General features: G+C 42.4%; 2 protein-coding genes across 3 annotated transcripts; one reads left to right on the forward strand and one right to left on the reverse strand.

Moving 5' to 3' along the window:
• The first annotated feature begins 1,896 nt into the window (after positions 1 to 1,896).
• On the forward strand, positions 1,897 to 180,927 carry LOC126298262 (voltage-dependent calcium channel gamma-7 subunit-like). The gene is made up of 7 exons (XM_049989564.1): positions 1,897 to 2,073; positions 27,962 to 28,176; positions 103,957 to 104,074; positions 164,350 to 164,474; positions 175,259 to 175,566; positions 175,912 to 175,995; positions 180,856 to 180,927. Exons 2-7 carry the CDS (start codon positions 27,966 to 27,968, stop codon positions 180,925 to 180,927), a joined length of 918 nt encoding a protein of 305 aa, XP_049845521.1. The 5' UTR covers positions 1,897 to 2,073; positions 27,962 to 27,965.
• A 29,594-nt stretch (positions 180,928 to 210,521) lies between these two features.
• LOC126298070 (mucin-5AC-like) lies at positions 210,522 to 487,168 on the reverse strand. 2 transcript variants are annotated; one of them, XM_049989390.1, is made up of 15 exons: positions 487,036 to 487,168; positions 357,607 to 358,220; positions 314,954 to 315,164; positions 304,231 to 304,368; positions 290,465 to 291,223; positions 285,338 to 285,514; positions 272,834 to 272,978; positions 269,147 to 269,239; positions 266,883 to 267,019; positions 258,958 to 259,085; positions 256,201 to 256,679; positions 253,113 to 253,238; positions 238,101 to 238,287; positions 216,697 to 216,918; positions 210,522 to 211,777 (listed from the first exon to the last, which is right to left on the reverse strand). In XM_049989390.1, exons 1-15 carry the CDS (start codon positions 487,097 to 487,099, stop codon positions 211,652 to 211,654), a joined length of 3,606 nt encoding a protein of 1,201 aa, XP_049845347.1. In that variant the 5' UTR covers positions 487,100 to 487,168; the 3' UTR covers positions 210,522 to 211,651. The 2 variants fall into 2 exon arrangements, with proteins under 2 accessions (XP_049845347.1, XP_049845346.1); XM_049989389.1 differs by having other exon boundaries at positions 216,697 to 216,921; positions 487,036 to 487,167.
• Positions 487,169 to 487,587: the final 419 nt, after the last annotated feature.

Genomic DNA, 487,587 nt, shown 5'->3' on the forward strand with positions numbered 1-487,587 from the left:
CTACTGTGTTGTTTACTTGGTGCAGCAAAAGGAAGGGAGCGTCCTTGTGGGATTCGGGACGGATGTTAGACAGTCAAACGGGAGCATTGATGAAAATGTCTGGGAGCTGCCATCTAGTCCACTCATCAAGGTGTTGGGCCATTTCTTTTCCACATCTCGATAAAGGGTGTGCGTAGAAGCAATAGAGAGAAGGTTGGGGTCTTTACTTCGGTTCTGTGCCGTAAAGATTCACATTCACCTTAACCCTCCGAGTACCAGTGATTTCTGCCTGGAACCACTACTTTATTAATTTTTTTTTGAAGAAGCAGTGCTTTTAGCATGAAAGCACCGATGCTATTGGAAGACAGGCATCTAGTGGTACACTGAGGTACTTCTACGAATGTAAGACATTGTAGCAATCACATAAAGAGTTAAAATCAACAGCCGACACGTAGACTGTGGCTCTGAGCACTATGGGATTTAACATCTCAGGTTAACAGTCCCCTAGAACTTAGAACTACTTAAACCTAACCAACCTAAGGATATTACCCATACCCGAGGCAGGATTCGAACCTGCGATGTGGCAATCGCGCCTAGAACTGCTCGGTCACAGCGGCCGGCCATAGACTGTGAGATGCGGTTTTTTTTTTTTTTTTTAGTATAGTGGCCATATTGAGATCATTGACAGCGAAAGTATATCAAATATTATTGTAACGTATATTTTAGTTTGTAGTACTGCTTTTGTTGGTAGTTTCGAAATGAAACCACTGCGGCCCTATGTAGTTCTGATACAACATTTATTAGCTTTTAGGGTTATGTTTGCTTTTTCTTGAGTCCTGTAACTTAATTTAGGCGCTGTAAGTTCATCGAAGTTACGAGCTGAGGGATTTTGTGTAGGAAAATGTTAATTTGCTTGCAAATATCACATTAAAGGATCGGTGGTTGAAAACTGTATGACCCAGTAGCAAGAAAGTGAAACCACCTCCTTAAAGTCACTGATGGTTCCCTTTTTGTCAATTTCTTCTTGTATTCGTTGCTTACTACGATAAGTGAGGTTAATTTTGTGAAAAATTTTAAAATTATATATTTTTTCATATTTTTGGGAGCCAAAGGGCTAACTACAGGACGGTGCCGAAATGGATGCTGTGCCAAAGGCGTAATATCGTGTGAACAAGGTCTCAACTAAACAAATACAAATTATACAGTAACTGCTAAAGCCAAATTATTGCCCACTACTCTTTGCAGTTCAGAATCTGTAGTTTCGTGATCTCACAAACAATTATTGCTTGAAATGTGTGAGAATTCGCTAATGAATAAGAAATCAACCTGCAGGTTCTATGAGGGGAGAACTGACCCATCTTGATCCCCCTTGCGGAGACTGTGCTTGTGAATAATCTGTAGTTCGTCCCCAATGCAGGATAAATGTGGAGCATAATATGTCAAACAGTACGCGTGACGTAGCCTCAGTTATTGGGACAACTGTGTTTGAAGACGTCGGAGATATGTAGAAAAGTAATTCGGATGTGAGAAGCCCAAAAGGAGCTGACGCCCTCCGCCAGTTCCATTTCCGTTTAGTATGCGCTCAGCTCGGGCGCTTGACTCTGCGACCTGTGCTACTCAGGCGGATCTGCCCTATTGGGACGTCATGTCACGGGCCAATGGCTGGCCTTTCGTGTCAGAGCCACGCCGAGCACAATGGGGTGGGTTTTTACGGTGTTAACAGGGTGCACTCCCCCACAGAGGGCGCTGCGGCCGCGTCGGTCAATGCCGGCGGCGTGCGCAGGCGCAGCATCCCGCATCGCGGCCACCAGCCTGGGCGGGGCAGTTTCCCGGGCGCAGCCATGTAGCAGCCACGCAGCCTCTTGCGGGTCCGCGCTCTCACGTTTTTTGTTATTGACGCGTTATTATTTTCCTTTCCCGAGAGGTCCGCTAGCGGAAGGGGGTACGAGAGCGGCGAGCGGTGTCTGGTGCACAGCTGTATGCGAGTCCGCCAGCCGGCGAGCTGCTACTGCGTACAATCGCAGACGCGGTGCTGACTCCTCGCGTCCAGTTGCAGAACCAAGCGCCGCTCTGAAGCAATGAGTCACGCGCAAAGTAAGTGTGCGCTAGCAACGCGTACCGCCTGGCATCGCATCCGTTACGACGCTTAGATGCTTCACTAACTTTTTTAAATCAAATGTGGCCACTAAAATTGTTCATAACAGTTGCAAACTGTGCACGAATACTTAATCTTCAAAGCTACGATATGACAACAATTGGAAAACAGCTAAGGGAATGTCGTATAGTTTTACGAATTGCTTACAGCGCGGCAGTGTCTTTCTTTTCTGAGCCAGTCTGAGATGCTTTCTTGACAATATATGAACAAACTGCTCATGTTATTTTTAGTTTTGTGGATTCAATGCTTGTTCTCTGCGAGCTGGTTTTTATACTACTGCGGTGATAAAATATATTAGACACCACAGTAAAGTAAATACTGGCATCGAATGACTACAGGGCGCGGTTCCAAGCTCACAACTTCAGTACTCTGTGCGCTGGGATTACATTAGGACAGATTCGTTAGAATTCATCCTTAAGGTGCATTTAGAAGCATGATTTATATTTATCGAAATTATTCCAATCCATCTGTGGCTTGACTCAACAAACCAGTGTTTAATAGTATTAGCTGGAAACATTCCTGGTTGCAATTTTAGTTCTTTTATTTATCAACAACACGTTTATCTTATTCAGGCATCTTCAGGCTGAAATATAAATCAGCCTGAAGATGCCTAATTAAGGTGAAACGCGGAGTTGATAAATAAAAAATTAAAATTGCAACCAAGACTGTTTTCAACTAATACTATTCATATCTATGAAGTAATTCTGAAACTGAATTTTAATCACTAATTTCTACTGAGTGGGCTTAATTCAATATGTATTTTTGTAATTACTCAATTGTTTCGTATCCACTCACGTATACCAAAGAGATTACAGGTTTTTTGTAAAGTCATAAAATGAAATATCGATAAGCGTCTCAGATCTGAATATTGCATACCCTAATTTAAACAAGCGATGGCTACTGAAAGAATTAAAGAATCAATTTCCTTTTGATGTCTCTGTGTCGGTCATTACTCACCTCGAAGGATAGCAGTGACTTACAGTAAATCTGGAACATAATTCTAGTTTTTCACATCAATCATCTGATAACAATTAACCATATGCAACAATGACATTATTATCAAGGTTACAAAAACGTGTTGTATGGTGGGAAGTATTTCTGTTTAGGACAAGGTAGTTAGCAAACAGCGAAATTGTGCATTCGAAGACGTCAATCGTTCGTTAAATTTGTTTATTTGCGTCCAAGATAGACACGGAGCACACGCCTACTACAGTAGTACAAGTTTATATGCCAACTAGCTCTGCAGATGACGAAGAAATTGATGGAATATATGAGATAAAAGAAATTATTCAGGTAGTGAAGGGAGACCAAAATTTAATAGTCATGAGTGACTGGAATTCGATAGTAGGAAAAGGGAGAGAAGGAAAAATAGTAGGTGAATATGGAATGGGGTTAAGAAATGAAAGAGGAAGCCGCCTGGTAGAATTTTGCACAGAGCACAACTTAATCATAGCTAACACTTGGTTCAAGAATCATGAAAGAAGATTGTATATTTGGAAGAACCCTGGAGATGCTAGAAGGTATCAGACAGATTATATAACGGTAACACAGAGATTTAGGAACCAGGTTTTAAATTGTAAGACATTTCCGGGGTCAGATGTGGACTCTGACCACAATCTATTGGTTATGAACTGTAGATCAAAACTGAAGAAACTGCAAAAAGGTGGGAATTTAAGGAGATGGGACCTGGATAAACTGACTAAACCAGAGGTTATACAGAGTTTCAGGTAGAGCATAAGAGAACAATTGACAGGAATGGGGGAAAGAAACACAGTAGGAGAAGAATGGGTAGCTTTGAGGGATAAAGTAGTGAAGGCAGCAGAGGATCAAGTAGGTAAAAAGACAAGGGGTAGTAGAAATCCTTAAGTAACAGAAGAAATATTAAATTTAATTGATGAAATGAGAAAATATAAAAATGTAGTAAATGAAGCAGCCAAAAAGGAATACAAACGTCTCAAAAATGAGATCGACAGGAAGTGCAAAATGGCTAAGCAGGGATGGCTAGAGGGCAAATGTAAGGATGTAGAGGCTTATCTCACTAGGGGTAAGATAGATACTGCCTGCAGGAAAATTAAAGAGACCTCTGGAGAAAAAAGGACCACTTGCATGAATATCAAGAGCTCAGATGGTAACCCAGTTCTAAGCAAAGAACGGAAAGCAGGAAGGTGGAAGGACTATATAGAGGATCTATACCAGGGCGATGTACTTGAGGACAATATAATGGAAATTGAAGAGAATGTAGATGAAGATGAAATCGGAGATATGATACTGCGTAAAGAGTTTGACACAGCACTGAAAGACCTGAGTCGAAACAAAGCCCCTGGAGTAGACAACATTCCATTAGAACTACCGACAGCCTTGGAAGAGCCAGTCCTGACAAAACTCTACCATCTGGTGAGCAAGATGTATGAGATAGGCGAAATACCCTCAGACTTCAAGAAGAATATAATAATTCCAATCCCAAAGAAAGCAGGTGTTGACAGATCTGACAATTACCGAACTATCAGTTTAATAAGTCACAGCTGCAAAATACTAACGCGAATTCTTTACAGACGAATGGAAAAACTGGTAGAAGCGGACCTCGGGGAAGATCAGTTTGGATTCGGTAGAAATATTTGCACACGTGAGGCAAAGCTGACCCTAAGACTTAACTTAGAAGAAAGATTAAGGAAAGGCAAACATATGTACCTAGCATTTGTAGACTTAGAGAAAGCCTATGACAATGATGACTGGAATACTCTCTTTCAAATTCTAAATGTGGCAGGGGTAAAACACAGGGAGTGAAAGGCTATTTACAATTTGTACAGAAACCAGATGGCTGTTATAAGAGTCGATGGGCATGAAAGGGAAGCCGTGGTTGGGAAGGGAGTGAGACAGTGTTGTAGCCTATCCAAGATGTGATTCTATCTCTATATTGAGCAAGCTGTAAAGGACACAAAAGAAAAATTCGTAGTAGGTATTAAAATTCACGGAGAAGAAATAAAAACTTTGAGGTTCGCCGATGACATTGTAATTCTATCAGAGACAGCAAAGGACTTGGAAGAGCAGTTGAACGGAATGGACAGTGTCTTGAAAGGAGGATATAAGATGAACATCAACAAAAGCAAAACGAGGATAATGGAATGTAGTCGAATTAAGTCGGATGATGCTGAGGGAACTAGATTAGGAATTGAGACACTTAAAGTAGTAAAGGAGTTTTGCTATTTGGGGAGCAAAGTAACTGATGATGGTCGATGTAGAGAGGATATAAAATGTAGACTGGCAATGGCAAGGTAAGCGTTTCTGAAGAAGAGAAATTTGTTAACATCGAGTATAGATTTAAGAGCCAGGAAGTCGTTTCTGAAAGTATTTGTATGGAGTGTAGCCATGTATGGAAGTGAAACATGGGCGATAAATAGTTTGGACAGGAAGAGAATAGAAGCTTTCGAAATGTGGTGCTACAGAAGAATGCTGAAGATTAATGGGTAGATCACATCGCTAATGAAGTATTGAATATAATTGGGGCTAAGAGAAGTTTGTGGCACAACTTCACTAGAAGAAGGGATCGGTTGGTAGGACATGTTCTGAGGCATCAAGGGATCACCAATTTAGTATTGGAGGGCAACGTGGAGGGTAAGAATCGTAGAGGGAGACCAAGAGATGAATACACTAAGCAGATCAGAAGGATGTAGGTTGCAGTAGGTACTGGGTGATGAAGAAGCTTGCACACGATAGAGTAGGATGGAGAGCTGCATCAAACCAGTCTCAGGATTGAAGACCACAACAACAACAACAACAAAACCTTACCGTTTTTCGTTACCATTTGTGTATAATAGCATTTAGTATACTTCTCTTTTACTTACCTTCCTATCGTTGCTATCCATCAGTCACCTTTCTCCTCTCTTCCTTTCAACATAGACATACAATTAACATTAAGGATATTTTCTTTACTCCATAACGAAGTTTTCATGCACAGAAGTCAAATTTTGTACATGATTACGAGACTGGATTACATTTATCCCCGTCAGATATTGTTTTGAAATGTCGAAGAAGTTTATGTATTTATCGTTTATTTTGTTACGTCAGCCCAAAAGAGGACGATTAGAGTTACGTCGCGTCGGCTACGATATCATTACAGACGGAGTAAAAGCATGGATTAGGGAGGGATGGGTAAGTAAATCGGCTGTGCCCTTTTGAAACGAATCGGCCCGACATTTTCCTTAAGCGATTTAGGGAAATAACAGCAAACCTAAATCTGGATGGCCAGACGGGAATACGAACCGTTGTCCTTCCGAATGCGAGTCCAGTTATGTCGATCCATTATTCTGTATACTATCTCGCCTACGACCACTTTTCGCCCACATTTATCCTTCACTGTTTTACTTGGACAGAGCTTCGGACCTCTTTCCATACGAAAGGACGTACGGTATGCTTGACAATGCTTCGTACATTGTATGAGGATCTGAAAAACTGATGGACAGACTGTTGCCTAAATAGTGTGGGTTACATCCCAAAAACATGGTTCATTATCCCCATTACTTTCAGTTCTTCAGAAATACAAACATCACACTACAATTAGGTGTACTTATCGCAATATTTCTCACAGTAATGTGTGTGTGTGTGTGTGTGTGTGTGTGAAATCTTATGGGACTTAACTGCTAAGGTCATCAGTCCCTAAGCTTATACACTACTTAACCAAAATTATCCTAAGGACAAACACACACACCCATGCCCGAGGGAGGACTCGAACCTCCGCCAGGACCAGCCGCACATCCATGACTGCAGCGCCTTAGACCGCTCGGCTAATCCCACGTGGCTTGGACAGTAATGAACGAAACACAACAGCTGAGGGAAATAAACGGTTCACTCACATTGTTGTGACCGCCGCCTATGTTCGACGTCAATGTGCAATAACTACTCACAGGTGGCAGTAGGCACCACTAGCAGTGGACGGTATACAGGGTGTTGCTAAAAGGTACGGCCAAACTTTCAGGAAACATTCCTCTCACACAAATAAAGAGAAGATGTTATGTGGGCATGTATCCGGAAACGCTTAATTTCCATGTTAGAGCTCATTTTAGTTTCGTTCTTCCACCTACGCTCAATGGAGCACGTTATCATGATTTCATACAGGATACTCTACCTGTGCTGCTAGAACATGTGCCTTTACAAGTACGACACAACATGTGGTTCATGCACGATGGAGCTCCTGCACATTTCAGTCGAAGTGTTCGTACGCTTCTCAACAACAGATTCGGTGACCGATGGATTGGTAGAGGCGGACCAATTAAATGGCCTCCACGCTCTCCTGACCTCAATACTCTTGACTTTCATTTATGGGGGCATTTGTAAGCTCTTGTCTACGCAACCCCGGTACCAAATGTAGAGACTCTTCGAGCTCGTATTGTGGACGGCTGTGCTACAATACCCATTTTCCAGGGCTGCATCAGCGCATTAGGGATTCCATGCGACGGAGGGTGGATGCATGTATCCATTTTGAACATTTCCTGTAACCAAGTGTTTGAAGTCACGGTGGTATGTTCTGTTGCTGTGTGTATCCATTCCACGATTAGTATGATTTGAAGAGAAGTAATAAAATGAGCTCTAACATGGAAAGTAAGCGTTTCCGGACACATATGCACATAACATATTTTCTTTCTTTATGTGTGAGGAATGTTTCCTGAAAGTTTGGCCGTACCTTTTTGTAACACCCTGTATAAAGCGTGGAGGAGGGTGAGGGACGTGGAAAACACTGCAATGGTTATCGTAATGCGGAAACGGAGCGATTTATCTGACGTACAAAAGGGCATGATGATTGACTTTCGAGCCAAGACAAATTTTTAAACTGTTTGTGTGCCGCCGTGGTAGGAGTATACTGTGAATGACAAAATGGCCCTATCCAAAACCGGTGCCTAGGCAACTATGTGCACTACGGGCCATAGATGACAAAATGGTTCAAATGGCTCTGAGCACTATAGGACTTAACTTCTGAGGTCATCAGTCCCCTAGAACTTAGAACTACTTGAAACTAACTAAGAACATCACACACATCCATGCCCGAGGCAGGATTCGAACCTGCGACCGTAGCGGTCTCGCAGTTCCAGACTGTAGCACCTAGAACCGCTCGACCACCTCGACCGGCCATATATGACAGGGGTGAACGACGGCTTCGGATAGTGTAAGGGCGAATCGACATACAACTATTGAGCGACTGACTGCCCAGATGAACCATGAGGTTATCAACAATGTCCCCTCCACGACCGTTCAGCGAACGTTGCTGCATATGTGCCTCTGCAGCAGGTGCTTGCTTCATGGACCCGTGCTAACTGCTGTTCATTGGCTACAAAGTCTGGCATTTGAACTGCACGTCAACTGATTTGGGACAGGTGGCTGCTTCAGATGAATCACGTTTCATGCCCCATTGCGCTGGTGGCCGTTGGCTCGTGCGGTCCTGTAACAATCTTCGTAAGTGTCGAGGCTCGAGAAAACAGAGTTATGCTCTGGGAAATGTTTTCTTGTCATTCCCTGGGTGATCTCGTCATGCTGGTAGGCACAATGGATCGATGCAACTATTTATCTATCTTTGGGGACCATGTCCTCCACTATATGGAGTTCGATTTTCCTCGGCACGATGGCATTTACCACGAGGACGATGCAAAGTGTCATGCAGCTCGCTGTGTATGTGCGTTGTTCGACGAGCACCCGGATGAGTTTACTATACTCTCCTGGCCACCAAGCTCGCCAGATTTAGACCCAGCTAAGAATCTGTGGAACCTCCTCGGTCAGGCAGTTCGCGCTATGGATCCTCAACCTAGAAACGTAGCGCAGCTGGCCATGACATTGGAGCCAGTGTTGCTCCATAACCCTGATAGTACTTTCCAGAACTCCACTGACTCTCTTCAAGCACGTCTGCGCTACAAAAGATGGTTCAAATGGCTCAAATGGCTCTACGAACTATGGGATTTAACATCTGAGGTCATCAATTCCATAGACTTAGAACTACGTAAACCTAACTAACCTAAGGACATCACACACATCCATGCCCGAGGCACGATTAGAACCTGCTGCCGAAGGAGTTGCGTGGTTCCGGACTGAAGCGCCTAGAACCTCTCGGTCACATCGGCCGGCTTACAAAAGATGGTTATTCATGCTTTTGACAGGATCGTGTATCACCATGCAGTCTTCCCCCTGAACGCAATATAGGATGGAATTTTTTAAATTAACCTGAAAGTGTGACACTTAACGTGCTTCGTAAAGGTAGATTTCAAAAATACCCTGACACACGACAGTCTAGAAATTATTCAGCACACTGTCAATCAGAAAACTTAATATGTTTAGTCATTATTAGCTTTATGTCTTACATACCTAGACATAGTTTGACAACGAACTTCGAAACACTATTTTATGGATGTTCACAGGAAATAAAGGAGGAAAAAAGACGTGATGTGCTGTTGCTTTCTTGTGCGAATTGTGCCAAGTTTAAAACTACTCGGTACGTGACTGTGATAAAAGTTCGTACAATGTGAAGCTGATGCTGTGTTCTACATCTACATGGATACTCTGCAAATCACATTTAAGTGCCTGACAGACGGTTCATCGAACCACCTCCACAATAATTCTGTATTATTCCAATCTGGTACAGCGGGCGGAAAAAATGAATACCTATATCTTTCGGTGCGAGCTCTGATTTGCCTTATTTCATTATGGTGATCGTTTCTCCATACAGAGATCGGCGTCAAAAAAATATTTTCGCATTCGCAGGAGAAAGATGGCGATTGAAATTTCGTGAGAAGACTCCACCGCAACGAAAAAGTCTTTGTTTTAATAATGTCCACCCCAAATCCTGTATAATTTCAGTGACACTCTCTCCCCTACGCCGGCAATGTAGCTCAGAGGGTTTATCTACATTCTCTAATTAAAAAAAAAAAACTGAGTGAAGGGGCCTACGAACTACCTGAACGAGTGTCATTGGACGTCCGACACGAACAAATTCAACGAACAGTATAGAAGAAATTAAGATCAACAAAAGAAGTGGTCATCGAGACAGTATGTCAATCCTAAGGGCGGCTTCGATTCCCAGCTGGGTCGGAGATTTTCTCCGCTCAGGGAGTGGGTGTTGTGTTGTCCTAACCATCATCATTTCATCCCCACCGACGCGCACGTCGCCAAAGTGGCGTCAAATCGAAAGAATTGCACCCGGCGTACGGTCTACCCGACGGGAGGCCCTAGTCACACGACATTTACATTTTTAGTTGTTCGTAATTGTAATCCCTAGGTTTTTAGCTGAATTTATGGCCTTTAGATTTGACTGATTTATCGTGTAACCGAAGTTTAACGAATTCCTATCAGCACTCATGAGCTCACCTTTTCATCATCTACGGTCAAATGCCAATTTTCGTGCCATTGAGATCTCTCTCTAAAACGTTTTACAATTTTTTTTATCTTCTGATGACTTTACTAGTCGAAAAACGACAGCGTCGTCTGCAAACAACCAGAGACGGCTGCTCAGATTGTCTCGTAAATTGTTTAGGTAGCTGAGGAACAGCAAAGGACCTATAACACTACTTTGGGGAACACCAGAAATCACTTCTGTTTTACTCGATGACTTTCCGTGAATTACTACGAACTGTGACCTCTCTGACAGGAAAAAACGAATTCAGTCACATAACTGAAACGATATTCCATAAGCACACAATTTCACTAGTAGCCGTTTGTGTGGTACAGTATCAAAAGCCACCTGGAAATCAAGAAATACGGAATCAATTTGAAATCCCTTATCAATAGCAATCAACACTTCGTGCGAGAAATGAACCAATTGTGTTTCACAAGAACGATGCTTTCTAAATCCGTATTGACTGTTTGTTAATAGACCGTTCTCTTCGAGGTAATCCACCACAATGTTTGAACACAATATATGTTCCAAAATCCTGCTGCATATCGACGTTAATGATATGGTCCTGTAATTTAGTAAATTACTCCTAGCTTTCTTGAATATTGGTGTGACCTGTGCAATTTCCCAGTCTCTGGGTAGGGATCTTTCGTCGAACGAACGGTTGTATATGATTCTTAAGTATGGAGCTATTGTATCGGCACACTCTGAAAAGAACGTAACTGGTATACAGTCTGGACTTGCTTTTGTAAAGTGATTTAAGTTGCTTCACTACTCGGAGGATATCTACTTCTACGTTACTCATGTTGGCAGCTGTTCTTGATTCGAATCCTGGAATATTTACTTCGTTTTCTTTGGTGAAGGAACTTCGGAAGGCTGTGTTTAGTAATTCGGCTTTGGCAGCACTGTCGTCGAGAGTATTTCCATTGTTATCACGCAGAGAAGGAATTGACTGTGTCTTGCCGCTGGCATACTGCACATATGACCAAAATCTCTTTGGATTTTCTGCCAGGTTTCAAGACAAAGATCCGTTGTGGAAACTATTATAAGCATCTCGCACTGAAGTCTGCGCTGAGTTTAGAGCTTCTGTAAAAGATCGCCAATCTTAGAGATTTTTCGTGATTTCAAATTTGTCATGTTTTTCTCTTTGTTTCTGCAACAGTGTTCTGACCCGTTTTGAGAAGCATGTAGGATCATCTCCGTGATTTGTTAATTTATTTGGTATAAAGCTCTCAACTGCTGCCGATATTATTTTTTTGAATTCAAGCCACATTTGGTCTACACTTATATTGTTAATTTGGAAGGAGTGAGGATTGTCTCTCAGAAAGGCGTCAAGTGAATTCTTATCTGCGTTTTTTGAATGGGTATATTTTTCGTTTATTTTTGGATGTTACAATATTTAACGTTGTCAACATACACCATCATGGAAATCAAAGCGAACGGGGTGGGATAATCAAGCCCAGCGGCTGAAGATACCCTACTCCTCTTAAATGGCACTAAGATTGTCGCTGAGATTAACACCCCCACAGGAGACGAAGCAACACGAAGTTTCACAGGCCATAGCATCGTTCAAATACTGTCGAGAGATTTCTAAAAGTACACAGAACATTCCCCAACATTCTGATTATCTGAAAACATGTGTCCTTATTTGTGTGCCAAAATACTCGAGATGAAAATTCCTTTCACCATCAGGATTCAAAAAACATACCTCTGCCAGGTTATATGACCTCATTTATGGGGACAGATTGCATATATACACGTTGCTTGATTCCTTAAATTAATTTGCAGTATATTACACATTTCGTGCGGTTTTGTTATTTGTTGAGTCCCAAGGTGTTGTTTAACTATTGTAATTTCTGCACACGAGAGCGAGGTTAAAACTTTCTTGGCCTGGCATTGAAAAAATGAGATTTGGTTTTAAGTTGTACTTATTTTTCGTCATCGCTCACATTTATGGCAGGACATTTCATCCAACTCCTTCATTAAGTAAATTTCATCACTGAGGCGCTGTTTTAGGTCTGAAAATAACCTTTAACGTGTGTCATAAGCTCTTTATTGGCCTCGTAACGCTACCACAGTTTTATTTTCATGCAAGACCAAGTGGACGTCAAATGTTATAGGAATCAAGTGAAGAAGATCGAAGTATCTAATTAAAAGCATCCAGACCCATTTTAGTGTACATTTATACGGATTACATCCACCTTTAGCCTTTATGACAGCTGAAACTGTGCTACGTACACTTTCAGTAAGGTGTGTGAATATCTGTGAAGGAACGACAGCCTATTCTCCTTCAAGATCCAAAACTAGAGAACATAGTGATGTCAGATACTGGAGTCTGGAGCAAAGCCAGTACTAACTCACCCCGAAGGTGTTCCAGTGGGTTTACGCCAAGTATGTGAGCAGTCCATTTCCTTTAAGCAATGTTACTGTCCACAAACCCCTACCCCTGCTTTGACAGGGCGTACTGTCATGCTGATACAGTTATCGTCTCCGAACTGCTCCTCTGATGTACGTAGTACACAGGGCTGAAAAAGATGTTCGCATCATTCCACATTTAGCGTTTCCGTAAGGGAATCACGCCGTAGCCACGAGAAACACACCCGTATCATAACACCAGCTGCTTCTTACTTCGCCGTTGGGATCCGTACCAGGTCGGGTTGGCGGAGGAGATAGAGGAGATCCAAAGAAGAGCGGCGCGTTTCGTCACAGGGTTATTTGGTAAGCGTGATAGTGTTACGGAGATGTTTAGCAAACTCAAGTGGCAGACTCTGCAAGAGAGGCGCTCTGCATCGCGGTGTAGCTTGCTGTCCAGGTTTCGAGAGGGTGCGTTTCTGGATGAGATATCGAATATATTGCTTCCCCCTACTTATACCTCCCGAGGAGATCAGGAACTTTAAATTAGAGAGATTCGAGCGCGCACGGAGGCTTTCAGACAGTCGTTCTTCCCGCGAATCATACGCGACTGGAACAGAAAAGGGAGGTAATGACAGTGGCACGTAAAATGCCCTCCGCCACACACCGTTGTGTGGCTTGCGGAGTATAAATGTAGATGTAGATGTAGAAGGTAGGTCACGTTCTCCTGGCATTCACAAAACTCAGACCCTTCCAACAAATAGACACCATAGAGGCGTCCGGACACTTTTGATCAGATAGTGTATGTTCCGTGATTGATTCTTGAGTTCTCTCTTTTCCCATTACCGAATAAGGCTTTACCTTTAATTTCTTCTTTTGCAATCCAGCCCACTTCATAGTTATTCTTTCACTGAGGTGCAGAAAACATCGTCAGTATATCCCAGTTTTTTTACCCTCTTCATAGTAGTGATTAACGAGATCCAAGAAGAAACATCCTTTAACCTTTCGTGCAGATGAAAGCGAGTTCGTAGTCTTTGCAGCGAGCCTACCGGATTCCACCTCCTGCTTTTATTGCTGTTTCAGTCAGTATGTCATTGAAATTGTCGAAAAATTTTTGCGCACTAGCCTGTGATTATAATTCAACAAATGCAGATCTGCCTTGTATAAAATGTTCTCGTAGTTAATTCATGATATAAAATGTGAGTGGTATTTCTCCTAATGTGATTGTGAATTCCTTAATTTGGGTCGAAACAAAGCGAGTTCATCAACGCCCATTTGTTAAAGTATTGGGACGAGAGTAATCAAAATTCTTACAATTAGTAAAATAGACTATTTAGCTGTGGAAACAATAATTAAATAGCTGCAAATAATTTCGTCAGTATCTCTAAAAGTGTTAAATTGGGGAGGGGGGGGGGGGGGGGGAGCTCCGAGAACGCATGGTCAATATTCAGGAATATGACAGGAACGCCTTTTAAGCTCAAAACTTCAGATGGTCATATTCCCTATTTCGAATGGTTTCGGGAATAGGACACATTTAATGTACATTTGTTTTTGGTCGTTAGTGGCCCGCACGCGAGTTTGATTTACAGAATTATTTGCATTTTTTAAATTTCGTTTGTTGAATATCTTGAGGACGTTCCTTCGGTCACGCAGACTGCATTAGCTTCCAGTACGACGGAGCCTCTCCATGTTTTACCAGACGCGTGAGGGAAGATCACAATGCCACATACCCTACTCGCTTTATTGGTGGTGGTGGTACAATTAACTGGCCACAAGATCGCCAGATCTCACGCCACAAGATATTTATGGGGCTGTTGGAAGCCTTAGGTGTAGAAACGAAAGATGAATACACGAGATGAACTGTTTGGTCGCATCATGGACGCCGCTGCCCTCATTAGGGAGAACACCAGCCAGTTGTGATCGCGGGTATTTGCAGTCGGCAGGGTTTGCCGGACACTGGCGGCTACGCCATTCACCAGGTAGTTTGAACAGCGATCCCTCAGCCAAGGGAAGCCTCGTAATCGTATGGAAGTAAATAGGAATATAAAAAAGGAAAGAAGGTTTAAATGTTTGGTAAGAAGGCAGATTTCAGACTACCTAACAGATCAAAACGAAAATTTCTGTTCCGACACTGACAATGTTGAGTGTTTATTGAAAAAGTTCAAGGCAGTCGTAAAATGCGTTCTAGACAGGTACTTGCCGAGTAAAACTGTGAGGGACGGGAAAAACCCACCGTGGTTCAACAACTAAGTTAGGAAACTACTGCGAAAGCAAAGAGAGCTTCACTGCAAGTTTAAACGCAGCCAAAAACTCTCAGACAAACAGAAGCTAAACGATGTCAAAGTTAGCGTAAGGAGGGCTATGCGTGAAGCGTTCAGTGAATTCGAAAGTAAAATTCTATGTACCGACTTGACAGAAAATCCTAGGAAGTCCTGGTCTTACGTTAAATCAGTAAGTGGATCGAAACAGCATATTCAGACACTCCGGGATGATGATGGCATTGAAACAGAGGAGACAAGCGTAAGGCTGAAATACTAAACACCTTTTTCATAAGCTGTTTCACAGAGGAAGACCGCACTGCAGTTCCTTCTCTAATTTCTCGCACAAACGAAAAAATGGAAAATGGCTGACATCGAAATAAGTGTCCAAGGAATAGAAAAGCAACTGAAATCACTCAACAGAGTAAAGTCCACTGGACCTGACGGGATACCAATTCGATCCTACACAGAGTACATTAAAGAACATACCCCCCTTCTAACAGCCGTGCACCGCAAGTCTCTAGAGGAACGGAAGGTTCCAAATGATTGGAAAAGAGCACAGGTATTCCCAGTCTTCAAGAACGGTCGTCGAGCAGATGCGCAAAACTATAGACCTATATCTCTGACATCGATCCGTTGCAGAATTTTAGAACACGTTTTTTGCTCGAGTATCATGTCATTTCTGGAAACCCAGAATCTACTCTGTAGGAATCAACATGGATTCCGGAAACAGCGATCTTGTGAGACCCAACTCGCTTTATTTGTTCATGAGACCCAGAAAATATTAGATACAATCTCCCAGGTAGATGCCATTTTCCTTGACTTCCGGAAAGCGTTCGATACAGTTTCGCACTGTCGTCTGATAAACAAAGTAAGAGCCTACGGAATATCAGACCAGCTGTGTGGCTGAATTAAGAGTTTTTAGCGAACAGAACACAGCATGTTGTTCTCAATGGAGAGACGTTTACAGACCTTAAAGTAACCTGTGGCGTGCCACAGGGGAGTGTTATGGGACCATTGCTTTTCACAATATATATGAATGACCTAGTAGATAGTGTCGGAATTTCCTTGCAGATTTTCGCAGATGATGTTGTAGTATACAGAGAAGTTGCAGAATAAGAAAATTGTAGCGAAATGCAGGAAGATCTGCAGCGGATAGGCACTTGGTTTAGGGAGCGGCAACTGACCCTTAACATAGACAAATGTTATGTATTGCGAATACATAGAAAGACGGATCCTTTGTTGTATGATTATATGATAGCGGAACAAACACTGGTAGCAGCTACTTCTGTAAAATATCTGGGAGTATGCGTGCGGAACGATTTGAAGTGGAATGATCATATAAAATTAATTGTTGGTAAGGCGGGTGCCAGGTTGAGATTCATTGGGAGAGTCCTTAGAAAATGTAGTCCATCAACAAAGGAGGTGGCTTGCAAAACACTTGAGTATTGCTCATCAGGGTGGGATCCGTACCAGGTCGGGTGGACAGAGGAAATGGAGAAGATCCAAAGAAGAGCGGTACGTTTCGTCATAAGGTTATTTGGTAAGCTTGATAGCGTTACGGAGATGTTTAGCAAACTCAAGTGGCAGACTCTGCAAGAGAGGCACTGTGCATCGCGGTGTAGCTTGCTGTTCAGGTTTCGAGAGAGTGCGTTTCTGGATGAGGTATCGAATGTATTGCTTCCCCCTACTTATACCTCCCGAGGAGATCAGAAACTTTAAATTAGAGAGATTCCAGCGCGCACGGAGGCTTTCAGACAGTCGTTCTTCCCGCGAATCATACGCGACTGGAACAGAAAAGGGAGGTAATGACAGTGGCACGTAAAATGCCCTCCGCCACACACCGTTGTGTGGCTTGCGGAGTATAAATGTAGATGTCGATGTAATGTTCGCTTCCAGGCCGCCGTCTCCGCATCTTTCCCGAGACACAGTGCGTAAGGGACCTTCTTCTTAGACACCTTGGTTTCTGGAAATCACGTTGCTAATCAAAATAGTGTTATAATTATTCATAGTGTCCCACTGCATATATGACTTTGTTACAGCTATCCGAGAGATATGTGGGTGGAATGGGAAATCTTCATAATAAATGTCATGACTTTGTTACAGTGATGCTTAACTCAGAATCTGGGAATAGGACCTAGGGTCGTCAGCGGGGTAAAGGGCGGGGAAACCAACAAGAGCTTAAGAACTCATACGAAATTTATTTTCATGAAGATCTCTTAAAAACAGGATATAGTAGTAGTTTTCTTCTAGAAGACGATAGACTAGAGGAGGGATACTCATTTTGGTGGAAACAAAGAAAAATTAAGCATAAAAACTTCTTCCCATTTATTATGGATGGAAAATTTAAGAGCTGCAGCAAGGAGTTTGCACAAATGAGTACCGTACACGCTCACTTAGGAGGCCCGAGTGGCGAAGCAAACTTTCTTCCTGCTGTATTTGCATAGCTCTCTAATAAGAAGAAAGACACATATGTTAGCCTGTTTAATCTAAGTGAACAAGCAGTTTCAGGATTTTAGATATAGTTTTTCATCTAACACTAACATATTTCCAGTCAACGATCCATTGTACCGAAATGTAGCGCTTTTTTTCAATACTGGAATATCGAAATATTTAAAACTTTCGGAAAACGAAAGCAATACCATGTCAATATATAATTATTTCTTCCAAGCATAATATAACCCCATCCTCCTTCCGTCTGCATAATAGCTTCTTTCCAGACTTACTGATAGAAATAGCCCATCGCTATAGGAGGAGCAGGAAAGAAACGATGTAAAAGGAAAGAGAATGTTCGCTAATCAATTTGATCACAATGTTTTTGTTTATTTTAATTGCTATGGCTGATAGTCCAAAAACAACAACGAACGAAGAAATGGGTATGTGAATGGTTTAAAAGGACGTACTCCATGTTAATTTACTAGGTAAAATTCGATATCCCTTGCGGCCGAAAATTCTTTAATGTTCGGTGAGACAACGTACAAAGAAAGAGCGAAAATAAGTTAGATGCAACTGTAATTTATGGTGAGAGGAATCATTTGAGTGATATTTAATGTTTGTTTAGCTAAGCCAAATCCCACTGGTTACTGATTAAACTCTAGTGAACCAAGCTGCGACCAGCTACTTTCATCAATAAGCTGTTTAGGGATACTGTTTCGAGGCAAGCAATAAAGGCTGATTCTCATCACTCTAGACACAGCCTTTTGACTGACTATGTGATAAATGATCATTTACCATTCTGGCGGGTTTAACATAAGTGTAAATAGGCTTAATCTTTTTTATGCCAGAACTACATTATACACTGTATTAATAACTATAACTAAATATTTGTGTCGATAATGTTACTTTAGTATACTTAGTAACTTTAACTAAATAATCTGCGAGAACGCAGTGGTCTTCATAGCTTTCTAATGCATTACTTCTAATATATCCAGAATGAAATTTTCACTCTGCAGCGGAGTGTGCGCTGATATGAAACTTCCTGGTAGACTAAAAGTGTGTGCCGGACCAAGACTCGAACTCGAGACCTCGTCTCCTACCTTTCAAACTTCTAAGATTCGCAGGAGAGCTTCTGTAAAGTTTGGAAGGTAGGAGACGAGATACTGGCAGAAGTGAAGCTGTGAGGACGGGGCGTGAGTCGTGCTTGGGTAGCTCAGATAGTAGAGCACTTGCCCGCGAAAGGCAAAGGTCTCCAGTCTCGGTCCGGCACAGAGTTTTAATCTGCCAGGGAGTTTCACTTCTAATATAGTTTACTCCAGTTCCTGAATATTGGGAATAGCTTCCAAGCAGGACCTAATGTTGCCAGTCTCTTCATAATTTTTTATGGTTCTCTTTATCCAGTCACCCAGTTAAAAGTATTCCTTCGTCTATTTCTTTCGTTTAAGATTCATCTCTAACCTCATGCCCATGAAGTTAGTGAGTCACGCTTCCTCCTTGAGGCACTCGACCAAATAAGTGATTCTAGGTTGAAGGTTACCATCATCATCATCATCATCATTTAAGACTGATTATGCCTTTCAGCGTTTAGTCTGGAGCATAACCCCCTTATAAAATTCCTCCATGATCCCCTATTCAGTGCTAACATTGGTGCCTCTTCTGATGTTAAACCTATTACTTCAAAATCATTCTTAACCGAATCCAGGTACCTTCTCCTTGGTCTGCCACGACTCCTCCTACCCTCTACTGCTGAACCCATGCGTCTCTTGGGTAACCTTGCTTCTCCCATGCATGTAACATGACCCACCATCTAAGCCTGTTCGCCCTGACTGTTACATCTATAGAGTTCATTCCCAGTTTTTCTTTGATTTCCTCATTGTGGACACCCTCCTGCCATTGTTCCCATCTACTAGTACCTGCAATCATCCTAGCTACTTTCATATCCGTAACCTCAACCTTGTTGATAAGGTAACCTGAATCCACCCAGCTTTCGCTCTCATACGACAAAGTTGGTCGAAAGATTGAACGGTGCATAGATAACTTAGTCTTGGTACTGACTGCCTTCTTGCAGAAGAGAGTAGATCGCAGATGAGCGCTCACTGCATTAGCTTTGCTTGTAATATGCCTTTTCTAGATCTATAAAGCATAGATACAATTCCGTGTTCCATTCAAAACACTTCTCCATTATTTGCCGTAAGCTAAAGATCTGGTCCTGACAACCTCTAAGAGGCCTAAACCCACATTGATTTTCATCCAATTGGTCCTCAACTAATACTCGCACTTTCCTTTCAACAATACCTGAGAAGATTAAAGAGATACCTCTGTAGTTGTTACAATCTTTTCTGTTTCCATGTTTAAAGATTGGTGTGATTACTGCTTTTGTCCAGTCTGATGGAACCTGTCCCGACTCCCAGGCCATTTCAGTTGCCTGTGTAGCCATTTAAGACCTGACATTCCACTGTATTTGATGAGTTGCCATGGGGATATCCTCACGCTGTAGCTAGATACCCTTAAAGTATTCAAAAAATTGAGAGACCCATTCGTTATCAAGGGGTTTTACATTAATCTCACCACATCATTTACTTAGGTCCTCCGGCTTTACAAATGCCAGCGCTGTGCATATGCTGATGAGAAGCCTTAAATCTTCGTTCTGGCGAAATCCTCAGTTAGAAAGAGATATTAACGTCTTTTTCCATAAACCCTTCTTCATATGAAAAAACATCCATTTATTCAGTTGTTTTACTTGAGTAGGAAACTTAACGAAGGGCCGATATCGCAGTTGCCTCAAAATCGACGTTCACTTCTCTAGGACACCCCTAAGAAACTGCTTGTTCACTTAGACTAAACAGGCGAACAAATTTGTCTTTCTTTTTATTAGGGAGCTGCGCAAATACAGCAGGGAGATAGTTTGTTTCGCCACCCGGGCCTCCTAAGTTGTGTGTACGGTACTCATTTGTGCAAACTGCTTGCTGCAGCTCTTAAATTTTCCATCCATAAAAAATGGGAAGACGTGTTTAAGCTTTATTTTTCTTTGTTTCCACCAAAATGAGTGTCCTCTCCTCTAATCTATCGTCTTCTAGAAGAAAACTACTACTATATCCTATTTTAAGAGATCTTCATGGAGATAAAGTTCGTAAGAGCTCTTAAGCTCTTCATGGTTTCTCCGCCCTTGACTCCGTTGACGACCCAAGGTCCGATTCATAAATTCTGAGTTAGGCATCACTGTAACAAAGTCATGACATTTATTATGAAGATTTCCCATTCCATCCACGTATCTCTCGGATAGCTGCGCACTTTCATCTCGAGCCCTCCTCTTCGCATTCTCCACCTGCTTCTTAACTTCCAGAACTGCATCAGGTGTCAACAGATGTTCTGATGACGTCAAACACTTCTCCGTTCTGCTATTGTCCTTCCATGGCGTGGTCATATTTTTGGTGTAAGCACACCTCCGTAACACCATCTTGTTTTGATTCCTTCACTTTGCGATAGGCGTAACCATTAATGAGCAAAAGGCCTGTTGTTGGTCGCTGTAATAATTTCAATACTGAAGGTCATACTAGGAACTTCGGAAGCAAAGTGAGAAGAAAGACTTAAGTTTCGACCAGTGTGGCGTTATCCCTCTGGAGCACGTAAAACCGCAAGTATCTGGACACCGTCCAGGGGAATTCCAGGGCAGGGTGGTGGTGGAGGAGGAGGAGGAGGACTAGGAGAAGACAAGGGCATCCAACCCTTCGGTTGGGAACAGGTAAAACCGCAGATTTTAGGGGGTCACAAATATCCACGTTCGCAAGTGTCCGAACTCCAACAGGGAACGTGCAGATACACCCAAACAACCATCGCGCTCAATTTAAAATTAACTAAAAAGGTTGAAAAACTCACCAACAAAGTAAGGTAATTACAAAAAATTTTGGAAGTAGCACCAACACGATAACTGTAAAGTCTGGATCCTGGATTTTACTATCCCTTTTTATAAATTATCGTCGCATGCCATAGTTTAGAACTTCTAATAGTTAGTAGGCATTAAAGTGCTATTTTTCTGTGGACAACATTGGCACTAATAAGTTTTTGGAATTAATATTGGTTTTAACACGTTATGAGGGAATATCCAGTCTTCACATCAGTTCAGCTGTCATTCTCTTTGCTACTTATATCCGAGTATGCCCATGCGCGTTCTGCATGACCCATCACTCCATGTCGCTATATGACGCTTTTGTAATTGCCCATTGACACGCCCCCTGTTAATACACAATCCAGTGCGCGCGCTTGTTTTTGGTAAGATGAGCCTTTTGTCATCTGGCTTCCAAATGTGTTGTTTTCTGCCAGTTGAGTTGTCCAGGTACAATACGGCATTCAGTCCCCTTTAACTTACGCAATTTCTTGCTAAACTTGAAAATAGTTTTATACTGGAATTTTTTGGAGGATTAACTACAATTTAAGATAACTGAGTCCTCACCAGTATGTTTTTCATTCCATTTTAGGCAAATTAGGGCCCGTTAGCTGCTCAAATTTCACATTATCCCATAGGTCATATACGGTCCGTGCTTTGAGCACTATTTTGGTATATGGGGATCAGGCTAGCTCACCAGATACTGCAATTCGTGGTCATTGGAATTTATTGGTATTTTACTTAACTGAAAGTAACTTATTAGGGTTTTATTTTTATCAGTTTCCATCCTTTCTAGGTATCACGGGTGCGTCCTATGTTATTTTGTGTTTAACGTCTGCTACTTAGCGAAAAATTGCTGACGATGAGCGCTGGGTCATCCAATTCTCTTTTCTCAATTGGAAAATGAATTGATTTTGTATGCTCATTCCGTAAAGACATATCATTTTTATTAGGTTTTGTTGCCTTAATGAGCCTTTGTCCATCAGTTTGTACAGATAACACCTAGCTGGAATACTGCGAAATCGGTGGTTCATATAAATAAAACACTTACAGCTAAAGCGGTCTTACCTGTTCAAATTGATATATTCATGGTTAGGCTGCCCTGATTTTAAAGTATGCTTATTACTTTTAAAATAATAAACAGTTACTTTTTTCCAGCTGTCTCGTTTTCATTTTCCTCACGTGAAACAAAGCGGCTCGTAAAGGAACGAGAACGGCTTCGGCACATTAAGGGCCCCAGAATCAGTCATCTTCCTCAACATGTAATCGTCGAAAGTGTGAACGCAGGCTTTTTATTTTGTCCAGGTTTGTCTTTCTTCTTATTTGTTGAGTCATTTCGCTTCTCTCTGTCCGTACAATTTGCAGAATTAACTAGCCATAAACAAGGAAAAGCACGATAATTCCCTCAAATTCTGTGTGCTGCTCGTCAGATCACCCGGTCAAAGTTCTAATAAAAAGGCAAATTTGATTGTGTTCGAAAATCTGAATCTTTCAACAGTGAGACGTAGTAAAACAAAGAACCAAACGAAAAGAACCGCGCACAACTATTGCATGCGTCTTCTCGACTGGGATGGGAACACTTCGGCTGTTGTGCACAGTTGTCCTTGCGCACAGGTTAGAGGCGTGTGTGACCTTGCACCGTTGCAATGGTCCCTTTGTGTCTTCGTGCAACCACTGCATGCACTTAGTGCGACCAGAAAGTTGCATAGATGTAAACACACCATAAGCATGTCCAGAGTATACGGTAATAGGAGACTGACAGCACTCATTTGTCCTTAGCTCAGGACCCGGAGCTCTCAAAACCGGTGTACAATTAAGATGTTCCCTGAGGTGATCGCCATCTCATATGTGTGGCTTATTGAATGCCAAGAATGCGACGATTGCTAACTCCTCTTATGATATACCTATCGGATCAGCTGTCTCGAATGATCTGACACCATATTCTGCACTTTTCTATATTTTCAGCTGTAGTGGCAATTTCGAGATGCCGCTACGCGAACCATCTGGGAAGCACGAGGGGACTTCAAAAAGTAAGATACACATTATTGTGGCAAGCCAAGTTACTTTTGCTGAATGCTACACCACACTTCAAAGTGACACAGATACGACACAACTTTTTTCAACACAGTCGGCAGGTCTCTATACATAAAGTCCGGAACGTTTTACCAATCGTTGAGTTCCTCGATAATATAAATCCTCTCCTTGGTCACGGAGTCATTCGAGAAAAGCTGGATGAATGTCCTCAGCGTTGGAGAATGTGAGACTGTAGCGAATCAGTTCCCTGGCTGTCTGGACTTTATTGTCAGTAGTAGATGTCGATTGCCTTCTTTTTCGATAAACATCACTCACGTCCGTGCGGCCTTCGTAAAATTTTCCACATTATTTCTCTACGGCTGCATGTGACAGTGCATTTGGACCATATCCCAACTGAATTCCACAGTGAGTCTGTGTGCAATTCAGACTGTCTGCACACAAGAAACGCATAGTCCAGCGTAATTCAACTTTGGTGTACGTTTATAACTACTGTGCCATTCCACTCCCACACTGTGATGCACCTGTTAGCTCTACCGCAGCAGAACTGTCTACAGGAAACCCAAAACCTCTATACGCATGTACGGCATTTGTAACTTACTGTCTGTACATCTACATATCAGCTCAGCTGATCATTTCTTAATCACTGAAAACGATGATATACTCGTTGTACAAACAACACTATTCCATCATCTTTCAGGTGTGCGTCCAGTGAAGCATTAAGAGTGCTATTTTTTTCAACCTCCGATCGGTCTCTATATTAAAACCACAGTGAGAATCTAGTGAATCTTTGCGCAGATGTGTTGCGCATTGCATCTAGTATGCCCATCCATCGTGTCACATAGCTTATTTCAGTTCTAAGAGCACAGTGAGGACGTAAAGAAGCCTAGAAAATAGTGTCTCCTGCCAAGTATTAAGTCCACCTCAGGGTTTTCGCCTGATTTCATGCAGCCCACATAACACACCTGTCATGCGTGACAGAAAAGTGCAACTATGTGAAACTACTGTCTCTTTAACGTAGATCTACGGAATTTTCCCTGACAAAGACAACTCAAACTTAACCTATTCATTTGTTACCCACAATATACAAGCCCAACGCAATCTGACTGCTATACAATGACAACATGACTTCAATTAATTAACACAAAACAATGACCCTGAATTGCAAGCAATCGTAACAATAACCCACACTATTTCATAAGTCACTCACCTCACAGAAAATCTTCATAACACAAACTACAGTAATTACCGTAAGCAGCAACTACAACCAGCTTATTCATGTGACATCCAGTTCCAAAAATTATATAGTTGTCAATAATTCCACTACCCAAATATTACCAACTGCAGCCATCCTCATTTTACAATGCGTGTCCTACCAACACTGAGTTTCCACTAAGAAAACATGTCTGAAACCTTCTCTGTCTGCTCGCTAACTGCTAGTCCAGCAAACCTCAGAATCTCTTGCCGAGGGTGCAGAGCGCTGTCAGCGATATTAATATAGCCTATAGCGCTGCCAAGATACAAACATACAAACAGTCTACTTACAAATGGTGCAGGAATTTGAGGCAGGACATACAGATGTTCATAATGCAGATAGTCAGGGAAGGAAGCGAGTGTCAACCGATGATATTATTCAGTGAGTGGATCAGGCGATTTGATAAAATCGTCTACGAAGGGCCATCCAGAAGAAATGAAGAGGAATGTTGTCATCAGGAATTGTTCCTTTCCATTAAAACGGTCGACCACACATTGCAGCTTTAACAAAGACGTTCCTACAGAATTTTCGACGGGAATTGTATGATCACCCACCATACAGCCTGGCCTTGTCTCCCACTGAATTTCATCTCTTCACTCACATGAAACGCTCACTTGACGACAGCATTTTAGCACAAAGAGCTACAGATTAGCATAGGAAATTGTCGGAAATAACAAGCAGCTGCCTTCTATGAGGAGGGTATTGGAAGGTTGGTACCACGCAACGACAAATAAGTCGGAGCGGCTACTATGTAGAGAAGTAGCTGGAATGTGTAGGTAAATCTTGCAAATAATAAAACAATTTTGATTTTTACTGAGCTTTCCATTTCGCGATCGATCAGATGTTTAAAAAAAAGAAACGAAAAGAAAAGGAAAACAGCTCTCGTGTTTCTGCTTTGGATATTTAGCCTGATAACTCACCTCCAACGTGAATCAGTAGCAGAATAAAAACCGCTTTATACAATGCTGTCAAGTAAACGCTCGTGTGTCAAAGATAAGACAGTTGTTGACATGAGCGACAGTCACAGTTAAAAATCATGCTTTTAAGAATAAAACAACGCAGACGCAAAGTCAGTGAATTCGCAGTGGCTACGAATTATGTAGTTAATTATTAAAGTGGATAGTACGTGTTGGGATGTTAAGACTCGGAGCAACAGTTTCTTTGAGAGCGTAGAATTGAAAGGGTGCTTTCCACGATTCGTCAAGCTGGAAACCCAGGTCTTGTTTGAGCGGGTTGGCTGATAATTATATTTCCACTTCTTCCTTGACCACAGGGTCCCAATAAAATGAGGCTGTAACGAAAAACTTGACTTGCTCGTAACCCATGGATTCTCAAATGGATGTACAATGTTGAGCCACTGCAGTTTAGTTGTGCTGTAGAAAGGGAGTTTGTCGTTGGTGTTCGGTGCACCTTTCTTGTACAGTGCGTATTGTATGTGCTGAGAGACTTTTACCACACTGAAAAGGAATTTCACAAATACGCACTTTCGTAAAATCAGATCATCTTTCACAAATCCTAGGAGAGCTGCCGTCTTGGCCAGTGGGCTATGGTGTTACCTCTGGCACGCACAAGTCTACACCACAGTTTTGTGTAAAAGTGCTTTTACTTCTGTCACAGATTGACTATATAGTTGTTAAAAGAAACGTCGGAAGAGGAACGAATGCTGTTCGGATGCACGTCCTAAAGAGGATGAAATATGCTATCGGTTGAGAAAAGATTAAACAGCACTATTTTTTCAAAAAATTGAGCTTTTCTATACGGTGCTATTATGGTTTCTGGAGAAAAATTGACACTTGATGTTCAGCAACTCAACTTTATTGACGCATTTCGAGTAAACTTATCTTCAGGAGGCAGGGAGCTGCATTCACACGGTATGGCGTCATCTTCAAGTACTAACATCAGGTTTCAACTGATTGTACTATGCTGTTGGATTTGTGTGTGACGCTATACCTGTGTATGAAACTCCCTATCCCCGTTGATATTTTGAAAGTGACTTAACTCAAAACGCTTCAATAAATTTGAATTGCTGAATATAAAGGGACTACATTTTCCTCCAGAGATCATAACAGTGTATAATAAAGGCCCATATATATAATATTGTCGCATGCCTCTAAAATGACTACATGCCAAATCTCAACTTTTGTTTTAAAAAATCCGTATAAACAAAACTATTCCTCAGATCAAGAATATATTCCACTTACGTTATTGTCAAAGGCGTTCCGACGCAACGAAAATAAAGAATTTTTCAAAAAGAACGACCTGATAGCAAATCTCCATATTTATTGATAAAAACATATCACAGACATCGGATACATTACAAAATACTCAAGAAATATTGGTTTTAGTTATGCTATTACAAATGCTGTGTGCCTAGCAGCAGCACTAACAACATCTAGACGAAAGCTAAATTCACCAAAATTTACACAGTGCATCTACTTTTACAGAAGTTATGGCGGCTGTTATTCTGTTCTTCGCTTCAGTGTCACGGGCTAGAGGGGAGATGAACAACTTTCCTTCGCATATCACCACAAGAAAAAATCGCGGTGTGTTACGCCCGGTGATCCTGGAGGCGAAGAACACAGGGCAGTGCCTCAGTGTCCCGTGCGCCCTACCAGCGGTAGGGCAGAGTTTCACTGAAAAACTGATGTACTTTGTTGTGCCAGTGTGGTGGAGTTCAGCCATGTTAGAAAATGAAGTCATCGGAGTTCTCCTAAAGTTGTCGAAAAAGACAATTCTGCAGCATTTGATGATAGCTCAACGCTGGACAGGACACAAGGAACCCCGTGACACATCCCTACATTCTTGTCCTCCAATACCGCCAGACATGACCCTGTGCCATTTTTTCCTTGTGGGTATATGTGAAGGAAAGGGTTCATCTCCCCTTTACTTCGTTTCGTGAAGTAGTGAAGAACAGAATAACAGCCGCCGTAACTTCTGTAAACGCAGATACAGTGTGTAAAGTTTGACGTATTTAGCTGTCATCTAGACGTTGTTCGCGCTGCTGCTGTTGGACAATAGAGCATTTGTAACAGCACAGGTAAAACTTTAAGAGTGTTTCAGTGTTTTGCAATTCATTCCATGTTTACAGTATGACAATAAATATGGAGTTTTTAGATCGGAACATTCTTTTTGAAATACGCTGTAAATCTCCATTAAGATGTACGTGTACGCCGTTGCCTTTCCCTTTGCCCCCACAACGATGTCGCCAGTAGTAGCAGAACGGTGTGTGTGTACGTGTGCGCAGGACAATGACGTGCTCGAGCGGCAGCACGGCGGCGGTGTCGCGGCTGGCGGTGGCCTGGGGCCTGCTGGCGCTGGCCACGGTGCTCACCGCCTTCGTCACCAGCGGCTGGCTCTGGACCTGGGAGCCGCTCAACTCGGCCGCCACGGCCACCGTCACCTTCCGCATCGGCCTCTGGCACGTCTGCCCCACTGTCTGGCGCGACAACTCCTCGCAGCGTGAGTGCCTGCCATGCCTTATTCTTATCCTTACGATTAAAGTAGTTGGATACTCGTCTGCGAGTCTGAAAGATACGCTGATAGAGAATGACCCTCACCTTGAATGTTGAACCTTTTTGTCAACAATGAAGTGGTACAAAGACAATAGAGACTAATCACGCTGTATCAGGAAACATGTTTATAATCCAAGGGACCCGCCAAGGTCGTCGTTTAGCACTCACACTTTCTAACGTATACATTGACGACATGTCCGCCCCCAGTAGTTGAGTGGTAGTCCCAGAAATGAGAAGACTCCTGCAGTAGAACGACTAGATACAATACTGCGCGGTTCAATTATATTGGCATATAGCACCAAAAAAAATGGTTCAAATGGCTCTGAGCACTATGGGACTTAACATCTATGGTCACCAGTCCCCTGGAACTTAGAACTACTTAAACCTAACTAACCTAAGGACATCACACAACACCCAGTCATCACGAGGCAGAGAAAATCCCGGACCCCGCCAGGAATCGAACCCAGGAACATATAGCACACTGAGAAGAAAGCTCGCCCTTTACCTGTTGGCGCCAGTTATGACTGGATTATGTTAACGTGAAAAAAAAACTCATAACGATGGTAAACACCGAAACCGCCTCAGATAATGGTGCTTCGAATGGTCGAGCAGGAGAAATACATGCCGTCCATAATGGCAGAAATGATCAAGATTATATGGCTTTCTGTAAGATTTATGATGCGATACCACGTGCTGCAGGGATTGGGATACAGATGATGACTTCATTTTCACTCCCGCCCGTGACTGGATTGTCATTTACTTTATTCATGTTACAAAAAAAAAGAGGGCGGCCTTTCCGTTGATTTTATGGTTTCCAAATTGATTTTACTGTCTCGATACTTTTCTTATCCCTAGGACAGCACAATTGTACGAAAAAAGATTTTAAAAAAATGTGGTCGCGTTGTTTGACCATAAAGCGGAGAAACCGAGTTTTTATTTTTATTTTATTTTTTAATAAAAAAAGTGGTCAGCGCGACAGACTGACAATCCTAAGGGTCCGGGTTCGATTCCCAGCTGGGCCAGAGATTTTCTCCGCTCAGGGCTGGGTGTTGTGTTGTCCTAATCATCATCATTTCATCCCCATCGACGCGCAAGTCGCCGAAGTGGCGTCAAATCGAAAGACTTGCACCAGGCGAACGGTCTACACGACGGGACGCCATAGGCACACGTCATTTCATTTTCGTTGACGATATGACTGAGACATGGAAACAACAAATTGATCCAGGAAGGACAGGAACACAGGAATCAATTTTCTTGTATTTTAGCACTGAAGATGGCTATAGCTGAAATCTATATATGCAACAATAATAAAACACCAGTGGGATTACGACTGATTGCTGTTCCTATTCTTCCTTAATCTACAGTCGCTGTGCACAACGGTTCGTTACGGAATCGAAGTTCGTTAAATAGATCCTGAAGTAAGATTATCGCATGAGAAATTGCAAATACAGTGCTTTTTACAGACGACCTTGCAATCGTACAGGATAGCGAAACTTCGCTGCAAATACATCCATCTACATACTTCCCCAATTTCTAAAGAACGTAATACGAAAATATCAGAAATGGTTAAAATGGGTCTGAGCACTATGGGACTTAACTTCTGAGGTCATCAGTCTCCTAGAACTTAGAACTACTTAAACCTAACTAACCTAAGAACATCACACACATCCATGCCCGAGGCAAGAGTCGAACCTGCGACCGTAACGGTCGCGCGGTTCCAGACTGTAGCACCTAGAACCGCTCGGCCACACCGGCCGGCTAATATGAAAATATCCATTACAAAAACAAAAGTGATGTTTTTCAAGGGGACGAAATTGCTGAGAACTAATATCATAATAGGAAACAAAACAATGGCACTTGTTGGTCTCTTTAGTTGCCTGGTGTATTATAAACTATCTGAATTAACTCTAGGTTGACAACAGACGGCGGAGGTATTAAACGATATGCGGAACAGTCAGTAGAACATGGAGGAATAAAGTTAGGAAACGCATAAAGATAAAGTTTTATGTGGTAATTTCCAAATGAGTCTTGGGCAACTACTAAAAAGCAAGAAAGGAGAATCCAAACGGCTGAAATGACATTTCTAAGAGAAGTGAAGGGCTATGCAAGATTATATAGACAAGGAAATGAAAACACTGGATACATTCTATAAATAAGATAAAGTTTAATCGAAAAATCTGACTATAACATCTACGAAGAATGTGGTTCGATACTACCAAAACGTACCTTAAATTTCAGGCCTTCAAGTAAAGGATCCTTAGGCAGACTAAAAAAAAAAGGAGATGGAACGTATGTAAGGGCTATACCGTGATGAAAGAAGAAGAAACGGTTGCTTAGCGTCTGTGACTGGAGGCAATGTTTTTGTTTCTTATACAGTAACTTTTAGTGCTGCTGCACGATGCGTTTCGGTAAATATTTCCCATTATCGAAGGCGTATGCTGCGTATGCTATGACACTTTTAAGCACAATATTTCGATGTGTGAGCTGCTACTTTATTCTGGTGACTTTACTGTAAGGTAAACAGGCGGGATTTCATAATTGCTGATGCAGCCTTTCGAAAAGCTACCGGATAATTCGAAATCAGCTTCTGCTTACGGATTTCTTGATGGTCTGTTACTAACAAGTCCAGATTTTTTTATATAGTACTTACACAGGTCAGCTCATCCATAGTACAGATTAAAAACACGCCTACACTGGGCGGTCAGAAACAGCCCGAAAAGCTTCTGATGGTGCCGCGGCGCCATTTACGAGTTAATTAGCGTTGAAGTTAGCCAATCAGGCCGCTGCATGCGAAAACTCAAGCGGTCAGCCAGAGACGGTATAGCCAAAAGCGTTTTTCTTCCGGCTTCTAAAACCGAACGATAAAATAGTACAAAAACTGGAAATAAACCGAACCCGACCCAGAGGATGAGCTGTCTCCTGCTGTATCATCGACAACATGAGAACAACGGACAGTTATTGTATCTGGCAGGCCTCTTGAATTGGCTCGCACGTCTGCCTGATTGCCCATCTTCAATGCTAATGAACTCTGAAACGGCGCAACGTGTCGAATTTTTTCCCAACAATTATTTCTCGGCACAGCCTACCCTAGAACACGTTCTGACCACCCAGTAAAAACAAAAAGCAATAAAGAGACGTTGCATATTGTCAAGAGATACGATGTTAAAGATGCTTTGCAGATAATTTATGCTATTCCTTAGTGCAGGCAGCATTTTCTTAAGTATTTGTACATCAACTACAAGGCCATTTATTCCTACCTATACAATAAGCAAAATAAAACAGTAATACTTAAAACTAAGCATCCTTGTGGCTGATATGTAAGGATATTGTGGTTTTAGATTTTATACCCAAAATGTCTTGTACACTAAAGGATATCATGCATTCTCTGTGGACGATCTGTAACATACTACACTCCTGGAAATTGAAATAAGAACACCGTGAATTCATTGTCCCGGGAAGGGGAAACTTTATTGACAACTTTCCTGGGGTCAGTTACATCACATGATCACAATGACAGAACCACAGGCACATAGACACAGGCAACAGAGCATGCACAATGTCGGCACTCGTACAGTGTATATCCACCTTTCGCAGGAATGCAGGCTGCTATTCTCCCATGGAGACGATCGTAGAGATGCTGGATGTAGTCCTGTGGAACGGCTTGCCATGCCATTTCCACCTGGCGCCTCAGTTGTACCAGCGTTCGTGCTGGACGTGCAGACCGCGTGAGACGACGCTTCATCCAGTCCCAAACATGCTCAATGGGGGACAGATCCGGAGATCTTGCTGGCCAGGGTAGTTGACTTACAACTTCTAGAGCACGTTGGGTGGCACGAGATACATGCGGACGTGCATTGTCCTGTTGGAACAGCAAGTTCCCTTGCCGGTCTAGGAATGGTAGAACGATGGGTTCGATGATGGTCTGGATGTACCGTGCACTATTCAGTGTCCCCTCGACGATCACCAGAGGTGTACGGCCAGTGTAGGAGATCGCTCCCCACACCATGATGCCGGGTGTTGGCCCTGTGTGCCTCAGTCGTATGCAGTCCTGATTGTGGCGCTCACCTGCACGGCACCAAACACGCATACGACCATCATTGGCACCAAGGCAGAAGCGACTCTCATCGCTGAAGACGACACGTCTCCATTCGTCCCTCCATTCACGCCTGTCGCGACACCACTGGAGGCGGGCTGCACGATGTTGGGGCGTGAGCGGAAGACGGCCTAACGGTGTGCGGGACCGTAGCCCAGCTTCATGGAGACGGTTGCGAATGGTCCTCGCCGATACCCCAGGAGCAACAGTGTCCCTAATTTGCTGGGAAGTGGCGGTGCGATCCCCTACGGCACTGCGTAGGATCCTGCGGTCTTGGCGTGCATCCGTGCGTCGCTGCGGTCCGGTCCCAGGTCGACGGGCACGTGCACGTTCCGCCGACCACTGGCGACAACATCGATGTACTGTGGAGACCTCACGCCCCACGTGTTGAGCAATTCGGCGGTACGTCCACCCGGCCTCCCGCATGCCCACTATACGCCCTCGCTCAAAGTCCGTCAACTGCACATACGGTTCACGTCCACGCTGTCGCGGCATGCTACCAGTGTTAAAGACTGCGATGGAGCTCCGTATGCCACGGCAAACTGGCTGACACTGACGGCGGCGGTGCACAAATGCTGCGCAGCTAGCGCTATTCGACGGCCAACACCGCAGTTCCTGGTGTGTCCGCTGTGCCGTGCGTGTGATCATTGCTTGTACAGCCCTCTCGCAGTGTCCGGAGCAACAATATGTAACATATCTTTGCAATCGTTTATGTATGTGTCCTTTTTTGTGCCTGTAGGCTCTGAATTATGTAAATGATTTATAATGTGACTTTCTACATAACACATCAACAAGAAATTCGTAAGTAAGAGCTGTTTCCAAATTCGTCATTATCTACATCACTAATTATAAATTACACATTTTCACATTACAGTTATCAGAATAATGTGGCAGTTCGCGCCACCCGGAGTGGCAGTGCAATTCTAGGCGCTACAGTCTGGAGCCGAGCGACCGCTACGGTCGCAGGTTCGAATTCTGCCTCGGACATGGATGTGTGTGATGTCCATAGGTTAGTTAGGTTTAAGTAGTTCTAAGTTCTAGGGGACTGTTGACCTCAGAAGTTAAGTCCCATACTACTCAGAGCCATTTGAACCATTTTTTGGGAGCTCGTACATCACAAACGTAACTCCTAAAAATTTCATAGCTCACTAAAAACGCATTCGATAATGGAAACTAAGGTGGCGTGCTGAACAGTAATGCTTCTGAAGTTTTTACTTGAAAACTGTTAATCCTTTTTAAATAAAACGAATGTTATTGATGTGAAGATGGTATCTGTTTCCGAAAGAACAGATACCATTGATGACCGTGCAGCTTCTCTAAAATGAAATGATAATTAAATCGAAACCCTTAGCTGCCGACAGGTGTTGTTGGTATACATCAATGGGGGCAGCTGAAAATGTGCGTCCCGACCGGGACTCGAACCCGGGATCTCCTGCTTACATGGCAGACGCTCTTATCCATCTGGGCCACCAAGGGCACAGAGGAAAGTGCGGCTGCAGGGACTTAAGGACTTATCCCTTGCACGCTTCCCGTGAGACCCACATTCCCAACTGTCCACAAATCACATTCGTAGTGTTCCTGATAGATATTTGCCCATTCACTCATTACTCGCGTCAGACTAAGGCGACGAGTCCCGTAAGAGTTCGGGCAAAGCGCGCGTATTCGCACAGAATAAGGTCAATGTCCGGATAGCCTTTAACTATATATAGTATTGACATTCTACATTTTATTCTTTTTACTATATTTTTACTTCTCAACATATGCACCTTGGCCACGAACAAATTTCTCTGAACGAGAGCCCCGTTTGTTTATACTGTCAGTGTAGAATATTTTAGTTTGTTCACGAAGCCACAACCTCACCTCTGCTTGTACTCTTCATCACTATCAAAGCGAATTCCTCGAAAGTATTCTTCAAGTTTTGGAAACAGATGAAAATCGGATGGAAGATGATGTATGACAGTGTACTCAAGGCGTCGTATTGTTGCAGCTCTCTTAGCGCTACTGTGTGGTCTGGCACTGTCAAGCTTAACTGATGAACTTGTAAATGTTCCAAAGTTGCTTTACAAGTGTGAAGCTCGATATGTCACCACATCAAAAATACTCTCACAAAATATTGAAAACATCAACAAACATGAAACGGTTTAAATCTCTCGCTGACAGGCAGATGATGACGTTGTGACAGGAACAAAGGAAGAGTAGGGTGTAACGCTCTGTAGATGTCGAGCTGTAAAGAAAACAGCGGCTTTCTCGGAGAATAATGGAGAGAAAACCGTGTGAAACATGTGGAAAAGAACATTTCTAGCATTACCTTGAAGTAATCTATAGAAATAACAAAAAATAAACATCCAACGGACTTCATAGGGATTTGAACGCCGTTATTCTATAAGAGGCGTTCCAAAAGAAACGAGCCGGAAGCATAATTACAGAAACCAGTACCTGTATATTAGAAGTATTGACCCTGGCTGTTGAGACACTTGTCCCATTGTGACACAAGGCGGTGAATGGCTGTCTCGTAGAATTCCCGGGGCTGCGATGTTGAACAGTTCCGCTCGTACAGCTGGACGTCAACGTCCGAGGCGAATCGTTTGCCCCTCAGAGCCTTTTTAAGGGGACCAAAAATGGCGTAATTACAGGGAGAGAGGTCCAGACTGTATGGAGGGTGTCCGAGAACCTCCCATTTGAATTTCTGCATGGGTTTTTCGACTGTGTTGGCCGTCATGGCTTTGCATTGTCGTGGAGCAGAATGACCCTACGGATGAGATTGCCTGGTCGCTTTGGTTTGATGGCTTGGCGAAGGGTGGTCAAGGTTTGCCTGTAACGCCGGACGTTCACTGTTGTCCCGTGCTGCAGGGAGTGAATCAGAAGAGTGCCATCTTGGTCAAAGAAGAATGTCAGCATAACCCTTCCTGCACTCGTGTGGACGGCGATGTCCAGTTGTACGTGCAGAACTGGTTAACATCGCAGCCCCAGGCATTTTATGATACAGCAATTCACCAGCTTGTGTCACAGTGGGACAAGGGTCTTAACAGCCAGGGCAAATACTTTTAACGTAGAGGTATTGGTTTCTGTAATTACGCCTCCGGTTCGTTTCTTTTCGAACGTCCCTTATAGAATGCTAATCTACTATCTTCAGTATTACGCCATCTCACTCAGTTAATATCGTCAGGAAAGAAAGAAGGATAAATTGACGGAATGTTTCAACTTTTACTTACATTATTTGCCGCAAATAACTAAATAAGATAATTTTTGACACATGCAAGAAAGTGTGGTAGGACATCCGAAAGAGTCCAGTTAAGCAAATTTGCCTAAGCACAACAGGAAAAAATAAAAAATGAAATAAAAGATAAAACACTGGCACGTCCAGGAGACATCGCAGTGTAAAGTCTAGCCTTGAGAATGGTTTCAATTTGGCGAGGATCACACGAGAAATTTCTGTAAGTATGTTACATTTACCAGAAGTCGCTGTAGAGACAGCAAATTTGGGAATATGATGATAGCTATGCTTTGTCCGCTGTTCCAAATAACGCTGGACATTTTCTATGAGATTAAGACAGGGCGATTTAGTAGGTCAGGCTAGGTGCGACAGGGTATCGTCAAGTGTCTAGTTGTGAAAACACGGATGTTTTCACCTAGGAAGACTGGAGTGTCCACAGCATACTCGTCAAGAAGTGTAAAACAAAGTGCAGCACTTGGTCACAAAGAGTGATGAAATAATCATCCAGATTCACGTTCGTGGTAATATGAGTGTATTCCAGGTCATGGGAAGGAAAACGTCCTCAAAACATCACGGAATTACTTCCAGTCCGGTCTACAGCCTACGTACATCGCAGCCTAAAAGTCTCACTGGGCCGTCCCTCCGTGTATAGAGACAAAATGGTTTGGTCGGACCATATTACACGCCTCCTGTTAGCAATTGTTTAACTTTTCTTGGTCCATTGATGACGTGCACCTTCATGTCACTCTGTGAGAAATGGCCTTCTGTGAAGTATCCATTACGTACAGGTCTATTCGTAATATTCGCTCGGAAACTGGTTGAGGAACACCTGCATTCACGGCAATTGCTGTTGTGTTTGAAACGAACAGTGACACTAGTTTCCAGTCTCTGGCGTTTAGGATCTAATCACAATTGTTTTCACGCCACTTTACACGACTGCGATTGGTACACCATTCCTTGTACACACCTTGCTTGTTGGATAGTCCTCGTTGGTGCAGCAGTAAATTGGGCAACTTGATTCATGGTGTGGTCATAGGCACGTCCAAATGACATAGTTCATATCGGTCACTGTCAAGTCTCCACATCAGCCTTTCTTACTGCGCTGAGTCCATACAAGCCACTGGCCTAAACGCACCACTTCATTGATAATGACTTACATCAGCGGCCGGCTGCGGTGGCCGAGCGGTTCTAGGCGCTTTAGTACGGAAGCGTGCGACTGCTACGGTCGCAGGTTCGAATACTGCCTCGGGTGCGGATGTGTGTTGTCCTTAGGTTAGTTAGGTGCAAGTAGTTATAAGTTCTAGGGGACTGATGACCACAGATGTTAAGTCCCATAGTGCTCAGAGCCATTTACGTCAGCGGTGGAGCGTCACATTACCACCCACTACCCGTCTTACGCCGTTTACAGTGCCCCAAAGTGACCAGCCCTCTCTTTTAAAAGGATGACTTATTTTTTTGTTCGGTGATCTCACTTAACGGTGCTTCCATCATAAGCTACCACTAAGCAAATTTCTTGACGTGTGCAAAAAAAAAAAAAAAAAAAAAGTTCAAATGTGTGTGAAATCTTATGGGACTTAACTGGTAAGTTAAGAGTGTCGACATGTCTTGGTCTGTTAGATCATCAGATGTGCCTCCAATCGAGAACATACGGGACTGTATCGGGAGACAACTCCAGCGTCATCCACAAACAGCATTAACCGTCCCTGTATTGACCGACCAAATGCAACAGTCATGGAACTCCATCCCTTAAACTGACCACCGGCAGCTGTACAACACAATGCATGTACGTCTGCATGCTTGCATTAAAAATTCCGGCGATTACATCGTTTATTGACGTACCATCACTCCACATTTGCAATGGCTCTCTCGTTTGCATTAACCTGCGATCTTGCAATGTTAGTAACTTAAATATGTTTCCTAGACTAATCTATTCATGAAATTTCATTACTGGACATTACTTTTTACTGTTGATATATTTTGCCATCAGTGTAATTCATGGAACTCCCTGAAAGATAAAAATTGTGTACTGGACCTAACTCGAATCCAGATATTTACTTTTTAAACGCTCTATGTTTGAGTTACTACGTGACGCAAAGTCATTAACCTGTTTTAAGTTAGTTACAGCGTATACTCGGGGAGTATAGTGATATTTTAATCCTGGCGAATAATTCCTGTCGCAACGTCCCTGGCGATGTAAGGTGAGTAAATTACATGTATACTCGTATTTCCCTTCTATGTGACAACTTTTATAACCAACCAGCGAATTTTATAGTAGGCAACGAAGCACGTGCCATGTCGCTTATACACAGAAGGCAGGCTTCTGTCGGCTATACACTCATCGGAGATGCTCTCCTACTCTTTGTTCGGCAATACTAATACTGATGATGATGATGATGATGATGATGATGATGATTATGATTATAATTCCTTCGACAGCCGAGCAGTCAGCTTGTCTGACTACCGCAGAGTGCATCCGTCTAAGATTTTTGGCACTGCCTTGTACGTGTTTTACTTTGTGGGAGTACTGGAGGGACATATCTCAACCCCATGAGTACAGCTAAGGTGCTACTTGAAGCAGATGTACAATGTTATGACTACGTGCAACTCCATACTAACGTCTACTGACACCATAGGCACAGCACGACACGTCGGTTAACCGGAATTGAGTGGCGTTCTCGGCCTGTTCACGGAATTTTAGTACAAATATCAACTTGGATTGCATGAGGCATTCCGAACGGACTAGTTGTAGGAAGGGTCCTCGGGCGAGACGTCCAATGTTGTGAATTTCATATAATATTTCATCGATGTAACTGATCGATAGCTCAAGTGCGACGAACACACTTCTGAGCTGTCACGGAAGCTTCCTGCATATGCCACGCAAACGAGACTTCAGTCACAGCTCAGGAGTGTGTTTGCGGCACCTGCAGATAACCATCAGCTGCGCCGATGAATATTGAGGTAATTGCACAACATACGACGTCTCGCCCGAGAACCATTTCTACAAATATCATTTTCTCTCTTGCACGTGCCGATATTTCGGTAAGATTAAGCAGGATATTAAAGAAGACGAAAGTGAATGTTCTAGACTACTGAATGTTTATAGGGCATAGCAGAAGCCAGCTGCAATTCGGTTCTCTCTCTCTCTCTCTCTCTCTCTCTCTCTCTCTCTCTCTCTCTATACAAAAAGTTTAATCGTTTCAAAATCACACATTCGTCAGATGGCTTGGATGTTTTTATCAAAATACATAGTATGTTGATTTACAGGTGAGTTGCCTGGGAATGACCACGCGGAGCATTTGTTTTCATCTTTCTCCAATGAATAACATTAATTTTGTTCTTGATGCTTTCACATTCAAACACAGTGGTCTTCATTATTCATGTTTGACGGGCAACAACGCAAATTCTCGTGACGCAACATGTGTTTTGAGTGACTTATTTTCAAACTGAATATGTCAGTTGAAATACGTGTATGTGTCTCGAATTTTCTCTTACTACGAGCCAGCTCCGACTGCGGAAATTACGTGACGAGCAGCAAGAATGGACTTCGCTCTGGCAGTGTTCAGTGAGAACAAAGCTTTACGATTATTCTTCATTGTCAGTCACTTTCACAACAGAAAGTGTCTAGATTCTCCTCATATCTTTCACTGTTCTCAAAAACACGTTTGCAGCGCATTTTTGGATTGGTTTCTTGATTTGAGGAAGAGGACCAAACAGTGAGGTCATCGGTCCCATCGTATTAGGGAAGGGTTGGGAAGGAAGTAGGCCGTGCCCTTTCAAAGGTACCATGCCGGCATTTACCTGAAACGATTTAGTGACATCAGGGAAAACCTAAATCAGGATGGGCGGACGCGGGTTTGAACCGTCGTTCTCCCGAATGAGAGTCGAGTGTGCTAACAACAGGTCCACCGAATGTTTCTAGAGAACTTTTTTTCAATGCGGAGTATGAGGAAACAGTGTTTGCCGATCTAAAAAGGCAAAGGCACCGGAAGATTAGCATTTAAATGAGATAATAACTCTGTGGAATAGTTACACGCTCTCCACAGCAGCTGTTAATAGTTTCTAGCAGGTTAGTACAGGGTTACTTGCCAAGTGGACACAGGTGCGTGAGCTTCCTTGCTTAACTGGAATATCTATCTGATGTTAGGATCACCTCCCTAAGCGACAAAAATAGAACATTTACTCGGTGGTGATGATCGAATCCCAGCAGAAAAACCAATAGACAGTCTCTTTGACTCATTCGCTGATTTTTTTCTCGTAAGGGATAGGTTACCCGAAAGACACACATGTATATAAAGAAGATCCCGATCCCACTTGTGTTGAGAGAGTCCGTTAAAGAAGAACTCAGTAGTATTGCAGCAGCAAAACATAATGGTGCCTTTCATAGACGTTCTTGGACTTCTCCATAGGTTGTGGTAAGGAAATCCATTGTGTCTCTCTGCGTATGTGGTGACTTTAAAGCTGTGAATTCCAAGGTATGGTAGTAAATGTGTCTCTAGGTCAGAACTACCGCACGCCTATCTCCAGTTACTCTTAGACGAAGTAGCTCAAAAATTCCTTTTGTTGAACAATCCTTCTGGCCTCTACAAATATCCACATCGACATTTTGATATTTTCATAGATTTTCAAAATGTTACAGCAGCGTTCCATGACATTATCTCAACGCCTTTTTGATATGGGCATAAATATGTGACAGCATACTGAGAATACAAACGGCTGAATTGACGTGAAACCTTAAAAAGTGATGAATTTTAAAGAATCAGAAGAAAGACGTGGCGTCGATATGGCCCGTAAATTGGGGCAAAACTTTCAGAAGCCTAAACAAGTTCGTTAAGCCCCTTGTCTCGTCACATTTTCCCCAGGGAAAATCCTAGCTCTCGTAACGTGTGCCTCAAGTTACGGTAGTTCTGTCACACCAAGACCAATCTGGAATCCAGCGCCCATTGCGTTTGAAAGCGTTAAAATCGACCCAGGTTACCCATTCACAAACCGAAAAGGGTGTATTAGCGATTAGTGTGAGGCAATTAAAACAACCCACCCCAAATATATCTTGGAAAAGTAAATGCCAGGTGAACAGAAGTTAAAGACGAAAATAACGTTCTCATGATGTCACAGCCAAGTAACATAACTCGGTACAACTTGGACCATACAAGAAAAAACTGCTGCAGTATAATACAGAAGGTAACTATAAAATGCGTAATGAGATGAAAAGAAATTACACTTTCATCCAAAGACAATTACTTCATTAAACTCAACGCGATTAATATTGGTCCCCTGGAAATTACAAAAGGCGTGACATGGTTCTTAATAGAGGTTGTGATCACCACGGACGGCAATGTATGCTCTACAAAGCACTGTCTTGCTGACTACAAGGTTAGTAAGAACCTCTTGTGGTAGGGCGTTCAATTCCAGCACATTTGGAATGCCTTATGGAGACTATTGCAACAAGTCAACTTACAGCATCGATCATCCAGCAGTTGTCAACCTCGCTGATGGAAGGATGGAACGATCTACCACAAGGACTTCTTAGCAACCTTGTGGCCAGCATGGGAGCACGGTGGCTTCAGCGTAATTATTGTCTTTGGATGACAGTGTCATTTCTGTTCGTCTCATTGTGTGGTTCTTTGATACCTTCTGTGCTACAATCAGCAGTTTTTTGTATGTCTGCTCCAAGTTTCGACGATCTTTGTTGGCAGTGACACATCATAAGAAAATTACTTTCCTCCTTACGTTTTGCACTCCACTCTTGGGATGGTTTTAAAATAACCAGTGTCGGTATATCAATGGGGTAGTTGCAGACGTCACAAAACTCAACACACGTCCCATATAACTTACCAACGCTACGTTGATATATTATTTGTTCTGGATGTACACTCCTGGAAATGGAAAAAAGAACACATTGACACCGGCGTGACAGACCCACCATACTTGCTCCGGACACTGCGAGAGAGCTGTACAAGCAATGATCACACGCACGGCACAGCGGACACACCAGTAACCGCGGTGTTGGCCGTCGAATGGCGCTAGCTGCGCAGCATTTGTGCACCGCCGCCGTCAGTGTCAGCCAGTTTGCCGTGGCATACGGAGCTCCATCGCAGTCTTTAACAATGGTAGCATGCCGCGACAGCGTGGACGTGAACCGTATGTGCAGTTGACGGACTTTGAGCGAGGACGTATAGTGGGCATGCGGGAGGCCGGGTGGACGTACCGCCGAATTGCTCAACACGTGGGGCGTGAGGTCTCCACAGTACATCGATGTTGTCGCCAGTGGTCGGCGGAAGGTGCACGTGCCCGTCGACCTGGGACCGGACCGCAGCGACGCACGGATGCACGCCAAGACCGTAGGGTCCTACGCAGTGCCGTAGGGGACCACACCGCCACTTCCCAGCAAATTGGGGACACTGTTGCTCCTGGGGTATCGGCGATGACCATTCGCAACCGTCTCCATGAAGCTGGGCTACGGTCCCGCACACCGTTAGGCCGTCTTCCGCTCACGCCCCAACGTCGTGCAGCCCGCCTCCAGTGGTGTCGCGACAGGCGTGAATGGAGGGACGAATGGAGACGTGTCTTCTTCAGCGATGAGAGTCGCTTCTGCCTTGCTGCCAGCGATAGTCGTAAGCGTGTTTGGCGCCGTGCAGGTGAGCGCCACAGCCAGGACTGCATACGACAGAGGCACACAGGGCCAACACCCGGCATCATGGTGTGGGGAGCGATCTCCTACACTGGCCGTACACCTCTGGTGATCGTCGAGGGGACACTGAATAGTGCACAGTACATCCAAACCGTCATCGAACCCATCGTTCTACCATTCCTAGACCGGCAAGGGAACTTGCTGTTCCAACAGGACAATGCACGTTCGCAAGTATCCCGTGCCACCCAACGTGCTCTAGAAGGTGTAAGTCAACTACCCTGGCCAGCAAGATCTCCGGATCTGTCCCCCATTGAGCATGTTTGGGACTGGATGAAGCGTCGTCTCACGCGGTCTGCACGTGCAGCACGAACGCTGGTCCAACTGAGGCGCCAGGTGGAAATGGCATGGCAAGCCGTTCCACAGGACTACATCCAGCATCTCTGCGATCGTCTCCATGGGAGAATAGCAGCCTGCATTGCTGCGAAAGGTGGATATACACTGTACTAGTGCCGACATTGTGCATGCTCTGTTGCCTGTGTCTATGTGCGTGTGGTTCTGTCAGTGTGATCATGTGATGTATCTGACCCCAGGAATGTGTCAATAAAGTTTCCCCTTCCTGGGACAATGAATGCACGGTGTTCTTATTTCAATTTCCAGGAGTGTATTTGGAGTGGTCTTAGTGCCTCTACAGTATTTCCTTAGGGTGTCTAGGAGAATAAGTTAAGGATACGAATCCATAACCAGAAACCACATCGAACTATAAGACAGAATATCGAAAATATCAAGATCAGCATTTTCTGGTGCATCTTCCGATCAGCACTTACAGCTACCCTCACCACTGGGAGCTTCGGCAATCAATCTAGATGCATACATAACATTACAGGTTTGAAAATGTTCTCCGGATTTACTGGATGATATTTGAGTAAGTACCATCCGCACACCCGGTTAGCCGTGCGCTCTAACACACTGCTTTCCGGGCGGGAAGGCGTGCCGGTCACCGGGACGTATCCGCCCGGCGGGTTAGTGTTGAGGTCCGGTGTGCCTGCCAGTTTGTGGATGGTTTCTAAGGCGATTTTCCATCTGCCTCGGCGAATGTGGCCTGGTTCCCCTTATTCCGCCTCAGTTACACTATGTCGACAATTACAGCGCAAACACTGTCTCCATGTACGCGTACCTCATAATTACTCTACCACGTATGAGACGTTCCCGGGGGGGAGGGGGCTGGGGGGAGGGGTTCCACTGGGGGCCGAACCGCACAGTAACCCTGGGTTCGGTGTGGGGCGGCAGTGGGGTGAGTGGACTGCTGTATCCTGTTGTGGGTTGTGAACTACTGAGGGCTACGACGGGTCGGAGCCTCCCTGTCGTTTCTAGGTCCCCAGTTCCATACAATACAGTACAATACTCCCACTATCCACAACTATGCGTTTTGAAACACGGTAATCAACAAATGGCGAGATAGATTGTGTAAGCTGCCTTTCAATGGAATTCTCTTTTAAAAGTTAGTAACGACATGTGTGTCCAATAAATCATAGTAAATACTACCTCAGAAGCATTACACATACTGGAAAATTGATTGTCTCTCAGCACACCTCTAACACTAACCACACCGGACCAAAAATTAGTCATCTCCAGGATATATCACGCAAACACTATTTACCACCGCCTCTATCCTCGATAATGGCCTCTATTTGACGAGGAAGAAAGTCCTTCAGGAATGCTATACCCAGCTGAAGCCATTCTTTGACGTTTAGATCTCGTGGAAGTACCAGACTGCTGTGATGTTGCTGCAAATACTCGCATTCATTTTATGTGGGATCAAATAGGATGATTTAGCGGGTCTGGCTACAGGAGTTGCACAAAAATATGGAAACACGAAAAACACATTACCATAACTAATACTGCGTAGGAAACCAGTTGGCATTCAAAAGAGCTTCATCTCGCAGTGGATATACAGGTTCTATATACACATATCAAAAAAAAGTTTTGCATCATCCCGGTTCCCAGAACTCCTGAAGATAGACGTTGACTGTGGATATTGTATCACAGGCACACTCCCATTAAGTGTTCAGAGATATCACTAAACCCGCCCAAAGATGTAAAGAACCATGCATGAGCAACCCCTATTAGATGGAGAGGGTCCGACAGCCGATCAGTTCCAACCATACCACCAGGAAGGAGGTAAACAGCATGTGTTGTCTGTAGTTCAACCATGCCTAGACGGTCAGTAACGCGGTTCGATCGCGTCCGCATTGTTACTTTGTGCCAGGAAGGGCTCTCAACAAGGGAAGGCTCCAGGCGTCTCAGATTGAACCAAATCGATGTTATTCGGACACGGAGGAGACACGGAGAGACAGGAACAGTCGATGACAAGCCTCGCTCAGGCCGCTAAAGGACTACTACTGCAGTGGATGACCGCTACCTACGGATTATGGCTCGGAGGAACCCTGACAGCAACGCCACCATGTTGAATAATGCTTTTCGTGCAGCCACAGGACGTCGTGTTACGACTCAAACTGTGCGCAATAGGCTACATGATGCGCAACTTCACTCCCGACGTCCATGACTACATACGAGGCATACTTGGAGAGGAAGCAACGATCGGTCGGAAAATAAAAGCTGCACTACTGGTCATTAAAGCTGCTACACCAAGAAGAAATGCAGATGATAAACCGGTATTCACTGGACAAATATATTATACTAGAACTGACATGTGATTACATTTTCACGCAATTTGGGTGCATATATCGTGAGAAATCAGTACCCAGGACAACCACCTCTGACCGTAATAATGGCCTTCATACGCCTGGGCATTGAGTCAAAGAAAGTTTGGATGGCGTGTACAGGTACAGCTTCCCATGCAGCTTCAACACGATACCACAGTTCGTCAAGATTAGTGATTGGCGTATTATGTTGAGCCAGTTGCTCGGCCACCATTGACCAGTCGTTTTCAATTGGTGAGAGATCTGGAGAATGTGCAGACCAGGGCAGCAGTCGAACACTTTCTGTATCCAAAAAGGCCCGTACTGGACCTGCAACATGCGGTCGTGCATTATCCTGCTGAAATGTAGGGTTTCGCAGCGATCGAATGAAGGGTAGAGCCACGGGTCGTAACACATCTGAAATGAAGCTTCCACTGTTCAAAGCGTCGTCAATGCGAACGAGAGGTGACCGAGACGTGTAACCAATGGCACCCCATACCATCACGCCGGGTGATACGCCAGTATGGCGATGACGAATACACGCTTCCGATGTGCGTGCAGCGCGATGTCGCCAAACACGGATGCGACCATCATGATGCTGTAAACAGAAGCTGGATTCATCCAAAAACATGAAGTTTTGCCATTCGTGCACCCAAGTTCGCCGTTGCGCTCCTGTCTGTGATGCAGCGTCAAGGGTAACCGCAGCCATGGTCTCCGAGCTGATAGTCCATGCTACTGCAAACGTCGTCGAACTGTTCACGCAGATGTTTGTTATCTTGCGAACATCCCCATCCGTTGACTCAGGGATCGAGACGTGGCTGCACGATCCGTTACAGCCATGCGGATAAGATGCCTGTCATCTCAACTGCTAGTGATACGAATCCGTTGGGGTCCCGCACGGCGTTCCGTATTTCCATCCTGAACCCACCGATTCTATATTCTGCTAACAGTCATTGGATCTCGACCAACGCGAGCAGCAGTGTCGCGATACGATAAACCGCAATCGCGATAGGCTACAATCCGACCTTTATCAAAGTCGGAAACGTGATGGTACGCATTTCGCCTCCTTACACGAGGCATCACAACAACGTTTCACCAGGCAACGCCGGTCAACCGCTGATTGTGTATGAGAAATCGGTTGGAAACGTTCCTCATGTCAGCGCGTTGTAAGTGTTGCCAACAGCGCCAACCTTGTGTGAATGCTCTGAAAAGCTAATCATTTGCATATCACAGCATCTTCTTCCTGTCGGTTAAATTTCGCGTCTGTAGCGCGTCATCTTCGTAGTGTAGCAATTTTAATGGCCAGTAGTGTATATGGAAAATCAAATGTTTTATTTGCAACAGTTAGTTACACGCTCTCTACGTAGTCACCGCACCGACTTAGACTTCTGTCGTAGCTTTGTACCATCTTTCCAATGCCCTCGTCGTAGAAGGCAGTTTCCTCTGCTTTCCGACAATATTTTATGCTGAACTGCAGCTCGTTGTCTGTGCCAAGATTTTGTCTTCATAGCCATTGGTTCATTTGAGCAGAGAAAAAAAATCAGAGGTAGCTCAAACACTTCCCATGTAAAACGGAGTAGGACAGTCTTCGTTGCACCTGCATTATACGGCCGAGAATGGTCATGAAAAACAAAACTCATGACAATTAGGTTATGTGGGTTGCATGAAATCAGGCGAAAATCTTCGTCCGGACTGCACACTCGGCGACGCTATCTACGGACATACTAGAGACAATGCCCAAGATATGCGTGCAGAGATTCCTCGTATTTTCACTGTGGTTTCCATTTCGCGACCTATCGTTCCTTACTTCCCCAGCAGCCGTCGTAGGTTTGTTCTGAGCCCAGAGCTGGTCAGACAAGTCCCGGACTCTGGCGGATCAGGATTTGCTTAAAGCCTCCGCAACGGACCTCTCCTGTCGTGACCGCTGCCGTCCCCGCTGCCCACCGAGTTGTGCTGTCTTCAGAGCTTATACAACCGTGCTATCGTCTCCCCCTTGTTCCTCGAGATATTGTCCAGGATAGACAGTTCCATTTATCAAGTTAAGATTTTTGTTTAGTTACTATAATAAACAGTTGTAGTAAACTTGTGTTTCATCACTCCTCAGCAGAGGACAGAACACCAAAACGGTCACAAATCCTTGGCGGTAATGCTACCTTGCGGGGTAACTGTGTGTCCAATGGAATACCATGATATGGCTGCCCAAATCATCACCGAACACCCGCTATGTTTCACTCCTGGAACGTAACCTCGTCCAGAATTTGATAAGTGCGAAACAAGACTTCCATGTCCAAATGACAATCTTCCATTGCTCCACAGTCTAGGTTTTATAGCTTCGGCACCAAATTTTTCCGTTACGGACATTTGCATCATTGGTGGGTGGCTCTGGAATTCCACCTCGCCGCATTCCTAGCTTACCGAGCGAGCTCCCTTCGTCTTTTGATACTGACAGGGTTTTCGAGCGGGACGCTCAGTTCTGCAGTGACTTTTAAAGGTGTTATTTTATCACTTCTCGTCACAATCCCCTTAAATGACCGTCTGTCACGATCACTCAGCACGCAGGTTCGTCCGGCTTGGTGACTTTTCGGATAGGGGTTTTCCGCTTTCTCTGTGTGCGGTATAGATCTTCGATAAGGTGCCTGTTAACCACCGAATACTTCGGCTGCCTTGTTACGTATGCACACACTGCGTTCGAATTCAATTAGCTCCAACATAATGTCCTCGCAACTACGCAAAGTACTCTGAACTGGAGTGACTCCTGTAACACATTGAGGACATAGATCAGGTGCCGTTCGCTGTCGAATACAACGGCGTAACCTGCAGGCTTCGTTATCGTCTGCATTTCTGTTCGTGTATGCATTTCTCACGGTGTTCCCGGATTTCTCGCCATGGGGAGGTCTGACGTTTCGTCACCAGGAACGTACCGGTGCAGCCCTCCACACCCAGCTATCATCTTGGAAGACGGGAGTGTCCACAGCATACTCATAAAGATGTAGCAGAAAGTCCAACACTTGGTTAAAGGTGATGTCGAAATAAAAATTGTGGTTCACGCTCATTGTAACTTGAATGAATGGGTTCTTGTCATTGTACAAAAACGCCCTCAAAACATTACAGGACCGCCTCTGACGTGAACCACACGGTCCTCACACTGCGGGTAAACACCTCATTGGCAGCAGCGGAAATTGTCGGATCGCACTGGACCCCCTCCAGTTAGCTACTGTCAAGTGTCTGTGTTTAGCCTACTGAAGAGCTTCTTTATACTGAGGTGACAAATGTCATAGAATACCTCCTCATATCATGTCGACCCTTCTTTTGCCCAGTGTAGTGAAGCAACTCAACGTGGTACGGACTCAACAAGTCGTTGCAAGACCTGTAAGCATATTGTCATATCGCTGGTTTAGTTGCGGAGTATCTTTGCGGGCAACGCGTTTGCAGAGTTGAGCACGGTACACGGAATTGTTATGCTGTGTTGTGGGTAGTTCTGCATGTGAGAGGCACTGTTATTATGGAAGTTCGAGTGTTGCTACAAATGCTAAAAGAGTAAAGTGATGAAATATGGAAGTGATTCAGAGGAACCTGCGTAATGATGTAATTAAAAATGAGCAGTGCCGTCGATAACGTATTTGTGTATCCTCTCGTTGCGTGTCGCACCGTACATCAATCATCCGCGCCGTGTTCGGCCTCTCAGAATGAACTAACGTCGATCAGCAAAATAGTTTACCACGAAAGAAAGCCTTCAAGTGCCAGTGTCTTGTAGTGAGCGTGAGAATGTGCCTTCGGTCATTGCGTACCCCATCATCAACAATCATCCGCGTCGCGACGGTTACGCGCACGCTCGTACAAGTGAGAACTGAGAAAAATTCACTTTATGAACAGTGTTAGATCATTACTGTTGTCCATGAGGAATGGTACTAAATATCTGTGTAAGCGTGACGAGCGTAAGAACTTGCGTTCGATCATTCGGTCACCGCATCTTCAACAATCACCGGTTACGCGTAAGCTCATCCAAGTGATATTGTAGACAGATAACCACCAAGAATGCTAATTGGGATAAACACTTATGAATTATAATGTAAACAGTGCAACCTACGACTTTCTTATCGCCTCTTATTGCCTCAGAATATAGTTGTTCATACCAGACGTAGGACAGTGTTGTGTTTAATATTGAGTGGCTCCCATAAATCCGCTTGCATATTTAGATACATAATTTCAGGCAAGCCCGAAGCAGTGCGGAGCAGAACAGTAGGAGCGCCGCAGGATTATCAGGTATGTGGTGTGGACAGGGCGAACGGTCAAAAAACGAGAAGCGAGAACCAGTTAAAGGCACCCCAGCCATTTGTACCCCCGGGCGTGTTACAGACCCATGCAGAAATATTGTGCCATATTGCCTGTACAGCTGTCCATAATTACCAAGGTGTTACCAGCGCAGATTTTTTTTCACGAACTGACTTCTCGATTATGTTTTGCAAATGCTCGACGGGTTTTATTTCGGGCGATCTGGATGGACAAATCATTCGCTCGAATTCTCCAGAGTGTTCTTCAAACAAATCGCGAAAAGCTGTGGCCCTGTGACAGCCTGCCGCGGTGGCCGAGCAGTTCTAGGCGCTTTAGTCTTGGCCGGTCATAGGCGCTACAGTCTTGAACCGCTACGGTCGCAGGTTCGAATCCTGCCTCGGGCATGGATGAATGTGATGTCCTTAGGTTAGTTAGGTGTAAGTAGTTCTAAGTTCTAGGGGACTGATGACCTCAGCAGTTAAGTCCCATAGTGCTCGGAGCCATTTTTTCAGTCCGGAACCGCGCGACCGCTACGGTCGCAGGTTCGAATCCTGCCTTGGGCATGGATGTGTGTGATGTCCTTAAGTTAGTTAGGTTTAAGTAGTTCTAAGTTCTAGGGGACTGATGACCTCAGATGTTAAGTCCCATACTGCTCAGAGCCATTTGAGCCATTTGAACCCTGTGATACGGAGCATTGCAAGCCATAAAAATTCCATCATTGTTCGGGAACATGAAGTCAATGAGTGGCGGCTGGAAATGGTCTCAAAGTAGCTGAACATAATCAGAACCCAGTCATATCCACGCAAACACGGCCCACACCATTATAGGGCCACCACCAACTTGGTCAGTGCCTCGATGACAACTTCCGTACATGACTTCATTCGGTCTGCGTCACACTCGAACCCTACCATCAGCCCTTACCAACTTAAATCGAGACTCATCTAACCAGGCCAAGGTTTTCCAGTCGGCTAGAGTCGAAACGGTACGGTCACGAGCTCAGGAGACGCGCTGCAGGCAGTGTTGTGCTGTTAGCGAAGGCACTCACTCGGACGTCTGCTGCCAAATCCCATCAATGCCAAATTTAGCCACACTGTCCTAATGGATACATTCGTCGTACGTCCTATATTGATTTCTGCGGTTATTTCACGGAGTGTTGTTTATTCGTTAGGATTAACAACTCTACACAAACGCCGCTGCTCTCTGTCTTTAAGTGAGGGCCGTGGTGAGAGCTAATGCCTGAAATGTGTATTGTGGGCACACTCTTGACACAGTATATCTTGGAATACTGGATTCCCTAACGATTTTCGCAATGGAATGTCCCAAAGGTGTAGCTCCCAATATCATTCCGCGTTCAAGGTCCGTTAATTCCTGTCGTGCGGCCATAATCTCATCGGAAACCTCTTCATATGAATCACTTGAGTGCAAATGACAGCTCCGCCAATACACTGCCCTTCTGCACTTTGTATACGCGATACTACAGCCATCTGTGTATGTGCATATCGCTAGCCTAAGACTTTTGTCACTTCAGTGTAAGTGGTGCCTTGGGCAGTGACTATCTGTGCAGGGCTGGTTTAAGACCCTAGCCACACTAGCAGCCTCCCGGGGCCCAATCTGAAGGGGTATAAAATGTGTACACAGGGTCAGTCATAATTAATAGCGATAACAACCCATTTATTCGTTAGAATTACAATTTGAAGGTGTCACCAAAGTCCAAGGGACGGCAAGTAAAGTGTGATGGAGGTAGGGAAAAGGGGATGTAACTTGTCAATTGTTGTTGTTGTTGTTGTTTTGTTGTTGTTGCTGATGCTGCTGTGAGTAGACTGTGGTGGGGGGCTTTAATTGAATATTTAACCGAATATTTTAATCTGACCCTGTATATATAACGTAAGCAAATCACCACCCACCTAAACACTGATAAAGGAAATCACCTGACTGCGAAATTAAACATGGATCTCAATTAACTTACCTTATTACATGTAAAATGAAAAGGAATAATGCAACAGTCATAGAAAATAATAACTGTAATAACGTAATACCTTTGCAAATCTGGACAAGGGTTTGTAATGTGAAGCGAAAGATTCCGTATTTGAATAAAACATTTATATTCGCGTAAGTCATGCCGTGGTTCCCGAATGTTAGTGCACAGAGATATAAAATGCTACAGAAGGATACGCTTCTACATCTATTGCCGGAGTTAAAAGCATGTTAAACCTCTAACTGTAATTACGTCTTCAGAATGAAGATTGAAATTACTGCACATCGTTAAAATTGATTAGGTTTTTCCTACAGTTCGCCTCTCTGTTGCGTCTGGGTCTGAACATACTCATATTCTGCACATGGCGGGTAAAGTAGCTCCAAAGTCAGTCATCGGCTGTGTGCAAAAAACTTGCGTTGAAGTCCAACACGGCCGGATGCGAGCCTCTCGTCGCAGAAGACCCTGGAGAAGTCGTCTAGAAGTTAAGTCTGCCCATCAAGAGACTGAAGTACGAAGCAACTTTCTGCAGTGCGCTTCCAACAAAGAAAACTGTTCTCTGCGTTGTTTTTTTTCTGGTGTCGCGTAATTTTGACTGACTGAATGATAAATTCTGGGAGTGCCGACCAATAAGAAGTTGACTAAAGACATGCTGGTGTCCCTCATTTCTGGTAGTTGACCAGTTACAAAATTCTTTATACTTGGCGCTAAAATCTGTGCCCTGCTCATCCCTTCCTTCTATGTTTGAATGCTGGCCAGTAAGATCGGATCTCTGTAAGCACAGCCGTACTCCTCCTCCTCCCCCCCACCCCCTTCTACATTATTCGTGTGAATCAATTGTAGCTCTTTTTACAATTTCCTAAAACATTCGCCGTTGGCAGAATCTCAGCACGGTGTCGGGTCCCCCATCCTCAAAGTAGCCTTAAAATTTTCTGTGCCAGTTCTGCTTTCAACTATATTATCTTAACAGCCCAAGGTTTCCGGCGAATTCTGTCTTTGGTGCACCCCACAATAGCAGATATTTCAGGTCTCTGCCAAACACTGCATGCATCCCTCGACCACACAGAGATCGCAAAAAATAGTCTGTTGACCCCCCCCCCCCCCCCACCACCACCACCACCACCACCATCTCACCCCCCCCCCCCCCACACACACACACACACACATCCTGGAGATATGATCTGCATTATGGCTGGTCGGTTGGCACCAAGGCGACTTTTCTTCAAAGTACAGTCTGACCCGTCTGTATAGTGTGGTCCTTCGCACATGTGCAAGTAGGAGTTTGGCGAATTCTGCTAGGGGTTGGTTCTCTGACGGTTTAATGACCACTACGGCGCGTCCCCTTTTCCACAGCGAAGTGCGGCCTACTTTCATAGTGGCTTTTCAATTAGGTGTACACCCAGTTCAACCACAGGAAATTGTAATCTAACAGGGAACCCCTTGAGTGTGAGGTCGCAAGTTCAGTCTTTAGTAAGGCTCATTTGAAAGTGTTGTGTTAATAATTACTACAGGAAAAATAGCTGGTAAAGACTCACCATGTGTACCATGGCAGAAAATGAGTGCCCGGGAGGTGCAGATATCAATCTTCTGTGGGATGTATGTATTACAGCTCACAAAATGGACATTGTCGATATTCAAGAGATGTTTAAAACAATCCATTAACTTTAACCTTGAACAACAAATGAGAAATGGCGCGCCATAGTGATCACAAAGGTTCGCACCATCAATATAGGAGGCGAAATCCTCGAGAATTGCAAACCGAGCTGGACGTTCAGCTAGGTATCCACTCTTAAGAATTACATGTAGAATCATATTGGTGTAACAGGGTGATGAGAACTGATGGAATGTGATGGCATGCAACCGAATGCGAAGCCAGTCTGTCGTGAAGTTTATCATGAGACTGGCTATCCTTTAAGTGTACAACAACATCTACATCATACTCCGCAAGCCACATAATGGCGTGTGTCGTTGGGTACTTTCGGTACCACTATCTGATGGAATGTGATGGCATGCAACCGAATGCGAAGCCAGTCTGTCGTGAAGTTTATCATGAGACTGGCTATCCTTTAAGTGTACAACAACATCTACATCATACTCCGCAAGCCACATAATGGCGTGTCTCGGTGGGTACTTTCGGTGCCACTATCTGATCCCTCCAGCCCTGTTCCACTCACGAATAGTGCGTGGGAAGAACGATTGTCGGTAAGCCTCCTTATGGTTGTAATTTTTCGATTTTTCTCCTCGTGGTGAACACGTGAGATGTATGTGGGGGGAAGTAATATGTTGACCGACTCCTCCTGAAAAGTGCTGCCCTAAATTTCAATAGTAAATCTCTCCGTGATGCACAACGTCTCTCTTGTAACGTCTGCCAGTGGAGTTCGTTTAGCATCTCTGTAACGCTCTCTCGCCAGCTAGACGATGCCGGAACGAAACGCGCCGCTCTTCGTTGGACCTTCTCTATCTAACGTAATAACGTTTTGACTACAAATTAATGTGCGAACAATTAATTAAATTTGTATTTAGGTAATAGTGCTTTGTGGGTCAAAGTTTCAACTCGAGCTACCTTTTGAGTGATTCCACTGCTGTGAGCTGAAGAATTTCGTTTTCCTTGCAAGTATTAGCTTAAATAACTGCACATCTGACTCCACTGAATGGAAATTCCTTATTATTTGATGTTAGGATTTCTAGTTAGGGAGAATCTATCTCTCATCAGTAAAAAGGTTGTCTTGTGGACTGATTTTGAGTATTCTTTTCACACCATTGATGCATCAAATAAAAAACATTGTTTTTGCCTGCAGCTTTCACCTCGAATATTCAGAAACATCTGCTTGAACGTCGTCTGCGTATGAGATGACATTGTCTGCGACATCCTCTCTATATAACCTGGCTAGCAAGGGCTCGTCGACTAAGTTCCAATAAAGCGCCCAGCAGATGGAACACCGTAGGCAGTGTTTAGTAATGAATTTAATAACCTTCACCTATCCAGCTTGCCGTTCAAAAGTCCTTCCATCAGTCCCTTGTACAATATAAAGGCGTTTCTGGGATTGGAAATATGTTAGCCGAACAAAAACTGCAGATTATCAAAGGTGCCTGCCATGTCCACAATAGTAGCCACTCTATTATTTCCAAGTGATGCCACACACCAAGCGTACAGTCCTTTTAGCGCCTCATATGTCAGCAATAGAGTTTCATTTTCTAGATTCAAACTAACTCTGTGTGTATCCCGTGAATCTCTGTGTGCCTGAAAACGGTCACAGTGGAGCCTTTCCTGGACTTCAATTGTAGTATTCTATAGCTCTTCCGATTTAATGACTCTTCATCGCTTCAGTTTTTTTAATAATTATTGGTGTTGTTGTTTCCTAGATTTATGGAATGCAACATAGTAAGAGTAAGTCAGTAAGAATATATGTTAAAGAAGGCATTATCTGTGCAGCTGATTGCTGCAAGATGTCTGGAGAAATGTTGTCAAGACGTGAAGCTTTTCCTTTCCTCATCTTGTAGGTGACAGAGGATCTTTCCTCGTCTGTAAAAGGAAGTACAACCACATTGTTAATTTAGGCACTGTGCATTTCTTTTCGAAAGCGAGTATCGTTTACATTGCCTCTAACAGCGTCGCCATCGGGAAGAAGTGTCCGGAGAAAGTGTTCCGCAGGAGTCCCTCACTTTCTTCTTTGTCGTATGGCCACACGATATAATTCCACTCCCTAAACTGCCTGACTACTTTAGGGATTGGGGATTTTGTAAAGACACGGTGAACAGCGTTATATCAGCTCTACAGGTACGGTATAGCTTCGAGGGACACCACATTTGGTATTCATGTGTTCTTGTTTCCTAACAGATGGGGAATTTCTGGAGTGTTTCATGGAAACTGCGTTTCACCTGAGATCTATAATAATTAGGAGAAAGGCTTCAACACCTGCCCAGCGTTCGCTGGTGACTTGTGAGACTGAATTTGGAACAACCATTCAAAATTTTCTGAGCAACGGCATTGAGAAAGGTGAAGTGCTTTATCCTCCCTTCAAATTATAGTATCGTTTTCTTTAATTTAAATCAAATATGTAGCTGTTAGTTTTTAGTTTACTACTATCCTCGGCTACATATTGGGATGAATGTGCAGTGCAAGACTTCTGCGAAGAATGATGCATATAACTGTCCCTTAACCTGCATGTTCACCTAACTTGTAGTCTGCATCTGGTATTTGATTCATTGGCAACTTACTTCTGTTAGCGATCCTACAGCAACAAAGGTTGATGATTTATAATTTCCTCCCCCTCCCCCGCCCTCTTCCCCCCCCCCCACCTCCCCTAGATCTTGCCAGCCCCTTTACGTAATCAACAGGGCTGAAGATATGTGATCCCGAGGGCGAGACAAATTCCCGTACGTTCGCGAAGTGGTAATCTAATTACACTGACTGTGTTTCGGAAGCCAGGGTGTGATTATTTGTTTAGCGTACAAGTCAACAACAGTCAGATTCTCTTGATCTTTCAGTAGACCATTATAGAAAAAAAGCGCGACGGATGATAGCAAAAGCTGTAGGTTGCGTACCATCTCATAATAGAAGCCTCATTTTACACCTAGTAAACATATCTTGTTTCGCAACGAAATCATACTTCTGAATCGCCGTGGGTCGATATGTAGAACGAATGATTAATTCACATGACCTAAATCGGTGACGGTACTCTTGTGCTCATTGTAATCGCTGGACCACGTAACGTAAGAATTTTTAAAGATACTTAACTTTTAACAGTGGCTCCTTTAACACAAAGCGCATTAACGAATCGTGGTAGTCTCTGGATGTTGTTTCAGTCTAGCACAGAATTACGGAGGGACCTGCTCCAGCAAACCGAGCTTGTAAGTAGCGACATTTCTCTTCCGCACATCTTTGACGACGACAGTTAATGCTAGAACAGCAGTTTAACCCAAACTAAGGTACTTGGTATTGATTTTTTACACGGACTTCAAAAAGGAGAAATCTCATGGATATAACATTATATGACTGGGATGTTGCCGGCCGGGGTAGCCGAGCGGTTCTAGGCGCTATAGTCTGGAACCGCGCGCCCGCTACGGTTGCAGGTTCGAATCCTGCCTCGGGAATGGATGTGTGTGATGTCCTTAAGTTAGTTAGGTATAATTAGTTCTAAGCTCTAGGGGACTGATGACCTCAGAAGTTAAGTCCCATAGTGCTCAGAGCCATTTGAAACATTTTTTTAACTGGGATGTTGCGTTCCTGATTAATGGATTTATGGATTTAAAGAGACTAAACCTCTACGGTCACCAGTCTTTTATTCACCTCCGGTACCGAATCTGTGTACCCCATCTGCCTGCACCTGCAGTAAATCCACTTTGAAAGTGTGAGAACGTTTCCTAAATGTTTGTATGACGTGTCTTAGGGGCTGGATGTGGGTACCAGCCCGGCATTTACCTATTGGAATGCGGGAAATCGCATGGAAAACAAATCCAGTTTGGAGAGCTCACCAGCCCTCGTCCTTAATCAGAGACGCGGATTCGATTCGGGTCAGGCTCTTCTCCCCGTGTCCCGGTAGCGGCGACTTAACGCGGTCTGCTGTCCGGCCGGGTGCCTTACTCATTAATTGCTCGATTATCACTCATCCAGAAAACACTGTCGTGACATTCTTGGGACGAGGTGGTGGAAAAGATCATTCTGAAATATGGCAGCTATCTCTAATTTCACAATATATATAAATGACCTAGTAGATAATGTCGGAAGTTCCATGCGGCTTTTCGCGGATGATGCTGTAGTATACAGAGAAGTTGCAGCATTAGAAAATTGCAGCGAAATGCAGGAAGATCTGCAGCTGATAGGCACTTGGTGCAGAGAGTGGCAACAGACCCTTAACATAGACAAATGTAATGTATTGTAAATACATAGAGAGAAAGATCCTTTATTGTATGATTATATGATAGCTGAACAAACACTGGTAGCAGTTACTTCTGTAAAATATCTGGGAGTATGCGTGCGGAACGATTTGAAGAGGAATGATCATATAAAATTAATTATTGGTAAGGCGGGTGCCAGATTGAGATTCACTGGGAGAGTCCTTAGAAAATGTAGTCCATCAACAAGGGGGATGGCATACAAAACACTCGTTCGGCCTATACTTGAGTATTGTTCATCAGTGTGGGATCCGTACCAGGTCGGGTTGACGAGGAGATACAGAGGATCCAAAGAAGAGCGGCGCGTTTCGTCACAGAGTTATTTGGTAAGCGCGATAGCGTTACATCTACATCTACATCCATACTCCGCAAGCCACCTGACGGTGTGTGGCGGAGTACCTCTATCGGTTCTCCCTTCTATTCCAGTCTCGTATTGTTCGTGGAAAAGGAAGTTGTCGGTATGCCTATGTGTGGGCTCTAATCTCTCTGATTTTATCCTCATGGTCTCTTCGCGAGATATACGTAGGAGGGAGCAGTATACTGCTTGACTCCTCGGTGAAGGTATGTTCTCGAAACTTCAACAAAACCCCGTACCGAGCTACTGAGCGTCTCTCTTGCAAAGTCTTCCACTGGAGTTTATCTATCATCTCCGTAACGCTTTCGCGATTACTAAATGATCCTGTAACGAAGCGCGCTGCTCTCCGTTGGATCTTCTCTATCTCTTCTATCAACCCTATCTGGTACGGATCCCACAATGGTGAGCAATATTCAAGCAGTGGGCGAACAAGTGTACTATAACCTACTTCCTTACGGAGATGTATAGCAAACTCAAGTGGCAGACTCTTCAAGAGAGGCGCTCTGCATCGCTGTGTACCTTGCTGTCCAGGTTCCTAGAGGGTGCGTTTCTGGATGAAATATCAAATATATTGCTTCCCCCAACTTATACCTCCCGAGGAGATCACAAATGTAAAATTAGAGATATTCGAGCGCGCACGGGGGCTTTCCGGCAGTCGTTCCTTCCCGCGAACCATACGCGATTGGAACAGGAAAGGGAGGTAATGACAGTGGCACGTAAATTGCCCTCCTCCACACACCGTTGGGTGGCTTGCGGAGTATAAATGTAGAATGTAGATGTAGATGTAATTGAGTTGTTCACCGCTGCAGTCCACTAACACTACTGAATTAGAATCCCATACGTTCAACGAGTTCGACAGTTTCCATTTAACCATTTGTGAATGAACTGTTCATTATATATGTGCCAGAGATTTGTCACACGCCTAACGCAGACACTCAAATGCATTCTCCTAGAAAGAAGTCCCATCGGAGCGGTGTGTCAGCGACCTCTGTCCAACTTGAAGTCTTGTTTGGCACTTGACCTTACTAACCCCACTTCCAGTGGCCGGTGTATAACCTACGCCTTAAATATTCTCGTGTCCCCCCGTCTCCGTGCCTGCTTTATTCAACTTCGGCTCTACCATTAGAAGAAATAATACACTTCCCACTATATGAACTGTTTTTGTATTTTAATGTATGTGTACCTTTTCTTGTGTGTGATCACACAGTAAAGTAATTTCTACACAGCGAGCATTTTTGCGCTTTCCACCGCAAGTCAGAGTGTTAATTTGTAATGACAGTGCCTTTACTATGAAAGGCTTGACGTTTTACCATTACTGCGTATCGTCAGTTGCTTTTTTCGTAGTTTGGTAACGTTTTACCCTGATCCGATCCTCTTACTTTTTTGATTTGGCGTTAACATAAGTCTTTCTCTTAATTTCTTCTAGCGAGGTAGCTTCCTTTCTTTACGTTACACATGGTAGCTGTGACATCGCCTATCGTAGAGACGAGAAACGCCAAGTTTGTCGTTTGCATGTGTTAATTTTGTGTTACAGGCTATCTGCAGCAGGGAGTGGCAACTGACCCTTAACATAGACAAATGTAATATATTGCGAAAACATAGAAAGAAGGTTCCTTTATTGTATGATTATATGATAGCGGAACAAACACTGGTAGCAGTTACTTCTGTAAAATATCTGGGAGTAAGCGTACGGAACGATTTGAAGTGGAATGATCATATAAAATTAATTGTTGGTAAGGCGGGTACCAGGTTGAGATTCATTGGGAAAGTTGTGTGAATGCTCTGAAATGCTAATCATTTGCATATCACAGCATCTTCTTCCTGTCGGTTAAATTTCGCGTCTGTAGCTCGTCATCTTAGTGGTGTAGCAATTTTAATGGCCAGTAGTGTATATAAATGGGAAAATTACACAAAAAACCGTAGGCGAAGCACAAGGAGTTAAGCCTTTATCCAAAGCTGAGCGGGACGATCGTCTAGTATCGTTCGACGATGCGTGCGCTCCGCCGAGGCATTGTTAAGAAAGTATTTGCGAGTTATTTAGTATGCGTTCATGTCGAGAAAGCACTTACCTCAATGATAATCCAGCGTAAAGTAAAGGATGCTGAGTGACATTCGTGCAACTGCGCAGCCTCAATCGCACCTGCACGTGCCGTTGGATGAGCCAGTCGCACAAAGTCGTGGTTATCAGCTACCACTATCTGCATCACCCGTGAGAATATCGCTGACATCCTGCCGAGGTGATGCTGGTTCAACAGCTCTACGTTGCTAACAAAAGATCCGACTCAATGCATCATCCCATTTACCCATGTGCCTTCCATCACGTAAGTAGCAACCCACCCCGGCTTCGCTCGGGTAGAACCAAGTACAGAGTGGTTATAATTAAACTTTCGCTATTTGAACCAATGTAGGCGGAAAACTGTTTACAGTGTGAGTACCCAGCTCAATAGACATTATGTTCAGCCTATATGCTACAGGATATTGTCATGTTTTGGTGTTAAGCATCGGTACTGGTACGGCAACATAGGGTTGAAACAAGCACGAATGTGAATTACGGTTGCAGACAGTCGTCATGGATCTCGAAAAGGTGAGCAGGTCTTTACTCGTAAAGCTGATCTGATAAAACAGCAATAGTGCTGCTGTTCTTCGCTAATATCGACGCATTAAAAGAATACGGTAAGTTCATCTTTCCCTACCGTTGTTTAACATGATTCGGAAGTTCAAACAAACTGGTCGTTTGCGAATTGCTCCTGTGTGAAGCCGACGGCCAATTGTTCGAGTTGTTGGAGAGTTTTACTGTTGCCATGGCTGAAGTGCTGGAAACAATGTACGATCTTAAAGTTGTGCGCGAGCTCAGTCACAACAACTGAACATTCCTTGGTCCACTACTGCTTCGGGCAGTATTAGAGAAATCTCTAATACTGTTCTAGGCTGTCATGGATGTAGATGGTCGACACATTGAGCAACTTTTGTATCCTGGAACGTAAAAATGATACTCAATTAACAATTATTGTTTCCCTCTTATGTAGAAAGTAAAATGTCGGTCAGTGTTTTATTCCTTATCTGTCTTCCTCGTGTCCTTACAAATGTTTCAACAGAGTTTCATTCTGCTACAACAACAAGTTTGTCATGGGAGCCCTCTCAAGTAGCGAAAGTTTATTTTTAAGTATCCTGTATGTTCGGCCGGATGACTTTATGGCGCAGTGGTAATACATTAGAAAGATGTCTCAACAGAAATGGTCAGTATTCAGGGATGTGTCAAACAGGGGCTCTAAAATGCTTGCCTTAAGAGCTATGGGCACCTCTTAAGTAGAAGAGCTGTTTCACAGTAACGAAGATGAAGGGCTCGTAGCTCTTAACATATCCACATTACAGCCAATGTTCATTCGACATTTTTTCTTGTTTTGATCCATATTACCACGTCTCGAAACATGGGAAGCAAAAAGCTTGCAGTAAAAGGTATTTGTTCCACTCTATTGAAGATGAAGTGCTCATAGCCCATAAAGTTATGCATTTTAGAGGCCATGTTTAATAGATTTTTTTGATTCGAATGATCGTTCCTGTCATCTCCCTGAATTCTCATCATTCCTCTTGAGACACCCTACATACGCAAAACTTCTTCGTGAGTCAGTGTATTAATAAAAACCGTCTGAAAAGCCCTACAGTAATTCAGATACTGTTTTCACTAGTAAAAGGGGCATTAATACGAAAACGAGACAGATGGAAGAACAGTAAGCCGGCCGGAGTGGCCGAGCGGTTCTAGGCGCTACAGTCTGGAACCCCGTGACCATTACGGTCGCAGGTTCGAATCCAGCCTCGGGCATGGGTGTGTGTGGTGTCCTTAGGTTAGTTTAGGTTTAAGTAGTTCTTAGTTCTAGGGGACTGATCACCTCAGAAGTTAAGTCTCATAGTCCTTAGAGCCATTTGATTTGAAGAAAAGTAAGAGAAGTATTCATTATTTCAAAAGCAATCGCCGTAATCGTTAACGCATTTATCCCACTATAGTCTTCACATACAGACAGGAAAAGCGATGGGAATATTATTTTATCACAGTTCAGTTAATTTGCACGAAATATTTACAGATTATGTACACACACTTTCATCATGATTTAGGCTGTCTACGAAGGGCAGTAAAATGAAAAAGGCACACAGAAAGAAATTTAATAAACCGTTCATTATTTCAAATGTAATCACCATAACTGTTAATACATTTGTCCCACTGTGAGTCAAGACGGTCAGAGCCTTCATGGAAAAATGTTTGCGGTTACCTTCGAAGCCATCATTGCATCCACGTGTGCACTTCTTAATCCGAAGCAATTCAACGGCCACGAATGTCTTTCTTCAAGGCAACAAAAACATGGAAATCGCGTGGGGAGAGACTGGGGTTGTATGAATGATGTGTATGGGCTTCCCAGCGGCAATTCTGCAGCGTAGTCGAAACAGGCACGCCAGCTCCGCGAAAGTCCTTACGACCATTTTCTTTGACTGCAAGTGAACGCTGCTCATTGGCTCTCTGGAACACGGTGCCACAATTATTCCACAGCGGTGGGTAGACACTTTGCAAAAACTCAAGGGCGCCATTAAAGTCAAACGCCTAGGAACGTTGATGGACGGCATCATTCTGTTGCAGGATAATGCCGTCCCACATGTTGCCAAGGTTAGCTCAACTGTGATGCAGAAGGATCTCTGAGACGTCCTGGCATATCCTCCATATAGCCCCGATGTCTCCCCATGCGATTTCCATATTTTTGGAGCCCTGCAGAAAGACATCCATGGCCGTCGATTTGCTTCGGACGGAAAGCTGCAGCCTGTGTACAAGCATGGTTCTTTGGAAACCCCGAACATCTTTCCATGAAGGCACTGGCCGACTTGCCTCACCCCGGAATAAATGTATTAACAGTTACAGGAATTACTTTTGAAAAAATAAAGAGTTTCCTTACCTTTCTTCCATCTGTCTCTTTTTAATATCATTGCTCCTTATACGAGAGAGAACCGTATCAAAATTCCTTCATTAATTCCTGAGATTAGCTTTCACATGCAGACAAAAGAAGAGGAACGTGGAACCATAATTTAGTAAAATCTTAAGATAATGCATTTCCACCAGAAACGTTATAACCTGACATCGTTCCATTCTCACAGTTCATGAATGAAACACTTAGCGTAGATAGGGGCAAGATGCCCAACTTAAGGTTTGGAGGATCAAAACCTTACTAAGAATTGCGAGTTTAGATTGGACAATAAATTGATGTTCACAGAAGGGCCTTTTCTGCGCAGAGCTCAACGGATATTATGCTACCATTACAAATTAAATGCATTTTGATTTTTTTTAATGAATAGTGTATTTTAGACATCTCACCTTGAGCACCGGGATGAGATGGCAATTATATCAGAAGCAGACTCCAGCTCTGGTTTTGTGTATTTAAGACACAATGTAGCAAAACTACGTAATTCAGAAACCAAGGTTTATAGATTAAAAAGAAGAAAATGTAAAATAAACATATAAATGGATTTAAGAAACCAGCAAATAACATAACTGTTTCCACATTAAATCAGTTTCCTTGCACAGTTATTGCACATTTTTTCTTCTTCTGTATAGATTTAATGCAACCCTTTTTGCACATGAGATGCTGAATAGGTCTACATGTGGTCCACTCTTATCGTAGTAATTCATGGCACGATGAGCGCAATAATCATTGTAATTTTGTGGCCTACCTGTTTCGCTGATCCTAGATTGCTGTTATACTCATTTTGCTGTGACCTAGCTCTCACCTCTTCAGTTAGACTAGTTCTGTGAGAATTTCATTTTCTTTTCATCGTTCTTCATCAAACATTGTTTCAGAATTCGGTATGGGATGCCATATTCTTAGGAATCTCTAAAACAATTCATTCCACTAGTCCTTACATGCTCCATAGCTATTTGTAATAGTTCTTCAGAGCCGGCCGGAGTGACCGTACGGTTCTAGGCGCTACAGTCTGGATCTGCGGGACCGCTACCGTCGCAGGTTCGAATCCTGCGTCGGGCATGGATATGAGTGATGTCCTTATGTTAGTTAGGTTTCAGTAGTTCTAAGTTCTAGGGGACTGATGACCTCAGAAGTTAGGTCCCATAGTGCTCAGAGCCATTTGAACCATTTTAGCCAGAGTTCTTCAGACCACTGACCCTTATTTGATATTCTTACGTACATTTGAGGAATTTCATACGAAAATAATGTCTATATAAAGGAATAAAATTCGTCATCTTACACCAACAAAACAGTGGCATCTCTCCCGCGAAACGGGTTGCGATGCCACTTTCCGTAACTAGCACAATACGTCCACCACATGGAAACCGCGGATGGGAACATACACTGCAAAGTAGCCACTATGCTCAACACGCCTAGCATTTGCCTCTTGTGCTTTATTCATATGCTCGTAAGAACTTGTAAATATCTGTGCATCATTAAGAACTCATCAGCTTAGCTGTTACCTAGTATTTGTTGGTTTAAACGCGGAGAAACAATAAACAGTGATACGCAGCTGCATTCCCGTCACACTACAGTTAGCCTGTGCCCTACACGCACGATGTTGTTGGCATCCATAACCATCTGTCGGAAACGGCAGCTTTAGGTATGTCGCCCTGATACCCCCCCCCCCCCCCCGATCCACTACACAGGAAAAATAATTGTTTCACAGTGTAAGTTTAAACATGAAAAGACTGCTTTACAGCCGGCCACTGTCGCCGAGCGGTTCTAGGCGCTTCAGTCCGGAACTGCGCTACTGCTGCGGTCACAGGTTCGAATCCTGCCTCGGGCGTGGATGTGTGTAATGTCCTTAGGTTAGTTAGGTTTAAGTAGTTCTAAGTCTTGGGGACTGATAACCCCATAGCGCTTAGAGCCATTTAAACCTCTTTGAACTGCTTTACAATGAGAATAAATATTATGCTGATCAGTGCTTTAGGATTTTTATGTTCACGAGCCATTAATAATGTGAGTGATAAACACATCTATAAAATAGTCTCTAGCAGCGAGAACTACACAATCTGGGTTGGCTAAGAACAAACTATTGCACAGTCAATAACTGCTTACAACAGCCTGAATATGTCTACGAAGTCCCTGTATCCCCTCACTCGATGGATTTTGCCTCTTGTGCAGGCGCTGCTTAAGGTTTCGGCTTGGGTGCCACGCCCATGCCCGAGTGCCTAAGCGCTCAGCCTTGTTGCACATTTCCCCACCACCACACCACGCTGGAAGGGGGGAGAGGGGAAACTACGATAGCGCCCCATTCAAATGGCAGTGCAGTCGCATTGCGTACAACTTGGTTTCATAGTTCACGTTACTCAACAACATAGATCACAAAACAAATTTTCATTACTTAATTATTTTCGGGGTGCTAAAGGCATAATATAATTTTTATCTGGTACAAACTGTTCATAGACGGACAGACGCAGACAGTTTCAGAGTTTCGCACTCACGTTGCCACATAATGTGACATAATTATTCGGTCGAAATATTATAGCACTTCCTTAGCCTCATTACGGACACTTGGAAACTCTGCCCGAGGAAAGCAATGTACATGTCCTAGACAATTTTAAATTAAAAATTTGTCATTAAAACCGGAGTTACCTTGAATGTCAATCAGTTACATCTGCATATGCACAGGGGCGTTTTCAACTGAAATGGCAAACGGTTTCGAAAACATGTAAGACTGGCAGTGTTCTCAGAACATTTAGAGAAGTAGTCTAGTAATTATTTATAGGCCAAAATGAATTCTTCGGACCTCGTGTTTTTTTAACGCCAGTGGGCTCTGGGAATTGGAATGTGTCCCTTATAAACGCGGGTTCCTTTTTAAGTAGATCCCCATCAAATCAGAAAGATGTTGCTTTGAAAAGTCTTACTGTGAGCAAAGTGCCGTCAAGGCCACTTACAATGTGAAATCTACAATCCATTCCGGATTTTCTACTTTTCGTTCCTGCATTCCTTTTCCCTTCATAATTTGAACAATAGCGTGCTCTAAATCTAAAAATCGTTCCAAACATGTCCCTTGACTTAACCATTGAACTTCGTAGTAAAGTATGCAGTCTCCAACTCTTTGTTCAGTTCCATTGAAAACTGTTGCAACTGACGATGGAATAATGCGTACGACTTCAAAAATTTTACCGTTCGTACCACCAGTTTCTTTACGTGCTCCATGCTTGCAATTTAGCACGAAGTGCTTCTTGTTCTACAGAACAATGAATCCCATCTGTCGTCGTTGAAATTTTTTGCTCTTTCATTATCCACTACATCTTTAAATTCTTTCTGCATTGGACTTTAATGTCGTTTCATAGCAAATGTGCAGTACCCATCGCTAATACGAACTGAGAATCTTATCCCTCCCTTCCGTCATTCCCATTCATTTCAAAAGATTGAGACGATAGATCGCTGTATTGCTTGTTTTTGAGCAAACAGCTACTAGACCCGTGAACGTCCTTCGTATCATAAATAAATAGCGAAGGGTAAACAGCGCTGTTCTGCAGAATTCAAAGAGTTGCGGCGACAGAAAAATGCCGTACTGCAACGCTAAATTAAATTTGACGCTATTCCGGATACTTCCGAGGAGGATCGAACAAAGCCGTGTAACAGGCCAGGCTTTGCCCCACACGCGGCCCGCGCACGCTGCACGTATGAAATTTAGCATGCGATGGCCGGCCCTGCTTTAGTGTATTCGATACTATAAATATTACTAGCAACAGACTCTACTGGTCTTCTTTATTATCTACCAATGTAATTTATACAAAGGAAGGAAGATCAGGGTTTAAGGTCCTGACGAAGATGCGGTCGTATCTGCTGTCTTATCAAAAGTATATGGACGCCAATTACTGGCCTTTAATATTGGGTACATCCACCTTTAGCCTTTGTGAAGGCCTGAGCCATTCTGGGGACACTTTCGATTATGTGTCTAAATCGAAAAATCGTTCCAAACATGTCCCTTGGCTTAACCAATGTACTTCACAGTAATATATGCAGTCTCCAACGCTTTGTTCATTTCCGTTGAAAACTGACGATGGAATAATGCGTACGACTTCAAAAATGTTACTATTCGTACCACCAATGTCTGCACGTGCTCCATGCCTGCAGTTTAGCACGAAGTGCTTCTTGTTGTACAGAGCAGTGAATCCCATCTGTCGTCGTTGCAATTTTTCGCTCTTTCATTGTCCACCACATCTTTAAATTCTTTCATGTCTCTGGAGAAATGGAAGCAGCCCTCTTTCTTCGAAAACCCAAACCAGAGAAGACAGTGATATTGGATGCTGACGTTTTGAGCGAAGTCGATGTTGTAACACGTTCTGAAAGTCCTCCAATAGGCTCAGGTCAGGCAGCAGAACAGCCCAGTCCATGCCAGGAATGTCGCAGTATACGAACCATCGCCTCACTATATATATAAAAAAAAATAGTTCGAATGGCTCTAAGCACTATGGAACTTAACATCTGAGGTCATCAGTCCCCTAGACTTAGAACTACTTAAACCTAACTAATCTAAGGACACACACACTTCCATGCCCGAGGCAGGATTCTAACCTGCGACCGTAGCAGCAGCACGGTTCCAGACTGAAGATACTAGAACCGCTCGCCGACAGAAGCCGGCTCATCGCCTCACAGATGCTGCTTTGTGAAAGAGCGAAATGCTGAAAGGATTATAGTCCTCTGCTGCATGCATTACACAATGCTCTGAAATGTGTTTATACCCTTCCGCATTTAGTGGTTTTTGAGCGCATTAGGGGCATCACAGCCTAAGCACGGAAAACACCTTCTAACCATAGCACCATGTCCTCCATACTCCACTGCTGGCACAACACATGATGGCAGGAAACGTTCTCCTGAGATTCGCAAACCCAAACGCTTTCATTGGATTGTCACAAAATATGGCGACATGCGTCACTCCAGATCGCTTGGTTCCGTTAATCGGCTGTCCAGTGACAGTTTAGACCATCAGAAACATCGCTTGGCATTGACCATAGAAATTTGTGGATTATTGAGAAGTATTGAACCAAGGTACCTCAAGCGATATACACTACTGGCCATTAAAATTGCTACACCACAAAGATGGCGTGGCGAAATTTAACCGACAGAAAGAAGATGCTGTGATATGCAAATCATTAGCTTTTCAGACCATTCACACAAGGTTGACATCGGTGGCGACACCTACAACGTGCTGACATGAGGAAAGTTTCCAACCGATTTCTCATACACAATCAGCGGTTGACCGGCGTTGCCTGGTGAAACGTTGTTGTGATGCCCCGTGTAAGGAGGAGAAATGCGTACCATCACGTTTCCGATTTTGATAAAGGTCGGATTGTAGCCTATCGCGATTGCGGTTTATCGTATCGCGACATTGCTGGTCGAGATCCAATGACTGTTAGCAGAATATAGAATCGGTGGGTTCAGGATGGAAATACGGAACGCCGTGCGGGACCCCAACGGATTCGTATCACTAGCAGTTGAGATGACAGGCATCTTATCCGCATGGCTGTAACGGATCGTGCAGCCACGTCTCGACCCCTGAGTCAACGGATGGGGATGTTCGCAAAATAACATCTGCGCGAACAGTTCGACGACGTTTGCAGTAGCATGGACTATCAGCTCGGAGACCATGGCTGCGGTTACCCTTGACGCTGCATCACAGACAGGAGCGCAACGGCGAACCTGGGTGCACGAATGGCAAAACTTCATGTTTTTGGATGAATCCAGCTTCTGTTTACAGCATCATGATGGTCGCATCCGTGTTTGGCGACATCGCGCTGCACGCACATCGGAAGCGTGTATTCGTCATCGCCATACTGGCGTATCACCCGGCGTGATGGTATGGGGTGTCATTGGTTACACGTCTCGGTCACCTCTCGTTCGCATTGACGACGCTTTGAACAGTGAAAGCTTCATTTCAGATGCGTTACGACCCGTGGCTCTACCCTTCATTCGATCCCTGCGAAACCCTACATTTCAGCAGGATATTGCACGACCGCATGTTGCAGGTCCTGTATGGGCCTTTCTGGATACAGAAAATGTTCGACTTTTGCCTTGGCCAGACTGAAGCTACTCAATCTTCAAATCTCTTACTGACTGAAAACGTCTGGTCAATGGTGGCCGAGCAACTGTCTCATTACAATAGGCCAATCACTACTCTTGATGAACTGTGGTATCGTGTTGAAGCTATATGGGTAGCTGTACCTGTACGTGCCATCCACGCTCTGTTTGACTCAATGCCCAGGCGTCTCAAGGCCGTTATTACGGCCTGAGGTGGTTGTTACGGGTACGGATTTCTCAGGATGTACGCATCCAAATTGCTTGAGAATGTAATCACATGTCAGTTCTAGTATAATATATTTGTCCAATGAATATCCGTTTATCATCTGCATTTCTTCTTGGTGTAGCAATTTTAATGGCCAGTAGTGTAACTCACTGCGCACATCATTGTACTAACTGGACTGCTGGTAGGAATCTGGAACTCTAGAGCGTTTCCTTTCCCTAATTTCGCACGATTTCTTACAAAGACCCTCAGTAATGCCCGTCGGTCCCTGTCCATGAGTACATGAGGTCTGCCTCGTCCTGATTTAGCTCTGACCGTTACTTCGCGATTCCACTTGCCAGTTACTTCCCCAAGAGTCTACTTGGGCAGCTGTGGAAGGTTTGAAATGTTCTGATGGATTTGTTACTCAGTTGACATCGAGTGACCAGACTGATAAGCCAATACATTATGACCACTGCCCACCGCGACGTTGGGTACAGTCTTGTGGCGTTCGGGCACGCTACGCGGTAACAACAGTATGTAAGCGGAGCAGACGTGGACAGGGGATCACCTTAGCTAAGGTATGGGCTGCAAATGGGGAAATCCATTGCGATAAGCGACTTTGTAAAAGAGCGGATTATTATTTCGCAGAGCCTGTGAACGAGTATCTCGAAAAGGATGAAGCTGCTCGAATGTTCACGCGCTACTGGCGTGATCATCTGCAGAAAGTGGTAGAAGGCAGTGAAACTACCACTAGGCGTTACATGTTTGGACGTCCACGAGTCTTCACAGGACGCGGGGTTCGAAGGCTTGTCTGCCCTGTAAAGTAGGATAGATGATGATGCCGCGCGGGATTACCCGAGCGGACTAAGACGCTGCAGTCATGGACTTTGCAGCTGGTCCCGGCGGGGGTTCGAGTCCTCCCTCGAGCATGGGTGTGCGTGTGTTTGCCCTTAGGATAATTTAGGTTAAGTAGTGTGTACGCTTAGGGACTGATGACCGTAGCAGTTAAGTCCCATAAGATTTAACACGCATTTGAACATGTAATGTATTGCGAATACATAGAAAGAAAGATCCTTTATTGTATGATTATATGATAGCGGAACAAACACTGGTAGCAGTTACTTCTGTAAAATATCTGGGAGTATGCGTGCGGAACGATTTGAAGTGGAATGATCATATAAAATTAATTGTTGGTAATGCGGGTGCCAGGTTGACATTCATTCGGAGAGTCCTTAGAAAATGAAGTCCATCAACAAAGGACGTGGCTTACATAACACTCGTTCGACCCATACTTGAGTATTGCTCATCAGTGTGGGATCCGTACCAGGTCGAGTTGACAAAGGAGATAGAGAAGATCCAAAGGAGAGCGGCGCGTTTCGTCACAGGGCTATTTGGTAAGCATGATAGCGTTACGGAGATGTTTAGCAAACTCAAGTGGCAGATTCTGCAAGAGAGGCGCTCTACATCGCGGTGTAGCTTGCTGTCCAGGTATCGAGAGGGTGCGTTTCTGGATGAGGTATCGAATATATTGCTTCCCCCTAGTTATACCTCCCGAGGAGATCACGAATGTAAAATCAGATAGATTCGAGCGCGCACGGAGGCTTTCCGGCAGTCGTTCTTCCCGCGAACCAAACGCGACTGGAACAGAAAAGGGAGGTAATGACAGTGGGACGTAAAGTGCTCTCCGCCATACACCGTTGGGTGGCTTGCGGTGTATAAATGTAGATGTAGATGTTTTTTTAGATTATGATCTGTAGCTCTTTGCCGAAAGAGCACACTAGTGGTGCACGCAGAAGTGTTCCAGAGCACACCGCACCATTTATCGTACGTTGTTGAACATGGAGCTCCGCAGCAGACCACCCCTAAGCGTTCAGTTATTGATCCAACGACATCGTCAAATAAGATTGCAGTGAGCACGAGAACATCGAGATTCGACTGTTGATCAATGGAAACGTGTCGGCTCTTCAGGTGAAACACATTTTTGCTACATTATGTTGATGGTCCTCCCCACAAACACCATTATCGAGGTGAATGTCGGCTCGAAACGTGCAGCGCGCCACGGATACTGGCTGGTGAAAGCAGTATTATGCTGTGGGAGACATTCTCCTGCGTTACATGGGACCTGTGGAAGTATTCGAAGATACGCTGACAACTGTGAACCATCCGCGAAGCTTGACCTTTTTAACGAAACCAGCTGTGTACTGTAATTTTCCAGCATTTGACTGTACAGTTTGAACACTCAGCGTAAGCTGTTTAACCTGTAATTGCGCTCTTTAGCGTAGCAGGAATTACCTGGGACAAGCTAGCTTAAACTCATTCACTTTGGTTCACTTGTCGCTGATTTGCTGCCGCTTTATAGATGTAGCTACATAATGTCGCATTTCCGTCTGATGGACTGTGATCGATTGGACGTCCACTACACGGCCCTAGCCTGTGTGTATATTACATCACTTATACATTCAGGCTGTAACGGCCACTACTCCTAATAAACCAACACTTTAAGCGTCATTTCGTTGTCTGCGTTCAGTAGTCAGTAATCCTGTAGGTAACAGCGACAGTTACATTAGTCGAAAGTCGTAAATTTAGTGGAACCAACAGTTCTTTGTTGCGAAAGTATTGAAAATGAATTAATGGTGGTAAAAACAACTTGCATGATTTATTTTGTTTAGAATTTTTATGTAGACAGCAAGGTTGCAGACTTTTAACAGTGAAGTTGCACGAAAGGTTTTATCTAGCAAAACAGATGTCGCATCGTAGCCGACTGTGCACCACACTGTGTTATAATAGCTGCAAATGCTGTTTTAGGCCCTAGGAATGTTCTTGATATCATATCTACATTAGCAACAACAGTTTAAAGAACTTGACATGCATCCAACAAATCATTTAAAAATTAAAAATTATGTGTGTCGGTAGTAAAAGTTTCTATATTTTCCACTATATAAGAATAACAGCCAGTTCAATATGTTCTTCATCCTGACCGGCTGCTGTGGCCGAGAGGTTCTAGGCGCTTGTCCGGAACCGCGCTGCTGCTCCGGTCGCAGGTTCGAATCTTGCCTCGTGCATGGATGTGTGTGATGCCCTTAGGTTAGTTAGGTTTAAGTAGTTCTAAGTCTAGGGGACTGATGACCACAGCTGTTAAGTCCCATAGTGCTTAGAGCCATTTGAACTATTCTTCATCCTAAATGATACAACTTTGGATATCAAATTATTTCCGGCACCCAGCAAATGAGAATAACTTCCAGTCGCCGACGAATCAGTGCATAAACCATAGCTATTGTAAGCCACTGTTCGTAGCAACATTAGCAGAACAGGTGAGAAACGGTAGCTTCAGGCAGAATATTTGTGCACAGATCTACGTCATTTGAATTTTATAGTGAGAAAAAAAACACCTGAAGGGGTAGACAGAACGATGGTAGAAATATAATGATGGCTGAAGTCCAGACATGCTAACTGCTGTTCAAGCCAGCAACTAAAAACGTAACAAAAGCTTTTGCGCTTTAAAATTCAGTTCTTGTCGGATATTTTCTCATATCAGACCTCACAACGTAGACTTCTTCTGGACAGCTACAACTTGGGAACACCAGATTCTGGGGAGATGCCAAGGATATTTTACTTCATGAACTTTGCTAAGAGTGTTTCGTTGCCACTATACTGTCTTGATTCACCAGCAGATGTGAAACGATTTCGATCTTCGAAATTAGTCTCTATCTACGATTCCTGGTACTAAGTCAAAGGTCGCAGTTCACTTTTCCACGGATGAAGTAGCAGAAATATATGGAAATTAGCTTCATGTGTCATCTGTGATAAACACTAATAGCTTAATAAACATGAACTACTCAGTTAGCTGAAACATCATTCCAGTATAACGGGTTACCTAACTTTAGTTTCTTAACATAGAAGTTTACTGGGTGTAGAGACATGCCATGTTGTAGACTAACTGCCACCTAATGGAGTTTTAAAGGGCGTCATTGGGGGTCTCTATTCTGCCAACTAGTCCAATCGTGCAACATCCACGTTTTTGGACAATTACGATGTGACAGAGTTCCGATGTTGGACTCCGTGGGAACGTGGGGGCTAGTAGGATCGTCGTCAAGGTTCAGATCAACGCATCTGACACCCACATTGGAGGATCGCCGTACTATTTACCAAGCACACCTTAACCCCTTCACATCTGTGCCTCCCGTCCAAGAACAAGTAACGGACTTGCTCAACGTTCTGTGCTATCCCGTGCCATCGATTTCCCGTGGCCCCGTCACAGACCTTTCAAACGACGATGAACCTCAATAATAGTCACTTTTACAGCAGCTAAAATTCGGTAACATCATTCTGCTTAACTCGTGTTGACATAGTGTTACACCACGTATCCATACTTTCGCTACTCAAAGTGCACTGGACTAACGCAACGCGTACAAACTGCGCATGCTTGTAGAGGGGGAAATAATCGTCCACATGCCACCTGGCGTGTGTGTGTGTGTGTGTGTGTGTGTGTGTGTGTGTGTGTGTGTGTGTGTGTGTAATTTAGGTCGCCTTGTGCATGTATGCATTACTTTTCAGCCTACCCTCGCATTTTTAGTGTTCTTATGGATTTATGTTCCAAAACGAAGAAGAATGAATTTATGTTATTAATAATAAACTTGTTGTTGAGTGTCTACTTGGATGTTAATTTTTCCGCACAGAACTCGGCGTGGATCACTTCAGCTATTCCTACATAACAATGGCTACAAAAAGATGTTAGAAACCACCTCAGCAGATGAATGCAGTCGCTCCTTCTGGCGAGAATAACGCGAACAATCTATGACACAGATTCAAAAATATTAAAGGTTATATTCTATATACGATTGTGCCCTGGAAAGTACTGAGAGATATTAAAAACCTGACATGATTCAACAACAATAGCATAAAGTTATTTTGAAAACTGAGGCAGCACATTCAAACATACCGAATCCTTCCTGACATACAGAAATTGAACGAAATTGAAAAGGGTATTGGCAACTATGTGGTTTAGTACTTCTCAATACATTGCTTTGCTCTCTCTCTTGTAGTGGTATTTGTTGTTGTTACTATCCTATCATGTAGTAAACCCTTTCCTCCTCGTTCTTCGTCCTGCTGTAGCTGAGAGAATGAACTTAGAAATTCTGCATTGCTTTATAAAATACAATTTGCAGATCTTCAGTGGTTGGGAATTCCACAACCATGACCGTATAAATAAATGATGGAATTTGAAACTAAAACTATCGTTTTATACAACACCGCTTCCAATCTAGGTATCAAATACCCGATTGGTCAATTTATTGTTTCCAGCAGTGGTGCTGAGAGCACACACATCAATCTGACCGCTCCACAGATTGTTTAGGGACATAGCATGCAATTGAGCTGAAATTTGAAATTCTCAGTAACCTCCAACGTGATGAACCTCCTTCCAGATGAACTATTTATGCCATTATCCGCGAGCATGAGGACAGGGGGAAAAAAAGAAAAAATCTGTGAGGGTGTTGAAACCAGGCAGTTGCAGGATCAAATCTATCTACATATATCAGTCATAGTATCCATCAACAGGATGCGAGGAAAAACCGCCCACACACAACGGATATCGATTTAATTAATTAATCAGTCAGTTTGACAGAGATAGGGAATAGTTCCAAGACAGCCATGACCGGGAATTTGCCAGATATCCCGTACTTTATTCAGGGAAAAGCCGGGCTGAGTGGCCGAGCGGTTCTAAGCACTACAGTCTGGAACAGCGCGACCTCTACGGCCGCAGGTTCGAATCCTGCCTCGGGCATGGATGTGTTTGATGTCCTTAGGTTAGTTAGGTTTAAGTAGTTCTAAGTTCTAGGGGACTGATGACCTCAGAAGTTAAGTCCCATAGTGCTCAGAGCCATTTGAACCATTTTTTTTTTTTTTTCAGGAAAAAGGAGTGGTTCATGTGGCACATGACAGACGCCCGCTGGGAGTTAAGTAGCCACCTGAGAGAGGAAGAGGGAGTGTTTTGACTTGAATTTCTCAGGTATCAGTATTAAAGGGTTGCCAGAACCTAACGCTCTGTGTGAGGATTAGCGTGACTTCTGGTCTGTGTGCTGCATGAGCTGGCTGGCGGTACGACAGCCGACAATTGTCGCTGGGCCCGAGCGGACATTGTGCGGTCTCTTGGACACCAGTATGACGTGTAGCCTGGCGAAGTCGTCAGGGCATGGGCGCGCCGTACCCTGCGGTCAGCGTGAAAGCTTTATTTCGTGCAGTGAGTTATGTTGATGTTGATTTCGTTACGGTATTCTTTGCGCGATCGGACAAAAAGCCATCTATTTAATTAGTTGTTTTTGATGTATTTCACGAAACCTGCATCTTCCCAAACAGCAGAGAATAATTAGCAAGAGAGTTCCAACCCCTGCAAATTGCATTTTATAAATAAACAGTGTATCCTCCGCTGCGTAATTGAATTTCCTGTCGTGAGATCATTCCTCTCTTGTACAGAGTCCTTTTCCCACCAATTTCCAGTTGGGGAGAGGAAGAGAGGGGAGGGGGTTGGGAGGGGAACGCTGGGGGGACTTACCAGAGGGGTAGGGGTAAGTTAATTTATCAATTTAATTAATTAGTCAATTAATCTGATATCAAAGGTGTGCTTGTATCGGGAAGGGGAGCTCCCAGGGGGGGGGGGGGGGGTAGGTTGAGGGGAGGGGCTGTGTGCGGGGGGGGGGGGGGGGGGGAGAGAGGAGTGTTCTCAGAAGGACAGATTATCCCCTGAAGGAAATAAACCACATAGCAGAACAATAGGTCAAGGGTAGAGTAGCTGGTTATAAATCAATCAAGTTTTCCCCTGAATCTATGGAACCTGCGCTATCGAAACGCCCCAGAACGAAGGTTATCTCAGTACTAATGTCAGGACCCAAAGTAGCTGTGGGAGATTGCGCGTAGCACCGTGGGTAACGAGTCGACTCCTCCTGCACCCACTTCATTGTTATTACATATGATGTGGAGCTATCCCAAAACCTAAGCAAAAAGAATAGTGAGCAATTCCGGAACCTAAGCGAAAGAAGTGAAGAACAATTCGTGAGTATAGGCATGAAAATAGATGTTTAAAGCAAACAGATGCACGATAATTTGACAAAGAGAACTAACCACCAGGCGCGAGAATTTAATCAAAAATTAGTAACGTTTGTCAAAGAGATCAGAGGAACCACTAACGAAATAAGAAAAAAAAAAATCACTGGGTATGATCATACAGTTCTGACTGATATAAAAGAATATGAAGAAATTAAAGAATTACTCCAATTCGATGAAGCTCAGGTAAACATTAGTAGAAGGAATTAGGAGACGTCCCTCCACCTACAACAAGACATGAAGCGCAGTGATAATTTTGATAACAATGCGAAAATGTGGGATCTAGTACTAGTGAAGCGGAGAAAAGAAGAGAGAGAATTATGCGACCTGAGTGACAGGCTATGCCGCATTTTTAGGGGCCGTTGTAGCCGTCCGCTTACGTGTGTGTATATTATAATGATTACGATGAGGGCCACATGCATTTTGTTTCATTTCAAAAGTTCTTACTCTTTCCAGACCCATCAAACTATTTGCGTCCAAAGATATGGATCTGTTAATTACATAACTCATTGCAGACACCATGGTTGGATGCTCCAAAAATTAATTTTGTATGGTGTCATCTGTGTGAAGAAGCCGTAGCAGACATGGGTATAATTATGGGAGAATTTAAGACCTGTGACGAATTCAGTTGAGCTTTTCTGGCCAAATATTGGTCAAAAGCAACCCAAGATCAACTGAAATTACACATACGATAGAAACGTATGGTAATGCCAGGTATTAGAATCTTATACAATATTTTAAGACGATGGTCCATCGCAATCGTTTGTTGGATGTGCAATACGATTGACTGCAGCTTGTACGAATTTGCCTTATGATATTACCGTATTGGCTGTATCGTGAGATTACAATAGCAGGAAGGAGCATGCAAGATGTGAAAACCTTTCAGGGTTTGTTGCAGGAATTGGGCTACGGTCGGTATGCAGAGCCATTGCAACTAGTGCATTCTGTGCACAATAATTGTCTGCCGGAAAGGCAAGAAGCTGATAATTACAACTTAGGAGCCACGAATTCTCTGAGGCAAAACGCTGCCAGGTGGAATAAACAGTCGCAGCAAAGTAGTTCGCCACTGACTTACAAGAACTATGAAAGAAGAAACGAAAGTGATTATCGAGAAAGACCGGACGTGGTAGAGATTAGTTATCTTAATTCACAATGTAGTGACAAGGCGATCAGAATGAGACGCCACAAAATTGACCCGCAATGTTGGCTCTGAACGAGCCCAGTGAGGACATAAGCCTATCCAAAACCTTGCTCATTCAGTTCGCTCCGAGTCGCGTAAGAGAGAACATCAGTGCGCTACGACGGTGTAAACACTTCCTGCCTGGCTAGTACTCAATCAGTGTAAACTGTGATAACTCGTACCGGTATTTGATATACTTCCATAGTCTCTGCCAAATCGCTAAAATGTTTGCTACGCTGCGATCTCCACCATGGAAAGTGGCAATTGCAGCTTTCCTGCTACACGAACTTTGCAAAACCAGCCGCACTGTGTCCCAGTGGATACAGATTCTCTTCATTCACCCATCAGTGAAGTGATAGAAATGATTCATCGCATCACCTAATGCAGACACACACCAACATGTTCCACCTATCGATGCACCTACAACAAAAGTACTGCAGCTCTCGCAAAAACGTCAATTGGACCGCACGGAAGAGGGAGGCCACGACGACCAACGGGGCAAAATGGAGAAAGTGCTACGTGTCGACGCCACCTCAGACGGGACCATCAGCACCCCGCCCCCTCCCACCTACATGTAAGTTGCACTGCTCACAAGATAAAGCAATGTGTGGAAATAGTGTCTCAGTTTAGCGAGGGCTACAGCATGATCATAGCGTCAGATTTTCTGCTTCAACATTATGCCATAATTGACTTCTGACGATGTATAATGGAGCTTAGTGGCAAGGCATTGCGGCTAGAGGAAGTTGTTGTCAATGTTGATCTGTTACGAAGAGCGTTTACTGTGCATAACAATACAGTTAGACCGTGAACAATGGCTTTAAGGCTTAATTCGCATATCTATGTGTTAAATGGCACCAGAAAGTCTCTAGGTGTGAATGTGGATCCTATCTTACCAAGTGAAATGTTTCGTGTCGTGAGACCGGTGGAGGGTAGTGAGGTATTGGTTGCAGCATGTTGTTCGGTGAAATGTAGTATAGTACGCGTAAAAGAGAGGGATGGAGGAAAATTAGTACCGTGGAGATTAAATTGTTGAAGAGAACATTGTTGGCTACATTCGAGAATCCAGATGAGGAGGATTGCCACACAGGCTACCAGAGGATACATTTGCATTTTGTGTTAAACTGGAAAATTTGAAGGGAACAGAAAAGACACAGGTGGAGGACCTGTTGCTAGAATTTCAGGATCTGTTTTTTTTTCCATAAGGCCCATTACTTGTTACACCAGTAACACAGCACAGGATTCTGACAGGGAGCTGCAATAGATGCCTTCCCAGTTCCGAACTTCATAGAAACGACAGGTAATCTAGGGCAACGCCAGTATTTCTCGACAATGAACCATCAGTTAGGATTTCGCTCCGAATGATAGACCGGAAACGGCATTTGGAGCACCTTGAGAACACTATCTCTAGATAAGGATGCCTTTTGGGATAAAAATGCAGCGTTTACTGGATTGAATGCTGAAAGGAGTAAAACTGCGTCAGTGACTGATGTATCTCGATGACATAATAGTCTTTTCAAAGAATATGCACGAGCATAAACAGCGACTGAGGGAAGTATTTAGGAGATTACGAGCAGCTCGTTTAACACTAACTATGGAGAAATGCCATTTTGTTCTAGAAGAAGTCAACTATTTAGGGCACGTGATTAGTAAGGATGGTGTAAGAACTGATCCTATACTGTGTTAGTGCAAGTGGTGTAAGATTTTCCAATACCAGGAACGACCAAATAAGTTACAATCTTTTCTGGGTCTTGCAAGTTATTATAGGAACTTCATGAAGAGGTTTTCAGATACTGCAAGACCGCTTACGCAGTTGCTGAAGAAAGGGGTTAAGCTTGTGTCATTGGAGGAATGTCGGGGAGCATTTGTGGAACTGAAAAAGGTTTTAACGTTGAGTCTGGTGATGGGGTTTTCAGACTTTCAGAAAGAGTTCATACTGTTATCTGATGCATCGAGCAACGCTCTTGGGTTCGAGTTGAGCTACGAGGTCGATGGTCAGGAACACACTGTTACATTTCCATCAAGACAGTTGAATGCAATAGAGAGGAATTATTCTGTGACGGAGAGGTAAATGCTTAACTTGGGGTACGGGATAACATTCTTCCGGTGTTATCTGTATGGAAGTAAGTTCAAGGAAGTGACAGACTATGTTGCTTTGACGGGATTACTAGGTTTGAAGGACCCATCCAGTAGATTGACGAGATTCGCATTAAAACTTAGTGGATTTTGGTACGAAGTAATCTACAAACCAGGGTAGAAGCACGGAAATGCAGACGGGTTAAGCAGAAAAATAGCAGCAATACAAGCACTAGGTCAGGACCTTGGGGAGGGGCAAGCAGCTCAGAGCGCCAACGAAGAGTGTAGAGATTATAGCAACCAACAGTGTTGTAGTATGCATGACTGATTCTTGTGTAGAAAAAAGAAATTAGGACCATGAGTTGTGCTACCAGCCGATTTGAAGTGAGAAGTACTACGTGAAATGCATGATCATGTTTTACCGTGGCCGAGCGATTCTAGGCGCTACAGTCTGGAACTGCGTGACCGCTGCGGTCGCAGGTTCGAATCCCGTCTCGGGCATGGATGTGTGAAGTCCTTAGGTTAGTTAGGTTTAAGTGGTTCTACGTTCTAGGGGACTGATGACCTCAGAAGTTAAGTCCCATAGTGCTCAGAACCATTTGAACCATTTTGTTTTACGGACCATGAAGGACGCAGGCCGACGAATCGGAGAGAGGTAGAAAAGGACTGGTGGAAGGGGAGGAAGAATGATGTCGATCAGTATGTCACAAATTGCTTGGATTCTGCACAGCAAGTGGATTCAAATTAGAGGCAGGTACTGTTACAGTGACTGCCAGAAGCAACGGAACAATTAAGTTTCATTACGGTAGACGTGTCATAGGACAACTCAACTGAACACCAACAGGAAATAGTTTTGTGCTGACCATAATAGATCATTTTTGTCATTACACAGAAATGGTGCCGATGCCAGTCCAACAAGCAGTTCGCACAGGCGTTAGTTACTAGGTGGATACTGAAGTTCGAGATGCTGGAGACAATACTTACGGACCAAGGGACGAACTTAATCAGACCCGATGAAAGATTTGTGTCGGCTGTTGACAGTAACAGCTAACGAACTAGCCCACTTCACCCACAAGCTTAACGGAAGGACGGAAAGAGTTCATCAAACAACTGTAAATATGCTTAGTTATTACATTAATGCACACCATTAAGGCTGGGACACGTATCTATCGTTCATAGTGAGAGTTTACAACTCCAAAGTACATACTAGCACAGGGTTGTCGCCATTCGAGGATGTGTATTGGAAGAAGATGCTGTCGTCATTCAACATGAGTAGACAAAAGAGAGACAGGAAGGGGGAGTTTGTCTTGTCTAGCCCTCATCCAGGGGTAATCCAGTTTCCCATAGACTTGACCCGCCAAGCGAGGAATGAAAGATATATTTATGAAATTGCAGATTAATATAGTAATTGGTAAGTAGTTATGAGTAGCCGATTTAGTATTATGTAGTCACGAAATGTAAAATACAGTGAAAATCTGATGAAGCTTTGCGCAGATGCGTTAAAACTGTGTACACCCGTCGTTCGCTTCATGTCGCTCTTTTCAGTTCTGAGCTCACAGTGAGAACGTAAAATGGCTAGAAATTAGTGTTTCCCGCCAAGTATGATGGCATGGCAAAAGAATTTGCCTGAAGCTATGAAATCGAGATAACTGCCATGCGGTTCGTTATACATGACAATTCTCGGCCGCACTTCGATGGGAAGTGTGTTATCACCCACAATAAAGCCCGTAATTGTCTACCCCTGAGGTTCATCTCTGCTCAGATGAGCCACTGGTTATGAAGACGATATTTTGACACAGATAACGAGCTGCAGTCCAGAGTAGAAAATTGTCGAAGAGCATTGGCGGCTCTCTTCTATATAGAGGGAATTGAAAAGCTGGTACAACGCTACGACAGGTGTCTACGTCTGAGCGGCGACTGTGTAGAGAAGTAGCTGGAAGGTGTAGCTAACCGTTGCAAATAAAACAGTTTTGATTTTCACTGTGGTTTCCATTTTGCGACCTATCGCTCCTTACTTTCCGAATAGCCCTCGTACTTATTTTACAGATTATGGGTAAAGGTGATTACAGTAGAGTACTGGACCACAGCAAGAGCCGAGGGACTGGGTCTTCTCTATTGAGGGAGGCAGTTGAGTGTTGCTACACAGTCTTTGAACAAAAGCTACAAGTCTTCAACAAAGGTAATAAGATCTAGGGAGAAAGCCAGCATTACAGTAGCAGCTGCTGACCAGTAGGTGCCAGTGTGGCATCATGTGGGTCACAATGGCACACAAAGTGAATTTTGAGGCAAGGATAGCAGAGTGCAGCAGTAAACTGCACAGTGCGGCGGTAGCTGCATAGCAAACAGGGTGATGTCACTACACCAGGCTAAGTATCTTGTTATAGGTGACTTCACTAAGTGCTGGGTTTTACAGAAACAAATACGTGCCAGAGGCATATAAATAAGTCAGAATTTTGAGACAGGGATCACTTATCGTCGTCGTAGACCAGCAGCACCACCACAATGCCAGAGCTACATCGAAAAGCGAGACAACTGGGCACCACCAGCAGCAGCCATGAGTTCGAGACAGGACTGCACCTGCCACCAGCACTAAGTTCGTCATGGGACTTGGTGCCACAGCCTACCGACCTGCCGTTCTTGCCTGCTTCTGCAGATACTGAATTCCTAGCCGGACTTGGTTCCTCAGCAGCAACCTCCATCTGACTCCTGTCAGAGGGCAGTGATTCATGCCCCACACTGCCATGGTGACGCCATGACTCCATGCTGGTGAGAGAAATAATACAGCACTGACATCAAAGGCCATGGCCTCTGAAGGATGCTGGACTACCACAGGTATGCCGTCAGTCCCATCTCAGCAACCAGGGCAGGAGCCAGTACCCACATATCAGCTCTGGCCAGAGTCATCACATGGAGGCGCATTCTCTCTCTTAACTGCGACACTTCATGTGCCGGAGTTAAAGAAAATCATTCTTTATTGTCATTACTGTTTCCACTGAGCTCACCACCACTATCGCTCATGCCTCTGACTCTTCTGACGTTATATCCAGTGAGGTCGTGTGGAGATGGCGCCACAGAGCAGGAACTGTGGATACCACCCGCTGATATTGACCACTTTGTGGCGGTCTCATGGAGCTCAACAGAAGATGCTCTAGCCTTTGCCTGTCACCCTACATCTTCAGCCAGAAGAATATAACATATGCTATACTTGTCAGACAGTATGAATATAAACCTTAGGAAATGTTTGGTACTATCGTAAGTTATCTCTAAATAACTATATACATGTCATACTGTTTAAAAGTGTAATAGACCAGCCAATGGAATCAGTTAACACCTTAATCGACTGCTCTCTGGAGGATTTTGTGTACACCAAAATAGGCTGCAGGACGCCGCTGGTTACCGAGTGACATGAGCGGCTTATCGGCAGTGATCATAGATTCTATGCCGCTACTGTACAGCTTTCGGTTTGGCGTCGAATGGTCGTCATATTCGCATTAGCTACAAGTCGTCCTTCAGCGCTGAGTGTTAACATTGCTAGTTGCTTGACGTGTTAGAACCTGTAGAAAACATATGTAACTATTGTCCAGCATTACCTGTAATGTATACACCTTTATAATACATACAAAGCGCTGTGTAGTCGCTATCTTGAACTTAATTACAAATAGCTGTTTGAAAAGTTTTTTGGATTGAAGTTAAAATACACTCCTGGAAATGGAAAAAAGAACACATTGACACCGGTGTGTCAGACCCACCATACTTGCTCCGAACACTGTGAGAGGGCTGTACAAGCAATGATCACACGCACGGCACAGCGGACACACCAGGAACCGCGGTGTTGGCCGTCGAATGGCGCTAGCTGTGCAGCATTTGTGCACCGCCGCCGTCAGTGTCAGCCAGTTTGCCGTGGCATACGGAGCTCCATCGCAGTCTTTAACACTGGTAGCATGCCGCGACAGCGTGGACGTGAACCGTATGTGCAGTTGACGGACTTTGAGCGAGGGCGTATAGTGGGCATGCGGGAGGCCGGGTGGACGTACCGCCGAATTGCTCAACACGTGGGGCGTGAGGTCTCCACAGTACATCGATGTTGTCGCCAGTGGTCGGCGGCACGTGCACGTGCCCGTCGACCTGGGACCGGACCGCAGCGACGCACGGATGCACGCCAAGACCGTAGGATCCTACGCAGTGCCGTTGGGGACCGCACCGCCACTTCCCAGCAAATTAGGGACACTGTTGCTCCTGGGGTATCGGCGAGGACCATTCGCAACCGTCTCCATGAAGCTGGGCTACGGTCCCGCACACCGTTAGGCCGTCTTCCGCTCACGCCCCAACATCGTGCAGCCCGCCTCCAGTGGTGTCGCGACAGGCGTGAATGGAGGGACGAATGGAGACGTGTCGTCTTCAGCGATCAGAGTCGCTTCTGCCTTGGTGCCAATGATGGTCGTATGCGTGTTTGGCGCCGTGCAGGTGAGCGCCACTATCAGGACTGCATACGACCGAGGCACACAGGGCCGACACCCGGCATCATGGTGTGGGGAGCGATCTCCTACACTGGCCGTACACCTCTGGTGATCGTCGAGGGGACACTGAATAGTGCACGGTACATCCAAACCGTCATCGAACCCATCGTTGTACCATTCCTAGACCGACAAGGGAACTTGCTGATCCAACAGGACAATGCACGTCCGCATGTATCCCGTGCCACCCAACGTGCTCTAGAAGGTGTAAGTCAACTACCCTGGCCAGCAAGATATCCGGATCTGTCCCCCATTGAGCATGTTTGGGACTGGATGAAGCGTCGTCTCATGCTGTCTGCACGTCCAGCACGAACGCTGGTCCAACTGAGGCGCCAGGTGGAAATGGCATGGCAAGGCGTTCCACAGGACTACATCCAGCATCTCTACGATCGTCTCCATGGGAGAATAGCAGCCTGCATTGCTGCGAAAGATGGATACACACTGTACTAGTGCCGACATTGTGCATGCTCTGTTGCCTGTGTCTATGTGCCTGTGGTTCTGTCAGTGTGATCATGTGATGTATCTGACCCCAGGAATGTGTCAATAAAGTTTCCCCTTCCTGGGACAATGAATTCACGGTGTTCTTATTTCAATTTCCAGGAGTGTATATAGGAGATTGCTTAATGTATATGCCAAAATTCATCTTATTCCACGTAATACGTGATCTTCAGTATATAGCAAAATATAAAAGGCGCAAGCATTTTTTCCTACAAGAGGTCATCAAACAGATCAAAAAATATCTTTCTTTGAGATCTGTTTGTTTATTGAGCAATAGCTACCGACATTTTTGTTCTGCATGAAAATTTAAATTTCTTCGTTATAGAACTTCAGGGGCAATGTGCAAAATTTGGAGATTAACTTCAGTAGATCCGTGAAAGCGTTTGTTCTGCATTACAAGCTGTCCAAATTACGATTTGCTGCTAGCTGTACCTACTTTGTGTTCACGAAATCTCATGCTGGAGTTGTCTTGTTTACTCGACGTATTGTTTGTCTCAAGTATTGTATATTACTTCATGAACTTCAGATTTCAAATATATGTTATGACATTGCTTTATTGTGTGTTTTAGTTCATTCTGTAAAATACTGTCAACAGTAAAGGCCAGTGAAATCTGTGTTTTTGCATAATCTACTTAGCGGTACTTTTTATGATACCTACAGCCTGTACATTATACTTCTGTATTTCACTCATTATGTTTGGTATTAAGATATGTTTCCTGTAAGTCCATCAATAATGAATCTACGGTTTCAGTTTTAAAATTGTTGATTTTTGCTATTGGTTTTGGTGTATTAATAGCGCTTTCAATTTCGGTTTATTTTCAACGGTAGTTTGAGAATTCTGTGGCCGGCTGCTGTGACCGAGCGGTCCTACGCGCTTCAGCCCGCAGCCGCGCTGCTGCTACGGTCGCAGGTTAGAATCCTGCCTCGGCATGGATGTGTGTGATGTCCTTAGGTTAGTTAGGTTTAAGTAGTTATAAGTCTAGGGGCTGATGACCTCAGATGTTAAATCCTATACTGCTTAGAGCCATTTGAACTATTTTAAGAATTCTGTGGATCATCACTTGAAAGTACGGCTTATCATACGTATTTCGGTGACAACCATCGGCACTAATTATGTCAGATAAATCACATTAACTGTAAGTATTGGGATATTTATATGAGAACTAAATCCAATTCTCGAATTGGAAAGCCTTAGACAAGTGCAGCTAATGCTGAACACTAATTCGTGATATGCTGCATCACAACCTATATAAACCACAAATGCGAAATGTGTGCAGGATTAGCTAGCGTTTCAGTCTGACAGCTCTTCAGTTATATGTACATGTAATCACTGGGACTGGTTTACCATCTCCACGGTAAAATAGGCGTCCATCACTTTTTTCCTATGATAATTATACCCCACATCTATTAATCCAAGCTCTTAATAGGTAATGTGCTAAGTCAGGGTCTGTAGAGGTGTATGGCTATTCTTCGCATTCCAGTAATGACTGTGATGGAGACAATGACTCTTAGTAGATTTTGTCGTCACTGTTAAGCCTAAAAAGGAAAACCCGTGGGAGGGTCGTGGTTTTTTCAGCCATAATAACAAAAAATAGTTATATGTTGGAGTACTGGTCGTAAATGTCAAAAGAGTAACTGTTTACTGCATTAAGTGACACACGAAAAATCTGTTTACAATGCGTCATTCGGATACTGATCTGCTTAAAACGATATGGTTACATTGCATCTAACTGTGGCTTTCTAAATGACTCACACCTAGTCCTAGGCATGGAAGTAGCGAATTAGCAAATAAATGGATGCCTCCCACTTTACGCTGAAGTTCTACAGGATGCTACACGAAAAACCGGTCTAGAGTACAAACTGCTCGCCAGTTACGCACTAATTGTTGCCCCCATGAGCAGATACAACAACAAATAGACAAACATGTAATAATTAGATGATTGTACTGACAATACAAAACATAGTCGCAACAGCTTCGAAACATTCCGTGACCATTGGCGGGAAAGAATGAGCAGTCCAGTACTCGGGGCTGGTTTTTGAGTGCCACCCTATAGTTGGGAAAAGAGTAGATAATGTGTTTGACCATGAGCAAAGGCCAACAAACAGTATTTTCCACATTCTTCATCGTAACCTGTGCCAGTCATTTCCATGTAGTATCAATTAAGAAATAAGTTATGGAACAGCTGGTGTGTGGTTAACAGTGTTGTGCAGTTGGTCTACTTTGGTAATATGCTCCTAAGCACGGTTTATGTGCTAGGCGTATGATAAAGAAAACTGGAAAGGAGGACATAAAAGCCAAGAAACGAAAAATTGGTGTATATGGCTTGGACAAATATCACAAAGGAAGAATATAAGCTGCAACTGCAAAAAGAAGCTGTTTCAAACGCGCAAACAAAGTTTACATATCGCTTTAAATATGGAGAAATGTGACTACAGCCGCGCGGGGTAGCCGAGCGGTCTGAGGCGTCTTGTCACGGCCCGTGCGGCTTCCCCCGTCAGAGGTTCGAGTCCTCCCTCGAGCGTGGGTGTGCGTTTCGTCCTTAGCGTAAGTTAATTTAAGTTAGATTAAGTGGTGTGTAAGCTTAGGGACCGACTACCTCAGCAGTTTGGTCCCATAAGACCTTACCACAAATTTCCAAATTTTTGTGTTTACAGCTGGGAAATATATGATTTACTGTAAACAGCAGTAGTAAGAAGCCATACGTTGGGGTCCTGGTTGAAAACGTTAGAACCCACACCATTTATTGCATTAAGGGATGCGCGAAAGAGCTGTTTATAAATCTCCATTCAAATCTGTATCTGCTTAAAACAGATGATTACATTACATCTAAATGCGAACTGAATGTTACACACCTAGCAACACAAAAATCGTTTGCAGAGTTTAAAACCGACGGAATAATAGATTTTAACGGTAATTTGTTTGTAAAAATTGTTATCATCAAGTTCTACATGGTCATACGATACTGGAAGCGGAACCGGTTCATGGCAGCCTGCTGCTATATTCCAGTGAACAAAATGACACTAATTTAACATGGAACTAATGTACCCAACCCATCTGGAACGTCTACTCTTTACGCTAGACTCCATGTTCTGCGCCGCCTGGTCAGAGTGCATGTGACCTGTTTAGCATGTATATCAATGGCGGACTATCCCCAGGCTCACTTCCAGGAAGCTGTCAATACTGCATACGCTGCACTTTAAATAACGCGAACACCGCTGCGTGATTCCAGTTACTGAAATTATGCATATCCGCGCCGTTGAAAGGTTGGATCCGACAAACAGTATGATTGCTTGATGGCGTTTCGAGGTGCGGAAGCAAAGTTCTCCATATCCTATTTAACAGTAGAGTGAAAAAAGTTTCTGACATTGACTCCACATAAAATATTTTCATATTTGACTCAAACATATACTTTAGTTTAGTTTTTGTTAATCCCTACCTTTTTTCGAGTTATAAGAATAATTATTTAACTTGGTAATTAATGTATTATTTATTTCTGAAACAAAATCTTAAAATTTATTATTGGTAATACTAACAAGTTTCCCAAATATTAACTATTTGTAGAACGTTCTAGACACACTTGTTGTATGGTACATATTACACTCAAATGTTCTTCCCGTGGCTTTGTTCCACTTTTTAATCAAGTCATTAGACACAGCTAGGCGTACTTACCATAGGTGATTTCCGTTTTACGCGCGCATTTTCCGCACATGGCTTCATGACGCTTCACAGTTGTCGCTGGCCTCGTTGCCTTTGCAGCGGCTGATCAGGCACTTCTTCCGCTTTGCAGATGATTCTGGACCAGTATCCTCGTACTTTTTCCTTCCTTCTTCTTGCTCTTTCGTTCCCTTGAGCTCATTCGCCACCTGTAGTATGAAAATTTTCCTTTCTAACTTTCAGGTTGTTATTATTTTGTAGATGTCTAGTGCATTTATTGACACCATGTCCAAGATGTTTTTGAAGACATGCAACATCTGTAACATATTTTCGGGCTGTTTGATCAGTCACGTCCACCCCATATACTACTGCACTGTAAAATGTTATGGTTTCAGGTTTCTTCTTTCCTTCTTATTGATACTTCAGCATGCCGCGTACTTAGAAAACTGACATTTCTATTCTTCTTTCTTTGCTATAATGACATAGAGCAGTCTGTGTTGCAAGTCTGGCATGGGATGGTTGTGGACTGTAATTCACCATTTGGCTTCTTTGCCTCATTAGGGTTTTCACGACAGATCTTGTACATCGTACCAGCTAACGATTTTTTGTAAATTTTCTTTCAGCTTCTTAGCAAGTTGAAGAGACATGAAGAAGTTTCCTTCGTCACGTTTCTTCCTTGATTCAGACACCATCCCATGAGACACAGAACGACATAGTCTGAGTGATTTCTTCTCTCTGTGTGTGTCCCTTTTCCGACGTGTGGAAAAGCATTACATTTATACTTTGTCGATACTTCGACAGCAATCGAGAATTTGAGAGCCCATTTGTCTGCTTCGTCTAGTATGAACTGAGTCAACCTGCAACTTGCTTTGCTTGGTAATAATTTCTCGTCTATGGTTGCATTTTCTCGAGGGCGGTAAGAACGAATATTGTTTTGAATTAACTTCCCCAAATTTCGGATACAAGAGTGAATGTCTTGGCTGGCATGCGCTCAACTCGAGTTGATTTTTCATCGAGACTGAGAAATCTGAGAAGCTGCTGAAATTTGTCCTTTGTCATAATGTCGTTCATGAAAGTAAATCCCCAAGAATGCGACCAGAGATCATCCGCAGACATACCTTCTGTACACATGACACTCCAAGTGTACATGATAGCTATCAAGCAGCGCGTTCCAATCATTGTTTTTTAATACTTTCCCAGCATTTGATTGTGTGTGTTTCTTGATGAGACGTGGAACTGGTTCGTGAAAAACAAGATGGAAAGAACTGATGGCAGAGTCGTCTATCGTTGACAAGCGTTAAGTAGTAGGACCACCTCTCTCCTTTAGAACGTTCACAGCCGATATTCTTCGAGAACATGAAAAACTGGCAATATCCACTTCGATTCCATCCCTTGGGACCATCTTTGTAAAGGCACTCACCTAGGTCTGTAGTGATGGATGAGGTAAAGATTGGCATAGGTCAGCATCCTTCACTAACCCCTTATCATTTATGTCTTCATCTAGATATTCATTTGGCTCTGGAAAAAATCCAAGTCAGTTTCCGATTCAACGTCAGAATTCTCCAAGAGACGTAACAGTTCTTCATCAGACTCTGACGATACATGTTCAGAAATGTCTTCCATGGACCAAGGATATTATCTGAATGACACAATAAAAACTGTGGCAGACTGGACTGTGCACGCGCCAAGATGTAACAATTAGCAGCAACAACTCTGCATGATAGCTGACTGTTGTCACTTCATTGTTGGATTATCTACTTATTTTCAGAAGACTAATTACAGCGATGTAAAACTGGTTTCTTCCGCCGTTCTAGGAATACTGAGTGAAATGTGGAAGAAAACATAATGTTTTGGTTCAAACGGCTCTGAGCATTATGGGACTGAAGTTCTGAGGTCATCAGTCCCCTAGAACTTAGAACTACTTAAACCTAACTTGTTGTGGTTGGCAGGAGAGCCAACATCGTATTGCTAAAGGAGGCCGAAATGCACGCGTTTCAGCTCACGCAGGCTGGCGTGAGGTCTGGAACATGACAAGGGAATTAGAATTGAGAAAAACGGACGTAGCTGGTGGAATACTTAACTTTAATCCATTAATGATTAAAGTCGGTCTGGACGGTACATATTTCACAATATCAATAGTACGGACAGTGGCGCCTTGCTAGGTCGTAGCAAATAACGTAGCTGAAGGCTATGCTAACTATCGTCTCGGCAAATGAGAGCGTAGAAGTCAGTGAACCATCGCTAGCAAAGTCGGCTGTACAACTGGGGCGAGTGCTAGGAAGTCTCTCTAGACCTACCGTGTGGCGCCGCTCGGTCTGCAATCACTGATAGTGGCGACACGCGGGTCCGACGGATACTACCGGACCGCGGCCGATTTAAAGGCTACCACCTAGTAAGTGTGGTGTCTGGCGGTGACACCTCATTCCTCCCCCGCAAATCGGCGTAGGGTTGTGGCATAAGGCTTCCACCCGCCGTGTGGAGGACCCCATGTTGACGTACGCGACGAGGTGTGGAGCCTAACAACAGGCGAGGCTGTGCCACCCGCACCCTGCCATTCGGACCGCGGGGAGCTAGGAAACGCCTGAAAACCTGCTCCAGGGTGCACGCCAACATGCGGTGTATGCGCCCGTAGAGAGACAGGAGGGGCCGAAGGGTCGACCTCCATCGGACCGGGGCACCCGACGGGCGAAGGTGACATATGGTCCGGAGCGGGCAAGAGCTCCATGTCGGAGGACAACTGGTCACGGGAAGCGATCGGCGGCGCGTGACCCAGGGAGGCGCCCGGCGGTTGCAGCGAGGCGTCGACTGCGGGCGTCGCCGGCGGGAGAACAGGCGGCGGCGGCGGCGGTGGCGGCGGCGGCGCGTCACCATGGGGCAAAATGGAAGGCAGCGTCGGTCACACCTGGGGCTGAGGCGAGCCAGTGGATGGGTCCCCGGGGCGCTGACCGGACGGCAACGTCGCTGAAAACAGACGGGTAGCTGCAGATCCCGTGCGACGACAGAGGCGCAGGTGATTGAGATGCCGGCGCACCTCACCAGAGGCCCCCAAAACCAGATACATAGCGCGTCCGAGGCAGCCAAGAATGCGCCGTTCGAGCCAACGCCGTGAACCTCGATAGTGGCGATAGTAGACAGCGTCGCCTGGAGCAAAAGCAGGTGTCTGCCGCTGCCCAGGAACCTGACGCGGCGGATGTAGCGAAACATTAAGGTTCGATGATGACGACCGTGGAGCAACTCAGCCGGCGAGCGACCATCTTGGGGCTGAGAGCGATACGAGGACAAAAAGAGCAATAATGCGTCCTCCCGAGAATGCGACTCTTTCAGTTTCAACATCTGTGACTTGAAAGTCCTGACCAATCGTTCAGCGGCACCGATTGACTGTGGCGAAAACAGCGCGGACGTCAGATGTTGAATACCATTGGCCTTACAGAATGACTGAAATTCCGCGGACATGAATTGTGGGCCATTGTCGGAAACAATAGTCTGTGGAAGACCTTCAATGCAAAAAATAGCGGATAACACTTGGATGGTGGCAGAGGACGTTGTGGAAGACATCCGGACAACAAAAGGAAAATTACTGAACGAATCTACCACAACCAACCATAGAGCATACCAGAATGGACCAGCAAAATCTATGTGTAAGCGTTGCCAAGGGGAAGTGGCTTTTGGCCATGAAAAGAATTTCCGCGGTGGTGCTGATTGTTGTTCGGCACACACCATGCAAGAAGAGCACATATTCGTAATCGCGGCATTGATACCGAACCAAGTACACTGCTGACGAGCAAGTTGTTTCGTTCTCGCTATACCCCAATGTCCTTGGTGGAGAAGCTGTAAGACAGTGGACTGTAACGAACGTGGTACCACGACCCTGGACTGTTCATTATCAGAACGCAACAGCAAAACACCACCTCGTACAAAAAGTCTGTCCTTGTGAGCAAAAAATCGGCGAACCAACGGGTCCCCGATCCGTGACTTTGACAAGGGCCATTGCGTAGCAACAAAACGCAGAACGGGAGCAAGGACAGGGTCGGCAGCTGTGGCTGTAGCTACACGACGAAAGTCAATCGGAAACGATTCGACCACGTCATCGGTTTCCGCATCAATGAACATGCAAGCAAGTGAGGAGGAATCGAGTGCCCTATCCTCAGCAACAGACAAGCGGGACAACGCATAGGCGTTTCCGTGCTTAGCAGTGGACCGATACAAGATATCGTAGCGGTACTGCGAGAGGAAAATAGACCAGCGAATGAATTTCTGCGCAGTACGTGGAGGTACAGGCTTGGTCGGATGAAAAAGCGATGTCAAAGGTTTGTGGTCTGTGATTATGGTAAAGAGACGACCATACAAGAAACCATGAAACTTTGTAACACCAAATACGAGAGCCAATGCTTCTTTCTCGATCTGCGAATAATTTCTTTGAGCAGACGAGAGCAATTTGGACGCAAAGGCAATAGGGCGATCGTGCGATCCATCTTTGTGCGCAAGCACAGCACCGATTCCGAAATCCGATGCATCCACCATCAACAAGAGGGGCTTCTGGGGATCGAATGGCGTAAGGCAAGTATTGGAAAGCAACGCCGATTTCAACTGGCGAAAGGCGCAGTCGCATTCCGTCGTCCAGACGGACGGAACACCCTTACGGCGTAAGCGATGAAGCGGAGCTGAAATGGAAGAGGCATGCGGAATATACCTGTTATAATACGTAATTTTTCCCAGCACACTCTGTAGCTACTTCAAATTCTGCGGCGACGGCAAGTCTTGTATGGCACGGAGGTGCGTCGGACTGGGATGTATGCCTTGGGCATTGAGTACATGTCCCAAGTATGGCAAGTCCCGAGCAAAAAACACACATTTGTCCTTCCGCAAGCGAAGACCATTTTGTCGCAAGACCTGAAATAATGTTCTGAGATTGGCCAAATGTTCTTCTTCCGTCTTTCCAGAGATCACAATATCGTCCAGATAATTTGCTGCAGTAGGGACCGACGCACAAACAGTTTGTAGATATTGCTGAAACAATGCAGGGGCGGATGCACACCCAAATGGCAGTCGTTTGAATTGATACAACCCAAGGTGCGTGTTAACCACCAAAACGCCCTGGGATTCTTCGTCCACCGGTATTTGCAAGTACGCATCTGCGAGGTCCAACTTGGAAAAATATTTAGCCGGGCACAGTTTCTCAAAAAGATCTTCCGGGCGAGGTAAAGGAAAAGTTGCAATCACTAGTTGTGGATTCACTGTAGCCTTGAAGTCCACACAAAGTCTCAATTTTCCGGAAGGTTTTGGCAAAATTACCAAGGGTGTTGCCCAGAGAGAAGCCTGCCCACGCTCAATTACACCTTGTGATTCCAAATCGTGTAAAGTTTTTGCGACCTCATCACGCAATGCGTGGGGAACATTGCGCGCTCTGAAAAATTTCGGTTGAGCGTTTACTTTCAGTTCCAAATGTGCTTTATAGTTCTTAGCTCAACCGAGGCCCGGTGCAAAAATGTCTGCAAATCCTTCAAATAGACGAGAAACACTGTCTGAAGGCACAGCCTGGTTCACTGATAGGACCTTATTTACTATAGACAAGTTAAACAACTGAAATAAATCGAAACCAAACAAGTTCACTGCAGAAGAACGAAGGACGTAAAATGACACAAGTTTTGTTTGTCCTTTCTATGTTGCAAGAAGGCTGCACTGTCCTAACACAGGGATACCTTGACCTGAATAACAACGTAACTTAACATTTGCGGCACGCAACGGAGGTGTGCCCAGCAGTTAGTAAGTGTCTTGATTGATCAGTGAAACTGCAGCTCCGGTATCGAGCTGGAATGGTATCACTTTGCCGTTAATGTCCACGTCAAGAAAACGTTTATTGTCCTGCTGACGACAAGAGCGACTGTCTCGTGCAACGTGAAATGACACTGGTACAGAATCACTTGCGACTTGACGGGAGTTCCGGCCATGTCGACGCACACTATTTTTGGGACGAACACAGTCATTGTTAGAGAGAGTGGCACTGCGCGGAGTGGAATGAACTACATGAATTTCCATGGGCGAAGTATCGCGAGCCTGAGTATCCTTGGTTCGATTCCGATTCCGGCTCGAAGCAAAGGGCCTGGAACGGGTTTGAGCTTCCGATCGAAGCTTTTTCTGGCAAACACTCTGAACATGTCCTTATTTATTACAATAAAAGCAAATAGCTTGGCGTGACGGGCAATTCTCACGCGAATGTTTAGTAGCACACCGCGGGCATGATTTGATCACTGCACTGGCTTGCCTGCGCGGCACACGTGGCTGAGAGCCTGGCGGCAGCGGCGCGGCCGGGCGCGAGGGCTGTTTACTGCTCCGTGCAGCTCGTCCGGCGGGCCGGTTAACCTGACACACTGCTGGCGAAGTTTCAAATGATTCCTGAGCAAAGTGTGTCCTGCCTATCCAATATGTCCATCACTTGTTGAAGGGAGGGATTTACCAGTTTCAAAATCTGTTCCCATATACGAACATCAGAAACGTTCTGTGCAATTGCATCACGTACCATAGTATCTGAATAAGGGAGTCCACATTGACACTCAAAAGTACAATCCCTAGTAAGGCCTTGCAAGGTTGCAACCCACTCCCGATTAGTCTGACCTGCCGTACGTTTTGTACGAAAGAAGTTATACCTTTTCGCAACTGCATTGACTGATTCTTTGAAGTATGCATCTAATGCAGACAAAATTTCCTCGTAGGACAGAGTTGCTACATCGGGAAAATAATTTGACTATCACACGGTACGTATTCACGCCGACGGATGAAAGGAGAAAAGGCTGCCGCTCGTTACCTTGAATTCTGGAGGCGGCGAGATGGAATCCAAATTGGCGTGGCCACTCCGTCCAGCTTTCCAGTGCAGCATCAAAAGGTCGAAAAGTAGGTGCAACAGCGTGTTGGTGCTGCGTTTGCGGTGAAGCGGCTGCTGCCGCATCGTTTTGCATTGGACGTTGACCCTGGACGAGCTGTCCAAGGACATCCAGTAAGCCCTGCGTCTGCTGATTCCGTAAGCGATAAAATTCGGACAGTGCATCTGGAGATTGTGGCGAAGCCATTACACAAGAAAATCAGGGCAATTTAGATAAGAGTACTTTTACTTTCGTCGCCAATGTTGTGGTTGGCAGGAGAGCCAACACCGTATTTCTAAAGGAGGCCGAAATGCACGCGTTTCAGCTCACGCAGGCTGGCGTGAGGTCTGGAACATGACAAGGGAATTAGAATGGAGAAAAACGGACGTAGATGGTGGAATACTTAACTTTAATTCATTAATGATTAACGTCGGTCTGGACGGTACATATTTCACAATATCAATAGTACAGATAATGGCGCCTTGCTAGGTCGTACCAAATAACGTAGCTGAAAGCTATGCTAACTATCGTCTCGGCAAATGAGAGCGTAGAAGTCAGTGAACCATCGCTAGCAAAGTCGGCTGTACAACTGGGGCGAGTGATAGGAAGTGTCTCTAGACCTACCGTGTGGCGCTGCTCGGTCTGCAATCACTGATAGTGGCGACACGCGGGTCCGACGTATAGTAACGGATCGCGGCCGATTTAAAGGCTACCACCTAGCAAGCGTGGTGTCTGGCGGTGACACCACATAACTAACCTAAGGACCTCACACACATCAGTGCCCGAGGCAGGATTCGAACCTGCGACCGTAGCGGTCGCGCGGTTCCAGACTGTGGCGCCTAGAACCGTTCGACCACCTCGGCCGGCCTAATGTTTTGTAAATCATAATACATAATATTAAATAAGAGAAGGAAATAGAAAGTCACATGTTTTAAAATGTATCTGACATTTAAGAAATTATTATGATAGGGGTCATTTTGACACTTTCCGCTGTTCTAGTGTTACTCCAATACGCAAATCTTGCTTGTGTATTTGCAGTAGTAACTTCTTTTTACAGTTGCAGTTTATATGTTTCCTTTATAGGACGTGTGTAAGAAACAGAGTCCGCAGCTCGTGGTCATGCGGTAGCATTCTCGCTTCCCGCGCCCGGGTACCCGGGTTCGATTCCCGGCGGGGTCAGGGATTTTGTCTGCCTCGTGATGACTGGGTGTTGTGTGATGTCCTTAGGTTAGTTAGGTTTAAGTAGTTCTAAGTTCTAGGGGTCTGGTGACCATAGATGTTAAGTCCCATAGTGTTCAGAGCCATTTGAACCATTTTTAAGAAACGGAAAAAAAATGGAGTTCATTGTGGTTATGATTATACTTCCGTTACATTAGCCACTGTAGACGGAAAACTGTTTACCGTATGTGTGCTCATCTTCATAGAAATGATGTTCAGACTGTGCGCTGCAGGATTTGCGTTGTTAGTAGTGTTAGCGTCACGACTTGCTGTTAGGCACCGGTACTGGTACGGCGACGTAGGTCGGAAACATCGGCGTCTGTGTGCACTATAGTTGCAGGTAGTCAACATGCGTCTGGACCGGTGATCAGGGGTTTACTCGTAAAGTTGCCTTACTAAAACTACAGCAGCAGCGCTGCTGCTCTTCGCTAGTATCGACGCGTCAAAGGAATACGGTGAGGCCCTCTTCCGTCACCGAAGTTGAAGAACATGACTGGGAAGTTCGAATTAACTGGAGATTTGGGAATTGCACCTGTGAGAGGCCGACGGTTGATACGCTACAAATTGTTGAAGAAGCAACTGTTGCCGTGTCTGGGAATGCTGAACGCAATGTGCGATCTCTAAGCAGTGCACGAGCTCTGTCACGACAACTAAAACCCCATGGCCCACCATTGTTTCGGGCAGCACTACAGCAACCTCTGGTGGAGTTCCAGAGTGTTATGGAAGCAGATGATCGTCACATTGACAACAGTTGGTACCTGGAACGTAAACATGGCACCCAGTTAGCAAAGGTTTCACTCTTAATTGGAAGTTAAAATGTGTTGCTGTCAGTGCTTTATTTGTTATCTCGCTTCCTCGTGTACTTACAAACGTTTCCAAAAAGTTTCATTGTGCTATAATCACTCGTATGTCATTGGAGCCCTCTGAAGTAGCGGTAGTATTGCGTGTTCTGCTCATAATGCCATATCAGCATTTAAAATAAATATTATCGAGATCCGAGAAGAAACTGACATCACCGGTGCTAATGAACCTGCTGACTGCTCATTGAAGAAAAGGAGGTTGGACAAGGCTGAGTGGAAAAGAGAAGGAAAGGAGTTTCTCAGGTCGTCTTGTATTGTGATCATATTTTCTTCCAAAAAAGTTGCACTTGTACTGTTCTAATTTTACTGAAGATACCTCAAAGGAAGTGTGTTCAGTGTATAAGTTTTTGGATAAGGTGAAACTATGTCGTGAACTATCTTCTATCCACCTAGCGCAAGAACTTGAATCAATGTCTGGTGCTGTTAGTCTAGCAAAGTTTATGATAATCAAGAACCTACAGAAGACGTTCACTAAATGCTCTAAACTGCTGAAGGTAAGAATAAAATCATTCTTACCCTGAGCCAAGATAGATTGTCGGTCTTGGCTATACTTTCCATTGAAAGAGATCTCGTGAGGAGATGGCAGACTTCAATCAGCGGGCGACTGGCAAGTTACCATCAATAAGCCATCACAACAGCGTACTACGAACTACTATTCTGTACTACACGTGCGTGTAAAAAACTTTCCGATTGGAGTAATGGACTTAATTCTCATGTGAATGTCCCAATACTTAAAGTTCATGTGATTTGATTATCGCGAAACGGGAACAAGAGTGCAGTGCGTCGAGATGGTATCTGACAAGCATCGTCAAGGCTAGTGAGATCTCTGCGCACGTGTTGTCTGGCGATTTGAGACAGGCGTGAGGAGGACAACGTCTTGCGAAATGCGCTCAGTGTAGAGCTGCCGGCAGCGTGACATCCTAGTTCTGTACAGTCTATGTTAATTTACAGGAACGTGTCGAGCTGCGGTGCTGACATAAACATGGGTGCAGGACGCGCGTTATTCCGGGATTCCGAGGGGGGGGGGGGGGTGATGATAATTTTTCTTACCCATCTGAAGGGTCGTCTACAATGGGTAGCCCAGCTACACAGCTAGCAGTTTTGGCGAGCGAGAAGTGGTCATTACACCGACAACGCGTTTCCTATGGATTTGGAGGGAGCGCCACGCGACTTTGCGAATCGTGATGTAGATACATGGCACTCTCCTCTGCTACAGGTATCACTTTTCTAAGCGAGTACACAAAAGAAGGACTGTTTTGATGCTTTGTCGTGATTACAGGCAACACATTGACTCTTTGGTGGGTAGTAAAATTTTTTATTTCTTTCCAGAGCACGTTATAGTGGTTGCACGTCCCAAATGGCGTTAAAGGCAGGCATACAATCACTCAAAAAGAGATGTGTTACCTTATATCAGGTAGCCAGTTCAACCAATTCTCTTTACTATTGCTTTTTTGTCTTTTCCACCAATTTTTACCCTTGGTCACACTTGGCGACGGCGACATATGGACCAGCTAACAGACATTTTCAGTGCATCCTCGGTGTAGTAGTATAAAATGTTCTTCCTCGTATGTGTAGGGTAAATGCTGTAGTTTCAAATCGAAGCATAACATCACAAAAACTCTAGTATATACTGCAAGTCGTGATACAAGAGTGTCTTGGTTTCCTCATTACATCTACAACTACATTTACATCATCATAATACTCCGCAAGCCACCTAACGGTGTGGGGCAGAGGGTACTTCTTATATCACTAACTAATCCCTGCTTTCCTGTTCCACATGCACATGGCGCGTGGGAAGAATTTGCGCCGGTAAATTTCTGTATTAATTCTAATTTTTTGAATTTTCTCATCGTGGTCATTTTCCGACATGTAAGCTTGAAGAAGTAATATATTGTCCGAATTTTCCATAAAAGTTCTCACTCGTAATTTAAATAATAAACCTCTTCTTCTATCATAACGCCTCTCTTGTAACGTCTGCTACTGGAGTTTGTTGAGCATCTTTGTAGCGCTGTCACCCGACTAAATGATCCCGTGACGGAACGCGCCGCTCTTCGTTGGATCTTCTCTATCTCTTCTATCAGTCCTATCTGGTAAGGATTCCATACTAATGAACAATACCCATGAATCAGTAGAGCGAGCGCCTTATAAGCCATTTCTATGGTGTCCGGCGGTTGGCAGGAAAGAAATAACGATCAAATTTGAACACATGCTATGTATCTAAAACGCCTTCTTGGCGTGCACTGATTTCCAAACTCAAGAATAACAAGATACATAATACTTCTTGTGGTGACAAAATCCAGATAAAAGTTAAGACACAATGAAGAGAAATTATAACAACCAAAATACTACACTACACTATTCCAAAGTGGCGTTACACCCAACAAAATTCAAATTTCTACAGAAGATTAATGCAAGTGTCTGCTGGTTTAGAGCCAGTGTAGGTATTGGCCGGCGCTGTCCTAGCTGTAGGTACACTTTGCCGGTCTTACTCTCATGACATGCTTATAATATCGATTCTGCGGTGTACTAAACTTGGTAACATTAGTTCCAGTTGATGGATCTCTGTCACATGGCCTTCCACGAAGTAGTGCTATGTTTATGTGGAAGGTCTGTTAATGTTTACATTCACTGGGGATGTTTTGATATGAGCTCTTGAAGGGAGGTCGGCAGCAAACCTTGCTTGTCTGTTGTGCGGGCCCCCTAACAGATAAGGGGCCACTACGACATTTCTCCCCCTGCAAGAAGAATGCACACCACCACAAACGTCCATAGGACTAGGGAAATCCTGGTCGACATCCATAGGTTTGTGGCCATCGGGGGCTGGAAGCGACAATGCAGCAGGGGCAGCTGGTGGCAGAGGCAGCGGCTGAGGCAGAGGTGGAAATGGATGTTCCATCACAGGACCACCGTCAACAGGCTCTGGCAGCTCCCATGGGATGTGTTGGTCAACCAGATGGGGTGGAGCTGGCTGAGGTGCCGGCAGGTAGCATAAGCATCAGCCCCCAAGAGAGATTCCATTGCCTGGCCACAGAGCTTTGTGGTGATTGCAGGCACCCAGCACACCCGTGGATGAGAGAATATCCATGCCCAGACCTCCTGTCCAATGCGGAATGTGTGCACTGGAGTGCTCGTTGGAGGATGAGAAGTCTTGGGAATAAGGAAGATAAGGGATAGTGGAATGGTCGACCATAAAGGATCTCTGCTGGACTTTTACCAGCATGCAGGCCAGTGCAATATGTAGCCAAAAAAAGAAGCAGGACCTCCTGCGGCGGGAAATGACTCAGCAGCTTACCAAGTTGGGTCTTGATCATCTGCACAAAACATTCTGCCTGGCCATTTGACGCAGGGTGAAATGGGGTGGAGTGGACAAGGGAAATACCATTGGCAGCGCAGAATTGCCTAAACTCAATCAAAGTAAACTGTACCATTATCTGTAACGATTGTTTTGGGGAATCCCTCGACAGCAAAGAAGCACTGGAGAATTTTGATAGTCTCAGCAGTGTCAGTCTCATCATGCGGGATACGTAAGGGAGTCCTGATGGGGAGTCAATCAGGATGAGCCAATGGGATCCATAAAATGTCCCTGCAAAATCCAGGTGGGGGCATTACCATGGAGCAGCTGCATCTGGCCGCAAAAATTACTGGCATGGGAGTTGTTGCCTGACATGTTTGGCATGTGGTGCAGGCTGACATGAGGGAGGCAATGTCTTTATCCAATCTGTACCAATGAAGGTGTTGGCTGACCAGCTGTTTGGTGAGGACGATTCCCCAATGGCCAGTGTGGAGAAAGTCAAGGAGACGGCGATTCAGTGCATGTGGTATGACCACCTGGAGAATGTCTGGATCATTAATTAAAAGGATGACGCCACTGCTAAAAAGAGACTGTGATGATGATCCCAAAAACGCTGGACTTTTGCATCATGGACTCCGTGAAGGCTGTTCAGCCAACCCACAGTGATATATGATGGCAGGGAGCTTGCAGTGTCTGATCCTGAGTGGTGGCCCACCAGACTGCATCAGCATTCAATGGAAGCCTGTCCAGAGTTGCGTCCATGTTCGGTTCCACATTGGAACAAACGAAGGGGGAGATGTCAAGCTCATGGTCCGCTCTGACAGGCAGCCAGGAAAGGAAATCGGCGTTTTCATGCCTTTCAGAGGTGTGATAGACAATATGAAAGTCGAATGTCGCCAGGAAGAGTGTCCAACACCGGAGGGGGCACATTGTCCAGGTGAGCGCTGCAGCACCCGAGTGAAACAAAGAAACTAAAGGTTGTGGTCAGTCTACAGAGTGAAATGGCGACCACACACGAAATCGCAGAAATTTGTTAGTGTGGAGAACAGCGCCAAAGCTTCCTTTTCAGTTTAACTATATTTGGTTTGAGCATCGATCATTTTTTTGGATTCGAAGGACACCGGCCTCCCAATGCCATTGACCACATGCGAGGAGACCACACCCAGGGTCGTAAGCAGCCCAGACAAGGAGATGAGGAGAGAGCTGACTTGAGACTTGTCAAAGCTTGCTCACGCATCACATCCAAACCCAATCCACATCCTTGTGCAACAACCCAGTCAGGGGAGCCAAATTCTCGGCGGTGTGGGGTATTAAACACCGATTATAGTTAATTTGACCGAGGATGGATTGCAGTTGCTCAATGTTGGTGGGAGGAGGCAGGTTTTGAATCACCTCGATATACTCCTTAGAGGTGTGGACACCGCGAGCATCAATTGTGAACCCAAGTAAACTGAGCTCACTCGCAAAAAAAGTCACTCTTTTCTTTCCAGCAATGCAGGTTGCCCTTGGAAAAAACCTGAAACAGCCTAACCAACTTGTCCGTGAGGTCCACCGCGGACAAGACACCAATGATGACATCGTCCAGATAATTTGCCGCACTGGGCACCTGACTTGTGAGGTGCTCTAAATAACATTGGAAAGTGGTGGGGACGCTGGCAATGCCAAATGGGAAGCGGTTGTACCGGAAAAGAACGCATGGGGTATTGATCACTTCGATCTGCTGCAATTCCTCATCCAACGGCAGCTACAAATAAGCAACGAGCAAATAAATTTTGGCAAAAAATGTTGAACCTACAAGACGTGTGAGTATGTCATCCGACAGGCTAAAGCCAGATAAAAGTTACAACACAGTAGTGCCATGTTTATGCGGATGGTCTGTTGATGTTTACATTCACTGGTGATGTTATGATATGAGCTCCTGTAGGTAGGTCAGCAGCCCACCTTGCTTGTCTGTTGTGCAGGCTTTATAACTGATAAGGGGCCGCTACGACAATGGTTGTTACTCTCAGTCGTCATGTACGTGCCTCTTCAAGGAGTTAGGTATTTTATCTGTACCACCACAATTCATATATTCGCCAATGAAATTCGTAATATACAGGGTGAGTCACTAAATATTGCCACCAAGAATAGCTCTGAAATGCTGAAAAGTTTGTGGGACAATGGGGGCGGTAATATACATTGGTATTTTGTTGCTAGGTGGGGTCGCTTCAGAAATATGAAGGTCAGCTTTGTTGTTTTTTTAAAATGGGATGCTATAGTTTGGTACCTATTTTCTGATAGCGGCTATCGAGACGAATTCAATGATGTGTAACAGTAAGGTCTTTGAAGATCAACGAAGGTCACAAAGGTGGTATGAACGTCCATTTACTTGGACATTGACAGTTGGCACAACGCTAGGACAAATGCCTCAGTCGGAGAGGCCACTATCTAGAGAAGTAGCTGGAATGTATAGCTCACTGATGCAAATGAAAAATTTTTGGTTTTCGTTGTGGTTTCCACTTCGTGACCGATGGGACCTTACTTTCTGTATAGCCTTCGTATAAGCACTGGAAAGCATTCACAGTGCGATGCGTTTCCGTTAGTCACCACTGTGCTTGTTTGCTGTAATATCACAGCCTGTTTCCGATAACGCCCAAGTGCAATAGCAACGTGGATGAATAGTACCGTGAGTGGCTGAATCAAGTTTGTTTATAAATAAGACAGCCTGTATTGTGTCGACATCTACTCTCGCGCAGTTCAAACAAATGGCTCTAAGCACTATGGGATCATCTGAGGTCATCAGTCCCCTAGACTCAGAACTACTTAAATCTGACTAACCTAAGGACATCACACACATCCTTGCCCGAAGCAGGATTCGAACCTGGGACCGTAGCAGCAGTGCGGTTGCGGACTGAAGCACCTGGAACAACTCGGTCACAGCGGCCGGCTCGTGCAGTTATTTTCAGTGCTATACACATATAAAGATAAATGGAAATAGGAATTAAAAGAAAGGCAATAACTCTGTAACGAGATTTTCGACATCCCAGGTTCCTCATACCAAAACACTTCGAAAACGTCCTCGAACAACCTCTGAAAAGTTGGTGAAGTTCTAATTCGCCATATATATGTGTTTCACATATTAAAATACCCTTTACATTAGTGCATCTCAATATCGTCACCCAGGAAGAAGCAAATCCAACATATTATCTGTAATAAATTAGTACTGAAATTTTATCAACAATTAGAATGCTGTCGAAATTATATCCTCAAAACAGGTTAGCTCATATTATTTTTTTTTTAATTTCGAGAATCACAGCTAAAATTTGTCAAACGCCAAAACACTCGACTGTGTGCACTTACCGTGTATTTAGTCACATAAAACTTAATAAATCTTTAAACCTAGCAATTAACAGCATTGGTGAAGATAGGTTTCTTCAAATTAATTTAAAACACTGCTCTACAGCGGTGGTGGTGGTGGTGGTTAGTGTTTAACGCCCCGTCGACAACAAGGTCATTAGAGACGGAGCGCAAGCTCGGGTTAGGGAAGGATTGGGAAGGAAATCGGCGGTGCCCTTTCAAAGGAACCATCCCGACATTTGCCTGAAACGATTTAGGGAAATCACGGAAAACCTAAATCAGGATGGCTGGAGACGTGATTGAACCGTCGTCCTCCCGAATGCGAATCCAGTGTGCTAGCCACTGCGCCACCTCGCTCGGTACGGCTCTTTAGATCTCGTTGTCTACACATCTGTATTTCCCAAACTGGTGTAAAGCATTGGGAATGAGAAGTAAACATTGGCAGGCTATTTTGTCATCGTGTAGAAAACGTTGTATAGGCTCTGTACTGCAAAATGTATTTTATTATTTGCAATGGTACACTCTCAGTTATACATCTGGATGCAAAAGGGATTGAATAATACTTCTGTGTTAAAATATTTTTATAGGGACATAGATCCAGTTTCACGTTTCCACTGTCTCTAATTATTCGAACATGTAAAAACAATACCAAACTGCGTTTATATTATCCAAGAACGCGATTTAAATTCTTGAATCTGGTCAGATATGGTCTTTAAATAGCTATGTGTATAATTAAGATATGGCTGCTGTTAATGTATGGGTGTGTTTTGATTGCAGCGGTGGCGTCGCCGGCGTGCTCGCTCGTTAAGTATTCGTCTTGGGACGAGGTGAAGCACTCCGACCTGGGCTTGTGGGCGCCGCTACACTTCACGCCCATCTTCGTCACGCGCATGAGGTGAGCCGAAATACTTAAAATTACTTCTTTCCTCCTTTCTTTAGCTTTTGTGCTAGCAACTCTGTGTTATTACCACATAACAAACATTTCAATAAGCAGTCGTGATGTCATTCTTATTACACAGAGTTTTTATCCTGATTGACAAACAGGAAGGAGGAGGATGTAGTAACACTACGTTTTAGAAAGCACGTCTGGTTGAATGCAAGCACAAATGCAAGGCTGGAATACTCTTCGAGAGAAGGAAAGCAACTGTCCACTTCAAAACCCTCATGCAGTAAATGAAATAAACTTTTTTTCCAAGTAGGGGAAAGTTTAACTTCCAACGTTTAACGAATACACTCCTGGAAATTGAAATAAGAACACCGTGAATTCATTGTCCCAGGAAGGGGAAACTTTATTGACACATTCCTGGGGTCAGATACATCACATGATCACACTGACAGAACCACAGGCACATAGACACAGGCAACAGAGCATGCACAATGTCGGCACTAGTACAGTGTATATTCACCTTTCGCAGCAATGCAGGCTGCTATTCTCCCACGGAGACGATCGTAGAGATGCTGGATGTAGTCCTGTGGAACGCCTTGCCATGCCATTTCCACCTGGCGCCTCAGTTGGACCAGCGTTCGTGCTGGACGTGCAGACAGCGTGAGACGACGCTTCATCCAGTCCCAAACATGCTCAATGGGGGACAGATCCGGAGATCTTGCTGGCCAGGGTAGTTGACTTACACCTTCTAGAGCACGTTGGGTGGCACGGGATACATGCGGATGTGCATTGTCCTGTTGGAACAGCAAGTTCCCTTGCCGGTCTAGGAATGGTAGAACGATGGGTTCGATGACGGTTTGGATGTACCGTGCACTATTCAGTGTCCCCTCGACGATCACCAGAGGTGTACGGCCAGTGTAGGAGATCGCTCCCCACACCATGATGCCGGGTGTTGGGCCTGTGTGCCTCGGTCGTATGCAGTCCTGATTGTGGCGCTCACCTGCACGGCGCCAAACACGCATACGACCATCATTGGCACCAAGGCAGAAGCGACTCTCATCGCTGAAGACGACACGTCTCCATTCTTCCCTCCATTCACGCCTGTCGCGACACCACTGGAGGCGGGCTGCACGATGTTGGGCCGTGAGCGGAAGACGGCCTAACGGTGTGCGGGACCGTAGCCCAGCTTCATGGAGACGGTTGCGAATGGTCCTCGCCGATACCCCAGGAGCAACAGTGTCCCTAATTTGCTGGGAAGTGGCGGTGCGGTCCCCTATGGCACTGCGTAGGATCCTACGGTCTTGGCGTGCATCCGTGCGTCGCTGCGGTCCGACGGGCACGTGCACCTTCCGCCGACCACTGGTGACAACATCGATGTACTGTGGAGACCTCACGCCCCACGTGTTGAGCAATTCGGCGGTACGTCCACCCGGCCTCCCGCATGCCCACTATACGCCCTCGCTCAAAGTCCGTCAACTCCACATACGGTTCACGTCCACGCTGTCGCGGCATGCTATCAGTGTTAAAGACTGCGATGGAGCTCCGTATGCCACGGCAAACTTGCTGACACTGACGGCGGCGGTGCACAAATGCTGCGCAGCTAGCGCCATTCGACGGCCAACACCGCGGTTCCTGGTGTGTCCGCTGTGCCGTGCGTGTGATCATTGCTTGTACAGCCCTCTCGCAGTGTCCGGAGCAAGTATGGTGGGTCTGACACACCGGTGTCAATGTGTTCTTTTTCCCATTTCCAGGAGTGTACATTTGTGGTAAGGTTCCTTTACAGCTTTTGGATACATTAATAATACTTAAATTTACACACATCACAGTTATAGTCAACTCGGCGATTATGTGTCTGGAGATCACATACATAATTTGAATCCAGTTCTCAAAATTTTCAACATACACAGACCTGTTCTGCATTTGAACTAGTATGTTTATTGTTTCCCACCAGAAAGAGGGCTTGCTTTCTTTTCGGTTTCGAACCGACAGGTTCATAATCAGCCGACTGTTTACGTTTAAATTTATATATAGCTTATTTAATACAAGCGATGTTAACTAACTGTCGTTGTGAAGAATGCTCCTTAGCGTGTTGATGCCCTACAACAAAAAGTTATCTAACGGAAAGTACTGCTTAAGCAAAATTGGACCTAGCACCTAATTAAAACAGCTAAAACAAGTTCCTAAGATAAGAACTGAGTCACTTTTGTGTTAGTTACATCAAGAAGCCTGCGTTGTTTATAACACAGCTGACTGCTTTTGCAGAAGTTCATACTTCGCCGAATAATGACCTTACTGTTCAGTGAAATGTGATCTCCTAGTTTACTATCCAGAATAATCTTCAGTTGACACGTTTCTGAAACGATGTCAGAATCCAAAGAATTTCTCTAAAAGATGGATGTTTAATGAACCACATTGTCTTCCCGATCGTCCCACGACAATAACAAATGGACACATAAAATAATAGGAACGTTAAAAATCTTTGTTCTTCGTATCACACGTCAAGAGCGTAAACATTATAGGTAAGTTCGGTGAAGAATTTACAGTGATAGACAAAAACGTCTGGAAATCTGTAATGACTGTAACGTAGTGTATGTCAGTGTGCGCAACCAGTGTCTGACAAAAATGTAACGTAAAGCATTATCTAGTGTTAAACGACGATGTTTCTCCTCAATAAAAACGCATTGTGAATCTGTAATGCCGTTTTAATAAAGATTCCCCAAATCTATGTACAGGATGTCCCTACTATCTCTTCGTCGTTTAGATCAACTGTAGAACACATATTTATCACAAGGCAAGTTGTTGTTTCTTCTTACTTTTTGTTATTTGTCGATTTCTTAGGTTTCATCTGCTTGATTTAACGACTAGTTTTCAAGATAACTTTATATCATTTATTTGATTGTAGAGTAAGAAAGTTTACTTAAAACTTGCTATTTTCACATTTCTTCCAAAAATAAAACATCAGACTACTGGTGCCTCTTTATTTTCAAGTTTACTTGTTTTCCCATGCTGCTCCAGTTTGGTATCTTTCCACAAAAAATGAATTGTTCGTTATTTCGGATTCGCAGGAAAAGAGGAAGAGATGCCTTCTAATTTGAAAAGTCGCAGAATGATATAAAATGGTTTTACTTTTTATTTTAAAAAAATATTGTTCGGACGTAACTTTATTATCTTTCACTTAATAATTAGTGCAATACTGCTGCACTGACTTTAATAATATTACCAATAAACTTGCATTTTCCTAAGAGTGTGAGGCGGATATGATGAGAAAACCACATATTTTTTTAAAAAAAACTTATTCTTCAATGAAGTGTCTCTTTTTACCCTTAAGCGGATAAGCAGACACAACCAGAAGTATATCTAGCTTTTATTCCTCGTTTTTCTTTTTTTTAATTTATTTATTACTGTGTTCCATAGAACTTATGCCTGTCTCCGTCGGATAACTAGATGTAGAGCGTTGACATCTTCGTTTACACGTCACTGTCTGTGAAGAATCTGTCTTAAGGAAATTGTCGCTCAGATCAAATTGTTTAAATACACCATTATTTTATTAGAAACGAGCAGTTCAGTCCCCAGAGTCATTATTTTTTAATTTGGCACCGATTCGTACTTCAATCTTTATGTATCTTTGTCTGTTGGTTCTGCTTCACGATTCAGTGTAAGGACTTTTAATGTTTGATTCAGAAGATTAAGATGACAGAATAATGTACAGGTTTATAAAATGATAGAGCGCAGCAATCAGTCGTCTTTTTTTTTTTTTTTTTTGCATGTTTTGTTACGCAGATTCAGATTTCGGCTTGTGCCTAGCCATTATCAATGCTAAAAATACAAGAAGTACATGGTCAGGTGATATAATAAAAAGTTACACCTCATGGCATAACCTACGTAGCTTATATATTAGATTACATACCACTATTTTTTGAAGTCGACGCATGTTAATTCCGTGTTGTTCGGGCGTCAGTCACTGTTCTTTGAATACTTCTGTATAAAGAAGGTAAGCTGTGTGGAGAACACATCGATTGGATGTATGGCGCCCCTTATATTAACTACGTATATAATCATTAAAGGAAAGTAAACAGCTTCAAATTTGCATAGGAATTACATAAAATAAAACATAAGTAAAATCCTTTACATTGCTGTCCGACTTATTTCACATTTGTCAGTAAACATAGAAAATTTAAGAAAATTTTCAGGTTCACTCCTTGTGAATCAGTTGTTTTATTCTTTAAACACAAATAACGCCAGATGGCTAAAACCATTTTTTAATTTTATTTATAAGACACAAGGACGCACATGCCATATGCAACTATTAGAATTGATCTGATTTAAATGTTTTTATTTTTGTATTATTTTTTCTTTATTTAAACATCATGACGGATATTTTGTTCCTTTTATTTCACTAAATAGTTCATTGATGGCGCCAAATGTCAGCAAGATGAGCCGGCCGCGGTGGTCTCGCGGTTCTAGGCGCTCAGTCCGGAACTGCGTGACTGCTACGGTCGCAGGTTCGAATCCTGCCTCGGGCATGGATGTGTGTGATGTCCTTAGGTTAGTCAGGTTTAAGTAGTTCTAAGTACTAGGGGACTGATGACCTCAGAAGTTAAGTCCCATAGTGCTCAGAGCCATTTACAGCAAGATGGATGGTTGGTGTGACTTGGCATTCCGTTACAGATGAAGAGAGCACTAGTCTCTGTGTCATTTCAAACAGATTTTACTTATAAATACAATAAAACCAATACACTGAATTGCTTTTATTAACAATGTACATGCTTATAAAAATGAGTACAAGGATAGCAACAATCTTTAGAAAGTACAATGTAACAGTGTCTTTTGGAACCAAAAATAACTTAGGATGTATTTTGCAATACTCTGTAGATGTAAAGCACATATTTCATGCATGTGGAGTTTATAAAATTGATTGCCCACACTGTAGGGTCTGTTATGATGGCCAAGCAGGAAAGAGGGTGGAAATTACGTATGGGGAACACGTCGTGTTAGTCAGAAGAGATAACAAGGAAAATTCGCGTATGGCTGCTCTCTTACTTACGACGAAACATAAAGTGCCGACTTTGACACCTAATGTGAGGTTGCTGCATAATGCGAGAAGGGCAAATTCCTCGACCTCCTAGAAGAGCTGGAGATTTTCTACTATCACAAGAATGCCGACAACAACCTGATTAATGATCAAGCCGTTACGAAAAATACGCTATTCTGGGAATTGTATGAAAACGTGTTGCTAGGAAACAATGTAAGGTTTCACTCACGGAAAATGGAGCAGGTCCTTCTTTTTCCTTTATTGGATTTCGATTCCCCCCGAAGGGGGCGGGCTAGCAGCAGCTTAGTACGCTGCTCTTCAGCCTACAGAATTTTTAAAACATAAGAAGATAAGAAACAATAAAAGCACGCGATAAAACGGAGATGTAAATTGTAAAATGGCGGAAAATTGTGGAAAGTTAAAAGATAAAACAAATGGTGGGTGATTATGATAACATACACAGGAAGCAGACAGGGAAAATAGTAGACAGACAATTAGAAAATAATGTGACAGTCTGGTTTCTGTTCGCAAGAGATATAAAAATCACACCCAGCTACAATATGACGTCTGTTTGCAACACTTCGGAAAAGATGCACAACACTTAACAATCACTGGAAACACTGCACTAAAAAGTCGGCACGAAGATGACATACCACAGGCAAGGGCAGATTGGGGGGGGGGGAGGGGTGGGGGACCTGGACAGATGAGGAGGAAAAGGGGGAGGAGAGAAAAACGAAAGGGTGGGTGGAACCGACGGAGGGAGAGGACTCAGAAGGGGGTGCAGAGTAAACGTGAGAGGGAATGGGGAAAGGAGAGGAATTAAACGCAAAAGGACTCGGGGGGGGGGGGGGGAGATAAGGGAAGCAGAGAGAGGGTAGATGGGGAAAAAACAGGATGGTAGGGGGGAAGGAAGAGGGAGCCTGGGGAAAGGACAGAGGAAAGGAGGGGGAGGTGAGGATCTGAGTTGATAGGAGGGATAAATGGAGGGAGAGAGGGCATCATCCAGGAGGAGGAGGTAACAGAAGCCACCTTGAGAAAGAAGATGAAGGGTGTAGAGATGGAGAGTAGGGGGGACACAACAGTGAAGGCATGGCAGAGGGCAGGGATTGGAGAGGAGCCACCAGATGATGAGGGGGATCAAGGTGGCGGGAGGTGTAGAGTATGGAGATATGTTCAAGGAATAGGAACAGATGGGGGAAAGGAATCAGGTCTTAGAGGATCCGCGTGGGGGACGGGAGGCCCATATGGAAGGCGAGGCAGAGGGCATGGCGCTTGAGGATCTGGAGGGACTTATAGAATTTGAGGGAGGGGGGGGGGGAGGAGGCGGTTCGGAGAGAAAGTCCAGCCATCTTGCCAATATGTAGCAGCCATTAGCACAATACTGTACAAGTACGATGGTTATAATATAGAACCTACAGAAGTTTCTCCATGGTACCTTAGCTTATTGTTAATAACAGCAATTCAGTGTATTGGTTTTACTGTATTTATAAGTAAAATCTCTTTGAAGTGACACAGAGACTAGTACTCTCTACATCTGTAATGAAATGCCAAGTCACACCAACCATCCATCTGGCTGACATTTGGCGCCATCAATGAACTATTCAGTAAAATATGAGGAACAACATATCCGTCATGATGTTTAAATAAAGAAAAAATAATACAAAGATACAAACATTTAAATCAGATCAATTCTAATAGTTTCACATGGCATGTGCCTCCTTGTGTCTTATAAATAAAATTTAAAAAAAGGTTTTAGGCATCTGACGTTACATATGTGTTTAAAGAATAAAACAACTGACTCACAAGGAGTGAACCTGAAAACTTTCTTATATTTTCTATGTTTACTGGCATACGCGAAATAAGTCGGACAGCAATGTAAAAAATATTACTTATGTTTTATTTATGTCATTCCCATGCAAATTTGAAGCTGTTTACATTCCTTTAAATGTTATATACGTAGTTCATATAGAGGGCGCCATACAACCAATAGATGTGTTCTGCACACAGCCTACCTTCTTTATACAGAAGTATTCAAAGAACTGTGACTGACGTCCGAACAACAGGGAATTAACATGCATCGACTTCAAAAAATAGTGGTATGTAATCTAATATATAAGCTACGTAGGTTATGCCATGAGGTGTAACTTTTTATTGTATCACCTGACCATGTACTTCTTGTATTTTTAGCCTTGATAATGGCTAGGCACTAAGCGAAATCTGGATCTGCGTAGTAAAACCTGCAAAGAAAAAAAAAGGAACGATTGATTGCTGCGCTCTATCATTTACAAAACACATAACAATAGCTGAGTGCACCCACTTTCCTAACTTAAGGTAACCCGATAATGTACAGGTATCATAAATGATTTTTCTGTTTGAGTAAAACCACATACAGGCTCTACATCTACATCCATACTTCGCAAGCGACCTAACGGTGTGTGGCGGAGGGTACCTTTAGTACCTCTATCGGTTCTCCCTTCTATTCCGGTGCCATATTGTTCGTGAACAGAAAGATTGTCGGTATGCCTCTGTGTGGGTTCTAATCTTTCCGATTTTGTCCTCGTGGTCTCATCGCGAGAAATACGTAAGAGAGAGCAATATACTACTTGACTCCTCGGTGAACAACTTCAACAAAAGCCCGTACCGAGCTACTGAGCGTCTCTCTTGCAGAGTCTTCCACTGGAGTTGCTCTGTCATCTCCGTAATGCTTTCGCGATTACTAAATGATCCTGTAACGAAGCGCTCTGCTCTCCGTTGGATCTTCTCTATCTCTTCTATCAACCCTATCTGGTACGGATCTCACACCAGTGAGCAGTATTCAAGCCGTGAGCTAACAAGTGTACTGTAACCTACTTCATTTGTTTTCGGATTGAATTTCCTTAGGATTCCTCTAATGAATCTCAGTCTGGCATCTGCTTTACCGACGATATATTTTACATGGTCATTCCATTTTAAACCACTCCAAGATAATTTATGGAATTAACTGCTTCCAGTTGCTGACCTGCTATATTCTAGCTAAATGATAAGGGATCTACCTTTCTGTGTATTCGCAGCACATTACGCTTGTCTACATTGAGATTCAATTCCATTCCCTGCACCATGCGTCAATTCGTTGCAGATCCTCCTGCATTTCGGTACAATTTTCCATTGTTACAACCTCTCGACATACTACAGCATCATCCACAAAGGCCTCAGTGAACTTCTGATGTTATCCGCAAGCTCATTTACATATATTGTGAATAGCGACAGTCCTACGACACTCCCCTACGGCACACCTGAAATCACTCTTACTTCGGAAGACTTCTCTCCATTGAGAATGACATGCTGCGCTCTGTTATCTAGGAACTCTTCAATCCAATCACAGAATTGGTCTGATAGTCCATATGCCCAACTTTCTTCATTAAACGACTGTGGGGAACTGTGTCTAACGCCTTGCGGAAGTCAAGAAACACGGCATCTACCTTTTTTAATATTTCTATTTACGGCTGAAATCACCGATTCTGTAACCACTTTATGATCGCTGATTCCCTGTTCTGCGTCAACTGTTTCAAATAGTTCGGGTCTGTTTGTCAGCAGAAAGTCTTTTTTATCGCCACGAGTCGGTTCTGTGTTTCACTGCTCGAGGTAGTTTTCTGATAATGCACTAAAAACAATTTCACTGGATTCTTTGTCCCTGCCACCCGTTATAAACGTTTGAGTCCCCCCCCCCCCCCTCTATATATGGTAAATTAAAATCTCCACCCAAAACTATAACATGGTCGAGAAATCTACTCGAAATATTTTTCAAATTTTCAAAAATGGTTCAAATGGCTCTGAGCACTATGGGACTTAACTTCTGATATCATCAGTCCCCTAGAACGTAGAACTACTTAAACCTAACTAACCTAAAGACATCACACACAACCATGCCCGAGGCAGGATTCGAACTTGCGACCGTAGCGGTCGCGCGGTTCTGGACTGTAGTGCCGATAACCTCTCGACCACTCCAGCCGGCTCCACATTTTCCTTCAGGTGTACTGCCACAACAGCTGCTGAGCCAGGGGGCTATAGAGTCATCTAATTACCATGTTTGAGCCTGCTTTAACTGAGACCTTCACCCAAATTATTTCACATTTCGGATCTCCGTCAATTTCCTTCGATAATATTGCACTTTGTATCGCTATAAACACGCCTTCTCCTTCACTGTCCAGCGGTCTCTGCGGTATACATTCCAATCTGAGCTTAGAATTTCATTGCTGTTTACATTTGGTTTCAGCCAACTTTCCGTCCCTAGTACTATGTGGGCATTCTGACCGTTTATTAATGAAAGCAGTTATGAGACCTTTCTATAGACGCCCCTGCAGTTTACTATTACCACATTAATATTGTCATTCCCTGTTGCGTTTTGCCTACTGCTACTTTGCTCCGTCTCAGGAGGCGTCTTGTCGGGCCTAGGGAGGGAATTCTCTAATCTAAAACACCCACATGTGCACTCTACACGTACTTCGCTACCCTTGTAGCTGCTTCCTGCGTCTAGTGCACGCCTGACCTATTCAAGGGGACCCTACATTTCTCCACCCGATAGCGAAGGTCGAGAAATTTGTAACCCAGATCTCCGCAGAATCGTCTGAGCCTCTGGTGTAAGCCTTCTACTCGGCTCCAAACCAGAGGACCGCGATCGGTTCTGGGAACGACACTACAAATAGTTACCTCAGATTCCACCCCACGAACGGGGTTTCCGCCTTCACCAACTCCGCCAACCGCCTGTATGAACTGAGGATGACCTCTGGACCCAGACGGCAGGAGTCATTGGTGCCGACATGAGCAACAATTTGCAGTCGGGTGCACCCAGTGCTCTCTATCGCCGCCGACGAGGCCTCCTCAACATTTCGGATGAGACCCCCAGCAAGCAGACAGATTGAACACTGGCCTTCTTCCCCGAACTTTCCGCTATTTCCCTAACGGTCTCCATCACCCACTTAACATTGGAGCTCCCAATCACTAATAAACCCCTCCCCCCGTGTGCATGCTCGGTTCTTGCTGAAGGAGCGGCCACATGTCCACTCACAGGCAGAGCGGGCGATGCCACACGTCCAGCCTCCACATTGACCCTCCACCTCGTGCGACGCGAACACCGTTGAACCCCCCACTCCCCTTGGGGAGAGGGTGGCCCAACAGCGCCCAGTACCCGCGAAGATGTCTCGACAACATGGACCTGGGGTGTACAATGCGACGCACCAGACTCCTTCCTCACTGCCGCTACACTCCGAGGCAGCATCCTGAAGACGGCTGACTGCCGCCCTCAACACGTTCAGCTGTTCGCGAACTGTTGCCAGCTCCTCCTGCGTCCGTACATAGCAGTCTTACATCCTATCCATCCTAAGAAATCAACAATTTACTGTAGAGAATTAAGTAATGAACTTTTAACTAGACTGCTAATTCACTAAAGGCGGCTGATAGCTGACAGAACTGTGGTTACTAGACACTTCTTGTTGGAAACAATCAAAATAACTACTAACTGTCTCTAGACTGTATTTAAAACAAACGCGAAATCTATGGAACACTATTACAAGTACTCGAAAATTAAAGCTTCCTAAAAGTGAAAACACACGGAAAAAGAAGTGACAAGTAAGAAAAACACAGTTAATACTTAAATTTACATAGCTTGCTGCACAGAAGATGTGAAGCGGACGGCAGTTACGACGACACTCAGGATATCCCTATCGACAACTTGAAATATACATGAGAATTTTTGAAAGAAAAAAATGGTTCAAATGACTCTGAGCACTATGGGACTTAACTGCTGAGGTCATCAGTTCCCTAGAACGTAGAACTACTTAAACCTAACTAACCTAAGGACGTCACACACATCCATGCCCGGGGCAGGATTCGAACCTGCGACCGTAACTGTCGCGCGGTTCCAGACTGTAGCGTCTAGAACCGCTCGGCCACCCGGGCCGGCTTTTTGAATCAATTCTGAAATCCAAATATGGGGCTTTGGATTCTGAAGCGGCACCGGATCACGCTTCAACATACACAGTGATAACGAAAATACCAACAGAAGCAGCAGCATTCTATTCTTGTGGTCGCAATTCAGCTTCAGCATGTAACAAGACTTTTCAATACTTGAATGGTTTTCGCCATCCATAGTGCACGATGTATCCCTTTGGAGCACGGAAAGATACTCTCTGAGATGGCTCTTCGAGCAGAGAATTCGTGCTTAATTCGGAACTATCAATATAATCGCCTCATATATCTTATGACTACAAGTGCAATACAAGAGATTCTTTTGCATAACGTTTTCAGCCGAAACACACGCATCTCTAAAAGGGGTCGTATTTTATGCCGTTGTGACAAGGATTAATGGCACAACAGAAAAACCATTCAGTGCAGCAGATGCGGGTTTCACGGGCACCTTTCTCCTGTCCTTTTCCGTAGTAAGTTAAACGACCGAATTATGCGTAAAATTAGCAACATTCAAATTGTAGTGGATTTTTCTTTTGTTTTCAGATACGTTTGTGTGTATAATTTTTCTTAATCACATTAATATGTAATTCAATGATTTGTGGATTTTCATACTAGTTTCATCCTCGCCTGTTAACAGCTGCCTGCGCTAGCTAAGAAGCTCTTTTTCTCAAATAACTGTTGACTGATTCCATATTTGTTCCTTAGGTCACTCATCAACTGCTGACCGAAAAAAACTGGCTGTCTTATCCAATTGTAAAGATCTTTGAAGCAATTACGTGTGCTAATTCTTCAAGGTTTTGAAAAAAAAAACGTCTTTTCACATGTTAAATTTCGACGATCCACCAGTATATTTATGTAGTTGCTGCCGTTACTGATACAACCCTTCTAATTTTAGCATGCAGTGTCTCAGTTTCAGTGTAGGAAGTCGTTAATTTTTCCGCATAAGTTTTCACTACTCACACAGTATGACACTTTGACGAATAGTTAATTTACACATCCGCAAATTGTAAAAGAAAACTATTAATGATGATGTGACTGCTGATGGTTTACATCCAGTTATTTCATGCTAGTAATGCTCACACAACTATCTACAGTTTCCTTTAGACGAACTGAAAACCAAGACATTGTACTTGCTAGGGCAACATGCTTCCCTCGAAAGTGGATGACGATTAAGTTTGTCCGCGTTGGGTCGTAAACAAGTTCCGTTCAGCTTGCTCTGGGTAAACTTTGCGTGGCTTGTGGCCACTGGCCCGTTACATCACCCGACTTCTGTGATGCGTTCTGAGAACACATTCAGCCAAGGAAATCGAAATAAAAACCTATCTGCATTAGATAATCAATGAAATTTTGTAGAAGTAATACTTGGTATTTTTCGTGAAGTTTATCTAAAATCAATATAACACATAATTAGACAAAAAGGAAACAGTGAACGAGTAACAATGAACGTTTCCGAAAAAGGAACTATTACCTGTGAACTAGTTCCCAGAGATGAACAGGTCTGTCCATTTCTACCAGGCACACACAGCGTCTTCAAACGTATTCGTCCTACCATAGCGCATAGAATATAAAAAGCGTGATCATAATAATATAGTTAAGAAACGAACAATAACTATTTCCTTACATCGGTTAAAATCCACATTAAGAAATAAAGCGCTACTTGAGATCATATTTTGCTTAAATTGACGGCCGGGGTGGCCGAGCGGTTCTAGGCGCTACAGTCTGGAACCGCGCGACCGCTACGGTCGCAGGTTCGAATCCTGCCTCGGGAACGGATGTGTGTGATGTCTTTAGGTTTAGTTAGGTTTAAGTAGTTCTAAGTTCTCGGGGACTGATGACCTCAGAAGTTAAGTCCCGTAGTGCTCAGAGCCATTTTGCTTAAATTGTGAACAAATTCAAGTTATTTAAAATGATGCTCCTGTTGATGTCAAACAAGTATTCTTCTAGTAAACAAGAACGCAGATATGACGTTGCAACCACTGCAGCAGCCACCATGCAGTACTTTACGAAATCGGCTTAAAACCTGTATCTGTGTTGTAAGATAGGAATCTCAGCCACAGTCCTGCAGATGTGAGCCTCGTAATATAGCCGCTGCGTAGCCTTGCTCGGCCATAGAGATCGAGACACTGTGATCGATTTTTGGGAGGCATGAGCTCGGAAATCTCCCCACTTATCTTGAATTGTGATAATGCCACAATGATATGTTCAGCAATGGAATTACTTGTATGCTTATCCTATCCTCTTTATTTGCATTCAGTCTGTAACGCTGGAAACAAAAATGAGGAATCTTAAGTAAAACGATATTTGTTATAATGCTTTCATGACAGTTTTTGTTCTTTGCTACTGCAATAATAATTAGATGACAATTTTGGAATTTATATACAGACTACCTTTCGTCTCCTGAGTACGATGATCAGCTTGTGGTAGCCATCGCACGAACGAGAATGTGTGGATTGTAAAAATAAACAAACAATGGAAACTAGCTGCATGCTTGCTATAGTGCGATATGCAAGTTGCGGGCAGAATGACAATATTATGCAAATCGCACCCAAGTGGGTTTACACTGAATCTGCACAACGTGTGTAACTCAATATTATAATGGCCCTGATATAAACGTTGCTTCGGGTGGCTAGCCTCTCATGAAATTTTTTCATTACATTATCTGATCAAAGCTCTCCTCCAAAAATGATGATGGTCGAGGATTCTGGTGAGTGTAAGTGTTTGATAGATAAACGCAGTCCTACAAATTTATTTTCCTTTAAAAAAACCACTCCGTCTACAGGCCACAAATGGTCCACCGGAACCATCCGACCACCGTGTCATCCTCCGAGGAGGATGCGGATAGGAGGGGCATGGGGTCAGCACACCGCTCTCCCGGTCGTCATGATGGTATTCTTGACCGAAGCCGCTACTATTCGGTCGAGTAGCTCCTCAATTGGCATCACGAGGCTGAGTGCATCCCCAAAAATGGCAACAGCGCATGGCGGCCTGGATGGCCACCCATCCAAGTGCCGACTACGCCCGACAGCGCTTAACGTCGGTGATCTCACGGGAACCGGTGTTGCCCCTGCAGCAAGGCCGTTGCCATTTTCTTTAAATCTTACACAAAACTGATCATGAATTTGTAGAAGGAACAGTCATTTATTTTAACGTAAATCAAACACGTATGTAGTCTTCACTTGACAGAGGTGTTGGGAATAACCAAGTACAAACGACACTGCATTGAATATGCTGTGCTTCTCTACTACGAGAAGGATGAGCGAAGAGAATAGGTGAAAAGGTTAATAACGATAAACAAGTGGGTAATCGGATCCAGCACCACGATATGACGTAAGGAGGCAAAGTGATTCTACAGATACCATCGCTGAAAAACCACACTTCGAATTTTGGGCAGCTGAAAAATCAACTGAAATCCGCAATATGGCGCAAGGAGGCGTGCTGATGACAGTTGCTCCTCGTGGTCGGTGCCGCTGCTTGAAGATGGGCACCACCTTGGAGACCGATCAAAGCGCGAGAAGACTAAGTGTTTGTCCGGGTGGGCGGACAAGTGAAATTGCGAATGAAATTACTATGCAGCAAGGACGGAAAAGTACGCGACCAGCACCTGCGGCAAGCAGGAACCAACTCTTCTCAAAATTATTTATCTCACCGAGCCCACAGAGCGACCTATCCTCCGTGCCAGAACTCGGCCAATCGTAACCGATAAACGAAGCATTCACCAATTATTGCCTTAGAACAAATTCGTCTAGACTCCCTCTGCCCTTATCCATCAAGCTAGGGGCCAATACCATTCCTTGGCTCAAATGGCTCTGAGCACTATGCGACTTAACTTCTGAGGTCATCAGTTGCCTAGAACTTAGAATTAATTAAACCTAACTAACCTAAGGACATCACACACATCCATGCCCGAGGCAGGATTCGAACCTGCGACCGTAGCGGTCGCTCGGTTCCAGACTGTAGCGCCTAGAACAGCACGGCCACTCAGGCCGGCAATACCATTCCTTCCCAGCAAATCACGATGGTGACTGCAAACGTGTGCTGACGTAACATTCTAGCAGCCTATGATATCCTCCGCCAGCATTTTGCACGGAAAGCTTACCGGCAATCGGTGACGACGGATTATAATTTGGGTGTTACGTGTGGCGCCGTTCTGTCAGCTATCCCGTGGAGCTCGGCGACCATTTCTCCGAAATGTCCAAAATAATGGCACAGCTGTGGTGCCGAGCTGCACAAATCAAAAGTCTTCACAAGAAAACTGCCCCCAGCAATTGTAAAAATAGCGAGCATCAGTCGCTCTGGCTCCTGTGACCTGACATCAACAGAGGAAGCCGCCAGCCAGGGTCGGATGTCCCCCCACGTCCTGCTTTTGTGAACGGTTGGCCTCCTCAGGGCCCGAAAGTTCCCGCTGATCTCCTACGTGAAATGAACAGAATTGCGATACGCATGCATTCTACCCCCGATTATGTACATGCCGATACATAGCAACCGATACCTGCGTTGCGTGACAGTGGAATACGGTAGCGACATGCGCGTTCGGAAATTCAGATTTCACAAATTCAAGATAGGTTGGTTTAATGGCCCACAATAAGTGTACGAAGAGGCCAGAAAGCCTGCCATACTGCATTACTCCGCCACTCACATTAGATTTTTTTGCTTTGTGTGTGTGTGTGTGTGTGTGTGTGTGTGTGTGTGTGTGTGTGTGTTTGTTTGTCACTTCAAAATCGGGGATAGTGTGGCACAACACCAAGAAAAAATCACACCTAACTCGAATGTTTCACAGCATTTCAAAAGGAACCAAAGGTTTCGATGGAGAAACAGAGGTTAAGAATTGCCAACCCTGTATCCATTCATCACAATAAAGACAGAGAACACAGAGGCGTCCTCTGGAGCACCACACTTACTCTCTGTTTACCACACACAAAATGGTTCAAATGGTTCTGAGCACTATGGGACTTAAGATCTGAGATCATCAGTCCCCCAGAACTTAAAAAATACTTAAACCTAACTAACCTAAGGACATCACACAAATCCATGCCCCAGGCAGGATTCGAACCTGCGACCGTAGCGGTCGCGCGGTTCGAGACTGTTACCACACACAATCAGAGAACCAAACACCAGGCTGCTACCCAATATATTTGAAGAGAATGTGCCAGATTGGACCAAGGTCATTACAATTAATGTGTACAAATAACAAACTACAATAATCAAAATGTCTACATGTATCATTAAGAAATCACCAAAGACATCCGCAAAGAAAAAGTATGGAGACCAACTAATGAAAGTACCACACACAAACATGTGTCCCAGGACAACAAATGTTTAGTACATAATCCATTAAAGTTGACCTAATGTCCAATCATGTTCATGCATTTAAAAAACACGTGTAGAGCAAGAGTCAAATCCCATATATCCACATCACAAAAGTAGGGCTATGTAAGATAATGAAATGCAAAATTGTCGAAAGCAACGTAGCTCTTAGTGAACAGAGGATAACATACTTAGAGTTTTGCTATTTGGGGAGCAAAATAACTGATGATAGTCGAAGTAGGTAGGATATAAAATGCAGACTGGCAATGGCAAGCAGAGCGTTTCTGAAGAAGAAAAATTTGTTAACATCGAGTATAGATTTAAATGTCAGGAAGTCGTTTCTGAAAGTATTTGTATGGAGTGTAGCCATGTATGGAAGTGAAACTGGACGATAAATAGTTTGGAAAATAAAAGAATAGAAGCTTTCGAGATGTGGTGCTACAGAAGAATGCTGAAGATTAGATGGGCAGATCACATAACTAATGAGGAGGTATTGAATAGAATTGGGGAGAAGATTAGTTTGTGGCACAACTTGACTAGAAGAAGGGATCGGTTAGTAGGACATGTTCTGCGGCTTCAAGGGATAACCAATTCAGTACTGGAGGGCAGCATGGAGGGTAAAAATCTTAGAGGGAGACCAAGAGATGAATACACTAAGCAGATTCAGAAGGATGTAGGCTGCAGTAGGTACTGGGAGCTGAAGAAGCTTGCACAGAATGGAGAGCTGCATCAAACCAGTCTCAGGACTGAAGACCACAACAACAACAACAACAACAACCAATCAAACAGCGATAACGACTGTAATGTAAAGAAAGTTCCACGTGCACATGTCAATACAAAACATTTGTCACACGCAGTGTCTACAATTTAGCGTGGTGTGTCCAAGTAAAAGGTGAGTGGAACCATGTTGAGCGTGTGGCGAGAGAGGAAGAGATGACTGCAAATGGTGTGGTCACATGTACCACGACCGCTGGAGAGCATTTGGAGCAATGCAGCTGTCAACTGCACAGACTCTCATCAGGCGTCCATTGGATAGCTCTTTGATGGCGAGATACTGCGGAACCAGTTGCCCACTACTGCTGCACCACATGACGCCGTGTGCGTTCCCAATGTGGTACACTATTAACCTATTAGCCATGTGAAAGAGTTGGGTAGCAAGGCATACCTTGGCCGACTCTACTGCATGATACAGGATTTGGACTGGAGTCGTCAAGTTAGGGCTTCCTGCGGCGTTTACCATCTTTGATGCCGAATTGTTTGCGATCTTGCGGGCATTGGAGCAGATGATATTTGTTCCCAGTCTTAAGTTTCTCATCTGTTCTGACTCCCTGAGTGCCCTTCAGACCATGCAACACTTGTACCCAGCGGATACGGTCGTCCAGAACATCCACGATGCCCTACTCTACTTGCAACGGCAGGGGAAGGAGGTTTCTTTTCTGCTGGGTGCCGGGCCACGTCAGTATTGGGGAAACGAGCTGGCGGATGTGGCTGCCAAAGATGCATGTTCCCTCTCTCACTTATTCTCTGACCAGAGGGCGGTGATTTCCTTGCCATCGGATTTTCCCTCTATTTTGCAAGACGACGCAACGACTGTGGTTAAGGTCTTACGGTTTTGTGTCATGTCCAATTTGTTGCCTCGGATTTTAGGGAGAGGATTTTAATGTGCTGCTGGGTAACTGGCTCACCCAGGATTTAGGTAAGAGGTCCGCCAGTCACGATTACCTACTTGTTTCACTTCGATTTTTGTTCACTTTTCCTTGTGTTTCCTTTCCTTTTTTAGTGCGTTTCTTCTCCTCTCGTTTTGCCTCTGTGTGTGAGAATTTGGAACTGCGGGAGGTCTATGTCTTTTAGCCGTTCTCCTTGTTCGCTGTCCGTCTTCGTCCCTTCACCGCATGCGTTTGTACGCTGATGACCAAGCTGTTTAGCGCCCGAAAACCTCAAACCACACACACACACACACACACACACACACACACACACACACACACACACACATTAAAAGAAAGGCGTTATTCGGTGCTACGGAATCTTCTCACCAAATTCCAATCACCAACTTTCTCCTGCGAATGCGAAAATATTTTGTTGACACCGACCTACGTAGGGAGAAACGATCACCACTATAAAATAAGGGAAATCAGAGCTCGTACGGAAAGATATAGGTGTTCGTTCTTTCCTCGCACTATACGAGATTGGAATAATAGAGAATTGTGAAAGTGGTTCGATGAACCCTCTGCCAGGCACTTAAATGTGATTTGCAGAGTATCCATCTAGATGTAGAAGTTCAGTCCTCTCCCATGAGCCAGATGGCAGTTCCAGGCCAGTGTCAACAGGCGGGCGTGGTGCTTTGGCTGCCAGGCACTTAAATGTGATTTGCAGAGTATCCATCTAGATGTGGTGCTTTGGCTGCCAGGCACTTAAATGTGATTTGCAGAGTATCCATCTAGATGTAGAAGTTCAGTCCTCTCCCATGAGCCAGATGGCAGTTCCAGGCCAGTGTCAACAGGCGGGCGTGGTGCTTTGGCTGCTACAGGCTGCCTACACCTGCGCGTGTCGCATCAGCCCCTTCTTGTCCGCCTCCCCTGCGGAGATCAGCTGTCTCGAAGCAGTGGCGCGTGCCAGCCCCACTTGGCGGTCTGTGGCGCTACCGTGTCTGACGCGACCTGTCTCTGTGAACAATCTCACGCCCATGTCCACTACACCTTCTCGCCTACAGCGGAAGTTGTTGTGGCCGGGGATTATGTCACCTTGATCTCTCGGGGAATGTCTCCGGTCTGGCTCTGCACATCAGTCAGCTGCTGATCTATTCTCTCCCTCCAGCTCACCTCTGTCGACCACTCGCGAAACGTGCCGCTCGTCGTCGCTTCTCGAGCTACATTGTGGATTACTGTACAACACTGCATTGTCCACAACCCTTAAAAATATGTGCAAGTGAATGAAAGTTCTGTGGACTTCAGTGTTTCTCACTCTTGTAGATGCAAAAAGGAACACCCTAACATTAGACAATGGTAATCTAATTTCTATACTCATAGATCACTAACAATGAACAAGATATGCAACTTTATCCTATGGTTTGCTATAAATAGTGTATCAATTACTAACTTGCGCAAGTAAAGGACTTAGAAGTGAATGGATGGGTGGCACCCTTTTAGAACTAACTTAAAGTAGCATTTATCATTAACGAAATCGGACATCCCATGCTACCCGTCACCACGTACTTCTAAAACTACCCTTATGAATTACCCTGCATAAAAAATCGATAATTAAATTAAACATACTTTTGTAATTATCCTAGAGTAACTGCAATTATTTATATTGGTTCTGATATTGTGAGCAGTTGGCCTCCTCCCACCCCAAAAAGTTCCCGCTCATCTCCTACGTGAAATAAACAGAATTACGACATGCATGCATCCTACTCCCAATCATGTTTATCCCGGTACATAGCATCCGAGTACCTACTTTGCACGACAATGTAATACGGTAGCGAAATGACATTAACTTGCATATATGCAAATTCATATTTCAGAAATGCAAGATAGGCTGTTTTGATGGCCCTTAATGAGTGTATGAGGTCCGCTCTGGTAGCTGAGTGATCAGCGCGACGGAATGTCATATCTAACGGTCAGCGTTCGATTCCCGGCTGGGTCGGAGATTTTCTCCGCTCAGGCACTGGGTGTTGTGTTGTCCTTATCATCATCCTTTCATCCCATCCCCATCGACACGAAGGTCGCCAAAGTGGAGCCAACTTGAAAGACTTGCACCAGGCGAACGGTCTACCCGACGGGAGGCCCCAGCCACACGGCATTTCCATTTAGTGTGTGAAGAGGACAGAGAGACTGCTATCTTGCAACTAAATGTTTCCTTCATAAGAGCTTTCCCACGACAAACAGAAAATAGAAAACTAAGTACGATTGGAGATATAGGGACACTACAGGCTTAAAGCGGCACCACAAAGTATTGTTACACCTACTATTATATAAGTGCATACATTACAAACAAATAAAGGTGGTGCCAAGACGATGTTATATTTATTTAAATGTACAGTAGTAAACACAAGATTCTTCTAGCATAATTGGTTTTTCACAACAAAAATATTAGTTTACAAAATGAAATCTGTTGCTCTACTCATCAATAGGTGTTGGTACGATCAAGAACGAAGTGCTCGTATTAAGAAGGGAGTAAGACAAGGCTGTAGCATTTCGCTCCTACTCTTCAATCTGCACATCGAGGAAGAATGATGGAAATAAAAGAAAGGTTCAGGAGTGGAATTAAAATACAAGGTGAAAGGATATCAATGATACGATTCGCTGATGACATTGCTATCCTGAGTGAAAGTGAAGAAGAATTAAATGATCTGCTGAACGGAATGAACAGTCTAATGAGTACACAGTATGGTTTGCGAGTAAATGGGAGAAAGACGAAGGTAATGAGAAGTAGTAGAAATGTGAACAGCGAGAAACTTAACATCAGGATTGATGGTCACGAAGTCAATGAAGTTAAGGAATTCTGCTACCTAGGCAGTAAAATAACGAATGACGGACGGAGCAAGGAGGACATCAAAAGCAGACTCGCTATGGCAAAAAAGGCATTTCTGGCCGAGAGAAGTCTACTAATATCAAATACCGGCCTTAATTTGAGGAAGATATTTCTGAGGATGTACGTCTGGAGTACAGCATTGTATGGTAGTGAAACATGGACTGTGGGGAAAACCGGAACAGAAGAGAATCGAAGCATTTGAGATGTGGTGCTATAGACGAATGTTGAAAATTAGGTGGACTGATAAGGTAAGGAATGAGGAGGTTCTACGCAGAATCGGAGAGGAAAGGAATATGTGGAAAACACTGATAAGGAGAAGGGACAGGATGATAGGACATCTGCTAAGACATGAGAGAATGACTTCCATGGTACTAGAGGGAGCTGTAGAGGGCAAAAACTGTAGAGGAAGACAGAGATTGGAATACGTCAAGCAAATAATTGAGAACGTAGGTTGCAAGTGCTACTCTGAGATGAAGAGGTTAGCACAGGAAAGGAATTCTTGGCGGGCCGCATCAAACCAGTCAGTAGACTGATGCCAAAAAAAAAAAAGGCAACTTAAAAATTAAGTTAGTCTCTCCCTAATTTATGTAACTCAAATTCTAGACCGAGCGAGGTGACGCAGTGATTAGCACACTGGACTCGCATTCGGGAGGACGACGGTTTAATCCAGGAGCATTATATAATAACCACTCCCGAGTTCTTAGAGCCGTATGTTTACAGTCGTTGTCTTGTTGAAAGTAAAAGACGGCATCAAGACTCACTTTCTGTGGACTACTACGTAATTGGCCTCCCAATCCATTCAATAATTGCCAGGTCACCGGTACCAGAAGCTGCCATGCAACTCCAAAACATTATGCTTCCTCCCCCATGTTTTACTGTAGGTTGGATATGTTGTAATTGGAATTCTGTATTTGGTTTGCGCCTCACCTTTCTCTTTCCATCAGACCGAAACAAGTTAAACTTGGACTTGTCAGAAATAGCAGAGTTTTCCAAAATTCCGTCGATTTATTGACGTAATGTTTGTCCAAATGCAAGCGTTTTCTTTGGTTAACTACCGAAATAAATAATTTATTTCTGGAAGATCTGCTTTGTATATCAGCTGCGTCCAAAACATTCCTAATAATCTGAGCACTGACCCGTTGCTGAACGTCGACTGCACTTTTAATGGGCCCTTTTTGTGTAAGACGAAATATCCTTCTACGCTCCCTATATTTAAGCACTTTTGGACGTCCGCATCTGCGTTTATTGTGTGTTGTACCAGTCTCTTCAAACTTCCTGATGATTACCCGCACTGGCGTATAATTAACAGGAAGTTCTTCACATATATGTTGTCTGTTCTTTCCGACATGTCCGATAGAACGTACATCGCATATACAAAATTAAGACGAGGACGACCAATGATCTCTTCAATGCGGAAGAAAACCTCTTACGAGAATCGGCGAAATGCAGCGAGTAACGAGGATAATTGGCAAGGGGCACTACAACTGTAGTCTGTGCATAAGTTGAAAATTTGGGTCTGACCGGAGGTGGAGGTGTGCTATGGTAGCCCGTGCAGGTGCGATGAGCACTGTGTCCAAACGGCTAGCCGGCACGGTAGCTCAGCGTGTTCGGTCTGGGGGCTTGCTGCTCTCTGATTAAAAAAAAAAAAAAAACTGGGCAAAGGAATCAACGGTGGACTTGAAGGCTGTGATGTGACGTCTGCCCAAGCCAAACGCAACGAACAATAACGGACAAAATGGAAAAGTAAAAACAAAACCAAAAAAGTTATTCAGAGTATCTGTCTAGTGAACCGCATACCTGAGTTCGAATATCGGTCCGGCACAATTTTTCAACTTTCCTCATTTATTTAAGTCAATGCTCACTCGCAGCTAATGTCTATAACTGTTTTGTGTCTTAAGAAAGTTCTTTACCTATCTCACAGTAACTTTTAACCTGCGAATGCAATAAAACTGCCTTCTTGCGGAACGACACGGAATGCCGCTTCCCCTACGGACTCATCGTGACTAGTGAATGTCCCTTACAATGGCCATCAGGCAAGCCACTGAACTGTTTATCGACTCCAGTCGCACAAATCTGGTACGTGCGGCTCTGTGTGTCAAGCACAATAACAAACGTCGTACAGTGTTCCAAAGCTTTTTCAGTATGAGAAAAATTAATTACACGTGTTTCTGTTGTGTTAGGAAAATATTTTAATATACAAATTATTTCCTATACTGAATTAGAGTTAATGGTATACAATGATGTTCCTAGTATTTATATATTTTTTATTACATGCGAAAAGGTGTCCGTACCAGTAATTATTGTTGCCACTGTGCGTGAATGAAGGCGATGTTGTAAAAGCTCCAGTCGAAATGAGGCAGAATTGTCAGAACTTGATTCTGCTCAAAAATGGCTCTGAGCACTATGGGACTTAACATCTGAGGTCATCAGTCCCGTAGAACTTAGAACTACTTAAACCTAACTAACCTAAGGACAACACACACATCCATGCCCGAGGCAGGATTCGAACCTGCGACCGTAGTGACTTGATTCTGTGTTAAGCCTACTTAATAAATTCCATTTTTCTTCTCTTCGTCTGTATTTTTCTTGTATATTTTAAGCCTTTATGAATATGATGACATTAAAGGGTTTTAACTGGTTCCAAGTAGTAGTTCACTGGAAGAAAATCGAACCTTATAGTCACCAATTCAACACAGTCCCCGAAGTGCGCCACACTGTTTCACTTTGGATGGACCGCTTGTGAAAGTAGCAGTCGGGCAGCGGGAAGACGGGAAGAGCCGGGACTGTCGAAGTAAACAGGCTGTGGTGAGTGCTGCGCCGGATGCAAGATCAATAACGGCGCGTTGCAGGGAATGCGCCGGGCTGCGGCTGCGGGTTCTTGCACGGATTCCCCACGCCTCTGTCAGCCCGACCCGACCGCCCCACCGCCGAGTCAACAAGTTCTTTGGTCGCAGTCTCTGTTAACACCTTACTGCGCCCCTGCTCGCTCTTCTGCCAGAACGACCACAAAGCTGAATACTAATGCGACTTAACAGTCACCAAACTTTAACTTGACCGTGCACGAATCTGACGGAAACGTGGCAGACTCGGTTACACAAAAGGGGACATTTTCACTGCATCCCGCTTAGTGCTGAAGCTTCCAAAAGTTCATTCCACTGGCGGCAATAAATGTCTCACATGTGCTACGGAAGCCTCCGTATGGCCCGATACACACGAGCGAGTAACAAACGCGCGTGCTCCCATCGAGCTCGCAGCGTCAGAAATCGTTCAGTACACAGACGGCGACATCGCAGCGATGAACGATCAGCAGTACTAGACTGGAAGCCAACCGCTCTGAACATAGGCGAGAGAAAGCAGGCAGCACGGCTGTTATAGAAGAAAGCAGTGATTACAATGAACCGGCCGAAATAACAGAATGTATTTTGAACGGTTATTACAGTCCGAAGATTTCTACTTTTTGGTGGAATTACTCTCCCTAGAAAGCAAAATGTTCGCTGGTTAGGCGCATTTCGTCCGGATAGGGTATCAAAGGTTATCTGTCCATGCTCACATTGATCATTGTCAAAGATTTCTCGTTCTCTTCCAAGAGGACATAGCTTTCTTCTTTCAAAAAATGGTTTAAATGGCTCTGAGCAATATGGGACTTAACTGCTGAGGTCATCAGTCCCCTAGAACTTAGGACTAGGCCGACCGTGGTGGTCTCGCGGTTCTAGGCGCGCAGTCCGGAACCGTGCGACTGCTACGGTCGCAGGTTCGAATCCTACCTCGGGCATGGATGTGTGTGATGTCCTTAGGTTAGTTAGGTTTAAGTAGTTCTAAGTTCTAGGGGACTGATGACCACAGCAGTTGAGTCCCATAGTGCTTAGAGCCATTTTTTTAATGTTGCTGGTATCTTAGTACCTGCTTAACTGACATATTTAATTTTTCCCTCTTGAACGGAATATACCCCACTGCATGGAAAAGAAGCATAATTCGACCCATCCCTAGATCGAAAACCCTTAACTGCCTAGTGATTACCGACCAATTAGCGTACTGCCTGCTGTTTTTTAAAGCACTTAAATATATTGTTCATCATCAAATCACTGAATACCTGAATGATTTCAACCTATATGACAAATTTCAATCCGGTTTCCGCAAACACCACAGCACAAAGACTGCTCTAATTAAAATGACTGATGACCTGAAATATGCCATTGACAGCCGAAAGGCAACAATATTGACGCTACTAGACTTCAGCAAGGCTTTTGACACTGTTAACTTCGACATATTGCTCAGAAAAATGCGACAGCTTACTTTCTCAGATAGTGTAATGAGGTGATTTGAAAGCTATTTAAAAGACAGACAGCAATGTGTTGTCTGTATAAATGAACAATCTTCCTGGAAACATGTCTCCTCAAGAGTGCCACAAGGATCAGTCTTAGGACCACTTATGTTTTCCTTATATGTCAATGATATTTCGTTGGTTCTGTCCTCCTGTAAATATCATTTCTATGCCGATGACCTCCAGCTTTACCTAAGCGTCAGACCTGAAGATATAAACACTGCAATCGCTCAGATAAATGATGATCTGTCTTCAGTGGTGACATTGTCGAAAAACCTAGGGCTTAAACTGAACGGAAAAAAGACACAGGTAATCTTAATAGCTTATCAGAAATTAATAAGTTCCGATTAACGCGATCGGCTGGCTTTTATTCTTCTCGACGGTTTTCTAATACCACACCAGAAAACACTTGAGAACTTGGGAGTAACTTTGGATGAGCATCTCAACTGGGCAGAGAATACAGTCGCAGTGTGCCGGAAGATGTCCGCTTACCTTTTTGATCTCAAAAAGTTTCGGAACGCATTTCCACAGGACGAGAAACGCCAGCTCGTGCGAGCACTCGTTCTACCGCACCTCCACTATTGTGATGTAATTTAGCAAGGCATGAGTAGTGAAAAGCCGGCTGGGGTGGCCGAGCGGTTCTAGGCGCTACAGTCTGGAACCGCGTGACCGCTACAGTCGCAGGTTGGAATGCTGCCTCGGGCATGGATGTGTGTGATGTCCTTAGGTTAGGTAGGTTTAAGTAGTTCTAAGTTCTAGGGGACTGATGACCTCAGAAGTTAAGTACCATAGTGCTCAGAGCCATTTGAACCTTTTTTTTTAGTAGTGAAAACAAAAGACGGTTGGAACTAACAATGAATGCGTGTGTGTGTTACACCTGCAACATTCGCCGATATGATCATGTTCGTGCTTCATACTCTCAGCTAGGGTGGCTGTGGCCAGACAAATTACGTGACTACCACACTCTGTGTCTACTTCGCCGGCTCCTCGTCGCGCAAGCACCCCAGTACCTTGCTTCAGAGATTAAAAACCTTTCCTGCCACCATAATCGAAACACGAAGTCACTGTTATTTGGTTTCCTAACTGTGCCCACTCACAAAACAAAAACATTTGTAAACTCCTCTGTTGCCGCTGTCCGCCTCTGGAACAAACTGCTCCTTACCTTGATCACAATTCTATCTCCTGCTACTTTTAAGAAGAAGTTCTCCACAAAATTAATGTACAAGGTCAATCCTCCCCTCTCTCAAATAGCAAAGCAAGTGTCTTCTATCTTGCTCCTTTCTCTTCTTCCTCCTCATCTATCTCCATTAGCCACGCAATCTTCTTTTCCTTTATATTTCCCTAACTATGTTTCATCATATTCCTATTCTCCTCCCGTCACCATCAGTTTCCCTCATACTCCCTGTTGCTAGTGCTCCTATCTAAAATGTGTCTCTGTCATAATGTCTAATTATAACAGTACTTATCACCTAGGAATATAAACTGTATGTGTATGTATTTTTCCAAGTGTACCGTTGTAATTGTTTATTTCACTTTTTGTACTAGATGTAGTTTAACATGCCTACTAAAACATATGAAAGTAAAATAAGTACAATCCCTGGTTAGATGTAAGAGAGAGCCTGATGTCACTAATCTTGCCAGCTTAAATAACTCAATAAATAAATGAAATAAAAATAAATAAACAAAACATTTAAATGTAGATGTTGCTTGCTAATACCTAAAGAAATGGAATTAGCTAATCCCCAACGAAATAAAATTTTTGTTTCAAGTAAAAAACACCCTCAAGCAACAAAAATTATCTAAAAATATTTGAATCCGCTGTGGATCAAGCACAAAAACGGATATTGGCATAAAAAACTGGAACTTCTTAACATAAGCTTCTCCTGTAACGGAATTCTTTAGGCCCCGAAAATACTCCAGTACAGGGTTATCTTTATCCCATTATCTTTACTTAAGTCGGGAGTCAATAGCGGGATTCATTAAGGGACATATTGGTTCTTCACTAAAACATAACCTCCACAGGCTGCGTAAACGTTCATAATAAGGGGAGATTTTAGGTAGCTCAACTCTAAGGTTTCTAGATGCTTAAATATTCGTTGTTCTGTTATTACAGACTGTAGCCACAATTTCTAGTTATACGTTATCCAACCTCAAGGATCAGTTCATGGCTGCGTCCCAAGCCGATAATCGATGCTTTACGTTTTAGAGTGAAACGAACCGATAACGGCAAACTTTCAGGGGTTATAGAACGTGTTATGAGGAACAAACTGAAGATAGGAACCCATGTCCGGCAAAGTCATCAAATGGCGCTACAGAGTGTTGAAATTACAGAGGCAAACGTCTGCACTATGCCGTCCCTTCAGCAATTACCGTAATCTTGTACTCTCTAAAGTGTTGTGACAGACGTAAACCCAATGGACACCATACAACGTACTCATTGCCATAAGGCCCACTGCCTGGAGTTCCGCAAACTGCCCGCCAATAAGCAAACTCTGGCGCATTTTAAGGACGTGTTATTCAGTGCGCTCCATAGAGAATTACTTTCTTTCAGCAAGCGAGTGCGTCATTCAGTTTTATTGAAGTGTGCCCAACAGTGTGTTATATACAGAAGACGTGGTGGTTCCACCGGACACGGGTCAGGTTATACAGGCAGCGACAGAAGCCTTTTACCAGACTCCTGTACAACACCGTACACTGCAGCCAGCGGTAGTGTTACAACAGGAACAAAAATCTCCAAAGCACACTCTACACACCATCACGGGAAACAACGTTGACAGTGCCGGCAACAGCAGATTCTATAACAGTAACAACAGGAGCTACATCAGCACAAACTGTTGTAACAGTGACATGAGCAACGCTAGTTTGTACTACAAGGGCAACAACACAACCTGTAGCAAAAAATCAGATGATTTTAATGTAACAACAGATTAGTTCAGAAAACCTTAAGCATAAGCTTAATGTCGAATGCAGGTGCAACTGCTATAATCCAAGAACGTACTGAATCACAACATAAATGCGTTTGTACTGAAATGGCTCTGAGCACTATGGGACTTAACATCTGAGGTCATCACTCCTCTAAAACTTAAAACTACTTAAACCTAACTAACATAATGATATCACACACATCCATGCCCGAGGCAGGATTCGAGCCTGCAACCGTAGCGGTCGCGCGTTTCCACACTGAAGCGCCTAGAACCGCTCGGCCACACCGGCCGGCCGTTTGTACTGAATTCCACATAGAATATAATGCATATTTTGACACAGTAAAGACAGTAGATACCTTCTGTTGAAAGTAGCTCGTTAACAGTATCAGTTCAAGAAGTCAGTAATCAGATGAGGAGCCAGCAATCTCCTCCAGTGTAAAATATGCAAGAACGTAGGAGTAATAACAGCAAGTACAGTAGAACGGGCATGCGGCCTTTCATTGTGTTCATTGAAAGCCTAGACAAAAGTACTGGACATGCATATCCCTTATCCATTGGCAAAGTGATGTATTCGTACAGCATCCAATTATATATATATATAACATGAGTCCGACACGCAAGAACAGAGTGAAGTCAGCTATGACTGCGAATACTCTACTATAGCTATCCATATTTTTTTAAAAAACTGAATGAGGATATCCCTAATTTCTGGCACTTAAACACGAGATCATACATGATGTTGATAGAAATCTAACAGACAAAGAAATGAAACGGAAATAGGGAATGAATATCTATTTATTGGCGTTACGCGGAAAGTTGATATAAACATAGAAAGGAATGTGCCGATCTCGGTCTGCAAGATTGCATTTAGGCCACAAGTTCTATCGCATTACTATATACTTTTTTTTTTTTTTTACTTAAAGCCATAAAATACATTCGAACCTCCATAAGGCAAACTTACCACTGAAGTTAAAATAAAGCATGAAGAACAAGCTGAAGTTGTTGTATTAGAAAAATTACGCGCAAAGTTGTAATTTATGAAAATTAGACGGCGGTTAGAGGCGCCATGTCAGGGATTGCGCGACCCCTCCCGCCGGAGATTCGAGTCTCCCTCGGGCAAGTGTGTGTGTGTGTGTGTGTGTGTGTGTGTGTGTGTGTTGTTCTTAGCAGCCGGCCGTGGTGGTCTCGCGGCTCTAGGCGCGCAGTCCGGAACCGTGCGACTGCTACGGTCGCAGGTTCGAATCCTGCCTCGGGCATGGATGTGTGTGATGTCCTTAGGTTAGTTAGGTTTAAGTAGTTCTAAGTTCTAGGGGACTGATGACCACAGCAGTTAAGTCCCATAGTGCCCAGAGCCATTTGAACCATTTGAACTTACATAACCCGTACCAACCACAACCTCTTAGTCTCACGATCTCAATAAGTGGGAGCCGGCTAATAATAGAAAAAATAATTGAATTTATAATAAACATAACTGAAGAAGCTAAGTTCGTGCCATGAGGTGCCATTTATCTACAGTCGATCTAAAAATTACAATGTAACATATTAGGTATGAAAAACACAATCTACAGTGGAATGTTCGTTTTATGTATTTAGATGTAAAATTGTTGAGGCTTTCGTGGCCACTTGTTGACAAACTACCTATTGGCTTCTGTCTCGTGTTCTTCAGCCGACGTTCATCTAATGATTTTACTGACGTTTCGCCAGCACGAGTGGCTGGCATTGTCAAAGCTTCACCCTCCATTGCCGGTGGTGAACTGGAGCCGAGCTCGCGGTCGCAGATTTTATGTACCTGGCGCGCCAACGTCCGAGGGCTTCTCCGAGGTCATTTCCGGTACGGTTCTGCTCTTGCTGCCTGCAACGGTCGTTCGCTGCAGTACGGGAAGCCAGGATCCGTTTACCTTAAGGCTTTCCTCTTTCTTGTTGAAACTGTTCGCGTGTTTTTGTGTTTCTACAGCTTCTCTGAACAAGCGCGTGTGATAGTGTTTCTCTACAGCTAGAACTCCCGTGTCGACGAATTTTATGACGTGGTCGGTCTCACTCAGTGCGTGCTCTGCCACGGCCGATTTCTCCACCTGCCCCAACCTGCAATGTCACTTATGTTCTTTGATCCTGGTGTTAATTGATCGTCCAGTCATTCTGACATAAACTTTTGCGCATGCGCATGATATACGGTATATTCCCGACATTTCAAGTGGCTCCCTTTTCTCCTTTGCCGATCTAAGACACTCTTTGATCTTCCTTGTTGGTATGAAAATCGTATTTACGCCATGTTTGCGCAATATACGGCCAATTCTTTCCTTCACTCTGGAAATGTATGGCAGAAAGGCCGTACCCGACATTTCTTTTTGCGATTCCTTACTTCGCCGAGTGTTTGGCTCTGTTACACTTCCAACATAATTTGTGGAGTACCCATTGCTCCTCAGAACACTTCCCAGGTGTTGCATTTCTCGTTTGAGGTGCTGCGGCTCAATAAACGTCTTGTTCGCGTTACGAGCGTATTAATCATGTCTCTTTTCTGGCTCGGGTGGTGGTTTGATAGTTTGTGCAGGTACCGGTCCGTGTGTGTCGGTTTTCTATACACGCTGTGGCCCACGTTTTCGCAGTCCCTTGTGACCAACACATCTAGAAATAGTAGTTTCTTGTCCTTTTCTACTGCCATGGTAATTTTTATGTTGGAATGGAGGCTGTTCAAGTATCTTAGGTAGTCAACGAGCTGTTGTTCACCATGGCTCAACACCACGAAAGTATCATCGACGTATCTGTACCACACCTTAAGTTTGCAAGTCGCCAATTCTATTGCCTGTGCTTCTAATTGTTCCATGAAGAAGTTGGCCGCCACTGGACTAAGAGGACTGCCCATGGCGACGCCTTCCAGCTGTTCGCTGAAATCGCCATTCCACGTGAAATAGCTCGTGGTCAGACTTGCATGGAAGAGCTTTTGGATGTCTTGCGGGAAAATGGGACCGATGTGCTCCAGAGCGTCACTGAGCGACACTTTCGTAAACAACGAAACAACATCAAAGCTGATCAGGATATCGTTTGGTGCATGTTTCAGTTTCTTCAGCTTCTCAATGAAATATCCTGAGTCCTTAATGTATGTGTCGGTCTTCCCCACGTGTGGCTGGAGCAAAGAGACCAAGTGTTTCGCCAGTTTATACGTCGATGAGCCAGGAGCGCTAACAATTGGTCTCAGTGTAACGTTGTTCTTGTGCATCTTGGGTAATCCATACAGCCGAGGTAGTAGGGCTTCTGTGTTGCGCAGGTTTCTCTGTATGTCCGCCGGCAGAGAAGATGCCTTGATTAATCAATTCGTATTCCGTGTGATACGCTGCGTCGGATCTGCGCTTAGTTTTCGGTACGTCGTCGGATCTTTTGCTCATAATCTTCGGTCTTCATTACGACGGTTGCATTCCCCTTATCGGCAGGCAGTACCAATATACTCTTGTCGGCGTTGAGATTCTTAATGGCTTGTACCTCCTCTTTCTTCAGGTTGCAGGCTGGTGGTTTTGCTCGGCAGAGTATCCTGGCAGTTTCAGTGCGTATTTCCTGTGCCCTTTCACAAGGAAGGGTCCGAATGGCTGCTTCGGTGTTGGGAATGATGTCCTCCATAGGTATAGTTCTCGGGGTGATAGCGAAATTCCCTCCTTTTTGAAGAACAGACACTTCCTCTTCGTTGAAGTGCCGTTAAGTGAGATTGACCACTGTGTGTGACACATCGCAGGTAGCAAGAGAAGAACCGCACCGGAAATGACCTCGGAGAAGCCCTCGGACGTTGGTGCTCAAGGTACACATAGTCTGCGCCCGAAGGCTCGGCTCCAGTTCACCACCGGCAGTGGAGGGTGAAGCTTTGACAATGCCAGCCACTCGTGCTGGCGAAACGTCAGTAAAATCATTAGATGAACGTCGGTTGAAAAACCCGAGACAAAAGCCAATAGGCAGTTTGTTTAGATGTGATCGGGAAAATGCAAGAAGAGGAGTAATTATAGTATTGTATTCACATTTTACTTTTGATGAAATAAAAATGGATTTCTCGAAAATTAGTGATCTAAGGGATGTGGCCGTTAGGTCCAGAATAAATGACAAAGAAATAATGACAGTGTCCTTGTGTTGCCCAATGAGACCAGTTATCCAAGAAAGAAATTGCACAATTTCATGAGATACATAAAATCACTATGAATTATGTGCTGAGATTTTAATGCCCGCAGTCATGCTCGGTGATGTCACTATCAGGAAAGTTATGGAGCAGCTTTACTTAAAATTGAAGATGACTTCGGTCTTCATAGATTAGAGATGTTTTGAATGATTGATTTCGAAACCAGGAAGACGCCTGCCCGCTACCGACGTAGCTATGTGCTCACCAAACATTGCTACAGATCTCCTGCAGAATATCCTCGACTGTCCCATGGAATCACATCACTGTACAATAGAAACATGAACAACTCGAGATTATCCTCGGATGCCCACTAATGCATCAATTAAGTGGAAAGTTAACAAACTGTAATGGGAGAAATGTTAAGGAATACTAGAGGAACGAATTAAGAGGCTAAAATCGACATCGTCACCATTAGAAAGTTACTACGAAATTTTTTAGTATTGTATTATCAGTGACGCAGCGATTGCGTCATTTTCTGCAACTAATCCAATCAACTCATTGAGAGGACCATCGAAACTTTGTTGAAATAAAGATTGCGTCTCAGTTATTACGAAACGGAAAGAAACCTTTCAAATGTTTAAAGAGACATCTACTTTAGATAATTTCACCAAATGTTTAAAAAGATACGGTTTCAATCGGAACGCACATTGATATAACTTAAGCCATATACACTGACGTAAAAAAGATTACTACATCTGAAGAGACGACGTTGATTTTTATTCGATGGCAGCATATGCCACCTGGGGGATAATACACTACTGGCCATTAAAATTGCTACGCCACTAAGATGACGTGCTACAGACGCGAAATTTAACCCACAGGAAGAAGATGCTGTGATATGCAAATGATTATCTTTTCAGAGCATTCACACAAGATTGGCGCAGGTGGCGACACCTACAACGTGCTGACATGAGGAAAGTTTCCAACCGATTTCTCATACACAAACAGCAGTGGACCGGCGTTGCCTGGTGAAACGTTGTTGTGAAGCCTCTTGTAAGGAGGAGAAATGCGTACCATCACATTTCCGACGTTGATAAAGGTCGAATTGTAGCCTATCGCGATTGCGGTTTATCGTATCGCAACATTGCTGCTCGCATTGGTCGAGATCCAATGACTGTTAGCAGAATACGGAATCGGTGGGTTCAGAAGGGTAATATGGAACGCCTTGCTGGATCCCAACGGCCTCGTATCACTAGCAGTCGAGATGACAGGCATCTTATCCGCATGGCTCTAACGGATCGTGCAGCCACGTCTCGATCCCTGAGTCGACAGATGGGGACGTTTGCAAGACAACAACCATCTGTACGAACAGTTCGACGACATTTGCAGCAGCATGGACTATCAGTTCGGAGACCATGGCTGCTGTTACCCTTGACGCTGCATCACAGACAGGAGCGCCTGCGATGGTGTATTCAACGACGAACGTGGGTGCACGACTGGGAAAACGTCATTTTTTCGGATGAATCGAGGTTCTGTTTACAGCATCATGATGGTCGCATCCGTGTTTGGCGACATCGCGGTTAACGCACATGGAAACGTGTATTCGTAATCGCCATATTGGCGTATCACCCGGCGTGATGGTATGGGGTGCCGTTGGTTACACGTCTCAGTCACCACTTGTTCGCACTGATGGCACTTTGAACTGTGGACGTCACATTTCAGATGTGTCACGAACCATGGCTCTATCTTTCATTCGGTCCCTGCGAAACCCTACGTTTCAGCAGGATAATGCACGACCGCATGTTGCAGGCCCTGTACGGGCCTTTCTGGATACAGAAAATGTTCGACTGCTGCCCTGGGCAGCACATTCTCCAGATCTCTCACCAACTGAAAACGTCTGGTCAATGGTGGCCGAGCAACTGGCTCGTCACAATACGCCAGTCACTACTCTTGATGAACTGCATTGCCGCCCGCAGATGTTATGCCACGTATTAATATGAGGGCTTTGCATGTGTCGATATCTGGTACTTCAGGACCACTTGTGCTATTGAACCGTAAATGTAATAATTTCGTGTACTCCATATGCACTGTTGCAACAATAAATCTTGAGTTAACTGGAAACGTCTAAAAGGATGTACTAATTTTTCTCCTGTTAGCGTAGTTGGCACGATTTTTGTCAAAATATCAATAAAGACACTGCTTTGTCAGACGTTTTATCCGAAGAAGAAACCAAATAAACATCGTTCTCAAAGATGTTGGATTGAGGTATTCGCGGACAGAGTCGCGCCGCGCCTGCAATGGCCGTCTATAAGAGGCCTCCTACATTTCGGCCCTCCAACACCCGCGGAAATCCAGTACCGATATTGGAGAGACCATTTGCGACAGCTGAGTTGGAACTGGCGATGAAGTTAAGGACTAATGCAGCAGTATTCGACTACATAACCTATTCAATGATTTCTAGACTCCTGAACTCTCTTAAGAAAACGCTCATAGTAATTTGTTGTGTAGTGTGGTGTAACAGTACATTTCCGACAGAGTAGTGAACACTTTCAGTAATTCCTATTCTGAAACCAGGAAAGGATCCTTGCAAGGTCTGTTCTTCGCTAACCATCTCTCTGTCGTCCTAAATCTGTCAGACGTTTGAAGATTTGTAAAACTACGTTTAGAATGGTGGTTAGAAAAAACACACCTTGTTACCGCAGATACAGTTTGTTTTTAGGAAAGAAAATAACTTGTTGATTAAAACTGGATATAGAACGTACATTTCTGGTACAAGTATCTCTGGCAGCGACATTCCTCAATGTACGAGTAAGCAGAACGTATGGCAACAGCGAGATAATCCTGATGCCAAAACTTCGAATTATGGGGCTACCAGATTGTATGAGAGGCGTCCTATAAATTAATGCAGCACATTTTTTTCTGAAAGCAGGTTGGTTTCTTTCAGGATTTATTCAACATATTGTTCTCCACTGTGTTGGCCACAAAACCTTATTTTTCAACATAATCTCCTTTCAGTACGACTGCCATACGTCACCTTACTCGAGGGCTTGTAGGCCCGCATGGTACCACTCCACTAATCGGCGTCGGAGCCAACGTCTCCTTGCATCAATAACCTCCCCATGGTCGACGTACTGCTTCCCTCAGAGTGCGTCCTTCATTGGGTCAAACGGATGGTACTTGGAAGTTGCGAGATCCGGGCTGTAGAGTGGATGAGGAAGAACAGTCCAATGTAGTTCTGTAGGTACTACCAACCTCCAGATAAGCTCCGAGGCATTAAATTGTGATTTGTCCATCATCTCGAATAAGAGTGGTCGCAGGTTCCAACACTGCTGCAGTCATAGCTGTGTTTGGACGGCCGGCATGCGGGAGATCGTGCAGGTTTGCGCGACCTTGTTGCGATGGCGACAGATACCACACTCAACGACTCACCGTGCTTTTGATAACTGCCACGTCTCCGTAGACAGTCTTTAAGCACTTACGAATATCTGGGATGATCTGGCTTTCCGCCAAAATAAACTCAATGACAGCTCTTTGGCTGGAACGCAGCTCTGTTTGCAGGCGACATTTTGAAGGTTAAGCATAGCAAGGCCACCTATCGGAACTTCATAAAGCCATAGGGACTCAAACAGGAATTTTCCACTATTCCCCAGAAAAATTCCGCATTTTTTCAACCGAAACTGGCCAAGAAAAGAAATGTGCTGCATTACTTATCGAACGCTGTAACGTTACGCCTATGTAGACGAGGATTTGTCCACTTTGAGTTTTATTGTGGGTGGGTGGGGGGGGGGGGGGGCGGTGTTTAGTGAGCGGCGTGGCCGCTCCAGCAAAAGCGCTGCTGCTGGGCAAGCCACAGCAACCGGTACAGGCGAGCCAGGTTCAAGGGCGTCAGCAAAGGGCCGGATGTGGAGAAAATGCTGGTACAGTGAATTTTGGTGTTTAAGAGGGCAGACAATGGTGGAGTATCAGACAAGCTGAAAGAAGGCTTCTTACAGCTCTTCACAAATCTATAATAATTCACAGTCAAGTAATAAAGCAAAACTGAATACTTCTGTAAGTGGAAAACACTTCGAACTGTATGTTATTAAAGGCATTTAACGTTGTGCACTCAGTATATGGCGTAAAGAAACAATCATTTGCATCTGTAAGTAAAACCGGCTTAGAAAACAAAACTGGAGAAAAATTAAAAACTAGGTTAAAATTATTACCTTTTAGAAAACTCACATGATACACTGGTTGGCAAAACTAACAGAGCAGGCGGGTGTGGCCGAGCGGTTCTAGGCGCTCCAGTCTGGAACCGCGCGACCGCTACGGTCGCAGGTTCGAATCCTGCCTTGGACATGGGTGTGTGTTATGACCTTAGGTTAGTTAGGTTTAAGTAGTTCTAAGTTGTAGGGGACTGATGACCTCAGATGTTAAGTCCCATAGTGCTCAGAGCCATTTGAATTTGAAAACTAACAGACACTGTACGAATACTGAAATCATGTCACTACTTTATTACTGGGCCTTTGTGTGAACTTTAAGACATTTCTTCCGCGACAGACGACGACGGGGCAGGGGAACGCCACGGCATGTTTTCCTCCTCGTGCTGGCACCACGGCCGACGTAACGTGCTGATGCGCTCTCCTGCCCACCACAGTCCCCTGTCGCGTCGCTCGAGTGGCTGCTTCCGCCTGGCCGCCGCTAGGGGTGGAGCGCGTCACTGTCTTTGTCGAATATACACGTGTGCGCTGTACAGCTACTCGCCAGTCTCTTCGTTTCTCCGCTTATCGGGCGGCGTAGCCTGCACTTCTACCGTGTTAAGATGAATGTTTAAGTGTTCGTTTTGTTCACGGATCACGCTCTCGTCATGCGTAACACACGAAGATTGACTTTATCTTTCACTTCTGCTTTCCGGTACAGGGATGCTCGGCAAAGTATCCGTGTTCTGCTCTTTGCTACTATTACCTCTGCTCCTCCTCCTGCACGATTTTTTGTTGTCCACCGGAACCTTTTCCGGTGAGAGCGGTGGAGGTAAAGAGGCCTCCATTTCTTCCGGAAACTCACTCGGAGTGCTTTCCACTTCAACCGGCGCTTTCTGGTGTGCACCCTGTAACTGTTCCGAAGAGGGTTAAGGAGCCGGAGTTACCTCCATCTTTTCCTGTGTCTCGCTATTGACGGTGTGGAAAGAAACAAGAGCCTTCATTTCGTCTACTTTTGCAGTCTGTTGGGTTGTGGTATCGTGCCCGCGAATATCTCACAAGGAGAGGGCGGCAAGTGCCATAGTTCCCAAGAACTTCGGTCAGTGGAAGGAGAAGCAAAATAAGCGAACACTTGTCTCGGCTTATCCGTGCATACTCTACCGTTTCTGAGAAAACAACGGTCAAAATTTTCGAGGTACACTTTATCTGCCTTTTATCGCACAATACGCTAAGCCGAGATGATGGCACAGTGGCTGCCGTCGGGGCTTCGCAGTATTGCGCCATGTGTTCGAAACCCGATTATTGTTTTTATTTATTATTTGTATTTCATTTACCTACCCTTGTCTCTAGGAGGCTAGTACCCGAACGTTTGTTCTCAGGTTAGGGGGTAGAAGAGCGTCTTATTAATTGTAAGATTAGAACTGGGTTTCACATTAACTGTCCCACATTTTTTCTATAAGAGTTTTTTATATAAGAGTTTTCAGAGTTCACAATCTTTTTAAATTCTCATATTCTTATATTTCATTCTTATGTCAATTCTTATATTACTTCTTACATTTTGTTCTGATGTTTATTCTTCAGGAAGATTTGATGCATTCCCTTAGACAATATAGATCGTAAAAACATTCGAAACATAGAAATTCCGATCACCAGGAGCATCGCATGAGGGTAGGTTTGCCACAGTGATATTTCTTCGTATGAATCTCATCCAGGAAAGAAACGTCGTTAACAGTGCTGATGATTTCATGAGTTGACAATAATTTCGCCACAAACCACAGATAACGGATCAATTTACAGAAAACTGGTGCTTGCAGCTGATTATGAATGAAAGGTACACTGCAAGAATTTCATCGAAAACAATTTCAAATAATTTTATATTAATGTATTTATTATTTTAATTCATTCACCAGACACACAGTTAGTAGAGAAATAGGGGCAACATTATTTCAGCATACACTGGAAACGTGTGTAGTAATCTTCTACGTACATGGGTAGATAAACGAAAAACAACAGTGAAAATAATAATCGGGTTTCGAACACCAGGCGCAAAATTCTGAAGCTGCGACGCTATCAGCCGGCCGATGTGGCCGTGCGGTCTAGGCGCTTCAGTCTGGAACCGCGTTACCGCTCCGGTCGCAGGCTCGAATCCTGCCTCGGGCATGGATGTGTGTGATGTCCTTAGGTTAGTTAGGTTTAAGTAGTTCTAAGTTCTAGGGGACTGATGACCACAGCAGTTAAGTCCCATAGTACTCAGAGCCATTTGAACCATTTTGAACAGTTCATGATTACTCGCACTGATGGTGACGAGGAAACCGGCGGAACGAAAGAGGTGGTTCCAGTGGTGACTGACAGTGGAGATCACGAGGTGAATTACTAACAAACACAGGGCCAAATCGTAGCCGAGTCATCTAAGCGTATACCACAGTCCAGCAAAACGTTAAAATCAAAAAACGTTAATAAGACAAGGTCAAAATACTCTGCTGGCAACAGAGGATGGGACAGATTAAAGATTTGTAGGTGTGGAGGATGGTAGAGGGGTTCAACCTCCATGTCCATCCAGAGAGAAGTTTAAAGAGATGGAGGCGGTTGTGGGCTTTGGATTGGATAGAGCACAGATGAGGGATCCAGATGAGGTGACGATCAGTGGTGGGTCCAAGGTAGGTGAATCATGATATCAGCTGCATCAGGACTTTAGGCGGAATTAGCGACGAGGAGTGACAATGTGTGCCAGACTGGGGCTGGCACACGGGGTATCCTGTTTACTAGGCAGCTGTGTTTACTACTGCCCCATCCGAACACAGTGTTTAGCGCAAATGTGCAGACTATTTGGCTACGCCCCCCAGCCGACCCACATTCTCATCCAGCGCCATCTGTTCGCAGTCCCTGTCCATGTCCTCCAAGCTCGCTAATTTTAGATGCCCTCAGGAGGTCAGATGTAAATGGGCAACTGCACTGAAAGTTGTGGATTTATTGTCCATCGGGGCGAGTCGATTACATGAATGTGTTGTGTCCGAAAGAATAGACGCCATGAATTCATAGAAATGATTTAGTTTGGCTTTTCTGAATTTCTCGTTTACCCAATATAATCGGCATATTTACCCTTGGTTTCCCTTTCTCCGAGCTTACAGTTGACTTATGTCCTCTCCAACATTCCGCTTATTTCCTTAGATGAGTAGGCTGAAGGATAAAGTAAAAGTTTCGATATTTTTATTTAAGCTACATTGCGAATTTGTCATCAGTCCCCTAGAACTTAGAACTACTTAAGCTTAACTAACCTAAGGACATCACACACATTCATGCCCGATGCAGGATTCGAACCTGCGACGGTAGCAGTCGCGCGGTTCCGGACGGCGCGCCTAGAACCGTTAGACCACCGCGGCCGGCGCTTAGGTAGTATAATGCATTATAGGCTTATAGGTACAATTTCGTTGTTAAGAAAGTCGTAACAGGAAATGTTCCTTAGACATGCTCGAACAGTTCCTGCTCCCACAGATGAAAGATCTGTTACGGTGCATCGTACAGGATGATGATGTACCCCACACTGGAGTTTGAAACGTGCGTGATGTGCTGAATGACACATTTCCTGAGAGGTAGAAGGGGCGTGACAGTCGCAGCGCATGGCTCCCTGTGTCAAGCCATTACACTTCTTTTTGTGGATTATGTCAAGTATCGCGTGTACACAGTACAATGACAATGCTAGCCTTCTTACACGAATGACTGAAGGAATCAGAACTGTTGATGCTGCAATGATGATCTGTAAGTAGACAGAACTCGAATATCGCCTTGATGCTCCACGAGCGACTAGTAATTCACACATTAAAATTGTCGCATAACAGATAAAAACTTTGAGACCTAGTAAACGTTTTACAGCAAACTTTGATGCTCAACCTCGAATACTTTGCAAGTGATTATTTTTTAAATGACTACACGACTTCATGGACACCCTTAATACAACTATACTCTGCAAGCCACTTTATGGAGTGAGACGGAGGGTCCTTTGTGTACCAGTTTCACTTCCCCCACTTTTCCTGTGACATTCGCGTGTGTTTCGCGAGAAGATCGATTGCTGTCTAGTCTCCGTGTGGTCTCGAATCTTCCTAATTTATGTTCATGGTCTTTTCGCTGAGGAGTTGACTCTTCTAGGAATGCACGCTCTCGGAACTTTAACGATAGACCACAACGTGATGCAAATCACTTCTCTTGCAGCGTCTGCCACTGGAGTTGGCTGAGCATATCTTTAAATGAATCTGTAAAGAAACGTGCTGCTCTTCTTTGGATCTTCTCCATTTCCTCTAACAGTCCTATCTGGTACGGATCCCATACTGGCGAGCAATATTCAAGGATTGGTCGAACGAATGTTTTGTAAGCTACTTTCTTTGTTCATTGACTACATTTCCTGAGGATTCTTTCAATGAGTCTGTCTGGCATCTGCCTTACTCGCTATTAATTTTGTGTTGTCGTTCCACTTAACATCGCTTCCTACACGTACTCTTGGATAATTTACGGAAATAACTGCTTCCAATTATTGTTCTGCAATTTTGTACTGTGTCTTTCTGTCTGTTTTACCTGAAGGAAAGATCGAGTGATGTCTAGCCACTATTAGAAATATACAAGATGCAACAAAAAAACTCCCAAAAAAAGCTTCGAGGGTTAGTAGATGGCGTCTTGCCCAGCAAATTGTGGTAGGAACCTATGTCCGGTAACGTCATCCAAAGACAGCAACGGGAGTCGAAGTTTGGGACCAGTGCCTGCCATTAGACTACAACTTCGACAGTAAACGTGAGGTAGTACTCTGAGGTATTGCAAACGGAACTTCTCACAAAGTGCCTGACAGCATTCAGTGCGTTAAATGGCGTCGAACACGTCCACGCCTGTCAAAACACCAATGCCGAACTTACGCAAATTTCGCCACTAAAGGGGTAGCAGTTGGCCACTGTAAATTAGACGCCCTGCAGCCTCGTCGGACACTGTTTCCGAACATGGTTTCTAACTCCAAACTGTTATTAGAAACATAGTTTAGAGCCTATCGAAGATTATCGGTTTCGTTTTACTGTATTATGATTACTCGTCAGCAAGCCAAGAGTCTGTAAATGCTCTCCTCCGTAACAGTAGTGTATACCCTATGAGATACAAGAGTTTTTGTTCTTTAATCATTATCGTTACAACTATATTGATGAGAAAAAATAGAAAATTTCAGATGTATTACTAATTATGTTTCTCGATGACAAAGGATTTTTGGTAGTTGATTACGTAATAACTGCACGCTCAACTATATAATTGTCGAAAGTCGGTGAAGTCTTCGTTGCCTCGCACAGCTTTTTGGCTTTTTCTTATTGCCCTGATGCAAATAATAAAGGCATGAACACCTTATTTTCGTATATGCTATCGAAATTGCTTTATGACACTATCTAGTCACTGCACTTACCTTAATTTAAATATACCAATAGCGTTCCCAGTTACTGCGGCCTCGTTGAGTTCTTGCTCTCATTTCAACGGAAGTAGCGATTGAGGTTACACGTTTCTTTCCCCTTGTTGCAAAGATAACGTACACGAGCTACGAAAATCTGTACTCCGCAAGCCACCATACGGAGTGTAACGAAACATACACAGTATACTAGTATTATTTTATACACCTTTGTTGATAGAGTGCGAGAAGACAGACAGTTGATACATTTCCGTGTAAATCTGCATTTCTCAAATTTTTAATGTCGTGAAGGTTTAGTGAAATTATTTGGCCCGAAGCAGTGCGTTTCTTGACTCCTCGTGGAACGCCCACTTTAGGTATTTCAAGAGTATGCCATAAAGTGATGCACAACGTCTTCACTAATAGCGTCTCCCACTGGAGATTGTTGAGTATTCTTTCAAGCTCTCACGTTTACCTCAACAATCTGTGGCCAAATCGTCCAGTTCTTTTTTTCTTTTGATTTAAATTTTCTTTTATCTATTTACATAAGCCAACTTTGTAAAGGTCACACATTGATGACCAGTGCTCAAATGTCGCACGGGCGAATAATCTGACGTGGTTTCCGTCGTGGTTGAAAAACATTTCCGTAATGCTCTTCCCGACATCTGCCTTCCCTGCAACTACACTCCTGGAAATGGGAAAAAGAACACATTGACACCGGTGTGTCAGACCCACCATACTTGCTCCGGACACTGCGAGAGGGCTGTACAAGCAATGATCACACGCACGGCACAGCGGACACACCAGGAACCGCGGTGTTGGCCGTCGAATGGCGCTAGCTGCGCAGCATTTGTGCACCGCCGCCGTCAGTGTCAGCCAGTTTGCCGTGGCATACGGAGCTCCATCGCAGTCTTTAACACTGGTAGCATGCCGCGACAGCGTGGACGTGAACCGTATATGCAGTTGACGGACTTTGAGCGAGGGCGTCTAGTGGACATGTGGGAGGCCGGGTGGACGTACCGCCGAATTGCTCAACACGTGGGGCGTGAGGTCTCCACAGTACATCGATGTTATCGCCAGTGGTCGGCGTAAGGTGCACGTGCCCGTCGACCTGGGACCGGACCGCAGCGACGCACGGATGCACGCCAAGACCGTAGGATCCTACGCAGTGCCGTAGGGGACTGCACCGCCACTTCCCAGCAAATTAGGGACACTGTTGCTCCTGGGGTATCGGCGAGGACCATTCGCAACCGTCTCCATGAAGCTGGGCTACGGTCCCGCACACCGTTAGGCCGTCTTCCGCTCACGCCCCAACATCGTGCAGCCCGCCTCTAGTGGTGTCGCGACAGGCGTGAATGGAGGGACGAATGGAGACGTGTCGTCTTCAGCGATGAGAGTCGCTTCTACCTTGGTGCCAATGATGGTCGTATGCGTGTTTAGCGCCGTGCAGGTGAGCGCCACAGTCAGGACTGCATACGACCGAGGCACACAGGGCCAACACCCGGCATCATGGTGTGGGGAGCGATCTCCTACACTGGCCGTACACCTCTGGTGATCGTCGAGGGGACACTGAATAGTGCACGGTACATCCAAACCATCATCGAACCCATCGTTCTACCATTCCTAGACCGGCAAAGGAACTTGCTGTTCCAATAGGACAATGCACGTCCGCATGTATCCCGTGCCACCCAACGTGCTCTAGAAGGTGTAAGTCAACTACCCTGGCCAGCAAGATCTCCGGATCTGTCCCCCATTGAGCATGTGTTGGGACTGGATGAAGCGTCGTCTCACGCGGTCTGCACGTCCAGCACGAACGCTGGTTCAACTGAGGCGCCAGATGGAAATGGCATGGCAAGCCGTTCCACAGGACTACATCCAGCATCTCTACGATCGTCTCCATGGGAGAATAGCAGCCTGCATTGCTGCGAAAGGTGGATATACACTGTACTAGTGCCGACATTGTGCATGCTCTGTTGCCTGTGTCTATGTGCCTGTGGTTCTGTCAGTGTGATCATGTGATGTATCTGACCCCAGGAATGTGTCAATAAAGTTTCCCCTTCCTGGGACAATGAATTCACGGTGTTCTTATTTCAATTTTCAGGAGTGTAGATATACGAGATGAATTACCTAAGACTTGCACCGCAGATATTTCGGCAATGTAAAATGCTATTGATGTGCGGTATTCACAGATATATTGGTAGTCAGTGGCGGCATTAGAAATCGCCAACGTCGGCGACCGCTAACCGCCTCGCGCCTGTGGAGGCCTCGCAAAAGAAGTTGTTGAAGCTGTTAAAATTTTAGGTTCTTAGTTGTGCGTCTCTATTTCCGTACGAATGTATTATTTATCAAGCACCTTTACATGATGCATCTAAGGCGCACACCTCTGCGGCAGCGCTCCAATCGTACAAGTTTGGGACTGCAGGCTGGTTCTGGTTGGCCTATTGCAATAAACGATTCGCACTGGATATACCTGTCGCGAATCAGTGCATCTGCACTAGACTGCAGTAACGCATGGAACTCGAAGGAGACTATTTTGTTGCAAAGTCGTTCATATAAACCAAAAACATTTTACAAAATAAATTATTCAATTATATACTTAGAGAGGAAGCTGATCGCCATATTAAATAAATATGCATGTTAAACTGAAAAAAAACACTTGGGTTTCTTATACCATATTCACAGCCCGCTTGGTGTGCACAGTTTTACAAATTGTCACTTCGATCCATCAACAAGTAAATGCAACAATAGTGTGTGGAAGAGAGAACACAGGCAGGAGCGTTGTCGTGGCCATTGCCTCTGAAACCAATCATACCAAGTGACACTTCACTCTTTTTTCAAGTTATTGAACTGGAACAAGTGAACAAGTCTTTTATCTCTGAAGGTGTGCTTGTACCAATTTCAGCCCTATATGTACTAAAAAGAACCGCATTCTATGGCAAGTCAGTATACAAATACATTTCTTGGCGTATTTATTTGGCTCCTCTCATACATGACAGAATAAAAAAAATATTCTGCCATGTGTGGTATTCGCACAGCCTATTCGGTCTGTACGACACTGAGTACTTTAAGTACCCTACTGTACTTTTCAACGTACTTAGCACAACATGTTTTTTAGATCATTATGTCTGGAGGGCCCTAAAGAATTAGAGACGTAGGGCGAAAATGGGAATCCTGTGAATCAAAAAGGTAAAAAAAGGCCGAGACGATTATATCAACCAAGCTACGAGTTCGGGTATGATGAAATTTCGCAAGAAAACTTCAGGAGTAATTGTTCCAGAGGCCTCCTATGAAGCTCTTATCCAAGTGTCTTTAGTTTATAAAACAGGACCAGCTTGAGGGTCGAATGAATCTGTTACCATTTCTGATACAGTATCAGAGTTTGGTGAATCTGCTGTGATCCGAGATTGTGAGCCAAAGAAAGACTTCAAAAGAGAGTAATTCATAGGATTAGATCCGGGAAAGTGAGCACTTCAAGTAACAGATTCGCTGCGTCATGATTTAATTCAAAATGGTCCCCAACAAACACTAGAGAAACCTGCTAAAAGTTACCGCAAAGACGCAAATAAAATACATTTTACTAAATTTCATTTTACTAGAAAATTGAGTAACGGTGAAAAGCAACATCGCAGATGGTTAGCTTACTACATATCTCAAGATAACGTTTATTGCTTTCCATTTGCAGACACGTTTATTGCTTTCCATTTGCAGACACAGATGGTAAAAGACTGGAAAGTTCTGAGCAGGATATTGAAAAGGGATGAACAAAGATAAGGACACATGCAGTGCATGATTACATGGATGGAATTCTGTAGAAGAATCAAATACAGAACAACAATAGTTAAGGAAAACGAGAGATGGTTCAAATGGATCTAAGCACTATGGGGCTTAACATCTGAGGTCATGAGTCCCCTAGACATATAACTATTTAAACCTAACCAACCTGAGGACATCACACACATCCATGCCCGAGGCAGGATTCGAACCTGCGACCGTGCCAGCCGCGTGGTTCCGGACTGAAGCGCCTTGAACCGCTCAACCACAGCGGCCGGCTTAAATGAGAGATTGATTAGGGAATGACAAAAGTACTGGCGTAACTTGTTTGAAAGGTTCATTGATATTTTAAAATACTTAACTTCACACACACTGGGGTTTAGAAGGCATCGAAATACCCTTGATCTGAACTATAGCGGAAACAGTGGCAATTTTATGGACCTATTTGAATTGTTATCCAAATACGATCCAACACTAAAACAGCACTTGCAACGTATTAACGAAATGCAACTCTGTCAGCCTTATCTGAGCCACGACACACAAAATGAACTAATTACATTAATGTCCAAATCTGTTATCAACGAAATTATAAACAAAGTCAAACAAGCAAAATATTATGCCTTCATACTCGAGTGTACCAGGGATTCGAGCCGTTTGGAACAAATGTCAATAATATTAAGATTTTGTAATTCCTCAAATGGTTCAAATGGCTCTGAGCACTACGCGACTTAACTTCTGAGGTCATCAGCCGCCTAGAACATAGAACTAATTAAACCTAACTAACCTAAGGACACCACACACATCCATGCCCGAGGCAGGATTCGAACCTGCGACCGTAGCGGTCGCTCGGCTCCAGACTGTAGCGCCTAGAACCGCACGACCACTCCGGACAGCTGTAATTCCTCAACTGGAGAGATTCAGGAACATTTCGTTGGGTTTACTGCCGTCGCAGAAACAACGGTAGAGTATTTAGCAATTGCTATTTTAAAGGAACTAGCAAACAGTGGCCTAGGCATCCAAAACTGTCGAGAACAGGGATATGATAACGGTGCCAATACGGTTGACATTAACAAAAGGTGTTAGAACAGGAATATTCAATATTAATCCACTAGCTTTGTTCACGTCGTGCGGATGCCATTGTTGGAATTTGCTTTTGCTAGATGCAGCTAACACTTCTACAACAGCTAAAATGTTTTTTCGGCTTCGTCAATAAAGTTTGTGCTTTTTACAAAATCAAGCAAGCGTTGGAACCGTATTAAAACTAAATTGAAATTTGCATAGGAACTTCTGTTTGAAACACGATGGGAAAGTAGAATCTGAGCTGTACAACCGATATCTCTGCAATCCCACTGATGCCATCGAAAGTGTGAGTGACCTGAAAAGTGGAACTGATGATTCCGAAACTCTTAGCGACTGTGAAGCAGTCATGAAAGAAATGTTAATTTCTGAGTTTATTGTTGCAATAAACCTGTGGTATGAGATTTTAGTACGTGTCAACAATATAAGTAAACTATGTCAATCGGTTCAAGTGAACTTCACGTTTATTTCGCGACTGGATACAAGAATTCAGTAACACAGGATTTGAAACAAGCGTTGCAGAAGTTCGGTTGTTTGTAGAAGAAGTAGCTACGAAACTCAGTCTCAATTTTAAATAAAAGAATAGCACAGGAAAAACGAGTGTTCGGTTATGAACAAATTGATGAACCTATACAATCTGCTGAAATGCAGTACAGAGTTAGCTTTTCTAACACAATGATAGACGCTATAACAGCCGACACTGAATGTCGATTTAAAGTGCTCAACGAATATTTTGAACGATTTGATTTTATTTACTATATTAATTATTTGAAATCATTATCCAAGGAAGACATTCACAAACATTGTAATGATTTAGGCACAATACTTCCAGAAGGCAAAAATAGCGACATACAGTATTTCTAACTTTATGAGGAACTCCAGTTTTTTAAAATCCAGACGACAGGACTCAATTAAAGACGCAAAACAACTTACTCAGTACGTATTAGAAAACGATTTGAAAGAAGTAAATCCAAATCTTTACATAACAATCAGAATATTGCTCACAGTTATGGTCAGTAAAGCTTCTGCCGAGAGAAGTTTCTCGAAGTTAAAATTGATTAAGATATACTTGAGGAGCACGATGAGCCAAGAAAGACTTTCTGCGTTGTCAGAAGTATCAATTGAAACGAAAATAGCGGCTGGTATTAACTACGACGTAATCCTAAAAAAAAAAAACTCAGTGTGGCGAAGAGGCGGAAGTTTCGTTTATTTTAATGTGTGTGTGTTTACTGTAACTTCGTCATCGCAATAATTCGTGTATAGTCCTTGTATATTACAATAATAAAATTTGTGTATAATTATTGCTAGTGTATATTTCAGCTCATTTAACTTAAAATTTTCTTTCTGGTTGCAAAGTGAAAGGGGCCTCGCAAAGCTGATTCGTTGCCGACGTTCAGTTTTCGCGTAGCGCTGGCACTGCTGGTAATCAAAGGCTCGTATTGTGTGCCTTCAACAGATTATAATAGTACTTACCAAGTCTATTTTTTGTGCATATACACACTTTTTAAAATGTAAAAATGACTCTTGAAATTACCATATTAAAAGTCAGGTAAATTAGATGTCAAGGATTCTAGTGAGAGTCGTTTACATGATATCATATTTTGAAAATTTCCCACACCGACACTTTTACAATACCTGCGGTAGCACACACTAAAGAACAATGCAAGTGCATACACTACTTATTTGGATTCCGACCAGCAACGAGATAACTGGCCATCACAGGTTGTGTTCAGAATGACCACCGGCAGAGGCAATACACATTACCAGTCTAGTATGGAACGACTGCTTAACACGTGCTAGCATTTCAGCGAGATGTTCGAGTAGGTTGCAGTAATACGTCGTTGCATATCATCGGATGTTGTTGGTGTGTCCTTGTAGATAGCGTCTTTCAATTCTCTACATAGAAAAAAGTCTACAAGCGCCAAATCCGGGGAACTGGCCGGCCCAGATACAGCTCCTTAGCGTCCAATCCAACGACTTGTAAAGAATTCGTGAAGACATGCCGCAGTACCTCGTGCACTATGGACTGGATAGCCATCATGTTGGTCCACAGGTTCCTCCTAGTCTGCAGAGGATCGTCTTCTAGCATCCGTGGAAGGTAATCTGTTAGGAGGCTGCGATACTTGTGAGCGTTCAGTGTGCCGTCTATGAAAAACGGCCCTATTATTTAATGGTTCACTATCCCACACCACACGTTTACACTCCATGAACGTTAACGTTCCATCTGACGAAGCCAGCGGGGTATGTCAACAGACCAATAATGCCTGTTTCGGCTTTTTACCTGACCATGATTGGTAAATGTGGCTTCATAACTAAACAAGACACGTTATATATCTGGAGTATCCTGTCTTAACGCCCATGTACAAAAGTTAACACGGTTCCCAATATAATTTCCATGCAGCTCTTGATGGAGAGAGATGTGACAGGGACGGAATCTGTGCCTAAGGAGAATGCATAGGAGGCTTGCCTGACACTTCTCACTTCCTCGTGCGATAGCGCGAAAGCTAAATTTTGGATCAACTTCAACAGCAGCAAGAGCATTAGTTTCCCCCTATTCTGTCGTCACTTGTTTCCTTATGTTACGTTATCTGGTGTTACACTACCACTTTCATGTAACTAGTTGAAAATGTTGACGAATAATTGCCGTCATGAGTGACGTCTACTGGGATATCTTGCCGCATACACCGTACAAAAACGAACTACATTCTTCCCACGCTCTCCATACATCACGAGCACATCGACTTTTTCTGCATTGGTAAATCCCATCTTCGACTCAAGACCTGCTGCTTGGACTGTCGCACACTAAATGTCCAGCAAGTCGCAGTGCACTCGAGGAACACACAAATACACTGGAAGCTAACATAACAGCGTGTCTAGCAACGACGCAGGTTGAATGCCACAAACAAATATCAGTGTGGAAACTTTTCAAAATACGATATCTCGTAAACGACTCCCACTAGAGTCCTGCAACAAACACCACTGACATTCTAATTTACCTTTCTTTTAGTTTGTTAATGTCAATAGGCATTGTTCATTAAAAAAAGCGTATGTTTGCACAAAAAATAAACTTTCTAAGTATTATTACACTCTCTTTATTGGCTAATAATACGAGCCCCCTGACTACCAATCCGTTCTGTGAAAACAGGACATCGATAGCACTTAGCGTTTCCGCAATATTGGGGGAGCAACCTTTAGATGATTCGCCATGTACACACATTAGAAAAAGTTACGCATCACCTCGGTTCCGGGAGTTTCAGAATCTCTACAGAAAATTGGAATAGATATCAATATAAACATCATTTACGTCCTTTTTATTGCTCATGAAAACCACACATTGCATGTTGTGGCACCATATAGCGAGAACCTCAGAGGTGGTGGTCCAGATTTTGCTGTACACACCGGTACCTATAATACCAAGTAGCACGTCCCCTCGCATTGATCCATGCCTGTATTCGTCGTGGCATCCTATCCACAAGTTCATCAAAGCACTGTTGGTCCAGATTGTCCCACTCCTCAACGGCGATTCAGCGTAGATCCCTCAGAGTGGTTGGTGGGTCATGTAGTCCATAAATACCCCTTTTCAATCTATCCCAGGCATATTCTACAGGGTTCATGTATGGAGAACATGCTGGCCACTCTAGTCGACCGATGTCGTTATCCTGAAGGAAGTCATTCACAAGATGTGCAGGATGCGGGCCCGTATTGTCACCCATGAAGATGAATGCCTCACCAATATGCTACCGATATGGCTGCACTATCGGTCGAAGGACGGTATTCACATAACGTACAGCCGTTACAGATCCTTCCATGACCACCAGCGGCGTACGTCGGCCCCACATAATGCCACCGCAAAACAGCAGCACCTTGCTGCACTAGCTGGACAGTGTGTCTAAGGCGTTCAGCCTGACCGGGTTGCCCCCAGACACGTCTCCGACAATTGTCTGGTTGAAGGCATATGCTACACTCATCGGTGAAGAGAACGTGATGCCAATTCTGGGCGGTCCATTCGGCATGTTGTTGGGCCCATCTGTACCGCGCTGCATGGTGTCATGGTTGCAAAGAATGATCTCGCCATGGACGTCGAGAGTGAAGTTGCGCATCCTGCAGCCGATTGCGCACAGTTTGAGTCGTAACACGACTTTCTGTGGCTGCACAAAAAGCATTATTCAACATGGTGGCGTTGCTGTGAGGGTTCCTCCGAGCCATAAGCCGTAGGCAGCGGTCATCCACTGCAGTAGTAGCCCTTGGGCGGCCTGCTCGAGGCATGTCATCGACAGTTCATGTCTCTTTGTATGTCCTCCAAAAAAATGGTTCAAATGGCTCTGAGCACTATGGGACTCAACTGCTGTGGTCATCAGTCCCCTAGAACTTAGAACTAATTAAACCTAACTAACATAAGGGCATCACACACATCCATGCCCGAGGCAGGATTCGAACCTGCGACCATGTATGTCCTCCATGTCCGAACAACATCGCTTTGGTTCACTCGGAGACGCCTGGACACTTCTCTTGTTGAGAGCCCTTCCTGGCACTAAGTAACAATGCGGACACGAGCGAACCGCGGCATCGACCGTCTAGGCATGGTTGAACTACAGATAACACGAGCCGTGTACCTCCTTCCTGGTGGAATAACTGGAACTGATCAGTTGTCGGACTCCCTCCGTCTAATAGGCGCTGCTCATGTATGGTTGTTTACATCTTTGGGCGGGTTTAGTAACAACTCTTAAAAGTCAGAGTGACTGTGTCTGTGATACAATATCCACAGTCAACGTCTATTTTCAGGAGTTCTGGGAACCCGCTTGATGCAAAACATTTTTGATTTGTATATAAGGCCGTTTACCTCTAAATCTCTCTGCGTGGGTACCTTTATCTACACTCATTCTCACAAATTAAAGATAATTGCAGAATGCGGTGCCACACAACGTGGCACTACACGAAACTGGCGCTAATAGCATAGGCACATAGGGAACACACACGACACAGATCTGCAAGTCCACGGTATTGGTGAGAAGTTGAGAAAACCGTCCCAAAACACACGTGCTACAAAACGCCACTGTTTCCTGCGCATGTACCCCGACAACAATTGGGATATTATCACCATGCACACGCACACAGGCCGCACAACGGGTTGGCATACTCTGGATCAGGTGGTCGAGCAGCTGCTGGGGTATAGCCTTCTATTCTTGCACCAGTGCCTGTCGGAGCTCCTGAAGCGTCCTAGGGGTTTGAAGACGTGCAGCGATACGTCGACCGAGAGCATCCCAGACGTGCTCGATGTGGTTTAGGTCTGGAGAACAGGCAGGCCACTCCATTCGCCTGATATTTTCTGTTTAAGGTACTTCTCCACGATGGCATCTCGGTGGGGGCGTGCGTTATCATCCATCGGGAAGAATGTGAGACCCACTCCACCCCTGAATAGGTGGACATACTGTTGCAAAACGACGTCCCGATATACCTGACCTGTTACTGTTTCTCTGTCAAAGATATGCAGGGTTGTATGTGCACTAATCATAATCCAACCCCACACCATCAAACCACGAACCCCATACAGGTCCCTTTCAAGGACATTAAGGGGTTGGTATCTGGTTCCTGCTACACACCAGACGCAAACCCGGCGAGAATCACTGTTCAAACTGTACCTGGACTCCTCCGTGAACATAACCTAGGACCACTGCTCCAATGACCATGTACTGTGTTCTTGACACAAGGCTTTACGTTCTCTCCCGTGACCATGGTTCAGTGGAATGCACCTTGCCGGTCTCCGGGTGAATAAACCATGTCTGTTCAGTAGTCTGTAGACTGTGTGTCTGGAGACAACTGTTCCAATGGCCGTGGTAAGGTCCCGAGCAAGGCTACATGCAGTATTCCGTGGCCGTCTGCCGGCACTGATGGTGAGATATCGGTGGACGTGGCGTACTGTAGCGCCTGGACACGTCGCCTGTCTGCTGGAATCGTTGCCATAGTCTTGAGATCACACTTTGTGGCACACGGAGGGCCCGTCTTACGACTGGCTGTGTTTGCCCAGCCTCCAGTCACCCTAGTATTCTACCCGTCATAACGTCATCAATATGAGTTCTTTGAGTTATTTTCAACACACAGTCACCATTAGCACGTATGAAAACGTCTGCACACTTACTGCACCGTACACTGATATTCACCAATACACCTCAGCGTATGTGGACTGCTGCCAGCGCCACCGTGCCACGACCGCAGGTCAAATGCACCGCTTGGTCATACCTCGAGGGGATTTAAACCCGCAAACCGCCCAACAGAGAGTTGTTTCACCATGTACCAGCATTATCCTTAATTTATGAGCTTGGGTGTATCTAACTGCTGTGCTGACTTCTGTGATTGATTGCTGCTAATGTAATCAAACAACATTCGGTTTTCAGTTATCTTTTTTCGTTCGAGAACAGCTACCCGCACTGCAGTTGGTCATGTGCAGTTGTACATCTACATCAACATCGACATTCACACCCGCACTCTGTAAACCACTGTGAAGTGCGTGGCAGAGGGTACTTCCCACTGTGCCATTTATTATGGCTTTTCCCCGCTCCATTCACGTATTTAGCGCGGGGAGAATCGTTGCTTAAATCCTCTGAGAGCGCTGTAATTAGTTTAATTTGGTCTTCGCTGTCTCTGTGAGTGAGATAGTTAGGGGCTTGCAGCGTATTCTTAGATTCATCACCTAAAGTTAGTTCCAGAAATTTTCTAAGTTGAATTTCACTGGCTAATTTGCGTCTGTCTTCAAGCGTCTGCTATTTTACTTCTTTCAGCATCTTTGTGACAGTCTCCCATCGATCGAACAAACCTACGACCATTCGTGCCGCCCTTCTTTGTACCTCTGTTAGTCCTATTTGGTACAGGGATGGGACGCACAAGTGTTTTGTATCCAGTTTCCTCTGTAGACTAATTGATTTTCCCTTGTATTCTGCCAATGAATCGCAGTGTGCCAGCTGCTACGATTGAGACTATATGATCGTTCCATTTCATATTCCTACAATTTTTTACACTCAGGTATTTGTGTGAGTGGATTGGTTTAAAATAAGTTACCAATCTTTGCACCACATTTAAATCGTATCAAGATCTGACTGAATATTTGTACAGCTTCTTTCAGACAGTACTTCATTATAGATAATTGCATCATGTGTGAAAAGACAGAGGTTACAGCTGAAGTTGTCTGCAGAGTTATTAATACGCAGTATGAACAGCAAGAGTCACAACACACTTCCCTGAGGTACACCCGAGGTTGTTGGATTGATGCACAGGTTCATAGTATTTTTCCTTATGTTTAATAAAGGCAACAGATACACGTAATAGAAACTTTAGTCTCCGTCACTATTTACAACAGTCTGACAACTCTGGGATAACTTCGATTCCGTTGGTATGGAAATCAAGTACTTTTGAGGCAAAGAACTCGTCGACCCATTTTCAGAGCGCATTTTCATCGGGAAAGGAAGTTCATTAAAAGTTGTTCGATAGGCAGCAGAAAAGATGAAAATCTGAGGGCCCCGGATCTGGTGAATAAGGTGGGTGCGGAATGACTGCCTAACCCAACTCCTGTATAGTGTTTTTTGTCAATCTAGAAGGGTCCGGGTGAGCGTTATCGTGGAGTAGCATCACGTCACGCACTCTTCCCTGTAGTCGTTCTCGGACTGCGTCTATATGACTTTTCAGTTGTTGACAATGAATGTCGGCAGGGATGGCTACACTTCGGAGAGGCAGTTCGCAGTATACGACACCGTCGCTGCTCCACCACCCCATGCATAACATTATCTCTGTGGATTTGTGCAGGTCTTTGTATGGGGAGTTGATGCTTTGTCTGGGCTCATCCAGTCCCTTCTTTTCCTTATGTTAGCATAAAGACGCCATTTCTCGACATTATTAACGATACAAGATAGGAATATCCGGTTTTGTTTACGAGCCACCTGATGACGAGCGAGCAGAGATGCACATATGGCCACCCGCAGATTTTTTGTACCCACACACCCGATTTTTGAACCTTTCCCATTCCATGCAAATGTCACACGATGGTGGAATGATCACAGTTCATCACATTTGTCAGTTCTCGAGTACAATGGCGTGAATCATTGTGGGTTGATGCCTTTTAAACGATTGATGCCTTTTAAACGATCTTCGTCAAACCCGGAAGGTCTTTCTGAACTTGGAGAGTCACTAATGTCAAAACTATCCTCCTTAAAACGAGAAAACCATTGTCTAGCCGTGCTCTGTCCAATAGCATTGTCCCCATACAAGGCGCAAACGTTTGGCTCAAATGGCTCTGAGCACTGTGGGACTTAACATCGGAAGTCATCAGTCCCCTAGAACTTAGAACTACTTAAACCTAACTAACCTAAGGACAACACACACATCCATGCCCGAGGCAGGATTCGAACCTGCGACCAGCAATTTGACCACGCTCGAATTAACTTAGTTCCGACACAATGCACTCACAATTACACAATACTGACACTTGTAATCCATTGAGGACATTGTATGGGTGTCGTTGAATGTCAAATGCAACAGCAGAACTTGCGGGACTGGCTAGCATCTGCATTTACTTTCAAGCATGCATTTCTCGCGGTTTTTCCATATTTTTGTCCAATCCTTGCATGTCGCTTGACTCTGAAATATTATCTGTCAGATCCTGCTTAAAAACTCGAGCGACCTGTACACTTTTTCCAGCCACGGGGGACGTGAAGATGTGGATCATATAAGTTTTCTCAAAATCTTATCATATGTAGACACGAATGTACTGCTAGTCACGTATATTTAAGAACATAAAATAATACGTGGATCTCATAAGACATGATAAATGTTGCTGTATTCCGTTGTCATTGCACTTTGCAAATTACTTGTAGTTAAAATCACTAGCGGGGAGGAAGAAGGAGAACAAAATTAGCTTCCTCTTGAACGGTGGTTTTGTATCTGCTACACTCTTCATCGTAACGAATCACCAGTTAAAGAGCGCCTCAATGGTACAATCAAGTACCTCCAGAGCGGGAGGCGGATCTGTGAAGGATAATGAAGCTCTTTCCTCCCCCATATTCATCCCCCCCCCCCTCAGTGCTATTGTCAAATCAGAATAGCTTGTTAGTGATTTACTTTATCTTCTGATGATAACCTAGACGCAAAGAATCAACCCAAAAGACTGTCAGCTAATTAAACTGAGACCGAGGGAACGCATCGATCCCTGAAATTTTACATGACCTGATTCGTTTAACTGACAAAAGTATTCCTCACAGCACTAGCTGAAAGCACCTCGCTAACCTGACTTCAGCGTCATTTTGGATTCGACGAAGTTAACTTGCGGAATCTTAAGACGAGTTCTGCAAAAGTTACGACTTTGGAGAGCTATGTGATTTTCTTTACTTAAACTAGTTCGTTTTACGTAAAACACACGATAATTTGTCGCAGGCAAAAGAACGAAGATGTAAGTGCCCTTTAGAAATATTTATTTGTAATGTGAACAGGAAATCTTCCTTGAAGCTTTTCCGGTATTTGTTTTGATTGTTTTAGTTTCTCTACGAAGCCTGCTTTACTATTTCAGAAACATTCCATTCACGGTACTTCATCGTTTCAGCTTGTAGTAGGTCAAACAGACAGTGATTTAAATAAGTTTCCCGTAGAATATTGCTAAGCAAACAATCATTTTCGAAGTTCGTAACATTCTCATGATTAACTTACAGGTTTTGGACAAATATATGGAAAATAAGCGAGAAATGTATGCTTCGACATAAATGCAAACGCTAGCAGAGCATTCATGTTGCGCTATTGTATTTGGCCACGAACAGCACATGTGCAATGTCCTCAGTAATTTGTAACTGTCATCCGTAGTCATAAAAGTGTTCTGTGTAGTTGTGAGTGCATTATGTCGGAGCTAAGTGAAATCGAACGTGAGCGAACTGTTGGTACTCGTATGATTGGTGCTTATGTAAACAAGGTAACCGAAATATACGGTGATCAAGAGGTACCATATCGAAGGTTTATACCGCATACAGCGAAAGCGGAAATACATCATCTGCTAACTCACAACGCGGACGTAAGAGTGTGTTGAAAGATCGTGTCAGACGAAATTAGAATTAATTTAAAACCTTCAGCTGCTGACGGGCGTTGATGTATATCAACGGGGACAGATGAAAATGTGTGCCCCGACCGGGACTCGAACCCGGGATCTCCTGTTTACATGGCAGACGCTCTATCCATCTCCCTCTTACTTTTTTTGTCTTATTTTGTTCGTAATTGATCGTTGTATTTGTTCGGGACGGACGTCCTGTGACACTTGTTCAAGTTTAGTGTTGATCCATTAGCCGGCCGTGGTGGCCGTGCGGTTCTAGGCGCTGCAGTCCGGAACCGCGGTACTGCTACGGTCGCAGGTTCGAATGGTGCCTCTGGCATGGATGTGTGTGATGTCCTTAGGTTAGTTAGGTTTAAGTAGTTCTAAGGTCTAGGGGACTGATGACGATGGCTCTGAGCACTGTGGGACTTAACATCTGAGGTCATCAGTCCCCTAGAACTTAGAACTTCTCAAACCTAACTAACCTAAGGACATCACACACATCCACGCCCGAGGCAGGATTCGAACCTGCGACCGTAGCGGTCACGCGGTTCCAGTCTGAAGCGCCTAGAACTGCACGGCCACACCTGCCGGCGGACTGATGACCTAAGATGTTAACTCCCATAGTGCTCAGACCCATTTGAACCATTTGTTGATCCATTCACTCAGTTTTTTTTTATTACAGACCCTCTGATCGGACACGCTGAGCTACCATGCCGGCTGACAGCTGCAGGTCATCAATGGTGTCTGTTCTTTCGGACATGTCCGAAAGAACAGACATCATATCTACACAAATATATAGTTCTGGCACTACCGGCCATGACCTTCTTCTTCAGTGCGGATTCACACATATTTCCCAAACTCTTACGGGACTTGTTAAAAATTTCTTCCACGAGTAATGAATGTGTTGGGGTGGGACACTACGAATGTAGTGTGTGGACATACTAGATGAGAATGTGGGTTTCGTAGGAGGCTTACGCGAGTCGTACTATCCTCTGTGCCCTCGGTGGCTCAGATATTGAGAGCGTCTGCCATGTAAGCAGGAGATCCCGGGTTCGAGTCTCGGTCGGGGCATCATTTTCACCTGTTCCTGTTGATATATATCAACACCCGTCAGCAGATTAAGGTATTAAATTAATTCTAATTTCGTTCTAGACGGCTTCAGAGAGGATTAAGTATCGCATTTTCCCTGTTCACCACAGTCGCCAGATTACAATATTATTGAGCCTTTTTGGTCTACTTTGGAGAGATGGGTGTATGATCGCTATTCACCTCCATCATCGTTCGGCCATCCTGGTTTAGGTTTTCCGTGATTTCCCTAAATAGATTCAGGCAAATTCCAGAATGGTTCCTTTGAAAGAGCACGGCTGATTTCCTTCCCAATCTTTCTCTAACCCGAGCTTGTGCTCCATCTCCATTGATCTCGTTGTCGACGGGACATTAAACACTAATCTCCCCCTCCTCCTCATCCATCATCGTTGCCTGAACTTGTCTCTCTTTTCTGGAAGAATGGTATAAGATTCCCTTGAAAGCCATACAGGACTTGTATTTATCAATTCGACGACGACTGGAAATTGTTTTCAATGCCAACGGCTTTTCTGCACCGTATTAGGCATGGTAATGTGTCGTGGGTCTTGTGTTTTAATATTTTCGTCCACACCTGTATATTCTAATAAATGTCACATAATATATCAAGTTGGATTAAATATGAAACAATGGAAACAGAGGACTTGGCTGCTGCTAGAGTAAATTCAGGTAATATACACTCCTGGAAATGGAAAAAAGAACACATTGACACCGGTGTGTCAGACCCACCATACTTGCTCCGGACACTGCGAGAGGGCTGTACAAGCAATGATCACACGCACGGCACAGCGGACACACCAGGAACCGCGGTGTTGGCCGTCGAATGACACTAGCTGCGCAGCATTTGTGCACCGACGCCGTCAGTGTCAGCCAGTTTGCCGTGGCATACGGAGCTCCATCGCAGTCTTTAACACTGGTAGCATGCCGCGACAGCGTGGACGTGAACGATATGTGCAGTTGACGGACTTTGAGCGAGGGCGTATAGTGGGCATGCGGGAGGCCGGGTGGACGTACCGCCGAGTTGCTCAACACGTGGGGCGTGAGGTCTCCACAGTACATCGATGTTGTCGCCAGTGGTCGGCGGAAGGTGCACGTGCCCGTCGACCTGGGACCGGACCGCAGCGACGCACGGATGCACGCCAAGACCGTAGGATCCTACGCAGTGCCGTAGGGGACCGCACCGCCACTTCCCAGCAAATTAGGGACACTGTTGCTCCTGGGGTATCGGCGAGGACCATTCGCAACCGTCTCCATGAAGCTGGGCTACGGTCCCGCACACCGTTAGGCCGTCTTCCGCTCACGCCCCAACATCGTGCAGCCCGCCTCCAGTGGTGTCGCGACAGGCGTGAATGGAGGGACGAATGGAGACGTGTCGTCTTCAGCGATGAGAGTCGCTTCTGCCTTGGTGCCAATGATGGTCGTATGCGTGTTTGGCGCCGTGCAGGTGAGCGCCACAATCAGGACTGCATACGACCGAGGCACATAGGGCCAACACCCGGCATCATGGTGTGGGGAGCGATCTCCTACACTGGCCGTACACCTCTGGTGATCGTCGAGGGGACACTGAATAGTGCACGGTACATCCAAACCGTCGTCGAACCCATCGTTCCACCATTCCTAGACCGGCAAGGGAACTTGCTGTTCCAACAGGACAATGCACGTCCGCATGTACCCCGTGCCACCCAACGTGCTCTAGAAGGTGTAAGTCAACTACCCTGGCCAGTAAGATCTCCGGATCTGTCCCCCATTGAGCATGTTTGGGACTGGATGAAGCGTCGTCTCACGTGGTCTGCACGTCCAGCACGAACGCTGGTCCAACTGAGGCGCCAGGTGGAAATGGCATGGCAAGCCGTTCCACAGGACTACATCCAGCATCTCTACGATCGTCTCCATGGGAGAATAGCAGCCTGCATTGCTGCGAAAGGTGGATATACACTGTACTAGTGCCGACATTGTGCATGCTCTTTTGCCTGTGTCTATGTGCCTGTGGTTCTGTCAGTGTGATCATGTGATGTATCTGACCCCAGGAATGTGTCAATAAAGTTTCCCCTTCCTGGGACAATGGATTCACGATGTTCTTATTTCAATTTCCAGGAGTGTACATTATTCTTTTCTTTACTCGAAACGGTCAAGGGTCCAGTCCTTGAACGAAAGAACAAGATTATTTTAAAAAACGATTCGCTGCTGCTATTTTCTGTCGATACCTAGGCAAAATATTGTTTACGCTGAATTTTCAAAGTTATTGGTGTTTTTACTCGGGTTGTATTGAAATTTACACAGTTCGCAAACAGATAGCAGATAAAGTAACATCCCAAGTCATAATTTTACGAATTTCAATTAAGATAAAAGCAACACGGAAATTTACCTAGCTGTTTGTACTCACGTTGTATAAGAATCGTCTCAGAAGATTCGTCGTGTGGAATTCAATGGTAGTGGAAAATTGTTACACTGAGGTATTTCCAACTTATAGTTAAGGAGCACCACCACTAGTTTGCAGATAAATTAAAGCAGTCTTTTGTGACATGGCTCTCTATACACACTTTCTCTTTCACTTTCTTCAGGCTTTCAATGCCGTTTGAAGCTGTGGGTCTGCTACTCATCCTAATCGCCACGTTGTTCGCCGTGATGGGACACTGCAGCTGTGACCACAAGATGCTCATCGCATGTGGACTCTACATCCTCGGAGGTATGTAACAATTTAATATGTCGCCAAAGAAGCCCATGTTCCTTATTCAGGTCGTCCGATTGCCATTTATAGTCAGTATAGGGCCATGAACGATTCATGAACTAGGCCCCTCACGTGTGTATCATTGTTAATTATAGGGAGCAGTCAAATCAAAACGAGACAGATGGAAATGAAGTAAGTAAACTGTCCATTATTTCAAAAGTAATCTCCATAGTTTTTAACACATTTATCGCACTGTGAGACAAGACTGTCAGTGTCTCCATGGAAAAATGTTTCTGGTTGCCTACGAAATCATGGAAATTTGAAAATTTGTGGTAAGTTCCTATGGGACTAAACTGCTGAGGTCATCGGTCCGTGGGCTTACATACTACTTAATCTAACTTAAACTAACACACGCTAAAGACAACACACAAACCCATGCCCGAGGGAGGACTCTAACCTCCGACGTCGAACTGGAACCGTGGCAAGGCGCCCGAGACCGCGCGCCTACCCAGCGCAAGGAACCATGGTTGTACCCAGGTGTGCACCTCTTCGTCCAAAGCAAATTGGTACCCACGGAAGTCTTTCTTCAGGGCTCGAAAAATACGGAAATCGAGGAGAGATAAGCACTGTATACACGATGTGTAAGGGCTTGCCAGCGAAACTTGTGCAGCCTAGTCAAAACAACCTTGGCAACATGTGGATACGCCCACGCTATCGGAGTTTCGCTGGGAAGCCCTTACACATCCTCCATACACTCCCGATCTCTCCCCATGCGATTTCCATATTTTTCCAGCTCTGAAGAAAGACATTCGTGGCCATCGATTTGTTTCGGGCGAAGAACTGTACGCCTTGGCGCAGTCGTGATTCCATAAAAAACCACAAACATTTTTCCGTGAAGGCACTCACTGTCTTGTCTCACAATGGGATAAATATGTTAACAGTTAGGCGAATACTTTTGAAATAATAAACACTGTACTTACGTTTTTTACAGCTGTATCGTTTTCATTTGACTGCCCCTTAAAATTCTTCTCATTCCTCCACTTACGAACAAGCTGTAGTCCTTTTCACATGTGATATAAACGTAATGTACGGGATTTTGGAATCTACGTTATAATCTAAAATTAAAGTTCGAATTTTAGACTACTGTTCTCAAAGGTTTCGCAAGTAATGGTCCCACTTTTTAGAGATAATCTGGTCAGAAAAATGACCCCTTTCGATTACTTTCATTCTTGCTCACATTCAGTTCATCCATTGGACAGAAACTACATTGCAGGTCATAAAAATTATAATGCACTGAAGACGACATACAAATGATTAGCATTTCACCTCAACTTCACAAAGTACATAGGAGTAACGCCATTATGTTCTGTGTGTAAAAAAAAAATTACTCGACGAGTTTCTCATTCATAAATACCATTTGAATGTTGTTTTTCTGTGAGAAAATCGTGTTATAAGCACGCGTCGGAGTTCGACGGAGGTAGCAACGAGGTCTATCGAAACTGCAGTGTATCATTCCACGATATTGCTGCTCGCGATGGTCGGGGTCACACGACTGTCATGTGAGTATGATGAAATGGTAAATTACAGGAGGTACGTACTCAGTCATGCAGGATCGCAGTGGCCTTGTGCAACTAACGCCCGAGAGGACAGACATATTATTCGCTCGGCTATTCAGGATCTCACAATCATGACCTGTACTTTGGATCAGGAAATGGACCTGTTTGCACAAGACATCCATTCTGATATACCGAGAGAGGTGGCGTAGTAGATAGCGCACAGTACCCGCGTTCGGAAGGACAACCATTCAAATCCCAGCCCTGCCGTCGAGATTTTGCTTTTTGCTTAATTTCCCAAAATTGCTTAAGGCAAATTCGGGGGGATAGTTACATTGAAAGAGGCGGCTGATATCCTTTCCATTCCTTCACTAATCCGAGGTTGCGATCCATCTCTAATGATCTCATTGTCGACTGGGTGTTAAATACAGGTCTCCTTCCCACGAGGATAATATAACGACAACTGGAGCACCGCGGACTGTGAGTCTCTGTGATATTACGTCGTATTTTCGGACAAGTCCCAGTTCGGCATACAGAATCACGAAGGACACCCCCATGTGTGGAGGTTCCGTGGAAAACGAACGTTGACACATTTCCTTCGTCACCGTCGTGCGGATCCAGCACCAGGCGTGACGGTATGAGTACACTAAGCCTCTAGTTCGCTTAGATCATGCCTGGCCTAGAATTGCGCTCGCACTCTGCGATCGCAGCCGAGTGTGCTCAGCACTCCTGCTTCGCCTACCACTGCGCTATTCCGATCAGGTGTGTAAGTAAGACGGGTATTTGTGAAGGCTGCACGCGCCAGAAGCTTTTCAAGACGTCTTTGAAAACATAGTGGAACTACTTATGAGAGGCGATTATTGCAGCGTACTTTTACAAGCAGGATTTTTTCATGTATTTTTATTTTCAATTTTTTATTTTTTGGCTAAAGAAATAACTTTTATTACTTGATTAAATAGGTACATTATATGGGGCTAGTACAGTGAGCTGAACTCACTGATGTTGCTCTTGGCGTAACATTTTATAAAAGTCTTATAAATTCCTGGATTGGACAAACAGATCGTTGAGTTGGTCGCTACACTGTACGGCTATCAGCTCAAGTTGGAGGTAATGAAGTTCATTTGCAGCCAAAAGCGAGAACGGTCTGACAAATAAATCAAAATCGGTCTTCAGTCGTGCAATGTCTTGGCATCCCTTTGAGCATTCATGATGAAATGTTTCAATTCCTGAAACGTAGTCACTCATGTATGGTCCACAAATGACTGCCTTGAGTTACGGGAAACGTTCCACATCACGAACTCGAAGCTGATTTTTCCATAGGATTACTTTTTTATTTGACAGCATCAATCTTGTCTGCAATGTCTGTTACCAAATGATTCTCCATGAGTACGAATAACTGATGATGTCGACCATAAGGGATTTTGTCACCACTCTGCTTTCTCTTCACCCAGTTTTTTTCCTAATGGCCGTCTTCAGTTCAGCCAACATTTACTGTCGTTCGTCAGAAGACAAGTTGCATCATATCGCCTTTGTGGCTGGTGTTGTAATGATCTTGCAAGAAGTGTTTCTCAAGCTCATAATGGTATATTAAGTACTTTGCATGGCCTTTAAACTATGCAGAAAGTAAGGCAATTCCCATTCGGAGCTTAACGATGGGGCTTCTCTACTTTATCTTTCGTAGACAAGGGCGTAGACACTGTAGTATTGCAAATGTAGAAGGTTAATTTGATTTAACACAAGTAGTACTGTTAGCGAACTGCTTGGCAAGTGACAAGGCGAGTGATATGCTTTAGTCGCTTCTGGCTGCAACCTTCTTTTCCCTGTTCCTCGTAATACCTCAGCTCCTCTCTCCGCTGTTCTCGGAGCACTAAGCAGGAGTGCAGACGGAGTCTCTCGCTCGCGGAGCGCTGCTTGACCAGGTCTCATTAACCAGTAATTTGGACAGCGGCGTTACATTTCCTGAGTGTAAAGGCCGATGGCTGTGCGTTATCTTCTACATCTCAGTGACATTATCTTTCAACAAGACCACACAAAATTGTACGTTGCATGTGCTGTCCTCACCCTGATGAATTCTGGTATAGAGTTGAAGCAGCACGGAATGATGCACACGCATCTGTCACTGAAGTTCAGTTTGACTCGATCCAAGGCCAGATGGCTGCACAGTGCACTACATTTCGAACGTCCTGTTCTGCCAAATCACATACAAATTTTATCGTGTATTCTTTCCACTATACTATATAGGATGTCCCAGGAGGAAAGATCAATCTTCGGAGATGTGACAGGAACCATCATTCGATCCAAGATAGTCAAGTATACAAGAAACAATCGTCTAGTAAAAAGGGGGGTCTCAAATGCATACCTAAAGACCGATGAGCACCTGTTCAGTAGAAAAGATGTGTTTCACGGTAGCGAAGGTGAACAAGTGCTCACAGCTCTTAAGGAATTCACTTTAGACCCCATATTCACTGGAAATTTTGTTCTTTTTTGGTCCATACAACCACCTCTCAAAATATGGAAAGCGAAGGGATTCCAAAAGAAAAAATTTATTTCACAGTATCAAAGATGAAGAGGCCAATGAGGTGCCGCGGTAGGTAACACACTAGACTCTCATTTGAGAGGACGACTGTTCAAACGCGCGTCCGGCCACCCTGATTTAGGTTTATAGTGGTTTCCAAAATCGCTCCAGGCGAATTCCAGGACGGCTTCATCCTTGAATCAATTCGAGCCTCAGCTCCGTCTCTAATAACCTCGATGTCGACTGGACTTTAAACACTAATCTTCCTTCCTTTTCTTTTTTCGAAGGTGAAGTACTGCTCATAGCTCTTACCCAAGCACCACCCACAGCAGTTCTACGTATTATCAATGTTTCGTCAACTATTATCATTAAGGGGGGTAGGACGTCAAACGGGCCGTCTTGGAGCAGGAGAGACACCACAGGACATTTTAATTTCCACTGTCTATATTTTACGAATAAATTCATAAAACTTTGTCAGCATGACCAGGAAGGATTAAGGAATCACAATCATACCAATGTAAGTTCAAAAAAAAAATTTTTTTTACAGGTGGAAGTTCATCATTTTTTTCACTTCTGTTGGCTGAGTTTGTTGCTAGAGACACACGTTTTTTCATATGTAAGAGAGATTCTTCGATGAATTTTGTACAGCGTACAAACCATACTTACAGGTGTATTAAACTCTAGAAATTATTTAATTTATGAAACAATGAATGTACTGTTTCATTTTAAACTTCATGTTTAGAAAAAACTCATTTTATAGTTAATTGTCTCAATTTTTACCGCAGTTTTTATTAGATTTGGAAAATTCTAGATTTTCATACACCTGTATGTATGGTTTGTATGCTGTACAAAATTCCGCGAAGAATCTCCCTTACTTATGAAGAAAAGTGTACCTATTGCAACAAATGCAGTCAATGGTAAGTGAAAAAAAGGCGAAATACAAATGTAAAAAGTAAATTATTTTCTTATATCTTTGAATTTCCACCACTATGAGTGTAAATCCTGAATCCTTTCTGGTCATTGTAACAAAATTTTATGAATTTATTTTTAAAAGGATAGACAGTGTAAATTAAAAATTACTGTGGTGTCTCTCCTACTCCAAGTCGTCCCGTTTGACGTCCTACCCCCCTTAAAAAGGAATCGTATGTTTTGTGGAAACAGTTTCACATTACTTACGCTGCTCATATTAATAATTTTTCGCCGGGCGTTGTGGCCGAGCGGTTCTAGGCGCTTCAGTCCGGAACCGCGCTGTTGCTACGGTCGCAAGTTCGAATCCTGCGTCGGACATGGATGTGTTTGGTGTCCTTAGGTTAGTCAGGTTTAAGTAGTTCTAAGACTAGGGGACTGATGACCTCAGATGTTAAGTAACATAGTGCTAAGAGCCATTTGAACCATTTGAACTAATTTTTCGTTTTGATTTTTGCTTTTATACCATTTAAAATAACCAGTTTATAAATAAACTACAAGAGCTATACGGAAAGCAAGACCCGATCGGTCACGAAATGGAAACTACAGTGAAAATCAGAAATGTTGTATTTACAACAGTTGGCTACACCTTCCAGCTGCTTCTCTACTTTTCTACATAGTCACCGCTCCGACTGAGGCAATTGTCTTAGCATTGTACCGACTTCCCACTACCCTTATCATAGAAGGCAGCCGCCTGTGCTTTCTGCCAATTCTCTAGGCTGATATGCAGCTTTTTGTCTGTGTTAAAATGTTGCCTTCATAGCCAGTAGTTCATGTGGCCAGAGATGAAAATCAGAGGGAGCCAAGTCCGGGCTGTATGGTGGGTGATCAAACATTTCCCATCGAAATGCATGATTATATGATAGCAGAACAAACACTGGTAGCAGTTACTTCTGTAAAATATCTGGGAGTATGTGCACGGAACGGTTTGAAGTAGAATGATCATATAAAATTAATTGTTGGTAAGGCGTGTGTGAGGTTGAGATTCATTGGGAGAGCCCTTAGAAAATGTAGTCCATCAACAAAGGAGGTGGCTTACGAAATACTCGTTCGACCTATACTTGAGTAATGCTCATCAGTATGGGATCTGTACCAGGTCGGGTTGATAGAGGAGATAGAGAAGATCCAAAGAAGAGCGGCGCGTTTCGCCAGAGTTATTTAGTAAGCGTGATACCTTTACGGAGATGTTTAGCAAACTCAAGTGGCAGACTCTGCAAGAGAGGCGCTCTGCATCGCGGTGTAGCTTGCTGTCCAAGTTTCGAGAGGGTGCGTTTCTGGACGAGGTATCGAATATCCCCCTACTTATACCTCCAGAGGAGATCACGAATGTAAAATTAGAGAGATTCGAGCGCGCACGGAGGCTTTCCAGCAGTTGTTCTTCCTGCGAACCATACGCGACTGGAACAGGAAAGGGAGGTAATGACAGTAGCACGTAAAGTGCCCTCTGCCACACACCGTTGGGCGGCTTGCGGAGTATAAATGTAGATGTAGATGTAGAAAACGCTGCAGGAGCGTTCACATTGCCCCTTCAGAGTGCGGTAGGGAATTGTCACGAAGAAGGAAATGCACGGCAGTTACGTTGTGTGGAATGCATGAAATCAGGCGAAATCTCTCATAGGCACTCACACTTAATGGGAGACGCTATTTTCTAGGCATTTGTATGTGCTCACTCTGATGTCAGAAATGAAAAGAGCGACTTGACGCGATCGACAGGCATACTGGAGGCACTATCCAATCCATCTATGCAAAGATTCATCGTATTTTCACTGTGGTTTCCATTTCGCGACCGATCGGACCTAACATTCTAAATAACTCTCGTAAAATCAAATAATTTCTCTTTAATGTACAGGACACACTAACAGGTCACGTATTATTTCATTTATTTTGTCTGGTTTCCCTCGTCAGACACCGGCATTCCCCCTACTTTATGTTGACGACTACCGAGTGGTGTTTTTTTTTATTATTTTACACTACTGGCCATTAAAATTGCTACACCACGAAGATGACGTGATACAGACGCGAAATTTAACCCACAGGAAGAAGATGCTGTGAGATGCAAATGATTAGCTTTTCAGAGCATTCACACAAGGCTGGCGCCAGGGGCGACACGTACAACGTGCTGAGTGGAGGAAAGTTTCCAACCGATTTCTCATACACAAACAGCAGTTGACCGGCGTTGCCTGGTGAAACTTTGTTGTGATGCCTCGTGTAAGGAGGAGATATGCGTGCCATCATGTTTCCGACTTTGATGCACGTCGGATTGTAGCCTATCGCGATTGCGGTTCATCGTATCACGACATTGCTGCTCGCGTTGGTCCAAATCCAATGACTGTTAGCAGAATATGGAATCGGTGGGTTCAGGAGGGTAATACGGAACGCCGTGCTGGATCCCAACGGCCTCGTATCACTAGCAGTCGAGATGACAGGCATCTTATCCGCATGGCTGTAACGGATCGTGCAGTCACGTCTCGATCCCCGAGTCAACAGATGGGGACGTTTGCAATACAAAAACCATCTGCGCGAACAGTTGGACGACGTTTGCAGCAGCATGGACTATCAGCTAGGAAACCACGGCTGCGGTTACCCTTGACGCTGCATCACAGACAGGGGCGCCTGCGATGGTCTATTCAACGACGAACCTGGGTGCACGAATGGCAAAACGTCATTTTTTCGGATGAATCGAGGTTCTGTTTACAGCATCGTGATGGTCGCATCCGTGTTTGGCGACATCGCGGTGAACGCACATTGGAAGCGTGTATTGGTCATCTCCATACTGGCGTATCACCCGGCGTGATGGTATGGGGTGCCATTGATTACACGTCTCGGTCACCTCTTGTTCGCATTGACGTCACTTTGAAAAGTGGACGTTACATTTCAGATGTGTTAAGACCCGTGGCTCTACTCTTCATTCGATCCCTGCGAACCCCTACATTTCAACAGGATAATGCACGACCGCATGTTTCTGGTCCTGTACGGGCCTTTCTGGATACAGAAAATGTTCGACTGCTGCCCCGGCCAGCACATTCTCCAGATCTCTCACCAATTGAAAACGTCTGGTCAATGGTGGCCGAGCAACTGGCTCGTCACAATACGCGAGTCACTACTCTTGATGAACTGTGGTATCGTGTTGAAGCTGCATGGGCAGCTGTACCTGTACACGCCATCCAAGTTCTGTTTGACTCAATGCCCAGGCGTATGAAGGACGTTATTACGGCCAGAGGTGGTTATCCTGGGTACTGATTTGTCAGGATCTATGCACCCAAACTGCGTGAAAATGTAATCTCATGTCAGTTCTTGTATAATATATTTGTCCAATGAATACCCGTTTATCACCTGCATTTCTTCTTTGTGTAGCAATTTTAATGGCCAGTAGTGTATTTGGTTTCAGGCAGAACCCATTTCACCAGATACAAAGTGGTGCTTTTAACTTGTAACATATTGCCACTATCTCAGTGAATATCTGAAGATTTTCGCGTGTGGCGAGCAAAACGGACAAAGTAAACCAAATAATACGCGACCTGTGGTGCGTTCTGTACTTTAATTACAACGTCCACTGTGTCCCCTGCGGGTGATGTCTGCGTTTACTAATTCTCGTTGTTCCCTAAGCCCGCAGACAAGCACGGCCTAATCGTCTCGCTGATTTGATCCATTATAAATGGTTTTTGAAGCCTGTGACTGTAGATGCATTAGGTTTGTTTATAAATAAATAAATCTTCTGATACCAGTCGCGATTTTTTCTTTATTTTACTATTCGTACGACTCGTTTCGAGAAATAATTCACATTTTCAAGTACGTTTTTTGGTGTGTATTAAGCCATTTCTTTTGATGTCAGTGTGTGTGAGTCTGCTTCATTTTTTGTACTTTTACTGTAATGCATAAGAAACACGCGATTTTTAGTTGCGTATCAATTCTTTTAGTGAGGTTAGTGGCTAAAATTTAGAAGAATTTGTATTTATAGTTTTCTAATGGTCCATTTGTATAGTCTCCCACACACTTAACATCACACACAACTTGTTGTACACTTTACTCATCGAAAATATCTTATATAAACAAAACAGTTACAAAGATCTTCTTACAGGTAGTCCACAGTTTAAATTTTGGCTGCGCTCTTAGGCGTGGTGCTTTTGGATTCATACATGTAAGGTATTTCTTTTCAGTTTCTGTCAACAGGACATGTATGTTCTTTAATTGTACCTGTAAGAAGATCTTTGTAACTGTTTTGTTTATTTTCGACGTGTAAATTGTACAACAAGTTGTGTGTGATGGTAAGTGTGTGTGACCATTAGAAAACTGTAAGTACAAATTGTTCTAAATTTTAAGCACTAACATCACAAAAAGAATTGATCATCATCATCATTTAAGACTGATTATGCCTTTCAGCGTTCAGTCTGGAGCATAGTCCCCCTTATATATTTTCTCCATGATCCACTGTTCAGTGCTAATATTGGTGCCTCTTCTGATGTTAAGCCTATTACTTCACAATCATTCTTAACCGAATCCAGGTACCTTCTCCTTGGTCTGCCTCGACTCCCCCTACCCTCTACTGCTGAACCCATGAGTCTCTTGGGTAACCTTGCTTCTCCCATGCGTGCAACATGACCCCACCATCTAAGCCTGTTCGCCCTGACTGGTACATCTATAGAGTTCATTCCCAGTTTTTCTTTGATTTCCTCATTGTGAACACCCTCCTGCCATTCTTCCCATCTACTAGTACCTGCAATCATTCTAGCTACTTTCATATCCGTAACTTCAACCTTATTGATAAGGTAACCTGAATCCACCCAGATTTCGCTCCCATACAACAAAGTTGGTCGAAAGATTGAACGGTGCACAGATAACTTGGTCTTGGTGCTGATTTCCTTCTTGCAGAAGAGAGTAGGCTACAATTCGCTTCCAGTTCTTTCGCTATGTTGCCATCCTGTGAGAATATGCATCCTAAGTACTTGAAACCGTCCACCTGTTCTAACTTTGTTCCTCGTATTTGGCACTCAATCCGTTTATATCTCTTTCCCACTGACATTACTTTCGTTTTGGAGATGCTAATCTTCATACCATAGTCCTTAAATTTCTGATCTAGCTCTGAAATATTACTTTGCAAACTTTCAATCGAATCTGCCATCACAACTAAGTTATCCGCATATGCAAGACTGCTTATTTTGTGTTCACATATCTTAATCTCACCCAGCCAGTCTATTGTTTTCAACATATGATCCATAAATAATATGAACAACAGTGGAGACAGTTTGCAGCCTTGTCTCACCCCTGAAATTACTCTGAACCATGAACTCAATTTACCGTCAACTCTAACTGCTGCCTGACTATCCATGTAAAGACCTTTAATTGCTTGCAAAAGTTTGCTTCCTATTCCATAATCTCGTAGAACAGACAATAACTTCCTCCTAGGAACCCGGTCATATGCCTTTTCTAGATCTATAAAGCATAGATACAATTCCCTGTGTCACTCATCAGAGCAAAAAGAATTGATACCCAACTAAAAATCGCATGTTTTTATGTATCAGAGTAAAAGTCAACGAAGTGAAGCAGATTCACACACACTGACAACATCAAAAGAAATGGCTTAATACACACCAAAAAACGCACTTGAAAAAGGGGAATTATTTCTCGAAACGCGTCGTGCGAATAGTAAAATAAAGAAAAAATCGTGACTGGTAGCAGAAGATTTATTTATTTATAAACAAACCTAATCGTCTCCCGTTATAAGAGAAACGTTTCCTTTGGAAGAGGACACAGAATCTCTCGGTGTCCAGGTCTGTCGCTGGGCGGGGGCCTGGTGGTGTTCGCGTCGGTGCTGAGCGACGCCTACCTGGAGCGCCCCCGCGGCACGCAGCAGGCGGCGCTGTTCGACTACCGCTACGGCTGGTCGTTCTTCGTGGCGTGCGCGTCCTTCCTGATGTCGGAGCTGGCGGCGCTGCTGTCGGTGACGGCCTACCTGCGCCGCTTCCCGTCCGTGGAGGAGATGGTGAGCGCCGCGGTGCCCGGCGCCGAGCGGCTGGTGCGCAACCTGTGGACGAGCCCGCGCGGCCTGTACGCCAAGCGGCCGCTGCTGCTGCCCGCCGCCGCCTCCGGGGCCGGCGCCGCCGCGGCGCCCGACGTCTGCTCCTCCAACCCCGCCAAGGAGGCGGCGGGCAGCCCGCAGCCGCGCCGCGACGCCGACGCCGCCGACGCCGACGCCGAGCGGCCGCTGGCCTCGCGCGCCCCGCCCGTCGCGCAGCCCGACACCGCCGTCGTCGCGGACGCCGTCGCCGATTACGAGCTGGCGTCGGCCGCCGTCACCGTGCCGATCAAACTGATGGGCCCCCAGCAGAAGGCGCCGGAGCGCCTCGAGGACCCCGCCGCGGCGGGCGCGCAGCCCTCGGCGACGGCGACGCCGACGCCCACTCCGTTCCTGTTCGCGGAGCAGCTGCAGCAGCAGTTCGGAGGACAGTCGTTCCGGCCCGGCCGCTACGAGACGCTGCGGCCGCCCGCCAAGAAGAAGGCGGTGAACGTGAGCACGTTCAGCTCCCTGGAGCAGTACGACACGCCGCGCGGCTGGGGCGCCGCCGGAGCCGACCTGTGGCGCGCGCCGCCGCTGCAGCAGCCGCAGGAGCGCGCCTAGCCTCTGCTCGAGGCCGAGACGAGGCTATAGTCTCGGAACGCCCAGCTCTCCAGCGCTCCTCGTCTTCCTATAAACGTACTGAGTGAAAATCGTCCTTACTGACTGTGCGAGAGTAGCACACGTCCGCCGTCTCGTTTGTAGATGGCAGCAGTGTGCTCCTAGCCTCTTCGCTGCCATTGTGTTCAAAAAACTGGACCAGCCGACGCTTCTAGGCCTACGCTCACGTTCACAGTGGTTCATTCAAACCAGACTGTTTTCGAAGCGTATTCCCTAAATATCCAGTTCCAAGAACATAATGAAATTATTGATATGATAATCATTGGTAGATCAAACAACTAAAATAGTGTTACATTTATGAAAGCACTTAGTCGTACATAACTAAGAATGGGCCGAAAAGCTCTGTTCGACACATTTAATTATAGCATTGTTTTGACTCATACGATGTCAATGTGTTTAGAAAGGTGAATAAAAAGTCGGAGATGGGCACTGCTGGATAGAGAAGCAGGCAGTACAGAACATCACTGAACCTCGACATGTGTTGTTCTGGTCTTCAGTGCGAAGACTGTTATGATGCAGCTCACCATGTTACTATATCCTGTGCTAACCTCTTCACCTTCGAATAACTTCTGCAAAATACAGCCGGCTGGTGTGGCCAAGCGGTTCTAGGCGCTACAGTCTGGAACCGCTACGGTCGCAGGTTCTAATCCTGCTTCGGGCATGGCTGTGTGTGATGTCCTTAGGTTAGTTAGGTTTAAGTACTTCTAAGTTTTAGGGGACTGATCACCTCAGATGTTAAGTCCCATAGTCCCATAGTGCTGAGAGTCATCAGAACTTTTTTTTTCTTTTTTTTTTTTTTTGCAAACTACATCTTTCTCTGAATCTGCTCACTATATTCATCTCTTGATCTCCCTCTACGACGTTTAGCTCCCACATTTCCCCCCAATACTGAATTTGTGATCCCTTGATGTCTCAGAATGTGTCCTATCAAACAATCCTTTCATTTGATCAAGTTGTGCCACAAATTTCATGCCTCCGCAATTCTGTTCAGTACTTCTTTATTAGTTACGTTATCGACACATATAATCTTCAGCATTCTTCTGTAACACCCCATTTCGGAAGCTCTATTATCTTCTTATTTAAACTGTTTATCGTCCTTGTTTCACTTCCATACGTAGCTACACTTCAGACAAATACCCACGGGAAAAGACTTCCTAACACTTAAATCTATAATCGGCGTTAACAAATTTGTCTTCCTCAGAAATGCTTTTCTTGCAGTTGCTAGTCTGCATTTTATATACTCTACTTCGTCCATCACCTGGTGTTTTGCTGCCCAGATAGCAAACCTCAACTACTACGTTAAGTGTCTCGTTTCCTAATCTGGGCCCCTTCGCACCACTTCAGTTAATTCGACTACATTCCATTATCCTTTCTTTTTGGTTTTGTTGATGTTCATCTTATATTGTCCTTTCAAGACACTGTCCATTCCGTTCAATTGTTCTTCCTTTGCTGTCTCTGACAGAATTACAAAAGTTTTATTTCTTTTCCCTAAACTTTAATTCCTACTAGAAATTTTTCTTTGGTTTCCTTTGCTACTTGTTCAGTGTACATATTAAATAATATCGGGGATAGGCTACAATCCTGTTTCACTACATTTTCAATCACTGCCTCGCTTTCATGCCCCTCGACTCTTGCAGCTGCCGTCTCATTTCTTTATAAGCTATAAATAGCCTTTCACTCCCTGTATTTTACCCATGCTACCTTCAGAATTTCAAAAAGAGTATGCAAGCCAACATTGTCAAAAGCTTTCTCTAAGTTTACAAATGCTGTAACTGTAGGTTTGCCTTTCCTTAAACTCTCTTCTAAGATAATTCGTAGGGCCAGTATTTACTCGCTTGCTCATATATTTCTCCGGAATCCAAATTGATCTTCCCCGAGGTCTGGCTCTATCAGTTTCCCCATTCCTCTGTAAAGGATTCTTGTTAGTATTTTGCAACCAAAGACTTATTAAACTGGTAGTCCGGTCATTTTCACACCTTTCATCAACTGATTTCCTTGTAATTGGAATTACTGCATTCTTCTTGAAAGAAGAGTTTTGTCATGGCCGGCTCTTGTAAGGATACCAGCAGTTATGACGGAATATCATCTACTCCCAGGGCTTTGATTGGACTTAGATTTTTCAGAACTTTGACAGATCCTCCTCCCCATCTTCATCTACGTCCACTTCTTTCTATAATATTACTTTTAAGTTCATCTCCCTTGCATAGAGAGTCAGTATACTCCTACTAGCTATCAGCTTTCCCTTCTTTGCGTAGTACAGATTTACCATCTGTGCTCTTGATATTAATATAGCTGTTTCTCTTTTCCCCAAAGGCCTGTTTAATTTTCGTGAAAGCAGTATCTATTTTTCACCTAGTGAAATATTCTTCTAATTCCTTATAGTTGTCCTCTAGCGATACCTGCTTAGAAATTTTGCACTTCCTGTCAGTCGCATCTTGTAAACGTTTGTATTCCCTTTCGCCTGCTTCTTTTGCTGCATTTTCAAATTTTCACCTTTCGTCAATTATATTCAATATCTCCTGTGTTATCCAAGGATTTCTATTAGTCTTTGTCTTTTTACCTATTTCATACTCTGCTACCTTCACTATTTATGTCTTAAAGCTACCCAGTCGTCTTTTACTGGTTTCCTTTCCCCTGTTCTAATCAGCCATTGTCTACTGCTCTCTCTGAAGCTCTCTGCAAGCTCTGAATCTTAAAACTCATCCTATCCCACCTCCTTAATTTCCTACCTTTTTCCAATTTCTTCAATTTTACTCTACAGTTCATAACCAATAAATTGTGGCCGGAGTCCACATCTGCCCCTGGAAATATATTATAGTTTAAAATCTGGTTCCTAAGTCTAACTGTTTTATAATCAGTTTGAAACTTCCGGCATCTGCAGGTCTCTTCCACGTATACAGCTTGCTTTTATTATTCTTAAACCAAGTGTCAACGGTGATTAAATTATGTTCTGTGCAAAATTCCTCTACTTTTTTTCCTTTTTCTACTGTCGAATTCCAGTCCCCTATCACTATTAAATTTCGTCTCCTTTAACTCTCTCAATAATTTCTTTTATCTCATCATACATTTCTTCAATCTCTTCACCACCTGCGAAGCTAGTTGGCATGTAAACTTGCGCTACTGTGGTAGGCGTGGGCTTCGTGTTTATCTTGGGTACGATAATGCGTTTACTATGCTGTTCATAGCAGCTTACCCGCATTTCCCGGCTCCTGCTTTATTCTACCTGAATTTTGTATTTGTTACCCCGTATTCTTCTGGGCAGAAGTCGTGTTCCACCTGCCACCGAACTTTACTAATCCCCATTATGTTTATCTCCAGTCTGTCCATTTCCCTGTTTAAATTTTCTAACCTACCTGCCCGGTTAAACGATCTAACATTCCACGCTCCGATCCGTAGAATGTCAGTTTTGTTTCTCCTGATGACGACATCCTCCTGAGCTGTCCCCGCCCAGAGATCCGAATGTGGACCTATTGCACCTCCGGAATATTTTACCCAAGAGGATACCACCATAATTTAACCATACAACAGAGCTGCATGTCCACGGGAAAAATTACGGCTGTAGTTTCCACTTGCTTTCATTTCTTCGCAGTACCTGCACAGATCAGTCAGTCATCCAGACTTTTGTCCCTGCAACTACTGAAAAGGCCGCTACACTTCTTCATGAGCCACATGTATGTCTGGCCTCTCAATAGATATTCCTCCGCTGTTGTTGTACCTACGGTACGACAATTTGTATCGCAGAGGCACGCAAGCCACCCCACCATCGGAGAAGAAGGCAACCTCGACATAGTCACCCAAAATTTCTTCAGGCAAGTATCCACGATCTGGCTTTCCTGTGAAATTGTAGTGTTACAATGAGAATGGTCAAGAGTGTTCTCAGGACCTGAGAATTTGAGGTGGAAGGAGGGGCGGCGGGTGGCAACTTACATTGGTGAATGGCAAAATACTTTTGAGATTTCACAGCAAATAGTTCTGGGTGCACTTTCTACTATCTTTCTCCACTACATGCTCCACCTTTCTTCAAACTGGTACTGAATTACGATAGAAATTTCAGACATTTAGCTGCAGTGGGCCACTGAGTAAACTTAACGCGACACATGAAAATTTCTGCCATCCCAGGAGTGTAACCAGGATTTCCCGCTTTATACGAGTGGTTGCCTTAACCGCCTCAGCTATCCGAGCACGTATCTCGTCCGATACAGATCTCCATTTGCCACACGCTACACTATTCCACTCGCCCGCAGCTTATCTGTATTCCCGCAAGGATTCGGATACTGTTGTGCATCTCCGCTGAAATATCGAAACATCGTCTAGCATATATATTATATGTCAATGATGTCTGTTGCTGCGGACATGCATGTTCGAAAAACAGACACCGACCACAGATAAAGTACACGCCAGACGGCGTTGCAATATTTCAGTGCAGCTACATGAGCAGATGTGCGGCCTACGGCGCTGCAGTCATGGACTGTGCGGCTGGTCCCGGCGGAGGTTCGAGTCCTCCCTCGGGCATGGGCGTGTGTGTTTATCATTAGGATAATTTAGGTTAAGTAGTGTGTAAGCTTAGGGACTGATGACCTTAGCAGTTAAGTCCCATAAGATTTCACACACATTTGAACATTTTTGAGCAGATGAAAGAACACACACCATTCATATATAATATGTACACCAGACGGCGTTGCGGTGTTTCAGTGCACATGTACACGACTATCTGAAGCCTTGCAGGAATACAGCTGGGCTACGAGCAAGTGGAGCAATGGATAGGTGGTGTCATTCGGTAGTGTGCGGCAACGGAGAACACACTCGGGTAACCGACGTGGTTGAAGCGACCGCTCGTGTAAAGCGGGAAATCCGGGTTGTACTCCCGATCAGACACAAATTTTCATCTGCCGCACTAGAATTCGCCCAGTGCCCCACTGCAGCTAAATGTCTGACATTTCTTTCGTAATTGAGATCAATTTGAAGAAAGAGCACCATGTAGTGGAAAGGGATAGTAGCAAATGCACCCAGAACTATTTGTTGTGAAAGATCAAAACTATTTTGGAATTCACTAATATGAGTTGCTACCCTCCCCCCCCCCCCCCCCTCCTTCCAGCTCAGATTCCTAGGTCCAGGGTACACTCTTGCCTACTCTCATTATAACTCTACATCTTCACAGGAACACCATATCACAGCTAGTTAATTGAAGAAATTTTAGATGACTATGTCGAGATTCAGTGTTGTTCTCTACTGTCTGTTTCTCTATTCAGCAGTTCACATCTCCGATTTCTTATTCACGTTTCTCAACATTTGGATATCATACGGACCAAAACAATGTTATAGCTAAATGTGTCCAACAGAGTATTTCAGCATTGTTAGTTATGTACGACCAAGTGCTTTCATAAATGTAACACTATTTGTTTAAAATTTTACTTGTCTGTTTGATCTACCAGTAATTATTACATCAATAGCTTCGTTATATTCTTGAAACTGATAAAGCCCATCAGGAAAGGCTTCTTTATGAGCGCTATTACCTTCATTCATACTAATGCTAGACTGTAAATGAGCACCTGTGTGTCATATGCATTCCTTGTCTAAAGAATGAAACTTTCAATCTGCCTAGGCGTGTACTTAGTTGTGAAACTTCCTAACAGTTTTAACACTGTGTGCCAGATTGGACATTGAACCCAGCTATTTGAAAGGTGCAGGTTTGAACCTTGAATCCATATGTGATCTTAATCTTCTTGGAAGTTTCGAATTTCTTGTGTTCTACTGAACTAGTGTATCCTTGCACATAGTGCTGTAATCCGAAATGGTACATGTTTGATTTGTATGAGTTTCATGATTAGAGAAAATGTCTGGTCATGAGCTTACTTTCAATTAGATCATAAACTGATAGTGGAGGCACGATAATGGCTTTGGCTAAAATGACAAGAAGTTTCCAATAAATGAGTCCACGTACTCGGGTAACAGAATTTCTTTTTTTTTTTTTTTTTTTTTTTTTTTTTTTTTTTTTTTTTTTTTTTTTTTTTTTTTGCAGCTTAATTGACTTTATCGAATGAACCTTAAACCTAGTGTGGTTCTTGCACTATAATTCTAATTAAGTATAAATCATAAACCTTACCACAGCACCCTCAAGACAATCAACTATGAGAAATAAAAATGCTCAACATATTGTACATAAGGACTTCCTACCAGTTATCACCATTTAGTGAGTACCATGAAAGTGACACAGTCAAAGTGTTAACAGCATGTTTTCATTCTTTATCTGATTTATCACGCACCCGATATTAGAAAAATCCAGGCAATTTCGTAAATAACCATTCAAAAGTACAGTTTATTCAAATTCAGACATAGTAGTTCCGAGTTGTATGTGACATTTATGGCACATATATTTTTTGTCACATACCGTAATGGAAATCTCTTTACAGTCCAGACAATGTCATGTGAAAGGATAACCGCTTGCCAAATGGAAGAGATGATGAGCATGGTATAAGCACGTAAAGGTGTTGCTAACTGTAGACCAGTTACAAAATTTACCGTAGCCTAATACTTTGCACTAAAAAGTGTGATTTTATAGAATGTTTGAAACTGAAAGGTTGAGTACTTTGATCTCTACTGCATATGCATAATAAAATGATACCCCTACGCCAATAAAGGGAATAATTGAGAAGTATAGTGAAGTTAAGTCGTCTGTTAAACACGAAAAGTTCATAATCTACTCTTGAATGACTTACAAAATATCATTCCAAGCTCATATTCACTGATTTCATACTGGAATGATACCTTTCTTGATCTTTTACTTTTTCTGTCAGTCAAATTCTTTACCATTAGTACAATGGTTTCCCTAGTATCCATTGTTTTAGATAATGTATAACAGTGAAATTACGTTACTAACTCAGGCAGTCTGCAGTCAAAATATGTTTGTCATATACAAACAACATGTATCTGGCTCTTATTTTTTGATACTGTATTCTTTACAAGTTGCCACTTAGACTCATGCTCTGGTGAAACAGTTCCTCCATTAATATTTTATTATGTGTTTAACTATTTATGTAATATTGAATTTGGATTGTAAGAAGAAGTATGTCATTGACGTTTTTAAAAGTATGTGAATGAATGTTTCCACATAAAATTCGTTAGAAGAATTGATAATGTTCTACATAACTGCTATGGTGCCAAAATATGTTGCAATATTGTTACAAGAGTGGAAGAACATACGCTGATGAGCCAAAACATTATGACCACCTGCGAAATAGTTTGTTTGAAAGTCTTTGGAACGAAATACATCACAGAATCTGCGTACTAGGGATTCGATGATTTTTCGGTAGGCTTGTGTTGGTATATGGCGCTAGATATCTACCCACAGGTCACGTAATTCTCGTAAATAACGTTCCGCTGATTTACGTACGTGAGGATGGTGCCCGATATAGACCCAAATGGGTTCTATAGGATTTACATCAAGCGAATTTGGTGGCGGAGACATCAAAGTGAGTTTACTATAATGCTCCTTAAATCGCTGTAGCATGGTTCTGACTCCCAGATACGCACAATTATACTGCTGCAAGCTGATCTCGTCGTCGCGGAAGACATAAAGCATGAAGAGATACAGGTAGTTTGCACCTATCGGCGTGTCTTCGACTACCACCCACATGTCCCATGCAAGCCCAGGATAATGTCTCTCATAGCGTAATACTGCTCCCACCAGTCTACATCCTTGGCGCGCTGCAAGCTACGGGCCACCGTTCTCCTTGATGACGGCGATTGTGGAGACGACCTGCGACCTAGTGTAGCAAAAATATGATTCACTTGAAGAGCCGCCACCTTTCCATTGATCGACGTCGAATCCCGATGGTCCTGTCCCCAGTGCAATCGTAATTGACGATGTTGTTTGGCCAAAATGTGAACATGTAGAGGTGGACCATTGCTTAGCTCCATAATCAACAATGTACGATCACCGGTGTGCTCCGAAACACTTGTGCGTGTACCAGCATTGTGCTCTTTCGGCAAAGATACCACAGATCGCCATTTATCCTACATTCTGCGAAGAGTCGTGAACGTCCAACTATTTAGCGCCTACTGGTAGCTTCGCTGTCCTCCTACCTCTTTCCATAGATGCTCATGGCAGTAGCATGTGAACATCCGACCAACTTCACTGTTTTCGAGATACTAGTTCACAGTATCAGCGTAACAGCAATCTGCCTTTGTAAAAGTCGCTTATGCAGTCGATTTTCAGATTTGCAGCCCATATCTTCGCTAGGGTGATCTAACTTCGTGTCTGCTCCAATTCTGTTACCAAGTCATGTGCCCGTAGCGCCACCAGGTGGCATCCAACGTCGCGGTGAGCAGTGGTCATTATGTTTTGGCTGATCAGTGTATTTGTCAAGAATGAATACCAATAATTTGGTGCATACTATCTGTTATTTTATAACCTTTACTTTCAATTAGGTACAGTTTGCAGTCAGTTTCCAGTTTCTTCCATACATATACACCATTCAAATTTGAAAACTATGACCTCATATGAGTTCTAGTTTTCTCACATTCATAAATCATTTAGCACCTGGCCTGATCTTCTGTTTCTCGCATTTTGTATCCAGTAACATTGGACCAGTACTGATTTGCATTAAAGGATTCTGCGTCTATGTGGAAAGCTCTTCATCACACTGCATTACAGATATAACTATAGGATTGTCTCCTTGCTTTTTATATTACATACAGTACTTTTGTGACCAACCTACCTCATCGTATAGAAGCAATTATTTCTTATCATTATAACGTATACTTTAAATGCTACTTTAAACATAATCATCAGGTGAAAGTATTTTCTATTTCAAAATTTGTTTCTTTCAGTGTTACCCCTTAGAGAATAGTATATCAGCTGCTGGAGAAGAGGTCTGGAAAAAATTATTGTATTAGATAATGAAATGGCTTATCCATTAATATGTAGCCAATGACTTCAGACAATATAACATCATTCATTTAAATGAATAGTGCTGACAGCCAGGTATACTGGACTCAGCCTTTATTACACTTTATTGGATATGAATATTTATTTATTTTTTTACAGAAATTATAATTTGAAAAATTGACAGTTGTGTGAATAACTATATCACACTAAGACTAATACTTATTATTATATCCAGCACCGTAAGTTTATTCTCATGCTTGAATGTCAAATATTGTTTAGCATCGGCAAATATAAGATTTTCCCAATCACTGGACATGAAAGTTGAAACTCTGATAATGACTCCATTGGATCACAAAACGATTTTCATATGGCATTTGAATAGCATCAGTCATCCTACAATGGCTCTCTGATACTTAACTATACATGAGACACCTATCAAATATATATTAGAATTTTCTAAATACTTCACTATTTCTATAAAAATGTTTGTGAATGATGTGTATGTATTTCAAATGTAGTAGTTGCATTTACTTTTATCTGTAATCTAGTCGCATTATTCAATAAGTAGACAATGTTGTACTGTGGTTTTCTATCATCTTTGCAAGTATAATCATGAAAGACTTCTTCAAAAATTACTATAAAAACAAATGTCTCTAAGCTGTATATAAAAACAGCAAGTAATGGACACTTCACATTCAGAAACTGTGTTATGCAGTAAATATGGCTTAAAGATTAAGACTATTTGTGTAAGTATTTTACAGCAATTGCTCTGGACATTTATAAACCAGAAAACTCCAGTGATGTATAAAATGAAAATGATTGGATGTTTGCATTGTTTTGAAGCTTGTTGGCAAGCTGTCAGCATACAGTAGTGTTTCATAGCATGACTGAGAACTCCCCCAACGCTAGTGCTTTAAGATTTTTTAAGCTTACTATTTTCTTCCATTTGTACACACAAAATGGCTCAAGTTGACTGAAATAAAGAGGAAAAAACTAATTTGCAACTGTTATTTGATTCTAAATAGAAGTGAAGTAAACTGCAAGTACAAGGTAAGCTCTGCATGAATTCACACTGATAATGACATACTGTAGTAAACTAAAAGCATATGCCAGATCCACATAATATCTACTTGATTATTCTGTAATTCACAATTAAATTCCCTTCAAAGGGTTCACTGAACCAGCTTTGAGGTATTTCTCTACCGTTCCACACTTGAACGGAGAGCAGGAGAAAACGAGCTTTCCATGCGAGCACTGATTTATCTTATTTTATCATGATAATCATTTCTCCCTACATGGGTGAGAGCAACTTTCGCAATCGGAGGAGAAAGTTGCTGACTGAAATTTCACATTAAGATCCTGTCGTAATGAAAAACGCCGTTATTTTAATGATTGCCACCCCAGTTCACGTATCATGTCCTTGGCACCCTTCCCCTATTTCGTGATAATACGAAACGAACTGCCCTTCTTTGAACTGTTTCGATGTTCTCCATCAGCCTCATCTCATGCGGGTCCCACACCGCGCAGTGATAATGCTCCAGCAGAGGGCGGACAAGCGTAGTGTATGCAGTCTTCTTAGTAGATATGTTGCTTTTTCAAAGTGTTCTGTCAGTAACTCGCAGTCTTCGGTCTGCTTACCTAAAACATTATCTAGGTGATCATTCCAGCTAAAGCTATTTGCAATCGTAATCCTGAGGTACTTAGTTGAGTTTAGAATCTTTGGATTTGTGTAAGTTATCACGTAACCGAAATTTAGTAGATGTCTTTCAGTACTCATGTGGACAACTTCACAGTTTTCATTATTTAGAGTCAATTTCCACTTTTCGCCCATACCGATATCTTCTCTAAATCATTTTGCGATTGTTTTTATTGATCTAACAATTTTAAAATATGGCGAACGACAGCATCATCCGCAAACAATCCAAGTAGGCAGTATAGATTGTCTCCTATGTCATGTATGTAGATCACGAGCAGCAGAGGGCATATAGCACTTCACTGACGAACACCAGACATTACTTGTTTTACTCGATGACTTTCCATCAGTTACTCCGAGCAGTGACTTTTCTGACAGATAGAGAGATAAACCCACATTTAAGTTTCAACACACGGTGTTCAACCCTTCAAATAACCTAAATGTGTCTCATACCTCTGAAGATGCTTTTAGTAATCTCTCTTCTGCCGCTGCCATAAAGAGAAATATTAGTCAGAGCTGAAGGGCTAAATGTAATATCAAGTATTGGATAGTTAGATTCTATTACAAGTAGTCATAACACGAGTTGACTGAAAATTTAAGAAGTAATAGTGCTGATATAGTGAACTGTTTAGCACACTTCCTCCAATATTTCATTTTCCCACATATAATCTTTGTGCCCATACAAGAAAAGCTCTTATGCTAGAATAGCTATCTAACAGTTGAAATCTTACAGCTGACCATTTTTCACTCAAATCCCTTTCATAACTAAACAATAATCCATCAATTCCTTTTGGGTGCATCATTCTTGTTGTATATCCATTATGACTCATGTATTTTCAGAAGTTTGTTGATCTCACACAAACAATGCTAGTTCCCTTTCGATTTAATATATTTCTCTGCTTTTTAGTGGGGCGTAGTATCTTGAAAACGTATGATAGTGGGATAGGACTGGTCATTGCTATGAATCAATGTGAATGATGAAAAGTGACAGTATTGAGAATCTCTGGGTAGAAAGTGAAAGTGGGTCCTGGCTGCATAGCTATTCCCTTACGCCTTAAAACCAAATTTGAAGTCAAACCTACTGCTGAGAATACATTTGAGCGTTGGGACTGAGGAAGCTCTGGACAAAAAAGAGGTATGGTTGCTAGTCACTGAGACCTTCAGCATTAGGTGTGTGATCGAATTCCTCAGGGAAATAGCAGACAGACCTCGAAGAAAGGCAGTTGCCTACTTGATATATTTATTGGTGGTGGGGGAGTGTTATCTAAGATCTGGAGAAGGCTGAATGTACAGGGTGCAGCTGACTGCAAATCATGGCTCACACTGGCACGAATAATGCCCAACATCTGGAATCGGAGGTCATTCTTGATTCTTACAAGTAGCAGGCTGAATTGGTAAAATGAGATAACTTTGCATTTTGCATGTGAATTGTAAGCTGAATTAGCACTAGGCAGCATTGCTTCTAAAACTGATCATGGTCGTCTGGTTTGCAGCTCAGTGCAGGGCTTAAGTAAGAGGTCAGATGATTCTTTACTGCCTTAGATGAGGATTTCTCAACGTCCACTATAAAATGGAGAACTACAGAACCTCCGTTCCCCCAACAGCTTAGATTCACTCTAAATACAGGAAGTGGTTACAATGGTAGCCAAATATGTATGGTGTACGCATCTGGATTCTTGTGAAAGAGTAACCACTCCTCAGCCCCAATAAAAAATTAGTTACTTGTTTTGAATAGGAGAGCAGTTCACCCCATTTACTACAACATTATTTAAGATGAGAGAATCGGATACTTGCAGGAGAGTTCATGGAGAGGTCTCAGGAAAATCTTGCTTATAAAGTCTAATATTCGTAATGCTAGACTAGGAATAGAAAGCTGGGCTAAACTGGAAGTAAATAGCACTGAAATTTTTATTTCTGACTGGAGTGTAAATTACAAAAATTGGTTTGATCCAGGTGGTGGAGGGATGTTTATAGATGTTAATAATATGTCAGTATCTAGTGTAATAATCTTGAATTGAATTGAACTGAACTTTATTTGATAGGATTACATAGCGAACAGTGAGTGTACATGTAATACATGACAGGTCAAAAATAGAAGACATTTATTATCACATACTTCCTAATCATTTTTCTTACATTGTAACACCACTGAATATAAGAACCAACTGCCGAGAATTCTACCGGGTTGTGTGGCCATGGTCCATGGAGTTCTCCTATTCCTGACGTTTCGTCCAAAGCTACGTTGGACATTTTCTTCTTAATATGATCCTGATTGCTTTTTTTTGGTAATGTGAACACCTTTTTATTTCTTGAATGTTTAATTTTCTCAACACTATCACTCCATACTAAGGTATGGTTCGAAGAGTCCTTGGTATACTGCACAAAAGCTGTTTGCATACTGTGATAGCTGCCTCATTATGAATATGACGAAGCTGAGTTTATTACAGCCACAATTAATATGTTGTTTCCACTTCAGTTCGTTATCCACAACAATACCTAAGGGTCTAGTGTATTAAGCTTCTTCCAGACTCATTTATTCACCTGTAACCCATGTGCACGGCCTTCTCTTTATTTCTGAACACTGCATACATAATCTTTTTTTAGGTTTATAACAAGTCCATTTTCCAGGAGCCACTGAGCTGTGGTGTTTGCCGACAAGTGTGCTCTTCTCTCAAGCTGTACCACATTTTGATCACTGGTCAGTATTGCCATGTCATCTGCATACAATATTTCATTCTCTCTCTCTTCAACACCTATGTCATTAACAAGCAGATTAAAGAGAAATGGCCCGATTGGGGATCTTTGCGGTAACCCATATTTGATGGCTTTGGTTTCTGACTGATATGCATTCCCTATTGGTATATATTGTTTCCTATTGCAAGAGTATAATTGTACCCACTCGCCTGCTTGCCTTCGGATGCCATAGTTTTCCAAATTTCTTATCAGTATTTCAGGAGAGATCCAGAAACATTGCAGATACTACTTGTTTTTCGTCTAAGGACTCTATAATATATTCTGTCAGTCTAGCAATCGCTGATTCTGTAGATTTACTCTTCCTAAAACCATTCTGTGATGGCATAAGAATGTTGTATTTGTCCAGATAATCAACTAATCTGTTATACATAAGTATATCCAGGATTTCTGGGGAACCTAATATCATTTAAACTGACCTATAGTTGTTGGGATCATTCTTATCCCCTTTTTTGTACACTGGTACCACGCTGCTTATGTTCAGTTTTTCTGGAAATATTCCATCTCTAAAAGACCTGTTTGCCATATCCAGCATTGGTGAGATTATTTCCTCACTTAATTGCTTTATTCTATGATTCGATATTTCGTCATGACGAGCTGATTCCTTAGACTTCAGGTTTTGTGTGCTTTTCTTCACTTCATCTTCTGTGACTGGTTTCAAGAACATGGTTCTGTTTGCTTTTTTGATAACTAATCTTCTTTAGTGGACTATTTCATTCAAATTTTAAGTTCTCTATCACATTTATATACTTATCATTGCGTATGTTAGCTATTTCTCTACCGCCTGTAACCACTATGTTGTCTACATTCATTGACCTGATATCTCTTTCATTTTCTCGATCAAGCTTTTTCATTTCGTTCACCATTAATTCCAAGCTGCCTGTTTTTTGAGTTCATTATGGTATCATTAACTGCTCTTGCTTTTACGTCTCTCACTATTTTTCTATACTTTATTCGTAGCATTTTGTAATTTTCAGCTTCACCCCTCCATCTCAGATCCTGCAGCTTTTTTTGCAATTCTGTTACGTCACTGGTTATCCGCTTTGTCTGATCCTGCATCTTTTCTCGTCTCTTTACTTTGGCGAATGCTACATAAAATTTAGCGAATGAATCATACTTTTCATTTGCATTCTGTGCCTGTATGGTTTCATTCCAGGTTTCCCTGCTTAATATTGTTCTAAATATATTAATATTTTGCTCACTGATGTTCCTGATTTCTTTGGTTTTTTGTTTTGGTTCTGATTTAATGTCTTTATTGATGTGGAAGCAGATCAGCTGTCCATGACGAACAGATATTTCTGTTTGTACTACATATATCTCATAGCTACACCTACTGATATTAGTAATGATGTTGTCAATAACTGTCTGACTTTGAGAAGTCACTCTTGTTGGTGCGGATATTGGCGTCTTAATAATGTATTGTATTCACAGTTCTTCAAAATCTTGTCTTGGTTTCAATTTTTTTCCCCATATCGGTTTTGAAGTCTCCACATATAACAATGTGTTTCTTCATATTCTTTCTTAGTAAGTTTTCAATTTTTTCAGAAATATGTTAATTCTGACACTTGGTGATCTGTACACACAAAACAATCTAGAATCATCAGTCACAACATCACTACACCAGTAATTTCAAAGTCTTTTTCTCTAGCTGTGAGTAATCCCACACCTTTACTGTTTCCAGTTTTTAGTAACTTTCCTCTTTTAATAGAAATGTAAACTCCATCACCTTCATGTTTAGATCTACAGATCTGACCTTCAGTTAGACCATGTTCACTGATACATAGTATGACTGGTTGTATATCACCTAGGACTATTTCTACTTCCAGTTTCTTGTCACCAATATATTTTATGCAACTTCTCTTTTTCTGTCTTACGTGTTCTGGGCTGCGTTCTGAGAGCATATTCTGCAGAGCCTCCTTTTTTGTGTGGTGCTTATATTTTTTTTCAGCTGCAGCAATTGATTTTTCATCCCCATCAGGCCATATTAAGTTTCCCTTGCTTCTGATTAATTTGCATCTGTAAACATTTTAATGACTGTTACAGATCCTAGTCTGTTAAAACGCATGCCATCCTTCCCCAGGCAGTTTTCACATAGAAATTTGTTTGGGTCTATGAAAACTGCCCCAAGATGAAAACACTGTTCTTTGACAGCATAATTTATTTTAGAGGTATATTTGCACTCACTGACCTTTTAATGATTCCGCTAAGTACCGACGGAGTCTCTCATAGACACTTCTTGCCGAGCGAATCATATTTCGTGTTTCGTTAATTATTTTTTCTTCGCTGCTGCTTCTTAAAGAATTTGTTCCAACGTTTATAAAGACAGCACTGTAAATACTCTTGGTTTCAGAATCTGGTTTTGGATTCGTTTGTTTTGAATATACCATATTTTTAAAATATTTGCCAAGTTGTTGCATTCTAATTCAGCAACGAATCGCAAATTATTAGAAACTCATTTACGTCCCCTTGCATAGCTGCAGCCTTTTCTTTTATTGTAGGCCTTCATCCTCCTTTTATATTTATCTACAAGTTTTTGGCTTGCTCAGTTTATCGTGACATCGGAAACGCTGGTTGTGTTGTTTGTAGGGTTCGCAGCCGCACATGTATTTTCCCGGTCTTGCTTTTCCGTTTGATTTATTTCGCACACATAGGACTGCTTTTTACCCATTAATCGATCATTTTCTTTCTTTATAGTCAATTTATCTGTTTTAGTTGTTTCAATGTCACTTTGTTGTAGATTTATAATTTCGTTTTTTGAGTCCACTGCACTTTAAAAGATAGGCCGTTTCGTCAAGTAAACAGCCGTGGCATGTCCAGGGAAAAATCATCACTGATAAACTTCGTATTAACTTTCGCGCATTCTTCGAGTAACAATAAGTCGCACTTAACGCACAAAACACCTTCCATCACTCACTTTTCACATTCCCTACACGAAGAATTGTTAATTTTTTGCCTTTTAAAAGAGAGCGAAAGATCACTACACTTTCCTATCGGCGCCATCTTGCGTGTAATTAGTACAGACTGTGTATGCAATATAATTTGACTGAAGATAAGTATTTAAAGATGGATCAAATATGGTAATAGGTTACTCCTATAGACTCCCTACCTCCAGAAATGTAGAGACTAAATATTTCAAGGAAAACTTGGAAAATTTATTGAGAACAAGCATTGCCTGCAGGGGAATTAGTGACTGTTGAGATTAAGTTTTTCAGGACAGCCACAAGTTGCACTGAGTACTTTTTATCGACCGGTTACACTCAGTTTAACAAGAGCATCAACAGAAACTGTGGAGTGTACAGTTCAAAGTAGATGGCTGATTAAACTGACAAGGAGAGGCCACGACGTTGAGATCACGGATTTATGTCCAACTTTGTACACCTAGTAGGCCATTAAAACAACATGAAGTGCAAGTAGTAAAGTGCACTACTACGCCAATTTCGAGAAAATCACAGGAGAAGTTTTACACGCCTATTATGTAACTGATGTATCTGTGCGACGATGCAGGCTGTAAGAAGTCATTGTGGTAAAGTTGTTTTTGTGAGTAGTTGAATAGAACGGGCAACGCCAGAAGAGGGATAGTTAATTTTTTTTTAGAGTTTAAGTGGCGGAGCCAAGTAAGGGCAGAACTGATTTTTGCTTGTGTTATTTTTGGTGATTAGGAACATAGGTCAACGAAAAAAAAGGCGGTTAGCGATTGCACATAGGAAGAGGGTCGTGGATGAGGCGACGGTTAGACTCTTGCTAACATATACACTCCTGGAAATTGAAATAAGAACACCGTGAATTCATTGTCCCAGGAAGGGGAAACTTTATTGACACATTCCTGGGGTCAGATACATCACATGATCACACTGACAGAACCACAGGCACATAGACACAGGCAACAGAGCATGCACAATGTCGGCACTAGTACAGTGTATAACCACCTTTCGCAGCAATGCAGGCTGCTATTCTATCATGGAGACGATCGTAGAGATGCTGGATGTAGTCCTGTGGAACGGCTTGCAATGCCATTTCCACCTGGCGCCTCAGTTGGACCAGCGTTCGTGCTCGACGTGCAGACCGCGTGAGACGACGCTTCATCCAGTCCCAAACATGCTCAATGGGGGACAGATCCGGAGATCTTGCTGGCCAGGGTAGTTGACTTACACCTTCTAGAGCACGTTGGGTGGCACGGGATACATGCGGACGTGCATTGTCCTGTTGGAACAGCAAGTTCCCTTGCCGGTCTAGGAATGGTAGAACGATGGGTTCGATGACGGTTTGGATGTACCGTGCACTATTCAGTGTCCCCTCGACGATCACCAGAGGTGTACGGCCAGTGTAGGAGATCGCTCCCCACACCATGATGCCGGGTGTTGGCCCTGTGTGCCTCGGTCGTATGCAGTCCTGATTGTGGCGCTCACCTGCACGAAGCCAAACACGCATACGACCATAATTGGCACCAAGGCAGAAGCGACTCTCATCGCTGAAGACGACACGTCTCCATTCGTCCCTCCATTCACGCCTGTCGCGACACCACTGGAGGCGGGCTGCACGATGTTGGGGCGTGAGCGGAAGACGGCCTAACGGTGTGCGGGACCGTAGCCCAGCTTCATGGAGACGGTTGCGAATGGTCCTCGCCGATACCCCAGGAGCAACGGTGTCCCTAATTCGTTGGGAAGTGGCGGTGCGGTCCCCTACGGCACTGCATAGGATCCTACGGTCTTGGCGTGCATCCGTGCGTCGCTGCGGTCCGGTCCCAGGTCGACGGGCACGTGCACCTTCCGCCGTTCACTGGCGACAACATCGATGCACTGTGCAGACCTCACGCCCCACGTGTTGAGCAATTCGGCGGTACGTCCACCCGGCCACCCGCATGCCCACTATACGCCCTCGCTCAAAGTCAGTCAAATGCACATACGGTTCACGTCCACGCTGTCACGGCATGCTACCAGTGTTAAAGACTGCGATGGAGCTCCGTATGCCACGGCAAATTGGCTGACACTGACGGCGGCGGTGCACAAATGCTGCGCAGCTAGCGCCATTCGACGGCCAACACCGCGGTTCCTGGTGTGTCCGCTGTGCCGTGCGTGTGATCATTGCTTGTACAGTCCTCTCGCAGTGTCCGGAGCAAGTATGGTGGGTCTGACACACCGGTGTCAATGTGTTCTTTTTTCCATTTCCAGGAGTGTATTTTTTCATCACTGGTCACATTATTTAATTTATATGACATTGAAGGGGTAAGTGCCAGGCATTTAAATGTAATTTACAGAGTATCCATGTAGATGGAGATAATGAAAAAAACGTACATTTTCATGAAGTTTAAGTGAATTTCATGTTATTTGTCTACTTACTATTTTTAATTAATTTTTTAAGGACGAGGGACAGGCTTGAAAAACTCAAGTAAAACCTCGACAAATAATTATGTGAATGACGTTGTTCAGTAATATAGTAAATCACACTGCCGACCTCAAGAGTAACGTACAATTACTCGTCGGATGTGCTCTCGACATCAAACGTTTCAGGATGGTATACGTCATACAGACATGGAAGACATAAATTGGAACGACATCTACTACATCGAATGAATACGGTTTTGCGGCATTTATAGAGAATGTTCGTTTCCAAAGGAAAACACACCTCGATGACATTTTGAAAAATTTCTCTCTCTGCCGACATTATAGATTAAAAATTAGCTCATTGTTGATTCCTTCACTCAGATTTTTATTACGGACTGCAGCTGATCCTCTGACCGAACTCGCTGAACTACTGTGCCGGCTTCCACTTAACCATCATGAACTCTACCGCCTATGTCTGCGTTTAAGTGATAACTCTGCTATTCACAATAGAGTGCCTGGCAGAGGGTTCAGTGAACCACCTCTGTCTCTCTACCGTTCCACTCTCGAACGGCGCGTGGGCAAAACGAGCTCTTAAGGTTTTCTGTGCGAGCCCTGGTTTCTCTTATTTTATCGTGATGATCATTTCTCCCTGCGTAGCTGTGTGCCAACAGAATGTATTCGCAATCGGAGGAGAAAACTTGTGATTGGAATTTCGTGAGAAGATCTCCTCGCAACGAAAGACGCCTTTGTTTTAATGATTGCCACACCAATTCACGTATCATGTTTGTGGCACTATCTCCCCTATTTCGCGATAATATAAAACGAGCTGCCGTTCCTTGGACTATTTAGATGTCATCTCCTGACGATGTCAGTCACCTACTCAGAGATACAGGGTATCCAGAAAAGGGCTCCCTGATTTCAAAATTAAATATCTCGAATACAAAGATAGATAGAGGAATGCAGTAAACGGTATGTTTATGGTGAAAGCTGTAAGAAGTTTATACAGCAGTTTGAAATAATAGTTGCAAAAGCTGCTAACAGATGGTGCTGTACGCTGTACAGCTCATATCAGTATACATAAGTGAAATAATCGCATGAAAACAATCTTTGCAAACAATCACATCACAATGTTTTCAAAATGTTCACCATTGGCACTAGAGAGGTGGCGCAAACGAAGAACGAAATTCGCCATCACATTTCGTAGTGTCTCAACCGAAATGGATTCACATGCCACAGAGATCGGCGATTCAAGCTCGTCCAGCGTGGCGGGATGCTTCGGGTAGACCATGTCTTTCACTGTGCCCCACAAAAAAAAGTCACAGAGAATCAAATCCGGCGAATATGGAGGCCAATCTATGCCTGCACCAGTAAATTTGGGATATTCCAAAGCAATGACTCGATTCCCGAAGTATTCCTCAAGAAAGCGAAACACTTGTTCGGTCCGATGTTGTCGGGCTCCATCTTGCATAAACTATTCAGTACCTGGTCGATCCTCTAACGCTTGCTGTGTGGCGACAAATTGTTCCAAAATTGCAACGTAACGTGCACCAGTGACCGTTTCTCGAATGAAAAAAGGGCCAATAATGCCTCTGCTGCATACTGCAGCCCACACAGTAACTTTAGGAGAATACAGGGGTTTCGCTTCACACCAATATGGCTTTTCGGAACCCCAAAATCGTCAGTTCTGCTTCTTCACGTATCCATTCATGTAAGTGTGCTTCATCTGTAAACCAGATCAAATCCTTCACTATCAATCATTGTGATTAGCAGAGACAACCATTTGTTGCACAGCTCGTATGGGTATGGCCTGGTGCGTTTGAATTTTGAATGGAAACATGTGTAGGCTCTTTCTCAGTTTTTTCTGCGTGCTGGATCGCTTCCAGTCAGTCTCAGATGCATTTCTACGGACGGATGACATTGGATTTCACTGAAAAATTCCAGAAACTGTGGCGACATTTTCAGGCGTAACTGCGGTTTGCTTGCAGCCAACGTGCCCCACTAGATCATCAGTTACGCTGCCTGTTCGTTGAAATTTTGCGAAGAGCGTACGAATGGTTTTCGCATCAGGTCCTTTTGGAACATTAAATCGTGCTTGAAAACTTCGCCTTGTTGTCGTAGGACTCTCTTCTAACCTGTGGTACTCTAGCACCAGAAAAACGCGTTGTTCAATGGAGTACATGGTTTTAATCTCTTCCTTCGGTACGCTAACCTCCTTTCACGTTTCAATAGTGGAACTGATCGCTCAGGGCTTCGGATCACTGTTTATACAAGGCATTACGTATGGCGATTACAGCGCCATCTGTTAGCAGCTTTTGTAAGATTAGATTAGATTAATACTTGTTCCATAGATCTTGAATACGACACCTTGTAATGATGTGGAACGTGTCAGGTTAATGAAAGATGTCTGTACACGATATTACATTACACAAAATATTGGATGACACTAATGTTTAAGTTAGTTTTTTTCCCCTCCCTCAATTTATATCCAAAAATTCAGCCAATGAGTAGAAGAAGTTGTCATCTAGAAATTCTTTTAATTTATTTTTAAATGTTGGTTGACTATCTGTCAGGCTTTTGATGCTGTTTGGTAGGTAACCAAAGACTTTTGTGGCACCACAATTTACCCCTTTCTGTGCCAAAGTCAGATTTAACGCTGCATAGGGAAGATCATCCTTTCTCCTGGTGTTATAGCTATGCACACTGCTATTACTTTTGAACTGGGTTGGATTATTAACAACAAATTTCATAAGTGAATATATATACTGTGAGGTTACTGTGAGGATCCCTAGATCCTTAAATAGATGTCTGCAGGATGACTGTGGGTGGGCTCCAGCAATTATTCTGATTATACGTTTTTGAGCAATGAATACTTTTCTACTCAACGATGAATTACCCGAGAATATGATGCCATACGAAAGCAGTGAATGAAAGTAGGCATAGTAAGCTAATTTACTGAGATTCTTATCACCAAAATTTGCAATAACCCTAATAGCATACGCAGCTGAACTCAGACGTTTCAGCAGACCATCAATGTGTTGCTTCCAGTTTAACCTCTCATCAATGGACACACCTAAAAATTTTGAAAATTCTACCTTTGCTACAGACTTCTGTTCAAAGTCTATATTTATTACTGGAGTTGTGCCATTTACTGAACGGAACTGTATATACTGTGTTTTATCAAAATTTAAAGAGAGTCCGTTTGCTGAGAACCACTTAATAATTTTGTGAAAAAACATCATTTACAATTACATCACTTAGTTCTTGGTTTTTGGATGTTATTACTATACTTGTATCATCAGCAAAAAGAATTAACTTTGCATCTTCATCAATATGGAATGGTAAGTCATTAATGTATATGAAGAACAGTAAAGGACCAAAGACCAAACCCTGTGGACCCCGTACTTGATAGCCCCGCAGTTTGAGGAATCAGCTGTTGTTTTAACATTACATTAATCACTTATTTCAACTTTCTGCATTCTTCCAGTTAAGTATGAATTAAACCATTTGTGCACTGCCCCCCTCAAACCATAATGATTTAGCTTATCTAAAAGAATTCCATGATTTACACAATCAAAGGCCTTTGAGAGATCACAAAAAATACCAGTGGGTGATGTCCAGTTATTCAGAGCATTTAATATTTAATCAGTGAAAGCGTATATAGCATTTTCTGTTGAAAAGCCTTTCTGAAAACCAAACTGACATTTTGTTAGTACTTTATTTTTACAAATATGGGAGACTACTCTTGAGTACATTACTTTCTCAAAAATTTTTGATAGAGCTGTCAGAAGAGAGAGCGCGCGATAGTTGTTGACATCCGACGTATCCCCCTTTTTATGCAATGGTTTTACAATGGCATATTTCAAACTGCTGTATAAACTTCTTACAGCTTTCACGATAAACATAACGTTTACTGCATTCGTCTATCGATTTTTGTTTTCGAGATATTTAATTTTGAAATCAGGGAGTCCTTTTCTGGACACCCTGTACATAAGCCACATAATAGACACGTGAAACTTCTCTCCCGATTTTCACGGAATTGCCAGAGTAGTGCACCTTTCAACTTGCACATTTTGTTGTTTTAATGGCCTACTAAAGGTGTACAAAGTTTAAAATAAATCTGATACCAGCGTCGTGGCCTCCCCTTGCGAGTGAAACTGGACAATGAAAGTACTGAGTGTGTGACTTGTGGCTGTCCTCAAAAACTTAAATTTGGAAAAGGTTGCATTTTTATTTCTTGATCGTGTTACAGTATTAGTGAGAGATTTCAACTTAACAGCTACTGAATGGAAGTGATTAGGGTGGGTAGTAGATATAGAGAGTAGTGTCATATTGTTCTAAATGCTAAAATTTACCTTGAGCAATTAGTCACTGAAATAGACCGTGATGGTAATTTCTTAGATCTCCTGGTTACAAATAGACCAAAAATGTCGATTTAGTTAATGTAGAGGAAGGTATCAGAGATCATAAGGACTTTATAGCATTGCTAACACTGGGTGTTAATAGGAATGTTAGGAATGATATGTAAATGTGTCAAGAAACAATTTCAGATTACGCGAGCTGCCGCATCAGACATTCATCTCTCTGAGTAAGAATGTTGAGTAATGAGAACAAATGAACAAAATTCAATAGAACTGTATGAAAGCCTTAGATCGGTAGTCGTCAAACTGCGACCCGCGGGCCGCATGCAGCCTGAATTAAGTATTCGTGCGGACCGCGTTCTCAGCCGTATTTTATAACAATATGTATTTAGCAACTAACATCCGAATCCAAAAAAACATAACTAACGTTAAGAGCTTCTAAAGACTGCAGTCTTCCTGCTCACTAACAAAAATACTTACAGAGATAGTAATATTTTAAGACGTGCTTCGGCCTAATTTTAATTCACGCTGGTCGTGTGGCTAGGGCCTCCCGTCGGATAGACCGTTCGCCGAGTGCAAGTTTTTCGATCTGACGCCATTTCGGCGACTTGCGCGTCGATGGGGATGAAAAGATGATGATTATAACAACACAACACCCAGCCCCTGCGCAGAGAAAATCTCCGACCCCAGCCGGGAATCGAACCCGGGCTTTTAAGGATTGACATTCTGTCGCGCTGACCACTTTTTTTTATTTTATTATTTTGTTCGTTGCGTTTGCTCTGGGCGGACGTCACAAGAGATCCGTTCAGATTGACCGTTGATTCCTTTACTCAGTTTTTATTTATTTATTTATTTTAATTACAGAGGGCCACCGCCTCTCTGACCGAACACGCTAAGCTACCTTGCCGGCCGGCTTGACGCTGGTGAATTCGGCTAAGTAAAATTGGTCGCCTTCCTCGGAGGCAGATGAGTCACTCGCATGGTCACTGCGGGATTACGTGATGTGAGACAGGGAATGTTGTACTGTTAGTCTTATAACTCACGGGCGGGCGTGCGCGGCTCGTACCGACCAGCTACTATTGTATAAATTTTGACACGGACGTAACACGGATTAGTTAATGTGCGTTACACAGCCATCTTCAAATGCGGCACTTATTCTGTAGCAAATAACCACAAATTATTTAAGGCTGTTGTAATACAATGCAGTGAATAGAAGAAAACTAGCATTTCGATAATATTCTTCTCGGGTATGCAGCCGGATCATAACGTCTTCATGACACAATAAAAGAATCCATAGAGATTCGGTTATCTGACAGTCTTATTAATAGAGACAAGGGTTTTCTTTTAAGTAAGACTTGGGACCCAGTGTTATCTGACATTAAAAAACAACGGTCTGTGGTTCTATCGTCGGAATAAAATTTTTATTTATTTTTATTTTTTAATTTTTGACAGCGATCTCTCGATTTCGCCTGTTTCCATCACTGCGCTAGAGGGCGGTTACGGCACCTTCTCGCGCACGCGTTGTGGGTCTTCTGCGGCCTATATAGGGGCCGCCGCTTGCGCTGGGAAGTCAGTTCCGGCGAGATCGTGCACCAGCACTCTCACCTGAAGATGGCGGCCAGTTGGACCGCGGAAATATTGTGTCATGAAGACGTTATGATCCGGCTGCTTACCCGAGAAGAATATTATCAATTATTACGCCGGGAAAGCCTTCGTAGTCACAACTAGCATTTCGTTTATCAAACTTTATAAATACAGATATTTTTATTAGTCCAAGTCATCCGCACACATAGTGAAACCAACACCACTTCACCGCGTGACGATAGTGTCACAACTGTTCGACTGCTCAGACTGGCAGCAATCTAAAATAGATCACAATAGACAAGAAATGTTCAGAATAGTACCGACAAGTAGCGATCAGTACTTTGGACCTGCCAGTCAGCTACTCGCGTGTCTACTGTAGAATAATACTGTCAGTAACAAAAGAGACCAATAATTACAGAAGTGCAATTTCCGCTCTTCAAATTACAGAGACTTGTGAGGACGACGTTTTATTTCAAATTTTCTCGATACATTTACCATCGCGTAAATGGCTTAGCACGGACATAAATTACCCGAAGCGTTGTAGATGTTAATTGCAACTGCAGTGCGATTAATATTATATCGCACTTGACAGTTAAGAGCTCATGTTGCCGATATCTGACTGGGCCAATCCCATCTTGTAGTGTAACATACGAACTCTGCATAGTTGCCATCCGACCGGCATGCGCTCTATTAAAACTATCGGTGCACCGCTGCAGGTGCCAATGCACTGCGTGCCTTTCGTTGGTTAGCTGGTAATTTTTTCTTTTTTTTTTTTTTATCGCCAACAGTCTATCCCACTATAATGAGACTCCTGTCTCGCATGATAGTCAAAGATTCTGCATTTAGAAGACGTAATATAGATAGTACGCATTTGAATAGATGCAAATATGGACGAGAAAGCTAAAAAAAATCATCGCAAGGCACATTAATTACATAATTTTAATTCTTAAATTTACCGTTAAAGAATAGTACTTAAAACTAAACTAAACTTCTCCAGCACAGGCTATGAAGTCCCAAAGGTACTGACTGGCCGCCGTGTCATCCTCAGCCCACAGGCGTCACAGGATGCGGATATGGAGGGGCATGTGGTGAGCACACTGCTCTCCCGGCCGTATGTCTGTTTCCGAGTCCGGAGCCGCTACTTACTCAATCAAGTATCTCCTCAGTTTGTCTCACACCCCGCTTGCCAAGAGCGCGCGGCAGACCGGATGGTCACCCACTCAAGTGCTAGCCCAGCCCTAGATAACTTCAGTGATCTGATGGGAATCAGTATTACCACTGCTGTAGTACTTACCACTTGCAATTGTTTGCTGTACGTGACTCAGTGGTCGAATCAAAAATATACTGCAGGAAATATAGCAGGAGTGAGAAAAGTTTGCCGGGCTCCTCAGGGACGAAGCTGGGTACAGGGGCAGATGGATTTGTCGTTGCAGGGTGAAAGGGTTTCATAGGGGGAAGGTTTTCTTGTTTGTCTTTCAGTGCTGACAACACACGGGCGCGTGTGCCTCGAACTGATCAGCTGCTAAGGTATGAGTTCCGAACGGAATTAATATGGATCCGTGAGTGTGTATTACAGAGACGGTCATCATTAAACACGGTCATATTTGTAGCAACGAATATGAAATTAAATTAAGGCTGCGTAGTACAAAGCAGCTGGTAGAAGCCGAATGTCACTCAAAAACATTTAGTAAATATTTGTGATCGTGTCTCCTATTGCATAATGTATTTAAATATAAGTATAGTTACTATTATTAATCAATCATCCGCTCACACAGACTACTCATCAACACATCGTCAGGTACTTACAGTGTCACAGCTACGGTCGCAGAGCATTGCACCAATCTAAAGCAGAGAACAGCTGACACGAAGTGCTTGTAAAGGCAACAGTGATGAATCTAAGTGGAATTTTTATATTTTATGACGTTCCCAAGACCGTTAATAGTTATACTTCATTACTGATAACATTATGTAATATCTTTCAAATTTTGTTTATTTTTTGTTTAGTCCTTGGTAGCAAAGATGTGATGATTCTGGGATAGCTGCTAAGTAAGAAGTCAATAAAGAAGTCTTAAGCAGGCAAAGTGGCCCTATCCAGAGTTCTGAAGTAGTAATACTGGACTATGATGAAATTGCCAAAAACCAGCAACAAGATTAAGAACTACAGCACGTCTGAACGGGGAACAACTCCTTAAACTCCAAGTCACATCAACTTCCATCAGGGAAAACATTGTGGTGTGACACATCCACTGCAAATATCAGACCTTATATTCCTCAACCTTTTCATTATCAAATATTTCTTCATTTTCATGGTTTAGCTCATCCTGACATAAACCCAACAGTGAAACTGTTGGGTAGCAGAGCCGTTTGGTCTAACATCAAAAGTGATGTGCGACAGTGGACTCAATCCTGTGTCAGTTGTCAGAAAACCAAGATCACTCGCCACATAAAATCACCGCTAGAGAAGTTTGAAGAACCTGATGAACGTTTCAGTGTTGTACACATTGACCTGATCGGACCTTTACCTCCTTCTAATGGCACCACTTATTGTTTAACTTGTATTGACCGTTTTACATCTTGGATGGAAGTCATACCACTTGAAGATATTTCAGCTGAAAAAGTGGCAACTGCCTTCTACCAGCACTGGATTGCAAGATTTGGTGTACCATTGCAGGTAATCACTGACCAAGGAACACAGTTTAGATCACAGTTCTTTAATAATTTGAGCATAGTATGTGGAATGAAAATTCAGCACACAATGCCATATCATACTCAATGCAATGGTAAAATTGAGCGACTACATAGAACTCTGAAGTCTGCAATCAAAGCCCATACCAGTTCTGAGAAACATCGAACCATTCCATTGCACAGATGGTATAAGGAAAAACTATAAGAATTTTTTGTAGAGCCCACTACAGATTGGCCTTTATTCATTTGCATCTAATTTGCAAAAACAAATGCTTCATCTGAAACCTAGTAGGCCTACACAAAGCAAATCAAGATCAGTATTTGTTCCAAAAATCTGCAAACCTGTTCCCATGTCTTCGTGAGATGTGACAGGGTTAGAAAACCATTAGAACCTACATATGATGGTCCCTTTCCTGTCATTTCAAGACATAAATGTGTCAGTGGACTGACTTAAACCAGCTTACCTCCTGCAAGAAAAATGAGAATCAGAAAAGAAACTTCCAAACTTTTCCAAGGACACTGAACCACAACATCACACAAAGGAACCATCTCCAAATATCAGAGTGTCAAAGTCAGGACGGATTATAAGGTTCCCACCTTGATTGTTGGAGCAGTTGTCTCTGTGGAGAATTAATCAAATACCATACCAGACATCGTAAAAAGTTTTTGTAATTATTTTGTATTGTATCTTTTGTCATTCCAATACATTTTTAATTGTTTTATGTTAATGTTGTGCGTTTTATTATTATTATTATTATTATTATTAGAAAATTCCTTCATCACCATGTATTAATTCGTAACCATGTTACTGGTGGGGGGGGGGGGGGGTAGTGTAAAGGCAACAGTGATGAATCTAAATGGAATTTTTATATTTTATGAAGTTGCGAAGACTGTTAAAAGTTATAGTTCATTACTGATAACATGATGTAATATTTTAAAAATCTTATTTATTTTTTGTTTATTCTTTGGTAGCAATGATGTGATGATTCTTGGATAGCTGCTAAGTAAGAAGTCACTAAAGAAGTCTTAAGCAGGCAAAGTGGTGTGTGTTCTTGGTGATTTAAAATTAGAGTAAATATCGTCAAGCAACATCTTTTGGGAACTGCCGCAAATATTACATTACAGCAGTTATATGCTCTGAATGGAACCGATTTTTAATTATCAGTACTTGGAAAGGGGGGGGGGGGCAGCAGCTAAGCTAGTCTATTGGGGGATAATAACAATTATGTATCTAGTAATTCATGTGGGTTACTAATTAATAATAACTTTGATAAATTTGCGGTTTGAGATACCACTCTGCAATGTTAGTATTGGATCTTGAGAAAATAAGTTTGAGGACTACTGTTACATGCATAATAGGGAGCCGACACGTGTTTGTACTGATGTAAGAGAACGTCAAACGCACCAATAGAATTCCAAGATGCATAGGTCAAGCAGAACCTATACTTCGGCCTCCAACATCCCGTGACCTCAGCAGGCAAAACTTGGTAACCTTGTAAGAGTCTATACAAGGAATCACATCCTCCGAGCATCTTCTACAACTGTAAAAGACTTATCTGATCCTTTCTTACAGTCTTTATCTGCCAATAAGTTTAATCAGCGCACACTCCACTACAGAGTAAAAATTCGGTCTGATAACAATCAATGTATCTGTGTGTCTGTGTTTGTGTGTATTTGTATGTGTGTGCGTGCGTGTGGGTTCAGTCTGAAGATGGCTAGACGATCACAGCCAAAACATCACATGAGGGGAAGTGATTTGGTTGCATTCACAGAACCTCATGGATCAATACATAACAACTGTGTACAAATTACATTTTAAGAAAAACGCATTCAAAGAAGATCGAAACAAGTGTAACACCTTCCATGAGTATCATCACATGCTCAGTGACTGTTTCAATTGAGCATGGAAAGGTTGCATTACATGTAGTGAAATACATCAGTAATTCAACCAAGCACCTCTGGTCTGTTAGCAACAGGAGTAATATTATGGCAACTAGTCTAAGAATAAATAAGGAAATGCGATTGTGGTTAGGCTACTGTGAACAGTATAGAGAACATTTATCACAGCCAAATCCAGCACACCACACAGTTTGAAAAATGTGATCCTCTACCACCAAAAACTAGTGATAAATATTCTTTATTGAACAACCAGTTTCGGTCCAAGGAACATCATCAGGTTATTAAAACAATTACATCATACTGGGCATTATAAAATGAACTGTGTTAAATACTAAAATCCACAAATTTGTCACTGTTGTCACATACAAATATAAATTACATTATCAGTCATAAAAAAATGTGTCAAACAGTGCTCTGATCCATAATATGTATCCAGTCAACATTAACGTTACGGAGGCATTCTGCATACTGCAGTACTGATGAATTCATGGATTTTATTATTTGATGCCACTGATTGTAGAGATGAACAAACATCATTGAGTTTCGTAAAGCTTCCAATACGAAGTCATAGAAGCAAATAGTCTATTGGCAGGGAGCCTGTTGGAGGTAAAAGAAAGTAACTTCATCGTTTCGTATGAACCAGTATGAAGAGAATACAACAAATAGCTGCAAATACAGTAAATACACTCAATTTTGATGTTCTGTCAAAATGTCTGTTCATTATCTCTTTGGCAACTCTTCTCACTAATGGTTTTGAACACCAGTACACTCATGCAGGGAAGTACATGCTCATGTTGAACTCTTTACTTTGAAAGTAGCATGAAAGTCCATTTTTAGTCTATAATAGAGCTGCCGCTAACATGATTCTTGTGAATGGCAAATGAGATTGAACAGCAAATCGTTCAGCCTTAATCGCCTTCAAATTATGCCACCAGCAAAACAACTATATATTATGTGCATACCTATCAGCCAGGCACAATGGACAGCTGTGAATATAATTATTTTCTGTGACCCTTCAAAGAGAGATCTTTCTGACCAAATGAGATATCACACAATTTGTAATTGCCTTAGTATGAGGTCAATGTATTAAAATAGTAGCCTCGGGTGTTTGAATATGATCGCCATCACACTATGAGAAATATGAAAAGCAACATTTTAATAATGAGACCAGTATATCTGTGTCCCATGGTGCCTCCTCACAGTATCAGTATTGGCCCTTGAACAAAGAAGTTTGATGACCACAGACAGATTATGCCAAGCAAACTGGTGATGGATTGTAAAGACCCACCTTAGTTCAACAGCCATATTGCTCCAAAAATAAAGGGAACTTCAGCAGAGCATAAACAAATCCAAAGTTTGGTTGACAAATAAAAACTGGACAAATCCAAAACAGGTACACAGAAAGCTATGCATGAACCTTTAAATTAATTCAAAAGTAAAATTCTAACTACCAGTTGGACAAAAAATCCCATGAAGTTTTGGACTTACAATGAGTCAGTAATTACTTAAACGAAATGATCATATGACATTGATAGCTGGGAGTTTCCACCTGGGCAAGTTCAGCCACTGAGTTGCAAGTGTTTTCAGTTGATGCCACATTGAGCAACTTGTGTGCATTGATAATGATAAAAAGAATAATGAGGACAACACAACATTGATTTCCCGAGCTGAGGAAATCTCTGACCCAGCAGCGAATTGTACCTGAACCCACTGCATGGCAGTCAGACGTGCTGATCAGTCAGCTAAGGGGGCAGACAGTAAGTAAATAAAAGCAATCTACCAGCCACTTCATGATGATAATGGTACCAAAACACAGGATGGCCAAGAAAAGACTGAAATACAAAACTGAATTTTCTAAAAATGACTGCAGATTTTATTTCGGTTCCTCCTTCCAATCATTGGATGAATATCAAAAGTTCATATCAAAAAAACTGACCATGTGATAAATGTAAACACAACACAGGAAAGACAGCTCAGACTGATGGGATACCAACATGATTCTATGTAAGTTGAATATTCCCATAACGAGCAAGTAAACTTGCTTAACTACATCTGCTTTTATGTAATCTGTCCACAACCTCCTCCTTTCTATGTGAAAGCTATAGGAGTGTGTTAGTGTCAAAGAAGTTATATCAGCAGTTTGAACAAAAATTATAAAATTAGGTTGAATAAAAATGTAAATATATTTATGTAGCTTTCCTTCCTTTCTGTTTTGACAATTTTTTTACTGTCTCATCACAATCAATAATCAGAAGCTAACTTCATCTTTTTTAAAAAAGTGTGAAGTGCTAGGAGCTCTGTCAAGAGACTTCTAACATTATAAACAATTTATGTTATATGTGACACATTATGCTTCACTCACATATCAAGAACTAAGCAATGGCCTTTTCATTTTTGTTGTGAGAAAGTCATTTCTACATTTAAAATTAATCTATTACTACATTTTCTGATAAGGCTATTTATTTCTAAGTAAAAAAAAAAAAAGTTGATTTAGCTAAGAATTCTTTCCTTTACTGTTAGCCTTCTTGTATTAGGAGTAATAAGAACAGCGTTACAAAAAACAGTGGCTGATAATGGCCTTATTAAAATCCAGTCATTTCTGTGGTGACAAGAAAAATTCCACTCAATATCATAGATTTGTGAAAAGTCACTGTTACTGTCACTATTTAGTAAAATAGTCATATCTTCCTCTTGATTTTCCAAAAGAGCTTCATGGTGTCACTCTTCTTCTATAATGTACTGCACATGATTGACAGCTTTCTTCCTGTCTTCAGATGTGACTTTCCTAATAGCTACATTTGTGATTGCATTCACTGCAAATGGTTCAAATGGCTCTGAGCACTATGAAACTTAACATCTGAGGTCATAAGTCCCCTAGAACTTAGAACTACTTAAACCTAACTAACCTAAGGACATCATACACATCCATGCCCGAGGCAGGATTCGAACCTGCGACCGTAGCTGTGGCGCGGTTCCAGACTGAAGCGCCTAGAACCACTCGGCCACTACGGCTGGCCGCATTCACTGCAGATGGGGTGAAATTTTCAAGCATAACCTGTAATTTATGCCCATACGAATTATGCTATTTTGAAATGGCAGTGACAAAGTCACAGCATGATGAGTGTATGCCCAAATGTCTTTGCCTGTTCTTTGATATTGTATTTGGTGAACCATTATTTATGGAGAGATATTTAACTACCTTCAATCTTGAAATTCTGAAGCTGATCATCTCCTTCTCTTGCTTTGCCATGATAGTGTAAGAACAGAATGATAAGGAGCATGATCAAAAACAGTTGTTGATGGCTTGCCAAGATTCAGTATTAGTGAGTTTTTAACAACTTAGGAAACACCATGATTCATTTCTCAAGGTAATTCTTTGTATTCTTTAATTTAAAGAGCAGGAGATAGTTTGGGGAAAACATTGTGATGTGCCTGCATGTAGAATAATAAGTCTGCCTCTCTTGCCCCTTTTGGTTTTGTCGTCCAAAGAGCACTACTTGTGAACATAGCAAGCGTTGACCTATGTTGCATCAAGACAAACCAAATCGTCAGTATCATAGATATGCCTGAATAATTGGAGTCACCACATTCTCTCTCCACCAACAGCTTGTGGACACAGAAATGACCACAGTGTGCATTCATGTTGTGCAGAACAGTGATAATGAGGTGCGACTATATTGCAAAAGGCCTTTTTCCTTAAGGGTAACCAATAATTCGCTGAGCATCATATACTCCTTTCTGTGATATTAATCATAAATAAGACAAAGTATAGCATCCACAGCAAATGAATTTATGTTGGTAGTTCACATACTCAGAAATGTTTTTTTACACAGTTTTCAGCTTCAACAAACACTGAATTTCTTCTTCTTCTTCTTCTTCTTCTTCTTCTTCTTCTTCTTCTTCTTCTTCCTCCTCGACCAGCCTTCACCAACTGCATATTTGTTTGAATTCAAAGCAGCAGCAGTTCATTTTCTCACATCATCTGTGGAGGCAAGCAGGTCACTGTCAACATTGTCTTTCTCACAGTAAGTCCTATGTCAACCATTTCTTTTGACTGACCTCTTGAATCAAATACTCCCAGTGATGCAGAAAAATTTTGGCTTATGCAGCATCTTTCTATTCTCCTAAAATGCATCCCATGCCTAATGAAGTGATGCCTCTCTTATTGTCCGTTAGAATAGAAACTGGATAAAGGAATGACTCATAATTTTATTGTTTTGTAATGTCTGTTGACTTGGTGAATATTTTTATTAAATATGAGAGGACTGTTTAGATCATACCTCTGTCAAACATCCATGACAGTTACTCTGTGTTCAGCTAAGTATTTTGAGACATTTTAAAGTAATAGGTAGTTCCAGCCAGTTCATTTTTATAAAATTGTTGTTACTAACTGATAACATAGTTTATTCCTTTAAATTTAGCATATTTCCTAAACCATCTTATATAAATTTGTGTATAACAGCACTTGTGTTTACAAGTGTTGATGGACACACACATACTGCTGATATATTAAAGTTTCAAAAGTTCCATTGCCTTTGTTGCCTGAGTTGCTGTTGAGTATACATTTATGGTAATGCTACAATGTTTGATCAAGATTACATCATTTTTGTTGTTTTGAGCTAACACTGATCTGAAACAACTTTTAAGTTTTGTAACTTCACATGCAACATTCTTCGCTGCTATGTAATTATTTCTCTGTCCATAGAGGTACTGTCCCTTACATGCCTCACTTTATCTCTGCATGTGTGTACATCAAATCTTTTTCTCAGTAGTAGCATTACATCATTTAAATTAGGCTTAAATGGGAAATGTGACCAAGATTTACATAAGAAACAGTTTTGGTCATGCTTACTTCACTTATATATACTTCTCAGTAATGTACATGTTCTTAAGTAATGTGTCTGTGGTGGAGATCTGTAAATGAATACTATGCTCTCCTTGTGTAAACTCATAACCATTATAATACAACCCCATAATCACATGCTTAGTTTATAACTTCCACGCTCAAAAACACTATATGGCCTATATGGTTGCATTGTGGGAAACTGTGCACATTCTTATAACCTTTAACACAGTTTTATTGGATAAAAGATTTGGAAATAAACATCATAGACAAAAATTTAATACTGAAAGCTTAAAGCAAGGTTTATGGATGATAATTAAGGAAATAATGTTACTCAGTTTATTTTTTAAATACAAATAAGTTTACTCAGTTTCACTCACATGTTTGTACACATACACGAACATTCAGCTATAATATATATAATACATCAGACATTTGTAACTTCAAGCATACAATATTATCAAATATATCACACTTCTCCAACACTCAGCTGCACTTGATAGTGTCTTTAAACCATTCTCCAGAATTAAGTGACCCCTACGGGTTTGTTCATTGTATAACTACAGACCAAATTAGGCTTAACTTCTGCTGAAGATGACTGTGAGAATGATGACAATGATGACAGTTGGATTGCTCATTAGCTATAAATAGATGGTATGTCCCAAAAATTATAAAATGAACACAATATTATAAAGTAACCAATTACAAAAATCTACTGAGGCTCTTGTTGACTACAGATGGAAAACTTTGAACATGTGGTAATGATATGGTAAATAATGTGCAGATTGTATCTGGTATATGAATCATAATACAACATGACCATTCAAAAATCAGAAGGAAATATCTTCACTGGGAAGTACATTATAACAGGAAACAGCTGACTGAAACACAGCAAAATTGTTTTTGAACTAGAACAATATGCACCAGAAACAAAATTTTCAGTGCAGATAACTTCATTTTACCAATAATATATTTTCTACAGCCTTTCTGAGACCTGTTTTACGGCTATGAACATGTTTGCACTTAAATGCGACAGAATCAAAAGCCTCCCCACTCCAATATTTATAGCTCTTTTCACTGGAAACATGCATTCATTTAATCAATACTCAGAAGATGGAGCAGAAAGGCATTGATTCTTTACTGTTACCAAGGTCTTGATCATAGTGTTTGTATTGTTAAATACAGATTTATTAACTTACATATATAATTTCATTATACAACTTACACAGTCTCATTAACACCATAACATTATAATAGACAGTTTTCAACATCTATTACATCATTACACATAGAAATGAAATATTTTTACAAAAGTGAATGTACAATAATACTGAAGGACAGTATCAGTCTGTAGACTGACGAATAATGTTCCATAGCTTATAGTGCAGATTAAACTCTACACATAGCAGCATATGATGGCTGGAACAGCATGTTGATATCAGGTTTGTTTCCTTTCCCTTACATCAGCTATTTCTGATAATAAGGCAGATGACCCATTCTGTATGTGCTCAGAGGAATAGAAGTAGGAGGATGTTTTGTGCTGTAGATGTCTTCTGGTTCATATTCAACATCATAATATATTCCACTTTGGTTCTGAAACAAGGAAAATTTGCAATTTTTACAGAGAGAAACAAAACATAATAACAAATAAAATCTGCAAGTTACATGCAAAGTTACTCACAATTAATTACTAATATATTTTTGAAAACATTTCCTGAAAAGGAAGACCCTAACAAAAAGGGATTTCTGTTGTTAATTCAAATATAATATTGAGGACATCTTTTCATGACAGGGAATGTAAGTCACAAATTTCTCAAAAAGAAATGGAAGTGAAAACAATTTTTCTTTATCAAATGATACTGGGAGTTATTTAGATGACTAAGGAGAGTAGTTACTGAATAACTGAACATTTGAACATGTAGTTGACGAATTATTTGTTTAAGTAAACTAAGGGAAGATCCAAGAAGAAATAAAATTGCTAAAGCAGGTGTGTTTATGTTAGTGCAAAAAGTTAGAGAAATCAATGTTGAAAGTGGTGTTTGCAGAAAGAAATTCTGAATAAAAATAAAATATGTTCTTGAAGTAAATAAATTAAAAATGGCTCGTTATCACATTGGCTATGAAAACTCAGTCAACTAAGTTCTAAATTGTAATAAAATTATAAATGAGATAAGCAAAACAGGATCTGAAACGCATACACTCAAGCAATGTACTACAAAAAGCAAAGTCTTCAAAATCTAAAAACAAATATGTGAGCTGCATGGAAGGTACAGCATACTCATTCTCATTTACCAGCAAGATGATCACTTTAACTGACTGACAGTGAGGTGCTTGGTCCTGTAATACATGAGTCTTTTAATGGAATAAAATATATAGTTACTTTCATTAATACTCGCACTCATCTTACAGTACTTTAATTTACATTCTTCAATAAAAGTTGAAATATTTTCATTATTTTAAAGTATTTTATGGAATAGCTACTACTTATTTTAATATGAAAATTGGCACACTTAGATATTGTACTGGTCAAGACATTCAAAATGGGATGAAGAAATACTTCAAACAAAAGGGCAGCAATTTGGTTTCTCATGAAAATCAAGAGGCTGAAAGATTACATCATACGATCATTGAAAAATCTCACAGCATGATTCTTGGAGGTAAATGTGGAAATCAATTATGGTCAGATGCCATAATGACTGTCATTTTTATCATTATTCCTAATCCTATTTATGCTTTACATGAAGAAGAAATTTTAGCAATAGGATGGTATGGATGGAGGTCAAATTCTGAAAAACTACATATTTGGATGCAATGAACAGCATTCCAAAGTTATTATTGACTCACAAATTTTAAATCAAGTCATTAAGTGTTTCATAACCAGTTATCACCCTGATGGTTACAGACTCTCATGTAAGGAACAACATAAAATTGTTCTTTGAAGATAAGCTATTTATGCAGAAGGCGAAATTTTTATTTGATGGATGACCTAAAGATGACTGAGTCATAGAGACTGCTCAAATGGATGAGATAATGAACAACAAAGTAGAAAATCAAGGACATCAAAATAAAACAATCTCAAGGAAACTCAGCAGGCTGATAAAGGAAAACTAGAGCACATGACTTCAAAATAAATCAATTAAAAAGAATCTCTGTGATAAAGTAACAGATAATAATCAAACTTAGATACCTGGAGATCTATGCTGCATTGCGTTTGAATGCACAAAGGTGTGGAGAAGATTAATTTAGAAATTTGACATGGTGAGGAGAATGGAGAAAGGCAACTAAAGAAGAATTAGACAAACTGGTTTCCAGAGTGAGATAAATTAGAGTGTCTTGTATCTAACTGGACATGCACTTACACATTACTTCAAGCAAATGAATACTCAGAGTGCAGTGAGATGCATCCAGAAATATTTATTTATCAAAGGTTGTACACTTTTCTGAGTGTGATGAACACATGCCTTAAGTACATTCCTACACAGATATTTTATATAAATGTATATAAAATGTGTAAATTGTGTAGAAGAACTTGAATGTAGACTTAATAATATAATGAAATAAATTAGTTTTCAGCAATCTGAAGTTGATAGATGCCTCTATGTTCTAAGCTTTTATTGCTTGAATATTTATCTGAAACTTCATGTAGATGATATTCTGTGTGCTGATATTGCAAAATCAAACAAATGGATGTTTAGGATAAATTAAAAACAAAATTTTGGATAAGAGAACTCAGTGATCCAGAACCCTCCTTGGGAATGATATACCAAGAAGAAACAGGAAACTTGCTTAGTCAGTTCACTTGCCTCCAAAACTTTGTGAAGAGGTTCAATATGAAAGATCGCAAATCTTTAAAGATGCCGATGGAACTCAATTCTAGTAAAGATGGAGACGAGATACTGGCAGAAGTAAAGCTGTGAGTACCGGGCGTGAGTCGTGCTTCGGTAGCTCAGATGGTAGAGCACTTGCCCGTGAAAGGCAAAGGTCTCGAGTTCGAGTCTCGGTCGGGCACACAGTTTTAATCTGCCAGGAAGTTTCAACCAGAAAGATGTTTGAAGTGGGTTCTTTGATATGCAGCATGTACATTAAGTCCAGGAACACTTTCAATTATTTATTGCTCAAGAACTGAACATTGTGCAGATATCATACATATGTCATTCTAGTAATTTGCCGGTAGTCAGCCCTAGTTGGAAACACGGAGCTGTCGCATTGATGGATTGGCCATGGTACAGAAGGGGACAACTATTTCATGAAGTGGCCTCCCCGATCACCAGATCTCACTTTTGTCTGTGGGGACACATTAAAGATCTGGTGTATGTACCACCTCTACCACGTGACGTAGCAGAGCTCTGGGAGAGAATATGGGAAGCAACTGCCAGCCAACAATGCCATGCTGGGACGGGTATGGCAAGAATTTGATTACCGTATTGATGTCTGCCTAGTCACTCGTGGTTTGCATACCGAATGTTTGTAAAAAAACTTTCAGAGCATCTCTTCAAAATACAATATACATGTGTACAATGTTTAGTTCTTGTGCAATAAATAATTGAAAGTGTTCCTGGACTTCATGTACATCCTATACTAAAGGAACCTGTTCATAGGAAAGAAAATTCAAATTTTGTTCCATGTTAGTTTCATCCTAAGTGGAGAAGATCAGAGGACAGATGGTCTACAACAGGATACATACTTCAGGTATTTGTAAATACTGCCTGGAAGGCTATAAGAAGACATAGTGTGTTTTTGTGTTTCAGGAGAGGTTTATGAAACTGAGAGAAAACTGATCTGTGTATATTTTTTGAAATTTCTATTCAAGTTTTTTTACCCATTTATGCTTAAGTGTGATTGGTCTAGATGCATGCCATGATTCATTTGGGAAGTGTGTCACAAAGCTGTTGTAAATGATCCTTGATATCCTGGATACTGACACTGGGATGGAGTTGATGTCCAAGCCAAGCTGTCCCACATATGTTCTGTCAGGGACAGATCTGGGGATCTTGCTGGTCACAAGAGTATGTCAACATCACCCAAACAGATCATTGAGACACATGCCATGTGCAGACAAGCATTATCTTGTTGAAAAATGGCCACATGAGACAAAACACCTAAGGATACAGGATGTACATGATGTACCACTTGCTGTCAGAATTCCCTCAGTCACTATCAACCATGATCTGAACTCATACCCAAAGGCTCCCTACACGATGACACCCAGAGTAACATGTCTGTGTCTCTCCAAGACATTGGCCACACTCACAAATGATGGTCATTCTGTGTAATCCAGAACCTTGATTCACTACTAAACATGATGTGATGTCATTCATCATGAGTCTACACTTCCCGATCATGGCACCACTCCAAATACAATAATTTATGTTGTGGTGTTAATGACAGTCTATGCACCAGATGGTTAGTCCCTAGTCGAGCCACTGCTAGTCTCCAAACAATGTTGCAGTATGACACGGAATGTTGCAGGGAGTCCATTGCTTGTTCTTGGATGCCAGGCACAGATATGAAGGGGTTACAGTGTGCTGGGTGCACAATATGGCGCTCCTTCTTTGGGTGGTCAGATGTGGTTAACTGGAACTTTGACAATGAATATGCCTGCCCTCACAATCCCATGCAATCCTACATTGGGCCACTGCCACATCTGAATATCCCACAGATTCAGATATTGTACAATTCAAGCTGACAATTGCTGGAGACCCATAATGACACCCATTTTAAAATCTGTCACATGCTGATAATAGTACCTCACATAAGTAGGTGGAATTCCTGTGCCCTTTACAGTGATCACCCAACACCTGAGCTGTTCACGCCAATTACATTTCCTTCCAGACCTGATAACAACACTAAACACAAGCAACACTAATGCTGTCTGGAGGCTGTTCTATCAATCGCATGAAACAGCAACTCAAATAATTTACATTCACGGCACTGACATTGCATTTATGAATTTACATTGATATGTCTTCTGGATGCTTCACTCTTTATGTTAGGCATTATATTTTCACATACAAAGATTATCAAGGATGCAAAACATTTTTAACCAGATGAAGAGGTTATGGAAGCTGTATATGGATATTTTTCATTCTTTTTAATGGTCCGCACCCGGTAGGTGAGTGGATCAGCATAACTGAAATGATCAGACTGTTTTTGTTTAAATAACTTCATGTATAACAAGTGTCCATGGTTAGTACATGAACTTAGTATGTATATGGAATGTGTAACACTGTTTTTATAATAAATGTTTTTATATATAAAAAAAAGTGGTCAGTGCGACAGAATGTCAATCCTTCATTTCACAAATGAAATGGAATTGAGGAAAAAGTTGGAAAAATGATACTAGACTACATGAGGACATCATTGATTGGTAAATGAATTATTTATCTATAAATCATCCATCAGTTCCAAAACACGAACTTACTATCTTGCCCTTGAAATATTGTTGTAGCTATGCACTGTATGCATATCAATCACTTAATAAATATATGGTTTATTGTTAAACTAGAACTTACAGCTATAGATGATCTGCTTTTTGGTCTTGGCACATGGAAGTTTCTCCCTAGTAAATCAACTTGGTCTTCTTCTTCACTGCTGCTAGAATCTGCAGTGTGTGTTCCTTTGAGGCTCATAGCACGTGATGCAGCAGAAGTTTGACACTGCTGTATGGAAGGTGCACGGTTTGGATAACCAAACACAGCAGATGATGGTCGTGTAGGTGCATTCATTGCGTCAAGCTGCTGGGAGAAAATGACATATGTACTCAAAAAAAGAAAAAGAGAAAGGACTTCTTACTGTAGCGATCATTATATCTTACAGTATATACCAGACTGAAAATTAACTTATGAAAATAATGACATATTGACTATCCAACATAACTTACAGGAGGCAAAATTTCAAATACTGCTAACATACACATTAAAACTATTGAAGCTATCAGAAAGGTTAGCTCTAGTTTAGAGATTAGATTAGATTAGTTATTTCTTCCATAGATCCGTGCTGACAAGATCCTTGTGGATGTGGAACATTTTTTCTTTTAACCTGAAATAACAATACTAATAGTATGGATATATACAATACATCATTTGTTTCTATTAAAAAATTCGTCAATGGAGTTGAAGGAATTGGCCACTAGTAAGTCTTTCAGGCTCCTTTTAAACTGATCTTTATTTGTAACTAAATTTTTTATGTTTGCTAGCAAATTATTGAAGATGAGTGTTCCTGAGTAGTGTACCCCTTTTTGAACTAATGTAAGTGCTTTTAAGTCCTTGTGCAGATCATTTTTGTTCCTGGTATTGTATGTATGAACTGAGCTGTTTGTTGGAAAAAAAGTTGTATTATTTAGGACAAATTTCATTAAGGATTAAATATACTGAGAGGCAGTTGTTAGTATACCCAGTTCTTTTAAGAGGTTTCTACATGATGTCCGTGAATTTACTCCACAAATAATACGTATTACATGCTTTTAGACTCTGAAAGGTTTTGTTTGACTTGAAGAGTTACCCCAAAATATTATACCATATGACATTGTGGAATGAAAGTAGGCAAAGTATGCAAGCTTTTTCATTTTTATGTAGCCTATGTCAGCTAACACTCTAATTGCAAATACAGATTTGTTAAGGCATTTCTGCAGTTCTGTGGTGTGCTCCTCCCAACTGAATTTATTATCAAGTTGTAATCCCAGGAATTTAAGACTGTCAACCTCTTCTATCTGCTCTTCTTCGTACTTTATGCATATGATGGGTGGAAACCTCTTACAGGTTCTGAATTTCGTATAGTGAGTCTTTTCGAAGTTTAATGTCAGTGAGTTGGCTTTAAACCATTTCCTTGAGGAGGAAAGAGAAGTACTTGATCAAACCCCAGACCTTTGGATTGTCAGTCTGGCATTTACCTGTTGAGCCATACACTCTACCACAACTTCATTTATCACTCACAGCATGTAGAAAAACACAGAACTACTAACAGCTGACTTGAAAACATTCATTTAATGGCATCTATTGACCTCAAAGATATTACATGGCAGTAAAATTTGAATCTCAACACATCCTCTAAACTTTTACAGCCAGCTATAAATTAAGAACTGAGGTTTGCATTTGTGGTTCTAGGAAGTCCAAGTCCTTCAACAGATTTCTCATGCTTTGGTACTGGAAGAGTCTTTGTCAGTACATCTGCCATTATTATAACTTCTGTTGGTTGATAGTCCAGTTTTAGTAGATACCCTTTCAGAGCCTGATGTATTAAGTGTTATTTTATGTGAATGTGCCTAGTCTTTGAGGTGAGAACTTGAGTAATGTGCTAACTTTCCATCTGGTTGACTGTCTCTGAACAGGGTGATGTATGACAGTTTTCATAAACTTAACTCCTTCATAAGTGGTGACAGGTGAATCACTTCCTTAGCTGGTTCAATGCAGCTGATGTACTGAGTTGTTGGAAGAGCAATGGCTCACTGCTTGCATGAACACTATGAGATTGATGATCTGGATAAGGTTAAACTGTAATCTGTATATGACTTCCTATCAGTGTTGTAACTTCCTCAACCAGAACGCATGTAGCAAAAGGTTCTTTCCTTATTCTTGATGCAGGGCAGTTTCTTGTCTATGGTTCCTTTGTTGCATGTAAGAATTTGTTTAGCACTTTTCAGTAAGTAAAAGTATGATTGTTATTTTACTGGCTTCACTTATTGACTGTATAGCATATGTTGTATCAGTGGTTGGTGGTTTAGGCTGATAAACAGCGAGGTCATCAGTGTCTTTCCTTGTAATAAATACAGACAAGAGTGGTGAAAAAAGACAATGAAAAAATAATAATAGGATTTAAATCCATTTGGTATCATCACACAAGTATGTCAGTTTGAGTACCAGTGCTCATGTACATCAATGCTCCAACCAGCTCTCTGAGTGAATGACACACTGAAGAGTCAAAGAAACTGATACACCTACATAATGTTGTGTTGGGTTCCTGTGAGCATGGAGAAGTGCTGCGGCACGTTGTGGCAGGGACTCGACTAATGGCTGAAGTAGCGCTGGAGGGAAGTGACACCATGAATCTTACAGGCCTGTCCATAAATCCATAAGAGTGTGAGGGTGTGGTGATCTCTTCTGAACATTATGTCACAAGACATCCCAGATATGCTGAAACATGTTCATATCTCGAGAGACTGGCAGTCAGCAGAAATGTTTAAACTCAGGAGAGTGTTCCTGGAGTCACTCTGTAGCAATTCGGGACATGTGATGTGTCATATTGCCCTGCTGGAATTGCCCAAGTCCATCGGAACGCACAATGGAAATGAACGAATGCAGGCGATCTGACAGGATACATGTCACCTGTCACAGTCATATCTAGATGTATCAGTGGTTCATTATTACTCCAACTGAACACACTCCACACCATTACAGAGCCTCCACAAGCTTGAATAGTTCCCTGCTGACATGCAGGGTCCATGAATTCATGAGGTTGTCTCCTTAGCCGTACATGTCTATACACTCGATACAATTTGAAATGAGACTCATCTGACCAGGCAAGATGTTTCCAGCCATCAACAGTCCAGTGTCAGTGTTGATGGGGCTAGGTGAGCCAGTTATCTAGAGTACACAAGTGGGCCTTTGGATCCAAAAGCCCATATCAATGATGTTTCATTAAATGGCTCACACGCTGACTCTTGCTGATGACCCAGCATTGAAGTCTGCAGCAATTTGCGGAAGGGTTGCACTTATGTCATGTTGAGTGATTCTCTTCAGTCATCATTGGCCCCATTGCTGCAGAATCCTTTTCCGGCCACAGTGATGTCGGAAATTTTATGTTTTACCGAATTCCTGATACTCATGGGACACTTGTGAAATGGTTGTATGGGAAAATCTCTACTTCATGATGTGTCCCATTGTTCGTGTGCCAACTGTAACACCACTTTCAAACTCACTTAAACCTTGCTAAGCTGCCATTGCAGCAGTAACTGATCTAACAACTGCAAAAGACACTTGTTGCCTTATATAGGCATTGCCGACCACAGTGCTGTATTCTGCCTATTTACATATCTCTCTATTTGAATATGCATGCCTATACCAGTTTCTTTGGCACTTCAGTGTAAGTACCATCTTACATTCTGCTATCCGTTGCATAAAAAATTGCTCCCAGTTGCCAATAGAATCCTTACTGACTTGCAGTCATCCATTCGGAGTTGGTGTAAAACTTCTCTGATGTAGCCCTTTTAGCATAATGCAATTTTGTCAACAGATTGATTCACTTTGATGCCCAGACAGTACCTTATGGCACCAAGATTCCTGACTTCAAATTTGATAAATAGTCCTTGATTGTTTTTTTTTCCTTTCTGGGTCTGATGAAGTGATTATAATGTCATCTACATAAATAAGAAGGAAGATGAGGTGTTGTCCTTCACTGTCTACAAAGAAACATGGATCTCAGTTTGTGAGTTGTGATCCAAGTGATGTTAGAGTTGCATTCAACTTGGCGTACCATTGCTGAACAGCCTGCTCCAGCCCATAAATGGCTTCTATACTTCATCACTAGATTTCAATGTTTGGAGCATGACATCTACATCTACATCCATACTCCACAAGCCACCAGACAGTGTGTGGCGGAGGGTACGCTGAGTACCTCTGTCGGTGCTCGCTTCTATTCCAGTCTCATAATGTTCGTGGAAAGAAGGATTGTCGGTATGCTTCTGTGTGGGCTCTAATCTCTCTGATTTTATCCTCATGGTCTCTTCGCGAGATATACATAGGAGGGAGCAATATACTGCTTGACTCTTCGGTGAAGGTATGTTCTTGAAACTTTAACAAAAGCCCGTACAGAGCTACTGAGCATCTCTCCTGCAGAGTCTTCCACTGGAGTTTATCTATCATCTCTGTAATGCTTTCGCGATTACTAAATGATCCTGTAATGAAGTGCGCTGCTCTCCGTTAGATCTTCTCTACCTCTTCTATCAACCCTATCTGGTACAGATCCCACACTGCTGAGCAGTATTCAAGCAGTGGGTGAACAAGAGTACTGTAACCTACTTCCTTTGTTTTCGGATTGCATTTCCTTAGGATTCTTCCAATGAATCTCAGTCTGGCATCTGCTTTACTGATGCTCAACTTTATATGATAATTCCATTTTAAATCTCTCCTAATGCATACTCCCAGATAATTTATAGAATTAACTGCTTCCAGTTGCTGACCTGCTATTTTGTAGCTAATTGATAAGGGATCTATCTTTCTATGTATTCACAGCACATTACACTTGTCTACATGGAGATTCAATTGCCAATCCCTGCACCATGCGTCAATTCGATGCAGATCCTCCTGAATTTCAGTACAATTTACCATTGTTACAACCTCTCAATACACCACAGCATCATCTGCAAAAAGCCTCAGTGAACTTCCGATGTCATCCACAAGGTCATTTATGTATATTGTGAATAGCAACGGTCCTATGACACTCCCCTGCGGCACACCTCAAATCACTCTTACTTTGGAAGACTTCTCTCCATTGAGAATGACATGTTGCATTCTGTTATCTAGGAACTCTTCAATTCAATCACACAATTGGTCTGATAGTCCATATGCTCTTACTTTGTTCATTAAACGACTGTGGGGAACTGCATCGAACGCCTTGCGGAAGTCAAGAAACAGACATCTACCTGTGAACCCGTGTCTATGGCCCTCTGAGTCTCGTGGATGAATGGCGTGAGCTGGGTTTCACACGACCGTCTTTTTTGAAACCCATGCTGATTCCTACAGAGTAGATTTCTAGTCTCCAGAAAAGTCATTATACTCGAACATAATACATGTTCCAAAATTCTACAACTGATCGACGTTAGAGATATAGGTCTATAGTTCTGCACATCTGTTCGATGTCCCTTCTTGAAAATGGGGATGACCTGTGCCCTTTTTCAATCCTTTGGAACACTACGCTCTTCTAGAGACCTATGGTACACCACTGCAAGAAGGGGGCAAGTTCCTTCACATACTCTGTGTAAAATCGAACTGGTATCCCATCAGGTCCTGTGGCCTTTCCTCTTTTGAGCGATTTTAATTGTTTCTCTATCCCTCTCTTGTCTGTTTGGTCATCCTCTGTTTCAGTACCATTTCGGTCACAGAGTGTCTGGACATTTTGTTTTGATCCACCTACTGTTTTGACATAAGACCAAAATTTCCTAGGATTTTCTGCCAAGTCAGTACATAGAACTTTACTTTCGAATTCTTTGAACCCCTCTCGCATAGCCCTCCTCACACTACATTTTGCTTCACGTAATTTTTGTTTGTCTGCAAGGCTTTGGCTATGTTTGTGTTTCCTGTGAAGTTCCCTTTGCTTCCGCAGCAGTTTTCTAACTCGGTTGTTGTACCACGGTGGCTCTTTTTCATCTCTTACGATCTTGCCTTGTTGACAATATGTTTATTTTCCTCCACATCTTTGATATTTTGTAGGAATTTGACAAGCAAATCCAGCTGTTCCATGAATATTTCTGTGTCAATTTCACCACTGAGAAATGCAGTGGTGATATTCAAATGTGAGATGTGGAAGTCAAGTTTGACTGACCGAGCCATGAGCAATACAAATGTTTTCAATCTGTCAACTAGAGGGAATGTTTGCACATAGTCAACTCCAGGCCATTGCTTGAATCCTCATGCAACTATGCTTGCTTGTCTCCACAGCAAAGATCCATCACTTCTGTATTTATTTCTCAAAACAGTTCTACAATCTAATACCCTTCCATTTACTGCAATGTCCTAGGTATCATTTTTCATTAGTGACCTGATTTTTATCATTTACAGCCTCAAACTACTCTCAATGATGGAGAAGATAATGCATTATTGACACTGATCTCTGTTGCATTTAAATTAGGTTAGTATCATCAACTGAAATATCTGATTGATCTACACCTGCACATACTGTTGAGCAGATGTGATGCTTGAAGAATTATTGTCTTCATCTCATGATAAGTCATTGTTGAGATTGAATTCTTGCCCTGCAGTGATTGGAAGCCTGTCTTCTTCAAAGTCATTGAATGCTTCATTATCTGACAATAGCACTGATTCAGTGTATCATCACTGAAATTTCCTCCAAAGAAATTCATGTTGATCCCTCCTCTTTGGTGACAATCTGGTTCATCTTCACAGAAATCCATGTACGTTTGTTTGGTCTAAAAACTGTAAAGATCAAAGAACTTTACATCTCTTCACATGATGCTATGATCTCCTGGTACCCACACACAACAGGCTTTCCAATAGTCAGAATAGCCTACAAAAATCCTCTCTTTGACTATAGGGTCAAACTTTCCTTTATTTGGTAATTTATTCAGGATGACTAATCTTCTGACCAAATCTACAAATATGACATTGGTCAGGTTTTTCTCTGCAGTCAATTCTCACATGAAGTTCCACCAAACAGTCAATTAGTTAAGCAATGATTTTGTATATCATTAGCTGTGTTAATGGCTTTGGCACAAAATGATGTAGCCCTGACTCAAACAATGAATGGTTCAAACAATCCTGCCAGAAGAACATCTGCAACTGAGCATTACTGTAGAGGTTGAAGATACTGCTTTAGTTGCAAGGAGTTTTTTCATGTTTTAGTGCTTAGACCAAGACCTGTTTTGGGCTATTACATGCCCGTCATCAGGAGTGATAATTTTGTGCTGTGACTAAGAGTGCCACGATGGAGAGTATAGGACATGGTGTTCCAGCAGCAAGCACAGAGCACAGAGAATCCATGCTCTGTCCTTGCTGGTGGTATACCACACCCTATCTTCCACATCATCGTACTTGGAGTTGCATCACAAAATTATCACACCCGATGATGCTCATGCAATAGTCTGAAACCGATCATGGTCTAAGCAAATAAAAAAATCAAAAAATCCTTACAACTGAAGTAGTATTTTCGACCTCTGTTATAATGAATGGCTCTTTCGTTCAACAACACCATTCTGCTGCATTGTTTATGGGACTCTTGGGCACCACTGTATTCCTGCCTTTCTGACGAGTCCATTCTTTCATTGCATTTCTCCACACCATCGTCTGACAAAAAATTTAATATCACAATCAATCTGATTTTCAACTAGGTTTTTGAATTCAAAAACTTCATTAACAACTTCTCCTTTCATAATTTTTGGGTCAGCAAAAACACGTCTTTGGACTATTTTCTTGTAAACAAAACAAGTTACCAACTTTGTTTGCAGTCACTTTGATTTTACCATTAACATCTCATATAACTGTATGGGTTTTCTCAAATATCAATGTGTGGTTGTTGTCCACAACTTTTGCGACTGAAATGAGTCTGGTTCTGAGTTTTGTCATGTACAAAGTGTTTTTCAGCATTATGGAGTTGGCACAAATGGGTGTGGTTGTGTTGCATATGTCTCCTTTAGCTGTTACTTGCATTTTGTCAGATGTGTGCACAATTTTGGATCATTGTTCATGTGTAATGTGCAGTGACTGTCTATGCACCAAAAAATGTTGGAGTCACAAAACTTTGGGACAAGCTTGCATATTTAATTTCTTCTTGAAAAAACACACATGTTCTTTCTGCCCCTTCTTGTTACAAAAGGTGCATTTGTATGCTGATTTTCCTTTTTTTTGTTTCTGTTTTGATTTTTGTTATCATTTGTCTCTGTCACTCATAGTACTTTCCAGATTGCTCACAAAATGATTACCAGTATGTGACATTGCAAGTTATTATGGGATAACATTTATTGCAGTAAGATACCTAGACAGGCTTCTATGAACTTAGAACGATCATTTATTCATACCCACTATGAATATAAATAAGACATATTAAATATTAACCAATTATTTTCAAACTTGGTATACTATTTTTTTGTTATCCGGAAGATCTCCTCCAAATTTCAAAGCTGTACTTACAATAGTTTTGGAGATTGAGAAAATTACCTAAAACCCACCAAACTGACACTCAGGGTGAAAAATTCAGTTAGAAATGATTACAGTTTGTCTTTTGTTACCGTTTGAAATCATTCACAGAGTTCTCAATACATTAAATCAATTAGTTTGGATTTTTATTTTTAAAACTTTAATTATTCTTCATTTCGTAGTATAAAAGTTCAGAAGACATTAGTATCTGCTTATTATGTTGTTGTGTGAATAAATGAGAATGAGTGAGAGGGTGTATTATATTATGTACAACATTACGTAATTGGAACATGGGAAAGTTGTAATTTACCCATATTGCTGATGACGTATGTCTAGGGGCAATTGCTTTTGTAAGAAGGCAGCCAGAATATCAGTTTAAAGTGCAATCATTTTCCAAAATATTTTCAAGATTAATTTTATTTCATTTTCTTAATTAAACATTGTGTTAGTATTTGCATTTTGGGATGACGTAAATTACTTTCTGAACAGTGATTGGCTTAGGCGAATTTTGCCGCGAGAATGATCTTGAAGGACCATTCTGGTTTGTCTGTCAGACTGATCAGCCAATCAGAATTAAGTAGTTCCCACCCACAGCTAGTTAGGTATGCTGTGAGTGAGGCAGCATCAGGAGAGTCGCTCTCCAGCTTCGGACGCGGAAGAACATGTTAAATGTGATGATTCTCATTATGTGTAAAATGATGGAATATTCAGTTCCTCACATTTAATACATGTTGTGACTAATGCTGATGTAGTTACAAACAGTTTGATGAAAGTTTGGAGTTTCAGGAATGTTTTGTTGAAAAATTAGTCACATGTGAACTTTTGGCCTTTATGAAAATTCCATGTGGCGTATTCTGTATTCAGTTACGGAGTATTTGGTGAGCAGTTTCTTTTAAAGAAACCTACAGAAAAGGACTGAATGTGAAACTCAGTTTATAGTAGCAGATTTGTGACTGTGAGATCATGTCATCAATCAGGTCAGACTTGTGTAAATTTCTGGCTGCTTTGCATGTGAAATTGGTTGTATAAACTGTGAACAGAGAACTATAGATATGTTAGTTAGGTAAATGCAGACTTGATAGCCCATTTTCATGTGCCCTAGAAGCAATAAAAAGGCTTATCTACAATTTTTTTGAATATTTACTGTGAGAAAAAATGCACCATATCCCTACCCGAAATCTATATATATCTGAGATTGCAGGAACTGAAATACTACTAGAGTTTATGCGGACTTTACAAGACAGATATTAGGCAGTGTTTTCTTCAATGCTGCTTCTTCGTTGTCTAGTAAGTCTATGCTTACAGAGTGAATGGACATCAAACAGAAGCCTTACTGAGGCAAGTGACCTTTTATTTTGAACAATACGATGAACGATTTTTTTAACCCGCCCCGCTACAAGTGCCCAGTTTAACAAACATCATGCCACTTGCACCATAGCTGTCTTTCTGAATCCTTGCATGGTGTTCCTCAAAGATTGTTACTTTTAGAGTCTTGACATCTGGTAGATTGTCATGGGGTTCAGTAGCACATTTAAAACTGTCATAGCTATTTGGAAGACTGTAGAACAGCATTATTGACTATAAATCACCATTTATGTCAACATACATTTCTTGTAACTTTCCACAGCATCAAATAATTCAGTAAGATGTTGTGTCACATAGTCACTAGATTGCATTTTGTGAAGCATGAGGTGCTTCAGCAGCATTGATTTGTAAGCAGGTCCTTTGGGTGCAAAGGTCAATTCAACTTTAAGCCATAACTGACATTATGTAGTGCAGTTCTTTACTTGTTTCAGCTCAGTGGGATTGATGGATAAAAGAGAATCTGCTTTTGCTTTTCTATCTGCAGGTTTCTATCACAGTTGAGAAATACTCAGCTATTAAAAAAACCTCAACCCAGTGGGTTAAACTGCAATTTTATTGTTTTTTTAATGTATTAAAAATTAAATAATTAAGTTCTTATGCTGGCAACCAGCAACTTGCGCAATTATCAGAATCCTTTGTTTAAGTACATGGTTGTAACAGATAACTCTGAATAAGTCCATGCTAACATTAGCAAAATCTTGGACAATGTTATAACTTATGAAGATGCCAATTATCTTATTTGCCAACTGTCAGAGATTTGTATAGTCCTGGCCCTTTTCAAGCAAACAGTACAAATATTGCACAGTTGTTGAACTATGAAATGATCTTTTAGAAAGTCCTCATAAGGGTCCCCATCAGAATGTAACAAAAAAAGATCTAGAGATCTTTCACCATCTTCCTAGTATGTTAGATCCAAAATCCAGAGGAGAATATTAACTGCTGAAAAAGAAGAAAGTGCAGAAAACTGACTCATAGAGAGACAAATGAAGAGGACTGCATGTGTTTTGTCTTTTAGGATTGCTTATTCTGGTTACTTTTCTGCCATTATGTTTTCTGATGCAATCGTAACACAGGTCATGCCCCAGGGAAATGTGATAGGGCTGTTATTATTCTCTATATACATAAATGATTTGGCTGACACCAATCTGTGGCTATTTGCTGATGATGCTATGGTGTAAGGTAAGGTGCTGAAGTTTAGCAAACTGTAGAAGGACAAAAGGTGACCTAGACAAAAGTTCTGGTTGGTGTGATGAATGGCAGCTAGCTCTAAATGTAGGAAAACGGAAGTTAATGTGAATGAGTGGGAAAAACAAACCCATAATGTTCAGGTACAGCATTAGTAGTGACCTGCTTGACACAGCCACACCATTTAAATATCTGGGTGTAACATTGCAAAGCGATATGAAGGGGAATGAGCATGTGAGGATTATGGCAGGAAAGGCAAATGGTTCACTTTAGTTTATTGGGAGAATTCTAGGAAAGTGTGGTTCATCTCCAAAGGAGATTGCACATAGTACACTACTGTGACCTATTCCTGAGTACTGAGTAAGTATTTAGGATCCATAGCAGGTTGGATTAAAAGAAGACATAAAAGCAATTAAGAGGCGAGCTGCTAGATTTGTTACTGGCAGATTCAGACAACATGCAAGTGTTACGGAGATGCTTCAGGAACTCAAATGGAAATCCCTGGAAGCAAGGTGATGTTCTTTTCAAGAACTATATTGAGAACATTTAGAGAAATTGCATCTGAAACTGACAGCTGAATGATTCTGTTTCCCACAATGTACATTCCGTGTAGGGATTATGAAGACAATATACAAGAAATTATGGCTCATAGAAAGGCATATATAGTGTCATTTTGCCCTTGTTCTATTTGCAAGTGTAACAAAAAAGGAAATTATTAGTAGTGGTATGGGATATCCTCCACTATATTCCATGAGGTTGACTGCAGAGTATTCACATAGATGTAGATCTACAAACAAACTGTGGAAGATTATGGAGCTCAAAACATTGAATAATACATAGTAATTTATTGAAAAGCCTAATTTCTTGTCTTGGTAGCACAGCAACCATTGGGAGAATCCTCTCCGCCTATGGGTTTGTTTCATCAAGATTAAGATATAATTTAGGAGAGATAAGAACTGAGAAATTAATGAAGATCCTCACATTTCTATGAAGATCCTCACATTTCTGGATGCTCCCAAAACAGACTAAATTGTACTTTACAGTCATTATGATTCTACATGAAGTTGAAGTTTTTCTAGAAGTGTAAATGTTATTTAATTGTGTTCCTTATATTGCAAAAAAATTAAAACATAATATTAATTAAATAAATTCACATGACAGTAAACAGTTGCCTTCAATAAATATGTTGACTCTTTCTAATTTGTGTAAAGCTAACTATGTAACATTTTGTATGTTAATTACATTTTCATTATCAAATGTACTGAGGTTTTATTGGGTTTTGGGGTTTCTTTATGGGTTTAGTAGTGTTGTTACCTAGTCATAAGAAAGTGTGGTGGAGCATTGCCGGCCAGCAAGCACAGTGTGGTGACGTGTACGTTATAGCAAAATGTATCAAAAGCATTGCAAGATGGTCTAGCTATGCTCTCCAAAACCTGTACCGCACAGCAGTAAGGGGGGGATGGTGTTGCCACACCAGGGCTAGACGCATGTTATGAGCTACGTGACTGGGTGCTTGGTGATAGTGCAACATATGTATCCCAGAGCAACATAAATAACTGTGAATTTTGAAACAGATTCATTCAGAACCAGCAATACTACCAGCACACCAGGGTTATGCCAGACAATGAGACAACTGGGCACCACTGACTGCAGCCATGAGTCTGAGAACTGGCTGGGGCAACCGCCTCATGCACTAATTCCACCATGTGGGACTTGGTGCCACAGCTCAGTAGACTTGCTGCCTGCATCTGTCAATACTAGGCTCCTGCCAGGAGGCAGCAAGCTGCATCCCATGCATGGCAGTCTTCCCTCATCACTGCAGAATTTGCAAGCTGCACCTCAGACAACTGGGCACAGGAGTCAACAACAGAAGGCAGACACAGGAAGAAGAAGTGCAGTGCTGATGTCAGGGCCTTGGCCTACTGATGGACTTCCAGCTTGCTGTTCAGTCTGACATCAACATCATGGGCACTGACACAAGTACCATCCCACTGACCAGAAGCCAGGCACTTGCTGACCATCGCCAGCCAGCCATGCTGGTGTGGGGCGTGTATGCCTCACATTAACAATGGAGAAATATGTAACTGGAAAGTAATAAAGTGTTTTTCTTGACCACCAGTCTATTATTGGGCCCCACTAGCCTGCCACTCTGCCCTCACCCCCTGTGGTGTTGTTGACTATTGACAACTTCACACCAGCAGTCATCCACCTCAGACATGCTGCATGTCCAATGCAGTGTTGTTGATCACCGAATCTCAGGACATTGTAGACATCTCTGAACTTGACATGAAAGCTCTGCCCACTTCTGTAGGTAAGAGTGAGCAACATCAGAGGTCATTCCCCTTCCCTGTACATGTTTTGCATAGCCTGAGGTCTATGTTTTGTGCTAGCAAATCCCACTGTCAGTGCATGACACAGTATATGCAAACATGGGAGTTCTGAGCATGATGTTTTTGTGCATGTGACTGGGTACAGTGCCCATCCAGAAATCAATGTGTTTCACATGTAGCATGGCTACATCCAAACAGTGAATCTACAACAATGTGGTGATGAGCAGCTTTCAAAGTCGAAGCCAAATTCTGTCCCAATGGAATTGAATGTTGTTTTAGCCATGTCTGTGGACACAGAAAAGTTAGTGGCTCAATCTGTTTACCAGAACAAATTGTCCACAGTTATCAACCTAGCAGGCTAACAAACTGTTTGTACATTTGCATGTCGTGAATCAGTACATAAAGTTTTAGTTAGACACTGGAGCATCGGTTACGCTGCTGAAATGCACAATGCACAAATGTTTATGTATCACCCATCTCCAGCAGCCAACTTTCACACTATCAATAGTTACTGGACAGGATATCCCTGTGTTAGGTGTGTGCAGTTCGCCCACTACTTTCCGAAAAAAACACATATGTTAGGTTTACGAGGCAGTACCAAAATTTTTGTACTGGACAGTTTTGATTTATTTGGATTGTCAATTCGAGGGAATGTGTTGCAAGTAAATTCAGTTATGCTGCTAACAAGTTCAACGCATTGTGTGATAAGTACAGTTCCTTATCACTTTGAAGGATAGTGGACAGCCTGTTCCACATGCTTTATGTAACCAAGTAGCACATAAATTGCAATGATGGCAGGATTGTGAAGTGTTTAAACCTCTGCATTGAGCCAATGGGCATCCCTCTGGTCATTCTTTCGAAGCCATCAGATGGACTGAATATGTGCAGATTTCAAAGCTACCATCAGTCCACAAACTGTTGTTGATTTTTTTCCTCTTACCACTCCTGGACGAATTAATGAATAAACTAGGTCAGGGTCTCTTTCTGTCTTTTCTTTTCTTTTCTTTTCTTTTCTTTTCTTTTCTTTTCTTTTCTTTTCTTTTCTTTTCTTTTCTTTTCTTTTCTTTTCTTTTCTTTTCTTTTCTTTTCTTTTCTTTTCTTTTCTTTTCTTTTCTTTTCTTTTCTTTTCTTTTCTTTTCTTTTCTTTTCTTTTCTTTTCTTTTCTTTTCTTTTCTTTTCTTTTCTTTTCTTTTCTTTTCTTTTCTTTTCTTTTCTTTTCTTTTCTTTTCTTTTCTTTTCTTTTCTTTTCTTTTCTTTTCTTTTCTTTTCTTTTCTTTTCTTTTCTTTTCTTTTCTTTTCTTTTCTTTTCTTTTCTTTTCTTTTCTTTTCTTTTCTTTTCTTTTCTTTTCTTTTCTTTTCTTTTCTTTTCTTTTCTTTTCTTTTCTTTTCTTTTCTTTTCTTTTCTTTTCTTTTCTTTTCTTTTCTTTTCTTTTCTTTTCTTTTCTTTTCTTTTCTTTTCTTTTCTTTTCTTTTCTTTTTTCCCCTTTCAAAAATTGACCTGCGGGAGCCATACTGCAGTTGCCAATTCAAGGAAATGTCTTGCAAGCTAGTTCAGCTACATTGCCAACTAGTATCAGTGCACTGTGTGCCAAGTACAATTCCTTGTTCAGTGATGGTTTAGGTAAAAGTGTCGGGCTTCAAGGTCCATGTCATTCTGAAGGACAAAACACAGCTTATTGGACCATGTGACACAAGAATTCCAGTGATGGCACGACTGTGAAGTGTTTAAAACTGTGTTAGTGAGCCAATGAGCATCCCCTCTGGTCATTCTTTTGAAGGCATCAGGCGGGCTAAGATTATGTGCAGATTTCAAAGTTACCTAGCTTCCATCACTCCGCAAACTGTTGTTGATTATTTCCTCTTGCCTACCTGAAAGAATTAATGAACAAACTAGTTCAGTGTTTTAATTCTTTGCCGGCCGCAGTGGTCTCGCAGTTCTAGGCGCGCAGTCCGGAACCGTGCGACTGCTACGGTCGCAGGTTCGAATCCTGCCTGGAGCATGGATGTGTGTGATGTCCTTAGGTTAGTTAGGTTTAAGTAGTTCTAAGTTCTAGGAGACTAATGACCACAGTAGTTGAGTCCCATAGTGCTCAGAGCCATTTGAACCATTTTTTAAAATTCTTTTGTTTATTTATTTACTTTTTTTTTAAATTGACTTATGGGAGCCACATCTGCACTTGCTTTTGGATCAGTCATAACAAAATCTTTTGTGATCAATACCCATAAGGGGTCGTTTCAGTTTCAGAGGTTACTGTTTGGTACTGCATCAGCTCCACCAATTTTTCCAAGATTCTTAGAACAGCTTACTTCAAAACTGCTACCTTGTGCTGACTACTTGGATGACAGTCATTTCTGGCCATACACCAGCTGAACGTTTGAAAAACTTGTTCAGAGTCTTCACTTAAAACTTCTGGGCTGACAGGCCGTGGTCGATGAATAAAACTCTCCACTGACGTTTTGTCTCCGACTGCGGGAGACATCCTTTGAGGTAAAGCTTTACCTTGGAGGACGTCCCCTGCAGTCAGAGATGAAACATCAGGGGAGAGTTTTATACATCGACCACTGTGTATCAGCCCAGAAGTTTTAAGTGAAGATAATACCGGTCGTGAAAGGCTACATTGTTTGTTCAGAGTGTTGTCAGAGGCAGGCTTACAGGGTAACCTCTCAAAGTGTACCTTTTTTAACACAGCGACAGAGTATCTTGGTCATATTATTAATGTGTATCATGGTCATATTATTAATGTGCAAGGCTTTCAACTATCTTAGTCTCATTTGTGTGTGTTTTGAGACTTCCTGCCCTCACAAATTTAACGTAACTACAAGCAGTAACGGGAAAATTACCACATTACATTCATTTCATACACACAGTGCTGCACAGACTGCAGCTCCATTGAACTGCTTGCACTGCAATGGTGTTTCATTTGTTTGTCCCTTTTGGAATACTACATGGTTATTGGTGGTGTATGGTTACAGCAAGTTCTCTTTCATCCTTCCCACAAACTTCACCATGTCTGTGAGTACTGTGTCAGCCCTGACTTCAATTTATTGTCCTGAAGGTTTGATGGAAGTTATTGCTTCTGATAATGAGCTACAGTTTGTGTCACAACAGTTTGGACAATTTTGCAGGGACAATGGAAAACATCATACCCTCATGGCACCCTTCCATCCTCAATCAAATGGCGAAACAGAGTATTTGGAACCTTCAATAGATAAGTTCAGTCCAATGGGACTAGACCCTAAAGTGTTTTATCATCATATCACTCCTTAATAAGTGATACTAAGTCATCAGCAGAACTCCTTCATGGTCACCATCATCACACGTTGCTCCTCCACCGCTGTCCACCACAGAAAACTCACGTTACACAACCTACATCTTTAAGTTTTGTCCTCAGCAACCAGATTTTTACAGGGCCTTTGGCAAGGGTGACAATAGAGAATGTGGTGTAGTTTCTGAAGTGCTTTTGCAGTCCATGTACATCATGTAAACTGTGATGGAGCTGCACCAGTGTCATCAAAACCACCTTAGGCCTGTTGTTTCTTGACATACTGCTGCCCCCTTTCTGTTCACAGATCCAGTTCATCACCAGGGCTTGCAGCAACTGCCAGTACAAGTGCAGTCACTTCCTCCTGCAGCAATATGCTTCCTGAAGTTGCTAGATGCCACAACTGCACAGCCTGCTATGAAATAAAGCTGCAAGAGACAAGCTGGACAGTTCAGTTCTAGTCTAGCTCTACTCTGTTTTTAGTTACTTGTATCTGAAGTTATCAAGTACTCATTTTGCTGAGGTCATGTCAGATTATTAAGCACTGATTTGTTGTCCTACAAATGAGTGTTAAGTAATAAGGTATGTAGTACATTCAGAGTTCAAGAACTACAGATTTTCAATATCACACAGTACAGTGTTTATGGCTGCTTCTTTATGTAATTGTGACAATTCAAGAGTTATCTAATCCCAGGCTTGTCAACTACAGTCACAGGAGATTCGAAAGCTACTAAAGATAAGTGTTCTCTCAGAGCTGAATAAAACGTTGTGTCTATTTACTGTATATTTTAATTCATTTACTGTCCTCCATGACCAAACTCATGTACAACAGAGGACTACAATACCCATGATAAGCTGCAACAGGGTGATGCCAGTGGTTGCTCCACCCCCAACAGTTTTTTTAAAAAAGAAAAATCTTATGGAGTTTTTCTTCTGGGTAACATTAAATTACAACACTGGCTGTGGTATGTCTCCAGATATATATCCCCAAGTGTCTTTTTGACGTGTAGTGCTTCAACTTACATTCTTCATGGATCATAATTATCACATGACATCATTTCAGTCAAACTCTTTGTGGAGAAGGTATATGTGCATATTTATTGTGCTAATAATTTCTTTATTTCTATACTTTTAAGCTTACAAATTTAGGTTTCTGTCTAATCAAAAAATACCACTTTTTAGAAATGAGTAACCTGCATTCATAAGCCGTTGAGATAAGGTTTGACAATACAAGCATGATATGTAACTCCAACACAACTTCATTGTTAACGCACTGCACAAAGAGTGACATAGAACTACCAACAACTGACTTGAAAAGGTGTGCATAGTTACATTTATATGCACCAAAGATATGACACGGTGGTAAAATTTGAATTGCAACACATTCTCCCAGTCCTTGAAGACCTACTTGAACTGCAATATTGAGAGGATGTATCTTTATTCACAAGGATGGCCCTAGCCTACCCATTACCAGGGGTCAAGCACTACCTTGGCATCCCGAGCTCATGCTGCAGTTAGGCTGACTAGCCAATTACAATCCTAGCATTTGACAATGAAATGGTGTATGAATTTCGTTTTAGGATTCACACAAACTCATTTTGTACAATCTTTAACCATTATCAGACACAAAACACAATCCTATAACTAGTCATTCAGTTTCAAAAGTATCAAAAATATTTAGAGAAAAACCTATTATTCATAAAATCCTTGACAATGATACTAATTATAGTGTAACTTAAAGGAGATTCCAACTAAACTAGTCATCTAGTTTTAAAAATACCAAAAATTCTTTGATAAAAATGTATTATTCATAAGATCCTTGACTCAGTAACTAATTTCATTTCTGCTTAAGGGAGATCCTAAGTAAACATGTGAGTAATAAGTGTTTAGTATCCTTTCACTAATACCATACCAATCTGGTGTCCATGTTTATATGTAAAATTAAGTAACTAATACAGAAACTTTGAGTGGAAATGAATAATTACTTTAGTGATGGTTCATGCACTCAGCCTTTGCAGCCTTTCTAGAGCGAACAGCTCTTGCACCCCAAAGTAGGGTATTCACTAGTTCCGCATATGTGTGTGTGTGTGTGTGTGTGTGTGTGTGTGTGTGTGTGTGTGTGTGTGTGTGTGTGTGTGTGTGTGTGTGTTCCGCATGTGTGTGTGTGTGTGTGTGTGTGTGTGTGTGTGTGTGTGTGTCACTTCCTTGTTTCATGTCTATTGTTCAACCTTTCCTCTGTATACTGAGTGATTATCTTCTTCCATACACTCATCATAAGGGAACATTCACAATTGTAAATAAACAATCTTGATGAAACTTGGCAGGTGTGTAGAAGAAGCAAAACAATGCAATATGTGTTTTTTGTTTGTGCCCAACTTCACTTTTTAAGGGTAAAGCTCATCCAAAAAGGTAATGTGGCATGTTAATTTTAGAGGGAATATTTATGAAATGATGATACATAAAAAAATGTTTTTCAAACAAAAGTTGATTTGTAATCAGCATTAGTGAAAACTGTGCAATACATGTCTACAACAACCCAAAATTTTGAAAAATATCCCACCACCTTTAATAAATTTTTAAAAAATTACTTTTGTTACAACATGAATTAAAGAAGTTTTTAAGCCACATACATCCCGTGTATTAAAGTTGCTTTCTGTAATACAAATTTTGAAACTTAAGCTGTGCACAATGTACTGTCGAAATATCTTCAACATACTTCAATGAAATGTCTAAACAGCCATTATTATTCTAATTATTTATTTTTCTTATACGTGTTTTGTGTCATAAATTGTTACTTTTTGTTTTACACACATGTTTTTTAGTTTGTTTCTTCGTTTGCTGTTTCACATACATGCCTTTCATTAATTGAAAGTAATAAGTAAATCATTATTATGATACAAAATCATTACAGTAATGATAATCCAAAATAAATACTTAAAACATAACCTTTTTTTATGCCATGCACATAAAATGAACATGGACAATAGGACACAAAAAAAAATTTAGCAGGATTTCAAATTGTTATGGGTGATCTTCTAAATAAATTGATTTGTATCAGGCATATTTCAGTACATTGGTAAGTCTTGGTGGAGAGAATAATAATTATGTACTAGTGACTGCAGCTTGATTACATTGTTTCTCAAGTGGACACTGACATCATAATGATGCAAGAGAATTCCATCTGAAAATATCACGAAGTTCTTCCAACATTGAAAGTCATGTACATCACACAGCTGTACTTGTGTTGTCAAGCCCTTTGTGATCACCAGATGAACAAGTTCATTGTCCTCAGGTATGATGCTCTTTTTTTACCCACATTCACTAACCCAAGAATCTAACAATAATACAGATTTTTCTCCCTCACTGAAAAAGAAAACATATTTCACACTGAAACTTCCTGGCAGATTAAAACTGTGTGCCTGACCGAGACTCGAACTCGGGACCTTTGCCTTTCGCGGGCAAGTGCTCTACCATCTGAGCTACCGCACTTGCCCGCGAAAGGCAAAGGTCCTGAGTTCGAGTCTCGGTCGGGCACACAGTTTTTTCATACACAGTGCTTCGGTAGCTCAGATGGTAGAGCACTTGGCCACGAAAGGCAAAGGTTCCGAGTTTGAGTCTCAGTCGGGCACACAGTTTTAATCTGCCAGGAAGTTTCATATCAGTGCACACTCCGCTGCAGAGTGAAAATCTCATTCTGGACATTTCACACTCCTTTTGAGCTGGTCAGAAATTTATTTACCAGATTTTGATGCTGTCACAAGGATCAGTGTGAAAAAACACTTTGAGCATAATATCCAAGTACAAGATCCCAAAAGGCTCAATGGCACAGGTAAAGCCATTGGACATATATGGTATTCAATGTTGGAAGAACTTTGTGAGTAGATTTTCAGATATAGTCCTGTTGAATGGTCATAATGTCGATCTTCACATGAGAAACAATATAATCAACCTGCAGTCACTATTATATAATCAATCCTCTTCACCAAGACTTACCAATGTACTGAAATATGGCTAATACAAAGCAGGTTATATAGACAATTAGGAATGCTGCTGAATTTTGTTTTACATTGTGTTCTCCAACACATATATTATGTGATGGAATTTTGTTCATTTTATATACAAGATGTAAAAAACATATGTTTAAAGCATTTTTTACATATTATCATTACTGTAATGATTTTGTATAATAATAAAGTGTTACTAATTATTTTCAGTTAACAAAATACATGTATGTGAAGTAGTAACCTAAAAAACATAAATGTAAAACATAAAATAACAATCAATTTAAAATATCCAACAAATATAAGTAAAAAAAGAATTACAATAATAATGAATGTTTAGATATTTTAATTAAGTATGTAGAAAATACTCTGACACCACATTGTGTACAGCTTATTTTTCATAATGGTACTTCAGAAACCAACGTTGTTACACATGGATGCATGTGACTTGAAAGTTTCTTTTATTTATGTTGCAACATGAGTTTTCATATTTCAAAATTAATTAAAGGTGGTACAGTACTTTTCAAAAATTCAGGTTATTGCAAAAGTTGATTTTGCAGTTTTCAAGAATGTTAATTACTCATCAGTTTGAATATAAAAAACATTTTTCATATATAACCATTTTTAAGATATTCCCTCTACATCTAATATGCCAAGTTACCTCTTGGGTATGTTAAACCCTTTAAAAGTGACATTGGGACAAACGAAAATATATGTATTTATTTACACTTAGGAATATCCCTTGTCAGTGTTTTCTGTCGTAAAAAGAATGTTAGATGATAATTCTTTGACAAGGCAATGGTGTTCGCAATATAGATGTTTTTGTGCAATGGATCTTCTGAGATGAATTCACATATAAGACAATATATTTTATTTTAAACAACATTTTAAAGTAAAAGAAGGGTACTTACGGTGTAATGGTTGGCTTGTGCCATTGCACCTGCTAACTGAGCCCATCGCAGCCTGTCTTCAAGAGTCACTTGGTAAGGTGGAGCACCAACTGATGGAGTTTTCACAGCACTGCCTGCAGCTCCCATATAATCAAAGACAGGTGACCCTACTCCAGTTACTGTCTTCTGCTCCTTACTCCAGCGACGACTGGAGAAAAATTTCATTACATATCATGTTATCTTTAAAAACTGGAAAAATAAAAACTAACCCGAAGTCATTTAGGTGAAATTGCTAATGAAATTATTTAAAATGCAAAAATATGTTAAATAAATATACACTCTTCTTTATAGGGAAATATTTGTGGAAAAATGACTATTATAAATAATTTTGGAATGAAAAATGTTAAGTATGTAAGCAACTTTTAATTTGTAACACGTTACTTATCATCACAGCAAGCACATAATGGCAAAATAAACCAATAAAAACCATTTCAGCAGAGCTTTGTCCAGGAAATCTGGTGGCCAGAAAATTGTATTTTGCTTTCCTGGACTTGGGCTCAGGAGCAGCAGGATATAAGTCCCTCTCTGGTCCCTCTCTAGTCATATAAAAAGATGTTTCACTTTGCCAAAAATAGTGCGACTATTTATACTGTGTATTTGATGTTCTAATACATTGTTACTGTCGACCTTGTAAGCAAAACTTTATTATCAGGAAGTTTGGATTCTGGGACATCTGATGCACAATCAGTTTCAAACGTGTAAAATGTAATGTCCAGAAACAACCTTATACAAACAAACTTTTTTATTCATTATTAGCAATATACGTTGCTGTAGGCTTTTCAATAGGAATGTTATTCACAATAGTGATATTGCACTGTAAAAATTTTTAAAAAACTTGTGTTACTTATACATATATTTGTTGACTATCATTAATATTTTAACAATCAAACTTGAAAAAAAGTGTTATATAAATAAAAACTTACAATAAGAAAACAGTAAAACTTAGGTGTGGCACACTGTGCATGTATTTTCCCTTTCAGCATTGCTTTTTTCTAATAATATGATGAAAAACAAAGCAAACAACATGCACCATATACATTTTATGACACCTCGGAAACATTGCTGAGGGCATTAGTCACAATTAGTTGCTTGCTAACTTTTCTGTTAATGTATTATATTGTGAATAATGCATAAAAAAGTTTTGGGTAGTATAAAGTAGTTTCCAAACATTCATTTTATGACATGTTTAAAAGTGCATGGGCGTCACATGTCCCAGATTCCAAACTTTTTTATGATAGGCTTTTGTTTCTTATGTTATTAACAACATATTAAAACCCCATCTAGAGTAAAAAAAGTTGAACTTTTCTGTCATGGGCTGCCAACTAATACTTCAATATGAAACATCCTGGCAGATTAAAACTGTGTGGCCGACCGAGACTCGAACTCGGGACCTTTGCCTTTCGCGGGCAAGTGCTCTACCATCTGAGCTACCGAAGCACGACTCATGCCCGGTACTCACAGCTTTACTTCTGCCAGTATCTCGTCTCCTACCTTCCAAACTTTACAGAAGCTCTTCTGCGAACCTTGCAGAACTAGCACTCCTGAAAGAAAGGATATAGCGGAGACATGGCTTAGCCACAGCCTGGGGGATGTTTCCAGAATGAGATTTCATATCAGTGCACACTCCGCTGCAGAGTGAAAATCTCATTCTGGTAATACCTCAATGTTTTAATATGTAGGCCTACAGTGTTCATCGTAATTTTTAATGCAAGGAAGAACTGCCCAATAATCCAGTACGAAGCTTGTATAAAAAATTCCGGAACTTTATCCACAAAATTTTTCTATGGTTACCTTTTACTTATTGAGCATGGTCTCCTCTGAAATACTCTCCTCCACAATTGATACACCACTCCCAATGCTGTTCTCACTTCTGAAAGCAGTCTTAGTACGCCTCTTGCTGGTTCACGTGAAGTACTTCCTGCGAATTTTCTTTTATTTCATCTATTGTTTCCCTTTCAACAAGGTTTTCAACTTTGGAAATAAAAAATATCCACAGGGGTCAGATCTAGAGAGTACAGAGAATGAGGCAGTGCAGTAATTTTGTTTGCATGCACCAAAAGGGATGAATGGTGCAGGTGTGTTATCATGATGCAAGTGCCATGAATTGTCTTGCCAAATTTCAGGCCCTTTCCTTCTCACATTTTCTCGCAAGCCTCACAACACATCCTGATAGTATCATCAATTAACTATTTGTCCCTGAGGTACAAATTCATGAAGAAGTAATCCTTCAAAGTCAAAGAAAACTATCATCATGGCTTTGACATTTGACCTGACCTGACAAGCATTTTTTTGATCTTTGAGAACCTTTGCTGACCCATTTTGAAGACTGAACCTTGGTCTCAACATCATAACAATAGACCCATGTCTCATCACCAGTCCCTATTCTCTTAAGAAACATGTTATTCTTCTTTGCATGAACCAAAAGCTCTTCACAGATTGTGAGTCAAAGGTCTTTCTGGTCTTGACTCATGAGCCACAGGATGAACTCGGTCACAACACAATGCAGTGTCAGGATTACAACATGATCCAACTGAAATGCTACATTCTTCTGAAATCTCTCATAGAGTCAGTCTTTGTTAGGCACAGAGGACTTTGTTGACATTCCTGACATGAGTGTCATTGGTAAACGTCGGAGAGCGTATTGCTTGAGTGTCATGTTTAACTTCAATCCAGCCATTTTTAAACCTTGAGAACCAGTCACAACACTGGGCACAGCTTAAGCACTCATTATTTTATGCTTCCTGCATCATTTTGTATGTCTCTATAAAGGTTTTCTTGAGTTTCATACAAAATTTAAGGCAGATGTCTTGCTGCTCTAACTCTGCCATCTCGAAATCCGCAAACTGTGTGACACAATGTTATACTTAGTACACCACTGAACAATAACTAACAGACATACAACAATAAAACTTCTGGCAATTACACATTAAATACAGGCAAGTACAGGATGCCAACTACATTTCGCACTAACACGCCACTGGCGCAAAATTATGAATGTTCCACAATTCTTTGAACAGGCCTCGTATTTCATGAAATCCCACCAGATATGCAGTTTTGGGCTGAATCAAACATGTAATACAATGAGGGGCTTTATTGTTTAAGACACTGGACTCATTTTCAGCAGGGGGAAGGTTCAAATTCTGTGCTGATCATTAATAAGTGTTTCATGATTGATCCAAATTACTCAGTGCAGGCATCAAGATAATTTGTTAGAGAAAGGTTGAAATAATTGCTCTCTATAAATGCAAATATTAAGATGTAAATGGAAACATTTCTAAACTATCATAGTAGTTCATATTGATATGCTTATGCTATCATCTTTCCATTTTATGTATGGAATAAGCAATAGTTACGGAGATAAATTTAAATGCTGTTGTTCTGATATCACTGTAGCTGTACAGTGTGATAATTTCTAGCTGAGTGTTCTGAGAATATCTTAAACTAAGTATCTGCAATTTATCTAATGAAGTATAAATGGTTTTTGGATTGTTACATTAATGCATTGGGCAAAAAAGTAGTTTTTATTATAATAAACTGAGAAGTTTCTCGAACAAACGCAACATACATGAAGAGATTAGCAGAAATAGAGTTCAGCTATAACAACCAGTGAATTTTTCTGGAAAAAAAAGGTGCTGGTACTCACAAAGGAGGTGTTATTCCAACAGCTTCCATAACTTTAACATATTCTTCAACGTACACTCATTGTTTATAGAGCATTTCTTAGTTTTGCTATCAACTGCAGAATAATGAAAGTGGTGCAGCCATGAATCTCCATGTTTGTTAGGTTTCAACTGATTGAGAGGAGGCCCTATCATCCTGATGAACAGGAGTGCAGAAGTTGTCTGTGCAAGTATAGATGAGCTAGATGAAGTAACTATAAGATTCATTTGACATTTTCTCTCACAATCACTGGAAAACATTGCAGTTGTACCCAAAGAGTGCTTCAGAGGAAGTAGTAGATTTGGGAATTTATTTTCTTGAAGATATTCACAAAAACCATGAAATGTTTCTCTTTTATTTAAGTGAATCTTGTGGGCTAATCTCCTAATCTCGACTTCACCAAATGTAAGATACTTGCCAGGGTTTTCTGGTCACTAATTTAAAATCTTGGTGCTTTCAGAAAAATCAACATCATCCCCTTGAATCACACTTTACCTACAGCTTCTTTCAGACTTTTATAAAAATCAGATGAATTAATTGCAGAACAGTGTTTCATTATTGCAGAGTTCGGTCCTTTTGAGTTTCATAGTCTCCTTACTGGTACTGTAGTATTGACCAGAATTCTCAATTATTTCTTCAAAAATCTGGACTGAATTCATTATCCTCCTGTGTGCTTTATACAAGTCAATATATCTCTCTTGCAGATTTAGACTACATTCTTGGAAAGTATCATGCACAAGGTCCAAATGAAGAACAAACTGGCATTATGTCTTCTTTTTTTTCAAAATACCCTCTTAAAGGTAACAAGCTGTTCTGCTTCTTATACATTCTTCTTTTACCTCCTGAATGAGGTGGGTGAGGGCTTCACAGTCTTGCCATACTGCAGAAACAGTGTGAAAGCTACACTCATGCTCATAAATTAAGGATAATGCTGATACGTGGTGAAACATCACTCTGGTTGGTGGTTTGCAGGGTTAAATCACCTCGGGTTATGACCATGCAGTGCATTTGACCTCCAGTCATTGCACGGGGGCACTGGCAGTAGTCCACATACACAGAGGTGTGTTGCTGCATGTCAGAGTATGGTGCAGAAAGTAAGCGTGCAGACGTTTTCAGATGTGCTAATGATGACTGTGTGTTGAAAATGGCTCAAAGAACACATATTGATGATGTTATGAGGGGTAGAATAATAGGACAACTGGAAGCTGGTCAAACACAGCAGGTCATAGCATGGGCCCTCTGTGTGCCACAATGTGTGATCTCAAATTATTGCAATGATTCCAGTAGACAGGAAATGTGTTCAGGCACTACAGTACAGGACGTCCACAGTATACAACATCACAAGAAGACCGATATCTCACCATCAGTGTCCGCAGATGGCCACGGAGTACTGCAGGTAGCCTTGCTCGGTACCTTACCACAGCCACTGGAACAGTTTTCTCCAGCCACACAGTCTACAGACGACTGAACATGGTTCATTCACCCGGAGACCTGGAAGGTGCATTCCACTGACTCCTGGGCTCAGGAGAGCCCTTAAAGCTTGGTGTCGAGAACACAGTACATGGTTATTGGAACAGTGGCCAGAGGTTATTTTCACAGACGAGTCCAGGTACAGGGTGAACAGTGATTCTCACCAGGTTTTCATCTGGCATGAACCAGGAACCAGATACCAACCCCTTAATGTCCTTGAAAGGGAGCCATATGGAGGTCATGGTTTGATGGTGTGGGGTTGGATTATGATTGCTGCTGCGGAAGCAAAGGGAACTTCACAGCAAACATAAACATAGCCAAAGCCTTGCAGACAAACAAAAATTACGCGAAGCGAAATGCAGTGTGAGGAGGGCTATGCGAGAGGCTTTCAATGAATTCGAAAGTAAAGTTCTATGTACTGACTTGGCAGAAAATCCTAAGAAATTTTGGTCCTATGTCAAAGCGGTAGGTGGATCAAAACAAAATGTCCAGACACTCTGTGACCAAAATGGTACTGAAATAGAGGATGACAGACTAAAGGCCGAATTACTAAATGTCTTCTTCCAAAGCTGTTTCACAGAGGAAGACTGCACTGTAGTTCCTTCTCTAGATTGTCGCACAGTTGACAAAATGGTAGATATCGAAATAGACGACAGAGGGATAGAGAAACAATTAAAATCGCTCAAAAGAGGAAAGGCCGCTGGTCCTGATGGAATACCAGATCGATTTTACACAGAGTACGCGAAGGAACTTGCCCCCCTTCTTGCAGCGGTGTACCGTAGGTCTCTAGAAGAGCGAAGCGTTCCAAAGGATTGGAAAAGGGCACAGGTCATCCCCGTTTTCAAGAAGGGACGTCAAACAGATGTGCAGAACTATAGACCTATATCTCTAACGTCAATCAGTTGTAGAATTTTGGAACACGTATTATGTTCGAGTATAATGTCTTTTCTGGAGACTAGAAATCTACTCTGTAGGAATCAGCATGGGTTTCGAAAAAGACGGTCGTGTGAAACCCAGCTCTCGCTATTCGTCCACGAGACTCAGAGGGCCTTAGACACGGGTTCACAGGTAGATGCCGTGTTTCTTGACTTACGCAAGGCGTTTGACACAGTTCCCCACAGTCGTTTAATGAACAAAGTAAGAGCATACGGACTATCAGATCAATTGTGTGATTGGATTGAGGAGTTCCTAGATAACAGAACGCAGCATGTCATTCTCAATGGAGAGAAGTCTTCGAAGTAAGAGTGATTTCAGGTGTGCCACAGGGGAGTGTCATAGGACCGTTGCTATTCACAATATACATAAATGACCTGGTGGATGACATCGGAAGTTCACTGAGGCTTTTTGCAGATGATGCTGTGGTGTATCGAGAGGTTGCAACAATGGAAAATTGTACTGAAATTCAGGAGGATCTGCAGCGAATTGACGCATGGTGCACGGAATGGCAATTGAATCTCAATGTAGACAAGTGTAATGTGATGCGAATACATAGAAAGATAGGTCCCTTATCATTTAGCTACAAAATAGCAGGTCAGCAACTGGAAGTAGTTAATTCCATAAATTATCTGGGAGTACTCATTAGGAGTGATTTAAAATGGAATGATCATATAAAGTTGATCGTCGGTAAAGCAGATGCCAGACTGAGATTCATTGGAAGAATCTTAAGGAAATGCAATCCGACAACAAAGGAAGTAGGTTACAGTATGCTTGTTCGCCCAATGCTTGAATACTGCTCAGCAGTGTGGGATCCGCACCAGGTAGGGTTGATAGAAGAGATAGAGAAGATCCAACGGAGAGCAGCGCGCTTCGTTACAGGATCATTTAGTAATTGCGAAAGCGTTACGGAGATGATAGATAAACTCCAGTGGAAGACTCTGCAGGAGAGACGCTCAGTAGCTCGGTACGGGCTTTTGTTAAAGTTTCGAGAACATACCTTCACCGAAGAGTCAAGCAGTATATTGCTCCCTCCTACGTATATCTCGCGAAGAGACCATGAGGATAAAATCAGAGAGATTAGAGCCCACACAGAAGCATACCGACAATCCTTCTTTCCACGTACAATATGAGACTGGAATAGAAGGGAGAACCGATAGAGGTACTCAGGGTACCCTCCGCCACACACCGTCAGGTGGCTTGCGGAGTATGGATGTAGATGTAGATGTAGATGTAGATGTAGATGTAGATGTAGATTGGTGTGTGTACACCCCTGCATGTCTTTGACAGAGGAACTGTAACAGGTCATGTGTATCGGGATGTCATTTTGCACCAGTATCTCTGCCTTTTCAGGGGTGCAGTGGGTCCCACCTTCGTCCTGATGGTTGATAACGCTTGACCCCACTGAGCTGCCATCATGGTGGAGTACACTGAAATAGAAGACATCAGGTGAATGGAGGGACCTGCCTGTTCTCCAGACCTAAACCCCATCGAGCACATCTGGGATGCTCTCGGTTGACGTATCGCTGCACGTCTTCAAACTCCTAGGACACTTCTGGAGCTCCGACAGGCACTGGTGCAAGATTGGGAGGCTATAACCCAGCAGCTTCTCGACCATCTGATCCAGAGTATGCCAATCTATTGTGCGGTCTGCGTACGTGTGTATGGTGATCATATCCCATATTGATGTCGGGGTACATGCACAGGAAACAGTGGCGTTTTGTAGCACACGTGTTTCGGAATGGTTTCCTCAACTTATCACCAATACTGTGGACTTACAGATCTGTGTTGTGTGTGTGTTCCCTATGTGTCTATGCTATTAGTGCCAGTTTTGTGTAATGCCATGTTGTGTGGAACGACATTCAGCAATTATCCTTAATTTATGAGTATGAGTGTAGATGCAACCCAGTGAGTGCTTCAAATTCTGCCGATTTTGAAAAAAATCTGGAGCTCAGGAGTCATTACACAGGTCTGTAAATCTCTAGCATTCTTAGTTGAAGCATGATGAGTTACATGAAGTTTGTCCATAAAACCCTTGAAGCAGTTTACTCCTGTCACTCTCTTCATTGCATCACTAACAGACAACTCAAGGAGATGGTTACTACAATGCCAGAAAACAATACAAGGAAACTTCTCTTGTATAAGCCTCCTTATTCTACTGCAGCTGCATATGATAATCCTATTAGATTGAGGAAAAGACTGACTAGAACAGAAAGTTTAGGAAAAACTACATGAGTAACACCCATGAGTGTGAATCTGTTACTCACAGTTGTTGATTCATGAGTAAGTAATTGCACTTTGTCCTTGTGCTGTACTACACTGTGCATTAACATTTTTCTCATTTCATTTGTAATGTGGCTCACAATGTTAATGCACACATTTGTAGAGTAAATATATTCCATGTCGACACCATTAAGGACATGTAAATTTATTTTGTCTTCAAAGTTGTTAAATGACTGATTTCTCATCACAACTTTATAAGAGGTTCGAAGTATATTTTCTGTTGCTTGTTTGTTGTGAGATGAAGTACTCAAGAAAACTTTCTTTGGTATATAATTTTTTTCTTCAGATATTATTTTTTGGCATGCTTTGTGCCATACACTCTCCTGTCCCCTCCACTGACATTTTCATTCCCACCCATTTATCAATGGCTCTACTTCCCTCATCACAGCACAATTTATAACCCAAAAGATTTTATCTCTCTTGCAAAAGTCTTTTTTTCTGCAGCATTGTCCAATATTCAGACCAGTCATGATGAGAATCTTTAATATCTTGTACAAGTGTAGGTTCAACAATTTCCACTTCTTCAGCCTTCTTTTTATTTATTAATTGGCATAAACAAACTACTTCCTTTACTCATTTTGAAGAATGATTTGGACTGATTTAAACTAGATTGACTCAAAACTAACGTGAACAGTTCCCAAACATGTGCTTGTAGCAGCGAAAATACCACAGCACAAGAAACTCCAATGCAGCAAGTGAACTGAGCGCAACCGACCAATTCTGATACTAACATGTAAGGAATAAGACTGGAAATATATTTCGTATAGACAGTGACATCTACCATGATATTTATAATGAATTTTGCTCTAAAGAAATTGAACACTTTTTAAAACATTAAAAAAAAGGAGCCAGTACTGCTTTCTATTTGAGTACCATCAGAAAAAAGTGATGACTACAGTAATATAAAATCTGGGAAATTTCTCACTACTTGTATGCACTATAAGCTGTATTATTTGTGTGAAATTCAAATGTTAATAAGTCACAGATCTGCATTTATGAGATTTGTACTAACATGATCAGCGTGTGTACGCGGACAAGGAAAAAAAAAACTGGATTTTTCCTGGATCTCCTGGTTCAAAATGCACTTTTTCTCACATGAATATATACTTTTTCCACGGTGAAAACACACTTTTTCCATGATAAGTGACAGTTTAATTTCCCTCATAACAGTAAAAACATCAATCCTTTGAATGGTAAAGGTTTTATAATACCAGCGTAGAACTTCCTGTCATTTTAGAAACTTGGCACGCGAAAAAGAAAAAAGAAAAGAAATGCCTTTTTGAAAGATGTTTGATGTGCAGCAACATGTATGGTGCATAATTTCATATTACAATACACTGCATATTTTCATATTACGAAAGTATTAATTTGAATTCCACCAAACACAGCACTTTAATTTCCAAAGCAATGAAATAGAGATTGCAATGTGCTTTTGAAAGCCAATCATAGCTCATGTCACATGGTCTCACCAGCAAATGACAGCTGATATTCAGAGCATAGGACATGTGATGTAGTCGGGCAATAGCAACATCACTGCTATGTAGTGTAAACACACAAATAGGGAAACTTAATGGTTTAAATTAATGTACATAGTATAGCTACAAGCAAAACTAAGTTTCTACATATAATATTGGTTTTTTTAGCATTGTTATACTTAAAGATAGATCACACAAATGTGCCAGAAAAATTTTAAACATTGACATTAATGACTGGGCTCAAAATTATTCCAAGTGGTTGGTACTCAGAGTGTTATGAGATGTCAAATGCTCTGTGATTTAAGAAATTCACTGCACATTTTTGAACATAACATAATTCAGTTTTCTCTCTAAAAGGAAATTTTCTTTGAAAATAATGTTTTTCAAAGAAACATTCACAATATTTTCCCATGACACCCTTTGACATGAGTTCGTTTTGGCAGTTCTCAGAGAGTGCCAGAAAACAGGCTGTGAATGGGCAGCTATGAAGATGTAGGAACCCCTATGTTCATACACATATAGCTATACGAGTTCTTACATGATGTTATAAAAGAAATAGGACATCAGAGGATACTCCAAGATCATAGGAATTTCATAAACCATACTAAAATGGATAATTCGGCTCAAAGGACACACTCATGTGTCCAGATTTCCAATGAAGTAGGCCCCAACCTGATATTAAGCTTTTCTCTGCACTTTTTGGAATGGAAATTTTCTTGGAGTACTAGTACTGTATTGTCTCATGTTTGGTTCTTTATTATGGCATAATGCCATATGTGCCAGAAGATGAAAATGTGCACTTGAAATTATCAGAAATGGTTTGCTGTTATGAAGTATTCTATTGTGTTCATCCTAAGGCCTTTGACAGATTTTGCTTTAGGCAGGCACTTTTGTGTACACTGTGTTTTTTTTTATGTAAATGGCACATTTCCTTTGCAACTTAAGTTTTATTTTGATTTTATCTGCCATTTATGTATTATTGCTGCAGTATTATTCAGCAGTAGTGGAATACAGTAAAATTCTTTGTTTGACTATCAGTTCTTAGCAGTCAAAATTCTAAAAATTTAACTCAAGACTAAAACAATGAAAAATTCCTGGAATTCTAAAAAAATTACAGGTTTTTCCTGGTTTTCTCCTGGATAAAAAATCCTAGATTCCCTGGTTGTTCCAAAGTGTATACACCCTGATGATATATCTCAAATACACAACAATTTAAATTAGTGTCAATATACTCAAATACCAGTTAATTTAGGAAGACAAAGAATGTAGTGAAGTAACTGTGGTGTACTTGAAAAAAAGATGTCTGCCTAAACTTATTACATAGCAGCCAACTATTATGGATTGTCTGTAATTATTATGGATTTATCACCTTCATTATGGAGTTACGGAGAGGTACTAAGAAATTACAGAAATGGACATCATTGATTTCATTGAGGATGTAGTAAATCTGTTTACGAATGATTTCAACATACAAGTGTAGCTCTTGTGGAACTAAGAAAACTATAGACACGTGATCCGCATGTGGAAGTTGTAACCACCTGTGAATCTGTGCATGTGTACTACGCAGCAGTAACATCTGCTTGAGTCCAGAAAATAGTTCCATGATATTTACATAAGAGAACAAAAATTATGTAATAAATAATAATAAAAATATTTAATAGCTAGGAAACCTGAGCTCTCTGAAATTCTTAATTCAAATGAATAATGCTAAAATAAATAAATAAATAAATAAATAAAATCAGACAGTCCACTTTGAGTATCGCATGGTATTTCCACTAATCAGGGTATTTCCATCTAGCATGCATGCATGGAAACCTACCAGGACTATGCCATGTGCTTTGTGTATAGACCACTGATATTTTCGGTAATTCTTACACTGAGTTCGGTGGTAATGTTGTTCCATTTAGAATTCAAAAACACTGTGTTAGCTGCTAAGGAAAGTTTTAGTTGTTTGTCACAAATGCAAGGAATTAAGATTTTTTTGTTTCTTCACCAACTGTTAAAAGTGTCTGTAAAGAAAAGAGTGACAAAAATAATAATGTAAAATTGCAAAAGAATCCCAAGTGAAAGAGAGAAAAGTACAGAGCAAATTCAGACAGTAATATTGTGTAAAGCCAAACTTTGTACAGTGGATAACACTATAATGAAAAAATGTAAAACTGAACAGAGATTTCAGAAACAGTATAGTAACGAATGGTCATAATTGGTAGAATCAAATAAATCAGACCAACATGTGTCTTGTACAGTGTGTTCATGAGACATTTCTATAAAGCATGCTGGTTGTGATGATTGCTGTTGTCATGTTCTGTCTAAAGTACATGTAGACCTAACAAACCTTAAGCCTTCAAATGCATCATTGTAATCATTTAGAATAACACCTGATGTGTAAGACTCTATTGCCAGTGCTGAAATGCATTTTAGTTCATTTAATGTTGAACATGGCCTGTCAATTTCTTGTGCAGATCATACTTCACAGCTGCTAAAATACAGTTGTAGAGGAACCAAAACAGTTGCAGTTATAAATTCTTTGTCATCTGGAACACAGAGTGATATAGTAGAATAGAATACTTTAAAAGAAAACCCCCTTTCCCTTGCAGCTGAAGATAGCACAGACGTTAAAGGACATGAAACAGTATCCAATTGTCATTACTTTCTTTGATGTTAACCAGGGAAAGATATTCACCATAATCCTTGCTGGAATTGAGTTTAAATACTGGCGAAGGAATTTTTAATATCTGGAGTGCTGAACTAGTAAGAAAAGGAATTCCCAGAAAAAATTGCATTTCCTTTGCATGTGATAATTCAAATACAATGGTGGGATATATAAAAGGAGTGGCCGTTTTTTTTTACAGAAAGTTCTACCACACAGAAGAATTCAATCTTGTTCCTGTCACCTGCTTCATTTAGCTGCACAAAATGTGTGAAAAACCTACAATATTTAATACTGAAGAACTTATAATGGACATTTTCTCCTTTCTCCAAAAAAGTTCATAAAGAGATACTAATTTTAAACTTTGTCAAGATATATATGGGACTAAACCCCATAAAATACTGAAGTATGTTTGTAAAAGTTGGCTCTCTCTGTTCCTATGAATAGAAAGAATAATGGAACAGTGGGAACCTCTTGTAAAATGTTTGAATGAGGAAGCCTAAAAAAAATGTAAACACCTCTTACATATCTAGAGTGCACCCTATTCTAAAAGATCTATAACTAAGTTATTTCTTCTTTCCTTATGTAATAGCCTTTCAGAAAGAAGAGCCAGTAATTCACAGACTTCATAGCATCCTAAATAACTTATTTACAGGTCTGATGGTTAGATTCATCAATCTTTCTGCAGTACCTACATGTTGCAGTCTGCTGGAACTAAAATTTCAAAAAAGTAAATAACACAAAGTGCAAAGATATAGTCATTGGCATAGACTCTAGAAGCTTCATTCATCCTACCAAGCTTGAAAAATCTGTATTCACAAAATTTTATGATGATGTCAGAAGATTTTTCATCGCCTCATGTAGTTGTGTCAAAGAAAAATTTCCACAATATTATGACTCACTAAAAACTTAGAAGTTATAGACATTGGATCCAGGAAAAGAAAACTTTTGTTGTCAATTGTAAAGCTGAATGAGCTATTTCCTTGTGTTCTGAGTGATTGTGAAATGAAACACATTAGAATTAAGAGTTTTTGAGATACCAGTTTGTTGACTTTGGAATAGTGGAAGAAGAGAGAGCTAATACTTCTTGGTACAAGATATCTGCTATGTTTAATGCACCAGGAATTAAAAAGTATCCATCACTGAGCAAACTTGTGCTTGCATTACTGCTTATGCTTCACAGTAATGCTGCCTGTGAGAGAGTTTATAATACTGTTAGGAAAAACAGTACTGAATTTTGATCTAGTATGAATACAGGAACATTGACTGCCTTTATCATCAGTTAAATGAAACATTTATCTTAAGGAAGAGCATGTTACCAAAATAATTTTTCAAAGGTTCAGAGTCTGACTGTGAAGAGCGCAACAAGATTGTCACTAAAGAGATATTATCATCAGTCAGAATTGAAGTTTCTGTATTGTACAAGTAGAGACAGATCCAGGAAGAAGAGGCAGTGGATGAGAAAGACTTGGTACAAGATATCTGCTATGTTTAATGCACCAGGAATTAAAAAGTATCCATCAATGAGCAAACTTGTGCTTGCATTACTGCTTATGCTTCACAGTAATGCTGCCTGTGAGAGAGTTTATAATACTGTTAGGAAAAACAGTACTGAATTTTGATCTAGTATGAATACAGGAACATTGACTGCCTTTATCATCAGTTAAATGAAACATTTATCTTAAGGAAGAGCATGTTACCAAAATAATTTTTCAAAGGTTCAGAGTCTGACTGTGAAGAGCGCAACAAGATTGTCACTAAAGAGATATTATCATCAGTCAGAATTGAAGTTTCTGTATTGTACAAGTAGAGACAGATCCAGGAAGAAGAGGCAGTGGATGAGAAAGACTTGTAAATGTTTTTGTATAAAACACTGAAGACAGGCCTCTCGTTTCATGATGCATGTGGATTTTGTTTACTTGTTTTACTTTCCTTCTAATTAATAATTTGAGACCTATAAATGAGTTGATTTTGTAGCATTTGTAAATTACAGAAATGTTTCTAAAGCACCTTTATGTTTATTAAACTGATTTTTTAGCTTTTTGCACTTAATCTGAACTTTCTTTTACAATTATTTCAATTGCTGGAAAATCCACTTTATTTAGGGCCAGAAAGTGTCTGAGTGTTTAAAGGCCTGAAACACAATTCTAATTTTTAAAATTTTCTGTCTAAACCACTCCCAGAAAATGCTAGGATGGTTCCCTTGAAAGGGCATGGCCATTTACCTTCCCCATCCTTGACACAATCCATCTCTAAATGAATTTGATGTTGATGGGGCATTAAACACTAAGATCCCATCTCCTAAAATTTTCCAAGGCCACTTCCATATTTGCCATGTGATTGCTGACAGCCATTTCTGAAGGCTGGCAGCTATTTTATCTCTTTGGTGTTATTATTTTTCATTTGTAATGTTCAGACTTTTCTCAGTTCAAAAGTATAACTGTGGAGCAAACTAAAAATCAATATGTCAATTATATTAAGCATATAAATATATTCACTAACCTCCACATGCAAAGGAATACTAAGGTGAGAACTATTATTACAAGTGCTGCTAAAGATGCTCCAACTGCAACTCCGAGGACTTCTCCGTCTATCTCACACTGAGATCCATAGAAGTTCCCTGTACAGCTGTAAAGCAAAATTACATATATATGAATAAGTGACATAAAAGTAAACATACATCAGTGAAATACCTGGAAACACAACAATTTCTGAACTGACAGAAGAACTGGATCACTTATCTTATGGCGAATATTGAAAAAATATTACAGAAAACACATTGCTCACACATATAGAAAAAATAAATTAAAATCAAGTGTACAGAATATGACTGGAAAGACAAGGAAGGAATTTAATCTGGAAACTAAGTTAGTCTTTGGAGCTGGAAATAAATTATGCAAGTTATTTATTCACCAGCAAAACAAACTGTATTCCTAACTGTATTTCCTTTTCAAAGTGATTACAACAAAATCTTGCTATTAAAATCGCTAAAATAACTGATAATGAGAAAAATGCCCATGTCAACAGAGAAAGTGACAAAGCATATGTGCAAAATATTGTATCCTGTAGCTGAGCAAATAAATCATATAGAATTTATAGATGGTGGGACATAAAGTCAAGTGAAGTGGAATTGGTATATCTGTCTGAAAGACAAAGAAATAAAATGATCACAGTAAATATTACCTTCATGATTTGTATATGGGTGCTATCAGGCAGCAGTTTCTAAGATACCGTGAAGAATGTAATGAGATATGAACTCTATAAAATGTCACAGTGTTTGTCAAACAGGGGCATTCTTCTATGATAATGGAGAAATTTAAAGAAGTTTCAAAAAATGAACAGTATATTAAGTTTTTATGCAAAATGAGGCATCAGAATTCAAAAGATCGCCAGTTTATTTAGGCAAGATGTGGATTCACATCATATTGCTATGAATAAATCCTGTCAAAGTTACAGTGTGTGTGATGAAAGTCGAACTAAAGTGCTGATCAATATTTCAGTGTGGACTGATGTCAAGCATCTACCAGCACTCAGCCTATACGAATACCAGGAGTACGCTGTTGCTACTTCTCTCTCTTCTTTAGTGCAAACAAGATAGTTCTGCCACCCTGATCAGTAATTCAGTTTTCCTTGTCAGGTAATCCTTATATCCACAATGTAGAGTGTTATGAATACAATGGATAAGCTGAGAGTAAAGAGTTTTCCCTCTTCATTCTGTGTCAATGAACAGTATGGACTATGCAGGCAGCTTGCACTGCTTCAAAGGATAAGAACCTTATGGAGATGGTTTTCTATTACATTCTCTCAAGTTGTTATGATGTTAGTGTATCTGTATTGTAAAGATAATACTGATGAGTGTGTGTACAATGCTATGATATGTTATTTTTTTGTTGTTACAGATTATTTTGGATCGAAAGCAAAGCAAACTGTGAATCAGCTTCTTCCAGACAACCAAATACTTCTTAATAGCATCTGTCAATCTGCAAAGATTAATACCCCCTTTCAGAGGTGGATCATCAACAGTAGTGTTATAAGTCCGCACTGCATGAAATGTAGAGTAGATGTTTGAAATATAAACTATAATATTATAACATAGTCTACCAAGCGAAGTGGAACAGTGGTTAGCACACTAAACACACATTTGGGAAGATGAAGGTTAAAATCCCCATTAAGACCTCCAGAATTGAGTTTTCCACGAGTTCCCTAAATCATATAAGGCAACTGTCAGGATGTTTTCTTTAAAAGGACATGGTTGATTTTTCCCCATCCTTCCCTAGTCTGAGATTGTGCTCCATCTCTGATGACCTTGTTGTCAATGAGATGTTAAACTCTAATCTTCCTTTTTTTAACACAGTCTGGTGATCCAACACTGTGTGTCATCAGCTCTTCTCCATTTGTTGACCAGTTACTGGTGATGAAAATTAATTCCAGCAGCAGGAGCTAAAGGGGCTACTTCCCAGCCAAGCAACGTCACACTAACAAGTCTTCATGACCTCAGGTATGGTGGCAGATTTATTTAGTCATTAGACTAAAAAGAAAAGTTGTGGTAAAACAAATAGTAAGAAACCAGATTTATATTAGGGAAACAAATGCCTCAGAGAAATACTGGTCTAGAAAAGAGTAAATATAGTCCTGTGGAAATATATTCAAGTATTAACCTAAATAAGCTTTCAGAAGAGAAATAAATATTCAGTTTCATGAAATGGAAAATAATGTGTGAAACTAAGTCATTATTATTTATTGCTTCACTGATGTGTAAGAAACTTACATGAAAAGTTGATTTTCTTACAAGATAGATGACACACATGAGTTGTTACAAATAACTCATAAAATAATTTCTATAATATTTCCTCCTTCTCACATATGTGAACAAGTTTATTATTATTTATTATTATTAATCACCATAATTATTGTAATTGTTATTATTATTATCACCCTGTGGCTAAACATGCATTGGTGAACGGCCAGCACATCTTGGCACAGTGTTTACACCGTCCGGGTCATCTGGATACTTCCCACTAACACCAACCTGTCAGAACTCCGGAGATGGGAACTTGCCCTTCAGTATATCCTCTCTTCTTGTTATCCGCCAGGCCTCAACCTCCGCTAATTTCAAGTTGCCGCTGCTCATACTTCACCTGTCTTTCAACAACATCTTTGCCTCTGTACTTCCACCTCGACTGACATCTCTGCCCAAACTCTTTGCCTTTACAAATGTCTCCTTGTGTCTGTGTATGTGCAGATGGATATGTGTGTGTGTGTGAGTGTACGAGTGTATACCTGTCCTTTTTTCCCCCTAAGGTAAGTCTTTCCGCTCCCGGGATTGGAATGACTCCTTACCCTCACTCTTAAAACCCACATCCTTTTGTCTTTCCCTCTCCTTCCCTCTTTCCTGATGAAGCAACGGTTTGTTGCAAAAGCTTGAATTTTGTGTGTATGTTTGTGTTTGTTTGTGTGTCTATCGACCTGCCAGCGCTTTTGTTTGGTAAGTCACATCATCTTTGTTTTTAGATATGTTATTATTATTGTTATTATTGTTATTATTATTATTATTATATATTGACTTTGAAGTCACTGATGCAGTACTTACTGGCAAACCTGCTGGTTCCCTTCAAATCGGCACTCCCCATGCCCACTACAATGTTGCTGTGGGCATGCTTCACATTTTCGTCCACTATGATGCATATCACCTGCCCAGGGGTCTCGCAGCCCATTAGGACACACGCAACGAAATGTGCCAAACACATTGCTACATTCTGCCAAAGAATGGCAGTCGTGTAATGCTGGATGACTACACTCATCCAAATCAAGCACATCAGTTACTGCTCCTGGCAGACTATCCACCCACAATGCACTGGCGCCCACATTGTTACCCCTCCGCTGAATTGCTCCCAGCAGATGACGTCGGATATCATGCCTCACAGCTGGTCTCAAGGTTTCTGCAGTCTCTTCCAATTGCAATGTCACATTGGCAAACACTGGACCATACCCACCCACTGTGTACAGTCCATTGACATTTACTCCCATGACATCATCTGAGAAAGGTGTCATTGACATAGCAGAGTTGATCTGAAAACATAGATTTCAAATTACCTTTGTGTAATGCTTTATACAAAAAAATATTTCAATTGTAATGCCCCCCCCCCCCCCAACATACACACACAAAATTGAGCCACTCTTGTATCTTATTTATCTTCACAACACAAAATATTACTTAAAATAATTTTGTATTCAAATTATATGTTTACTGTTTATGAACATAATGTCTATAAGGAAATAGAGATATATTAACAAAGTTACAAATGAAATAATGCAGTATTTCAATGAAGCCCATCACAGTGTAAGCATTAGCAACACATCTATCATGGAATATTCAACTTCTGAATGACTGGTGACAATGGCATGGAACTATACACAGTCAGTGAAATTTTGAAAAAGAAGCAAAGTATTAAATTTTCTGGGTGAAATTATTACAGACAAATGGAATTGGGATATTCATACTGATTCCTTCTCAAGAAAATAGTCTGAAAGTATATTTTCAATCAATATGTTGAGTAAGAACTGTAAAGGCACTTATTCTAAAGACTACATACCATTACTCATCATTGGCAAATGTTAACAACAGAATACAAAAAAGAGGGGAAGAAACAATAATTTAAATTAGCTTCAGGGTTCTGCAGAAAAGAGGTGTTCAAAATAACTGTGGAACTAAAGCCAAAAAGTCTTGGAATGGCTATACAAAATTAGTATTCCAAGCATACTTAGTAAGTTTATGTTGATGACTACACTATTGCTCAAAATACTGCAACCAAATGAAAAAACTCCTTTACAATATCACAATACTTTATCTACAGGGAAATACCATACAAAAAGCTATGGGTTGGTACTTTATACAAGAGACCATTATTTCGATAGGAATTACATTAGCAAGAAAAGGAAGAAAGATTAAAGGTTAATATAATCTTGATAATGAGATCGTTAGACCAAAACACAGTCTCAATTTGTGCATATCTGTTGCTTTTGGACAGATAAAAAAGTATTTGATGTGCAAAAGTATGATTTTTGTTATTATTGAAAGTACATTGTAGTTTTCATTACAGTTGTACTATAAAGCGGTAGTGTGGAGTAATTCCTCGGACAAACCAATAAAAAAGGCTTGCTCATATCTTTCAAAGTGTGAGTGACATTATCTGCTGTCAATTAAAGAGCATGCAATAATTTCAAATGTCCACACCTAATGATACTCTGCAGTATAACATGACAATAATGTTAAGAAAATTAAATAAATCATGCCTAAATTACGTCCTTATTGAAGGAAGCACACTAACTCATAATAGATGCCAGTGACAAAACAATTTCAGTGACCTCACATGACAGATTAAGTTATGCCACCACATAATTGGAATGATTTGAAAGCAACATAGAAAAATTTAAATCATGGCATAGTTTCAGTTTTTTCCAATAAGAAACTGTCACTTTGCAACAGTGCTACCTCAGCTGATAGGCAGAAAATGTTCATCTCAATCAATGTAATGCCTTACGGGATACAAGCGAATGAGTTAGTGGTTAAAAACTGTCTGCCTGCTATTATTAAATAATTTAAGGAGTTAAGATAAACAGTTCAATGAGGTGTGAGGAAATGAGTCATCAAATGACTGAAAACTTTGACAGCTTTCAGACACATCCTTTTTTGAGTTAAAGTGTACACACACACACACACACACACACACACACACACACACACAAACACACACACACACACACACACACACACACACACACACATGTATGTCTATACTGTACAAGTGCATATGTGTGGGAGGGATGGTTTTATTTATTTATTCCAATCACATTTATAAGCCTTATGATGACTCAACACCTCTATTATTCAGTGGGTTGTTACTTTTACTCCACATAACCAAACCAAAATAGGATTTTCCATTATTATATTTCTACCTGTAATTGGTTTATTTATTCAAACTACATTCAGTCCATATTGTTGAATCCATTGATGAATGCCTCACTAAATCATACAATTATTTTAAAATTAATTGATCATTTTCATTGTTCATGAAGTGAATGTCATGTGCCCATGGAGGGCCATACCATTTAATAATGCAACATTACTCTGAAACTTCAGAGTAAATTCAATGTTTTAAAGACTACAAAGAAATGTAATACTTTATGATTGAGTATTAAAGTTATTTGAAACACAGCAAAAACTGTATAGTATATACAGAAATTAAGAATAAATTTCTACCACTCTGCCAAAATCCATGTTCACATACCACATTTTAGCTGTGTTTCAGAACTGCATACCAAGTGATAAACAACACAATCTACTCACAGCTTGGCTAGCTTCCCACTGCAACTGCTGATATTCATCAGAATTTTTGTCTCTCAGATCATCATTCCATGTAATTCGCTTATCATACATGCGGTCAACTCTCAGGGACAAGACCATAGACACAATTCCTGTAAAACCAGTCAGATAAATGATACTTTACAATACATAAAAGAACAAATAAAACAAAGAAAAAGTAATACAGTCTCAAACTTATAAAACGAGGAGTTGTTCATCAAAATAATTAATATCTAAGGAGAATATGTATGACCCTCAGTACTGTGGGTGTACTCTAATGCATTTAAGAAAGGTGTTCCCTCAAAAAGTGCAACGCACTTGGGAATGTGAATCTATGGAGCAATTGGGCACTCCAAATCAATGGCAGTAATGCTAGTTAAGCCTTTCACACCAGAGGCCAGAAACATCATCTGGATCACTTTCAGGATGACAACTGATATTTCAGTGAAGATAAAAGACGCAGCACCAAAGGATCCACCACAAATGCAAAAGGGCCATCTTTGTTCAACAGAATAGGTATATTGCAACATTTTTAAGACAGATGGCAAATTGCTGTCATAACTATAAATCAAAGGCTATCGAATCACTTCAATATACAAACCTCAGAATGTGGTTTCCAGCATCAGGATACTCACTAATTTCTGAAATCAATACATATAAATAGTGTTCAGATAACTTAAAGGAATGCATCCACTTAACATCCTCAACAACTGACAAAATTTCAACAGGTGAAAACCTCATTTTCAAGGCACAAATGCTGAAATATCGATGTTTGTTGATGACATTACCTAACTGCATTCCCTAACCTATTTGAGATGTCAGGAAAAGACAACTGGTAACTGGTGACTAATAACAGTGGTGATACTGTTGTTATTGCCATCAGCTTAAGCCTCTTCATCTCCAAATAACTACTGCAACTTATACCATTCTGAATCTCCTTCTTGTATTCATCTCTTGGTCTCCTATTCAGTATCTCCTCATTAGTTATATCACCTACCCATCTAATCTTCAGCATTCATCTGAAGCATCACATTACAAAAGCTTCTCTTCTCTTTTTGTCTAAACTGTTTGTCTTACATGTTTCACATCCATACATGGCTACACTCCACACAAATATGATAATTTCACAAAAGATTTCCTAACATTCACATCTATATTCAATTTTAACAAATTTCTCTTCTTCAGAAACACTTTTCTTACCATTGCCAGCCTATATTTTATATCCTCTCTACTTCTTCCATCATCAGTTATTTTGCTGCCCAAATAGCAAACCTTATCTACTGCTTTGAAGTGTCTCATTTGCTGATCTAATTCCCTCAACATCACCTGTTTTAAATCAACTTAATCCCATTATTTTTGTTTTGCTTTTGTTGATGCCCATCTGATATCCTTCTTGCCAGACATTGTCCATTCCACTCAATTGCTCTTCTAAGTCCTTTGCTGTCTCTGACAGAATTACAATGTTATTGACAAACCTCAATTCTTCTCACTGAACTTTAATCCATACTCCAAAATTTTCTTTGGTTTCCTTTACTGCTTGCTCAATGTATAGACAGAATAACTTCGAGGGATAGGTTACAACCCTGCCCCAGTCCCTTCTCAACCACTGCTTCCCTTTCATGCCCCTCAAGTCTTGTGACTGCCATCCGATTTCTGTACATGTTGTAAATAGCTTATTGCTCCCTGTATTTTAGCACTGCTACCTTCACAATTTAAAAGAGAGTATTCCATCCAACACTGTCAAAATGTTTCTCAAAGGCTACAAATATAGTTTTGTCTTTCCATAACTTATCTTCTAAGATAAGTCGTAGGGTCAGTATTGCCTCACATGTTCCTACATTTCCCTGAAATCCAAACTGATCATCATCAAGGTTGGCTTCTTCCAATTTTTCCATTGTTCTGTAAATAATTTGTGTTAGTATTTTGCAGTCATCACTTATTAAACTGACAGTTCCATAATATTCACACCTGTCAGCACCTACTTTCTTTGGAATTGGAATTATTACAGTCTTCTTGATGTGTGCGCATATTTTGCCCATCTCGTACATCTTGTATGCCAGAAGAGTTTTGTTATGGCTGGCGATCACTAGTTGTGACAGAAAGTTATCTACTCCTGGGGCCTTGTTTGACTTAGATATTTCAGTGCTCTGTCAAATTCTTCTTACAGTATCATGTCTCCCATCTACCTCTATCATCATCTATTCCTACAATATTGCCTTGAAGTTCATCTTCCTTGTATAGAGCCTCTGTATACTCCTTTCACCTTTCAGCTTTCCCTTTTTTGCTTATGATTGGTTTCCCATCTGAGTTATTGATAGTGTACTGGCTTCCCTCTTCACTGCTGCTTTGTGGTGTTTGTGCACATCCACACCCTTGTCACTTGCATCAAGTTCTTCCTAGTGCTGCAAGCAGCCACATCAGGCTCTATGACATTACTGCCTACAACCTCTCCCACTTCCTATGCAGCCTTCATGGTCAGGAAAGCAATCCTCCACCTAGTGCCAAACAAAGTGGTTCAACAGTGTTCCCTCTACTGCTGCTGAATGCTGTTTTCCACACATTCCAATACACCATCATTGTTCGTACACCACATTGACACATAGCAAAAAGCCTGCCTTGTGAAGAGAAAGTCACTGCAGTTCACACCTCACCACAACAGGCAACCAGTGCACCATGTGGCACTTCTGCTGGCCCCTACATCTACATCTACATCTACATGACTACTCTGCAATTCACATTTAAGTGCTTGGCAGAGGGTTCATCGAACCACAATCATACTATCTCTCTACCATTCCACCCGCGAACAGCGTGTGGGAAATATGAACACCTAAACCTTTCTGTTCGAGCTCTGATCTCTCTTATTTTATTTTGATGATCATTCCTACCTATGTAGGTTGTGCTCAACAAAATATTTTCGCATTCGGAAGAGATAATTGGAGACTGAAATTTCGTAAATAGATCTCGCCGCGACGAAAAACGTCTTTGCTTTAATGACTTCCATCCCAATTCGCATATCATATCTGCCACACTCTCTCCCCTATTATGTGATAATCCAAAACGAGCTGCCCTTTTTTACACCCTTTCAATGTCCTCCGTCAATCCCATCTGGTAAGGATCCCACACCATGCAGCAATATTCTAACAGAGGATGAATGAGTGTAGTGTAAGCTGTCTCTTTAGTGGACTTGTTGCATCTTGTAAGTGTCCTGCCAATGAAATGCAACCTTTGGCTTGCCTTCCCCACAATATTATCTATGTGGTCTTTCCAACTGAAGTTGTTTGTAATTTTAACACCCAGGTATTTAGTTGAATTGATAGCCTTGAGAATTGTACTATTTGTTGAGTATTTGAACTCCAACAGATTTCTTTTGGAACTCATGTGGATCACCTCACACTTTTCGTTATTTAGCGTCAACTGCCACCTGCCACACCATACAGCAATCTTTTCTAAATTGCTTTGCAACTGATACTGGTCTTCGGATGACCTTACTAGATGGTAAATTACAGCATCATCTGCGAACAACCTAAGAGAACTGCTCAGATTGTCACCCAGGTCATTTATATAGATCAGGAACAGCAGAGGTCCAAGGACGCTTCCCTGGGGAAGCTTTGTGCAAGATGAGAGAGCTGTTTCACTCCTCAGCTCTCAAACATATGCACAGCTGGGCTCCCCAACAGTTGGTTCCCATCAAACACCATCTGATAAGGTACAATAAAAAGCATATTCCTCTAATTAGTCAATTTACTGCCGCCACAGCTTGCCCTTCCTTGCACTATGGTTTTTTTGATTCATCCCTTTTTATGATTTTTGCTTCCACAGTGGCATTCCTCCAGCATCTCAGTTCACTGTGGCAGCACACTGCCCCAGCCATGCCTGCCATCTTTCTGCTGGGGGATCACCCCTACACAGACAATGCAGTTTGGCCGCTTGACAGATATAGCACTGAGACGGGTGCCTCCTACTTACACACCTTCTACACCAATGCAGGCGTGTCCTACCCAGCTGCTGTCACTTTCTGCACTGATGTTGGTACCTCCTACAATGCCAAAGGCACCTCCTGCACCAACATGGGTACCTCCCACATTGACATGTGTGCCTCATGCACCAATGTGGGTGCCTTCTACCCAGACACAGGCACCTCCAGTACTGACACAGACACCTCTTAACCTGCCTTGGGCATTTCGTATTCTGCTGCAGGCACCTCCTGGTGCCTCTAACACTAATGTGAGTGCGTCCTACCTTAATGCATGCACCTCCCGCACTGTTGCTGCTGCCTCTCATACTGATCCAGGCACCTCCTGCACCAATGCAGGCACCTGTCACATAGACATGTAAACCTGCCGCTTCCTTCTGGCAACAACTACCCTCCCACCAGACACTACTGCTCCCCAGCATACAGCACCTAATGACTACTCCGACATTCCCATGGTCCTGCCTCTAAGTTGCCAGGGTCACCTGCCTACTTCACAGGAGGGGGCCCACACAGACCCTAAACTGTGCACTCCCAGGGCAACTACTTTCAACACTACGGATGTGCCACCCACCAGCACAACAGGGAGGAACATTCATCTGGTTGGTCTTCCCCCCCAAGAGAGTAGGGGCATAGTAAATCATACATTACTACACATTGCTGACACTAACATGGTATAAATCACTGTTTGAGTAGTGCACAGTTTGGCTGCTCCAGGATCCTACTATTGGATACCAATTGTAATCCAGTGCCTCAATCACCTACTGGTGAGAGTGCCTCAATCACCCACTGGTGAGAGCCAGCTGCCCTGGGTGGGCAAATGTTTTTTGATATTGCAGTGCACTGGCTCTGACTGGCAGTCAATACTCTTCACTTAATTTTGTACACGTCATAAAACAGTATTGTATTACTGTCATGCTGTGACATAATAAATAGTTGTTGGTTTCTCATGACCTTGTCTTTTGTTGTGTTCAAAGTTATTTCAGTAATCATCTGGAATCATCTTTGGTTAATGAATTATGAATTTGGATGTGATACAGACATAAAACCTATCATGTAGAATTCTACAGCTGTTATTCACATTCACAAATATGGGTTGAAATATATTACAGCAGAAATATCTGAAATTTTTTCATCTCTAAAATGTCTTCTGACTTGTTTGTTATGAATGTGGGTCAAATGCTCTTGGTGCTATTGTGAATCTGTGTCTACAGTTATTGGAAATGTCATGACCTGTGGCAATGATATTGATATCTCTCTGCATAAACCATCTCTGTTTTAGATAATTCTCCAAAAACCATAAGCATATCAAACTCCTCTTCACTACAATCTGCTATTACTGAAAGAATAACATAAAAAAATTGAAGACCACACCAGAAACCTTTAACAATGTACTGCACAAATGCAACTTATCAGACTTGAGTACTGGCAGTACTGGTGAAGGATGTAAGTGCCGTTATTAAGTGTCAACAGTTTCCACTCAGGCCGGTTAAGAGGCATGGCATGACATGGCATGGAATTTCATGTGGCCAGGAACAGTTTTTAAGTGATGTGACCAAACCAGGAGAAAGTAAAAATTTTCTGTTTTGTGAGGTTTTTTAAATGGTACTAATTTGCTTCCCATGTTCCCACTTGAAATTCTGAAATTGTGTGATAAGGCATGAGGCCTACTGTAATGCTTAAACATATCACTCTGAATAGACTTATACTTCCATTGACCCTATAATTATTTTCAATCTAGAAAATGCTGTGGATTATAATTCTTAATTTGGCAGTTTTAAAGGATGAGATCAAAATCAATCAGATTAAGTTGTTTAGCTTCATTATATCTAATTGAGGACTTTAATCAAACTTATCAGCAATCTTCTTCAAATACACAAATTTTGTGTTGACTTTCTGTAATTGTTCAAAACATAGTCACTATGGAAATTGAGTAGCTGGTGTAACATTATTGTCAGCTTCTGTGGCACCAATACCCAAGGTAGTGCTTGCCACCAGGAACACCCTCTGACAAGGCCACACTTTCCAGACTCCTGCAGGTAAATCAGCCCAGGCCAATCTGAGCAAATTGTAATTCTACTGCAGTGCTGAGACAGTAGCAGTGCAGGCTGTTTAATCTATTGGTTTAGTTCTCACCATGGCCAAACCAAGTTCACTCTTTAGTGACTGGCCGGACTCTGCCATTGTGTAAACTTTACTCTGGTTGGTCTAAGATAATTTCATCTGCTCTAGAGTGTCTTCTGAAATATATCCCAATTTGTTGAATAAACCTGAGTGGGGTCTCTGTTAGCTTTGAGTCTAGGTCATCTTTACAAAATTAATGACAGCACAGTTCTAAGAGAATATAGAAAAATTGCCAGCCACAGGAAAGATTTTCAGTTAAAATTTTCTTCAACATACACACTGTGGAATCCAAAAACAAGAAGCTTCTTGTATGCAGATGACCTAGCCTTAACTGCCCAGAGCACAAACTTTGAATGTGTGAACAGAAATTCAGTAACTGCCCTTAGAAACACTTCAAGTCATTTTAACAGGAACAGACTAACATCTCACCATTCAATGGCATACGTCTTTGCCTTTCATCTATGGAACAGAAGAACATAATGTGACTTCTGTATAGAATGGTCAGAAAACCAACAAAATAATAATAATACATTTCAAAGTACCTACGCATAATGCTTGGTAGAAACACTCTATCTGTAGAAAAATGAAAATCTGTACTCAAAACAATCTTGTTTACAAACCTGCACTTAAGGTCACACACACCCACAGCCAATTTGTACATCAGCAATGGCACTGTATGTGCGTGTGTGCATGAATGTGTGTGTGTGTGTGTGTGTGTGTGTGTGTGTGTGTGTGTGTGTGTGTGTGTGTTTCTCTCTCTCTCTCTCTTCCCTAATCTCACTGGATACAATGAAAGCTGACTGGTGTGGGAGGTGCACCACACACTATATTCAGATGTAGTAAGATTCAAGGAGATCGTAACGCAATGTTGCTTGAACACAGGTATGTGAACTGTGACTGCAGACAAAACAAACAAAAAGACACATGCTTCAGTTGGTGCTGTGCTTACCATCTTTCACAGAGAAAGATCTCCTGTAGAGCACCCTGACTACCCTGGACATTGTAGAGTTCAGAGAATGTAAATAGAAACAGTTAAGTTATTACATTGCATGTGTAGTCACGTGTACATTTTCCTTACTTGATAATAATAAAACAATATCAATGGATAATTGTTCCCTTGTTCATATAAGCTTAAAATGGAATCGCTGTTGATGCCATAGTGAAATAGTGGAATGGCCAGCCATAAAATTAACAATATTAATAAGCTGATCTATATGGAATGAGGGACATTTATTCACATTAGCCCACTAGCCACAGTAAATGTTTTGAGAACAAAGAGTACTCTGCAAGGCAAAGATTGAAATTTTGATAGACAGTTGCTGCAGATCTACTTGACTGATCAAGCATGTTTATTGCTTAATTTCGGGAGATAAGTGGTACAAAACTTGATATCATATGAGGGAGAAAAGAAATTTGTGGCACAACTTGACTGAAACTATGAATCTGTTAATTAGGCTCATCCTGAGGCATGAGGGACTCATTAACTTGTTAATTTAGGAAAGTATAGGGAGTAAGAATTCTAGTGGAAGGCTACAGTTTCACTATATTAAACATGTTCAAATGGATGTAGGTTACAATAGTTATGTAGAGATGAAGAGACTTATACAGAATAGACTATTGTGGGAAACTGCATCAAACCAATCTTCAAACTTTAATATATAGTCAGCTAGGTAACAAATAATTCAGTTCTAAATTTCTTCTGGTTAATTATCCTTACAATCACCATATATCTGATACAGCTGTTAACAAGGACTTAGATCTCAACATCTGAAAAAAAATCAGTAGTAAACAACCATAGCTTTACACAATAACTCACTTCTACATGGTTCACGATGTTTGCGTCGGCTGAATCCTGGTCGACAGTGGCATGATGATACACCTTGTTCTGTTCGACAGATCTCATTCTGTGCAGCATCACAAGTTGAATCATCTCCAACAATGCATGTGTCAATCCTACACAAAGTAAAAGAAATAGCCATGTAAGAACAAACTTTTGATTATGATGTTGTTCAACGTTCTCAAGAAAATGACAGAAATCCACATTAAAAATTTTTGGATTATAATGTCAGAATAAGCAGACAATATGAAAATGTGCTTGTATAAACATCATATACACCACTTCAGAAATAGCCTCTTCCAGGCTTTTGATTTCATAGCAATTAAAATAATTCCCACTCCTTTTTTCTAATTTTTATATTATGGTTTAGTACTCTACTGAAAGTAAGAATATTGTTAGATACATAGGTATAATTTAATCAATGTGGCAAGGTGTTGAAAAATGCTGGGCATTGTGTTTTGACACATGCTGGAAGGATAGGCATCTGGAGTGGTTATGGGGAAGCTTTGAACTCTAACATCATGGGGCATGTGAACTCGGAAATCAATACAGTCTTCTCCAAAGACGTGTTCCTATCTTGCAATGCTCCAGTCAGTTATATAATACAAATGCATCAATGGAACATAAGACAAACAATCAAGTATGAAAAGAGAGGGCATGCTAAACAAGGTAGCTGTATCATTAAGTTGAATCACGCATGCTACATAACTAAAAGTTTACTTTGTTGCAATCGCTCATGACCTATTCTTTCTGTTAAATAAGATACTATCCAAAGATAAAATGTATTTATGCAGCTATCAGTCATGTACATGCATAAGAAAATGGTACACAGACCTACATCTCTATATTTGGACAAGTGTAATAATGCACTTGACTGAATGCTGGCTGTTGACAGAAGAGCTCACACACTAACAACCAACCAGAGAAGAAACTAGCTCATGCCTTCCATTTTCTTTGCTGTTGTCATATCATTCTGCAGATAACAATTATGACTGCTACATTACTGCTGTGATTCATTTTCATCATATGCTTTGTTTCTTTGTGCTGATTTTTATAATATAGAAAAGGATGCCTGTAGCTAATAGCAAAAGTGAGTATCAAAGTGATAAGGCAAACTCGGTACCACAGGTTAACAGCAAAAATACTGAACTGAAATGCACTGCTGTTGCTGCCACAGCCATATTAATATAGAGATAACTGCAAACCACCAGGACTGCACCTTTCTGTGTCTAACTGACAATAACTTTGTTATGTGATCCAGATATAGACTTGAAATTATACCGAACATAAGACTCCTACCTGTAATTTCGATAAACTAAAAAAAATTGTTCACATAGATACAGAATTGATCACACTCTTTAAATAGCTCATAGGTGCAATTCTATTTCATTTATTATTTTTTTGTGAAACTATTGTTTAACCACTGCTTTACTGATCATTTCAGCATATACTAAATCCAACTAGTTTCTTAGTTTCTTTTAGGAATTTTATAGACTTTCAGAAGAGACAGAAGAGACTATTAAAGCAGCATGAGGTTTACTTCCTACACAGTATCACAAAAGTAATGGTCAAGACCAATGAATATGAGAGAAACCATCATTCGAAGCAAAAAAGCATAGTAAACATGTGCTCTAAAATGCATACCATACATTAAGAGCTATGAGCACATCTACATATTCAATACTGTGAAACAAATCTCTTCTATTGCAAGCTCTCTGCTTTCCAAATTTGGGGAGGAGTTAGTATGGACCAAAACAAGAAAAAATTGTTTCATGAACATGGGATCTAAAATGCATACCTTAAGACCTATAAGCACTTGTTCAATAGAAGAGATATGTTTCACAGTAGTGGGGATGAACAGGTGCTCAAAGCTCTTAAGGTATGTGCTTTTAGAGAGCCTGATTGTCAGGCATTTTTCTTTGTTTTGGTCCATACTACCCTCTCTCAAAATAAGGAAAGCAAAGAGCTTACAGTATAGGAGATTTGTCAAAGATGAAGAAATGTTCACACCTCTTAAGGTATGCATTTTTTAGCACAAGTTTATGGGAATGTTTTGCTTCAAATAATTATTCATGTCATATCCCTAAATACTGACCATTCCTCCAGGAACACCCTGTATTCTAACGTAGCAGAAAATTAATCTCATAGTTGATCACATGTGAGTGAAGGAACAGGAAAAATCTATAAACTACAGAGAGTACAAGAGTTTTGCTTTATGGAGTAGCTGATGAAAAGTTTCTCACCTCACTGGAGTCTGAGTAGGTCGTCTTGTAAATGGACGTCTGCTTGGGACTTGATGTGAAGGTGTTGTTGGTTGATCTTCAGGTACAGCAAATCTAAAACAAATGATGTTTCTCAATGTTATTATTTTTTCATGATAATTTACATTTAGACATAAATAAATACCATAAGTAATGCCATTTGGATGTGTGATTATTGAATGTTTGTATATCACGTACCAGCTCTGCTGTAACTTCTACACAGCCTTTTATGTAGATGCGAGTACCAAGCAACTGCCCACCCAAATGAGTAGTCACCACCAAACTGTAGCCAAGTGCTCAGCTGACCACCCAGTAGCAGAACATACAGCTGGTCACATCATACTTGACTTAAGTGGCTGTTTCACAAACCATGTCATTTGTTCACATCATCACCATCTTCTCTTAACTATATCAATGGGAACAGTCCTTCAACACTTTCTTCAGTCGTGAAATTCTCCCCTCTCCTCTGTTTTATCTCCCACTCCTAGTCCACTCCTCCACATAATTAGGTGCTACACGTAACTACACCTGCTTATGCCACAGCAAGCTTACTAATGCCATACTCCAATTGTGTATGCTTGCTTCATCTTCCTCCTGACCATCACCCACCTCTCCTGCAAAACTTCTCCCCCAACTCCTTTCTACTCCACTCATTCCACCTAATACAACCCCTCACCCCAGCTGAGCTGTAGTGCCAGTACAACAGCCATGACAATGTGGCCATGCATGTGTGTGTGTGTGTGTGTGTGTGTGTGTGTGTGTGTGTGTGTGTGGACTTTATGCAAGTATTAATGTCCCATGAATGCATGGCAAATATTGCACACAAAAAACTTGTACCCATTTCTCATACAACATATCCACAATCTTCACATTGGCTACAGTGCCACATAACTTGCATTTTGTTGCTGGCTAAATGAAAATTGTAATTTGATTCCATTAACACTATTCACTAATAGAACCATATTTACAATGTATGGAATCAATAACACATGTAATAATCATTTATGGTAGCAGGAAAATCCGCACATTACAGTGGAAACCAATTTCCAAATTCATTTTTTGATCAGTGGTTGGTTCAGCATGAACAGTAACAAGTTGATAGGTCCAGTCATTTTAGAAGAGCAAATGACCAGATAGAACTACTTCCATTTTTGGAAAATTTGTTTGTTGAACATCACAAGGATGTTCCCTTGGCCACATGAACTGCAATGTACTTCCAGCATGATGGAGCTCCTCCACATTTTACTATACTTCTGAGGTCACACCTCAACTGCACTTAGCCTAACTGCTAGATTGGTTATGATAGTTCAATTAACTGGCCACCAAGATCACCAGACCTTATGCCCTTAGATTTTTGTTTACGAGGTTTGATGAAATCTGACAATGGGAGGGTTTGACATGTGGGTCACCAATTTTTATCAAGTTTTGCAAATATGTTGTACATTTTAAATAAAGAAACACATTTTGGCTTTTTGCTAAACACTCTCTAATTTTTCTAAAAAAGTTGATGATGTAAAATCATGCTTTCAATGTTATACAGCAAAAGATCATCTAAAAAACAAACACTTTTTATTAATATAATATGGGATCCAATGTTAACAATGTTTAAGTTATTAAGATTTTTGTGTTTTCACACTATAGCTTGGATACACATCATTCATTGTGTCTAAGAGCACAAGGACAGCAGTTAACCATTGAAGGCATTAGTCTACCAGACTGCTGGTCCATGTTTGATTCTTGATGGTGGCTTCTTTCTTTATTAGATGTTTTTTCAGTGTATTTGATAACATTCTGATAATGGGAACCCTTCCTTCCTTTCTTTGAAGTGCAATATAGGGATGTGTGATTAATAATCAAATAAGTATATATAATGTGTTGACCATTCTTGTCATCATGACACACGATGCACAGTAAGGATCTTCATAAATGGTGATGCTCGACCAACCTTCACTGTGAAAGTAATACTACCACAATGTATCTCTCTATGTTAACCATGTGACATTTACTTATTCAACAGGTACAGAATTTCATCACATGACTTCAAAATCATGTGACATCATAACAGAGCAGAGAATTACAAGACAGGGTGGATGCTATCAAAAGTCATCCATTGGTCCATAACCAGATGTCCACTTCTGTATTTCAAGATATGCTTTTATAATTTTGGTATGTATCAAGACTGATATCTGATTAATCTTTTTTTAGCAACATGAATCTGATATGTTTCCCATAAACAATGTACTGGAAAACATGTCAATGAAGTAAGATTTTGTTCATGTGTTACAAATGCTGTGAGAAATATTTATGTTTTCCCTGTTTCTATTGTAAGTTTCACCCCACTGATTGTGAGACAGTTCACAAATAGACGATCAGTTAGAATTTTGCAATAATATATTTTAGGCATATTTTTGTACAATGTATCATGATGAAAGCAACTATGAGTCCACTGTAATAAACATTTATTTGATTGCAAATCACACCTCCTCATGTTTTGCTTCAAAAAAGACAAAGACAAGTATTCCAGTTATCAAAATGTTATCAGACACACCAAAATAATATCAAGTGAAGAAAATGCCATGATGGTGAATAAAACATGGACTAGCAGTTTGATAGTGTAGTGCTTTGACCTCTCAACAACCAATCTCACTCTGCTGGACACACTGAATGACAGATACCCAAGCTACAGCATGAAAACACAAAAATGTTAACAACATGAACATAGTTAACTTTGGACTCCACATTATATAAAAAAGGGTTGTATTCAGATGGTCTTTTGATGTATAGCATTGAAAATATGATTTCTTGTCATCAACTTTGACCAAGATTTTTTCAAAAACTAGGGAGTGTCTAGTATACAACCAAACAATGTGTCTCTTTATATTAAATACAGAATATCTTTGCAAAACATGGAAAACCGGTGAACACATGTCAGACCCTCCCCTTGTGAGGTGTACAAACAAAAGATGAAAATGCAAGATGAACTGCTTCATCTCATCATGGACACTGGTTCCCTCATTAGGGAATGCGCAGAGGCACTCAGACAAACAACACAACACATTCTCCCAAGAGCGCGCAAATGCACTGAAGTTGATGACAGGAAATTAGAACATTTATTGTGAACTGTACAACAGGTGTAATGTGACATGTACAATAACGCTTAGAGGTGAATGTGTTAAAAATATGTATTTTTTCAATTGATACTTTGTGAAGTGCATGTTGTAATCATAACTAACAGTTGTACATGTGTACATGTGTGAACCTGACAATGTGTTGAATAACACAGAAAATAAATAACAATGTACATTAAATGCATTCTATCTCAGGAACTATGCAGAGTAGGGCATATGTTCATAGGAAGCTTTTTGTTTCAAATAGTTGTTCCTGTCATGTATCTGAATATTGACCATTGCTCCTGGGAGCACTGTATATGTGCTACTTTTTGTAGGAAGAGATCTGTCAACCGGCCAGGAAATTCCTGCCACAGTCCCGTATGCAGTAAATTTAGTTTAATGGTTCATTAAGGAAAAAAAATGGGAAGCTGATCGAAAATATAAAGCTAATCTGTTTGACAAGTTACAATTGTATTCTAATTTGTTATATGGGAAATGTTACATTTATGGTGACTATAATAAGATTAATGTTGCTAGATACGTAGTACTGCACACTTACCCAGGGAATTGATGGACTCTGCTAGGTGCAACACTGTGAGAATCTGTAGTGCTACCAAACAAGTTTATGTATGTACGCTTTCCATCTATTGACACAAAGTGTTGTCCTTCTTGTGGCATAGTTATAACTGAGACATCGCCAGTTTCTGATCATAGAGAAAAAGAATGTAATTAATAACTGACAAAGTAATAAAAATAAAAGAAATTATTGAAATTTTGGATTGGAAGTACACACATTAATAAATTACCAGAAAAGAATAAGTGAGACCAATAAAAAAACTAATCCAACTGCTGGAACAAAAAGATAGAATCATTCAGTCACAGAGTACATCACACAAACTGTATTTTTTTTTCCGCCATCTGATTACATCTTAGTGATGCATAGTATTATGACTTGTTTTTCACTTGTTGCTATAAAATGATGGATTCTTCAAACACTTTTTGTACATAAACTATCTTTAAGGAATGGCATTACAAATATTCAGTTATCAGTTAGTATTCGAGTTAATATTTTTAATACATAGGGGTTTATTTCATATTTTTGATGATTGTATGATGCTGTCATATTTAATCTATTGAGTATCAGATCAGATAAACATTACTTATTAGGTTCTGGTCTCTAAATGTCAAATAATGATCTCTGTCTTACAAGAGCAGTTGAGGTCCAAAAAATACAAATCAAAGTATTTCTCTTTTTCCAAGAAAAATAGAATGACATCTTCACTTTAAAACTCTTCAAAATAAGACCGACTGATTCTTTTATATTGACTTACCATTCATTTAAGGTTGTTCTTTGTAAACTATTATAATGATTCATTTATCATAACAAATAAGTATGCCACAGAAACAATGAACAGGGCTGGCTCTGGGATTTTGCCACCCTGTGCAGAAATTTCAAGTGCCACCACTGCCCCCCACCTTGCATATTCAGACATGGTCAACATTTCTCACAATGTCATTCATCTATGATGTCTTACTTTCATGCATCACACTTACTCATACACATGTTTGATGTGAATGAGTATTTAAGGCCAGAGCCAGGTATGGGGTACCAGTCAGTGAAGCAGAAACGAAATGTTTATAGTGTATAATATCTTCAATTGCAACTCAAAAATTGATTACATCAACCAGAATTCAGTTATATCACTCTCGGAGTATATAACTAAAATCTGTTTGCTTTTTCTCATTCCCTGAACAAAGAGAAGCATGCAGTGAAGAGGGATGAGCACCATAATTGCCGAGGAGAGTGTAGGTGAGTAGAGTTCTCACAGTACTAGTGTAAGACAGGTTTTGTGAAAGCACATACAGGGTGTTTCAAAAATGACCGGTATATTTGAAACGGCAATAAAAACTAAACGAGCAGCCATAGAAATACATAGTTTGTTGCAATATGCTTGGGACAACAGTACATTTTCAGGCAGACAAACTTTCGAAATTACAGTAGTTACAATTTTCAACTACAGATGGTGCTGCAAGTGATGTGAAAGATATAGAAGACAACGCAGTCTGTGGGTGCGCCATTCTGTACGTCGTCTTTCTGCTGTACGCGTGTGCTGTTCACAACGTGCAAGTGTGCTGTGGACAACATGGTTTATTCCTTAGAACAGAGGATTTTTCTGGTGTTTGAATTCCACCGCCTAGAACACAGTGTTGTTGCAACAAGACGAAGTTTTCAATAGAGGTTTAATGTAACCAAAGGACCAAAAAGCGATACAATAAAGGATCTGTTTGAAAAATTTCAACAGACTGGGAACGTGCTGGAAAGGTAGGGCGACCGCATACGGCAACCACAGAGGGCAACGCGCAGCTAGTGCAGCAGGTGATCCAACAGCGGCTTCGGGTTTACGTTCGCCGTGTTGCAGCTGCGGTCCAAATGATGCCAACGTCCGCGTATCGTCTCGTGCGCCAGAGTTTACACCTCTATCCATACAAAATTCAAACGCGTCAACCCCTCAGCGCCGCTACCATTGCTGCACGAGAGACATTCGCTAACGATATAGTGCACAGGATTGATGACGGTGATATGCATGTGGGCAGCATTTGGTTTACTGACAAAGCTTATTTTTACCTGGACGGCTTCGTCAATAAACAGAACTGGCGCATATGGGGAACCGAAAAGCCCCATGTTGCAGTCCCATTGTCCCTGCATCCTCAAAAAGTACTGGTCTGGGCCGCTATTTCTTCCAAAGGAATCATTGGCCCATTTTTCAGATCCGAAACGATTACTGCATCACGCTATCTGGACATTCTTCGTGAATTTGTGGCGGTACAAACTGCCTTAGACGACAGCGGCGTGGATTGACCTCCCTATTAGCCAGACATGAACCCCTGTGACTTCTTTCTGTGGGAACACTTGAAAGACCAGGTGTACCGCCAGAATCCAGAAACAATTGAACAGCTGAAGCAGTACATCTCATCTGCATGTGAAGCCATTCCGTCAGACACGTTGTCAAAGGTTTTCGGGTAATTTCATTCAGAGACTACGCCATATTATTGCTACGCATGATGGATATGTGGAAAATATCGTACTATAGAGTTTCCCAGACCGCAGCGCCATCTGTTGTTGACAATTGTAACTACTGTAATTTCGAAAGTTTGTCTGCCTGAAAATGTACTGTTGTCCAAAGCATATTGCAACAAATGGTGTATTTCTATATACCGGTAAATTTTGAAACACCCTGTATTTATATGCAGATTTATCTTCACATGTATACACATTTATCTTCAAATGTACTATATATTCATAGCACAGCACAAAGACAAAGAAAGAAATACACACTTGTTCACTGCACACTGAACAACTGTTCACTGCAGTGCTGAACAGCTGCAGGTTGCGTATGATGGCAAAATTGCAACAGGCACAAAACGTTTCAAACTATGTCATCAGAACTATGGGTCTCAGCAAACAATGAAAAGTAAACATACTATAGTATGTGAAATAGCACCTCCAACATTGGGTTTGCACAGGCAGGTGACATTTGGCAACTTATTTCATTGTTAGACAAAACAATTGTAGGCTTACCTGCAACAAATCTTTACTAAGTAAATGAATTAAAATGCATGACATACATAAGTAAATCAAAACTAAAATTAATTATGAATACATGTTTTTGTGCTTGCCTTATATTACAGATATTTTCCTTGCTTTGGTATCAGCAAACTCCTGTATGACTTTGTTCAAATCCAAACATTCAGCTAGCTCTCATGTTCAATTGACACCATTGCCAGCCCCCACAGTTGTGCCTGACCCATTGTCAACCTCAGGTTTGTTTTAACCAGTTTAAGCTTCGAAAAACTTCTTTTTCCATTTGCCACTGTCACTGGTTGTGTTAACAAAATTCATACAGTTACATCTATATTGGGCACAAAACTACACTCACATATGAGATTCACAGTTTTACTTGGTGTGCTACCAGGCTTTACTAACAGTGAGACCAATTTAAGTCCATCTTTAAAACTGATAAGACTGATGTTCATAGCCTGTTCATGATTAAAACTGCAGAACAGTTTGAAACAATTCTCACTTACAATTTCAAGTGACATGCCACTCAAAAATATCACTGTGACTTATGAGAAGTTGAAAGCTTCCACTGAGTGCACATATTATAATATCAAATACTTTAATATAAACATCTGTTTTGCACTGCATTTGTGGATCTTGAATTTTTTCATCTTGTCCCTCATACTGGACATGTCTCCTCTTCAGTCTCTTTTGTTTCTGCATTGTACCATCTACTGGGTTTTCTATACTGAGTTGAGTTGCCAGTTCCTTAGCAAATAGTGGTTAAGCTCAGAATTTGAAGTCCTCCGTACAGTTTGTGAAAAACTCTGTTGTCTTTCTGAGCAAGGCAATAGTTTTCAATATATCTGTGGTAATGCAGTGCTTGACAATTGCTAAGAAACAGGGATATGCTTGGACAGGAATGATCACAGGCAATGATTGACAACACAGGACATAAACAACAGAGGTGGAGTGGTGTATTTATAATGAAAAATAGTCAGATTTCATCACATGGGAATGCAGGATAGTAGGTGTAATTAATATTAGTGTTTGATACACACTCTTCTTTCAAGGTGGTTTTCAGTTATTGCACAGTTCGTGGAGGGATATCAATTGAGAAACACTGCTGCCAAGAGCATCCCAGCTATGCTATATGTCTATAGCGTTTAAGTCTGGTGAGTGTACAGGCCATTCCGAACATTCAATATATTCACTCTTCAATTTGTTGGACACTTCAGCACTCCTGTATGAGTGGGCACTGTCATCCACAAACGGAAATTTGAGACATACCACACCCCTAAACTGATGGGTATGATCCAGAATAATCTCCCTACAATACTGCTGTGTTGTAATAGTACCTTGTGCAAAGATATGTAACGGTGTTCCACCATCGTGCATAATGCCTGGCCACACCATAATGCCTTTGCCATACCAATGACAGTTATGAACATAATGTGCTGTATAACATGCTCCCCTCTCTCTCCACAGCAACTGGTAGCCAGTTTCCCTTGCCACAGTAAAGTGATATTTGTTAGAGAACAGCACTCTGGACCGCTGTCATTGAACACAACCAACATGCTCCCAACACCAATAAACTCTTTCTCATCAGCGGTGTGTTTGTAGTGAGGGTCCCAAGCATACATGTTAGCCTGATTTAATTGCTGAAAAACAGTTCTAGTAGAGACAGGTGTACAGTTAGTGGTTACAAGGTCTGCAGCAATCTGCCTAGGAACGAGATGTGTATTCCTTTTTGCCACTAAGGCTATGTATAAATCATCTCGCAGTGTTTTTATCGATCTACAACCACCAGCATGCTTTCCCATAACATTTTCCACCTTCAGCAGCCTTTTTTGATTGGGAGATGACACTTTTGGACACACCCACTACTGTGGCAACAGTAGTGACACCTTGACCATCTTTGAGCATCCAACTGCTTGTTCACTATCATAAGTACTCAAAGGATGTCTTGCAGACATGTTGCCATACCAAACAGAATGTTGCACTACGCGTTACAACAACCACCTTCATCAAACACTGTACTGCATGAACTGTCAAATGCATACAGAGCATTCATACACAGGCTTTGCTGTAGTTAACATGTCCTAGCCTCTACATTTCCATTTACTATCACTGGTTGAGAGTTAGCTCTTCTGTAGTAAGTGACTGTTGTTCCGAAGCAAGTTCAATTTCTCCCTTAGTAACTGTCATTCAGTGCACTTTGTGTGCTTTTGCTGTAAAAATGATGTGGTGTAGTGTATCACAGTATATCACCACAGAACAAAGAAATCAAAAATCACGGCTAAGGTTTGCCCATCTCCGAACTTCATGTGCAACCATTCCGTCCAGTTATTTCAACCAATGTATTACAGACTTCTCCTATGTCATACTTAAGAGCATGTTCATAACATTCCAATCTTGTTTTACCCAATGGCTTCAGCGTTAGAGCAGATAAGACAGAACATTATGACCAATGTCCACCGCACAGTTCGATTCCGTCTGGTGACGATGTGGGCATGTAACATGCTACAAAAAGTACATATGTGCAGCAGAGATGGATGGGGGACCACCCTAGCAAAGACTGTGGATGAGTATGTCCACATGCTACTGTCACAAGCATCTATAGAAAGAGGTTGATTGACAATTAAACTACCATCAGGAGTTAAATGGTTGGACGTCGACGACTCTTCACAGAATGTGGTGTTCGAAGGCATGTCTGCTCTGTAAAAAACGATAGATGGTGATCTGTGGCATCTCTTCTGAATGAACACAATGCTGATGCACACACAAATGTTTCAGAGCACACTGTTCATCATACACTGTTGAACATGGAGCTCCACAGCCAAGCCACCCCTATGAATTCACATGTTGACCCAACGACTTCATCAATTGCAATTGCAGAGGGTATGGAACCATCAGGATTTGACCTTCAATCAATGGAAACATGTTGGCTCTTTGGGTGAACCACATTTATGCTAAACTAGGTCAATAGTCATCTCCACAAGCGCCATCACGCCCTGCCGCCGTTGGATAAGCAGCTGCCGCAGCAAGTCGTATACCCCTAGCTAACTTATTTGTTACATAGTTTAATTCTTAATTTCTTTGCATGTTTTTGGGTACTTGCATTGTTTAATTCATATATTTCGGGCATATTATAGTATTTGAGAGTTGTAGCATCATGCCTTAGTACCTGAATAGTGTAAATTCGCGTAGTCGTCTGTCTCCTGTGTTTTTGTTTTGAACGGCCAATGTCGGTTGGTCACAGCCAGTGTGCTCCCTGCCGCCTTTGGATAAGCAGCTGCAGCAGCAAGTCGTATACCCCTAGCTTACTTATTTGTTACATAGTTTAATTCTTAATTTCTTTGTGTGTTTTTGGGTACTTGCATTGTTTAATTCATATATTTCAGGCGTATTATAGTATTTGAGAGTTGTAGCATTGTGCTTTAGTGTTTACTTGGTAGATTCTTACTTAAATTGCGTGTGAGTTTTGTATAGGAGGTGTAATTTCGAGTTTTAGTTACTGTAATCGTAAATTCAGGCAGATTGTAGCGCAGTCGTTAGGCATTTGTACAGGCTAGTTGATACGTTCTTTGCATGTTTCGCTTGCGTTATCTAGGCACGGACTCGTGTTTCAGTAACTGTTGTTCAACATTGATTAGAATGGACAAGGACTGCGATTGCTGTGTTCTGATGAGAGCTGAGTTGGCATCCCTTTGCTCACAGCTGCAAGCGGCGCTGACTTCGGTCGCGCAGCTTGAGGCTGTTGCCAATGGGCACCACTGTGGGGAGCCGGACTTGAGTATCACGGGGATATCAACCTCATCCCGTCTGTCCCCAGATCGGTCTGCTGCTGTGGTTGCCCCAGTTGCTGCCCGCAGTGAGGCTGAGCCCTCGCCTGTGGTTGATTGGGAGGTCGTTCCAAGGTGTGGCAGGCAGCAAAAGACGTCCCCAGAGGCTGAACAGAAAGCCTCCCCAGTGCGTCTGACAAACAGGTTTCAGGCACTGTCTCTGGCTGAGCCAGATGCAGCTGCCTGCCGTGTTTCAGAGGATCACTCTCAACCTTCAAGGTCTGGGCAATCGCAGAGGGTGGGCTTATTGGTAGTTGGGAGCTCCAATGTTAGGCGCGTAATGGGGCCCCTTAGGGATATGGCGGCTAAGGAGGGGAAGAAATCCATTGTGCACTCCGTGTGCATTCCAGGAGGAGTCAGTGGAAAGGGTCCTTCTGGATGCCATGAAGAGCACAGGGTGCAGCCAGCTGCAGGTGGTGGCACATGTCGGCACTAATGACGTGTGTCGCTTTGGATCTGAGGAAATTCTCTCTGGATTCCAGCGGCTATCTGATTTGGTGAAGGCTGCCGGTCTTGCTTACGAGATGAAAGCAGAGCTCACCATCTGCAGCATCGTCGACAGAACCGACTGCGGACCTTTGGTGCAGAGCCGGGTGGAGAGTCTGAATCAGAGGCTCAGACGGTTTTGCAACCATGTTGGCTGCAGATTCCTTGACTTGCGCCATAGGGTGGTGGGGTTTCGGGTTCCGCTGAATAGTTCAGGAGTTCACTACACTCAGCTGGCGGCTACAAGGGTAGTGGAGGCTGTGTGGCGTGGACTGGGCGGTTTTTTAGGTTAGAAGGCCTCGGGAAAGTACGGGGTGGGCTGCAATGTCAAAGGGTGCATGGCAAATACAGGACGTGCTTGGATCAAGGAACAGTCGGAATTATAGTTGTAAATTGTTGTAGTTGTGCTGGAAAAGTCCCTGAGCTTCAAGCGCTAATAGAAAGCACAGAAGCCGATATCATTATAGGTACAGAAAGCTGGCTAAAGCCTGACATAAGTTCTGCAGAAATTTTTACGAAGTCTCAGACAGTGTTCAGGAAAGATATATTAGGCAGAATTGGTGGTGGAGTGTTTGTGTCTGTCAGTAGTGGTTTATCTTCTAGTGAAGTTGAAGTAGATACTCTGTGCGAATTGGTATGGGTAGAGGTTATACTTAACAGCTGAACTAATTAATAATTGGCTCCTTCTACCGACCCCCAGACTCCGATGATACAGTTGCGGAACAGTTCAGAGAAAGGTTGAGTCTCGTAGAAAATAAATACCCCACTCATACAGTTATAGATGGTGGGGACTTCAACCTTCCCTCGATATGTTGGCAAAAATACTTGTTCAAAACCGGTGGTAGGCAGAAAAAAACTTCCGAGATTGTCCTAAATGCTTTCTCCGAAAATTATTTCGAGCAGTTAGTCCACGAACCCATGCGAATTGTAAATGGTTGCGGAAAACACACTTGACCTCTTAGCCACAAACAATCCAGAGCTGATAGAGAGCATCATGACTGATACAGGGATTAGTGATCACAAGGTCGTTGTAGCTAGGTTCAACACCATTTCTTCCAAATCCATCAGAAACAAACGCAAAATAATTTTATTTAAAAAAGTGGATAAAGTGTCACTAGAAGCCTTCCTAAAAGACAATCTCCATTCCTTCCGAACTGACTATGCAAATGTAGACGAGATGTGGCTCAAATTCAAAGATATAGTAGCAACAGCAATTGAGAGATTCATACCTCTTAAATTGGTAAGAGATGGAACGGATCCCCCGTGGTACACAAAAAAGGTCGGAACACTGTTGCAGAGGCAACAGAAAAAGCATGCAAAGTTCAGAAGAATGAATTCCCAAAGATTGGCTAAAATTTACAGACGCGCGAAATTTGGCACGGACTTTGATGCGAGATGCCTTTAATAGGTTCCACAACGAAACATTCTCTCGAAATTTGGTAGAAAATCCAAAGAAATTCAGGTCGTATATAAAGTACACAAGCGGCAAGACGCAGTCAATACCTTCGCTGCGCAGTGCCGATGGTACTGTTACCGACGACTGTGCCGCTAAAGCGGAGTTATTGAACGCAGTTTTCCGAAATTCCTTCACCAGGGAAGACGAATGGAATATTCCAGAATTTGAAACACGAACATCTGCTAGCATGAGTTTCTTAGAAGTAGATACCTTAGGAGTTGCAAAGCAACTCAAATCGCTTGATATGGGCAAGTCTTCAGGTCCAGATTGTATACCGATTAGGTTCCTTTCAGATTACGCTGATACTATAGCTCCCTACTTAGCACTCATATACAGCCGCTCGCTCACCGTTAGATCTGTACCAACATATTGGAAAATTGCAGTGTTTAAGAAGGGTAGTACGAGTAATCCATCTAACTACAGACCTATATCATTGACGTCGGTTTGCAGTAGGGTTTTGGAGCATATACTGTATTCAAACATTATGAATCACCTCGAAGGGACCGATCTATTGATACGTAATCAGCATGGCTTCAGAAAACATCGCTCTTGTGCAACGCAGCTAACTCCTTATTCACACGAAGTAATGGCCGCTATCGACAAGGGATCTCAAGTTGATTCCATATTTCTAGATTTCCGGAAAGCTTTTGACACCGCTCCGCACAAGAGACTTCTAATCAAGCTGTGGGCCTATGGGGTATTGTCTTAGTTGTGTGACTGGATTGATGATTTCCTGTCAGGAAGGTCGCAGTTCGTAGTAACAGACAAATCATTGAGTAAAACTGAAGTGATATCAGGTGTTCCCCAGGGAAGTGTCCTGAGACCTCTGCTGTTCCTGATCTATATAAATGACCTGGGTGACAATCTGAGCAGTTCTCTTAGGTTGTTCGCAGATGACGCTGTAATTTACCATCTAGTAAGGTCATCCGAAGACCAGTATCAGTTGCAAAGCGATTTAGAAAAGATTGCTGTATGGTGTGGCAGGTGGCAGTTGACGCTAAATAACGAAAAGTGTGAGGTGATCCACATGAGTTCCAAAAGAAATCCGTTGGAATTCGATTACTCGGTAAATAGTACATTATATAATAAACTGACCCAGGAGGTCAAAAATATTACTAAAATACATCTGTCTAAAAATGCAGCTGAAACCTCTTTCATAATTAATGCATGCTGCACAATTAAAGATTATTTAGAGGATTCAGTGCAGTGGTTAGTAATGAAAGGGGACAACTACAACAAACTGTCACCTGCAACCAATGATCTCAATGTAATGCTTTTATAAGAAAATCATATACTAACATTTATAGTGCATGACAGTAGTGTCTTGTCATTCTCCATGAGCTCAGAATCTCACTTATCATAGGATTGAGGGGAAGGCATCAAGATATGCATGGGGTATAGTTGCATGTTTATGGGCCTGGAGTCAGTTTTCCAAACAGACTGTAGGAAGTGTAAAGGCCACAGCAACATGCTCATGGTCCAGGAGTCACAAACAGGTGTCCTTAGTGAGTGAAGTGATGCAGTGCAAAACTCTGTTTTAAACTATACACTGAGGTGGCAAAAAGTCTTTGGACAATGACATAAACATATACAGATGGTGGTGGTATTGCATACTCAAGGTATAAAAGGGCAGTGCATTGGCAGAGGTGTCATTTGTAATCAGCTGATTTATGTGAAAAGATTTCTGACAAGAGAATTAACAGACTTTGAATGTGAAATGGTAGTTGGAGCTTGATGCATGGGACATTCCAGTTTGGAAAACATTAGCGAATTCCATATTCCAAGATCCACAGTGTCAAGAATGTACTGAGGATACTTAATTTCAGGCATTAACGTCCCCACAGACAACACAATGTGTAGAGTTGTCAGTGTTAACAGACAAGCAACACTGCATGAAATAACAGCAGATATCAATGTGGGATGTACGACAAACATATCTGGTAGGATAGTGTGGTGAAATCCAGTGTTAATGGGCTATGGCAGCAGATAACTGACACAAGTGCCTTTGCTAAGAACATGTCATCACCTGGAGCACCTTTCCTAGGCTTGTGATCATATTGGTTGAATCTTAGATGGGTCGCAGTTTCAGTTGGTGAGAGCTGATGGTGGGGTTTGAGTGTGGTAGAGGCCCCACAAAGCCATGGACCCAAAATGTCAACAAGGCACTATTCAATCTGTCAGTGGCTCCATAATGGTGTGGGCTGTGTTCACACGAACTGGACTGCATCCTCTGGTCCAGCTGAACCCATCATTGACTGGAAATGGTTATGCTCAGCTTCTTGGAGATCATTTACAGCCATTCCTGGATGTCACTGGGTCACAATTGTTTGTGGTGGGTTTGAAGAACATTCTGGACAGTTCAAGTGAATTATCTGGCCACCGAGATCGCCCAGTATGAATCCCATCAACATTTATAGGACATCATAGAGAGGTCACTTCATGCACAACATCCTGTGCTGGCCACAGTTCCACAAATATGGATGGCTATAGAGGCAGTAGGGTTCAGTATTACTGCAGAGGACTTCCAATGACTTGAAGAGTCCATGTCATGTTGAGTTGCTGCATTATGCCTGGCAAAAGGAGGTCCAAATTGATATTAGGAGGTACCCCATGACTTTTGCCATCTCAGAGTAAGTTATCTAGTGAAAACTGTGTGTAAATCAAAGAATATTGTAAAAATGGATGAGGAGAGACACTGGCATCATTTTTAAGAAGATATAGTTTACTCTAACAGACCATCCTGGTTTATGTTTTCTGTGGTTTTCCTACATCATTTCAAGCAAATGCCACAGTGGTTCCTTCAGCACGGCCACAACTGATCACCTGTCATATCCTAGTGAAAATATACTTATTTATTTTATGTGTATGTATGTTTTGAGCCATTTATTTTTATTGTATTATGATGACAAAACCTATATCATTTTGAGGTGATCCCTGGAATAATAAATAAATCAAATCACCTGTTTACCCAGTTAATATGAAAAAACATTAGAAAAAAGTCTAACAGAATTTTAGCCAGTAGACAAGAATTGTGTTCCACAATAACTTTGCCTTGGCAGCAGTGGTTGTCTGTAATGAAGGCACTGACCTACGTAGTGGGGCAATAATACAAGTGTAATACTTGACAATATTTGTAGCATCCCAGTGCACCATGGTGTTGGAAAGAACAACCTAATATTACCATAAATCTCAGGTATTTGTTGGGAACAATGAACATACCAGGATACTCATTGGATTGTTCAACTATTTCTGTCGACATTCTAGTAACATCAGAAGAATGTACTCCTACTGATAGAAAATGAGTGTGCACACACTCTTCATGTCACCCTATGTACCAATCATTTGTGAGATGTGATTTGGTCTGTAGTGTTGACAACAGACCTTATACAGTTGGTACAACAGGTGATTTGACTTGGAACATAATCTCCCATAATAATGTCTCATAATTATCTCTGTGCACAGTTACAGGATAGCAATGTACATAGTGGAGGTGACACAAGATTCTGAAATTGGTACTGAAGACCATAAATTCATGCGTATATGACTCTGCAACTGTGGTCATATAGTGCAACCCATATAGTACGTGCACAAAACTTCATTCATGTGGAACCTCTGCCTGAAGTCCTCCTTCTCCTTTTTCACAAATGTGCAACCATTATATCCCAAAGAAATCAGAATGTAATGTTGATACACTACTTAAGCATAGGAACTACTAACCTGGATGCCTGTGAGGTCTTCCATCACTGTTCACACTTCCTCCAGGACCCTGTATTGCAGTAACTGTAACGTCAAATATCTCCCCAGCTGCAATAGTTGGCTTAGTGGGTTTGTATTCTGTGTCATCAAGAACTATACCTGGTCTTGGCCTGTAAACGTTATATGTAAGGTCTGTACCTGAAGAAAAAATCATAATATCATCTTCAGCAGGAACACAAACAATGTATGTAAACATTACTGCCATTCCAAAAATTTCTAAGAAAAAGTAATACATGTTCAAAATGAATAATAGCAAAGAAAATGAGAATATACACAGAAGGAGATCAAAATCAATAATATGCCAAAAAATGGTTTTGTGACCACACTGGATTCTATTGGAGCTAGCAACAGACATATAGAATAGTAGTTAAGATTCAGAAAATGTGGATTCATACTGATTGCAAACCTATAAAGAGAAAATTACAATATCTCTGTGGTAAAGGTAATACTATAAAAATAAACAGCAGCCAGCAGCAGAAAAAGTGTAATATATATATTTTTTATATTTTGTGTGTGTGTGTGTGTGTGTGTGTGTGTGTGTGTGTGTGTGTGTGTGTGTGCGTGTGCGCGCGCGCTTGTGTGTGTCCGCGCGCGCACATTATGACCACCAGGACCTATTGCCATCCAGGCATTAGCAGCGTTGCCTGGTGAAGAATGACTGCTAGTCAGACACACAGACGGTGCATGTAGTATCAGTGAGAAAGCTGTCTATGTGTAGAAAGGGGAAGCCGCACAATCTATCTGAGTCTGACCGAGGGCAGATTGTGATGGCCTGAAGGCTCGCATTTCAGAAGCTGCACAACTTGTTGGGACATCGAGGAATGCTATGGTGAGTGTCTCCAAGTCAAAACCAAGGTGAAACCACGTCCACATGTTGTGGGGTTGGGTGGCCACCCCTCATTACAGATGTCGGACGTTGCAGGCTGGGCAGGTGGCAAACTGTGTCAGAACTAAGATCAGCGTTTTTGCTGGGCAGAGTATAAGTGTTTCTGAACACACAGTGCACCAAACTCTCCTAACGATGTTCCTCCACAGCCAGTGACCCATCCATGTGCCAATGTTAACACTGTGACATCGGCAACTTTGACTGTAATGGGCATGTGACCATTGGCACCAGAAATTCGTGCAGTGGCAGAGTGTCATATGGTCTGATGAATCCTGATGTCTTCTTCATTATGCTAATGGGCGGGCATGAATCTGTTATCTTACCGGGGAACAGCTCCTTGACACCTGTCCTGTGGAATGGAAATAAGCTGGCAGTGGCTCCATTATGCTCTAGGGAACATTTAAATTGGCATCTATGCATCCAGTGGAGTTTGTGTAAAGCACTATGATGGCCAAGGAGTATTGTACTCTGGTTGCAGACCATGTACACCCCTTCAAGACGATCACGTTTCCTGATGGCAGCGGCACTTTTCAACAAAACAATGTGCCATGTCACAAGGCCCCAAGTGTGAGAGAGTGGTTTGAAGAACACAATGGTTAGTTGCAATTAATGTGGTGGCCCCCCAATTTGCCAGATCTGAACCCAATCGAACACATCTGGGATGTGATGTAACATAGTGCCAGAGCTCATTGCCCCCTCCCCAGAATTCATGGGAATTAGGTGACTTGTGTATGAAGATGCAGTGCCAGCTCACTCCAGCAACCTACCAAGGCCTCACTGCTTCCATGCCATGATGCCAGAGGTGGAGATACTGGTTTTTAGGTAGTTGGTGATAATGTTCTGGCTGATCAGTGTATATAGTAGAAACAGTTTTCAAAAACACAGAAATTAATTGTATCGGACCAAAAATAAAAATATGTGATCAGCAAAAAGAAAAAGATGACAATACTCAGCTCTCAATTGCAAGAATTTTGAGTACAAAAGGCACCCAAATAAATAGACACACGAAGAAAAAATGTCCTAAACCTGGGAATGGGTAAAGATAATCAAGTCCTAGCAACAACATTAAATGGAATGAAAATACTGCAGTCTGGTTGGCACTCCAGCTAAGAGACAAATAGCACAAATAAGTTAATATGCAAAAAATAGGAAATAAAAGGTAATGATTGCAATGCTACAAGAGAAATCAGTGAGAGTTATTTAGAGTGAACAGGAGTTGTATACAAACATTGGTATATGTGTGTCTGAACTCTGATGGTGAAAAGTTGCAAACAACATCCCCCCCCCCCCCCCAACCCCTCTGTTGCCACCCCATTATGACTTGTCTTATGATAACTCACCACTGGCTTATACAGGCTGACTTCACAATGATGTTACGGACTTTCAGGGATTATGAGGAAGGGGAAATGTATTAATTTGACATAAGGGGACCTGGTCTGGAAATGACTGAGTCTGAAGTTATTAATGAGAATTATTGTGATACCGCTGACAGTGGATCACTTCTACAGCAAGCTATTTGTTTTCCATATTTTGGGAGAAGGTAGTATGGACAAAAACAAGAAAAAAGTTCAGTAAACATGGGCTCTAAAGTGCGTACATTAAGAGCTATGAACATTTGTTCAGTGGAAGACATGTGTTTCCCTGTATCTCAGATGACCAAATTGTAAGATATGTACTTTAGAGCCCATGTCTACTGGACTTTTTTTCTAGTTTTGGCTCATATTATCTCCTCCCAAAATATGGAAAACAAAGAGCTTGCGTTAAAGAGGTCCACTGTCAGAGTTATGAGAATGAGTTTCGCTTATAACTTTTGACTTGGTCATCTCCAGACTGGGGTCCTTTACCACTAACTGATACATTTACCCTTCTCCATCATCTATAAAAGTTTGTAACATCACCATGCATACCATTTATCAAAATATGCTTTATCTTACTTATCATTCCTGTTTTAACTTTTTCAGCATCTCCAAGCTTGTTTTATTTACCTATCTTCCTAGCCCAACTTATCCACCACAGGTTCATATTGGCATTTCTAAACATTTACTATTTTCTGTCTGCCATCCTGCCTTCCCCCTTTTCAACACTCTCCCACTGTTTTGACCTCTCTTCCTAGACTTTCGTTTTTTGTGTAGTTCCATCAAACTCCATCTTTCTCTTCCTTTTTTCACTTTGGCCAATCTAGAAAAATGATAATGTAGGGCATTAGAATGCATGACAAACATTAGAATGCATGACAAATAGGTTTTAGAGGCCTGGCCAAGATTTATAATGACTTCCTTATTTTTTAGAGCAGCTCTTTGTGCTAAAGCCCACTTATTCATTCTTTCATTATTGTGACTGACACATTTTTATTTCTTTGTTTTTTGTGTTAATCAACCAATGACGGTTTGGCATTCATACAGTTCTGATCATTATTACTACACTACTATACTGCATACTTTTCAATTTATAGGCCCATCACTTATGATTTTCTGTCTAGTTGGAGACTTCATTCTGTAGGTGTTTTATCTGGTTTGCTACTGTAATTCTTATTATATTTATAGTTGTGATCATTATGATCTCTCCCACTGCAGCGCAAACATATTATTATACTAGTGCTGGATCAATATTTTTAGTGTAACATTTTTCACATTTATACCTGCAATCTCATTGTTTCCTTTCTTGGTACCCCTTTTCTGTGTCATCAATTGTTAATTTCTCCTAATGTAGTTTTTCAGTAACACACCCTCATAATACCATGCTTCTTTGTGTCCTCTGTCCAATAGTTATATTGTATTAACTTCTCTTCTTTTTTTGTCATTTGCCCAGTGGTTTAGTCAACGATTGCTGTCAAAGTTTTTTGTTTAAAGGAAAGTTCTTTGGAAACTGTCTGTGACCAGAACAGGCAGCCAGTAGGTGCTGGTACAATTGGCGATACAGAAGACCTCCTGGCTTCTATTTGCAGTACATAATTTTTCAGTTCCTTTCAGCATTATATGTGTCATTGGATTTTTCATACACATAAAAATGTGTATATATATATTCAACTTTTTATCCTTTCCACTGTAGAAATCTTGATGTCTTTTGAAACTAATCTCATACTTATAGTCCAATTCATTTGCTAGATACAGTTTCTATAAATGGTTCCATTGTTATCAGGCCAAGTTTCTTTGAAAACTTTGAATACATTTTGTAAATCTGAGGTCAAGTTACTTATATGTGTTAAACAATTGCAATGGCATTAGTAATATATTAACTGAGATTAGAAAGTTAATAGAACAGCTGAACTTTGGTGCATAACTGAACAAAATACAGTAGGCTACATTCTGAAAATTATTCAAATAGTAAGTAAAGAATTAACATGATTAATTCCATTGCCAGAATAATAATGAGAAGTGTAATGTGCTTGGAAAGTGTTTAGTTGTTCAGACAGAAGACTGAATTCTAACACTTTTTAAAAAGTCATTACATATTAGTTACTGAATTTTAGTATTACTGACTTCAAGTTGTAACTTAGTTCAGAAACAATTTCTACACTATCGTTATTGGTCTTCATTTTAAAATACACCCACAATACTTCAACAGATGCAAGCATTTGGTTATGTTCTAATATTGCAAGAAGTTTGGAAGTTTAGGTAAGTATTTCCTCAAATATTTAGTATATTTTTCCATATAAAATGCATCTGCAATGTGACACAACAAGCAAATTGCAGATAAAGAAATAATCTGACAATTACATTGGAGAGGTGAGAAGGACTATATTTTTTTCTACTATTAAGATGTTTGTCATAGACACTAATAAGTCACATGAACTGAAATTTAACATGAAATTAAAAGGTAATTTATCACATTAGGTACATATAAAAAAGTAAGTTAAAGGGAACTTAAGAGCAGAATGAGTTGTGACAGTTCAACAGACACAAAATTACATAACGATTTTTACAGCCCTAATCACACTACACACATACTTTGAAACACAAAACCACAATATTCAAAGTTTGTGAGTAAGTCAATAGCCAGTAAGAATTCTATGCCAGTTAACATTTTTTTAAATATATCTAAAGCTATACTTATATTTCAAGGAAACATTTATATAAACAACATGTAAATGTAAACACATTACTAGGAAGGACTGTGATGAAAATTACTTCAATGTATCAAGAGCACTGTGACCACAAATGATACAATACAACATTAATATGATATACAACAAGCATACTGACCTGTTGACTGTGATGCAGTATGGAAATTTGTTGCTGAATCAGGAAGTTTCGCTGTGTGAATCTGATGTATTGGCCATTCATGCATTGATGATTCTAGAACTGGCTCAGCTACTCCAATGCCAAGTGCTTCTGTTGGAGAGATAGCTGTTGTTGTTTCTGGAAGTGTCACTGAAGTTCGTCTTGGAACAGTAATTTTTTCTGTTGATGTTGTTTTTGGCAGAGTGGTCTTTGGTGTGCTCTGCTTTGGTGTAGTGGGTTTCATGGTTGTTGATTTTGTTGGTGGTGCTTTTGGTGTAGATACTTTATCAACAACAATCTTAGGTGTTGTTGCTTTAGTGGAAACAGTTGTAGTTGTTGTCTCATTTACTGTTTCAACTGCTGAAGTAGTATGCAGTGATGGTTTTTCAGCATCTGCTATAGCTGATGTGGGATCAGTTTCATGTTTGAGGGAGGTATTTGATGGAGCAAGTGAGTTGTTATTTGCTGATGAAGCTGTTTCTGTTTGTACCGTTTCCTTTTCATTCTTCTGTGAACTCCCACTTTTATGTTCATGTAATACATTTCCAGGATCTGTTTCAGCTCCTGATGCATCCACACTGTCATTTTTACTTGGTGATTTAATGTCGGTAATCTCTTTGACAGAGGTAGAGAAACTTGCTGTTGTCATCACTGTGACTGGTGGAGAATGTGACAGTTCTGAGTCACCATAACTGTCAGAGAAATCTGTGGAATATATTTGCTCTTTAGGAGGTTCCATATCTGAAATGAAATTTGTAATAATTAGAAAATGTAATACAAAGTTATATAATTCGTTTGTTTTTATTCTGTATTTTCTATTTTTAATGCAACACTGTCCACTATGGAAACATTGGTATAAAACACAAAATTGTATATACACAAATGTGTCACTTAGTATAATTCATACTGTAAGCCAGACTTTATTACAAAACATTCATGCAGGTCAGAACTACAATTCACAAAATTTTGTGTAATTTTATTGACACATTATTCAGTTTAATTTAATAGCCTAATCTCTTCGCAGAAATTAAATTTAGCTACTTCACCTTTGCTAAAATTGATCAGATCCTTCATGAAACAGATTCTGCCAATAAGAAGCATGAATAACATCAAAATATGCTAATTTTGGCATTATGACATTAGCAAACATGTTACAAAAGACACTCTTTCTCCTAAGAGAGTTTTTACTTACAACACAAATGAACATCAGCGAAACATCTCTATCATTATATGGTATTACATACTCTTCTTCTATCTGTCATGCATTCTCTGCTATTCTCCTTCCATTACTTATATTTATTTTTAGTTTCATTCTCCAGTCTTCACCTGTTTTACATACTTGATGTCACACATGTACAGCCACTTGTTATAGAGTTGTTTCTTCTCCATATCAGACACAGCCATGCATATGCACGAGCATGCGCTCACACACACACACACACACACACACACACACACACACACACACACACTGTAATACTTCCATGAGACATTCTATAAGGCATATCATATGAGACAAAGGAAATTACAGATGCTAAACCATGACAATTTCAACTGAAGAACCAAATACTCCAATGATTCCAAACAAAGCTGAAGCAACAAGGAGAGGATCTCCATCAAGTTTAGTTGCAGTGCCCAAAGATACAAATTCAAAAATCACAGCTGAAATGTCTAGTCATTTCACTTCATCTCACCCCACACACAACAAGAAAGAACCACAATGTTTTTTACATCTACATCTACATGACTACTCTGCAATTCACATTTAAGTGCTTGGCAGAGGGTTCATCGAACCACAATCATAATATCTCTCTACTATTCCACTCCCGAACAGCGAGCGGGAAAAACGAACACCTAAACCTTTCTGTTTCTCTTATTTTATTTTGATGATCATTCCTACCTATGTAGGTTGGGCTCAACAAAATATTTTCGCATTCGGAAGAGAAAGTTGGTGACTGAAATTTCGTAAAAAGGTCTTGCTGCGACGAAAAACGTCTATGCTTTAATTGATTCCATCCCAACTTGTGTATCATATCTGCCACACTCTCTCCCCTATAACGTGATAATTCAAAACGAGCTGCCCTTTTTTGCACCCTTTCGATGACCTCCGTCAATCCCACCTGGTAATGATCCCACACCGCGCAGCAATATTCTAACAGAGGACGAACGAGTGTAGTGTAAGTTGTCTCTTTAGTGGACTTGTTGCATCTTCTAAGTGTCCTGCCAATGAAACGCAACCTTTGGCTCGCCTTCCCGACAATATTATCTATGTGGTCCTTCCAACTGAAGTTGTTCGTAATTTTAACACCCAGGTACTTAGTTGAATTGACAGCCTTGAGAATTGTACTATTTATCGAGTAATCGAATTCCAACGGATTTCTTTTGGAACTCATGTGGATCATCTCACACTTTTCGTTATTTAGCGTCAACTGCCACCTGACACACCATACAGCAATCTTTTCTAAATCGATTTGCAACTGATACTGGTCTTCGGATGACCTTACTAGACGGTAAATTACAGAATCATCTGCGAACAATCTAAGAGAACTGCTCAGATTGTCACCCAGGTCATTTATATAGATCAGGAAGAGCAGAGGTCCCAGGACGCTTCCCTGGGGAACACCTGATATCACTTCAGTTTTACTCGATGATTTGCCGTCTATTACTACGAACTGCGACCTTCCTGACAGGAAATCACGAATCCAGTCACACAACTGAGACGATACCCCATAGCTCCGCAGCTTGATTAGAAGTCGCTTGTGAGGAACGTTGTCAAAAGCTTTCCGGAAATCTAGAAATACGGATCAACTTGAGATCCCCTGTCGATAGCGGCCATTACTTCGTGTGAATAAGGAGTTAGCTGCGTTGCACAAGAGCGATGTTTTCTGAAGCCATGCTGATTACGTATCAATAGATCGTTCCCTTCGAGGTGATTCATAATGTTTGAATACAGTATATGCTCCAAAACCCTACTGCAAACCGACGTCAATGATATAGGTCTGTAGTTAGATGGATTACTCGTACTACCCTTCTTAAACACTGCAATTTTCCAATATGTTGGTACAGATCTAACGGTGAGCGAGCGGCTGTATATGAGTGCTAAGTAGGGAGCTATAGTATCAGCGTAATCTGAAAGGAACCTAATCGGTATACAATCTGGACCTGAAGACTTGCCCATATCAAGCGATTTGAGTTGCTTTGCAACTCCTAAGGTATCTACTTCTAAGAAACTCATGCTAGCAGATGTTCGTGTTTCAAATTCTGGAATATTCCATTCGTCTTCCCTGGTGAAGGAATTTTGGAAAACTGCGTTCAATAACTCCGCTTTAGCGGCACAGTCGTCGGTAACAGTACCATCGGCACTGCGCAGCGAAGGTATTGACTGCATCTTGCCGCTTCTGTACTTTACGTACGACCAGAATTTCTTCGGATTTTCTACCAAATTTCGAGACAATGTTTCGTTGTGGAACCTATTAAAGGCATCTCGCATCGAAGTACGTGCCAAATTTCGCGCGTCTGTAAATTTTAGCCCATCTTCGGGATTTCGCGTTCTTCTGAACTTCGCATGCTTTTTCCGTTGCCTCTGCAACAGCGTTCGGACCTTTTTTGTGTACCACGGGGAATCCGTTCCATCTCTTACCAATTTATGAGCTATGAATATCTCAATTGCTGTTGCTACTATATCTTTGAATTTGAGCCACATCTCATCTACATTCGCATAGTCAGTTCGGAAGGAATGGAAATTGTCTTTTAGGAAGGCTTCTAGTGACACTTCATCCGCTTTTTTAAATAAAATTGTTTTGCGTTTGTTTCTGATGGATTTGGAAGAAATGGTATTGAGCCTAGCTACAACGACCTTGTGATCACTAATCCCTGTATCAGTCATGATGCTCTCTATCAGCTCTGGATTGTTTGTAGCTAAGAGGTCAAGTATGTTTTCGCAACCATTTACTATTCGCATGGGTTTGGGGACTAACTGCTCGAAATAATTTTCGGAGAAAGCATTTAGGACAATCTCGGAAGACGTTCCTGCCTACCACTGGTTTTGAACAAGTATTTTTGCCAACATACCGAGGGTAGGTTAAAGTCCCCACCAACTATAATCGTATGAGTGGGGTATTTATTTGCTACGAGACTCAACCTTTCTCTGAACTGTTCCGCAACTGTATCATCGGAGTCTGGGGGTCGGTAGAAGGAGCCAATTATTAACTTAATTAGGCTGTTAAGTATAACCTCCACCCATACCAATTCGCACGGAGTATCTACTTCGACTTCACTACAAGATAAACCACCACTGACAGACACAAACACTCCACCACCAATTCTGCCTAATCTATCTTTCCTGAACACCGTCTGAGACTTCGTAAAAATTTCTGCAGAACTTATTTCAGGCTTTAGCCAGCTTTCTGGAGAGTGATTCCTGAGAAATGTTAAATTTACCCTGTAAAATATCACTCTGGAAAGAAAACCACAACAGTAAAGTGTAATGAATGGTATTTCATGAGCAACTGTTAAACACAAGGTAGGCATAAGGAACCAAGTAAGTAAGCGATTATCAAAATTTAGGCTCCTTTGCCAAAATGTGCAGGCCCTATCAAATAAAGTTTATGAGATGGAAATACTGTTACCATATGAATTAAAAGAAGTGTCAGTTATATTAGTGAACAATAGTTAACAGAAAGTATGTCACTTACAAGGATAGAGTGCTCTGCACTTCCCTCCCTTAAAAAAAAAAAACTCTTGGAGAAACCTACATGTATATTAAAGAAGACATCAAACACTGTTGCTTAAAGTTCACTGATCAGCTGGAGGAAAGAGCATTACTTCCAAATTTTTACTACAGAATTGACTAATTTAAATGAAATTGTTATTTGTATATATAGAAGCCCAGATGGAAACATAACTACTTTCCTCAAAATTCTTGAGTAGGCATTTAACAGTATAAAAGTGTTTAGTAAAACAACTATCATGTGTGTTGACTTTAACATAGATTTCAAGTAGAACTAAAAGGACAGATTAAACATTGCATCCTTATGAGAAATTTACAACATACACACAACCATTAACTCCCCTACTAGAGTCATCGAGCAGTACTATAGATCAGGTACCAATAAAAACACATATTTATACAAAATTAAAATATAAATACAGGTTTCGGTGATCATTAAGCACAATTTATTGAACTCCCACAAGCAAAACTTAGAATCCCTCAGGCACTAACTGAAAACAGAAACTTGGAATGATATATACAGTTGTATGACTCTAGTATGGGAGTTAATGGTTGTGTGTATGTTGTAAGTAAAAAACATGTAAAAAATCTGACATATACATGGAAATATTCTCACATGATTTCAGTATTTCTTTTCCAGTTAAAAACCAAAGGTTCAAAACTAGTAAAAGAAATGTTTCCTGTCTAACAAGAAGTATTAAAATATCTTGAGCTAAAAAGAGAAGACTTTATGAAATTTCAAAAACATAAAATGTTACTGAAGAATTTCTGGTGTCTTTCAAGGATTATAAGAGTGCTTCATGAAGTCATAAAAGAATGTGGGAGACAGTTGAATATCAATGACCCCTCCCCAATAATAAATAAATAAAAATTTATATGTAAACCTCGAGCTAGACCAAGACAGCAAACAAGCTTTTAATACATACTTTCCAAATATTAGAGAACAATTATCTGTGGTATAAAATCTTCCAATAAAAATTCTACCAAATCACTAGCAAAGCTAAACAGAAACCCTGACCACCTATTTCTTTCCCCAACTAACCTTAAAGAAATTGTACTAGCAATTAGGAAGTCAAGAACAAAATTTGTATGGATGAAATTCTGGATTATGTCATTAAAAATCCATGTGGCCTTATTTCACTAACATCAGACCACCTTTTCAACAGTTCATTCACAACTTGAATCTTTCCTTCCTGCTTAAGGATAGTGAAACTCAAGCCACTGTTCAAAATGGGCAAGAAAGGAAGCATAACCAGTTATAGAACTGTTGCTTTGCTATTTGTATTTTAGAAAACACTAGAAAAAATTGTTTGTAGCAGGTTGTTAGATTGTCTAGAAAAGTGCAATATAGTATCCAGTGCTCAATGTGGTTTCTGGAAAGGCTGATCAACAGAAACAGCAATATTTGAATTTCTAAGTGAAGTGCTCCAAAAACTTGACAATGGAGGAAAAGTGACTGGCATATGCCTTGATCTGCCTAAGGCCATTGACATCATACATCACATCCTATTGCTGCAGATACTTGATAGTATTCGTATCAGAGGCACACCTAACAACTGGCTTATATCATATGTTACTGGCCACAAGCAAGTAGTAGAAATACAGCCTTAAGAAGATAATAAACCAACCAGACACTATTTTGATTACAAGTAAGTAAAGCATCATGTACTAGAGTCCACAGTACTGGGTCCAGCAAAACAGTGTCATAGCACTATCCAGGTTGCAGATGACATGAGCATTTTAGTCAGTGGGAAGAGAGCAGAAATGTTGCAGACAACACTTCTGAGACATTAACTACTGTTGTAAACTGGTTCAGGCAAAACAAACTAATGATAAATAAAAGTAGAACAATAGCATTAAATTTGTATATTGTCAGGAGAAATAGTGAAGAGGATATAAAAATTCAATTATCAGAGACATATATTACAAGTGTAGCTAATACTAAATTTCTTGGGATCTAGCTCCAAGGTAACCTTATATAGGATACTCAAATGACCTGCAAAGAACATTAATACTAACTCCAGAATTTTTACAAGTGACGCAATTATCTACAATGAAGTACTGTCTAAAAAAGCTGCATGAAGATTTTGATAAGATTTTAGAGTGGTGCAAACACTGGCAACTTGCTTTAAACGTTCAGGAATGTAAAAGTATGAATTTTCCTAAATGCAGAAGCATAATATCCTACTACTAAAATATTGGTGAATCACAGGTGTAATCAGTTAACTTATACAAATACCTGGTTGTAATAATTTGTGAGTATTTGGAGCTGAGTAATCACACAGGTTCAGTTGTAGACCAAGCAGGAGGCAGACATGGGTTCATTGGTAAGATACTTGGAAATGCAGACAGTTTATAAGGAACAGTGTTTACATAACACTCATATAACCTATCCTAGAATATTGCTCAGGTGTGTGGGATTCATACCAAATAGGAGTAAGAGTGACTGTAAGTTATCTGTATGCATGCAACAGGTTTAGATGAACTCAAGTTAATTATGAGATGTCCTTACCAGCCAATCAATTCCGCCATGACAGTCTTAAAATAATTCAAACAAACTCTACACTCAGTAGTGTTAAAATATGCAGACCATGCAATATTAAGAACTGTTTGGAACATTGTTCATGCAAAAATCTGTGATCACTAAAACTTTAATAAAACTATCTCCATAAAAGCAGTCTTGACCACTTGTAAGTTATTTACTTATTCAGTGACTAGTTTTGATCTTTTATAGGATCATCATCAGACCGTTTTATTCCATGGTGATAGCATGAGATAGTGGCATGGAGCAGGCTGCTCTGGAGAGGCATAAAGCCCACTGCTCACACTTACACTTGATTAAGACTATTTTTATAGAAATAATTTTATATTGCAATGTTAGTTGGAGGTGAGTTTAACCTACTAATATAGACTGATACTTCCATGGATTCACTGCAGGTGGTACCAATAGATAGTCTTATGAAGCAGTTTTGAACTTGTTTTCTGGAAAGTGTCTTGAGCAGCTAGTTTAACAGCCCACAAGCAATGGACATATTTTAGACATTGTAGCTTCAAATAGACCTAAACTTTTGTCAGTGCTGATACAGAGACAGGGATTATGATCATAATGCCATTACAGTGATGTCAGTTACTAAAGTTAATAAATCCATCAAGAAGGCTACGAGAGAATTTTTGATAGAAAGAGCAGATAAGTACTTGTAACTTTTGTCATTTCTGATGCAGAGACAAGGATTACGATCATAATGCCATTACAGTGATGTCAGTTACTAAAGTTAATAAATCCATCAAGAAGGCTACGAGAGAATTTTTGATAGAAAGAGCAGATAAGTAATTGTTAGGATTCAATTTAGAAAATGAATGGACATAATTTAGATCCAATATGATGCACTAGGGGTAGCGTCTTCGATTCATAATCAAAACTTCTTCGGTCCCAGGTTCGATCCCCGCCACTGCCTAAATTTTGAGAAATAATCAGCATTGGTGGCTGAAGACTTCCGGCATAAGAAGTCAGCCTCATTCTGCCAACGGCCTTGTCAAAGAGGGTGGAGGAGCAGATAGAGGTTCAGGGCACTCTCTTGTCCTAGGGGTGGGAAATTGTCCCTAAAGGCGGAAGAATCAGCAATGATCAACGACATGAGGATGCAGAAGGCAATGGAAACCACTGCATTAAAGACACGTAACGTGTATCCACAGGACATGTGGCCTGTAGTTGAAGAAGTGTCATGATGATCTCTCCATTGGCAAAAGATTCCGGAATAGTCCCCCATTCGTATCTCCGGGAGGGGACTGCCAAGGGGGAGGTTACCATGAGAAAAAGATTGAATAATCAACGAAAGGATAATGTTCTACGAGTCGGGGCGTGGAATGTCAGAAGCTTGAACGTGGTAGGGAAACTAGAAAATCTGAAAAGAGAAATGCAAAGGCTCAATCTAGATATAGTAGGGGGTCAGTGAAGCGAAGTGGAAGGAAGACAAGGATTTCTGGTCAGATGAGTATCGGGTAATATCAACAGCAGCAGAAAATGGTATAACTGGTGTAGGATTCATTATGAATAGGAAGGTAGGGCAGAGGGTGTGTTACTGTGAACAGTTCAGTGACCGGGTTATTCTAATCACAATCGACAGCAGACCCACACCGACAACGATAGTTCAGGTATACATGCCGACGTCGCAAGCTGAAGATGAACAGATAGAGAAAGTGTATGAGGATATTGAAAGGGTAATGCAGTATGTAAAGGGGGACGAAAATCTAATAGTCATGGGTGACTGGAATGCAGTTGTAGGGGAAGGAGTAGAAGAAAAGGTTACAGGAGAATATGGGCTTGGGACAAGGAATGAAAGAGGAGAAAGACTAATTGAGTTCTGTAACAAGTTTCAGCTAGTAATAGCGAATACCCTGTTCAAGAATCACAAGAGGAGGAGGTATACTTGGAAAAGGCTGGGAGATACGGGAAGATTTCAATTAGATTACATCATGGTCAGACAGAGATTCTGAAATCAGATACTGGATTGTAAGGCGTACCCAGGAGCAGATATAGACTCAGATCACAATATAGTAGTGATGAAGAGTAGGCTGAAGTTCAAGACATTAGTCAGGAAGAATCAATACGCAAAGAAGTGGGATACGGAAGTTCTAAGGAATGACGAGATACGTTTGAAGTTCTCTAACGCTATAGATACAGCAATAAGGAATAGCACAGTAGGCAGCACAGTTGAACAGGAATGGACATCTCTAAAAAGGGCCATCACAGAAGTTGGGAAGGAAAACATAGGTACAAAGAAGGTAGCTGCAAAGAAACCATGGGTAACAGAAGAAATACTTCAGTTTATTGATGAAAGGAGGAAGTACAAACAATTTCCGGGAAAATCAGGAATACAGAAATACAAGTAGCTGAGGAATGAAATAAATAGGAAGTGCAGGGAAGCTAAGATGAAATGGCTGCAGGAAAAATGTGAAGACATTGAAAAAGATATTATTGTCGGAAGGACAGACTTAGCATACGAGAAAGGCAAAACAACCTTTGGTGACATTAAAAGCAACGGTGGTAACATTAAGAGTGCAACGGGAATTCCACTGTTAAATGCAGAGGAGAGAGCAGATAGGTGGAAAGAATACATGAGGGTGAAAATTTGTCTGATGTGATAGAAGAAGAAACAGGAGTCGATTTAGAAGAGATAGGGTATCAAGTATTACAATCGGAATTTAAAAGAGCTTTGGAGGACTTACAGTTAAATAAGGCAGAAGGGATAGATAACATTCCATCAGAATTTCTAAAACCATTAGGGGAAGTGGCAACAAAACGACTATTCACGTTGGTGTGTAGAATATATGAGTCTGGCGATATACCATCTGACTTATGGAAAAGCATCATTCACACAATTCCGAAGACGGCAAGAGCTGACAAGTGCGAGAATTATCGCACAATCAGCTTAACAGCTCATGCATCAAATCTGCTTACAAGAATAATATACAGAAGAATGGAAAAGAAAATTGAGAATGCACTAGGTGATGATCAGTTTGGCTTTAGGAAAAGTAAAGGCATGAGAGAGGCAATTCTGATGTTACGGCTAATAATGGAAGCGAGGCTAAAGAAAAATCAAGACACGTTCATAGGATTTGTCGACCTGGAAAAAGCGTTCGACAATATAAAATGGTGCAAGCTGTTTGAGATTCTGAAAAAAGTAGGGGTAAGCTACAGGGAGAGACGGGTCATATACAATATGTACAACAACCAACAGGAAATAATAAGAGTGGACGATCAAGAACGAAGTGCTCGCATTAAGAAGGGTGTAAGACAAGGCTGTAGCCTTTCGCCCCTACTCTTCAATCTGTACATCGAGGAAGCAATGATTGAAATAAAAGAAAGGTTCAGGAGTGGAATTTAAATACAAGTTGAATGGATATCAATGATATGATTCGCTGATGACATTGCTATCCCGAGTGAAAGTGAAGAAGAATTAAATGATCTGCTGAACGGAATGAACAGTCTAATGAGTACACAGTATGGTTTGAGAGTAAATCGGAGAAAGGCGAAGGTAATGAGAAGTAGTAGAAATGAGAACAGCGAGAAACTTAACATCAGGATTGATGGTCATGAAGTCAATGAAGTTAAGGAATTCTGCTACCTAGGCAGTAAAATAACCAATGATAGATGGAGCAAGGAGGACATCAAAAGCAGACTCGCTATGGCAAAAAAGGCATTTCTGGCCAAGAGAAGTCTACTAATATCAAATACCGGCCTTAATTTGAGGAAGAAATTTCTGAGAATGTACGTCTGGAGTACAGCATTGTATGGTAGTGAAACATGGACTGTGGGAAAACCAGAACAGAAGAGAATCGAAGCATTTGAGATGTGGTGCTATAGACAAATGTTGAAAATTAGGTGGACTGATAAGGTAAGGAATGAGGAGATTCTACGCAGAATCGGAGAGGAAAGGAATATGTGGAAAACACTGATAAGGAGAAGGGACAGGATGACAGGACATCTGCTAAGACATGAGGGAATGACTTCCATGGTACTAGAGGGAGCTGTAGAGGGCAAAAACTGTAGAGGATGACAGAGATTGGAATACGTGAAGCAAATAATTGAGGCTACTCTGAGATGAAGAGGTTGGCACAGGAAAGGAATTCATGGCGGGCCGCATCAAACCAGTCAGTAGACCAAAAAAAAAAAACCAATGACATAGATGAATTAAGGGCAATGTTTAAACAGACTGTAAATCCTGCCCTGGAGAAGTGTATGAAGAGAAAGTGGATGGAGGATGGAAAAAAAAAACCACCATGGTTTAATAAGAAAATTTGGAAAATCAGAGACTGTTGCACTCTCAGTTCAAAAAAGAACGTGGAAATGATGACAGGCAAAAGTTACTAGACAGTCATGTGGCTGTAAAAAGATTTGTGTGCAAAGCCTACCACGATTACCACCATCATAACTTGGTAAAAGATCTTGATGTGAGCCTGAGAAAATTCTGATCCTATGTAAAATTGCAAAGCAGGTCAAAGGCTTTCATCCAGTCACTCACTGACTAATCTGGTGTGCAATAAACAACAGAAAAAGAAAAGCTGAAGTTGAGAAACCATTCATGCAGGAGAATGATACAACATACTGTTGTTCGACCTCCGTACCTATTCCCTTATGAAGGACATAGTAATAGGCATCCCTGACATTAGGAAGTAACTGAATGAGTTGAAAAAAGTAAATCACCAGGTCTGGATGGAATATCATTTCAGTTTCAGAAAGGCAAATAGGAAGGCAAATTGTCAACTTCAGATTATTATGAGAATTTTAGGAAAGAGTGGTTTATCTGTGAACGAGAGCTCATTCCGAACACTAGTGCAACTCATTCTTGAGTACTGCTCAAGTGTTTGGAATCCCCACCAGGTCAGATTAAAGGAAGAGATCGAATAAATTCATAGACAGGCTTCTAGACATACTACAGGTAGATTTGATCAACACATGAATATTACGGAGATGCTTCATGGCATAAGTGGGAATCCCTTAAGGGAAGATTACATTATTTTCATGGAACACTATTGAGAAAATTTAGACACTGATTGCAGAATGATTCTACTGTCACCAATGCACATTTTGTGTGAGGACCATGAAGACAAAGCGAAATTAGGACTCATATGGAGGCATGTAGACAGTTATTTTTCCCTTCTTCTATTTGTGAGTAAAACAGAAAAGGAAATGAGTAGTAGTGATACAAGGTACACTATGCCAAGCACCATATGGTGACTTGTGGAGTATGTATGTAGATGCAGATGTGGAATTGGGAGGCACCCTCTATTGTGCACATCACAGTGGTCTGCGAAATATGGTTGGAAAGATATACTTGTAAATCTTTGAACATCTGCATTTACTATGGTTCCTCAAGTTGCTTTTTCAAAGATAGCATTTTGCAGTTAGCTTTCCACTGTCTTATATTGGAGACCCCACTACAATTGGAGAAGCTGACCATAAAAGGATTAGTGAATAAAGACCAGGTTAGTTTTTTTCTAGGGGACTGTAATGATTATTATTGATTGCCACCATGTGACTTGTAACCACATTCCACCACTGCAGTGAGTCACTGAATGATTCATTACATTATGCAGCAGTGGGACTTTGTTTCCCTTTCATGATGTTATGTAGCAGTGGGATCTTGTTTCTTTTTCAGTCAGGAGCTGTGTGTTCTAGTGCCATAATGTTAATGTGAAATCGGTAATTGAAACAGGATTCACATCTGCATGAGTTTATTTATTGGTAGCTTGTTACAAACATGTGGCAGTCTGATGGAAGTAGAAATCAACTAGTCACAACATACCAAGCCAATTCATTGTCTCTAATGCACACCCTATCTGCAGCGAGGCATCATATGGTTCTAAAAGCTCTCTTGCAATCTGGGATTCTGTGTTTATGGCTTTATACCTTACTACAAACTTACTGTTTCTACCTTAATTTTGGACAGTCAGTTAGAACATAGCCACTTGGCAAATAATAATTTCAGTATAATCACCTCAGCATTTTAATGGAACATACCTGATGTGCAAATACAATTTTAACTTGTAACTCCTTTAGGGTGTTGTAATTTTCTTCCTTCACTTTCTGATCATTTTCCATACAATTTGCACAGGAATCCTCTGCAAATCTAGCCAGTTTGTTCCAGATGATTAAAAAAGTTTTTTATGCTAGGTTTTTAGTGAGATGTTACTACTTATGTCACCTTAAAGTATTTTTGTTTCTCTGCTGTATTTTCCCTGTACCATGAAGCAGCATTCCAGAGTTCCAGAAACCACTTTCTTATGTAGCTGTTACCAAGATTGCTTTTCTATCCTGATGGGCACACATCAGAAAGCAGTACTGAAGTCTGTACGAATGAGCTATCTTCTTTCTTGTCTGACATAACTGTTATAATGTCTTACTTATTTGCCATGACAAATGTAATTAATGAATCTCCATCCAAAGAAAAACCCTCTGCTACTGGCCGAGATTGTTATTTGCATATGGAAATGCCTAACTAAATTGTGATTAGCTTACCTGGCCAAACAGAAGTGTGGTCTGGAGGTGGAGGCCGCATACCCCAGCTGGTGATGGCACTAGTTACAGGCACAACTTGTTCTGGGAGAGGTACACCTGTCACATAGGGGGGACTCACCATTGGTATACTGCCATTCCCTGCAATGCAATATAAACTCATCAACAAAAATATATATAAATTAAAAAAACTCCTATCAAATAAGCTTTTCCCTTATTGAAAACAATGGTTATTCAATAATATTTCAAGCAGCATGTTTATAATAAAAATTGCACATTGGCGGGTAAGTAAAACCATGTTTTTCATAAAAATGATGACACAAGACTATAAAATGACATTTATTACAGAAGAATATATTCTCACTCCTCCATCTGCTGATATACTACAAGGAACATCACAAAAGAGAGATAATTGTTATTAATTGGTCTTATTGTGATATCCTGAAGATTTGTAAGAAGTTAAGTACAACGGCTGTGATATCAGAAATGCTGTACTGGTGTGACAATGTGCAAAAGAAATATGATGGGAACAGAGCAATAATTAGCTTAGGGGCTATGGTGGAGAAGTGAGAAGGCATATGCAAACATAAAAGGAATGTAAAAGAAAGGTTTAAGCACATTTAATAATAAAGGAATTATGACAGTGATATGGGAAAGTACTGAGTGAAATACAAGTAAAGGAAGGAGTACGGTAAAACTAACCTCTCACCATGAGAGTGCGGACGTTCACCCCAGTCAAGTGGCAATGCCAGGACTCTGCAGGCCTGTGTGTGTGTGTGTTTGTGTGTGTGTGTGTGTGTGTGTGTGTGTTTTTGTATTAGTTAATTCTGAAGAAAACATTTTCTGAATGCTCAGCATCACTTTCAGCCTTATATAAATGCATGTCAACTGCTCAATACCTCACCTTATTTATGTGATAGATGATTACCATTAATATATCTACAAAAGGAATGACAACTGCATGAATAGTAAACAGACAAGAGAGGAAAAGAAAACAATGAAGGGGAAGGGTTGAAAAATATCAGAAATTTTAGTAACAATTATTAATGGTAATTATTTTGGTTTCAAATAAATATCAGCATTTTTACCATGTTTGGAGTTCAGACTGACTGGCTACAGAATTAATTTCATAAGTGCAGACTAAGTGTAAGACATGCTGAATAGTTGACATGTCTGGCGAAAAGCCACTTACAAATGACAGGCCTGTATCTTATGAATGATTAGGTCAGGAAAGAAATGGTTTCTGTCATACAAATAAGAGTTATAGAAGGTGCATTCCAATGTGTAAACAAGCATTCTATCTACGGGATACATCTTGATGTGATGGAAACTGGTGAGGTAGAAGCATATTATCTTCCGTGGTAATCTATACTCGTAAATAACTTCCGTTGGGAAGATTATAAAAGTAGCTAAAGTTTTCTGAGCACAAAAGCATTTAATACAAATTATTTGTGGTGTCAATTCAAGAAAATCTTACAGAATCATGTTTGAAGAATTGGTTATGAGTCACTGAGAAGTTGGTCACATAGCAGCATGTGACCCATAAAAATGCCAGTCTTCCCTGATCGAGAAAACTGTAAGTAATGTCTATTCATTGCAGTGGCTTGACTTCAAAGAACCAAGTCCTTAGAACAACTCTAGACCTAACACCATCCCCTTAGAGCTGCCGACAAGAGCTGATTGTGAGGAACACTGCCTTCTAATCTACATACATCTATCAATAAATGTATTTTTTGAATCTGCCTGGAGTTTGATTGTCAGTACTGCCATCCGTATGCCATTCCTCTGCAGCTTCAACATGCAACTGCCACGGACTCGGGGGCTGTTGATTTAACCCATCAGCACCTACCTGGTTGAGGTCAGCCGGCAGTTCTAATTACATTGGCAGCCATCTGGGCTGTTACAACCTGGTGGCAGAAATGCAATTGTTGTGCTTGTCTTCATTTACCCGCCAGTGCCTGTAGCCTACTGGATATTCTCTTACATCCACCTCTTAGCTTACCACACAACTCAGAGCATAATTGCTTGTCACACAACAGCATGAATATCTGCCTGGATAGTCACATTCATTAGCATTTGGGGAGGTGCACTGGCACTGGATAGAATCTACTCAGAGAAATAACAATGAGGTCTGGTGTGCTAGCCAGCTTGGATGTGATTTTTAGGTGGTTTCCCACATCAGACTAGGTTAATACCAAGCTATTATCCATGTCACATCTCAGGTACAAGATCTGTAAACATACTTAAAATGTTCTCACACTTTCACATAAGATAGTATTGGATATAGGCAGATGGGGTACAAAAATTCCATCTGGAGGGAAGTGGGCGGGATGAATGGTGACGACAGAATGGGCATCCATCCCCCCTTTACTACTAATATTGCCAAATCCAAGTTAATATACCAACATTATGATAATACAGGATAAGGCAGAGCACATTGGAAAAGTTCAACAAAGGGCAGCTCGTTTTGTATTATCGGAAAACGGGGGAGAGAGTCAGCAATATGTATGTGAGTTCGGGTGGCAATCATCAAAACAAAGGTACTTTTCATTGCAGCAAGATCGCTTCATGAAATTTCAATCTCCTATGTTCCCTTCCAAATCTAAAAATATTTTGTTGACACCCACCCACACAAGGAGAAATAATCACTGTAATGAGATAAAAGAAATCAGACGCGCAGAAAGATTTAAGTTCTCATTTTTTCATTCTCATTTTTCCACCGCTCTGTTAGAGAGTGGAATGGTAGTGAAACAAAGTCAAAGTGGCTCAATGAACCCTCTACCAGATATTTGAGTGTGAACTGCAGAGTAGTCATGTAGATGTAGACAGAGGCCAGGAAAAAGAAGGTGTGACAAGTTGAATATCTTTTGACAGTCGAGGTACACGAGGGTCTGGTTAACATCTGAAGATCTTTGTACTGTAAGACTACATTCTAGCCCTCTGTCATCTAGTGGAATTTAATGCCTTTCCTTAGCACATGCAACAGTGATTTTGCAAAGTCAACCATGAATCTCTTTCTCTGGTCATCGGTAGAGGGAATCAAGATTTACATGTACTACTTCTAGTAGTTGAGGTCTGGTTGAATTCCTTCCTGATTGATGACATGCCATAGATATTTAACTATTAAATGCAAAACAGTGTTTTGATAAGCATATCATGAGGCATGCAGGTTTCAGGTACAGATGGAAATATTTTGTTGCATGGGAAGAGGTTATGATGCCATTATGAGAGGAGATCTTCTAGTACCACATCAGGGTACAGTCAACCATTTCACTGGTTGGACAGCAGCTCTATCTAGGCATTACAGCTGATATTACAATACTGCCATTAAGAATTTCCAGAGGCCTTGGAAAGCTGGCTAGATCACATGAGAAAAAATCACACATTTACAAAACAGGAAGAGAGAATAATTTGTGGATATGTTAACTGTATATGCAGATCTGTCCAATGTTGGGGGAGGGGGGTGGATGTGGCTTAGAGTGGCACAAGTGTACATTACTAGGGATAGATGTGAATATTTTTCATTTTACACTAATGTAGTATGAGGATGGAAGATGCACACAGGGTGATAGCATTCACCTCCATAATATCTCAGGTGTATTTCACTATCACTGCTGTTGTAAGTAACTCTCATTGATACAGACAAATTATTACCCTATAACATGTATGTCATGAAGAGATGTCTTCTCCTTCTAATCAGTTATTGTTTTATAAATTCCTAAATGAAGGAATGACAAAAGACACCAAAACCTCAGAGAAACATCTAGAAACAGCACAAAAGTTTAGTCTGTTGTTACAAGGGTAGTGTTGTTTAGAACTATTATATGCAAAGCACTGGTGTACCTGCAGAGTAGATAACTGTATTTTTGAGAGTAGGACAGAAGATTTTGCTTTTAGGTATTAGAACTGATGCTCGCTAAGATTGCATTGGAGCAAATTTACATATTATTGGACAACCAGCAGCAAAATATTGTTGTCAGTTTAGCAGCATACAAAATAAGAGATAGCTGACCATATAACTAAATATTAGTGTATATGTTATTTAAAAACTGACAACAGTTTCTAACTATAGGCTAGGCAACCTGAAGATTCTGTGAAACAGAGAAATAGGCTTGACATTCTGCCCTTGTCGCTGGCACTGGAAAGATGATACAAAGTAACATGTGAAGAATGCTTCATGTACATGGTATGTATGCAAGACGAACAGCAGCCATCTCTCTAGTGCTCACTGTTACTAGCACGAAGGAGCTCTCACAGTGGAGATGTCAAGATATACACTGAACTGCAGACCAAAGAAGAACTGCTATCTTTATGAAATTGTCTTAATGTAGCTTACAAAGATTAAGATGTAACAAACATTAGGGAATGGACTCCAACAGTCTGGAATGTAATGGAAGTTTCTGTATGGCTGAGATAACTTCATGTAGATGCACCAACCTTTCATGATCCTCTGTGCAGAAGACTGCACACGACTGTCTAGAGAATAACCTTTATCACTATATTCATGCTTATATAGTGCAAAGGACCATTTCATCCCACTACATGACAAGCGAAAATGTACCAGGAATATTGAGGACAACAAAGGAAAAGATTGATGATGGAAAATTTCAGTGAACTTTCAGGAGGAAGTGATGAAATACAAGGAGGTTTTAATTAAACTTTCCCTTCTTGAGCCAGTGTAGATGGAAAACTATTTACCATATGGGTACCCAACTTTATGGGAATGATGTTCATACTGGGCACTGCAAGATTTGCATTGTTAGTAGTGTTAGCATGATGACTTGCTGATAGGTGTTGGTACCAGTATGGCAATATAGATTTGAAACACAAGCAGCAGTGTGCATTACAGTTGCAGGCAGTCAACATGAGTCTGGACAAGGAGACTGGTTATCAAAATAACATCAATAGTGCTGGTGCAATGAATTAAAGTATTATGGAAGGGATGATCATAGTCTCAAAAGTTTGCATTAATTGATGATCTGGAAATCTGTCCTGGGAGAAGACGATGGCCAGTTGTAAAAAAAATTGTTGAAGAAGTTGCTGCCACCATAACTGAGAATGCTAGATGCAGTGTGTGATCTTCAAGCAGCGGGTGAGCTTCGTCACGGCAGCTGAACATTCCAAGGTCCACCGTTCGAAAAGTGCTGTGAACAGTTGTGGAATGGTATCTCTTGTGTGGTTCCAGGCAGTCATGGGTGCAGATGGTAGTCACACTAGACAATGTCTGTAATCTGGAATGTAAACACTGTGCACAACTAAGAAATATTACCCTCTCATGTGTAAAGTACAATGTGTTTCTTTCAAAAGTTTATTCATTATTTCACTTCTGCATGTCCTTACAGATGTTTGCATGAAGTTTCATTGTCCTATGATCACTCATTTTTCATGGAATCTCTCTCAAGTAGTGAAAGTTTAATTGTAACCACTCTGTACAGAAGATCACAGGAGGCTATGAAACTACTGAAGATAATGTAGTGGACAGTACCTATGGTCAAGAATCCATCCGTGTGATACAAAATAATGAACTACGTTTTTCTCAGATGTGTGAAGGACTACGTTCAGTCAGTCTATTTAATTCCAACATTTTTCAAAGTTTACAGTTTTGAAGTCCACTTAATTAATTCAATTAATTGGATTCAGTTTCAGCTTGCAGGCTGGTATTATGTTCCATTGTTGGACTCATACGTGATTCTTGCCGTAAATGTAACCTCTATAACATCAAACATGCTGCAGCCAACATTGTGGAAGAGAAGGGTGAATGGGAACATCAAAGAGAGTTACATCAATGAAAGGCCGAGACCGTGCAGACAGGAATGCATCGCGATGCTGCAGCACAGAAGCATCAGCACAATGGTACAACCATGATTGTCTTTGATTTTATGAGGACTTTGCTGACACTCGTACTTACGACAGGTATCTGTTACTGCAAGTGGCAATTGTGGACATACTGCCTTGGATTACACGACCTATGTACCAAGAAAGCTACCATGTATGTATTGGGTGAGGGCAAAGCATCCCAAGGACCGCAAGAAATTGGATCATGTCTCAAAAATGGTTCAAATGGCTCTGAGCACTATTGGACTTAACATATATGGTCATTGGTCCTCTAGAACTTACAACTACTTAAACCTATCTAACCTAAGGACATCACACAACACCCAGCCATCATGAGGCAGAGAAAATCCCTGACCCCACCGGGAATCGAACCCGGGAACCTGGGCGTGGGAAGCGAGAACGCTACCGCACGACCACAAGATGCGGGAGATCGTGTCTCATACATTACATTAAACATAACGTCCAAACAAAGCGTCTGATTATATATTCAGATCAATGTGGCGGACAAAATCGGAATATAAAAATGGCCTTACAGTGTCAATTCTTGGTTCTGCATGCAGACTTCTCACCGGAAGTAATCCACCATAAATTCCTAGCCAGTGGGCATTCATACCTACCATGTGACCAGAACTTTGGTGTCATCGGGAAGAACAGGAAATTTCACCCGACTATATACACGCCCTCTGACGGGATGAACGTCATTATCACTGCACGAAAACAACAACCCTTCACCGCTATACTGATGACAAGGAATGATTTCATGTCCACAGTATGTTTAGAGAGATACATACGTAACCATAAAGTGTCGACACAAAATATCAGGGTGCAATGGTTCAATATTCATTAGATTCAGTATAAAGCATCCTCTCCCCATATCATGTTTTATAAGTACTCCAATGAACCAGATATCCCGTTTGCAGACTTCGGTTTTGCTAAACGAGAGTCGAAAGTAATTCAGACTCTGGACTTCCTATATCCCAATGGAAACACTATTAGTGCGTTGAAAAAGACCGATTTAATGACCTTGCTGCAATTCGAACCCATGGTGTACTATGGTTACTACCGTAATTGGAAGACATCTGCACAGTCGTGTGGCAACACCATCCCTGTAAATGATGATACGGATCATAACGCATCACGTGTATCGTTTCCAATGTTTGACAACAGTGTGTGAAGCTATAACGGCCTATTCGACATGTTTCGTGTATTACGGCCAATTGCTCTGAAACAATAGTTGCCTAACCCACACAAAAATGGTCTAAAAACACTATTACGGTTAACTCCACATATAGCTGATTACCGGACACTATACCGCGTTATGTATACCATAATCATTGCTATATGCTGCAATCACTAACTTACGCATCAATTCTGCAAACGTCAGTATCTTACAGTGGCCATTCCCACAAACCAGTGTACTGTGGGTTAGGCCACCATTGCGCTGATAGCCTCATATAAAAATAACTGATACAGTATATTGTCGAAGGTACCTGAAAAAAATACACGATGAGGCGAATAGAAATGATATTTTTATTGAAAGACAGTAGCGCTGTTCGAGGCACTCGCGCATTGCCATCCGTAAAAAATGAAGACAGGGCCGAATGTATTCCTGAAAAAACAACAACGTTGACCAATGAGTGTACTGTCTTCTAAAGTTTGGTGGTCATTACGGCCATGTAACATTATGCCTCCCCAGATCGTAACATCTGGGCCACCAAAACGACCATATTTGACAATGTTCCTGTGTGCATTACATGTTCCCACTCCTCGCCATATGAGCTTACATTCAAAACCACTAATCAAACTGAATTTGTTGTCATTCAAGAAGTACATGTGACCCCACTACTTGGTTCTCCAGTCACTACACTCTTGGTACCACTGCAAACTGTGCCACCGACGTGCCTGCATCAGCGAAACACAAGGTACTGGTCGACGAGCAAAGAGACCATCTCCATGCAGACGTCGTGCCAATATGGAACGTGACATTGCATGACTTGCAATCCTATTAAATGTAGTTGCAACTGCATACGCTGTTTGATTGAGTCCCTTCTTGCCTGTTGCACAATGTAGCGACCATCTGCTGCTGTAGTTGACAGTGGTCGACCGCGTCTTCTCCTTCGGACAGCAGTGCCTGTAATTCGAGACGCTCACCATGCATATGAAACAACGCTGTGAGCAACACCGGAACTCCTGGGCTACACTCGTCACACGTCATCCTTCTTCAAATTTCCTTTCGGATCTTCTTCATGTGAAATCATTCAAATGTTGTCTCTGGGACTTGTTGTAATAAAGAACAGCAGTACAATGCACCGTAACTGCTTGCTCATTGATACATAATGTCTTCTCCCGTTTCTTTAGCGGCCTTGAGTGAGGGGCCTGCCACATTTGTCGCTATAGTCAGCTGACCTCACGGTGCATTATGCCTGGGAGACTTTTGGAAAAACGCTACCTCACTTTCATTCATTTCCACCGAGTTGTTAAAACGAGGCACATTTCAAAACTAAGGTCCATTTGATCATTAAAAAATAGGCTCATGAGAAAAAGGTTATGTTGACAGTAATAATTTACTTCATATCTACTTTATTTTTCCAAATTATGGCCATTCACATTTATACACTTTCTGTAACGCTGCACCAGCTTCTTTATCCTCTCTGCAGAGAAGTTTGCGGCCTGGGAATTGAACCAGATGGTAGTGTCAATCTTCAGGTCATCGTCGTTATGAAATTGTTCTCCACATAGCCACTTTTTAAAATGCAAGAAGAGGAAATAGTCGCTTGGTGCAAGGTCGGGACTGTACAGAGAGTGCTCAAAACGTTCCTAATGGAAATCGTGAAACTAATCCTTGGTTTTGGCAGCAGTGTGAGGGCGTGCGTTGTCGTGAACAAGGATTACACCAGACGGTAGTTTCCTGTGGTATCGACTTTAAATCGCACGTCTCTGTTTGGTTAGCATTTCACAGTACACGTCAGCTGCAGCTGCTGACCAACAGTCCATGAAATCAATAAAAAGTATGCCCTTTTCATCCCAAAAAAAGGTAGTCAACATTTTTCGATTGGAGAACGGAGACTGCTTAAACGTCTTTGGTCTGGGTGAACTCGAATGGCGCGACTGCATTGACTGTTTCGATTCTGCATTGATGTACGATATCCACGTCTCATAGCCCATAGCTATATGGGAAAACAAATCATCTCCATCTTATCCATAGCGCTCCAAAAACTGTTGTACACTACACATTTTTTGCACTTTTTGCTGATCAGTGAGTAGTTTTGGATCCCATCTCGCATATATCCAAGCTGTTCAGTGACAATCCTGTAAACTGAGGTTCGAGCAATATTTTGGAATTCATCAATCGTCAATTGCCAATCACTTCGAAGTTTTGGTTCACTTGATCAACGATGTCGTCGGTCCAAATACTGGGTGTGCCCAAAACGCTGTTCATCGTCAACTACTGTCCAGCCATTTTGAAATTCTCGACACCATTTTGGAACTTGTTTGTCACTCATTATTACAGGCTCCTACACTAGTCATGACTCACGATGGAATTCAGCGGCGGAATATCCTTTTGCCAGTAAAAATCTAATCACACCGCGCAATTCAGAACTGGCGGGCCATACGATGTCTCGGTCATTACGACTCGCTCTTATCGACTGGAAAACGACTACTAAATCAAACCTACCCTGCAGTAGTTTTCAAAAGGGTCGGTAGACAGCGCTGCACGCGCGAAACTTGGTCCATGCCCGCCATAATTGTCACTGGACCTAAGCTTTGGAAAAGGCCTCGTGTATTATGTCACGTTGCTTTATCTAGCAGTGTATTTACGGCGCTCAGATCTTATCAAGTCAATCGGTTAAAACGTTGTTCTGACTGCAGCCACAAAAATGTTTTTGAATGGCTCGTCTAGTAGGGTACTGCATTCCCGTCGCGTGCATACTTCCAGCAACGATGCTACGATGCTACGATGCGCAGTAGCGACTCTAACTGCATTGCGTAGTCGCATCGCACGAGTGCGGTACTGGTTTAGAGCTCTCGTACTGTTTTATTGATCCGTAAATGTAATAGCGTCTCACTGTTACCACGGTTCTTACAAGGACTTCGTTTCATTGGATTCTGACGACTCCTTCATGATGTAGCAATGTTCAGAAACAGTTTTGTACTTGTTAAGAGTCAACATTGGTGCAGGATTTTTCTAAACAAAATCGGGAGTCTTACGAAACCTAGACAAAACACATATGGGCCTAAAAAAGAAATGACTTTCATTTGCGTTTTCGAGGCCAGCTTTTGAATAGTTCTGTGTGCTGCAATGTTAAATGCGTATTTTTTAGTAATTTTTTCCGCCATGAGAAACACTGAAATATGAGAGGCACGCAGTACAGTGAGCATCATGATCATCTTCACCTTTTCGAAGCTACGAGTGAACTTTACACCATCCAATCTCGAGCTTAGTTTTGGACTTTTTGTTTCTTTTTCGGCACTGGCACTTTTAGTTTCGCTCTCTGATGACGAATCCATATTTGTTGAAATTTTCCACGAAGGAAACTGCACAACATAAAATCTAGTTCTTCCTGCAGGGAATGTCTGAGCACTACCATCGACTTCTGACTCGGTACTCGAGAACAGCAGTCATTGAATCAGGCTTGCCAACTTTTCAGTAACTTTTACAAGACTGCTCCTCAATTTTAAACCTATAATAAATATTTAAAGTACAGATCATAATGTTAAATGAAATATTGTCCATTTTCGTGTGATCGGGATTTTTTCATGTCCCGAGAGGATTTAATAGGGAGCCGGATTTTAAACGGATAATTCGGGACAATCCCGCCTAAATCGGAATACTTGGCAACCCTGGATTGGTGGAACATAGTTGACCTGCAGGAGAAGGTAGGGCTTTTACCTTGATGGGAGAGGTGTGGCCGGTGGAAAGGGTAAGGGTGCTGTCCTCTGGTGGGTGGCGGAGGCGGTGGCGGAGGCGGCATCATGGCGGGCGGCGGGGGCGGCGGCGGCAGCGGCACGTCTGTGATGCGCGGCGGCCCGCGGTTGTTGATTCTGGTAGGCCGGCCCGGGCGCGCCACCAGAGGCGCCGTCGGCGCTCCGCCCACCTGCACCTGGAACACAGCAACGAGACCGTGAGGGAGACAGCGAGCTACACCCCGTGAATAAGGATATGTGATGGTTCCAGTCAGGGGCGGTTTAAGTCCCAAGCGACATAAGCGGTTGCTTGGGGTGCCAAGCTGAGAGGAGAGCCCAAATGTCGAATTTGTATAGAAGGAGAGTCATAATTAGAAGCGAAAAACGACACGAGTTGAAGTACACGATAATACGAGGGTTACTTTTTTTCATGGTCTGATCGGTGGCGAAACAATAGTGAGAATCAAAAATGTTTTATTTGCTAAATGTAGGTAAATCTTCCAGCTACTATTTGAGAGGCAGTGAAATGAAATCCGAACATCTGCCGCAACAGGACCATGGAATGGTTCGATGCACAAGTAATCGCCACATGCATTAAAACATTTATCCCATTGGGGGACGAGACAATCAATTCCTGTTTCGTTGAACGCGGTCGGCCGCTGACGGATCCACAGCTGCACCCACTCTTGGACTTCCTCGTGCGACTGAAAACGCCGTTCACGCATGTCTTTTACAGGTCGACAAAGATGCGAAAATCACACGATGGACGAACCGGAGGATGTTGTGGTGTTTCCCAACCAAACCACTGAAGCGTTGCTTTCATCCGACTGGTTGTGTGGGGGGTGGGAATTATCGTGCGACATGATGATTCTGTCCGACAGAATTCCTGGGCGTTTTGACTTTATGGTGCTTCGCAGTTTCTGCAAAGTGGCTTCATAGTGCTGCGCATTGATTGTAGTTCCTCTCTCTTCGAACTCGACGAGCAGAGTGCCCTGCAGTCGAAGGTGACCTTACTAGAACCTGTGTATACAGATGTGGATTTCTCTGGTGGAGGAGATGTTGGATATTTCCACTGTTGGTTTTGCCGTTTGCCCTCGGGCTACAAATGGTGGCACTGATTGTTTCGTTTCCCAGTGGGATAAATGTCTTAATGCATGGGGTAATTGTTTTTGAATGGAACCATTCCATATTGCCGTTGTGGCGGATGTTCGGCTTTCATTTGGCTGCCCCTTATAGTCGCAACGTTTCACTAACTTTGCGATATCCTTATAACAGAAGGCAGCCACTTGTGCTTTCCGCTCTACGCCGGTATGCATTTCGATGTCTTACCAAAATGCTGTCCCAGCCAGCGGTTCATGTGTGCAAAGAGATGAAAATCTGCCCTTTGCAGACGATTTTCTCGGATCGCTGAAAAAGCTCCTCGGTTGACACTCGTTACCTTCCCTGACAGCTTGCATCATGAATGTTTGTACGTCCTGCTTCAAAGTTCGTGCCCCATTATCGCACTTTGCTGCCCTGTGTGAGACTTATGTTACGTGGGCTGCCTGAAATCAGGCGGAACCCCTGAAATCGAATGACAGCGCATTTTGCACATGGTGGGAGACTACTGTTCTAGGCATCTTTACAAGCTCACTGTAGGCTCGGAACTGAAAAGTGCGACGTGACGAGACCGACGGGCATAGTAGAACACTGCGCAACGCATCTGCACAAAGCTTCATCAGATTTTCACTGTGATTTTAATTTTGCAGCCGATAAGACCTTGAAAAAATAAATCCCCCGTGGAAGCAGAAACTTTCCAGTAAAAATAGCTGCGTAAACCAGCCATTTGTGAGATAACTGCGAATGTGTGGTTACAAGCCGCCACTGACTTCAGTATCAAATGTTGTCATAATCAGTGTAAATATTTTCGAAATGTACAGTTTTCGCTTACGTTTTCATCTAATTTATGGATCTGGGTGAAAGGAGTTTTTCAAAACTGAAGTTTATAAAGCCACACTGTAGGCCAATACATTGTCAAAGACGATTGTGTGGGCTGTCAGCTTTAACCATTAAAATCGATACCTTTGAAGTCAGTACCTTCAGATTCTATTTTTAAAAAATATTTCTACGTAAAAGGCTAGAAAAATATGATTATAATGTTGCTACCAAAGGTAAAAATTGCCTGTATATATACTGAATAACTCTAAGAATAATGCAAGAACAATAGAATAGGTCTGGTTGTTTGTGCTTCCAATAAAGATTTCACAGATTTCAGAACTTGCTTTAAATGGAACTGAGTTATTTCCTCTTACAACATTTAGCAGTTGATTAACATTTAGAAGTTTATTTATATTACAAAAAATGTTTATGTAGAAATTCTTTTAAAAGAAAAACAATCAACTTCCACAAAACTGGAGTTAGATATATTTTCAGGTTTTTACAAAGAGCCCAAGGAGAAACAATGTCTAGATATATTTTCAGGTTTTTACAAAGAGCCCCAAGGAGAAACAATGTCTGACAACGGCGGTAGAACAGAGGGGCTAAACGTATGAAGGAGAGAGGGAAGGCGAGGGGGGAGCGCCAAATACGAGGGCTATCCAGAAATTAAGTTCCGATCGGTCTCGAAATGGAAACCACTGTAAAAATTCGATGAAGCTTTGCACATGTGTTGGGCAGTGTCTGTAGAACGCCCGTCGATCGCGTCACATCGCTCTTTTCAGTTCTGAGCGCACAATGAGCACGTAAATGTACCTAGAAAATAGTGTCTCCCGCCAAGTACGAGAGCCTAGTGAGAAATTTCGCCTGAAGCGATGCAGCCCACGTAACGTAACTGTCACGCCGTTCCTTCTTCATGACAATTCTCAGCTGCACTCAGCAGGGGCAATGAAGATCCTCCTGCAGCGTTTTCAGTGGGAAGTGTTTCATCACCTACAACACAGACCGCAATTGGCCCCCTGAGTTTCATCTCTGCTCGTACGAACCGCTGACTATGAAGACAACATTTTGGCACAGACAACGAGCTATAGAAATGTGTAGAGAATTAGCGGAAAGCACTGGCGGCTGCCTTCTATGACAGGGTTTTGAAAATTGGTACAACGATACGACAAATGTCTAAGTTGGAGCGGTGATTATTTAGATAATTAGCTGGGAGTTGTGGCTAGCTGTTGCAAATAAAACATTTTTTGATTTTGACAGTAGTTCCCATTTCGCAGCCGATCGGAACTTACTTTCTGGATAGCCCTCGTAATATGTCGCTTTTGTGCAAAAGCGTTCTCAAACTGGTCCTGCCTACAGCACTACGAACATGATGGCCAAACGAAGCGTGCCCAAAGTTTTCCTTAAGACTCTGCATACTACAAAGGTCTGTGCGTGCTGACATCTACCATTCCTTCATTGGTGGCACGCTTACTGTAGCAAAAGACATTAGATTTCTGGGATAAATGGTAAACCTACTGTGTCCTGTGTTAAGAGGAGGTAAATGTAAAATGGTGAGGGTCTATTAACCGTCAGCATCTCAAACGTATGGAGACTCTCGTACCCCTTAGGGAAACGGCACCAAGGCATGGCAAGAAACAAAACGGGCGCTAAGCGTGTATGCCTGGATGATTTATTCGACATGTTGAAGAGGCTATTCCGGCAGTCAGTGTGAAAACAAGTTGCAGCTGACTCCAGTCTGTAGCGCATGTTGGAACAAACGATGCCTTTTGTCTGAGCTCCAAGGTGGTACTTGGATTATTCCAATAATTTGCAGAGAAAGTTAAGAAGACTAGCCTTTGTTCTGGGAGTTTCTACGAAGCTCACTATTTGCAGTATTGTCCCTAAAACCGATCAAACACTCCTAAAAAGCAGTGAAGCTCACATATAATTAGGTACAGGAAGCTCAAAATTGACAGCAGTGAGATTTTTGTTGAAAACTGAAGCGTATATTGAAAGGCTAGGGTAATGGTAAACTGAGGTAATGCATTTGTCACAGTAGTCAAGAAACTCAAATCCATCAACACAGAAATTGAAACTGCATACGAAGTTGTTCGGAAAAGACTCAGAATCAAGAGTGGGCAGAAACTTATAATCTGATCCTTTTATCGAACACCATATGTAACTGAAAGCTTTAGAGAATACCTAAGTTCACTAGTACGTAAGTTCGCTACTGTCATCATCTGAGGAGACTTCAAACATCCAAAAATCAATTGGGAAAAGTAGTGGTGTCGATCATATTCGACAGAACTGACTCCTTGTGACAACAGTTTGAGTGGCACATTGAAAAACACTAACTACGGGAACCATTCCGACATGCTGGACGAGCTTCAATCGGCGATTGTGTGGCATCTGAATTCATTTCCGCTGAGACACCGCCTACAGCGAGTGGTGGACATTTCGAAAAGATTGTGATGTGGAACTGTTTGCAAAGGACGAGTTGAATTATGCACGCTGATAAGTTACGAGGTGCACAGTGAACAGCGCCATCTGTTAGCAGAGTTGTGAACTATTTCGTGTAAACTTCTTACTGGCTGCACAATAAACATACCTTTTGTTGCACTTATCTATCGTTCTTCACGAGATATTTAATTCTGAAATCAGGACTCCTTTGCTGGACACACTGAATGTAAAGACTGTTAGTGATATCGAAGTTTTTGTCAGCACACTCGTGGACTATACAGTGACTGAAACTGACGGTAACAAAGCAATAACAGAAACGCTGAATTCCGTATTCAAATATTCCTTTATAAGTTACGAGAAACCAGACTGTCGCCATGTTTTTTTTAATTGTCTGTCTACTATGTTACTTGTCTGCTTCCTGTGTATTTTATTAGCTTTGCAAACCCTTTGATTTTCAGTTTTAACTTTCCCCAATTTTCCGCCGTTTTACAATTTAAGTCATCGTTTTATCATCTGATTTTATTGTTTCTTATCTACTTCTTACGTTTTAAAAAGTCTGTGGGCTGCAGAGCAGCGTAATAAGCTGCTGCCAGCCTGCCCCCTTCGGGGGGAATCGAAATTCAATAAGAAAAAAAAGGAAAATCCAGGGATATTGCCAAAACGGCACTACTGCAGAAATGAGTGATAGACAGGTCCCAAGAGGACGCAGTAGGGGAGACGTGTAGCGAAGATGAAGTGCCCATAGCGCTTGATGTATGCATTTTAAAGCCCTTGTTTACCAGTCTTTTTGCTTCGATATATCGTTCCTGCCATATCCCTGAATCCTGACTATTCTACCTGGGACATCGTATAGATATTACAGTCAGTGGTGTTGAAAAACAACTGAAATCGCTAAAACTGAACAACGCTCCAGGACTCGGTGGATTCCTTGTCAAATTCTGTACAGAATTTGGGGTTGAGTTAGCACCTCTTTTAACAGCAAGCTATCGTAGATCCTTCGAACAGAAATCCGTACTGAATGATATGGAAGAAATCACAGTTCATACCCGTCTAAAAGAAGGGTGGCAGAAGAGATCCACAATACTACCGTCCAATATTCTTCACATTCATTTGTTGTAGAATCTTACAATACATTCTGAGAAGAAAACAGAGGAAGAATGATTAGGGTTTAACGTCCCGTCGACGTCAAGATCCTTAGGGACGAAACCTATTCTGAGTTTCAGCGTAACGAGGTATCTAGAACAGAATGCCAAGCGCCATCGATTCCGAGAACATCGATCATGTGAAACCCTACTCGCACTTTTTTCACATTACGTCCTAAAGCCATGGATCAATGCAGTCAAGTAGATGCAGTATTTCTCGATTTTCTAAAGGCATTTGACTCAGTACCACATCTCCGTCCATTATCAAAAGTATGATCACACATGGTATCAAGAAAAGTTTGCAACTGGATTGAGGATTTTTTGTTAGGGAGAACACAGCATGCTATCTTGGATGGAGAGTCATCGACATATGCACAAGTAATATCAAATGTGCCCCAAGGAGGTGTAATGGGATCCTTGCTATTCATGTTGTATATTAATGAGTTTGCAGACAATATTAATACGAGTGCGTGTTGAATAGTACTGCCTCCGAATTTTTAATGTGAAATTCTTAAAGCTTTCTAAATAAAATAAACTTTATTAATATTCTACATCTTTATTCTCATGTCTGCATATTTTCAGTCCTCTGCCGCTAGAGGTCTCTGAACTGTAGCGTGTAACATGATAAGTGTGTGACGTAACTATGTCGGTGCGTGAGAAACAGCGTACTGTAATTGAGTTTCGAATGCGAAGAGTTCGTCCACACACGGAGCACCCTCTGCTCCAGCACGACAATGTCTGACCAGACACGAGCGCTGCGACATCTGGATTCACTGTCATCGATCATCCTCCATACAAATCCGACTTCGCCCCTTTAGATTTCAATCTGTTTCCAGAACTTAAAAACACCTTCAAGGACTTCACTTTGACAGCGCTGAAGCGGTGGAAACAGATGTGAGGTTATGGCTCCAACGAAGTCAAACATTCTTCAGAGACGGTATCGACTAACTGGTCTCTCGTTGGTCTCTTCGCTAGGGCAACTATTCTGGAAAATAAATGTGTAGATGTGAAGAAGAAAGATGTATAATGTTTGTTTTATTGAAAAACTTTAAAAACTTTCACTTAATAAATTCGGAGGCATTACTTGAAGCGCGCCCTAGTAGTAACCCCAGACTTTCCGCACGTGATGCAGTTCTCCACGAGGTTTCGGGGCTACAGTCGAATGATATCTTGCCACGATATTTCGGCTGGCTACCCTTCAGCCGTCTCCAGCTGAGTGCTTTACACCGCAGAATCTACAGCTTATGCACTTGGCAAGTTCTACAGCTTTTTACATTAAAATCTAATAAACATAAGCTTTGTACAAAATCTACAAGCTTTTAATCAGTAGTAATAGACAAACACACACACACACACACACATAGCACACGCCACCTATTAGGTTTTTGTCTAAATTCATAGCGTTTTTGTTTTGCGTATTGGTATTCCGTTTGCTGTGGGTTTATTTATCGATTGTCACTCTTTATTTGTAGGTCATTATTGCTGTCTGGTCTACATATTGTCATTTTTGTCATCTGGAGATGCTGAACGGAGTTGTGGACGCTAGAAAATGGAGAAATCAAAACTTTTCCGGTATATTATTCTGTTTGAGTTCAGTAGAGGGGTGACAGCAGCGGAGGCAACCAGAAACATTTGAACTGTGTACGGGGATAATTCCATTGGGCAGAAAGCGGAAAGAAAATGGCTTTCTCCTTTTAAGGAGGATCTTTTTGACATTAGTGACTCCACAGACAGGAAGACTTTCGGGGTTTAATGAAGATTGTTTACGTATTAATCCACAATGATCCACATCACTGTACTCGAGAACTGGCAAATGGAATGCACTGTGATCATTCCAGCATCGTGCGACATTTGAATGCAATGGGAATGGGTAGTGTATGCTCTGAGCCAAAATAACAAAAAAACAGCGGGTGGGTGGCCATCGTCCATCTCTGCTTGCTCGTCATCAATTGGCTCATGAACTACATCGACCATCGTATCCGGTATCGCTGTTGGTGACGAGGAATGGTGTCTTTATGCTAACATAAGAAAAAGAAAGGAATGGTTGAGCCCAAACAAAGCAACAACTCCCCCGCATCAAGGCCTGCGCGCATCCACAAAAGATAAAGTTATTCATCTGGTGGAACAGTGACGGCGTGGTGTACTATGAATTGCTTCTCCGATGTGTAACTACCACTGTTGACAATTACTGTCAACAACTGAAACGTCTTGCAGACCCAGTCCAAGAACAACGACCATGAAGATAGCGTGAAGTGATGCTAACCCACGATGACGTACACCCGCATTCTGATAGACTGACAAAAACACTGTACGGTACTTGGGTTGGGAAGTCATTCCGCTCCAACTTCATTCACCTGATCTTGCACCTCCGATTTTCATCTTTTCTGCCCTCTAACGAGCAGCCCTCAAGGAACTTCCTTTCCGGATGAAAATGCACTCCAAACATGGCTCGACGAGTACTTCGCACGAAAACCACGGATTTCTACAGTTACGAGACCGAAAAGTTACCCGAGCCAACGGTGGACAGTTGGAAAAAGTGAATGAGAATATATAATTAATAACTAAAGTTTCTGTTATTTGTATTTGTAGATATTTATTAAACTTACGGAAAAACGCTACGAACTTACGCATCAACCTAACGGTACATGAATTTTCATATACAAAATAATGGTTAAATACACCTGCCACTGTAATTCACAAGTGCAAGTATGCCAAATAAGCACTAGAAAAGTTTCTTAGCCAAAGAAAAAAGGCAAGCAAACAGCTTGATGATACAATATAAATAAAAATATTACTTGAACTGGTTTAGAGCCACAATTATTGTTCTAGTTCTTTGGTACTGGGTTTCAAGTATTCCTTCACACTGTACAAACATACTGTGCGCAAGTTCTCCCTAATTTTTGTTTTGAAGACTGGTAATGCTTCCATGTATTTTATACTCTCTGGTCCCGGTGGAGGTTCGAGTCCTCCCTCGGGCATGGGCGTCTGTGTTTGTCCTTAGGATAATTTAGGTTAAGTAGGTGTAAGCTTAGGGACTGATGACCTTAGCAGTTAAGTCCCATAAGATTTCACACACATTTGAACATTTTATACTCTCAGCCACTGTTGAATAATAAGCATAATAACTTTGCAGAATATTTATCAGCAAGTTTGTGTCTTGTCACGTTGATATACACTGAAGGCCAAAAAGCTGATACACTTACGTAGTATCGTGCAGGGCCCCAGCGAGCACGCGGAAGTGCCGCGACACGACGTGGCATGGACGGTACTAATGTTTGAAGTAGTGCTGGAGGGAACTGACACCATGAATCCTGCAGAGCTGTCCATAAATCCGTAAGAGTACGACAGGGTGGAGAGTCTGAACAACACGTTGCACGGCATCCAAGATATGCTCAATAATGTTCATGTCTGTGGAGCTTGGTGGCCAGCGGAAGTCTTTAAACTTGGAAGAATGTTCCTGGAGCCACTCTGTAGCAATTCTGGACATGTGGGGGATCGCATTGCCCTGCTGTGATTGCCGAAGTCCGTCGGAATGCACGATGAATGTGAAAGGATGCAGGTGATCAGACAGGATGCTTACGTACGTGTCACCTGTCAGAGTCGTATCTACACGTATCTGGGGTTTCATATCACTCCAACTGCACACGCCCCACACAGTTACAGAGACTCCACCAGCTTGAACAGTTCCCCGCTGACATGGAGGGTACATGGATTCATGAGGTTGTCTCCGTACCCCTACACGTCCATCAGCTCGATACAATTTGAAACGAGAAACGTCCGTCCAGGAAGCAGGTTTCCAATCATCAACAGTCCAATGTAGGTGTTGACGTGCCCAAGCGAGGCGTAAAGATTTGTCTCGTGCAGTGATTAATGGTACACGAGTTGGCCGTCGGCTCCGAAAGCCCATATCGATGATACTTTGTTGAATGGTTCGCACACTGACACTTTTTGATGGCCCAGCATTGAAATCTGCAGCAATTTGCGGAAGGGCTGCACTTCTGTCACGTTAAACGATTCTCTTCAGTCGTCGTTGGTCCCGTTCTTGCAGAATTTTTTTCCGACAGCAGCGATGTCGAAGACTTGATGTTTTACCGGATTCCTGATATTCACGGTAAACTAGTGAAATGGTCGTACTGGAAAATCCCCACTTCATCGCTACCCCGGAGATGTGTCCCATCGCTCTTGCGCCGACTATAACACCACGCCCAAACTCACTTAAATCTTGATACCTGCCATTGTAGCAGCTACCGATGTAACAACTGCGCCAGACACTCGTTGTCTTATATGGGAGTTTCCAACCGCAGCGCCGTATTCTGCCTATTTACATATCTCTGTAATTGAATATGTATGCCTATACCAGTTTGTTTGGCGCTTCAGTGTAACAATTATTTTTGTCTCTTGTATGATAATTGTGAACTTCTTTGTATAACATAAGCATAATATTTACTTTTAAGATAAATCTTTCATATACGTACATGGAGGGAAGCATTTTATACTCCATAAAATTATTTCTGCAAGACTGCACCTTTAACAGTCAATTTATACCGTGTATATTTGCAGCTCTGGTTCATATTATTATTCTGTACAACAAACGTGAGTCATCGCAACCGGACTGATTCCAAAATTTTGCAGTTGTTTGACATTAATTTCAATTTTACAAAAGTATGTTCTGGCTTCTGTCAAAAGGAACAATTTTTAAAAGCAGATTTTTACCTATAATTCATGTTGTCAGATAAGGTGCAAACAAGTTCTCCCTACTGATATATTACCATCTGTTCACTAAATTAATGATAAAGTACTGCAATCGCCCGTTTGTGTAATTCCTTAATTTAGCAACCAGCTTCCCAAAATGCTATCTCAAGACATCATATCTCATACTTCGCCTTTTCAAGAGCACGTACAGACGACTACACATAAAACCTATCAACATTGGGCTCTAGAATTAAGAAAAGCAAAATGTATAGTTGCAGCGACTTCACCTGCGACTTCAGTCATACAAACGTGTGTCCTCAGCTAATTAGAAATCAGTAAAATCACATGACGCTAAAGCAGCGCAGTTAGTGCAGCAAATACGAAACAACCATGAGACCTGACCAAAAGTTTCTTACTTTCTGCGATATGGACACTGCTCTCACGCCTCGTGGCTTTCCTGAATTTCAATTGGCTTCTGGTTGCAGTTTGTGTCCAGTGTGTTGGATACAGCACAGTTCTCTGTACTCCATAACTCTTGTTTTCCTGTATTCAAGTTCTAAGAGTTCCTACGAATGATAATCTTCACTCGTGAAAACACGTATTTTGAAATATAATTTATTAAAATGGCATATCAGGACGTGAGGCTTCGAATAAGTAAATCTAACCCGTTCGTGTTCATCGAAGACGATACGGTAGTTAGGCCTAAACTGTCACAAAACACAAGCTGTGTCATTATTTCGAAACATGGTGTGGTGTTTCATTTGTTTCGAAACAGTCAGACGTTTTCAACTGGCTCACCTGTATTGGAGATTGCTTGTACACATAGCTAAGTTTATACCAAAAATTGGCGTGGAGGCGCATACGCACATGTTACGCAAACATGAGCACCCTCTACCGAATTTAGTACCCTCAGATATTGCTCCATCTGAGGCACGCTGGCGCATGCGTAATGGTAATATTACACGCACGCCTTTTCTCGGAATGCCAGCCGGCAGAGTTAAAACTCAAGTGTCAATACAGTAAAATTAATTATCGCTAGAGGTGTCATAAGGAGTAAAATATTTTCTTTCAGAAGATATTAAAGAAATCATCGGGTTCCACGCCTTACCCATCTGAAAGCTGCCATCACGATTAATAAGAACTTTCAACAAACGTATTTCTACAGATTCCTTAATAATTGAATTCCAGAAGGATCTCGTCGCAGCCTAAATTTCCGTGGCAGAATAATCCATAGAATGTCCTGTGGAGCTACAATGCTCGGCTATGGCTGACTTACTGGGCACAGAAACGCAAGTGTGGTGATGGTGTTCAGTGCACCTTTCACGTACTGTGCGCGTTGTCTGGCCAATGTAGGCTGTGACACAGTAGCATGATATTCCAGCTTCCCGTAATCCCAAATCATCCTTCACCGAACCGAGCACAGGTGTTTGTAGGGAGCCGGGAGATGACGTTAACATAATGTTTCTATAAGATTCTGTTCAATTTCGACGTAAAATTGTCGACATGCAGGAGGAACTCCTTGGTCTTGAACAGTTGCTTCTCTTCTTGATCTTGATAGTGGTCGCGTTCCTTCCTTCTTAAAACTATGTTGATATAATTGGAAAAATATCAATTATCTTTGAACACAGACTGTAGATGTTCCAGCCGCTTTGTAAGGCTGTCTCCATCAGACACAAATGTGCCTGGTGCGCCAACCAACTTCGAAGAATGCCCATAGTTTGTGAAGGGTGGTGGCAACTAGACACCTCAGACACAAGACATTGAAGATCTGACTCGTAGCGGTCTCTGGGACCAACTACATCAGATACAGGCTGATACCTACAAACTATGGGTCGTATGTAGACCGAGGACAATACAACAAAACTACGTCCTTTCTTTCTGGAGGCAACTGTGAATGCTGCGTCGATCCAAACACTATGCTAGTATCTCCGCACGATCTGTTTGGCGTGATTTTAAGAATGTGCAAAGCTGTGTCCTTTCGAACAGACTGCCCTTATGTTGGTTATTGTTTTGTTTTTATTTTACAGTAAAGCGATTTTCTTTTAAATTTTGTAGGCCTTATTCTTTCATTCCATTCATTGAAGCACAGTCCATAGATAGTGTAAAACTTGTTATGAGCAGTTTATTTAAGTAGCTGTGATTTACACTGAGATGGCAAAAATCATGGACTACTTCATACTATCGTGTCGGACCACCTTTTCTCCGGCATACTGCAGCAGTTCGACGTGGCATGGACTCAACAATTCGTTCGCAGTTCCCTACAAAAATGGTGAGCCATGCTGCCTTTACAATCGACCATAACTGCGATAGTGTTGCCGATAGAGGGTTTTGTGCACGTCTCTTGATTATGTCCCATAAGTGTTTGATGGGATTCATGTCAGACGATCTGGGTGGCCAAATGATTCACACGAACTGTTCAAATGGCTCTGAGCACTATGGGACTCAACTGCTGTGTTCATCAGTCCCCTAGAACTTAGAACTACTTAAACCTAACTAACCTAAGGACATCACACACATCCATGCCCGAGGCAGGATTCGAACCTGCGACCGTAGCAGTCGCACGGTTCCGGATTGCGCGCCTAGAACCGCGAGACCACCGCGGCCGGCTCACACGAACTGTCCAGAATGTTCTCCAAACCAGCTGTAAGTGAGTGTAGCCCGGCGACATGGCACATTGTCATTCATAAAAATTCCATCGTTGTTTGGTAACATAACGTCTGAATGGCTGCAACTGGTGTCCAAGTAGCCGAACACAACCATTTCCAGTCAATGGCCGGTTCAGTTGCACCGAGGACCCAGTCCGTTCCATGTAAACACAGCCCACACCATTATGGAGCCACTACCCGTGTGCACAGTGCCTTATCGACAACCAGGGTGGGGTCTGCGCCACACTCAGACCCTTCCACCGGCTCTTACCAACCGAAATCGGAACTCATCTGACGAGCTCACGGTTTTCCAGTCGTCTATGGTCCAACCGATATGGTCACGAGCCTTGCAGAGGCGCAGCAGGTGATGTGCTGTCAACAAAGGCACTCGCGTCGGTCGCCTGCTGTCATAGCCCGTTAACGCCAAATTTTCCCGTACTGTCCTAACGAGTATGTTCATCGTACGGCCTCCATTGATTTCTGCAGTTACTTTACGTAGTGTAGTTTGTCTGCACAAACGGTGCTGCTCTCTGTTGTTCAATGAAGGTCGTCTGCTATAGCCTTATCCGTGATGCGAGATAACGCCTGAAATGTGGCACTCTCAGCATACCCTTGACCCTGTGGATCTCGGAATAATGATTTTCCTAATGATTCCCCTAATGGAATGTTCCATGCGTCTATCTCCAACTATCCGCGTTCAGAGTCTGTTAATTCCCGTCTTGCCGCCATAATCGAGTCGGGAACCATTCCACTTGAATCACCTGAGTAAAAATGACAGCTCCACCAATGCACTGCCCATTCATATCTTGAGTACGCGATACAACCGCCATCTGTACAAAAGCATATCGCTACCCCATGACTTCTGTCACCTCAATGACGTCTCACTGACGCCTCAATACAGATGTTCGTTTATGTGGTTTGTAGTTGACAACAAAAACTTGTATAAAAGGACTCAATGAACTCAACACTAAGAAACGATCTTTATTTGCAGTCACGACCGTGGCTAGAATCCAGAGCTTGCAGTATACAGGTTTGATAGGCGTCCACAAGGGTTGCAGACTTTTAGTGACCAGATACAAGTTTTCAACTCGAAGAAGGAAGATTAGTGTTCAACGTTCAGTCAACGGCGCGCAGATTAGACATGAAGCACTAGCTCTGGTTGAAAAAAGATGGGGAATGAAACAGGAAGTGTTAAAAGAGCCATTGCAGGAATTGTCAAAATCGCTTTGAGGAAATTGTGTGGAACCTAAATCTGCAAGTTGTGACAGGGATATGAAACCCTGTCACAGGGCTATGTGAGCCTAATGTCTCAACCATTGCACCACTTCGATCAGTGTTTCAATCCATACATGCTGCTTCCAAGAAGGATTAGTTTCGATCCATTTTATTATGTTATAAAGATGCAGTTTATTGAAACGAATGAAGTATTAGAAAATACTGTTGATAAATAAGTAAGTCCGGCTTCCTAGATAGTGTCGTTACCAGTATCACTAAAATGCATCGTGATACTCCCTGCTTCCAGGATGGCACCTGCATATGTACCATGGCCGACACTTTCCTTTTACCTTGCGCATTAATCTGGTTTTAAAATAATGTAAATTCTTATACAATAGTTTCTTACTGTTATTGCTGGTTTCAATTTTATTTTTATTCTGCTACTTCACAGTCCCAATTTTTATTACTCTGTTTGGTTTTATTTGAATAATTTCCGGGTATTTTACGGCATTTCTATGACCCTGTATCACCGCCACAGCTATTCAATACTATCAGAATTAAATAATCAAATAAATCATTAAATACTGTGCTTGAAATATTTCAGAAGAAATATCGGGTTGCTATAACTGATGTGCAGATACTCACAGAGACCTAGTGTGCGCTGTAATTATCGTATGGCAGCGAAACTTAGTATATATTCTAATGCGTTAATGCACAACTGATTTACACCAAAAACATTTTTCCAAGGTTCACTCTAACCATCCAGACAACGTCAGAAACGTCAGTAATGGTAGGAAAATCAGTTTTAGACGTACATGCAGCCCGATAATCCAACAGCAAGTTACGTGTGAGTCTACTGAAACACGCGATGGATATGACTTTCAATATTTCTGACATTTATTAATTTCCAAAAAGCTTTCGACTCCTATCGAGAAAGAGTGTGCTGAAAGCACTCGAAAGAGAAGCAATGTAATCTACAGCACTGCTTCTTTGTAAAAAACCGACAGTTTAAATTAAATAGCATTAAGGATGTGGAAACTGTAATTCAAAAATATTGTTAAGATGGATTCATTCTATCTAACTATTTTCTACTGCTGGCAGACATTTTAAACGACGGTAGAGAGGTGCAGCCGTAACAAGCATCAACATTTCTTAATATGTTGCTTCTCTCTTCTTACAGCGCAGGTTCGCAGATTTTTAACAGTAAATCTCCCCAAAAAACATAAATCCAGACTTGTAACATCGCCAGCCGGTGTGGATGAGCTGTTCTAGGCGCTTCAGTCTGGAACCGCGCGACCGCTACGGTCGCAGGCTCGAATCATGCCTCAGGCATAGATGTGTGTAATGTCCTTAAGTTAGTTAGGTTTAAGTAGTTCTAAGTTCTAGGGAACTGATGACCTCAGAAGCTAAGTCCCATAGTGCTCAGAGCCATTTGAAGCATTTGAACTTGTAACATCCGCCACTGCAGTTGATTGAGCATATATCCGACGTTCCCGTACTTAGATTGTTCCCGTGCTTACTGAATGAACTCATGACTGGAAGCGCTGCTCTTCTTTGTTTCCACCATTAATCATACCTGCTAACGGTCCCAAACAGAAGATTAGTGCTGTTAGGAGGACGGATTAGTTAGCTAGCCTTAACCGCCCGGTTAGCCGCTCGGTCTAACGCACTGCTTTGCGGGCGGGAAGGCGTGCCGGTCCGCGACACGAATCCGACCGGCGGATTAATGTCGAGGCTCGCTCTGCCAGCCTGTCTGTAGATGGTTTTTAAGGCGGTTTTTCATCTGCCTCGGCGAATGCGGGTTGGTTCCCCTTATTCCGCCTCAGTTACACTATGTCGGCGATCGCTGACCAAACACTTTCTCCACGTACGCGTACACCATCATTACTCTACCACGCAAACATTGGAGTTACACCCGTCTGGTGTGAAACGTTCCTGGTGGGGTCCACTGAGGGCCGAACCGCACAATAACCCTGGGTTCGGCTTGGGGAGGCGGTGGGATGAGTGGACTGCTGTAACCTGTTGTGGGGTTGTGAATCACTGAGGGCTACATCTACATCTACATTTATACTCCGCAAGCCACCCGACGCGGTGTGGCGGAGGGCACTTTACGTGCCACTGTCATTACCTCCCTTTCCTGTTCCAGTCACGTATGGTTCGCGGGAAGAACGACTGCCTGAAAGCCTCCGTGCGCGCTCTAATCTCTCTAATTTTACATTCGTGATCTCCTCGGGAGGTATAAGTAGGGGGAAGCAATATATTCGATACCTCATCCAGAAACGCACCCTCTCGAAACCTGGCGAGCAAGCTACACCGCGATGCAGAGCGCCTCTCTTGCAGAGTCTGCCACTTGAGTTTGCTAAACACCTCTGTAACGCTATCACGGTTACCAAATAACCGTGTGACGAAACGCACCGCTCTTCTTTGGATCTTCTCTATCTCCTCCGTCAACCCAATCTGGTACGGATCCCACATTGATGAGCAATATTCAAGTATAGGTCGAACGAGTGTTTTGTAAGCCACTACCTTTGTTGATGGACTACATTTTCTAAGGACTCTCCCAATGAATCTCAACCTGGTACCCGCCTTACCAACAATTAATTTTATATGATCATTCCACTTCAAATCGTTCCGTACGCATACTCCCAGATAATTTACAGAAGTAACTGCTACCAGTGTTTGTTCCGCTATCATATAATCATACAATAAAGGATCCTTCTTTCTGTGTATTCGCAATACATTACATTTGCTATGTTACGGGTCAGTTGCCACTCCCTAAACCAAGTTCCTATCCGCTGCAGATCTTCCTGCATTTCGCTACAATTTTCTAATGGTGCAACTTCTCTGTACACTACAGCATCATCCGCGAAAAGCCGCATGGAACTTCCGACACTATCTACTAGGTCATTTATATATATTGTGAAAAGCAATGGTCCCAAAACACTCCCCTGTGGCACGCCAGAGGTTACTTTAACGTCTGTAGACGTCTCTCCATTGAGAACAACATGCTGTGTTCTGTTTGATAAAAACTCTTCAATCCAGCCACACAGCTGGTCTGGTATTTCGTAGGCTCTTACTTTGTTTATCAGGCGACAGTGCGGAACTGTACCGAACGCCTTCCGGAAGTCAAGGAAAATAGCATCTACCTGGGAACCTGTATCTAATATTTTCTGGGTCTCATGAACAAATAAAGCGAGTTGGGTCTCATACGATCGCTGTTTCCGGAATCCATGCTGATTCCATTAGAGTAGGTTCCATGTTTCCAAAAACGACATGATACTCGAGCAAAAAACATGTTCTAAAATTCTACAACAGATCGACGTCAGAGATATAGGTCTATAGTTTTGCGCATCTGCTCGACGACCCTTCTTGAAGACTGGGACTACCTGTGTTCTATTCCAATCATTTGGAACCTTCCGTTCCCCTAGAGACTTGCGGTACACGGCTGTTAGTAAGGGGGCAATTTCTTTCGCGTACTTAGTGTAGAATCGAATTGGTATCCAGTCAGGTCCAGTGGACTTTTTGAGTGATTGCAGTTGCTTTCCTATTCCTTGGACACTTATTTCGATGTCAGTAATTTTTTCGTTTGTGCGAGGATTTAGAGAAGGAACTGCAGTGCGGTCTTCCTCTGCGAAACAGCTTTGGAAAAAGGTATTTAGTAGCTTTACGGGTGTCATCCTCTGCTTCAATGCCATCATCTTCCCGGAGTGTCTGGATATGCTGTTTCGAGCCACTTACTGATTTAACGTAAGACCAGAACTTCCTAGGATTTTCTGTCAAGTCGGTACATAGAATTTTACTTTCGAATTCACTGAACGCTTCACGCATAGCCCTCCTTACGCTGACTTTGACGTCGTTTAGCTTCTGTTTGTCTGAGAGGTTTTGGCTGTGTTTAAACTTGGAGTGAAGCTTTATTTGCTTTCGCAGTAGTTTCCTAACTTTGTTGTTGTACCACGGTGGGTTTTTCCCGTCCCTCAGAGTTTTACTCGGCACGTAGCTGTCTAAAACGCATTTTACGATTGCATTGAACTTTTTCCATAAACACTCAACATTGTCAGTGTCGGATTAGAAATTTTCGTTTTGATCGGTTAGGTAGTCTGAAATCTGCCTTCTATTACTCTTGCTAAACAGACAAACCTTCCTCCCTTTTTTTATATTCCTAAAAACTTGCATATTCAGGGATACTGCAACGGCCTTATGATCACTGATTCTCTGTTCTGCACATACAGAGTCGAAAAGTTCAGGTCTGTTTGTTATCAGTAGGTCTAAGATGTTATCTCCACGAGTCGGTTCTCTGTTTAATTGCTATAGGTAATTTTCGAATAGTTCTACGTCGGGGACGAAGCTTCTCCGTCGTTTCTAGGTCCCCAGCTCCATACAATACAATAGGTAGCCTCTCCGTGTGTGAATTACATATCCTTGGATTGTTCCCAATTATTCTCAGTTCGGCATCTCTCTTTCCTGCAACTCGTTGCTGTTTTCTTTTTTTCCATTCCGCTTTTATTCGTTGCGTGCCAACTTAAGTTATTTTACGGTTGTGACTGTATCCGATGATTGATCGTAAATAGTCCAGCCTAACACAAATGTAATCCGACGCCTGTCTATGTGCAGCGCGCTACATTTGTGTAAGTCAGTGTCACTTGCAAATTAAACTTATGCTTGAATGTTGCTTCCTACATTTCTGACAATGTTATATTTTATTCATTGGTGTTATCAGAAGTGCCGAAAATTTCTGAAAGTTGGGAGGAAATGAGAAATGAATCGGTAATACAGAGTGTTACTTCAAATATACTCTATGCCTCCAAAACAGCTACCTAGACACCATGAAATTTATGTTTTTTTCGAAGGAAAGACCTCTTTGCCTGTCCTTGTCAGTACTGAGCAGCGAATACATTTTTAATAAATATGATGTCAACGAAACGTGAAATCACAGCAAAAATCGGTAGCCCTTCTTGAATTTTTTGTTCTTTGTACGTTAAATAGAGACAAACTGTAAACCAGACATAAGAAAATGCATCATGTGTTTCTGTAAGAATGTATAAAATATTCCCTTACTAATACGTTTCAGGAAGTGACGTCCAGTCATACTATAGTCGGTGAAGGGTAAACGTTAAGGAGAAGATCAGCACCGGTGAAAGTTTCCCTCACTGAATCGCACTGCGCTAGGGTGTGGGGCGGCAGTTTTGAAATCTCGATATCAGTATTACTTGTGGTATGAGGATATTTGGTAATTAATTAATTAATATCCCATCATGTCTGGTATGATACATGGCTGCGGTGAATATCAGGGACGTGACAGTTGGACAAGGTACACAATCGAATAATCGAAAGTTTGCACCAATCTGAGCCTTCGCATGCATCGACATACGTCTCTTGCTGATAGATGATTGAAATGAAATGAATCAGTACGGTCAAGCGCAGACTACAATGCGAAAGCAACGCCGAACACAACTGTCTCCTCAGTAGCGCTGTAGTAGCATCACTTTCGGTGCGCCATAAACATAAAGTAACGCGTCAGCTTGTAAAAGAAGGTGTGAATGGTAAGGGCGCGAGAATTTATAGGACTACGAACGTAAATTAACGAGGCTTCAAGGGAGTTTCTTATTTGACAAACAGCAAAATTCTAGCTTCAGACACCACAGTAGTTAATTGTACTGTATAATGCGCGAAATGTAAGAGGCCATATTTAGAATTCTCGAGTTGCCGCCCGTGTCACGTTGGAAATTCTCGGCAGACTCGTTGCCATCTTCAGGTGGTTTCTAGTGATTGCTGCTTTCCTCGGGTCTGCGTCCAGTGTACGTTCCTGATTTTATTCCTGTCGTGTAAGTGACGTCAGCGCAGTAACTACTATGGCAGCTTAAACCGACAACCGTAAACAATAGATACGCATTCGACCAGTCAGCTGTGAGCAGGCAGTATTAACAAGTGAAACTCGTCATCGCAACCCCCCTCCCCGATCAGTAAGAGGGCCCAGCCATTGGACAGCCCGTCAAAAACTGACTACAGATCAAGCATGAAAACAGGAAGAAGGTGTACAGAACTGTGAAAAAAAGCAAAATAGGAACAGTGAACAGTCTAAGAACGAAAATGCCATATAGAGCAGCCGACAAGGCAAATGGCTTCATTGTGTCGTTATGGTGTTCAAGCCGTCTACGTGCCAAATTTATTTATTTATTTTCGCTGCCCGTTTTATTCAAATTTAAGACTGTGTCGTGGTGTAACGTCCGTTTGCAACAGCGAGGTGTAAGGTAGGGACCTATAATAATAATTGATTCTGCACGGCTACTCTATCTGCATGCGAAAGGACTTGACTTTCGAATGAGAACCGCAAACGTTTGGAAACTGCGTGAACTGCTACCCATTACATTCCCTACAGCACCAGACGCCACTTCGTTCGTCAGCAGGTTCCCACAGCCCGGCAGCGCGCATCGCAACTACCATGGCCTACGAGCACTGACTAGCTTGCACCACAACGTCGAATTCACCAGCAACTTATCCCCATCTGGTGGAGAGTTTAGCATTCTGTTTATTCCTCCCAGAAACCAAAGCTACGATTACCGCCGAACCCATACACATTCATTTCACTGTCAGCATCAAACTCAGCCCTTGAGGATGATATTTAACACAGAATGTACACTACCTAATCAAAAGCATCCGAACACCTACTAGCGAACAATATTATGGGGTATGTCCACCCTTCATCTTTATGGCGGGTTGAACCCTGTTGGAGATGCTGTGGGTGAAATGACTGAATGTCTATGGCGGAATGGCAGACGATTCTTCCTCAAAAGCCGAAACCTGAGACGCTGGGGTCTGGAGCAAAGTCGACGTTCTAAGTCATCCCAAAGGTGTTCCATTGGGTTCATTTCTGACTCTGGGTAGGCCAGTCCATTTCATGAACATTACTGTCCATAAATCATTGTCTCAGAGATGCCCTTTTATGACAGGACGCATTGTCATGCTGGTACAAGCACTCGTCGTTACTGAAATGTTCCTGTACTTTACGCAGTACACAATGCTGTAAAGTGTGTTCATTTCCTTCTGTATTTAGCGCTTTTCGAAGTGTAATAAGGAGACAATTCACTAGCCAAGAAAAATATCCCCACATAGTAACAACTTCCCCACTGACTTCATTGTTGGCGTTACACGTGATGGCAGGTAACGTTCTCCAAGCATTCGCCAAACCTCAAAACTCGTCTCCAGTCATCCAACGTCCAGAGGTGTCTCTCCTTACACAATCTCAAGTATCGCTTAGCGCTGACTACAAATATGTGTGGCTTAAGAGGAGCTGCTCGACCATTGTATCCCATTATTTTTAACTCCGTATGCACAGTCATTGTGTTCGTTCATCTGCTGATAGCACGTTGGAACTCACGAGTGGTTTCTTCTACTGATTTCATGCGACGTTTTACGCCAAGCCTCTGCATTCTTCGACTTCCCTGTCCGGCAGTATATGAGATCTGCCTGGTTTTGGGTTGCCTGTATTTGTTCCTTCACGTTTCCACTTCACAATCACATCACCAACAGCCGATTTGGGTAATGAATAATCCACGTTCAAAGTCACTGAACTCTCCTTACGGACCCGTTCTGCTGTTACTGCCTCTGTACTAACAACACAATGTTCCTCGCCTTCTTTCACAATGGCGGGTCCACGGTTCGTGACATCTAGTGTTCAACTCTTCATTACATAGGGGTGTCTGGATTAATTTGGTCATGCAGTGTGTGCAGGGTGTTTCACGTGCGACGCAAGCGCTATACTCGAAGTATCCAGTCCGATTCTAGGACAGTGAGGTAGTTGTATAGGTTTTACCCGACAGGTAGGGTGGAGTGTATGGGGGGGGGGGGCTGTGTGTGTGTGTGTGTGTGTGTGTGTGTGTGTGTGTGTATTTGTGTGTGTATTTGTGTGTGTGTGTGTGAGAGAGAGAGAGAGAGAGAGAGAGAGAGAGAGAGAGAGAGAGAGAGAGAGAGAGCGCACCCGCATTATGTGAAAGCACAAGTGTTATTTGCAGTTAGCGCAACAAGAATTATTGGACCTTTCTTTTTCTACCAAACGATAACCTCTCATAGGTGTCTGAGTGTTATACAGCAACCTTATTTCAGAAAACTAACAGCTATCAGAGTGAACTACGGTCATTCCATGCAGGATACTGCAGAAGCACACACTGCCAATGCGTCTATTACAGTTTTATGAGCTGTTTTTCAAGATAGGTGCTTAGAAATTTGTTTTAGTTATTAATTCTCTCAACTAAGTTTGTTTTAAATTGTTCACATACATATTATTTGGAATTCTGAAGACATGAAGTGAAATGTTACAGCTAATACAGAAACTAGATTGCAGTTATGCGAGTCGAATGACATGAAAGGGAAGCTATAGCTGAGAAGGGAGTGAGACAGGGTTATAGCCTACCCCCGATGTTATTCAGTATGTACATTGAACAAATAGTCAATTATTATGAAATTTAGAAATGGCATTAAAGTTCGGGAAGAACAAATAAAAACTTCGAGGTTTATCCATTACATTGTCATTCTGGCGCAGATGGCAAAGGATAGAACGAGCATTTAAATGGGATGCGCAGCATCTTAATAGGAGACTGTAAGATCAAACATCAATGAAAGTAAAACAAGGGTACCGGAATGTAGTGGAACTAAAGTACTCGATTATGTCCCATAAATGTTCGATGGGATTCGTGTCGGGCCATCTGGGTGGCCAAATCATTCGCTCGAATTATCCAGGATGTTCCGACATGACGCATTGACAACCAATAAAATTCCATAGTTTTTGGGAGCATAAAGCCCATGAATGGCTGAAAATGGTCTCAAGTAGCCGAAAATCAGCATTTACAGTCAATAATCGGTTCAGTTAGATGAGAGGACCTAGGCCACGCCATGCAAACTCAGCCCTCACAATTATGGAGCCGCAGCTTGCACAGTGCCTCGTTGAGAACTTGGGTCCATGGCTTCGTGGGGTTTGTGCCACATTCGAACCCTACCATCAGCTCTTACCAACTGAAATCGGGACTTACCCGAGCATCCACTGTTATTCAGTCTTCTAGAGTCCAATCGCTATGCTCACGAGCCCAGGAGAGGGGCTGTAGGCGATGTCGTACTATTAGCAAAAGTACTCGCGTCGGTCGTCTGCTGCCACAGCCCACTAACGCCAAATTTTGCCGCATTTTCCTCACAGATCCGTTCGTCGTACGTCCCACATTGATTTCTGAGATTATTTCACGCAGTGTTGCTGCCTGCTAGCACTGACTAATCTACACAAACGCCGCTGCTCTCGGTGAAGGCCCCTGTGTTTTCCAATCTGAGGGGTAATACCTGAATTTTAGTATTCTCGCCACACTCTTGACACTGTGGATCTGGAAATATTGAGTTCCCTAAAGATTTCCAAATGGAATATCCCACTCATCTAGCCCAAAGTACCGTTACCCTTTCAAAGTATGTTAACTCTCGTCATGTGGCCATAATCACGTCGGAAATGTTTTCACGTGAATCACCTGAGTAGAAACGACAGCTCCGCTTTTTTTTCTTTATTTTAATTTTAAAACCTGTACAACAGGCAGGCTGTCAGCAGCGTTCTATGCTGCTCTTCAGCCACAGGATACAAAATGAGAAAAAAACAGAAAGATTACACATAGGTTACAGAACGGTGGGCAAGAAAACGGTTGACACAGAAAGGCAAACACGGAGCCATTCACACTCGACGATAGTCCACACTTGAAACTGTTGACACGATGCACAAACACAGAAGACGGCGATGGCATAGGTGAACGATGGAGTGCGACGGTGAACACTGAACACTAAACACGACGGCACACACGAGACACTGATGGCGATGATCTCCGGCGCGCGAAAGTCCACGTAGCGTGTGCGAGTCCGGGGACCTGCCAAGAGGGGAAGAAGGGCGGGGGGGGGGGGGGGGTGGAGAGGGAGAGAACAAAGACGCCAATGGCTGAGGAGATGGGAGGAGGAGTAGAGGGACAGGGGAGGAGAAGCCCAGGGGAGGAGTGGGGAGAAAGGGATAAGGGAGGGAGGGTGCCCAAAGGAACAGAGACAGGAAGAGGGAAGGAGGATCATAGTTGGTAGGAGGGGTATATGGAGGGAAGGAGAACATCATCAGGGAGGGGGAGCTGGTGGAAGCCACCTTGGGAGAGGGTAAGGAGGGTAGAGAGATGGAGACCGGGTGGGACGTGGGAATACAGGCGCGGCAGCGGGCGGGGGCGGGAGAGGATGGGCGAGACAAGCGGGTGAGGAGGATCGAGTTTGCGGGAGGTGTACTGGATCCGTATCCTCTCAAGGAAAAGGAGGAGGTGGGGGAATGGAATGAGATCGTACAGGATCCGCGTGGCCGCCAAGGCACTGCCCTCTTATAAGTTGTGTACGCGATACTACCGCCATCTGTATATGTGCACATCGCTCTAGAGTGACTTTCCCCCCCACTGTAAACAGAAGTAGTGAGCAGTAGTTACGCAGGTATGAAAGAACTGTAACTAGATAGACTAGGATGAAAATTTGTATCAAGTGTCTTATGGACACGGTACTACAACAATGACGCGATGCTACCACATTGACAACAATAACAACAACTGGGTTCAGTATACCGTATCTGAATAAGGCTTTTCCGGCTGTATGACTTCTCCGTCATATTATTTAATAGACCGACGTTCCGGCCGCTGCGCCAGCCACTGTGGCTGAACGGTTCGAGGTGCTTCAGTCCAGAACCGCGCTGCTGCTACGGTCACAGGTTCGAATCCTGTCTCAGGAATGGATGTGTGTGATGTCCTTAGGTTAGTTAGATTTAAGTACTTCTAAGTCTAGGGGACTGATGACCTCAGATGTTGAGTCCCATAGTGCTTAGAGCCATTTGAACCATCTTTTTCGGTCGCTGCTGCAAGCGATATTCACCAGAGTAATGTATTTATAGTAGCATGACATCGAAGTCATATACCTGATAAAGTTTTACGAAAGATAACGACGGCTGCAGAAATCTACGCTTGCAAATAAAAATTCAAGAAAATATGATGGTATTTAGATACGCTCAAATAACATCCGCAGAAATTACTAACCGGTAGCATCCACTAAATGATACAATGTACTGATGGGCGAGAACGAATTGTGAGCGAGGAATATAGCAGTTGCCGCTATGTCCAAGACTAAGCGCGTTACTGCCATTAATTTTAGATCTTACCGCGTTAATTATATAACTGATGTGAATGAAATGTCAGTGACGTGACGCAGCACAAAATCATGGACTACACATATATTCGGACTTTTGCATTGTTAACAGTCAGAATAATATTACCAACCTGGTACATAGCAAGTGCAGCCATATGTTGTCCACGAAAAAAAAAACTATTATTTTCGAAGGGTTTCACTGCATACAGGAGGTGGGTAGCGGGGGCTGTGAGGAAAGAATTGGGCTATTTTTTAGGTTACGGGATCTCGCGAAAGTGCAAAAAGGGCTTCAGTCTCAAAGGGTGCGGGACGAACACAAGAAGGGGATCGACATGGCAACAATTAGTACTGAAATTGTAAACAGTCGTAGCTGTGTTGGGAAAGTACCAGAACCACATGCACTAATAGTAAGCAGTGAAGCTCAATTCCTTATACGTGCCCAAAGGTGGCTAAAGCCGCTGATAAGTTCCACAGCAATTTTTACAAAGGACCTAATCGTGTTCAGATAGGCTAGATTAAATACAGATTGTAGCGAAATTGAAATAGATCGTTCCTGTGAGTTAGTATGTGTAGAGGTTATACTTGAAAACCGGACTAAATTAATAATCGGCTCCCCCTTCCCCTCCCCGACTCAGGTAATTCAGTTGCCGAACAGTTCAAAGAAATCTTGATTGTCGTCTCAAATAGGTACTTCACTCATACAACTATAGTTTATAGTGACTTCGATCTACGCTCGATATGTTGGCGAAAATATAAGGAGCGCTCAAAAAGTTTCAGTTTGAGGGCGCTGCTGCTGTGTTTAAGCAACGTAACGCGACTCCGATGCGGATATATATGTACCGACATATCGGCAAGGATTAGTGTGCCATCCGTGCCTTTCCGACGTGCAGTAAATACGGAAACATAAACTATGGCTACGTTATCAGCAAAGGCACCCAAACAAGGCCAACGTGCTCTTGTTCTTTTCTTGGTTGACGAACGACAAACATCGGAAATTTTGGAAATTTGTAGTAAGTTCCTGTGGGACCAAACTACTGAGGTCATCGATTCCTAGGCATACACACTACGTAATTTAACTTAAACTAACTTACACTAAGGACAACACACACACTCAGGCCCGAGGGAGGACTCGAACCTCAGACGGGGGCAGCAGCGCCAACCGTGGCAAGGCACCTTGGACCTCGCGGCTACCCCGCGCGGCACAAACACCGGTAGACATCCATCGGAGAGTGAAGAACGTGTGTGGAGGATAATGTCTGTCGAAACCACAGAATGGTGCGCTAAGGTCATTGCAGCTGCTTCATGATAACTAACGTCTCCATATTGCAAATATCGTAACGCACAATTTACGCCAACTCAATTGTGAGACACTCGAGCACCCGCACTACAGTCCTGATCCCTCACCACACTATTATCACGCCTGTGGTCCCTTAAAAGAGGCTCGAAGGGTCGACGATTCATGTCAGACAAAAATGTGCAGCGGGCAGTTACAGACTTCGTCACTCTGCAGGACACTGTATCTTACCAAACTGGTATCTTCAACCTGGTGATTCGGTAAGATGATTGCCTCAACGTTCACGGTGATTTTGCCTGACTCGCATACCGATTCTGGACTGTACGGCCTTACAACGCAAACTTTTTGATCGCCCATTATATATGTTCACATCCGGTGGTAGGTATAAAACTTCGTCAATAATAGTGCTAAAAACTTTCTCCGAACAGTGTTTTGAGCAGTTAGTTCAGGAACCCATTCGAAGTGTAAGTGGTCGCGAAAACGTACTTGGCCTCTTAGAAACAACTGATCCTGACCAAATTGGGAGCACCATGATGGATACAGGGATTAGTGACCACAAGGTCATTGTAGCGAACTGAACGCCACAACATACAAATACACCAAAAATAAATAAAAAATATATCTATTCAAAAAAATCAGATAAAAATTCGGTTGACATCTTAAGAGACATCCTCCACTCGTAACTATGTAAGGGAAACAATTCAGAGAAACAGTATCTAAGGCAACTGAGAGATTTATATTACATAATTTAATGAAAGAGCTTATTGATACCTCATAATACACAAAACAGGTCAGAACACTGTTGCAGGAGCAACGAAAAAAGTATGCTAAATTTAGAAAACAAAAACTCCAAGAATGGTGATGTTTTACTGAAGGTGGAAACTAAGTGCGGACGTCAAAAATGGTTCAAATGACTTCTGAGGTCATCAGCCCTCTAAAACTTAGAACTACTTAAACCTAACTAACCAAAGGACATCACACACAACCGTGCATACGGCAGGATTCGAACCTGCGACCGTAGCGGTCGCGCAGTTCCAGACTGTAGCGCCTAGAACCGCTCTGCCACCACGGTCGGCGCGGACGTCAATGTGAGATGCTTCTAGTAGCTTTCACAAAGAAACTCTGTCTCGAAATCTTAAAATCCAAAGCGATTCTGGTCATACGTAAAGTACACCAGTGGCAACACACAACCAATACCTTTGCTGCGCGACACCAGTGGTAGTAAAACCGGTTTAGCGCCGATAGAGCAGAGTTGTTAAACAGTTTTTCACCAAAGAAGACAGTAAATATTCCAGAATTCGAATCAAGAACAACTGCCATCATCAGTAACTTAGAAGTAGATATCCTCGGTGTAGTGAAGAAGCTTAAATCACTTCATAAAGGCAAGTCTTCCGGTTGAGACAGAAGACCAATTAGGTTGCTCTCAGTGTATGCTGATTCAATAGCCACATTCTTAGCAGTCATAAACAGTCAACGAAATATCCGTTCCAAAGGACTGGAGAGTTCTGCAACAAATACTCAAGAATGGAAGAAGGAGTAATCCGATGAAGTACAGACTCAAACCATGACGTCGATTTGCAGTAGGATTTTGAAACATGTACTGTGTTCGAACATTATGAGTTACCTGGAAGAGAACGGTCTGTTGACATATAGTCAGCATGGATACACAAAATGTCGTTATATTATACGCACGACGTAATAAGTGTTATCGATATGTGATCTGAAATCGACTATACATTTCTAGATTTCCAAGAGGCTTTTCATAGCGTTCCTCACGAGACTGGTAATCAGATAGCGTACCTATGGAGTATCACTTCAGCTGTGCGATTGGATTCGTGATTTCCTGTCATAAAACTCACGGTACGTAGCAATCGACTGAATATCTTCGCGTCAAGCAGAAGTGAGATTCAACGTTCCCCTAAGAAGTGACATGGGCCCTGCTGTTTGTAATCTATATAAACGATTTAGGAGACAATCTGAACAGTCCTCTTAGATTTTTTATGATTTTTTTTTCAGATGATGCTTTCATTTACCGCCTAATAAAGTCAATAGAATATCAAAAGCAATTACAAAATGACTTAGACATTATATCTATTTGGTGTGAAAAGTGGCAATTGTCCATGCATAAGGAAAAGTGTTAGGTCGTCCATATGAGCACGAAAAGAAATATGTTAAACTTCAGTTACACGGTAAACCACACAAATTTAAAGGCTGTCAGTTCAACTAAATACCTCGGAATTACCATTACAAATAACTTAAACTCGAACGATCACACAGATAATGTTGTGAGGGAGGCACACAAAAAACTGCGCTTTATTGGCAGAATACTTAGAAGATGCAGCATATCTGCTAAAGGGACTGCTACACTACGCTTGTCCCTCGTCTGTTAGAGCATCACTATGCGGTATGGGATCTTTACCAGACAGGTTTGACGGAGGACGTCGAAAAAGTCCAAAGAGTACAGCTCGTTTTGTACTATCGCGAAATAGAGGAGAGAGTATTACGCATATGAAAAGCAAGTTGGGATGGCAATCATTGAAACAAAGGCGTTTGGACCACCAACTTTTTCGTCTGGTGCCAAAATATTTTATTATCGCGAACCTGCATAGGGAGAGATGACTGTAGTAATAAAACAAGACAAATCAAAGCTCTTGCAGAGAGATTTAAGTGTTCATTTTTCCCAAGCACTGTTAGAGAGTAAAACGGTAAATAAATAGTCTGTGAAGGTAGTTCGAAGAACCCTCTGCCAAGCACTTAACTGTGAACTGTAGAATAGTCATGTTGTTTCAGATGTAGACACAGAAAAATGGTGTGCACTCATGTCGCAGCTGGAAGCATCTCATACATTTTGAAAGATTTTAATGTGCGTATTTGATTTTGGAGTGCGACTATGATGACAATCTGGGATTGCATTTTAGATGTAGTAGAAGAATTACATTTCATGGTATTAAACACTGAATCTCCAATGTTGTACCAAGCGCCAGATGATAGACCTTTGATTAGATACTATGCTAAGTGAGTATATTCCCAGTTTGAATAGAAAATTATTTCTTACGCAATGGGCACTTACGCACAACATACCTGAATTTTGTACATCGCTGTCACGGGTAAAGGGAGCGAGAGATGTTGTTAGTTTGACTTTCAGTCCGAGGATTGGTTTGATGCACCTCTCCACGATACTTTACCTTGTGCAAGCCTCTCACCTCTTAATAACTACTGCAACCTACTTCCATCTGACTCTGCTGGCTGTACTCATTGCTTGGTCTCCCGCTACAATTTTTACCACCCAGACTCCCCTCCAGTACTAAATTGATAGCTCCTTGATGTTTCCGAATGTGCCCTGTCAACCGATCCCTTCTTTTAGTCAAGTTGTGTCAGAAACTTCTTTTCTGCTCAGTTCCATTCGGTGACTGCTCATTGGCTACACCAGTTATCCTAATCTAATGCAATCTTCAGCATTCTTCTGTAGCACCATATTTCAGAAGCTTCTATTCTCTTCTTTTCTGAACTGCTTATCGTTCACGTTTCACTTCCGTCCAAGGCTGCACTCCAGGCTAATACGTTCAGAAAAAAACATTCTAACACTTAAATTTATATCCGATGTTAACAAATTTCTCTTCTTCAGAAACTCTTTTCTTGGCATTGCCAATCTACGTTTCGTATCTTCTCTACTTCGGCCCGCCTCAATTATTTTACTGCCCAAATAGCAAAACTCATTTATTACTTTTATTTTCTTATTTCATAATCTAATTCTATTGGTATTGACTGATTTAATCCGATCTTGTTTTGCTTTTGTTATATTTCAACTAATATCCTCTATCAAGACACGCTCTATTCCGTTCAGCTGCACTTCCAAGTTATATCCTATCTCCGACAGAATTACATGGTTATCGGCAAACGTCGAAATTCTCGTAGGTTTCCCTTAGTGGTTGCTCAATGCACATATTGAATAACATCGGGGATAGGCTACAAACCTTTCTCACTCGCTTCTTAACCATTGCTTGCCTTTCATGTCATTCGACTGTTATAACAGCACTCTGGTTTCTGTACAAGAAACCTTCCGCACCCTATATTTTAGCCTGTTGCCTTCAGAATTTCGAAGAGAGTATTCCAATCAACATTGTCAAAAGGTTTCTCTAAGTCCAGTGAATGCAAAAATATACTGTTGGCTCCCACCTACATAGGCAGACATGACCAGTGTAATAAAGAGAAATCAGAGCTCAGGTGGGAAGATTTAAGTGTTAGTTTCTCCAGCGCGCTGTTTGAGAGTGCAGCGGTGCAGAAATAGCTTCAAGGTGGTTCGATGAACTCTCTGCCAGGCAATTACTTTTAAATTGCAGAGTGGTCATTTAGATGTAGATGTAGACATAGAAGTTTAAAAATTCTGTAAACGTAGCTTTACCTTTCCTTAAACTACCTTCTAAGAAAAGTCAGTACTGCCTTGTGTGTTGCTCCATTTCTCTGAAATTCAAACTGATTTCCCTCGAGGCCGCCTTCAACCAGTTTATCGATTCTTAAGTAAAAAATTAATGTATTTATTTTGCAACCATGCCCTATTAAATTGATAACTTGGTAATATTCTCACCTGTGAGCACTTGCTGTCTTTGGAATAAGGATTCTTATGTTGTTCTTGAAGTCTGGGGGCATTTCGCCTGTCTCACTCATCTTGCGCACCAGGTGAAATTGTTTTGTCTTGGCTGGCTCTCTTAAGGATATCAGTTGTTCGAAGGACTGTTGTCTACTCTAGGGACCTTGTTTCGACATAGGTCATTCAGAGCACTGTCAAATTCTTCTCGCAGTATTATATCCCCCCATATCATCTTTCTGTATTTCCTCATTGATATTTGGTTCAAATGGCTCTGAGCACTATGGGACTTAACATCTGTGGTCATAATTCCCCTAAAACTTAGAACTACTTAAACCTAACTAATCTTAGGACATCACACACATCCATGGCCGAGGCAGGATTCGAACCTGCGACCGTAGCGGTCACGCAGTTCCAGACTGAAGCGCCGAGAACCGCACGGCCACACTGGCCGGCCATTGATATTTATTACCCAGTTAGTATAATTTATGATGAAATATGGCGCCCAAGATGGCGGAACCATTGCGTCACTATCAAACATGGCTGCCTCCGTGAACTGTGAAACGACGTTATAGTAGACCTAGCACAGCGTAATTACAAAGAAGGATCCACCTAACTTATCTTTCATATTGCATGGCCTATTTACTTAAAAGTACCAAGTGTGATAACTTGTTTAACAGTTGTATGTTGCGTGCAATATTCATTTAAAACATCTCGGAACGTTTTGGGACAAGGTAACAGAACACAACTTTTAAGGTGTATGTACATCCTACGTCAATGCTACATGTCAGTTACGCTGTGGAGGTGTGGGGGTGCTTAATTTAACCTGCAAATATTTAAAAGAGCGTTTCCAAATTTCAAAATACGTTGTTACAGTGCACACAGATGGCAGGCGGATGCTGCCAGACGAAGCGAGCTGTCCGCCGCCCCAGAGCAACCAGCCAACCGTGCATTCCTCCCGTGACGTGCTCGGGCCGCCTCGCATTTACGGCACCCAGACAACGCCAGCGCCAAGTCCGTCTTATCTCACAAACTTCAACCCCAGCATCCCCGACCAAAGGAGGCATATTTTTTGCCTCCATATTTCAATGCAGCATCCTACACGACGTGCTCCAAAAGAGAATATAACACAGTTTCTATCACCTAAGGAATTGCTTGTAAATTATAGTGTAGGCTTATTCGACAGAATATGCTTACATCGTTTTTTGACCTATGCAGCATTTAATTTGATGTATAATGCACCTGCCATCACTATGTCATCCTCATTTAAAAAAGAAAGCCACTACTGATAATGGAAAAAAAAGTTATTTTGTAAACAAACCCATTTCCTGTGTGCGCGGACTTATGACGATTTAGTACAAAGGTTGGCCTGAGAGTCCTGTTTTGGCTAAGTTCTAATATCTGCATTTACAATTCCCAGGCTGGTTTCTCATCTCGCCTTTATAACTGGTATTACGTGCATTTTAAGTGTTTTGTTTTTCGATGTAGTGTAGAGTAATATTCCTGTTGATTCTCTTCGAATTCCATCACAATGTGAGAGTACAATTCCATTAGATAGAAAGTCATTTCCACCCCAACATTAGCTATGTAGACAACGATGACAGCCGGCCGAAGCGGCCGTTCGGTTCTAGGCGCTACAGTCTGGAGCCGAGCGACCGCTACGGTCGCAGGTTCGAATCCTGCCTCGGGTATGGATGTGTGTGATGTCCTTAGGTTACTTAGGTTTAATTAGTTCTAAGTTCTAGGCGACTGATGACCTCAGAAATTAAGTCGCATAGTGCTCAGAGCCAACTATGACAACGGGAAAAGCGTTTCGTTCCGATATAGGGTGGCGTTATATTGTAGGTAATTCTTTCCGAATCCAGACACGATGTAACAGTACCTATCCTTTAGATAGAAATATATCTTCACCTCCAACATATCACTGGCTATGTAGACAGGCATCACAAAGAGAAAAGTGTGTATTTTCTTGGAATCCTATCACGACGTAAGAGCACCAGCCCTTTAGATATAAAGCTGTCTCGAGTCCACAGCCTGTCACTGACGATAAAGCGTGATATTACAATGGGAAAAATAAATCGCCTCTCTTTTAGTGTCTACCACTGGAGTTAGCTGAGCATTTCCGGAACGATCCTGTGTGGACACTTGCCGCTCGTCGTTGGATCTTCTCCAACTCTTTTGTTAATCCAAACTGATAAAAGTTCCTAGAGTGATAATAAACACTCAAAAAGAATCGGTCGTACAACCGTTTTATAAACCACTTATTTTGTGGATGAGCTATATTTCCTGAAGATTCTTCCAACAAACCTCAGCATGGCATCTGATTTTCCTACAAATTGCATTCTCCAGAATACAGTCCAGACTGTAACTCCTGGGTATTATATGGTTGTTACTGTTTATTGCTGGATTATTGCCATTACGGTAGTCGAACAGTAATGGACCTCTTCACCTATTTATGTGCAATAGCCACAATTATTTACTTTCGGGATCAACAGCCAGTCCCTGGACGAATCGTCTATCCTACGCAGTTCCTCCTGCATTTCGCAACAGCCTACGGGTGTTGCAACCCTCCAGTAGACAATAGCATTCTCTGAAAACAGCCGACATCTACATCTAAACACATACCCCGCAAGTCACTATACAGTGGATAGTTTTGAGCGGTCCCTAGTGGTGCCAACCTTATACCAGAGCTAAAATTGCTGTCGCAAACATACTTCAGAATCTCAGATCACTTTCAATGGTGTTGCAGTCCCACGTTGTCTTTAGAGTAGGGTTGAAACGCCCAGGGGTTGGTAGCAGTGTCGAACATTGTCAAGAACGTCGTTGATCATATAATTGTAAACTTCGTTTTCGACAGCGAAATGTGTGTGAACTAACGCCCCAAAGGAAGGAGTGGTTTCATTGACTCTCTTTATGCCATTCCCTGAGGCCTTTCCGCATCGATTCTGAGCGGTGGTGCGTCTGAAATGTTGCCTCGGCCAGAGGTAAGAGAACCACGTGATTTCTACGCTGGGTGTCGCGGTTCAGGCCTCCACCGCAGAAGTGTCCTAAGAAGGGGTCTAATGTGGATGAAAGGAGGTGTGACCTCCTTCCCATTGTGTGCCACGTCCACGGTTCCTTCGGGCAGAATTTAGGTGACATTTGGTGCCAATGTGACATCATTAACCTACCTTAAAGGTCACATCAACTTCTAAACTGTGGTCTTTTTTCGCATCTGCCGACAACTTGCTGTTTGAAGCTTCGCTGTTGTGGAATGTTTTCAAAGAGATAGTACCAACAGCAACTGAGAGATACATACCACATAAATTAATAACTGATGGTACTGATCCCCCATGGTATACAAAACGGGTCAGATAGTTGTTGCAGAAGCAACGAAAAAAGCATGCCAAATTTAAAAGAACCCAAAATCCCCAAGATTGGCAAAGTTTTACAGAAGTTTGAAATATGGCATGTACTTCAATGCGAGATGCCTTTAATAATTTCCACAACGAAATTCTGTTTCGAAATCCGGCAGAAAACCCGAAGAGATTCTGGTCGTACATAAAGCACACCAGTGGCAAGACACAATCAATACCTTCACTGCGCGATAACAACGGCGAAGTCACTGATGACAGTGCCGCTAAAGCAGAGTTATTAAACACGGTTTTCCGAAACTCCTTCACCAAAGAAGACGAAGTAAATATTCCTGAATTCCAATCAAGAACAACTGCCGAGATGAGAAACATAGAAGTGGATATCCTCGGTGTAACAAAGCAAGTTAAATCACTTGATAAAGGCAAGGCCTCCGGTCCAGATTGTATACCAGTCAGGTTCCTCTCAGAATATGCTGATAAAAAAGTTCCATATTTAGCAATTATATACAACCACTCGCTCACAGAAAGATACGTACCTAAAGACTGGAAAATTGCTCAAGTCACACCAATACCCAAAAAGGGAAGTAGGAGTAATACGCTGAATTATAGGCCTATATCACTAACGTCGATTTGCAGTAGGGTCTTAGAACATATACTGTATTCGAACATTATGAAGTACCTTGAAGAAAACGGTTTATTGACATATAGTCAGCACGGATTAAGAAAATATCGTTCTTGTGAAACACAACTAGCTCTTTATACTCATGAAGTAATAAGTGCTATCGACAGGGGATGTCAAATTAGTCCCATATTTTTAGATTTCCAGAAGGCTTTCGACACCGTTCCTCACAAGCGTCTTCTAATCAAACTGCGTGCCTACGGAGTATCGCCTCAGTTGTGCGACTGGATTCGTGATTTCCTGTCAGAAAGGTCACAGTTCGTAGTAACAGACGGAAAGTCATAGAGTCAAACAGAAGTAATATCCGGTGTTCCCCAAGGAAGTGTTATAGGCTCTCTATTATTCCTGATCTATATTAACGGTATAGGAGACAATCTTAGTAGCCGTCTTCGATTGTTTGCAGATTATGCTGTCATTTACCGTCTTGTAAAGTCATCTGATGACCAAAACGAATTGTAAAATGATTTAGATAAGATATCTGTATGTTGTGAAAAGTGGCAATTGACGCGGAATAAAGAAAAGTGTGAAGTTATTCACATGAGTACTAAAAGAAATCCACTAAATTTCGACTACGCGATAATTCACACAAATCTGAAGACTGTAAATTCAACTAAATACTTAGGGATTACAGTTATAAATATCCTAAATTGGAACGATCCCATAGATAATGTTGTGGGTAGAACAAACCAGAGACTGCGATTCATTGGCAGAACACTTAGAAGGTGCAACAGGTCTACTAAAGATAGTGCTTACACCAAGTTTGTCCGTCCTATTCTGGAGTACTGCTGTGCGGTGTGGGATCCGCATCAGGTGGGACTGACGGATGACATCGAAAAAGTACAAAGAAGGGCAGCTCGTTTTGTAATATCGCGAAATAGGGGAGATAGTGCCACAGACATGATACGTGAACTGGAGTGGCAATCATTAAAACAAAGGCGTTTTTCGTTGCGACGGGATCTTCTCATAAAATTTCAATCACGAGTTTTCTCCTCCGATTACAAAAACATTCTGTTGGCAGCCACCTACATAGGGAGAAATGATCATCACGATAAAATAAGAGAAATCGGGGCTCGCACAGAAAAATTTAAGTGCTCGTTTTTCCCGCGTGCTTTTCGAGAGTGGAACGGTACAGAGACAGCATGAACGTGGTTTATTAAACCCTCTGCCAGGCACTTTATTGCGAATAGCAGAGTAATCACGTAGATGTAGATGTAGCCCAAGGCTGACGTCGCAGGGTGCCACGTTTTTGCGCCATTGCAGAGGAAGATTGTAGGCTCCTTGGATCCAAATTTCAAACAGTAGGAAGTGGAAGACAATACGGGGTTTCTAAAACGTGATACTTAAATTTTTTTGCCCAGTGTATATTACAATAAGGTGCGTTTCTGAAGAAGAGAAACTTGTTAACATCGAGTATTGATTTAAGTGTCAGGAAGCCGTTTCTGAACGTATTTGTATGGAGTGTAGCCATGTATGGAAGTGAAACATGGACGGTAAATAGTTTAGACAAGAAGAGAATAGAAGCTTTCGAAATGTGGTGCTACAGAAGATCGCTGAAGATTAGATGGGTAGATCACATAACTAATGAGGAAGTATTGAATAGAATTGGGGAGAAGAGGAGTTTGTGGCATAACTTGACTAGAAGAAGGGATCGGTTGATAGAACACGTTCTGAGGCATCAAGGGATCACCAATTTGGTAATGGAGGGCAGCGTGGAGGGTAACAATCGTAGAGGGAGACCAAGAGATGAAAACACTAAGCAGATTCAGAAGGATGTAGGCTGCAGTAGGTAGTGGGAGATAAAGAAGCATGCACAGGATAGAGTAGCATGGCAAGCTGCATTAAACCAGTCTCAGGACTGAAGACCACAACAACAACAACAACCGCACATCAGTGTTCTATATTGAGAAGTAAAATACCTAGATAGGTCAACTCTCAATATGACACCTATGATTACAGCCGTTTGTTGACGTAGACGATCTTCCACAATGTTATATTTTACCCTCCACAGAATACTATTGCTAAGACATTTAGGCCTGTACTGCACAGATTCGTATCATCTGTTAACAAGTGCTTTTCGATGTGGGAATAGTACACAATTCAGAATCTGATTGAAACATATAAGAAAGTGGCAACTTGCATACTCCAATAACCTAGTTACGACTATAGGCAGCAGTAAGAAGTTCATGATGGAGAAGGTTTGATTCCATTACCACATAAACCCTTCTTTACGTAACAGTTATAGTTCGCTGCCTGCACCCACATGTCAGAATTCTTTCATCTATCACTTAAGTAATATTATACTGATTTACAGATACCCTTAACCAAAAGCAGTATAAATGGGAGCAATTATCAAGCAGTAAGAGGCATATTGGATAAAAATGGCATGGAATCACTGGAAACCATTTCAAGGGCATATAAAAATCCACCATATAAAGTGGGATTAGCTGGCGTTGATATAAATGTTGCAATGGTTCAGCTGCCTGGACTATTGCCACGGCTTTGTGTAGACGACAATTTCTTTAAGGATATGGATTTAACATAATATTTTTCTGGGATTTTTTAACAAAATTGAGATGTATTATTATGTAACTTCAAACCAAACTACGATCTCTGTCTACAGGAAGAAGACTACTGGGGAAACAGTAATATTATTGAATGTAACGATAAGATTTGTTTAATGCAGATGAGGTCCAATTGCAGAAGGAAAATACACTCCTGGAAATTGAAATAAGAACACCGTGAATTCATTGTCCCAGGAAGGGGAAACTTTATTGACACATTCCTGGGGTCAGATGCATCACATGATCACACTGACAGAACCACAGGCACATAGACACAGGCAACAGAGCATGCACAATGTCGGCACTAGTACAGTGTATATCCACCTTTCGCAGCAATGCAGGCTGCTATTCTCCCATGGAGACGACCGTAGAGGTGCTGGATGTAGTCCTGTGGAACGGCTTGCCATGCCATTTCCACCTGGCGCCTCAGTTGGACCAGCGTTCGTGCTGGACGTGCAGACCGCGTGAGACGACGCTTCATCCAGTCCCAAACATGCTCAATGGGGGACAGATCCAGAGATCTTGCTGGCCAGGGTAGTTGACTTACACCTTCTAAAGCACGTTGGGTGGCACGGGATACATGCAGACGTGCATTGTCCTGTTGGAACAGCAAGTTCCCTTGCCGGTCTAGGAATGGTAGAACGATGGGTTCGATGACGGTTTGGATGTACTGTGCGCTATTCAGTGTCCCCTCGACGATCACCAGAAGTGTACGGCCAGTGTAGGAGATCGCTCCCCACACCATGATGCCGGGTGTTGGCCCTGTGTGCCTCGGTCGTATGCAGTCCTGATTGTGGCGCTCACCTGCACGGCGCCAAACACGCATACGACCATCATTGGCACCAAGACAGAAGCGACTCTCATCGCTGAAGACGACACGTCTCCATTCGTCCCTCCATTCACGCCTGTCGCGACACCACTGGAGGCGGGCTGCACGATGTTGGGGCGTGAGCGGAAGACGGCGTAACGGTGTGCGGGACCGTAGCCCAGCTTCATGGAGAAGGTTAGGAATGGTCCTCGCCGATACCCCAGGAGCAACAGTGTCCCTAATTTGCTGGGAAGTGGCGGTGCGGTCCCCTACGGCACTGCGTAGGATCCTACGGTCTTGGCGTGCATCCGTGCGTCGCTGCGGTCCGGTCCCAGGTCGACGGGCACGTGCACCTTCCGCCGACCACTGGCGACAACATCGATGTACTGTGGAGACCTCACGCCCCGCGTTTTGAGCAATTTGGCGGTACGTCCACCCGGGCTCCCGCATGCCCACTATACGCCCTCGCTCAAAGTCCGTCAACTGCACATACGGTTCACGTCCACGCTGTCGCGGCATGCTACCAGTGTTAAAGACTGCGATGGAGCTCCGTATGCCACGGCAAACTGGCTGACACTGACGGCGGCGGTGCACAAATGCTGCGCAGCTAGCGCCATTCGACGGCCAACACCGCGTTCCTGGTGTGTCCGCTGTGCCGTGCGTGTGATCATTGCTTGTACAGCCCTCTCGCAGTGTCCGGAGCAAGTATGGTGGGTCTGACACACCGGTGTCAATGTGTTCTTTTTTCCATTTCCAGGAGTGTATATAACAAACTTAAAAGTCATATCACAAGTCCAGAAGTGAACAAAGTTATTGGTAATCATATTATAGACTTTAGAAAGTACCCAGATGTGAGTCTACGAGAAACTTTTACATGTTCCGCGGTTAAAGAAGATAGTACTTCAAAGCTACGATTCATAACTACACAATGGACTATGTGTTTTACCCTCTGTAAGACTCTCTAAATGTCTTAAATGCCAACAAAGAGTATTTGTAAGAGGCTCCATTGTACTCTGTGTGAATCATGCCTATGTGGTGTAAATTACGAGGTACCTTACAAAACAGCTACTGCGTTGTACTTAATAGTGTTCTCCAATTTGTCTACTGGGGCAGTAAGAACACACGAAAGTTGATTGGTGTGCAAGTAAAACTTCTGGACAGTAAGAAATTGGAAAAGATTATAAAATATTTTCTGCCTGCCTACAGTTTAATTATTTAGCTGTAAAGTACGTGGCGACTGTTATCACAGACTCCAACAAAGACTATACAAGTATTATAAAGAAGTGTTATATTAAATCTAGATAATCATATTTTTCTCAATCCTGGATATTATTTTCCACGATTATTCACATTCTGTATATAAAGAAAGATTATGGAATGGGTTTCTTATTCATAAATCGCATTTGAATGTTTATTTGTGAGATGATAAAGTTATGCCTCATATAAGATCCATCAGTATATGTCGCGATTCTACAGCGACAGGATCGTGACATATCGAGACTGCAGTTATCATTGCATAATATTAGTGCCCGCATTTGTCGAGATCCCACAACTCAGTGGTCTGATGCGACTAGCGCCCTAGAGGACAGACTGCTCGCCTGTGCAGGATTGCACAGCCACGATATGTACCTTTTGTCAGGAAAGAGACTTTTTTTTACAGCAGTACAAGTGTCCACCTGGACAACGATAATGTCTGTAGCACCACGGCCTTTCTGCTCTGCTTGGCCGCGCGGGGATGCCGCGTGGTCCTGGCGCCTTGTCATGGTTCACGCGGCCCCCTCTGTCGGAGGTTAGAGTCCTCTTTAGCGTAAGTTCGTTTAAGTTAAGTAGTGTGTAAGCTTAGGGACCGATAACCTCAGCATTTTGGTCCCATTAGATCTTACTTACCACAACTTTCTAACTGTCTGCTCTGCGATCATTGTTGTGGCTTCTCTCGAAGCGGCAGCAAAGAGAGACACACAAAATGTTTTGTGCAATGGGAAAATTGGACGAAGGGAGAGATCCATGTCATCTTTTCAAATCCAAATTTCAGTATAGAGCATCACGATTGACATAAACATATGGTGAGGCTTCGCGGAGAACGAACGTTGCCATCTTGCATTCGTCTTCGTCATTCAGTTAAAGCATCGGGCATGATTCTGTTGGGTACCAGCAGAGCAGGTTCGAGAATATTTTTCACACAAACGGCTTGCTATTTGGCGCCCCTTCCCCCCTTTCCCATTGTACACTTCTAATCATACCAGTTTTCGTTACTAATTGATTACACACTGTTTACAAACCTTGCACTTGAACGCCCCTCACAGCTTGGCATCGCAAGCGGCGGGTTGTGTCGCTGGAGCCTTAAACCTGGCCTGAATACCACTGGGTACACAGTACTATCATCGCTGATTTGAACATTCGGTAATCTGGACAGCGGACGTTATATTTCTGACGTGCCAAGGTCGGTGGTAATACCCTATCTTCGAGGTGTCAGTGACGTTATCTTTCAACAAGAAAATGCAAGACCACCTTTTGAAGATGCTACCCTAAAGTAACTTGATACAGAGAGGGTGTTCGACTGTTGCCTGACCAGTACGTTCCCCATACTTCTCATCCAGTGAAAACGTATCGTCGTAAGATTCCGAACTTACGCTAAGGACAACACACACACCCATGCCCGAGGGAGGACTCTCCTACGGAGAGAGCAGCGCGGACGGTGACGAGGTGCCAAAGACCACGCTGCTACCCCGGGCGGCCAAGCAGAGCAGAAAGGTCGTGGTGCTACAGACATTATCGTTGTCCATGTGGACACTAGTATTGCTGTAAAAAAAAGTCTATTTCCTGACAAAAGGTACATATCGTGGCTGTACAATTCTGCACGGTCCTCTCGGGCGCTAGTCGCGTCAGACCACTGAGTTTTGGGATCTCGACAAATGCGGGTAGTAATATTATGCTATGATAACTGCAGTCTCGATAGGTCACGATCCTATCACTGTAGAATTCCGACACATACTGGTGGACGGTAATACATCTTATATGAGGCATAACCTTATGTTCTCACAAATAAACATTCAAATGCGATTTATGAATTAGAAACCCATTCCATAATCTTTCTTTATACAAGGTGTTACAAAAAGGTACGGCCAAAGTTTCAGGAAACATTCCTCACACACAAAGAAAGAAAGTATGTTATGTGGACATGTGTCTGGAAACGCTTACTTTCCATGTTAGAGCTCATTTTATTACTTCTCTTCATTTCGCATTAATGATGGAATGGAAACACACAGCAACAGAACGTACCAGCGTGACTTCAAACACTTTGTTACAGGAAATGTTCAAAATGTCCTCCGTTAGCGAGGATACATGCATCCCCCCGTCGCATGGAATCCCTGATGCGCTGATGCAGCCCTCGAGAATGGCGTATTGTATCACAACCGTCCACAATACGAGCACGAAGAGTCTCTACATTTGGTACCGGGGTTGCGTAGACACGAGCTTTCAAGTGCCCCCATAAATGAAAGTCAAGAGGGTTGAGGTCATTAGAGCGTGGAGGCCATGGAATTGGTCCGCCTCTACCAATCCATCGGTCACCGAATCTGTTGTTGAGAAGCGTACGAACACTTCGACTGAAATGTGCAGGAGCTCCATTGTGCATGAACCACATGCTGTGTCGTATTTGTAAAGGCATATGTTCTAGCAGCACAGGTAGAGTATCCCGTATGAAATCATGATAACGTGCTCCATTGAGCGTAGGTGGGAGAACGAAACTAAAATGAGCTCTAACATTATTTGTGTGTGAGGAATGTTTCCTGAAAGTTTGGCCGTACCTTTTTGTAACACCCTGTGTACAGAATGTGAAGAATTGTGGAAAATAATATCCAGGATTGAGAAAAATATGATCCTCCAGATCTGGCACACTACTACTTATGAATAGTACGATTAATGAACTCTGGTATAGAGTTTACGATGCATGGAACAACGTACTCGTATCTGTCGTCCAAGCTCAGTTCGACTTGATGCCCAACCGGATTAGAATCATTGTTGCTGACGAGGCTGGCAGTTCTGCGTATTAAGCTTTTCTCCCTGTATACTCCCAAATCACTTCTACATTTAACGTTTACTCTTTCTGCTGTAAGTGAGCCAATGTGTTACCTTGACGTTTCCGTTGAGTAGTTTGACGATGCCGGTAATGATGTCCTGGATGTCGGGGTTGGTCTTCCTCTGGTCGCCGCTAGCAGTCGCTGGGCCGGCTGCAGAAGCCTGGCGGGGCTCCAGCAGGGGCAGCGACCTCCCCCTGGGAGCCCCCGGGGCTTCCCCCGGCTGCGGCTCAGCCGTCGAGCTCAGCGCCGCGTGCGCCTCTCCGCTCGACTCCTGCGTGCGCGTCGGCTGGATGTGTTGGTAGTAGTTCCGGCTGGTCGTGTCGCTGCTCTCGGCACTCACGGCCACATCATTGGATGGGACGTCGAGACCTTCGAGATCTATCTCCTTGACAGTGTGGACGACTGTCCCGGAGGAGCCGGGCACTTGGCCCACTGCGCGAGTCGTCATCGAGCGTCCATCTGGGCCACTCTCTACGTCGTTGGCTATCTCCTCGTAGAGTCGACCTTGAAACTCGGAAGACTGCATCGCCGTCTTATGGATGGCGCCTCCGATCGATGTTTGTGTGCCGAATGCATGTTGTGAAATGGTTACCTGGACGTTATCACCAGGCCCACTAGCTGACGCTTCTGTCCTCGTTGGTGCTTTCGCTGTCCCTGTCAGCTGGCCTGTAACAAAAGAAAACAACATGCGTCAATCAGACTGCTGCATGCAGACAGATGAATACTTCACTAGGAGAGTCTAGACAGTGGGATATGTTATTATGAACAGGGATTACGGGGAGGTGTATTCGTGCCTGTCTAGTCAAAGCTTAAACATTTTACACCGCCAGGGAACTGTAGACCTTCGTATTTGACAAAAATTTAAACTTGATACATCTAGCCGTTCCTGAGAAAAATAGGTCTTAACAAACCGACAGACAGATCGACAATAAAAGCGATCCTACTAGGTTTCCGATTTTACCGACAGAGGTATGGAATCCTTAGGAACTTGATAGTAGCGAATGAATGAAGAGTCACATTTTTTATGGTACCGTTAGATAACAATACTATTACTACCTTACCTATGTTTTTTGTTTCAGTTTGTTTCTGGATGAGCGTAGCTAAGCAGAGCTGTATAAGTGGTCCAGTACTCGTTGAAGAAACAATATTAAATACTATTCATATAAGACGAAGCGTGTGGGTATGATCAAGAGCGCAAATAAAATTACGATGCTTCATCCTCATTAGACTGATTCCATAGCCGAGTGGTCAGCCTATCTGACTTCCATGTCATTTACCTGAGCTGGATTCGTGGGAGTGCCAAAAATTATCCTTTGGTGTGAGTACTGAAATGGGGTCTTGTAAGTTATATGTTCAGGTCCTTTGCGTGACATTCCGAGACGAGATTCGATATCAGCGTCTGTAGCTCTTCAGAATCATTTGTCAATAGCACAACATCATCTGCAAATCTCAGGTTGTTAAGTTTCTTACTGCTGAGTCTAATTCCTTCTTTTTCCTAGTTCACTTTTGGCATTTCCCATTTCCAGCACGGCAGAGGACAGCTTGGGAGAGATGAGACCGCCTTGTTTCACTCCTCTGTGAACTGGAAAGTCCTGAGCGGTTCCCTGACACCAACAAAAGCTATAGAAATTCCATGTATACGGTGCAGGTTTTTCAATATAGGTCACCTCAAGTCCTTGCTCAGCCATGGCTTGCACTATAGCAGGATGGCTTACTTAATCAAAAGACTTTTCAAGCTCTACAAAAGCTATACATAGAGGCAGCCAGTATTCGGTTGCTCTCCTAATCATTTCCCGGAAAAAAACTTTAGTTTGCGAATGCTGCTGCGGAATTCAGTCTGCTCAACTGCTTGAACTGCGTCAAGGATGAGACTGAAAAAAATTTAACAATATTCTGGCAAAACTTTATGCAAGACGCAGATTAGGCTTACGGGACGACAGTTTTTATATCGAGAATGCTCCCTTTCTTGTGGAACAGTATTATCAATGTTTTTCTCCAGAGGCTGGGATGGACGTACGATTAATGGACAATGTAAAAATTTTTGAAAATTGCTCTTAAGTTTCCTCGCCAGAAAACTTCAGAATAACAGCAGATAACTCATCATAACTAGAAACATTGGCCTATTTCAAATTATCGATAGTTAATGGTTGGTTCAAATGGCTCTGAGCACTATGGGACTCAAATTCTGAGGTCATTAGTCCCCTAGAACGTACCACTAGTTAAACCTAACTAACCTAACGACATCACACACATCCATGCCTGAGGCAGGATTCGAACCTACGACCGTAGTGGTCTCGCGGTTCCAGACTGCAGCGCCTAGAACCGCACGGACACTTCGGCCGGCAAAGGAAGTTAATATGACTGGAGACATAGCGTCTGAAATGTTTTGACGTATCAATCTAGTATGGCAAGCATTTGGAAGACATTCAACTACCTTCAGATCAAACATGGCAGTAAAACAGTAAAACGTTTTTTATCGTCGTGTCCTCCCCCTGTTGACTTACGGCTGTGAGAGCTGTACACTTCATAAATATACAAGACGGAAACTTAGAACTGTCTATGCTGGTATCTGCAAGAAAAGACAAAAAATGGCTGAAGACTTCTGACTAACTACCAACATCAAAGACATCCCAGAGAGAACAGCTGTTATGAAATGGCAGTGGGCCAGCCGTGTTGCCAGACGAAATGATGACTGATGGACAAAGCGGTTGCTGGAATGGAGTCCAAGAAACAGAGACAGACCACGAAGACGACCACCAGAACTGTGGGAGAAACACCTGCGGAAGACTGCTGGAGTTAACATGCTGAATATCGCCAAAGAACGTTGTACATGGGAGTAGTTACAGACGAACCTGGAGAGACCAAATCGCGTAACGACAAAAATGGCTGCTGCTACTGATGATGATTAGTGGGATGGAACGTATTGGACCTCGCAAAAACAACGAAGAATATACTTGAATAAGTAGCGGCTCTGATTTCCAAAAGCTTGCATTAAGGAACGGGTAACCATACGCAGTAACCATACGCGGTTCCATATCGAAGTCAAATAATACCAAGGCAGAATCTGATGCAGCGGACGGTGGGCATTGGGTGTAATTGCGAAGTAGGAGGGATAGACACCCGTATCAAAGAGCTTTGGGCAGTATTTGGGAGTCTAAAACTTCCTAACAGATCAAAACTATGTTCGGCACTGGGGCTCAATCCTGCGACTTTGCCTTTTTGCGCAATGCTTTTAGCGACTGAGCTATCCACGCACGACTCACGACCCGCCCTCCTACATCCAAAGGATCACAGAAGTTCTCATGAACACCTTGCGGGATAAAATGCTGGCCCACACGCAAGAATCTGTATGCGCAAAGGTCTGTCAGCATCACGTCTGCTCAAACAGATCATAACGTGTGGACAGGATATTGCTTGAGATCTGGTGCGTGAAACGTCTTTCATTCAGCTGTTTGTTCAGTTTAGGATTTCTCGTCTTTACGTACACAGTGAATTCTAAAGTGGTTGATACTCGTCAGTGCCTTAGGGTGTTCCCTTCTAAAGACATAAAAGAGTAGTCAGAAACTGTGCAACTGACAGCACAAGGGCAAAATCGCAAATTACTTGCTGGCTTCAAAAATTATTACAGTCTGCTAAGAAAAGTAACTGGAAAGGTTAAGAAATATGTACAGCACGAGAGAAATTAATAATAGTGGTAATAGAAATAAACTTCATAGAATATAATGAAGCGATGGTCAGGACAACCAGCCAATATACGAGACAGTATAACAATTAAACTTAATTACTATACAACAAGCTGTAATTGACAAATTCAGACTGTTTATAATAAAGTCATCGTAGGGTTCTTTAAACAAGTGCCTAATGTCAGTTAGAAACAGCCCATGCAAATATCTAGCGGCCATAATCGCACATGTTGTTGAGTCAATCTGTACGCCCTCGTAACAACCACTTTACGATCACCCTGGGATAAAATTGTCCTCAGGCAGCATACAGCAGTATCAAAGGGTGTTGGAAGAAAAAAGAGGTCATTTACGGAAATATTTAACCTGAAATATCACCAATGGCTGCCTTCAATAATCTGTCGCCTTTCTGCCCATAATGTCAGATACAGCCTTAAGAAAGGTCGTGTTATACGTTGATGATTCAGGGTTCTTGTGAAAGGGAGAACTGAAAAAAAACATAGAAAATAATTGTAACATAGTTTCTCCAACAGTGTAGGATTTGTGCTATGGAGTAGAGTTATCAGTATTGTCCCAAACAACCACACCCATTTTGCTGGAAAGCCACTTGTTAAGAGACTCACTTAACAACATATCCTCTAAAACGAAAACCTCATGTGGCTTAGCCACCATATATGGTTTTCTAGACACGCGATAAACTTACAGCGTTCGCCGAAATAAATAAATAAATAAGAGGGACAGAAAAGTGACAAACAGAGTAATATGCCTGATCAAACACGCTGATAAATACCACTAAAATAAGATATAATAATGTGAGCGTTTTAATTTACGTGCGGTATGGTGCAAATGTTTGAACGCACGGTCTGCTATCAATAACATCGACATAAAAAAAATTAGAAGCCCTTCCCGGTTTTCCTATGTGGTTTCGGCACAAAACAGTGCAGGTGACACTCAAGATGTCCACGGCATCTACAAACACAGAACAAAATAGTTATGTATTAGATGACTTAAGAGACTAATCAAGTTCTGAACGTTCTGGGATTATACACAAGAAGGCTTATTATTTATGCTCAGCGTGAGATTAGGGAACAACTTGTCAGTGAGACAAGCGTCAGGCATTCGATAAATTTCTGCGTAAGATACAGCCAACACTGCATGGACAGGGATGTTTTTCTTTGTCATTGCACATTAGCACTGAGGTGTCGTTCCTAATTCGAGAGTTGACCTTTGGGAAACTTCTCAATGCACGCTCAGAACTTCTACCACAGCTTCTGGGCTAACCTCGGTGTACGAAGGTTTCTCAATATATGAGTGCAAATCTTCGTGAAAAGTTACGGTCAAAGTAATAGTAATGAATACAGGAAACAGAGATCTGCAACAAGGTAACTTTCAAATAAAAAAGACTGTCGTAGATTTCCGGGATATAATTAAACACAGAGCAAAATTATCATGGGCAGCACAGAGAAGAAGTTCGCAATGTATGGGAATTAAAGAATACTGAACAAAGTTAAAGACCACATGAAACAATCTTAGCCAAATTAATGCGGTACTCAGATCACCAAAACGATAAGAAGAAGTAACCACCGGGAGGGAGATAGCACGATGCAGATGAGTTGAACTGATTGACGAGGCAACAGAAGGGGAATTCCCATTACTCAGTCAGGCGCCAATAAATTTATAACCATAGTGCTGACTAGCTTAAAGAGCTAATATTCAATAACATTCAATAATTTACTGGAGCTCTGCTGTGCACTGCATGCAAACTTGAGGAGTCGATCGTTGACCTTGTGGACTACTGTGGTCTACTCTGAGACGCGCAAAAGAAATGGTCATTTTTCTCTGTTTTACATTTTCTGCAGACGAAAGTTGTTGTCCGCAGCCCGCATCTCGTGGTCGTGCGGTAACGTTCTCGCTTCCTACGCCCGGGTTCCCGGGTTCGATTCCCGGCGGGGTCAGGGATTTTCTCTGCCTCGTGATGGCAGGGTGTTGTCTGCTGTCCGTAGGTTAGTTAGGTTTAAGCAGTTCTAAGTTCTAGGGGACTGATGACCATAGATGTTAAGTCCCATAGTGCTCAGAATCATTTTGTTGTCCGCTGTTATTGGTAGAATTGCGTTTCAGGTTTGCAAGTGCGGAGAAATACCGTAAGGGGACCGTTTGTTGAGGCTTGAATGAGTTTCACGCAAGGTAGGCAGACTTTTCAGCCAGTAACCACCTACAACTCTGCCACTTGTGCGATCGGGCACACACAGACACTCACACACACCTACAAACAATTACAAACTCTTGTGTCACAACACAGTTCGAAAGACTCAGATTGTGGAAACAGATGAGTGCACAGCGCACTTCATAGCAATGCACCATATGTAAACAGTTATTTTGCTGTGTAACGTGAGAACCACGGCAAACAGCAACAAAAGTAAACTGAAGCAGAAATTAATATGTTTTCACATACTATCAGATATTACAAATTTTAAATCAGGTAATATACTTTTATCTTACAAGCAGTCTCACAAAAACAGTAACGGAAACCTGAGAAGTGCATGTGTAAAAAGAAGGTAACATAACAGCAGTTTAGCAGAAGCAGCAAGTGATGACTCTTAGCAGACAGTATGAAAAATAGCTCAGACTCAAAACGTGATCTTCAAGTATATTTACGCCAACGATTTGTTATAAGTTGGCTACTGTATGAAAAGAGAAGATGTATCATTTTCGATTTGACGAGAGGAAATGGGAGAGGAGCATTTCACAATTTATTGCCAAACATTACGCAAAGGCTTGGTTCATGACACGTGGACTTCCTAAATGTGCCGAAATAATGTCTACGGGTCATGGTCGACGTTCAACATCATTGTATAAAGCCATAAGAAAAGAAATTAATCAGTGTGCTTGCATATACGAAAGAACTTCAGAGCACACTTCTTGTGTGCAAGCAGCTGACGCTGAGCGACAACAAATTTTTCGATATAAAACATCCGACAAAAACAAAATTTGGTACCATGAGTCGCCCAGTACTACAACAGTAATGTTCAGAAGAGTGTAAGAGACACGGTTACAGCTGTACAACTGCACTATTGGTGACAAATTGCTGTAAACAGCATCTATAGTAAAACATCTAGGAGGAGCTATCTAGAGCGACCTTAAGTAGAATGACCAAATAAAACATATAACAGAAACAGCAGATGCTAGAATGATATTCATAGGAAGGTTCTTAAGGAATTGTAGCTTATCCACGAAATAAGTGACTTGTTCGACCGATTCTCGAGCATTGTTCATCAGTCTTGGGTCCTTACGAGGTAGGACTGAAAGAAGAGATAGAGAAGATCCAACTTAGGAAGTAGCTTTCCCTCACGAGATCGTTTGGTCGGCGCGTGTTACAGACAAGTTCAACAAATTTTAGTGGTAGATGCTACAGAAGAGGCGTTGTGCATAGCGGAAAAGTTTACTTTTGAAATTTCGAGAGAGCACTTTGTTCAAATGTGTGTGAATTCCTAACGGACCAAATTGCTGATGTCATCGGTCCCTAGACTTACACACTACTTAAACTAACTTATGCTAAGAACAACACACACGTCCATGGCCGAGGGAAGACTCGAACCTCCGGCGGGAGGCGTCGCGCAATCCGTGACATGGCGCCTCAAACCGCGCGAGAGAGCACTTTCCAGGAATAGTCGGCGAACATATTATTTCCTCCCACATACAACTCGTGAAATGACTGGGATGAGAAAATTCAAGAAATTAGAGCCAGGAGAGAGGCTTACCGACGATCATCCTTCCCACGGGCCATTCGTGAGTGGAATAAGGAAGGGGGGATCAGTTAGTGGTGCCAGAAGCATCCTCTGCGACACACCGCCAGGCCATATTGTAACGGCAACGCTGCTGAAGTATTGGCCCGTGTACCCAAGGAATCCGAGAGACGTCAATGATGAGTGTGATCATGAAACATTTAATGTCAGATAAAATTACGAGCTTTCTAAGCAGGCCATACCTTCCACGACTAGGGATCCCGGGAAAAATAAGGTGCAGTTAAAGATTGTTATGTGTACAACACATATGGTCTCATCGGTCGAGAAATAGAAACTACAATGACAACCAAAAACGTTTTATTTACAACATTTAGCTATACCTTCCAGCTACTTCTCTACATAGTCGCCGCTCCAGCTGAGACAACATCCTGTCCTGGTATGGTACTAACTTTCTACAGCCACCTTTGCTTCCCGTCAATTCTCTACGCTGGTCTCCAGCTCGTTATCTGTGCCAAAATGCTGTGAACCTAGCCAGCGGTTTATGTGAGCAAAGAGATGGAAATCAATACGAGCAAAGTCCGGGCTGTATGGTGGTTGATCAAACTCTCCCAGTCGAAAATGCTGCAGTAGCGTCTTTGTTCTGTGGCCGAACATTGTCATGAAAAAAGACAATGCCTGATGTCGTCATTCTCTTCCCTTGTTCTGAATGGCCCTTCGTGGACGATTTTCTCGAATTGCCTGATACACTCGCTTAATAAAATCATAGGCTGACACTCGCTTCCATCCATGGACATCTGCATCATGAACGTCTGTACGTGCTGCTTCAAATTCCTGCACCATTGTCGCACTTCGCTCTTCTGTATGACAGGTGCGTTATGTGAGCTACATAAAATCAGGCGAAACCACTCAGCATGAAGGAAACGAATGATAGCATTCACTTTACACTTGACCGGGGTCTTGATTGTTCTAGGCACCTTTCGTGTTCTCTGTGCGCTCACAACTGAAAAGCGACGTGACACGATCGAAGGGAATACTAGAGATTTGCACCAAGTTTCATCGGATTTTTGCTGTGGCTTTAATTCTGTGACTGATCAGACTTTGTAGCAGAGTGCATTTCAACGTCTTCAGCAGTGGCTACGGAAACAGTGGCATCAAGGTGCATCTGCAGTCTGGGATACAATTGAGTTATTGTTAGAAATCTCTGTCGCAACAAACTATTTATAAAATCTAAAAGCGAATGGATTTCAACGGTAGCGATCGACGATACTGATTTGCGGCTTACAACACTGGTAATAAAACTTGTACTGTTAGTGAGTAGTAAACGTTGTAACCGTAGCAGTAGTTTTTGTTCATATTAAAAGTAATAGTAATATGGGCTTCAATGTTACATCAGTGGAGGCATTTAACCTAAAATAAATGCAGAAACAGAATTAAAATAAGAGCAGAAATCTGCTGTAAAATATTGACTAGGAGATTGTAATATGAAACAAACAAAGCAATAACGTTGAAATTGCGGCACGGATTGTGATAGAAGTAATCTTATCTTCTTCATGTACTTCTGCTGGGTCACGAGTCACAGACGGTAAATATGTCTAGGAACGATGGAAGGAAAATGAGCGTTTAACCTGTCGTCGACGACGATGTCATTAGAGACGGAGCAAAAGCTCCGATAAGACAATGAGCGCAAAGAAAATCGGCAATGTACAAGGGCTCTTCGGGAAGTAAGGAACGATAGGTAGCGAAATGGGAAACCACAGTGAAAATCAAAATTGTTTTATTTGCAACTTTCCATCTACTTATCTCCACTGTAGCAAATCCGACTTTGACGTTTGTCGTAGCGCCATACCAACTTCCCAATACCCTCGTTATAGAAGGCAGCCGCCAGTGCTTTTCATCAATTCTCTACAATGGCCTACAGCTCGTTGTCTGTGTCAGAATATTGTCTTCATAGCCAGCAGTTCATGTGAGCAGAGATGAAACTCAGAGGGAGACAATCACGGGCTGTGTTGTGGGTAATCAAACATTTCCAATTGAAAGAGATGCACGAACATCTCCATTGCCCCTGCAGAATGCAGCTGAGAATTGTCTTGAAGAAGAAAACGCACGGCAGTTATGTAATGTTGTCTGCATAGCTTCAGGCGAAATTTCTCACGATGCCTCGTACTTGGCGGGAGACACTATTGTTCTAGGTATCTTTATGTGTTCCCTGTGTGCTCAGAACTAAAATGAACGACGTATCGCGATCGACGGTCATACGAGAGACACTGCCCAACACACCTGTACAAAACTTAATCGGATTTTCACTGTGGTTTCCGTTTCGCGAGCGATCGTTCCTTACTTTCCGAATAACCCTCGTATTTTTCAAAGAAACCATCTTCAGCAAGTTAGGTAGAGCACAGAAAACATAAATCTGGATGACTGGACGGCGATTTGAATCGCTGTCCCTGAATGCCACAGTGCTACTTCGTTGAGTAACATGTCTATAGGAACAGCTCTGCTTACAGTGGAGTAGTGCAGTAAAGTGTTCTTGGCAGGAATTTTTTTTCTTTCCGAGTAAGTCACAATTTCCGCTGTTACGCTAATCTCTTAATCTTCCGACATCCTCAGTTATTTTTATGTATGTTCTACTCTCTATCTTCCCCTGCAGTTTTTGCCCTCAATTTCTCCCTCCAGTACCATGGGAGCTGTCGTATATTGTCCTAACCCAACTCCAGTTTCTTCTTGTAGTCAATAATAAGGTATGTTCCTTTATTCGTTGATTCTGTGGATAACCTCCTCCTTAGATAACATCACAGCTCAAATGCTTTAATTCTCCTCTTTTCCGGTTTTTGTAAGAAGTGAAAAGAAAATCATTGCCTCCTCATTGCAGAAAATTTAATCCGTACATAGTAAAGCAGTCCTAACAGTATTTTCATATGTTTCTTTTCAAAGGAAAACCCTCAATTTCATTCTTATACCACTTCAAAGATTAATGAAATTGATGTTAGTGGTAGTGTCGTTGAGCAACAGCCGAAATCGTTAAAACTGAACAATGCGCCAGGGCCCAACAGAATCCCTATCAGATTCTATACAGAATTTGTAACTGAGTTAGTCTCTCTTTTAAGTATAACGTATCGTAGATCCCTCGAAAAATAAACAGTGCACAGTGGTCGGAAGAAAGCGTAAGTCACATCCACCTACAAGAAGGGCAGCTGAAGTGATCCACAGAACTAACGTCCAATATCCTAGACATCCATTTATTGTAGAATCTTAGAACATATTCTGAGCTCAAATGTAATGAGGTACCTAGAGCAGAATGACCTCATCCATGTCAAATAAAATGGATTCCGAAAATACTGGTCACGCGACACCGTCTCGCGCTTTTCTCACAAGGCATCCGGAAAGCCATGGATCAAGACAGTCAGACAAATGCAGTGTTGTTTGTCTTCCGAATGGCATGTGAATCCGTATTACACATATGTTTATTATCCAAAGCACGATAATACAGGTTATCAAGCGATGTTTGTGACTGAGTGAGGCTTTTTTGTTGGGGAGGACACAGCAATTTATCTTGGATGGTGAGTCACCGTCAACTGAAGAAATAACTTCGGGTACGCCCCAAGGAAATTTTATTGGGACCCCAGCTGTTCCTGTTGTATATCAATGAACTTCCGGGCAATATTAATAGTATCCCCAGACTTCTCGCAGATGATGCAGTTATCTGTAATCAAGTACCACCTGAAAAAAGCTGCACAGGCAGTTCAATACTGATAAGATTTCAGAGTGGTTCAAAGACTGGCAACTTGCTCTAAATGTTCATAAAGGCAACATTGTTCATTTCACAACATGAAAGAACGTAGTATCCTATGACTACAATAGCGAGGAGCTACAGTTAGAATCAATCAACGCATAAAAATACCTGGGTGTAACACTTTGTAGAGGTGTGAAGTGGAGATATCGCACAGTCTCAGTTGTTGGTAAGGCAGGTGACAAATTGCGGTTTATTGGTAGTATACTATGGAAAAGCAATCAGCCTACAAAAGGGGTTGCATATAAAACAATAGCGCGACCCATCCCAGAATACTACTCAAGTGTGTGGAACTCGTACCTAATAGGACTAACAGGGAATACTGAACGGATACAAAGAAAGGTGGCACGAATGGTGAGCCGAACGGGGTAGCCGAGCAGTCTCAGGCACCTTCTCACGGTTCGCGGGGCTCCCCCCTTCGGAGGTTCGAGTCCTCCTTCGGGCACGGGCGTGTATGTTGTCCTTAGCGTAAAATAATTTACGTTGGATTAAATAGTGTGTAAGCTTAGAGACCGATGACCTCAGCAAGATCTTACCACAAATTTCCAAAATTTTTCCATGAATGGTAATAGTTTTATTTTATCTATGGGAGAGTATCACGAAGACGCCGAAACAACTAAACTGGCAGTGGATTGAAGATGGTCGGAAACTATCTCGTGAAAGCCTAGTTAGAAAGTTTCTAGAACCAACTTTAAGCGATGAATCTACGAATATACTACAAATCCGCTACGAATCGCTCCGATCTGGATCGCGAAGACAAGATTAGACTAATTACAGAGCTCACAGAGGCGTTTAAGCAATCATTCTTCCTGCGCTCCATACATGAACAGAACTACAAGAAGCTCTAATAACTGGTACAGTAGGACGTACCCTTTGTCCGCACTTCATAGTTGTCTGCAGAGTATAGGTGCAGATGTAGATTCTTCTACATCTAAACCCATATGACTACTCTGTAATTCACACTTACGTGCCTAACTGATGTTTCATTGAAGCACCTTCACTATTTCTCTGTATTTCCACTCATGAACAGCCCGCGGAAGAAACGAACACTGAAATCTTTCCGTGCCAGCTCTGATATGTCTTATTTTATTACGATGATCGTTTCTCCCTCTGTAGGCGAGCGTTAAAAACAATTTCGTGTTTGTAGGAGAAAGCTGGTGATAGAAATTTTGTGAAAAGATCTCGCCGCAACGAAAAACACCTTTGTTTTAATGATTTCCACTCCAAATCGCGAATCATATCCGTGACACTCTCTCCCCTATTTCAATAGATTACAAAACGAGCTCCCTTCCTTGAAATTTTTCTATGCCCTCCGTCAGTCCTGTCTGGTAAGGACCCCATATCGCGCAGAATTACTCCAGAAGGGGACGGACAAGCGTAGTGTAGTAACTGTCCTTAGTAGATCTGTTCCATCTTCTAAGTGTTCTATCTTTGGTTCACCATTCCTATAACATTTTCCGTGGGATTGTTCTACGTTTAGTTGTCCGTAATTGTAATCTCCTGCGATTTAGTTGAACTGACAGCTTTTAGCTTGGGTGATTCATTGTGTAACCGAATTATAAGGGATTTCTTTTAGTGCTCATGTGGATGGCCTCGCATTTTTTATTACTCAATCAGTTATCACTATTCACACCATAGTGATATCCTGTCTATATCATTTTGCGGGTGATCTTCTAATGAATTTACTAGACGGTAGACAGCATCATCTGCAAACCATCTAGGAGGGCTGCAGAGATTGTCTCCTAAATCGTTTACGTAGGTAAAGAACTCCTAAATCGTTTACGTAGATAAAGAACAGCAGAGGGCCTACAACACTTCTGATTTGCTCAATGACGTTCCGTAAATTACTAAGAACTGTGACCTTTCTGAGAGGAAGTGACGAATTCAGGTGCACAGTTAAGACAATTCCCCCAAGGCACGGAAGTTGATTACAAATCGCTTGTGAGGAATGGCGTCAAAAGCATCCTGTACATCTAGAAATATAGAACCAACACGATATCTCCTTTCTATAGTACACATTACTTCGTGTGAATAAAGAGCTAGTTCTGTTTAACAAAAACTATATTCTCTGAATCCGTGCTATGTGTCAACAGCTCGTTTTCTTCGAGGTAATTCATAATGTTCGAACAGTATACGTTCCAAAATCGTCAGCAGCCGTTTTTTAGACTGAATGGCGCTTTTTATTTATTTATTTATTTATTTATTTATTTTAAAAAAGGATTTAGATAGAACTTCTCTGGCTCTCTGTTGGAATTATTTTCTGAGGACGACGATTCAGTGCTTCCTCGTGTACATTTGTGACGTAGCTATAGGGGAAACAGGCGCGCTGGCCTCCCGATGCGGGTGCTGCCACACTGGCGAAAGGCACCTGGCGCAACACGCCGTTGCACAACCATGACGCTCGCAACGCACAGTGTTCGCTCTAATTCTGTGCCATATCCAGCTCCTCTTCACACGCTGCCATTTCTGTGTAATTTAAAACGTATGGCACCATTAATTTCACCACCGACTGCTCTTTTGTTGTTGTGGGCCTTCGGTCCGAAAACTGCTTTGAAGCAGCTCTCCGCGATATTTCATCCTGCACAAACATCAACTCAAATTGACGATTTCTTCTTGCCTTAGGGTGTGTCCTGTCAACCTTCTGATCTTTTAGTTAACGTTTTCAATAACTTTTTTCTCCCCAACTCGATACACTCCCTTCTCTCCTAATTTTCAGTATTCCTCTGTGGCGACGCATTTCTAAAGCTTCTATTCTTTTCTTGTCTGAATTATTTATTGTCCAACTTTCACTTCTGTACGTGTCTACTGTCCATCAAATATCTTCAGTAAAACTTCCTGACATACTAATTTATATTCGATGTTGACAAATTACTCTTTTTCAGTGACACATTTCAGATTATTGCCCATCTCCTTTTCATATCTTCTCTCTTCGACAAACTCCAGTTATTATGCTGTCCAAATACCAAAAATCGGTCTATTACCTTTACTTCTCGTTCCAATTGGACTGCATTTCTTTACTCTTGTTTTTGACATTCATCTGATGAGCTTCTTGCAAGACGCTGTCCATTCCGTTCAACTGGCCTTCAGATTCTTTTGCCGTTTTTGATAATTATTTCATTTTGCAGCAAGCTACGTTGATAAAAGATAGACTTTAGTTTATGAGCTGCATAGGACATAACGCACCTTACATTTTCCTGTAATCGCACGTATGGCCTGCATACTCCTGATTTGGAATATCCGTGTCTAACAATACCACCACTTCCGAAATACGTTAGAAATCAGATTAATATTGTTGCTCACGCAGCATATGTTCGCTTTATCGGGCAACAACAAAATTATTGACTGTGGATGGTATCGTCAGGATGGAAATAATGAAGTCATTGTAGAAAAGTCATTAATTTTGGCACTTATCTTGAGTGGATTCCCACGTAGATTTCGTCGAAGTTGTTATGGCTCATCTTGTTGATTCTAAGGTGATTCCACTTTGACTGCTAGAAGGCCCAGATTTGTATATTAGCAATATTTGAAGACCTAACAAATGCGTTTTTCAGGAAATACTTAATTATCAAACAATCCCAGATCAGAACAATGGTATGGTAGAAATAATTTTTGACTTGGTGTTCCCGATCCTCATTTTTATTAAACTTCTTGTAAATTCACATATACTTCTTCTTAATTGTCACATCATCAAGAAAACAGTTTTGTATCAATCTTCATATATTTAATTACCACTTTAACCAAACACAAGACTTGACTGTTCTTTTACAAAGCGAAATAACAACTTAACTTCTGCAAAGTGAAACAAAGACTGCTCTGTGCGCATTCGCGCCGAAACGGTTACAAGTAAGTCAAAGATTTTGACAGTCTCACAGAAATGAATACGCACAAGAACCATATCATTGTAATACATCGATACATCGGAGTACCTGTACAATAATAAAACCAAATGTGAATATTGTCACAAAAATATATCTGTTACTTCGCAGTAAAGTAGTACAATATTACTGGTATCGAGAACTGGGATTGGAGTGCCGTAATGGTCACGTAAATAAAGAACCTTTACACGTGTCTGCTGCAAAAGGTCTGCTTTGTGACCACTGTCTCGTATTCTAGGAGCTTGGAAAATTAAATGATATGCAATGATACCCCATATCCCACCTGTCTTGTGGCTAACGACACTAAAAATGAAGTGCTCCTTTCCTTACTATGACATCATATACAACAATCATTAGCCTCGTTTACCAGAAATGATACTTCACACTCTCTGCTTATAAATTGACCCACATATATCGTCGTGTCTGTGAGCCCTAAAATTGATACGCGGCCATTAAAACTAGCGAAATTGAAACAAGCTTGAAACATATCAGACACAAAGCATAATGATGTGATTAGAAGTGTGGAATCAGTTAGAGTCCTTTAGTTGTAACTACAGAGACGTGTATGTTAATCTGAGAAATATGCCACATCTTCTCTTCTTCCCGACTTGGATCGTACATTAATTGGAGTCGAAATCAGTCTTGGTGTTTTAATGAATCCGTCCCAGCGTCAGTCTTTAAGCAGTTTACGAGAACCACGGAAAACTTTTTTCCTTTAGCCCCACGCTTCTCACTTACAGCTTATGTAGTTTAAGCGGTGCTCCAACTCGCTCGATAGGCGCAGCAGCGTTGCAGATATAATTATTGACACAATACTTTAGCAATTGCGTTAGTGGTCTTCGTCAGAAGAAACAGGAAGTCTGATAGACTCGTAGGAGCTGCATATAACAACTAAGATATTCGTCGAAGTATTGTGTAAAATAAAAAAAACGGACAGTGTAAACTAGGTGGAGGCTCAGAAATTGATTACAAACAAGCACACTTGGTGTGGGACAAGAAGCTTTTTTACGACATTGCAGGCATAGAGTGGGGAAGTAACTTCTGTCTTCGTCCGTACAAGTTTAGAAGTTTAAATTGATCGTCACACACAGTACTCGTTTCATAAGAAACGGTATGTTGTAGAAACTCAGTATGCATTTCAGAGGATCATTGCATGTGTACTTGTGGAAACTCGTCATGCACTCTTCAGCCTAGCTTCGACGAGAGCCGTCTGAAAAACGATGTACAGGCCCAGAAACAATAAAGCGATAATTCTACGAAATCAAGATGTTCTGCGAATATAAATCATTATCATTTATATCCCAATACCTGCTGCAAACGAATTACATACCACAAACTGTCACAATTTTGACGAGACATTCACCATAAATTTCATGTTCAAAACAGATGAATTACGAGTAGAAACGTTTCTCATTACGTCTCCGAATGTTATTTTAAATACAGAAAGTAACGAACCAGACCACAAAAGTGAAACTCCGATAAGGCGTGGACGGCGTGTGCAGTACGTGCTGCAAAAACCTCTAACGGACTCTGGCTTCAGTGAAACTCTCAAGTTATATTTGTCATGATAGTCACATTTTAGTCTATTTTTCTTTCTTTCTGTCTGTCGTTTATTAGCTCTGATCTTTTCCTTTTTAATGGCCGCGCCCTATATTGCTAGTTTTGCGTAGTACGTCACTATTGATGATTGCAAAAAGTAAACAAGAGACTATGACAGGCCATACACAGGCTTCACATTCACTGAAGACAATTGCAACTCTCAATTTCTGCCGCTGCAGTCGGTGATATTTCCATGTCATATATTTCGTTTGTACGCTGACGAATGCGTAATTCAGTATTACATGTTGCTGTAGGGTGTCCAACAGGGAGGAGTCGATTGGCTCTGAGCACTATGGGACTTAACATCTATGGTCATCAGTCCCCTACAACTTAGATCTACTTAAACCTAACTAACCTAAGGACTTCGCACAACACCCACTCATCACGAGGCAGAGAAAATCCCTGACCCCGCCGGGAATCGAACCCGGGAACCCGGGCGTGGGAAGCGAGAACGCTACCGCATGACCACGAGCTGCGGACTGGGAGGAGTCGAGCGTATACGATTCGCTGGGAAAGCTTAAGATCAAACGGTTATAATGTTGCTTCCCTAAGATGAATTTTCTTCATTTTGGTAATGCCAGAGATTTTCGGCTTGTTAAAAACGTCGTAGAAAAAAGTAATTTCTCATCCACTTCACAATAGCCAATTCCAACTGCCATCGGAAGCCTCTGTGCTTACACCGGGACTCACTGCAATATTACAGGTGATGAGGTAACTCAAGAGACAGTTATTATTCAGACAGACAGAAACATTCAGACAGTAATACCAACAACTACTTGCTGTCCAGATAACAGTAGACCTACTCCAAGATGCGTGGCAGCAAGTCAGAGCCTTCAGGAACAACAAAAGATACTTACCATACAGACATAGGGGAGGACATTACACAAATATAGTACAGAACATTCCTGCACGACCGTAGTTCTCCTTTGGAATATACCATAGAAAGTTCCTCGTCGTCATGTTTCGCCTCTGATTTAACCACTACCCCTCTATCCTTTACATCGGGATGACACACCCCTTTGTGACTGTGAAGCGGAGGAGGAGACCTATCATAGCGATTAGTACTTTGTTTACAACTACCTGCCAATGTAAAGATGCAACCTACAACAAATGATGTGCCATAAGTAAATATATATTTAAGTTTTTACTGGGTGGACAAGCAATGACTTAATTAAAATATTTATGGCAGTAATCTGGTAACTCTGTGCCTTGACACACCAGTGGATTTCAGCTACACCATACCTCTTTTTCTGCTAACGAACGATTCAAGTAGGCAGTCAAACCGACAAAGCTTGTGCGGAAATTTCTTCTCATTTCGATCACGTACAAGGGAAGGAACGAAGGTTGTAGCTTAAAGCACCGTTGACATTAAAGAGACTGGAATGAGCAACGAATTCTGAATGAGGTTTACCATAAGGGGGTTATAGCCTCTCTCCCCTGGAATAACAAACCTGTTGTGGTGTTTACACCACACGAGAAGCTGCTCTCGCTACACCTGTCTACCAAAATTGGATGCATATGGACAACCCCTCAGGTGAAGCAGCCTATTTTAAGAAACTTTAGAAATTGGTTTATCAAAGCAGTGTACAGCGTAGCTAATGGCTTTTCGTAGGTATAAGGCGGACAGAACTTGACTTAGAAGAAGAGTTTGGGCTCCTTCCGCACTGTAGAAACAGTGACACAAAATCACAGACAGTATAATGCTAGGTAGCAGCACGTTCTACATCTACACTTACATTTATACTCCGCAAGCCACCCAACGCTGTGTGGCGGAGGGCACTTTACGTGCCAGTCATTACCTCCCTTTCCTGTTCCAGTCGCGTTTGGTTCGCGGGAAGAACGACTGCCGGAAAGCCTCCGTGCGCGCTCGAATCTCTCTAATTTTACATTCGTGATCTCGTCGGGAGGTATAAGTAGGGGGAAGCAACATTTTCGATACCTCATCCAGAAACGCACCCTCTCGAAACCTGGACTGCAAGATACACCGCGATGCAGAGCGCCTCTCTTGCAGAGTCTGCCACATGAATCTGCTAAACATCTCCGTAACGCTGTCACGCTTTCCAAAAAACCCTGTGACGAAATCCGCCGCTCTTCTTTGGATCCTCTCTATCTCTTCTGTCAACCCGCGCTGGTACCGATCCCACACTAATGAGCAATACTCAAGTATAGGTTGAACGAGTGTTTTGTAAGCCACATCCTTTGCTGATGGACTGCATTTTCTAAGGACTCTCCCAATGAATCTCAACCTGGTACCCGCCTTACCAACAATTAATTTTATATGATCATTCCACTTCAAATCGTACCGTACGCATACTCCCAGATCTTTTACAGAAGTAACTGCTACCAGCGTTTGTTCCGCTATCATATAATCATACAATAAATGATCCTTCTTTCTATGTATTGTCAATACATTACATTTGTCTATGTTAAGGGTCAGCTGCCACTCCCTGCACCAAATGCCTATCCGCTGCACATCTTCCTGCATTTCGCTGCAATTTTCTAATGCCGCAACTTCTCTGTATACTACAGCATCATCCGCGAAAAGCAGCATGGAACTTCCGACACTATCTGCTAGGTCATTTATATATATTGTAAAAAGCAATTGTCCCATAACACTCCCCTGTGGCACGCCAGAGGTTACTTTAACGTCTGTAGACGTCACTCTATTTAGAACAACATACTGTGTTCTGTTTGCAAAAAACTCTTAATTCAGCCACACAGCTGGTCTGATATTCCGTAGGCTCTTACTCTGTTTATCAGGCGACAGTGCGGAACTGTATCGAACGTCTTCCGGAAGTCAAGGAAAATGGCATCTAGTTGGGAGCCTGTCTCTAATATTTTCAAGGTCTCATGAACAAATAAAGCGAGTTGGGTCTCATACGATCGCTGTTTCCGGAATCCGTGTTGATTCCTACAGAGTAGATTCTGGGTTTCCAGAAGTGACATGATGAGCGAGCTAAAATCATGTTCTAAAATTCTGCTACAGATCGATGTCAGAGATATAGGCCTACAGTTTTGCGCATCTGCTCGACGACCCTCCTTGAAAACTGGAACTGCCTGTGCTCTTTTCCAATTATCTGGAATCTTCCGTTCCTCAAGAGACTTGCGGTACACGGCTGTTAGCAGGGGGCAAGTTCTTTGGCGTACTCTGTGTAGAATCGAACTGGTATCCCGTCAGGTCCAGTGGACTTTCCTCTGCTGAGTGATTTCAGTTGCTTTCCTATTCTTTGGACACTTATTTCGATGTCAGCCATTTTTTTGTTCGTGCGAGGATTTAGAGAAGGAACTGCAGTGCGGTCTTCCTCTGTGAAACAGCTTTCGAAAAAGGTGTTTAATTTTTCAGCTTTACGAGTGTCATCCTCTGTTTCAATACCATCATCATCCCGGAGTGTCTGGATATGCTGTTTCGATCCACTTACTGATTTAACGTAAGACCAGAAGTTCCTAGGATTTTCTGTCAAGTCGGTACATAGAATTTTACTTTCGAATTCACTGAACGCTTCACGCATAGCCCTCCTTATGCTAACTTTGAGATCGTTTAGCTTCTGCTTATGTGAGAGGTTTTGGCTGCGTTTAAATTTGCTTTGCGTAACGTATATTAGAAAAAAAAATGGTTCAAATTACTACGGGAGTTAACTTCTGAGGTCATCAGTCCCCTAGACTTAGAAATACGTAGACCTAACCAACCTAAGGACATCACATACATCCATGTCCGAGGCAGGATTCGAACCTGCGACCGTAGCGCCGCGTGGTCCCGGACTGAAGCGCCTAGAACCGCTCGACCACAGCCGTCTATTAGCACTTGTGTTTGTAAATTGATTTCTAGCGAGAAATGACTCGAAATCCCTGAAAGTACCATAGACACAAAATGATGTATAAGCAAACCAAGGTTCGTGCGTAGTATGGGATCTTGCGTACTTCGCGTGTAATTGGTTGACGCTAGACATAAGGGAGCTCCGATGGTGGAGCACCATCAGCCGACTTTCGGAGCGATCGCAATAGGCAATTCCCTTTGTGAGCTTGCCGGATCACGCCTACTGATTGTCTTCATAGATTAAAAAAATGAAGATCGATAGTACAGACCTCGGTTTTGACATATATCAGGTCTAGATGATAATTAAGAGCTACCGACGTACAGTTCAATTAAGCATGTATCTTTCACAAGATGCTCTCGGTGACAAACGTTACTAAAAATATTCTTTCGTTTATGTACGAGTGGCACACATTGCAAGGAAGATAAAAGGGCTAGAGAGGCAGCAATGCGGCGGCAGATGTTTTGTTGTGTGGCTGGGGACGCGTGCAGCTGGAATGTAACGGGCCGGCTAACGGGACGCCGGTCGCAGGCTCTGCCGCTGGGCAACAGCCGGCGGCGCTCTCGCAACAATGCCGAGGGCTCACTCTTCTCCGCTGTCTGATCAGAAGTATTCGGACACCCATCAGTGGGCATTACTATTCGGGATGTCTACCAATTGCCTCTTTTCGTGCCTTGAAATCCGCCAGGCACATTTCAATGACGTGTCTGCATGTCTGACGAGGCATTAGCCAAATCCAAACCCTTCCATCGGATTGATAATGAGCATAGAGCTTCGCTTAGCATTGAATACAGAAACGCGTGACTTATGAGGAACTGCTCTATCATTGTTCCCTACTCTTTTTAACTCCCTACTCACAGTCATTGTGTTCACTGGAATACTGGTAGCACTTTGAAACTCTACATGTGCTCCTACTGATTTCATGCGACTTTTTGCAGCCACCCTCTGCAATACCAACGGTTCCTGTCCGTCAGCACATGAGGTGTGCCTGATCTTGGCTTAGCTAAGTTTGTTCCTTCGCGTTTCGACTACACAATCATATGACCAACAGTTAACTTGGGCACCTTTAAAATGGTGGAAATGTCCTTGACGCATTTGTTACTCAGATGATATCTACTGACTAGTCCACGTTTGAAAGTCACTGAGCCCTCATGACATAACCGTTACTCTCTTACTGCTTCTTCTGACTACACCATAAACCCCACCTCATTTTATGCTGGCGGGTCAGCTTCTGGTGACATCTAGTTGCCAGTTCTGCGTTACAGACTTCGGATACTGTGGATGATACACTGTATTGGTCACATCACACCAAATTACTCCCCAGTTCACTCCTGGACACCAAAGGCGATTTACCCGAATAGCACATGTAGCACATGGTACGAGACACACGCTGTCAGTAACACTGCTTCAGCAATGTCCAATTACACTACTGGCCATTAAAATTGCTACACCACGAAGATGACGTGCTAAAGACGCGAAATTTAACCGACAGGAAGAAAATGCTGTGATATGCAAATGATTAGCTTTTCAGACCAATCACACAAGGTTGGCGCCGGTGGCGACACCTACAACGTGCTGACATGAGGAAAGTTTCCAACCGACTTCTCACACACAAACAGCAGTTGACCGGCGTTGCCTGGTGAAACGTTGTTGTGATGCCTCGAGTAAAGAGCAGAAATGCGTACTATCACGTTTCCGACTTTGATAAAGGTCGGTTTGTAGCCTATCACGATTGCGGTTTATCGTATCGCGACATTGCTGCTCGCGTTGATCGAAATCCAATGACTGTTAGCATCATATGGAATCGGCGGGTTCACTACGGTAATACGGAACGCCGTGCTGGATCCCACCGGCCTCGTATCACTAGCAGTCGAGATGACAGGCATCTTATCCGCATGGCTGCAACGGATCGTGCAGCCACGTCTCGATACCTGAGTCAACAGATGGGAACAGCTGCAAGACAACAACCATCTGCACGAACAGTTCGACGACGTTTGCAGCAGCTTGGACTATCAGCTTGCAGACCATGGCTGCGGTTACCCTTGACGCTGCATCACAGACAGGAGAGCCTGCGATGGTGTACTCGACGACGAACCTGGTTGCACGAATGGCAAAACATCATTTTTTCGGATGTATCCAGGTTCTGTCCACAGCATCATGATGGACGCATACGTGTTTGGCGACATCGCGGTGAACACACATTGGAAGCTACTATTCGTCATCGCCATACTGGCGTATCACCCAGCGTGATGGTATGGGTTGCCTTTGGTTACACCTCTCGGTCGCCTCTTGTTCGCATTGACGCCACTTTGAACAGTGGACATTAAATTTCAGATGTGTTACGACCCGTGGCTCTACCCTTCATTCGATCCCTGCGAAACCCTACATTTCAGCAGGACAATGCACGACCGCATGTTGCAGGTCGTGTAGGGGTCTTTCTGGATACAGAAAATGTTCGACTGCTGCCCTGGCCAGCACATTCTCCAGATCTCTCACCAACTGAAAACGTCTGGTCAATGGTGGCCGAGCAACTGGATCGTCACAATACGCCACTTACTACTCTTGATTAACTGTGGTATCGTGATGAAGCTGCATGTGCAGCTGTACCTGTAAACGCCATCCAAGCTCTGTCTGACTCAATGCCCAGGCGTATCAAGGCCGTTATTACGGCCAGAGGTGGGTACTGATTTCTCAGGATCTGTGAACCCAAATTGCGTGAAAATGTAATCACATGTCAGTTCTAGTATAATATATTTGTCCAATGAATACCCGTTTATTATTTGCATTTCTCCTTCTTGTAGCAATTTTAATGGCCAGTAGTGTATTAAGGTAAAATTAACCATTAGAATTTTTTGATTGCACCCATAAGATTATTTAGGATTATCGGTATAGACTGAGTAATATTTTTGAGCTATTGGATATAATACGTCATTAACACAAAGTTGTGTATACTTTCTAAGATCTGAAGAACACGTTCTTATATATACATCTACTTCATTAAATCACATTTTACCTTTTTATGTACTAGCACAGGAGTTTTATTTACACATTCTGTTTCTTTGTAGCCTGTTGTACTCTGTTGCAAATTATTAGAAACTTGCCGCACAAAACTCTCAACAGAGATTTTAGTTTTACATTGTTAACAAAGCTCCCCTCAAAATCGTTGGTTAATACAGGGCGACAGTTATCGATCTATGTGAAAAGAACGTAAATTAGTTACAAACTACGGTGTGCACACACTTTATTCAACATGTAAACGTCACTACATATTTTCTGATTTACGATATGACATGTTCGATATGCCTACCAACATTGGCGATGATGTGGCGCAGACGAATAGCGGAATTCTGCATGACCCGCTGAAGCGTCGGAATATCGATGCTATCGATAATCACCTAAATGGCTGTTTACAGCTCAGAAATGGTATGGGGTTATTGCTGTACACGTTGCCTTCAACAGAGCCCCACAAAAAGGAGTCGCATGTGTTTAGATCCAGCGAATGTGGCGCCCAAACGAGGCCCATGACAGTGTTCTCTGACAACCCCACCAGAATACGGCCCCCAAAGTGCTCCTCCAATACATCAAACACTTTCTTGCTTCGATGGGGTAGAGCTCCGTCTTGCATGAACATCTTGTCGAAATCAGGGGGACTTTGGATAAGGGGGATGAAGTCAACTTCGAAAACTTTCACGTACCGTTCGTTAGTCACTGTACCATCAAGGAATATTGCTCAGATTATCCCATGACTGAGCACTGCACACCACACAGTCACTCGTTGAGGGTGAAGAGACGCCGCGCGGGATTAGCCGACCGGTCTTAGGCGCTGCAGTCATGGACTGTGCGGCTGGTCCCGGCGGAGGTTCGAGTCCTCCCTCGGGCATGGGTGTGTGTGTGTGTCCGTAGGATAATTTAGGTTAAGTAGTGTGTAAGCTTAGGGACTGATGACCTTAGCAGTTAAGTCCCATAAAATTTCACACACTTTCTTTTTTTTGTGAAGAGACTTCTCGATCGTGAAATGCGGATTCTCAGTCCCCCATATGCGCCAATCTAGCTTATTGACGAACCCATCCAAATGAAAGTAGGCTTCGTCGCTAATCCAAACCATAAATGCGCATACTAATTCCCATCATGCTCCGTGGCCCACGTGCAGTTCGAACGTCCTAACGCAAACCGTTCAGAAGTTATGACGATTTTATTTCATATTTTTCAATATTTTTCACCCTGTGTATACTCTCACGGAACGCGCTGGTGACTGAGTGAAATATTTGAAAAACGTGAATATTTAAAGTTATTCGTTTCGATTTAGGTTGGAAATAATCTAGCTTACTTCACAGCTGTATCTAGCACCCCGTTTTACGTTCAACTGTCCGGGGAGTCTCCAGAAAAGCCTTCCCTTGTCATCGGGCTCAGTTCGAAGCGGGACTCGTCACTGAAGATAATTCTACTACAGTCAATGAGATTCCAGTGCGAAGACGTGTGTGGAGGCGCCCCAGACAGCAATGGGATACTAACCCCAGTGTCACCCATCGTACGGGCTGACAACCACAAGTGATCGTCTGGGATGCCATTCCTTTTCATAGCAGGATCCCTTCGGTTGTTAACCGCTGCACCTTTACAGCACGACGACGATATTCTACGCCCCATTTTGCTGTCCTTTATGGCAAGCCACCCTGGGCTTGCATTTCAGAAAGATAATGCCTGATTTCACGGGGCGAGAGTTTCTACTGCTTGTCTTCGTGCTTGCCAAACCCGTCCTTGCCCAGCTAGATAGCCGGATCTCTAACCAATTGAGAACGCTTGGAGCATCATGGGTAGGGCCTTGCAACCAGCTCCGGAAACCTCCCTCCTCTGTCGACATGTGGTGTATACAAAATTCCGTGTACGTAAGGTAAAGTTTGTTTTGGAACTACCAAGAGGACCATACACGGCTAAAAGGGCACAAAAGTCTTTGCCGACTGGGAAAAATAGAGCAGAGCATGCTCTTCAGTCAGGAAAGCACTAAGTGAAGTTTTTTGAAACAGATATTTTATCTAAAACGTAAAATTATTATCCACGACTATGTAGAGAATCCATTGAAATCAACATCAGAATAATTTTAATAGGGAAGAGGAGGCAATGAAGCGACATCTGGACAGTAGCTCTGCAGAATTGCTAGACAATTTTATCTTTGACAAGACGACAATCGACAGTTAAGTTTTATCTTTTACAAGGATTATCACTGCTCATCACGTGTTACTTCGACCACGCCCCCTTTCCTACAGTATATATATCACTCTCGGACGTCCAACCTGCCAGTCGCTAAGACTCAACGCAGGAGCCTCTGAGGACGTCCAGCGCAGACCTGGACGAAATGTCAGGAACAGAAGACTTTCTTGGACCACGACCCCACATCCAGCAAGGTTTACCAGCAGCTTATAGGGATCTTCTAGAACATTCCTGTTTGTTCTTATTTCAATTATAAGCATATTAAAATTTGCTCAAAAACAAATGGTTCAAATGGCTCTGAGCACTATGCGACTTAACTTCTGAGGTCATCAGTCCCCTAGAAATTAGAACTACTTAAACCTAACTAACCTAAGGACATTACACACATCCATGCCCGAGCCAGGATTCGAACCTGCGACCGTAGCGATCTCCCGGTTCCAGACTGTAGCGCCTAGAACCGCTAGGCCATCCGGCCAGCACATTTGCATACATTTCAGATCTTTGGATAGACTGTTTTTAATATGCATTTAAAGCATAAATACCATATGCACCATGGAGCATGGTGCAATGTGGGACCTACCAGTTGACAGCAATGCCTCATAGCATATGCTTTGATAGTCAGGATCCCTGCTCCAGTGCTCACTGATGCTTCGGCGTAATTTTTTATAAACAAATAATGAAAGTAGTCAAAAATGCGAAATCTTTCATTTTAGCTGAATTACTTACGCACTCTTGTATTCTGAGTACACCTTTTTTAGTAGCACAAATTGGCTCTCTCGAACAGAGTATTACACACATAAAAATGCCAATTCTGCCACTTAAACTAACCTATTCCCACCATCTCCAATTTTTTAAATAGCTCAAGTGGGTTAGGTCTGTCGAATTGGGAGAAATTTGAGGACTCTACATGGGAGAGGAAGAGAGGCAGGGGATGGAGAAAGGAGAGTTGAGGAGAGACCTTGAGGTGGGAGGGTTATGAAGAGGGGGGGGGGCGACCTTGAGGGGGGGAGGGAGAAACAGTGACCTCCATTACCTCCACTACTGACAAGAAACAATGAACATAGATTTAGTGCTGGTTACAGAAACTCAATCAATAACAAAACAATACCTCTTGTCGTGAAAATTAAGAGTTTTGTATGAAAGCTTGTCCTTATTCACAACTTTAATCGAAATTAGGCTAACACACACACACACACTAAGAAACAAAACAAACAAACCAGCATGAGGAAGGTATTCCTAAGCAATTATAATTTACGACTTTCTAAAATAAACAGCTGACCGAAGTCAAACAAGAGCTTTTTCCACCATTAATTTACATATATTGCTGTTTGAGAAACAGCAGATGAGAAGAAAACACAACGCTTCACATTCACTGATAAACAGAGAAAAATATCGAAGGGAAGGTTTCAAAAATCAACACACTGTCAGATAGGACTTCGACGCTTTATAAAGTGGACTCAGTAGGAACTGCAGAGAATGCTGCGAGGAGAGAGGTAAGATTCTGACTTGTTTATTCGGTCGGTGTGTCGGTGTATCCGACGTGATAAACGGGCCTGCCAGGGAAAGCAAGAAATACGAGCTCCATCTACCAGCAGCAACACTCAAGCTCCGCTACGTTCGGGTCAGTAACTTGTCCGCTCTTGTCACTGAACGCGACACTGCTCAGGCTGGACCACATACTGGGGAATCAGTCACCCATTTGTGAGCTACACTGAACGAGGCCAGGGGGGAGTGATTTAGGACACTTGTGCGCGTATTTGACTACACGCCAATACAACAGTTTTCTCTTTCTTCGTCTGACTACGTGGGTTTCAAATATTTAGATACAACGCTAATCACCTATTGAATTTTGTAGCTAACTGGAAATTAAGAAGTTATTGTTGCAGCAAGTACGCCAGCGTTGCTAGAAGACATCCCAGAGATTTCTCGAACAGAAAATTCTTACAATCTCGGCCGTGCCTTAAAGTCGGAGTTGTCTAACCTATTAGCTTACCTGGGCCACACTGGGAGAAGAACAGTATTTTTTGGCCGCAAATAGTATACTTGACACTAACAATAACTGCTGCGAAAAAAGGAGATATGGATCAATAAAAGAATAGTATCGTGTGGCGGGAGTTACAGATTGGAAATATTCAGTTTACCATAACTTTACATAAACGGAAGTTTATGGAACTTCTTTTTACCGATCGTGTGGTAGACACCTCACTTCATGGGCTAACTTGCTTTGGGCCGTACTCGGCCCGCTTCCCGCAGGTTGGTCACTGGTGAGACTAGAAAATGCCGCCTTGGTCCTAGTCTCGATGAAAGGAAAATCTTGATGCTTACCTCCCAGTGGTAGATAGGGGCAACGTTAAATTTTGTGGGCTAATGAGCCGGTAGACATCCAGGTCACCCTACAGCCCTTGGAAGGGGAAACCCCTCCTTCCTAAGGGAGGAATAACTCTTCAAGATTGAGCGGCCTAGGATGTGGAAGGCAAGGTGAAACTACCACGTTAAAGATCTGCAGGATATCTCAAGAAACAGCCGCTTGGTTTCACTTGTGAAATGAAAATGAAGCATACTTTTGTAAAAGGTACCGGAATAGTCCCTCATTCGGATCTCCAGATAGGGACTGCACTTCCAATAAAATGAAGGTTATGGAGAATACGAGAAAACAAATCGCAACATGGAATGTCCGGACACGTCTGAGGTGCGACAAGCTAGAGAACCGCAAGCTGGAAATGACAAGAATGAGAATTGAGAACTAGGAGTGAGCGAGATGAACTGGCCAAATGGTGTAGACCTTTGAAGTGGCGAAACAGAGTTATGCACACGGGCCGTAAAGAGGACTGACCGGGAGAAGGAGAGGTAGGAGTGGTCTTTGCAAGAAGCTCGGACGTACAGTACTGTAGATGGTCACCAACAAACAGGAGGAAGAATACAGCATGCACAACTGGACACAAAACCAACCAAGACGGTGATAATCCAAGTGTACATGCCCACATCAGAAGTGGAAAGAGGGCACAGTGAAATAAAAAAAAATGGTTCAAATGGCTCTGAGCACTATGGGACTTAACAGCTATGGTCATCAGTCCCCTAGAACTTAGAACTACTTAAACCTAACTAACCTCAGGACATCACACAACACCCAGCCATCACGAGGCAGAGAAAACCCCTGACCCCGCCGGGAATCGAACCCGGGAACGCGGGCACGGGAGGTGAAATAAAAGGTCCTGTAAACATGGTGAGAGGACAAGACAGCTTCATCATTGTGAGAGACTGAAATGCATCAGTAAAAGAAGGAAGAGATGGTACTATAGTGGGACCTTTTGGGCTTGGGTAAAAAAATGAGTGGGGAGCTAAATTAATAGAATTCTGTACAGAGCATCAACTAATAATATGTAATACGCAGTTTCAACACCATTCACGGAGAAGATATACATGGAAAGCCCTTGGAGATAGGAAGAGATATCAGATGGACTTCATTCTAGTTAGACAAAGGCTCCGAAATCAAATAAGAGACTTTAGAAGCTATCCAGGCCCAGACATTGATAGTCACCGTAACATACCACTTGGAGAATGTGATCTGAAATTCAATAATGTTAAGAAAATAACTTGTGGGAAACGGGATCTGAACTGAGTAAAGAATGATATGGTTATGTCGACATACAAGGAACAAACAAACATGGCTACACTTATGAATAACACCAGAAATGTTGAAGAAAGATGGCAATCCTTGAAAAGCAATACCCTACGCGCAGCAGCAGAAATAGGTGGGAGACAGAAGGCAAAGCATAAAAAAGAATCGATTACAGAAAGTATAATAAAAAAATAATTTAAACGTAACGTAAAACAATATAACCCTGGGGTAGGACAAAGCCAATATAGTGCGTTGAGAAATGAAATCAACCGTGAGTCAAAAAAGGCTAAACAACAATTCTTGCAGAATCAATGCAAAGAGGTGAAAAAAATGAAATCTGAAATCTGCCTATAAATTAATTAAACAGTTCTTCAAGCGAACAAATAAAATACAGTGGAATCTAAAATGAAGATGAAGTAGTATTATTTGAGGAGAAAGACATTGTAGAAAGGTGAAACAATACCTTGGAAAACTGTATGCAGGAAATAATGAAGACCTGGAACTGGAGAACGCTGCGGAAATCGATCCGGAAGAAGAGGGAGTTCATGCTTGCAGTCAGGCAACTAAAACCAGAGATAGACACTGGATTTCTGTCTCATACAAGTTATATATGAAACCTGGGAGACTCTACAAAATGTATCACAATGCCAGTACAAAAGAAAGCATCTGAAAAGAAATGTATACAATATCGGACCATCAGTTTGGAAACACACCCCTCGAAAATCTTGACCTCTGTCAATCTAAGGCGAACAGAACGCAGGATACATGAAATGATCACAGACCCTCAGTTTGGTTTTTGGATAGGTGCCGATGCGCGAGGAGCAATACTCCGCTTATGATTAATTCGTGAGAAAACACTAAAGAAGGGTCAAGAAAAATATATTGCCTTCATCGACTTTCGACAAGCACTCGCAGGGTAGACTGGCGACATCTTTTTGAGATGCTGAGAGGCTGGCATAAAGTATAAGAACAAAAGAGAAATGCAGAGGCTGTATAGAGAAGATGTGGCTGTGATATGGTGCGGAGAACTTCAAGAAGTGCCACTATTAGGCAATGTGCACCATAGGGCTGGCCACTCTCTCCTCTCATGTTCAATGGATACTTCCAGAGGACAATAGATGACGTTAGGGAGAAACTAGGACAAATAGGAGGAACTAAAGTCATGGAAAGAAAACAGACATGCTGCGATTTGCTGAGTATATCGCAGTGTTAATTGAAAATGTGGAAAAATTAGAAGCGATGCTGGCCCAGACGGAAACCACACTCAGCTCTTCCTCTAATATAAAAATTAATAAAGGTAAAAAAAAAACCTTTGCGGTGAGCAGAGAAAACACCGTTGCCCAATGCTCACTTAACAATGAGCGACTGGAGATCGTCGAATCTTTTGCCTACATAGGGAGTAAAGTTATATCAGACGGGAGGTTAAGGAAGGATGTTGTAAACTGAATCCACCAGACAAAAGCTGCTTTTAACAAGAGAAGAAACCTTTTACATACAACAGCATAGACAAACATTTCAGGAAAAGCCTCATAAAGACGTTTGTTTGAGTGTGTGACTGTACGGAAGAGAAACATGGACACTCGGAGAAGCAGAAAAATATAAAATACGTTGTATGGCATTAAATGAATGAAAAATACAAAAAATGCTGTCCTCAGCAATTTGTGAGGGAAGTAGAGCAGTTGATTTGCAAGAAATCGTATAAATCCCCATGACAGCCATGCAAGATTTATGCGCCAGTACCCATGATCATTCAGCAACTTTTTATGATTAGAGAGACACTTCACCAACGTTAAGAGGGAGTATCTATCATTTTACTCAAACATTGTACTTTCCGCTACCTGCACACCAATGACCTTCAAAAAGTGTTGGATTAACTGGATCCTAGTCTTCCAAAGTTCAGTTCAGTGATTAGATTTTTTCGTAGACTGTTTGATCATCTCCTAGGCAAACTTTAGGAGTTAGAAGCTTATTTTACTAGGGGAAAGATAGATACCACCTCCAGAAAAATTATAAAGACCTTTGGAGAAAAGTTAACCAGCGGTACGAATATCAAGAGCACAGATGGAAAACCAGTCCTAGTTCTAAGCAAAGAAGGGAAGTATATAGAAAGTCTATACAAGGAAGGGGAACTTGCAGGCAATATTACAGAAATGGAAGAGGACGCAGATGAAGATACCATAGAAAGCATGATACTGCGAGAAGATTTTGACAGAGCATTGAAAGACCTAGTTCGAAACAAGGTTCCAGGAGTAGACGACATTCCGTCAGACCCACTGGTAGCCTTGGGAGAGGAAGCCCAAAGGAAACCAAAGACAAAGTTTCAGAAGGAATTAAAATAAAAGCTTTGAGGTTTTCCGATGACATTATAATTCTGTCAGAGAAAGCAAAGGACTTGAAAGAACAGTTGAACGGAATGAATAGTGTCTTGAAAGATGGATATAAGATGAACATAAACAAAAGCAAAACAAGGAAAATGGACTGCAGTCGAATTAAATCATCTGAAGCTGAGGGAACTAGATTAGGAAACAAGAAATTTAAAGTAGTAGATGAGTTTTGCTATCTGGGCAGTAAAATAACAGATGGTGACCGAAGTGGAGAGGATATAAAACGTATATTAGCAATGGCAAGAAAAGATATTTTGACTGGAGAGTAGCCATGCATGGAAGTGAAACACGGACGATAATCAGTTTAGATAAAATGAGACTAGAAGCTTTTGAAATGTGGTGCTGCAGAAGAATACTGAATATTGGATTGGTAAACCATGTAACTAATGAGACGGTACTGATTAGAATTGGGGAGAAAAGAAAATTGTGGCACAATCTGATTAGAAGAAGGGTTCGGTTGGTAGGACACAACCCAAGACATCAAGAGATGGCCAGCGTAGCATTGGAGGGAAGTGTGGGATTAAAAATCGTAGAGGGAGACCAAGAGATGAATACATTAAGCAGATTCAGAAGGATGTAGGTTGCAATACCTTTTAGGAAATGAAGAGGCTTGTACAGGATAGAATAGCATGGAGAGTTGCATGACACCAGTCTTCGGACTGAAGACAACAGCCAGTCTGACAAACAAGCAATATACAAACGTCTAAGGTTTGTCTTCTCATTATTGGCTACCGTGCCATGAGTAAATGTGCATGTCATGTGACCTTCGACAGATGCTTACTAAGAGGCTATGTCCACTTATATTTCTGTTGGTGAAAATGAGGTAGAACTCGAAACTGGGCAGAAGCGCTAAACAGAATAGTTATTTTAAGCAAGTCGGCTTACGGAAGTAGCGTTTCCCGCTTCGAGATTATCGAGGCTGCTGTGCCCAGAAGAAATCATTTTTTTACTGAAACCGCAAACTTTTGCTAAAGAGCATTTCACGCTTTATATATATGGGAAGAGTCAAAAAGCAGGGTTATAAGACTAACATAGCTTCCGTCTACACTGATGTAGAAAATGTCACGGAAATGCCCACTTAGGTCGTTCAGTCTCTCTTACCTGCGACACACGGAGTCGAAACGATGTGCAGCTGACGTCCACTGGTCTTAATAAGCAAGGAGAAAGCTGTGTTACTGACGGAGCCGTTCCATATAGTTTCACATTGCTCGGTTTCCTATTAGGTGTAATAGTCACTCCATTCTTCACAAAGATTGTTTAGTCGCAAGTAGTAGTGGAAGCCCTGAACAATTTTTTTTCCTTAATGGGAGACTAGTGCGAGAATGTTAGTCAGAAAAACAATATTGTTATTTTCAAGCTGGCCATTTCGCCGGACGAACTGCATCTCCTCGCTTCAACTTTCTTACACTACTCATTTATTTCACCATTTTGGAATATTGTCTCTTCCTTGACGTTAGAAAGTGTATTGAAATGTCCAAATATATCTATACAAGTGATTCATAGCAAACTACAAGGAAGTAGTTAACTTATTCGAATATGAAGCTAATTTTTCAGTAAAAAGTCACACTAATTAAGAAAAAAAGAATTTATCATAACTTAAGGCGTCTAAAACACGGGAGTACCAAAGTTGCATTGTATCTTTCGCGAAAAAATGTGGATACAGGATTTTAAAAATGGTTCAAATGGCTCTGAGCACTATGGGGCTTAACTTCTGAGGTCATCAGTCCATTAGAACTTAGAACTAGTTAAACCTAACTAATCTAAGGACATCACACATATCCATACCCGAGGCAGGATTCGAGCCTGCGACCATAGTGGTCACGTGGTTCCAGACTGAAGCACCTAGAACTGCTCTTCCACTCCGGCCGGCTAGGATTTTAAAATCTGCTACGTAATAACTCTTGACTTGACCTTGAAAAATTTACTAAATATTTCTTTCCTCTAACTAATTAATTTATAAAACCGTTAAATGTTTACGACTGCAGTAAACGAAATACCCATAGCATCATCCTGTACGGTGCGGCATCTCTAGTTACTTTATCCGTTCTCACTATTTCTGCAACAAGATTATTAACCAAGTGTGAAAAGAGATAAATATATTATTTATGTTTCCTCTTGTAGCTGCTATTTGTCTTTCTTTCTTCCTATCTGTCACTGTTTTTCAAAATAGTGAACTAGTGGTTAACGGGAGTGCTGTCGATGATAAAGTAAAGAAAAAATACAGAACAAAGGTAAACTGAAACTAATTTTTCATGATAAGGTTACCGGTACAGCTGTGAAATGCGACACCACTTTTGGACGATAAGTCTCCAACTGTTTTAATTTTTCTGAAGTTACATGATTGAAGCAACCTACATTTTTTCTACTTTTCTTGCCCAACCCTACAGGTACCAAAACGAGACTGGTGTGCTTTGTGGAGAAAATTCCATATCATTCAATTCCGAACAATCATGGGTGCTTTAGCCAATGATTTGTAACTACAGAGTTCGAGTACTGAGTCGGGAGTTTTAAATATTGCCGATTCTGTCCATGGTTACAAGTCTGAGTTAATTACCTGCGAATGGCGGTGGTTAGCTTCAGTTACGGTCACATATAGGTATAGTATCTTCTTAGAGTATAGAGTGGAGGAAAGAAATGACGATTAGGGTGTAACGTCCCGTTAGCAACGAAGTAATTAAAGATGGAGTACAGGTTCTGATAAGATATTATTCGAAGGAAGTTGGCCTTATCCTTTTGACAGAAACGATGCAATCATTCGCCTAAATCTATGTACTGAAGATAGGGGAAACCAAAACCTGGCTGGTCGAACCTCGCTCCTACCGAATGCAAGTCCAGAGCCTTTACCGTCGTGCCACCACTGAATCTAAGTGCACGAAACACACTTGGCTTCCAAGCAGCTGCGTAATTATGACAAAAATGGTTCAGTAACATTCCTAAACATGCCTCAAGTATCATCACTGCACATTTATTCTACTGTAGGACTGCATAGCTTATATATATATATGTATATATACTACTGGCCATTAAAATTGCTACGCCAAGAAGAAATGTCGATGATAAACGGGTATTCATTGGACAAATATATTATACTAGAACTGACATGTGATTACATTTTCACGCAATTTGGGCACATGGATGCTGACAAATCAGTATTTCGGAGACGAATACACGCTTCCAATGTGCGTTCACCTCAATGTCGCCAAACACGGATGCGACCATCATGATGCTGTAAACAGAACCTGGATTCTTCCGAAAAAACAAAGTTTTGCCATTCGTGCACCCAGGTTCGTCGTTGAGTACACCATCGCAGGCGCTCCTGTCTGTGGTGCAGCGTCAAGGGTAACCGCAGCCATGGTCTCCGAGCTGATGAGCTGATAGTCCATTCTGCTGCAACAATCGTTGAACTGTTCGTGCAGATGGTTGTTGTCTTGCAAACGTCCCCATCTGTTGACTCAGGGATCGAGACGTGGCTGCACGATCAGTTACAGCCATGCGGATAAGATGCCTGTCATCTCGACTGCCAGTGGTACGAGGCCAATGGGATCCAGCATGGCGTTCTGTATTACCCTCCTGAACCCACCGATTCCATATTCTGCTGACATTCATTGGATCTCAACCATCTCACATTTATATCTACATCTGTAATCTGTAGACCGCTGTGAACATTATGGCCCGGAGTACGCCATATTTTACCCGTTATTAGGTTTTTTCCTCGTTGCATTCACGTATGCAACGCGGGAAAAAAAGATTGTTTCGATGCCTCAGGGGATCAATACGTAGAGAACTGTAGCACACTAAGGTGACAAGACTCATGGGATAGCGATATGCACAAATGGTGGTTGTATCGCGAACTCAAGGTATGAAAGGGCAATACACAGGAGAAGCTGTCATTTGTACTGGTTCAAATGGCTATAAGCACTATGGGACTTAACATCTGAGGTCATCAGTCCCCTAAACTTAGAACTAATTAAACCTAACTAACCTAAGGACATCACACACATCCATGCCCGAGGCAGGATTCAAACCCGCGACCGTAGCGGTCGCTCGGTTCCAGACTGTAGCGCCTAGAACCGCACGGCCACTCCGGCCGGCTGTCATTTGTACTCAAGTGACTCAAGTGAAAAGATTTCTGACGTGGTTATGGCCGCACGAAGTGAATTAACAGACTTTGAACGCGGAATGATAGTTGAAACTAAACGCATGGGACTTTCCACTACGGAAATCCACAGAGTAAAGAGTGTGCCGAGACTACCACATTTCAGGCATTACCCCCACCACACACAAAGCAGTGGCAAGAGCAGCGTCGTTTGCGTAGAGTTATCAGTGCTAACAGACAAGCAATACGTCGTGAAGTGGCCGTAGAAATCAACGTGGGGCGTAAGACAAACGTATCATTTAGGACAGTGCGGCGCAATTTGGTGTTAATGGGCTATGGTAGCAAACGACTGACGCGACTGCGTTTGCTAGACATCGCCTACAGCGTCTCTCCAGGGCTTGTCACAATATCAGTTGGAACCTAGACGAATGTAAAACCGTGGCCTGGTCAGATGAGTCCCGATTTCAGTTGGTAAGAGCTGATGGTGGGGTTCAAGTGTGGCGCAGACCGCTCGAAGCTATGGACCCAAGTTGTCGATAAGGTACTGTGCAAGCTGGTGGTGGCTTCATAATGGTGTGGGCTGTGTTTACATGGCATGGACTGGGTCTTGTGGTCCAACTGAACCAAGAATTTTCTGGAAACTGTTATATTCGGGTACTTGCAAACCATTTGCAGCCATTCATGTGCTTCAAGTTTTCCAACAATGGAAATTTTATGAATGACAATGCGCCACATCAGAACATTTTGGGCAATTCGAACCAATGATTTAGCCACGTAGATCCCCAGACATGAGTCCCATCGAATATAACATAATCGACAAGTCAGCCTGTGCACAAAATACATCACTGGCAACACTTTCGCAATTATGGACGGCTATAGAGGCAGCATGGCTCAGTATTGCTGCAGGGCTCTTCCAACGACTTGTTGAGTTCATGCCACGCCGATTTGCTGCACTATGCTGGGCAGAAGGAGATCCGACAAGATAATAGTAAGTATCCCATGACTTTTGTCATCTCAATGTATATTCCTAGAGAAATAAAAGCTGGTTTTTTGTCAGGATAATTAACGTCTGTCTTCAAGACCTGCCAGTTCAGTTTCTTTAGCATCTCTGTGAAACTCTCCCACGGGTCAAACAAACCTGTGACCAATCGTGCTGCCCTTCTCTGTATACGCTCAATATCCGCTGTTAGTCCTATTTGGTACGCGTCCCACACACTTGAGCAGTGTTCTAGGATGGGTCACACGAGTGATTTGTAAGCGGTCTCCTTTGTAAGTTGACTGCATTTCCCCAGTATTCTGCCAATAAATCGAAGTCTGCCACCTGCTTTCCCCACGACTGAGCTTATGAAATCGTTCCATTTCATGTCCCTACAACGTGTTATACCCAGGTATTTGTATGAGTTAGCCGATTCCAACGGTGACTAAATGATATTATAGTCGTAGGATACTACGTTCTTTTTGGTTTGTGCAGTGCAAAATTTTACATTTTTGAATATGTTAAGCAAATTACCAGTCTATGTACCACTTTGAAATCTTATCAAGTTCTGACTGAATATTTACGCAGTTCTTTCAGACAGCACTTCATTACAGATAAGAGCATCATCTACAAATAGTCTGAGGTTACTATTAGTATTGTCAGCAAGATCATTAATAAACAACGTGACAACCAAAGGGCCCAACATACTTCTCTGGTGCACATCTGTCGATGACTCTCCATCCAGCTGCGGATTACCTACCAAAAAATCCTCATTCGAGTTACAAATTTCATTTGATATCCCATACGATCTTCCTTTTGATAATAAACGTGAGTGTGGTTCTCAGTCATGCGCTTTTCGGAAATTGAGAAATACTGCAACTACCTGACTGCCATGGTCCACGGCTTCCAGTATACCATGTGAGAAAACTTTGAATTGGATTTCACATGATCGATGGTTTTGGGATCCGTGTTGTCTGGCAAGGAAGACGTCATTCAGTTCGAGATATCTCATTATGTTTGAGCTCAAAATATTTTGTAACATTCTACAACAAATCGATATAAAGGAAACTGAACGGTAGTTTTGTGGATCTCTTCTATTGCCGTTTTTGTAAACGGGTGTACTTGTGCTTTCTTCCAACTACTGGGTACAGGTTTTGTTTACGGAATCTACGACACATTATAGTTAAAAGAGGGGCTAACTCAGTCGCAAATTCAGTATACAATCTGACAGAGATGCTATCAGGCCCTAGTGCTTTGTCTGCTTTTAACGACTTCTGCTATTTCTGAACGCCACTGAAACTAATATCTATTTCACTCATCTTTCCGGTGGTAGGAGAATTAAATTTGAGCAGTACTCTTGGATTCTCTTTTGTAAAGGAACATCTGAAAACAGAGTGTAGCATTTCTGCTATCAGTATCATCAGATCACTAGCTAAGCACGCTAATATTAAGCCAGGAAACGGGCAGTATATGTAAAGCTTTATCAACACGAAGATTGGTTTTAACACTGTTTTCCTGACCGTAGACCTGTAGGAGGTGGTATGCCCTTGCATTTTTCCGAGCTGAGAGCAAAATAACACAAGACAGTTGTACGAGGGCCAACAATTACATTGGATGCGGATCACGAAGTAACTTGATATTTCAGGTACAAAAAGGTTTACTGAAATTGCAACTCACACTAAATACCAGGGATAAAATCCTAGAACCAAATGTGCATCTGACAGAGACCTTCAAATCCGTTGTCTGTTACTTACCTGGCCAAAACAAACGCGTATGGAAAACTTAGAAGACCTTTAATTCAAAGATATGCGCGGGTGCTAAGTCATTCCATGGAGATGTCTAGCGGGGAGACAATTACAAGCAACTTTTGGTTCTGTCTTTGGGTAAAACGCGTTGAGATACGTTAGATTACCACTCCCAGTGCGCTAAAGCGAGTAGTAACAATGCGCAGTGTTTTTGTGACACTTATATATGAATGCAATACTAGCTAGTTGAAGTAAACACTGGAGACTCAGGTCAGGATACCAGTTTCATTGGGCTCTGTTAGTTTCTTGTGGCCCTTGGCTGGTAGTCCATTCTTCCAAAGAAAGTGTTTTTCCTCTTAGTACCTTCCTTTCCAGGTCGAAATTGAAACAGTGCTCCTGTAAAATCGATTGTGGTAGCCCATCTTCTGAATTATTCATACTCTTGAGAAAAGAAAACTGGGTCATGCCTGCCTACAGCGCAAGTTGTTTTTGAGAGCTGAACGAGGAACGCAGTGCCCGACATATCGTTTAGTCTTATTGCGGAAATAAAAGTGGACCGGCCATTGTACTCAAGACAATGAGCCCCTTCCGCACTTTTCCCATGTTCCGTGGCTCATGTATACAATTAGCCCTACAAACCGCATTTCTAGTGTGGAACACCCTAGCGTCCAGCAGTTTCACTTTCATTTTCCATTGTCAGGCATATCTCTGGGATTAACTTATACTTCCCACCTCCTTCTTGCACAAGGTATGTGTGTTAGTGCTCTTCTGCTTTCGCAAATGCTTTCAACTTTCTCACGCAAGATTTCAGTCTGGTGAGTTTATGCTTCGTATTTTAGGGAACGGTCCCTTCGTGTAGCTGCGCTCTTTGATGCTAACATTAACTTTATCTATACTCTCTTATCGAACAATGTCGGGCTAACTAACTTAAACAAGCCAGCTTCCTTATCAAAGGAGAGAGTACTCAATCTCTAATGACGTCGTCCTCCGGACCTTCAGACCTTGTAATAAGAAAAATGTTAGGTATTATGTGTCTGCAGCAGAAATGGGAAACTAGCCCAGATTTAGTGATATTCGTCTAAAAAGATGTGAAATAGATACTACGTAGGCCAGAACATCTATAGATCCATCTTGAATCCAGATCGCGGTTTTGATACACGTTTGTCTCGTCCATTCATTCGGGATGGAAGTATTTAAGACGCAATATTTTCCAAAAGACTGTATTGCTCTTGAACCGAGATTAAAATTATGTTTAAGGTGGAATTTTACCAAGGCAATGAGCTCATATTCCATATATGCGTTGTTGGTACAAGTGACTTCAATCGAATTTCCCTACAGAACCCTAAATAAAAAAAATAAATAAAAAAAATAAGTGAAAGTAAGCGTTAGCTACCTTGAAAATCAGACGAATTTCCATTTATGTTCGGGCGGTGAGACGAATCCAGTAACTTACTTACATGATCAGTTACTTCCGGTATAATTTTTTTTATTTGATGTTCTATTTTAACGTGATTTTTCATAGACCAGCAGATCCAGCCGATGGTAACAGGGGGAGGTAATTCTACCGCATGCTAGTCATTCGTGTTTGTCACATTGTGGGATTTGTAGTATTTGAAAGTAGCGAACGACCTACAAATCACGTCGTAGTCCGGGGTCACCCCCAGGATTCGAAAAGAATCACGTCATATACCTGACTTACAGTAACTTCCGTTACCCATATCTGAAGCACATTAGATGAATTAATTCAGTAAATTTTGTTTCTGTATCTATAGTTTGTTCAGTACAAGAAGTAGTTTAAAAAAATTCTTTGGTGGAGTAAGGCCTTAGCCACGTAATGAACTATCCGTAGTAGGCATCTTTTGCGAAGCCTGTGTATGGAGAAGCAATTTCATTTATTTAAATTTTGCGTTTTTCCCTCCGTTTCAGTAATGACTGTTGTTGTATGATAACTTGTGGAGAAATTTTCTGGATGATTTTATTTATTTAAAACTATCGTTATCATATGTGGAAGTCACCTCAAAGCAACCTACACAAGAAGCACGGAATAACACAAGAACGTCTGACAATTTCAGTGAACAAATTTGGTGCTTCTTTTATTGATGTTTATGACTCTACTAGCCAGATTTATTTAGACTCGGTTTATAAGGTTGCCGTTGTGGAAACGGACACCCGTTCAAGTATTGCACCAATAGAACTTTGACAGAACTGGTAAAAACCAACAGTTCTTTTTATATCTTGTTTCATCTTTGTGCTCTAAACGTTGTTTTAAAACTCAGAGATTGTATTTTAGTATAAACTACTTAGCTATCCTGCACGCCTTACATCTCTCTGATAGGTTCACCCTTTATTCTTCGCATCACTTCTTTTCTCTTCGATACTAAGCATAAGCATTCTCATATGCCAGTAACTGGCAATTTACTATTCTTGTTGTATGGGGGCTCGATACGTAATAATCAATTCATGCTCCTGCTGGTTTCTGCTCATTTGTTGCAGCTTGTGAACGTGGCATTCTAAATGTCTTTAACTGTTTAAACTAGAATAGTAGACGGTTGCTCCAGGTGTGAAGTACTTGTTCGTTCAGTCGGTTTGAAATACCTATTATTGTGGCTAAGTACCCGAAACACAATGGAAGAGTTATCTACAAGAAGAGTGCAAATAGGACACTCGACACTCGCTTACATGAGAAAGTGAAAAACGACAAAAAATAAAGTTGGATGTAGGGGCTTCTTCATCAATAAATGAGCTATAATTTTCTACTGCTTCCTTTTCATATCTTCACTCCGCTTCTATTCTTTAGTCGTTTGCACTGCACAACTGTTTCTCAAAAAATCTACAAACTTTTCGCATGGGTAGTATTATCTGTATTCGATGCCTTGCAGGATGCCTAAAGAACATTTGTACTTGCATACAGTACTGAAGTGTTGACACGCAGGTCAGGAGATTCTATCATAAGCCTTCCATTAACTGCTCAGACCACTTCCGATCAATGCCACTATGCTCTCCGGTGGAAAATACGATGGTAGCAAACTTTTCTAAGTGTTAGCTCACAAATACGGTAATCATATATTTTATGTGTACTGCTCATTAAGTAACTCGAAAATGTATTTTTTCAGTAGCAATGTAATCAAATGGTCTGTCCTTTCTTCAGTAATCACACAGCACGTCATAACAGGCTGTATTCATAGCTCCCTACGTGATACATTGTTCTGAAATGCTGGGATCTAGTCCGTCCAAGCAGTCCTGAGCAAAAATCAAGGAATAACAGAGGTTGACGCTTACGCTGATGACCCATTGATCATAATATCTTGTTATTCTAGAACCAGTGTGAAATGAAACTGCACTGACTTAGTAACGCTCATACGATTGTGATGTATGGAGAACACATGGCAAACAGCTGTCAGTAAGACGACATACATGATCTTGAAAAGCAACTCAACCACCAAAATGAGCAACACATACACAAAACATGCAACGATAGCCAAATGTTTAGGCATTTTTACTTAGCGGAGGGACTTTCCATCAATATCAATATTTAAAAGAAGTATTTGAAGAGACATGAGAATGCTATTGCCACAGTCGTCACTGTACAACTAGGAGATTGGGTTTGGGGTAGTACGAGTAGCAGGACGAGGTGGCCGAGCGGTTCTAGGCGCTACAGTCTGGAACCGCGCGACCGCTGTTGTCACAGGTTCGAATCCTGCCTCGGGCATGGATGTGTGTGATGTCCTTAAAGGGTAGTTAGGTTTAAGTAGTTCTATATTCTAGGGGACTGATGACCTCAGAAGTTAAGTCCCGTAGTGCTCGGAGCCATTTGAATTTTTAGTACGAGTATATCACGAGACCATTCTGACGGCTACAGTATCAAACTGCCTATTGGCTTCTGTCTCGGGTTCTTCGGCCAACGTTCATCTGATGTTTTTACTGACGTACCAGAGACAGAAGCCAATAGGCAGTTTGTCAACAAGTGGCCACGAAAGCCTTAACAATTTTGGTTTACAGTATCTTTTGGTGCCAGCGGAGGGTCGCGTAAGCTTTGACAGATACGAATAGTTATAGCATTGCTCTAAATGTAGCAGCGACTACTGCTCAAGTTCATAGAGGCCTTCAGTAGCACGCTAATATACAATTAGTGCAACAAACTGTGTAATAGAGATACAAACAGAGGGGAAGCAATCGCCGGCTAAAGAATCAGAAATAAGCAAGAGTTTCAAATATTGATTGAGGAGTGACAGGAGGTACCAGTCTTGAAGAAAACGGGAGTAAGATTTCCTCAGCTGGTTTCAAACGTCGTGGTTTGGAGCAAGATGAAGTACCTGCTACTATCCAGGGATACGATACATTTCATCACAGGATATGGTCAACATTTAGCTTCGTCAGGATGTTCGGAAATCCCCATTACAAACTTCTAAGACGTGTAGAGGGGAGTGGGTACATAATATTTTAAATAGGAACCCATGTCCAGAAACGTACCGTTTCCGTTCTACGACGGTTTCAATTCAGATTTGATACTCTTCCATGTCTGCTGAGGGAACGAAAAAAGTCTCAGAGTTGCCTGTCCTGTTATGTAATAGCATAGACAAGATGACGTGTACTTCTTCTTGTTGAGTCGTATGCAAAGTTAAATTTACGAGACTCCAGTAGAATCAGAGAAGGATCTGCTGGCACGAGTTCTGGCCGCCGCACTAGAAACTGCAGAGACATATGGGATGGAGAGTGTGTACCAGAACATGCTTGGTCTGTACAACGTCTGTAACAACGTTGGTGGTCGCCATATGGATCCGCTATTGTAATGCATCAGCACTGTTCTGTACATGGAAAATGTTGAGTTCTTTTTCGTTTTGGTACAAAATAAACTCGTAATGTTTAAGCGTTAATACACTCACGTTCAGGAGACAGAACACCTTGAGCAACTAGAGATAGGACGTTCATATTCACAGAACATATACAGTACATTCTGCAGAAATGGTTAGCAACTGAACCATGTCGGTCCTCGGGTTCAAGTTTACCACCCACTGATAAAATGTTCCTGTGGCTCTCGTTGTCGCCATAAACTGAAGGTAATTGATCAGACTTGACGATCAGGATGCCTCGCAGACGTGTGCGCGAACAGTACCAACAAATCAGTGAGTTTGAAAGATTCCGCATTATTGGCATGAGAGAATGTGATGCATCCACCTGGGAATTTGCTGTTCGTGTTGGGCGAAGTGTGTGCCGGATGGTTCACGGAAGGCCGTAGAACACGACGAGATTGGTCAGATCGCACCACCCAGACCAACCGCCCGAGAAGATCCTCGTCTCTTCCTAATGGCAGTGCAGGGCAGATCTGCGTCCTCCGCGGTTCTGGAGCAACATTGGAACAGTGTAACACATCGTACATTATCGAAGGCGACAGTCCGCCGCCGTTCATTACGGCATGAGTTACGTGCTAGTTGTCCACCTCTCCGCCTGCCTTTGACGGATGTGCAGAAACATGCTAGGCGGCAAGGATGTCTATAACGACGTCACTGGGGACAATAATGGCATCAGACAGCGTTTTCGGACGAGTCCAGGTTGTGTTTGTTTGAAAATCATGGCCACATTTTGGTTCGCTGCGCAGAGGAGGGGCGGCATCAATGTGACTGAATTCACACAAGGCGTACAGCACCAACTTAAGACTTATGGTGTGGTATGTTATTGGGTATAGCCACAAATCACTGTTGGTGTGTGTCCAGGGAGCTGTCAGCAATGTGACCTTCGTGGATAACACCCTGCGACCCGTAGCCATACCCTTTCTGCACAGCACCCCAGACGCCATTTTTCAACAAGACGATGCATGAACACATGTTGCTGCACGAATAAGTGCCTTCTTGGTGTCACAGGATGTCAGCATTTTGCTCTGACCAGCTACATCACCAGACCTGTCGCCAACTGAAAATGTGTGGGATATGGTGAAACGACGGGTGCAGCGCTGTGACTCAATGCCAACCACCGCAGATGAACTTTGGAACCAGCTGAATGCAGCTTGAAGAGCTATACCACAGGACGCCATTCAATCCTAACAAGCGTCGATGCCATCACGCATGGAACAAGTTATCACTGCCAATGGCGGACTCTGGGCCTACTAAGCAACAGGACACACGCTGAACCGAGGTGACTGAAATGCCAATCATTTCTGCAGAACATACTAATGTACATATCCTTTGAATATCAAGGTCCTGTCTCTAGTCGTTCAAGCTGTTGTGCTTTTTCTGAACATGAGTCTACAAAAAATGTATTTAAGTGCTAAATGGATGTTTCGTTATGTTCCGTTTCTAACTGCTACCTAATAATTGTACTGCGTCACGTGTAATCAGTTCTTCAAACAGAAGTAGATGAGTTAAACAACTGAACTGGAACCGTTGTATAACGGAAATGTTACTTTTCCGCATATGGGTTCCTGTTCCAAATATTATGTGCTCACTCCTCTTTACATGTCTTAGAACACTCTGTATACAGAAAACAAATACCTTTTTCCCTCCAACGTGTACGCATGGTGACGTCGGAACACGAGAGGATGTGGGCTTCCTATGTATCGATGTGTAAATACTGAAACAGAAAGGGGCCACAGGCAAAGTAAAAGTCTATAAGGAATTCTACACCAAAGTGAACCGCGTGGTAAGTGTCGGTACAGACAAGGATATAAAGGAATAACCCCATTTATAATTGTTTTGTGCTCTTCGTTCGATGCTAATGATGGGATGCTGCAGGTGCCTAGCTCAAATATCACTCCAGAACCCCAATTACAAAACGGGGAAGGCTGTTGCACCGGACACTACTGAAGAAGGCTCCCTAAACGAAGTGAAATTTTAGAACCACAGAAGACAATATTTAACCTGCTTTTTTTCGTTTCATCAGATGAAGTTTGTCTGCATAATTTTAATGCAATGTTTAGGGTTGGTTAAAGTGCATATTACTGAAGGATCATTATCGTAGAAAAACGATATGTAGTACTTCCACTCATCCGAACATATGAGCTAAGACCAATATAATTTTAGTGCGAAAGTAAAGTTTAATTAAGTATAAATTCTAATGTTAAAATCAATCATAAATTTCAATAAGCGACTTATAAACTACAGCAATAAGGAAAGATAGCTGACGCTTAGTGATGTTATTACTGTAAGCAGTTGCTTCATTATTTGTAACGCAACGACCCGCAATGATATAATGCAGAAATAACTAAAAATTACACGGGATATTAACTGCTATGCTGAGCTGGAGAAATTTTAACATGACTCTTTTAATAACTTTGAAGTATCATTATGAGACATTTTTAATGGTGGTCTTAGAGTAGAATAGAAATGCCACAGCTTAGAACACACTACCAAAGCTGAAAAAGTCGTAGAACAATACGCTTCCTGCGGAAAAGTCACAAATACAACGCTAACTAAGTTAAAGGTAATTAACAAGAAGCCGGCCGCGGTAGCAGAGCGACTCTAGGCCCTTCAGTCCGGAACCGCGCGACTGCTACGGTCCCAGCTTCGAATCCTGCCTCGGGCATGGATGTGTGTGATGTCCTTAGGTTAGTTGGGTTTAAGTAGTTCTAAGTTCTAGGGGACTGATAACCTCAGATGTTAAGTCCCATACTGCTCAGAGCCATTTGAACCATTTTTTTCAATTAACCTGAAAGTTTAGTATGTTAGTACCACAGTAGCGCGGTACAAACTTTACACATGCATATCAACAATTGTAGAATCCTCCGAGGCTATTTGTAGATAAGAGACAACTGCATATTTAATAGTAGGACGATAGCTGACGCTGGGAGAGGAACCAGATATCTATCGGGAAGCAAGAAATATCAATGTGCAACGTCACGTCTACGACGAAGTCGTTAGAGACAGATTACAAGCTCGGGTGGGGGAAAATGGGAAATAAATCGGCCATATCCTTTTCAAAGCAAGCGACTCAGCACTTGCGTTAACGGATTTAGAATCGAAAAAAATGGTTCAAATGGTTCTGAGCACTATGGGACTTAACATCTGAGGTCATCAGTCCCCTATAACTTAGAACTACTTAAGCCTAACTAACCTAAGGACATCAAACACATCCATGCCCAAGGCAGGATTCGAACCTGTCACCGTAGCGGTTGCGAGGTTCCATACTGAAGCGCCTAGAACCGTTCGGCCACAAGGCCGGCTTAGAATAGAAGTGCAGTGTCTTAGCACTGCGTCGCCTTTTATCGGTCCAGACATCTAGGGTAGACGACTTTGTCTAATAGCGTCGAAGTTACTCGGAGGCAGGTCAAATTTAGAGAAAGATGAAGAGAGGTAATATGTTCTTTCTCTCGTTAACCGACTAGCACAATGTCAAACCACATGCTCGATAACCAGAGAATTCAGTGAGTGTAAGCCAAGACGCCGTTGCGGTCCCTGTAATTGATATTTGTTGAAGGAATAGGACTGACTTATCATTCCAGTTACTATTCAGCTCTTTGTGTAACCACCAGCAGTGTCATATGCGGTATCCTGCGCAGGAGGCCTGGTGGAGATGGTGTGTTACGTGACCACAGATCATTACTTATCAAAAATAAATTTTTCCTCCTTCACTTTCACATCAAGTATCAACGGACGGACCGCTACGTGATGAAGTAAAATTTTTGATCACACACTCGCGCTTCCGAAAATTATGAATATGTCTACACAAAAGCAACGATGTGACGCACTTTCCTTACTCATGCATTCTCCGACATATCCTTGGGATATGCTGCACCAGAATTGCTTTTAAGATGGGCACATATTCAGCACACGTTTATAACGTAGCATGCCAGTCATCAGCTTCTCCAACTGGACGTAGCCTATGGACAGAAGCGGAAATATATTTTGGTTAAGATGGTATAATATCTTCCCAAAGATAACGTTATGTTTACAAATAGGTTAGCGGAAGACGTGGAGCAGAAATCATTAGTTTCGCTGCGCCTTAGAAAGCGTAGACAGTCGCAGTCGCGTCGGCAGAGGGGCCCCGCTGACCGCACTTCCAACCCCCCCCCCCCCCTCTTACCCCCACCTTCTCCGTTTATTCTGCACTTACCCCCACCTTCTCCGTTTATTCTGCACTGTCCACACTATCTACGAGTACAGCTGTGTTAACTGCCGTGAGGTAGTTTCACTGGGTACTTTCTTTGTCTTATTAGCTCATCCTCATCACCGCACCGTAAGCTAAAATGGTGACATCGTCAGGCTTCTGTGTGCTGTACCGCCGCAAGCAGCCTTTGTTGCTGAAAGATTGAGCAGATTGTACGCTTCACTCGAAAGTAGCAGTTTTTTACAAAAATATTTGTCCTTCAACGCCAGTGGCTTGCAGTACAAAAGTCGCATACATGGAACCATTACATGTGCAAATATCCCCTGGTTTTCTAAGGAAACCTGTAATTCTCTACATTTCTGCGGACATTGTATTTTAATATAAGATTTATAGCATTAGTGATAAGTTTGTAGGTTCAAACACACTTTCGTTACGACAGCGGCGCTGGAGACGTCGGCCTGGAGACGAATTTATTTACACCTGTTCTCCGCACCGCAACTCATTATTAGCTGGAACACATTTTCTCAGCATTAACCGAACCGACTATCTTTCAAACTATCAAGAACAATGCAATTTATGTGCCCAGATAAACTGAAGCACATCACGGGAATACACTGCAATTTGCATACGTATAGCTTACGACATGATATTGACTTAAAGCTGATACTTGTTGTAAACCAAAGAAGACGTCTAAATGAACATAGATTAATTGGAGAAATGGCACCTTCGTTTACTAAATTCATGATTGTCTACTGGGGCTCTGAAAACAGGCATACCACAATGTGGGAGGGAAATGAGGCGGCACGGGGGACAGTACCACTCTTGTGTTCTCTAAATATTCTCAATAATATGTCGCGAAACGAATGTCGTCTTTCCTCCAGGGACTTCCATTTGAGTCCACGAAGCATCTCCGTTATACTCGAGTGTTGATCAAACCTACCGGTAACAAATCTAACATCCCACCTCTGTATTGCTTCGGTATGTTCCTCTAATAACCTGGTGGGTATCCCAAACACTCGAGGTGTACTGAAGAATGTGTTGCACTAGCGTCCTACACCCGCTCTCCTTTACAGATGAATCACATTTTCCTAAAATTATCCAAGAAAACTTTTCTATTCACTTCTTTACGTGCTCGTTCCATTTCATACCGCTTTGCAGCGTTACGCCTAGATATTTAATATAGGAGACTGTGTCGAGCAGCGCACTATTCATACTGCATTCGAAAATTACAGGATTGTTTTTCCTACTCATCCGCATTAACTTACATTTCTCTACATTCAGTGCAAGCTACCATTAGTCACACCAATAAGAAGTTTTGGCAAAGTCTTCTTGTGTTCTCCAGAATCTCTCTGCTGCGGCGTGTGCTGTGATCTTAAACTTCCTGAGAAACCATGCGTTTGGTAGGCAGGACAAGAGGTACTAACGGAAGTAAAGCTGTGAGGGCCGTTCCCGAGTCGCACTTCGATAGCTCAGTCGAGAAAAACTTGTCTATGTTAAAAGAGGTGGCTTGATTGTGTTAGATAACAAGTATTGACTCAGAAAAGGAGATTCGTTCGTTTTAGATAAAAAAGTGAACCCCCGTTTGCTTTATAAGAGGAGCAATGCACGTTTTAGAAGTGGAACAATGTTTGCTTTAGAAGAGGAGCAATTTTCTTTTCACGAGAGGAGTTGCATTTTGTTTCAAAAGAGGAATTTTGATCGCTTTGGACGAGGAATTTTACTTACTTTGTAAAATAAGTTCTATTAGTTTTGGAAGAAGGACCATATTTGTGTTTTTAAAAGAATGTTTTCTTGTTATTGATATGAAGAGGTACCGTGCTTGTATTGTTACGCTGAAGAGGAGTACTGCAGAAAGAGCATGGAATATAAGAGTAGACAGGAGGTGGAAAACAGACGACATCGATGCATCTGGTGAAGATGCAAATACGGAATAATTTTGTGAATACCACGGCCGTTTCTTTCTTGCTGCCTTGTCAAAACTTACCTGTGTCGGAAACTACCGCTACAATTTACACTCTACGAATCGGTGGCTATTGAAAACAGAACAATGAAGCAGTTTGTGCACATAATTATTGTATGTTCTCAACAGTCTGCTTTAGAGGCAGAAAAAGAACAGGCCCTGAAGTAACAGCAATCCACACATATCATAAAAGCGGATGTATGTATTTGAGTTCCACATTTCCCCCTAAAGCAGTGCATAGAAAAAAGGTTCAAATGACTCTGAGCACTATGGGACTTAACATATGAGGTCATCATCCCCCTAGAACTTAGAACTACCTAAACCTAACTAACTTAAAACATCACACACATCCATGCCCGAGGCAGGATTCGAACCTGCGATCAGAGTGGTCGTGAGGTGCCAGATTGAAGCGCCTAGAACCGCTCGGCCACACCGGCCGGCAGCACTGCATCGATTTCAACCAATTTTGGTACGCATATCTCCAACGCCCTTGTAACACCGGTTCCTGTCAGATCACCGAAGTTAAGCATGTCGAGCTTGGCTAGCACTAGGATGGATGACCGTCTGGGTCTGCCAAACGCTGTTGGCAAGCGGGGAACACTTAGTCCCGCTACCTGATAGACAAGTGGCGGCTCCGATCACGAAAACTGACCCCCGGGAGTGCGACGTGCTAACCACGTGCCACTCCCTGTCCGGATCCAGTGACGTCGAGCGGCTGAGAATGACACGATGGTCGGTTGGTATTCTTGGGCCTTCCGAGGCCTGTTCGGACGGTGTTTTATTTTGGAACATGTATCACTGTTTGGAAAGAATCACAGGGAGATTAATAATCTCCTACCTTTCAAAGGGATGGAAGTGAATAAAAGGCGCAGCTGACGACATGCAAACAGCCGAAGTTTATAGCTTACTACTTTTGCGCTGTTCATGTAGTAAAGCTGCCACATCAAACATCATGTTTTCGTTTATTACTACTTTACTACTACGGTGCGTGCTGAAAAGTAATGCATCCGAATTTTCTATTGTGTTTTAAATATCAGTTGAAGTACTGCATGTCATCAATATTACTCGGTCGACTTCCCGCCCCGCTGACGCAAGCTGTAACCTTCTGCAAATCGTAGCGTGTCATGTTGCGGTGTGTAACGTTAACCATGTCGGTGCCTTACAGATTCTCAGAAAGCTGAAAGTGCGAATTCTAAGCGGCCGTCCACACATGGACCACCCTCTCCAGCATGACAATGCCAGACAACAGTCGAGCGCTGCGATATCTGCAAGAATCCGACGCCTTGGGTTCATTTCATCCTCCATACAGACCCGAATTGACCCCATCCGATTTTCATCGGTTTCTAAAACTGAAAGGACACCTTCGAGGACTTCACTTTGACAGCGATGAAGCGGTGAAAGCAGAGATGATGATGTGGCTCCGTCAGCAAAGTGAGACACTCTACAGCGAGGGTATCAACAAACAAGTCTCTCGGTGGGAGAATTGTGTTCACCGTCAGGATGAGTATGCTGAGACATAAAAATGTAGACTTAAGGAGTAAAAATGTAGACCGTTAATAACATTTGCTTTATTTAAAAAACTTTAAGAGTTTTCACATTAAAAAGTCAGAGGCGTTACTTTTCAGCACGCCCTCGTAACTCTATTCGCAACACATTTTGCTGACAATATTCATATATACCACTGAATGTCCTTGCAAAAATATATTACTGTAAGCCAACCATGAGATATGATGTAATAAACACAGAGATAGGTGAAAACGTAAGTGCAGGGCGAAATTCGCTAGACACACAGGTGAAATATGATTATAATTAGGTGTGAAATATGTTCAATATTCGTGAAATGTATGTGACATGTTCGTACGTGGGCACAGCTGCGGGTAGAAAGCTCCTCCTCAATCTCTGGACCGTTTTCAGCAAAACTTGGTACTAATGTAACTTACTTCCTACAGTGGGGGTTAGAACCATCAACCTAGTGTGGGGATGGGGGTGATAACTTGGAGAGAGAAGGGGAAACGACGAGGTGGAGGAGTTAGACAGTCAGAGGGAGGAGGAAATGAACAGAAAAAGGGAACAGGAAGAGATGGAGTAATAGAAGATTGGAATAAATAAGTACTTGGGCAATGCCGGTACTCAGACGTAAGTACACTACAGGCCATTAAAATTGCTACACCAAGAAGAAATGTCGATGATAAACGGGTATCCACTGAACAAATACATTACACTAGAACCGACATGTAACTACATTTTCACGCAATTTGGGTGCATCTGATCCTGAGAAATCACAACCACCTCTGGCCGTAATAACGGCCTTTATACGCCCATGCAGCTTCAACACGATACCACAGTTCATCAAGAGTAGTGACTGGCGCATTGTGACGAGCCAGTTGCTCGACCACCATTGACCAGACGTTTCCGATTAGTGAGAGATCTGGAGAATGTGCTAGCCAGGGCAGCAGTCGAACATTTTCTGTATCCAGAAAGGCCCGTACACGACCTGCAATATGAGCTCGTGTATTATTCTGCTGAAATGTAGGGTTTTGCAGGGATAGAATGAAGAGTAGAGCCACGGATCGTAACACATCTGAAATGTAACGTCCAATGTTTAAAGTGCCGTCATACCATTACACAGGAGGTGATACACCAGTATGGCGATGACGAATGCACGCTTCCAATGTGCGTTCACAGCGATGTCGCCAAACACGGATGCGACCATCATGATGCTGTAAACACAACCTGGATTCATTCGAAAAAATGACGTTTTGCCATTCGTGCACCCGGGTTGGTCGTTGAGTATACCATCGCAGGCGCTCCTGTCTGTGATGCAGCGTCAAGGGTAACCGCAGCCATGGTCTCCGAGCTGATATTCTATGCTGCTGCAAATGTCGTCGAACTGTTTGTGCAGGTGGTTGTTGTGTTGCAAACGTCCCCATCTGTTGACTCAGGTATCGAGACGTGGCTGCACGATCCGTTACAGCCATGCGGATAAGATGCCTGTCATCTCGACTGCTAGTGATACGAGGCCGTTGGGATACAGCACGGCGTTCCGTATTACACTCCTGAACCCACCGATTCCATATTCTGCTAACAGTCATTGGATCTCGACCAACGCGAGGAGCAATGTCGCGATACGATAAACCGCAATCATGATAGGCTACAATCCGATCTTTATCAAAGTCGGAAACGTGATGGTACACATTTATCCTCCTTATACCAGCCATCACAACAACGTTTCACCAGGCAACGCTGGTCGACTGCTGTTTGTGTATCAGAAATCGGTTGGAAACTTTCCTCATGTCAGCACGTTGTAGGTGTCGTCACCGGCGTCGACCTTGTGTAAATGCTCTGAAAAGCTAATCATTTGCATAGGACAGCATCTTCTTCCTGTCGGTTAAATTTCGCGTCTGTAGCACATCATATTCGTGGTATAGTAATTTTAATAGCCAGTAGTGTAAATAAAAAAAAGCCTAAATTATTTCAAGCGAATACTGGGACTGTTTCTCATTTAAAACCAGTCTGACTGTACATTCACAATTCCTGTACAAATATCTTTACCAGTGTGAATGTAACGCTCTATGAAACTCTTCACATTCCTTCTTTCAGTGGATATCGCCCACTGGCTTCTTCATGTTGTGTTCAGACAAATAGTAGTTTGAAGCCGTGACGCGTGAACTACAGATTGGTGGACAGAGACCCAGTTGGCGAGCGCAGAAGCTAGCGCTGGCAGTGGTGTATGGTACGCCGGGCGTCATCAGGATGCGCGGTACGCCACCTGGGCCAGGTTGCCGTGACCCTGACACAAACAGGAAGTGGCCACTCCTCCGACGTCCAGCTCGTCGCCCTTCACTACAAGATACCAGCACAACACAGGCATCTTTCCTGTTAAGCCAAACTTAACGTTTTTTGTTAACAAAAGCACAAATAAGATGCCATATTTTAGCACTGACTATTCTGTAAACGAGAGCAGGTTTTTGGCTATCCAGGACCGAATCCGCAGCAACCAACAGGACGGGCATCCAAGGTCATTTTGAAATCATCTGAAACGAAGTGAGAAAATGAAAGTGGTTTCACTCTGTAAGCGTAGTCAAAAAAGACCAAAAGCCTATAATACATCCAGTTATGTTAGAGCTTTGGAATGTATTTCAAGTACAAGGAGAATTCAAACCCTGTAAAACATTTCAGTTACCTACAATTTATGTGGTACACCTAGGCAGTACATGCTGTCAGAATTGTGCGAGTCGAAACGTAACTATATTAAAAAAGGTCATATCCAGACACATACAATGTGCAGTTTCTTTTTCCATTTCTTTTTAATTTTTTAGATCAGACTACAAAAGTAATGTGACATAAGCCCGTTGGAACTAAAAATGGTTCAAATGGCTCTAAGCACGATGGGACTTAACATCTAAGGGCAACTGTCCCCTAGACTTAGAACTACTTAAACCTAACTAAACTAAGGACATCACACACATCCATGCCCGAGGCAGGATTCGAACCTGCGACGGTAGCACTCGCGTGGTTCCGGGCTGAAGCGCCTGTAACCGCTTTTTTGTTGTTGTTGATCTCATTTTGTTCCACATTGTTCGTTGAATTTGTTCAAGGCGGATGTCCGATGACACCCATTTAGGTTCTCCGTTGATCTGTTCACTCAGTTTTTTTGTTACAGAGGGTAGCTAACCCTCTGACCGAACACGCTGAGCTACCGTGATGGCAAAACAGCCCGACCACAGCGGCCAGGCCGTTGGAACTTTCAAACACATTTCAGAACAGATGATAGAGCTTGAAGTCTCGCGACATCTAAGTCACTTCAGATTATAGCAGAGTCCGAGGAGAAAGCAGAAAGAGAATAATCTCTCGTCACGACAACCTAAAAGGCTTAAAGGGGATTGGCGACCAAATAAATAATACTTTGCAGTACATTAGGGAAGTGTTTCATAGTCAATATTGTCATCATTTCCTAAAATTCTATTAACGTTAATAATGTTTTGGTTAAAAGTTTTAAGAAAATAATTGTTTCGTATGCGGTGAATACAAAGCCCGATAATTCAGTTTGGCAGATAAGATTCATGATTCACAGTTTTCAAGATTTATATAAAAAATACTAGATGAAGTAAACATTTACATCGCTAACTAAGGGCCTCACGCCACATTTGCTTTTCATTGTCTTTATTTCAAAACGAATAAATACTGTGCAATTAATTGTGTCTGGATCTGCACCAGTTGACGTATTACAATGATTAATATCATTCAAATTGAGATGGAAATTTTCCCTTGTAATCGGCTGTTGACAAGATGCGCCGTGGACTGATAACAGATCCGCAGTCAGGCTGACTAATATTAGCGTTTTTTTTACTGTTTCCTTTACCTATCTAAAATATGACACATGCATGATTCAGTAACTTCTTCACAACAGCTTCCTTGCGTTCTGATCTATGTTTTAATTCAGACTCTCAAAGTCGTTTTCGAAGATAGCTGGGGTTGTTTTATTTGCAGAAGGTCGCGACCATTGCGTGTTAAATTGCGTGCCGATCTGCGTCAGCGCTGCAGGACGCTAAATCCCGATGGAGATAGAAAATTTTCTTGCTTCGTTAGCGTGTTTCGCAAGTGGCTGATGCTCACTTGTTTGATGCTTTAGGTCCGGCAACAGTTGATTAGTTAAAAGCGACTGTGACGAACTCGATACTGATGACTTTATCTTTTTGGAGAGTACAAACTTTCACTTTGAGAACAGGGGATAGGTCTACATCCAGCTTCCAAACCCGGCATAATCGCGACCAACACACAATGTAATGACATACTGGATAGTTTTGTAAAGCGGTAATACGTCTGAAATAATACAATGACTCGAAGACAGCATCATAAACTAATAAACTACAAGAAGAGAAGCTAGTGGAAATGGTACTTCTGTTTCTTTATCGTAGTGTCCAACAAAAGGATGACTTTCACTGACCACGTTACATTACATATTGTTGAATATTTACATGCAAGGAATAAAATGCCTCGAAATCTACGTACATAAGCCGGATCTTATTTCAAGCGGCAGACGTGAGATCGGGGAGGTCTGTTTTCCATAGACGTGGCACCGCTAAACCAATTCACAACCTTTTGAAATTGCTAAGGTGGCATTTTTCCCGAAGTGGGATTTACACAATAGGGTATTTGGAGTTACTCGGATAGTTTTTGCACAGCGATAGCGAGTGTTTCCAAAAGGTATTGATTTTCACGATTTTATACCATTAAGAGAGAAGTACACAGATGTAGTGCTGAGCCTGAGAGTCTCAACTTCTTCTTTCCCTACTTTGCTGCTATCGAAGGAGTGGAAGGCATTGGATAAAGCTAAGTCAGTGTTAGTCGTCCATTTCACTTATCAGTTCGGACTGTGCAGTATTGCTGACGGCTTAAATAACTTGACGTTCTGAGAACTTAAATTGTGGTAAGAGTCTTCTTATTATGCCTCTTGTCTCGACCCTATCGCCTGCTTTGATGTAGTTAACCATTGTAATCAATCATGTGTTAATCTTTATACATTTGCTTACCTGCTTACAAAATGCTGTTGATTTACTGAGTTAACTGAATATAATGAAATTTTTATTTCCTCCTCGAATATTACGCTCTACCACTGCTTTTACAGCTACTTTAGCTAGTTCTGAACTGCTTTCGAATATTTCCGCCAAAAATTTAAATTTTGTACTGTTAAGGAAATTTAGATAGTTTTTCCTCGCCTACTATGTCTAAATGTCCTTCGTGTGATACGTTGTTTTTTCTGTCAACTTAATATTCAAATTCCTTGTGCAGCACGTATGACTTACTACATGTTTTCAGCTTCTGTAATTCGCCCGTATCTCTTCTTTCATTCGGTGTTATACTCTAGATATACTTGCATTACTAGCCAATGTCTGAAGAAATTAAGTTTTTGATCTTTTTTCTAAATCTGTATCCTATACATCATGAGTCGAACATTTTCACTATAGTCTCTCATAAGATTTTGAATTTACCATTGTTTACTCTCATAGCTACTGGTCTTCATTTCTTTTATCTTGTTTTGTTTACTCATAAGCCACATTGTAGACCAAGCATACCATCAATTCCAGATGTAATATCATTTCTGAGGGTTCATTATTTCCTGCTACAAAGGGAACGACTGCAGCAATATTAATACCATTACCTGCCCTCCTTACGCTTTTACTCGTATTACGAAGCATTTTCTCACTTTCTTCATTGTATCTGCAAGTTTTTCAGATGGAGTCATAAAATGCAACCCTTCCATGCAATCTTTCTATCACTGTACCGTTTCCTGCTTTTATGTTGTTGTTCTCTCCACTCAGTATAGCAGACGTGATAATTTAACCACCTGCCTCTTTTCCTCATCCACGTTTTTAACGAACTCTAAACGTGTGATTGTATTTTACTTTCCGAAAGTTCTCTGCAATCCTATTAACGCCGTGAAGACATTGCTATCCCCCTGAAATTTTTCTGTCCATTACCAAGAGTAAACTATAATTGCCTTCTGATTACTTCTCCTTTCCTGAAGCTGAACTGATATTCTTGCTTCTGTTCTTTGTGTGACTCAGCAGTAAGCATCTGAGAATCGCAACATGTACATAATTTAATTGGTAGTTTTAGCAAAAAGAGAGCAACAGTTTTGTAGATATTGTAACGAAATAAGTCCACCATTTCGCAGTTTTCGGATGACACTAAATAACATTGTAGCTACATCTACATCTACATCTACATCTACATGACTACTCTGCAATTCACATTTAAGTGCTTGGCAGAGGGTTCATCGAACCACAATCATACTATCTCTCTACTATTCCACTCCCGAACAGCGAGCGGGAAAAACGAACACCTAAACCTTTCTGTTCGAGCTCTGATTTCTCTTATTTTATTTTGATGATCATTCCTACCTATGTAGGTTGGGCTCAACAAAATATTTTCGCATTCGGAAGAGAAAGTTGGTGAGTGAAATTTCGTAAAAAGGTCTCGCCGCGACGAAAAACGTCTATGCTGTAATGACTTCCATCCCAACTCGTGTATCATATCTGCCACACTCTCTCCCCTATAACGCGATAATACAAAACGAGCTGCCCTTCTTTGCACCCTCTCGATGTCCTCCGTCAATCCCACCTGGTAAGGATCCCACACCGCGCAGCAATATTCTAACAGAGGACGAACGAGTGTAGTGTAAGCTGTCTCTTTAGTGGACTTGTTGCATCTTCTAAGTGTCCTGCCAATGAAACGCAACCTTTGGCTCGCCTTCCCGACAATATTATCTATGTGGTCCTTCCAACTGAAGTTGTTTGTAATTTTAACACCCAGGTACTTAGTTGAATTGACAGCCTTGAGAATTGTACTATTTATCGAGTAATCGAATTCCAACGGATTTCTTTTGGAACTCATGTGGATCATCTCACACTTTTCGTTATTTAGCGTCAACTGCCACCTGACACACCATACAGCAATCTTTTCTAAATCGCTTTGCAGCTGATACTGGTCTTCGGATGACCTTACTAGACGGTAAATTACAGCATCATCTGCGAACAACCTAAGAGAACTGCTCAGATTGTCACCCAGGTCATTTATATAGATCAGGAACAGTAGAGGTCCCAGGACGCTTCCCTGGGGAACACCTGATATCACTTCAGTTTTACTCGATGATTTGCCGTCTATTACTACGAACTGCGACCTTCCTGACAGGAAATCACGAATCCAGTCGCACAACTGAGACGATACCCCATAGCTCCGCAGCTTGATTAGAAGTCGCTTGTGAGGAACGGTGTCAAAAGCTTTCCGGAAATCTAGAAATACGGAATCAACTTGAGATCCCCTGTCGATAGCGGCCATTACTTCGTGCGAATAAAGAGCTAGCTGCGTTGCACAAGAGCGATGTTTTCTGAAGCCATGCTGATTACGTGTCAATAGATCGTTCCCTTCGAGGTGATTCATAATGTTTGAATACAGTATATGCTCCAAAACCCTACTGCAAACCGACGTCAATGATATAGGTCTGTAGTTAAATGGATTACTCCTACTACCCTTCTTGAACACTGGTGCGACCTGCGCAATTTTCCAATCTGTAGGTACAGATCTATCGGTGAGCGAGCGGTTGTATATGAGTGCTAAGTAGGGAGCTATAGTATCAGCGTAATCTGAAAGGAACCTAATCGGTATACAATCTGGACCTGAAGACTTGCCCGTATCAAGCGATTTGAGTTGCTTCGCAACCCCTAAGGTATCTACTTCTAAGAAACTCATGCTAGCAGATCTTCGTGTTTCAAATTCTGGAATATTCCATTCGTCTTCCCTGGTGAAGGAATTTCGGAAAACTGCGTTCAATAACTCCGCTTTAGCGGCGCAGTCGTCGATAACAGTACCATCGGCACTGCGCAGCGAAGGTATTGACTGCGTCTTGCCGCTTGTGTACTTTACATACGACCAGAATTTCTTCGGATTTTCTACCAAATTTCGAGACAATGTTTCGTTGTGGAACCTATTAAAGGCATCTCGCATCGAAGTACGTGCCAAATTTCGCGCGTCTGTAAATTTTAGCCCATCTTCAGGATTTCGCGTTCTTCTGAACTTCGCATGCTTTTTCCGTTGCCTCTGCAACAGCGTTCGGACCTTTTTTGTGTACCACGGGGGATCCGTTCCATCTCTTACCAATTTATGAGGTATGAATATCTCAATTGCTGTTGCTACTATATCTTTGAATTTGAGCCACATCTCGTCTACATTCGCATAGTCAGTTCGGAAGGAATGGAAATTGTCTTTTAGGAAGGCTTCTAGTGGTACTTTATCCGCTTTTTTAAATAAAATTATTTTGCGTTTGTTTCTGATGGATTTGGAAGAAATGGTATTGAGCCTAGCTACAATGACCTTGTGATCACTAATCCCTGTATCAGTCATGATGCTCTCTATCAGCTCTGGATTGTTTGTGGCCAAGAGGTCAAGTGTGTTTTCGCAACCATTTACAATTCGCGCGGGTTCGTGGACTAACTGCTCGAAATAATTTTCGGAGAATGCATTTAGGACAATCTCGGAAGACGTTTTGTGCCTACCACCGGTTTTGAACAAGTATTTTTGCCAACATACCGAGGGTAGGTTGAAGTCCCCACCAACTATAACCGTATGAGTGGGGTATTTATTTGTTACGAGACTCAAACTTTCTCTGAACTGTTCCGCAACTGTATCATCGGAGTCTGGGGGTCGGTAGAAGGAGCCAATTATTAACTTAATTCGGCTGTTAAGTATAACCTCCACCCACACCAATTCGCACAGAGTATCTACTTCGACTTCACTACAAGATAAACCACTACTGACAGACACCAACACTCCACCACCAATTCTGCCTAATCTATCTTTCCTGAACACCGTCTGAGACTTCGTAAAAATTTCTGCAGAACTTATTTCAGGCTTTAGCCAGCTTTCTGTACCTATAACGATATCCGCTTCTGTGCTTTCTATTAGCGCTTGAAGCTCAGGGACTTTTCCAGCTCTTAAATGCCTCACTGATTTTACAAACTCTCAAGTAACAGTTCTGATGTGCGCTTGATAATAGAAGCAAGACTTAAGAAATATAATGAAAACTTCATTGGATTCGTCTACCAAGAAAAAGCGACCGAAATCGTACAATAGTAAAGGATGTTTGAAACTCCCAACAAATGCTTGTGTACTATGTGATGAAAAGTATCCGGACATCCCCAAAAATATACGTTTTTCGCGGTAGGTGCAATGTGCTGCCACCTACTGCCAGGTACTCCACATCAGTGACCTAAGTAGTCAAATTAGACATCGTGAGAGAGCAGAATGGAGCGCTCCGCGGAACTCACGGACTTCGAACGTGGTCAGGTGACTGGATGTCACTTGCGTCATACATCTGTTCCTAAACATCCCTAGATCCACTGTTTACGATGGGATAGTGAAGTGGGAACGTAAAGGGACACGTACAGCACAAAAGCGTACAGGGCGAGCTCGTCTTTTGATTGACAAAGACCGCCGACAGTTGAAGAGGGTCATAATGTGCAACAGGCAGACATCTATCCAGACCATCACACAGGAATTCCAAATTGCTTTAGCATCCACTGCAAGTACTATGACAGCTAGGCGGGACATGAGAAGACTTGAATTTAATGGTCGAGCAGCTGCTCATAAGCCACACATCACGCCGGTAAATGCCAAACGACGCTTCGCTTGGTGTAAGGAGCGTAAACATTGGACGATTGAACAGTGGAAAAACGTTGTGTTGAGTGACCAATCACGGAACACGCAGTGGCGATCCGATGGCACGGTGTGGGTAAGGCTAATGCCCGTTGAACCAACAGCTAAATTCGGAAGCGGTGGTGTTATGGTATGGTCGTGTTTTTCATGGAGGGGCTTGCACCCCTCGTTGTTTTGCTTGGCACTTCACAGCACAGGCTTACATTGATGTTTTAAGCACCTTCTTTCTTCCCACTGTTGAAGAACAATTCGGGGATGGCGATTGCACCTTTCAACACGATCGAGCACCTGTTCATATTACACAGCCTGTGGCGGAGTGTTTACACGACGATGGACTGTCCTGCACAGTCCTGACCTGAATCCTATAGAACACCTTTGGGAAGTTTTGGAACGCCGATTTCGTGCCAGGCCTCACCGACCGACATCGATACCTCTCTTGAGTGCAGCACTCCTTGAAGAATGGTCTGCCGTTCCCCAAGAAACCTTCCAGCACCTGATTGAACGTATGCCTGCGGGAGTGGAAGTTGTCATCAAGGCTAAGGAAGGGTCAACATCATATTGAATTCCAGCATTACCGATGGAGGGCGCCACGAACTTGTAAGTCATTTTCAGCCAGGTGTCCACATACTTCTGATCGCATAGTGTATCTGATAAAAGTACCCGGACACATATTAGCCTTCATTAATGTGGGATGCGTCCACCCTTAGGCTTTATGACAGCTTAAACTGTGCTGTGGACGCTTTCAATGAGGTGTTTGAATGTCTGTGAAAGCATGAGAGTCCATTCTTCCTCGATAGCCGAAACCAGAGAAGACAAAGATGTTGTACTCTGGCGTCTGGAGCGAAGTCGACGTTCTAACTCATCCCAAAGGTGTGACGACATTGGGTTCATGTAGGAAAACTCGGCAGGCAGTCCATTTCAGGAATGTCATTGTCTACAAACCATTCCCTCACAGATACTGCTTTACGACAGCTTGCACTGTCATGCTGATACAAACAGTTATCGTCCGAACTGTTCCTCTACTATTCGCAGTACGTCATGCTGTAAAATGTGTCCATATCCTTCCGAAATTACCTTTTTTGTTTTTTTAAATGCCATAAGGGCACTGCAGCCTAACCATGAAAAACACCACCCATACCGCAACACCACCTCCTCTGTACTTCTTTGTTGGCACTGCACATGATAACAGTTAACGTTCTCCTGGAATTTGCCAAATCCAAACCCTGTCCTGGAATTTGCCAAATCCAAACGCAACCATCAGATTTCCACGGCGAAAAGTGTGACTCATCACTCCAGTTCACTCGTTCCCATTCATCCACTGTCCAGTGGCGTTGGTCCTTCCATAACCTTATGTGTCTCTTAGCCCTGACTACAGTAATGTGGACCTATGAGGAGTTGCCCGACCATTGTACCACATTCTTTTTATTTCCCTAACACTGTCACTGTGTTAGCTGGGCTGCTGGTAGCGAGAACTCAGGAGTGTTATCTTCCATTGACCTTATGAGATTTTTCACAACCACCCTGTACAATGCTCGGCAGTATCCACCCGTCAGTATGAGAGGTCTGCCTCGTTTTGGTTTAGCTGCGGTTGTTTTTTCAGACTCACATCACCAACAGTCTACTTGCCCAGCTATAGAGAGAGTTTGAAATGCCCCTTATGGATCTGTTACTCAGGTGACTTCCAGAGACTAGTCAACGTTCGAAGACACTCAGCTCTCCTGACCGAGCCGGCCAAAGTGGCCGAACGCTTCTAGGCGCTACAGTCTGGAACAGCGCGACCGCGAAGGTCGCAGGTTCGAATCATGCCTCGGGCATGGATGTGTGTGATATCCGTAGGTTAGTTAGGTTTAAGTAGTTCTAAGTTCTAGGGGACTGACGACCTCAGATGGTAAGTCCCATAGTGCTCAGAGCCATTTGAACCATCTCCTGACAGAGCCATTCTGCTGTTACTGACCCTGTACTGACAACACAATACTCTCCGCCTCCTTGTATGCTGCTGGACGGAAGGACCTGGCGCGGTATGTAGCACACTAGTCTCGCATTCGGGAGGAGGATGGTTCAAATCTCCACCCGGTCATTCTAATTTTGGTTTTCCGTGATTTCCCTAAATGGCCCCAGGAAAATGATGAGATGGTTCCTTGGGAAAGGACACTGCCAATTTCCTTCCTCACCCTTCGTGATCCGATCTTGTGGACAGTCTCTAACGACCGGGCTGTCGACTGAACGTTAAACTGTAATCCTATGTTTTATATCTAGACTCTTTCATTGGTCCATTCTTTGCATAAAAACAACTATATGGGATTGTGGGCCTGCACTGATGCAAAATGCTTTTGCTTTATTTATGTTCTTTCCCAAACTAGTTGCAGCAGCAATATTACAAGCATCAGTGGGTTTTTCTTTGTTCTAAAACACGCATAATTAGCGTCGATATACACATTACAAAATATTATTAAATATGTAATGTTTGGTTCCAAATATTGTGTTCTGTGAATAGTTTTATAATATCTTATTTACTTTAAAGTCATGGCATGGGGTTTCTATATTTTCTGTGTTTTGTTGCCGTTTCTTCGGCATACGGCATGTCGTCTGTAAATACACTCCTGGAAATTGAAGTAAGAACACCGTGAATTCATTGTCCCAGGAAGGGGAAACTTTATTGACACATTCCTGGGGTCAGATACATCACATGATCACACTGACAGAACCACAGGCACATAGACACAGGCAACAGAGCATGCACAATGTCGGCACTAGTACAGTGTATATCCACCTTTCGCAGCAATGCAGGCTGCTATTCTCCCATGGAGACGATCGTAGAGATGCTGGATGTAGTCCTGTGGAACGGCTTGCCATGCCATTTCCACCTGGCGCCTCAGTTGGACCAGCGTTCGTGCTGGACGTGCAGACCGCGTGAGACGACGCTTCATCCAGTCCCAAACATGCTCAATGGGGGACAGATCCGAGCCAGGGTAGTTGACTTACACCTTCTAGAGCACGTTGGGTGGCACGGGATACATGCGGACGTGCATTGTCCTGTTGGAAGAGCAAGTTCCCTTGCCGGTCTAGGAATGGTAGAACGATGGGTTCGATGACGGTTTCGATGTACCGTGCACTATTCAGTGTCCCCTTGACGATCACCAGAGGTGTACGGCCAGTGTAGGAGATCGCTCCCCACACCATGATGCCGGGTGTTGGCCCTGTGTGCCTCGGTCGTATGCAGTCCTGATTGTGGCGCTCACCTGCACGGCGCCAAACACGCATACGAACATCATTGGCACCAAGGCAGAAGCGACTCTCATCGCTGATGACGACACGTCTCCATTCGTCCCTCCATTCACGCCTGTCGCGACACCACTGGAGGCGGGCTGCACGATGTTGGGGCGTGAGCGGAAGACGGCCTAACAGTGTGCGGGACCGTAGCCCAGCTTCATGGAGACGGTTGGGAATGGTCCTCGCCGATACCCCAGGAGCAACAGTGTCCCTAATCTGCTGGGAAGTGGCGGTGCGGTCCCCTACGGCACTGCGTAGGATCCTACGGTCTTGGCGTGCATCCGTGCGTCGCTGCGGTCCGGTCCCAGGTCGACGGGCATGTGCACCTTCCGCCGACCACTGGCGACAACATCGATGTACTGTGGAGACCTCACGCCCCACGTGTTGAGCAATTCGGCGGTACGTCCACCCGGCCTCCCGCATGCCCACTATACGCCCTCGCTCAAAGTCCGTCAACTGCACATACGGTTCACGTCCACGCTGTCGCGGCATGCTACCAGTGTTAAAGACTGCGATGGAGCTCCGTATGCCACGGCAAACTGGCTGACACTGACGGCGGCGGTGCACAAATGCTGCGCAGCTAGCGCCATTCGACGGCCAACACCGCGGTTCCTGGTGTGTCCGCTGTGCCGTGCGTGTAATCATTGCTTGTACAGCCCTCTCGCAGTGTCCGGAGCAAATATGGTGGGTCTGACACACCGGTGTCAATGTGTTCTTTTTTCCATTTCCAGGAGTGTATATGAGCGGCAGTCATTAACAAATATGAATAAGTGAACATATGTACGTCAGCGTTTCACTACTGGGAATTTCGGTAGTGTTGTGGATAAAGGTTTGGTGTGCACTAGGTTGTTACTTCAGTGTGGAGTTTCTTTAAAACACACAAAACCGTAACTTTTATACCACGGTCATAATTCAAAAGATTACGCCTGGTTGCTGTCCATGTGTGTCCCGAGAAAGTATGGAATATAGCGAAAAGGTTTTGAAAACTGTAGCGGGAGTTCTGACAACTTCTGTTCCTTATTTACGTCTCGATGTGTGATGTGTGTTTTGTTCTTGTTATCTCTCCTGTCTTAGTTCTCTTAAAGTCGTAAAGAGTGTGTTGTTGAAAAGTGTCGTGTTTTCATTTATTACATTTTTCCCTTCAACTACAGCATTTTGTTGGTTACTGTGTTTCAGGATATGTAGCTCAGTTTCGATATTAGTGGCGTGTTTTTTTTTTATTTTTTAGGTGTTCTACCAAAGTGGAGTGTGCGCTGTCAGTCTTCAGAGCTCTCATGTGCTCTATGTACCCTGTTCGGAAATTTCTGCTAGTTTGTCCTATGTACTGGGCTTGACAAGAGTTACATGCCTCTTTGCATGTGCCTGCTTCGATGAATTTGTCTGAGGTTCTTTGGCTGATGTAAGCTTTGGTTGAACTCTGTTGTTTCTTTTGAATATTACTGGGATCCGTTGCTTTTCTAACATGTTTCGAATTCTGTGTGCTCTTTTCTGCTTTACTGTTGTATGTTAGCGTGTACTATCTATTTAATCTTCCTGATCATGTGTGGTCTCGGTTCAAATAACTCGCGTCCGGCCATCCTGATTTAGGTTTTCCGTGATTTCCCTAAATCACTTCAGACAAATGCTAGGACGATTCCTCCGAAAGGACACGGCTACTTTCCTTCTTCATCATTCCTTAATCCGAGCTTGTGCTCGGTCTCTAATGACCTCGTTGTTGACAAGACGTAAAACACTAATCTTTTCCTCCTCCCGTGGTGTGGTCTTATGTGTCGTCTGTATGTACTGCTTCTGGCTTTCAGCCCCTTTGGCTTTGGGCTTGAGTAGGTGGCCACTATCATGATCTTTGATTTTCACCTTGTTGTTGAGCTAGTTTATGGTGCCTGCTTTGTATTCATTTTCAACAGCTGTTTGTTTGATTATATTTAGTTCAGTGTGACCGAGCGGTTCTAGGCCCTTCAGTGTGGAACCGCTCGACCGCTGCGGTCGCAGGTTCGAATCCTGCCTCGGGCATGGATGTGTGTGATGTCCTTAGGTTAGTTAGGTTAAAGTAGTTCTAAGTTCTAGGGGACTAATGACCACAGCAGTTGAGTCCCATAGTGCTCAGAGCCATTTGAACATCTTAGCTCATCAGTCCCCTAGAACTTAGAACTACTTAAACCTAACTAACCTAAGGTCATCACACACATCCATGCCCGAGGCAGGATTCGAACCTGCGACCGTAGCAGTCGCGCGGTTCCGGACTGAGCGCCTAGAACCGCTAGACCACCGCGGCCGGCAGATGTTAAGTGCCATAGTGCTGAGAGCCATTTTTTGTGTAGTTTTCTGTTTTAAGAGGGATTCTGTTTATCTTATGGAGCACATGTGTGAAACTGGAATATTTGTAAGCTATCAGGTGGGGGGATGAGCTATACAATATATGAGTGCTTGAGGATGTGGATTTTTCGTAGATGGAAAATCTTGTAATTGTAATGTTCAGGAAATTTAGTTTCTCGTTTTCTTGAGCTGTCATAATGAAGTAGGTTTGAGGGTGTAATGTGTTGATGTTAATGTGAAGGTCTTGTATCCCACTTTGCGTGTCATCTGTGAGACAAATAGGTACCGGTCCGTTATTTTGTACCTTCTTGTTTCACAATGTCGCTGAATCTTCCTTCCTATTCCTCGTGTCATCTAGTGGTGAGTTCTACATTACACAGGAGTGTCCGGATACATTTGATGAGATGGTTTAAAAAAAACAGTTGAATGTGTCATACTGGCTTCATAAGGATATAGTGACAACTGGATCACGTGGATTCATTTCGAGTCGCTCTGGGGTCTTTGAAATAACCGTGCACGTGTATCGGCTCGAAATATCGAAGACTGACGTCAGGAGCGCCACGTGGCAAGGGCGCGACTCGCGGAGCCTTTTGATGTTTGCGAAATCTAATGGGGTCGCCTACATTTGCGGCACTTGTATGGCGCGAAACTTGAACTGGAGTCGGGGGCGCCACATGGCCATTGTGCCGTGTGCGAAGCCTTATGCTGCTCTGCTAGATGTAAAGCGTTAGCCCACATTCCCAGCACGTGTAACTTGAGACCTGGATTCGGCTCCACGTGAGCCGCGTTCCCTGTGTAGGCGGCAGCCGGGACTGCGGTGCCGCGCCAAGGGGAGCGGTTCCCGGAACAAAGCGCATTCCAGCCAACTACCTGGCAACGCGGCCGGGCCGGACCCCTCGTACACCCTCCTTCCTGCCCGCCACCTGCTACTGCGCGACCAATACACGTGGAGCGACAAGTTCTCGCCGCTGGCGCCTGATTTGTCAAGCCTTACGTCGGTCGGAAGTTTCTCCTTCATTAATTCCCTTGCTCTGCAAGTTTCTGTAATTTTGATTACGTTGCTAATTTCAGAGATTGTTATCCTAATTTCGTTCATCACAGACGATGTTTTTCGAAACCTTGCAACTGTGTCACTAATAATTTAAGGAATAAAATTCTGCGCCATTTACGTTTCTTCATGCGTAGCACGACACGTTTTATGCATTTTGTCTCATTTTCTAGTGTTAGTACCGTAAAATGAGACGAATAGAAACAGTGGGATGAACAGAAAGAAACACCCTAAAAGTTGTACGCTATCGTGTCGGAAGACAAATCGGAAAATAATTCACAGGTTTGTTTGTCTAGATTGTTACTGAAAGCAATCTAACAGGAAAATAACGAATTTCAGAGTTGACGACAGTATCAGTTCATGTTTTGTTCACTCTCTGACAAACATCTGATGTGTTGCTGAATTTTCTTGCTTCGAATTATTTGTTATTACCAATCTAAAATCTGTTGTTTTAATTTAAGTACATGGTAAGCAAATTTGCAATCCGGTTCATTCACCAAAAGTTCAGTTTTAAAGTGAGCTGCGTTTCGGCTAATTGGAATCTTGCTTTCGGAATCTGTGGGGCGATTAGAAACGGTAATCGTCACTGTTTCTTCAGAAGAAGACAAAGAATGTGATGGAAGTGAAGGTCCACTTGGCACTGTCTTCTATCCAGATCATGCTGTGATTAAAGTATATGGAAAAAGTAAGCAGTCATTTAGATTGTATGCATGTAAAATTTGTGATTTAGAGGGCAAAGGCTATATTGACGTTTTTCGAAGAAAAAAGGTCGGTTCAACACCCATTCTATAATATGAGGAGTTGTTTTTTTAATGAAAGCGCTATTGTTCGAAAGCTGTTCGTTACTTCTGGGGGTAGATTCAAATGCATCATTTTCAAACATGATGTGTGTAGCTTAATGTATTAACAGCAAACTCAGTTCATCAGTTTAATGTTACAATAAAGCAATTAGAGATATAACAATTTTAATTTGGTAAATATAAAAAACCCAGTTTGTGCAATATTTTTAGTTTTACTATAGAATAAAACTGTTTTTGAAGCAGATAACCCTTTTTTTCTTGTTCTCTTAGATCCAAAACTGTTTTTGAGGCCAATAAATAGAAAAAATTATAAGATTACCACTGCTGCTTCTATTCACCAGTATCCGCAGGGTTTTTATTTACTTGTGTTATAAAAACGTGAGCTAGATACCAAATCTGATCGTAATTTAAAGTTTGCCACAAGACCGGAATCCCATAAAATACTGATTTTCATATTTCTTATTAAAATTGTATTTAGTTTCTTTTGAAGGTGAAAACTGTTTTCATTCGCCCCATTTCACGGTAGTGTATGGTGTCGTGAACTAGTCGTGTGAGGTTTGGGGTATCGAGAGTATTTTTCTAGAGTTATAACATTGCACAATATGTGTGTCTAGGAGCGTAACTTAACGTTAACTGGGACGCTAAGAAGCCGGAGAGACAGTTTTCTTGTGGCTGGGATAGCGTGGCTACGTGAAGATTAACAGAGAGGCTACGGTGGAAAGGCCCCAAGGTCGCAAGGGGGCGCTTGATGCACGGGTGTCACCTCATACGAGCCTATAAGCGGCGCTACCATTGCTCTTGAAGGTTCTGACTACAGATAACGTCAGACGCTGGACCTGCTTTACTCTGCCTTTGGGTTGGAACTTTGTTTTCTCGTGGCATGTAGCTGCACAGGCTAGGGGTAGGATTGCACAACATACATAGTGTGTTAGCGCCTCGTGAGATTAGATAGTAGTTTCCTATCCTACTTAGTTGTACACATTCAGTTATTTGTCAAGAGTTTCTCGTCCCTTTCCAACGAGTTTCACCAGGACTATGCGTTGGACAGGCACACTTCACAACTGGAAATTAGGGTCATTCAGCTCAAAACTTGTTTTGATAGCAAGACGCTACGGACATGGAAATGTGTGGTCTGTGTGTATCTTGTTCTACTTTTCTCGACCTGTAGAGATCTTTTTATGGTCTTAAGTTACTGTACCTCCTTAATTACCAAGAAATTTTCACATACGAAACACCATTTGGATTACGTACAACACTCCTTCTAATGTGTTATGGCTTAAAGCAGAAATCTCATCCGACACCAATGTAAACTCACACAAAACTTGGAAATGTGTATTAATACTTGAAACGCTTCGTTCTACTACTGAAAAATCGCAACTGATGTAGTACTTTGTCATTTAAATCGGTTTTGTGTTATCTGTTTGGTGTGCTTTCATTTTCCTCCTAAATGCCAATAGGTTATTTTCCTGTCCCAGCAATCTAACTAAACTCCGTCATTTCAGATCAGTTTACGTTTCTAGCAGTCTGTTACAAATCAATAATGTAGTAAGCTCGGTAATGTATACCATATCGCGTGTGTAAAATGGCAAATATTCGCACAAGCATGGAATTCTTAGAGTGCTTAGTCCGGTGTAACGACGCATGACGATTCGCTCTCTTGTTCACTGCGAGGTTCGAGCTATACAATACCAAAAAAAAAGGTTCCAGTAAACAAAACAACATTCACAGTTAGTTTCCTGGAGCCGACAGGCGGGAAAACCATCGCAATCCTCTGAGTTTCGTTCAACGGATTGTGTCAATGGAATTGTCACTGCCACAGTATCCTACTGTCTTATGAGATGGATGACCCTCCTCTGCCCGTGTTCAAGCCTTTAGCGCATAGTTTCACATCAGTATTAACAATAAAATATAACTGCCAGTTTGCATTACTCACAGACAACCAGGGCAAGGACCACGATAAACAAACAGTGCTAAAACAAGTGTTAGTATCCTAGTCCTTAGGGGAAATCCTGCTACGCGCAAATAGCCAAAGACACGAAGGATATGATATATCGTAGATATAAAACACGACAGCTACAACAAAGAAAAATGTTCTCACTAATGTGGTTGCTGGATGATATCGATGTTAAGAGCGTGAGTATAGAAAGAAGGAAATGTCGATAACATAAAACACGAACAGAAAAGAGTTGTGAGAAAAATGGTTCAAGTGGCTCTGAGCACTACGGGACTTAACTTCTGAGGTCATCAGACGCCTAGATGAAATGAACAGAAATAAGAAACCTATTACTTGTAATTTCATCCTGCAAACTGCCACAGCATGCCAGTATTATCTGTATGCATAAATCTCTGAACAGTTATATGGTTTTTGTTTCCTCTAAACACCTCTAAGTGCAGTCTTGAAGGCGCCACAATACTGGCAGGAATTCTTGGCAGTTGTTTTAAAATATAGTGTCTGTTCCTGGAAAATATGCTATTATATTTGCTCATTTAGATAATGGGGATAATTAACATGCTAACATTCAGTGTACAATTCGTACATTTCCTTGACGATCATATACGGCCCCTGTTAGTTGTGCTGAGAATTATTACATGGGGTGTAGTGGCTGACCGGAGAACAGAGTGTACGGTTAAGAACAGCATTTTACCGTTTTAACTGGAGTTCTGTTGTGAGTTCTAAATTTGTCTCGCAAACTGTCGGGTAATATTCCGTAATATTTAATACATCCTGCATATTGTATTGCTTTCTGCTTCACTCGTTTACTAATTACGGAGAAAAGAAATTAATGGTAAAACTTGACTAAAAGACAGGATATATCCTGAGGCATCAAGAAATCAACAATTTGCTAATGGAGGTAAGGGAGTGCGTGTGTGTGTGGGGGGGGGGGGGGTAGGGTAGGGGGGGAGGTAAAATTATAGGGAGAGATTCAGCTTAACTACACAGTAAGCCGGCCGAAGTGGCCGAGCATTTCCAGGCTCTACAGCCTGGAACCGCGCGACCGCTACGGTCGCAGGTTCGACTCCTACCTCGTGCATGGATGTGTGTGATGTCCTTAGGTTACATAGGTTTAAGTAGTTCTAAGTTCTAGGGGACTGATGTCCTCAGAAGTCAAGTCCCATAGTGCTCAGAGCCAACTACACAGCAAGCAGGTTCAAATGGATGTATGTTGCAGTAGTTATGCAGAGATGAAGAGGCTTGCAGAGGACGAACCACCGTGGATAGTTGGATCAAACCAGTCTTCGGACTGAAGACCAAAATAAAAACAAAAACACCATTACCACCCCTTGTTAACACGTATTCCTTTATGCATCAATTGCCTGATTAGGCGTTATGAGAAATGTACCTTTTCTGGATAGGGCACTGTTTTGTAAAACCGTAAATTTATGTTGAGAAGAATAGTTCCCTATAATCCAAATATTTTTATAATTTCGATTCTGTGTATTTTCTGAGATTGCAATCAGCGTCTCTAAATGTTGCGACATGGGACAGAAAAACGTTTGGATGTGTTTCCTGAGAATCTCCCTACACGTGGTTGATTTGCGAATCGACAGAGTACCAGTTGCTGTCACTGGCTCATGTCGACGAAGAAGTCCGACCAATCATATCTCAGATATGTTCGATGGACGATATTTCAGGTGAACATACACTCCAGGGAAAATACTGCAGACGTCGACCTCCGAAAAAGTTTAGCACATCAGTCACCAAACATGGTTGCGCAGTGTCCTGGTGAAATATGTTCTGCGGAGTTTTCGGAAGGGTATGGAAAGGTGGTAGGGGAACACCACAGACACTGAGATGTCTATGTGTAGCAGCTGCTGTTCAGATTGTCACCAGTTAGCGGAAGTCAAAATGCATGTTTTATCTTACGACACAACAAACCAGTACAGTTGGGTTTTGGATACTATGTCACTCTTCAACGCAGGCTGCCAAGTTGCCTAACCACAGCACCATTTAACGTGTATCTGCCTCAGCATTAGTACAACTTGACACTAAAATCGCCGCAAATCGCAACATTTTCCCATTCAGCACACCATCCACGCTTTGCCCGTTGCAATCTGACGCGTTTGTGATTGAATAGAAACCTAAGTATGGTATGCATCCCTCCAGTCCAGTCCACTGCAGGCGGCGTCGAACCGTCAACACAGATAAGTCCATTCCCGCTACAGTGATCTAGAGTCGAATTGATTTCCGGTTCCGTAGCTGATCGGCCAGTTATCTGACTGCCACATGGACGACTCTGGTTCGATTCCCGGTACTTCCAGCGATTTTCATTTGGTGGGAGCACTCGAACAGGTTGCACTCAGTCTCATCAGGCCAACTGAGCATTTGCTTTAATGGGAAGTATCAGCTTCCATGTTCGGAAAGCTAATAATGGCTGGGAGAACAGTAGGGTGACCTCGTGCCCCTCTGTGCCAATATATGACGCCACTGTCAGAGGATGAAAAGGCGGCCCTATAGCATCGCTCGCTGTTCAGGGCCTGATACCGGAATTAGTTTGTCTTGAACCAACATTAATCAGTGCAGTCCGTCAAGAAGATGCGGGCTAGATAGCAGTCACGCCATACTACCATTACAATTTGGTCCAAGAGTAGCTCTTTGCTGGTGCTACTCTTTTCTGTCCAGTGGTCCCACACACATATAATTGGCGTAGTAACACGCTTTGTACGAGGCGAAATGTCGCCATACGAAAAACCCATTTCCCAGTGACCAGTTATTCTGACCTTATCAAACTTTGATCGAACTTTTACCTTTTTGGTCACACAAGAGATAGCGCTGCTTGTATCGGCGTGTACGTCATATTTCTTACATCGTATTCACTTATATCTCGTATATTGTTGTGGTTTTTACAAACTTCTTTGTAACTCGCCAAGCTTAATTACGCCATTGTTGTTGAATCGGTAAATAAATTTTTTCATGATGCATCAACAGCTGGCTGCCACTGATATGAAAATGTTAAAGAGGTGCACAACTGTTGGAGATGAAAAAGGATGGTTTCTACTGTAGGTGAGACAGGGAAGTCGAAATTTGAGTAATTCTTGACTAACGCCACAGTTGTTTCGAATCTTAAATGTCTTTAATCCATTATGAACACAGCGCCTGACGCAAGACATGGTTATTTCCTTCTATTTCACCAACGTGTCTCGTGCTACCGTCGGGGGGAAACTGTTTATTGCTTCACATGAAGTAGCTTTTGTCAGTGACAACTGTTTGTGACGGCAGTCCAAGAGGATGCATTTTGTCATGGTTTGTGGAGTTTTATATCTGCTTATACGCGGTTTCTGTGTGTGTTATGCTGAATTAAATGTAAAAAAAATAATCATTCAAACAGTGAAAATAGCACAGATTGTTTTGAAGTTAGGATAGAAAAATAAAATAAATAATTAATCTTGCGTAAGGTGGAATTTGCAAAGATTTTTTTTCTCTGCAAGCTCGAATGCCAAATATAATCAAAATTCTGTGAATACTGGCATGACTGGTCAGTAAGACGACACTTTCTAAAAGTGAGCCACTCTCATTAGGTTTCTTCCTTGTGTGGACCTACAACTATTGCTGCTTGTTACATAATTATAGCTATGCAAAGTATCTTCCGGGAGGAAATGACTTCTTTCTTGTGCCAATAAATTCTTCGTTCCCTAAGATGTGCAACGCTTACATCTTTCACGAACAGTGTGAAACAGGGTCTGTTTCCTGTCACGGAAGGTGTACGATCAACAAAGATAGAAATGTTCTCTGCGCCCATACCTATGCAGTCTGACAATGGATGTCCAGAACTGTAACTCATTCCGTGCCGTCAACGTGTACTAGAGAACTATAACATTTGTATGAACTCGGGAAAGAGCCAGCTGCTTCCTAGAGTTGGTGGCTTCCCGAAATAGGTTTCATTTCTACAAATAGTCATCGCTGACTGCAGATTGTCCTCTGCCCTCTGACATGGTAGGTCGTGTTGCTAGACGTGGATCTCCAATAAATCACAGCACTCTGTAGGGACGAACAACAACGTCTTCTCTAAAAAACAGCTTAAATTGGCGAGAAATATCATCCAGCATCCGCTAATGGCAAGTAACTATAAAAGCAAAATTCCTGAGACGCATGCTGTATTAGGAGTATAAAGGTTCAAAGGAGCCTCTGAATGGCTGGGAGGGAATCTTCATATTTGAAAAGGTCGAAGAAGTTCTCAGACATTAGGCGCAGTGGTTATTACGCATCTGCTGCACTTATACACTTAACGGCGTTAAAAGAATCTCCCTCTAGTGACTTACTGTTAACAGACGGACATTCGTGTATGAGGTATTGGACACTTACTATCGCTGAAGTCGGAAGATACCATAAAAGTGGGTGTTGAGAAGCAGCTTTCTGTTGTTTTAGAGGTCCAACTGGGTTAGATATTACGGTAGAATTGTTTTATTGCCTAACATGTTTTAAAATACAGCCTGAGAAAAAGATTTACTCATCCTCCACACTACATGAGGCTGCTTTCTCGTAATGTACAATATGACAAAAAGTAAACGTTTGTTCATTTCATTTTCTCAGCTTTCCTCAATCTACTGTGCGATTGATTCCCATAGGGGTGATGTCATTGTAGTTTTGTCCTGTCCATTCGTCTCCACGACATGGATCTGCCTCTAGTGTACCTTTATATAACTGACAATAACCATTTATCCATGAGCAGTTTCATTCTATTTTCACCAAGTTTGCCATTTGCTCGGTATCAAATTCTGAGTCTTAGAGTCCTCTACGAAAAGCATTAACTGTTGACTTTCAACAATACGTATATAGGAGAGAGTGTTGTACCTAGAGAATAGTGTACCTAGTAACATACTATGTTTTTGCTCGATACTTCAGTATAGTAATTGATTTTAGAATTATATGAAGGAATGTGCACTAGAGACCGCCATACCCACTTTACGCGGTTTTCTACTGTTTTTCTTGTTGATGGACGTGAGGTTGTGTTTTGCGCAGCATTTTTAAATATCTCTTTTGCTACACAGTTAAGTGCTGTACGCATAGTATAGTATTGTGTAGTATATTAATGCTATTTAGAATTTATCGTTAATTCTTCAGTTACAGAATTTTATGGTGAGCAAAATATTATATATTTTTAAACAACCTACACAGCATGTGGACAGTTAAGCCATATTTCGTTGGTCGAGCACCATCTTGTACCTTGAAAAAGAAGCAGGCATTCGGTCACGGAATATGTGATACTTGTAAATAAACTCAGTTTCTTTAATGTCTTTAACAGTTTTACCTGTCTTGAAAATGGAAATTTGTGTTAGTTACTAATAGCTTCTATTTTAAAGCGTATTTAATTTGTAACTGGTTTTTGATCATCCTTAAGCTTAATTTGATTTCACTTACTGATTGTTGGTGTGTACAAGAATATTAGTGTGACACATAGACTGTTAAATACAGTACTGGTAAGATTCTCTCGATGGCAAAGCTTTTAAATTTCGATCGAATATTTGTTCTTAGGTACATAAGCATGTTGTGCTTTGGAACGTGTTTTTGCATTTGGAAGAACCTTAATTTTCAGAGGAATTTTTGTAATTTCAGAACGAGAATGAGCATATGAAAAGTGAATGCCATCATTTAAAAATGGAATGAGAAAATATATTGAACTACTACATAAAACCTGATAAGTATATCAATGTACAACACCTAACGTAGAAAGCGGTCTCACCCACCAGAGCTCTCTACACAAAACAATTTCATATGTGCAAGATTGGTAGATTTCGCAGGGTGCTTACTTATTTTTCATGTGCTGAACCGTTTTGTTGTTTGTAACATACAAACAAAATGTATCATTTGTTCATTGATTTACATACAGTATGATTTAAAATCTCCCCGAACAAAAATGTCGCCCTCCATATCGTGTTAGTTCATCTCTGAGCGCTCTGCAAGAAATTCTCAATATTTTAGAGCGGATATCAACTTGTTCGTTCTGTTGCTCCAGACTCGTGATACACAAATGGCTCCAGTTTTCACATGGTGAGCAGGAGAGAAAACTTGAACAGATACTAAACCAGCACTGTACTTTCTGTGTCGGTCGCTAGCCGGTGTGACCGAGAGGTACTATGCGCTTCAGGCTGGAACCGCGCGACCGCTACGGTGTCAGGTTCGAATCCTGCCTCGGGCACGGATGTGTGTGATGTCCTTAGGTTCGTTAGGTTTAAGTAGTTCTAAGTTCTTGGGGACTGACGACCTCAGATGTTAAGTCCCATAGTGCTCAAAGCCATTTTTTTCTGTGTCGGTCATTTCTTTTACGAAGTAAATTTGACGCGATGCATTGCGAAGACATGTTACCACTTTCCGTTGTAAAAATATGCATTTTACAGTGAATTAAACTGCCCAAGTCATACATTCTGTTTTAAATCGAGATATTTTTGTTAACTGTGCCTGCTGGGTATTAAACGATATAACATCGTAACGTGTAAGATATGTTATTGTGAAAATCTCGAGGCCGTAGACTGATAAAATATTTTAATTTTCCGTTTATCTTTTACTGTCGTTACCGCATTCCAACATTCAATTCATAGTACATTTATGATAGTTAACAATGTTCATGTGTTAAATGTTTTCCTATGGCATGATGCCCTACAGATTACAAAATTAAATATCAGAGGGTGAAAATGAAAGAGCAGCGAATTTCTATTCCAAATGTAAAAACATCAGAATAAATGCCGTTGTAAGTACAATAGTTGTATAATTTGGATTCACTTTCATTTCTAATCCTTCTTTTCCCTGTCGGCCAGCGTCCAATGATAAAAACAAATGAGCATTTGTACCTCTCATAAACGTACTGTAGCCATCTGAAGATGAATTAACTGTTAGAAATTCGTAATGACAATTAATAATGAAGGGATTTAAACACTTAACGTATCTATCGGCTGGTAGCTGTTTCAGAACACCTTAACTTTACTGTAATTAGCATGAAATGAAATAGGTTGTATATGAGGCAGCAAATCCGGGATTTCAAGAACTCGGAATGTGTGCGCGACGATTGTTGCGCAAGGTGGGGCAGTCCAGCGACGCAGGCAACAGGCATACCCCGAAAGGCCGAGTCGGCGGTGCATCCGGCGCTCACGAGGAAAGCTAGCCGCGTGTCGCACTTTCTCCGCATCCTGTTCCACTCCTTGCAGCGCCGACACCGACACCATTCTGACCCTTTGCGGAGACACTGAGACGTAGCACGTCACACTGCACCATTCTATTATTCCTACTACGCACTCCTTCAGACATGGTCGGACGAGGACCGCATACTTTCTCAATCGCCTCTCTTGCCATAAAGCCACTCTTGCGCGATCGACTTTCTTGTCTCGAATGACATGGGCTGGACAAACGATTCTCGCTTTCGAACGGGTTCTAGTTTTCTCGATACTCGCCAGCGTTCGATACAGTATCGAGCTTGTTCGAACAATCACGAGACATTCGACTAGCAGGCCGCGAGTGCAAGAGATACGTAAGAAATTGTTAACTAGGCACAACAACAGGCTATGGCTCTGCTTAAAATTTGACAATGTCGCGAAGCACAGGAGGAGATAGTGTTATATCCTACCATTGCAAAGCTCCCATTGTGTTTGAACACACTTACAACACGAGTTCTCATACAGTACTGGCATATGTACAGTACATGGATGGCGGATACAAGTGTATACATTTACGCTGATATTTAAGCAAAGGTAACAGACAAAGACGAAAATGTTGTCCCACAAAAAAATTATCTAACCGATCCCAGTTTTATAATTTATTTTTTATGAGAGGTGGTAATGATTTACCAAGTAGGTAGTAGTTGAGCAGTTCATTCCCTGTCCCCATATTAGAATAACAGATAAAATCTTTACCAGTTATTAATCAGTTTGAAAACAAGACAGCAGTCAAGACAATTAGTCAAAATCAAACCCTGAACAAATGAAATATGCCGTAATAAAGTGACTGTAATTTTCATCGAGAGAATGAATGACAGTGGCATGACCCAGATAGTACAATCAGATGTCATTATAACGCGGTACGAACGAAAGCTGGAGAATTGGACAGAATCGTGATTGCAATCTTTTATTTATTTTTTAGTTGCCGTTGCTACCCATGACTTGCACCCTAGAAGATATTTCAGTCCGTGTTTCACAGTCATTTTATTATTAAAATCCGTAGTCCATTAAAAAGACTAAGTTAGGTTAGCACTGGACTGCAGGCCGATCAAAAGATCGAACAGAATCCGAGGTTTCCCGAACTGTGACGTAAACTGTCCGAAAAGTTCGGGTCGTGTTCTAATACAGCCCTAGGATGACTAGTCAAAACAAGTGAGGCTGCTGTTGCACACCTGGTGTTTTATTCGTGTGCTGGTTTTCGTCTGGCTCGGATGGTCATTTACACGTCAGCACCAAAATTGTGTTTGTGGAGAGAACTGTCTGCTGTGAAACTTGGCACTTGAACGATGAAACTGAGGTTATGAGTGATTATCCTTTTTGCGAAAAAAAAATCGGAATACGGGAACAAAATGTAAGAACAAGCAGTGACAATAAAATTTATAAATGACGAAAGTATAATTCGCGGTGTATGTTAGTACCTGACCTTATCAATGTTGAAACAATTATCATAATACCATGTTCATCTATTTACGTTATTTATTTACGTATACTGTAGGTTCTTTTTTTGCAGAAGTAAAATGCCTTTTTAATTTTAGGTATTTCGTATCTCTTGTAGGATAATACTCGGAGGGACAGTACTACAACTTCTGCAATCTTTTCAGTATGTCACAAAAAAGGGAAGAAACAAGCAACGCAATCAAGATTAAGAAGGCACGAAATCACAAAATACATTTCTGTAAAAATGTGAGCTCGACCAGAAAAGGTTAACTTCTGATGTTAGCAGACGCCGCGATAGTCCCTTGTTTCAGCGCATGCGAACTGTGCAGCATACTCGAACATTTAGAATTCCACATTCGGCACACTCTATAGATTACATTTGCCTCTTGGTTGTCTACTGATTTACACGCAGGCACGAAAGGTACACGCACTTCTAGTGGTTGATTTTGACCAGAAAGTCGCTCGTGTAAAATAGGGTTACCATTGCCATCGACTTAACAATTGCCCAAAATTTACTTTTTCCAACATTGAAACTATATGAGTACTAATGTTTTTGTTATTAACGCGAATCTGGACCACGTTTTGTAAATCCTGAGCATGTGTGCTGGCATAAAACAGAGAATGGTGTCTACTCAACCAGTTTCCCGAGAATTTTAAATGCACTACTATAGTGCACGTGCCAGTACGTGGAAAGTTTAAGATGTATAACACAAATATACGAAGAATTCATCGTACAGCATTATACACCACTGTACAAAGCCTATAACGACCACAAAACGAAACCACAGCAGGACAGCAAGAAAATCCGTAAGAGCCATCTGAAGATGGACTTGCAGTATATCCGAAACCTGTAATTGTTTGATTTAACTACTGCCACCAACGTACATTTCGTGTAAGGACCACGAAGTTAAGATAAAAGAAATTAGGCATAAGGTGACTTAAATAAGGGATTGGTTGCTAAGAGACATTTGAGACATCAAGGAAACGACAGTTTGGTAGTGTGTGTGGGGAGAGTGGGGGGCTAAGAATTGCGGGGCCAAGAGACGAGTACAGTAAGCAAGTTCAAATGGTAGAGGTTGCAGTAGTTATTGGGAGATGAATAGACTTGCAGAGAATAGGGTAGCGTGTAGAGCTGCATCGAAACCAGTCTTCAGGCTGAACACAACAACAGAGAAGAGAGGCGCATTTCGTAACAGGATCGCTTAGTCGTCACGAGAGCATTACAAAGATGCTGAACAAACTATAGTGGCAGACTCTACAAGATACAAGACAGGTGACGTGCATAAGTTAATTGTTGAAATACCCAGATCGTACTTTCCGGGAAGAGTCGGTTAACTTATTACTTTCTTTCACATATAGATTGCGAAACGACTAAAGCAAGAAAATCAGATAAATTGGAGCTCATGCGGAGTTTGTGGACTGTCGTTCTTTCCGACTACCATAACTGAATGGAACAGGGAAATGGGGCAAATATAATGGAGACAGAAGTACTATGGAGGCTGCAGGGGCTTAGATGTAGATGTTTTCAGTGTAGCAGCAGTGAGTAATAGTGTAGCACACGTGTTATTTACTACTTGCTGAGTACCCAGCGTTGCTCGAGTATCTATTTATTCCAGTCTTCTATTAGTTCACCTCCTCCTTCCCCCTTTCTCCCCCGTCACTGTCTGTCCATCTCCGCCTTTCCATTCTCTCTGAACGTTATCACACCCACGCCGACAGGAGGTTCCTAGTTCTTACCCTCACATAAAGTATTTCCACATAGTAAGTAATGACTTTATCCAGTTTAGTTGAAATCGATCGATAAGTCCAGGAGCAACTTTTCACCTGTAGATCTGCACATTTCACATATATTCCTTAAATAGTTAACGTATTTCACACACACCTTTACCCATATTTCACCTGTATCTCTAGCGAATTTCGCCCTGGAATTTAGTTTTCACGTAGCTCAATATTTATGACATCGTATCTCCTGAACTTTGTGCCGTAAAATGATACAATTTTGCACGTACATTCAGCTTTGTGTGACGTTACTGTCTGCGAAGTGTGTTGCGAATAAAGTTAGTAATGAAGAAGTAATGAATTAAAATGTCATGCACGTTGCGGCAGTTTTTCATGTATCTCAGTGTTTATGATGCGATAGCTCCTGAACTGTGTGTCGTAAAAAGGTATATTTTTGCAAGTACAGTCACTGTTATATGTGTATCCTGCCTGCAAGATGTGTTGCAAATCGAGTACGTACTAAAGAAGTAACGAATTAGAAGATCATGACTGATGAGGTAGTTTTACTGCGTAAACATCGGAAACGTGGTGAGCGATAAACTTATTTTCCTTTCGTTATTTTGTGGGGGCTGTGAGCAAGGAAAAATCTTGGGAATATTTGAAATTATGTGTAAAGTTGGTCGCAAGTCACTAAGTGCTCTCGTTTTCAGAAACTGGATGAATATAATCTGGTTATTTGCGCATCGTGAACTGCGTTCCTTTTTCACCCCCACCACTTTAAGAGGCAGGTGGTTCTTTCCTCACGGTCGTTGTAAAAAAAAATTGTGGTGAGATCATATGGGATCAAACTGCTTAGGTCATCGGTCCCTAAGCTTACATGCCTCTTAATCTAACTTAAACTAACATACGCTAAGGACAAAACACACACACATACCCGAGGGAGAACTCAAACCTCCGACGAGGGGAGCCGCGCTGACCGTGACAGGACGCCTTAGGCCGCGCGGCTACACAGTGGTTCTTTACAGACAATAAGTGATATGTATACCAAGTTTGATTGAAATAGATCCAGTGATTTAGGAAGAGATGTGGAACTTACTTATGTGTTTGGGGAAAACCTTTTTTTATTTTTCGAGATAGTCTCCTTTTAGACTTATATACTTCGTCCAACGCTGTTCTAATTTGTTGATCTCTTCCGAATAATAGGAATTGTCCAAGTATGCAAAATAGCTATTAGTTGCTGCAATCATCTCCTCATTTGAATAAAATCTTTGTCCCGCCAGCCATTTCTTCAACTTGGGGAACAAATAGTAGTCCCAGGGTGCCAAGTCTGGAGAATAGGGGGGGATGTGAAATGAGTTGGAATCCTATTTCCATTAATTTTGCGACCACAACTGGTGAGGTGTGTGCTGGGGAATTGTCGTGATGGAAAAGGACTTTCTTGCGGTCCAACCGCCGGCCTTTGTTCTTGCAGCTCGGTTTTCAAACGCTCCAGTAACGATGAATAATATGCCCGTGTAATAGTTTTAACCTTTTCCAGGTAGTCGATGAGGGTTATCCCTTGCGAATCCCAAAAGATTCCCCGAAGGAATGGTCTTCGCCTTTTTTGTTGCAGATTCTCCTTTGGTAAACCACTGTTTAGATTGTTTTTGTGGTATCAGGTGTATAGTAATGTATCCATGTTTCATTCACAGTGAAGAAAATACGATTAAAGTCCTGCGGATTCCTCCTGAACATCTGCAACCATCCTTGCAACACTTCACACGATTCCGTATTTGGTCAAGTGTGAGCAATCATGGAACCCATCGTGCGGATAGTTTTCTCATGCCCAAATGTTCATGCAACATGTCCACAGCACTAGCAATCTCACGCACCTTAACTCTTCTGTCATCCATTACCATATCATGGATTTTATCAATGATGTCCACAGGACGTCCAGAAAGTTCAGTATCACTTGTGCCCATGTGACTACTCCGAAAATTTTGAAACCACTTATAAACTGTTCTAATCGAAGGTGCAGAGTCACCGTAATGTTTATGAAGCTTCTCTTTACTCTTCTGAGGCGTTTTGCCTTTCGTAAAGTAATGTTTAATTACCACACGAAATTCTTTTTCGTCCATTTTTTGACACTCGCTCGACTTCCTTGATTTCCACGAATGCCAAACACAAATCAATAGACCATTATGGCTGAAACTTGGTGTGCGTTCTTTCCATAGATGCTACTAACTAAACATGAACTCGATACGCACCGGTGGTGCCCTCTCTCGGACTTTGCACAGATTTTCCGTACGTACATTCACTTTTGTAATATATATGGGTATGGATATCGCGCAGATCTTTGAGCTATTTTTGAATGTGTCCAACATCAGCTGACATGTACAAGAATATCAGAGTCTCTATTCAATTCTACATTCGACATAAGCACGGAATCGACTTTATGCAGGACAGTCGGATGTTGACAATCAGTGGCCTGCGTTATTCCCCAGCACGACCATCGGCTCCTAATAACCGGCGCTGTGTCTCAGCCGACCACATCACAAGCCTCTATTACTCCGTGATCCAATGAGCGACTTTGTGATCCCAGCCCAGTGTGCTGCCTATTATCCTACCAGAGGTACTCTGACTGCTTTCTGTTCCTGTATGCCCAGGTTGTCAATGAATGCCTCAGTCTTCTGCGGGACACACGCCTGGGAGTTTCTGATATCACTTTGGCCAGTGTGACTTATCGATTGCCTAGGACAATTTAATGTAGCTGTGTTCGACATTGTGCATTTCGTAGTCTATGGGAATAGCTTCAATGAAGTGTTTCTACTTTTCGTTACACGTTAACCCTGTAAAATGGGGAATGTTGAATGTCCACGTAACTCCGAAGAGGAATACTACCTCTTGTCTGTCATAACATAACGGGCGACCTTCATATCATGTAGAATTAGATCGTTTTAATACAAGCAGGATAGTGTGTCTTAACTGGACTTGAAATAGTTAGTGAGAGAGAACTGTGCTTCCTAATGGTATTCAGTTGTGCGTACATCCGCGGAAACTCTCCACGGTGACTATAGCGTCACTTTTGTCTAGATCGTGTGTATGAAATTTGTACCAGCGACTGAAGGGAAAAGAAAATATTCCCAACGAACACGTCTTACGGATGATGGCGTAAGAATTTTTATTTTGAACGGGTGTAATGTGAGAATCTTCACAAATGGGCGTAACTGGATACAAGAGATGATTGTAATTCATGTGATCAAGTTTAGTTGCACATTTTTCCTGGAGACACTAAGATAATGTGATTCGCAAGTCGCAGCAAGCCCGACCATGGTATAAGCAAGCATCTGATGAATTGATCTCCAAGCAATGAATACTCTATTAACACAAACGAAAATGTACAATCGCATTTATGTTACAGGGAACGTTAAAGGGTAGTTGACTACAGGAGACAAAACAGTAAACTCAGTGTCTTTCCCTCTGCCTCTTGATGAGATCTAAGTTCAGTTTCCGATTAAGAGTGTTAGTACTTTTAGCCATGGGTAGACGAAAATATCCTGTGAACGTCGGCTAGCCAGTCTGGTTGCTATTTAAAATTTATATTTTATTTTTAATTTTTCTTTTCGACATTCTCCTGCAATATTTAGCCGCGCGCTTAGAGGCGCCATGTGACGGATTGCGCCGCTCCTCCCGCCGAAGGTTCAAGTCCTCCCTCGGGAATGGGTGTGTGTGTGTTGTTTTTAGCATAAGTTAGTTTAAATAGTGTATGAGTCTAGGGACCGATGACCTCAGCAGTTTGGTCCCTTAAGAATTCACACACATTTGAACATTGTGACCTAAGTGCCGAGTAGGAACAACGTTTCAGGGGAGTTTGTTTGTTCCTGTGGAATGTTATCTACTAAAAACATGCGCACTAGGCTTTCATTATGGGTAGCGAATAGCAAGTGTGGAAGAGAGATTACACGTTGAGTGCTGGTTGCAGCCGAAAGGCGTCGGCTCCAAACGCAAGCTCTCTCCGGCTCCTGCTTTCACCTAGCGAGCATCTTACGACTCTTTCCGGAGTTTATTCCGACACAAAACTAACCTCATCTTATGACTGCCACGACTGGCTAACGACTTCGAAAACCAACGTTGGCGATTTCAAGTGTATCTCATACATAAAATATACTGTCCGTAATTTTTAACCAACTTTTCCACTAGAAAAAAAAAAAAATCACTTAAAATGCCTACATCCTCGCCAGCGCGACCAGGTCCCCTTTGCGCCTGTACGATCTAGTCGACTGGTAAATAGAAGAATATTTCGGATAATATCTGCTGTTTTCTGTACGACTGAAAATGGAAATGAACTTAACTGTGAGTTGGCACAGACAGTAATAAGCTCTCTTGGATATAAGGCATTTGGTCCAGATAGAGATGTTTCTAGTGAAGAATTTTAGCATACTTTTTAAAAAAGAGCTGTCGTTTTCCATTCAAGTTTCCCACTCTGTGTGTGTGTGTGTGTGTGTGTGTGTGTGTGGAGTAGGAAACGAATCTGCTTTGCACACTTCCAGACAATTATCACACATAAAGGCGCACAAAAAATTTACGTAGACATGTGAGCGCAAGGGAATCATGAGCTTAGAACATTTAATGATAACTCTATATTGTTCATGAAAATTATATTATGTAATTACTGTACGAAAAATATTTTTCCAACGAACAATAATTGTTTGAATATTGATCATTCATTAATAGTCTTATTCCTGTTGTCCTTTCCATGTACAACTTTGTTGGAAGCTCAAACAAAAATTCATATTAGTTTTAATGGATCTACACAGAAATGTATGAATAACTAAAAAAGAATCATTATGAAAGAGGGTTCCACATGACGCGAAGACTCAGCCGAATATTCTACAGTGAGCGCGAACCCACAACACCTAACACACGTGTATCATTAGAATTATTTACAGTTTCAGTTGCATATTTTTAAAATATGAGTCATTAATAACTGTGAGGTTCCAGGCCACGTATGTACTGATATTGAAGTCCTCTATTTCCAAAAAATATCTCTTGTCCGTATGACCCGAAGCGATTCGTCTTCAGAGTTATAAATCTCAGTTTTGTCCAAGAATACGAAGAAAGATTGACAGGAGGCAACACTGAAGAAACAGATTAAAATCCTCGAGACCTCTCCTAGTCTCTTCTTGGGAATACATATGCTGTTTTACCATGTTTCAGTAGGCACAAGCGTCTTTGGTTATCGTAGAAGCTCTAATGTAAGTGTGAAGGCCAGAATAGGAGACTGAAACTCGACTCGTTTCTAGTTACCGACGTGCAACTGCGTCTCCACGGACCGGATAGCTGACGGGAAGGGCCGAAGCTTTACGTGATACGAAACGAAAAACGAGCGTTGTTTAGTGGCTTGGTGACTGATGTTGAGAATGTGAAAAAATCTCTGATTACAACATGAATTTGAGAAAAGCGTATTGCAGGCAACTCCAGGACAGTTATATGTGTCGCTCCACAATTAAGTATGCAAATGTTGTAAAAATATTTGTGTAGATTATGTGGCACACAGCTTAACCAGGATCGTAATTTAATGTGCCGCGACAGAAACAGACTTTCATCGGAAAATTATATTAGTATGAAAATAAAATGTCCATGGACGACCTTTCAGTCGTTTCTAAAGAAATGCTGTTTTGATTGCTTGGCATTGAAACGTGATGTGTTGGTTACGTCAGAAGAGACTGAATTTGAATTTTTCTAGAATTTCAGTGACAGGAAGACGGAGAGTGAAATAAACAGGCTGTCACTTAACGCAAAAATGTATGGTGTGGATCTTGTTATATTTCAGGTGTCATATAACAAGTAACAAAGTGTCTGTCCTACCAGCGTTTAAGTAACCATGGCTTGAGACTGTAGTTGCAGAATCAAAATGTGGCTACTTATGTCGGTCATCAGAAGGTCGAAAAACATTTAGGTTTGACAGAAATCGGAAGAAGAACGTTAGCTGCTGACATCGCCAACAGGATTCGGTTCCATGCAATACACGACAAAATGAGAATCTTTATCTGCTGTGAAATTGAAAGCCACCCAAGAACACCACTCCTGGGTGTCGGGTCGTATGGCAAGCGACAGTCAGGCTGGTGTCCCAACGCTGTCCGGGGTGTCCCCAGACACGTCTTCAGCTTAGAATCTGATTGACTGAAGTAGAAGTGTCGTTAGGGATGGCTACCGCTTCGAACTGAGCCCCGACGACAGAGAAGATGTGTCTGGAGATGACCCGAACAACGGTGGGATACCAACCTGCCTGCCGCCCGCCAAACGTCCGACAACCAGGAGTGACGATCTATGGTGGCATTTCATTTCATAGCAGGATCCCTTCGGTTGTTCCCTTAGGCCCCGTTACAGCACAGTTGTATGTCGACGATATTCTGCGGCCCGTTTTGTTGCCCTTCATGAAAGGCATCCAGGGCTTACATTTCAAGAAGCTAATGCTCACCCGCACACAGCGAGAGTTTCTACTGCTTGTCTTCAAGCTTGCCAAACCATGCTTTGACCAGCAAGGTCGCCACATCTCTCCCCAATTGAGAACTTTTGGGATATTATGGGCAGCTCGGGATTCTGACGACATAACGCGTCAGTTGGACAGAATTTGCCAAGTTATCCCTCAGGAAGACATTCAACAAAGTCATCAGTCAATGCAAAGTTAAATAACTGCTTGCATAATGGCCAGAGGTTGAACAATGCGTTATTGACTTGCTGAATTCATATTTTCCGCCCAAGGACTGCTCATTTTGTACGCCTGCAGCCATAGGAGCCAGAGGTATTTTTTTGGAAACAGAAGGCTTCAATGTCAGTACAGGGGCTAGTACTAAAGGTGTCATCTCTGCTAGCTAACTGAAGTCGTGAAGCCAGCCCAAAACTATAATGGATACCGTGTAACAGCAAACGTGGCCTGGCAGTGCAGAAGAGAAGGCTGGTCCTGTAGCGCTGACTTTCTCCCGCTGGGCCGCCGCTCTCCCGTTCCGCCCCCGTTGGCGCAGTAGTTGTTCTCTTCTGTTACGGGGCCGCACGCACGCCAAAAATAATCACGCAGCTGGTTACTGCTCTAGCGCGGCGCTATACCAAACGTGGGGAAATGACCGAAGGGACAACATTGTCACATGCAAAGCGCCTTATAAGTTAATGAGAGTACTTTCTTTAATTACGTCTTAGTTGTACAGCAGAGCTTAGGTGGTGGTGGTGGTGGTTTGTGTTTAACGTCCCGTCGACAACGAGGTCATTAGAGACGAAACGCAAGCTCGGGATAGGGAAGGATTGGGAAGGAAATCAGCCGTGACCTTTCAAGGGAACCATCCCGGCATTTGCCTGAAGCGATTTAGGGAAATCACGGAAAACCTAAATCAGGATGGCCGGAGACGGGATTGAACCGTCGTCCTCCCGAATGCGAGTCCAGTGTGCTAACCACTGCGCCACCTCGCTCGGTCAGAGCTTAGGAGTCGTTTCTAAAAGCAGAGGCGTATTCCTGAAGGTAATGAAAGTAGTTACTGTAAAATAAAGAGCTAGCAATCACCAACCCAAAGGAATTTCATTCCATTACTTCCAATCCATGGGCAAAAATACTGTCTTCATATTATCGATGTAAATCATAAATGAGCGTCCCCATATCTAAGTACTTATTTTATATTTTAGTTTACACTGAGGTGATAAGTGATGGGGCTCTTCCTACTATCGTGTCGGACCTCCTTTTGCCCGGCGTAGTGCAGCAACTTGACGTGGCATGGACTCAACAAGTCGTTGGAAGTCCCCTGCTGAAATACTGAACCTTGCTGCCTCTATAGCCGTCCATTACTGCGAAAGTGTTGCTGATGCAGAACTTTATGTACAAACTGATACCTGAATTACATCCACAAAATGTTCGATGGTATTCATGTCTGCCTAACTGTATTACCAAATCATTCGGTCGAATTTTCCAGAATGTTCTTCAAAGAAATCGCGAACAATTGTGGCCCAGTGACAAGACGCACTGCCACCCATAAAAGTTTCATCGTTGTTTGGGAACAAGGAGCCCACAAATGGCTACAAATGGCGCCACAAGCAGTCGAACATAACTACTTCCAGTATATGATCGGTTCAGTTGGGCCAGAGGACCATTATGGAGACACCAGCATCTTGCACAGTGCCTTGTTGAGAAGTTGGGTGCTTGGGTTCGTGGGGTCTCCGCCACACTTGAATCTTACCAGCAGCTCTAACCAACTGAAATCGGGACTCATCTGACCAGGTCACGGTTTTCCAGTCGTCTGGAGTCTCATCGATATGGTCCTAAGTCCAGAAGAGGCGCTGCAGGCTATTTTGTGTTATTAGCAAAGGCACTCACGTGGATCGCTTGCTGCCACAGTACATTAACGCCAGGTTTGGCCACACTGTCCAAACCGGTACGTTGGGCGTACGTCCCACATTGATTTCTGCGATTATTTCACGCAGTGTTATTTGTCTGTTAGCACTGAGAACATGATGCAAACGCCGCTGCTCTCGCTCGCTAAGTAAAGGCCGCCGGCAACTGCGTTGTCAGTAGTGAAGAATAATACGTGAAAATTGACATTCTCGGCTCACTATTGACGCTTGAATCTCGGAATATTAGATTCCCTAACGATTTCCAAAATGGATGGGCCATGCGTTTGCAGCAGCCACCACTCCGCGTTCAAAATCTGTTAATTTCTGTCGTGCTGCCATAATCACGTCGGAATGTGTGTGTGTGAAATCTTATGGGACTTAACTGCTAAGGTCATCAATTCCTAAGCTTATACACTATTTAACCTAAATCATCAGTCCCTAAGCTTACACACTATTTAGCCTAAATTATCCTAAGGACAAACACACACATCCATGCCCGAGGGAGGACTCGAACCTCCGCCGGGACCAGCCGCTCACTCCATGACTGCAGCGCCTCAGACCGCACGGCTAACCCCGCGCGACTCACGTCGGAATGCTTTTCACATGAAGCACCTGGGTACGAATGACATCTCCGCCGATGCACTACCATTTTATAGCTTGTGTACGCGATACTATCGCCATCTGTATATGTTGATATCGCTATACCATGACTTTTGTTACCTGAGTGTAAATAACATATTAGCTCTGTCGTGTTCGACATAGCACTAGCTACACTAAGTGATCAAAAGTACCCGGACACCTGGCTGAAAATGGCTTACAAGTTCATGGCGCCCTTCATCGGTAATGCAGAAATTCAATATGGTGTTGGCCCACCCCTAGCCTTGATGACAGCATCCACTCTCGCAGGCACACGTTTAATCAGGTGCCGCAAGATTTCATGCACTGAGGAGAGGTATCGATGTCGGTCGGTGAGGCCTGGCACAAAGTTCAAATGGCTCTGAGCACTATGGGACTTAACATCTGAGGTCGTCAGTCCCCGCCACAGCGGGCGGCCCCAGGCACGAAGTCGGCGTTCCAAAACATCCTAAAGGTGTTCTATAGGATTCATGTCAGGACTCTGTGCAGGCCAGTCCATTACACGGATGTTATTGTCGTGTAACCACTCCGCCACAGGCTGTGCGTTATGAACAGGTGCTCGATCGTGTTGAAAGATGCAATCGCCATCCCCAAATTGCTCTTCATCAGTGGGAAGCAAGAATGCGCTTAAGACATCAGAGTAGGACTGTGCTGCGATAGTGCCACGCAAAACAACAATGGGTACAATCCCCCTGCAAGAAAAACACGACCACACCATGACACCACCGCTTCCCAATTTAGCTGCTGGATCTACACACGCTGGCAGATGGCACTGACCGGGCATTTGCCATACCCACACCCTGCCATCGGATCGGCACTTTGTGTACTGTGATACGTCACTCCACACAACGTTTTCCCACAGTTCAGTCACCCAGTGTTTACGCGCCTGGTACCAAGAGAGGCGTCGTTTGGCATTTACCAGCGTGATGTGTGGCTTATGAGCAGTCGCTCGACCATGAAATCCAAGTTTTCTCACCTCCCGCCTAACTGTCATAGTACTTGCAGTGGATCCTGGTGCAGTTTGGAATTCCTGTGTGAGGGTCTGGACAGATGTCCGCCTATTACACATTACGAACCTCTTCAACTGTCGGTGGTCTCTGTCAGTCAACAGACGAGGTCGGCCAGTACACTTTTGTGCTGTACGTGTCCCTTCATGCTTCCACTTCACTATCACATCGGAAACAGTGGATCTAGCTATGTTTAGGAGTGTGGAAATCTCGCGTACAGACGTATGACACAAGTGACATCCAGTCACCTGACCACGTTCGAAGTCCGTGAGTTCCGCGGAGCGCCCCATTCTGCTCTCTCACGATGTTTAATGACTACTGAGGTCGCTGATACGGAGTACCTGCCAGTAGGTGGGAGCACAATGGACATAATATGAAAAACGTATGTTTTTGGGGGTGTGCGAGTACTTTTGATCACATCTCGCATTACGAAATTTTTACTTCCTTTCTTTATTTATCACGTGGCTCACTAAGCATATACTCTATAGACAAGTTGTATCCGTATACGTATTAATGAACATTAATATGGGTATTTCCGCCTTTCTCCTTTTTGAATGCTTCACCTCTGCTGGGATCACCTTCAGGGAAGTGTGTGAATGTCTGTGGAGGGATGGCAGCCTATTCTTCCTCAAGTACCAAAACCAGAGAAGCTGCTGAAGTTGGCCTCTGGAGGGAAGTCGACGTTCTAACTCACCCCAATGGTGTGCCATTGGGTTCAGGTCAGGAATCAGGACAGGTATGTTCATGTCAAAAAAATGTTCTAATGTGTGTGAAATCTTATGGGACTTAACCGCTAAGGTCATCAGTCCCTAAGCTAACACACTACTTAACCTAAATTATCCTAAGGAGAAACACACACACCCATGCACGAGGGAGGACTCGAACCTCCGCCGGGAGCAGCCGCACAGTCCATGACTGCAGCACCTGAGACCGCTCGGCTTATCCCGCGCGGCACTGTTCATGTTAGGATGTTATTGTTCACAATGCATTGCTTTCCAGACACTGCGGATTGCAGTGTGCACTGTCATGCTGATACAGTCCGCGTCTCCGAACTGTTCCTCTAATGCACGCAATACACAACACTGTAAAAGGAGTCCACATTCTTCCGTATTCTTTTTTAAGGGCAATAAGAGGAAGTTACGAAAATCACCACCACACCGTAACACCACATCCTCTGTGCTTCACTGTCGGCACTACACATGACGCTGGGTAACGTTCTCCAGGCAATCGCCAAATCCAAACACCTTCATCGGATTGCCATAGGCAACAGCGTGATTCATCACTCCAAATAACTTGTTTCCAGTCATTTACTGTCCAGTGGCGTTGTTCTTTACACCGCCTGAAGCTTCGTTTAGCACTGACTTCAGAAATGTGTGGATTCTGAGACACTGCTCGACCATTGTGCCGCATTCTTCTAAACTCCCTACACATAGTCATTGTGCTAGCTGAACTTTGGAACTCATGAATAATGACATACGTTGATTTCATACAATTTTTAACAGCCAAGCTCCAGAATGCTCGACGGTCCCTGAACGACAGTACAGGAGGTCTGCCTGGTCTTGATTTGATTGTATTTGTTCCTTCTCGTTTCTACTTCACAATGAGCTCACCTACGGTCCACTTTGGCAGATTTAGATGGGTTGAAATGTCCTTGATGGATTTGTTACTCACGTGAAATCCAATGACTAGTTCACGTTCTAAGTCAGTGATACCTCCCGATCGAACAATGCTGCTGTTACTGCTTCTCTGCTAACAACACAACACTTACCGCCACCTTTTGCACTGGCGGGTCCGCTGCTCGTTACACTCGTTAAATTACACTACTGACCATTAAAATTGCTACACCAAGAAGAAATGCAGAAATAACGGGTATTCATCGGACAAATATATTATACTAGAACTAACATGTGATTACGTTTTCACGCCATTTGGGTGCATAGATCCTGAGAAATCAGTACCCAGAACAACCACCTCTGGCCGTAATAACGGCCTGAATACGTCTGGGCATTGAGCAAACAGAGCTTGGATGGCGTATACTGGTAGAGCTGCCCATGCAGCTTCAACTCGATCCCACAGTTCATCAAGAGTAGTGACTGGCGTATTGTGACGAGCCAGTTTCTCGGCCACCATTGACCAGACGTTTTCAGTTGGTGAGAGACCTTGAGATTATGGTGGCCAGGGCAGCAGTCGAACATTTTCTGTATCCAGAAAGGCCCGTACAGGCCCTGCAACATGCGGTCGTGCATTATCCTGCTGAAATGTAAGGTTTCGCAGGGATCGAATGAAGGGTAGAGCCACGGGTCGTAACACATCTGAAATGTAACGTCCAATGTTTAAAGTGCCGTCAATGCGAACAAGAGGTGACCGAGACGTGTAACCAATGGCACCCCATACCATCGCGGCGGGTGATACGCCAGTGTGGGAATGACGAATACATGCTTCCAATGTGCGTTCACCGCTATGTCGCAAAACACGGATGCGACCATCATGCTGCTGTAACCTGAACTTGGATTCATCCGAAAAAATGACGTTTTGCCATTCGTGCACTCGGGTTCGTCGTTGAGTACACCATCGCAGGCGCTCCTGTCTGTGATGCAGTGTCAAGGGTAACCGCAGCCATGGTCTCCGAGCAGATAGTCCATGCTGCTGCAAACGTCGTCGAACTGTTCGTGCAGATGGTTGTTGTCTTGCAAACGTCCCCATCTGTTGACTCAGGGATCGAGACGTGGGTGCACGATCCGTTACACTCATTAGGATAAGATGCTTGTCATCTCAACTGCTAGTGAGACGAAACCGTTGGGATCCAGCACGGCGTTCCGTATTACCCTCCTGAACCCACCGATTCCATATTATGTTAACAGTCATTGGATCTCGACCAACGTGAGCAGCAATGTCGCCATGCGATAAACCGCAATCGCGATAGGCTACAATCCGACCTTTATGAAAGCTGTAAACGTGATGGTACGCATTTCTCCTCCTTACACGAGGCATCACAACAACGTTTCACCACGCAACGCCTGTCAACTGCTGTTTGTGTATGAGAAATCCGTTGGAAACTTTCCTCATGTAATCACGTTGTAGGTGTCGCCACCGGCGCCAACCTTGTGTGAATGCACGGAAAAGCTAATCATTTGCATATGACAGCATCTTCTTCCTGTCGGTTAAATTCGCGTCTGTAGCACGTCATCTTCGTGGTGTAGCAGTTTTAATGGCCAGTAGTGCATTCCTGCAAAATAGTCGAAAGTTCAGGTACCGATGATGGAGGTGGATAGGGATCAGGCACACTTCTCTTCATAGCAGACCACACAGGGGTAATAACATTGAGATTTGGTGACCACGATGGCTAGGGCAGATTCGACAGTTCATCCCCGTGCCTACAAAACCAGTTCTGGACGATGCGAGGAGCGTGAACAGGGGCCCTGTCATCTGGGAAAACAGCATCACCATTCGGGAACAAACACTGTACCGTAGGATCAGTCATAATGGTCACATAATCCTTGGCAGTAATGCGACCTTGCAGCGAAACGATGGGGGTCCATGGACTGCGACGTTATGGCTGCCCCCGCCATGTTTCCAACTTGAGACTTAAAGTCGGCCAGAAATTGGAAACAGCGTGAAACAAGATTCATCCAACCAAACGACACTCTTCTCTGATGAGTGGTTTTGGAATTCCAGCAGCTCGCGCTGCATTTCCCTGATTCTGGAGCTCCACTCTCCCCTTCCTTTTTTTTGCACTGACAGGTTTCGCGGTCATAATATTCAATATTCAGTTCTGCAATATCTTTTGCACGTGTTGTCCTCTTATTTTTTGTTTCAGTGGTCTTCAATGACTGTCTGTCGCCGGCCGGGGTGGCCGAACGGTTCTAGGCGCTTCAGTCTCGAACCGCGCGACCGCTACGGTCGCAAGTTCGAATCCTGCCTTGGGCATGGCTGTGTGTGATGTCCTTAGGTTAGTTAGGTGTAAGTAATTCTAAGTTCTAGGGGACTGATGACCTCGAGTGTTAAGTCCCATAGTGCTCAGAGCCATTTGAACCATTTGACTGTCAGTCACGATCATTTTACACACACTTTGATACGCGTTTTGATTTATCGGCTGATGGTTTTTCCGCTTTCACTGCACGTGGTGTAAATCTTCAATGTGGTGCCTCTTGAAACACCAAACACTTTAGCTCTCTTGGTTACAAAAGCACTTTCCAAACGAGCAGCAACAATTAGTTTACGTTCGAATTCTCTTAGCTCCGACATGCACTTACAACTACACCCAATACTGTACCGACCATAACTGACATTTGCAATGTATTGAGAGCATTGCACATGTACCGTTCGTCGTCAAACACAACAGCGCAATATGCAGGCTCGGCTAGCATCTGCATTTATGTTCAAGCATGCATTTCTCGCGGTGTTTCCATGCTTTTGTCCTGCTCCTGCACATCTCTACATCTCCTGGATAACAGTGTACACTATTACAACTGGTAAAATTAATTTGAAGTTTGTTTCACTACGATCGTATATCCTTCTCCTCGCTTCCTGTTCTGTAATCTGGAGTTAGAACCACAATCCCATGTAGCACTCATATGATTCATGAAGATGCTATTGGCGATAAGTCACGATTAGTGCCGCAAGAAATCAAGGTCTCAATGGGATTGATCTCGCAGGCTATGGATTTGTAATATAATAACTATCCAGTAAATCATAAAGATCTCATTTTTTGGGTCAAGACGTTTCCAATAGGTCAAGATATGGACGCAGTATTGGATGTCACATCACTTCTTTCTCTCATATCATAATCGACTAAGTCATGCAGACATGTGTGAAACTTGAAGCTGTTAGCCACCCAAAATTTGGTTTGTACAAGTACCACTTCACTATGCAGGACGTAAAAAAACGATAGCGACCAACTTCGAAGGGCTCTAAAGGGTGTCTTGAGTAACAATCTGAGCATAGGGGCCCAACACCCTACAGGACTTCAGAATTATAGGGAATTACGCCTGCCGCTATGACACCACTTGGACACTAAATGTGGTTTCCAGCTGACGAACTTTTCGCTACGTGTGTGATAGCATTCTGGTTCACACATGTCGTAACAAAACTAAAGCCATTGATGGTAGAGGGAAAAAACATACGAACTCAATTTTGCCGTCAAAAGAAAGGCCTAGCGGTATCAGTGGCCTCTATACTTCCGACAATCTGTAGCATTGTTGGGTGACTTTCCGGGACATGCGTTGCTGTCCTCAGTTTGTTCCTCAAGACGCAGGTAGTATGATCTTGCCTCCTACTTGTAACAGGGAATAAATCTTCTTGGTAAGCTGTAGGAGGCTTAGATCTGACTTCGTACTTCGCAAGTAAAAAAAAAATTATAAATGAGAACTGAAAATTATTTAAAATACTCAAGAACAACAAGACCAATAAACACAGAGAGGCACATGACATAATCTAAAATGGTCTAACTTTCATTTCCCTTTTTGTGTAGATGTTGTTATTTTATGCGATTTCCTTGTTAGTATTTGAATCTCATTCGTAGCAGATAACACTCCACTTTGAAACTTCCTGGCAGATTAAAACTGTGTGCTGCACCGAGACTCGAACTCGGGACCTTTGCCTTTCGCGGGCAAGTGCTCTACCGACAGAGCCACCCAAGCACGACTCACGTCCCGTCCTCACAACTTTAATTCCGCCAGTACCTCGTCTCCTACCTTCCAAACTTCACAGAAGCTCTCCTGTGAACCTTGCAGAACTAGCACTCCTGGAAGAGAGGATATTGAGGAGACATGGCTTAGCCACAGCCTGGGGGATGTTTCTAGAATGAAATTTTCACTCTACATCGGAGTGTGCACTGATACGAAACTTCATTCTAGTAACTTTCCACTTTGTTAACCACGGAGGCTAAGCACTTCATATTTCGTTTAGAGAAATCATCGAGAATCACAGACACAATAAAAACTTAAAGAAAAGAGAGAGCCTCGACGTAAACTGACAGCGCCCTACAGTGCTGGATGACTATTGTTGCACTGCATGCGCCACGAATACTTAAAAGAACGATACATAACTAATTGCAGCTTGTACAAATAACGTTCTCTAGCACATCCATCCAGACTCCCAGCAAGCAAAACGTTTATGAAAGTGTGTAGCAAACTTGACAATCAACCAATGAAAACCAAGAAACTTATTAATCTAGTGGGAAGGATTCATTATGCATAAAATATCTCGATGATATTAACAGCAGCTAAATGGAAAATTCACGATGGCGAACTCTATACCGTATCCTAACTCTAAATGGATAAACGTCACAGACCTGTGATCAAGTAAGGCATTATGATGAAGGTGATGAAGGACGGCATTATAAGTTTCTGATTCAATACGAGCCTCAGATCAAATATTAGCACATCAGATTATCACTCGCTGTTGTATGACTACCACTATAAGTTAGTCTGCAACTGTGATAGAAACATTAGCAATTAAAGACAGCTGGCAGCAAAACGCAGTTTGCTTAAAGAGCAGAATTAACAATGACCGAATATGGTTGTTATTAAAAAAAACTTGCCCGCGAAAGGCAAAGGTCCCGAATTCGAGTCTCGGTCCGGCACACAGTTTTAATCTGCCAGGAAGTTTCATATCAGCGCACACTCCACTGCAGAGTCAAAGTCTCATTATGGTCGTTATTGTTGCAGTCTTAGCACATTGTTCCGCTTGTGTCTTTATTCCAACAACATGGCCTTACTGCACTGAAGGTGGATCTTAATTTTAAAAGAAAAAATATTTAATGGAAGTGTAGAAGCAAATGTGAAATTTGTTCCCTCCTAATGCGTTCTTTCTACTTCACGTAACACCGTGATTCGTCACTAAAAGGTGTAGTCAGTGTACTAATATTTCCAGTATGATGTGAAAAATGTATTTTTACACCGAGGAAGTTTGTATCCGTGAAAGTAAATTCTGAAAAGTAATGGCGCGTCGTATCGATGTGTCATCCCGGTATGAGAGAAGGAAGTGACGCACGCATTGTTTAAGTTCTGGCCAGAGTTTCATCTTGGTCGAGGCGGATCTACACTTGGCTCGCAGCATACAATCGCAAGGAGTTTCTGATTCACCACTTTCTCCGGATGCCCGTTCACGCCTCTGCAGGCTAATGAATCAGTGGCCCACTTACACCCTAAGGGGAGGTAGAGAGTGAAACCACGCTACCTAGGGCGGGGCATTCGGCAACCTTAAGGTCATATTCACTTGCATGGTCATATTATACCGAGATCCACAACACATGACCTGCTTAAGCAAGACACTGCTGCGAGATAAAACTACTGTACTACTTTGATGATGATTTATACTATTATAAAGAAGTTTTTTTTTTAGATATTAGCAAGAATCTACTTGCATAGAATAACAAGTAGAATGTTAACTTTCTAGACAGGGAAGTTAGTTTGCTGTAGTAACTTGGGCTGCATTTTTAAGCTGTTTCCTGCACACGTTTAGATAAGCGTTTCCATCGGGTTGACGTTTGCCGTGGGCACCTCACAAACACAGCTCAAGCATGAACAGAGCAGAATTGTAACATCAACAATGACATACATCATGCGATCAAGAGCCGGACTGACTATGAACAGGTTTGCCATTTTGCATAAAAGCTGGATATGAAGCAGGGGGATGAAGTAGTAGAAACGCAGTACACGCTACAGAGAAGATTGTTTTCACAAACAGACCTGCTAAAGACTGACTCACACGATACAAATGGCTGCTATTGTGCTTTTATGAGGTTTCGTATATGAAAGTAAAATTTAAAAAGTATTAAGTAGATCTGTTTTTCTTCCACTGACTCTGTAACGCTATAGTGGAGACTAATCGTAGAAAAATATGTTCTATCTTTTTCACGTACTATCACGTGTTCCAATTGTAGTTTACGTGTGCTGGAAATTATGTGCATGTAGCCACACACAAGAATTTCAACGTTACGTTGTGAAATATATATATATAATTATGCCACGTGGAGAAACTGTACAAAATAACACTAGTGATTCTTTTTATATAGTTTATAAGTATCTTGTTTTATACGACATTATTGTAAATAAAAAGACAGCCGATTAATGCTCCGTTGGAAACGGCGCACAAGTTCTTAGGGGGACGGGGGAGGATATGTATTCAAGTGTACTGGTTGCGAACAAAGTATATGAAAAAGTCTGGGAAGCTTTATTGTTCTCTTCCAGATTACTTGCTGATCAATTCTGGTGCTACTAATCTGGCATATTAAAAACGGCTAAGACTTGATAAAGAAATCTGTAACCGTCATCGGTTGTAACGGAAGGACATTCCACCTTAATTCCATCCAAGCGGCTATTCAAGCAGGTATCACAGCTTTCCTAAGAGCACAGGTTTAAGGCCGATCGGGTCACCGTGCCATCTGCTTTCCAAACCTGTTACCCGATAGTAGTAAGTCTGAAACAGGAGGAGTCGCACCTTAGTTTCTCTGCAATACACCCCTAGGCATTACATGTTTTTTATCCTCAAATACTTAACAGTGACAGCAGGGGGAAAAGAAACACTCTTCCGAAGGGTTGAAACAACCACACCCACTGTCACGTATCAGAAAAATGCTTCACATACTTGAAGCAGGTGAGTCCGAGTACAATAACAAGGCAAATAAACGGGAAAGGAACGCAGCCAGCAAATTGTTATGAGATGGAGGCAGTAGTGGCGAGACGGCAATTCATTAGCCGTCTCTGGCTGCGGCTGCTGGCTCAGGCAGCGGTTAGGTCACGGGTCAGCCGGTCTGGCGGAACTCACCAACTAGTCCTGTACGTCCAGTCGTCCGTAAAGCGGCAACGACACAGCACGCATCACCATCCAACTACCGTCTGCCTTATTCTTCACTAATCGACACCACTTTCAGTTTAGTCGAGAGAGCATTACTGAGAGGAAATGGTCGCAGATCTCTTTTCTTCCTTTTGACGGTTCTGACGATAATAACGCGCATATGAATTCAGAGCAAACGTTCGACTGAAAACCATTCTCGCACATATACTAACATTATGCTATCTCAGTTGATCTTTAAAAATCTTTCTGTCGACTTGTAAGCAAGCACTAATCAAAGTAACAGAGACAACAGGCCTTTCACAGATGATGCTGTTCTATACAGAGAACTGTAGAAAACTGTAGCGACATGCAGGGAGAACTGCACTGGATCGACGCTTAGTGCACAGACTAGCAGCTGCCAAAATAATCAAACGTAACGTATTGCGCCATAAACAGGCAGAAAGGACCATTGCTGCATGATTACATGGTTGCAGGAAAATCACTGGAAGCATTCAAATCCATAAAATATTTAGAAATATGCGCACGGAGTGATTTAAAGTGGAACGAGCACGTAGAACTAGATACAGGCTCCCAGGTAGATGCCATTTTCCTTTACTTCCGGAAGGCGTTCGATACAGTTCCGCACTGTCGCCTGATAAACAAAGTAAGAGCCTACGGAATATCAGACCTGTTGTGTGGCTGGATGGAAGAGTTTTTAGCAAACAGAACACAGCATGTTGTTCTCAATGGAGAGACGTCTACAGACCTCAAAGTAACCTCTGGCGTGCCCCAGAGGAGTGTTGTGGGACAATTGCTTTTCACAATATATATAAATGACCTAGTAGATAGTGTCGGACGTTCAATGCGGCTTTTCGCGGATGATGCCGCAGCGAAATGCAGGAAGATGTGTAGCGGTTTGATGTCGGTCCCAGATCAGATTAGCATAGACAAATGTAATGTATTGCGAAATCATAGAAAGAAAGATCCCTTATTGTATGATAGCACAAGAAACACTGGTAGCAGTTACTTCTGTAAAATATCTGGGAGTATGCGTACGGACGATTTGAAGTGGAATGATCATATAAAATTAATTGTTGGTAAGGCGGGTTCATTGGAAGAGCCCTTAGAAAATGTAGTCCATCAACAAAGGAGGTGGCTTACAAAACACTCGTTCGTATGAGTATTGCTCATCAGTGTGGGATCCGTACCAGGTCAGGTTGACAGAGGAGATAGAGAAGATCCAAAGAAGAGCGGCGCGTTTCGTCACAGGGTTATTTGGTAAGCGTGATAGCGTTACGGAGATGTTTAGCAAACTAAAGTGGCAGAATCTACAAGAGAGGCGCTCTGCATCGCGGTGTAGCTTGCTGTCCAGGTTTCGAGAGGGTCAGTCTCTGGATGAGGTGTCGAAGATATTGCTTCCCTCTACTTATACCTCCCGAGGAGATCACGAATGTAAAATTAGAGAGATTCGAGCGCGTACGGAGGCTTTCCGGCAGTCGTTCTTCCCGCGAACCAGGAAAGGGTGGAACAGGAAAGGGTGGTAATGACCGTGACAAGTAAAGTGCCCTCCGCCACACACAGTTGCGTGGCTTGTGGAGTACAAATAATGTAGATGTAGATGTAGAACTAATCTCAGGTATGGCAGGCGATAGACTGAGATTCATTGAAGGATTACTGAGGAAATGCAGTCAATCCACAAAGAAGGCCGCTTACAAAGCGATAGATTGATAGAGGAAATAAAGAACGTCTAAAGAAGAGCAGTTCGTTTCGTTACAGTTTCGTTTAGTAAGTGCGAAAGCGTGCCGAAGACTCTCAGCCATCTCCAGTGGCAAACGCTAAAGTAGGTGTTCTGCAGCAGGGTATTGTTAAAGCTCCTAGAGTGTATGTTTATAGAAGAGTCAGCCAATATACTGTTTCTTCCAGTGCATATCTCACGAGAAGACCGCGCCAGTAAAATTTGAGAGATTCGAGCACAGAGGGAGGCTTACCAGCAGTCGTTCTTCCCGCGAACTTTCAGTGAATGGAACAGCGAAAGGGGAAGTGATAGTGGTTCATCAAGCACCCTCCGCTACACACCGACAGGTGGCTAGTACATTACATATGTAGGGAAAGATAATAACAATTATAAAAAGTACAGTACTGATAACAGTGTTTACAAAGGTAGCAGAACTTGTGGCGTCAGTGGTAACAACAGAATCACATACTCCAAGCCTCTGGGACCCTCCCTGTTTCACTGTTTGTAGAAGCTGCTCCAAAACAGACACTGAGTAATTCTACATGAAACGTCCGCCTTATTAGCTGAGTGGTAACGAGTTTACCTACCATGCAGCGGGTTCAGGTTCGATTCCCGGCTCGTGGACTGGATATTGTGCTGTCCTCATCGTCATATCATCATCACCGACACGCACGTCACCTAATGTGGCGTCGCCTGAAATAAAACTTGCAACCCGGTGGCCGAAATTCCCCGAATGGTCCGCCCGACCATCAGTTCCACTCAATCATCTTTTTTTTTTTTTTGTATGAGACATCAACAGTATCTCAGTAAGTTCTCGATGCCCGCCCGGCTAGCCGAGCAGTCTAACGCACTGTTTCCCGAGCGGGAAGGTGTGCCGGTCCCCGGCACGAATCCGGCGGGCGGATTAGTGCCGAGGTCCGGTGAGCCGGCCTGCCTGTGGATGATTTTTAAGGCGATTTTCCATCTGCCTCGGGGAATGCGGGCTGATTCCCCTTATTCCGCCTCAGTTACACTATGTCGGCGATTGCTGCGCAAACACTGTCTCCTCGTACGCGTGCACCATAATTACTCCGCCACGCAAACATTGGGGTTACACTCGTCTGGTGTGAGACGTTCCCCGGGGGTTCAATGGGGGCCGAACCGCACAATAATCCTTGGTTCGGTGTGGGAGTGGATTGCTGTAGCCTGTTGTTGGGTTGTGAACCACTGAGGGCTAAGGCGAGGACGAAGCCTCTCCGTCGTTTCTAAGTCTTCAGTTCAATACAATACAATACAATACTTTCTGAAGTCCCTACGTAAATAAAAGTAATGACATGAACGTAAGTACCGGGTGCTTACAGTTAAAGTACAGATACCCACGGAGGGCCAGTGTGGCCTGCTATCATCGCGTGGCAGCGAAACTTGATACATATGCTAATGCGTTAATGTGGAATCGATTTGCTCTGGAAAAAATTAGTTCTAATTTTGGCCAGCAATTGCAAATATGGCGCCATACAGCATCATGTCGAGACCTCCGGTGCTGATACTGAACAAATTGTGTGAGCGGCGGTTAATAATAAAATCAACATAATATCTTTCTCAGTTTTTTTTGACTTCTGCCCACGTCCCATTTCTAATTCATTACATATGCAAACATTTCTATGCGTCTTTCTTAGGTGCACAACGGCAGACTTGCTCCTGGTGGCGAAAACTGGAACTAATTTCTTTGCAGAGTAAATCGTTACCGTATTAACGCATTAGCATATCTACCAAGTTTCGCTGCCCTATAATTACAGCCCCCACTGGAATCTGGTAAGTACCTGCACTTTAATACAACCACCTGGTAGATGAAAACATCCACCATCGTCTGACAAGATAGGTGATGACTCACTAGAATGCGTCGCAACCGTTGTATATCTAGGAGCATCTGCCTGGAGCGATTTAAGGTGGACAGTCCACAGAGAATTTAGCCGTGTGACCGAATGGGATGATGCACTGATGCGACACTGGTTCAAATGGCTGTAAGCGCTATGGGACTTAACACCTGTGGTCATCAATCCCCTAGACTTAGAACTACTTAAACCTAACTAACCTACGAACATCACACACACGCATGCCCGAGGCAGGATTCGAACCTGCGACCGTAGCAGCAGCGCGATTCCGTACTGAAGAAGCCTCTAGGACGGCTCAGCCACAACGGCCGGCTCGACACTGGACTCACTGAATTCGGAAGGACGGAAATTTAAACACCATGTAGTCACTGAGATTTTGGTTTTCGGTGGTTTTCCTAATTCGCCTAAGGCAAATGTAGCGATAGTTCCTCTCAAAAGGCTACGGCCGATTTTCTATCCATTATCTCCCACAATCTGAGCTAGTACTCCGTCTCTAATGACCTCGTCGTTTACGTTATGCGGAACCCTAATCATCCTTCCTTCTAGTAGGGTGGGGGGGGGGGGGGGGGGGGAGGCACATGCCACACTGCGATTTATCACAAGATTCTCAAAAAAGTTTAAGTCACCCACGGGGGAGGGCGCATATCTCTTATTCGTTCTAACAGTCATTGAACATAATTCTTTCTACATCTACATCTACATTTATACTCCAAAAGCCACCCAACGGTGTGTGGCGGAGGGCACTTTACGTGCCACGGTCATTACCTCCCTTTCCTGTTCCAGTCGCGTATGGTTCGCGGGAAGAACGACTGCCGTAAAGCCTCCGTGCGCGCTCGAATCTCTCTAATTTTACATTCGTGATCTCGTCGGGAGGTATAAGTAGGGGGAAGCAATATATTCGATACCTCATCCAGAAACGCACCCTCTCGAAACCTGGACTGCAAGATACACCGCGATGCAGAGCGCCTCTCTTGCAGAGTCTGCCACTTGAATTTGCTAAACATCTCCGTAACGCTGTCACGCTTACCAAAAAACCCTGCGACGAAACGCGCCGCTCTTCTTTGGATCCTCTCTATCTAGTCTGTCAACCCGCGCTGGTACCGATCCCACACTAATGAGCAATACTCAAGTATAGGGCGAACGAGTGTTTTGTAAGCCACATCCTTTATTGATGGACTACATTTTCTAAGAACTCTCCCAATGAATCTCAACCTCGTACCCGCCTTACCAAAAATTAATTTTATATGATCATTCCACTTCAAATCGTTCGGTACGCATACTCCCAGATCTTTTACAGAAGTAACTGCTACCAGCGTTTGTTCCGCTATCATATAATCATACAATAAAGGATCCTTCTTTCTGTGTATTCGTAATACATTACATTTGTCTATGTTAATCTGATCTGGGACCCATATCAAACCGGTTTACGAAATACGAACAGAAGAGTCGAAGAAAAATTGTGCGCTCCTTCGTTGGTTTGTCAGCGTTGCAGCACCAGAGCGCCGCAAAAGTGCTCAACGAACTTCAATGGGAGATGCTGCAAGAAAGGCGTTGTGGCTGTGCGGCTGGTCCCGGCGGAGGTTTGAGTCCTCCCTCGGGCATAAGTGTGTGTGTTTGTCCTTAGGATAATTGGGGTTAAGTAGTGTGTAAGCTTAGGAACTGATGACCTTAGCAGTTAAGTCCCATAAGATTTCACACACATTTGAACATTTCTGAAAGGCGTTGTGCACAGCAAAGTGCCTTACGGCCCTACCACACTAGGACGCCACGGCAGGTCTGCTAGCCGCTCTGCTGGCAGTGCTCAGGCCTGGCAGTACGAGACGCCAGCAGAGATGCTAGGGGAATGTCTTCCGGCTCCGCTCTGTAGAAGAGCTACAAGCTTTGTGTGAAAGTTCGAAACAAAAAGGGAATCCAGAAAAATAACTTCTGGGCACATCCCTTCATTGCTGATCGTGACATTAACGGGTTATTTGACACGCTTTATAATGTTGTAAGAAATTGCAGTGCTAAATTTTCCAGTATCCTGACAATATTATTCTGTTCATTTGACGAGGTAATCTCTCGAGATTAGCTTACGAAAAAGGTCACTGTTTTAAGGAACGTAATCTCACTAGAGGAAAAGATTTTTTGTGACCTGTGTACTCGGGAGCTAATTATTTGCTGTCAGCAGTGATATTTACAGTTTCAGTTGTAACTGTAAAGTATACATTGAAGTGTTATTGAGTTTTTTTAAGTAAGCCATAATAAACTGAAATTAAATTTGCAAATGCCATAGACAAGAAGTCGGAAACCTGGCTCCTCTGTTTACACATCTTTTTTCTTAAAATAATTTTAGCGAGTCTGATATATCAGGTCCATTAGCATCGCTTGCTGCAACAGGATGTGTAGCTATGCTAGTCAGCCGCGGTGGTCGTGCAGTTCTAGGCGCTTCAGTCCGGAACCGCTCGACTGCTACGGTCGCAGGTTCGAATCCTGCCTCGGGCATGGATGTGTGTGATGTCCTTAGGTTAGTTAAGTTTAAGTAGTTCTAAGTTCCAGGGGACTGATGACCTCAGACGTTAAGTCCCATAGTGCTCAGAGCCATTTTTTTGTAGCTGTGCTATTTCGGTCTGGAAGTAGATTTAGAGGAAAACTTACATAGCCCGGATAGTAAACGTGCTTTTTCTGTGGTGTAAAGCTCTTGTGGTTGGAGTAGAGCTTCAGGTACAGGTTGTGAGGCAACTGCGGATTGATAATTCCCACGATCTCCACCCAGCCAGAGTCCAGTAAGTGAGTTATTGTAAGTAATTTGAACGTGGCTGTAATGAGGAGAGTCTTATTCTTCCAACTGAGCTTCATTTATGACCCTCGTAATTCCCAACACAGATTTTTTCCAGTTCACGTTTTGAATAGTTCTGTGATGGTGTGTCCCAAGTTGCTGTTTATTATCTGAGTCTCGCAGATAAAAGATCTGGTGGCTAAACTATCCATAGCGCTCACGTGGGCGGACAAAACTAGGTACGGGAGAGCGGTAGGTTGCTGGTGTCCTGCTGCGGGAGAGGCCCTAAGCCGTCGTACGTTCACTGCAGCGCCGTCAGCGGGCAGGAATACCGACAGAACCTCGCTGCGGTCACTCTGCCGGCAGAGCTGCCACACCCAGGTAGGTAACAGATGCAGGAGGCTCCATTGCACTCCACGCTTCTGTCTGGCGTCTCTGCCTGCAGACCTGCCGTGGTATCTCAATGCCGTAGGGACCTTACTTCCAAAATTCAGCTTCGATTTCAATGCGAGCCTAACAACACGCTACTTCCTCCAATTTATTTTTCCTTGAATGATAACGAGGGTAAAAGTGAAGGAAATCGGTCGATGTAAAGACGAGTGACCCTCGTTCTTTTCAAGGAACCAGCCACGTAGGGATCAGGAAGGGAGAAAATCGTTCTTGTAGGCCACGTATCTTCCACCACATACCACAATGTGGATTATGGAGTACAGACGTAGATACTGATGGCAGGTGGCCACAGTTTAAATATCTATCGGGTTAAACACCTAGAAGGAGCCATGTGAATCAAATGAAAAGGGCGGTAACGAGTTTAAATATAATAAATTTTTAAATAAAAATAAATATTTAGTATAACACGTTTTCAAGTCTGACTAAAAAGTATAAAATAAATTGTCCTAGGCTCATACATATTCCTAAACCCATACAGATAGTCGTGAAAATCTTTGCTTGTGAATTTTTAATACCTGTGACAATACTCGTAATATTTATAACGAAAAATTTGGGTCGCATCCATTACATAACTGATGGATGAATATTTCATGTCCTACCTATTGTCTGTTGCTTGTGCTCCACGTTTTTCGTCATGGATCTTACATGTACTGTCACAGGAAATAAGAACTTAAAGTAAAAATTTTCAGGGCCATGTGTATGGGGCTAGGAGAAATTGTTTTCTAGATTTGATCCGATTTAAAATGTGCTATATTAAGACATTTATTTTTATTTAAATAATTACTTTCTGCTTTTTAGTATTGTGTGTGTAAAAGTTATCAATTTATTTTAAACATTCTAAGGATATTATGTTTTTATTATAATAATTATAATAGCTTTTTACCCACATATTCACACAGTTAAGTGTTTGTTACACACTATATATTGCACAAATCTTCTCGTCCCCCCCTCTCTGTCAGTTTCCTCTTCCCCTGCTCAGCCATACCTCTCTGCTCGTATGCTGCCTGGAACACATTGCGATACTACCCTCACAACATGCAGGTCCTACTGGGCAGACGAGGTGTCAGGAATTGCTAACCTTTTTCATCCCCCTCCCATCACTACCACTACATAACAGAACGACAAATAAGCGAGTTCATATTGTACAGTCATCCATTTCAAGTCTATTTCTCATCGGGAAGCCAGTTTAAAATCAGTTGCACAATTTGTACCGAATAGAGAGAGAGAGAGAGAGAGAGAGAGAGAGAGAGAGAGAGAGAGAGAGAGAGACGAGATAGTAACCTAACAGGTGTTAAAATGACAGTGTATTTATTAACATCGTGCAGAAAGGGAAATAGTTAGATGCAATTGCTTGAATGAGATAAGGATCGATAAAAAATACAAAGCCTTGCGTATCGCATTTTCCAGATACGTTTATATCTGAATGGTGAAAATGATAATCAAACCACGGTAGTTGGATGTCCAGACCAATGACTGCCATCATACCAGCTCGTTCATAGTACATTGAAAAGTATAATAATCATGAAGGCAATAAAAGAACATTTTTAGTTATCCACTGGCTTCACAGTTGAAATTCCCCTCCTCTCCTCGACAACAACAATCATATATTGTATTCGTGGTGTTCTCCATCCTGTGTGAAATAAATGACATTATGTATACACAGACAATGTCGCTTGTTTTATTGTTTTTGTTTTTATTTTCTTTTGAGTTTGGCACGACCGGTTTTGAGCTTCATATGCCCACCTCCAGCGGTCGTAGAATTTATGATTATGCCTTCATAGAACTTCCATAGGTTTTTTGCAAATTTTATTTTAATTTTTGATTGTGTTTACCACGTTCTCCTTGTTTCACACACGAGGCAGCGTGCTTTACATTATATAAAATTATACGGCCGCAAAAGATGGCGCTGCAGTCATGGACTGTGCGGCTGGTCCCGGCGGATGTTCAAGTCCTCCCTCGAGCGTGGGTGTATGTGTTTGTCCTTAGGATACTGTAGATTAAGTAGTGTGTAAGCTTAGGGACTGATGAAATTAGCAGTTAAGTCCCATAAGATTTCACACATATTTGAACATTTTTGCAGAAGATGGTCATGTAACATGATACCTGTCAGACTAGAATATAAATAAACAATAGAATAATATAAAAACAACGACAGTCAACTAAAACAATCATATTTTGTTGACCGCTCTTGCGGAGTTCAATGGAATTTCGTGTCACAGAAGAGTCGAGTTAGCATTTATGATTTCGGACAGTAATATGTGAAAGCAGCTACACATGGTATCATCCCTCAACATCCTTGTTCGAAGGAAAATTTCGGCATAAGCTGCGGGGAATTCGGTGGAGTGTGTTTTTTGTGCAGGCAGCGCGTCAGCGCTGACCTTGTTGGCCGCTGGCGGCCGCAGCTACAGTTATCCTAACGGGAGGAGCGGCAGCGGGCCCCGCGACACACTCCCTTTCTTCACATGCTGCCCGCTGCTCACTGCTCGCGTCGCCATCTCACATCCGTAACGATACGGCACCTGTACAGTTGTTGGCTGCTATGCCTCGCTAATTACTGAGCTATTCATCAAATAAAACATCGTACGCATCCGAAGTAAGGTTTTTCAACATTTATTTGGAAAGCACTACCTGTCCTGTAGTTTTTATCATTTCGTATTGAGCAGCTGTGGCGGTGATTGTTCACTCTGTATTCTCCACTGATTCTGACAGTCGGCACTACGGTCAGATACACTTTCTTACGTCACATCATTATTTAATCCTATATCTGTACGAACGGCGAGTATTCAAACTGCTTATGAATTAAATAAGGTGTGTTACGAGTATATAAGATTTCAAATTTTTTGTATGTCAATAAGGAAGCGTTCCATATTGTGGGAGGTGGTAATAAGGACTAAAATAACAAAAAATTGGCAGCAACCATGGGCTCTAACATGCATACTCTAGGAGCTACGAACACTAATTAATTTTCGTCACTGTGAAACACATATCTTTGCTGTTACGAACGACCTACAGAATGCAGTAAACGAATGAGTAAACAAATAAGAACACATTGCTACTGTGAAACTAAAGAGCTTCTCATGTGATCTGCTCGCTCCATGGTCAATAACAGAGGAATACACTGATCTGCCAGAGCATTATGACCACCTATCTGATAGCCGGTATGTCCACATTTGGCACTGATAACAGCGACGACGCGTCGTGGCATGGAAAAAGTGAGACCTTGGTACGTCGCTGGAGGGAGTTTGCACCACATCTGCATGCACGAGTCACCTAATTCCCGTAAATTCCGGGGAGGGGGCGATGAGCCCTGACGCCAAGTTCAATTACATCCCATGATGTATTCGATTTTGTTCATATCTGGCGAGTTGAGGAGCCAGCGCATCAATTGGAACTCGCCACTGTGTCCCTCGAACCACTCCATCACACTCCTGGACTTGTGATATAGCTCGTTATCTTGTTAAAAAAAATGCCACTACCGTCTCGAAACATGATTGTCATGAAGGGGTGTACGTGGTCTGGAACCAGTGTAAGATAATTCTTGGCCGTCATGGTGCTTTGGGTGAGCTCACGGGACTCACGAATGCCCAAGTGAATGTTCCCCAGTGCATAATGGAGTCGCCGCCAGCTTGTATCCATCTAGAGCCGGCCGTTGTGGCCGAGCGGTTCTAGACGCTTCAGTCCGGAACCGCGCGACTGCTACGGTCGCAGGTTCGAATCCTGCCTCGGGCTTGGATGTGTGTGATGTCCTTAGGTTAGTTAGGTATCAGTAATTCTAATTTCTAGGGGACTAATGACCTCAAATGTTGAGTCCCATAGTGCTCAGAGCCATTTGAACCATTTTTTGAACCGATTTAGAAGAAGCCCATTTCCGTCGTAGTTACCGATGTTGTGGTATTAACATTGGCACATGCATGGGTCGTTGGCTGCGGAGGCCCATCGTTAACAGTGTTCGATGTATTGTGTTTTCAGACCCACTTGTACTCTGCCCAGTTTTTAAGTCTGCTGTTAGTTCCGCTACAGTGCGCCACCTGTCTTGCTTTACCAGTCTGCCCAGCCTACGACGTTCGACATCTGTAATGAGAGGTAGTCTCCCAACCAACGACGTCTGACGTGGTTTAACTTTGGTTTCGCCACATGTGGAAAACACTCACCACATCACTCGTTGAAGACCCGACAAGTCGTGCAGTTGCCGAAATGCTCGTGTCGAGTCTCTGGGTCATCACAATCTGCCCTTGGTTAAACTCCGATAGATCACGCGCTTTCCCATTCTATACACGGACAGTACGCTCACTGATACTACATGCACCGTGTGTGTACCTCACTGGCAGTCATTCCTCGCCAGGTGACGCTGCTATCTCCTGGACGGGTTTTTATCGATAGTAGGCCGGTTGTCATCATGTTCTGGCTGACCAGCGCATGTCCTCATTTCTTTACTGTATTCTGGAGGTTGTTCGTAACAGCAATGAACTTGCGGTAGGAGAGGTGTGTTTCACAGTGCAAGGACGAAAGAGATGGTCCATAGCATCACCTCTCAAAGTAGAAAATAGTTTTCTAACACCCTGTATAACTAAGTAGTAAATATGGATCGAGTTCTGATTTTTCCTAAACATGTGTTTAAATGTGACGTTTTAGTCATCATACTCGTACCGGGCCAGCCATTGTTTCTGACATGATACGGGGTGGACATAAGAAAACAAGCGCCCAATGTATCACTTACTTAGCTGAATCAACTTTTGCTTCTTACTACAGGTATTTGTTACCTACCACATAAAACGCTCCTTCATATGGGAGGTAAAGGACAAAAGTATGAACGTAATATGAAATAATGTACTCGTAAACTTCAATATGACATTTTTAGAAAACAAGAAGTATTTCATTACTCCTTTACGATAATTCGATTTGTATTACTAGGTCAGACACATCTGTTGAATTACACACCAAGTACTATACTCCAGAAACGGATGAGCTTCTCTCGATCACTCTGATTTTACGAGGCTGTCTCATGCAGTTGACAGTTGTCATCCAGAATAATGAAGTGTTCGTCTTTAAAGTCCGTCTTACTTTCCAGCTGTGCAGTGAGATATGATTGTTAACTTTGACAATGAAAGAGACTTTTGTCCAAGGCAATAAAGGTGCTACAGACGGAATTTGTAGACAACCATGGTGACATCCTTCTACTTTGTAGTTAAGAAATCCATTTCACTCAGCATGGGTGTCATACTACAAATTCTCGGATACACCCTGTAAGATGGTGCAGTGGCTAGCATTGGACACATACACAATCTAATCAGAAGTATCTGGACACATATTAGAGGACATTAATATGTCTGTATCCCCCCCCCCCCCCCCCCCCTTCGCCTTTATGACTGCTTGAGCTCTGCTAGAGACACTTGCAGATAAGTATGAATGTATGGAGGAATGGCATCCTATTCTTCTTCAAGAGCCGAAACCAGAAATGGAAATTTTTTGTGGCTAGGGCCTCCCGTCGGGTAGACCGTTTGCCTGATGCAAGTCTTTCGAGTTGACGCCACTGTGGCGACTTGCTTGTCGACAGGGATGAAATAACGATGATAAGGACAACACAACACCAAGTCCCTGAGCGGAAAAATCTCCGACCCAGCCAGGACTCGAATCCAGGCCGTTAGGTATGACATTCAGTCTCGCTGACCACTCAGCTACCAGGGGCGGGCGCCGAAACCTCAGAAAGTAGTGAGGCTGGACACTGCGATCGCCGGCCGCTGTGGCCGAGAGGTTCTAGGCGCTTCAGTCTGGAACCGCGCGACTGCTACGGTGGCAGGTTCAAATCCTGCCTCGGGCATGGGTGTGTGTCATGTCCTTAGATTAGTTAGGTTTAAGTAGTTCTAAGTTCTAGGGGACTGATGACCACAGATGTTAAGTTCCATAGTGCTTCGAGCCATTTGAACCATTTTGAACACTGCGATCTGGGGCAGTGTTAACAATCTAACTCATCCCAAAAGTGTTCCATTGAATTCAGGTCGAGACTCTAGACAGCCCCTCCATTTCAGAATGTTGTTGTCCACAAACCATTGCCCCACAGATGCTGCATTATGACAGAGTGCACTGTCATGCTGACACAAATAATCATCGTCTTCGAACCGTTTCTCAGCAGATCACAGTACACAGTACTGTAAACTGTGTTCATATCCTTCTGCGTTTAGCGTTTTCTTAAACGTAATAACGGGACCAAACCCCAAACACGATAAACACCCCCATAACATAACACTACTTCCTCCGTACATCATTGTTGGCTCTTCACACGCCGCGCGGGGTAGCCGTGCGATCTAAGACACTTTGCCAACGTTCGCGCAGCTGCCCCCGTCGGAGGTTCGAGTCCTCCCTCGGCCATGAGTATTCAAAAGGTCCAAATGGCTCTGAGCACTATAACGTCTGAGGTCATCAGTCCCCTAGAACTTAGAACTACTTAAACCTAAATAACCTAAGGACATCATACATATCCATGCCCGAAGCAGGATTCGAACTTGCGACCGTAGCGGTTGCGCGGGTCCAGACTGTAGCGCCTAGAACTGCTAGACCACTCTGGCCGGCGGCATGGGTGTGCGTGTTGTCCTTAGCATAAGTTAGTTTAAGTTAGATTAAGTAGTGTGTAAGCCTAGGGACCGATGACCTCATCACGGAACTTACCACAAATTTCAAATTTTCTCTACACACGATGGCGGGTAAAGTTCCCCAGCCATTCGCCACACCCAAACCCGGATTGTCATAAGGTATAATTTGAGTCGTCACTACAAATCACCCGTTACCAGTCTTCTACTGTCCAGTGTTGTCGCTCCTTGCACCACACCAAGCGTTGCTTAAGATGGACTACGGAAATGTCTTGCTAAACAAGAGCTGCTTCACCGTTGTACCCCTTTTCTTTTTAAATCCCTACCCACAGTAATTGTGCTACTTGGACTGCTGACAGCACTTTGGAACTCACGAGTTACTCTTTCCACTGATTTCATGCGGTTTTTTACAAGCACCCGCCTCAGTGCTAGACTATTCCTGTCCATCAGTACTTGAGGTCTGCCTGTTCTTAGTTTAACTGTTGTCGTTCCTTCGGGTTTCCACTCTGAAATCGCATCACAGTCAGTCGATGTGGCCAGTTTTAGAAGGGTGGAAATATACCTGATGTATTTGTTTCTCAAGTGACATCCAATGAGTGATCCACATTCGAAGTCCCAGAGATCTCTTGACCGACGTATTCTGCTGTTACTGTTCATCTGCTGACAACACAGCACTCTTCGCCTCTTTCTCTTTGGCGGATTCGTTTCTCAAGACATATAATGGTCAATTCCGCATTGCGTAGGGGTGTCAGGATACTTTTGATCTGATAATACACTACTGGCCATTAAAATTGCTACACCAATAAGAACTGCTGATAATGAACGGGTATTCATTGGACAAATATATTATACTAGAACTGACATGTGATTACATTTTCACGCAATTTGGGTGCATAGATACTGAGAAATTAGTACGCAGAACAACCACCTCTGGCCGTAATACGCCTGGGCATTGAGTCAAACAGAGCTTGGATGGCGTGTACAGGCATAGCTGCCCATGCAGCTCAACACGATACCACAGTTCATCAAGAGTAGCGACTGGCGTATTGAGACGAGCCAGTTGCTCGACCACCATTGACCAGACGTTTTCAATTGGTGAAAGATCTGGAGCATGTGCAGGCCAGGGCAGCAGTCGAACATTTTCTGTATCGAGAAAGGCCCGTACAGGATCTGCAACATGCGGTCGTGCATTATCCTGCTGAAATGTAGGGTTTCGCAGGGATCGAATGAAGGGTAGAGCCACGGGTCGTAACACATCAGAAATGTTACGCCCACTGTTCAAAGTTCCGTCAATGCGAACAAGAGGTGACCGAGACGTGTAACCAATGGCACCCCACACCATCACGCCGGGTGATACACCAGTATGGCGATGGCAAATACACGCTTCACCGCGATGTCGCCAAACACGGATGCGACCATCATGATGCTGTAAACAGAACCTGCACATTCGTGCACACAGGTTCGTCGTTGAGTACCACCATCGCAGGCACTCCTGTCTGTTAGTGTAGATGGTTGTTGTCTTGCAAACGTCCCCATCTGTTGACTCAGAGATCGAGACGTGGCTGCATGATCCGTTACAGCCATGCGGATAAGATGCCTGTCATCTCGATTGCTAGTGATACGAGGCCGTTGGGATCCAGCACGGCGTTCCGTATTACCCTCCTGAACCAACCGATTCCATATTCTGCTAACAGTCACTGGATATCGACGAACGCAAGGAGCAATATCGCGATACGATAAACCGTAATGGCGATAGGCTACATTCCGAGCTTTAGCAAAGTCGGAAACGTGATGGTACACATTTATCCTCCTTACAAGAGGCATCACAACAACGTTTCAACAGGCAACGCCGCTTCACTGCTGTTTGTGAGTGAGAAATCGGTTGGAAACTTACCTCTTGTCAGCACGTTGTAGGTGTCGCCACCGACGCCAACTTTGTGTGGATGCTCTGAAAAGCTAATCATTTGCATATCACGGCAGCTTATTCCTGTCGGTTAAATTTCGCGTCTGTAGCACGTCATCTTCGTGGTGTAGCAATTTTAATGGCCAGTAGTGTATATTCGGGAAGAATGGAGTTTAAATTCCTCTCCGATCATCTTGATTTCGTTTTCCTTAACCTCTCTAAACCAAGAGAGGCGAATGATGTGATGATTCTGTATAAAGGGCTAACGGCACTTTTATTCCGCATTTTTGTCCAATTAGAGCTTGCTTCCCTAGTATCTTTGCTATCGACAGGTCGTTAACCGCTGAATTTGCGTCTAGAATGTTCACTGAAGTATGCATAGCCTACTGTTGGGACAAATGAATGGAAAGTAGGTATGAAAAACTTAGCGATTTAATATTCGCATGTCGCTTTTTCGTCAACGGAATGCATTACGTAATATGCGATTGGAACGTGGGGATGCGTCGTGCTTGGTTCGAACACGACAGTCGGATTAGGAAACTGTCTATCCAAACATTCAGGCGATGTTACTAGGATTTGTTTTCACTCATTTACGTGAGTACTGGATTGTTTTTATCTGTGGCAAAGAGCAAAAATGCAACAAGCATAATGAAACGATAATGAATTATTCAGTGGTCTACCATACTTCAATCTGACTCTGTTTGGGAAAACATAAGGCTGGAAAGTCATCGACAACGGATGGAGTTACGAAATCATCATGGAAAATAATCGTACCCAACATAAAGTACAGAAGTATGGATCCACCCATTATTTAGGAGGAGAAAAGGAAAAAAGAAAGAAAGAGGACTATTTAATATCAATTTTACTATGGTAAAAGGATATGTGTGCGAAAATGAATTCTGCCAAATCTGTATAAAATCACAACGGCGAAGAATACACCTCTATTTTAAGCTCGCTTTGTATGCGCATTTGGAAATTGCCGTGATCTGTGATGAACTCTGTCAGTTTTGTCAAATTACTCATATACAACACCGAAACAAAGGGTAAACTCCATTGGTATAATAATCACTCATTTCCTCGAATATTCGAGGGCCACAGCTTGAGTGGAACGTGCCAAAAGTTTATGTACGTTCTCTATGAAGCTTCTGTTATGATTACGTTGACTCATTTGGTGTTAGTTAACGCCCTAATTTTCACAGCCTGGATCCCGCACGATAGCCTAAAAATTTGCCGCACTTCATTCCTCTTCTTTTCCCTATTGAGGCCTTCTGTATTAATTATACACTATGTGATCAAAAGTATCCGGACACCTGACTGAAAATGACGCCCTCCATCGGTAATGCTGGAATTCAATATGGTGTTGGCCCACCCCTAGCCTTGATGACAGCTTCCACTCTCGCAGGCATGCTTACAATCAGGTGCTGGGAGGTTTCTTGGGGAATGGCAGCCCATTCTTCACAGAATGTTGCACTGAGGAGAGGTATCGATGTCGGTCGGTGAGGCCTGGCACGAAGTCGGCGTTTCAAAACATCCCAAAGGTGTTCTTTAGGATTCAGGTGAGGGCTCTGTGCAGGTCAGTCCATTACAGGGATGTTATTGTCGTGTAACTACTCGGCCACAGGCGGTGCATTATGAACAGATGCTCGATAGTTCACGCTGTTGCAAACGTCGTCGAACTGTTCGTGCAGATGGTTGTTGTCTTGCAAACGTCCCCATCTGTTGACTCAGGGGTCGAGACGTGGCTGCACGATCCGTTACAGCCATGCGGATAAGATGCCTGTCATCTCGGCTGCTAGTGATACGAGGCCGTTGGGATCCGGCTCGGAGTTCCGTATTACCCTCCTGAACCCACTGATTCCATATTCTGCTAACAGTCATTGGATCTCGACCAGCGCGAGCAGCAATGTCGCGATACGATAAACCGCAATCGCGATAGGCTACAATCCAACCTTTATCAACGTCGGAAACGTGGTGGTACACATTTCTCCTCCTTACACGAAGCATCACAACAACGTTTCACCAGGCAACGCCGGTCAACTGCTGTCTGTGTATGAGAAATCGGTTGGAAACTTTCCTCATGTCAGCACGTTGTAGGTGTCGCCACCGGCACCAACTTTGTGTGGATGCTCTGAGAAGCTAATCATTTGCATATCACAGCACTTTCTTCCTGTCGGTTAAATTTTTCGTCTATAGCACGTCATCTTCGTGGTGTATCAGTTTTAATGGCCTGTAGTGGATTCAAATATGTGGCACCTTAATATGTACACAGATCAGTGAGATGGTTGTTTCTTCTCTGTGTTAAACGGTCTTCCCATAAACAGTTCATAAACGCCACGAGCTAATGTTTTCTGCACATTCGTACTGCACCACCAACTGGACTACACCTGTCAGTGTAGACTTATTGTTTTGCATCCATGTGTCCACACTTCAACACCTGGCTCACTGCCCAGGGGAGAATGAGTGTTTATGGTTTGCTCTTTCTACATGTATTTGGAGGTACTGACCAATCTAAAAACATTCGACTTGTAAAAGCTACAATTATTAGTCTGTAAATGACGTAAATACTGATGTACTGTTGTTCATTAGGCCGTCCTCAGTCACCAACAGAAATATCTGCAATTATACCTGTTACACCATGCGTATTTTCAATTGTTTTACACAATGAACAATAGACTCAGGGTGCAATATCATTCAATTTTTACAGGTACAGTGTTCTGTGGTATTGGAATTATGAAATACTTCTTAAAATCCTCTGGAATTTACCCACTTTCCTACGTTTCTGTAACAGTGTAAAGATACAATCATGTGTCTCATCATTAAACCCTTCACCTGATTTCTGTAGTCACTTCATGAAATTAGAGTGATTTCTTAGTACTCAGTTCTTCTATAGTCTTATGATACTCTTTCATGATTGAAGAGTATCTGAGCTGGTAACTTGCTATGCTATTTTTATTTTCAAGATCTTTTATCTTTGATGGATCTTTGAATAATTTTCTGAATAACGCTTCCATCTTTTTGTCGCTATTTGCTTCCACCAGTTTCTCAGATACGTGTAATAACTCTTGTTTGAGTAAATGATGCAAAGAAACGATGTGCAAGGAAGAGAAGTTTTATATGATTGGATACAAAATATCGCTGGTGTAAAAATATATACAGCCTGCAGCTGGAGTTATTAGCGACCTGCATGCGATGATGATCTGAGTTAGTAGGTAACATAATGCGCAGAAAATGTTTGTTTGGTTTCATGAGCAAGTCAGGCATTATAGGCTGAAAAGCTCCATAGCTTTGAAAGCACCAGACGGAAACATGACCCCATTTTCTGCTTTTGATCACTAGGGACTCCCATTTAGAACTATGTTTTGCGGTCTCTTTCAATGCTGGTTTCGCCGTATCGTGTGAAGTAATCGTCTTGGTTCTTTACAATATCGGAACTCCTTTTTACTCACGCGGAAGAGCACATACTAGCCAATGTGATTTATCCTTGTAAATTCTGGGATTTGGTTTGTAGTTAGAGGTTTATCGAATGGAAGCAAGATGTACTGCCTGTCATTGTTTACCTGTCAGCATATAAAAACAATCTAGCCGGCTAATATTCTGTTCCCTGGACCGTGGAGACAGCAGACTTCATCACCTACAGCAGGGGATTCTACTGCCTGGATAAATGACTTACTTAATGAAGGAGACGGGGGGAAAACTACAGACATGTAACAGGCAGTAATTGAAATTAAGTCAGATAAATTCATAAATGTGAGGTAGTCCTATTACGGAGAATGGAATTTAGCCAACTCACAATTCTGACGTATCTGGCGAGATGCTGACTTGCTTTAAGACATCACTAATTTACATGAAAAACAATCAGAAACAAACGAAAAACAACGATAACTCGTCGAATCCCGAGAGAGAGTGACAATCGGAAAAAACTGAGATTAATTTTGTGAGAAGAGTGCCATGAAGGAAGGTAGTTAGCCACGGGGAATTCTGACAGGGATAATACGACGAAGATTAGCGCCTTAGCATCGATAGAATCGTAATGCCAGTTGTTCGCGCTGCAAATAAGTGTATCTGCATCTTAATTCTGACCCAAGCTGTTACTAATAACAAAGTGAAGCCAACCAAAAGCTGCAATGAAATGGGCTGGGAGAGCATCGTTCCTTAGTTTTGTAACCTCGTATGAAGCACAGCGCTGTGCCTCCTTCGATAGAAGAAGGTAATAACGCACGCGGTTCTCGCTGCTTTCGGCCAGAGCGTAAGCTTGGCCTACTGGCGCGCAGATTGGCCACCCTGTGACGCCGCCTGTTCTCCAGATGCGGGCAGGGCTATTGTCCTTGCGCATCCAAGTGACTGCAGCTGAATTTCAAGGCAATGGCACCTAACTTCTACAGATTGACTGTTTAATTTCATCGTCTTTTTTAGTTAACAGATTTACAAGACCGATGACAACTATCATCTACATCTACATTTATACTCCGCAAGCCACCCAATGGTGTGTGGCGGAGTACACTTTACGTGGCACTGTCATTACCTTCCTTTCCTGTTCCACTTGCGTATGGTTCGCGGGCAGAACGACTGCCGGAAAGCCTCCGTGCGCGCTCGAATCTCTCTAATTTTACATTCGTTATCTCCTCGGGAGGTATAAGTAGGGTGAAGCAATATATTCGATACCTCATCCAGAAACGCACCTTCTCGAAACCTGAACAGCAAGCTACACAGCGATGCAGAGCGCCTCTCTTGCAGAGTCTACCACTTGAGCTTGCTAAACATCTCCGTAACGCTATCACGCCCACCAAATAACTCTGTGACGAAACGCGCCGCTCTTCTTTGGGTCTTCTCTATCTCCTCTGTCAACCCGACCTGGTACGCATCCCAAACTGATGAGCAATACTCAAGTATAGGTCGAACGAGTGTTTTGTAAGCCACCTCCTTTGTTGATGGACTACATTTTCTAAGGACTCTCCGAATAAATCTCAACCTGGCACCCGCCTTATCAACAATTAATTTTAGATGACCGTTACACTTCAAATCGTTCCGCACGCATGCTCCCAGATATTTTACAAAAGTAACTGCTACCAGTGTTTGTTCCTCTATCATATAATCATACAATAAAGGATCCTTCTTTCTAGATATTCGCAATACATTACATTTGTCTATGTTAAGGGTCAGTAAACACTCTGTCCGAACAGGTCTCTGAAGGCCCAAACATGCCAACCGACCTCCGTGTCATCCACAACAGATAGGCCTCGCTGGATGTGGATACGGAGGGGCATGTGGTCAGCACGCCGCTCTCCGGCCATTGTCAGCTTTCATGCCTGGAGCCACTACTACATAGTCAAGTAGCTCCTCAATTGGCTTTACAAGGGCTGAGTGCACCCCGCCTGCCAACAGCGCTCGGCGGCCTGGACGGTCACACATACAGTACTCACACGGAAAGGCCGTTGGCTAGTGAGAAACACACTGACAATGAATGCAGATCTTCCGCTGATGTCCTGAACACGAAAAAGAAATTATCTAACAACTCGAAGACCACGCGATTTGGACCACAAATTCGAATTGCACTGTGTTGAACACAATGTTGATTTTCAATCCCAGATTTACAAATCGCGTTTACTCTGATAAAACCTTTATCATAAAGATTTAGTCGTACGCTCCGTGGATTCACTTTCACACTTCATTCTTTCGGTTGCCGGTTTCCCGGCTACAAATGTTGATTCGCGAGATCGAGACTGTTAGTCGACGACAGGTTGGTACTCAGCAAATCAGGGGCCAGTTACGGAGGGTAGTCATAACATTTGACATCATTTTAATTACCACATAGAAACAGTAATGTTCCGTAGTTAACTTTTTTGTTTGTTCGTGGTTATACGCCTGTGCACTGAAAGCTCTGCATCACCATACAGTGGCATGCCGCTAGAGGATCCCAAATTACATGGCGCAGTCTACTGGAAAAATGGAGCATTGTGGCAAAAGTCGTTTTCTGCATGTTAAAGGGAACAACGCTGCAACAATCTATTTATAGCTGACAGAAGTATACGGCAACAACGAGCCATCATATGACAAAGTGGTGAGGTGTCCCAGACGTTTCCGCAGTTGTCAAATAATGACGAAGAAAGAAGTGGCGGACCATTTCCCTGTGAACTGTTGGGAATCACAAGACAAGTGGTCGTTCTGGTACTCAAAGGTCGATGTACAGGGAGACAATTATTGAACTGTATGAAATAAAATCGTCATAACTTCTGAACGGTTTGCGTTAGAACGTTCAAACGCACTGTTGGCCTCGGGGCATGATGTGAATTAGTATGTGCATGTGTGGTTTGGTTTAGCGACCAAGCCCACTTTCTTTTGGATGGTTTCGTCAATAAGCAAAATTGGCGCCGTTGAGGGACTGAGAATCCGCATTTCGCCATCGCGAAGTCTCTTCACCCTCAACGAGTGACTGTGTCGTGTACAATGTCCAGTCATGGGATAATTGGTGCAATATTCCTTGATGGCATGGTTACTACCGAACTGTACGTTAAGGTTTTGGAACATAATTTCATTTCCATTATCCAAAAGCCAAAAGTCCCTGATTTCGACAAGATGTGGTTCATGTAAGACGGAGCTCGACCCCATCGAAGCGGGAGAGTGTCAGACGTCCTGGAGGAACACTTTGGGGACCGCATTCTGGCTTTGGGGTACCCAGAGGCCACTGGCATGGATCTCCATTAGCAGCCATATTTTCTCGATTTGAACACATGCGATTACTTTTTGTGGGGCTGTATTAAAGACAAGGTATACAGCAATAACCCCAAAACCATTGCTGAGCTGAAAACAGCCGTTCAGGAGGTCATCGACAGCATCGATGTTCAGCAGGTCATGCAGAATTTCGTTATTCGTCTGCGCCACATCATCATTGCTGCTTGCTTAATAGGCCGATGCGACGTATCCTTCTCACCCAACATCACGCAAGATTAGAACCAGAGACACAAAGGCGTGCCGTCACATGTTAGGTAACAGCACTAGCTATGAAATGATATTTGCACTGTTTTCATTACTTGTCAAAAGTGTGCTAAAGTCATAAATATACACTCCTGGAAATGGAAAAAAGAACACATTGACACCGGTGTGTCAGACCCATCATACTTGCTCCGGACACTGCGAGAGGGCTGTACAAGCAATGATCACACGCACGGCACAGCGGACACACCAGGAACCGCGGTGTTGGCCGTCGAATGGCGCTAGCTGCGCAGAATTTGTGCACCGCCGCCGTCAGTGTCAGCCAGTTTGCCGTGGCATACGGAGCTCCATCGCAGTCTTTAACACTGGTAGCATGCCGCGACAGCGTGGAGGTGAACCGTATGTGCAGTTGACGGACTTTGAGCGAGGGCGTATAGTGGGCATGCGGGAGGCCGGGTGGACGTACCGCCGAATTGCTCAACACGTGGGGCGTGAGGTCTCCACAGTACATCGATGTTGTCGCCAGTGGTCGGCGGAAGGTGCACGTGCCCGTCGACCTGGGAACGGACCGCAGCGACGCACGGATGCACGCCAAGACCGTAGGATCCTACGCAGTGCCGTAGGGGACCGCACCGCCACTTCCCAGCAAATTAGGGACACTGTTGCTCCTGGGGTATCGGCGAGGACCAAACGCAACCCTCTCCATGAAGCTGGGCTACGGTCCCGCACACCGTTAGGCCGTCTTCCGCTCACGCCCCAACATCGTGCAGCCCGCCTCCAGTGGTGTCGCGACAGGCGTGAATGGAGGGACGAATGGAGACGTGTCGTCTTCAGCGATGAGAGTCGCTTATGCCTTGGTGCCAATGATGGTCGTATGCGTGTTTGGCGCCGTGCAGGTGAGCGCCACAATCAGGACTGCATACGACCGAGGCACACAGGGCTATCACCCGGCAACATGGTGTGGGGAGCGATCTCCTACACTGGCCGTACACCTCTGGTGATCGTCGAGGGGACACTGAATAGTGCACGGTACATCGAAACCGTCATCGAACCCATCGTTCTACCATTCCTACACCGGCAAGGGAACTTGCTGTTCCAACAGGACAATGCACGTCCGCATGTATCCCGTGCCACCCAACGTGCTCTAGAAGGTGTAAGTCAATTACCCTGGCCAGCAAGATCTCCGGATCTGTCCCTCATTGAGCTGGATGAAGCGTCGTCTCACGCAGTCTGCACGTCCAGCACGAACGCTGGTCCAACTGAGGTGCCAGGTGGAAATGGCATGGCAAGCCGTTCCACAGGACTACATCCAGCATCTCTACGATCGTCTCCATGGGAGAATAGCAGCCTGCATTGCTGCGAAAGGTGGATATACAGTGTACTAGTGCCGACATTGTGCATGCTCTGTTGTCTGTGTCTGTGGTTCTGTCAGTTTGATCTTGTGATGTATCTGATCCCAGGAATGTGTCAATAAAGTTTCCCCTTCCTGGGACAATGAATTCACGGTGTTCTTATTTCAATTTCCAGGAGTGTAGATTCACAAAGAAACACGACCAGATTACCTGGGGACAAAAATTAAGCGTTGTATAAATGCTCTGACCCATTTTCATGGACTCGGAAATCTAAATTTCTTTCAGACTATTTGGTATATGAGAAGACCTTGTCCAGCAAGCGATAATTCTCTCTTATCGACTCGTCTCTAAGTTTATGGTGGGCTCCATTTAACGTATAAGGATATTTAACACCAGATACATCTACACTTTAGTAAAGTTCACGCGTGAGGAAATATGCTGCTGGCAATTTCTAGGGATAGCTGTAACACTATTATACCAGGCAGCAGATTGCTGAGACGGAGTCTTTGGACCAGGGGTCACGCAATGCGTAAACGCCGCGTGTTCGGCGGGTTGCTTTCCTTAACTATTCACGTGTAAATGAAGTAGCTTTTAAACGGTCATACTCATCAGATGGCTGTAGGTGCATCTCAAATGAAGGACTGAAATGGGAAAATTGAGGAACGGTACAGAGAGCATTGTACGATCGAGCAACAAAGCCATCGAGTGAAGGGACGTAATAGGCATACATGAAACGCGTGTTCGTAACGAGCTCTTTCTGGTATACACTGAAGTGACAAAAGTCGTGGGATACCGCTTAATATCGTGTCGGACCTCCTTTTGCCGGCGTAGTGCAGCAACTCATGGACTCAACAAGTCGTTGGAAGTCCCCTGCAGAAATATGGAATCATGCTGCCTCTATAGCCGTCCATAATTGCGAAAGTGTTTCCAGTGCAGGATTTTGTGCACATATTGAGCTCTCGATTATGTCCTATTCATGTTCGATGGGATTTCGGTTGGGCGATCTGGATGGCTAAATCATTCGCTAGAGTTGTTCGGAAAACCAATTGCGAAAAATTGTGGCACAGTGACATGGAGCGTTGTCATCCATAAAAATTCCATCGTTGTTTGGGAACATTGATGGTCTCCAAGTAGCCGTTCATAACCAGAGGACCCAGTCTGTTCCGCGTAAACACAGCCCACAAGCCGTCCGGGGTGGCCGAGCGGTTCTAGGCGCTACAGTCTGGAACCGTGTGACCGCTACGTTCGCAGGTTCGAATCCTGTCTCGGGCAAGGATGTGTATGATGTCCTTAGGTTAGTTAGGTTTAAGTAGTTCTAAGTTCTGGGGGACTGATGACCTCCCATAGTGCTCAGAGCTATTTGAACCATTTTTTGAACCCGAGTACAAATGTCAATACCTTAAGTATGCGATACTACCCTATCTCTAAATGCGCATATCGCTATCCCATGTCTTTTGTCACGTGAGTGTACAATTCCTATGGTTACCACAATGCACTCCCAGCTCATGTAGCCACAGAATGTTCATCTAAGGAGCGCCAAGGGGATACTTTCAGGGGAAAAGACATATTCTAGTCATGGCACACAATGAATTTTGCAAATTGAAAAGAACCAAACAGGCAGTCAAGAAGTCAAAATAATGAAGATCAACTGTACTTTTCCCACGCATAACCATCTTAGAGTTCTACGCGTGGAAATTCAGATGGCTGCTACGAATGACAGATGCAGCATTAGTGAAAGCTGGCCCGAGACTGGAATCGGAAGAATATTTGCACCACTAGAAAACTTAGGATATTTTTGAAGTGGGTGGCTTTAAACAGGAAGACAATATGAATGATTCGGTTCAGAAGGACGATGATTATTTGCGCCTAAAATATGGGCGGCTATGTGACTGCTGGGAGTTGCAGGCCAAGCTCATCTATCAGAATGCAACATTCATGGAATCAACAGTGACCTAACTTGTCTGCACAGTTGCACACGTTTAACGCTAGACTAGGCTGTGTAAACAAAATCAGTACCGTAGTGTAGGACAAAATAATAAACAAAATTTTAATAATATACTCTATGTATTATGTTGCAGAACCAGCAAATAAGATTAATAAATGGACCTCACGCAAATACCACAATCATTCATTCATGAAGAACATGGCTGATTCTTCCTTCTGTGTAGTGCAGGCAGGATGCTCTCTCTCGCGCGGAGAGACGAGGAAATAGAGGGGGGCTGGGGAGGGAAAGGAGAGAGAAAGAGTGAGCTTTCTCTCTCTCCTTCTCAACTATGCTGTTAATGTAGCATTAATGTATTAACAAATAACCTTTAAGGCCAGATGGACGATATCAGAGAAAGAAAGTCTCCCGCTAGGTGGCACAGAAGAGAGGTCCTTCCACAGGTGGATTGTCAGCTCTCTGGTTTAGCGGGCTTTTTCTAAAAACCAAGGAATTAATAGAGGCGGCCATGTCGTCCTGAAGCAATTTAGGATGTACTGCTACATACGGCGTCAAAACGACAACTTTCCAAACTCTCGCTGCTTTCAAGTTATCACTTTGCACCAGGGCGAAAATGCAGTAAAGACACATTTGTCATAATTGACATTAGGCTCCATTGAGAAAAAATTCCCAAGATCGACAAAGCCAGGGTCGTCATCGGGTGGGAAACGAAGACTTATTTTTGAGACCATATAGGTCACTTGGTCTCGCCTAACCTGGGATGTGGTAGCTTATTTGGCCGGCCGCTGTGGTAGAGCGGTTCTAGGGGCTTCAGTCCGGAACCACGTGGCTGCTACGGTCGCAGATTCGAATCCTCCCTCGGGCACGGATATGTGTGACGTCCTTAGGTTAGTTAAGTTTAAGTAGTTCTAAGTCTAGGGGACTGATGACCTCAGATGTTAAGTCCCATATAGCTTAGAGCCATTTGAACCATCTGAATAGCTTCTTTAATATAAAACTTATCATTCCAGCGAAAGTTAGATCTTACAAGTTATGTCGTCATTGATCGCTGCTAGACCGGAACAAAAATAGCGAAGCCTTTTGCGGACGCGAAACGAGCATGTCTTCATTAAGGCATCTCCTGGAGCGTGAAGGTCCTCTTTGCACGCCTCGTCGCATATTAAGGTATATGAGGCTACAGCTCCATCTACCCTCAATTCAGATAAATTAGCAGGATAAGTGGCTATCTTCGATGGTGGAAATAGTTTCCGGTAATGGCATGGACAGTAAGCTTGACGTTAAGTAGCTTTTGGTGTAATTGTCCACAATTAATGGTAGAGAGGGATCGCTGAAAAAGTTAACGAACGTGACATGCTTGAGCTTCCAACCACTAAGTCCTACAGATACAGGTAGACTTATAGAAAGCTATACTCTTTCGTCTTTAGACATGAAAAGTTGAAAATAACAGTCGAAGTCACACAGTGGAAAAAGATCTGTGGATGCAGAGCGCAAAAAACAACGTCAGCATCAAATTACTGTCGTTGTTTCGTGATATGACCTATGTCATTTGAATTTTCTTACACTTTCTTGACGGAAACAATGCCTTGATTCTGCATAAAGTACCTATTTGAATTACCTCTTTGACCATGTCAAATATGAAGCGACTTCGCTATATAAATCTAACAAAGGAAAAACAGTAATAAACTAAATCATATTTCCCAAGACCTACAAAGCTGTAATAAGAACCCGGAAAATGGAGGAGATTTCATAATATTTTCTGTAATCTGTACTCATCGGCTCAGCCGCAACAGTGTCTGCCCAGACAGCTTGTACCTGTGATAGCAACACGGCAGCTCAAGGACAGCAGGATGCAAGTCAACGGGCCTGGACAACGACGAACACACGCGTGTGGTCGACACACTGACCTCACGTTGACGCTTTGATATAAAAGAAATTTCTTAAGCAAGAGGATGTACATCATCACTGCGCTAATTATTTCGATTCGCACTTGGTGCTTTCCTTTACGGAACTCATATCTTGCGCTTTGAACCAATTCAAAAGGAATGTAGTTGGAGCAGTTTAATTAACAGAAGCAAAATTTGAGAACACACGTGGCCCTCCGTCCTGTCGAATGCATTTCTGTGTAGACCGACTTTAATTTTACGGAAGCCAAGGAGCCATCTGTCTTTCAAATATTTATGCAGTGCGTTGTTTAACAGGTGCGAAAAAGACTACACGAGAAGAGGCATTAGAACATAATCAAATATTTTTAAAATGAATGATTCTGATAACTTGAGACAACAACGCTTGAGAATATCGGGTCATAGAATCCTTCAGAAGAGTCTGAACTATAATCCGAACAGGGAAAGAGATACTGGAAGATCTCAGAAAAGATGTCAGTTCGGAACACACAGTAGCCTAATCCTTAAAAAGATCTATGATGATGACGTTGTGCAACAGACTGAAGAATTAATGGCCTAATCAATCTGTATTCTTAAGGACTCTTAATGTAAGGTGTTATCCTCGCAAATTCGAAACGAAAACATTCCTAGAACGTATCCGTAAACATAGTTTCGGAAAATACAATTTATGAGTAAAAAAAAGAAAGAGTCGCATCGCTTTATGCACACTATAAAACAAAATGGGCTGTGGAATAGAGAGAATCGTTTATCAATTTTCTAATTCTAAAAGGAATACTCGTATTGCATTTGAATAATGTCGAACAATGGAAGAGGAAATCTTGTGCCTTATTGGAGCAATAACGAAAAACAACTACAGACCGACTGTGGCTCACTGTTATTAGGTACCTGTTTTATTGCAATTTTGGCGACACCTGTCCGCCAACTGACGGTGAACTGGGTTCACTTGGATGAGCTTATAGTGGGCGGTATAGCTATATGTACAAGTAAACTGAAAAAAGTAACAACAAGAATGAGATGACTTTACAAAAAATTGTACTGCTGTTTTTTGAAATAAATTTATATGCAGCGATATGGCTCTGCATGCCACCAACGTCCGTAAGCACAAAACGCTGTGACACTTTGTGTAACAGAAATATTACAAGATTTCGAGGCTTAATATTGTATGAAAGTTTGCAGATGTACTCCAGTAAGCTGGTTTGAACACCCCAGTCATTAGTCACCAGTTTACGTTATAAGGATGCTTACAATCAAGAGTGTACTCACAACCTGAGCTATGGGTAGGGGTGGATGCAGAGTGGGCAAGCTGGTACGTTATGTTATCTCAAAGATGAGTTACGAAATAATTTTGAGATCTCACAACAAATGGCTCTATGTACATTTGCTACTATAGTCAAAATTTGTTGTGTCCCTCTTCAAATTAACACCGTACTGAATTAAAACGTATGTCAGTGAGGAAGGCTAGGATAGGACTGTTCGATATGCGTGAAAACATTGTAGTAGAGAAATTGGGGGGGAGGAGGGGAGGGATGTAGCTGCTTACTCCAGTCTCTCACGGGGAACACCCCTATGTACAACTTAAGAGAAACCAATAAAATGACGTTAGTTGGTGTTTTAATAGTGATTAGTAACGCTGATGATCGAGATAACGGTCTGCGTTAAAAGTATTTTATGGGTAAGGGAAGATATGACCACAAATCTTTTGAGTACCTATTGTAGCGGTCACTTAATCTGGAACTTTGTTCCATAAACATATATATGCCGTCGTCACACGAGACATGTTCGTGGAAGTTAATTGCCAAATCTATCAGCCGATGACAAGGAGTAGTATCGAAACAATGCTGTAAAACACAAAGCACCAGTGATTCGTAACAAAACAACTGTCTTACCGTTAATGTATAATCACAATTTACGGTAACCGAAGCACCTGCGTACAACATGATTTTTTAAAAAAATGCAAGTTACAGTGGATTTCCTTGTCAACATGGTACAAACGAGAAGGAAATGTAACGTCAAGCGACAAATTTATTTAAAAAGAGCGTCTTTTAATCATTTACAAACGTGCAATTAAAAGCGTGATTTCATCATCGGGCTTCAGTTCACTACTAAGGGAATTCAATTGCGATGTCAATTTTGTTGATACGACTTTCGTCGCTTTTTGACAATGTACATAAATTAAATCATAAACATTCTGAAGCCTTGGCGATGAAGTTTTGCTGTGGACTGTGTGTTGGCAGTTAATATAACAAGTAACTGTTACGCTAATAGACAAAATTTGTCACGGTTATGTTGCTTTTTTCTTAAGGTAGATCTGCATCGCTCGCCCAACCGAACCGCGGGTCCCCAACACAGATGTACGAGATAAGATGACTTGTGAAACTTCCTGGCAGATTAAAACTGTGTGCCGGACCGAGACTCGAACTCGGGACCTTTGCCTTTCGCGGGCAAGTGCTCTACCAGCTGAGCTACCCAAGCACGACTCACGCTCCGTCCTCACAGCTTTAATTCTGCCAGTACCTCGTCTCCTACCTTCCAAACTTCACAGAAGCTCTCCGAGTTCGAGTCTCGGTCCGGCACACAGTTTTAATCTGCCAGGTAATTTCATATCAGCGCACACTCCGCTGTAGAGGGAAAATTTCATTCTAGTAAGATGACTTATGCTTCACCCAAAACACACCCACTCCGTATATCGAAGCACGTCCAGCACAACACTAGACAAAAGTGTGGCAGTCCTATATTGGTCACCAATTGGCAGAAAGTGGAACGAGGGCGGCGACGTCTGAAGAGACGCCCAGGAGCAGATATAAACGAGCGACTGACCTAGCCCGGCAGCGGCCAGCGCCAGCAGCAGCAGCAGCGGCAGCGGCAGCGTCAGACGTCGCATCCTGCGCTCGCGCACTCACACACGTGCGAGCCCGGCCCGCATGGCGCCTGCACGGCTTACACTGGACTGGCGGCCCGCACGCCAGCGACCGCCAACGAACCGTTGCTCTGCTCGACCAAGACTCGTGGTGGGGGCAGGGAGGAGAAGCAGCACCGTACTGTCCACGCTTTCCCTCCCGGACCCAGCCGTCTTCCTGCACCTCGTCTTTCTTCCTCTTCCACCTCACCCGGACGCTGGTTGGCGGTACGTCAGCGCCAGACGTGAAACACCGACAGTTCAGTCTTCACTGATTTCACAAAGGGCAGTAGTACACCGATTTACACAAAAAAGGAAAAATAACGAAACTCTGAAAACTAATACTTTGAATAGAAAGAATCTTAGTACATTGTACTGTTAATATTCGAAAGAAAAGTACTAAGGAAAATTTTTTGGACCTGTATACGACGAAAATAACATGGGGTGGAGAATAACAAGAAATGAAGAAGTAA

This window comes from Schistocerca gregaria, chromosome X (genome assembly GCF_023897955.1).
Source record: "Schistocerca gregaria isolate iqSchGreg1 chromosome X, iqSchGreg1.2, whole genome shotgun sequence".
Taxonomy (NCBI): domain Eukaryota; kingdom Metazoa; phylum Arthropoda; class Insecta; order Orthoptera; family Acrididae; genus Schistocerca; species Schistocerca gregaria.

Excerpts from the sequence above, each read along its gene's own strand:
- LOC126298262 (XM_049989564.1), top strand. The coding sequence starts at position 27,966 with ATGACGTGCTCGAGCGGCAGCACGGCGGCGGTGTCGCGGCTGGCGGTG. Across the intron at positions 104,075-164,349 it reads ATCTTCGTCACGCGCATGAG|GCTTTCAATGCCGTTTGAAG; the intron begins GTGAGCCGAAAT and ends CACTTTCTTCAG. Across the intron at positions 164,475-175,258 it reads TGGACTCTACATCCTCGGAG|GTCTGTCGCTGGGCGGGGGC; the intron begins GTATGTAACAAT and ends CTCGGTGTCCAG.
- LOC126298070 (XM_049989389.1), bottom strand. The coding sequence starts at position 487,099 with ATGCGACGTCTGACGCTGCCGCTGCCGCTGCTGCTGCTGCTGGCGCTG. Across the intron at positions 269,240-272,833 it reads AGAGTCCATCAATTCCCTGG|ATTTGCTGTACCTGAAGATC; the intron begins GTAAGTGTGCAG and ends CATTTGTTTTAG. Across the intron at positions 259,086-266,882 it reads ACATCGTGAACCATGTAGAA|GAATTGTGTCTATGGTCTTG; the intron begins GTGAGTTATTGT and ends CTGGTTTTACAG.